The sequence below is a fragment of the Dermacentor albipictus genome, chromosome 9, assembly GCF_038994185.2.
Source record: "Dermacentor albipictus isolate Rhodes 1998 colony chromosome 9, USDA_Dalb.pri_finalv2, whole genome shotgun sequence".
NCBI classification, from domain to species: Eukaryota; Metazoa; Arthropoda; class Arachnida; order Ixodida; family Ixodidae; genus Dermacentor; species Dermacentor albipictus.
In genome coordinates, this window is record NC_091829.1 from 103,591,808 (window position 1) to 104,038,468 (window position 446,661).

General features: G+C 47.5%; 1 protein-coding gene and 1 non-coding gene across 3 annotated transcripts; both read right to left on the minus strand.

Annotated features, from left to right (window-relative positions):
• Positions 1-5,413: 5,413 nt before the first annotated feature.
• Positions 5,414-350,005, minus strand: LOC139049599 (phospholipid-transporting ATPase ABCA3-like). 2 transcript variants are annotated; one of them, XR_011508412.1, is made up of 16 exons: positions 349,940-350,005; positions 329,414-329,788; positions 298,893-299,231; positions 253,004-253,092; positions 241,141-241,293; positions 228,655-228,892; positions 213,650-213,841; positions 212,501-212,688; positions 210,481-210,609; positions 207,116-207,233; positions 197,392-197,546; positions 192,237-192,392; positions 190,509-190,719; positions 177,540-177,791; positions 174,274-174,326; positions 159,215-159,280 (listed from the first exon to the last, which is right to left on the minus strand). XR_011508412.1 is itself a non-coding variant. In XM_070525181.1 (11 exons), the coding sequence occupies exons 1-11, from the start codon at positions 177,557-177,559 to the stop codon at positions 5,529-5,531; spliced, it is 2,478 nt and encodes an 825-aa protein (XP_070381282.1). In that variant the 5' UTR covers positions 177,560-177,615; the 3' UTR covers positions 5,414-5,528. The 2 variants fall into 2 exon arrangements, 1 of the variants encoding a protein (XP_070381282.1); XM_070525181.1 differs by lacking the exons at positions 190,509-190,719; positions 192,237-192,392; positions 197,392-197,546; ... (8 more) ...; positions 329,414-329,788; positions 349,940-350,005 and adding exons at positions 5,414-5,711; positions 18,552-18,765; positions 41,090-41,263; ... (3 more) ...; positions 124,601-124,726; positions 127,800-128,221 and having other exon boundaries at positions 158,827-159,280; positions 177,540-177,615.
• On the minus strand, positions 297,150-297,223 carry TRNAT-CGU (transfer RNA threonine (anticodon CGU)). Its single transcript has one exon. It is a non-coding gene; the product is annotated as a tRNA-Thr (tRNA).
• Positions 350,006-446,661: the final 96,656 nt, after the last annotated feature.

The window sequence follows — 446,661 nt, forward strand, 5'->3', positions numbered from 1 at the left end:
GAGGGAGGATGATGGAAGGGAGGAGGAGAGACTGTGGAGGAGGGCTGGCTACACAAATGGCTCTTTGGCGTCCGTTCCTGGGTTTCGCGTCGTCGTCGGCCTCGTAACCAGCTCGCCGATGAATCTGCTCCGCCGCCGCGCATGCGCGCTGTCGGCTCTCCGGGCGAGGGAGCATGATGGAAGGGAGGAGGAGAGACTGTGGAGGAGGGCTGGCTACACAAATGGCTCTTTGGCGTCCGTTCCTGGGTTTCGCGTCGGCGTTGTCGTCGGCCTCGTAACCAGCTCCGCCCCCCTTTCATCCCCCCAGCACTAGCAGCGACCGACTGACACCGCTTTCGTGAGTCCACTACCGCACTCACGAAAGACGTCGTGCACTTCCTGCAACTCGCATTAACCGTCCATCGATCCACACCGATGTTAGTAGTGGGGGACTTTAATGTTGACATAAAGACAAACAGCAATTTCCTAACACTTATGCGGGAGAACATCCCGTTCCTCTCGCTCGTAACGCGTCCCACGGCTGTGACAACCTCGCGAGGCACTTGTATAGATCTCGTCTTTGAGAATCAAGCATTGGTGTACCAAGTCGAACATATATCAGTCTATTTCTCCGACCACAAAGCTTCCTTCATGACTGTCAAGAACTGTTAGTGCAGTCTTTGTTAAAGGAATACGTGTGAAAAATAATAAAAAAATTCTGTGATAGCGCATACATGTGTTGCTCGATTTCTTTGCCTCAATCTATCGAAAAGGTGAAACAGCTTATTTGCTGCGCTCAAATTTCGCATTAGGAAGTAAAGTAATCGTCGGTAATTTTTTATTCACATATTCCGCACTGGAAAAAGGCTGACCTACTCACAGTGCGAAATCGTCACTCTGCAGAAGCAATTTTCATTCACAACTGAAACTCGTGCATAATCAGCGAATATCGATTCCAGAAAATCCAAACCAATGCGAAAATTAACCAACACGGGCTGGTCACAGGGAACATGACTATCACATATGTTATGACGATGACACGTTTTGTGGCTTGCAGAAAGAAGGTAAAATATGATACACATATTTCATTGACAGTATCACACGTATGGAGCCACATAATTTTAATCTGGCTACATGCATCTGCACAAACAGGAAGTAGCGTATAATTGTTCTCATTATTTGAACTACATGCTGAATGAGGAAGCATATTTCCGTAGCGCTTAGAAACGAATATAATCTCCCTGTCCTTATACTTTGCGTGATATTCATACATACTGAAAAGCGCGGAGAGTATTAGCACATTATTTTGACAGAACCGCAACGCAAGGAACCAACAATTCACAAAAAGAAACCTAATAGAACTCTACGATGCAAAGGGTATTACCACTTCGCACCTATTGAGCATTAAAAACTGCATACTTGTATTACTGATAATATAAATACATTTTTGCCGGCAAAATGTATCACTTCGCGTCTTGTCTGTAATACAGGAGTTCGAAAACTTCCGCACAGCCACGCTGTACCTAAAACAGCAAGGTAACAGCATAAGGTACCGTCTACTCTTCAATATTCATATAAAATGGAGAGCTTTAACCTTCTTCGGTACGATATTGTAAAGCACAGTTGAGTGACGGTGCTTTAATCAATCTACCTTGGGCGAACTTGCGCCCGAGTAACAGCTAAACGAGAGCCTCGCTAGAACGTCCACAGTCTTTTAGCAAGAGACCCGCACCTCTTCTTCTTCATCGAGTGCCGCGCTGGTGGCACGTTGCTCCGATTGCGCGCGCCTTGCGAGCCCATGTTGCCCGTTTCACTGCCGCTACCTTTCGCAGGTAGTAGTAAACAGCTGGACGGACGCAGGAAGCGGCTGGCGCACGTAATTTGGAATCATCTTGCGTCAATATCTTAATAACGGTGCATCAAAACGCCACAAGAAATTTCATGCGTCCATCATTCTGCCGTCATTGCTCTGAAATTTGATCACATATCACAGCTGTGTTTTTTTCTTTCCTTAAGCCTTGGTTGCATGTATCGACAAAGAGTGCACAAAATGTATAGCCCAACAAACACGCCCTCAAGCCCTTCAGTGCAAGTATTTTCCCGACAGCACGCAGATGGGCTGCCGTCATGACGACACTGCTCCTATGTCAGTCGACTGAGGCTTGCACAGAACTAGTCTACTCGTGCAAAATGTATACCTACTAAATAATAGTGAAATACTTGTGCTTACCAGCTGTCAATAATAAATGTGAAAAACTTCTCAGAACTGCGGTTCCCGTTGTTAGAATACCACACAGCCGCGCAACACATGCGATGCCTCGATTTAGCGATCTTTGTCTAATGCTCGGCTGACCTGGTTCCCTGCGTCTTCCATTCGTTTCCCGCCTGATCGAGCCTCTTTGTCTTATGTTTCCCATCTGCATAATTAGGACGACAACCAAAGCAGATGACGGAGTGAGATCCGACTTCTTATATCGCATAGCGATATAAAAAATTCCTATTAAGGTACTCATTCTTTTTAGACCCACTGCCACCCGATTCATGGCCCATCCCCCGTAGTGGGTTGTGCTATAACTACAGGCACCAAACCAAACGAAACCAAGCGAGTGGCAAGGGTGAGCGGGGGTGAACTCGACGGACGCACGAAGGCAATGACTTCCCGCGCTTCGCGTGATTTAAAATTCACAAAAAGAGGAATAAATAATGCTGGAACCTCCGGTGACCGCTTGATGCACGCATGTTCCTTGAAACCGAAACTAGCATTCGCCTTACGGGTGTTGGTGGTAGTTCCAGACCACCACCACGTGCATCAGCTGTTAAAGCGCGAGCAATTTCGTTATACCATTTTTTTCCAACGAGGAAAAAGCAGACATGATCCTTGCCGTAGGAGTTGCAGGCGGACAGAGACGCCACGCTGCAAGAATATTTCGAAGCTGGCACCCGGGCACGCGACCGACACCGATGACAATATACAACAGCTACGAGTGGCTGAAGCAAACCGCAGCTTCACAAGAAAGAGGCAGAGAGCTTCAGTCATGAATAATGAGGTTCGCAATAACGTTTTGTTTTGAATGGCGGCTAATCCGCATGCTAGCAAGCGTAGTGTGAGCGCACAGCTCGATGTGCCCAGCCCAACTGCCTCGAGGATTTTGAAAACAGCTGGACTGCACCCCTATCACCTGCGGTTGCATCAATGCCTAAACCCAGGGGTGTATCGCTGCAGAAGGTGAGCTATATATACGGTTAGGGGAACAATAGACGGTTAGCTAAGCGAGACATGAAAGTTCCGATTGTTCCTCATTTTTATGTCGCTTGAACATACGCGTTATTTGCTCAAAACCAATCCCTGCACTTTTTCGTTGCACGTTATGTCAAATGGACTGGGTTCTTGTGAGTACTTGCCGTGTGAGCCATTTGCTTAATAAGATATTATACATAGTTTAGCAAGGAAAGCAATTTGTGCTCCTGTAGGCTTATTTTTACCAAACTGTACCCTGATGGTCGTGAAAATCTTTCGAAAACAATTTATTGGTCACGAAAATGACGGCCTGCGGCTGCACAATTCCATACATTTAGCGTTCCGCTGCAATGTAGTATGAAAAGCCAGCATATTGCGGTCTTTCTTGGACAAACCTACTGGGTCCAGACTTCGGGACAATGCTTCTCCGACATATCAGAAAAGCAACGGCCGGTGCTCTGAACGCCGGCTCTTCGAATAAAGTCGGCTACAACCTCGGATAGCAGCATCGCTGTAAACACTGCTGCACTAGACGGCACTCCAAAGTTTTGCGATTTCCACACGCACCCACAGCAGCTACGGTCGAGAACCTCAGCTATCTGTCGCAATATGGGTATTCCAGAATAAAGCAAACCGACGTGATATCTATCTGTGTTATCTATAATGATGCTGGCAGCGCCGATGCTGCAGTTGCTGCCTGTAAACACGTTCGTGCCACCGCTACAGATGACTAATCGGCGCTGGAGCTACGACTGCAGAGGTCCGATGGCACTCGCCGTAAACTGTAGCGACTGCAAACTGTCAAAAATGCGAGCGCTACACGTCAACAATAATTTGAGGTCGCTATCACCACAACGTGGCATCCGAGATCGGAGCGGTGTGTTCGTACGATGTTGGTTCATACGATGCCATAAGATGTGAAAAACTGCGCCTGAAAGAGACGTCGGAACACGCTCGGTTCGAACACATCGGAAGTATAAAACACTCGCGTAACCTCACAACCTTTTGCACGAAAAGGCGTGACGTAGCCTTGACCGCACAAAATGAAAGTTGAGGTTGCAGAGGTTGGAGAGAGCAGTAATGTTTATGCACCTGCAACTTTTTAATAGATCACGCCAACATTATTTTCTTGCTCGAAATCATTCTCTGAGTGACACTCCCTGTATCTAGGCTTATTCATTAGGGCAAAAACCGTTTCAGGGTTCCTTTTGACGAAAATTAACCTAACGGCAATGAATCATATGTACCTGGTTACTTTTAGTATATACTTGGAAGAAGTTTTTGTTAATCTAAGAATCAATGACAAGTGGGCGAAACATGACCCGTTCCTATTTTTTTTGCACGATATAAATGTTTTTATTGTACGAAAATGACCCAGATTGCAGCAGGCCTACACTAGCCCAGCAATAAAGCTCTTCGCCTGAGGCACGTTGCAACACTTTAGACGACATATAACTAGCCCTCATATATCCTGTCCCCAATCTGTACCACCAAATTAAGTGCAGCATGCTGATTTCGCACTAGATGTGGTTCATGTAATGGCGACAACCATAAAGGGCCAGTAAAGGCAAACTGTGGACCAGTTTCGATTGATAAAGTATTTTCGAAGAACCCTAGTATCGCTCATTTGGTGGTATTTCGCCGATAATTAAAAGAAAGAATAACGGCTAAATTTTTATTTTTGAATTTCGAGCCAGAATCCTAGGGCCGATACGTCATCGTGAAATCGCGGATTGCGAAAAATCCTTTTTTCCATTTCGGCCGTCACGGTTCCGTGTGCGTTTTTGAAACTTTATGCATTCTTGAATTTACGCACGTTCTTGCAATTGTTCGGCATTTTTAGAAAATGACGCAGTCGATTCTGACCGATACAAGTTTTACTAAACCGCAACGGACATCCGCAACGGACAAATCTGTGACGTCATCGCGTGCTGGTGCCAGAGTTTCAAGGCAAAGTCACCTCCTGACTTTCGTCCTTGCTTCCTTCCTGCTGCATCTACTTGTGGTAAGCATGACCAGTCTGTTATTGCTGAAAGGTAATACACTAAGGCATCGGAAATTAGTTTTTATCTTTGCGTCCTTTAACGCCTAGACTCCTTCCACTTTTTTATTCGTTATTTTATCATTCTATGTTTCGATCAGCGTTTGATGACCAGTGTTCATAAGCAGTGCAAAAAAATTATCGAACTCCAAGCGTTCCATGTCAGAAAGGCCTTTATTGCTTGCCTTGCGAAGCAACTTGCAGCAGCCGGAGTTGCGTCTAAAAGCTGGACGTGGCCCTGCTGCTCAACACTCTCTTACCAACGTCTAGTTAAGCGAAACCGCCAGGAAGTGCGGGAGATCCCTGCAATCTGGCAAAGTTTAAGAAGATGTCTTCGAGGGTGTTCTCCCCGACCAGGACGTGCTCAAGGGGGAAATTTTGCTGGAGTTGCCCCACTTTGGTGAACAGCTTGCTCCAAGGCATTCGCTCCATCAGGTGGTAGCCGAGCAGATTCTGGGCGACAAGTAAACAGGCGTTCACGTACCACGTGCAGGCACCGCGCACGAAAATTAAACAGAAATGTTACCATTGTCATCGTGATAAAAACGATAGGCTCTTAAACCCGATGTGCGATAATTTCGTAAGACACCTACGTCATCTGCCAAGTGATCCTCAGTTGGCAGCAGCGGCTGTGCCGACCGGTTCACTAAATCTGCGCATTGTATACACAAGACACCACCGCCTTTCCCGGTGGCTTTGGGTCTGCATCTTCGGCGGATCACCGTTGCACGTGCCGTATCTCTTCGACTATCGCACGTTTCGCCGCTCATCTAAAAACTGCCGTTGCCTTCAGTGTGACGTCAGCGAGCCGTGGACCAGGATTGGCTGCCTGAAAGAGGCGCCGAATACAAAAGGAACTGTGCCTCACCGCTGATCCTCACTTGGCAGCAGCGGATGTGCCAACCGGTTCCCTAAATCTGCGCATTGTATACACAGGTTTGAGCAATCATTTGTAGTCAATTTTTATTTTGTTCTACTTTTTATTTTTTTTCCCTGCTGCTGCTGTCAAGCTCTTGTACAAGTGTTTGCTGAACTGCTAATTTGAAATGCCTTCTGAAGTGACAAAAGTGTTCAAAGATTTTAAACAAGAAATGCGAGATATGCGCAGTGTACTCTAGAAAGAACTTCGAAAGGAATATAAAGACCTGAAAAAATCTGTACACTTCTTTAATGAACAGTTTGATGCTATGGCTGAGTGCAGTGCAAAATTGAAAGAAGGAAAACTCAGCGCTAAAGAAAGAAAATGCCGCACTATCACAGAAATGCAAAGGGCTAAAACAACAACTATCTGACCTTGAAGACCGGGTGACAAACCAAGAACAGTACTCAAGGAACCGGAACATTGAGATTAAAGGTGTTCTGGCAAGCTACGACGAGAACCTGCCTTCAATGCTGAGCAAACTAGGCGACGTCATAAGTGAACCCATTTCTGATTCCGATGTAGACATATGCCATCGTGTGCCAAGAAAAGACGACGGATGTCCTAACATTGTCGTACAGTTCCGCTCTCGTGCGAAACGGGAAGCGGTGATTGAAAAGGCCAGGAAAAAATCGAATTTTAACCTCTGATTTTGGTTACCAGAGTGCTGATGGTTCCAGTTCTCCCTCGGTATTTAATAATGAACACCTTTGCGTCGCCTTGAAGAAACTTCTTGGACAGGTTGTTGAGCGAAAGAAGAAAAAAGCACGGAAGCACGCGTGGACAAAGGGCGCCAAAATTTTCGCGCGCGAAACGGACACTTCGAATGTACTGCGCATATCTTGCGTTGCGGATATCGATAAGATGAAATGAGGATCCAGGAATCCGAGCACTTTTTTCTACCGCCATTCACATCGATGGCTAGTAGATCGCTGAACCCTGCAGATGTGACTAAAATTTATCGTAAGGAAACGTGCACATCTTTCTTCCTGTTAAACACTCGGTCAGCGCGCAATAAGTCTGATGAGCTGTGTGCCTTGCTTTCATGTTTTGGCTTTCCATTTGATGTTATTATGCTCTGTGAAACATGTACCGACACGAGCACGAAGTAATACAGATTCCGGGTTACATAAGACACTACTTAAATCGCTCAGTCAATAACGGTGGAGGAGTACTTTTCATGGCCAGGGAAAGCTTCCAGTGTGATAAAATTGACGACTTTACGGCGGTCACACCGGACTTCGAAATTTTGACCGTGATTCACAACAAAAGCATATTTTCTATTTTATATCGCCCTCCAGGCGGGAACGTGGCAAAGATTTTTACATATATGGAAAACTTCTTATCCTGGATAAATGAAATCAGTTATGAATTCGTCCTGGGTGGCGATATAAATATTAACATGTTGAACGAAACACAGCTGCGTACTGATTTAACTCGACTATTAGAAGCTAATGCATGTTTTAACACAATTACTACCCCAAGTCGCATTAGCAACGACTGTGAAAGTTTGCTTGATGTTTTTATTGCAAACATTGAATCTCGAACTATTAACTCCGATAATTTGCCAGTATCTCTTCTCTTGGAATCGTATGTCTCGGCTAAACAATCGAAGCAGTGTCCCCCATTGACTACTCAAGATATTAATCCGTCTACACTTGAGGAGTTCCGCACAAAAATATCAAAAATAAATTGGCTCGAAGTGTACAATCAGTCTGACGTAGATGCCGCGTACGAGTCATTTTTGCGTGTTTTCAAAAAGGCTTACTCGGAATCTTTTCATCCTAAAACACTGAAGCCTAGAAAAGCTAGAAAACCTTGGATAACCAGTGCACTTCTGAATCTAATCAGACAAAAAGATGCTCTATTCAAACGTTTTTTGGACACAAGAGACACATGCCATCTATCCGAATTAAGAAATTTCGAAACAAGTTAACTTCTACCCTTAGACAAGCTAAGAAATATTACCTTCACAGATTGTTTAATTCTGAAGCTATAAAGCGAACAGATGTCACGTGGAGAAACCTTAGCACAGTGCTTAACATTGGACGTCAGCATTCAGAGGGCGTACGAGAATTGTTAGTTAACGGGGAACGTTCATCAGGCGCGCATTTAGCAAACGCTTTTAATAATTATCTTGTGTCCCTCGAAAATAGTTTGCACGATCCACGCTCCGCACAGTACCTCAATTCCAGAACTTGTGATAGTGCTTTTCTATTTCCAACTAGCGCAGAAGAAATTTATCTCACGTTCTCCGCTTCGCGAAATAGGAAAAGTTGCGATATTGATGACCTGCAAATACACCCCGTAAACACGTTTTAGATTTGATATGCCCAGTTCTTGAGCATGTGTATAATCTGTGCTTTGCCAACGGTATATTTCCCAAGCGCATGCAGCTCGCGAAGGTTACAGTGCTCTTCAAAGCCGGTGATGAAAAGAACCTGTCCAACTACAGACCAATATCCATTTTGCCCGCATTTTCAAAATGCCTAGAAAAGTTAATAACACTGAGAATGAACGCTTTCTGCGAAAAACACAATATTATTAGTGACTGTCAGTTCGGTTTCCGGAAGGGTCGCTCTACAGAGTTAGCTCTACTAACACAAAGGGAACTAATACTACAAGCATTTCAGCGAAATTTTGTGACACTAGGCATTTTCATCAATTTTCCAAAGGTCTTTGACACAATTAACCACACCACTCTGCTAAGAAAACTTGAAATTTACGGTTTCAGGGGCCCCTTCCTTGGTTTAATCAAAAGCTATCTACAGTTCAGGTGTCAAAGGATTTCAATAAATACCTGTATTTCCGACAACTTACCCATTCATTCTGGTGTACCTCAAGGAAGCGTTCTTGGACCTTTGTTGTTTAACATTTACGCAAAGGACATAATTAATATTGACACCACTGCCCGATTTATCATATACGCTGATGACACTAGTCTGTTCTTTACATCTGGTTGTGCAAGGGACCTGTTGGCTCTTGCGAACGCTGCTTTAAGTGAACTTAATTGATGGAGTTCATTGAATTCATTTTCTATAAATAAAAACAAGACAAAAGCTGTACTTTTTAAACTAAAAACAAAAATGTCCACATTGACGGCCATTTGCTAACGGTTTCCTCGATTATCAACATTGTGTCATCTATTAAATGCCTCGGGGTCGTATTTCAAGAAAACTTACTTTGGAATCTTTATACAGACTCAGTTGCTAACAAAATCGCTTGTGTTGTGGGAATACTAACGAAACTTCGATTTTTTCTTCCCTTGAGCGTCAAAAAATTGCTTTATAACTCTCTGTTCCTGTCCCATCTTAATTATTGTAATTTAGTCTGGGGAAACATCACGATGTCTAACCTAACAAAACTTATTCTATTGCAGAAGAAAGCAGTGCACGCTATCGCTAATTCTTCACATGACGCTCATACGCAGCCCCTTTTCAGCGTCCTTAATTTACAACCCGTCACCTCCATATATCGTAGTATTTTACTCAAGCGTTTCACTACTGCGAAAAAACAGAACACATTTCTCGAGCATTTATCTCTATTGACAATGAATTCTAACATTTACAACACACGACACAGAGAAACATGGTACGTTCCTAAAGCGCGCACTAACTACGGTCAACAAACGTTACGCCACACACTGCCATCTTTGCTGAACTCATTGGAAACTCAATAGACGCCTATCTCTCCTTTTAATAGGCTCATTGTGTATTCCTTTTTTTTTCTTTTTTTCGTTTTGCTCTGGTATACACTGACGCCATGAATGCTTAACCAATTTTCTCTGCTTGTCAATAACCTAATATTTATAGATGTGAATTTCAAGGCTGAATTACTTGTGTCATTTCATACTATTCGCTTTCTGTAATACAATTTCTTGCAGCATTCTATTGTTGATTTTTCTACCCGTATGCATTTCTGTTATACCATGTTCAGTAATGTTCACTATTTTTTCTCGTTTATCCATTATTGTATGTTTGTGTTCTCTTTATTGTGCACAGTGCCATTTTTGTAGGGGGTACAGACCCCGTCAAGCGGAATTCATTTGGCTTTTTGTCTGTACTTCTGTCATCTGTACATGTATAGATGCAAATAAACTTGAATTGAAATTGAATTGAAAATCTCATAGAAGGTGTCGGTGTAATATAGGACAATGTTACGAAAAACGATAAAGATGGATTATTCTGCAGGAATATTACCAAGTGAATGTTCTTCAAAATTTTGATGAAAACCCACCAGTTGACGTTGTTTAGTCGGTCACAGTCAATAAATAATTAAAATTAGCCACCATACTCATTAGTTGTTGCTCTAGTTGTCAAGACGTCAATCGAATAGTTACAGCTAATCGCTAGAAAAGTTAAAATAGTGCGTTTTCATAAAGGTAAACATGCCCACTACACACAAAAAATAGCACGTGACCGCGCGCACAAGATTTTCTATTAGCGGGAAGCTTTCTGTGACACTTTGCAGAAACCTACGGAGCGCGCACAAAAGAGAGCACTTCTAAAACATTGCACCTATTCACATGTGTTAGCACAAGCCGGAGAAGAGAAAACTTAAACACGTTGTTTTCAACACGAAAATAATACATAACGTGCCACTGAGTGCTTATTATGACTTATTTTCTGCTTTTGTCTTCCTCGTGTGTGTAAATGTGAACCTATTACACGTGATTCTACAACCCATTCCAGTATCTGCTCCAAGAAATCAAGGAGACTGCCAAACGCGGTCCGACTGCTTGGCACAGTAACGGATGTGGAGAACATCTACGTTCATATCTTTCGCTTCAAGCCTACAGCAAGTTATGCGCTGTCATTGCGCTCTCAAACAGTTTGAGTTGGAAAGAAAGGATTCACCTCAGGCCATCAAAGAAATAGAAAAACAAGCGATTCATCTCAGGTCATCAAAAAGCCTGGATAGGATATCAAGCGATTTATGTCAGGCCATCAGACAGCTTAAACAGGAAAGCAAACAATTCATCTCAGGCCATCAAGAACCTGAATAAGATAGCAAGCGATTCATATGAGGCCACGAAACCATGTGATTAAGAATGAAAACGATTGATCGCAGGCCATTAAACAGTATGAAAAGGAAAGCAAGCTATCCACATCGGCGATCAAACACACTGAACAGGAAATCTAGCGATTCATTCCCGGTAAACAAACAGCCTGATAAGGAAAGGGAGCGATTGATCTAAGACCATAAAACAGTCTGAACAGGAACACAAGCGAATCCTTTAAAGCTCGCCGCTCAGGAAAGTGAGTATGTTACATTTGTTTGATGTTGATACACGATAATCGCTGGGAGTTGCTGGCGCACCTTGGATACAAGAAGAGTGCTGTTATCATTGCCGTGCTCGACCCCTCTTTTCGCCTTGTTTCGACGGCCATTACACAGCTCTACACTGCCGCATTTGATGTCCTTTTATTATGATAGGAACTGGAAAGACCCGTAATCATATTTAAGCACCTAACTAGATATAACAAATGTAAAATTACTGGGAGTTTTCAGCATTACTGCAAAAAAACGTGGGAATTTTTTTACCTGCGTAGCAGAAATCACCTGTCTGTACACTTATTACATCGTGTATTACAACGGGCGCTTTTGCATCTCGCCCCCATCGAAACGCGGCCGCCGTGGCCGAGATGCGCTCCCTCGACCGCGTGCTAATGTCGCTCTTAACGCAGCACTTTCGTCTTACGCGTGGTTGCGAACTGTAGTGAAGGGCACGAGGGTAACATGCTTGCTCGAAATAAAACATTCACAATAAAATACGTTGGTGGGATAATTGGTTTGAATTCATGATATACTGTGTAAATGCGACTGATCGAGGACGTAGAAAGAAACAGATACGCCGAACATGGGTACAAAACCACCAACGTGTTAACGCGACAGCGTTAATGAGCTCGTGTCGCAGAAACGCCGGTGTCGGCGGCGTTGGCCGTGAGCGATAAATCCCAGAAGGCACTTCATAAATAAAAAACATCTTGCAAGGTGGGCTGGTGGGAATCGAACCAGGGTCTCCAGAGTGGGAAACGCTACCACTCAGCCACGAGTTCGTCCCTTCGAAACCGGACAAAATCGCCTGTAGTGAATGTCGTGTTGCCTTAGTAACGTGCCGTAGAAAGTTTACTGCGGTGTATATCGTTAATTATGAGCATGTAACTTACAGAAATTGCAGTTTCACGAGTAGCGAAGTATGTTTCCGCTAAATGTCTTCTGCGATCTGCGCACACGCAGAGCCATCTTGCGTCAAAACAGAACACATTGCGAGGAGGGCCTCGCAATGTACGGCGCTGCCCCGACACGTGGCGCGCCCCTCGCCCCATGACCGCCTCCGCCTTCATGGCGCGTCGGGGCCCCGCTCTCTCTGCCGATCGCGACGTTTGGCTGGCGTAGCGCGTTTGAGTAGGCGGTGCGAACGGGATGCGATAACGCTAGCGCGTCCCACTCTTGAATGCGAAGCTTAAGAGTCCTCCAAATTTTTAAACTATGTTAGCACTGTCTCTGGGTGTCTGTTTCATTCTACGTCCTCGTTTAGTCACGCTTGCACATTCTATTTGGAATAACCCTTTGTTCGACGGTTCGGCATATGACAAAGGCCCACAATACGAACCACTGTCAAGTCGGTATCAGCCTGCAAAGGGGGAACTTAGATGAAACGTTTTCAAGCGCATACGCTTTTAATTATGATAAGGATGTCTTTAATTGAAATTTCCTTCCTTTCCATGAGGTGAAAGCCGACTAATAAGGATTTAACTGTTATTGATTCTTAAGGCCTCCTGCTATTATAAGGTTGCTGTCTTTTCCAACGTCCTAAAATAAAATTTAAGTTACGAATACTAAATTATTGCGTTAAGTGTGTAAACACGTCACACGCAAAAAAAAGACCTAGTCCTGGTCCCGGTATTGACTCAATTAAAATGTAACACGCCTATACTGTCACGTTGTAGTGATGCGCAAAACAAGGCGGTTCCAAAAGAGTGAGTTACAAATCTAACTCATTATAACGCGAGCTTGCACTGGAAGCAAATAACGCACAGTAAAGTGAACAGGCCCTCCGGCATCAACACTCTGACTCTTGCAAGTCTGGGCATGCCCTAAGCCTACATTGTTAGACCGGATCTATCCCGAAATTCAAACATCACACACTTGTGCATTTTGCTGAGACTTTGCGAACTTACCACACATGCACTGGTGGTGCTCCGGGTTACGATGCGATGAATGTGCTACGTAGTGCAAGTGGGAGACTGCACTACGCAGTCGTAATTTTGAAACCCAACTATGGGCAGTCCAACGGGCCTGCGACGTGGTGGAGAAGCTAGGCCTTTCCGTCCCGATGTGTGTGCGGCCCCCCACGTGCCAGTGCACGGGCCGATGCCCCTGAATAAAGTTTTACCATCCATCCATCGTTTCATCATTCGAGTGTTCGGATAGGTAACCTCTAGATATGGAGTAAGTTGAGAAGTTATGTGCGTAATGAACAAAGCTACGTTACCCGCCGTGGTTGCTCAGTGGCTATGGTGTTAGGCTGCTGAGAACAAGGTCGCGGGATCGAATCCCGGCCACGGCGGCCGCATTTCGATGGGGGCGAAATGCGAAAATACCTGTTTACTTAGATTTGATGCGAAAATACCCGTGTACTACGCGGTGGCGTAGAGGTAGAACACCCGCCTCGCGTGCAAGAGGTCCGTGGTTTGAATCCCGGTGCCGGCAATTTTCCACCGGATTAAAAAAAAACAAAAAAATTCCGCGCGTTGATAAAATTGCATAAACAGGCCTGGAGTGAGGCCTGATCCCGGTGATCAGAACCGGTAACGCACTCCCTCACCAGAGCAGGATTGGCCACCCTGGTGCAGTACTTGGCCACAACCTCCTATATGAACAACACAATCAAACCCCGGCCCTCAGTCCCCAGCAGCTGCGAAGGAACTGACCACGGCGGCGGTCAGACCTGCGACGCTGCAGAGGGTGCTAAGAATCACTGGCTCCGGACAGGCCGCCATTGGAATATGAACCTGGCAACGTTTAACGCTAGAACGTTATCTAGTGAGGCGAGTCTAGCAGTGCTATTGGAGGAATTAGAGGGCAGTAAATGGGATATAATAGGGCTCATTGAAGTGAGGAGGCCAAAAGAAGCACATACAGTGCTAAAAAGTGGGCACGTCCTGTGCTACCGGGGCTTAGCAGAGAGAAGGGAACTAGGCGTCGGATTCCTTATTAATAAGAATATAGCTGGTAACATACATGAATTCTATAGCATTAACGAGAGGGTGGCAGGTCTTGTTGTCAAACTTAATAAGAGGTACAAAATGAAGATTGTACAGGTCTACGCCCCTACATCCAGTCATGATGACCAGGAAGTTGAAAGCTTCTATGAAGACGTAGAATCGGCGATGGGTAGAGTGAAAACCAAATAAACTATACTAATGGGTGACTTTAATGCCAAGGTAGGCAAAAAGCAGGCTGGAGACAAGGCAGTGGGGGAATATGGCATAGGCACTAGGAATATCAGGGGGGAGTTATTAGTAGAGTTTGCGGAACAGAATAATATGAGGATAACGATACCTTCTTCCGCAAGCGGGATAGCCAAAAGTGGACGTGGAGGGGCCCGAACGGCGAGACTAGAAATGAAATAGACTTCATACTCTGCGCTAACCCTGGCATCATACAAGATGTGGACGTGCTCGGCAAGGTGCGCTGCAGTGACCACAGGATGGTAAGAACTCGAATTAGCCTAGACCTTAGAAGGGAACGGAAGAAACTGGCACATAAGAAGCCGATCAATGAGTTAGCGGTAAGAGGGAAAATAGAGGAATTCCAGATCAAGCTTCAGAACAGGTATTCGGATTTAACTCAGGAAGAGGACATCAGTGTTGAAGCAATGAACGACAATCTTGTGGACATCATTAAGGAGTGTGCAATGGAAGTCGGTGGTAACTCCGTTAGGCAGGATACCAGTAAACTATCGCAGGAGACGAAAAATCTCATCAAGAAACGCCAATGTATGAAAGCCTCTAACCCTACAGCTAGAATAGAACTGGCAGAACTTTCGAAGGTAATCAACAAGCGTAAGACAGCTGACATAAGGAAGTATAATATGGATAGAATTGAACATGCTCTCAGGAACGGAGGAAGCCTAAAAACAGTGAAAAAGAAACTAGGAATTGGCAAGAATCAGATGTATGCGTTAAGAGACAAAGCCGGCAATATCATTACTAATATGGATGAGATAGTACAAGTGGCTGAGGAGTTCTATAGAGATTTATACAGCACCAGTGCCACCCGCGACAATAATGAAAGAGAAAATAGTCTAGAGGAATTCGAAATCCCACAGGTAACGCCGGAAGAAGTAAAGAAAGCCTTGGGAGATATGCAAAGGGGGAAGGCAGCTGGGGAGGATCAGGTAACAACAGATTTACTGAAGGATGGTGGGCAGATTGTTCTAGAGAAACTGGCCACCCTGTATACGCAATGCCTCATAACGTCGAGCGTACCAGAATCTTGGAAAAACGCTAACGTATTCCTAATCCATAAGAAAGGGGACGCCAAAGACTTGAAAAATTATAGACCGATCAGCTTACTGTCAGTTGCCTACAAACTATTTACTAAGGTAATCGCAAATAGAATTAGGAACACCTTAGACTTCTGTCAAGCAAAGGACCAGGCAGGATTCCGTAAAGGCTACTCAACAATAGATAATATTCACACTATCAATCAGGTGATAGAGAAATGTGCGGAATACAATCAACCCTTATATATAGCTTTCATTGATTACGAGAAAGCATTTGATTCTGTCGAAACCTCAGCAGTCATGGAGGCATTGCGGAATCAGGGTGTAGACGAGCCATATGTAAAAATACTGAAAAATATCTATAGCGGCTCCACAGCCACCGTAGTTCTCCATAAAGAAAGCAACAAAATCCCAATAAAGAAAGGCGTCAGGCAGGGAGATACGATCTCTCCAATGCTATTCACAGCGTGTTTACAGGAGGTATTCAGAGACCTGGATTGGGAAGAAATGGGGATAAAAGGTAATGGAGAATACCTTAGTAACTTGCGATTCGCTGATGATATTGCCTTGCTTAGTAATTCAGGGGACCAACTGCAATGCATGCTCACTGACCTGGAGAGGCAAAGCAGAAGAGTGGGTCTAAAAATTAATCTGCAGAAAACTAAAGTAATGTTTAACAGTGTCGGAAGAGAACAGCAATTTACAATTGGCAGCGAGGCACTGGAAGTCGTAAGGGAATACATCTACTTAGGGCAGGTAGTGACTGCGGATCCGGATCATGAGACAGAAATAATCAGAAAAATAAGAATGGGCTGGGGTGCGTTTGGCAGGCATTCTCAGATCATGAACAGCAGGTTGCCATTATCCCTCAAAAGAAAAGTGTATAATAGCTGTGTCTTACCAGTACTCACCTACGGGGCAGAAACCTGGAGGCTTACGAAAAGGGTTCTACTCAAATTGAGGACGACGCAACGAGCTATGGAAAGAAGAATGATAGGTGTAACGTTAAGGGATAAGAAAAGAGCAGATTGGGTGAGGGAACAAACGCGAGTTAATGACATCTTAGTTGAAATCAAGAAAAAGAAATGAGCATGGGCAGGACATGTAATGAGGAGGGAAGATAACCGATGGTCATTCAGGGTTACGGACTGGATTCCAAGGAAAGGGAAGCGTAGCAGGGGACGGCAGAAAGTTAGGTGGGCGGATGAGATTAAGAAATTTGCAGGGACGGCATGGCCACAATTAGTACATGACCGGGGTTGTTGGAGAAATATGGGAGAGGCCTTTGCCCTGCAGTGGGCGTAACCAGGCTAATGATGATGATGATGACTTAGATTTAGGTGCACGTTAAAGAACCCCAGGTGGTTGAAATTTCCGGAGTCCTCCACTACGGCGTGCCTCATAATCAGAAAGTGGTTTTGGCACGTAAAACCCCACAATTTAATTTTTTTCACGAAGCTACCTTGATGAACATTTCAGTTATTCATCTTAGGTGGCTAAAGCTAGTGAGTAGTTTGGAGCCCGCCCTCGAGTTTATCTAGCTGAGTAAAATATTTTTTATTGAAAATTTTTCTGTGTTATCCGAACAAATATTTTGCAAATAAATGCTCTCTGAAAGTGTAACTGATGCAGAAAAAGTGCTTCTGTAAACTCACAGAAATAACAGCGCTTCAAGAAGGACCACAATAGAGGAACCACAAATACACTGCGTTAAGAACTTGAAGCGTTGTTCTTTCTGTGATAATTAACCAACAGTCAGTCAATCCTTGCAAACCAGTAGAGGCAACCTGATCGCACATAGGTTTTTTGATGTCATCAAAAGTGTGGCTCTGTGAGAATGTTCTTCGTGGCCTTCCGGCTTGCGATTCTTATTGACGCTGTTTTTCAAGGGAAAGCAGTTGAAAGTTTTTGTCAATATAGCAGCGAACGTGTGCCACCGAAAGCGTGCTTTGTTGCCGAAGCGATGCATGACGCAATAATGGTGCAGATTTAGGGCGTTGCTGGTATCAAGACAATGCGCTTCCGCCGAAGCCCGCCCGCCCGCCCGCCCACCCACCCACCCACCCACCCACCCACCCACCCACCCCCCCACCCACCTACCCACCTACCTACCTACCCACCCACCTACCCACCTACCCACCTACCCACCTACCCACCTACCCACCCACCTACCCACCCACCCACCCACCCACCCACCCACCCACCCACCCACCCACCTACCTACCTACCTACCTACCTACCTACCTACCTACCTACCTACCCACCCACCCACCCACCCACCCACCCACCTACCTACCTACCTACCTACCTACCTACCTACCTACCTACCTACCTACCTACCTGTGCTGCTATTTCCACGCTGTCTATGCCACTGGGTAGACCAGGAGCGACATATACCTACAGGCATATGCCCAGGGCTCCAAGCTGGCAGCAGAGAACTTCATTGAACGTCGGTACATAACCAGGCCCGAATATTGCAGGGAGCCATGTTGGCGTGAAAGATGTTCGTTGAAGAATGACATGTGCATATTAGAACGTACTCAATGACGCAACTTTGTCCGACGGTTGCTGTCCGACATAGCTCCGACATAGCTGCCCGACATAGCTGCCCAAAGCGCTGTCCATTCAACAACGGACTACACAATTTCTCAGTAGCCAGGAAAGTCGGTCGTTCGTTCGGTCGGTCGGATAGATAGACAGATAGATAGATAGATACATAGATAGATAGAATGCAAAAAGTACGTAAGTACGTGAAATACTCTTAAGAATGTTAACGCAATAAAAGTAGCGGAAATACGTACAGACAGCGCAAATTGGATGGAGTTCCAAAACAACCGTAATAGCACTTAAACCAGGATACCTTGTTGTCGTCCTTGAGCTGGGCTGTGGGGAAGACTTCTGCCACAGCTTTCTTGAGCTTGGGCGCGTCTGCCGCCGCCGTGTGCTTGAGCAGGAACTCGAGTCGGTAGCCCTGGCCGAACTTTTCTCGCAGGCGCTGCAGCGTGCCCAGACACGTCGCTTGGCCGTTGACCATGATGGTGATCCGGTCGCATGAAAACTCGCATTCGTCCATGCTGCGGATTAGTGAGAGCCGTGAGAAGCACTGTATTATACTAAACGTATGTGCTAGAATTCAGTGGAAGCTTCAGCTTGGGGCATACTAAAATGTTATCTTTTCATATGCCCATACGAGGTAAAATGATGTTATGGTTTGATGCGATTTGATGAAATCAACGGTGTTGGAGAGAGGAAGCTCATCTCTACTGACTGCTGCTAGTGAAATTTTATTTTAGAGCTTATAACTCTTTTTAGAAAGAATTGCCAAGAATTAGTAAATTAAAACAACACGCATGAAACATAAAGTTTGTAAACAGGGATAAGGTGCCTCAGAAAGACTCGCCAACGTTTCAATAGGAGGGTCTATCTTCATCAAAGGTGGCCTCGTCATCCTCGGCATGTTAGTTTTAAAGGGTTAGTGCAGTGCCGTCACGTGTGGGGGTTGTAGCTGGCGGCTGGTTTTAAAGGGAGAGATTTCAGAGTGTGATAGGAGTTTAGACTGTTTGAATGTCGCGGCCGAATGCGCGTGATTGCTGTGCGGCGGCGACGGACGAAGAGGAAGAAAGAGCCGGTGTCTGGGCGGAGACGGCAGCCATGCGATCTGCCTGGGCTGCCTGGGCTGGCCTTCCGAACGAGCCGAGCAGTCATCTACCCAAGGCCGGTGTTCCTGGGTGTGCTGGCAGAACAGGCCGGGCTGTCCTTGGTCTTCAACTGGCCTGCTCCACTGCTGGGCGAGCATCCGACACCGGCATGTTCCGGTGCAGCTAAGCCTTCCGAACGGTCTACCCTGTGGTGGGCCGACGTCCCGACCCTGCTGTCGCGCGAGTGGCTCGTCGTGTGCCGGGCACCCGCCCCGGCCTCCAGCACCTGCGCCACTCGCCGCTCGAGGTTCATCTCAGTGCCTCTTCGTGCCGTGAGTGTGTGATACCGACGCGCTATCGGACGCCTTCCTACATTGACGCTGAGCGTGACGATACTTACGCGACAGACATTTATGAAAGGAACTGTGTGTGTGTTATCGTGTACGTTATCCTAGTCCCATCCCCGTGTCATTAAAGCCTCTCTGTGTTCATTGTGCCATCCCTGTGTGCTTGAGGCCTGGGCCCACATCCTCCTATCACAAGAGGTAACAAGCGCTGTCGTCCGACGTCTGTGTGCTTCGTTCTTAAGACGAGGGGACAAGAGTGGGAGAGTGGGAACGCGAGGAGAAAAGAAAAGCAAAAAAAGAACAAGAAAGAGAAAGAACGTTTCAAGAAAGACGGGGGCAAGGGGGAGCGTTGGGGAGGCGAGAGGTAAGGAGGCATTCAGGGGTGTCGTTGGCGGCATGTTCTTGTGACATTAGAAGAGACCGTCAGGCGGTCAGTTCGCGAGTAACACTGAAGAAAAAAAAAGAAAAAAACGTGAGTTGAAAGAGTGACTTGAGTAGCATAGGAGCAATACGTCGAGTAATTTTGAAGTAGTTAAGATGGTGACGAGGAGGCTGCGGTGCTATGTATGGGGTGACTGAAAGGCAGCGGCATGGTCTTGCAAAGGCCATTGCCTCTGTCGCTCAACGTAAGTGTCGTTACGGCGGCATCCAGAAATGGCGATACCCTGGGTTGAGGCGCAAAAAAGGTATATTGACTTCGGAATGTGTTGGTGAGGGTGTTTAAAAATATATATATAAAAGGGAAAAGAGAGGAGGGAAACCGAAACCGGTATTACAAAAAGGAGGGTGAAGAGCGCAGAAGCAAGCGGGGGCAAATGCAACATGTACACTTGCCCATGTACACTGGCGCGCAGCCTGATGTAGGGACAAACTGATAACTGCCTGTAAATTCGTATTCCAGCCCGATTAAAAAACATAAAAATCAAGTTAAGCTTAATTTTATTTTAACGGCTATTCGCGTTTCCAGTTGCTTGATTATCCATGCCCTTCAGCCGCCGAAGCGCTGTCGAGACTTTGGGAAGGCGCTGTTTAAGCTGCATCGTCATGAGCCTCAAGAACTGGAAACTCGTAGTGCCCTGATCGTCAGGCACAGACGATCCCAATCTTCTTGCTCACAAAGCCTTCCTGATTTGCTGTCTTTGCGTGCAGTTCCTTTGACTTCATATTTACGAAGTCTAGCGATAATAGATATGTCCCCTAAATAAATATTTTTAAAACATTCATGGCCCCAACATGATTGTTTCTGAAGTGCGATCCTATAGCGGAGAAAATGTCTTCATGTGCATATCATTTCACATACGTTCTGCAACAACCACGATAGCAAAGGTGGAAAAGAATAGGTAAACTTTATGCCTGCCGATAATCTGGCTTGAAATAAATAATGAACGATAGCTAGGAAATGCGCCAAAATGAAAGTCAAAAGTAGCCAGAAAGTAGCAGAGAGCCAACCCCTTCTTTCTGCCACCAAGCAGTCTCCTAAAGCAGTAATATGGAGCAATGTAGCCACCAACGGCAACTTTCTCCAGGATATGCCGCGGTGCGCGTAAGTTGGTGCATACTCAACTCATGGCGATACCAGTCAAGTATAGCCATGGAGGAAGCAAAACTTTACGCAGGAATCACTCTGAGAGTTGTCAAATTATGCAGAAGTATTGCGCCACTTCCTCATCTCCACGTATACAGTTGTTATTATCAATGCCATCAAACTTCATTCGACCACTGTAAACCCTTATAAACCCTTATCGGTGGTTGTCCACCTTACTGGATTGGACTAGACCCGACCCTTATTAGCTTTTATCGCTTATTATCAACCTTAGCTCCTCAATCCGAGTTTTCTCCCTATTATCTGTCTTTATAAACCCCATCAGGCACGATCCTACCCTTACAAGCTCCTATAGGTCCTTATCAACATTATCGGACTTGATCTGATTTTTAAAACCCTTATCGGTGCTACTTATTAACTTTATCCGAATCACTCCTACCATCCTAAACCGTTAGCGAAATTTAGCGCCTTACACACCCATGTCAAAGCATTACTGAGTGTCATAAGACGTATATAAGTCCCCCTTCACTTGCTTATCAGTGCTTATCTGTCTGTCTTGCGCGACGTGAAGTGCGTGAGCCCTCAGAAATTGGTAGAATTACGGTCTGTGAAGGAACGCCCCGACGACAGGCCGTTCCCGCGACCACCAATACGCGTCAGGAATTTGGCGTGTTTGACATTGAATATTGGCAGCATCGCAATTTTCCTGCTGTCTACAATGCTCCAAGTCAGCTGTATATGTAATCCCAGAGTTGGCTTTAATTACACGCTCACCAAAGTTTTCAAGACAGCATTCGCAGAAACTGTGGTCTTTTTTTTACATTCGTTTTAAAGCGATAGTTTCAATGCCCCCCTTACTCCGAAAATCAAGGGTTGTCGGCGTTGTTCTTGCGTTGATCGTGTTTTGATGGTGGGCGAAAATGTTCCAGCAATCACAGCGCGACGCGCACGCCGTGTACGCCATCGGGTTCCTTGCAGCGCCACGAGGTCGCATTGGCTTCCGCACATCCGTGGAGAAGACCGCGCAGGCGCGCAGCATGCGCGTGCGGGAGACCCCTCAAGGTAGACGAGGGGAAGGATGAGAATGGAAAGGAAATCGAGTAGCTCGACAGGCACTGGCGGTGCTATGTAGGTGCTAAGGATAATGGAGGATGTCGAAGGTGAGTTTCTGAAACGGATAAAAGAGCTAGAAAATTAGCTCAACATGGAGCGAGATGCACCAAAGGCAGCAGAAGAAAGACTTCGAACAGTCGAGGAAAAACTGAGCAGGGCCGACATCAGGAACGGAAATGGTAGGGCCGATGGAACGCCGTCTCCCGGCATGACGGAACGGGAGTGCGAACTATGCGCGTGGAATGCGCGGAAAGTACGGTGGCAGCAGCTAGAGAGAGCCTCACCTACCTTGAAGCGGCCACAAAAGAACAAGAGGAACGAACGCCGTGCCCCGTGTCAAACCTGATTCACGCGAAAAAGATGGCAAAGAGATGCAAGAGACCTCCGCAGTAGGAAGGAGTGAAAATGTGATCACACCCGGTGACACAAGTCTGACTAGGTGCTCAGAGGCAATTGTGGAGACGGTGAAATGAGACAGTGAAGTAGCGGTACGGATGTTTCCAGGGCGTACAATGGCTTTGTCATTGAGCGAACAAAACAAAACCTCGCAGAAATGCACACGGACGCAACCTTGTAATTGTAGCGGCTGGGCTAAATGACGTCTGAAACAGAAAATGGAAAGGACTGGCCCAGTGCTTGGTTAAGGAAGTAGACGACTTGCGCTGCTGTCTCCTTAGGTGCAGATTGTGGTGTGTATGGAGCTGCGTGACCGTAACACACAGAGAGCGACTGCAGTCACTAATGAGGCGATATGGAGGGTGAGCCAAAAGAAAGATTTCGAGGTTGTAAAAGCCAACAGGGAAGTGAGAAGGTATGGTGGTTTCCAATGAGACGGAATCCAATTCAATCACATGCCTGAGCAAGTAGTAGGCTGGCGACTTGCTTTTCGCGCAGTTGCCTTTTTGTGGGTCCCATGGGTGTTCAGGAGGTCAGGAAAGAAGTAATTAAGAAGGTTCCCTAGGGTAACCTCAGACTTGCATGACCGTAAATAATAGAAAGGGCAGGAAAAGATGATAGAAGAAACTCGCCGTGCTATAGGACACGTAAACATGCAGGGTGGTGGAAGAAAGAAAATGTGATTAGAGATTCAGGAGCAGTTTTCTAGACAACAAATAGTCGTGCATGCGATAGCCAAAGTGCATCCGAGAGACTAAGAAAGGCCATTATTCATTGAGAATTAGATTTCGGGAAGGTTCGACAGAACTAAATTGAAAAAAAAAGAATGGAGTGTCCGAATGGTCATACATTTGGGAGCCCAAGGGGATAGAGTAAATTCAAACTGCCTAGAGCATATTAGGTTGTAAGCACAAATATTGGCAAGAATGCTTCGCTGGGCGTAACGTACTTATGGACGCGAAAAATCGCAAAGAGAAGAACCAAGGGTTAGCGTGAACGCCTAAATGCCTAACGAGGAAGCAGCACAGGGAATGACCACAAACATATCATTTAGAAATTGGGGCTAAGTATTGAAGAGAGCAACGAGCGAAGTAGAAATTTTAACGCTGAACAAGTAACCAATATAGTGACAAGAGTCGAGAAAGAACGTGGACAATGGCCGACGAAAGAGTCGAAAAATAGTGAAAAACTTACTGTAATGACGACATAAACACGGAAGGAGAAGCAACAGGCTTTATGAAAAGGAAAAATGAAAGTGAGAAGCTTGTAGAACCGTGAGATACGAGAAGCGATTAATGAATGACAGAACGAATCAGGAGAGCACAGGCAGGCAAAAAGCGCTGTTGCCGCTGGATGACGTGGACGAAAATGGGAAATATACTGGGAGAGAAAAGATCCATGGTTCAAATACTGGTTCAAGCAACGGTACAATGCTAAAGTGAATGGTGGTTGTCACAAATGCATGAGGAAAACGCCGCACCTAGAATATGTTGGAGCCCCATAAGCTTACTAGGCACTAATTCTGGAACACAACATTTCCTAGACGAAGGCGCAAACCAACTGGAAGGGTTGCTGAATTAAATTACACCCTAAACACAGGAGCCGATTCATTCCAAAGTAATGACAAGGTGGCTTTAAGAAAGCAGAGAATAAACGACACACCAAGGGAAAAGAAGCTCGTGCTGAAGAATTTAAATTAGACGAAAGCCGAACAGGAAAGGCAAGGCTCCGCGAAATTGAATGACGACATGGTACGAACATGCAAAGAATGCCTGTTAATGCTACTTGATAAAAGCATAAAAAAGATGAGTGAGCAAGTTGCAGCGGCTGCCCCAGGTGATGGCGTTTGCTAAGAAAGACTGTAGGAGCACGCCAGCCGCGTTCCTGCTCTGCTGCAGCATCTGCTGCCTTGCTGACCATGGCGCGCGCCGATGTCCTCAGCGACGTTATACCTGCTGCCTTGAATACCTGCGACGCGGATACGGTGAGCGATCATGACTCTTGGTCCCGCATCGCTCCAGGAAGGTGGCTTCCCCATGCTGACACCGTCTTCGCACCTTTGTCAGCCGCGAGGTACAACACGGGAAACCAGTCTTTCTTGTTGCTGCCGCATTCCCGGTGGCCACCAACAAGGAACCCTCGAGGGCTCCTTTTTGTCAACCATGTCAGTCGTGTGTGTTGTGAACCCTGTTGTGAACCTTGTGAACCCGATGAGAGCGGCGCACGCGTGAACCTGCTGTGGTCCCAATGAGAATGGCGTGTTCTTCTTTAGAAAATCTGCCGAAGGCCGAGCAACGTTGATGAAGTATTTTTGCGAAACACCGAAAGGAAGAACACAGGCCAACGAAGCAGCGCATGTCAGAGGCAGAACGTGGCACAGGTAAACTGCGTATGGCGTGAATTTTTTCCGGACCTGGCCTGACACCGGATGCGTCAACGATGTGTCCCAACACGGTGATCTGGCGACGCCCAAATTGACGCTTCATGGTGTTCAGTTGAAGGCCGGCTATGCGGAAGACTGCGTGAATAGCAGTGAGTCGGGTAAGGTGGCTGCCGAACGTGGGAGAAAAAACAATAACGTCGTGAATGTAACAAAGACAGGTGGTCCATTTGTAGCCTCGCAGCAGAGAGTCCATCATACGTTCAAATGTCGCAAGAGCATTGCAAAGGACAAAGGGCATTATATTGAACTGGTATAAGCCATCCGGCGTGATGAAGGCCGTCTTCTCGCAGTCCATTTCATCAACTGAAATCTGCCAGTAGCCGGATCGAAGATCGATGGACGAGAAGTATTTAGCTCAGTCCAAGCAGTCAAAGGCGTCATCGATGCGTGGTAGTGGGCAGACGTCTTTTCGCGTGATCTTGTTTAAGTAGCAATAATTGACGCCAAAACGCCAGGCACCATCTTTCTTTTTCACAAGGACGACATGCAAAGCCTAAGGGCTGGCTGATGGCTCGATGACGCCTTTGCGGGGCATTTTGTCCACTTTTAATTGCATGACTCGACGTTCAGCATGCGATACACGATAGGGATGCTGATGAACAGGATTCGTATCTCCCGTGTTTATACGGTGGTGAACAACAGATGTTTGGACTAAGGACCTGTCGCTGAAATCAAAGATTCACTGCACGATTCAAGAAGGTGTCCGTGGCCTGTGCAGAGGTGAGGGCAAGTGCAAATATTTTCGCGAAGTCATCCGTTAAGTAACCATAGCTGTCAGCTGCAATTGGCGCCTATAAGCCACTCTCGTCATTCAAACTCGCAATGTGAAATTCGGAACTTCTAGAAACGCTGGCCAAGAACATGCCGGCCAGATGCACTTAAGGGCACAATTTGAAATTAAGAACCGGTAGAACGACGTCGTTATTAGTAACTGTGATCAACGTATGCGGACATTCTACGTTCCGGTTTGAAAGCACGTCGATTATGGGGTGCAGCACATATTCACCGTCAGGAACCTGTGGCTGGCCGGTCAAAGTGACGTAACTGCCTCGGGTGACGGACACTATTCTTGAAGCGAGCACAAGCACGGTAAGGCGGTACTCGGAGCTTCGGCAAGTTGAGGCAGTTCTAACTGAAGAACACCGGTCGAGCAGCCAATGAGAGCAGAATGAGTGGTTAAAAAGTGTAATCCAAGGATAACGTCGTGAGGGCAGTTGTCAATCACAGCAAAGAGAACAGCAGTAGGGCGGCCGGCTATAACTAAACGCGCAGTACACATTCCAAGAACAACCAGCACGCCGCCGTTAGCCCCACGAAACACCCGGGCAGCTGTTGGGGTGAGGACCTTCTTTAAACGTCTACGTAGGCTGGCACTCATCACAGATACGTGGGCTTCAGTGTCGACGTGTGTTTGGACAGGTACGCCGTCTATTTTGACGTGAATTACACTTCTTGTGTGCACAGACAGAGGATTTGCTGCAGTAGTCACCAATGCAGCACCACCTCCGAGGGCCACGTTTCATAGTTTTCCGAAAGGCTGCGGCCTAAACCCACTGGGACGAAAGGCTACGCGGCTTCGATGAACGGGAAGATGGGCGACGTGCTTGCGGTGAACGAGACTAGTGTCCGCGCGACGATGGTGAGCGGCTGTACGACGTGTTCCGAGCACTGCTGGCGGCGCTGTTAGACTCGGCGGTGGGAGAAAGATTGCGGGTATTTCCATCAAAATGGCTCAAGTTGGTCGGCGTGCGAGGTGTTGAGGGCCACGAGTTGCGACAGTGTCGGCCGACAGCACCATGGCGGTGACAGGTGAAACATATCGGCTGGTCGTCCGTAGTTCTCCGCTTAGTCGGGTTGCAACAACGTGGAAAGAAGCGTCGCGGTGAAGCGAAAATAGTAGAAGGGCGTTCGTTAGCTCTGGGATTGGCGATAGCACACACAGACTGCAAACCAATGTTTTCAAGCTCCTGGCAGACGATGGCTTGTACGAGTATGCAAAGGGGGAAGGTAGCTGGGTAGGATCAGGTAACAGCAGATTTGTGGAAGGATGGTGGGAACAATGTCCTAGAAAGACTGGCCATCCTATATACACAATGCCTCATGACCTCGAACGTACTGGAATCTGGGAAGAACGCTAGCATAATCCTAATCCATAAGAAAGGGGACGCCAAAGACGTGAAAAATTATAGACCGATCAGCTTACTGTGCGTTGCCTACAAAGTATTTGCAAAGGTAATTGCAAATAGAATCAGGAATACCTTAGGCTTCTGTCAAAGGAACAGGCAGGATTCCGTAAAGCTACTCAACAATAGACCATATTCACACTATCAAGCAGGTGATAGAGAAATATGCGGAGTATAACCAACCCCTTATATATAGCCTTCCTTGATTACGAAAAAGCGCTTAATTCAGTCGAAACCTCCGCAGTCATGGAGGCATTACGGAATTAGGGTGTAGATGAGCCATATGTAAAAATACTGGAAGATATCTATAGCGGCTCCACAGCCATCGTAGTCCTCCACAAAGACAACAACAAAATCACAATAAAGAAAAACGTCAGACAGGGAGATACGATCTCTCCAATGCTATTCACAGCATATTTACAGGAGGTATTCAGAGACCTGGATTGGGAAGATTTCGGGATAAGAGATAATGGAGAATACCTTACTAACTTACGATTCGCTGATGATATCGCCTTGCTTAGAAACTCAGGGAACCAACTGCAATGCATGCTCACTGACCTGGAGAGGCAAAGCCGAAGGGCGGGTCTGAAAATTAATCTGCTGAAAACTAAAGTAATGTTTAACAGTCTCGGAAGAGAACAGCAGTTTACCATAGGTAGCGAGGCACTGGAAGTGGTAAGGGAATACATCTACTTAGGGAAGGTAGTGACCACGGATCCGGATCATGAGACTGAAATAACCAGAAGAATAAGAATGGGCTGGGGTGCGTTTGGCAGGCATTCTGAAATCATGAACAGCAGATTGCCACTATCCCTCAAGAGAAAAGTGTATAACAGCTGTGTGTTACCAGTACTCACGTATGGGGCAGAAACCTAGAGGCTTACGAAAAGGGTTTTGCTGAAACTGAGGACGACGCAATGAGCTATGGAAAGAAGAATGATGGGTGTAACGTTAAGGGATAAGAAAAGAGCAGATTGGGTGAGGAAACAAACACGGGTAAATGACATCTTAGTTGAAATCAAGAAAAAGAAATTGGCATGGGCCACACATATAATGAGGAGGGAAGATAACCGATGGTCATTAAGGGTTACGGACTGGATTCCAAGGGAAGAGAAGCGTAGCAGGGGGCGGCAGAACGTTAGGTGGGCGGATGACATTAAGACGTTTGCAGGGACAACATGGCCCAAATAAGTACATGACCGGGGTAGTTGGAGAAGTATGGGCGAGGCCTTTATCCTGCAGTGGGCGTAACCAGGCTGATGATAATGATGATGATGGTTTACTGGATCTGTCAACGTGAGCTATCTGAGAATCAGAATAAATAGGAAGGCTTACATCGAGCTGTCTTATGCTTCAGTGTCTGCGGCGCAAACCAAGGATGCCTCTACTCCGGCATGAAGACCTACTGCCTGTCCTCAGCATTGGACAGCAGTCTAGACCGTGCCTTCCATTCTGGCAGCGATGAGTCCACATGCTGCCGGGAACAATTCGCGTGTACATGCGGCGGTTCCAATGCCATCCCTTCAGGGAGAGATTCATAGCTTGAAGCTGCTCCTGCATTATGCGACTGCCCTCCTACCGGAGGACAATGCCTTACGCGTCTCCTAGTTTGCAACAGGTGGCCCAGCCAAAAGAGTGATCACCATGGCTAATCACCGGAGGAACGGCCATCGCCAGCCGAAGGAGTTGCAGCGCACTCGTTCCGGCGGCAGCAAGCTGGCCACTTGAAGCGAGGCGATTGCGATCTACTTTCCCTGCAGGAAGTTAGTGTGCCGGCTGAGGTGGTACGAGGCGGTAGGAGATGTGCTTCTTGGTATCCTGCTTTGTAACCCTCTGCCTGGACGCCGGCCATCCACAAGCTTCCCTACGCTCAGCGGTGTACGTGCGCTGCTCTATTCGTCATGACGAGATCCCTGTTGCTGACCTGATAGCGGACCAATGGTGTGCTGTGCGATGACTGTGTGGCTTGGATCTACGGACACTACTTCGGCGAGCTTTAATATGCACCCTGGAGCCATTGGCACGCTCGCTGCCTGTTTCGACTGTCTGCCCATCTGGGAAAAGAACACGTGCATTACGATGACTGCAATGCACATCATGCAGCCTGTGGTAACCGCAGCTACAACACCCGTGGCAACACTGTGGTAGGTGCTACACTTCAGGCCGGCCTTGTCACCATAAACACCGAAGACGACACTTGCGCAGGGGTACTCGCAGCTTCAGCTTAAGAACTATCGTCCACCTAGGCATTACAGCAGAATGCTGTTGGTACATTTTCACCATGGCTCATGACATCTGGGGGTCTGATCACCTTCCAATCCTGCTGACGCTCTCTTCCGCTCAATCCTACATGTCAAAGTCCTGTACATTGATCCACAGGGATACCTTCCCGCAGGACGTCGCCAACAATTCCAGCGGATAATTTCTGCGGGCTGGTCAAGACAGTACAGCAGCGGCCACTACCTGGGCGACTATACAGCCGTCACATCCTCTACCGGACCTGCCGCTGCTTAATCTGTGGACCGCACGACGCCAAGCTGAGCACCGCGCCCTCCAGACCAACCGCCCTGAGCGCTGGACTGCCTTCTCGCGGATAGACTCCGCCATTCAACCTCAGGCCTACCTGAGGCGTCGGCAGAGTTGGCAGAGTGTCTGCTCAAGCATTCCAGGTGCTCGTCACAGTTCCAAGGAGTGGCAACTTCTACGCTCGCTCCTGCAAGGTCCCATGATACACCAACCAATTCTGTTCGGCGCGATCACTTTGAGGACTGACAAGATGGATCTGGCAGAACGACTATCGGACCACTTCAGAAACCTGTCTTGGAGACCCTTGTTCTACCGGTGGACCGGGGCAGTCTCTAAACCAGAGATTCCTGCTCACTGCTGAGCCACCATCATTCCTGGACAAAGGAGCAGATTGCAGTCCTGCCTGCCAAAGCGCGCACCTCCCAAAGGGCCGTCTCCCTCACCTCAGCAGCCTGCAAGGTATTCGAGTCTGTAACATTGGTGCGCCTCGAGTGGATCTCCCGAGCTCTCGACTTCCCCCGGGAACAGCTGACTGTGTTCCGTCGTCACAGTGCACTGGTGACTCCATCGTGGACATCGCATAATCCTTGCAGGATGTCAGAGGTTCTCGCGAAGTGACACCATGGTGCTACTTGATGTGGAATGCACTTTTCATGACTTGCCCTACACGGTCATTCGGAGCTCTCTACATGTCTTCGTGTTACGGGAGGTCGCCGACGTTTCGGCATGGCCTTTCTCACAAAGATGGGAAAGGCTGTGAGCTCCCAACGGGCAGTTGTTTCCGGAGTGCCGCGGAAATCTGTCCTGAGCCCCTTCTTTTTAAGCTTGCCCTTGCGATCTCGCCCTTCCGCCGTCCCACTGGACTTGAGGAATCGCGCTTCATCTCCGTGTATGTCGATTATGCAGCTCTATCGACGGGGGGTACCAATAGAAGCCCTCCAGCCATTAGATTCTGTTCTGCCGGCAGCGAATCCTGGAGTAAGTTGTTTCTGTTTTCTACTTCTATACAGTGGGCGCCTCCGTATTGTTAACGAAGACAAAGGCACTCCTCGTCTACCCCAGCGCGGTCATACGTCGCCGAGCAATCGAGCAGTCCGGCTGGGCCTTGGTGGCAGCCACATATGATGGAAACGGGCCGTCAGCTACTTGGGCCTGCAGTTAGACCACCTACTCTAATTGAGTGCAAGTGGCCCAGGCGTTCTTCACCAAATGCTAAAAGTGCAAAAAGCGGTTCGCCACGGCCCGTTCCGCTGCACAGCATGCACGCAACACTAGGGTATCCATCTGTACGCCGCAAGGCTATGTCCAAGCTTGTTTATGCGCTCCGCTCGTGGTCCCACCACGTGCACTCGTTCACCGCCTGCAGCTCCAGCACCGGAAAGCCATCCGGATGATTCTTTGCTCGCCAAGGACCTCGCGCATCGCTGCCATGCTGCCATCTTAGCCGAGGCAAACTCTTGGTAGCTGTCCCTGCTGCTGCTACAGCATAGCCTCCATTACATTCTCCGGCTACATCGTGCCCCCATTGGCATGGTTTTGCTCTCAAGGTTGCGATGGCGACGTCTCTCGCGCATGGGCAGGTGTTGCGAGTTGCACGAGTACGTTGTCGGCCATCCTCCCACGCTAGCTATGCCGCTACCTCCTCGGCACCATCAGCCGTTTTAGGTTTCTGCTATTCTGGAGGGCCTCTCGACAAGGTTGTTCCCATCCTGTGCCTTGTACAAGGCTTCGATATTTCTGATGAAGGATCAGCTAGACGAACATCTACACAGCCGGCCCCGCCCTTGCAGACTCCGGTCCATGCAGTCTCCTGCGTGACACCTTCCCTTCGGAGCTAGGGAGTGTGCCGGGTGCCTTTCGCGGCAAGCTGGACTGCTTCTGAGGCTGCAGTTTTCCGACTGGCTGCAAACCTGCTAGTAGAGACCCCCCAGATTCTCCGGTTTTGATCATCTTCGAGTCGCAAACGGCGCTCCTGGCTCCTTGTCGACCGAATACCGTCGACCTTGGCGTTGCCCTCATGGCGGAAAAGCTTCGTACTCTTATTTACAGTGGCTTGAAGGTGTCGCTAGAGTGGGTGACCTCTCACGTCGGCGTCCAAGACAACGAAGAGGCTGACACGCTGGAAAAGGCGGCACTCATGCCGCTGTTCCAGTTGGCCCCGCTGTAGCTATATTGGATTATGCAAGGTACACGTTGCCGCGGCACCTTACGGTGCTCCACCCTGATTGGCGCGCCGCCAGCAATCGTCCTTCCCGTCCACTTGCTGTTCGCGGCCTCGCAAGGCAGGAGTGGTCTCTCCTGCTGCGCCTATGGATCGGCCCCTCCCGGACGGCATCCTGTAGGTAGAGCAAATGCCTGGCTCCATCCCCGGCCTGCTCCAAGCGCGGCGAGGGCGAAACCATTGACTACCTACTTCGTTTCTGCCCCGCATTCTCTAAACAGAGGGCGTACACTCTACGCGTGATTCCGGGGCCTGGGGCTCCCTATGGAAGCGGGTTCCCCGTATGGCAGCGGGTTTCCCGGCCGGCACCACGGCTCCGCCTTCAGGCACCTTGTCACGTTTCTGGAGGACACAGGGCTGCCGTGCAAATTGGAAATGCGCCGTCTGGAAAACGCTGACAGCCAATGGCTGTGTAATCGCCTCGACCTTCCCTTTTCTTTCTTCTCCATAGCCCCCTCCCCTTCCCCAAGGCGCTGAGTCACGCTGTCTAAAGGCAGTGAGCACGTGCTGGTGGGCTAGTTGGTTATACATGATTACAAAGAAGGCGCCAAATAAAACAACTACCTGGCGCCTACGTGGTTGTCTCGTGTCTCCACCCTTCATCTGTTGTTTTATTTGGCGCCTTCTTTGTAAACTCTTTAAAGGGCTGCCGAAAATAGCACCCCTTCCTCTTCCCAACCCCATTCTGTCTCTAATACGTGTGTCACTGCGAGGAAAAAAGCGCCAGAAGAGGAAGGCGCCTGGTGGTGAAGAAGAAAGTAGCCATGCTCTCTGTGATATACCAGGCATTACACCGTCGAGATAAATGTATTATCCACGACCGCGTTCGCGCCATTTCCGTATGTGCTTCGACGCCGCAGTGCTCGCTGTGCATGTTCGTGGCGTCCACATTAAAACATTCTGGGCGCAATGCACAAAATGGTAATAGCACCTATACGCTTGCGCGTCAGCGGTGTTCACGAAGTCAAATGTCAATGTGAGGTTTTTGTACTCCCGGTACAACAAAATCATATGGTTCAGACATACTCCTCTAGTGCAAGTGTGGTGTTTAGCCCAGTGGTCAAGGTATCCGTCTTCTGGGCGTCGCGTCGTGAACTTGAAACTCACCACGTCCAACGTATGTCCTTTGGAATATACTTTGTTTTACACATTCCTTTCATCATATCGACTCAGGTTACGTGAGAAACGGGCGGGCAGGTTATCTCGTTGGGAAGGCAAAGAAGTGCTTACGAATTCAAAAGTGGAGCAGAGACCCTACCCTCTCCACGAAGTACGAGAAGAGTGCGAAGGAAGTCACGTTGTATTATTTACTGTAGCAACCACGCTTTTAGGGTGCAATGAGAGTTTTATTATTGTGCTGTATGCCCATGCGTGCGCTCCTCGTAGGTCTCATACCGTAGTGAAGGTTGTGTCTCTACAAGATTCCATGTGTCTGCGTGTTTTGTTCGGCTGTGTTTATTTATTTATTTATTTATTTTTACCCTCAGGGCCGAAGCATTACAGAGGGGAGTGGGTAGAGAATAAACACAGTGCATAGTAACATAATAACAAAATAATAATGAATATAATAAACATATCACAAAGCATGCTAAGGTATGGTAAATCCTAATTATACAATGTTAGCTAAGGCATGTTTAAATCGGGTATTATCATTAATGGAAACAATGTCGGAAGAAAGGTGATTCCAGTCTTGTGAAGTTCGAGGTAAAAAAGAGTAAAGAAAGGTTTTAGTATGACATGGCTCGATACCAACCTTAAAGCGATGGTCAACACGGTTAGATATATAATGTGGCTGAAGAATGAATTCGTCACGGAGGGTAGGGTGATAGTAAAGCCGATGGAAAAAGTTCAAGCGAAAATATTTTCGGCGGGATGCTAGGGATGGAAGAGATATATCAGATTTCATAGAAGTTATACTAGCAGTGCGGTTATAACAGGAACAGATGAAGCGAGTAGAGCGATTCTGCACCATTTCTAGTGAGTCAACCAAATTGTTAATGCTTGGATCCCAGACTGGAGTGGCGTATTCTAATTTAGATCGAATGAGTGTTTTATATAATAAGAGCTTTAAAGACGAAGGGGCAGCAGAAAAGTTACGGCGTAAGTAACCTAACATGCGGTTAGCGTTGTTAATTATCTTCTCAATATGCAGAGACCAACTTAGATTAGAAGTGATATGAACGCCTAAATATTTATAGGAGGAAACCGCGGTTAAAGGACAGTTGTTTAGGTAATATGGAACAGGACTACTGGATGCGCGAGAGATACGCATCACATTACATTTGTTAATATTTAATTCCATTAGCCAGGTATTGCACCAGTGAGATATAAAATTTAAATCTGACTGGAGAATGTTAATATCGTTATCAGTAACTATTTCACGGAAAATAACGCAGTCGTCAGCGAAAAGATTAATATTAGAAGAAACTAAAGAAGGAAGGTCGTTAATGAAAATGAGAAAAAGAAGGGGGCCTAGTACGGATCCTTGTGGGACTCCAGATTGGACAGGACATTGGTTAGAAGAAAGTTCGTTGGCTACGACAAATTGGGTACGATTTGAAAGGAAATCTTTGATCCACAAATAAAGACTATTATCGATATTAAGTTGACTAAGTTTATGAAAAAGAAGTATGTGGGAGACCTTGTCGAATGCTTTAGAAAAATCTAAGTAAATACAGTCAGCTAACGAAGAACGATCAAGAATGCGGTGCAGTTTATGAGTAAATGATATGAGCTGCGTTTCACACGAAAATGATTTCCGGAAGCCATGTTGAGCTGGTGAGAAAAAGGAGTTAGATTCGAGAAAGGCGCCAAGGTTCGAGTATATACTATGTTCTAAGAGTTTGCAGCATGTGCTAGTAATGGAAATGGGTCGATAATTACATGGTGAACTTTTGTTGCCCGATTTGAATATTGGAATCACCTTCCCAATTTTCCATTGGGATGGAAGAGTTGATGTGTCAAGTGATTGCTGAAATATTTTTGTTAGTATGATTGAGCTGTAGACACAAGTATTTTTAAGAAATTTGCAATCAATAGAATCATAACCAGGGGAGGAATGGTGCTCTAAGTTATTGATGAGTTTCGTAATTCCAGCCGTGTCAACAATAATGGGAGGCATGAATGGGTAACTGTAACAAAAAGTATCTGGAAGATTAGTATTTGTAGCTACGGAGAAATTTCTTGAGAAGGTGTCATTAAGAATAGTAGCACATTGGTTAGGTGGGACGGGGTTGCCAGCTGTGTCTACCAAGGCAATGGAGTTATCAAGACAGGGGTTAATCATACGCCAAAACTTTCGAACATTAGAATTCAGAAGTTCGGGTAAGGTATTCGACATGAAGTTATCTTTAGCTTCCTTCAATGCTGCAATGTAAGTATCAGATGCAGTTTTACAGGCCGTCCAGCGTGAGTTTGAGGATGATAATTTGGCCAAGCGATACAGACGTTTCTTTCGATTAGAAAGCCGTTTGATATGGGAGTTATACCATGGTGTTCGAGGATTAGACGTAATAATACGAACAGGGATGTATTTTTCAATTAATTTGTTTACTTTGGTTGAAAACATGTCCCAGTTAGTCGCCGGATGGGACAGAAAAATGTAAAAAAACGTGAAAACAGCATGCCTACAACTTCGTACAATACGTACTACGCCACGGATGTTTGACGATTTGGGAATCTATTTGCAGTCTTCGGGAGATTCATCACAGACTGATGCTGGTGTACTTCAGAATACGTACGACAAACGCCTTGCAAATCAGTGACCACTGGATAGTGTTCCTGCTTTCGACAGCTGCCGATGCATTTGTGGCACGTAAGACAGCCCTGTGATTAGGCGGTAAAGAAGTGGCCGCTGTGAGTAATTAAGGGTCGAAGCTTCCTTGGCTGGATACCTGTGTTTTCGTGGAACGCAGGGAAGTGATGGTTGGCGGATGTCGTGCACGAGTGGACAAGGTTGATAGCGGAAAGTTGATGGTCGCACGAAGGCCCGGTCAACGCGCTAGACGCACGCTTATGCGCTTACTGTTCGGTAAGGTGCGGAGCTTACCCCAGAACTCTGTTCCCATTGAAGCTTCACTTACCGTGAAAACAATGCACCTCAGGCTGCTACCACTGCGTGTAAATGCATGCCGAAGTTCTCTACTGCTGGCCTCTTCGGCAGCACGCTGCCGCTCGTCACATCTCCGTGGTGCGGGCCGCCAAAAACACATTCAATAAAGCAAAACATTTCCTATAACGTCACTACTAGCATGCGTGTTTGTTCTCATAAAAGGCAAGAGGGCTAGTCATACCTCCCCATGCCCGTAAAGTCTGCTGCCGCGCATCCCGTGTGCATTCTCGCAGCGAAATGAGAGTGCACATATTTATGTTCAGAGAAGCTGGCCAAAGTAGTGGTGGCGAAGGGGGGAAGGCCTCACAGTCAAACATGCGGAGTTGTCTATGAACTCCATTCAACCCTAGAGCCCGGTACCACGACGGCATGACTTATGCAATCGTGTCATGATTGGATCTGTTGGTCGGATCACTACGGCGCGCGCACATGCGCGCAGCGCGGCGTGATTGTGCGCCGAAAGCGAGAAATGTAAGCAAGAAAGCAGAATCTGCGCCGACAAGAAGGCGGAGTAGCGCCAGCTTCCGTCGTCACTGAGTTTCAGAAACAATGACATCAGGGTCTCTGCGCATTCCTTCCTTGCTCTATGGTAATGCCGGAAGTTCGCGTTACTTCGCCATTTTGTCGAGGCAGTTTCTCTCCTCTTATTTACATTTTTCGCCTTCGCCGTGGATCTGCTTCAGGCTACGCGGACATGCGCGCCACGCGGACATGCGCGCCATTCCATCAACGAATCCAATCACGATGTACCATCGTCATGTCGGTAGAGCATTGTGCTCTAGTGTTGGAAGACGTTGAAAGCGAACTTCGCAAATTAAACCATGAGGCCGGTCGCTGCTACTTTTGGCGCCTTTTGTGAAAATAGATCTACGCACTCTCACTGTGCTACGAGAATCCGCAGACGATGACCGGCAGCACACTTTACACACGTACATCAGAATCCATCGACCTATGACAAGCCCACCAGTAGTTTAGGTTAAGAAGCACGCGTGTGAGTCGTGCCTTGAGGCATTGTTTCGCATTATTGAACAAGTTCCAGGTGGTCGCACAACGCTGCGATATAAAGAGTTACAGCGCTCGCCGACGAGAGAACTCGGTTAGATGCATGACTGCGCCTTGAGGCGCATTCTTCTCACAGTAAGTGAAGCTTCATGAAACAAAAAAGACGCAGTTTGGCCCGAATGGCGAAGCATCGATTGCGATAGCAAATTAGTAGACAGCTCTACGAAATCAGGATACTAGTCTATAAACACGTTCTCCTAAAATCTTATAAAACTATCTCACTAACTGAATTAGCAAGCATGGTGTCAGAGCGCACAAGCAAACATGAACACATTCCATTGGATGAGTGCGGACACTCCTTGTCAAAGCGCTGTTCGGAGCAAGCGCGGCAGAAGCAGGGAGCGAAGTCACTTACGTGTGGTCTATCACTTCAACTCAAGAGCGGCGACACAACAGCTTGCACAAAGGTGTGAGCCGTCTGCAGATCACCTCCAAGACACGACAAACGCAACCGCGCGAGAATAACAACTTTATTGAATCACAAATCTGAGCGGTGCCGTTCAAAGTAAGCACTGGTTCGCAGAGCGAAAGCCGCGCTGTCTCCCCGTTTTCCTTCATACATCGTGCTGGAGGGAGCCGCGATCTTCAGTTCTCCTTGCACCCGGACGCGAAATGCGCAGTTGCTGCCAAACCACCACGCCGCCCCCCCCCCCCACTTCCATCTCCCCACAGCCGTTCACTCGACAGAAGACCGCGTTTCATCATCATCAGCCTGGTTACGCCCATTGCAGGGCAAAGACCTCTGCCATACTTCTCCAACTACACCGGTCATGTACTAATCATGGCCATGTTGTCCCTGCAAACTTAAACTCTTCCGCCCTCCTAATTATCTGCCGCCCCCTGCTACGCTTCCCTACCCTTGGAATCCAGTCCGTAACCCTTAATGACCATCGTTTATCTGCCCTCCTCATTACATGTCCTGCCCAAGCCCATGTCTTTTTCTTGATTTCGACTAAGATGTCATTAACTCGCGTTTGTTCCCCCGCCCAATCTGCTCTTTTCTTATCCCTTAACATTACACCCATCATTCTTCTTTACATAGCTCGTTGCGTCGTCCTCAATTTAAGTAGAACCCTTTTCGTAAGCCTCCTGGTTTCTGCCCTTTACGTGACTACTGGTAAAATACAGCTGTTATACACTATTCTCTGGAGGTATAATGGCAACCATCTGTTCGTGATCTCAGAATGCCTGCCAAACGCACGCCAGCCCATTCTTATTCTTCTGATTATTTCAGTCCCTTGATCCGGATCCGCGGTCACTACCTGCCTTAAGTAGATGTATTCCCTTATCACTTCCAGTGCCTCGCTACCTATTTTAAATTGCTGTTCTCTTCCTAGACTGTTAAACATTACTTTAGTTTCCTGCAGATAAATTTTTAGACCCACTCTTCTGCTTTGCCTCTCCAGGTCAGTGAGCATGCATTGGAATTGGTCCCCTGAGTTACTAAGCAAGTCAATATCATCAGCGAATCGAAAGTTACTAAGGTATTCTCGGTTACCTTTTATCCCCAATTCTTCCCAATCCAGGGCTCTGAATACTTCCTGTAAACACGCTGTGAATAGCATGTTTACAGGAGGTACTCAGAGCAAACAGTGCGTTTGCGCTCCGCTTTCTTCCTTTGCGTGCACCAGATTCAGCCGAGATCATCGGCTTCCCTCGCGTGGTTTGACTCCCACATACAGCATACGGCGCGCGGCGATAGTGTCATCGCCCTTGGATTTAATGTGGAGAATCAGGGCAACGGCGACGGCAAAAAATGCGCCTGGAGCACCCGATAAAATCTGTTGTAGCTCACGCGCAGTGGCCAACAGTATATACACGTAGATGCGTGCTTCTAGCCCGTTGGCAGGGCTCGCTACGTGCGATCGACCATGGGCCGTTTTATCTGCGCGCAGACGTAGTTTTCTGTCGAGTCTTAATCACCCTTACAGCGCATCCGCCTACGTTCTGTTCACTGCCACTCTATGGCGCATTGATGTATGCGGTAAGCAGGGTTAGCGCCTTTTGTGCTTACAGCATCTGCTTCTCGATCATCCTTGCGTGCCACGAGTGCATCGCCAGCTGTCAAAAGCGGGAACGCTGCACAACTGTCACTGACCTGCAAACCATTTATCGTACGTTCTGAAGCACAGCGGTTTCAGTTTGTGATGGCACGTTAGCACTGTATCCACCGAAGACAGCAAGAATACTAGCAGATCGTCCCTCGACAGTAGCGCGGTACGTGGTGTACAGCGTTGTATGAGCGCTCGTTTCACGCTTTTTGCTTCTTCGAATGTCACCTGGCCAGAAGAACAGCCGGCAAAGCACGGTCTAGCTAACACGGCTGCACAAGCCACGGGGACTAACCCGAACTTAGACATACGGTGACTTTACCATGGTACGAGATCTACGGAGAAGCACACACAAGAGTCTAAGCCATCGTAACAAACCATCATTGTGCCCCGCAAGATGGCCGATACAACAAAAAATACCACGTGACCTTCTCCACAGTACTCTTCTAGTGTGGACACTTGGTAGGGCCTCTCGTCAGTTCCGTCCTCCGTGAGTCTCGCGCACCCTTGGTTGTTGAGCTCTGACGACGCGGCGGGAAAGCAACGTGAACGACCCGGGATTTCGGCAGCAGGAACCTTCCGGTTGTTCAATACGCCGAATGCTCCAGTGTGAAGGTGGCAAGAAAGGGAGTGCACTCAGAGTTCCAGGCAGCAAAATAGGCAGGTTAATTATTTTTGTAGTAATAATAAAGAAATAATAAAGTAATAAAGTAATAATAATAAAAGCGCAAGAATGTCCCGACTGATAACTCTTAGTTAAATTTACAAGTTGTTGCACAGCAGAATGGTGAGTGCTAGGTATTGCATACAATCCAAAATTGTGACTATGTTTTGGCCGTACTAGTTACTGTCAATTTAAGCTTATTTTCTTCATTAGTTCATGCACACGGGGTGCGTGCACAAATAAAAGTGAAGTCAGTTTTCAAGTCCCTCTGTCGGTGTCATTCAAACCCACCCTAATCGTTCACGTTCTTAATAGATGTGACTGCCGTCATTAAACGCCTAGTTATGTTCCCCTTAGGACACAAAACCTTCATATGTTTCAAAGCACACTTGCACATAAGGTGAAATAAGCTGCAACATCAAACAAGCTAAATAACTGTTCGCGTAGCAGCCATAGTGTTGAACCCTAGATGAATTTAAACATTTGCCCCAAGCAGCTTATAATCACGATACCGCTGCCACTTCAAGCTTTGAAGTCACACGTCTTTCTGTGTTATTTTGTTGACAAAAGCTAACCAGCATACTGAATTCTCCCAGCAAACTTATGGCAACCGGTGTGACAGGCCGACCTTTTCTGAACATGTAGGCTTCTATGAAAGTCTCCCTACCAGTTTACAGATACCATGATTTATATACACTGAGCAGCACGCTCCAAAAACAAAGTGCAGTTTGCAAACGTCAGGATGATGCGACAATGAACACTTGTGAAGCTTCAGGAAGAGTCATATTAACCGTCCACATTAAAATAAACAAATTATGAAATCAAAATTTTTGACACTTACACTTATAAAAAACAGGCTTGTGTTTTTCCTCTCAATGTCGCATATCTCGAGCTAGGCATTATAATGGTTGCAGAAATCACTCGATCAGAAGAGGTTCGAAAAACAGTTTCCTGTGTGCTGACACCTCAGCTTCATTCTGCACTGACTTCATTTGGCTGTTACTTAACAAATCGAGTACTCGGCTGCTCCTCGCTCGAATAGTCATTTTCCCATTGGCTTCGTTGCGTGATAACTTTGTCTGCACCTTGGCAGCACTCACTTGTGTGACGTAAGTACGAAGGTAGTCTGCGCGCATTTCTTGATCTCCGCAATGGCTCGGAAGATCTTGTTTCTGGACACGACGTCCACCCCCGCATACGGCTCGTCCAAAAACACGAATGGCTGCAGTCCCAGAAGAGCGGCTCCGATGGACAACTTTCGGCGGTTGCCTCCGCTGGGGAATGGAGAAAAACATTTACTTAAATTATGGGGTTTTACGTGCCAGAACCACTTTCTGATTATGAGGCACGCCGTAGTGGAGGATTCCGGAAATTTCGACCACCTGGGGTTCTTTAACGTGCACCTAAAGCTAAGCACACAGGTGTTTTCGCATTTCACCTCTATCGAAATTGCGCCGCTGTGGCAGGGGTTCGATCCCGCGACCACGTGCATTAGCAGCCCAACACCATAGCCACTAATCAACCACAACGGGTTCGGAATGGAGAGCAATCGCATTGTTACATTGGGAATATTGCCGATTGCAAGACTGCCATTAAGTAGAGCGGCACCAACCACTATGCATTACTGAAAAAGTGTAGAGGCGGAGGTGATGTTGGGGGCCCTTGTAAGGGGCACCGGGTTCACTCGCGCATTTACAGAGGGGGTGATGTGCTCACCTACCTCAGAAGCAGTGTGCGTGTGCCTAGCTAAGCTGGGTATCGATAAAATTTTGATTGGTTATTATGAGCTAATGAGAGAATTTCCCTACTTCTGCTTAACAATTTCAAATTAGTCAATAAGGATGCCTCGGCATTGGACAGATTACAGATACTTTTTTGTCAACTTCAGCAACGGAAATAATTATTCAGACTATGTCACTGTGTTTGCATCCATTTGGAACGATTTACAATGCTGTCGTATTGTACTTTGCTTATTAAGCACAGAGTCATGTGCTCTTTCTGCCTCTATGCTACCGCCATTCTTGAGGTGCACCATGTACGCTTACCTTGTGGCTAAGTGCTGGGTCTGCGCCCGAAATAACAGGTGAACCACTGCGCCGTGTTTATGCCTCTTCAACTGCCTCCTTGTAACTTACATGGGTTATGATTGAAGATAGTTGGTTTTTCATTTTAGATTTAGTAAAGCAATGAAGGGGGCCAGTTGGTGAACGTTAATGGTTACTTTGCGCTCAGTTTTACACAGAAGATATTAAGGAAGAACAGGACGTTGATGGAGGAACCAAGCACCAACCAACCTACCAACCAAGTTGTAGGTTGGTAGTTTGCGCTACGTCCGTCATCGTCCTGTTCTTCCTTAATATCGTCTGTGTAAAACTGAGCGCAATATATCCATGTTCATTTTAGATTGTGTGGTACAGCGTGAATTAGGGACAAGGGACGCAAGAAAGCGCATGTCGTCGCTTTTCTTGTGTCCCTTGGCCCTGATTCGCGCTGTACGACGCAATATAAAATGTGTCCTGGTACCGCGATGCCGCCTCTATTTGTCAGTGTTCTGGCAGAACCACCATGAGTTACCAAACCGTTTGTGATGTTTCTAATTTACAGGCTCCCCAATCGGCCCAAATTTCATTTCAACGCGGCACCGCATCCGTCAAATATTTTAAACAAGCTTTTATGGCTAATGACAAACAGGGTACAGAAAGTGAAGACGAACGAAGGCATACACATAAACACAAGCGCTGTGTGCGCCTTCCTTGTCTTCGTTTTCACGCGACAGCGTTAAGGAGCTCGTGTCGCAGAAAAGCCGGTGTCGTCGGCGTTGGTGTCGGTGGCGTTGGCCATGAGCGAAAAATCGCGGAAAGCAATTCATAAAAAAACAACTTGCAAGATGGGCTGGGTGGGAATAGAACCAGGGAGACGGAGACGCTACCACCCAGCCATGAGTTCGTTGGTTCAAAGCGGGACAAAAGCGCCTCTAGTGAACGCGGTGTTGCCTTAAAAACGAGACGTAGAAAGTTGTACTGCGGCGTATATCGGTATGAGCGTGTAAATTACAGAAGTCGCACTTAAACGCGTAGTGAAGTACGTTTCCGTGCCATTTCTTCTGCGCTAGCCTCATACACAGAGCCTTCTTGCGGCAAACACAGAAGACCCCCTCCTCCTAATGTACGGCGCTGCCCCGAAAGGTGGCGCGCCACTCACCCGTTTCTCGCCTTCGTCTCGTTTCAGCGTATTGGGGTCGTGCGGGGACCGGTGCGAGGCGCGTCGCGGCCCGGCTGTCCGTGCCGATGACGACGTTTGGCTCGCGTAGATCATTTCTCCCTCCGATACACCGAGTTCTTTGGTTCGTTCCGTTTGCTCAGGCACACGTTTCGTTGCCGCGCCGAACGCTGCGTTGCTCGGCGCTCACCGCGTGATTTATGGTTGCAAAGTCCGATTCAGGGCGCCTCGTAACTGATCGCTGCGCCGTAGCGCATTGTCTTACACCCTTTTCCGGATCGATGCCAACGCTGTTGCGTTCCACTCTTGAAGGCGAAGCTTAAGCGTCCTATTATTTCAGTGCATTGTTTGTTATTATTCGCGAAACGACCCAAGCTTGCCTGGTGTTCTAATCCGCTCACTTAAGCTTTATTCTTACACGCAAGCTTAACTGGCCAGCTCTTCAAATCAACGGTGTTTTTCTGAAACAAAGGAAACGAACGGCGAAAGCACCAGGAAGTCAAGAAAATCCCGCGCCTGGGTAGTACGAAGGAGCGCGCTAAGCTCGTGGTAAAGTACCGCCACCTAGAGAAACGCGCAGGTAACGTTCAGCGAAGTACAGATCTAGAAACGAGGCCAAGTGGAAGGTAGGGGATGCGCGCTGGGTAGACGAATTCCTCTGGCAGTTATAGTGGTTTTCTTTTCGTTGCATACGTGGTGGGTTTGTCTCGTGCTAACGTCGTCCTCGCGTGCCGTACACTGTGTGTTGGAGTGAAAGCGTGCGATAGTGAGGCGAAGGTGGCGGCAATATCTCGCGGGCGCGCTGGGAGGAATCGGGCTGTATTCCGTCGCGAGCATTGCGCTGTGACACCGGGTTGAAGGAACCGAGGGCGTTGTACTTCGGCCATGCGCGGTCACGGGCGCTTTATGTTGAAAACGATCTCCTTTGGAAGCCCACGTCTACGGCCCATAGCTTTGCGTGTGCTGTGTTCTCACCGATGTGTTTGCGTTGAAGCGATAGAAGCACGAAGGTCACTTCGCTCGCTGCTGCTACGGCGATTCCACAACGCCACCGTTTTGACAGCCGGTGTGCGCGGTGAATGTTTACAACGGGGGCGTTCTACTGCGGCGGCTGCTGCGTCTGTCGCGGCTGCGCCAGCCCTGTATTGAACACAATTTGTGATGCTGACCGTATAGGCGGCAAGGCGCACCAATGACCGATAGCATCGCGTGTGCCACAGCACCCATACGCTTGCGCGTCACCCGCGTTCGCGAAGTGAAACATCACTTCTGGCGATAAGGCAGAACGCAACCGCTGTCTGGCACTTGGCTGATAAATTATAAAATATTTTCTACTCTTTCACGAATTTCGCTATCCGATCGTTCATAATAATAGGACGCAACAAATTGTCGATGTCAGTGCCAATAGTCCAACCTTTTGAAGAAATCAAATGTGCCCTACTTGTCAATAGTGAATAGTCCCTATTCTAAATAGCACTGTATTCGAGTAGTTTTTGATTTCAAAACGCCAACTTCCTACAACAAAAGGGAACATTGGCGCAGAAATGCGATACAATTTGTTCACGCGGGCATGCTATGTGCCTAAAAAGTGCAAAGCTATGTCTTTTGTGATCTGCGGAAATTGTCGTCTACGCGAACAAACTGTCATTTAAACCTAATGTTCCACACGCGTATTAAATAAAGCTTCGTTACAGAAATACACTAGCCTAGCGAATACTAGGACGTGAGTATCGTTCAGTATTCGTTCAGAGTTCGACCAGTATTTGATTCTACTCGTCTCGGCACCATTCGATTCACATTCAATTCTTTTTTGAAGATTAATACTCACACACACCTGATTGTAAGAATGCTGGCTACATAAATTAAATCGGCGCCCGCCAACCTGTACACGCCGCACTCCTTCGAGGCGTGCTCGTCGAGGTCAACGACCGATATGACGCTGTCCACCATGGGCTTCAATTCGCTTTCAGGGATGCCTCGCAGTCGGCCGACCAGGTACAGGTACTCGTACGCGTTCAGCCTGTCCAGTAGGCCTCCGAGCTGGAAGCAGTAGCTGATCTGCGACTGCCACTGCGTGGCATGGGGACAGGGGAAATGAAATTTATTTCCTCCTCAACGCCATGCAAATTAGATGGGTGAGTAGACAAAAAAGAATACAAAGAATTGTAAACAGGCCAAGATACGTCACAAACGAGTTCTAATCTGACACATGATGTGGATGCGTCCCCAAGACAGCGAAGTTGTGCAGACAGCTCGTACGTGACGGCATGATTACAACTTACCACACTGTGCTGTTCCTGCAGCATGGCGGCTGCAATGACGTCAGTGCATCATATTCACTACCAAGAGTAATCGGGGGGGGGGGGGGGAGTGAGTATTCTTTAAGAGTGCACCTAGTGGACTGTCCTTTTAGGCCGCTGCTGATTGGACGCAGCTGTACGAGAGAGGAGGAGACGAGCAGCCCTAGCCAATTAGCAGTGGTCCAAGTGGACAGTCCACCTAGTCGACTCTCACAGAATACCCCCGCCGCCTGCTTCAATGTCGTAAAGACGCTGTCAGAATGCGGGCTTCTGTGCCAGATACACGGCCGAACCGGCAGAACGACCGCAGTAGACGCTAACAGACGCAGCTTCGCACCGTGCTGGTGGGAACAACATGGCGGCTAGGACGACGTCAGCGCAAACCATGGAGGCCTGGTGCTCATAGGATGTAAAGGTTTTGTTTGCTCACTCACGGTCTCGCTAGATCGAATCACGCCATGATCGCGCTTGATCGCAGCAGCATGCGCTCGAACGCAGTCATGGCGTGCTGATCTCCGTGACGGCTCACACGCAGAATACGTTGCAGGAACACAGGTACCAAAGGTGACATGGGGCCGAATACTCGGAGTCATCATAAATCACAACATCAATGCAAACTCTAGCTTTACAGAATATAAAGAAATTACCGAAATTTCACGTACCTGATACGACGCATAATTAACAAAAAAAAACGGACGTAGACAAAGGAAAGAAACACAACACATGAGTGCACTCGTGTTATAGTAAAGCTCTCTACACCGCCGCGTTCCTAATGCTAACATAAACGCAAATTAGAAAACTCAAATCTTCCCTCAACATCCTTGACAAGGCCGTCCTAGGTCTACCAATATGCACCTCAAATCAGCGCCTTCAACACACGGACGGGCCCCTTTCCCACTCTCACCGAACTCACAGAACAATACCGAGGCAGACAAGTAGCGTGCTTGTCTTCTAAGGAACAAGGATGCAGCATCCTGATACCTGTAGGGATAGCCCTGGTCAGTCCAGCTGACACTAGTTAATCAAAGCCCTCAGCCACAACGCAACTTTGCATTTACACACCTACCGGCCAATATGGCGCCACACCTACATGTCTGGTTGACGTCAAGCACAAACAAAACTTCATCACAGAGACCGGAAATGTATCACGATATAGACGGACACCACACGCTCTAAAATGGGGTCGTACGCGTATGCAATATATTGCTACGGCACAATATGTGCGATCACGAAAGGCCAGCAGTGTGAAGACGACGACGACGATTAGATGCTAGCGCGGGCTGTTGCCTCTTGGCCTAGCGCAGCGTATTTTCCTTGTAAATATATCTGTACATAGCTTTTCGTCTGCGTCATCCTACGTAACATATCTGGTGGAGGTGGACGTTCCCTGTACCTCGTCACGGAGCTTCGCAGTGGACGGTACGTCGAGCCTTCCTTCATTGCTCCCGGCGACGACAACCCGACTCCGCCGGCTCCGACACCTGCTGCCCCTTCGACGACCTACATCACTCTCCCCGCTACCCGTGATCCTGGCGTATTCTCGGGCCACGATGTGAAAGACGTCGATGACTGGATCAGCCTCTATGAACACGTCAGCCGCAATAACCGGTGAGACCCTACTATTATGCTCGCCAACGTAGTCTTTTACCTCGGTGGCACACCTCGAGTTTGGTATCGCACGCACGAAGATGAGCTCACCAGTTGGGATTCACTTAAGACACAGCTTCGAGACTTGTTCGGCAACCCCTACGGTCAAAAACTTGCCGCGCAGAAGGCGCTTTCCGGCCGTGTGCAGACGTCAACAGAGCCCTATGTCACGTACATTCAGGACGTCTTGGCTCTGTGCCGCAAAGTTGACACCCACATGACTGAGTCAGACAAGGTTTCCCACATCCTCAAAGGCATTGCCGATGACTCCTTCAACTTGCTCGTTTGCAACAACGTAGCCACGGTGGATGCTGTTATAAAAGAGTGCCGCCGCCTGCAACTCGCCAAAAGCCGACGTATTGACCAGCAGTTTGCCCGTCTGCCCAACACCCCAGCGACATCTTCCTGTGCCGACGCTCCTCGTCCCAACAACACTGCCGATGTTACCAGGATCGTCCGGCATGAGATCGAGGCCGCCTATCCGGCTGCCTTCGACTCCAGTCCCACCAACACATCTGCAGTCACGGTCTCACTGATCCAGGCAGTTGTCCGCCAGGAGTTTGAAAACATGGGTCTTCACACCATCTGCTCGGCCCATCGCCCTGATACCCGCCCGGCCCCTCGCCCTGATACCCGCCCGGCTTCTTCGATTTCGCCCCGTCCCGCATCTTCTTACCCACCCCGTTTCCGCAACCCATCTGAGTGGCGCACTGCTGACGACAAGCCTATTTGTTTCCACTGCCATCGCATCGGGCACATTTATCGGCACTGTCATAGTCGCTGGAGTTCCCCGATCCGGTCTACTTATACTGCCTACTCTCACCCCTCAGGTGGCCCTTCTCGTCCCTATGCCGCACGCTCCGATAATGCCGCCACTGATTTTCCTGCAACGAACCGCCCCTATTCTCGTTCGCCTTCGCCCTAACGACGCCAATCTCGCTCTCCCCAGCCCCGTCGCCCCTATTCGCCGACTCTCTTCGGGCGCCGCTCCCAGCCGGAAAACTAGACGATGCAGCGCCTCGAGGTGACGCTGCATTGCTCCCTACGCCGCCAAATCCTCTACTGACTTTGCCCACTCATCTGAACCTTCTTGACGTGCACGTCGACGTTGTTTCCGTGTCTGCTCTCATAGACACTGGGGCGCATTTGTCCGTAATGAGCGCTGACCTTCGTAACTGGCTCAAGAAAATTATCACGCCCGCCACGACGCCTGTTGTCCGTGTCGCCGATGGCGGAACAGCCCCCGTAATTGGTATGTGTACCGCCCGCGTCTCCTTCGCCGATCGCTCAACAATCGTGCTATTCAGTCATCGCCCACTGTCCCCACGACATCATCCTCGGCTTAGACTTCCTCTCCGCACATTCTGCTCTCATCGATTGTTCCGCCAGTACTCTCCGCCTTGACCTGCCTGTTCTGGATCCTACTGCACCACACCCCAGTCGCCTCAGTTCCGCCGACTTCGTTCGCTTGCCACCTTCGGCACTGACCTACGTTGACCTAGTGTCATCCCAACCAGTCCCCGACGGTCACTACATCGCGGCTCCTATGCAAGACGTCCTCCTTACACACGGGATCACAGTACCCCATACAGTTTTATCTATTACGGCGAATTGCGGCTGCCTGCCAGTGGTCAACTTTGGCTTGACTACACAAGTGCTGCCACGTGGGATGTCTTTGGCCCAGCTTTGTTCGTTCGAGGATCACTCAGTAGCATCCATTGCAGTAGACGACACTTCATCCGATACTTCTCTACCATCGCAGTCGACAAATTGTTCCATCGCTGACTTACGGAACATAATTGCGCCCGACTTGCCCTCCGAGCACGCTCGTGAGCTCTACCGCGTTCTGTTTTCCTACCACGATATTTTTTACTTTAACGATCGTCCTTTAGCCCAAACTACTGCTGTCAAACATCGCATTAATACCGGCGATGCCCCTCCTATTCATCGCCGCCCGTATCGAGTGTCACCAGCTGAGCGTCAAGTTATTCACGCAGAAGTTCGCAAAATCTTGCCAAGAACATTATTGAACCGTCATGTAGTCCTTGGGCGTCACCGGTTGTGCGGGTAAAAAAGAAGGATGGCTCATGGCGCTTTTGCGTGGATTATCGGCACCTTAACAGGGTTACCAAAAAGGACGTGTACCGCCTACCTCGGATTGATGACGCCCTTGACTGCCTCTACGGTGCTCGCTATTTCTCCTCTATTGACCTTCGCTCCGGCTATTGGCAGATTGCCGTGGACGATCTCGACCGCGAGAAGACTGCCTTTGTGACACCCGACGGTCTTTATCAATTCAAGGTGATGCCATTCGGCCTATGTAACGCTCCTGCCACTTTTGAACGCATGATGGACTCCCTTCTTCACGGTTTCAAATGGTCCACGTGCTTGTGCTACTTGGACGACGTTATCGTATTCTCCCCAACGTTCGCTACGCACCTCGAGCGCCTCTCAGCAGTCCTGGACGTTTTTCGGCGAGCCGGTCTGCAACTCAACGCATCGAAGTGCCAATTCGGCCGTCGCCAGATTACCGTCCTTGGACATCTCGTTGACGCGAACGGAGTGCAACCGGACCCAGGCAAGATCCATGCTGTTACGCACTTCCCTGTTCCGACGTGTGTCATGGATGTGCGCAGCTTCATCGGCCTTTGTTCGTACTTCCGCCGTTTCGTGAGGAATTTCGCCGCCATAGCACGACCACTAACCGACCTTTTGAAAAAAGACTCTCCTTTCCAGTGGGGCGATAACGAGGCCTCTGCATTCTCTCATCTAATCGACATTCTCACAACGCCTCCCGTTCTGGCCCATTTCGATCCTTCTGCGCCTACCGAAGTCCGTACTGATGCCAGCGGTCACGGAATTGGAGCAGTACTAGCACAACGCCAGCGTGGCCACGACCGTGTTATCGCTTACGCCAGCAGGCTCCTCTCACCCGCGGAGCGCAACTATTCCATCACTGAGCGTGAGTGTCTGGCCCTAGTTTGGGCGGTTGCGAAATTCCGCCCATACTTATATGGCCGATCCTTTTCCGTTGTCACAGACCATTACGCGCTTTGTTGGTTATGCTCATTGAAAGACCCTTCAGGAAGACTTGGTCGCTGGGCCTTGCGCCTCCAAGAATATTCGTTCTCTGTCACCTACAAATCTGGCCGACTACACAAGGACGCTGACTGCCTGTCTCGCTACCCGGTAGACGAGCCTGACGACGCCGACAGTAGTACCGCCGACGGCATTTTCTCTGTGTCTGCCTTCGCTAACATCGCCGATGAGCAGTACCGAGACCTATCGCTGCGAGTACTCATCGAGCGTCTGCGCTCTACACCTACCGACGCATCCGTTCGCCGATATGTCCTCCAGGGCGGCATTCTGTACCGAAGGAGCTTCCTCCCTGATGGCCCTGATCTTCTTCTTGTCGTGCCAAAACATCTACGACAGGCTGTGCTCTTTGAGATGCATGACGCACCCACTGCAGGACATCTTGGGGTAACCCGCACGTACGACCGCGTCCGCCGCCGCTTCTATTGGCCTGGTCTCGCTCGCTCCGTTCGACGCTATGTTGCTGCCTGTGATCCCTGCCAGCGTCGGAAGACACCTCAGGTGCTACCTGCCGGTCATCTCCAGCCGATCACCGTCCCTGTGGAACCGTTCTTTCGTGTTGGATTAGACCTGCTCGGTCCCTTTCCCACGTCATCCTCTGGGAACAAATGGGTAGCCGTCGCGACTGATTACGCCACCCTACACTGCTTCCGAGTCCGATCTTTAGTCGCTCCGGGACGGCGCTTTTGCAGCCGGGGGTAGTGCTACGGCACAATATGTGCGATCACGAAAGGCCAGCAGTGTGAAGACGACGAGGACGATTAGATGCTAGCGCGGGCTGTTGCCTCTTGGCCTAGCGCAGCGTATTTTCCTTGTAAATATATTTGTACATAGCTTTTCGTCTGCGTCATCCTACGTAACAATATTATTACGATGAAGAAGTTGGTCGGTGCCCTTGACACGTGCGAGTGTCAGCCTGACTAGGACCTGGCTCTACCTTACATTACCTTCGCATACAACTCTTCCCGTCTCAAAACTGCTGGCTTTTCCCCGTTTTAGCTCTTGTACGGCCGCAAACCGACGCTACCACTGGACACTGTGCTTCCGTCCGCCACAGCTTAAACTAGCGATTATGCCAATGATGCAATCGCCCATGCTGACCATGCTCGCCATCTGGCGCGCGCTTGTCTACAAGTGTCTCAAGACAAGCAGAAACAACGCTACGGCCTCCGTCACCGTGATGTCCATTTTGTGCCCGGCACCCTCGCGTTGCTTTGGTCATCATCGCGTAAAGTCGGCCTTTGTGAAACACTGCTTACCTGTTACACATGCCCATATCGCGTGATACGCAAAGTGACCGATGCCACCTATGAAATCGTTCTAGCCACGCCCAGTACGTCCTCCGCTGTGACAACCAGTGACATTGTTCACGTTGCTCGACTCAAGCCCTACAACTCTCCATGTGCCTTGGATATTTAACAGCACCGTGACGGTACTTTTGCCACCGGGGGGTAATACTAGGCTATCATTGAGCGATGCTCAAGATACGAGCCACCGCGAGAACGACGAAGAAGTTGGTCGGTGACCTTGGAACGAGCGAGTGTCAGTATGGCTGCCTGGCTCCATTGTAAATAGCGTGTAAATAGCATTTTTCGTCTGTGTCTTTCAACACGTAACAATATAAATCCCGGGAGACAGCACCGATCGCCCCAACAGCTGGGCCGCGTTCAACACTCCCAACGCAGCCACTCCAGAAATTCAGGCGATATGTCATACAAGAGGCTTCTCTACTCACTAAGCTCCAGCCTAGTCATTTATACCGGCTTCAGCCTAGTCATTTCCAGCATGCAACGCCGACTACTGGAAACCCACCTAATAGAGTCCTGTAACCGCAAGCAGAACATTACAATGACACTGAGTTGGGTACCTGGTCATGCTGGGATCGACAGAAATGAGTTGCTTCATCAACGTGCCTGCGAAGTTAACCACAGTGCGCCCATGGTTCCCTGGCCAATACAACGACAGCGGAAGACTCCACCATGTAGAAAGAGCAAATATCTGAACATCACAAGAACGTCAGCGAAAACTGCGTTATTTTATCCCAGCCACACCCTTCACTGAACACGGAAGAAGCACATCTTCGTGAAGTTCATCCTAATCCTCTCCTCAGCCCCTAAAGCTCAGCAACTTCGCATGGCTAGCCCAGCACACTGCCCCAAAAGTCCGCGAATATCAGATACTGAACACAGTGTGCACTTATATAACTTATATAACACTGCCATTACATTCCCTTATTTCTCTTAGCCCCCCCCCCCTCCTTTCAAGGTTATTGGCTTCAATCGAGCTCAGCGCATAAACACGGGCGTCAGCGGCACATGCGCTCTATTTTAGTGTCCGTTAGTGGTGGCTTTAAATAAAGCTTTTTTCCTTCTTTCCTTCCTTTCTTGCAGTACCACGGCGCCAGCTTTCACCCTAGCCTGTTAAATGCGCCCTGCTCTCGGCAGTACCCTCTACCATCGCTTCGAGATCAGTGCCGCTTGTTGCCACATGGTAGTCCGCCTCAGGAATGCTCCGCAGTAGTCACGCTAACATGGTAGCAAACCAAGTGGATGGCGATGGCCAACAGTGCCTCTATGTTCGTAAGGGCTATTTCTTGACTGTACACGGCTCGGATAATTTTTTCCTCTGAGCAAATGTAACAAAAGGCGAACTGCTCAAGAAGGAGGTCAGGATTGTGACGTAAGAAAAGCCTCGGTGTACTGATAATGATGTGTGGTGTTTTATGGCGCAAGGGCCAGGTTTGGCCAAAGAGCGCCGTGACAAGTGCTAGTGTTAACGATGTATTACGGAAGATGTGACTTGGCTGTAAAGTGGCCTAAATATAGTCGCTGTAAAGTGCGTAAAATCTACGTGCTATAAAATTATGGCGATGACTAAGGACGGATACTATGAACATTAAAATCCATCGTAGAAGAATGATGCATTGTTTAAAATATGCGAGATGTTATATTGCTTACAGCACTACTGCCTCGCCAGAGCTCTTGAACCACAAGGACCTAGAGGAATGTGCTATTCAATATAATTATCACAGCGGAATCCTCTGAAGAGAGGAAGCGCCACGGACGCGTGGGGCTAATAACATGCAATACAACGTCTTTCAAAAAACCTGGGACGGCGTTGGTGTCAAAGAGTGGTTCTGGACCAAGTAACTTAACAGGATGAAGGTGGATGTGCTGCCGGTATGCTAAGAGAAAATGTTTCTTTCTTTCACATTCGGCTTCCCGACACTCCAGTAGGACGTGGAGGACGGTCAGCCTCTCCCCGCATCTACCACAGGTTGGAGGCTCGTTGCCGTGAGTAAAACGTTATGTGTGCCAAAAGTGTGTCCTATTCATAGACGGCAGAATAGGACATCTGTCCGGCAGGATTTTGTCACAGGAGGCCAGAAACCTAATTGTGGCTTTATTACATGCAGTTTATTATTTGTGTCCAGGTCCCACAAGCGTTGCCAGTAGTTATGCAGTTTTCTTCTTAAGAAAGGCTTCAGGTCTTGCACAGAGACCGAAGCAGTAGGATTAACTGCATGCATTGAAATTGATGTGGCCATCTGGTCCGCTAGAATGTTACCCTCGATGCCCCTATGTCCAGGCACCCCGCATATAATCGCATGTCGGTTAGATATATATGCTTTGCACAGGACAGAGTAGAGTTCACTAATTACCGGACTTTTGTGGTTACAGAATGACATCAAGGCCTTCACATCACTAAGGGAGTCCGTATATATAATTGATTTCGCGAGTTTTGATTTCTTTATATTATTTACAACCGACAAAAGTGCGTAGGCCTCAGCCGTAAAGATACTGGTTTCCGGATGTAGTACGTCGGATTCCGAGAAGGATGGACCGACCGCTGCATAAGACACCCCGTCGTGTGACTTCGATGCATCTGTGTAGAAGTCCGTGCAGGAATATTTGTACTGGAGTTCCCGGAAATGCATTTGGATTTCCATCTCTGGAGCATGCTTTGTGACTTGCACGAAAGATATATCGCATAGTATGAGCTGCCACTCCCAAGGAGGTAGCAGCTTGGCTGGATACATTAGGCGGAGCTCGAGGAGTGGGACATGCATTTGATCACTAAGCTCCCTCACACGCAGCGAGAAAGGCTGTCTTACGGAGGGACGATTATGAAAGAGTGTAGCATATGTCATATCGTTAATGGTATTAAAACACGGATGTTGAGGATTGGAGTGGACTTTCAGAAAATATGTTTGGTTGATGTATGTTCTCTGCAGATGAAGTGACCACTCATTTGATTCTGCATATAGACTTTCATTGGGACTTGTTCTGAAAGCTCCAGTGGCCAGTCGGATTCCTAGATGGTGGACCGGATCTGGCATCTTTAGCGCGCTGGGGGCTGCAGAATGATAGATCATCGCACCGTAGTCCAGCGGTGATCGAATGAGGCTCTTGTAATGATTCAATAAACATTTCCTGTCCCTGCCCCATGTTGTGTGGGATAACACTTTAAGTAAGTTCGTTGTTTTTAAGCATTTGACCTTGAGGTACTTTATGTGTGCAATAAAAGTTCATTTAGAATCAAGTATGATGTCTAAGAACTTGTGTTCTTTGTTCACAGGAATTCGCTGACCATACATTTCGATACTGGGTTCTGCAATGAGCCCTCTCTTTCTTGTGAAAAGCACACAAGAACTTTTATTGAGGTTCACTTTAAATCCGTTTTCGTCTGCCCACTTGGAAACCTTGTTCAAGTCGTGCTGTACCTGTCTCTCACAAACTGTGAGGTTGCATGATTTGAAGCCTATTTGTATATCGTCTACGTATACAGAATAAAAAAATGGCCGGTGGCAGTGAAGCACGTAGCGTGTTCATCTTAACGATAAAGAGAGTGCAGCTGAGAACGCCTCCCTGGGGTACACCAGTTTCCTGCGTAAAAGGACGTGACAGTGCATTACCGACTTTTACTCGGAAGGTACGATTTGACAAATAGCTTTCAATTGTGTTCAGCATATTTCCACGGAAGCCAATTTCCGACAGGTCTCGCTAGATCCCGTAACGCCATGCTGTGTCATATGCCCTCTCCATATCGAGGAATATCGATAGGAAAAACTGTTTATGTGTAAATGCATCGCGGATATTTCCTTCAATGCGCACAAGATGATCGGTTGTCGACCGCCCTTCTCGGAATCCACACTCATAAGGATCGAGCATATTGTTGAGCTCAAGGAAATGTATAAGTCTCCGATTTATCATTTTTTCAAAAAGCTTACACAGACAATTAGTTAGAGCTATCGGACGGTAACTTGCCACCAAGGAAGGGTCTTTTCCGTGCTTCAGTACAGGAACCACAATCGCTTCTTTCCATGTGGATGGGAGGTATCCGGGAGCCCAAAGAGTGTTGAATAGTATAAGTAGCGTAACGTGTGTGTCAGTATGTAGGTTCCTGATCATGTCATACATGACTCTGTCAGGTCCCGGTGCAGTGCTTTTGAATGTGTTCAGGGCAGCTCTGAACTCGGCAATACTGAAAGGCCGGTTATACGGTTCATTCTGCCTGGATTTTCGTATGATTGGCTTACGTTCTATTATTTCTTTATGTTTAAGAAAGGACTGGGAATAGTTGATTGAGCTCGGCACACGCTCACAGTGCTCCCCAGGTGAATCTGCCTGGTCTTGCAGGGTTTCGCCTTGTGTGTTTATCAAAGGGAGGGAGGGAGTGAGTGAGTGAGTAAAGACTTTATTTGAAAACAAGGTATTGACGGATGACCTTGTTTTTAGGCAGCCGCGAGCCCCTGGGCCCGGGCGGCTTCTTCAGCTCTCTCGATGATCTTGGACTGCAGGTCAGGGTCGGAGCTGAGCAACACGGCCTCCCACTGCTCAGTATTACTTATTTCGTGATTTGTATGATTTTCGGCTGGGCACGACCACATAATATGGAATAGATCCGCTTTTTGCTGACAATGCTTACATGTATTAGGGTATTGGTCCGGGTAGTAGTAGTGATAGGCTACGGGGTTGGGGTAGGTGTTCGTCTGAAGTCGTCTCCAAGCTACTTCTTGTCGCTTGTTAAGCGATTTGTGTGCTGGCGGGTACACTGCCCTGGCTAACCTGTAGTGCTGAGTTATTTCTTGGTAACTGACCATGCGATCCCTCCCTGATCCTAGCGTGAGCCGTCCGGGTGCTCGGTTGGCGAGTCCTCGAGCGGTGGTGTGGGCGGCATCGTTGCCGGGTAGGGAGGAGTGTGCTGGTGCCGAAATGATGTGGATTGGTCGTGGGTGTTGGTTTGTGTCTATTATGTGTTTTACGGGAGCCGAGACCCAACCTTTCGCAAAATTGCGTACTGCTGCTCTGGAATCGCTAATAATGTAATGACAATGTGTGGAGGCTATTGCCAGAGCGATAGCCACCTCTTCCGCTGTTTCGGAGCTTCTGGTGCGAATTGAACCACCAGCGCGTATTTGACCTGAGGAGTCCACCACTGCAAGGGACATACAGTTGCGTTCTATGTATTCTGCTGCGTCGACATAGACTACGTCTTTGAAGGCGTGGAATTTCTGATGTAGGGCTTTGGACCGCTCAGCCCTCCTTTCCTTGTGGAATTCGGGGTGCATGTTTTTAGGGAGTGGATTAATTTTGAGATGGCGCCTCGGATCGTGAGAAATGTCTACTTTAGTGCTTTGCATCGACTCGTAGTTGATGCCGAGATTCTGGAGGATGTTTCGCCCGGCGGCACTCTGAGCTAGCCTTTCGTATTGAGATATAAGGTGCGCTTCTACTAGTTCATCGAGGGTGTTGTGCACACCTAGGGCTAGCAATTTAACGTTGGCCGTTCTTATAGGTAGCCCAAGAGCCTGTTTATAGGCCCTCCGGATAATCCCCTCTATTTTCTCTCTCTCAGCCGCTTTGAGGCAGAGGTACGGGGTGATGTAGGTGATGCAGCTGAGAACGAAGGCTTGTACCAACCTTATGAGGTTGGCTTCTTTCGTGCCAGAGTGTCGGTTGGTAATTCTTGAAATGAGTCGCATCGTCTGCTGAACGCATGCTTCCAGTTTGTCAATTGTGTTGCCGTTGCGCCCGTGAGCTTGCATGAAGAGGCCTAGTACACGGATGGTGGTCACCAATGGGATCGCGCCTCCTCCGGCTCGCACAGTGATTTCTGGTGGTGGTGCAGTGCCGGATTTGCGGTTTGTAGGGGCTCTGAGTAGGAAGAGTTGTGATTTTTGCGGGGAGCAGGCGAGGCCTTTGTCGGTAACGTACTTTTCAACCGTGTCTACAGCTTGTTGCAGCGTGGTTTCTACATCTCTATCGCTACCTTTAACCACCCACAGGGTAATGTCGTCTGCATACAGACTGTGGTGTAGACCTGGAATCTGATTAAGTTGTTCCGGTAATCTGATCATCGCTAAATTAAAGAGGAATGGGGATAAAACTGATCCCTGCGGCGTGCCACGACTTCCAAGAGGGATCTTGTCCAATTGTAGTTCTCCTGTTCTTAGTTCCACTGTGCGGTGGTTGAGGAAGTCTTTGATGTAGTTGTAGGTCTTCAGGGAGTATGTTTGTCGCCTTCATCTTACTAACCCTGTTCCAGATTTTGGCCTCATCTGTATATGAGTTGATACCGGATAAAAACGTTTGCCAACTCTCTATTCTGGCCTGTCGGCGGGTTTGCCCGCCTTGGGATTTTGCTTTTTTAACGTATATAAGATTCTCCGCAGTGGGGGAGGCGCGCAGCAACCCCCACGCTTTTTGTTTCTTACGAGCGATCCTACAACCGTCGTTCCACCACGGGACACACCGTTTACATGTCAAGCCATTTACTTCTGATATGCATTTAGATGCGGCATCTATTATCAAGGCTGTAAAATACTCCACAGCGGCATAAATTTATAACGAGGAGATGTCATGCCATGAGATACCAGTAAGAGTTCGAAATTTATCCCAGTCAGCTGTCTCAATCTTCCACCGAGATGCCTGTGGTGGATATTCGTTTTCTTTAGGTGTTCGCAGCAGTATGGGGAAGTGATCGCTTCCGTAAGGGTTCTTCGTAACTTCCCATTCGAGTGCAGGAAGAATAGAAGGAGAAACTATGCTGAGATCGATTGAAGAAAAGGTTCTGTTTGCTAGAGAGTAATATGTGGGTTCCTTCTTATTCAGAAGGCACGCAACACAAGAAAAAAGGAACTGTTCAACAAGACGACCTTGCGCATCTATACGAGAGTCGCCCCACAGGGAGCTGTGCGCATTGAAATCGCCAAGGACAACATAAGGTTCTGGCAATTCGTCTATAAATGACTGAAATTCATGTTTGTTCAATTTGTAGTGTGGGGGTACGTAAATCGAGCAAATCGTGACGAGTTTATTTAGAAGAACAACTCGAACCGCCACTGCTTCAAGGGGCGTTCTTAGCTGTAAAGTTTGACAGGCTATACTTTTATGAGTGATAATCGCAACACCGCCCGATGATGCGACGGCATCATCGCGATCTCTGCGAAACGTAACATACGTTCGGAGAAAGTTTGTGTGTTTGGATTTTAAGTGTGTTTCCTGTAAACACCGCACTTTTGCATTATGTTTGTGGATGAGTTCTTGCAAGTCATAAAGGTTTCTAAGGAGACCTCTGATGTTCCATTGAATAATTTGTGCATCCATTTTTAAAGTAAATTGGTGCTGTGCATAGAGAAAAGGAAGTGATACCTTATGTTACAGAGCTCTTTTTCGAGGCCCTGTAATCGGCGTTTTGCCCTTTCTGGAGCGTTCGAGGGAGCCTCGCCGCTCCTTAGGCGCTTGGCGCGCCGTGAGGACAGGTGTAGTGTCCATTGCCTCTTGTGAAGCGCCGCACACATGCTCTTGCAAGCGAGAAGCTTTCTGTGAGGGTCCTGCCTCGGAAGGCAAGATCCCTGCGCCCACCAGCCCGGAGGTCGATGGGGCTCCCTGAGGGATCCGGCTGCGCCGGCTGTTGCCAGCGCTGCATGGGGTCGGGGAGGTTGGGGTAGCCTCGGCTGTTCCCGCCTTCGGGGTCGATGGCCTCGTCTGCTGTGTTGGCGTAGCAGCGTTAGCTGTAGCCGCCGAGGGGGCAGATGGCGTCACTGCCGCCTCACTGGGTGTGGGTTGGACAGCCGCCGGAGGCCGTTGTGGCGCTGCCCGCTGACGCGCCACTTCGGCAAATGTGTTCTTAGGCAGGTATGCCACCCGCCTACGTGCCTCCATGAATGATATGTTTTCTTTCACTTTGATCGTGATAATTTCTTTTTTCCAAGATGGGCACGACCGCGAGTACGCGGCGTGCTCTCCATCACAGCTTACACAATGCAAAGAGTTCGCGCAAGCTTCAGACGTGTGTTCATGGGCACTGCATTTTCCACATGTTTGGCGGCCTCGGCAGCTCTGCGAGCTGTGGCCAAAACGTTGGCATTTGAAACATCTCAGAGGATTTGGCACATAAGGTCTTACACGGAGCTTGATGTACCCGGCCTCGATTGACTTGGGCAGGACACTTAGGTGTTTGGTCGCAATATCTTTACCATCTCCCCTCATCTTGATTCTTTTGACATTTATAACATTCTGTTCACTGAAGCCCTCCAAGAGTTCAGCCTCAGAAAGCTCCAGCAAATCATCGTCCGAGACAACGCCGCGGGTGGTATTCATTGTACGGTGCGGGGTTACTACTATTTGGGTCTCCCCGAATGATACTAGGTTAGGCAGTTTCTCAAATTGTTTCTGATCGCGGAGCTCCAAGAGGAGGTCACCGCTAGCCATCCTCGACGTCTTATAGCCTGGGCCAAAAACTTTGGTAAAAGACTTCGATACAAGGAATGGGGAAATTGTTCGCACTGGTTTAGCTGGTTTTTCAGAATGGATGACGTGGAAATGAGGGAAAGATTCTTTTTGCCGACCAAAGAATTTGAATACTTCATCGGTGTGCCCTCTTTTCTGAGGGCGATCAGGGAGGGGGGGGGGGAAGGAGTTAGCCATAAAAATATGTGAGATTTCGACAGTAACGCCAGCCACCCACCGTGGAGTCCTACAAGGGGACGCTGCAGGACCTGTGGAACACGGCCTGCAAAAGCCAGGTGCATTACCACTATAACCAAATATGAAATAACCAAGGTTGGCTATCCACACAAGGTTAGCCCTTGCTGCCTGGAAAAAATTGAAAAGGAAACCAGAAGAAGACAGGAAAGGTGGAAAGTAAGGGAAAGACGAAGGTAATAGGGAGAGAGAGACAAGAAAAGGCAACTACCGATTTCCCCCGAGTGGGTCAGTCCGGGGGTGCCGTCTACGTGAAGCAGAGGCCGAAGAGGTGTGTTGCCTCCGCCAGGGGGCCTTAAAGGTCCGAACACGCGGCATCGGCTCAACCTCCAGGATCCCCCTTTCCCCGGACACGGCTAAGGCCCGCGCGGCAACACGCGGGAGGGTGCAACCATCGTGTGCTCGGGTACGTGGTGTCGCAACACACGAAATGCCTGCTGACGCAGACGCCCCTGCGGGGGCTCGGTGTACTGTGGTCTACTACACACTATGGAATATCGCACCTATAAGGGTGTTTTCACGTGTCTGTAACAGACCCCTTTACACCCATAAGAAAATGTGTTCGGTCGAACTAGCACACCCATTTGAAGATTTTCTTTAATTGCACCCTTTGCCTCAGTGCTTCTGTGGCCTTATTGCACACTGTTTTATTTTAACAGAGGTGTATCTTATTCTGTCAGTTCCCAAGTCTTTCGGACATCCGCCAAAGTGATCCAGATGTATCTTTCGACATTTATATAAAGTTATTACGCATTTTTAAAAAAAGCACTGCCGCGGAGTCTACATTTGAGCTGTCCACCGACAAATTCTCAGCCCATTGTGTTTCCTTTAGACCACTCCAGTGACACAAACACATAATGCAGTACCTTAAGAGTGCAGTAGCGCCTCTAGAAGCGTCTGACAGGTTGATGTCATGCCCTTCAGAAATGTAGATTATCAAAAAATCAGCAGAAAGGCGAAACGAGTGGGGGTAGCCGAAAAGCAGGGTAGGAAATAAAAGGAATTTTGGAGCCCAATCCATCTATGATGACTGTCGACAGTAATGCGATTAGCATTCAAGCAATCTAGCGACACATTTTATTGTGAACTCACGTTTATTTATTTTCTTTAGTGTTTATTCATAGACATCTGTTACTTGGGCTACAAGCCACCTACACTATATCTGATGTGGGCTTCGAAAAAAGCATGCCAAGGTCGCTGTTGTTAACGACGGCATGACGACAACTGTATGAAAACGGCGCATAGACGACGATCGAATGACGAACAATCATGATTAGTGGTAAGAGCACAGAGTGAAACTGTTGTTTCTCACGCGGCACTTCCTGTTCTCCTCCTGAGACGACTGGAGACGAAATTTACTTAAATTACTGCACACTCAAACACAGAATCGTGCTTCAGCATGTAAGCACGGCTTTGTCAAAATTCATGAAAACCCTTAAGTAAATATCGGAAGTAATGACGTCACCAACGACGTCACACACAAGAAGGAGTCATGATATTTCATCGGGTATTTATTAGAATACAGTTGCCTTGCATAGACTGGAGATGTTCCTAGCAGAGTGTGAGGTCACTATCTGCTCGCTTGTTTTTGATCACCTGGCGCGCACCTGCTCGCTCGCTCGCATGCTCGCAACAGATGCGCGCGCGCGTTTCAGGCTCCGGCGTCAGCATCGGAGAGGGCGCATGAAGTGCGCTTCGTGCGCCGCTCGCCAGAGGGCTCCGTCGCGCCAGGTGGCGCCCTCTGCTCTTCCTCGTTAAAACCCCTTAAACTTCGTAAAGTGGTGCCACGGTTTGAAGAATGGCGCCTCCTCGCGTGCTCTGGCCTCGGCCAACACCGCGTCGCTATTCGACTAATAGCATTACGTGGGCCCTCGCGCCGTGCATCAGCGCCATTTTTGCAGGAGAAGCACCTACGGAGTGGCGAGGAACGCATGTTGGCGCCGTTGCTACGCTCGAGCAGTGTAGGGGGCGCCACGGTCGAGGAAGGAGCGTGAGAGAGAGGAGAAACGAGGAGCAGTGAAGGAGGAGAGTGTCACTACTTTACGAAGTTTAAGGGGCTTTATTCCTCGTGACCCTCCATTGCTTGTCGCCCGCACATCGCGCAAGGGGAAAGACGCTCGCTCGCTCAACCTAAACAACAACAACGCGGAGGTGCGAGTGCCACTAAGAGACACATATATCAAATATTAGCGTTGTCTACAACTTTCATTTACTAATGTTCTTATTTATTTATTTATTTATTATTTATTTATTTATTTACTTATTTATTCATTTACGATACTTCTGTGCTCGATAGAGAGCATGGCTGCAGGGCCATACAGCGTATGTTCAAGTATTCAGTACGCAGAAATCAAGTGTAAAACATGATTAGAAACATAAAGGCAGAACTGTTACTTGAAAAGGGTGATTAAAAAAGTACTATCATCCAAGCATGCTAATACAAAATGGAAGCTGTGTTTCGGAATACAAATGCATGTTTCCACATAATAGCTAAGCAACATGACACCCAGACAAATAACATTAAACAGCACGTGAGTGACCAGCTATACATTATAGGGAACGAACGGAAATGGAACATTTAACGCGTCAATATATTATACAGTTGTGGGTAGAGATGCACTAACTACGTTAAGAATTTGGCAGAGAGAAGAAACGATTTTAGAAGAAATATCTATAGTCGGATACAACTTTAGAAAAAAGGGGGCGTTTACTCCTCCGAGGCGGGTGCACCAATGGGCGCGCATTCTGGACCGACGTCATGCGCCGGACGGCCGGTGACTTCATCTGGGCGGGGCCTCCCCTTTTTTCTAAAGTTGTATCCGACTATAGGCTCTGAATTAACATGAAGAGTCTAAATGTAAAATAGCAATAAAAAATTATGCGTCCACATAACCGCTACTAACGAAAAAAAGAAGGGGACGATGAAACCGCGACAACGCAAACTTTGTGAGGATGACTCATGCGATTATAAATTACTTTATTGACACACTGCTGCTTCCACTGCGAAGTAAATTTTGATTACAATTCAATGTTGGTTGCAGCAGGATCAATTCGACTTCACTCAGGTACTGCAAGAGGGGAGAAAGAGTACGTGCATGTCTCGTTGTTGCATGTGTATTCTATTAAAGTCTATGCATGCTTGTTACATGCTTTCTGAGCCTCAGAAAATGAAATGTACCTGGACGCGGTTATCTTATAGTTATTCTTTAGTAGCTGATAAAACAACTTCAGGCGAGCAGGTATTGCTCTCGAAGAAAGCGTTCATATTCCAGATGGCGTTAGAGATTAGTCGTAGAGTCTTCGCATTTATATTTATTGCAGATGAACCTCATAGCCTTTCTTTGGATTACCATAAATTTTTTATGTTAGTCATATAATGAGCAAAACAGACTGTGTTTGTGTATTCGAGAATTGGCCTTACGAACGTTTTGTAGGCTAGTAGTAGGCTAGTAGGTGGACTGACGTGTTGGAGAGATGGACTGACGTGTTGGAAGGATAATTTGCGTAGTACTCTTGCGGTGACATTTGTAACATGTTTATCCCACCTGAGGACTGAAGGCAATATAAGCCCTAGGTATTTATCTTATTCAATTTTACTTAGCGGTGTGCGATAAATTTCGTAAGTAAAGTTTTGACGGTCTTGTTTCCTTGTTACGCCGCAGTCACAAATGTTTTTACGTTTTCATTTTATTTCATTTAGTTTGTGGAAGTGCCCAAGAACAGCTATACGCTTTACCATTGGTACACTTGTACACAAAGAATACAAAACAGAACAGAAAATCTCCAACTACAGTACTACACAACGCCACAAAAGAACGTATTAGTCAAGGACAGAAATCTTACGATGGGGAAATAGTAGAGCTGAATTTATCAAGATCATGACGCATGGTATTGTCTTGTGTTACAACACGTGAAATAGCGTTAGAAGTGCAAGAGGAATTCACGTAGAAAATGTTAGGATTACGCAAGTTCTCGCGAGTCGTATAGAATGTCACAGCTGACAGTAGCGTTCACCTGCAAATTACGGTAACAAATAGCTAGAGTGTTGAGGGGCGCATTAGGTGCGATGTGGTTGCTATTATGAGTAATTTTGCTATAAATATTGCAGTCACCGGCGAGCAGTACTGCAACCAATTTTCGCTCTTACGTCATTATTATAGTTCAGGAAGAGTAATGGCCCAATAACGGAGCCTTGGGGAACTCAGGAAACAACTGCAACCATGTTACCAATTTTTCGCAGATTACAAATTGCGAAAGATTGCTGAGATGTTATTTTATTCAAGCTGAAAGGGGCCCTTTTGCAACAACACTTTGGACTTGAACAATAAATTTGCCATAGAAAATCAAATGCGTCAGATAGAGCAAAATCATATCAGTCTGGCCAGTGTGACTGATTGCAAACGCAACATCGTGGACTAGTTCTGTCAGATGGGTTAATTTGGTAAACCAGTGTGAAAGCAATGTTGGTTGGCAGGCAAGAAGCCAATGATCAATAGAGGAACCATTATCTGGTTCATGATTACGTGATCTAGAACCTTACAGGACGTACTAGTTTAGGAAATCTGTAAAAATTTGAAATTTTGGTTATGTCCCCTCATTTATTACCCGCATTATTTTTGAAATTTTCAAATTGTTTGGCGTCTCTGCATTCGCGATTTGCGAAAAAATATGCAAATGCGTCTATTGCTTATTCCACACACTTCTTCAGGATGTCTGTCCTCAGGTAGGTTGTCCAGACTGTCGTATTTTTGTCAGTCAAGTGTAAATATAAGAGGGTGCTAGGAATCACTGGCTCCGGACAGGCCGCCTTTGGAATATGAACCTGGCAACGTTCAACGCTAGAACGTTATCTAGTGAGATGAGTCTAGCAGTGCTATTGGAGGAATTAGAGGGCAGTAAATGGGATATAATAGGGCTCAGTTAAGTTTGGAGGCCAAAAGGAGCATATACAGTGCTAAAAAGCGGGCACGTCCTGTGCTACCGGGGCTTAGCGGAGAGAAGAGAACTAGGGGTCGGATTCCTGATTAATAGTAATATAGCTGGTAACATACAGGAATTCTATAGCATTAACGAGAGCGTGGCAGGTCTTGTGAAACTTAATAAGAGGTACAAAATGAAGCTGGTACAGGTCTACGCCCCAACATGCTGTCATGATGACCAGGAAGTCGAAAGCTTCTATGAAGACGTGGAATCGGCGATGGGTAAAGCAAAAACAAAATACACTATACTGATGGGCGACTTCAATGCCAGGGCAGGCAAGAAGCATGCTGGAGACAAGTCAGTGGGGGAATATGGCATAGGCTCTAGGAATAGCAGGGGAGAGTTATTGGTAGAGTTTGCAGAAAAGAATAATATGCGGACAATGAATACCTCCTTCCGCAAGCGGGATAGCCGGAAATGGACGTGGAGCAGCCCCAATGGCGAGACTAGCAATGAAATAGACTTTATACTCTGCGCTAACCCTGGCATCATACAAGATGTGGACGTGCTTGGCAAGGTGTGCTGCAGTAACCACAGGATGGTAAGAACTTGAATTAGCCTCGACCTGAGGAGGGAACGGAAGAAACTGGTACATAAGAAGCCGATCACTGAGTTAGCGGTAAGAGGGAAAATAGAGGAACTCCAGATCAAGCTACAGAACAGGTATTCTGCTTTAACTCAGGAAGAGGACCTTAGTGCTGAAGCAATGAGCGACAATCTTGTGGGCATCATTAAGGAGTGTGCAATGGAAGTCGGTGGTAACTACGTTAGGCAGGATACCAGTAAACTATCGCAGGAGACGAAAGCTCTGATCAAGAAACACCAATGTGTGAAAGCCTCTAACCCTACAGCTAGAATAGAACGGGCAGAACTTTCGAAGTTAATCAACAAGCGTAAGACAGCTGACATAAGGAAGTATAATATGGATAGAATTGAACATTCTCTCAGGAACGGAGGAAGCCTAAAAACAGTGAAGATGAAACTCGGAATTGGCAAGAATCAGATGTATGCCTTAAGAGGCAAAGCCGGCAATATCATTACTAATGTGAATGGCTGAGGAGTTCTATAGAGATTTTTACAGCACCAGTGGCACCTACGACGATAATGGAAGAGAGAATAGTCTAGAGGAATTTAAAATCCCACAGGTAACGCCGGAAGAAGTAAAGAAAGCCTTGGGAGATATGCAAAGGGGGAAGGCAGCTGGGGCGGATCAGGTAACAGCAGATTTCTTGAAGGATGGTGGGCAGATTGTTCTAGAGAAAATGGCCACCATGCGAACGCAATGCCTCATGACCTCGAGCGTACCGGAATCTTGGAAGCACGCTACCATAATCCTAATCCATAAGAAAGGGGACGCCAAAGACTTGAAAAATTATTGACCGATCTGCTTACTGTCCATTGCCTACAAAGTATTTACTAAGGTAATCGCAAATAGAATCAGGAACACCTTCGACTTCTGTCAAGCAAAGGATCAGGCAGGATTCCGTAAAGGCTACTCAACAACAGACCTTATTCACACTATCAATCAGGTGATAGAGAAATGTGCGGAATATAACCAACCTTTATAGATAGCTTTCATTGATTACGAGAAAGCGCTTGATTCAGTCGAAACCTCAGCAATCATGGAGGCATTGGGGAATCAGGGTGTAGACGAGCCGTATGTAAAAATACTGAAAGATATCTATAGCGGCTCTACCACCACCGTAGCCCTCCATTAAGAAAGCAACAAAATCCCAATAAGTAAAGGCATCAGGCAGGGAGACACGATCTCTTCACGGCTATTCACAGCGTGTTTACAGGAGGCATTCAAAGACCTGGATTGGGAAGAACTGGGGATAAGAGTTAATGGAGAATACCTTAGTAACTTGCGATTCGCTGATGATATTGCCTTGCTTAGTAACTCAGGATCAGTAACGCTCACTGACCTGAAGAGGCAAAGCCGAAGGGTGGGTCTAAAAACTAATCTGCAGAAAACTAAAGTAATGTTTAACAGTCTCGGAGGAGAACAGCAGTTTACGATAGGTAGTGAGGCACTGGAAGTGGTAAGGGAATACATCTACTTAGGATAGGTAGTGACTGCGGATTCAGATCATGAGACTGAAATGATCAGAAGAATAAGGATGGGCTGGGGTGCGTTCGGCAGGCATTCTCAGATCATGAACAGCAGATTGCCATTATCCCTCAAGAGAAAGGTTTATAACAGCTGTGTCTTACCAGTACTCACGTACGGGGCAGAAACATGGAGGTTTACGAAAAGGGTTGAACTTAAATTGAGGACGACGCAACGAGCTATGGAACGAAGAATGATAGGTGTAACGTTAAGGGATAAGAAAAGGGCAGATTCGGTGAGGGAACAAACATGAGTTAATGATATTAGTTGAAATCAAGAAAAATAAATGGGCGTGAGCAGGACTAATAATTAAGAGTTCCCGAATGGATTCCAAGGGAAGGGAAGCGTAGCAGAGGGCGGCAGAAAATTAGGTGGGCGGATGAGATTAAGAAGTTTGCAGGGACAACATGGCCACAATTATTACATGACCTGGGTAGTTGGAGAAGTATGGGAGAGGCCTTTGCCCAGCAGTGGGCGCAACCAGGCTGATGATGATGATGATGAAAGGGAACCTACTTCGGCAGGAAAATTAGCAGTAATACCACCAAGTGGTAGCACGCATACTGGTACGTCATGGTCAGGTATGCCATGAAAGACACCAGTTCGTACATGATTATTTAGAAATGATAGCTGGCTAATATAAGGGCAAGAATGCTTTCAGTAGTTGCCTGCGAGCGGCGTGGACGTGGAAGGACCGGATACAGATTGAAAAGTTAACATGAGATCAAATAGCGGATCCGAGGCTGTTGCCGAGTAGTACATACCATTCCAATTATTTTTACGAAAATTCAAATCACCCATAAGGGGGACGCGTGAACTTCGCACGTGGCGTTGCGTGTAGTCGTGAGTGGCTCTTATACAGCAGGCCAATTTGCAAAATACCGCCTCAACGCTTTTATCACAGGAAGAGGGGCAAAAGCAAAACATTTTTTTTACAAATGACGCTACTCCACTACTACGTGTAGGAGGATCCTTCCGAAAGATGGAGTAATTTGTTGCGGCGAACTCGTGATCAAGAATGACGGACGTAAGCTCCGTTTCTGTTATAGATGCTGCATCAAATTCGAAATCAGTTATAAAGGTTTTCAAGTGCTTGGGTTTTATTGTCCAAGCTCCAGCATTTATGCGTGGCAACCATGTTGTAACGACGGCAGTGTGATGAGGATGGCATGAGCGCATCGGTATCACGACCTATGTATGACACCAATGTATTGCATTGTATTGCAATACATTGGTACAATACAATGCAATGACAATACAATGGTACAATGCAATGGTACAATACAATGACCACTGTATTGCATGATGACGACCATACGGCAATGGATGCATGGCAGAAACTGTCCTTACAGGCAATGGCGACGCTGGTATTGACAATGGTGGCATTATCGCGATTCTAGGAAAACAGCATGTGATTGCGATAAAATCACGAAGAAACGACGTCGATAGAATCGTGAAGGCCGCTATCGTGACGACGACATCAAAAACCATGGAAAGGCGTTTTTGAATTGATGACTACGGTGACATTACTGCGTGGTTACGGTGGCGTGAGTCAACATCATGGCGACGACCACGTGACGACGGCACGATGACAGTGGGAGGACGAAATTGCAGCGACCAAGATGGCATGACGGCGAGGCATCCCCACGACAATATGACAACGAATGCATGACGACCACTTTATCAAGGCAGTGACGACGACGACGTTGACGACGACATGAGAATTGTGTGATGACAATTGGGTGGACGAGTGCGTGGCGACGACGGCGCGATAACTGCGCGATGACAGTGAGAGGGATAACGACGCGCGTACAATAATGGTGGCGTAACGACTACGGCACGAGGACAACCGGGTGACAAACCCGGAATTCCAACGACCACAATGACATGACAACGACGGTAGTGTGACAGATGCGTAATAGCGTCTGTTTGAGAAAGACGCATTGACGACGATGGCTTGGCGATGGCGCAGCAGTTACGATTGAATGGCGAGTGTGTGTGTGATAATAAAATGACGAACGAATGATGTCCACAGAGCGATGAAGGCTGTACGACGACGTTGGAGTGACGACTATGGTATTCATTGATACTAAAGTGTTAGTTGGCGCGCCATGACATTGAATAAGCGCACTTCATTCTGGCGCGTTACGCACACACAAAAACGACATATATACAGGAGCTGGACTTCGACTACAGCTTTCTCTAACAATGTACCCCGCCATTATTCCTAGAGCGGGAACCCCCCCAAAAAATGTCATTCTTGTTTTTACGTTGAGTTTTGTTCATGCTTCACTGCCGTCAGGGCATGTTTGCTTATTAAGGGACACTACAAAGGGCGGGTCTTTGAGCAATAGAGCAGTAGTTTCAGTCCAGCGCCTGTGTATGTCCTGTTAAGAATGGCGAGCTACAATGAAAGATTGCCACCCGGTTACGACCGGGGAACAAGACACGCATCCCCCACTCTCCGTTGCTTCAGCTAGGATGCTTTTAATGAAGCGGGCTTTGTGCTGAAAACCGCCGTCTTCCTCCAGCCCCATCGTCGTTGTGATGGAACGGGTTCGGTGGGTGAACTTTTGTGCCCGAGCTCTCCAGCGCGACACCTGATCTGCTACGCGTGAGCGGGCGGCCGCGGGTAAGCCGTTTTCTGTTGCTTCCCACGCCCGACCGCGACGCAAGACAACGAGCTACCCACCATGGCTCCGAGCTTCCCGGAACGGCGCGCCTCTGACGTCGGCTCCGGGCATAGGAATGGGTGTGCCTATGTGTGCGTAAACTGTTCTGCGGAACAGCGCCCGCTGACGTCGGCGCCCGACATCGGAATGTGTGTGCCTATGTGTGCGTAAACTGTTCTGCGGGGTGGCGGCAAGTTGACAATGAGTTAACGAACGTTCGCGTCACCTTGTATCGCGGGAGGACCGAGTGTTTAAAAACTGCTGTGGTGCGAATGCTGGACACACTTCTCTCGTGCAGTCATGTTGGACTGACACTCTTTTTCTCAAGCACTCATGTTAGACTGATTTAAATACTGTAAATAAACCCATATTCCTCGTTCTCGATGAGAAGCAGTCATTCCCTTCATCAACGTCCTCAGCGTGTATAAATTGGACGACAACATGGGCCAGCTACCTTCGCATTCATGCCGGACTCCAATCTTGACAAAGGATCACGAGCGATGGGATTGAGCCCCCAATGCTGACAGTCCTTCTTATGTTCGCGCTACGTGTAAGATTTTAGTGCGCTGCTTCAATATCATAACAATCGGATGGTTATTCTGGTGTAATGACGATGCTAAATCGTCAAAGGACAGCATGAAGGCGACGTTATGAAGACAGTGGAGTTACGACGGCGGCAGTGACGACAAAGGCACGACGACAATCGGATGACGAAGTTAGGAGGACGGCGATGAAACGACCACGAGGCACCCTCGCGACTGTATGGCAACAAATCCATGATGACTGTACGAAGGAGAAGGTGGAATGACAACAATGAAACAAACAAGGTCAAGATACCGCCACGTCGACGAGCGTATACGTAGTGGCCCTTGCAGACAGGTTTAGTTTAGCGTACTCAACTTATACGCGCCGTGCACGCCGACGGACGCACCATTGGTGGCGGCCTTGCGGAGAACACGCGGGAGAGGAGCCTGGCGCACGCCGTAGTTGGTTGTGTCGTTGAAAGTGCTTCTCTGTCTTATTCGCGTTTTCAGAGCAAGATAGGCAACACCATTCGCACGTGTGGGGTGGCCAAAACATCAGGGAATGTCAAAGAATTGTTGCAGGGTCTCAAATACTGGTGAAAACGTGCCGGCGCTACGGTTCTAATCATTCCCGGCAAAGCCTCATGAGCGAGAGCAACGGTAGCAAAAATGGATCGTCGCTTCCAAGGAAAATTTCTTGTTTTCATGTCTTCCTTTCTCTCGTCGGTGTTTTTTCCCACTCGATAATAGTTAGACGCGTGAGCAACGAAGTTCGTCTGCAGTGAAGCATGAGGTTTAAAGGCATTTCGCTAAAGTTCGGAATGCTGTTTGCCGCTTGTATTGTTTTCCGCTTCTTTACCGTGTTGCGCTAGCTAGGCAGCACGACTGCACGCGCGCATTGCGTTGTATGTTAAACCTACTGAGGTTTGCAAGAACTGAAATTGTTGGTTTTATATGACACGGTAAATCCTCGCACCAGCTGTCGTGCACTTCATGTTTTTACATCTATTTTATGCGTGGCTTCGCGCATGTTTAACTGTTGCTAGATGCTCCATGCATAACTCTTGTCGATTTTTTTGAGCTGCGAAGTTTTCACCCTGCCTTGTTTGTAAAGGGTATAAATCATGCTGTGTCTTATCGGAATGATACCAAGCAAGTGCTTCTTTAACAGCTTTATTCTTTTCGCCTGAGGGCATCTAAGATATTGTTTGCGTTTTTGGAAATGTGCTTAGAAAATGGGTAGTTCTGGGCGAGAATTGCTAATAGCTGCTGCATATGGCAGTTTTGTTACATTTCTCAGTTGAAAGTTCACGTCCCGTTTGGGAAGTCATCACACCTCGATGCTGCCTGAGCAAACGTAACACGCCGAGTGCTTTGTTTTTTTCACAACGTAGTCCCTACTTGTACTCAACTGAATTCTTTCTTATACTTACGCTGCAGACGACTTAACCGGGCCTTGCCGCCAGCGCTCATCTGCTTTGACTGGCGCTGGTCTGCCTTTAAATATATCATGTGGCACCTCTCTCTAGTAATATGAAAAAGTACTCAAACGTTAGTCAGCCTTTAGCTTTGTACGTTTCCAAGCAGCTCCCTTGGGGAATATAAAATTGCACAAACTGCAGCGGGAACGGTAGTTCATCGACATATGCAGCATAAGTGCATCGGTGGTAAAGCACTAACACGCGCTTTTATTAACCCGTGTGTTTTGTGACTTCATTGGCTAGTGTACGCGTTTGCATCAATATATTGGCAATTACTCTTCTTGAGGCGATGTCATATGTATTCATCGGCAGAAAAATCACAACGGCACACGCAGAGATACCGTGCGGATTTGTTTGATATAAGTCTGCACTAACGATGGGTGTTTATTATTCACGTACAGAAGCAGCATTGCGGCAAGGGTAGAATAAAAAGAACCATCGAGAGATCACATCACTGAACAAAATTTATTGGCTAGTGAACATGAGCTTCCGGTCATGTAAGTGGGGTTCATGGCATTTGTTTGCGGGACACACCTTGCACGTATGTGGACCATGTTGTCCCAAACACCGGTACCATCGTGTTCATACCCGCTCGCACAGAGGTCAGCATCTTCCCTACAGCTGTAACCGCAGAAGGAGCAGCCTGGCACCCGAACAAAGGAGGAATCGCAGCCGCAAACTTCAGCCATCCTTGCTGCAAAGAGTTGTCGACTGCTACTGCTCCCGCATGCTCTGTTGGAAGCGTCCGCTAGGTGGCTTTCAGTGGCACCTCTATAGGCGGTGCACGAGGCGTATAGCGTACGCTATACGCTATAGTGTAGCGTACGCTAAGGAGCGCACGTTTTCTGCAATTTTAGTTGTCCAGCGATATTTTGTGATCTCAGAGGCTATATGCCGTCGCTGCGGCTATTTCCCGACTGTAGCGAAAGGTGGCGGTAACATGGCATTTGGGGAGAGCTTCAGAATGGCTTCAGAATAGGTAGGTGTTTGGATGATAACTTATTTATTCTTACTCAGTGTATTGAAATATCAGCAGACCGTTGTATATGACCTTTTTAGACGTTACAGGAGCCTACGACAACGTAGACCGCAACATTTTGTGGGATATTCTGGAAAGTGAAGGCTTAGGTAACGATTATCTACAGCTTTTGAAAGAGATTTACCTAGAAAATACCGCTTGCGTTGAATGGGAAGGGATGAGGACCGAGGAGAAAGTTCATATCAGCAAGGGACTGAGGCAGGGGTGCCCTTTATCCCCGCTGCTGTTTATGATGTACAGGGTGAGGATGGAGAGGGCGCGAGAAGGAAGTAAGAAAGGAGTAAGGAAGAGTAAGTAAGTAGTAAGTAGTAGGAGTAAGTAGGAGTAAGTAAGTAAGTAGTAAGTAGTAAGTAGTAGTAGGAAGTAGGAGTAAGTAAGTAGTAAGTAGTAGTAGGAAGTAGGAGTAAGTAAGGAGTAAGGAAGAAGGAAGTGGGTTTAATCTCTCATACAAAGAGGCGGGTACAGTAATAGAGCAGCAACTCCCAGGTTTATTTTATGCGGACGACATTGTGTTGCTAGCTAACAAGCAAAGTGATTCGCAACGTCTAGCTAATATCTGTGGACAGGAAGGCAACAATTTAGGTTTGAAATTTAGCGTTATAAAATCAGGTGTTATTGTATTCAATGAAAACAGTGAACCGACGCTGGAGATACATGGCCAAGAAATACCTCGGGTAACAGAATATAAAAAACTTGGTATTTACACCAAAATATTTGGCACCGCCGGTACCGGAGGTGCCTGTGCGTGACACTCACGTACAAAAAGCCGCAGTGGCTTCTAATGAGGCGATATGGGAAATAAGCCGTGAGAAAGGCTTCGAGGTTGTCAAGGTAAACAGAGAAGTGAAAAGGTGTGGTAGTTTTAAACGAGGCGAGATCCACTTCAATTATGGGCTGGCACGAGAAGTGGGCTGGCGACTTGGTGGTCGGGCTGTTGCTTTTTTAGGGGGCCCGCGGGCGCTCAGGAGGCCAGAGTAGGTAGTAATGAAGAAAGTCCCATAGCGCAACCTCAGAAGGGCATCACAAGTCGATAACAGAAAAAGGAGCAAAGCAAGAAAGAGAGCTCACCATGCAATAGGCTACATAAATATGCAGGGGGGCAGAAGAAAGGAAAAGTGGGCTGAGATTAAGGAGCAGTTAAATAGCGAACTAATAGGGGTGTATGCGGCTACAGAAACGCACCTTAGAGACCCAGAAGAGCCGCCAGTTATTGAGAATTATGTTTGGGAAGGGTGCAACAGAATTAAGTCGGAAAGAAAGGGAGGGAGGGTCGGAATGCTCACCCATCAGGGAGCCTAATGGACAAGAGTAAATTCAAAACGTCAAGAGCATCTCTGGTTATCAGGTACAGTGCGTGGGAAGAAACCTTGGCTGGGCGTACTTATTTGTGGACCGGAAATAATTGCACAAAGAAGAATAAAGAGTTAGTGGAATGCATAAGCGCTAATATTCGGGGTTTCGGGAATGCTGCAGCAATTATCCTATTAGGTGAGATGAATGCCCACATACAGGGTATAGATTGCTATACCTACAACAACGAGAAGTCAGCGCTAAACCTTTGTGAGTAACATAACCTTGTTATCGTGAATACAGGGCCTATGTGTGAAGGGCAGATCACGTGGGAAGTGGGAAACCAGCAATCGACCATTGATTACTGCCTGATGACAGAAGGAATTCATCATAAGTTGAGAGAAATGGTCATCGATGAGCAAGGGTTCAGCTGCATAGGGAGTGACCATAGACGCATCATTTTGAAAATGGGATATGTAGTTGGGAAAGAGAGCAAGGAGCGCAAAATGGCCAGTCCAAATTTCAACGCTGAACAAATAGCAAATATAGTCACTAGAGTCGAGGAAGAACTTGGCAAATGGCCAAGTAAAGAGTGGGAATATGGTGAGCTTCTAAGTTTAATAACGACAGAAATACGGAAAGAGAAACAACATATTCAATGGAAAGGAAAAAAGAAGCCGAAAAGCTGGTGGAACAAGGAGACACGAGAAGCGATCGCCGAACGACAGAAAGCATCTCGAGAGCAAAGGCACGCAAAGAAGGCGCAGTTGCCGCAGAATGAAGTAAGCAGTAAATGGGAAATATACCGGGAGGAAAAGTTATGGTTCAAATTCTGGTGCAAGCAAATTTAAAAGGTGAAAGTGAAGGTTGGTTGTCAGAAATACGTGAGAAAAAAAAAGGCCACAGCTACGACATTTTGGAACCGCATAAAATTATTTGGCAGGAAGTCAGCAACCATACAACAACATATCCTAGACGAAGATGAAAACAGACTGGAAGGAGAAGCGGCAATAAATTACATCCGGAAATAACAGCCGAATATTTCCAAGGCAATGCCGAGTTTTTATTTGAAGAAAAAAAAGAGCATAAAAACTCAAGTAGAAAAGAGCTGGTGGTGACAAATTTCAACTGAAAGAAAGCGGAAGAGATAATTCCTAAGCGCACAGCCACAGGGCTAGACGAGGTCCCCGTTAGGCTGAATAATGAACTGGGACCAAAAAGTAAGGAAGCTCTGGCGAAAGCAGTGGAAAAAAATTTAAAAGGTAGACGAATACCAGACAGTTGGTGACGACAAAGTAGGATGAATTTATTCTATAACGGTAAAGGCGAGAAACAGAATTCACTGGTATAGACCGTGGACCATTACCTCAGTAATATGCAGGCTAGCAATGCAGGCAATCAAATTAAAGCCTCAAGCATGGGCAGAGAATGTAGGAATTTTGCGAGAGCTTCAGAATGGCTTCAGAACAGGTAGGCGTTTGGATAATACCTTGTTTGTTCTTACCCAGTGTATTGAAATATCGAAAGTAGAAAACAGGCTATTGTATGTGGCTTTTTAGACATTACAGGAACCTATGACAATGTAGACCGCAACATTTTGTTTGATATTCTGGAAGGGGAGGGCTTAGGTGGCGATTGTCTACACCTTTTGGAAGGGATTTACCTAAAAAATACCGTTTGCGTTGGATGAGAAGGCATGAGAAGCGAGGAGAAAGTTCATATCAACAAGGGACTGAGGCAGGGGTGCCCTTTATCCCCGTTGCGATGTATGATGTGCATGGTGAGGAGTGAGAGGGTGCTAGATGGAAGCAATATCGGGTTGAATCTCTCGTACAAACATACGGGAACAGTAGCAGAGCAGCAGCTACCAGGTTTAATTTTTGCGGACGACATTGTGTTGCTAGCTAACGCGCAAGTGATTTGCAACGTCTGGCTAATATCTGTGGACAGGAAAGCAATAATTTAGGTTTGAAATTTAGTTTTAGAAAATCAGGTGTTATGGTATTCAATAAATACAGTGAACAGACAGTGGAGATAGAGGGCCACGAAATACCTCGGGCAACAGAATATAAATACCTTGGTATATGGATAAATGAAGGCAATATATATTTGGAAACACAGGAAAAAACAATAACAGTGAAAGGGAGGAGAACTGCAGCCATAATAAAGCACAGAGCGCTATGGGGATACAATAGGTACGAGGGCCTCCGAGGTATGTGGAAAAGTGTAATGGTTCCAGGACTTACTTTTGTAAATGCCTTTGTTTGCTTTAAATCAGGGCTACAATCAGGATTCGGCGGGAGCCAAAGGTTGGTGGGTCGCCTTGCATTGGGCGCTCACGGGAAGACTTAAATGAAGCTGTGCAGGGTGATATAGGCTGGACTGGCTTTGAAGTTAGGGAAGCTCGCAATAAAATTTAGTATGAAGAACGGCTGAGAAATGTGGGAGAAAGTGAATGGACTGGGAGAGTGTTGAAGTATCTCTACAGGAAAAACATTGATTCACAGTGGAGGAAAAGAACTAGGAAGCTTACCAGCAAGAATGCGGCCTGTAAGAAGGTCAGGAGGAAAGTCAGAGAGGCTGAAATAATCTCATGGGTAGCGGCAATGGAAAAGAAACCTGCCATGAGTAACTACTTAGGAGAACAAAAAGAAATCAGGAAAGAAACAATTTATCAGAACTCAAAGAGAAGCTCATTACTTTTCGAAGCGACATCTGGATGCCTTAGAACACGCACCTATTAGGCGAGGTATAAGACGGAAGAAGAAGCATGTGCTTGCTACGATAAAGGTGGGGAAAAGATGGAGCATGCTTTTTAGAATCTGAAGACATCTACCCAGCGTTCGATTTAGGCACCACTGGCCTACTTGAAACCCTTGGGTTCAGCGAGAACAGTGGTAAAGTAAACATGTCCGCAATAGGAATTAGTAAGAGACGATTGGATCTGCGCTTTTCACGGGGCAGTACGCCGCTCTTCCGTGAAATATCTGAAGCGCAGATGATCACGAAATTGGGTGATACGTGTGTTAGCTTCCCGTCTCTGGCTCTCACAGAAAAAGAATTAAGTTTCTTGAACGTGGCATCACACGACTCGTAACTATGTTACATGAATTCGCACTTCACTTTCTTGTAAGCGCATGCGCGGTGTACGCGGCCTGCCATGTAAAAAATCAACGCAGTGGGAGGATAAACTTAGTTGAAAGTTTGCGCTTGGTGTGTCGTATTCTCTCACGTCAGTGTCGCTTTTTTTGTCGCGCAATATCATTTAAGCAACATGAGAATTCTTATGGTACTTCACGGACTTCTTGTGGGCTTTCCATCAATATATATATTTATCTATTTGTCTCTATCTATCTACTCACCCATCTATCCATCTTTCTATCTACGTATGTATGTGTGTTCATATCTAACCGTTTTCCCGCCCACCTGGTTCACTGGGTAGTCCGCGGTCGAATGGTTAGCGCATAGGGCTGCTTTGCTACGGGAACAAGGCTCGAAATCAACGATCGGAACAACTTGGATCGCTGAATATACGCAAATGTCTCCATACTTGCCAATCCTCCACGAACTTCCCTCATGCCGACATGGGTCGCTGTCAATGCTAAAACTGGTTGGCACCACCATTATAAGAAACTCTCTGACGCCCACTTGGATGACTGGGTTTGTGCCACTTGGTCTGTGCTGGTCTCCAATGAGCATATTCGCTGCCAACTTGGACCACTCAGTATGTACCGCTCTCCATGAATGCCTTCCACGGCAAACTAGGCTGGCTAGGTATGGGTCACTGGAAATGTGGCACTCCACAATGACGAGAAATGATCCAATAAGCTTCCCCGATTTTGAGAGGAACCAAACCCACGTCACATGCGTTGTCAAAGACAGTAACCCGACGACGGCTTCCACCGACTGCGATAAAAATGCACAAGGTATGTGCTGCTCTTCAATGAACCTCTCGCCAAGTTGGACAACTTATTTTGTGCCACTGAATTTGCGAGAAGTGAGGAAACAATTCTCAGCATTGAAAGGCAGCTGCGCACCAAGCTTCTCGCTTCGGAGATCATGCGTGCGTGGATTTCTCGGCAGTGCCAGTGGACGGCGCCGAGCATCAAAAAAAAAAAAACGCGAGAGAGGAGTACGATTGTGGCATGAGGCGTTTCTCAGTGTTCGCACGCACCGGTGCTCCATGTGTTTCGCAGTTCACGCGCGGGCATCACGGGTGGCGTTAGATGACCCTGAGTGTTCCTAGGGAAGCACGAAAGATGAATCCCGCTGCAGCAGACGTCTCGTGCAGAACTCGTTTTGACGGTGGCAATGCGCTGTTTCGCTAAATTGTCACGTAGTACCGTAGGCACCGAGGTCCAAGCTACGGATTTCTATATCGGCGTCCTTGTCGAAGTGCGCACGTCCCGGGGGCGACTGCATGCGTCATTTGTGTTCTTGAAATACATCCACCTGCGGAGTTTTCCACTTGAACTCAACATAACACTTAGGCTTCTTAGAATGACGTTTGGCGTACCACCTACCTTCGCCCGCTCTGCTATCACAATGGAGGGGCGGGCCACTCCTACCGCCGAAGCCCATATCGCAAGATGGGCCTAGGAGCGTTCGCCGTCGTCGCGGCACGCCCGCAGCGTGGTGAGCGGCCACGTGACATGGCTGACTACATCACCCGAACGCAGTGGAGACTACAACGACTTTCCCGTTCACTGTCGCCAGGACGCCACCTGTCGCCGCTGCGCCAACCACATGCAGGCCCAACCCGGGGCCGGTCCGTAAGTTCGTATCCTGAAATCTAGAAGCACACAGCGATGGAGGTGCGGTTGCTATGCGTAGAAATGCCGAAGATTCTCCGCCACCGACGACCACGCCTCAAGATCTTTATCTACGGCGCAGCAAGGACACGCTGCCATCCCGACGAATCCTGGAAGAATATGCCGACGAAAGAAGATCTGACGACGCGACGTTCCAGCCACAGGTGAACACAACGAAGCCGTTATCCAACGCCAAGGCCTAACTGGAACCATCGACCGCGGCGCACACCTCCCGCTGAAGCCTCGCTGCCGCGTTTGCGGGGAGGCAAGCGCCATCTGCTGCTGCCGCAAAGAACCCAGTGGCGCATGCAGAGAGTGCCTCCCGAGCTTTTGCTTACAGACGCGGCTGAACCAACTATCGATGAGAAGAAAGTAATTGTAATGTTAAACATTGATCGTCAACGTGAGGAACTTGTAGCTATTTTGGTCGTGAGGTGGCGCGGCCAGTCGCAGTATTGATGTGCTGTCTTGAAGGGAGAAACTTGCTGGCGTATGGGGTGTCTCATTCGGGAATTCGGCGAATGTGAGCTGTGCGCACCGGAGTGTCCTGATGCACCATCTCATCCAACCGTCGTCGCCCCAATGCATGCCTGTGCAGGTCTGCGCGATTTGCCGAATTTCCCCTAAAACGTAGCGGCCATGACATCTTTCCGGTTCCGCAATAAATACTGGCGCATGCAGTCCGAAAAACACAGCCTAGGGCATCTGTTTCTACTTCTCGGAAGAAACCTGCAATGAAGCGCTGAATTGGGCACCGCCAAAGGTGGTTAATAAAGCGCAGGACATAATGGCCCGTTCCTGGGGCGATCATCGGCGGCCGCGGTGTAGCGAAGCAAACGAGCACAGCGAAAGATGAAAGAGCGAACGTGGAGCGGGAGATGAAAGACAGGTGCCGCGAACGGCGCAGACCAATGAGAGCGGCCCGTTCAGTGGCGGGCGTGCGGGAACTGATAAGGCGATTCGATGCGTACTCTTATCTGGTCTCAGCCGGACCGCTTATTTTGTACTCGCGTCAGTTTTATCTAGCGCATGTATGGTTTCCTTGGCTTGGTCTCATTCGCGCTTATTTCGACTGTCACGGCTTGCGGTTGCTTTTTACATTGATGAATCAGTCGCGTGACACTTCGCTCCGTTTTCAACGTGCCGCACGAAACGCATTGTTCATGCCAGCCAATATATCGTGAAAATAAAAACACGTACAGAGCTGCGCTCAGACGTTGTCTGAGCATCGTAATCTTTGACAAATATTTTTTTCAAGCTCTGAATACGACGACTTGTAATGTAGGGGTCGTCGACGTGTTACAGATCAAGATTACAGTGAGCTGTAACCTGCCCTTAAACATCTTACTGTTTGCAAACTAACGTATTACCGAATCTGTGAACCCATTCGCGAAGTTGCCAGCGACACTGGTTGAGTGTTAAATATCTACAATGCAAATGAAAATTTTTTACGGTCGCATGAATATTTTCGTGGAACCCGCCATGGTTGCTTAGTGGCTATGTTGCTGGGCTGCTAAGCACGAGGTCGCGGGATCGAATCCCGGCCACGGCGGTGGTATTTCGATGAGGGCGAAAATACCCGTGTACTTAGATTTTAGGTACACGTTAAAGAACCCCAGGTGGTACAAATTTCCGGAGTCCCCACTACGGCGCGCCTCATAATCAGTAGGTGGTCTTGGCATGTAAAACCCCATAATTTAATATTTTCGCGGAAATGAAATCATTGCAAGTTAACGCTTATCGTCCTACCAACGCTTTAAATCAGCAGATTGAGTAGTAAATATTGACACGTGTACCTATCTTTATCGGGCGACCACGTTTCGCTGCTTAACAACTGTAATCGCACAGCGAGGGACGCGCCTGAATGTATCCGATGTTTCTAGAAAGTTATCGATGCTTCTACCTGGCTGTCTGTTGTCGCCGAACCTTGTGTTATCTGATTTCATCGCGTAACGCGAATGGTGTAGAACTTTGTGGAAGGCACACGGGTCCGAACGCATAGTCTGGAACATTCGACGACTGCTCTATAAAAGCCGACGCACTTGACCCGCTGATCAGATTTTCGACGATCGCCGACTGTGTTCGCCGCTATCGTTGTGCTTTAAGTGTATCCTGTTTTGTGGGCACAGGTTCGCCCAATAAAAGCTAGTTTTGTCTTTCACAGTACTGCAACTGTGTTCTTTCTTCACCGTCACTACCACGTGACAATATAAGTCACTGTAGTATTACCTTTGTGATGCTATCTGATAAAACTCTGCGCCGCCAGATGTCGCTGCGACAGTAGCTGCTGCCGTATACATCTTCAATAAACTAGCCTACCCCAAACGGAAATTTTTTTTCTTGCAAAGGTGCTAAAACTCTCTATTACAAGCATTCGCTCACCTTACGAACGTTTCCGCTGAGCTTGGCCACAGCGGTGCAGGCGTCGCCGTACGAGACGCTGATCAGCGCGGCCAGCATCTGAAACGTGGTGGTCTTGCCGGCGCCGTTCACGCCGAGCAGACCGAAGCACTCGGAGGGCCGCAGCGCCATGTACATGCCCCGGACGGCGTGGAAGTAGCCGTACCGCTTGTGAAGACTCCACGCGAGGAGCGAGTGGCCTGCGAGCCCTTCTTGCTGCCGTGCAGCGTTGACGCGCTTCTTCTCCTCCTCCACGTCTTCCTCGGCGGGAAATTCGCTAGGAGCGAAGGCGTCTCCAGAACCCCGGTAGCCGGATGTCCAGAAGATCACGATCGCCAGGAGTAGCAGGCCTTCGACTAGCACGATCAACAGCTCGTAGCCTACTCCCTCGTAGCTAAATTCCAGCAGACTGCCGTGGCAATTTATTGCAAATCCAGGCACAGTAAAAGAGCAAAGTTCAAAGGCCAACTGCAACGAAGTTGCACATTCTGTAACATTTGTTTTATAACTTGGTCATGTATGCCCATCAGTGACATTGAGCGGATCCGCAGGGCTGGAGTTGTTTTCGACAACCTTTAAACAACACCTACGCGTATGACGCGTGTATTTGGCGGTTGTCGTTAGGCCGCGAATCTCAACATTACGCCTCCAAGGTTTTTCAGCGCGCTCCTTCTGGCTCGCCTCACCACACACCTGAGGCCACGTCACCCAAAGAGACCAATCGAAGCACGCCCATATCCGAACATCTCTAGGTCGAGCGGACTCGTCGTGACACTTCGCGACAGGTACGCTATCTACGCTAGGGATAGAACGCGTGCAGAAACAGCTACGCGCAAGCGCTGGAGTATGTCACGGGTAGCACACTATAAAGTTCAGCATATCGCCACAGAGGGAAAGAATTGCCGACCGCGTGGAATTGCTAACAAAACAAGCATGTAGTACAGCTATTTGAAGTCTGCCTGCATGAGCCCAACATTTCCCGCTATAGGCGCCGTAGTGAGCTCAGTTTTAGCCTACAAATTTTCTCCCACATTTATCGAAGAGGTTTTGTTACATGACAAAGAGTACAAAATTATCATTTCTAACTATACACTGTACTCTTTATTAGCTAGTTTGTTGTTATTGTTGTTTTGCTATTATAAACGCAAAATAGCGTTTAGCACGATCGACAACTCACGTGACCACTGGCCTTGATTTAAAATTTTTACCGGCGTGGATTCATTGGTTCCTGCACTTAACCTGGAGGCTTATTTTCTGCTAAAACTAGTTTATCGCGCTTTGATACGTCGCGCAATTTAACTTAGGGAAACATGACGCGTTGCGAAGGATGTAAGCCCGAAACCTAGGTTTCTATCGTGAGCCATGCGGAACACGTCCGCATCGAAATTAAAGCCGGATTCCGCAGTGACTGACGACGGCAATGACCGGTGAGCGGTTTATCATCACGGCTTGAATCTTTATGTAATAGTCGTTTCGTTAACTTACAGGCGCACACAAGCTAACGAAATAGCTCCTGCTATACATATGGGCAGTCAGGACCCTCCATTGCTGTTTCCAAAACAAACCTTTAGCTGCGGGGCCGTCGCTATAAGCACACACTAACGAAACAAACGCGATATAGGAAAGCGCTTAACATTTTTCATCTTACTGTAGCCGTGGCTATAGGCGCCTGCATGGCGTTATCAATATATCTACTTTTTTCGAGTCCACCGGCACCTCCTTTCGTAAAAAAAAAAACAGAATAACCTTTTGCTAAATCGACGTGAAAACACTGAATTTATTGTATTAAACAGTTTCACACATGATAATTCACAAATATTTTGTGCTCATTGGTTCCAAGTGTTCTTGCTGCTCAGTTTGGTTTAACTTAGGGCACTTATTTTTCCAGTAGTGAAGCGGTGCATCACGTTCCTGCAGAAAAAGACTACAGCAGTTCTAATAGCTTCATGTCCCGCAAGCATTTGCTTGTGGGGCCAGCAGTGTGACCTGTTCTAGTATACAAATTAGCGCAGAAATCGTCTCATGTGCGACCTTATTATTACTTCGCCTGTTGATATGCATTCTATTTAGGCAGTCATTTATATTGTGGACAGTAGCAATATTTATTTAACATGCTGCTTCAGGACCCTAGAATATACAGTGTACATTTGGATGTCATGCAGTCACAAACCATTCAATATACAGGGTGTTCAAAATTAAGCTTTGTGGTCTTCTGAAAATTAGGCACTGGAAGGCACGCGAAGACCACCGGCGCCAATGGCCATCAGTCTATATGGCCGTCAGTAGAGGCTCTTTGGTCTCCTGGTCATCAAAACACGCCAGCTACGCGATGGCCAAGGCACCGTGGCATGCCGCAAAGCCAGCAGGGCGAGCACCGCACGTACCAGCGCACTCGACCCCTAAAAAGCGCCCACATTAGATATTTATTTGCAAAATAAGTTATGTCCGCTTTCTCTTTGTGTCGCGCCACATTTGGTATTCCTTCGTAAATTACATGCGCTTCCGCTGCTTATTATAGTATTACTGTGGAAAGTACTACCCTTCTCGAAGGTTGTTCTTTATTCTTTGGCATGCGCTCGCACTCGGGACCTCGGTTTGTCGCGGAGGTCCCGCCAAGGTGCAGTGCGCCTTGTCATGCGTCACTACCAGGTAGTGATAATGGCAGTGTTTCTTCTTTTCAATTTCGGCAATAAAATAGCTGGTGTTGCAAATGTTGCGGTGCGCCACCGCTCGTATCTGAAACGTCAAACCAGGGTGCTTCAATATACAGTATTGAAGAACATTGATCGAGCTTAGCACGGAGGCCTCGATATTGTCGTGGGTGAAGTACACCTAGTCTGGTCGGAATTAACATCTTTACTAACAGCTGCTCAAAACTGTCCTGCTCTTCTTTTCTCCTATCTCCCGCTTTCCAAGCACACAGGCTCACACATGGAGTGTGGCATTACTCCCTACCCCGAGGTAGCATCGTTGAGACGCTAAAAGAAACGTCGGAAAGTAATGAAGAAAGGTGTGGCTGAACAAATGAAACAAGCCTAATAGGTCACATGTACGCCAGAGTAAGAAGCACATGCAGAATTGCTGTAAAACATAGTTGCAGAGTGACCTGCCGAACGTAAACCAAAGTCTCTCCAGGGGCGGGTCTTAAGGTGGGAAGTAAGGTTTCACTCTGGTGGCGTAAAGGATTTAGGTTAGGGCTGATGACGGGAACCTCTTAATGTGCCTTCTGCAATTGCCTCATAGTTAACCTCGATGAGTCGACGCAAAACCATGTATGGACCATAGTACCAACGTAATAGCTTTTCCGAATGACCATGCTTTTGGAACGATGTCCCTATCCACACCACGTTGCTTGGATTGTACGTAACCTCTATGTGGCGAAGAGTGTAGCGGCTGGTGTCTAACGTTTGACGACACTGAGGACGAGATCGTGCATGCTGACGGGCCTCGTCGTTGCACCATATTGACACGTATATTTGTTTATCTTCCTGGGCTGAGATCAGCCCAGCTCAGCGCTGGGCTGAACAAATGTTATCGCTCAGCGCAGAAAGTGCCTGCATGCATCGGCACTTTAAACGAATCTTATTCATTTTTCTGTATATTGTCACCGACAATTATGTATTCTGATTGTATGCGCGACGCGCGTTGTGTGGTACCGTCTGGAAGAGAGGTGGTCACCAGTAATTTCTCTGGAATATTCGATGACTCATCTAGAAAATCCGACAAGCTTCACCCGCTGATCAAAGTTTCGACGATCGGCGACTGTCTTCGCCGTTATCCTTGCGCTTTGAGTATATCCTGCTTTTCTAGAAACCGGTTCGCCCAATAAAGAGTTAGTTTCGCTAATTGCAATTTTGCTACTGTGTTCTTAACCGCCACTACCCCGTGAAATCTGGTGGAGGTGCGTTGCGTTCATGCACCGGATGAGCCCAATTAGCCGTGATCAAAGCCCGGACCACGAAGAAACACCAACGTCGTTCCGGACTATCGAGCACGCCGCAGGCTGAAACACCTGCCCTAACCTAACCTACCTGAGGCAACCAAGATTATTGTGGCCAACTCTACAACCCCTGTGACAGCCCCAGTATCCTTAATCGTGCTGCAACAGCCCAGGAAGCCACAGACCTTCCGTGGGCCATCGTTTCAAGACCCCGATAACTGGCTGCAAACATACGAGAGTCGTTGTCAACAACTGGAACGCCGATGACAAAGTTTGGCATGTGTACATCGCCTTTGAAGACGCCATGGTTTTATTACCGAGAGCCAACTCCGACTACGTGGAAGCTGCTCTGCAACGGTACTCTGCATACCTTCAGGAGTGTCCTGTGCAAAGAGTGAGCCCAAACTCTACCTAAACCTGCGTGTAGCTGCCAAACAAGAACATCGCGATCCTTCTGCAGGAAATCACTCGCCCTTTCCACCACCCCGACCTCGACAAGTCTGAAGAAAAGAAAGTTAGGTTATTGAGGCGGGGTGTGAAAGAACAACTATACGCCTAATTGATGCGCAACCCACCCAAACTGTCGCTGAGTCTCTTTCGGAGGCCACAATAATCAAGAAGACGCTTGAAGTATGCACCAGGCAATATAACCACCCTGCGCTAACAACAACTTGCGCCGAAGCTCAAGTGCTAGACGCCGATGACCTGCGCGAGACGATCAGAGAGGTCATACAGGAAGAGCTGCAGAACTTGTGCCTAAGGTCGCAGCTCCAGGTGGCTTCCATCGCTGGCATAGTTAAGGAGCTTCAGCGGTACCGGCATCACTGCAATCCCAGACGGAAGCGATGTCCTACGCAGCCATCACCCTTCGTCAAGCTCCCCTTCAGCGCCCGCGCCGTGGTCCCATTATGCCGCAATTCCATCGCCAACCACCGCCGCTGCCAGCACACCTGCCCATCACCAAGTAAAGCTACTTGAGAAAGGTGGACATTTTTCGCACCACCGACCATCGCCCGCTATGCTATCACTGCGGGGAAGCCGGGCAAGTGTAACGCTGATGCCCATACCGCGACTTGGAACTGCGAGCGTTTGCCGTCACTAAAGAGCGCCCACAGCAGGGCGAATGACCACGTGATCTCGCCGACCACTTCACCGCCATCATCTGTCGCAGCTTCGACGATCATACACTGGTCCAGCCCGGGGCCGGTCCGTCAGCCCATATCCGGAAAACCAAGCAGCAACGGATGGAAGGGCGGATGCTTTTTGGCGAAATGACGAAGGTCTTCCGCCGCCGACGGTGACGCCGAAGAGACTATTTCGATGACATAACAGTGACACGCCGCAATCCCGACGAATACTACAAGCAAAGAATGCACCGACGTGACAATGCGACGTACCAGCCACACGTCAACGCGACGCAGCCGTCATCCGACACCAAGGTCTAACTTGAACATCAAACAACGAGCCATTGACCAAGACGTGTTGCTCGACGGCCACACAGTCACCGCGTTTGTAGACACAGGAGCAGAGTAGTCCGTCATGAGTGGACCCTTCACCGCCCAGTTGAAGAATGTCAAGACAGCGTGGAAGCCCCCATATACGGGCCACTGGAGGACACCTAATAACGCCGACTGGAATCTGCAGTGCGAGAATTGCCACTCATGTCCGGACCTACCCTGATACCTTCGTTATCCTCGAAAAGTGTTCATGATACGTCATTCTCGGCATGAACTTCCTGAACCAACACGGCGTGTTCATTGACTTCAAGCCGATGTCGATAATGCTATCAGAAGATCAAGCGATGCCGCCGAATAGTGCTCGTAGTGACCATGCCTTCAATGCGCTCGAAGATCAAGTCAACATTCCGCCTCGCTCCAGCATTGTCATTTCCGTCGGCACCGTAACACTCGCAGACGTAGAAGTCGTCATCGAGTGTGACCGGCGTCTGCTTCTCAACCCCGCAATTTCGTAGCAACAAGAATTGCTCGACCGCACAGGGTAAGGAGAAAGTGGGGCAGACAAGCTTCAGCCAAAATTTCAAGCATGTCAACAGACGTGTATGCGTTTCTCGATGTATGCACGACAACCGAATACATCGAGAAAATTGTGGGAGCCAGTAACGCATTTGTCCTTTAGGATTCTGCCGCATATACCCCGACGGCTATAGGTGCCGAGCCATACTTCGACATAAATCCAAGTAGCTCCACGAGTAAGCAGCAGCAGCTCAGCAGTCTTCTCCGACGATACAAAGACGGTTTTTCGACGTCATCGAGAACTAGACAAATACCAGTTGCAAAGCATCGCATAATAACCGAAGAGAGCGCTGGACCACTCCGCCAGAGCCCTTACCGCCTTTGGAGCCTTTGGACAGGTGACGCGAAGCTAAAAGGCAAGTCGACGAAATACTGCACGACGACATCGCACAGCCGCCGAAAAGCCCGTGGGCACCTCTCGTAATCTCAAAGCAATAGGACGAAACCCTAGGTTTCTGCGTCGATTATCGTCGACTGAACAAGATCACGAAGAAGGACTTACACGCCCTCCCACGGATCGACGATGCATTGGATCGATTCTGCAATGCTAAATAACCCTCGTCGATGGATCCCAAGAGCATGCTATTGAAAAATAGAAGCCCACGAGAGGGATCGCGAAAATACCTTCATCACGCCAGACAACCTGTATGAGTTCAAGGTCATGTCCTTCGAACTGCGTTTAGCGCCTGCAACGTTCTGGTGCGCGATGGACATGATATTAGCAGGATTGAAGTGGCTACCCTGTCTTGTTTACTTGGATGACGTCGTCATCTTCGCCGGAAGACGATCACCTTAGACGGCTTGGGACAGTACTAGAGCCATCAAGCTATCAGGGCTCACTTTGAAGCCGAAAAAGATCCCCTTCACTTAAGACGAGCTTCTATTTTCGGGCCACGTCATCAGCAAATGTGGAGTCTTTCCCGTAGGTCTCTCTTCTCATTTGTCATAGCTGCGGGAACTCTACGAAGAGGTGCACTTTCGCGCAAGCTGCCGCGACAGCCAAAAGGTTGCAGCATCAGAATACGCGGTCATGCTTCATCGTGTACTTATGCGCTCACTCCCCGAAGATATCACCAATCTATGTCGCCAACGCAGGTGGACACTCAAGCCGACTACGGCGCTGCTCCAAGGTCGCGACTACAAGACGTGCGAAAGGTCATCAAGTCCCTGTAGGTGCAAGTCGAATGCAGAGAGCGAAGCTTCCCGTTCAAGGTCCCTACCAGAAAACGCCCTCGCAAGAAACGTGCGATGCAAACCGTGTCTAACACCACAGCTACGATGAGCATTAGCGCTGACTGCAAGATCTGCATCGAATGGCCATACCTGCTATGTACCGTACTATCACCGGGACCACGCCTTAGGGACTGACAAGTCACCTGTCACCCGTCGAAATTACACACTGGCGAACTCGCAAGCATTGCTGTTTTAAACGTGGCTTAGGAGGGTACGTTGCATGACAGGGCTACAATGCAGTCTGGCTCATGTGGAAGCACTGCACGAAATTTCAATAGAATAAGCGCCAAAAGTGATGGCACACAAGAAGAAATACAGACAGGACAAGGCGCTACTTGCAACTCACAAGTTCAAGGCGCTACTAGCAACTAAGTTGCAAGTAGCGCCTTGTCCTGTCTGTATTTGTTCTTGTGTTCCGACACTTTTGGCGCTTATTCTATTGAAAGCTATGCACTAACTAGCCCCACAACGTGTCTTATTACTGCACGAAACATCAGTTTTCCTGCGGAAACAATAGATGTTTTCATATGGAAGAAGAACATTTTTATATGGAAAGAAGACAGCAAGAGCCCATCTGCCGCAAGTACCAGCTGCCAGAGAACGTTCATTTCAGGCGATCTGTCCAAAAGGTTCGGCCTAGATTCCCTCGAGACAGAAGACCTTTTTGTGCAGACGTTTGGGGCTTCTAAGTTTTCCCGCCATTACAGCTGTCGAAGCGTCAGGCCCAAATTACATAGTCGTTTCAACCCCCCCGACATCGCGGTAGGCTCGTTGGAAGTACATGAAGTCTTCACCGTTAACACTCCAGCCATTGGTTATGATTTCTCGGCGCAGTTGGATGAACACAAATGCTTACCGCTGAGGAGCATAACTAGGAAGGAGCATCGACTAGATTGCTGGACAAGACGTGTACAAACAGAGGGAAAGTTGCACATCCGTACTACCGACGCTCTCCTCGAGGCGCATTCTGCGTTGCGTCATTTTTTCCCCTCCGCGACTGATTTCATCATTTGAACTTCACCTGTCCTGCGATGCAAGCTCACTGACAAACGGTGGAGCCATCTACATGCGTTACCAGATCAAAGAAGGAAAGTTTAACGTTCAACCGCTCATAACAAAGTGCATATTGGGTGAGGGAAGAAACGCGAGTTAATGACATCTTAGTTGAAATCAACAAAAAGCAATGGGCATGGGCAGCAGATGTAGTGAGGAGAGAAGATAACCGATGGCCATTAAGGGTTGCGGACTGGATTCCAAGGGAAGTGAAGCGTGGCAGGGGTTGACAGAAAGTTAGGTGGGCAGATGGGATTAAGAAATTTGCAAGGGCAACATGGCCCCATTTAGCACATAACCAAGGTACTTGGAAAAGTATGGGAGATGGCTTTGCCCTGCAGTGGGCGTAACCAGAATGATGGTGATGATAGGGATGGTTGTGATGATGATGATGATGATGAAGCAATTGCAGGGTCGCACTGCTGAAAAGTACCTCGTTGTCATACGTTGAGCTTCTTGTTTACTTGCTAGCTGTCATGCTGTGGAGCTTTATTGAGGAATTCCAGAAGCATCGAAATGTTTGGATTTCGTGGAGGGACTCATCAGTAGCCTGACATTGAATTGCAGCCAACGCTAATCAATGGGAGACTTTAGAGAAACCGTATTCTCGAAATACAACGCCCAACGTCGGGGTATCCTTGAAGGCGCTGCGCAGGCCACGACAATCCAGTAGATACGATGACGCGTGGAGCTACCGCCTGGTCATTTCTTCTCGACACTGTGGTGGATCAGTTCTTCATTGTTGCGGCAGCCTAATTCGCAATGGCCTGGGAAAATACGTTCTGCTCCTTTACCAGATGCCCTTTCTAGCGAAACCAATGAAGCGAGATTAGCTTGCCTCGCGGCAGTAATAGCACCTCCTCCGCTCCTACACGAGCCAGTGCTTGAGGCTGCAAGCTTTGAATGCATCCCCCGTTTACTCCGAATAACGGAATGGATCTTGAAGATTCTTCGGAACGCTTCACCCCAAAAGCCACTGAAGGCACTGGAGTTGCATCAGGTGGATATCTATGTATCGAGGCTTCCCCAGTATTAAGCATTCGCGAGCGAAGCCCTGGCCCTAGAGTAGCGCCCGATCTTGCTTCCGGGGATCACTGACTCATCGAACTCTTGGTTGATGCAGCACACCTACGACTATGACATGGTGGAGTTCAACTCACTCTATGGATCTTCAGAACCACCTTTGGATCTTCAAGGGGCGTAAGAGGAAAGAATCAGGGAAGAAACAATGGTTTCACGTAGTGGAAATTTAGTTCTGTGTGCCACTCTACTGCTGTACTCAAAGACCGTCGACTTCTTAGGTTTACATCGTTGCCTTTTTGTGTGCTGGGACAAGGGCAGTACACCTGCAGTGGGCCACATATATTACAGTGCAAGAATTTTTCCTGACCTCCAGGGGACTTGCAGCGGGACGTATAATTGCTGCCATCGTGCACTCCAGCAGCGCGAAAGCATTCTGTTGCAGCACCAAGCAGCTGTGCATAGTGTTCGAAGAGAAAGTCCAGGAATAGGCCAGCTCTAGCTGAATCCAATGCCGCTCCAGTGAAGAATGTATGCAGCTGTTGGGAGTCCTTGGGGGGCGTGTAATCAAGACAATTAACGACGCACTAAATCACTGCCTGGTGCGGGGCACCACCAGTTATAACGAGCTACTCGCCGTGCTTGCCGAAGTTGAAACGGCAGTTCATTATCGTCTGCTCGTTTAACTGTCGTTCACTCAAATTTAATTCAGAAATCACTGAAGGCGTCCAGAATGAATATATCTCTTCGCCACGCACGGTTATTGTCCTTCTGGATACGGACACAGATATTCTAGGCGTCTAGGCGCACCGAGGGCCACTAGCTTCGTGTGCGCTACAGCACGCAAACGCTTGCGCGCAATCCGCCTTCACGAGATAGGACGTCACTGTAATTTTTAGCCTTCCGACGCACGCCATCATGATTTTAGACCACCCACTACAATCTAAGTAGCGAGAAGCGGGCCAATCACAGACGTCCGCACCGCCCTCCTCATGAAGGGGATCTATCTTCATTGAGCTAACTCGGCACCACCGCAAACCTTTTTACTTCAGCGTGCTGCTTGCCTGCTGTCAGCAAAATGGATTTCTTTAAAATAATGTCAAGCAAGGCAATGCTGTCCGCTTTGAAACCAAACAAAGGTGACCTCCTATAAAGAAGGACAGCGTATCATTGGTTTGCTGAAACAACGCTGCAGGTCCCCGACAGACGCTAGCCTCGGCGGTTACGTAACTTTGCGTCAGTAGATTGCAACGAAATACATGGAATAGTTTTACGTTATGGGGCCCCCATTATTAGCTATTTCAGAGTTCATTACCTGGGTTCTGTAGAAGTGTGGACAATGATGCTTTAGGTTTAACTTCTTACAGCCGTCTCCTCACAATGGTGAGGAGGCGTCCCTAACTATTTCTCTGCCACAGATTGTTTTGCCCACCAAGCTTGTATTTTCTGTGCATTATGTCTTGCACCTCAATTTCTTAAGTGTCTCTGTTTTAATATATCCGTGTGGCAGCACTCGGATCTTAGCGTTGTTCATGTGCTCGTTAATTAAATGATTGATTGAATGATAGATTCATTCGTATTAACTTGGTCGGTAGCTTAAACATCTGCTTTTCTTTTTTTCTACTACATGACTCGGGCGTTACTAGTGACCTGTATGTAATTCCTCTGTCATCTACCACGCAACTGCTTGCTATGTCTGCCAATTTTTTTATGTATCCTTACAGTTCGTCCTTTACTGTCTCCTACTATATGTTAGGTACCTTGGCACCACATTGCCAGCATAACAAAACAGCGGCTGTAATGCGGGCATAATCTGTCGCATCCTTTTGTAGTGGTGTATAGTTCCGGGCATAGCTGGCTCATTATTGGCTGCACTAAAAGGTTTCATTTTTGCTCGCTACAGATACGGTAGAGCAATGCGTGGCAAGGCATCGCCTCTGTGCATACTCGTCGTATACCGAGAATTGCTGTGGAAGTCACCACCGGTAAGCGTAATGGGCACCCTAACCGCGCTCAACTATAGCAACATGGCAGCGCCCTTACAGCGCCGACTACCCGCCTCGATCTGACTTCACGATTGTTACTGGCTCTACGCCCTGGCAGCAAGAAACAAGTGGCAATATTCGTCGCTTTAGCTAAGTCTCATCTTAAGCTGAGGTCAAAGTGCTATGTATGTGTTGCCGTAATAATTGAGATGGGGTTTCTATTTTCACGCTGATGAGACTGACAAGTGTTCTCTGCAAGATAATCGTGCATGTAATCTACTCACATATCATGAACTTTCTAGACGCTAACAACCTCTTTCATCCTTCACAGCACGGGTTCCGCAGGGGCCGTTCTTGCGAGACCCAGCCAGCACTATTTCTTCATGACGTGCATGCTAAACTTGACCGTAACATACAAACAGGTGCCATATTTTTTGGTTACTCCAAAGCATTTGACAAAATAGCTCATCAGCGCCTATTACTAAAACTTTTTAGTTTGAATTTGCATCCTCATGTCCTAAAATGGCTTCAGCAATTTTTAACTAACCGCTCACAGTGTGCCTCATTTTATAACCACGATTCAAACATTGCCGTCGTTACACGAGGTGTACCACAGGGGTCCGTCCTTGGCCCCCTTCTTCTCCTAATTTACATTAACGACCTACCCTTGCATGTGTCTTGCTGTATCCGCATGTTTGCCGATGACTGCGTTATTTACCGCGCACTAAATACCATCACTGTCCAAACAACTCTTCAATCCGACCTTCACCGGGTACAAGAATGCTGTGATGTTTGGCTGATGACACTCAACTCTAATAAATATAAACTTGTCTCATTTACACGTCGTCATCACCGTCTTCGCATTTCTTATCGGATTGGAGACGTCACCGAGGAATCAGTTGAATCCTAGAAATATCTAGGTATCACCTTGACTAATGATCTAACCTGGAATGCGCATGTTACCAATGTTATTTCATCAGCTAACAAAATATTGGGATTTCTATTACGTCACCTTCGCCTCGCTCCATAGCATGTAAAACTGTCAGCCTTTAGATCATTGGTAAGAACAAAACTCGAATACGCATCCGCCATCTCGGATCCGCATCAAGCATGTCTCGCCAATGCTCTGGGGGCAGTTGAAAATCGCGCCACCAGGTATATTCATTGCACATAGGATTACAACGTCAGCATATCACCTTTAAAAAAGAATATTTCTTATCGCTTCTATCCCTTCGTCGCTGCATTGCCACCTTTTCCTTTTTCCACAGGTTCTACTATTTGACGCTTAATAGACCACCATACATTGTTCCCCCAACGCGCCGGTCACGACACATTGGTCATCCCCAGCAGGTAGCACAACCACATTCGCACACAAATACATTTTCAGGCTCATTTTCCTACCGAGCATCTAAAGACTGGAATGGCCTTCCTCATCAAATCGATGCCATCGCCTGCTCTTCAGAATTTGCTCAAGATGTAACAACTTTTTTTATTTACAGAATTGAATCCATTATAACACTTGTGTGTATATGTTGTATCCCCACTCCTTATGTAATGCGCCTACTATGGGGTCCTTAAGGAAATAAGATTAAATGAACTGAGAGACGGCGCCGAGCCGTAAAACTGGTTTGAGTTCTAGTTAGCAGATGGCGCGACACCATTAACAGCACTGATGCGTTGACGATGTAGAACGCTATAAAGGCCTAATTGTTCGCTGCATCATTAATATACTACCCCGCTCTAGCATAGTACGTGATGAGGGTAGCAAGCAAACTCCAAGTAGACGCCAAGCAGATGCTGCGCCGCAGGTGGTGGTGGTGGTGGTCAAAAACGTTTATTGCTCTCAGACGAGAAGCACATGGAGGTACGCATATGGGCCGGCCCTTAAAGGCCCGGCCCTTAAAATACTGGCTGGAATCCCTTGTACGGGACCCCAGTGGCATCGGCCGCTGCCCGGGCGTGCTCGACCAAGGCCCTTTGGGCCTGCAGGTCATAGCAGTCGAGCAGGGTCACCTCCCAGTCCTCCCGAGTGGGATTAGGGTGAGGGGCAATAGCTGGGTTAGATGGGCAGGCCCACACCATGTGGTAGATGTCCGAAGACTTCTCCGCACAGTGCGGACAACTGCCTGTGAAAGAACGATCAAAATATTGAGTGCTACCGGGCACAGCAGAGTGTTTGTATAGAGACGGAGTAGAAGCCGCTCCTCCGTCTTAGATAGCCCTTTACTCGGGCGAGGGTAAAGGCTATGGCCAGATTGATAATGCAAGACAATGTCTTTAAATGAATACGCGGGATTGAATTCAAGATCCTGATCTAGGGGGTCGAGAAAGGAAGGCCGGAGAGAGAGCACGCGGGTGGCGGCATCGGCTGCTTCATTCCCCTCGAGACCCATAGGAGCAGGAGCCCATACTATGTTCCGGTGAGTGGAGACCCCGGTGTAGGTGCAACTTTGAGGTAGTAGGAAGGCTAAGTATGGAGCCCAGCCTTGCTCGACGTTCCGACGGGCCCCTCGCGAGTCGGATATATTTGTTTTGGAACCAGAGTGGGTAGCAGCCAGTGCAATGCCGACCTCCTCCGCATGAGTTATGTCGCGGGCGCGCAATGTAAGCCCGTTAAGTGTTTTAGACTGGTGGACGACTGCGGCCGTGTACCATCCCCCACACGGCATGGGGGATGGGGGATGGACGCCTCCGGCCCCCACGCCCTGTGGGGGCCGGAGGCGTCCATGTAGTATGCGCTCGGTTTCGACCCATAATGGCGGCCCAGGGCTTCCACCCGCGCCAGGCTCCGACCATTGTGGTCATCACGTGTCATGTTAGGAAGAGGGTGTACGTGGAGGGCGCATCTCTACTCGAAAGGGAGTCGTACTCGCTCTTCCATAAGCGTGGTGTGTTGGATGTGTCGTCGGGCAAGGAGGCGGTGACCCGACAGTGTCTTAGAGAGGCGTGTGTATTTGTTAGTTAAGTGAGCCGCTCGGAGCTCCCGGAACGTGTTCACCATGCCTAGACCCAGGAGACGCTGGTTGGAGGCGCTCACGGGGAGTTCGAGGGCTCTCTTAATAATTTTGCGGAGGATGACTTCGAGTGCATCCTCGTCTTGTTTCCGAAGGTGGAGGTAAGGAGTCGAATATAAGATTCGACTGGTCAGGAATGCATGCGCCAGCCGCAAGGCGTTTTTGCACCGCAACCCCTGCGTTTGTTGGAAACCCGACGGACCATGCGGCCCACCTGGTCCCGCACCTTACGGAGCTGGGCCAGGGTAGTGTTTCACCGTCTAGGTTGATCAATGAAAAGCCCCAGTAACCGGACTTCTGTGTTCAGGAATTGGTCCTGTCTCGAGAAAGAGCTCAATTTTGGCTGTACACTGTGGTGAGGGGCGTATGTGTACAAATTCAGACTTTTGCGGGGAGCGTTGCAGGCCACAGTGGCGTGTATAACGGTCCACTATGGCCGCCGCTTGTTGTAGGTTGGCCTCAATGTCTCCGAGTGAGCCCTGCGTGGCCCACAGGGTGTTGTCGTCGGCATACAGCGCATGCTCCACACCAGCGACAGCACCCAATTGGGCTGGCAGGTGCATCATAGCCAGATTGAATAGGAGAGGTACAGCACTGACCCTGCGGTGTTCCTCTGGTTCCATGTCGGAAGGGACCGTGCTCAGTGCCCTGGATTTTAATGTAGGAGTCACGATCTGTCAAAAATTGCCGAATGTATCTGAAGGCATTGCGTCCGCAGCCGGTTTCTGAAAGATGAGAGAGTATTACCTCGTTGTAATGTTGTCGAAGACCCCCTTCAAGTCTAAGGCGAGTATGACCTTATCGTTGTGGGGGCATTCGACCGGGTCAAGGATGTCCCGATTGAGTTGTAGCAGAACATCCTGTGCGGACCTGTGTGGGTGAAATCTGAACATGGAGTCTGCGAAGATGTGTTGATTTTCCATGAACTCGGACAACCTTTCACGCAACATCATCTCCATTAGTTTGCCCACACATGAGGTGAGAGAGATGAGGCGAAGGTTGGCCGTGTTGATGGCCTTGCCAGCTTTGGAAGTGAAAGTGACCAGAGCAGTTTTCCAATCGTTGGGGAGTGGCGCGTCCCCAAGCCAGATTGAATTGATTAATCCAATAAGGACTGGTAGGCCAGGTCGGGCAAGTTAGCGAGTAATATGTAATTTTGTCCCTACCCGGGGCGGTGCCATGTTTCATTTTCGCCAGGGCTACCCGCAAATCGTAGAGCTGGAACGGCTGATCCAGCTCAGCGTTCTCCGAACCTGCATAAGACTACGCCAATCTGCAGGGATCCTGGGTAGTGCACAAGTACTGGTCCCGTAACTTGTGCGCTAGCTGAGTTGTGTTGCCATGAAAACTGTGTATTGCACGTTGTAGATGTCGACCCAACGACCCACCCCTTATCGACCCAACGCGTGTCTGCGTTGGGTCGATAAGGGCGCGGAAGAAGCGCCAGGTATTCCTGCTGGACATCTGCCGCGCCGCCGTGTCGCCACGATCCACCTAGTTGGCGTCTGCGAGCTGGGCCGCATACTCAGCCGCACCGCTGGATGAGCTCGGCAATTCGAGCCTTAAGTTTGCGGTTATGCTTTTGTCGGCGCCACTGGCGGACGAGGCAATGCCACCCTTCCCAGAGGTGGAGGAGGTGGTTATCCACGTCCGATACCGCCTCGGAAAGCTGAATTTCGGTTTCGGTGGAGCGAAGGCTAGAAACCCATTGTTGGGATCATGACTGGTAGCCTTGACCGAGCATAGATGTCACTGTGCTGTAATTTTGCCTAAACTTGGACCAATCTGCGAGTCTGGCCTGTGTTGTGGTTTTGCTAATGGCTTGGTCCGAATTGTAGTGTTTAAGATGTAGTGGTCGCTACCGAGGGTTTCTTCTGTGTTGACCTGGTTTCCTCTGGGTTTCGTCTGGTTTCCCCTGTGAAATAGTTATAGATCTCTAGAGACTAATAATGTCATAAATCGTTCATGTTTTCTGATGTAGAAGCAGGTGACCTAATTTTATTGCGGATTCAATGATGCGTGCTTAATATCTTCAACATATGACGCACCACTTTTTGGCTGCGGATTTGAACAGTGACAGGAGTAGGTCTAGCTTTGATAGCGTCGCCTGTTATGCATGGAATGGAGTATATAGTCTTTCAACAACTCTTGATTATTTGAAGTGTGTACATTTTCGTGTAAAGTTCTGTCTTGCTTGAATTACTGTTAGAGGGATATGTTCGAAGCAATGAAGTCAAGGGTTCCACGAAAACGTCTCGTCGATTAAGAGGAAGACTCATATGGGAAACAACAAAAATAATTTTTTTCGTGCTGAACCAGCTTTCCATTATTTTTGTAAGCGCTGCAGACTTCACTGACGAACGCGTACCTCCTATGCCTTGGTAGGCCTGGCAGACAAATCGCTTTCTTTCATTCAGCGTTACAACGTGATGTATCACAAGACTGGACATACTTGACATTATGGACGCGTGTCACAGCGCCACAGCACGATGAGATACGCACACAGAATTTCGAAGACTGCCACGTCCCTATAAGAACTTTTCTAATAATCAGAAATAAGAAAGTGCGTGCTCATATTTTATAAGTAAATTGTTGCTATGTGGCGCGCCTAATGCGCCAAGCACTAGGAGCGAGGGAAATTCCCAAAGTGTTTTTTGTCTTTTGTGTTTAAAGGGAAACTGAAATGGTTTTTAATTTCCATGAATTGCCGGGATTGGGAAGAACAGACCTAATAATTTACGGTTCTGAAAGTTTTTTCTACATTTAGGTAATAAAAGGGGAGGAAATCGCTTTCTAAATCCCTCCGCGGACACACCCCCGTCGCTTCCCGTAGCACCGGGTGAGGAGGCAGCCGGAAGAGACAACCGGTGACAGTGTCGTCATTCCCGGGGATGACCCCTGGCTTGGAGATTGCTCAAATCCCTCACCGGCAGGAGAGGAAGCCTACAACCTGTCCTCGCTGCGGCCATCACGCTGGCTATCAGCGAAGAGGCCCTTGCGGAGCTCATCGCCCACCAGTTCGCGCTGGCTGTACAAAGAACTGCAGCCATCCTGCCGGTAGGACAACCTTCCGTCAGCCTGCCTAGCTGCCTGCACAACCACCACCCGGGTTGGGCATCGAGCCAGATTACGGCTATCTGCCAGGAGCCGCTGACGCTGCACGACCGCCATGTGGCCCTGAAAAGGGGGAAATGCCGCAGCGCACCAGGAGCCGAGGGAGTGATGACCCAAATGCTCCGACACCTGGCCGCCAGCGAGCAGCAGCGCCTGCTCGACTGCTACAACGACATCTGGCGGTCAGGCCAGGTGCCGGAGACATGGCGCACAGTCATCGTGGCCCCCATCCTGAAAGCCGGAAAGCCGGCTGGAAACGTGAGCTCCTATCAGCCTGTCTCCCTCACCTCCACCACTTGCAAGATGATGGAGGCAATTGCTGTGGTCTGACTGGACTGGGTGGCCCGTGCCTATGGCTTTTTGGCCAATGAGCAGTGGGGTTCCGGCGGCAACGATGCACCGCGAACTCTATTGCGGATGTGGTCTCCACACTGGAAGGGGCCAAGGCCTGCGGTGACACCCTGCTCCTGGTGCTTGTCGACATCATGGGGACCTTCGACGGCCTGCCCCATCCAGTCGTTCAGCAGGCTTTGGACCTACTTGGCATCAACGGGAACTTGCGGCGGTTCATCTCGTCGTGCCTACAGGAACGCACCTTCAGGGTACGAGTGGGCCAATCGAGGAGCTCCCCTCGGCCGGTGGCAGTGGGCGTCCCAGAAGGGTTGGTGGTGAGCCCATTCCTGTTCAACCTGGCCCTGGCCTGGCTTCCTGCTGCCCTGCTGATCGGACTAATAGCGGCGCGGAAAAAGCCACATCCTCCTCGGTGAGTGGTAAGGCGCCATTGACCGTCGGTGACAACGAGCAGAGGGGCACGGAAGACGCCTCGTCCTCGGCCAGTCCTGAGGCGGCGGCATCGACCCACCAGCCGAAACGTCGAATTTCTGACGACGAGAAAGGTGCTCTACAGCTCAAGTACGATAGGCAACATCACTTAAGGCACGGGCAAGCCCCCAGATCCTCGAACAAAATGTCGTCGTCTTTTCGCAGGCCGAATATGCCTTACTGAACGTCTGCAGGGTCGTTCGGACAGCCTACTTTGCTGCTAGAAGTTTGAAACGTGTTTACCACCAGCGGCAGAAAGAAGGGAGTGCGCGGCTGCAGCTGACATTTTTTAATCTACCGGACATAGCGCTACGGAAGGGAAAAAACCTTACAGCACAGCAGCAATTCGTAGAGCGAATGCATGTTACTCGAACCCGGACTAAGATACTCAGCCCCTCATTCAAGACAGCTGCATGTTCCTGACAAGGCTGACAAGGTGGTATGTTCTTACCACCGCAAACTGCGGATGTCGCCGCCTCATTGATCATTACGAAACATTCCAAGCACGGAGAGTCCAGTAGGTAAGAAGTGGTCATTTGATCTGTTTCGCGGCCTAGCTAGCAACAGGCTGACCACGCACCAGGTGGCGTAGCAATGTCTGCATGCTCCCCACGTCAAAGGTGGTCCTCTTGCCAAACATCCACGGGATCGTGATCATCGCTGCCATTCGCAAACAATCCCTGTGAAAACCTCCATCTACGCAGAAGACATCCCCCTGTGGGTGCGAAGTCCCCCACACAGCTACCGCAGCGCGGGCTCGGCTCTGCTAAGAGCACTCGACACCACCGCTGCTTACCTGAGCAGCATTGGCCTTGCCATCTCCGCAAGGAAGACAGAGGCCAAGCTGCTCCACTCCAGAGCAGCTGCCCGCCACACAGCTGTCCGGTTGCACCTGGGAGGCGTTCATTCACCCTGAAGCACGGCAGTGACGTACCTGGGGCTGCACCTTGATCACCAGCTGTCCTGGTTGCCTGCTGTCAAGACCCTGCATGTCCAGGTCCTCCGGGACCACAAGGCAGTCTCCCAGCTTCTTGCCCGACGACAGGGCTGTACCACTGGGTGGGCTCTGCGGCAGTACGATGCAGCAGCCACCTCACGCCTGCGGTACGCCCTTTTACTCGTCGCACTACCACCTGCCCGTCTCATGAATCTGGACCTGCAGCATCGGGCCGCAATTAGGCTCTGCCTGAGTCCTCCCGCCGCTCCCAAGTCACTGCCACCTTGACCGAGGCAGGAGCATTGCCCCTGCTACTCCTCCTCCTGAAACAAGGGCTACGCCATGTTGACCGCCTCTACCATGGCCCAGACGGCAGTGCCCTGCTGTCCCGACTGCGCTCGCGGCCCCATTCACAAATGGGCAGAATCTGTGGGCTGTACAAGGAGCAGATTAGGAGGCCTCCAGCGAACAATACAAAGCTGCCTCCTCCCCAGAGACCACCCATACCTCTCACCAGAGAGCTGCCCGGCGCTTTCAAACGGCGCTCCCCGACTTGTGCCCTTCAGCAGACGGCTGCCTCCCTCCTGCACGAGGACAACGGAGAACACCAGCAGACCTACGTTGACGGCTCGGTGATGCCGGACTCAGGCTCGTCGACTGCGGCCTGCGTGGTGTCCGTCTTGAGGAAGGGCAAGCAGTGTCGCCTCCCCGACCATGCGCCGTCAACAGTGGCAGAGGTAGCTGGCCTCCTCCTGGCTGTGGACTTACTCACGGAGGAGCCGCCAGCGACCCCAGTTACCATCTGCTGCGACTCCAAGGTGGCACTTCTCAGCCTGCAGGGGCCAGAAAGTGCCAGCCTTGGGGTCGCCCTGCTCTCGACAAGGCTGATGGCGCACCAGGAAGCGGGCTGCTCAGTGTCCCTGCACTGTCACCCAGCCCACGTAGGGACATCGGGCAACGAGGAAGCTGGTTCATTGGCAAAGCGTGCCCACCACTGCGTGGTCCCGCCGAGCCTGGCAGTAACAGTCAATGATTTCACAAGCCAGAGGCTTCGACGCCATCTGCTGACCTGCCGTCCGGACAAGCGGATGTCCTTGGGCCGCCCCCCGCGACCACTTCCACAGCGCGGCCTCGCACGCAGGCACACCTCCTTCCTTCTGCGATTGAGGATTGGCTGCTGTTGGACGGGTGCTCGCCGCCATCGCCATGGCCTCATCGCCTCTTCAGCCTGCGCCTCCTGTGGGGAGCGTGAGACCGTGGAACACAACCTGCTGGCCTGTCCTGCTTACCTGCAGCAGCGTGGCGGCCTCCTGCAGGAGATCGGACGCGTGGGGCTTCGTTCTGCATGGCAAGAAGACATCTTGCTTGGTCGCAACGAGCTACCTGCCCTCCTAAGTGTTGTCGAGTACCTCGAATCATCGGGGCTCTCGGTGAGACTCTAGGATTTTCTGCAAAGACGGATACCCTCAGAGCTATCCAAACCACTCCAGGCTACTCGACCTGCCCCAACCAACTGGCTCCTGTTGCATCACCACCCTCTCGCCTTTCACCAGATTACCATTCCTGCCGGACACACTAGGCCCTACCTGCAGGACTGCTCAGCCGCTGCCATGGCGAAACTTCAACCCTCTACTCTCCTATCTTTGCTCACACTATCCCCCCACCTCTGTTGACGCTGAGCCGTGGTCCCGTAAGGGCTGCAGAAAATATCGTCAACCTTTCCTTTTACCTTCAAGAACCACTTCTCTCTTCCCGGGAACCGTGCTGGCGGGCCGGAGTGATGGCATGTTTCTTTCCGTCCTGCGCTTTACTAAACGACGCTACGAGAGATCTGCTGCCGCTCACGTTAGTTTTATTTGGCGATTTTCGTAAACTGTTCTTCCTTTCTGTGCTTGGTGAGTGCCCAGAGCCAAGGGCGCCCAACATTCCCTCGTTCTGTGCAGCATTCGGCTGCGCGAACACAGGCGGGCGAGACGATGTCGTGTTTCACATGTTCCCGAAAGACAAGGAGCTTGCAGCTCAGTGGGTCCGTGCGGTGAGGAGAGATCATTTCGTGCCGACGAAATGAACTGTGCTGTGCTAGGACCATTTGCGCGACAGTGATTATCATCGGAGCTTGACAACGATGCGTGCAATCGGTATTCCAGTTTAATCGGCGCGACTGAAGCCTGGGCGTTCTTCCGTCTATATTCTCCGACAAAAGAAACACCTCGTCACCTCCAAGAGTGGCCTACGCCAAGAGGAGAAAGCGCGAGGTAAGCGTTTTAATGTGCGCACGGGCAATCTTTTACCATGTGATCACCTGAGTGTCGAACAAACGGCATTATAGCGGCTTATGACGAAGCGAGGTGGAGGTACAGCCAGAAATATGCACATGCGTGCAAAGTACTTGCCGTTTTCATAAGGTTTTGGCACTCTACTTTGTCACGAAACACTGTGCTACAGCCGTTTGTTCGGCGCTATTTTGATACGGTGAAATAACTGGCCGGGGGTACGCTTGCGCATGCAGTGACATTTGTTATTCGTCCTACGCGGACGCGGAAACCACGCGGAGCCCACAGGTTTAGCTGTTCAGCATTCGTGTTCAAATCGCACGACATGAGGCTTTACGGTAATATTTTCATGCTCGCGCTAGAGTAGTTGAACTCGTTGTGTAAAAACTTCGTTCCGTTGATTTCGCACGCACAGCTTGCTACCAGAAGCGAAATGCCGCAAAAACGAGCGTCGGCACAGCCGCGCCCGTGGCAAGGCGAACGGGCTCAAAAAATGAAGTAACGATGTGAGGTAGTAAACTTGTCAGCGTTCGACGCGGTCTAGCCCAAAACAGGCACCGCTGCTGGACAAAAAGTTTCTTGCCCTTGTACCTAGAGAACTGGCTATGCATCACGCATGACCAAATTATTATTTGAAAGCAATTAAATTGCATTACTCATTACTGTCGTATTACGTTCATTGATTTGAATTAAATTATGAATTACCGCTTCAAAAAAGTAATGGCATTACTTTGCGATTGCTTCTAGAAAGTTTTCATGCATACAAGAAGCAAAAATAAAGTCTAAAGGGACGCCATCCTTTCTTCAAGGTAACATACACTTGCCAACATTTCATGCCCTCCCCCCTCCATGTATCTCCACGACACCTTACCACACTGCCAACCTTCTGGCGCCGTACACAGCTTACCGGTGCATATTTACCGCAATTAATGAATTACTTTAGCCATGAAATTACAGACAAAATATTTCACAATGCTAAATTACTAGACAACTAATCCATCACATAAATTACTGAAAAAGTATTTCAATTATTGTAAGTAATGTAACTGCTTTAATGTATGCTGATATGCTGAACTTATTGACATCCATGTTTTGCACTCTTTCAGTTACTAGCAGAGCTCCTTGAGAACCAAGCCCCTGAAGAACCTGTTCCACTACCATCACCAGTCAAAGATATTGAAGCAGCCAGTGTGACACAGGCAGATAATGTTGAAGAGTTTGAAGCAGCAATTGTGGCCCAGGCAGCTGATGTTGAACAGAATTGCCCCGAAAGTTCCGACAAGAGCCTTCAAGTTCTGATATAACCAGTAACTTCTTGCACGGCCGTCACAAGCAGACAAAAAAAGTGCAACTTCATTTCACGTGGGACGCAGACAAAGCCTTGGGGTGTTTCAGTCGGTAAGATTATCTGACATGGGTCTTATTCTTTCTGCACATTGAAGCGATTCATGTTTTCATGAAGATAATTTTATGAATAGGAATGTGCAGCACAGTTTTTCAGTAATAGCCTGAGTTGCAAATTTGAAATGATTGGGTTCCTGGAAATTCTGTACACCTTATAAGAATAATGGTGGGGTAATAATGGGCTATGAAATATTACCATAAACCTTTCAAGAATTGTTTTTTTTTCCTTTCAGGTGCCCCGGTTGGCAACCTCACGGTAGATGTTGCTACTCAGGTGATGAGTGTGGCAGAGTCATGTTATGAGAGAGACAGCCTAAGTGACAGTGAACCTGCTTCTGATTACGACGACGATTACAGTCCTGACAAGGACCTTTGCCACGAGTATGTTATGCTATTCTTACTGTTGCATAGCCTTTGAGATGTCTGCACTTTCTGCAGCCTGTGGTTCATGACTAGTTGTGTAAATTACATGCAACGCTCCTACAAGTTTTCAAATCATTTAAATATTTCCATTCAGTGAAAATCTCTTATTTCTCTCAGGCCCGATACCTGTGCTGACTCTTCGGAAGAGGGAGTCATTTTAGTTGAAGAAAGGCACATGACAGAATTGTTTCAAGTGTGCCACGCATGCCTTGCGAATTGCACATACAGTTTTCGCTGTGAAGGGACACGTACAGAGGTTTGTGCTCAGTGCCCACTAGGACACCAGCTATGCTGGAGGAACCAAGACGTTGTAAACCAGCAGCCAGTGCTAATCCTGAAGCTTTCTGCTGTCTTTTTGTTTTCGGGAAATAACCCTGCTGAAACTTTGAGGATGCTGGCTTCTATAGGTGTTGAAGTTGTCACGGACAGGACCTCCTTCAACATCCAGCGTATTCACCTTTGGCTTGCAGTTAACAAAGTAGGGAAGCATTTTTGAAAAATGATGCCTATTTTATTATTTGCAGTGCATTTTCTCACTACTTTGAAATATACTTGCTGATGGTTTGGAGGGAGCAACAAGAGAAGCTATCAAAATTGCCAGTGTCCAAGAAGTGGAGCTTGCAGGCGATGGGCGAGCTGACTCGCCTGGCTTCAGTGCCAAATTTGGCACATACTCTTTGACGGATGTTGCAAACAACAAAGTGCTACACGTAGAGCTTGTTGAGGCTTCTTGTAACTTTTCTCTAGCGTTTTGTAACGACTTCACAAGGCCTAAATAGCACTGAATGTTGTGCCGCTGCAGTGGTTCCTGCTGCTTGAGTTTATTTTGTGTACAAACATGCTCTCTAAGAGTGTTAAAATATTCTCTCTTGTAATTACAATCAAATGAGTTAGGCGGCAGCCGCCACATGGAACTGGAGGGCCTTAAGCATAGCCTTCAGTTCTTAGAAAACTATAGGATCACTGTGAAGACTCTTGTGACTGACAAGCATGCTCAGATCAAGGCCTATATGCGAAGAGAAAAAACCAGAAATCAGGCATGTGTTTGATATCTGGCATTTCGCAAAAGGTATCTTGGAGCAACACATTTATATGCTGGGTTGAAAATATTGGCGCTAGCTATAGGTATTGTTATAAAATATGGACACTGCATGTCGGACTTTGCATTATGCATCCGAGGTGTCTCCAAAGAAGTGACTGCCATTACAAAGCGACATGACTGCAAAGAACTGCAGGCATCGCTGAAGTCAATTCAAAATCATTTGTATTGGGCAGTCGCAACCAGCCATTCTAACAGTGAGCAAACTGTTCCGCAGTGGTTGTCACTACTAAATCATAATAAGTATGTGCACATTCATAGAAGTGCAGAATTCCCAGCGTGTGTACATGAGGATACTGAACGGCGGCAGTGGCTCAGTGAGAGTAAGTACTGTCAGTGAAACTGTAGGGAAAGAATACGTTACTATAAACCATTGCAATGCTTTGCAGGTGCATATTGTGTCTGAGCGTGTAAAGGAGGTTTAGGGTACCTCAGTCATTGTATAATGTAATAGCAGTCTGCAAAAAAATCTTGGGTCTGTCCAATTTTGTTCTTTGCTATTGTTAGCTCATTATGTGCAGGCGTTCTTTGCTCAGCTCACTATTTGTGGTCTACTATTTGTGGCTCAGCTGAAATGACAGCTGATTCATAAGTTGTCGTAGCAGCTAGCACAGCATTCTTTGCACAAATGTGATCTTTTGCATGTAGACGTTATTATACTATCTAGGCTCATGCCACTTGAGTGCGACATAGACATTTCTTGACAGTGAGGTTTCACTAAGACTGCCGAACTTCCATGGTTCAACTTAGGACTAGTTTGTCCTCTGTCTAAATGAGAAAGTGTCTGTGCCATATTTTTCAGATTCTAAGGCATTTGAAAAGCTCCAAGCAATTGCGGCTTCAAAGCTGCTCTTATTGGACATGCCCAAGCTATCAACATCCCATCAGACCAACGGTCGTGAAAGTTTTCATGGACTTTTGATACACTTTGCTCCAAAGTATTGCCAGTACTCATACCTTGGAATGAAGGCAAGGTAAGCCTCATAATTTTCAGCCTGCATTTACTTTCTTATGCAACCTGCCAAGATGGAAGTGAGCATCGTACTTTTGCACATGCTCACTTGCTGAAGTTTGATGGGCATTGTCAAGGCAGGAGCATCGCTTATTAAATACCTATATTTGGTACAAGCTCGTATTCACATAGTTTCTCGATCACCAACATTGTTGTGGAAGCAACCAGCTTTAAACTACAAATTTATACTTGGGAGATATTGAGCACACAAGGGTAGGGACATGACAGGCTTGCTATGGCGTACATTTTTCGACTATCTAGTCAATTAAGCTTCAAGTAAAATGATTACATTACTGATTTCCTGTCAACCAGCACCCCAAATGAAAAAAAAAACATTCAGATCTACTCAGGACGTACACACTCATCGTCTCTACATACTGTGCTAGTGACTGAAGCAAATTTGTTATTACATGGGGGGGGGAGCAGTATAGAGCCTGCCAGGTCCTACAATGTGACCCATGCATTGTTCCCAAAACAGGCATTGTAAATGATTACAGCTGTACACGTAATTCACAGATACCTGCTAATTGTATTTGACCGTGGTCCATCATTTTCGAACCCAGCTAGCCGCCTTGCACTACAATGAAAACAGTGAAAGATGCCAAGCATGCAGAGTAGATGGTGAAGCCAGGTTGAATGCAAAATATCCAAAGGCTACAGGGGGCAAGGGAATTGCTTGCCCTTAAAGCAACGGACAGCTCACAGCAGGTGAAAATAATTTTACTTGTGTGTATCAACACCACTACTTCATAGTAACATCAAATGCTTTCCCAGAATATGTGAAGATGCTTTTGGACCTCGTGATGGTGGAGGCAAGGAACTCGTCATCACGGTTCACGAAAACTCGGCTCCCGAAGATCCCGCTACCATTGTGCAGCCAGTTTCCTCAAGTTTCCAAGGAATATGCTGTTAGGCGGTAGAGTACAAGGTTCAGTAAGTAACGTCGAGAGCTCATTCACTGAGAACAGAAAAATCGGCTTTGCGTGTTGGTGCAATTGCCTGATGCATTCTAATAAAATATATTCACAGCCTGCAAATGTCCCTACTAAACTTACTGCCGTGCTTTCAGTAATTACGCAGAAGTACAGTGACTTTGTAGCCATTTCTTTCTGGTTCGATTTATTTACCTGTGCAAAATTCCTCTAATTTGAGACATCTCTTCAGGTACTATCTGTAGTCAGACAGTAAAGACGAAATATCAAGTAACATTAGTGGCTTTGTGGGCACCTACCAAAACTGAATGATGCTTACTGGTATAATGTTTCAGGCTGCAATTTTACATGACAATTTACACTGAGTTTAGCAAATGCTCGATATTGATGTTTGCATAGTAACAATGCTATTCCTCACTTGTATTTAAAAAAAAAATAACTACATAGTGCGTTACTGCCCGCAAAGGTGATCTTTTTACATGGCAGTCATACTGTGGGTGTCGAAGGGAGAAAATTTTCAGGTACTGCTAGTACACATACTCCTACAAAGCACTTAATAATTTTACGCTTCAAGAAATGATTTCATATCTGGTGGATTTCAGTACAGTGAAACAAAGTGTTGTACTCTGATGAATACATTATGGCAATGCAAACAATTTCATGAAGTGCTCCTTGGAAACACGCAAAACAATTGAAATTGAGAAAAACTAACTTGCTGCATTTTATATAGCATTTCATTAATACATTAGCACATCTATGTGCACTCACCTAAATGGAATCCCAGAAATGTTTGAAGCCTGTATATGAGCCTGTTCTGGACGGGTATTTCTTGTGGACAACTTCAAGCACACAGCTTGGCAGGATTGGACGGTTGTTCTTTCCTAAAGTTTTCCCTACTAGCCAGACAAAGTGGCGGTATGCTGCATACTTCAACTGCCTGCAAAAAATTTGCTTTTACACAAATATTTTTCTATTGGCTATATCATTTTCACACCTGTTTGTAAACTTCTTGCCTTGTCCAGCCGGTTTGACTTCTTTCTGGGCAAGTGGCACTTCCAGTACTGCCCTGCTGAGGCGCACAGTCCTGAATAGTATTGAAATTGTTACGCACTGCGTGCGCTGCTGTTTAGTCGTAATCTCTTGCACCTCCTGGCAGCACCAGCCGTTCTCTTCATCTTCCATCAATACGCAGCGCATACAGGTGCGCCTAGTTTAATGAAACCCCAATTACGCCCACAATGACGCACTCGAAAAATGCGAACATTTGCAGCCATGAACGTCTGGTAACATAGCTTTAGCGTAGCCGGATAGCCTTACGACAAATGCTGAAACACGTTGTTGCTAGCGTTGCTATACTCCGTTTCACGTATCAGGAGCAACGCTGTGGAGGCTCGAGATACATCGTGCAGTGGCTGCGTTCGCACTTAGAAAGAGTTCGGTGTTTCTTGACCCAATTTTTTTGAAAATCTTCGTTATATAAACTCAGTTCTGAATGAAAAAAAAGAATTTACCCATAGAAACGATCCGTGTACTTATACGGCTGCCGACACGTTGTTTTAAATCAATTTGCTTTCCGGTATTTTTCAATTACAGCCCGTGGCGGCAGCTTCACGTGCATGCTGGCGCGAGCAAACGCCGCTGGCACGCTGCGAAGCATCAGCGGAAACACGCGGAGTAATAAATTTTGAGGACCGCACTTATTGCGTAGTTTCCAGAGCGTTGCACCTGAGGTATGAAATGGAGTATAGGCTTGCCTAACGACATCCGAAGTACGGTTGCAGTTACCGTAAAGTCACCGTGTGTGCCACACGGCGCTGCCAAAACTGCGTAATATCTGTATGTGAACACTAGCATAGAGCACGCATACCCATTCTTGGTCGAGCCACAATCGCAAAGTTGTCAAACCATAGTATGAGTATTGCACATTTAATCCCCCTGGCCATCTTTGGATGTGTATGATAAGCAACTTCCATGACTGTACCTCGCAGCACTATATGTGCCCACTTTGAAACGCGGCACTTATGCTCGCGATCGTGTATAAACACGCAAAAAAACACAGGACTTTAGACAAGTAGCGGCAAGGTGCTTGACATCGCGGAATTGCACCCGTGTTTACAATCTATTGAATAGTTAGTGCTTTGTCATTCTTTCAGCAGCAAGTTGCTAGTGAAACTTTAGCGCGCTTTTTTCCCATCATTGGAACATGCAGCTACATGAAAAAAAAACATAAGTACCAGCTAAGATTTCAACCACGCGACAAGGTGCACACATCGCTCTCGCTGTTGGCACGCTCAACATGTCGTTTCCGCAGTTTCCGCCATCGTTTTCTGTATTGGCTGTCGGTTCGAACATGTAAGGCGCAACACAAGCCATCCACGACAGCGAGAACGTTCTATAATGCTTACAACTCAGCTGTGAAGCCAGAACAGAACAGCGTGCTGCGCTCTGAAACGGCGGCGCTGACCGGCGATACCCGTGAATGACGTCACAGCGGTCCCGACCAATTACGGGCAACACCGGCGTTTGCGCGATGCCCTGAGGCGCTGGTGCGTGTTTTCTTGCAAAAAACTACCGCTTGCGTTTGTTTCCGTCCTTTTTGAACGAGATATTCGTGTTCAGTGGATTCAATACTTTAGAACCCCGCCGGGAACTAATTTTTGTTTTCGAAAAGTGTTTCAGCTTCCCTTTAAGGCTGAAACCGTAGAACGCGGTGCGGGACTGACCAGCCGCCACCTTTCATTTACTAATTTCTATATATATATACATATATATACATATATATATATATATATATATATATATATATATATATCGAGCACATACCAGGGGCACTTAGTGTCGCAACTTGGCCGGAAACGGCCAGGAACTGGAAACGCAGTGTGGGAGGAAGAACAAACTTGTGGCTTTAAAACAACATACTTCTAGATTGCGAGGGAAGAGGCCTTTTCGCTTCCGAATTCAATTTCCTCCTTCGTTAATATTAAACATTGTGTTCGGTGACACAATATCGGAGAATTATCGATATTAATTGCAGCATCTCTAGTTAAGCAGGCGTGGAAAGCACCTTTAGGAGAAAAAAAAAGTATGTATAGTCTATGAGACTTGGCTTAGAAAAGTATATGCTTTTGCTCAAAAATCTGCATTGTACAAAAAAGAAATAGTTGTCGCCCACGTTCTCCACTAAAATAATAAACTTTTCCTTATATCCAGCTCAACATGACGACTGAAGCGCTGAAGTGTGCAGGACTTCTTAAAATTCCCGAGGAGGGCCTGCACACTACGCCCTACTGTCAAGCAGCCAGAAAGCGTTCGTCTGCGTAAAGAGGAAAAATATATATACTGCACCTTTCACTTTGTCACGGACACCAAGTTGCCGCAGGAGCTTGCACTGCTCGCTGTGGGATATGTCGTTCCACACCTTGACGAGCATGGACAGCAGCGCATAAGGACCAAAGAGAATCGCTACGTAGTCCACGGTGTCTGATGATGTCACCGCCAAAATTATCATTCTCGCTATTACAGTCGCTGCACCTGGAAAGCAAAGAGGCGCCACATGATTGTAAAGTTTGCTTGAGAATGAAATCCCGGAGGATCCACCAAAATATCTAGCGCCAGGGATACTAAGATTAGCTTGTCAGTATCAGTAGTTTGGCATATGCGGCACGATGAGGCAGGCATGGCCTCGGAGGTTACAGCGGGCAATCTCGGAGGCGACGTAGTAGGCGAATTCAGTACTGTGAAACACCGCAAAGTGGGGCAAGTCTCATGACCTGCAACACGTTCGTGCTTTGAAGATTAGGGAAAAAATGTTGTATTTGTCCCGGGGTCCGACGATGATGCTACTTCTCCTCGAAAACGGCGATTTCTTTCTTTATAAGCCGCATCGGTTTCCGTCCTGGTTTGCTGTTGCCTGTCGCGGGTGCGATAATTTCCTGCCATTCGCTGTACGCGTAACATCGCTCGGATCAGCTGGAAGCAAGGCTGGCCTTCGAAGCCCATTTACGATGCACAGACGTTGTAGTATCATTCACCAGAAAAAGATTTGGCAACGGCACCTTGTCGTTTTGCGCATTTCGATGCTCTTTGTTTACTGTGCATGCATCCCGCTCACACCCAGGTCCATGAAGTGGCATTTAGTGTAGCGCACCTACGACCGACCACGTTTAGACCAATTCTGTAGAGCCGTACCTTATTAACGTATCCCATGATAGCTTTGCGCCACCATTCACATGAATACAATGCTCTCTGAGTGTCCCTGCAATGCTCCCAAAGAGAGGAAAGTTTCACCTCCGTTTTTCTGACACCGCTCGCACCGCTACTCGCCAAGTGCCATCACGTGGCCTATCATGACGTCAGATATTCTTCCACGCTGCAGAAAAGCCAACTTAACGGAGGCGACGCCGAGTTTTCGTGGCCTTCAACTGCATCAACGTCGCAATCCGCAGCTTCCGCAAACGAATGACATGAATGACATTTCGTGACATAAATAGCATGACATCACATAAATAACATGCACGCATGACGTATCGTATGACATAAATGATGTGATGTCATGAATGATGCAAATTGTAACGACATCACATGACACGCGTGGTATGAAAAGAATGGCATCGCATGGATAGCATGATACGCAAACATGACATGTATGGCATGCACGCATGGCATTATGTGCTGGGCGGTATCGACGATACAAGTATCTTAGATACTATCTCAGATCCTCTTTGAGCATGTTGTATCTGTACCATGATACGTCTTGCAAGAAGTGTATCAGTATGTGTATTTCCGATGCATGAAAGAATGTATCGTGTACCTTAAGGCATGGGGAATGGCATCTCAGGCACGAACATGGTTTGCATGTATCACATGCATGCGTGAGTTAACAGGAATGACAGTTCATGACATGCACGACCACGAGTACATACCTGTGTGGGCAAAGCTAGCAATACATTACCTGATGTGAATGACTTGACACAAATAACGTCACAGCAGCGCATGTCATATTATTCATCTCGTAGTTCATGCAAATCATATCCCAATAATGACATGCATCGGCATAATATTACAGGCCGTGAAAACCATGATATATTATCCACGTTGTGAATACGTGTTATGTCATGCATGCTACTCATAATATGCCAAGCATGTTACGAATGCATATCATTCTTGACATCTCATATACATACCCTGATATGAAAAGACCACGATGGCAGCACGACTCAATAAAGGATTTGATCATCACACTTTTGACATTGATGCCACGAATAGCATTTGATGCCATGCATATTGTGATTATATCGATGTAAAAGTGGTGTAGTTAAAGAAACGACAAATGACTGCTACGGCACCAAGACGGCGTAGAGGCCCGTTCACGCTAGACCGACGTGACGCCGATTAAGGTCTGCCGGCTGCAGGCGACAGCGCTTTACGTCTCATCGGCACCCCTGTCCAACGTCCAACTGCACCGACGTAAACAGCCTGCAGACACATCGCTGATCGCCGTGTCGGCAGAGTTTTATTCGCACACTTCAGAGCCACTCGTTAAATATAGTAACTAAATTAAACGGGCTATATGAATACACTTTATTCCCTTTAGATCTGACATTGTAAAAATCGCGGTTATTTACCCAATCTAGCTAACTTGCAACTAAATCCTTCTTCGCGCCTAAACAGACACTCGGAACAATTGTATGTGTCACGGCCACGCACAAAGTATGGCTTTCAAACATTAGGTCATTGCTTGTCGAAGACATTAAATTAATTCAAGATTTCTTAAGTAAACGCTTGCACACTCTCTAACACTTCTGTTTCAATCATGCTGTGTTAAGTATGTTCACAGCTAAATTTCACTTCTCGTAAAATATGCTTTCTGTGGATATCATGTTTTCTCATTTCACACCGACGTTGAAATGTATATTTCTTTTGTTGTCATGCTGCCTTAGTGAATCCGGGACGTCGAGCTGGTCAAGCTTTTTTTAATGCAGTTTTCTTTTTTCCTCGTTCCAACCACTCATCTGACACTCCATGTATGTGGTAAATAAGTGAACTTGAAATGAACTTGAACGTCAGAACCATACATGATTGAACATGGCAAGAAGCCTTGCCCGAAGCGGCACCGCTTTGGATCTATCAAATTGCCGTCCTGCCCTTTGTCCTACCATCGATCCCAACGCTGCATGACATTTTGAGTCAGCCAATGATGCTTCGACAACGAAGTATTGGCGACAGCGCTGCTTCCAAGATGCATTCTCGATTTCTTGGCCCATTAGGCCTAACATAGGCGGCTGTAGACCGTTTCATTGGCGAGGAGGAACGTACCCTCGAACAAGCACGCAGTTACGCCCTCTTTCGCGAACTGGTATGTTCGAATGGCCGTTTCTCCCAGCAGCAGTTTCGAAGGGTAGCGGCGTCAATGTGAATTAGTGCGGTTCTTGCGTGTTTCGTCTGTTATTGCTGCGATTACGAACGACTCAATCGCAATGGGTTACTATGACGCTTATTCGACTGCAAAAATATTTCTCGGAAGCGAATGTGAACTCCCTCTACCGCCGCGGTGACTCTGTGGAGCCCAGCATTGCCAGCGTAAACAGAAAGCAACAGAAGCCCTCAACGACGTCGGGTGTATGTTCAAGTTTTTTTTTAGTCAGAGCCCGGCGACGAACTCGGCACCCATAATCAAACTGGGATGAAAACTAAACGTCGTAATCGAGTCGCTGAACTATAGGGCCAATGGACGAAGTAAGCCGTTTCTTCTAACACGGACTATAAAGTTATTCTGTTCAAATGTGTTCTAAGATTATCATTCTTAGCTACCAACTTTTAGGCGAAAGTTGAGCAGGGACGTATCACGAAATATTAGACGCCAATGAAGAAAAGGAACGTGTGTTCTTTGTCGTTCAGCAACGAAAAGCGTACTTATCAAGTTCCACCCGCCTGTAGTTCGCAAGAGCTTTCCCATTCTTTCGAATCTTGGAACCAAGCTGTGTGGCCGATGCCGCCCAACGCGTGCTGCATTACTTGTTGCTGCGCGCCTGTTGTAGTAGTGAAGTTGTTCTGTTTTCAGCTCTCTCGAGTCGGCGAGGCGGCCTTGCACAGGCACCACTTGACACCCACGAGTAGGCACACTTAACGCGTCGCGTGCGTCTGGTTCATCACGCTATATTCGCGGTTACTGTCGCCAGGTATTTTATCGACTACTCCATGTTAACTGCCTATCCGGTGGACTTTTTTTACAGCTTTTTTCAAGCGTCACGTTTTTTGCCTTTTGGCTCAACTGTCCGGGCGCTGCTGCTGCTGTTGTGGTCTAGGGGCCCTGTAACGTAAAACTATTCCAATCTGTATATTGACACATGTACTTATCTTTATCGGGCGACCACGTTTGGCCGCCTAACAAATGTTATCGTGCAGTGCAGGACGCGCCTGCATGTAAAAGAAGTTTCTGGAATGATATCGATGGTTCCCTCCACTGACTTTCACCGCAACTTGTGTAATCTGATTGCATGTACGCGCGACGCGAATAGTGCAGAACTTTGTGGAAGGCACGCGGGTCCCATCGGTTAATCTGGAACATTCCACGACTGATCTATAAAAGCCGACGCACTTGACCCGCTGATCAGATTTTCGACAATCGCCGACTGTGTTCGCCGCTATCGTTGCGCTTTAAGTGTAGCCTGTTTTGTGGGCACAGGTTCGCTCTATAAACGCTAGTTTTGTCTTTCACAGTACTGCTACTGTGTTCTTTATCGTCACTACCACGTGACATCTGGTGGAGGTGCTCGTGCGTTCATGTACCGAACGCCCCCGCAAAGCCGCGATCCAAGCCCGAAGCCCGAGGACAAAACTAACATCGCCCAAGACCAGCGTGCTAGCCGCAGACTGCAAGGACTGCCCCCACAGCAAGGACTTCTACCTGAGTCGAGAAAGAAGATCGTGTCAAAGCAACCCCAATGGCTGCCCCAGCGTCCCCCGTTATCCTACAACTACCTCGGGACCCACCGACCTTCCATGGAGCAGCGACTGAAGACCCAGAATCTTGGCTGGAGACCTACGAACGAATCGCGACTTTTAACAACTGGGACTCCGACGACAAGCTGCAGCATGTATACTTTGCCTTAGAAGATGCCGCAGAACATGGTTTGAGAACCGGGAGTCGACCTTGACGACATGGGACCTCTTCCGTACCGGCTTCCTGCGCACCTTTACGAGCGTCGCGCGCAAGGAAAGGGCCGAAGCCATGCTGGACGCCCAAGTGCCGCTACCTAATGAGAACGTTGCCATCTTCACGGAAGGAATGAACCGTCTGATCCGCCATGCCGACCCGGATATGCCCGAGGAGAAGAAAGTCCGCCTTCTCATGCGTGGTGTGAAGGAAGAACTTTTCGGCGCAATGATACGAAGCCCACCGAAGACCGTAGAAGAATTCCTTCGCGAGGCCATCAGTATCGAGAAGACACTCGAAATGCGGAACCGGCAACTCCACCGCCGTGCAAGCTCTAACCACTACGCAGGAATTCAATCACTGGCCACGGATGATCTGAGCGAGACCATCAGGTCCATAGTGCACGAAGAACTGCGCAAGGTCTTGCCTTCGTCGCAGTCTCAAGTGGCCTCGATCGCCGACATCGTGAAAGAAGAGGTGCACCGATCGCTTGCAGTTCCTCAGGTGCAACCAGAATCGCCCCAGCCGGAAGCGATGACCTACGCCGCCGTCGCACGCCGCCAAGGCCCCCTCCGCGACCGCGCCAGGGCCCTGTGACGCCGCAATTCCGTCGTCCGACGCCGCCGCCACTAGCACGCCCACCCGTCGCCCACCGCACCTACGTGAGGAAGACGGACATTTGGCGAGCCCCCGACCACCACCCGCTCTGCTATCACTGCGGAGAAGCCGGCCATGTGTACCGCCGATGCCCATACCGCGACTTGGGACTGAGAGGGTTCGCTGTGAATGCACCGCGTCCACAGCTTGGCGAGCGCCCACGTGACATCGCCGATTACCTCGCCACTACTCAGTGGGGCCCTCGACGGCCGTCCCGTTCGCCGTCACCAGGCCGCTACCTGTCGCCGCAGCGCCGACCATACACCGGCACAGCCCGGGGCCGCTCTGCGAGCCCATATCCGGAAAACAAAATGCAGCAACCGATGGAGGTGCGGTTGCTGTTCGTCGAACTGACGAAGATCCTCCACCGCCGACGAACACGACGAAGAGGCCGCCGTCCCGACGAAGTCAGGAAGCCAAGACTACACCGACAAAAGACTTGACGACGCGACGTTCCAGCTTGAGTTGAACACGACGCAGCCGTGATCCGACGCCGAGACCTAACTGTAACGCCAGACAAAGAACCACCGACCTCGACGTGCTTCTCGGCGGCCACGCTGTTACCGCCTTAGTGGACACAGGGGCTGATTACTCCGTCATGAGTGGACACATCGCCGCCCAGTTGAAGAACGTTAAGACTGCGTGGGAAGGACCTCAAATTCGCACCGCTGGAGGACACCTGATTACGCTGACTGGAATCTGCAGGGCAAGAATAACTATTCATGACCGGTCTTACCCTGCCACCTTCGTTATCCTCCAACAGTGTTGACGAGACATCATTCTCGGTATGGACTTCCTGAACCAACACGGTGCAATCATCGACCTGAAGTCGAAGTCAATAACGCTGTCGGAAGATAAAGCAATACCGCCGGAGAGCCCTCGTAGTCACCACGCCTTGAGTGTGCTCGAAGATCAAGTAAGCCTCCCGCCTCGCTCCAGCATTGTTATTTCCGTCGGCACCGAAATACCCGCTGACGTAGAAGGTGTCATCGAAGGCGACCAAAGTTTACTGCTAGACCGTGAAATTCGCGTCGCAAGAGGGATCGCTCGACTGCATGGAGGGAAAACTGAAGTGTTGCTGGCAAACTTCAGACAGGAGTTCAATCACATCAACAAGGGCACGACGATCGCGTACATCGAGGAAATTCTGGAAACCAGTAATGCGTTTGTCCTCTCGGATTCCGCCGCATCTACCCCGAGGACCATGGTTCCCGAACCAGACTACGACATTAATCCAAGTCTCCCAGTGATTAAGCAACAGCAGCTCAGAAGTCTGCTCCGACGATACAAAGGCTGCATTTCGACGTCATCGAGGATTCGACAAACACCCGTCGCCAAGCATCGCATAATCATCGAGGAGTACGCTCGACCACTCCGCCAAAGCCCTTACCGAGTTTCAGCCGCGAGAACGCGAAGCTATAAGAGAACAAGTCGACGAAATGCTGCGCGACGACATCATCCAGCCGTCGAAAAGCCCGTGGGCATCCCCTGTTGTCCTGGTGAAGAAAAAGGACGGAACCCTACGTTTTTGCGTCGATTATCGTCGTCTGAACAAGATCACAAAGAAGGACGTATACCCCCTTCCACGGATAGACGACGCATTGGATCGGCTCCGCAACGCTAAGTATTTCTCCTCGATGGACCTCAAGTCTGGCTATTGGCAAATAGAAGTCGACGAAAGAGATCGCGAAAAGACTGCCTTCATTACCCCAGACGGCCTCTACGAGTTCATGGTTATGCCATTAGGACTGTGCTCGGCGCCTGCAACGTTCCAGTGCGTGATGGACACGGTTTTAGCGGGATTGAAGTGGCAGACCTGTCTGCTTTACTTGGATGACGTCGATGTATTCGCCGGAAATTTCGACGATTACCTTAGGCGGTTTGCCACAGTACTAGAGGCCATCAAGTCATCAGGGCTCACTCTGAAGCCAGAAAAATGCCGCTTCGCTTACGATGAGCTTCTGTTCCTAGGCCACGTCATAAGTAAATCCGGAGTACGCCCCGACCCCCAGAAAACAGCTGCTATCGCAAAGTTCCCGCAGCCCACCGACAAGAAGACAGTGCGTAGATTCCTTGGCATGTGCGCCTACTACAGGCGCTTTGTCAAGGACTTTTCACGCATCGCCGAGCCGTTGACACGTCTAACTAAATGTGATGTTGAGTTCAAGAGGGAAACGCCGCAGGCCGACGCATTTGAAAAACTCAAACGACGCATGCAGTCGCCGCCGGTACTTCCGCACTTCGACGAGTACGCCGATACAGAAATCCATACTGACGCCAGTAGCCTAGGCATCGGTGCCGTTCTAGTCCAGAGGAAAAACGGAGTCGAACAGGTGATAGCTCATGCTAGCCGCTCGCTGTCAAAAGCGGAAGGCAACTATTCTACGACCGAAAAGGAATGCCTCGCCATCGTTTGGGCTACAGCTAAATTTCGCCCTTATCTTTATGGCAGGCCATTCAAAGTCGTCAGTGACCATCACGCGTTGTGTTGGCTAGCGAGTATAAAGGATCCTTCAGGACGACTGGCGCGGTGCAGCCTCAGACTAGAAGAATACGACATCACTGTAACCTACAAGTCCGGACGAAAACACTCCGATGCCGATTGCCTATCACGCGCCCCCATTGACCCACCGCCGCAAGATGACGAAGATGACGACGCCTTCCTTGGAATGATAAGCGCGAAAGACTTCGCTTAACAGCAATGGGTAGACCCGGAGCTAAAAGGCCTCGTGGAATATTTGGAAGGGCACGCCGACGTTTTCCACAGGGCATTTAAGCGCGGATTATCTTCCTTCACGCTTCAAAACAATCTAGTCGTGAAGAAGAACTTCTCACCAGTCCGCGCCAACTACCTTCTTGTTGTCCCGTCAGGACTTCGTCCAGAAGTATTGCACGCCCTACATGACGATCCGACCGCTGGACACCTCGGATATTCCCGGACACTATCGAGGTTACAAGTAAAGTATTATTGGCCGCACCTGACCGCCGACGTCGCCCGTTATGTCAGAACATGCCGAGACTCAGCGACGCAAGACACCGCCGACAAGGCCAGCCAGATTACTACAGCCAATCGAGCCTCCTTGCCGACCATTCCAGCAGATCGTGATGGACTTGCTGGGACCCTTTCCGACGTCAACAACCGGAAATAAGTGGATCGTCGTGGCGACGGACTACCTCACCCGCTTCGCTGAATATAAAGCACTGCCGAAAGGTAGCGCAGACGAAGTGCCCAAATTCTTTGTCGAAAACATCCTGCTGCGACATGGCGCCCCAGAAGTCCTCATCACCAACAGAGGAACGGCCCTTACAGCGGAGTTCACCCAAGCCATACTGAAATACAGTCAAACAAGGCACAGGAGGACAACGGCCTACCATCCGCAGTCGAATGGTCTTACGGAGCGGCTGAATAAGACCCTCGCCGACATGCTAGCGATGTACGTCGACGTCGAACACAAGAACTGGTATGCCGTCCTACCGTACGTAACATTCGCTTACAACACGGCGGTGCAAGAAACAACACAGATCATGCCATTCAAGGTGGTTTACAGCAGGAACCCGACGACGACGCTCGACGCCATGCTGCCGCACGTCACTGACGAGGAGAACGTTGACGTCGCTACCTATCTCCAGCGCGCCGAAGAAGCCCGACAGCTCGCCCGCCTGCGAATCAAGAGCCAGCAGAGGACCGACAGTCGACACAACCTCCGACGATGCTTCGTCGAGTACCAGCCCGGCGACCGTGTTTGGGTATAGACCCTGTTACGCCGACGAGGACTGAGTGAGCAACAACTGCGACGCTATTTCGGACCCTACAAGGTCATCCGACGTATTGGCGCACTGGACTATGAGGTCGTGCCAGACGGCATTTCGCATTCACAGCGGCGCCGCGCACGACCTCAAGTGGTCCACATGGTGCGTCTTAAACCGTTTTAGGGACGCTAACGAACTTCCCTTATTTTGTAGTTTTCTTTGCTGCTAGAGCTCATTTATTACTTTCGTTTGTTCGCAGCATCGGGTCGATGCTTTTTAAGAGGGGGGTAATGACACATGTACTTATCTTTATTGGGCGACCACTTTTGGCAGCGTAACAAATGTTATCGTGCAGCGCAGGACGCGCCTGCGTGTAAACAAAGTTTCTGGAATGTTATCGATGGTTCCCTGCACTCTCTTTCACCGCAACTTGTGTAATCTGATTCCATGTACGCGCGACACGAATAGTGCAGAACTTTGTGGAAGGCACGCGGGTCTCATCAGTTAATCTGGAAAATTCCACGACTGATCTATAAAAGCCGACGCACTTGACCCGCTGATCAGATTTTCGACGATCGCTGACTGTGTTCGCCGTTATCATTGCGCTTTAGGTGTAGCCTGTGTTGTGGGCACAGGTTCGCCCAATAAACGCTAGTTTTGTCTTTCACAGTACTGCTACTGTGTTCTTTATCCTCACTACCACGTGACAATGTACGTCAATCTCCTGAGGCCAAATTTACGCTACCATGGAGGCAAGCATAGGGCGGTAACAGGCAGCGTTGTTTGAAAAGCTCAATTAAAGTCGGTTCTCTTTCAGAGGATGTCACTTTCTTTTGCTTTCAAAGCGAATAGCATTGCCTATATTGGGCAGTTTTTCTTATCTAATTGTCTGAGACGAGGCGAGGAGCTCGCTCAAGTGGAGGGAGTACCGATGAGGCCGGGCTGGGCCGAGCCAGCACAGTTAAAATAGATAAATGGATGTGGAGGTTGGTGCCGGCGTTTTCGACAGGCCCGCTTCCGCTTAGCTTACGGTGTCCTGGTGAAAATCGCGGCGGCGCGTAATGGAAGGTTAGAAATGCCGCAAAAATGGATCCTCAGGAAAGACGAATTGGCAGGGTGATATCGCATACGTGCCGAAAGGTCTCAGTAATGTTATACTCCGAAGCATTGTTTTTTGTACTCAAATCATGCTTCATGGCAGCTTCGAAAAGTGAGCGCGACAGCGATCGGCAGATGGCCATCTTCTATTCCTGTCGTGAAGGGGCAGTCACCGGCTATTCAGGAAAAAATGTAGTTCTTTTCGGCATAATAATGCATCTTTAACGCGTACACGTCACTTTGACGCGCTGAGTTTTCGTGGCTTTGTGACATCGCGTGACACGCAGGTGAAGTGGGTGCAGCTCGAAAACTTTTGACCAACAATCCGAGGATTAATGGCTAAAAGTAGTCGAATCAGACGTAACAACGTTTGTTCGGTGCACTGATGCATAATTAGTGTGTAGGGTCATATCAGATGGGGAGCCATCACGGTTTTCGTGACGTCTCGTGACAGGCGGAGGGGGGGGGGGAGGGTTGAGAACAGTTTCTGACCAATTTGAAGGGCTGATTGAAAAGTTTGAAGAATATAAAAGTTTGGAATAGCTTTACGTTGCAGCGCCACAAGTCACCTTTACGCGGTGATTTTTAGTGGCTTTCTGACGTGGCGAGACATGCAGGCGAAGTAGGCGCAGCGCGACGACGTTTGTCCAACCGCAATTGGTGAAAAGGCACCTGCTTTACTAAAGGCAAAAAAGGCGTAGAATAAAAAAAAAATATTTATTTGAAGTTCATTGAACAGTAATCGCTGTCCAAATATATGAAATGGGCCGTTTCTGTCGCTTTAGTTACGTCACGTGACAGAGAGGTGGCTGGGGCATGGGTAGAAAATGACTGCAGAAATGGAATAGAAATTTTTAGAACAGGTTTAGGTGATAGCACCGTAGCCCGCGCATGCCTCTGGCTTTCATGCAACATCTAAAGATGACGCTCACCGCCAAGCATCCCGACCGGCGTCTGCGCGGTTGTGCATTTCTCAGGTTGTGCGCATTGCACGTGCTGGGCTTGCTTTCCCATGCGAGAAAAATGCAGGTGCTGGGCTGTGGAAGTTGCATGCTGGGCTGTGATAGCGTAAATATTACAGCCCGTAGATATTGTAGATTATTGTAGATAGCTTGAAGAGAGAGCTTAGAGCGGGTGTCTCTGCCGGTAGCGTTGGTGAAGAATCACGCTGTGCTGCCGCGTCCGCATGTCGAATGTCCTAACACTCCTTTCCAGCACTAGAATGCGCAACAGCAGTCCCCTTGCTGACTAGACGTTGATGACAAAATGTTCCTCTGTATATTTCCGCCGTGATACGATGTGCCATGTGAGAAACGATAATGGTCAACCCTATCAACGATTATGAACAACGACGCACTACGCCTCAAGCACGCCTCCCTGTGTGCTCTGTTGAAGTTGAAGTTGAAGTTGAAGTTGAAGCTTCGCAGTTCTGTGGACTACGCAGACAAACAGCAGTGGTGCCCGCAAGGTAACCTTTAACATCTACTCACCCCTGTTATATTGGACTAAACGCTGAAGAAATTGCACATTCGCCGGCAACATTACCGGTAATTATCGTGAATCAAACCAAACAGCATTACAAGTGTTCCTTACATCGATACCCAAAGTGTGTTGGATCAACATAATTTTCGAATGGTGGATGTCCTTGCGCCAGGAAAATTTTAGGGGCATCTCAATTGAGTTATCAGAATCGAGATATACGCTGGAGCGCTACAGAGCCCGACAAACGGAAAAATCTCCATTTCTTGTTCTCGTACATTTGTCTGCATGGATAAATTGTCGGGTTACATACTTCTTGGAAGCGTAATTCTGTAGAATGCCTACAACTAAAGCTATGACCTTTGGTAATTAAGGGCGGCCTTCTTGGCTTCTACTGACTGTGGTGCTAAGGTGCTATTCTGGCAACGCTACATTGTAGTGATGCCTCTTGCTGTCCTAATGCCTTTCGAAATACATATAAATCGAAAAAGGCATCGCTACAAAATATCCCTGGGCATCGGCGATTTCCGCCAAGTTGTCGAATTCACCAGCTTCGCAGTTCTGATTGGCCCAGGGAGCTGCTAATTGCCTCTCGATAGCTGAAAATGCCGCGATTACAGAGTTCGACTGTGTAAGGGAATTTGCCGACGTCTAATATAGCACCCCTGGCTTCGTTAAAACCCCGCAAACGAAGAATCTCACCGATGGTCATCTCCTTCAGTACAGACAAGAAAGACAATAGAAAACTTGCGTGACGTACGTCTCTAGCGAAACAGAATCACAAGCAAGGTGCCAGCTAAATCGCCTGATGATGTTGGTGATTGTGTTTTTACGCCACAAGGACCAGTTCTGGTGAAAGAACGCCGAACACTTGATGCAATGAGATGAGAATTATGTACGTTTCATGAAGTCGAGCATGTAACATGCCAGTAAGATCCACAGTTTTGCTGCATGTTATCTGCAGTGTAAGCTATTTTGCACCATTAAGCGTGCCTAAGGGTGTGAATCCTTTTAAACCTCGCACCCTTAAACTTTTATGGGTATGAGAGCTTGAGCCGTAGACAATTTACACTATCATGCAGTGGTGGTGTAAATGGTCTATGGTAAATGGTGTAAATGGTTACACAAATGGTGTAAATTAGATTAGAGTCTGGAACACCCATCTCTCTAGCAGCTGGAGTGGTTTTACTGTTGCAATAACAAATTCAAGCATTTATCGCGTGTACCATTAAGTAAATTCAAACGCGAACATGTTGAAATTGGTTTCAAATTTGCGCTTGCATTTGTAACGGCAGCTTGATTCAATCTTTAAATCTTGCTCATCTGCAACTGCAGCATATTTAGAACCCGACTACAAAGCGGATGACATTGCAATGCCATATCATGACGCGCAGCCGGCGTTCTGATCAATTATCTTTTATTCCTGTTCGTGTCTCAATTTGTTTTGACGGCACGTAGCAGCTTCCGCAACGCACTTCCTTGCTTTCCCTCTGCGCTTAAGCACCTGTGGATTCACTTGAAAGATTTAACCCACAATTTTTTTTCATCAGGATGTGTAGGGGCTTCAGAGGATATGTCATTAAATGTCACCAGCGACGTGTAGATACTGTTGCTGCTTACCTCCAACGAAGAAGGTAGTAAAAATCCGACCCACTGCAGAGCCTGCGGTCTCTGTGGTATCCGCCGTCACGTAGCCATACGCGATTGCTAGAGGCCCAGCGGACAAGAAAGTGAACAGGAAGAAGCCTATAGAAAGAAAACAATATGCAACATATTTGCACGGACGTAAGACACAAAACTCGTAATCATCACACATCATCACCATCAGTCTTTTGCGGCTTACCAACCTCATCTCGCAGTACCAGTGACTTTTCCGGCACTGTAGAAGTGAAATATTCTAAAGCAACTCGATTTATTTTTCTCCTTAACGTCAGTTTCAACAGAATTTTCCAGGTGTCAAAATCGAGGTAGCAATTAATAATGAGACACGTTGAGCTTTTTACAGTTAAATGTTACAGCTAGACATGGGTTGGTATCGGGGCTCCATGTGGGGCAACCCCAAGGACCGACTTACTCTGTGCAATAATAATAATAATAATAATAATAATAATAATAATAATAATAATAATAATAATAATAATAATAATAATAATAATAATAATAATAATAATAATAATAATAATAATAATAATAATAATAATAATAATAAGATAACAATAATAATAATAATTTATGCACCACAAGAAACAATACATAGTAAGCTGACCTGTCGGAGCCTAAATGGCTTGTGTGACTAGGCCCGGCAGCGCCGGCAACAGCGATGAGGTCAGTGTATGTACTGTACATATATGCGTAACCTTAGTGCCGACAAAGCATTGTGCAAACAAAAGGAAAATTACATACATGTTAATACAATGTAGCGGGAACATATTTTCACGCTCATAGAGATAACAAAAAAATGATACATGGTAGTCCAACATAGTGAAATTTTTTTTCATTCCTATATAGAACAAAAAACAAAAATTAAAAACAAGCTATGGCAACGTAGTCAACACTTTTGTAAGCTCATATAGATATACAGGTTAAGACAACCAAATTACTTCAAATTAACACATAGCCATACATAAAAAACTCAAATGGAAGATGACATTTTCTTTAAAACCTTTTTTGACTGAACCGAGAAAAATTCTTCAGGTAGATCATTAAAGATTTTGGGCACATAGACGCATCGCCATGCCTCGCCATACCTAGTTGATGAACAAGGAACATTGAAACGAATGTTGTCCTTCAAAAGTCGAGGGGCTACATATTTTTATCTGAATTGGTCATTCCAAAAATGACGAAGAACAACAGTTTGCTTAAACAACGACTGAAATGAACGAAAACCTAACGCTGAAAATGAATTGTCACCTGAAATCTGGCCACAGCCACAGGCAACACTTTTCAAATATATTTTTTAGTAAACTGTCAATTCTCGCTTGCCATCGCAATGCGCAGAAAGCGAAAACAGTGATTCCGTATCGCAAGATGCTGCATGCAAGAGCATGCACTATGGTTCCCTTTACCGATAATGGCGTGAAACCTTATATATTAAAAAGCAATCAAGCGACGCTCCTAATTTTGCCACACAGATTGGCCAGATGATGCTGCCACGACATGCTGCTATCAATAAATAAACCGAGATATTTCACAGAGTCTAGATGCTGAACAGGGGTAGATGTACATGAAACGCAGTGCTGGCATGCAAGAGTACTGGAATGAGTACTGGAATGTTTATTGCTGTGGTCTTTAAGGGATTTCTAAAGCATATCAACTGTGTCTTCCCGATATTTACATAAATACAATTTTTCGCAAACCAATGCATTACACTGTGTATTGTATTTTGCAGTGCGCCCACAGCTTTTTCATAATTTATATGCTTTGTTAATACTACCGTATCGTCAGCATACTGATAGATAGTGCCTTTAGAAATTGCTAGAGGAAGATCGGTTACGAATGTGTTAAAAAAAAGAGGTGATAAAATTGAGCCCTGGGGAACACCGACTGTAAGCCATTGCTTGCTACTTACGGTTTCCCTGTCGCCGATAACTATCTGTGACCTAGTACACACGTAGTTTCGCAGTACGTTGTGAAATGGTGCTCTGAATCCCATTAAAGTTAGTTTCTCTAGTAGAATGTTATGATTCACTGTGTCGAAAGCTTTCGCTATGTCTAGAAATAGCGCACAGGTGAAGAAGTTGTTTTCAAATGCAGAATATACTTCATCTGAGAATTCTTCCAAAAAGACTGTGGTACCTCGATTCGCAACAAACCAAACTGCCTGGGCGATAAAATCTAAAACTTCATTAAGAAAGACGTCATGCATTCGTAAAGGATTTTTTCTAGTATTTGGGAAAGTACCGGCAAAATTGAGATTGTTCTATAGTTTTCAGCGTTATCTTTCCTGCTTCCCTTATATAGTGGCTTAACTATAGCCGTTTTCAGTCTCGGGAATTACTGCAGTTTCTAAAAAGCCATTGATTAAAAAAAGCAAGATGTTCGCAAGCACATCGAAGTTTCGTCGCAGAGTGCCTACAGATATGCCATCTATTCCTGGTGGTTTATTTTGCCGAAAACTAAAAAGGATCCTTTTCAGGTCAGGTTTTGGTAAGCTAGGCAAGAAAGCGGACGCCGACACAGATTCCTTCAACGTGCAATTATTTTTCTGTTGTGATAAAGCGTTTTCAGAACCACGCGAGAAAAAACGTTTAATAATAATAATAATAATAATAATAATATAATGTATAGTGCCCTCAAAAATGTTCTGCAGGTTAATTTCACTATAGCTGCTTTAATAATAATAATAACAATAATAATAATAATAATAATAATAATAATAATAATAATAATAATAATAATAATAATAATAATAATAATAATAATAATAATAATAATAATAATAATAATAATAAGTTCATTTCCCATCAAAAAGGATGGAGGATGCTGCAGGTACAGGCTGCACGAACAAATGGCAGCTTGACAGGGGCTCGCAGTCCCCTCTACGAGGCGGCAGTAAAAAAAAAAAGGTTACAGCAAGGAAGTCAACGGCAAAACCTAGATAGGCACAGATATGCGCTCAAGGACTGAACACAAATATCAAACAATGAGAAAGTTTAGATACCTTGTACATAGTGTTGCCGTATTTCAGTTTTAGTTATTTTTAAAATGTCAGCGGTACTTGTAATTATTCGGAAGAGTGGGCAGGGTGAAGGACTGCGCACACCCATAGGCGCGACCTCGACGTCCCAAAAAAAGTTCGTAAAGAGCGCACAGAACGTACCGGCCGAGCTCAACGGGTAGGAGTGGAAAGCGTAGTGGATGGCGCACCACAGCACGCTGAACAGGGCGTGGTGAAGGAAGTCGAAGACAAAGTGGGCGAAGATGAACTCAGCCCCCGAGATTCCTGTCATGAGCTGCACGTCTCGGGCTCCGCTCAGCCGCTCGGCCACCGGAAACGAGGAGTACGCGGCGAAGGCCAACGAGTAGGTGAGGGCGAAGACGAACATCCAATTAAACCAAGCCAAGATGCTTGTGACAACAACGGCCCTAAGCTTTTGCAGATCGCCCGATGGCAGGTAAGCGATGGTGACGTCGATCAGCGCCGTCGGTTGCGCCGTCAGAGCTCGCAGCCGAGCAGTGTCCACCAGGTTGACCACGACGGGAAGTGTGACGGCGCTCGTAGGGTTGGCCATCATTCGTATGCTGCGCGGACGCGAGTTCAGATGTGTGGTCAGGCACGACCCAAGGAAGAGGGGGGGGGGCAGGGGGGCTCGCCCCCTTGAAAGAAAGACACATACCCCCCCCCCCCTTTCCCGCCTACGCCACCACTTCTCACACACATGCATAAAGAACCATCAAATCAATGTTCAGAGATGACAGCCATTCGGCGGTCAACATTTTACTGCCTTTTTCGGCCCTTTTCGATGGCTGTAGTTATCGGCGTCTCCTGAAATGTGAAGCCCAGTTTCCGCATCAATTCGGTGCCCGCGCGATTAATTTGAGAGGCACTCAGTTGTCAGCGTCTATTCAAACGTCACGCACATCGTTGTTGTTTCGTTAGTTCAACCGTCTTCGTTTAGACTGATCCAGGGACCAGGCAGGAGATTCGGTTTGTGGTCAGTTGGTCTGTATGCACGTGGAAAGAGATAACGCCAATTGAGTTTAACTTTTACTTTTGTTTCAATATTTCCTCGAGTAACGGCTACCGCGACGCTGACAGATTCTCGCAACCATATCGCGGTGATATGGGTTAAATAAGGTGGAAAATGAGATTATACGGCACAGTGTCCATCATCGAACCCTGCAATAACCTTTGAACTTATAGGCAATATGACTGTCACCCGTTTACTCGTTTAGTTTTTCCCTAATTGTACAGCTCTTTTCGTGCAAAATTGGCAACAGGAAACAAGAGCCGCAAGGATTTGAGAAATTAAGCGATCTACTAAGGGAGAGAGCCAAGGCAACAGCCAAACAGGAATGAAAAGCGAAAATTAACAAAATTAGCCATCGTTTATAAAAAATATTTATGGATCAACGTCTTATTTAAAATCGAAATAGAGAAAACGCCGCCGCGAGTGGAAGTCAACCCCGTGTGTTCTGAATGACGCTTCTACAGTTATCATTCGAACCGCCTAACGTAGCCACTTCTCTGCTTTGCTTGTGCAGGTGTGTTTCTAACCTTCCGGGGTGAGCGCTGTATGTCGGTAATCACAGCTTCCTGCGCCATACGTGGTTGTCCGCGACTGGCGGCCACGCATCGTTACAAACTTGCCAAATAACAACACGAGTCGGTTGTGGCACTTAACTTGTTAAAGCAGTAAACGAAAGATCCATAAGAACTGTGATTGTGCCGCAAATATATGTTTCTCTATAATTCTTCCAGAGCTAATTCAGCAAACGCTACTATAGTCGGATAAAACTTAGGTCTGCAATGAAGCCCGGTCCACGGCCTCATAACCGCCAAATTAAATTATTAGCGCATACTTTTATACCTTTTTCCTCGCCTATTATAGTGGAATGGCGAATGCCTAATTATTTATTGAATAGAAATAACATGCTTGCTTCGCTACAACTATTTGTTGTGAAGTTTCACTTCACTTGGGCAGTGAAGTTTCATGAGTATGACGGGTGCAGCAGTGAAATAAACTGCACCGCAGACTTTTTAAGATTGAAATGCTCAAACTCCATACATTTTGTTCATGTCTGTTGCACACCTCATTGGTTCCGCCGATGAAGCCTCTTCAGGAACAGCAGACGCTCTGGAGGTATCAAGTACGACGCCTTTTTTAAGGGGCCGCATGACGACGATTTTGTTTGCTTCTGTGATTGGCTTGAGAAATAAAGAAACTCCGCGCGGTCATTGTGCTTTGTTGCCAACTGCTGTTTCTTTTTTAAGTTCTATTCTACTAAAGTAATCTTTATTTTACACTTTCGCTTCTTTGCTTTTCCTTGGCAGTGTTCTTCCTGCGCTTCTTTGCTGCGCGAGTCCATGTGACGTGGTTCTTTGTGTGCCAAGCAAAGGAGAGGTGTATCGCATAGGCGTACCTGTAGAATACAACTTATTTCATTTTTTTTTGTGGGTTTAGGCGTGTCGATAGCGAATGGTGGGTGTTATTAACATTTGTACTAGTAATGGTACCCCTCTCATTTGCATGGAAAAGTTACCTCGGATTGCCCCCCCCCACCCCGCCGTAAAAGTATCCTGGGTACGTGCCTGCATGTGGTATAGAAAAAGTGGCCTCTGCGATGTACACTTTCGATTCCGCACATGTTTTCGGTGCTAGTGCTTAGCGAAAGCATAGCCCTCGAGATGTGTTTCTCTTGATTGCACGAAATAAGGGTTGTTAGAGATGACCAGCGCCATTCTATCGACTTCCAGCAAACTGCCGCCCGCCGTCACATCTAGGTCACGGCAAGACGAAATTGCTCGCTAGAAAACTTATAGGGTTTCTCTATATTTGTTTTTTATGCTACACCAAATTGTATAATAATTGATTGTGGCTGATAGCACATTTCTAATCCTTGAGATAAATTACTTGTTGAGGCGGCCATTACTTGTACTAGAAATCAAACATTCCTAATTCAATAATTAACATACAGACATTATTTCCTTTTCTAATGATTTAAATTCTTCATCATCATCATCATCCTCGTTACGCCCACTGCAGGGCAAACGCCCCTCCCGTACTTCTCACTACACCGGTCATGTAATAATTGTGGCCATGTTGTCCCTCCAATCTTCTTAATCTCATCCGCCCACCCTAACTTTCTGCCACCCCCTGCCACGCTTCCCTTCCTTTGGAATCCAGTCCGTAACCCTTAATGATCACCGGTTATCTTCCCTCCCCTATACATGTCCTGCCCATGCCGATTTCTTTGTATTGATTTCAACTACCATGTCATTAACTCCCGTTAGTTCCCTCACCCAATCTACTCTGTCTGTTCAGTCTGTCTGATCAGTCTGTTCAAGAATTCATTACCGAAATTCGTCGAATTGCGGACAACTGCAATTTCGGTACCATGCTTGACCGAATGCTACGGGATAGAATTGTGTGCGGCATAAGATCGAATGCACTGCAGAAACAACTCCTGACAAAGAAAGATCTGTCCGTAGAGGAAGCTGAAACAATGGCACTGTCGGCTGAAGCTGCTGATAAGGACGCCAATAAAATGGCCGCAGACACGTCGGCGGTGCTTAAAATTAAGGCGCAGTCAGCCTCAACGAAAGAGGTACTGGCCGAATGTGGGCGTTGTGGCAGCATAAAGCACAACAGTAATGCCTGCCGTTGGAGTAATGCTCGTTGTTATCACTGCGGTCGACGTGGTCACCTAGCAGTAAAATGCGGGAACGAAGAAAGCGCAAGATCTCGAACTAGAGAAGGAGCCCGAGGATTCCGTGGCAGGGTACTGGTTGTTAAGGAAGGGGAGGCAGATGAAGACATAGAGGATAGCATGCACATCTGGACGCTAAAATCGACGCAGGAGGTAAATGTGAAACCCCCAATGCGATGTACCTTCACATGGGGAGGTGTGGACGTATCAATGATTGTCGATACGGGTTCCCCGGTCTGCGTCGTGTCCCGACAGCTTTTTGAGCAGCACAAAAACACTTGGCCTTCGCTACGGCCTTCACGTACTAAGTTATCATGCTACCTCGGAAAATTGCCAGTTTTTGGAGAGCTCGTCTTGCCGGTGTCGTACGACAGTACAACTGTGGAATGCACATTGGTGGTGCTAGATTGCCCCGGTCCAAGTTTATGTGGTCGAGACCTAATTTCCCTTCTGAGCGACGCAGGCTCCCCTGTCCTCAGCCTCTCAGCCAAGCCGCTGACCACACAGCCGTCTACCACCACGCAGGTCACTGCTGACGTGTTTGCCGAGTTTCCAGATGTTTTCAGCTCGGAGCTGGGCCTCATCAAAGGACCCGCGGCACACCTACAGCTGAAGGAGGGAGCCACGCCCAAGTTCTGTAAGGCCCGATCTATTCCCTTCGCTCTACGCGACAAGGTATCTGAAGAGCTTGATAGGCTCGTGGCATTAGGCGTCTTGTCACCAGTGCCGCATTCCGAGTGGGCTACGCCCATTGTACCCGTCCTTAAAAAGGACGGCACCGTTAGAATTTGTGGCGACTTCAAAGTCACTTTAAATTCGGCATGCGAGCTGGAGCAGTACCCATTGCCGGTAATCAATGACATGTTCGCGTCCTTAAGCGGTGGAAAACATTTCAGCACACTAGATTTACGTGACGCATATAACCAAGTCCCTCTCGATGAGGCATCGCGCCAGTTATGCGTGCTTAACACGCATAAAGGTCTTTTCTGCTACAACAGATTACCTTTCGGCATTGCCTCTGCGCCAGCCATTTTTCAACGCAGAATGGAAACAGTTCTACAAGGCTTATCAGGCGCGCAAGCTTATCTGGACGATGTCTTGGTGTCCGAAAGAGCAGGAAGTGACGACGTGCTAAAAGCCGTTCTACAGCGTTTCCGCGAGTATGGTGTTAAACTGCGCCTCGACAAATGCAAATTTCGGCAAGCATCCGTTACATATCTGGGCCATCGAATCGATCAGCAAGGGTTGCACCCAATAGAAAAGAATGTTGAAGCTATCACAGAAGCACCTAGCCCGAGAAATGTAGCTGAGCTTCGTTCTTTTCTTGGCATGATCACTTTCTACGCGAAGTTTTTGCCGAACATATCGTCTCTGCTCGCTCCACTGTATCGGCTGCTGGAAAAGAACAGACATTGGCTCTGGGAACAAGAGCAACAAACGGCGTTCGATAAAGCAAAACGGTGTTTGAAGCAAGCGGGCGTGTTGGTTCACTTCGACCCTTCACAACCGCTGAAACTAGAGTGCGACGCATCGCAAAAAGGTATCGGCGCAGTGCTTTTTCACACGAAAGGGAACGTCAACAAGCCTATCGGATTTCGTTCAAGGACATTGTCGAAAGCAGAAAAAAATTATTCGCAACTTGAACGTGAAGCACTGGCCCTCGTATTTGGAGTAATGAAGTTTCGTGATTATCTTCTAGGCCGAGAATTCATCCTGGTCACAGATCATCAGCCGCTCCTGGGCCTGCTGAGACCGGATCGGCCCACTCCACCTCTGGCTGCTGCTCGCATACAGCGCTGGGCGCTGTATTTGGGAGGATTTCGCTACAAGTTACAGTATTCGCCAGGCAAGCAGCTCCTGAACTCGGACGCACTTAGTAGGTTGCCACAAGAAACATTGGAGCCAACCACGGAAGGGGAGCCACCTGACTACGTTCTGGCACTCGCATGTGTCCAGGAGGGGCCGGTCTCGGTAGAAGAACTGCAGGCGCTGACAGCAGGTGACGCAGTACTTTCAAAGGTCGTGCAGTACACAAGAGACGGGTGGCCTCCAAGCTCTAAAGCATTAGAACGAAGCTTACTCCCCTTTTACGACCGCAAACAGGAACTGTCATTGGCCCACCGCTTGCTGTATTGGGGCCATAGAGTTGTCATTCCCGTTAACGCGCAACATAGAATGTTGCACATGTTGCACGAGACACATCAAGGATCATCGGCGATGAAATCAATCGCTCGGTCAGCTTTTTGGTGGCCAGGAATGGACCACGACATAGAACAACTGTCAGCGGGGTGCACAAGCTGCATCCAAAATCGACCAATGCCGGCATCTGCTCCGCCAGTTAACTGGCCGACCTGCCAGGAGAACTGGTCGAGAGTGCATCTTGATTTCGCGGGGCCACTCAAAGGAAACATGATCCTTGTTCTCGTAGATGCTCACAGCAAATGGATTGAGGCCGTACCAATGAAACAGGCGACCACATCTTCGACTATTACTTGCCTGCGCAGCCTCTTTAGCAGGTTCGGCATCCCTCGCACCATTGTTTCAGATAATGGGACGCAGTTCACTAGCCAAGAATTTGCTGATTTCGCGAAAAACAATAACATAACCCACCTGCGCACGGCTGCGTTTCATCCACAGTCGAATGGCCTAGCAGAGAGAGCCGTCCGAACTGTTAAAGATGGGCTGAAGAAGATGAACCAGGGCAGATTAGAAGATTGCCTTTGCAGACTACTTTTCAACTACCGGAGAACACCCCTTGCATCGGGCAAATCTCCTTCGGAACTTCTTCTTGGCTACCAAATCCGGTCCCGCCTCGACACATGTCTTCCTCCTTTGGTTGCAGAAAGATCGGGAACATCGGATGACTGGACTCTTGCCCCAGACACAAATGTTTACGTCCGTAACTTTGGGAAAGGTGATGCGTGGAAAACGGGCACGGTAAAGTCAGCAGACGGAGCTAGGATGGTGACAGTGGAAACGCCTGAGGGCCTCGTTCGGCGACACATTGATCAAGTTCACACAAGGAAAGACCCAATAGCTACCAAAGGCCACAAGGAGAGTGAAAGCTCGTCCATCTCGAGAACCCCGGAAGAAACTTTCGGAGCAAAGCCAAAGGCAACAGCCGTAACTCGTGAAACGTCACCACCACAGCGTCAGTCATCACCCCTACCCCTGGGCCCACAAGAGACAAACGGTGAACCTACAGTGGCCACGGAACTCCGGCGCTCAACACGAGAGCGCAGACCTGTGCAGCGTCTTCAGTATTATTGATGGAGAAATGTTATAACTGGAGTGTTCTTATCATTTCGCTGTTGAAGCCTACAGATACACGTGCCAATCTGGTTGCCTATCTTATGTTTGCTTACTTACTTTCCCTTCCCCTCCTTCCTTAACCTGTCTTTATATTCCGACGTACACTGCAAATAAACGCCCATTCTTCCAGCTTGTCAGCGTGTGTCTGCTTCGCCTGCGTCAAGCGCAGTGTCCGACCTACGATGTAACAGTGGCGACGAGAAACGGAAAGAAAAACCCCTGGCAAAACCTTGAAGCACAGGACGGCAGCTACGCTACGGAGCGACGACTCGACGATGGCACACCAGCAACTGCCCGACTTCGACGACGAAAGAGACAACTGGAAGGCCTATGTTATCAAGGCAGAGGCATACTTTGAGGCAACGGGCGTGAAGGAGTCGGCAAAGAAACGGGCGCTTTTGGTGGCAGCTTTAAGCACGCGCACCGTTCAAATATTAGCAGGACGAGTAGCGCCGAAGAAGCCGAATTCTTTGGAGTACGAAGACGTCGTGAAAGTCTTGGACGAGTTTTTTGATCCCAAGCGGCATGAGATTACCGAAAGCTTCCGCTTCTTCAACCGCTGCCAGCTTGACGGTGAGTCTGTTCAAGAATTCATTACCGAAATTCGTCGAATTGCGGACAACTGCAATTTCGGTACCATGCTTGACCGAATGCTACGGGATAGAATTGTGTGCGGCATAAGATCGAATGCACTGCAGAAACAACTCCTGACAAAGAAAGATCTGTCCGTAGAGGAAGCTGAAACAATGGCACTGTCGGCTGAAGCTGCTGATAAGGACGCCAATAAAATGGCCGCAGACACGTCGGCGGTGCTTAAAATTAAGGCGCAGTCAGCCTCAACGAAAGAGGTACTGGCCGAATGTGGGCGTTGTGGCAGCATAAAGCACAACAGTAATGCCTGCCGTTGGAGTAATGCTCGTTGTTATCACTGCGGTCGACGTGGTCACTTAGCAGTAAAATGCGGGAACGAAGAAAGCGCAAGATCTCGAACTAGAGAAGGAGCCCGAGGATTCCGTGGCAGGGTACTGGTTGTTAAGGAAGGGGAGGCAGATGAAGACATAGAGGATAGCATGCACATCTGGACGCTAAAATCGACGCAGGAGGTAAATGTGAAACCCCCAATGCGATGTACCTTCACATGGGGAGGTGTGGACGTATCAATGATTGTCGATACGGGTTCCCCGGTCTGCGTCGTGTCCCGACAGCTTTTTGAGCAGCACAAAAACACTTGGCCTTCGCTACGGCCTTCACGTACTAAGTTATCATGCTACCTCGGAAAATTGCCAGTTTTTGGAGAGCTCGTCTTGCCGGTGTCGTACGACAGTACAACTGTGGAATGCACATTGGTGGTGCTAGATTGCCCCGGTCCAAGTTTATGTGGTCGAGACCTAATTTCCCTTCTGAGCGACGCAGGCTCCCCTGTCCTCAGCCTCTCAGCCAAGCCGCTGACCACACAGCCGTCTACCACCACGCAGGTCACTGCTGACGTGTTTGCCGAGTTTCCAGATGTTTTCAGCTCGGAGCTGGGCCTCATCAAAGGACCCGCGGCACACCTACAGCTGAAGGAGGGAGCCACGCCCAAGTTCTGTAAGGCCCGATCTATTCCCTTCGCTCTACGCGACAAGGTATCTGAAGAGCTTGATAGGCTCGTGGCATTAGGCGTCTTGTCACCAGTGCCGCATTCCGAGTGGGCTACGCCCATTGTACCCGTCCTTAAAAAGGACGGCACCGTTAGAATTTGTGGCGACTTCAAAGTCACTTTAAATTCGGCATGCGAGCTGGAGCAGTACCCATTGCCGGTAATCAATGACATGTTCGCGTCCTTAAGCGGTGGAAAACATTTCAGCACACTAGATTTACGTGACGCATATAACCAAGTCCCTCTCGATGAGGCATCGCGCCAGTTATGCGTGCTTAACACGCATAAAGGTCTTTTCTGCTACAACAGATTACCTTTCGGCATTGCCTCTGCGCCAGCCATTTTTCAACGCAGAATGGAAACAGTTCTACAAGGCTTATCAGGCGCGCAAGCTTATCTGGACGATGTCTTGGTGTCCGAAAGAGCAGGAAGTGACGACGTGCTAAAAGCCGTTCTACAGCGTTTCCGCGAGTATGGTGTTAAACTGCGCCTCGACAAATGCAAATTTCGGCAAGCATCCGTTACATATCTGGGCCATCGAATCGATCAGCAAGGGTTGCACCCAATAGAAAAGAATGTTGAAGCTATCACAGAAGCACCTAGCCCGAGAAATGTAGCTGAGCTTCGTTCTTTTCTTGGCATGATCACTTTCTACGCGAAGTTTTTGCCGAACATATCGTCTCTGCTCGCTCCACTGTATCGGCTGCTGGAAAAGAACAGACATTGGCTCTGGGAACAAGAGCAACAAACGGCGTTCGATAAAGCAAAACGGTGTTTGAAGCAAGCGGGCGTGTTGGTTCACTTCGACCCTTCACAACCGCTGAAACTAGAGTGCGACGCATCGCAAAAAGGTATCGGCGCAGTGCTTTTTCACACGAAAGGGAACGTCAACAAGCCTATCGGATTTCGTTCAAGGACATTGTCGAAAGCAGAAAAAAATTATTCGCAACTTGAACGTGAAGCACTGGCCCTCGTATTTGGAGTAATGAAGTTTCGTGATTATCTTCTAGGCCGAGAATTCATCCTGGTCACAGATCATCAGCCGCTCCTGGGCCTGCTGAGACCGGATCGGCCCACTCCACCTCTGGCTGCTGCTCGCATACAGCGCTGGGCGCTGTATTTGGGAGGATTTCGCTACAAGTTACAGTATTCGCCAGGCAAGCAGCTCCTGAACTCGGACGCACTTAGTAGGTTGCCACAAGAAACATTGGAGCCAACCACGGAAGGGGAGCCACCTGACTACGTTCTGGCACTCGCATGTGTCCAGGAGGGGCCGGTCTCGGTAGAAGAACTGCAGGCGCTGACAGCAGGTGACGCAGTACTTTCAAAGGTCGTGCAGTACATAAGAGACGGGTGGCCTCCAAGCTCTAAAGCATTAGAACGAAGCTTACTCCCCTTTTACGACCGCAAACAGGAACTGTCATTGGCCCACCGCTTGCTGTATTGGGGCCATAGAGTTGTCATTCCCGTTAACGCGCAACATAGAATGTTGCACATGTTGCACGAGACACATCAAGGATCATCGGCGATGAAATCAATCGCTCGGTCAGCTTTTTGGTGGCCAGGAATGGACCACGACATAGAACAACTGTCAGCGGGGTGCACAAGCTGCATCCAAAATCGACCAATGCCGGCATCTGCTCCGCCAGTTAACTGGCCGACCTGCCAGGAGAACTGGTCGAGAGTGCATCTTGATTTCGCGGGGCCACTCAAAGGAAACATGATCCTTGTTCTCGTAGATGCTCACAGCAAATGGATTGAGGCCGTACCAATGAAACAGGCGACCACATCTTCGACTATTACTTGCCTGCGCAGCCTCTTTAGCAGGTTCGGCATCCCTCGCACCATTGTTTCAGATAATGGGACGCAGTTCACTAGCCAAGAATTTGCTGATTTCGCGAAAAACAATAACATAACCCACCTGCGCACGGCTGCGTTTCATCCACAGTCGAATGGCCTAGCAGAGAGAGCCGTCCGAACTGTTAAAGATGGGCTGAAGAAGATGAACCAGGGCAGATTAGAAGATTGCCTTTGCAGACTACTTTTCAACTACCGGAGAACACCCCTTGCATCGGGCAAATCTCCTTCGGAACTTCTTCTTGGCTACCAAATCCGGTCCCGCCTCGACACATGTCTTCCTCCTTTGGTTGCAGAAAGATCGGGAACATCGGATGACTGGACTCTTGCCCCAGACACAAATGTTTACGTCCGTAACTTTGGGAAAGGTGATGCGTGGAAAACGGGCACGGTAAAGTCAGCAGACGGAGCTAGGATGGTGACAGTGGAAACGCCTGAGGGCCTCGTTCGGCGACACATTGATCAAGTTCACACAAGGAAAGACCCAATAGCTACCAAAGGCCACAAGGAGAGTGAAAGCTCGTCCATCTCGAGAACCCCGGAAGAAACTTTCGGAGCAAAGCCAAAGGCAACAGCCGACACTCGTGAAACGTCACCACCACAGCGTCAGTCATCACCCCTACCCCTGGGCCCACAAGAGACAAACGGTGAACCTACAGTGGCCACGGAACTCCGGCGCTCAACACGAGAGCGCAGACCTGTGCAGCGTCTTCAGTATTATTGATGGAGAAATGTTATAACTGGAGTGTTCTTATCATTTCGCTGTTGAAGCCTACAGATACACGTGCCAATCTGGTTGCCTATCTTATGTTTGCTTACTTACTTTCCCTTCCCCTCCTTCCTTAACCTGTCTTTATATTCCGACGTACACTGCAAATAAACGCCCATTCTTCCAGCTTGTCAGCGTGTGTCTGCTTCGCCTGCGTCAAGCGCAGTGTCCGACCTACGATGTAACAGTGGCGACGAGAAACGGAAAGAAAAACCCCTGGCAAAACCTTGAAGCACAGGACGGCAGCTACGCTACGGAGCGACGACTCGACGATGGCACACCAGCAACTGCCCGACTTCGACGACGAAAGAGACAACTGGAAGGCCTATGTTATCAAGGCAGAGGCATACTTTGAGGCAACGGGCGTGAAGGAGTCGGCAAAGAAACGGGCGCTTTTGGTGGCAGCTTTAAGCACGCGCACCGTTCAAATATTAGCAGGACGAGTAGCGCCGAAGAAGCCGAATTCTTTGGAGTACGAAGACGTCGTGAAAGTCTTGGACGAGTTTTTTGATCCCAAGCGGCATGAGATTACCGAAAGCTTCCGCTTCTTCAACCGCTGCCAGCTTGACGGTGAGTCTGTTCAAGAATTCATTACCGAAATTCGTCGAATTGCGGACAACTGCAATTTCGGTACCATGCTTGACCGAATGCTACGGGATAGAATTGTGTGCGGCATAAGATCGAATGCACTGCAGAAACAACTCCTGACAAAGAAAGATCTGTCCGTAGAGGAAGCTGAAACAATGGCACTGTCGGCTGAAGCTGCTGATAAGGACGCCAATAAAATGGCCGCAGACACGTCGGCGGTGCTTAAAATTAAGGCGCAGTCAGCCTCAACGAAAGAGGTACTGGCCGAATGTGGGCGTTGTGGCAGCATAAAGCACAACAGTAATGCCTGCCGTTGGAGTAATGCTCGTTGTTATCACTGCGGTCGACGTGGTCACCTAGCAGTAAAATGCGGGAACGAAGAAAGCGCAAGATCTCGAACTAGAGAAGGAGCCCGAGGATTCCGTGGCAGGGTACTGGTTGTTAAGGAAGGGGAGGCAGATGAAGACATAGAGGATAGCATGCACATCTGGACGCTAAAATCGACGCAGGAGGTAAATGTGAAACCCCCAATGCGATGTACCTTCACATGGGGAGGTGTGGACGTATCAATGATTGTCGATACGGGTTCCCCGGTCTGCGTCGTGTCCCGACAGCTTTTTGAGCAGCACAAAAACACTTGGCCTTCGCTACGGCCTTCACGTACTAAGTTATCATGCTACCTCGGAAAATTGCCAGTTTTTGGAGAGCTCGTCTTGCCGGTGTCGTACGACAGTACAACTGTGGAATGCACATTGGTGGTGCTAGATTGCCCCGGTCCAAGTTTATGTGGTCGAGACCTAATTTCCCTTCTGAGCGACGCAGGCTCCCCTGTCCTCAGCCTCTCAGCCAAGCCGCTGACCACACAGCCGTCTACCACCACGCAGGTCACTGCTGACGTGTTTGCCGAGTTTCCAGATGTTTTCAGCTCGGAGCTGGGCCTCATCAAAGGACCCGCGGCACACCTACAGCTGAAGGAGGGAGCCACGCCCAAGTTCTGTAAGGCCCGATCTATTCCCTTCGCTCTACGCGACAAGGTATCTGAAGAGCTTGATAGGCTCGTGGCATTAGGCGTCTTGTCACCAGTGCCGCATTCCGAGTGGGCTACGCCCATTGTACCCGTCCTTAAAAAGGACGGCACCGTTAGAATTTGTGGCGACTTCAAAGTCACTTTAAATTCGGCATGCGAGCTGGAGCAGTACCCATTGCCGGTAATCAATGACATGTTCGCGTCCTTAAGCGGTGGAAAACATTTCAGCACACTAGATTTACGTGACGCATATAACCAAGTCCCTCTCGATGAGGCATCGCGCCAGTTATGCGTGCTTAACACGCATAAAGGTCTTTTCTGCTACAACAGATTACCTTTCGGCATTGCCTCTGCGCCAGCCATTTTTCAACGCAGAATGGAAACAGTTCTACAAGGCTTATCAGGCGCGCAAGCTTATCTGGACGATGTCTTGGTGTCCGAAAGAGCAGGAAGTGACGACGTGCTAAAAGCCGTTCTACAGCGTTTCCGCGAGTATGGTGTTAAACTGCGCCTCGACAAATGCAAATTTCGGCAAGCATCCGTTACATATCTGGGCCATCGAATCGATCAGCAAGGGTTGCACCCAATAGAAAAGAATGTTGAAGCTATCACAGAAGCACCTAGCCCGAGAAATGTAGCTGAGCTTCGTTCTTTTCTTGGCATGATCACTTTCTACGTGAAGTTTTTGCCGAACATATCGTCTCTGCTCGCTCCACTGTATCGGCTGCTGGAAAAGAACAGACATTGGCTCTGGGAACAAGAGCAACAAACGGCGTTCGATAAAGCAAAACGGTGTTTGAAGCAAGCGGGCGTGTTGGTTCACTTCGACCCTTCACAACCGCTGAAACTAGAGTGCGACGCATCGCAAAAAGGTATCGGCGCAGTGCTTTTTCACACGAAAGGGAACGTCAACAAGCCTATCGGATTTCGTTCAAGGACATTGTCGAAAGCAGAAAAAAATTATTCGCAACTTGAACGTGAAGCACTGGCCCTCGTATTTGGAGTAATGAAGTTTCGTGATTATCTTCTAGGCCGAGAATTCATCCTGGTCACAGATCATCAGCCGCTCCTGGGCCTGCTGAGACCGGATCGGCCCACTCCACCTCTGGCTGCTGCTCGCATACAGCGCTGGGCGCTGTATTTGGGAGGATTTCGCTACAAGTTACAGTATTCGCCAGGCAAGCAGCTCCTGAACTCGGACGCACTTAGTAGGTTGCCACAAGAAACATTGGAGCCAACCACGGAAGGGGAGCCACCTGACTACGTTCTGGCACTCGCATGTGTCCAGGAGGGGCCGGTCTCGGTAGAAGAACTGCAGGCGCTGACAGCAGGTGACGCAGTACTTTCAAAGGTCGTGCAGTACACAAGAGACGGGTGGCCTCCAAGCTCTAAAGCATTAGAACGAAGCTTACTCCCCTTTTACGACCGCAAACAGGAACTGTCATTGGCCCACCGCTTGCTGTATTGGGGCCATAGAGTTGTCATTCCCGTTAACGCGCAACATAGAATGTTGCACATGTTGCACGAGACACATCAAGGATCATCGGCGATGAAATCAATCGCTCGGTCAGCTTTTTGGTGGCCAGGAATGGACCACGACATAGAACAACTGTCAGCGGGGTGCACAAGCTGCATCCAAAATCGACCAATGCCGGCATCTGCTCCGCCAGTTAACTGGCCGACCTGCCAGGAGAACTGGTCGAGAGTGCATCTTGATTTCGCGGGGCCACTCAAAGGAAACATGATCCTTGTTCTCGTAGATGCTCACAGCAAATGGATTGAGGCCGTACCAATGAAACAGGCGACCACATCTTCGACTATTACTTGCCTGCGCAGCCTCTTTAGCAGGTTCGGCATCCCTCGCACCATTGTTTCAGATAATGGGACGCAGTTCACTAGCCAAGAATTTGCTGATTTCGCGAAAAACAATAACATAACCCACCTGCGCACGGCTGCGTTTCATCCACAGTCGAATGGCCTAGCAGAGAGAGCCGTCCGAACTGTTAAAGATGGGCTGAAGAAGATGAACCAGGGCAGATTAGAAGATTGCCTTTGCAGACTACTTTTCAACTACCGGAGAACACCCCTTGCATCGGGCAAATCTCCTTCGGAACTTCTTCTTGGCTACCAAATCCGGTCCCGCCTCGACACATGTCTTCCTCCTTTGGTTGCAGAAAGATCGGGAACATCGGATGACTGGACTCTTGCCCCAGACACAAATGTTTACGTCCGTAACTTTGGGAAAGGTGATGCGTGGAAAACGGGCACGGTAAAGTCAGCAGACGGAGCTAGGATGGTGACAGTGGAAACGCCTGAGGGCCTCGTTCGGCGACACATTGATCAAGTTCACACAAGGAAAGACCCAATAGCTACCAAAGGCCACAAGGAGAGTGAAAGCTCGTCCATCTCGAGAACCCCGGAAGAAACTTTCGGAGCAAAGCCAAAGGCAACAGCCGTAACTCGTGAAACGTCACCACCACAGCGTCAGTCATCACCCCTACCCCTGGGCCCACAAGAGACAAACGGTGAACCTACAGTGGCCACGGAACTCCGGCGCTCAACACGAGAGCGCAGACCTGTGCAGCGTCTTCAGTATTATTGATGGAGAAATGTTATAACTGGAGTGTTCTTATCATTTCGCTGTTGAAGCCTACAGATACACGTGCCAATCTGGTTGCCTATCTTATGTTTGCTTACTTACTTTCCCTTCCCCTCCTTCCTTAACCTGTCTTTATATTCCGACGTACACTGCAAATAAACGCCCATTCTTCCAGCTTGTCAGCGTGTGTCTGCTTCGCCTGCGTCAAGCGCAGTGTCCGACCTACGATGTAACATTATCCCTTAATGTTACAACCATCCTTCTTCTTTCCATAGCTAGTTGCATCGTCCTCAATTTAATAATAATAATAATATTTGGAGTTTTACGTGCCAAAACCACTTTTTGATTATGAGGCACGCCGTAGTGGAGGACTCCGGAAATTTTGACCACCTGGGGTTCTTTAACGTGCACCTAAATCTAAGCACACGGGTGTTTTCGCATTTCGCCCCCATCGAAATGCGGCCGCCATGGCCGGGATTCGATCCCGCGACCTCGTGCTCAGCAGCCCAACACCATAGCCACTGAGCAACCACGGCGGGTGTCCTCAATTTAAATAGAACCCTTTTCGTAAGCCTCCAGGTTTCTGCCCCGTACGTGAGTACTGGTAAGACACAGCTGTTATACACTTTTCTCTTCATAGATAATGGCAACCTGCTGTTCATGATCTGAGAATTCCTGCCAAACGCACCCCAACCCATTCTCATTTTTCTGATTATTTCAGGCACATGATCCCGATTGGCGGTCACTACCTGTCAGAAGTAGATCTATTCCCTTACCAATTCCTGTGCCTCGCTACCTATCGTAAACTGATGTTGTCTTCCCGAGACTGTTAAACATTACTTTAGTTTTCTGCAGATCCATTTTTATACCCACCCTTTTGCTTTGCCTCACTTACATTGCTCACATTATATACATTGCTCACGTATTATTGCGATATCAATTACGTGGACACTTCAGGCGCATTTCTGCCGTCGCCGTGGTGTTCCCTATCAAGTCCAAACACGATAACAGCGTCGCCGCACGCCGTACGCTGTATGTGCGAGTAAAAAATCTGCGAGGCTTTTTCACAATTTTACAAGACAATCGCGGCTCAGTCTCGCACGCGCGACCGAGGAAGGCAGGGCGGGAGCACACTGCCTTCTATGGCGCACGAGGCACGGGGGGGGGGGGGGGGGGGGTCTGTTTTGCTCCGTCGGCTGCTGCTTACGGCGCGGCTGCGTGGGCAGCGTTTCTTGAAAGCGATCTGTGATATGCGCAAAATGCGAGCCCGCGCCCTCCTCGTCTTCACACCTATCTGTGATGTGGACAAGTATGCCACGCCGAGTGTCGGCAGCTTCTAATGCACTGTGCCTTCGACGTTTAGTTCGCATTGAAGCAAGAGACAGCACAAAAAAGTCAATTCTCTCGCTGCTGCTGCCGCGTTTCCTCATTCCACCGTCTTGACAGCAAGTTTCTGCGGTCATCGAGCGAGATTTTTCCTTGTTTACCTGTGTGCGAGTGACACCGCACTTGTCAACTGAGTTAGTAAGCGAACGTTTGCATCTTTATACGGCCGATAACACTAATATCTTCACTTTGTCGAGCTATTTACTAATTTGCTATCGCTATCGATACTTCATCTTTCGGGCGAGTCTGCCATTTTTCAGTTAACGAAATATAGGAGTACGCAAGGCACAGCTACGTGGAACAAATCCTCATGACTACGCCCGGATCGACATATTCGAGAGTTGTAGAATTGGGGACTCAAGACTCTGAGTCCGAGTTGTGTAGGTTGCTCAGAGCTTTAGACGAGCAGCTGAGTTTGGGAAATGGGTCAAATACAGACAGCGTTTGGTCGAGTGCGCGCGACGCCTTAGTACTGAAAAAGGTTGTTTGAACGCAAAAAAAAAAAATATTTTTTTGTGTGAAAGTTTTTTTTGTGAAATATTTTTTTTGTGAAAACGAACAGAAAGTATTTTTGAGCAAAAACGACAAACATTAAAACATAATAAACGTAATCACTGCGTTAGTACAACAAGTTAGCTATGCTGTTTTAAAATTTAAAAAATTAATTATGGGGTTTTACGTGCCTAAACCAGTTTCTGAATATGAGCACGCCGTAGTGGAGGACTCCGAAAATTTCGACCACTTGGGGTTCTTTAACGTGGAATTGAATCTAAGTACACGGGTGTTTTCGCCCTCACCGAAATGTGGCCGCCTTGGCTGGGATTCGATCCCTCGACCTCGTGCTCAGCAGCCTAACACCATAGCCACTGAGCACATGCTGTTTTAGACCCAACATTGCTTGGGGAGCCTCGCTAGTCTCCGATTTTTGGGTCTTGAGTCAACGCGAAAGGAAGAACTTAACGCTGGCTTGGGCTCTGCGCATGCATACTTCCAGCCCAAAATTTTTCGGGGTTGCCAAGGCACTTGGGTACCCAATTCTAGAACTCTACATTAACTTCCGAAAGGTCTGGCAAGATGCGTTGGCGTTCAAGTTACATTTTTTTAAAGAAAACGCTGTTTAATATGCACTAAAACACAAGTGTAACTGGACAGCCAATGCATGTCGTGGGACACATGGAAAATCAATAGCTCGAAACTGAAGTAGTCCTGGGTTGTGGATTCAAATGTGCCGTAATGTAACTCATTGGAATCTAATTCGCCGTAATTATCCTAATTATTCAAATCAGCAGTTTCATTTCTCCGAAGAGTAATGGCCGCTTAATCAAGTAATTTAAATCAAGGTTTAAAATTGTGTTATCTACCACAGACAATATTTTAAAATTTGGTCCAACTGAAAAAAACATGCTTCATAGTTCCGTGTGTAAAAAAAAAAACAACCGCTGGCACAGTTTCTGCTTTCATGCATAATCTGCGGAGTCTTCACGCTGCTTTTCGATGCTGCATGTGAAGCAATGGCTTCACGGCAGTGTAGGCAACATGCTCATCTTGTTTCTTTTTTTTTTCGAGAGTTAGCTTTTTATACAATTCGTTTTTAAAAGAAAATCCGCATTTCAAACAGAGGCGGACGTGGATGACCTTCTCCATCTCCTCGCCGAGTGTCCATTTGTTTACTGCAACACCTATGAAAAGCACTCGCTCTTTAAAAACTAAAAAAAATATTGTTTGTCTTCTTTGTACCATAGCAGCTTCGTTTTGATAAGCGCGAAAGGGCATGGCTTGCTCACGACGAATAATTATTTGGGACCGCGAATGCGTGTTTAGCCTTGATGAGTGTAACTACTTCTTGGATTTGGCGTGAGGGTATGGCTATTTTATATACGGTGCACTTCGACATTTCTGAGCGTTTTAGGCATTTCCATGGCTAAAAAATAATAGTTTCGCGAATGGAATGAGAAACACCTTCCGGGTGGTTGCGGCGAACATTTTTCTCGTAACGCTTTCCCAGAAAAAGAAATATTAATGCCTTGTGAATCCCTTGAAATATAGTACGTAGTATACCTTGTTTCTGCTTGTCAAAAGTAAGTGACAGGCAATGGGTGATGTGTAGGCAAAATTCAAAGTGGGTAGCTTTATTGAGGTTTTTTCAATGGGTTGCGAATGCCAGCATTCTGAGATGTTTAGAGTGTTTTTGCGAGTGCACCAAATACTGCCTTTTTCTCGGGCAGAATAAAAAGTTGCATTAGGATTAGATGTAGCAAAAATAGGAGAGTGGATATACGGCAAATATGTGTAGCAAGTTTTATTCCTCTGGAATGCACACTCCGCTCAAGAAAAAAATTAAATATTCCAAAGTGTAATGACTGCCGCTATCAGTTATGCTTCCAAGATTAGATAGCTTATTTGACATCAAGTTCTTGTTTGCTGGGAAGCGGTGCGAGTGGGAGGGGGGGTCATTTTTGGTGCAGTGAGTGACAAAGCCATGACGTTCCTGGCTTGAATACAAGTTTAGCAAGGTTTTACCAAACACTCGTTTTCCTTCTCTCTTTTAGCGTTATACGAGATTCGATGTAGGTCGCCCGGGCATCCGCGGTAAACAACAAAAGGCACCTAGTTTCTCCGTGTTGAAATGCATAGGCAATGTATAGGTAACGTGCAAACGTAGTGGCGAGGTTTGCGGGCAAATTATGACCTCAGCAGTAAGTTGTGTATGCAGGTTAGCTAGAGGGTTCGAACTGTTTTAGGAACAACGCCAAACTCAGCCTCCAACCCTAGTCACACTGCAAGCGGCGACCAGATCCCGTTTAGGTTAAAAGAAAAGGGAAAAGTATGGCCTCACAAAGTAAAATGTTTGTCGATGAATTATTTCAACTAAAACATTTCTTTACAACACGCCCGAAAAATTTATAGTCTTTATAAAGTTTCACTCGGACCAGTTGTATAAGGGAAAGTTTAAAATTGTGTTACCTAACTACAGGCAACTGAAATTTTTATTGAAACTGCCTAAAGAAACAGCTTCGATGGAAATATGGTCCTGATTCTGCAAAGTCACGTAAGTCTGCTAGCTTCTTTTTCTATGACATTACCCATGCCTCATGAACAACTAATGAAAGAGATTAGCTGGGCGATGTGCATTACAAGGATGTAAAGCCATGTGAACCAAATGAATGGCCAAAATCTTGCTTTTTTTATCATGAAGCTTGGTATTTTTTATAACAACCTATCAATGGGACACAATGGGTGCATAGAAGAAAGAGCACAACATCCGGTGGCGATTTCAGTTTCGTATTGCCACACCGCAGTCCCCCAATATCAATTCTGGAAAAACTCGTCAGGTGTGTACACAGATGGATAACAGTTTCACCAATAGACCTTTCACTGGCGTACGCGTTTCATATTTTGCAGCATTTTGGTTTGCAAGAAAGTTTGAGAAGCATGAAAATGCAACAAGATTTACGACAACACTGTAGTCCGTCAAGAGGGAAAATTTGAAAGAAAAAAAAAGACGTCGGGAGAGGGAACAAGGAAAGGTTCAAGTGTAAGATGCATAATTTCTCATGGCTACGTGTGATAAGTTGAAAGGGACATCAGTAACTACGTATGACAATAACATAAGAGGGTCGGCTCCGGGTTAAATATGATGCAAGGTGACCTATTGCTTAGACAACGTTCGAACAGCAGAGGACAACAATAACTACAGGTAACTGCGCATGTTGTATCATCAGCGGCCAAAAATTGTATCAATTGTATCATCAGCGGCCAAAAAAAAAAAAACATTCGGGCATTTGCCAGCCGGACCTTAATAGCTTTTGCAATCACGTTGTTAGTAATTTTGCTTTGACTAGTCTAAGAGTCATGCTATACTTTCAATGCTCACTATACTTCCGGACAACTTTCTGAGGCTGTGAAGCCAAGGCTACAGGGGCGGAAGCTTCTGCACATGGTTGCAATGCCAAGTAGTCCGCCAGCGTTTGAAAGTGTTTTTGCTTGCTCGTAACTGACGCTGAATGGATGGAGCTACCACATGACGCTTTCGCGTTCGCGCAGACGTGGCAAGGAAAAGCCGCTGAATAAGTAAACATTTGCATTCAGTGGTGTGTTTCGTCTTCTTAAAGCAAACGCTTTACTAACGTCGTCGAGCACAGTGTCGCCGTCGCCGTGAATTTGGCCTTCGTTTGACCCCAGCTGCGCCGTAGCCTTGAGAACGCATCACTTGACAAGCCGCATGCGCTCTCCACAGCTGGGTCCGCGCCTCGCAACGTCACTCGCCTCGTGCCTGGCTTCGAGCAAAGCTCCTTAAACTTCGTAAAGAGGCGACATGCTTTGAAGAATGCCGCCTCTTCGTCGCGCGCTCTGGACGAGGCCGCGTCGCTATTGGCCCAATAGCATCACGTGGGCCCTCGCGCCGGCTTCGTTTGTTTACAGTCGTGCTTCAACGCAATTTTCGCTTGAGAAGAGTGCCGCCTCCTCTTCGCGCGCTCTGGCCCAGGCCGATGCCTCATCCCTATTGGCCTAATAGCGTCACTTGGGTGCGCCGCGCCGGCTTTGCTTGTTTACAGTCACGGAGGAAGGAAACTCAGGAGAGGCCCTGACGTCACTCTTTGTGAAGTTAAAGTGAAGCCAGAAGTTGGCGTTGCTCATGGCATTGCTCCGCCTATCAGGCCAGCTCTCCTCTCTTGTTTACATTTATCGAGAAAGCACGCGGCGCTGCGCGCAACCGTGGTGCTCGGACGCGCTCGCTCAGCAGCAATACTAAACAATCGTTAGCACGTTAGCATGATTCCGCCAAAGAGAGCAATATTTCCCGCGGATGTTCCTTCGTCCGTTGTCATTGCCGTGGTGCGGTACATTGCGTACAGCGATGCATGCGCGTTCATTTCATGAAACTTAATTCCTCGTGTCCCACCTAGCCACAGCGAAATCCGGGAAAGCATGGTCCAGCTAACGCAGGGCAACAAAACACGGAGACCAACGTGAACCTCCCCACACAGCGCCTTTGCCACGGTACGAAACCTACGGACCAACACGTGTGAGCGCACAGAACGAAAACAAAGCCGCCATTGTGGCCCGAAAGGCGTGGCCGCCATGGCAAAGAAATAAAAAAATATGAAAAAAAAGAGCAGAACCTACTAGCAGGGGGCGGCAGAAAGGTGGGCGGATGAGATTAAGAAGTTTGCAGGGACGGCATGGCCATAATTAGTACATGACCGGGGTTGTTGGAGAAATATGGCAGAGGCCTTTGCCCTGCAGTTGGCGTAACCAGGCTGATGATGATGATGATGATGATGATGATGATACTACGTCATTTCTTCCACGAATTTCACCTAGCGCGCGGAGGGGGTATGGCCTCTCCTCAGTTTCCTTCCTCTATGTTTACAGTCGTGCTGCAGCGCCATTTTCGCTTGAGAAGAGTGCCGCTTCCTGCTCGCGCGCTCTGACCGAGGCCGACCCCGCATGGCTATTGGCCTAATAGCATCACGTGAGACCTCGCGCCGGCTTCATTTGTTTAGATTCGTGCTCCAGCGCCATTTTCGCTTGAGCAGCGTCTACGGAGTGAGGAGGAACGCATGTTGGCGCCGTTGCTGCGCTCGAGCGGTGTAGGCGGCGTAGCCTCGAGGAGGGAGCGTGAAAGAGAGGAAAGCGGGGCCGTCTTCTCCGAGCGTTGGGCGGGAGCTTCAGGCTTTCAGTCGTCGTCACCAAGCTACTTCTGACCACCCCACGGATATCACCCGGCGAACTGCTTCACTGGGGAGGATCCGGCACGGAACATGCGCCGCACCGCCGAGATGAATGTAGCGACCCCGTTCACGCCCTGTCCGTTTGTGCTTCGAGGTTGCGCATGTTCGCGGCGTGTCTTTGCATGTCCAGCACATGCGCTTTTCCTGTGGCACAACAGGCGTGGCACTGTCGAACGATGCGTGTCGACCCCAGCCTAATCACAGTCATGTATAGCAAGCGACCTAGGCACACACGTCAAACCTGGCTTAACGATGACTGTATACCTAAATATAATAATTACAGCTAAATCAGACGTTAACCAAGCGAAACGAAGACTTAACCAGGCAAAACCAAGCTTTCGCTTGGTTTTGCCTGGTTAAGTCTTCGTTTCGCTTGGTTTCGCTTGGTTTTGCCTGGTTAAGTCTTCGTTTCGCTTGGTTAACGTCTGATTTAACTGTAATTATTATCCAGGGTGAGCTGAGGTAAGCAGCAGCCAATCTTTAATTGTTGCTAATAAGGTGTTTAGGTTTTGTCTTTCGCAGCCTAAACTAACGTAATTTAAAATGCGGGACTCTTCTCAGAAGCGCTCTCATTCTTGCGCACTTTTCCTCCGTAGCCTTCCGTTCATAGCCATAGAAGTTGTCCGCGAGTATAATAACTTCTGTCTAGCGTTTGATAGTGCGCAAAGACACTGAACTCTCGTGAAAAGTTGAGGGCAGCGTAAATGTTTTGCATGAATTGATGTGAGTTTCAACACTACAAATTTAATAATGTAAAAATGTGACTGGCGCCACAAGGCCTTCGGGAAATTATACGAAGAAGGAAGAACTAGCGCTGGGTGTAGAAATGTTTGCCTTGATGGAAAGCTGTTCAATGTAGAGCAGACGGTGATGTGATGTTGTTAGGATCGTCACGTTGTAAAGCGTGTGACGCGAGGAAGATGGAGGAGACGGTGCATGATGAGCAAACACACAATTATATTAGACGGCACGTGAACACAAAAAAAATATCTTAACCTAGACCCACACATACAAGGTTGTTCGTAAGTAAGAAATAATGTAGTCTCACGAGGTTGTGGTTAAGTCTGGAGTGTGGTGACACGTAGAGTCCTTGACGTGAAACGCTCGTTCGTCGAGTGATGACCGGCGTGGTGGCAGAGCAGACGCAGCAGCACGGGGCAGGAAAAGGTGGACGGCCCGCAGCTCCGTGGACGCGAACAGGCCACTCTGGAGTCTCGAGCAGGCCCCAGGCGCTCGTTTCGATGACGGACGCCCGGTCACCCGAACCTCGCGCGTAGAAGCGGGTTCGAGGCCGCAGCAGGCCGTTCCGGGGTCTCGTGCAAGGCAGCGACCCGAGGCGTTCCCAGTCCCGAAGACGGACGCCCGGTCAGGTGAACCTCGCCAGGAGATGTCGGTTCCGAAGGCCCGGTGGCCCTAGTCGCGTCGGCGTTCGAACGATCTCCGTTGCGCGAGCCCCCTTCTCATGCGCTGCACGAGCCTCCTTCCTCTTTCTTTTTCTCTTGTTGAGGACCGCCGCAATGTCGTCTGCTCTTGCGCTCGGTCCTTTTTGTGTACTTCTTCACAGTGATAAATTATGAGACAATATATAAAAGAAGAGAAGAAACACGGCGACACGGGACGGAAGAAAAATAGTAAAATCTGTAGTAGCATCGACGTGGAGGAAAATGAAGGCAACGGCTGCTGGCTAGGGACAGGCCATTGCCTACGAAGCCAAGCGGGCGCATTGCTCATATCCCGCACGGCTCCCTCGAGGCCGAGGGGAGATTGATCCATTGAGGAATATCCCTAAGCAAGGGCTTTCTGCTCAGTAAAAATATACTGTTTATTGTGGCTCGTCGCCATCACTTATTTGCAAGCCACAAGATTTGTGCTCACAGACACGGGACATGGCAGACGATAACCGCAACGCTTCGAATGATCAGCGTGAAACCATCGTCACGGATGAGAATGATCAAACAACCCCTGCACCACAGCGTGACGTGGCTGCTCTTGCGCTGAAGTTACCCAAAACTGGCCAGAGGACCCCCAATTTCGGATCGCTCAAGTAAAGAGCCAGTTCGCCATTGCGCCAGTCACGTGCCAGACTAAAAAATTTAACCATCTCCTATACTCGCTGCCACTCGAGATTACCATTGAGTTGCGAGACTTGATCCTTCCACTCCCAGCGACAGACCCTTTAAACATCCTTACGAATGACCTCATCAAACGCAAAAGACTCGGAACAGCGACGGCTGCAGCAGCTCCTTCGAGCTGAAGAGCTTGGGGATTGCAAACCTTCGCAGCTCTTGTGCTGTTTTCAACAGCTCCTAGGACACAAGGCAACCACATTCGATCAATATTTGCTTCGAGAATCGTTGAACCATGCAGAACGTGCATCAGAACCATGGTTCTGGTGACTGCTAGCAGTTTGTCCGTGCCTCAGTTCGCCCACCTTGCCGACTCCGTCATGGACGCATCAGGTCCCGCGGTTTCACTAGCGGAACGTTCAGATGCATCCACTGTGCCACTTTTGCCCTTCCTGCAAAGCGTGCGGGATTAATACCCCGAGGAGATCTTGAAACTGCCCGACTAGATCGCCGCCCTATCTACTCGACGCGCGGCCGTCTTCATCGTGCAACTGCTCGCCTTCCTCATGACGGCAAGGCACATGGTGATATCATCATACCTTCAGTAACGCAGCGCGAAAGTGCACGGCACCCTGTAGTTTTCAGGGAAGCTCCTCGCAGCACCACTAGAAGCGGCGAGTGAGGCTGGGGCTGAAGTCAGCCGCCTATTCTTCGTGACTGACAATACCATAGGCTTGCGTTTTCTCGTCGATGCTGGTGCGGAAGTAAGTGTCATCCGATCCTCAGCTGCGATTCGCAAGCGCCGGCAAGTCCAATCAAGACTACAAGCTGCCAATAAGACCCCCATTGCCACCAATGGGCAACAAGCATGATCCCTCAACATCGGCCTGCGTAGGCCATTCCAATTGATTTTTCCAATTGCTGATGTTGCCTACCCCATGTTCGGTGTGGGTTTTCTCTGCCACTGCACTGCTTTAGTTGACATGCACCGCAAACACCTCGTTGATGCTACGACACACCTTTCTGTGCTCGATAGAGTCTCGCGAGTGCCACTTCTAACGCTCAACAGCTTATTGCCGACGTCATGCTACATAAAATTTGTTGAGCAATTATCACCTCTTCGTCGACCGGCCAACTTCCTTTTGCAGTTGACGCATGACGTCACTCATCATATCATAAAACCATTCCGCGCTTCCATGCTCACGCTCGTCGTTTATCACCTAATCGCTGCAAGAACGTGCGCAGCGAATTAGAACACATACCTGAACTCGGTATCCTGCAGCCTTCCTCAAGCCCATGCCCATCTCCACTGCACATGGTGCCAGCTCCTGGAGACTGGCGGTCGTGCGGAGATTACCGTATGCTCAGCAATGCTACCGTGTACCAGACCATTACCTACTTCCGCACACTGCAGGTTTTTCTGCACCACTGCATGGAGCAGCAATATTCTCGAAGATCGACCTGGTGAAGGCTTACCATCAAGTTGAGCAGAGTAACTGGTTGTGCTTGTTAGACGGAATGAAAGACTACAGCGTGTGAACCGATGGAGACAAAGGAGGCACACGAAGTACGCAGACACAGTGGTGACTTTCAACAAAAATGTTTATTTTGCTGGTGCACAGCTAGCTTTCAAGCGAACACTTGGCCAAAAAAACAAGATCAAACATGCGCAAAGCACTTGATTATACCGATATCGCATCCTGGTATTCCAATCAAGGAAGGTCAGCTCTTTTTCCCAAAGGGTTATCGAGAGAAAACTGACACAGTTATTTCCCGCACATGAAAGTGTGGTGGTCTGGATAATTGCGCAAGTCCTAATTTGCTCATAGATATAATCTTGCGTTGGTTCAAGAAAGGTTTTTACCGACATTCGCTACAATGCACGCCTAGATGACTTTGAATCGTGTTGCCAAAATTGTTGTGGCGTTCCCTTAGCCAATCGTTTCCTAAGCACTGGAAAAATAATTTTTTTTTGAAAGTCAGCGTTGTTTCTGTGCACTTTGTATGCCTCTTTTGTCTCCGTCGGTTGCTACACTGTACTTATCACCAAATTCCTGTAAAACCAGCGGATATTCACAAGAGGGCAACCGGCATGCCATTTGGGCTCTTGGAGTGCGTGCCCATGCCTTTCTGCCTTCGCAATGCTGCACAATGTTTTTAACAATTCATCGACAGAGTGAGAAGACGACTGTCTTTGTTTCGCGTACACTGACTATTTGCTTGCTTTAGTCGCGACGCAGAACAACACATTCAACACCTGCGCGAACTTTTTCAACGGCTAGCCGAATACGGCCTTATCCCCAATAAGGTGAAATGCGAGTTCGACGCGCTCGAGATAGACTTCATAGGTCATCGTGTCGACAAGGATGGCATCCGTTCCTTACCATTAAAATTCCAGGCCATACAAGATTTTCCTCAGCCATCTTCCATTCTCAAACTACGCGGCTTTGTCGACCACGTGAATTCTACAACCGCTCCATCCCTCACTGCGGCGCCTTTCTCTTGACCCTAACGGACATACTCCAGGGCAACAAATAGGAAACTGAACTCACGTGGTTCTCAGACGCACTAAACGGTTATGATACCATTGTTAGATACGGGACCTTTTCCTGAGCCTCCTTCGAGTTCACCAGACCACATCGAATTGCGCCACACCTAAGTAAGGAACGCAGAAGCACATTTACCACGTTCCCGAGACGCAGCCCATCCAAACAAGTTAGCGTCCCCCAACTCGTGCGCCGCATCTGGCGCTATTCACTGCTTGACTCTTCCCGAAAGTGTAGCGAGAGCCTGGCACTGTTCCAGGTACGTGGGTCCCGAGGCAAGACGGCTGTAATACACCATGAAACACTGGCAGGAATCCCTCCATCCGCCTTTGTGACGGCAGTTGCAGACTGGGAAAGCAATACCGGGGAGAAGTAATCCCACGGACAAATGGAGCCCAAGGAGTGACGCTCTGAGCCGAATGGGACGTACACTCGCGCGGGCGCCTACCATTGGCCGAAAATGACGACACCTGAGCGTGCTCGCCGATTGGCCAAAAATGCCGACACCTGAGTAGGCTCGCTGATTGGCCGAACGGGACGTGACTTCGAGACACCGAAGGGGTCAAAAACCAGAGACCGGGAGCAGCAGAGGAGCATTCCTTCATTATTCTCTTTCGAGCTTCTTGCCACGGGCCGCAGCGTCTGAGTTGCTGGCGGCCCGTAATGACTTTTTGACTGTCAAGTTATTTGTACCCTCACGGTAAATAATGTAAATAAACCTCTAGTTTTCACCTCAAAGGCCTCCTCAACCTCGGCCATCTCCCGCACCCAACGGCAAGGTTCAAAATGTAAGGGACAGCAATAGGGATTGTCATCCAGATCCAACACCATCAAGGTTAAGCTGTCTCAGGCAACCCTTCTCGTCCATTCGAGACCAGGAGCCCCACTCTGCCGCATGAGTGATTCGTCCTATGCTGCAGTGGAAGCGGTGCTTCAACAATTCGTGGATAATGTCTGGCAACCCCTTGCCTTCTTTTTGCAGAAGCTCTCACCCAAGGACACCTGCTACGGCACATTCGCGAGAGAGCTCCTCGGAGTATACATGGCTGTACGTCTCTTCAGACACTTCATGGGGGGCCGAGACCTCCACATTAAGACAAACCACAAATCTTTTACCTTCGCCATCCGGTCAAATTCTATTAAGTTTTCACCACGGAAAACACGTCATCTCGCCTACATCGCGGAGTTCACGATGAATATAGGTCAAGTGCACGGAAAGGACAATGCCGCAGCAGACGCGTGCTCGCGCTGTGCCTCTTCATCACTGCAGACAACAACCCGGTTAGATCGACTTCTCCGCACTTGCTGCACAGCAACAAAACAATACAGAGATAACTGCGCTTTGTGGAAAACCTGGCACCTTACATATGCGCAAAGACCGCTTTCCACCTTGTGCCGTCCCTATTCTTTGTGATGTCTCCACGTGCAACCCCCGTCCAGTCTTTACACTCAATTACCGGGTAACGTTTTCGAATCCCTTCATAAAATATCCCACCCTGGAATCCGAGCCACGCAACATCTGGGGACAAAACGTGTTGTCTGGAGGGTAATCACCAAGGATGTGTGTGCCTGGGCGAGTGGTTGTCATTTATACCCACAATCGAAGGTTCATCAACACACAAAGGCAGCTTTCGGCTCGTTTACTCCACCACCTAAACGATTCTACAAGGTACGCGTTGACATTGTGGGGGCGTGGACGCCCTCAGACGGGAACATCTACGTCCTAACCTGCACAGATCACCTTACCCAATAGCAAGCTTTCCTTCTGCCTGACGTCCGTACTGAAACTACGGCAAACGCGTTAGATTTCGCGATACAGCGTACCATCTACTATTACAGCCGATAGAGGACGCCAGTTTGAATCGACACTATTCGATAACCTCCTGACCCTCCTAGGCATACGCACAAGGACATATCGCCCCATCGCCAATGGTCTTTAAAGTTTTTACCGCTACATCAAGACTTCACTCTGAGGGCAGCCTGACCCCACTCACTGGTCCGCATCAGTGTCACTGGTTATGCTGAGTCTTCAGGCTACACTGAAGCAGTATCTGCGCTGTACGCCTGCGGAGATGCTGTTGGAGCAGCACTACACCTTCCGGGGGAGTTCTTCTACCCTACCCTTTCATCGCCATGCTCACCAGGCTGCGAGCTTTAATCTGAACACTTTGTGCTCCTGAACTATGCTGCCAGCGCCGCAGCCCATCGCGCATTCCCAGAGCTGGCGACGACCATCTCGTTTTGGACGCTGCTATCACCCACACTACGGCGTTTAGCACTGCCTTGAAACATGTTTTTCCATGCAAAAGCATCAAATGTTCCATTGAACGAAAAAGTCAGCGTCTGTAGCAGTGAAACGGCGCCTAAATTATCACTGGATACGGCGTGACGCCAAGTGCGCGTCTCGACGAAGCAGAACGAGCGAGGAAAGGGCACACCTGCTTGGCTTTGGCGGGCCAGGTGTTCTGTGAAAGGAGAGGGCATCTCCGGCGGGCAACGCCACGTCAACCTCGCTCACGGAAGCCTTTGTTATCCGCACAAGCTCTCCCTGCGTACTAACTACGCCTCGACAATACCCATGAAGACATAACTATATAAAAAAGGAAATAAATTCGAAAGGAAGAATGGCGGTAGCGTGTTTCAAACCTACGACTTCTGGCCTCTACTCGGCTCCAAAGCCGATCTGACTTACCCACTGGGCGAAACGTGGCCCTACGCACTAGCTTTAAGACATCGTGCTACTTGTGCCAAAGTTTCTATGCGAAACCCGACATCACGAAAGCGGTGACCTCATAACCACCGCGGCTTATTCGGGAGCGTCCCCATTAGATTCTATGGCAGTTGGCCAAGGTGGTGTGATGTCATGGATCGAAGTTCACCGGACTTGTTCTGTCGAGGATGCGTTGGCCAAGTGTCTCAACGCGCTGGCTTTCCCGCGTGGAGGACCAGTTGGCCACAGCTCTAAGGACCACTCAGTGGCTTTTAAGTCGACATTACTGCTTTCGCATTCACAACTCATAAGAGGTGCTTAGGTGGCCTCGGATGTATCGCAAGTCATGTATCTTTTGAAACCATTTGCACATGTATAACCATTTATTTCTGCAACGGCCTAGAGCACTGAAACTATGTGTGATAAATAAAAAAAATTTAATCCTGCACACTCGTCACTATAGTTCCAGAGCTGCTGTTTCGATGTCTCATAGATGCGCACTCGCAGGCTGCGTCACACTATCTATCACCTGTTCGGTTATTAAAAAAAATGCTTGCCTAATCTCGCGTCGTATTTCAGAGAGCAGAATGGCAACAGATACGAAGTCAAGCTTCCCTAGCATGACTAGAACGTATATGAACGCTTCTGCAACACGGGTGACGAACGCGTACGGTATATGATGCTGGGATTGGAAGTGTCTCATGTGTCAAGTGCGCGGTTCTACGTACAAAAGGAAAGATTCCTGGATAAATGAGGAGTTGTTGGTCAGTGTTGGCAAGTGATTTTCTTGCGCGTCGCCCCTGTACCATTATTAGCTCATCCTTCGTAAACCTGTGCGTTCGTTCTGGTTCGCGCTGTGTGAATCCATACCGACTAGCACGAGACTATGTATTCTGCTCAAACCGGAATAAAGATTAGTCCTTCCTGCGGTTCAAACGATGTTCTTTACATGGATTCGCCATTATTTCCCCTTTTCCGCCGTAATAAGAATGATGCAACGAAACCTAGTAGCAAACACAGCACCGCAAGTGGGAAGGCTGCGTCGAGAACGACGCCACCTGTCTCGGTACAAGACGTAGCCCTGTACAGCTCTTTTAGGCTTCGTGCGTCACGCAAAATCGCATTGAGATTTGTAATTTTGTTTTTTCCTAGTCTTTTCTTACTGTGCCTTAGGGACGACTTCTTCGAAAAAAAAAGTACTGTAACCGCATTCGACGGCATAAATCGGGTCAATATACTCACACATTCTCTTTGAATTCCGCGATGATGGCGTACTCCTTGAGGTAACCTGAGAAGTCTTGGTCGATGATTTCCTGGAGCTCCTTCCGCACGTCTTTTGTGGTGGTGAGCACGCGGCCGCCTTGTAATTCCACGAGTACCCGCAGGTTTCGACTTACGTTGGTGGATGGTGACTCACCAAGCAACACGGTGGATCCCGGGAAATGGACGTCCATATTTACTGCGATTTCGACGGTCCCGCCTTGACTCTGGCTCTGCGCCAACTGACGGCTTTCTTGCCCATGTCCCGAACTCCACGTCAACAACACCAGCAATAAGAGTGGCACAAGGCCAAACGCTACGAGGAGATCCCAGCTCCGCAAGAGGCTCAGAAACCGCTTTCTGAAGAGGGCCCCGAACGATCTGGCCATCGCGCGCCGTTTCGTGATTGGTTTGCAGACACCTTCGATGTCTTTTCCTGCGAGTTAGGAGCAGTATTCACTCATTCATTGATTCATTCATTTATTTCAAGTACCGTAAGTATAAATCACACGACAGAGAAGAGTGGTTTGTACGAGACAATGTGCCAGACATTTCACAGTTCCAGCTTTTGCAGTTTAAGGTATGATAGAAAGAAAATTGCAATTTATGCGCAAACGTCCACATGTACAAGCTAAAATGCAAAACAATGTTCATTTCTCTGCTGTGCAGTGTCAGCCAGGACATTCAAAAACGCGTGGTGGTTTCGAGTAGTTGCAGCTGATGCGCTCGCTGATTCGACTCGTTGGATGCGCGTGGCAGGTAAGAATTAGGAAATGAAGGAGCCTGGACAGCGACTTTATCGCCGTGATCTAGTATATGAAAGACGTACTCCGGAGGAAGGATTACCCACCTACGTAAATCAATGGGATAGCACAACACGAGAAAGGCTTAGACGAGATAATGCGCGGTAGTGTACGCTAAACGTATGTCCTATTACGGTGAGACTTTATTAAATAGAGATACATACTGGTACTGCGATCGCTGTTAAAAAGTGTAAAACGAATAGGGTCATTCGAACCATTTCAAGTGAAACCAATACTTTGACTATGGAAGCTCCTATTGTATTTAGTTTTTGTCAGAACTTGGAAACATTTTGTGAAGCAATAAAACTTGAAATTTAGTGGATTAACCTCGCAAACGCTGATCACCATTTCACATCAGAGAAAATGAAAACAGCTTTTTCCCACGCATATTTTGCAATGGAGAGTACATTGGTGCAAAGAAGACTGATTTGATAACCTAGTAAAAATCGAATAGTACAGTAAATACTTAATTCGTAATTTATTTACTGATCTATTTGTGACTAAAGTCTGTTTACTGCATATAAAAACACTAGTATGGGCTCAACATGTGTTTTAGAGCCCCTAATTAGGAGATTTGGAGCATCAACTGTAGTATATCAAAAATGACATGGTGTGCTTCCTGGTGTTAAACTGGCTTGAAATAAATCCCTAACCAAAGGTACAAGTAAGCAATTTGATGAATTTCAGATAAGAGCATTATAGCCTTAAAACATTTCAGCACAAACATACAGCAACACAAGAACATATTTCGAAATTAGTTCCATTGTCTGTATTGGTTACGACGAAAATTCCGGTAAACTACATAAATTTTGTGAATGCAACAAAATTGTCTAATGAGGAGCACCTGTGTCGGTATGCGTGCGTCGCTAACGTGGCTTGCTAATTCGGAATTAGAGCAGTAGAACTCCCCAGAAAGTGCGAAAAGCATCCTCTAAAGCCGAGACCACACGTACGCTTGCAGACGCGCGCCAGCTTGCGTTCACGCGCCCACGCATGCGCAGACGGTGCGACATGGCTCGTACGCGTCAAAACGCAGCGTGATCTCAGGGAACAGCTCCGCTCTGTTATCACGCGCTCGGCCTGCCTCGCATCGGCGCGCCTGGCCAGCCTGGCTACACGGCTATGGCTTGGTACATGCAACTCTCAGTGAGGCCGATTTATGTCATGCAAGAAAGTGCTTCTTTTTCGATTTTTCAATGATATAACAGCTCTCAAAACAAAACAATTACGTTTACAAATATTGAGGCTTCAGCGTGGTACAGAAAGGCTTTCTTCTGCTAGATTTTGTTTGCTAGACCGGAAGTACATTTTCCCGCAGGGACCAATCACAAGGCGCTGCTTCCTAAACATCCAATAGGTTGTAACTTTTGGCGCCAGATTTGATAGCACCGCAATCGATTCGCGTACAAGTTGGTTCTTTATTCGGTGCGCGTACTACACAAGAATGGCAGCAGCGGAAGATATATACATCGATAACGAGAGCCTAATCTCCGCTGTAGAGGCACGGCCGCCTTTGTGGCTCTCTCGCCACAGGGACCACAAAAATCGACAGAAGAAAGCTGCCTTGTGGAGGGAAGTAGCAGCGATAGTTCTGCCCGGGGTGCAAGGCAAGCTTGCTTGAATTCTGCGCTGTTGCTTGAGAAATTTTCGTAAAATGGACCTACTCTTTTGCACAGACGGTGTAACCACCGTACAAAAACGGTGGAAGTCGCTTCGCGACAAATTCCGCCGAAGAGTGGAGCGGGAGCCGAGGAAGAGAGCGAATGTTCGTGGCCCTTCTTAGAGCTCCTGATGTTTCTCCGCAACACAATGGAAACGAGAGCGTAAGTTTAATGGCGTGTTATTTTGTCGCTTAGAGGAGGAGAACTCGTGCATCGCCTCACTATGTTAAACTGTCCTATTGGACTGCCGTTGTTGCGAGATTCACAATTTCATAAAAACTACGTGGATGATGGTCAACGTAGTGTTATTCGGTCCGCAAAACTCAGACGAATTTCTAGCTCGCATGTAGTTTATAAGCATGGCGAACCGCGAATTTCACTGATTGCCAAGAAATTCAAACCACCATCCAAGGCCTTCTAACATGATTTCTTCCATATGGCGCTTCTCACTCAGCCCAGTAGCTCTAGCGAGTGCCCACATTCAGTCGATTGGTGCTAAAGCTGCAACATTGTAATCAGTCGCGCAGACTCTTGGAAATCTCCCGAATTCCACACCTAGTGTGGAGAATCTCATTTGACTCGCTTCCCTAGCCAAATTTTTTTCTACGACAAGCCAATCTTTTAAAGTGTGATGAATTCCATGTATTTTGTAACATCGGCTGCTAATGGATCAATTAACCTCAATGGATGGGACCTGTGGCTATAGCTAGTTTGTAAAGCATATATTTTCATCAAATGGCACTGTAATATTTCTTTAGCATGCATAAAATATTTCAGTGTACAAATTTCAGATACAAATGTTACTGCACACAGCACATTTCTTAACATTCAAAGACTTGGACTACTCTAACATTGCATTTGCCAGCAGTGTAATATGGCTTATTTATGGGATAACAAACATTAGTTCTAAAGCATTCACTTTCTTCAGTAAGGGAAGAGCCTTGTGTTCACTGAAATGTAGAATGTGCTACTATACGGAATGGCAATGTAAACTAGAATAAAAGTAAATGATGACTCTAAAGTGTTATGTGTATCCATCTGTTATTGATATCTTTGGGTGACCACTTCAGATAACGAGCACTTATACAATTTAGTTAATGAACTTTATTTTCACATTGCTTTTTGCATCATTTGAAATATTCACAGCCAAAAGTATCTACAACGAACACTTCTTTCTTCAAATGTATCAGCACATCAGGGAACTTCCAAATGCTGAGCCAGCAGGAACCTGTCGCAGCAAGCCATAACAACCTGGAGGAAGGGCCCACTGCTGCAGAGCTCTTTGACGACATGTGCCCCTTTGGCAATGAGGAGTACGTGCACATGTACGAGTTGGAGGGGCAGGAGGAGGAGGAGGTGATGGTGACAGAGGTGTCGGCGCCGCCAGCGCCAACGCCTGCACCTCGTGCACAGGCGTCTTCAGTGACGTCGTCCGGCACGCCTACGAGCAGGAAAAGAAAGGTAAATGCAGACGATTTGTTGGCGCAGCAGCTTCAGCGTGTCACCAGTGCTCTCGAAACAACAAAGCCGACAGATCACATCGAGCTGTTTGAAATGTCACTTGTTCCACTCATGAAACGAGTAAGAACGGAAAGGCAAACGGACATCTATATAAAGATTTTGAATGTCATTAAGGAATTAACTGATTATTTTTTTTCTTTTTGTCATACTCGGCACCTTCTCACTGCAGCTTCAGAGTGCCGATCGCACATCGGCAAAGAAAAGAAACAAAGGAGCAATGTTTATGCTATCTGTTCATTTTGCTCGTCGATGTGCTGTCTGTACCATGAAGGCACAGGGATACTACAAACCAGCACATCAAGGCAGCATGTTTTCCGAGTATGTTTGTTTTCTTACTTTTGTATACATACTTTTACTTTTAAATTTAATGTGTTGTCGACCCGTGCAATAATCTTCGCAATAGCCAAGTTATAGAAACCAAGAAAATGTCAGCAGGTTGCTCATACTACATTCCACCAGGTACTCATACTATTATTCTTTATTTTCTTTTTCAATGTGTTCAATTCTATATTGCAGTATGTTGATCTCTCACCTCTCATATATTCACTCTTTATGTTCCGTCTTTTATTGTGATGCTGCATAGTTTTCATGTGGTCACTTTGCACTTATTTATGGGCTTTTGATATTTATTGCTTAATTTTATTTTCTTGTTTCTAGTCGTCCCTACATAATGTGATACTTTTTAACTGGTCAATGATTGCATGTGCCTTTCACCTGTGTAGTACACTTTTTGATAGCCCAGTTGTGGAAACCAAGAAAAATGTGTACCTCCAGATACTCCTAAAACCATAGTTATCATATTGAATTGTGTATTACTGTACTTTGATGCCTAATGTCTTTTATGCTTGCGTTTATGTCTTGTTTGTTCCTGCTTTATAGTGATGCTGCATTATGCATTTTGAACGCGCTAGCTGCTTGTCACTGATACTTTCATTTCAAAAAATTAAATTATGGGGTTTTACGCGCCAAAACCACATCCCGATTATAAGGCACGCCGTAGTGGAGGACTCCAGAAATTTTGACCACCTGGGGTTCTTTAACGTGCACCTAACGGTAAGTACACAGGTGTTTTCGCATTTTGCCCCTATAGAAATGTGGACGCCGTAGCCGGGATTCGATCCCGCAGCCTCATGCTCAGCAGCCCAACAACACAGCCACTGAGCAACCGCGGCACGTACTTTTATTTCGGCTTTTTTATGTTCTGGATAAGTTTTCATGTGTTCAGTGTGAACTGGTCAGTGTCCAACTTTTATGTTCCCATTCCTAGTCATCCGTACATGATGTGATACATTATAGCTTTTCAATGCATGCACGTGCCTTTCACCTGTGCAATACTCTTCTTGACAGCCAAGTTGTGGAAACCAAGAATGCGTACCTCCAGATACTCGTATAGCTGTTTTTACCATAGTCATTTGTGTATTACTGTACTTTGATGCCTCACCTCTCATTTGTTTGCTTTTTATGTCCTGTTTTTTTTACTGCTTTACGCTGCATTCTCCATTCTTTAACATGCACGTTGCTTATCAATGATATTTTTATGTCGTTGTTTTGTGTTCAATTTGCACTTATTTAGAGGTGCTTCTCTTTTCCTATTTGAAGCCCTCCTGACATAATGTGATATGTTCTACCTCATCAATGCTTGCACATGCAATACTCTTTGCAACAGCATAGTTGTGGCCTGCCACTTCAGGCGAACTGCAATGGAGCGAATGAGGAGCGACAGTTGCATTCACGGCAGCTTGGCTGGCCAGAACGGCCCTACCTGCTTAAATAAATGTCGTATTTTTTGTGCTTGAAAATAAAATGTTTATGGTTTCGATAGTCATGAATACCACAGTTCAAGTATATTTCTACTCCACATCAAACATCCAGTTACCATCAAGTAAGTGGACTACACGCTTCACAACATGGATGAACAAAGTAATAACACAAACATTTTTTTTCTTGCGCAAGTGGCACAAAATTGATACGTAAACAGCATGATTGGTAAGCCACAGTGAACAACAATTATGAATGACTGGTATGAAGTCAGATTATGTGGCTTTTGCTCTTTCGAGGAAATGCTCACCATCATTGCAGCTGGTAGAACTGCTGCTCACGTAGACGCTTCAAAGCGTCGTCTTTGGAAACGCCTGGTTGGTGCCACTGCCAAGGAACTTCACCTACTTTGCTGAAAAAATAGGCTGCGAAGAGGTTCGTGGCATGTGCAGCTTCACTGTCATAATTCCTTATTCGTGTTGACTGAAGGGAGGAAAACTGCTGCATTCTGTCGTCTCCCAACGCAGCTTGGATGCTTTCATGCCAGCGTCCTGCTACAAAGTTTCCAAGCTTGTCCTCTTGATCTCTGTAATTGTCAGACTGTGGATTAAGTACACTTAGGAAGTTATGCAAGACGCAGGGAGCCTTGACAACAAAGTCCACGTTTGTGGGCAGCAAGGTAATGGTCCGAAGTAGGATCCGCCACCTTGCTGCTGTGATCCCGAACGCGTTTTCAGCACACCGTCTGTCGGAATATAGCAAATGAACATTGAAATTGTTTACATTAAGACATGTTTACAGTAATGATACAAACAGACTGCAGGAAACCCAGTGTCAGAAGTACTATATGTCTATTTTTCTTGCGGTATATTCATTCTTTGCGCAGTACTTGTGCCCTTTAAACGGACACCAGAGAGAAGCTCTGAAGCAGTTCAGATTGTTCAAGTATTGTTTAGGAGCTCTGCTTTCATTGATTTTGCAATAAAAGGTTGATTATTAAAAGAGAGAATGACTGTCAGTGTCTCATTTTTGAATTTCACTATCTCAGTGCACCATACCTTGCTCGGCGCAACCTGTAGTTGAAGACTCTTCTTTCATCCTCAAGGTGCTTTGAAGGAAATGGGCGCATGAAGTCTTTTCTTAACTGAAAAGCTTCATGCCCAACGAAGACGTGGGGTACAGCTGTTGTAGTCCCTGGGAGCAGGCCAATGAGGGTATGTTGAGGTCTCCATTGACAAGGGCCTTGCCAAAGTCAGAGTGTTTAAAAACGCCTCCGTCGCTCACGCGACCTTCAGCCCCCACATCAACAAGCACATACTTGCAACTTCTGTCAACGACAGCCATGAGGATAATTGAATATGTTCCCTGAAATAAAGCATGCATGAGGACAATTGAATATGTTCCCTGAAATAAAGCATCAGAGCAAGTGTCGACATTCACATGCAAACAGCAAATTTACGGCCACTGTCAGGCAATTCGAGTGGCCTGTTTAGCAAGCAAGGCTTGGTAATATTGTCACCTGCGTACTATCGTATAAGTAAGTTTACTGAAATGGCTGAAAATGCATGCAACTGCAAAAACATCAAAGGATGCTGTGGATGTTAGTGAGTTGTCAATCGTTAAACTCAATAGTGTCCTGTCATACTCATACCCCTCATATGCTTGAAGGTTAAGGAACCACAATACCTCATTTTATAACCATATGCCCATTTGCATTTGAGTTTTTTGTGTACAGCACTACAATGCACTGTACATGGCACGTGACTTGCACTGCATGTAAATTGTACCATCTACAAACCATCTTCCTGGCAGAAGTGCAATTACCAAAAGAAACAACATCCTTAGTACATAAAGCAAATAAAATGAAAGCATAGCACTTTACCTTGTAGTTGAAGTAATTACTCCCAGAAATTGGTGGGCATGTGACTGCTACATGTTTTTCATCGACAGCCCCCAAGCAATTAGGGAATTGCCATGGAGCTGACAATCCTTCAGCAATCTTCTCCCACTCCTCTTGGGTTGGTGTCTAGAATAGTACGGCACTTGCCATTACTAATGACTGGAAAAATCAGTGGCACACAATGCCCATATTGCTAGAAAGTGTGCAGTGTCATTTCAAGCGATAAACGTAATTGCTATGTCCACAGGACCAAGCTCGGTGTAACACACATTTATGCAGTAGAAGAAATGCTTTTTCTCTAATGTACCAAGGCAAAGTTGATTACCTAGTGTTTTGGTACTGCTTGAAGGCTGATCATTCTTTAATTATTTGGCAAACATTTTGCCCGCACTACCAGCAATCATCAAAGATGCAGCAGTGATAAGTGAAGTGTAATGGCATACTTACTTGCATGAAGCGGTCCTTGAGGCATGCCCATATTGCTCGACATGTGCCGTTTAGGCATTGCCTGGCAGTTTCAAGACCTACACGATATAACAGCGCTACTTGGCATTTCTCCTGCCCTGATGCCAGGTAACTGTCACATGACAAACAAAACGAAAATTGCCCTCACTCACCAATCGAATTGAATTGAGGGGTTTTACGTGCCAGAACCATGATTTATATATGGGAACGTGCCCCCAATGCACTGGACATCAGCATTTTTACATTTTAACCCTAATGAACCAATACAAATAAAAATCATCACATTTCTGCAAGCAACCACATAGTACATAAAAGATGTAAAATAGCAGGAATTTGCTGTTCCATACACAAACTGTGGGCCAGCATTTCCTAGCCTGAGGGACTGGGCCCTAGACTGATAACTACCATGCTATGATTAACCTCTATAACAGAAAGACTTCATGGCAGCAGCCTAGGCAGTTTCTTTAAATTATACAGCAAAGTATAATGTTAAAGAATGTATTAGCATTACGACTGTAGCAGCACATACATGGTACTCCACTGGTAAATAATTTTACTCACCATGTGGAATGTACTTCTACGAACCTCAATGTCATTGCCAGTCGCTCTCCAGGCTTTAAGGGCTCCCTGGCTCCCTGATTAACGGCTGTCGGGTCAGGTCCGCAGCCACAAAGTTTAACAGCTTATCGAAAAGCTGCGGCGTCATTCTGTAGTACTTGCAGAATAATCCGTGATCTCCTTGTCGATGCGGCACATCTGCAATTGCCATGAAGAATGTAAACAATCATCCAGACATCACAGACGTGGCTGCGAATGGTCGTCTCATGTGTTCATGCATCGTATGTACCTGATCGCCAAGAGGGTGACCAGAGGTCATTTGCATCACCAAAACAACAGTGAACCTGCTAAGCGATATCAAGGCGAGAAGAAAGCTTTACAGATTAACGACAATGGGGGCGAAATGACACAAAAAGAGCGCGTGCATATCGTCTTTTCAGCGCTGCACGTGTTTCTTAGCAATTACCAATTCAACCATGGACTGATACAGAATAGCGACACGACAAAACACTTCTACGTAAAATGAGCAGGGTACTTACAGCTGTGTGGTAACGTCCTTCTTGCTTTCGGGCCAAAAACACAGGTCGCACCCACCAGCGCCGCCGCTGCCGGCACCGTCGTTGGTTTCGTCTCTTCTTCATTATCATGAGCAAGAGTATCTGTTTGAGCAACAGTAAAAGCCTCGTACGAGTAGAGACTGTGGGCATAATGTCGACGGGATGCAGCCAGGGAGACAGCGATGACGTGTGACCGCACACATGAAACGCACGAAATCTGAGCAAGCAGTGCGCGCCGCTTCGCGCCATGAAAAACGCAGACGACGCGGAAAGGCGGGAACGCGGCGCCGTTGATAGCGTGCCAGTGCTGCTGCCACTTCATGCGAAGCTGATTATGTCGTGTAAGACAGCGCATTTTCGTTTCTTTTGCGTTGGGTTATTAACTCTAAAGTAATAAAAATGACGTTTATCACTATTTAAGCATTTTGCAGCACCGTCATTGTTTCTGTACGAAACGATACCTTCTGAACTGATTATGTGTGAGCGTGCAGGAGCGCGCGCTTCCGCGCGTGTTTTTGGGTGCAAACCACCATTCCTCGCGGGAACGGCAGGCGGAAGCGCGTAGACGCGAGCTTGCGCGCGTTCGCAAGCGTACGTGTGGTCTGGGCTTAAGAAGCAACTGCCTTAAGGATGCCGGAAAAGGTTCAATTTCTCTTATATTGCCGAGTGCCCCTCGCGTTTTGAGAACAAGTTGCGTTTCAGAAGCATCAAACCTCTTCGGTTGCTCTTCTGGATGTGGTATGGACTAGCTGATCGATGGCCCTTGCGCATGTTTCAACGAATGGCAAGATCTAGCCAACTTATGGACCTTTTGCTACCACCGTCATGGTATCATACAGTGTTCCATGTTGGTGGCTAAGGGGGCCCACTCCTACTTGACAGAATTTTCAGCGGATATATCTTGGAAAAGATGACACGTTGCAGAATTTACAGCGATTGTAGGTCGCAGCCATCCTCTCACAGGTACAGCGACGGACCGAAAGAGCGGCCGAGATAGCGCTCAGCCTGCTTTCATGGCTCGCTCTCCGTCAGTGCCGTTTCGTAACGATATCATCTTCAGGTGCCCTGTCATGAGACGCGCGTTCCCGTCCGGGCAGCGCCGGCAAATGATGACTGAGCTACGGATTGGGAACGCTTGCCATGAACGTGTGCGCGTCAGTTAGGAAATTCTAAACTGCATTAGAAATCAGGAAAAAGGGCTACCGAGTTTTTTAGAGCCACTATACTTAATTTCCAGTTTTAACGTTTTAGATTTTACTAGGCGGAAAAGAAATTACGTTCCTTTCGGCACGCCATCTAGCAAAACCTTACCGGCAGAAGTTTGCCTTTGTGGATAAAGATGACGAGTGGTTTAGCATTTTCTATTGTCAGGTGCACCAAGCATTAAAAAGACAGAAAGACAGGAAAAAGGCATAAAGGTAACATTCTCATATCGCGATGTTTTGTTTGCAGAAAGTAAAGCAATACCCTAGATGGCACGCTATGCCTGACGGATGGCCAATTAAAAATCACATGTCCGAAATGGATTAGTGACATCTGCCGGACCCATGTCGAGCGGGCAACCTGAGAGGGTTGCCCGTTTGACGTGCTGATGGCGTTGGTTGCATTTCTAATGGCAGCTTTAAAAATTGCAGATATCTTGCAGTAGCACGCCCAATTCATGCTGCACCTGAGACCTTTGCGGCTCGTACATAGAGACAGCCTCCACAACCCTCTTTCCTCCAGGTTTCTCGAGAAACATATATTCACAGTACGTTCTCTGTAGAAGATTCAATGTTATCCAGGTTCCATGACCGTCGTACACCGTAGTTAGTCTGCCTCCACTTTGTCTTGGCTTTGAAACCTTCAATTAGCTGGAGATCACTTTCGCCGGCCAAAGTGTTTTGATAAGTGGAACTAGCTGCTGGCGTTGCCTTCCTTGCGCATGCCTACCCACGGTATCAAGCCTCCCTGCTTGGGCACTGTGCCAACCGCGCACATTGCATGGTATACGCAATGCATCGGTTGCAAGTGCTCGCATGCGGTGGCATTATTAGCCCACCTCCCCTACTTCGATGCTGATGCTTCTTTCTAGCCTCGATCGATTTGCTTCGATTGTACTTCACAGTTGCATATCCTAGCGATAAACCGAGATCCCGCATTCTCATAGCTGAGAATCAAAATCAGTTTTGCGCCTTATATTGAAGCCTATGCAATCGGGCCATTGTTCAATCGCAGTGAGATGCTGAATTCACATTCTGCAGTGCCAGCGCGGCAAAATATGGCAACGGTTGAGAGGCCGTGTTTAGGGAAGTTTTCCTTTTGTTATCCTAGAGTGTGAGCGCTGTGATTCGGGCCGTGTGTGATAAAATTACAAACAGATGAGTTGTGTGAGTTGGAGAACTGAAACCGAAGGTGATTTCAAATGCACACCAAGCAACTCGGATACATGACTTTAGCGGCTATGGTCATTAATTCAAACCGGGAAGTACGCTAATGAGTTGGCTCTCTAATCTAGTTCGACGGGAAAAACAGTAGATACTTCGGTAATTCAACAACGAGCTCAAGGCCTGTGAACTGATCCGACACAGAGTCTGAGTACAGCAATTCAGTATCTTTAGCCGAAAAGAATAACGACTGATATGGAATGGTGATGGACTACAGCCGTTTGAACATGGAAACTGCGTGAGATCGCTTTACACTGCCAGCAATATACAATGTGTTGGATCACCTAGGTCGGATAAACTTGTTCACCGGGCTGGACATGGCGCTTGATAAATTTTAGATTCCTCTTGCTGAGCCGAGCATGCAGAAGCCAGTATTCAACACGCTACATGGATATTTTAACCAAAGCACATGGTATTTGGTTTAAATATTGATCTACCTGCTTGCCGAAAAATGATTGCCAACGTACTTCACCACGTGAGTGCAACGTGGTAACTTCATTTAGACAATTTACTTGTTCTGCCCCAAGATTTGGGGTCCATGCGACAACATCAAAACATGAATTCCATCTCCAAGACAAGATTGGCACTGTCTCTCCTAATGTAAAAACGACAAAAATGAGGTGGAGTATCGTAATTTGTGCTCACGATTAACGCAAACCGGGTATTTGAAAGTTAGCAGCACTCACAGAACTGCCAGTACCAACTAATGTAAATAGGCTGCGAAATTTTCATAGGTTGGTGAGCTTCTTCAGGTCACTTGTGCCGGGCTTTGTCATAATACTAACCCCCTAAACCATCTTCTCAACGATCAAGCGAACTCGAAGTCGTGAGAATATTCCCGCCATGCTTTACACTAGCTGAAAAGCAAGCTTTTGTCAGAGCCCATTTCAGAGTTCTTCGACCCAAAGCATGAGACTGAAGTCAATACTGATGCGAGTAGTAACAGAATAGCTCGTATGCTCGTATAGAGGAACGATACTTATCCGCGCCATCTAGTGTACTACGTAAATCGACGAGCCAGTGAGGCAGAACAGACGTAAATTTTAGTCTGCTTATACGTGGGCCAGTTGAGTGGGCCGTGGGGAGGATGCGATAGTTTCTGTTTTGGTTTGGGTTCACCAGAGTGCAAAGTTGCATTGTTACAGTCCGCTTGGGCACTAGGAAATTTGCGAAACCATTATTGCGGGGAGGTCTGAGCAACTAAACAGCGTGTCGACACTATTAGGCAACAATAAGGTGCCCAAGTGGCTCATGTGGACGCTCCGAATTGTGCGACAGTCGAAGCGCATAAGGAGGCTTCTCCAAAAAAGTTTGAACGGGCAAGACACACTGACATGTGCAGTATCCTAGTCGATGCATCATCATCATCATCATCACCTTGAGTCTATTTTCATAGTCATTGCAGGACGAAGGCATCTCTCAGTGATCCGTAACTGCACCTATCTTGCGCTAGCCGACTCCCACTTGTGCCTGCAAGATTCCTAATTGGGGCACCCCACCTCACTTTCTCCCCTGGTCTGCACTGGGTCAATAGAAAAAAGCGGCCGTTATCCAAATGTTAGACCTTCAACTGCGCCAAAGGATTGCTATACTGCGAAAGCCACTAGCCTAATGATAAGCAACGAAACAACATGACGCGGACTTCAAGCTAAAAATTCACTGCTCTACTGTAAATATCAGAATGGTAATGCAAAAAGAGGAACACCTGCACTGTTAGGGAGCATGGGAATATAGAAAGCTGAGAAATTGGAAAGTAGAGAGCACGAGAAAGTTTGTCGTAGTAAGGTACCATGACGTTGGGAGACTTTTTGCTTAGGGTCAGTTCGTCACACGCATCAGACATAAGTTTTGGCTAACAAAAATGACGGCCTATGTAAAGCAGCATGTAGGGCAGTAATAAGAATGCCTATTCCTCAAGACTCGAGGCGGCAAGGTTCAGGGATATCTCCACCAAACTGTGCCAGAGCAGAGACGATTTAGTATCGTTCATTTGAGCCCATTAGGGCCATTTGGCGAGAATTGCTTCAGGAACGGAGTGTTCTTAGTCATAGTTCACGTTTGCGTGCTTACTCCTGCACACAGGTAATGTTCCTGCAGGCATTTATTTGCGTTTAAGGAGATCCTCGCAGAATAATCTCTGACCACTGTTCATGCTTGATTTCTGAACTTTTCGAAGAGTTTCGTGTTTCGCGGGGAGTAAAGAGCACATTCGTATCAATACCTCGACCTGCAAATAGGCAGGTAGCACGCATTAACAGAGTTTTATTACCTGTGACATCGAGTGCCATGGAATACACGACCCATCGTAATTAGGATGCTCCCTTGCGCAAGGCTCAGTTTAATCCTAATTCTTCACTAGAGCAGACAATAGCAATATCAGGTTTTGAGCCCCGCTTCGTATATGAGCCAAACGACAGTCGACTAGCGGACCTGAGTAGTCGCCTGAAAAATGAGCCAGTAAACTTGCAACGTCTGCGAGATGAAGCCGGGAAAGCTGCCCGACAAGCACAATGTAAGGCTGGAAAACAGTGCGGTAGCGAAAAAGGCCTCGCAATAAGGTACGTTCTGGGTGATTTGGTAGGTGTGAGACGGCCATCCGTGTGTACTTGGTCTTTTTGTTGTTTTCTAGGTACTTCCTTCAAACCCTAATGGACTCAGAAAGTTCATTTTTTTGCTTATAAAGCCGGTTTGCGTTCCATGAGAAGTACGCAGAAGCCAACTGGAATTATTTCGCACCGTAGCTAAGGACAAAGTCAACATTGATGATCCCAGCATCTGTTCGATTGCTCTAAAACCACCTCGGCCAACACAAAGCAGGAGAAGGTGAATGAGACGAACATATCTCAAAGATTATATTGCTGACTCACTGAGGACAGTCAGTAGGCTCGAATGGCTGAGCGTTAGCGTAAGGTGGTGCTGTTGAATGCCATAATCGTTATCAAGTACAAACTTCGAAGCATTGGCGCACAAGGGTGCGTTGTGTGTATAACAGGCATATGATCGCGATATGTTCGTTTTTTATTCTACACATTTACGGGTTCAACGAACGTTCGTTGACCACCCGTGTCAAGCAGTAGCTGAACTAACGCAGAATGATGCTTTCCGAACTACCACTCAGTAACTGTTTGCATGATGACAGTTGCTGATCTAGTAGTGCTAGCAGGGCACTTGTCACTACTGAATTGACAGTTCTCGTAACCTCATGCTTGACACGTGAATCATACTTCCGCTGAGACTGGTGTAGCTGTCTTTACTCCATGTGGTGCAAAGTGCTGAAAGATGATGTTCGGAGCAGTATATGCAATTAAGCCACTGCGTGCTGCGGCAGTTTCATGCGAGGTGCCCCTCTTGCTGCATTTACAGCTCTGCTTCCTAGTCAATTAGCATCGTATTTCGTGGGCGGAGAATACGATGTCGCAGCTGTTTAATTTCTGATCTGGCGGATACCACATCAGTAGTAGCCGTTTGCTGAAGATCTTGGGTCCAAATCTAAAGCTGGTGGTACCTGCCATGGTAGAGCCGGCTGGCCACGTACGTATCCTAAGGGTGTGTTTATCAGTGAGGACTTTAAATGAGAAGTCTGGTTCTCTTTTCTGCTATCTGCTTATCTACTCCTTACCACGTGATTTCTTTACAGGAAATCACGTGGTAATGTTTATCATACAACTTTGTATGTTTCATGATGGAGTGCCTGATTGGTCAACAAGCCTGTTGTGTTGAGACGAATAAATTGAGTGCTGTCGGCAAAATTGACACTTGAGATAAAAAATAATTTCATACCTTCTACTTCGTGTTCTCGTTCTTTCCCACCTGGCGCCCAGTCCAAGTTTATCCTGTAAAAACACAAAAACAGGACAACCATGCGGCGCAAATAACACTGGGGTCGATCTGCATATTCATAAAACGGAATCTTTTGATCCTTTTGAAGGAGTTAGTTGTCTCGTTTTCCAATTCTGTAATTGCCTCGCTTGCGTGCTCTAAAACGAAAGAAAAATGCCACATTTTACACTGCTCAAGTAGGCGCGCCGCGCTTATGATGCCTGCAGAAGGTGACTATGAAATGTGGAAGAACTTTCATATAATCCACACAGAATTATAATACACTGTCTGTTAAAGTGGAAGAGCCAAAATATTCGTTTTCTTGATATTCATGACCATATTACCCATGTGATGACTTGATACTGTTATGAGCCAGTTGTCTTGTGGATGGAGAACAAGAAGCTAAATTGTAGGACTGACAACAGGAGGACAAAGTTATGTCTATCACCCGCTATATGTCTTGTTGTTGTCCCACTTTTAGCCTCCTTTTCCACAGCGTAAAAACACTTCCCCGCATGAGACCACTAGTTTTTCGCCCTCTTCCCTCTGACACGCTCGCAGCCCTACTTTACCCATGGACATGCTAGTTCCTTTTTTGGGTACCCGCTGAGTGAGTGTGCTCGAGAGACTATTGTCCGTGCCGACGATGCACATCAACTTGCTAGGAATAGATTTTCTGAGTCCCATAACTACACCCGCAGTATCAGTGCAACAGCAACCACAGTCCCATCCAGTTTTGCTCCTCGATTGCTTATCCTTCTGTGGCCCCAGCACTACGTGCATGGCTATCTGAAAAACTGCTCTTTCAGCACACCCTTCATTTCGCGCGAGCCGCCATCCCAGTGACCGTTGTTACTTATGAAATCACTCCACTGCCGCCTTCATCACCACCTGCTCATCCCCGTCCGGACATGTACACGCCTTCGTCCCACGCCTTATCATATCGAGGAGACCCTCAATACCTTTTCTGTGAGATTTTTTTCATGCACTCTCCGATCACCTAAACCGAGTCGGTGCTTTCGCTGATTAAGAGTAGCGCTATGAGCCAGTTGTCCTTCGGACATAGGAGATGGTAAAATGTAGAGCTTACAAGAGGTCAAGATGAAGGGAGGCCTATCGACAGCCATATTTGTTGATGCTGCCCTGCTTTTATCCTCCTTGTACATTGTGTAAATAAACCCTCTCGTCTGCAGATCTCGCTGTAGCACTATCATTGTCCATTATAACATGGCTTTCAGTCACCCAGCCCTCATTGTCAAGTCGCTCAAACTTTCAGCTGCTTAAACACCACGAGTGCCTATTGATAATAGGAATCTCGACGCGGAATTATTAGTCGCTAGTTGAAGCTCAACATTGAATCTCTTGAAATTTACAGAAGAAACCGAAGCTCCAAGTTCCCAGTGTGTGTGTGTGTGTGAAAACTTTTATTGTACTGAGGTCCGGAGGCTCGACTGTTCAAGCCAAGGCGTGCCGCTCCCTCGTTGGCACTGTCAGGCCAAGCCTTTCAGCGACATCATGGGCCCTCTGGACTGCCCTTTGTTGGTCTTGAAACAATGGGCTTTGAATCCTTTTCTCCCACTGTGTCCATTCTTCAACAAGGTTGGGGAGAGTCGCGGGACACCCCGCCAGCATATGTCTGATTCCAATGATGCCATTACAATCATTGCAGTCCGTCTTAATCTCCCTCTCTGGATATATTTTATTAATAGTGTACGGTGTGGGATATGTACCCGTGTGCAATAGGCGCAGTGAGCCTGCCTGAGCCCTGTTCAGTTTTGAACGTGGCAATGGGAATTGTCTGCGTCTTAAATAATAATGTTTGGTAACATCATTGTATGTTAATAAATGATCACTAGATTCCCTGGCTTGATGGTGAACGGCTCGGTTGTGACTGTCACGGTTAGCAAGTCCTCGTGCCAAGTCATGAGCAACCTCATTGAGGTTTACCCGAGTCTCGTCCACTTTCCCCATATGCGCAGGAAACCATCGGATTTCAGTTGTCATAATCACAATGTTTTCAAAACGTTTAGCTGCAACTCCAGCTACGTAGCCTTTATCAAAACACTTTACAGCTGATTTCGAATCACTGTAAATTAAGGCCCACTTATTACTCCTGATGGCTAGAGCAATTGCCGCTTGTTCTGCCACCGTGGGGTCCTTGGTAAAAATAGTGAGAGCGTCTTGCACCTTCCCTTGATAATTTGATACAATGGCCGTATAGGCTTCTTTACCTTTCACCCAGGCAACATCAACCACAGCTGCCAGTTGGTTCTGCTGCTCTATTTCCTTCAAGAGTGCTTTAGCTCTTGCCTTTCTCCTTTCGACATTATATTCTGGATGCATGTTTCTGGGGAGAGGGTTGGTTCTGATCTTGCTCCTAACTTCAATCATTAATTCTACTTCAGCCTCTATTGGACTCCTTGGTATATTCAGTTCTGCACCTATTGCCTGTAATATGTTCCTGCCAGCTCGTGACTTTGTCAATCTTTCGTCTTGCGCTAGCTGTTGGGCCTCCGCGATTTCTTCCATTGTATTGTGCACCCCTAGACTCATGAGTTTGTCGGTTGCAGCGTTACTGGGTATCCCTAGGGCTACTTTAACGAGCTTCCTGAGCATCGCATTAAGTTTGTTAAGTTCTGCCTGCTTCCATTTGAATAATCCAGCCACATAAGTGAAGTGACAGAGAGAAAAGGCATGTATTATCCTCTAAGCGCTGTCTTCTCCTAGGCTTCTGTATCTATTGGTAATTCTCCTTAGTAACCTAATGACTTCATCTGTTTTATTCGAGATATGTTGTATGGTTTTATAGTCAGTATCGTTCCCATCTATGTGATACCCAAGTACCCAGTGACCTTCCTCAATTGATATTCTCAACTACTTAACATAATAATGTTATTGTAAAATTTATAACTTAGTGCATGTTTGTCGTTTTGACTGCCATTGTATTTTCTTTCTTTTCTAGATTATTTTTTTTTGCGCCGTACTATTCGCTAGGCTCATCATTCCTAACGACAAGGTGCAGTTCTGTGCTCGTGTACTTCATATGATTCTCTTTGTTTTCTGTAAAGACTCACTACGGCTCAATTCAAAGGAGCCCTGTCAAGCTGCTCTGCAGCAGCTTATCTCACTCCTCTTGCAGAGCCAAACATGAAATAAAGTTGTCGTGTGATATCCTTGCATACCTAAAACATTGCCGCAGTAATTAATTGTAACGCAGTGAAACCTACTTCAGGTAAACGTCCTTCATCGAGGCAACGGTCACACCGATGCCTGCTATGCCAAGTTGCCGGAGGGAACTTTCTAGCGCCCTGAACATTGCAGGGAATCCCGTGTTGTCCAAAGTGCCCAGTGCGATGGACACCGCTGCCTCCTTGTCGTCATCACGATTGCTGCAGGTGCAGCATGGCGGACGATGTTCATGATATCATTGAGCTTGAATGCATTCGCTACCTTGATGAACGTCAGCTTGTATCCGACGCCTGCGTGCAATAAAAAACACGGTCAGGGACGAGTAGTCGTTATATGGCTCGTACACACGAACATGGTTTCAACTGTGAAATTAGCCCGGCATAGTTGCGGAGCCTAATCTAATCAGCACGAGGTTGATGGCGTCACTTCCTAATGTCACTAGGAGATGTTTGACGAAGCTCTTTTACGTAAATAGGTGCATTTGGGAAGGAATAAATTGGCCAGCCGACAAAAAGTAGGTGAGACACGATATAGGTTGCACAATTATTAGCTCCAGCGAAGAAATCAAGATCAGCTCGGCTATCATTTTAAGGACAATAAATACCCCAAAATGCTTATTTATTATCTAACGGGGCGACATGCACCAAGAACAAGCAAAACCAGCGAAAAGAAAAAAATAGTTGGCGGGAATATCTTAGCAATAGAAGGGCACGCCAGGCTAATTCAATTCAAACGAAGCCACCAAGGGCTTCCTTTGGTGCTCGTGCAGGCAACTATTATCCTGTTATCACATGTGATCCATAGACGTACTATTGCGCTCAGTATGAGCTACAACAGAAAAACACGTAGTAAAGTAGTCGCATGTTGTATATCATGCTGAGTGCACTAGAAAATTGCATCTGTATTGCAGTGCATTGCGTGAGTGATGCCACTGAAGCCGCAGATCTTGCGTAGGTATGTCTGCCCTGACCATAGTTTCAAAAGAAGGCAAATTTTTGTTTGTTTGCTTGCTTGCTTGTTTGTTTGGAATTTGTTTGCTCGTTTGCTCGTTTGTTTGTTTGTTCTCTGTCACTATACGACGATAAATACCCCAAAAATGTATATTTCTTACATAAAGGTACAACATGCACTAAGATTAAGCAAAATCAACGCAATCAAAAACTAGTTGGCGTGAATATCTCAGCAATAGAAGGCCACGCCAGGCTAATTCACTGAAGTGGGCTTTACGCTTTGCGACCTAGGCCTTTGTTTGGAACTCGTACAGGTAGCTATTATCCTATTATCATATGTGATCCATACAGGTATTATGGCGCTCAGTATGAGCTGCAATGCTGTATGCTGTATGTATGCTGTATGAGCTGTAATATACTAGCATCTGTATTTGCTTTGCTTTACGTGAGTGATGCCACTGCAGCCGGAGATCTTGCATAGGAATATCTACTCTGACCGTAGTTTCAAAAGAAAGGGAGTGTTTGTTTTGTTTGTTTGTTCTCTGTCACTGGCTCATATCCACTATGGAGGACTTGCCAATATACGGACGAAATTGGAAGGCGATTATCTGAGAAAACTGTGGCGTAGCAAACTTCGTCTTCCTTGTCCCGTGTTTCTGCTTTTAATCAAGAAATGATCCTTGATGCATATGATTCAGTGTTGGCCGAAAACATTTCGCCAAAACTTCGGTCCTAATACCGAAGCTCAGCAAAAAAAAATATTCAGGTATATTACTTGCAGCCAAAGCTCATTCATGAAAGCTTGAGGAAAGTAGTCTAAATTGAAAAAAAAAATAACTTTCTGCCTAATGCTTGGGAGAGTTTGCTGAACAACCGATATTATTCGAAGCCTAGGTCATGAACCGCACGCAATGTATACAGGTGATTCAATTCAGGAACCCGCAAATACATTTGCTCCCTCAGCGACGCAGCGAACCCTCACGCCCTAAGCGCGTGCAGCACGCCGCCCCACTCTCTGTCACCCATGACCACCCTCTCCCCAACTCATCTTCGTCAGTGCTTCTCCCCTCCACCTTTCCTTTCCAACATGTGAGAACCACAAAGTTCCATAGTACAATTACTTAAGGGAACTCTGGCGCTGCTATTTACAAAGAGAGAGAGAGAGCGAGAGATGCGAATGAAAGAAAAGCAGGGAGGTTAACCAGTGTTAAAGCCTCAAGCTTGCTATCCTGGACTAGGGGAAGGGAGAGGGAAGTAATGGCGGAAAGAAGAGCGGGCACAAAGAGCTCCTGGCATCCACAGGAGCTGTAAGAGGAGCGGTTCAGACAACGTGGTAATGATCGACAGAACTGAGCTTCGGCGCCGAGGGCTCCGTTGCGCATGTATAAGCTAAGAAAAAGAGAACGACTTTCCTTTACCGGATGTGATTGCGGTGCATTTTCGTTTGATATAACTACTCGCAAAACAGATAGAACGGCTCACGTCTCATTCACGTCGGATGCATGCAAACAGCCCATGTAGCCTGAATTTTGCGTACTACGGGGTTGTGGCTCGCTTTATGTTGGTTTCAACATATTTAGAAGCTTTAAGTGGCGGACTCGCAGTAGGCCAGGCCTCGGTGGCATTTGCAGCCAACTTGCTGGTGTTACGGTTACATCTTTAGGAACCGCCCTTTTCTGCCTCGAAGCACAGAAGTGACTGGAGCACCAATGCATTTCGACGGACGCTTTGAAAATGAATATCTCTTAATTGTAGTGCCGTCCAGAGAGATTGTTCGAAGTGGATACGCCTTGCGAACTAAGTGGCTACAATTCGTATATTGAAATATTTCGCGTAAAGTAAATAATTTCAATGTTCATTAGCGTAATTCCGTTAATTATTCAACATTTTGAACCATTCAACATTTTCATTTCTAGTACATATAATGGTCGTGTCATCAAGCAATTTAGATCAAGGGTTAGAATTCGGCTATCTGCCATAGCGCAATCTTCAAAAAAATTTGGTGCAGCTAAAAAGGCACCCTGTTCGTGATGTCTCAACAAAAAACACCTTGCGGTGCATAAGGCATCGTGATGTCATGCAGTTTTAATAAGCATAGGCTCACGTTTTCTCTTCTTCTTGGTGTGAGGTCATTCATAATGGCAATAGTCAGGTAAATGAAAAGCTTCGGAAAGGGCCCCTCGGCAACGGGAATCTAATATTCTCTGATTGCGCACAAACCGCATTTGCGAAACTGCCCAGCAATGCACGATAGTAAACGCATATAAATTATTGCAGGACACCAGTATGGCCTCACTGTTAAGCATGTGTTCGGACGGACACCCGGCCTCCTGATCAGCTTTAAAACAAAGTTCGATATAAGGAGCGTCGGCACATTAAGAGAACACTTTAACGTCGCGAACGGAATGGTAAGTCCATGACAATATATTTCATTAGAAATAATTCCTCCCCCCCCCCCTCTTTGGAAACCTGAAGGGTGTACTAACCGATCTTGATGCCTCATTGTCACCGCACAAATAGATCCCTTATAATACTAACCGACTCCAAGGAAGCATGCCGAAACTACATTAATGGCAGAATCGGTTAAAAAGCGCTCCAAATCTTCCTCCGCGCTGGCCAACAGAATAAACGCATCAGACACACCATCTTTTGGGTACCTGGGCACACTGAGATTGAGGGCAACCAAAGGGCTGATAGGATCGCTCGCGAGCATGCAAACCGAGCGGACCTAAATAGAGATCCTGAGGATTTCATGACAGTGATCCCAACGTACTCTGACATACTAAATTACCATAGAGGGACGAGAATCAGATATCCCCCGCCCCACAATACACTCACTCAACAACAGGCAGTTTACTGGCGACAGCTGCAGACAGGAACTTTCCCAAATTTACATATACTATGCAAAATGTTCCCAAGTCAATACAGGGACAAATGCCCGTGGTGTGGTGCAATACCCACACTTTATCACATCACATGGGAGTGCAATACAAATAAGGAATTCCACAAAATAGAAAATCCGAGTACGGAGCAGTGGGAGAGCGTGCTCTCCAGCGGCGACCCTAGCCTCCAACGGAAGCTGGTGGATCATGCCCGACGAGCAGCCACGCTCAGTGGTGCCCTGGAATAGGGGCGCCAACCATGCAGGCCGGAGATCTTCATCAACCAAGAAGATCAAGACATCCGGCACGACCGCTGAATTACTCTTTCTAGAGTAATAAAGTTTACTTCCTCCTCCTCCAGTCATAAATGTGCGTGATCTATGCAACCGAAAAAAAAATTGAAGCTAGAAGCACGTACGCGCATTTATTTTGGAAATAAATCGAGTTCGAAAATAACAGATCGAATAAGGGATCGAAGTTATTGAACCATTTATTAGCTTGTAGTACTTTGTCTCTACATGACCCCGCATAATCCATCATTATGTTATCTTACATATAAGTATTTGAAGGAACAAATATTCGTAACCATCTAATCTCTCTCAAGACATGGCTACACTCAACCACGAAGGCCTTCTGGTTAAAAACAAATTACAAAACAAACGCAATGTGTACCTCCAATGCGAAGGGACCCTGCTGGAATCCGCACAAAGGGTAAGCAAAAGGGCTAAGCTCGGTGAAGAACAACACCCATCTTTGACATTGCAGTTGTCGCGGCTCTTCTCTTCAACACTGACATTCAACGAAGCCCACCAGGATTATCAACCTTGAGCAAAGAGGCACGCAACCTATATATTAAATTTGCCAAACGCACGCTGCCCGAGATGCACGCATGGTACCTGACAGGTACACCACTGGCAACCATTCTAAATGCCCTCACGGACTCTGTAATCGATCATGTCCTTATGTACTTGAAGGAAATGGTAAGTACAGGCTCTACGTTCTCCGCATATGTGCCGCTCCAAAAGAAGTTAGGCCGCCTAGACCAGGTCCTTCGCTAGATGAAACAGCTAGCAAGCACTACTTGACTACTCATCCTAGGTCAATTCAACGCCACGCATGCCGTGTGGGGCTACACCAGAAACACGGCCATAGGCGAAATTCTCCTCTATATGAAACGTTAAAGTATCATCAACTCGCCATCCTCACTAATTCACAACAGTACCAAAATCGGTGACAGCATGAGTCAAGAGACGTACGCTGACTTAACACTTGCCGACCAACTGCGCACACTGGCTGGTGCAATGCAATATGAGACGATGGCCAGTAATCTCCGAGTACTTCATACCACAATACATGCAAGAAACTTCTAATGTAGAAAATGCACCATGGAGGCAAATGAACAACTTCTCGCAAAACGTGACAGACGTATCATTATCATCGCAACCATGGCAGGGGCATGACATAACCACCCAGTGGCTCCTGGGGCACTGCAATACCAGCGGAATGACACAGTAATAATGCCACCAAATCTCCACATACAAGCGGTCGATGTGTTTTGATCCTGCTTTCGTCAGCTGATGCTATGGCTGGGCTGACCTGTGTGTCCCGTTAACGTACATTGATCCCGTGTAACTCGCATGTTTCTACCATAAGTAGCTTACCTTTGCCTCCAGATACACAGCTGCATCTACCTCCTGGATTACCACCGTTTACTGTTCTCGCTTGGTGTTGCATTTACACAGACCTGTGCCTTCCTTATTGAAATGGCTAACAGCCCCACGTGCGACACATGCTGCTGATCAGACGCTCACACACACAAGCAAGTGATGTGCATAGCTCTGCATAAATTGTACGTACCAAACCAAAAGTTCTAGGCCACTGCTCCCAACAAACAAACACCATTTATTAGCGCTGTTTAGGTTCCTGTAGTCTACAGGCCTTTGCCATAAACACTAGGAGCCTCGCTTGTTACCGTACTTTTGATAGTTGCTGTCTTACCCCTTCCCTCCGCGCAGGGTAGCTAACAAGAACAATCTTTGCATAGCTTCCCTGGTTTTCCAGGGAACTTCTTTCTCTCCCAGGCTATTAATTTTGAACCATAAAATGGCTGTGGCTTAGCTAAGGTTAAGCCCGGGATGCGAAGCATACTAGCCTTTATTTTAGTTGTTGAAGCACTGTTTAGCCTGGTGAACTGCTGTTGCTTGGCTATATTTGGTTCGGCTAGACGAAGAAACAACTCATGCGTTACTCTGCTTCGCCTTCAAGAGTGGAACGCGACAGCGTTCCCGTCGACCCGCCTAGGGGTGTAAGACGGCGCAGCGACTACGCGCCCCGCATTGGACGCGGTGAGCGTCGAGCAACGCAGCGTTCGGCTCGGCAACGAAATGTGCGCCTGAGCAAGCGACGCACGCCTGAGCCTTAGAAACAGCTCGTTTCTAAGGCAACACCGCATTCACTAGAGGCGCTTTTGTACCGCTTTGAAGCATTGTACTCGTGGCTCAGTGGTAGCGTCTCCGTCTCGCACTCCGCAGACCCTGGTTCGATTCCCACCCAGCCCATCTAGCAAGAGTTGAGCAAAAGCCACCTAGAAAATCAGTCTCTGTAGCACGCCGCAACCTTCGCTTCTCATTCCAACGAGCAGCTCTGTCTCCAGGAGGCATCTCACCTCGTGAGTGTCTAGCAGAAGCAAGCGCAGCTGCTTATATACCACCGCGACGCCGCGAGCGGCGGCGCGAGTTGGAGCCCCGTTTCTCCTCTGTCATGACGTCACGGTGTCACGTGGTGAGCCTTGAAGGCGACGCCGTGAGCGACGGCGTGAGTTGGAGCCCCGTTTCTCCTCTTTCGTGACGTCACGGTGTCACGTGATATTGAAGGCGACACCACCGCGCCTGAGGAGCTGGGTTGAGCTCTAGTAATACGCTTCGCATAAAACCTGTTACAACCTGTCGTCAGCCTTCAGACATGACCGTCTGGCCACCTAACTTATCACCATCGACAAATTTGAGGATAAGATCAAATGTATCAAAGACACAATTTATGAACACTCGAAAGTTATCGAACACCGATAATTCCGCAGTTCATACACACTTTCTGCATCATTGGAGACCCCGAAACTGTATCGTCATATGATGACGCTGACAGAAATACAGCAGGCGTTCGGAGGTCTGCATCGCAGCCTTTACCGCCACCAATGCGAAATTCGCCGATCATCACCCACGACAAAACTGGGGTCGGGGGCGTAATCCTCCGCAGCGTACTGTTCGCTCAGTCAATGTTGTGCTGCACTTTGTCAATGCCATCTAAACAAGCGGAAGAGCCAGCACACCATGCAGCTAATTTTTCAACCACAACCGACTAGCAGTTTCGCCAAAGGTATTAAGAAGTACACAGGAAGTGCATAGAACCTTCGTATTGTGACTTTTTTCTTTCTTTTCTTCATGCTACATTTTTCCGTTCCGTACAAACTATTACCCCCCTTCCTCAATGCCCTTCAGTGGGTCTGTGAAGTATTATGAATGAATGAATAAGGAAGTCGAGCCACAACTGTGAAAACACACCGGAATATAGGAACTCTGGGAATAAGACACTCGAAATGCCCATCACTTCCCGTGAATTTATGCGAGCTCCCCAGAAACTCTACTCAGAGTATGACGCCCAGCGACGATTAAATCACCAGTAATTTGCCCCTGAACCTTGACGGCGACTCTTTGCTAGCTTCGCCTTCACCTTCCCAACAAAAATTGGCAAACGGGATGCTTACGACTGAGTGGAAACCCGCTAAAATAGTGCTAATACCCTAACCGGCTTAAAACCGGCTAAGAAACCTACGTCCCATATCACTGAGAGCTTACTTGGAACAGCTCTTCGAGCACATTGTTCATGAAAGCCTAGAGCACCAACATCACCTAGAGGACCAACATCTTTTCCAAGACACTATTTTGGTTTCCAGCCAAACCTTTCTAAACAAAGCGTTCTACTCCAACCAAAGTAGGAAGTCCTCGACCATGTTAGAATGAATAGTAGAAAAACAATTCTCGCCTCCTTTTTCTTAAGGAAACTTTTGAGAATGTTGCACTCCATATCATTATAGAGAGCAAATAGCTGGGTTCACACGACAAAACCGATCACGTAATCAGTCCACAGGCAAGAGTGATACTGCTCAGCTGCAACGACTGGCGCCGCAAGCAGATTATCAATGCCCTCTGGTATCAGGCGTGATTCGGTGGCATTCAACATGAGGCTCGTACGCTTACAAAACTGCTGGTCCGTCTCATCTTGTATATCCAACTTAAACAACATCAATTGAGGAGCCACACAATCACTATCACCATCGCCAGATTAGGCGACACCAAATATACAACCATTATCGGCATTGAAAAATTGCAGACACTACCTCCTCTCGCACACAGCACGGACACATCGCTAGACGAAGTGCTGTCATTAGTGCAATTCAGCACTGCCATGGCGGCACTCCCCTCCTTGCTTAGTGTCATACGAGGCATCAAAGACACCCTACATACGGATTAAAGTACATACAACATGCAGCCAACAAGGTACAGAACTAGACGGAACGGAGACGATTTCAAGGCGTTTCACGAGCTCCTATTACTAACGTGCAAAATGTGAGGGAAAGCAAGCCAGATACAGACCGATGTTACATTCCTCGCAAGCACCACATGTATACCTCGGGTGAGCAAGCTCTGTATTCATGGAATGAAAATAGAAACTGATAGTGGAGCTCGCCTTGCTGAGCAACGCTTACCACACTCCACCATAAATGTTCTTCGTGTGGTCGGTCGCATCACCAACAGGAAGCATGGTCGTTAGTACAATGACATCCTACGAATGATACAGCCACTCATTATCAGTTGCCTCCAATGGCCCACTCTTTATCTCCCAGCGAAGAGAGTACAGTTCGAGGCCCTCGATAATTTCCGAAGAACAGCCCACAAGCAACTGCTTGGACGGCCAACCTGAAGGTTATGTTACGACTAGAAGCACTTACAGTTCCCAACACTGCCACAGAACGCAAAGATGATTACCTTGGTAGTCAGCTGTAAATGTTACAACGACTAGCCACCGGGTGACACAGCTTTCAGATATTACGACGTACCCTACACACTCCTCAATTCCGTCTCATGAATGTACCTCGCCTCAGCCTTTTAATTCACATGCCACCCATGCCCAGAAGCATGCACTCCACTTGTCATGCTGATTGAAGACAAGCTAGGACACGAGGTTTGACTCTCGAACACGAAGGCCACCTTAGCGCCCTAAACGTGGATGCTGTTGCCATTCTTCCACTTTCTGCGCAGCCTCTGAGCGGGGTATACGGCGACGAAAAATAAGTTACTGCAGCCATGGTACAACATACTTTTATTGTGGAAGCGGGGGAAACTGGCATTGCGCTACCTAGAGCGCCTCAGCCGCAATAGGACTGCGTCATCATTTTCTCGTACTCCCGAGCAGCATGACGCAACCACGTCAGCGATATTTCTTCCAAAGCTCACCACGTATTTCACTCACTACAGCCAACACCCGCCGCAATCATTCTCCTCTGGATTATGGCCTACCATTCTCTACGTGGCAATCAGCAGGCACACACCTGTACCATAGCGCATACGAATGTGGCACTGTGCAGAGCCCCCCTAGTGCACACTGATCTCGCACAGTACAAATAGACTCTGGCTGAGACTTACCTAGAGCCTTAACCACTTACCAACACTCACCCCGTATATCACTATTCCTTAACTCGCTATACGGTACCAGCCCTGCACAATACACTCACTCGCGAAGATGCTGCTGCCTGGCAAACACTCAAAGCCATGACCTAATTACTCGCATCCTAAGCTATGCCATGCTATCCATTCCACACTATTCCCATATAGATCTCCTCACTGTAAAGAGTACGCCTCCTTATCTCACACAGCTGGGGTATGGGCACATACAACCAGCTTCCCGGTCTTCAACCCCACCAATGGGAAACAGCACCGACCGGCTCAGATCCACTCGATTAGCTGCCCTGGTAGGACGGGAACAGTAGTCAGTTGCTGCTGCACGGCTTGTGGACTAAGGAGCCTGGCAACCGGCGAGCGAACAGGCACGACCAGCTTCAACGCTCGTTCTTTTTTTTTTTCAATAAATGTCCTCTGCTACTACTACGACTACTAGCTTGCCAAGCGAAACATCGCCTGATGCACGACAGAGTTAACGGATATGCAATGGCGTGAGGCCTTTATTAACGAGTTACATCTGCTACCAAATATTATTTCCCCACCAGTTAGACCATGTCCCAGCCAGCCATCTGTGTTCCATGGATGTGTATACAACATGTTGTTTTAAACATTGCACACATGCGTTAGTAGGGTTAGCATTTAGACGGTGAAACGCGCTCAAACGAGAAAGAAACAAGTCCGTGCGTCAATATCTAGATTTACTCAAACAATACAAATACATATAATAATTTATCTAAGTCCCATCCAGAGCTTGTTGCCGCAAAGTTGCAAGGATATACCCGCTGGATTATGTGACCTCTAATAGGTGCTCACTATATGCATGCAGAAATCCGTAGAATATCTAGTGTATATTTTTGAGTTCTGACTAACGCGTTATACTTGGAGTTGCCGTATCAGATTTACAGTCAAGGATGAATTCAATGTAATGCTCGCAGTAGTCGCCGTGGGGCAAACTACCGCGCAAGGTCAGGTACATCGCGCGCACGATAGTGCACATGCCCACGACAAGGAGGCGCAGTGCACTCATTCTAGCGAAGATTTCACCCGGCACACTCAGCGTAATAAATTAGCAAAAGCTGCAAAATTAAATCGCAGCAGGATGTAGGAAGACATCATGTATACATGGGATGCAAACGTGACCGTTTCAGCCTACATTCTGAACCTGTGGAAACATAAAACGCGCTTCGGGAAACTGGAAGAAAAACGCTGGAAGAAAAAAAGAATGGTTGTCATTCCATACCTCCATAAACCTTCACATCACCTAAAGAAGATAGGATCTCGCTCTGACGTCAAGTCGTGTTCCCGGCTCCCCAAAAAGCTTGAAAGATTTTGCAGGAAAAGCTGCCCAATTAATAATGAGAAACCAAAATGTATGATAAAGCATTAAAACGAGCTCGTTGCATGCAAATAAGGTGTAGTACATCGGGTTCCGTTGTCGTGCGGCAAGTGTTATAGCGCTCAAACCAGCCGATGCGTAAACGAGAGGCTAGCAGAACATCGCGGCAATGTAAAGCAAGGCATCGAAGGCCGCATGGCAGAACACTGCAAGTCATGCAATGGTTGTTACGCTATCTTTCACAGATGCACGATATTCTTTTCCCCCACAGATCGCTTAACTAGGGAGATAGTTGAGGCCAGAGAAATTTCTTCGTCATGATCATAGTTGTGTTAGTGCCCTGTCTGTAGCATTAGGTCATAAGGAAGTGAGGTTTCTGGAGGTATGGCAGTGACAACGTTTGGTGTCGGCGGCACATGTAGTTATGCAGTTTTGCACGTGGTTTTGTTTGTTTTCTTCGCATCCTGCTTTTTTCCTGATTGTGGAAGCGTTTATATATGTCGCTATCACAATAAAAGCCAGTTGAAGTTTGCGCATGTTGTGTGCCCCTTCTTCGTTCGACGTCCTGTCTTTGTGCACGCAAAAGTCTAATAATAGCCATGCACAACCAACTTGCCCAAAACGTAACTCTTTTGAAAAAACCTATGTGGCGAGGGGGAGACCATTTATGTGGAGTCTGAGAAAAATTATTTTTGTCATGTTGTTACATGTATTAGGCGCCACGTGATCAGTCGCGCCACGCGAGAGAGCCACGGGCTACTGTGTTTCGGAGTAACAATGATCTCAAACTTTTCGGTGAGCCTTCACTGTCGAATTTGGCCCTATGGCCCTACCGTTTACATCTGCAAAATTTAAGTACCACTTTCAATGAGAATGGAATTTCAAGCGCAATAAATCTCGGGAAATCTTTGACGACTTTGTTGCAAGAAATTTACCTACAAAACTTTGCGTAATCCCTCCATCATCTCAATACAGCACCCTAACTAAATCTTCGAGAAAACATAAAATCAAGGCACCAGGAATGACGTACCGCATGTGTCTATACGATGAAACTATGTAATGTACATAAAGACCCCAATTCTAAAGTTGAGTTAACGTCAGTAATATATTGGCTGCTTGATATTTCCAAAATAAACTTTATACTTGCAATATAAATGTTAGTAGAACGTCGATTAGGTTTCATGTGGAGACATGTGGTCGAATGAATTTTACTCTCCCGTTGATAGGATATTGGTGGCTTACTAGGGTGGTCCAACGTTGTTGTCAGTACACAAAGCTTGATCGCACGGCGCCAATAGCGGCATAGTATATAAGCAAGCACGAATATAAAATTCCTTACCACCTCGACCGCTCGTTGTCTGAATCATACCCAGCTGTGCCTGGCGACTTCTTTTGCATCCAGGACTGATTGTGTAGGCATACTAGGTGTTCCTGCGCTCTTCCATTTACCTGTCACAACATTAGTTCGCCTGATTCACGCATCTAGAAAATCAAAGACGGGCTAGTGTGCGCCTTCCGTTGTATAGAAATATTTCTCCTTAATTTAGTGTGTGTCAAAAAAAATGAGACCATTTAAGCTAACTAAGGTGGATTTCTGAAATGTCCCTTTAATGTTGTTCTAATTTTCACGTTCTGGGTGACACACAGGTCGCCATTATTAGAAATGATACCGTAGCTCTCGGTGCTCCTTCGTGTGGAAAAAGCGATATCTTGAATAGAAGAAACTCCGCCTCAAACCTAGGGAAATGTACTACATAAAGAACTCCCAGACGTGTGGCAGAAGCAGTTAAGAACACGACTGTGCGTTTATGTGCGGTCGTTAGATTACCACAAGACACTGGAAAAATACCAAGCCTATCGTTACGCTGGTCTGGGCACCTACAAAAATTATTTTATACATCTTGATCGTGTCCCATAAAAACAGGGTACAACCATGTTCCCGACAGTGGGTGTTTGTTTGTCTGCCGTTCTGTATGTTACACTTTTCTTTAACTGCAGTCTGTTTCCATGCGCGCACCTTATATACGAATAGATGGGCTGCCATGAAACAGCCGGTACCATTCAATAAATATTAGTACTATTAACTTTGGCTTCATAAGCTTACCACATGCTTTTTTGAGAAAAGCCGTCGATCCACTGCAAACAACCACACCAGAAGCCATGATGATTATGTGGTCTGCGATGGCGTCAGCTTCCTCCATGTCGTGAGAAGAGATTAGAAGGGTTTTCTTCTTGCCTACGTTCTGCAATGTATCCCACACGATCCGCCTCGTCTTCGGATCCAGGCCTGCGGTTGGCTCGTCGAGAATCCGCACCTGGGAATAAATCCGGTTTCACGTCGTCCCACACCTACCAGACCTGGCTGGATAGCTGTACTCAATCGCTCTGCTTAAGTTCTTAAGTGCTCCGAACAGACACTGACGGAAAATAATCAGAAGGGTTATATTGATAGAACATTCGTCTAGAAGTGTGTGATCGTTTTCTGAGAGCGAATACGTGTCTTATTGTGCACAAAATTGCCACCGAAGTTTGCCCTGCTACTCGTCAGCTTCAGTCGCTCACACTAAAATACACAAGCTGAGGAACACCCCACGCCACCGCCCTATCAAAACATGCTCGCATCGCAGAAACGGCGTCATATTCTAAAACATTCCTGCTTTCGCCACTTTCTCGCATCCAAAAAAAGAAGTTCACCGACAATTACGATACTCCCTAATACATATTTGAGAGCAACTCTATACGTGCATTTGTTTCACAGTATAATGGCTGGTGCCGACCATCTTTCTCGTGCGGCACATTGCAAACGGAGCGAAGCGTGGCGCGACGGCCTCGCTATACTGTAAATCTCGAGTGGCAGCGCGTGGGCGAGATTTACAGCGGCTGCCGCAGGAAGACCTCCGCTCATGCAGGGCTTTGTTTCCATAGAATGGTGTCGGTGACGTCATCGGCTAAGAGACCACGCGCGCTACCCTGGCGCCATCTCATGGCCATCGCCGCCGCAAAGCCCTTATTGCACGGCACTACGCTTTTCTTCTCATGCCTTTCCCCATACCCTCCTCCTCCGCTTTTCGCCTCATGGTTCGGTTGCACCCTTCTCCTCCACATTCCTTCTCCTGCTCTCTTATCTAACGCTTTCTTTCATGCCCGCTGCGCTCCACGTTTGCTCTTTCATCCTTTGCTTTGTTCGTTGTCTTGGTTACGCCGAGGCACGTAGAGGATACTCGCCCCAGGAACGAGCGCCTGAGAACTGCGCTCTAAAAGTGTTCTCGCTGCGATGACGATTTGTCACCACAGAAGCCTGATCGTTCAATATAGCTCCACTATATTGCTTGAATATAGTCGAGAAGCTTGATTTGCGCTCTAAATTGACAAAGGGCTCAATCCAGTAAGCCTTCAGGCTTATAATTTGTACATTTAAGATGTAGACAGAACATTAACAAGTCCAATATATCATAAGCGATTACCCGCGATAACCATATTATGGTTGCAGTAAGAATAAATAAATGATTGGTTGGACTTGTTAATTGTTGTACTGCCTATGTTTTCTTTGGCTTAATAATTTGCTGGCTTCATGTGAATGTGATTAGACAAAATTTAGTCCCTCAGCTGTCTTTAATACTCGAAAATTTACCTACTTATACCACGATATGAATATGAGGCTCTCCCTATAGGGGGAATTGCGAGCATTTTTGACCACCTTGAGGTCCTTGAAATTGTGTCGAAATTTAAGTACACGAACGCTTTATCATTTCGGCTCCACATAACCGCGGCCGGGAATACAACCAGCGGCCCCGTGCTTAGCAGCGCAACGACACATTTTTGCCGAACGTACCTCTGGATCAGAAACAAGAGTCATCGCTATGCTCAGCCTTCGCTTCATGCCGCCACTGAGCTCGCTGGGCATGTTGAACACCTTGCCTTGCAGCCCGACCACACGCAGTGTTTCCTGGATTGAACTCATGAGCCTGTCATGGTGTCCTTTCTTGAGCTGCAAAAGAAGTGAAAGAATATACGGTGAGCAGTTTAAATGGTCATTTCCTGAAATGTGTAAATCCGGCAGAACCGGACTGCCGCTCAACGTCGACGTCAATGCGATTAGCGTTCAAGCAATGTGGCGACAGAAGTGATGGCCAACGCCGAAACATCTAAGCAGCCGGACTATTTTCCCGCGTTTCTTACTGCACACACTGCGCCATCCAATGAGGCTGCCATAAAGCTTCCGTATGACGCGCATTTATTTCCGCAGGATGTGAGACAAATTTGGAGGATAATTTTTGCCATTGTAGAGCGGCCCATATATCCAGTGGCACATGTCGAGTTACCCAAGTTATCATCCAAGAGGTTCATGGCGTAGTGTCATACACCCAATAGCACATACGCAGTGACCCAAATTAGTATCAAAGAGCTTCACTGAATAACAGTACAACTGATTTGCGCGTGCTCAGGGCTCTAAGGAGGAGTAAAAAAGGTTTATGGAAGACCGTTACATACTGGGTGCCACGTGCCTGGTGCCGTATCTCCGGTGGCCAACGCCGGCATCAAAGAGGCTCGTTGAAACGCGGCAAATCGATACACAACTTAATGCAATGATTGGTTTCGAACCCTGTTCCTACAGAGCACCAGCCCCATGCGCTACTCATTCGACCAAGGACTGCCCAGTTTTCCAAGTCGGTTCGTGATGTAGATTGAGAGTTGTGCCCCCGACAGTGAGTGGAGTTCCCTAGGAATGCTAATCGTATTATTCGGCACGATAATTAGTAATACTACAAGAATTAATAATAATAACTACACGAAATAATGATAAAATTGTCATAATAAACAACAAACACTCCTAGAACAGCAAAAATCTTGCCACGAATGGAGATTTGGTGAGACGGAAATGACGAAAAAGCGAGAATGCAATAAAAGGATGAACAGAAAGCACACACAGATAGGGGGGGGGGGGGGTTGGAGGCTCCTTTCAAGCCCTGGCTAGTAGAATTTGCCGACAGCTTCTGAATTTTGAAGCACTCTATCGGGTCCAGTCAGCTTTTCACCCCTCTAAAGACGACTGAATTTCACTTTAATGAACCGACAGCTGAACTTGTATAGTCCTGAGACTTGAGGCGTAGACAATTTTTCATATATAAAGAAAGATTGAATTGCGCTCAAATAAACCAAAGGCTCATGCTGGCAAATGTTGTGACTTGAGGTCTAGCCATTTCTTTACCGCAAGGAACGATTCAATTGGTCTCAAGTGAACCAAAAGATCAAGCTGCAAGGTCTTGAGACTTGAAGTGTAGTTAGTTCTTTATCCGCAAGGAAATCACACTCACATGAACCAAAAGCTCAAACTGGCAAGACTTTGAGGTCTAGCCAATGCTTTATTCAAAGAAATATTGAATTGCACTGTAAGTCAACCAGAGGCTCAACCCCGTAATAATTAAGGCTTTGTATTGCGTCAAAAGGGACCTAACATGCGACAGTGCATCCAAACATATGATGTCGCGCTCATTTACGCGCGCTGTCATGGCAAAATGTGCAATTCGATCTTCCCTGCCTCCAATATAATAATGAGCCACGTCCGGATAAATGGATAAAAACAAAGTTACGAAAGAATATTTTTATAGCCTAAAGAGATGCTTCTTGGACATTGAGCCTAAATCAAACCACTCTATTGAGCAGTGCGTGAGGCTGCGAGAACAAGGGGAGGTAGACTTTTTCGGTGAGGCCACCTTGATTAAGCATTTGGTGGAGGATAGTTACGCTACAGCAACCAATCCAACTAGTCTTTGCAGCAGAGGCACCGCGTAGCGAAGCGTAGAACATGGAGATAAGCATATTAAGTGAGTCAGCGCTGTCGGAAATAGAGTATTAACTACGCAAGTAATTGATTTTTTTCGAAGATGTAAATGAGCCTAGTAATTTCGATGAACAAATGGCACGTGAACTATGCCAGCTTCAACTACACAATTAGAACACGCGTTCTAAAGTGAATAATTACGGTTACTTAAATTGATGGTATTTAGCTAGCATTACTGGGCCATTGCTTTCCCCATGTACAGTCATATCATAAGAAGCCAACAAACAGTCTCACCTAGGACAGCATAGGGGAATTTATCGACCGCTTCTAATTGAATTAGGAAAATGATCACAAAATGGAAATGAAAGTGGAATAAAATGCTACTCGTGGGGAGGTGAAGCACAAACCCATGTCTTCGCTTTACGTGCGCGACGCTCTTATCAATTGAGCTAGCGTGGTGCCCTTTTCCCAACCGGTTTCTGGTGTACTTGTGCCTGTCTACGAACACCAAGCCTCAGAGTGCTAGCTAGGGCGACCACTCGTGGTATTTTCGACGGACGTACAGCGTCCTTTCGGCGAAGACGCATGAGGCTGCTTATGTGAGGGTATCCGAGTTACACTCGCTTTGGTAAAATGTCATTTTGTAGATTCAGTTTATGCGCAGACATGGCGCCACCTCCTCCCCATCTATTAACACTAAGCCTGCGACTGCTAGCTAGGGCGACCACTCGTGGTATTTTCGGCGGACGTAAAACGGCCTTTCGACGAAGACGAATGAGGCTGCTTATGTGCGGGAATTAGAATTGCAGTCGCTTTGGTGAAATGTCATTTTAGAGACTCAGTTTGTGCGCTCATGACGTGGCGCCACCTCTTCCCCATGGGCTTCGCTGTCACATGTCCAATGAAGCACGCAATAGGCACGCCTTTTAGTCAGCTAAAACCGCGAAGGCGCGATGGCCTCTCGGAACCGTGCTTGTCTCGCACCTTGAAGGTATTGTATATACTTCCACCCCGAACCAAAGTGTACCACATTTTTTTTCAAAGCCATCAATTTACTTTTTCTACGCGAAATTGCATGAGAAATTACTCGTCAGCTCAGGCATTTTTGACGCGTTTGTATTGTCAGAGCCGTGGGCCATTTTCGACAACATTGCTCGGTGAAGCCGCCGTCCACGAGGAAGCCGAATTTTCGTGTACGGAGGCATTTAATAATTTCCCACTAAAATGGGGCCCCTCGGCTTCCAATCCGGCAGGAGTTATCCCTTCAGGTAGCATGTGTTGGTTTACTGACCTATTGTCTTAACCCGAAAAATTCGTGTAGATGTGACGCCTGCGGCAGAAGGGCTGTTCCACATCCACCGCAAATGTCGGTGAGTGCGCCTATGCTGCTACGGTGTCCTTAGCTTATTGTTGGATGGCTTATTATATATATATATATATATATATATATATATATATATATATATATATATGTGTGTGTGTGTGTGTGTGTGTATGGTTTTAGTTATATATTAAGGGTGGGCGAATATTTCATGTTTTGGATGGAAATCGACTATCACACTCACTACTCACATTCAATAGAGAACAATTCTGCATTTCCGACTAATGCAAACTATCCAAACATTTCGCGCAACTCGATTGGTAATGTTTCCTTTCTGTTTTTCATCTGCTAACCACACATTTGCACATTACTTGATGTGGAACTACGACAACTGTATTCGAAGCAACCCACAAACAAAATCGCTACTGCAATTTTTTTTTTAGTTTCGCTGCTCAAGCCTGTATGACACCCTGTGAGTTTTGTTGGTAGTGTGTCATTTTGTGTTTTGGGCACTCTAGCCATGTAGCAATTTTATCTTTTACACAGCCACTAGTAACTTTTTCCCTGCAACGGGTCCTTTTAGACGCGTTTCTGGCACACTAGTACTTCGACTTCCTTCTTTTTCCACATTTGAGATCATTTTTTAAGAACGATTTATTTAATGTGTTTGGTAAGCTAAACACAAATCACTCACTCATTTACGGAAAGCTTGTTTTAGGCCTGGCTCCAAAGATACTCAGAAGCTATTCGCGCATTTCTTTTTTCATGACAATTTATGATATTGTATTTCACACTGACTCCTTCTTCCTGTGCGCTCCACACTATTTGGTACAGGCGTAATATTCCTGTTGTACATTGTGGGGTTCTCCTCCGTGCTCTTGGGACAAAGGAACGACAACACAGTAGTGCAAACATTCACAAGGGCATTTATTGCACCTTTCATAGATCAATGCCTGCTAGCAGAGTTGCTATCCACAAAACGTGCCGATGGGCGCGCGATAAATCTAAAGTCCGGCTCGCCGCGACCGGAAAACGAGCGAATCTGTTCGCCCCATGCTGGATCCCAACGCCTGGTCGTTCGCGTGTACGGTCACGCCAACGGTGGCGCGTTCCAAGACGGCCACGCGAGACAGTCTCGCAGAAGCATGGGTCGGCGCGCGCGCGCGCGGGACGTCCTCGCTGTTAGCCGACCCGCCGGGAAAGAGCAAGCGCCTTGTCTCCCGGCGCCCAAGTAGCCCCGCCGCGGCGCGACACTCGCGCCATCTCTCGCACCGCGCTTGTACCACTCCGACCGCCGCGGGCGCCAGGCCACGCGAGCCGTGCGGGAAAACAGCATGTCAGGGGATGCGTGAGAGTCCTGCAACCCCACAACATATGTACGTCTGGCGTTTGACTATTTCATATTCATGTCGGTATTCAATTCTTCCTATTCGTACGCGGTTCGTGTTCAAAAAAGGTTTAGACTTCTTTTTCGAGGTAATCACTGAATGAGTACACTATCCCCTGTAGTTTTCCGCAAAACTCAAGTTAACTTGCAGATTTCTTTCCAAGCCCCACAAGTTTTCCGGCAGAGCGGTAGCATGGGAAATTTTTTTTCCTAACCCGTCTAAACCTGACTGAACCGCTTCTGAAAACCCCCCACCTGTTCGACACAAGTGAACGTGATTCCATCAAAAACCTTGAACTCGAACCCGAGTCACCCCAAAAAATGTGTTTTTACCGGCCGCTACCTTGGCGAGCATATTTTGCCTTTCCGAGCCAGTGTACCGTAATATTTTGTTTCGTTGAAACTAAGCTTTCTCTTAATCGACAGTGGAAAGAGGTGGCAAAGGTTTCGGTAGTGTCAGTTATTTCTAACGCATAATCATAGCAAAAGGCACGTACCGATCCAAAGTAGAGAAGGTTTTCCACGCAAGTCATGTCTTCGAAAAAGATGTCTTTCTGCTGACAAAAGCTGACCCGCTGGCGCACCTGCTCACGCTGGCTGGCAACGTTGTAGCCGCATACTCTGACTGCACCACTTGTTGGGGCCAGCATTCCTGTGGAATTCAAAGAAATCGCTGAACAATCACTGCGTTTCAAAGCTAGGACACAACAGCTTCACTGTCTGGCTGTCGGTGAAGACCAATCTCCCTGAATTCCGGGGAAACAGCACCACTTGTAGATTAAAGTAAGCCTTATCTCACTGGGTATGGTTCTTAAAGCTATTCCCGTCATGCTTAATACTGTTTCCATACCAAAGTTTCTGTATTCCTAGATAACGTCTCTATCAATCAAAAAATGTGTACTCAAATCCAATAAGCCCATATAAAAATTGAGTGCCACATAAAACCCGCATGTTTCAATCAGTCAATCAAATCAATCAAATCAAGTTTATTTCAACATACAACTGATGCTGAGGACCGTGTACAAGATGCCAGGAAGCCTTGACGTGGTCAATGGCCCCGTTTTACAGGCAGCAACAAATTCAGCAAAATATTAGCATGGTTAAATACAATAGTAATTGAAAAAATAGTATTTCCACACTAATAACTGTGAAACATTAATCATGATAACTATGAGCAAGTATAACAAAACTTAAAAAAAGTAAACCTTACATGATGTGTTATTCTCATAAATACAGCTAGTCGTGAAATACATCACAAAATACACAAGAGATAATAAAACAAATGCAGCACTATGTACATCGCTATTACGACACAATATAGAACAAATATTTCATACAGTAACACTTACAGAAGGATTCGATACGCACAATAAAAAATGATTATACAAGAATTGAACTGTTCAAAGAACCTTCATACGTCTATGCACATATTCGCATCTAGATATATGTTTATCCTAGCACAGAAATAAGCATTACTTTATGTTTGCCTTGTTCAAATGGCAGGGTAGTCGAAAACGTAGCATTTCATAAGTGTAATTTTCCCATATTTCAGAACTCCTTGTACTGACCGCCTTATGTTTTGCTATTAAGTTGGAAATACGTTTTAGGGTGTCGTTCTTTCTTTTAATTCTGGACATATAATTTTCCTAGTAACATATTTTCATAAATTTTAGGCATTGACAGGAAATTGAGCTTTTCAAATAGAGGACTAGTATGTGTTAAGTAAGGGACATCGAGTATACAACGTACAGCCTTTTTTCTGTATTCTATGCAGTACATTGATATTAGAAATCGTTGTAGTGCCCCAGACAAGATGACAATAGTTTATATGTGGTAATAACAATGATTTGTGCAAAATAAATTCAATACTTTCTGGAAGAAAAAAACGCAACTTGCATAGTATTCCAGTCACTCGAGAGAGCTTACCAATTACCATTTCCACGTGAGTATTCCACGACAAATGTTGCTCAAATATAACTCCTAGACACTTAATGGAAGGAACAATAGGCAAAATGGAGTTGTTAAGCTGTAAAACGGTACTAGTGTCAATATTTCGATTTTTCGGCATAAAAAGTACAACCTTTGCTTCATTAACATTTATTGTTAATGAGTTCGCGATACTCTAACATGATTATTTTGGCAGCACCTCGTTGGCTTTAATTATGAGATCTTCAGCATTTTTTTCGGTGACAAGAATTGTAATGTCGTCTGCATATGCAATAAATTTTACGTCTTTGTCAATAGTCACTAGATCATTAATACAGATACAAAAAAACAAGAGGCCCAAAACACTGCCATGTGGCACCCCTGCGATAAGTGGTTTCGAATCAGACGCGTAACTGTTTATAATTACGTGTTGCATGCGGTGTTGGATGTATGATTTTATTAACTTAAAAAAAGCGCCTCGGAAACCATAATAGTTAACTTTTTTAGTAGGGTAGCATGATTAATGCAGTCGAACGCATATGAGTAGTAAAAAAATACCTAATGTACATAGCTGACGTTCGAAAGAATCCAATATAATTTCCTTTTGTGTTGAAAGGGCAGTTTCAGTAGATTGACCTCTCCTAAATCCAAATTTCATGCTTGTTATTAATTTACAGTTAGTTATAATGGATGTAATGCGGCTGTGAATTAATTTTTCCAGAGAATTTCCAAAAATTGGCAAGACGTATATGGGTCTATAGTTAGTTAAATCGTTTTTATCGCCACCCTTGTGTACCACTATAACATTAGCAACCTAGAGGCGTTTTGGAAAAGTACAATCAGATGAAACAAGGTTATATATGTGTGTCAACGCCGGAGTGATTGCATCCAGTACGAATTTAGCAGGCCCAATTTCAAAACCATCGGCATCGCAACATTTACTATTTCTGATAGATAAGAAAGTGTCGATTATTTCCCTATCTGTCGTAGGAGTCAAAAATGCAGATTGGCTGGTCCTTGTAGTTAGATATTGCGAACAATTTGGATCGTGAGAACTCTTTGCTAAATTGGTGAAATACTTCTTGAAAGATTCGGCTAGTTTCTTTTCTGATATTGCGTTGCCATTAATTGTAATTTCTCTAATAGTCTCACTACAACTGCTTCGTCCAAGAACTGTGGCAATACGCTTCCAAACAATATCTGTCTTTTTCATAACATCAACAGCATCCTCCTCGCGCATGCACTCACACAAGCATACATGAATGCATATTATGCATATATATATGTAATCATAAGAAGCCAACAAACGAAGACACCAAGGATAACACAGGCGAAATTACTTTTAGATATTAATTGAATTAAACAAATCATAAATTATTCGAAATGAAAGTGGATGAAAAATTCGTGTCGCCGGTGGGTAACGATCCCACGTCTTCGCATTACGTGTGCGATGCTCTACCGATTGAACTACCGCAGCGCTGTTTTCCCATCCATTTTCCGGGGTATTTGTGTGTTACTGCTAGAACTATTTTCCCTCTTACCGCTAATTCATTGACCGGCTTCATAAGTACCAGTTTCTTCCGTTCCCTCCTCAAGAGGAATTCCAGATCAAGCTACAGAACAGGTATTCGGCTTGAACTCAGGAAGAGGACCTTAGTGTTGAAGCAATGAACGAGAATCGTTTGGGCATCATTAAGGAGTATGCAATAGAAGTCGGTGGTAACTTCGTTATACAGGATACCGGTAAGCTATCGCAGGAGACGAAAGGTCTGATTAAAAAACGCCAATCTACGAAACCTCTAACCCTACAGCTAGAATAGAACTGGCAGAACTTTCCAAGTTAATCAACAAGCGTAAGATAGCTTACATAAAGAAGTATGACATGGATATAATTGAGCACGCTCTCAAGAACGGAGGACGCCTAAAAGCAGTGAAGGAGAAACTAGGAACAGGCAAGAATCAGATCTGTGTGCTAAGAGACAAAGCTGGCAATATCATTACAAATATGGATGAGGTAGTTCAAGCGGCTCAGGAGTTCTACCGAGATTTATACAGTACCAGTGGTAGCCACGAAGATAACGGAAGAGGGAATAGTCTAGAGAATTATTGATATCGCACAAGTAACGCCGGAAGAAGTAAAGAAAGCCTTGGGAGCTATGCAAAAGTGGGAAGGCAGCTGGGGGGGATGAGGTTACAGCAGATTTATCGAAGGATGGTGGGCAGATTGCTCTAGAAAAATTGGCCACCCTGCATACGCAATGCCTCATGACTTCGAGCGTATCGGAATCTTGGAAAAACGCTAACATATTCTTAATCCATAGGACAGCGGACGCCAAAGACTTGAAAAATTATAAACCCATACACTTATGGTCCATTGTCTACAACATATTTAATAAGGTAATCGCAAATAGAATCAGGAACACCTTAGACTTCTTTCAAACAAAGAACCAGGGAGGATTTCGTAAACGCTAATCCACAATAGACCATATTCGCACTATCGATCAGATGATAGAGAAATTTGCGGATTATAACCAACCCTTATACAAAGCGTTCATTGATTACGAGAAAGTGTTTGATTCAGTCAAAATCTCAGCAGTCATGCAGACATTATGGAATCAGGGTACTCGAAGATATCTATAGCAGTTCCACAGCTACCGTAGTCCTGCCTAAACAAAGCAACAAAATCCCAATAAAGAAAGGCGTCAGGCAGGGAGATACAATTTCTCCAATGCTACTCACAGCGTGCTTGCAGGAGGTATTCAGAGACCTGAATAGAGAAGAATTGGGGATAAGAGGTAATGCAAAATACCTTAGAAACTTGCGATTCACTGATGATATTGCCTTGCTTAGTAACAACTCAAGGGACCAATTGCAATGCATGCTCACTGACCTGGACAGGGAAAGCAGAAGTGTGGGTCTAAAAATTAATCTGCAGAAAACTAAAGGAATGTTTAACAGTCTCGGAAGAGAAGAGCTGTTTACGATAGGTAGCGAGACACAGGAAGTGGTAAAGGAATACATATACTTAGGGCAGGTAGTTAACGCGCATCCGCATCATGTGACTGAAATAATCAGAAGAATAAGAATGGACTGAAGTGCATTCGGCAGCCATTCTCAGATCATGAAAACAGGTTGCCGTTATCCTTCAAGAAAAAAGTGTATAACTGTGTCTTACCAGTACTCAGCTACGGGGAAGAAACCTGGAGGCTTACGAAAACGGTTCTACATAAGTTGAGGACGACGTAACGAGCTATGGACAGAAGAATGATGGGTGTTACGTTAAGAGGTAAGAAGAGAGCAGATTGGTTGTGGGAATAAACGCGAGTTAATGACTTCTTAGTTGAAATCAAGAAAACGAAATGGGCATGGGCAGGGCATGTAATGAGGAGGGAAGGTAACCGGTATTCATTAAGGTTTACAGACTGGATTCCAAAAGAATGGAAGCGTAGCAGGGGGCGGCAGAAAGTTATGTCGACGGATGAGATTAAAAAGTTTGCAGGGCCAACATGACCACAACTACCATATGAGCGGCGTAGTTGGAGAAGTATAGGTGAGGCCTTTGCCCTGCAGTGGGCGTAGTCAGACTGCTGATGATGATGACTAAAACTAACCCTGGGAGTGTTAGCCAGCGCCACCACTCACAAACTCTGGTGGCGGATGTTGAATCCCATCTGCCGCAGGCGTCACGGCCCGTGGTAGTAGCGAGCTCACCAACATCGCTCGAGGCCGAAATTACTGAGGGTCAGCAAACTCACCTTTACCTTTGCCGCATAGATCGCAGTAGCTCTGCTAGGTCTTCTTCTGTACGATACATCAAGGTACATGTTGTAGGCACGGAGATATCCGCGCTTCTAGATACAGGGGCAGCATCTCTCATTGGAGACGACATTTTTTCACTTGTGCCAGACACGTAAAGTGCAACTCGCACAATGTAATACGTGCTTGAGAGTTGCTAACGGAGCGGCAATAACAGCACGAGCTACGGTACGTTTCAAGCTCTCTCTTACGATGAAGTTGGGGTGAATCTCAGCACAACGCATTTAGAACATTGACCAGTGCAATCGCTGAGACCACAGCGCTAAAACTTGCCGACTTAAACAAGGCGTTTGTGCAGCATACAGACGCTACCGACTATGGTCGAAAAGCTGTGTTACTACAAGAATTCGAAGATGACTTGCGCCCAGCTGCGGTCACCAGTCAAACTCTAACACCCATAGAAAAAATACACTGTAACTGAGCGCGGATGCTTTGCCATCGTATTCGCGCTTTAAAAAATTCACAAGTGCTTGGACGGTGGCTCTTTGGCTGTCGAAACAGACGACATGGCGCCTGACATGTCAGAGTTCATTTAATCTAGAACGCCGTCTTGGTCGTTTGGTATTAACGATGCATGAATATCATTTTACCTACGAACATCGCACTTGCACACAAAACAAAGTTGCTGGTGCGCTCTCACGTGCGCCTTTGCCCATGCCTTCTTCCTCGCAGGAGCCACCTTATCTCCTTGCTGCTGTCGACGCGCACCCACGATTGGGTGCCTTGGTCAGCAGAAAGCGCCTACTCGAAGCACAACACAAAGAAGGCCTCTGCCAGCGTGACCTCAAACAGCTATGTGGCTCTAGCGCGCAAGCATCTACCTACTGCTTCGCTGCTTTCCACAAGCTGACCGGAATGACGGTAACTCCCCCTTTCGCATACCGATCATGAAAAGTCGAAGAACAGCGTTGATTACTTCCACGACTTAGTTTTGGATGCAGTCAGAGTTCTGCCAGCAAGACTTACGATGAGTTACGAAAGCCTGCTACTTGGCCATGCATGCAGCAGGATGTTTTACGATATCCACGAACCACTTTGATTTGTCAATGAGTAAAACCGCGTGGTGGTCTGCCTTCGGCCTTGATGCAGTCAGTTCTTAGTCAAATCTCCTGGCAAATTGTCGCATGTGACATAATGAACCCTTTATCCCGTACTCCGCGGGGCAAACGCTATTTATTAGTGGTTACCGACCACTTTACGAAGTGCGTTGACTTATACCCATTGCACTCACTCATATTACGGAACATTTGGCACTTTCTTCTCGATCTCGTCTCGCGTTTTTGTTTTCCACGATAACTGATTACCGACAACGCCACGTACTTCACGAGTCGCCCACTGGCGAAGCGTGTTCTGCATTCGGCAACAAACAAAAAAGCGCCATACAATCCAGAAGCTAACCTACTCGAACGCATACACAGAAATCTGCGGCCACTGCTTATAGCGTATACCGCCTATCATACCGAATGGAATGCTAAGCTCTCGGAATTGGCATTTGCGACGTGCACCACGGTCAGCCGATCCACTGGTTCTAAACCTGCGTATTTGACCTCTGTCAGGGAAATTTCATTTTCATCAACCCATACGTTAGTACAGTCACATTCGGCCTATTTCGATAATTAGTCAATGCACGATGTAAGCGGCTTACAACCGCTATCACTGCTGTTCGGGAGCAATAGCATAATGCTCGGGTGGAACAAACATGCCAGTGGTACTCACAGCGCCGTGTCGTTCGGTACGAACGCGCTCTCAACGCCAGTACCGCCAGTGTCGACGCATACACAACTGGTTCTCCTTCTCGCCGTTCACTGTCAGGTGGCCGTCGCAGGTGGCAACCTGGACGGCCCTTGATCGCACGAACAGCTCCGTTGCCAGGGCCTTCTCACATGTAGGTATCCCTCCGAGACGCTTCGAATCTACATACGAGAGGAAGCCCGCATACTCGGTCCTTTATGCCGCGTTCCAGAAATATCTCGGGGCGCTCATCAAACGGGATCTCTTCACCGGGCCAGGCTCGCCACTGCTGCACTTCGCAATCCTGGCCTTCAGCTGCCGGTTCCAGGAACCGTGGAGGCCGGTGTTGCTCTCCTCCGGTCCCTGCCACCACACCTTCTTCGAGAGGAGGCCTTCTACCAGGAACATCCGCCGGGTGCGGAAGCCCTTGCTACACCTGAGCCCCAAGCGTCCATGGAGGACCTCATCGACCTGTACATGGATCCGTGATCCACAGCGAAGGCAGCAGTATGGGCATGGTGGCTGCATGATCGCGCCGCTGTGCCGCCATCATCACCACATGAACATTGGTGCCTGCATCATGCGGCCGTGCCACGCGCAGAGAGTCTGAAGCCGGAGAGTGATGAGTGCCGACCAGGCAGCAGTCCAGTTGTTCTGGGGTATCAGGCAGTAAATGTTTTCCCTTGAATGGCTCTTGTAACCTTTGTCGCCCCTGAGTGCATCAGCTGGCCACTGCCCCTAAAGTCATGGACCTGAGCCCGGTATATATACATACATATATATTAGTCATATAATGAAAAGCCAACAAACACTGACACCAAGTACAACATAGGGGAAGTTGCATGTGCTTAATAAATGAAATAAAGTAATGATTGATTAATGGAAATTAAAGTGGATGAAAAAACAACTTGCCGCAGGTGGGAACCCAACCCACAACCTTCGCATGTCGCGTGCGATGCTTTACCAATTGAGCTACCGCGGCGGCGTTTCCCCATCCACTTTTTTGGGTATTTATGTGTACTAGTAGAACCCTGGGTGTGTTAGCCAGCGCCCCCACTCACAGACCTTGGCGGCGGATGTGGAACGTCTTTCTTGCCGCAGGCGTCACGAGAACGTGACGTGACGAGAACGTGACGTGAGAAGGTGAATTTCCATTAATTAATCATTACTTTATTTCATTTATTAAGCACATGCAATTTCCCCTATGTTGTACTCGGTGTCAGTGTTTGTTGGCTTCTCATTATATGGCTAATAAATATCGGGTCCCTCGGTTAACCCCCTTTCTTCGCGTCCCATACATACATATATATATATATATATATATATATATATATATATATATATATATATATATATATATATATATATATATATATATATATATATATATATATATATATATAACCTAGGAAGCCAGCAAATGACGACAACAAGCACAACATAGGGAAACTTATTGTGCTATTTCAATTAAAGCAATCGGAAACTAATGGCAATGAAAATGGATGCAAGAGCAACTGGCCGCACGTGGGGAATGATCCCACCACTTCTTCGCATGACGCCTGCGATGCTCCAACCAACTGACCTACCGAGGAGCCGTTTTCTCATCCACTTTCTAGGGTATTTATGTTTTACTACTAGAACTAACCCTCAGGGTGTTAACCAGTGCCACCACTCACAAACCTCGGCGGAGGATTTGGAACACCCAATGTATACATCCAATGCACATATATATATCCAACACAAGTACATTAAGACCAAGTGGTAGCACTCCACTTCATTCCAGATTAGAGCTAGAAATCTGATTCGACATGTCTTTCCCGCCATAGATTTATAGCTCATCACCGTTCACAAAATTTTGAACACACTAGGTGGCCTCGTCCGAAATACTATAACTCAAAAGCAGCGACCACTACCAAAAGACGTCCCTAGCAAACGCGGAGCTAATGCAGGCCCTGCAACCAGAAAATTCCATGAAGGTAAATTGAGCGCCGCAGCCGTCCTGCGTAACTTCATCGACGTACGTTGGTGGCAGCGCAGAAAGGCCGCACGCCGCAGCTTCGCTGTATGCTTTACCAAGTGCCAGTGCGGTGACGTCACGAAGAAGCTACCCTTCAGTTGTTGGACAAGGTGACACCAACGGCCAATTCCAGTGATCGAACTGAATTTATACCTGCTCAAAGCTCTCGCGGCCTAATTTTCGAGTCCTGAAATTGCATTCAAAGCATGAATGTCCAACGAGGCCGAGTGTCCAACGGGACGGAAAACCCAATGAGTCGCATTACTGGCGGGACAATATGATGAACGAGCATGCATGTGGAATCGCAGATTCAGACAAATTCATGGAAGGTGCCATAAAGCCACGCAGGCTAATTAAGATGCATGGAAATCCTTTGACTTGGTGCATCCGGTAGCGGCAGAGACATCCGGTATTTGGGACGCTACATACAAATGAGTTAATAAATCAACCCTAGCGTGAATGTTATAGAGAAGCAATGAGAAAGGAAGCAGAAGTTATCGATTTGATACGACTGAAGGTGGCACTGCAATGACCAGCGAGAGAATTTCTATGCCACGCAGATGCACCAAGCGGGTTGTGGAGCAGGCTTCCTTTACTTTTTCGGGGGGGTTGGGGGGGGGGGGGCGTGCGCATTGAACTACTTCATTTTACGCCTATGGTCAGTGTTGTAGACAGTAATTTATTTCAGCTTTTCTTATTTCTGTGCTGCTAGGGTGAGTTCCACTGCTTACCTGTCAGGATGCTCATCAATGTAGTCTTGCCAGCTCCGTTGTGGCCAAGAAGCACTGTGATTCTCGTCTCGTACACTTTCAAATTAACGCCATTCAGTGCTGGCTTGTAACCATAAACCTGTTGAAAGGGCAGCAACGAAACGAAACCTTCAATTTTTTCATACTAAACTCGCAGACAACTTTCTGTGGCTATGAAAGGAAAGCTACGAAGGCAAAGCGTGCACTGCTGACAGCGATTCTCAAAGTATTCTTGCGTTTTAATCCATGCTAGTTTAGGCTGGGGAAGAGAAATATGAATATCTTGTTAGCAACAGTTAAATAAGACGGAACACACCTTTGAGTGTGAAGGTTTGCTTAATTTCAGGCTTCTTCCTTCCCCGTCTGAGAAAACGGAAGACCATCTCACGTGGAAGCAGAGTCAATTCAGCGTTTATTCCGAGCAAACAAAAGGTCTGCCAAACGCTGCCGGACTACTTGGCGAGGCGGATAAAGAGCACTATTGACTTGATTGTAAGCTTTTCGCGCTGAGACAAAGTTGCCTGTACTCTTTTTCAATGCCAGAGGTCCGTGATGTACCATCTACTGGGAAAACGACGCAAATGTGTTATTGAAAGCAGTGCTGCACTGATTGGAAGGAACAGGGGCATTGCAGAGGGTTAGTTCAATGTGCCTTGCTTTTAGTACCGGTAAAAACGCTTCAAAACTTTTGTGGGTTAGACCGCAGTAACAAAGGCAGTGCTCTATCGAAGAATGTTTTTTTTACCTATGAAATTGCCTTGTTGTAATCGATATCAATGCGGCGGTACTCAGAGTACCGAAGCGCATGTGTTGTGAACACTGCGCATCAAAACAGCCGCTTCTTGTTGCTGTGCAGTCGCTTTAAAGAGTTATTGGAGCGACTGCTTTACTACTCCAGGTATAAACCAAGAAAACGCTGGCTCCGTAAACCTGACCGTCAAGCTCAGCCAAGGTCAAACTGGGAGTTAGCCGGCCACAACCGTGGCAGCTACGTACGCTGCGTAGCGCCCATATCTTGAAAGTGATCTGCGATGTGTGTAAAGTGAGCGCTCACGCGGGATTCATCTTCAATGCTACCTGCGATGTGTACAAAGTGCGCCGAGTGCTGGTAGCTTCGTATGCGCTGTGGTTTCGAAGCTCAGTTCTCGTTGAAGCGATACGCATCATGGAGGTCCATTCGCTCCCTGCTGCTGCCGTGCCGAGTAGCGTCTGTGTGTTGCCCGGTAGTGCAATTGTAAAGCGGTAGTTGATGATGGCGCCGAACAGCGTCTGCGTCCTTTGCCAAATCAAGTAAAATCATGCTATTGCTCCACAAACTTGGTTTAACCGCTTTCGACTGCGGCAGTATTTTGAACCAAGGTGAGGGAAGGTTTGAAGGACTCTCTTTTTTGTTACTTAGCAATCAATTAAATATGGTATCTTGGGCTTGTATACATATTCGAGGTATCAACATCTCGTTCAGCAAAGTTAGCGAAGTGTTCTGGCAAAAAAGAATATAGCTCATTTGTCATGGAATCAAAGTGAGCTTTGAAGTAGTTTAGAATAATTTTGTAAGTTTTCCTAAATAAAACATGCGCCCGCCGAGGTAATTAATGTTATCGCGTGATTGCTTACCCCTGGCAATTATGTTTGTGGCGAGGCAAGATCAGGTGCGGTTTTAACAACAAGGTTGTTCGCAACTGTTGGGCTAAGACGTGTAAGGCATATGAACAAGCTGTGTGAGGTTAAATTCATGACAAAGATGTGAAAATTCAGTAGTCTGCCGTGCTGTGGTCAACAGTTATCGAATGACCGGCCCATAAAACATGAAAGTCGGCATACCCCGAAAACAAATAATGGCATGTTAGGCTACCTCATAATTATCTGGCTAATTACATCGTGAAGCTCCCTACCGAAAGAAGGAGCAGATGTTGGTCGATAACAAGCGCACAAGACCATTTCACCACTAGACGTAATCACCCGGATACAATGAACCTCCAAGCATGAAGCAACTGGAATGGTGTGAGGTACTGGTGCATTCCTAATAGGAATCTAAACTCCGCCACTCGAACGAACATCACGATTATATCTGTGCGTGTTGTAAGCCTTTTCGCAATCGAATATTTACCTGTCTTTCACCGCAGCCGATAGCCAACTTTCTGCGAAAATAACAACGTCGGCTGAGCAAGAATCAATCATGGACCTAGTGCCACACACTTTTTTAACATACTACGGGTATTTGTAAAGAACATAGATGTTTTGTTTCCTTTCGGTTGAACATCAGATAGTTATGAAGAATGCGGACGAGAGTTATATACAGTCATGGGGCTGCTGTCATGCACACATTCATTTCGGTAGGTATGGGTGGTCTCAGGTGTTCGTGCACTGGCAAGTCCAGTTCGCAAAAACGTTCGGCGGCGAGGCAGTACGCATAGGTCACTTGGTAATTATAAGCCTCTTAGCGGTAAGGGAACATGTATGGCCGCTATCTATGGCGTATGCATTCTTTTCTTGGTTGACGTGTAGCCCTACAGACGTCTACACGTAAATAGACACTAGCGTTCCTTAGTTTAAGCTTTCTTGTGACGGGACGCTCTCTTTGACCTTCAAGAACGAAATTTTACCATTTATTAGAAGGGTTTTACTGGCTACGAAGGATCCCAATTTGTTCGCTCGGCAGTCTGCATGGTCCCTTAGATCCATGCCAAAATACCGCGACAACAGATCACAAACGTGGGCTTTGGACTGTCGCCATGCTTCCGTGGGGAATGAGACCCCGTAGAATAGCAGGTTGTCACGCCTCAATCTGTCCTTGATATCGTCAAGGTGTGAATTCAGCGCCACGTTTTCGATTTGCACCGCTTCCGAAACAGCAGCGGAAGCTTCCACAGAGACCCGTTCGGACACTGCGGCCGCAGCAGTCTCCGAGACCGTTGTCGAAACCGCCTTTGCCTCTGCCTCGGAGACTGCGCTTGTAATCACATCCGAAACAGCCTTTGAAACTGCTTACCAGACTAGATTTTGGATATCTGCTGAGGTAGCAACGCCTCGAAACGATTCAACAGGCGATTCCACTGCAGTAATTCTAGCTCTTAGGTCAAATGCAGTATCGGCAAGCATGTCTTGGTTTCGTTAAATCACCAAGAAGATCCATTACCCCGGTATTACGGGCGTCAGGTCTCGTATATTAAGAGTTCATGGGACTTTAAGTAATTCAGTGTGCCATTTTTCGCGGTTTTCGCCTGGCGACCCGGGGTCAGTCTCAACGTCTCCGCTGAGCAGGAGCGTTTTCATGACAAATGCGCGCAGATCACAACCTGCGAGCCTGCTTGGAAAGAAATCTTTCTCCTGCACCACTCATGTCCTACCTTGGTCAGATTGTCGGTGGCGATTACAGCCTTGTTGCCAGGCGGCATTTCCTCAAATCGCTGGGCGTCTTGCTTGACCGTCATTTTTTCGGTTGTGGCTACAGCGCCTTCGCTTTTCCAATAGCTGGGCTGTGAACGTGAAGCACACGACAGACACATAGCTCATACGACTTCGAATAGAAATAAATGTAACCCACATGGAAGATTATATAAAGAAAGACAATCGGCTAAATTTACTTCGGCCACCGTGCGTTCGCAAGTTTTTGAACGGATGATCCAAAAGAGCAAATCACCGCGGTAAAAGTGTTCAATAAGCTGTTATAGTGGCTAAACATGTTGACTTCGATCAGTGGCCCAAAAGCCGCAACCCTCAGGGGCGCTCGTTAAATCGTCAAAAGGGTGACCGGACCAGGCACGGCGCAAGTTGCTTTCCCTGCAAGACAGGGTGCCAGCGTAACTGTCGTCCTATAGGGGACTAGTGCTGCAGTCTGGTGAAATTCTAATATGTCAAAACGTTTCGTAGGTGAAGCGCGAAAAATGGGGCACTGGTAGGAGGCCAAATAATTCAAAGCAACCTGTTTTCGAATAAGAACGAAACGACCTTTCTTCTCATGGTGTCTCACCAAAACTTTTCAGACAATTCTAATTGAGCAATTATTAGAGTTGACCGAGGTCAAATTACCTGCGGTGAATTGTGTGCAATCTAATTCCGAGCTGTGTCCTGCTTCTGTCATTCTAGGAACCAATACGCCCATATTAAACTTGTCGAACAATTTTCCTCATTTTTCTCTGACACTCTCTCCAAGCTATCATAAGAAGCCAACAAGCACTGACACCAAAGACAACTTAGGGGAAATTACATGTGCTTAATAAATGAAATGAAGAAATGATAAATTTATGGAAATGAAAGTGGATGAAAAAGCAACTTGCCGCAGGTGGGGAAGGGTCCCACAACCGTCGCATGGTTGTCGCATGGTTGTGGATGCAAAGGTTGTGGAATCGTTCCCCACGTGCCGCAAGTGGTTTTCTCATTCGCTTTCATTTCTACTTATTTACAGTTTCTTTGTTTAATTAACTAAGCACAAGTAATTTCCCCTATGTTGTGCTTGCTATCAGTGTTTGTTGACTTCTTATGATATGACTAATAAAAATCGGGCCCCTCAGTTAACCCCCTTTCTTGTTGTCTCTCCGTACTATGACCTTCTCCTGCAATCTCCCTGCCACCCGCTCGCATTAAGTAAAAACAAATTAATACATTCATAATTGTTTCACATCAGTACGCGTAATGCTGTTGGAAGCCAATGGAATTGGGTCGTTTCTAAACGAGCACTAAGTAAAGCCTTACCTTAGGAACTTAATAAATAGCGGGCACCTCAATTTACTTTGCAGCAATATTTAATGAACGTTTTTCAATGGTGGGGAGACGGCAGGGTCTGTAGTCATGTCAACGCGGCAGCATTAGTCACACGTTCCTAAATATGCGTCGCTGGCTTCGTGAGTCAAAAATGGAAACGGGGATATTCAGGACGCATTGAAAACACGAGGGATCGGGCTTAGCCTTCCTTTTAAACCTTAGCGCACTTCCACAAGCCTTGCAGATATGTCTTAAATATAAGCACTTAAGGCACGTCTACACGTGCTCCAAGGAACATATCCCCAGCAGTCAATAATCACAATATGTTCCCCATGGAAATTCACTGGAACTTAGTTTACCCATAGTTTTCACTTGAATGGCTCTTCTCGGCTTTGGAAGCGATCTGAAGCGAACGACTGCGTGTCATTTGCTTGTAATTGTCACTGAGGTTAGATTGTAATCTATTGAACGCAGAACGTAATTTGGAAACAGAAAGACGCTGCGGCAGCATCCTCGCCTCAAAGATAATATTTTGTCAGGTTCCGAAACAAACTTTGCGTTCCAGCTTCCTCGCTGTGTCGCCTTAGATACAGTTTCGCATATTTGTTCTAAGAAAATAAAATGAATCTTGATAAAATAAATGTCAAAGTACGCAATGATCTGTACCATAAGGCAGAACATCGGGCTTTGTCGATTATCGGTGCTCCAGGGAAGAACTTTCGAGAGGTACCATGCCAAGAACGCCATGACAACATCGCAGATAACCATGAATGCCCAAAGTTCCCCAATCGTGACGTTATCTTTGCCGAGTACTCCCCTGGTCACGAGGAACCATGATGAGCCTCCTGCAATATCTAAAGTTTTAAAAATAATTAGCTCTTTTTCGAACTGTGCAGACGCGCAGGTAATGTTTCATGCTTTAATGCATCCCTCTGCTGCATGTGGCCTTTTTATTTAAGAGCGCTATTCTCTCTACACTGCTCATGAGCACTGTAACATCTTTTATGACGTATATCCACCTCTGTCACTTTACGACAAATTTGTTGCTTATCTCATTTGAACGGAAGAGCGAATATGCGTACACTTCGAATAATAAATTCTCGAATCGAATATGAATCGAATAGCGGAAGCTATTCCATACGCATTCAAAACTTTCATTATTCGTATACGACTACTAACTTCATGTAGGAAGAACTGAATGAAATTCTGGGGCTTTACATGCCAAAAACTCTATTTAATTATGAGGGACACCGTAGTTTTGAACTCCGGATTGTATTTTAACCTCCAGGGGATCTTTAACGCGCTCTCATAGCAGGGCACACCGGTGCTATTGCATTTCTCCCCCATCGAAAAGCGGCCGCCGCAGCCAGGATTCGATCCCGCGAGCTCTTGCTTAGCAACGCAACCCCACAGCCGCTAAGCCACCGCGGCAGGTCCTTTAGAAAGAAGCTTTTGCTCGGGAGCTTTTATTTAAATAAGCGGAAATGGAATATTTTTTCCTACTTATGGACAGGAAGGTTTGTTGCGAACTTCTTTGTTTTTAACAACGCCGTTAATTCCTCGCTCAGTTTCTCATTTATTTAATTTTTACAAACACCATCAATTCCTGAAGCGTTATAAAGGGAGCGGTGACTCAGATTATAGAATGTAAAGTACACAGATTGTAAATATAAAGTAAAGTTAAAAGTAAATCAGCGTGCTTGTCATCAAAATGCCAGTGCTGAGGCTTTTGCACTAGGAGGAAGATTGAAACCAACGGTTCACCGATAACTTTTTACGAATACTTTCACAGCATATAACTGAGGCTATACAAACCTTCATAGTCTCGGGCGATGGAGACAATCCGTAGTAAAGAGTAAAGGGCACTGGTCGGCATAAGAGATGCGAGAATCTTGTCCATTTTTGAGCATATGAAATACTTGGGCAATGGCACAGCCCCCGCCACGTCTGAGATTATTGATGGAGCCACAAATGTTAACAGAATAGCGATGATTAACGCCACCCAACCTGTAAACAATGCAATTAGTAATTGTCGTACTTCTATTAGCGCGAGGCCAATGGTTACACTACAAAGATGCAAGTCCTTCCTTGAATAAAAATGTGCTGAATGCAAACTTTAAAATTTATATAACAACGTCTGTAAAGGCGCAAGCAAAATTTTCCATACTACGGAATCAAAACTATGAAAAGTTTCTCAAACGCAGCTTCGTAACATGGGATAATTTAGGTAAAATACATTAGTCTAACACACATACGTAGGATGTAGAACTTCGTTTCAGCCCACATGCGCAAGCTGCGAAGTAAGAAAATTTGACAGTGCACTATTAGCATTAAGACTTTTACCAACGACTGCATATTAAAACTGTATCCCAGACGTCAGAAACCATACACGTCAGCGATGAACGCGTCATTCTTATAAGTGCGCCGCGGGTTCAATATAACAATGTGTCGCATTCGCCGCATACCGCACGGACAGCGAATTTCTTGAAAAATCTTTAATCTTGTGCTTACCTCGCACTCAATCAAGCCAAGTCAAATATACTATAATTTTCCAGATGCAACTGAACTGACTCGATCTCACACTGTGCCTGAACGACGTTTTGAAAGCATCCCTTTTTTTAAGTTCTTTAATAGTAGCAATTAGTTATTTATTTAAAAACAAAGAGCAGCTTCTTCTAGTGACCAAGAAATCAGTCATTGAATTCGAAGGAAATGACCGGATAGTCAATGTGCTTTCCGCTGCTCGTCCAATACTGTGTTTCGCCTTGCCGCGCATTCGCAATCAAAGCCTGCCCAGAGGGGCAAGTGCAGCGGCAATGATTCTGCTCAATGTGCATATCGAATGCTACACACTCAAACATCGCTCCTGCCCGTCAGATCCACTGTCGTTGGAAATTTTCAGAGGTGGTGAAGTGTGATGGTGCCTTTAATGTTGGAAACATACTTGGCTCAGGTCATTCAGGGGGAGACTGGAGACAACACTGTTGACAACACTTTGTATTTCTTGCATGTGCTTCTTTCCTCTGAGGTGGTCCTGAAAAAACTAAGGTCCAGTATCCCTGCCCCTGAGTATGGCGCACCGCACATTCACACTCCGGCGAACCTGGCGATTCCGTTGCCGCCGCCACAATATGTTATATTTTGTTACCGATAATGGGCGTTGTGAACACTCATGATGCCATTCCGGCCAAACAGAAACTCCTCTGACCAGATTACTTTTTTGCAAGGACTCCATTTCATCATCAATTACGATCACCCCCATGTTGCAGAAGTCAACCCGCTTTTCAAGATCTACCTCAGTTAAATCCTGGTGAAGGCAAACAGGGTATAGATGGAAGCTATGCTTTCTCATCACATTTGCGACTGTTCCGAATCTGCACCCGCACTCGTCGGCAATCTGTCGGATGCCGAGTTCTGGCACCAGCGTTACGTACGAGATAACGCCTATTTTGAGGAATTCATCGATCTTTTTTCTAGTCTATTTATAATGGCGGTATGATCCTGTTGTGTGGAAGCGCTGAAACATGTTTGTGAAGGTTGGCGTATCTTGAAGGGGACTCTGTCAGTGGCAAGCCGCGTGCAGCTAACAAAGTCTTGCCATTCGTCGCAGTCATTGCAAGTACCGCGTCTATTTTTTTGTTCCGTGGAACAACTCGTCCGGGCCGAAGCAGCCATGTCAGCACAATGGGTCTCAAAGTGGTTGTTCAAGCGAAGCTCGTATTGGCTCACAAGTCTCAGTGGTAGTGTAGTCAGGCAAAAAAAAAAAAGTTGCTCCCATAGAAGAGCACTAGCGAGAAAGCGCGTACAATAGGGCGGTTTGATTGGTTGCGCACTCACGCCACGCGCACCACCAATCAGAGCCATCTTGCTTCCGCCGGGGAAGGAAAGGCCAGGAAATGGTTGCACACGCGCTGCCCTCCTCCCCCACTGGCTTCATTTCCGTTCATTTTATTCTCAGAAAGCGGATGTGATCGCCATACTGCGTGCCCCGGAGAAACAGGCATCCCTCGACGAGTGGCGGCGAGAAATCGCACGTGAAAGGGCTCGCTGTGGGCGCGACGATCGAGCCGTTAGAGCGGCCCGAGCTTAGGAAATCCGACAGAAACGAGAAGAAGATCCCGAGATGAGGGAGCGGGAGGCCGAAGCCATCCGGCACCGTTACCTGTGGATTACTTAACCGCGGCGAAGGTCAGGTGCATGCAGGACAAGCTTCCCTTACCCCATCTTCAAAGAGTTGGTCATTTTTTATTGTATTTCAAGAGATGCCGCTATGGCGTACTCAGTATTGTAGATGACTGCGAATCTAACATGGTGACAAAATTTGGGTACGATGTCATGTCGTACAAAAACATGCCAAGAACTTATCTTCCATTATCGCCCTTATCAGCACAATTCATAGTGTCGAAGCCACATCGAGCAGTAGTTCCTTCACTTCGCCAGCCGAGAACGAAAAAGGAACAGATGTCATCGTTACCTATGCATCCACCCCATTGTCAGACCAAACGCCGCACGCTACAGCCGCGACACGTCAGGGAGAAGCTTTGCGCCGATTATCACTGTCTTGCATGCGTGATCATGCAAACAGAAATGAGAACGTCCAACTGGCTGTCTTGCAACACAAGCATGCCAGAAGAATTCTGGCAAGTGGAGCTGTGTGGCAAGTGGAGGCAAGTGGAGCTGAATTCTGGCAAGTGGAGCTGTGGAACTATTCAATACAAACAGGCCCGCTTACCGCAGCTACCAGAAAGTTCCTTATTCAATCTTACTTTTTCCGCCGGCTGGCAACGATAATTATCTTCGCAGCTGTTGTCCCCCTCGCCACATGGAAAGGTGGACTTCATGCATCTCTCAGCGCCTAGTCCTAAAAGAAAACTGGGAAATCTAATTTTGATCACCTCGTGTGTTGTGATGGCAGTGTCGATACGCCAACCAGGAGGGTAGGCAGGCACTCGCAATAGACAAATGTTTGTCACTCACTTCACGTAAGGACCAAAACAATTACTTTTACCAAGTTCCCGCACCTGTCTGTGAGTAAGACAGGTTGGCGCTGCCATAGGGTAGAGCAAGCACAGCTGGATCACGTGTTTTCTTTTTCTCCTACTGTACAACTTTTCGGTTAATGGTCACCATACGTGTCGGTCCTTGTTATTCTACTTCTCCGTATGCCCTGTATGTTTAGGTGGCGTTCCATGAGACCGGTCATCGTCATCCTTGTCAGCCTGTTTTTATGTCCACTGCAGAACGAGACACCCTCTTTCAGATTTCCAATTAACCCAATCTTGAGCTAGCCGATTCCAAATTGTGCCCGCAGATTTGCTAATTTCATCACCACACATACTTTACTGCCACCCTCGACTTCACTTCCCTTGGCGTTCCCTAACTTTAATGGTCCACGGTTATCTGCCTTACGCATTACGTGGCCTGCCCAGTTCCATTTTCTTTCCTTTAATGCCAATTTCAACATCGGCTATCGTCGTTTACTCTCTGATCTACACCGCTATCTTGTCTCTTAACGTTATGCCTGGCATTTTTCGATCCATTGCTCCTTGTGCTGTCCTTAACGCCGTTTCACACGTCTTATTGCCCCATATATTAGCTCCGCAAGAACGCAATAATTTTATGCGATTATTTTCTACGACAATAGTAATCTCCCAGTCACCATTTGGCAATGCCTGCCGTGTGCACTCCAACTAGTTTTTTATTATTCTCTTAATTTCCTTCTCATGACCAGTGTCCCCAGTGAGTAATTGACTTGCACATGCTCTGAGGACGATTGACAATAATGAACTGCTGTTGACATGCCAGGCTATTTAATACTGCATATTGTCTTCTGAATTTTAATTTCCACTTATACTCGAAATTTAATTTTCAACGATACTCTCAGATTTTCTCGGTTAAGGTCCTGAGTACTTCTTTGAATTCACCTCTGTGTTGCTGAACAGGAATAATATCATCTGCGAACCCAAAGTTGTTAAGTATGCACCACTGATTCTTATTTCTAAGCCTTCCCAGTCTAACAGCTTTAATACATGTAAGGATGCAGTGAATACAATTGGAGATGTTGTTGTGCAATGTTACCTGACCCCTTTCCTTGTATGTAGTGTCCTACTTTTCTTGTGCATATGTGAGCTAACTGCAATATGCTTGAAGAAATTTAATTCCAAATATATTCACGTATGTCTCCTTGCCTCCTTGATTAAGAAATACCTCCATGACTGCTTATATCCCTACTGAATCAGATGCCCTTTCATTATTTGTGAAAGCCCTGTGAAGGTGTGCATTGCGCTCCAAACTTTCTCAATTATCTGATTTATGATATGGGCGTGATTCATTGTAGAATATCCTTTTCGGAAGCCAGTGTGTTCCCTTGGTTTATTGAAATCAATTGTTGACCTCATTCTACTGAACCGGTATTGAACAATGAAATGCAAATTCAGCAGTTTTTAGGTCCAAACCAAAGATCTGATTATGAGGGACGCCGTAGTTACTTCGACCACCTGAGGTTTGTTAGTACGCACAGAAGGCGTCGACCGAACATCGATCAGACAAGCGGTGTACTTGGGTGCCCCACCTTTCGGGTTACAGTGATTCACGTTTATTTCTGTTCCAAGCGAACCAACAGAAACAAAATCGTTATCGACCTTCACCCTGCACAAACACCTATACACTACTATGGTTAAGTGCCGGTGCAAGTTTTGCTCCCAATGCAGTTTGTTGTGAGTGTTCGAAATCTATCTGTGCCGGCACTCTTTTACAGCACTCAGTTGCAGTGCACACATTTGTGTGCCCGATTACTTTTGCCATTTATATCCCCGATGGTGGCAAGAAAAAACGGGCGCACAAGCTTCGGGTGAAATGAACCCTGCAGGTATATACCGTGTGCCTTGACTACACTCGACGTACCGCGTTCCTCAGAACCGCAACGCCGGTGACATTAGACAGTTTTAGGACTGCGCCATCACGATACGTTCGCAACACGCAAGCGCTTTGTGGAACGTAGCAGCGCTTGTCATGTTAGGGCTTTTAATACTGGGAAATGCCTACGTACAGTCGCCCAAATCTTTAACTGGTGTGCGGGAGCAGCGACTTTTCCGGGCGTCAGCGCCGTATGACGCGGCGAGGCTGGAAACAGCCTAGTAGACGATGGGCCCAGCTGAGCACGCTTTGTCCGCATGCGCTTAGCCTCAGACTGTTTCCAGCCTCGCCCCGTCAAACGGCGCTGACGCACGGAAAAGTCGCCGCTCCCGCACACCAGTTAAAGATTTGGGCGACTGTACGTAAGCGGGCGAGCGTCCTTAGACGCCGTGCGCGTCGGAGCAGGCCGGCCGCGTCCGCCACTGCGTCGAACTATCGGTCGAACTATAGACGCCGCTGTTCTCGCGCCCTCCCAAACAAACGAGAATCGCGAGAGTAGCACGAAAGGCTCCCCACGTACGCACGCAAGAATCGTATGCGTGCGTACGCGGCGACCGCGTAAGGATCACGTACCGTCCGTGTTCCGTTCTGCACATGCGCACTTTGCAGAACGTAGCGATCTTACGAACGCAACGTACGCAAGATTAACCTGTCGAATAAGAGCTTCGGTCAACGTCGACGGTGGTGAAACTGTCCTGAAACTGTGTTTCATCATGAAACACAGTTTCATGATGAAAGCCACTGCCTTGACGGTTATATGACGAGGCGTTGCAAAGTTGCGAATGAGGCTTAGACGTAAGCGTATATAACTGGAGATGTAATAGCAAAAAAGAAAAAAAACTTGAAGGATGCTTAAGCTTCGCCTTCAAGGGTGGAACGCGATAAGGTTAACACACCTCGTTCGCACCGCCCACTCATTCGCTCGGCATGCTCTTGATTCACACAAAGACGAAACGTGCGCCCGAGCAAGCGGAAGGAACCAAAGAACTTGGTGTCTCGGAGGGAGAAACAATATACGCGAGCGAAACGTCGTGATCGGCACGGACAGCCGGGCCGCGACGCGCCATAAAGGCGGATGCGATCATGGGGCTGACACCTCGATGGGATCGTCCTCGATCTCGCTTGGGAGCACCACGCCGACTCATGACTCCTCGCCAGCAGCGCGGCACACATCGCAGGGGACGCTTTCGCACCAGACGGGCTACGGCACAGCGATCACGTCAGAGGCGTCCCACATCGTGCGCTGCACCTAGGAATCACGCTGTGAGCGGAAAGAGGAGCCACGTCGCCTAAACACGAGGGTTCGAGTGACGCACGCTGGAAGTTGGAATGAGACAAACGAGAAAACTTATTAAACGCAAGGGTATTGGCCCCAATGCGCTCCAACGAGACGAAGGAGAGAAGCGGGCTAGTGGCGCGCCACCTGTCGGGGCCGCGCCGTACATTGCGAGGAGGAGGTCTTCTGTGTTTGCCGCAAGATGGCCCTGAGTTTGCGCCAAGCACCGAAGAATTGTAGCTGAAACGTACTTCGCTACGCGTTTAACTGCGAATTCTGTAATATATATGCTCATATTTGCCGATATACTCCGCAGTATAACTTTCTACGGCACGTTTCTAAGGCAACACCGCATTCACTAGAGGCGATTTTGTCCCGCTTTGAAAGATCGAACTCATGGCTGAGGGTAGCGTTTCCATCTCACACTCCAGAGACCCTGGCTCGATTCCCACCCAGGGCATCTTGCAAGTTTTTATTTATGAATTGCCTTCCGCCTTTTATCACTCACGGCCAACGCCACCGACGCTGACTACACCGGCTTTTCTGCGACACGAGCTCCTTAACGCTATCGCGTTAAAGATTTGCGGAGACATTGAATGTGTTGTAGTTTTACATGGTCCTTTCCAATAGCCATCCCACCTTCTAGGATAACGTTGACGGAGTACTGAGCAGTCAGGAATTGGATGGACAGCAATCCAAGCGTTCGCCACGGACAGTGGCATTAAGGCGCAACCACACGCAGCACGGGATACGCGTACACTTGAGCGTACGCGTCTGCGTGCGCGTACGCTGGTGATGAAGGCAAGGGCGGCCGGCAACACGATACGCGCACACGTGCGCGCTTCGCTGCGCGTAGCACAGGGCTGACAGACCAGCGATGGCGGAAACGTTCGTCTTCTGCTTTAAGAAAAGTTTATGGTAAATTGGATTATGGTCAGCCACGTTTATTTAATTTATCAACGTTAGAGCTAATACATTGTTTTTAAATTGATAAATGCACGCCATTTTTATCTACACATCATTATGACATGTAAAGCTACACCAACGATCAACATCACGAGCGATAGCATCTGCTTGCCCACGACTGCAGCTGACATCTGCGCGCGACCACATACGACGTTGCTGTCGAGCTTTTGCTGAGGCGCTTGCTTCGCCGGCATCAGCGTTCTCTTCCCGCAATGTACCACATGAGAAAGAAGCTTTTGCTGCGGCTGCTCTTGCAAAGGAGGCGGGAGCGCAGAAAACATCGGCGGCGACGTTGGAGGGTCCGGCCAGTTTTTCAACTGAGAAAAGAAGAAGGACTTTACGGCTGTGAGTAACTACTTTCCTTTCGATGATCTACAGTGGTAGAACTAGTAGCCAGTGTTTGGACATGGGGACTTATGTTCGTCGGGACAGCAATTACTTAGCGTGTTTAAGTGCGCGAATATAGGAGACATAAGTTAAAGGGTTAAAGTAGCAATGCGGGGACCGTACTCGCAGCGCGCGAATGCCCAATTCGCAGAACAGCATCGCGTCGTCGGTACAAGGTTCGTCCAGGTTGACAGCACCGATCGAAACAATAACGTGATGTACGCGAACAGAGGGAACAACAAGAGCAGGGTGTAGTTCGGAAAGCGCGAAAGCATGGGCGAACAACGGGCTGACTAGCCGCCGGAAGCACAGAGATCGTATATTGGATACGTGGTGATGACACCTCACGTTTGAACAGCCGTCTGTCTAACCCGTGCATGCAGTACAACATACCGTCACTAATTCTTCAGCTTCAGATGGGAAGAAGCACTTCCAGATCACATTACAGCACTTACACTCGTAGCACTTACAGATCGTATTTAACGTACGATCTGTAATACTAATTCGGAGCTTCCTTCATTATTAACAGCTATATTGTTTATACAGATCTTGTGTAGCGCCCTCTTGCACAAAATTTGTAAGGATTAAGTTTTGCAATACATTTTCTGTTATTCAATATTTTATTTGATACACAGCTTATTTTTTCTTCATTTCATTCCATATTTGGTTCTAAATCTACTTCTCGGTATTAGCACAACTCTACAAAATCTACGGACTGCTAGTTATATTTGTGCCATTAGTATAGCACATTGATTCAAGAACACCTTTTTTACAGGTGTTGGTTGTCATATATGAAGCTTGTGGATGAGATACAATTTCCTATATTTTCTCTCTGAGAAGTGTGACTGTAATTAAATTGTGACCCGGCAGGTTTTAATGCTGTGCAACTGATTTCAGAAGTTTCTTGGCAGTGGCTACACGATTTTTCTTTATGATACCGTTGACTGGCTCTCCTGTTTTGCCGACACACGGTTTGTATTCAAGCATAAAGAAAGCAGGGGGTAAAGTTAATCATGGCTAGTGGCTAAGCGTGTGTGTCAGTGAAAAGTGTACAGGTCCCGGTACCTGCGCGTGTATGCGGGCCAGGCACGGTCTTTCTGCCAGGTAATAATGCACAATTTTTACAGATGCAACGGATACGTCAGGATGACCACGGATTTTTTTAGAAGTTCTTTCGCAAGACGCCACAGCTCTTTTACAAGCTATTGAGCTTTGTCGAGAAACACCTGGAGAAAAAGCTGGAGCCTGGAGAAACAATTGCTTTAGCATTGAGGTTTGTAAAGGATAGTTGCCTCTAGAGTAATAATGTGCGATTGCAGGAATACAGAAGAACACCGTTTCTTTGTCATTTATTGTGTAATTTATTTTATATTATTTACATAATACTTCCCGCCGCCTTTTGGTAGCCAAATCAGGAAGGGGTCACAAAACATTGAAGCAAAAAAGAAACAATGAAACGACTGACAATGAGTGTGCATAAAAAATACTAATACATAATCTAGTTCATTATACCCAACTAAATATTGTTGAACTCACAAACAAATAAAAATGGGACAAACAATGCTGTAACAAAACGAGAAAAAGTAATGAAGGTACTGACAATGCGCATGAAATGAAATACCAGAAAAAATGATCACATGATCACAGAGACAAAGATTCAACTTAGTGAATCACCAGTGTAGCAGTTATGGCTAATTAAAAAAAACTGCCATCGAATGGCGTCACACAAAAGCTACCTCAGTGCCTTAGACCTTGCGCAACCTGTGAAACATGTACTGAGGAATGCTTGGACATGTAGTATTAAACAAAGGTAGTATAGCTAACCTACACAAATGAATTTTGATCGTATGTCACCCAAAAAGGGCCCCCACTGCCATGGAGATCATTGTCAAGAAACGTCATGACATCATAATTATTAACCAAACAATTGAGACATGGGTACTAAGTCTTTTTCAACTTGCATTCAAGCTACTTGGCATCCGGGCAAGACAGAAAAGACGTTGCCTTGGCTTACTGTGTGGGGATTGAGGCGGCTAGACTCTGCAGTGGTGTGTAAGTCGTATTGTGGCAATCGTGTCTGCAAAGTATTAAACAACTGCAGAATAGCATGACAGCCACAGAAATCCGTTACATTTTGTTCAGCTTAAGAATTTTTTTAAAGCTCACATGCTGTTCACGGCTCCCGTCAGGTAGCCCTGCTTCCTGCCAGAGAAGCAGGGTCATACGTATAAATGTCTCATTCATGCACTGCCTTCAATGTCACTGATTACGTAGAAACACTTTGGCCAAACATCCACTGCAGAACATGCGAAACCGACCCTGGGACCGAGCCACGCAACACAAAAAAAATGCAAGGACTGTGGCTTGTGGATGATAGTTGTGGGAGAGGTAGAGGTTGTCTATGTTGGCATTGAACCTCGTCTCCTGACTATGTGGTGGCAAGCCTTTTTCCTTTTTGCTACCTCTTCTAATAATAATAAAGCAATTTGAAAATGCTATCGCTACTCGAACGCCCCGACAGGCTTTACAACTTGCAGCACATAACCGGAATTTTCAATGGGGTTCACGAGGGTTGCAAAGTGGGCTTGTTGGTAATGCATCTTCAAGGGGAGTATGGTAGCGCGATTCAAAGCGCGATTGTGTGTCCCTTTGTGTCTTCTCTTGTCCCGTCTTTGAATCGCGCTACCATACTCCCCTTTCAATGGGGGACTGGTTGAAGGTCCATTACATTTCTTTTTATTTACAGGCATGTACAGGCATCTCTAGATGCATGCACAAACTCTACATGCACAGGTGGTAAAATCAAAAAGGTTAATTGCTGCAAGACAGGCTGAATGAGTAAAGACAGATGAAAGCTATAGACATCTGTCTTGGAACAAAAAGCTTTGGTTGCAAGTCAGTGCTTGTTTCTCTATCGTAGGTGAGTTGCTAAAACATGTTCACACATCTCTACAGCAGCAATGGCCAACCAACCAGGCCCACAGATATGAACTTTATGAAATTCTTGAATAATACCGCACAAAATTATGGATACAACACAATGTAAAATAAACAGAAAAGAAGAGCTGAGGAGCCTTAATATGACAACAGACAAGGAAACGTAGTAAAGCATAAAGGACAATACCTGCCGTTTTACTTGTAATGTCGACATCACAAGGAGAAGGGAAATGAAAGTGGAAAAAATATAACTTGCCACTGGTGGGAGCTAAACCCAAAACCAATTGAGCGGGAGGCTATTCCACCATCAATTTCCTAGAATGTTTATGTGTACTAGGTTAGACTCTTGGAGTGTTCTTGCACGAGTAACACCGGCTAGCACTACCAGGGTGAGATCTAGTACAAGCACATACAGGCTCAAGAAAGTTTGCAGAGGGATAGCCATTGCTGCAGCTCTACTGGTAAAGCAATGCACGCATAATTCAAAGGTTGTGGGTTCTACCCATCAATGAGAAGTTACCTTCTCCTTTACTTTCATTTCCCCCCCTATTTCTCCATTTCAATATAAGATAAATGAATTCATCAATGATTCCCTTTTGTTTCATTGTCTCTTGGCTTCATTGTAAAAAAAGTACACATGAAAAAACATTAACCTTTGAATTACTTTACTACTTGTATCAATTTAATTTTCATATCGAGAAGCTTATCCTCACTGACCTCTCGCATGTGTTTGAGCAGAGACACGGCAAAAGCTTGAGGTCATCCTGTGGTTTGCATCTTTTGATTGCACTTGAAACTTTGCCTAATTCCTCTAATGTTAACTGACTCTCCTCTTTCTTTTCCCTTTTCCCCCCTCTTGATTTCGCTTCAGAAGCAATGCTTCCCAGCGTATCCAGCCTGCGACTGCGTGCCAGCGATGCGACTGCGTGCCAGCGATGCGACCGCCAGCGATGCTTGTGACTGCGGCCAGCTGCGGTATGCCTGAGAAGCCTCAGGAACCAGAACTTCTTGAAACATCGGGGATTCAAGAGATTCCAAAATGTCCTGAGACTCCACAGACTCATGCGACGCCGAAGACAGAGTCGATTCTGGCGCTTGTGGCTCTTGACCTGACGCTGATGGCACTTCAAGTGTCGCCAGATCGGAAAACTGGCACATTTTTCGCTAAGATGTCTGCCACACTTCCCTCCTCACTCGATGCGGGCACTGGTGGAAGGTTGTCGGACATCCTGCATGGGAGCGTAATAAGGTTTGCATATATTGTCAATGTGTAAATAACGTGCCAGCCCGAATGCAAAAATATATGAAGGCTCAAATCCGTCCACATTTGTTTTAATGTGTGATTTTATTAGAGAACGCCGAAGCTCTGAGTCAGTTTTGTAGGGAAAAATGTGGCTTGCCTACACAACCAGAATGAACAGTTTCTGCGTGCGCTTAAGTGAAGCTTTTGTATCTTTTTCTGATTTTGCTTCTGATGCATTTAAGCAGTTCTCATGAGATCTGCATGTCTAAAACCCAGTGACAACTTCTACTCAAAACAGTGGATGATATTTGGAATGTTTCAGTTTTGAAATAATTAGCAGCGATCATTCCACTACATTTAATCAGTAATACCACTTAATGAATTTCATGTTGAAAGACCTATGCTTGCACTTTCTACACACAGAGTAGTAGTATTGTTAGGTATTGGTTTAGCATAAGGCTCTCTCCCGTTCCAGTTTTTCTACTTGAAACATTCGTGGCTTGTAACTTTATTTTCCTTTCATTTGTTTTAATTCTTAATCTCATTTCAAACTGTTTTTATTACCTGAATGTATGTCTAAACACAGTGTGAAGCTGTGTACATGGTAGTCAGTGCATTGGTTGTTTGTATTTAGGAAGTTACGTATACTCATGCTTGTCATCTTGCCATCTGCCTTGTAAAGAGTTTCATGGCCCAGTAAAGCTGATCTTAGTGAGCAAACCCTTCCAGAATGTTTCTTATAGCTAACCTTGTTTTCCCTCCTTTCTGGACTTTCCCACCACTGCTGGTACTCTCTTGCCAAATAGCTTACTGAATGCCTCATACCGATATTAATGCCGTCGTTGAACCATTGAAATCTAAGCTGACTACTGGCTGCTGTCTTGCACGAGTGACCAGTACCGGACATAGTGCAAATACCAAATATAATAATGTAACTAGATCGCGGTTTTCGCATGTAAAATTTCAATCATTATTTTCTGCACAGTGAAAATCTGTTTAACTGGATCATCTAGTCCTTCCTTCGAAATTTTGCTAAGCAGGAACAGCGTTCTCCACAAACATCCTGAAAGCTTCGCTTAAACCACTAACCACAGCACATAGAATCTGCAGAATAACCACAGGCTGATAATTAGCTAAGGACACTGCTGAGCAGACACAAAAAACAAGCATTATCAATTACGCAGCTGACAATGTCGTCAGTACTATGGTACTACTACAGCATGATGGCATTGAATGAATCTTTGAGCAAGCTAGATAAAATTTGAGGGTCTGTGACAAAGCACAGATTTGCAGGCTGCTGGCAAGCAACAAAATGCAAAATTAAAGCTGTTCATTGCAGTGCCCAAGGCACACGTGAATATAGCAACATCCAATACTCGGTTAAATACTACCTATTGACTTGCATGCTGCCTTCTAGGATTAGTGCACAGAATCAAAGGAAACTACTTTCCTCTTTTGTGTTTTGTTTTAGTGTGTGCATCACGCAAGTCCATTTTATGCATCTTGCTAGATTGTATGTGATATTCTCTGTACTTCTTCCTTATGCTTTTTGTCTAGTTTTTATTTGCTGTTTTACATGTAACTTTGTACCTGTATTTCTGCTTTCTTTGCTCTCCAATGCAATGCCAAACTAGCTCTGTGGGTACCTAAATAAATAAATACACAAAGAAATCCTTGTACTGCCTACATGCCCCCTTACCGCATAACATTTAACGCAATATGCGATTGTCGGAGCAGCGTTGCCGCACAAATCTCTTGTCGTGAATTAGAGCAAGCTGAATATAATGCATACTGCGCGTCGATTTACTTGTGTAAGCACAGTTTTGAGTCGATCCCCATAAATGCGGCGCATTGCCACCTATAATACAAACGTACGGCATCGCCGGTCGACGTTGGTAAAGGGAAAGCACGAGAATCCCTTGTTTCATTTTCAACACGTAGGCTAAGATGGAAACTTCAAAATCACTTACGGTCTGTACTCCATTGTGTAGCGCAGCAACATCATCTGGTTGAAAAACAGCCAGATGACGTCGTCCTGAACGTCGTCTGGCACGGCGCGGCTCTTTTCTTTCTGAAGCGTCTTCCAGGGTGCCGAAATTTATTCCGCAAGGATTTCCATCACTTCTGCAGCGCTGTGATTACGTCATCTGCACAGATGAAACGCGTTTTCGCCATCTGCGAGTCGGCTGATGAGAGAGGAAGCATATACCGGTTCCACGCAGGCTTTCAACCACGATCGAGCGCGATCAAATTTCTTGATCACGATCAGTTCTACGCAGATTGCGCAGTACAGGCAATCGTGATTACAAATTCCGGTCCCTATCGGGCTGGATCGCGATTGAAATTCCTGTTGTATGACGCCCGTACAAAATTCCGAGCACTCACCGGTTGCGTTGGGCATGACGACCCACGAGTACCTCGTCATGTGCTTGTTCTTGTGGCACTTGTGTTTCGCCTGCCACCAAAGCGCAGGTCGAGCCTCAACGCAGGCGATCAGCGCTTCGTTGTTGATCGCCTCCATAGCCTTTGTGCTCTAGCGACACGAAACCAGCAGCTTCTCCCGACGTCTCCGTACGATTCTGAAACTTCAACAACCTTCCCGAACCACCGGAAGTGTACATGCCGCCCACGTGACGTTGGTGCACAAGCATCCACTTCTGTCGCGTACGCTCAAAATGACGCCCAAGATCAAGACCTCCTTGACGCGCGCGATTCCTGCGCTTCTGCCCTCTCTAGACGTGTAGGACAGGCGCGAACGGCCACGCAGACGCGTGACGCGTAGCCAGGCGCGCCCGATTCACCGCGTGTGGTTGGGCCTTTATAGCCCGAACGTGAATTTCCTTTCCTACGCCGTATGCTGCCGCACTATAAGCATAATCTGATAGAAAAATAACGCCGCAATCTTTAGTGCTTTTTGTCACTCCAATGAATGGGACTAAAATTACGATTCCTCTAGCGTGAAACTAGCGTGAACAACTATAGAATCTTTGCAAAGAAAAAGCGCCTAAAAATTGTAATGACTGCCATATTCGGCGATCATAAATACCGCCACGCTTTGATAGTCGCAGCTCACGACGGCACTGAAATTGCGCTCACCTTTCGGGAACACCCACGTGATGAGTATAATAAGCATGCTGTATTGAATCTGAAACATGATGAACGATATGATCACCAGACCCAGGTTCATTCCTTCGGCGTACGTCTGTCCTCGGTATGGTAACCGAAAGATAATTGAGATGGCAAGGAAACTCTCGATAAGGCCAATAATGAAAGCCGTGAGGAAGTGGCCCCAGAAGAATTCGGCGCCAGTTAACCCCATTACACACTGGTGTTCCTGGAAAAGAAAACTGCGACCAATAAAGATCCCAATGAAGCGCTTCATATGGTTGGAATTCTCTATTTGGGGCTCTTTCCTGTACATTTCGTTCCGTCCAATCTATGCACTATCTAAAAATTTCAATACTTTTAAAGGGTGCACGAATAAAAACCAAGACTACAGAAAAGATGCAGCAGAAACAAATAATATTGATACTAGTCGCCCCAAGAAAAGACTTATAAGCGCTTCGGTGCTTCAGGAAAGTTGCCATTTCATAACTTTGAAATTCAGTGAATGTCTCATGAGTAGATGAGTGAAGACTGTATGACTGATATGATAGCAATGCTTAAGCAATATAAATCAAATGGCGAATTGAATTGTTTAATGCTCAGCCTTCAGCGAAGCGTACTACGTAAAAAACGCATGCAAACGTTCTACTCAGGAACCACAATCAACAAGTGTTTTCCTTTGTATATAGATGCAAGCAGAAAAATGTTTACCTGGCGCACGATTCTAGCTGTAACTAATCGGCCGGAACATTTTCAACCATCGGCCCCTGACAAAGAAATACTGCCTAATTTGGTGGAGTGAGAGATGTGAATTCGATGCCGTTACCCGACGAATCTGGGTGACCATCCTTACATTCCCATCATTTTATGATAACAGGCCTTATAGGTATCCGAGGGTTTTTACCAACCTTTATAAACACCGCGTGAGGACAAGCCACAAGGAATCACAGGCCTAGAAATTTATTCCTATAATTTGAACTCTTTCGTCCCAAGAATGCGAAAATGTTTTATTTATTAACAGTGGCTACATGATGGTGTATATTGCCTGTAAGAATTGTGTGCTACAGTAACGTACTTGCTGGGCCAATTGAAATACCTTAAGCTGGTTTTAATCTAGTACGGACAAAACCGAAACGAAAAAGTCAGCGAAACATTTCTACTCTTTCCACAGTTCTGGCTATCCCCATGTTTTTCTCCCTAGAGAATAACATAAGGATAGCGATTGAGCGTCCTCCAAATGTGGCCCATTTGGTAGGTTGTAGAACACTATAATGAAGTTATGTGGTAGCCTTTAGGCGGGTGTTTAATACATGTGAATTTCTTTAGGCATAGAACTATAGTTTTCCGCATGACAGGCGAAATTGCCGGTATCTGATGGAACTGCTTGCAGAAATGGTCGGTTGTTCTGGCAGTTTCTGCTGTGTGGCGCCCTCTGTCACGTGTCTCTTCCAGATGCGTTGGCGAAACGGTTACGTATAACAGTAAAACAAAACAAGCATAACTGGCCTGATTTCTGCCGGAAGTTCCAGGTATAACAACATAACTGGCAGGCAGAGCTGCCAGAACTTTTGGCATAAGGAGTCACGGAATAAGCCACAGGCGTTGGCCATCGTGTAGGACTTGTTATTGGAATGTGCCACACTTTGACTAGAAGGACGTGCAGGCATGTGAGTAGCGTAAGCTAAGGTCTTCGGAAGAGCGCAAGGATTCATGGACCAGCCGGGATATGCTAAGTTTTTTATTTGGCTTTATTAGAGAACATCGTCTTTGTCAAAAACACCAAACGATTTACCTATTGTACCGATGCTGAGCAAACCATGCCTTTCGTATGAAAAAGATATGATTTCCGAATTCATTCACTTGCTCTTGACCAAGAAATATACACGAGTAAGTCCCAACTAACATTACTCACTGAATAAACAAATATTCGCACACATTTACAAAACATCATTTCCACACCCAGTACTACAGTAGTTTTTTTCCCTTAGTGACAAGAGAACAACATCCTCATCTTCAAGCCGTTGCTAATATCTACTCGCCGGAAATGATTTTGACCAGCCATATAGCATAAAGTGGCGCAGACATGTTTTATATTAGGGAATGTTTTGTCTGTGCATGTCCTATCTTTCTATTAAACGCCAGAATACGTGAATACCTGCTTGCACTTGTAATATTTCTTTTCGAGAATAGCAGTATTTAATAATAAATTAATAGGAAATAAGTATATACGTATATGAGCACGATGCTACTTGTGCTACATTTTCGTACAGAATACTGCTTCTTGTTCTGGTTATTAACTATGCATTTCTAAGCATGCATTACACTGCTTTATTTCATGTATTTTCAGCCACTGTAGGCTTCTATGGGTGGCGGGGGCAGGGGAGGGGGAGCGAGCAGCCAGCTAAGCTGCACTGCGACGCTGAATTTAAAGCGAATAGCATTATTTGACTACTTCAGGCGTTTTGACACTATCTATCAAACCTCTTACGCGAACCCAGCTGACAAAGTTGTCTATCTGCTTGAACCACTAGGTATGTGCTGCTGGTCAAGATGCGTTGTGGCCTTTCCGTTGTGGTTAGTAGCTTCGTGATAAGTTGCTCTCATCGCCCCGTCCTTGTCACTCCTTCTCTCCCGACACACCAGTACAAGTTACCTAATAGCGGAGTCATTCGGTATGGGGTCGTAGTAATGATGACTTCGTGGTCGTTGAATCGCCGTCATTCTAGGTTTGTCATCCGACACTCGTCATGCCACCGTCCTCCTACTATCCTCGTCATAGAGACCTCATGCATTCGTTTTCACAGTGCCATAGCGATGCGGTCATGGCCGTTCAATCGTCGCCATTCCAACTTCGTGAACTGACACTCTTCATGGTGCCGCCGTCACCCCTTTTACTACGACCCAATGGTCCAAGTTGTACATTTGGTTGGGACGGCGGCCGCGATAATGCCATCGTCGTCGTTCCAACTTTGCCTTCCGTCTCTTGTCATGCCGTTGCAATCACGCCATCGTCATCACGCAATCTTCGTCATGCCGTCGTGGTCACGTGGTCGCTTTATCATTGTCATCACTTCAGTAGCGTACATTCATTGTCGTCATGCAGCGGTCGTAATTGCGCCTTCCCCGTTCCATTCACGCCTACCTTCATTTTATTTCGTCCCTTCACTCGCAATTATGCCTCGCTTGTCATGCCCTCGTCGGAATGCCGTCGTGGCCACGCCGCCATCACGGTCACTCCAGCTTCGTCATCCGACTCTCGTCGTGCCGTCGTCCTCAGGTCATCGTAGTAATACAGGTTTCATGATAGAATCACCATCAGCACATTGTCATCACACACTCATCGTCATTCCACTGTCCTCATTATGTTCACATGCCATCATCTTGACTGAATCACCGTCATACAGTGGTGGCCATGCATTAGTTGTCATACCGCCTGCGGGATGCCGGCACGGGTTGGAGAGGTGCGCCGTCACGAAGCTTTCCAAGCATATAGCAAGAGCTTATCGCAGCTATTCGGGAGAGTCCTCCAGGAGCATCATTTCCAGGCCCCTTAATGTACCGCACGTTGGTTGTAATGGATACGTGGCTAATTGACGAAGCTCCCAAGCGACGTACTTCGAGGAATTAGTTCGAAGCACGTAGACGATCTTTCCCTCAGAACATGAAACTTTTGACCTTCTAAAGAGTGTCGGAAGTGTTGGGTGGTGGCGCAGATGGCGAGAGTCTCGCGGCCGAAGACTCTGTAGCTTATCTCGGCAGGTTAAAGATTTCGCGAGAAAACTCACACCTGAGGCCACTATAATTCGATGAGTTGCTGAAGCACAGCTCCCATGGGCACGCTTGAAGTATCTACTACGATTCGAGTCGGACCTTGAGATCTGGGATGCGTGAGCAGGACCGCATCTGTGGCGGCTTTCTTTGCGGCCGCGAAGGCGGCTGTGGCTTCTGAAGTCCACAAAATCATCTCAACGGGATGCTTTTTTTTCGCGAAAAAAAATTTATCACTGCACGAGCGTCAGACAACGAGGTATGAAAACACCTCTATAAATAGACGAACCCCAAGCACTCGCGCAACATGCGTAATGTTGTCGGCTGCCGAAAATTTTGCACTCTTTGAACACGAGATAGCATCATACGGATTCCCCACGGAAAGGTGCAATGGCCTAAGATCTGCGGCTCCGAACCCCGAGCGCACATTTCTGGGCATTCAGGCAGACGACATAATGCTGCAGGAAAATGACTAATTCATGCAGGTAGCACTCGTGTTCGGCCCGAGTAGCGCTCACGACAATAATATGATCGATCTAGGCGAGTGCAGTTGGGAGACCGTGCGTCACCTCTTTATAAACCGCTAGAAAGTTCGAGCAGCGTTGCGGAGTCTCAAAGATATTCGCAATTATTCAAACAGAGAAGATGGTGCTGTGATGGCCATCTTAATAATGTCTGCGGGCTCTATGTGTATGTGATGGCACACTTTAACAAGGTTCACTTTTCTGAAGATATTGCAGCCAGCTAGCTTAGATGCAAAATCATGGATTTGAGGTAGTGAGTACCTGTCGTGGACGGTGTGGCAGTTCAGGGCGCGAAGGTCCCCGCAAGGACGCCAGTCTCCTCAGTCCTTCGGTACAAGATGCAGTAGTGAAGCCGAACAGCTGGATGACAAGCGTGTGGTGAAATTATCGCTTGGCCATTTACAATCGTCCGCGTCGCCTATTTGGTGACGCGGACGGATAGCGACTGCGGCGCCACGTGTAACGATCTGATAAGTCACCTTGCTTAGGTGGCTGGGTAAGGCTGCAGGGCTTCGTGAGATGAGGGAACACAGCGAGGAGTTGCTCAAATGAGGAACTCGGGATCAGTGAGCGTATGCCAGTGAGCGCGAAATCGCAGAGCAGGCCTTAGGCGGAGAGATGGGTCACGCTGTGATTAGGGTGATGACGGCGAATGCTAACAACCAAGTCGTATTATTAAAGAAAGACAGACTCAATGATGGCCTCGACGACGTCGGCTGTTATTAACATGCACTGAAACGTGCGATGCAGGCTCAGGCCAACAGTCAATGAACTGCGGCCGTACGTGGCTATCACCGAAGAGTTGCCGGCACGTAGCGTTCGCCCTGTGGACCTAGAGCGCTGATCCGCGTTGTTAGGAGGTGCCCACCTATTCTGGCTCCCGCATCCAAGACAAACTTCGTCACGGAGTTTCGGCTCATAAACATAAACATGCGATCAGGTGACGCCACGAAGTCATATGCACCGTCAGTGATACCGCTGGCCGTTTCCCCACTAGCTACAAGGCGAAGTTGTCTTTTTTTTTTCGTTGTGCTGGAACATCGTGTTGTACCAGCACATTGGAAAAGTACTCGAATGACGCAAGGAGTCGTTGCGCGGATAACGACGCCTTGGGCATGGAGAGTTCTGGCAAGGTTACGGCCTTTGCACGGCGCCCTTCTAGCAGCGAGTTGTTATATGCTTTCCTTTAAGCTCGAAACAGCAGACATGTGTAGGGTCTTCAAAGCAACGGTTACAGATAGGAAGACAACCTCACAGACACTGTCAACCTTCGCAGAAAGACAATTGAGCGACAACTCTTTCGCAGCAGCTACGACGACGCGGACGTACTAAGGCATGCGCTACAGCAGGAACACCTCCTTGAGCAAGGTGCCGCGTGTGCTGATGTCCTTGTCACACAAAAGCCACCGCACACTGCTGAGCAGATATGAAGGCGCCGGTCACCGAGCTGTTCATGGGTGAGGAGCTGCTGGAGCCGTAGACGCTTGCTAGGCATTGTGCGTTCCAAACTCTTCTACTTGAGTCGTTGGTAGGTTGGTCGGTATTTGTTGGTAGCGGCTCGGCATTACCATGGGCCACTTCTTACACCACGTCTGATGACAGGGTTGAGAAGCGGTGGTAGTACCACGTGACCTCCGAGGTAATGCGGTGAATATGCAACTGTGCATCCGCCAGATGTAACCGCACTTCTGTAGTATTTCATCAAGGCGGCTGCACGCGGTTTTGGAAGCTCCACGTCCGCCTGGCTTGCGCAGGAGGCGGTTGGAAGGTCGCTTGCTCGTGCACGGCCGAGTGAGCTCATGTCTCGTTCCTGAGTCACTTCTCAAAGAACGGCATACCAGGACAAAACGCCTAACCCCAAAACCTCACTCTCAGCCACGTCGCGGTCATGCGCACCGGCAAACTGCGCATTTTTATTCTCTTTTTACTGATACGATTGCTAATTCTGCGGGCCTCCACAAGCTGTGAAATGTTGTCACAAGTGTATTTCTGGGAGCTTCAGCTAGTATAATGTTCTTTACATTGGTAGCATCATCACTAAATAAACTTACTTGCAGCTTCAAAATGAGGGTCAAATAATTTGTACAGATTTGCTCTATGACAATTTTTGCTTTGTAAAGTTTTTTGAAGCTTGACGCCACCTAAAAGAACATTTTCTTCTTCCTTTATTTGTTATTTTTTGTTGCTATTCTTGTCGGCTGTTTCAGCCGGTAGACCCCACGCTATCTTAATCGTGAACGCTGTTATAATTTTCATTTTCTGAACTGGAAACAATGAAACAGCACATTCTTTAGAAAAAAGTTATAACATGACGCCAAATTTGACCTTTCCTAAGCAAATAAATTTCCCTCCTCCATAAGTCAGCGCACAAATGCACGGTGCTATTCGTGCTTTCCTACTTGAGCCTCCCGAATGTCTGTCTTCATCGAACACCAAAGCAGGCAAATAAAGAGCAACCAAATATCCTGGTGTCCCACTTGCGCTGATTTAGTGTGCGCAAATATTGAAAAGATTCTACTTAGAGAGGTTCTGCGGAATTTCTTTTTGAAGGAAGAAATTTAATGCCGACATCTGATGTCTTAAATATGATCTTCGAAAAGTTTATTCTATTCATATTAAATACAACGAAAATTCAGTTTCCAATCATGAAATTCGAGAACTTGTATTTATATATGAGTTTTTGGTGTTTCAATTTGTAACAAAGTGTTATGCAATGATCTACGCAATAAATGATTGGATCAAAAAAGCGTTGTGCATCGCTATGCATCATATTGGATGTCTGAATTATTTCCAAATACTACAGTCGTTAATACTGCTCTCAGTAAAAGCGTAAAAATGCGCCATAGCCGCAGGACAACACATGCAAGCACAAGATTTACATAAGTGCACGCTATGGGAGCATAAAATGGTACTTAAAATTTTCTTCACGAACACTTAGCGGCGTTGATTACATCACATTCTTTCGAACTTGCAAATTTTTGGCTTCGCTTCATTATTGAAAGGTCGTTTTTTCTCGAATATTTGTATTCGAAACATGATTACTAATTCAACGCCTTTGATACCTGTGATTATGCAACCAAATTAATTACGCATAGAGCATGATATCTGGTGCAGATTTCAGCTATTTGCAACTAAATCGTTGAATGTTTTTTTCTTTATGACAGTAAAACAACTATGGTTGGTGCAAAATCAAAGACTCAGTGCAAGCTCCACCAACCAAAACGCATTGCATCTGCCTTTCACTTCTGAAAGAGATCCCAGCCAGCACGAGTCCACTCAAAGATTGATGACCTTGCTTTGCTGGTGCGATCGGTGGGCCAATTGGAAAATGAAAGCTCGTTAATTAAAGTTAACATATTACTTTTGACCAAACATTGATGTCAGGATCGTCTACAAAGTTTGTCAAGACGTTCCTGTTAAACGCCAATACAAGTGACACAAAGAGAGAGGTCTGTACGGAGAAAGCAGCCTTTTTAAACCCGGACAACCGCTTGACGTCACAAAACATAGTAAAGCTAGTGGGTTTGCACATCTATGCAAATTGTGCATGGCTTGAATCACGTGCGCACAACTTTTATTTTTGGGTTGTCACTGCCTGCAGGGACGCCAGCCTTGGCATAACATAGTGTTGTGTCGGCTGGCGCTCGTCTTGATAAGAGCACTCTGCGAAGTGCGCATGCGCCACTAAGTGATAAAAGCAGAGTGCCCCTTGCTAGCGGCCCTCTCTTCCTTGCCGAGCCTCAACCCACAAGCATGGGCTAATAAACGTTTCACCTCGGAACTTGTCTGATCCTTTTCGACACGCCTGGCGCAAACGTAACACGTGGCGACGAGGATGGGATTTTGAAGAGGTGCGCAGCGTCAAGGAAGGCAAGTGTTCTCGGCATTCAGCCTCTGTTCAGTATCGACGATTGCAGAGTACTGCTTTTTCTTTTCTTCGCTGACTGATACCATGAACGAAGAAGCCAGTGCAGGTTCGACGCAGTTTGCTGCTCAACTGGGCCACATGGAACCATTCGACGTTTCCACGAATGACTGGGCGTCGTACGAAGAACGGCTGACGTCGTTTCTTATCGTCAACCGCATTCCCGAAGGTGACAGAGTACATGCATTCCTGAGCATCATAGGCCCCAGTACCTACAGTCTTCTGAAATCGCTGGTTGCCCCGGAGCTGCCTTCAGCCAAGAGCTTCGAGGTACTAAAGAAGACGCTGGGGGACCATCTGTCGCCGAAACCGTCGGTCATTGGCGAGCGAGCAAAGTTCCACAGGAGGCAGCAAGTCGAAGGCGAGTCCATTTCTGATTACATTGCCGAGCTACGGAAGCTAGCACGCACCTGTGACTTTGGAAGCGCGTTAGATGAATCCCTCCGGGATCGCTTCGTCTGCGGCTTGTTAAGAGAGGATATACAGCGAGTGCTGTTCACGGAGGATAGCAAGCTTACGTTTCAGAGAGCGGTAGAGCGCGCTGTGGCTATGGAGGCGGCAACGAAAAGCACTGCGGAAGCCCGTGCAGGGGTGTCTACAGCCAACCTCATGCATAAGGTACAGGCGACTTCGAGTGTCCAGTCGCAGGCATGTTTTCGCTGCGGGTCGCCGAAACATTCCGGCAAAGCGTGTCCCCACGTAAATGACAAATGCTATAAGTGCAACAAAAGGGGACACCTACAACGAGTTTGCCGTAGCACCTCCAGCACGTCGCGAGGGAAACGCCCCTTCAAAGACACTGTAAAAACGTTATCGGTAGTATCCCGCTCGGAAGTGGTATCCGTAAAGGGCGTATCTGCTCCCAGTATTGAGCCCATCATGGTACCGATGAAAGTAAATGACGTGACAGTCCATATGGAGCTAGATACAGGTGCCGCCGTCACAGTCATGCCTTTCAAACAATACCGCCAATTTCTTTCATCAGCCAGGCTCAACCCGACAGAAGTGAAGCTCCGCACCTATACAGGAGCCCTGGTGATCCCAAAAGGCGTCCTGCAAGTCAAGGTGCAGCACGGTGGCAACACGGCGAGCCTTCCTTTATACGTCGTCGACCAGGAGGGGCCGCCGTTGCGGGGTCGGGAATGGCTTCAGGCAATTAGGCTGGAGTGGAGCAAAATCTGGAACGTCCACCAGCTGCCAAGGTCAGAGCTGCCTTTTTCTTGTCGTTTAGAGGAAAGGCTACACGCCTTGATCGCAAAGTACGACTCTCTATTTAAAGATGAGTTAGGCATGATTACAGAAGAAAGGGCCGAGCTGTATTTCAAGCCTAATCAGGCACCGAAGTTTCTCAAAGCAAGAAACGTGCCGTTCGCACTGCAAAAGGCGGTTGAGCTTGAACTTTCGAAGATGGAAAAAATGGGCATCATAACGGCCGTTGCCATGTCAGATTACGCAACGCCAGTGGTACCCGTTATCAAGAAAGACGGTGGCATACGTCTCTGTGGCGATTATAAGGTGACAGTGAATCCGTGCCTTGACGTCACACGTTACCCGTTGCCGAAGGTCGATGACTTATTCGCGGCTCTGTCTGGCGGCACTCATTTTTCAAAGATCGACCTAAACCGCGCTTATCAGCAAGTGGTCATGTCTGATGCCTCAAAGCAATACCTAACCTTGAACACGCACAAAGGATTGTTTGTCGTCAACCGATTACCTTTTGGAATCGCTTCCGCGCCGGGGATTTTCCAAAAGATAATGGACACGATGTTGAAGGACCTCAAGGGTGTTTGCTGCTACCTAGATGATATTTTGGAACTTGGAAAACCCTAGAAGACCACTTAGCTAATCTAGAAGCGCTGCTGGGGCGTCTTCAAAGCCGAGGTGTCAGGGTAAAGAAAGAGAAGTGCTCGTTTTTCCAAAGCGAACTTCACTACCTTGGGCACAAAAATCAGCGCTGAAGGAATTTCCCCATTGTCAGATAAAGTTGACGCACCTCTCCAGGCTCCAGAACCGAAATCAAAGAAGCAGCTTCAGTCTTTGTTGGGCGTTGTGAACTATTACAGTAAGTTCGTGCCCCAGTTAGCAACGATAGCTCAACCACTTTTCAGACTTCTGCAAAAAAAGGTAGCGTGGCACTGGGACGAGCATGCTAGAAAAGCGTTCAACCAAGTGAAAGCGCTATTGGCACAACCACCTACGCTCGCACACTATGACCCTGAAAGACAACTTAGGCTGTCATGCGACGCTTCTCAGTATGGTGTAGGAGCGGTCCTATTTCATGTCTACGATGACGGAAGGGCGCGGCCCATTGCTTACGCTTCACGCACGCTATCTGAAGCGGAAAAGAAATACAGTCTACTGGAGAAAGAAGCGTTAGCCATCATTTTCGGTGTAAAGAAGTTCCACTTCTTTCTTTATGGGCGCTCATTCACATTGGTCACAGACCATAAGCCGCTTCAAACAATATTTGGCCCGACAACCGGTATTCCCACCATCGCGGCTGCTCGTTTGCAACGCTGGGCCGTTACGTTGGCAGCCTATTCCTACAATCTTATCTTCAAAAAATCGAGCGAGAACGCTGAAGCCGATTTCTGCTCGCGTCTGCCGCTGCCAGTTCTTGAAGCGGAAACCACAGAAACAGAGGAAACATTTTATTCGTTGCGGTTGGACTCGTTGCCTGTTTCTAGTCGAGATATCGCGGCTGCCACATGTAAAGACCGAATTCTTTGTCAAGTGAAGGAATTCACAAATGTAGGATGGCCCGCGTCGATCAAGGATGAACAGTTGAAGCCTTTTTTTCGCAGATGCAACGAACTGACGGTGCATCAGGGATGCGTCATGCTGGGCGCAAGAGTAGTCTGCCTGCAAAGCTACAAGGGGTTCGTTCTGGACGAACTCCATGACGGCCATCCCGGCATCGTACGCAGCAAAGAACTAGCACGCAGCTACGTGTGGTGGCCAACTCTTGAGGCGGACCTGGAACTTCGCATCAGAAGCTGCGCTAGTTGTCAAGAGCAACGTAACGCTCCAATCAACGCACCTCTTCACCCGTGGTCATGGCCGACTTCACCGTGGCAGCGTGTTCACGTAGACTTTGCGGGACCTTTTCAGAATACCATGCTTTTAGTGGTGGTCGACGCACATTCTAAATGGCCAGAGGTTTTCGAAATGAGATCGACAACTACAGAAAGCACGATTCGTTGTTTGACTGAGCTCTTCGCACGTTTTGGTTACCCTGAAACAATTGTTTCCGATAATGGACCTCAGTTTGCTTCGCAGGAGTTCAAGCACTTCGTGCAGGCAATGGGAGCGCGCCACGTCCTCACGGCTCCCTACCACCCCAGCTCCAATGGGTTGGCAGAGCGTTTCATCCAGACCTTAAAGAATGCGCTGCGCAAAGACGGCACAGGAGGAACATTGCAGGTAAAGCTGCATAAATTTTTGCTGTCGTATCGCAACACGCCACATGCGACGACTCGTGAATCACCGGCGGCATTGCTCCTAGGACGACGCTTCCGCAGTCGGCTAGATGCCGTAAAGCCTTCCGTGGGGGAAAGAGTAGCACACAGACAGTGCACGCAGGCATTAAGTCGTCCGTGTCGCGAACGTCACTTCTTGGTAGGCGACAGCGTGTTAGCACGTAATTATTCTGGAAAACCAAAGTGGACTCCTGCTGTCTCTTTCCAAGTACGTGCAACCACCCCGAGGGGCACATTCACCTGGCGTCGGCACCAGGATCAGCTGTTACAGAGGCCTGCAGAGGACGTTACCCCTAGGCATGGAACAGCTGGCGAAGTTACGACCAGCGAGTTCCTGTTTTATCCTGAGACTGCAGGCGCACCAGTTCCTTCCAGTCCTCAACCGCCCATGGTAACTCCGGTTGCGCAACAGGCAACACCAGCACCCGCCGAGGCAAGACGCTACCCCATGCGAGATCGTCGCCCACCGGATAGATTCCAAGCTGGACTCTGAGTGACTGTGTGCTCCATTAAAAGGGGAGGTGGTGTTGTGTCGGCTGGCGCTCGTCTTGATAAGAGCACTCTGTGAAGTGCGCATGCGCCACTAAGTGATAAAAGCAGAGTGCCCCTTGCTAGCGGCCCTCTCTTCCTTGCCGAGCCTCAACCCACAAGCATGGGCTAATAAACGTTTCACCTCGGAACTTGTCTGATCCTTTTCGACACGCCTGGCGCAAACGTAACACATAGATTGACAGCCCTCTACCACGCATGCCAATAAAACTCGGGAACCACTTGTGCTTACCGCCGTGCCACTTGTAAACTCCTGCTGAATTGCGTTTATCCGTCGAATCATAGGCATAACAAACGCAAAAAAAGTAGCCAAATAGAGGTCGAGTGCGTATCGGTCCGTTTTCAGGCCCTCAAACACCCAACCGGGCATGACATCAATGCTAACCTGGGTAAGACAGAAACAATCAAAAGTTAGTGCTGTGTTCGATAGAGGAATGTCACTGGCCATAAGATATAGGTGGTATGTTCGCTCTTATCTTAATACAACGTAAAATTGGGAAACAAACAAAAATCTGTGCCTGGCCGCAAGAGTACTTGTGGCACCAAATGTATACTTGCGCCGTCAAATGTATACAATTTATTATGCTACTCTCTTTCATAATAAGACTGTTTTATCAAAATCGAATTGACCACATATAACATACAGTAAAGGGGCCCCGAAGCGCCTGTTCTTGAAGAGTCATAAGCGCCTTTTAAAGATAGGGGTGCCGTCCGGAGAGTGCGCTAGCGATGAATTCGTTTACAGAAAGGCCTAGTACGTGTGTAAATACTAGCTGCGCAATGTTTACCTCTGCTGTTGCCCTGACCATCCTCCGTTTCGAAAGAGCGGGTCAATAGCGATAGCTATGCCCCACTTACAGCGTTACATTTCAGTTTGTTTTTTTTTTCTAAAAAAGCCAAATCCAAGAACTGAAACTGGGCTAAATTTACGAGTAATATAACGCATACACAGGCACCCTTCATTTTTAAAATATCCTAAATAAAATAGGTCAATTCTCGATTGGAACGCCGACTGAATAAAGCAGTGACCAATGAAAGATTAGTTAAATACCAGACCTGTTCGAATCCGCGTGAGCCAGATCCGCCTAACCAATGGCTGTGCTCCACAAACACCTCGTAAGAGGCCTTCAACGGAGCCCGCTGCCGAAACAGTCTGAAACAGTGCTCCTAGTTCTATGAAGAAACATGCGTTCTACACATCGAGCCGTCGTTCTCTCTACGTACGCTAGTCACTATATTCATGCAAGAGAGGACGCTGCCGAAGAAATAACATTTAGGGTCTTTAGACTGTTGCGCAAATACTGCCAAATCGTTCGTACAATGCCATTTATACTACTTCTGGGCAGCCAAGGCAGGCTCCAAAAGGAATGTTCGAATCAAGATAAGCCCATTACTGCGTGGCATATCTACCAATGCCAAATCTAAATTTTACTACTGAACGCCGACTGTAGTACGTTTCCTGCATTTTAACTACAATTCAGCTTTGAGATGCTTTGATGGCACGAGCACTCTGCCAAAAAGTTTCCTGCAGTAGGTTTGACCATACTGTCAGTAGCAAACGGTTGCCTGTTTTTCCCTCCCGCTTAAATTGAATATGGTTCATTACAAGAAAACTCCCGATATGGATTCGAAGTTTTCTTTCCGTGCAAACTGAAAGGTGCTGTTTGCTACCCATAATTCCGGTCGCCCTAACTATAGTAACGTCACCCTAATCAATTATGTACGTGCCGCTGGCTTTTCTCGTGCCGCCTCGAATTCTGTGGCAGAGTCTTTTAAGCCCTAATCTCACGGCAATCGCTCAACCTCGCTGGTTCAAGCGAAGCGTAGTAGTGTGCTTTTGCGTGCAATTGCGTCAACAGCGCTCAAATCACCCGGTGGCGGATGTCTCACTCCACGCGTGGCACTGTGTCTCACTGTGCGCCCTATCGGTGGCGTTTCCCTTACCGCTGTCCTAAAACCTCTCAATGTTCAAAAAGCTGCGCTGACCGTTTCCCTCCTCCTTCGTTTCACTTCCCCGTTCGGTACGGCCAGCGCGGCCTCGACAGTGGCAGTCGCGTTCGAGACCCGCGGGGCAGATTTTGAAGCGAGATTTCGGTTCGTTGGTCGGTAACTGGCCTTACTAACACCGTTCTGTATGTGCGCAAAAGAATAGAGGAAAGGGCCATTATTTAAGGCGCAAATCGTCAGCCCGTTGATTGTTCGTGTCACTGAAGCACGCTGCATGTGCACGCGTGGTGCTCAAACACACGCGTGAATACCAGAGTTTCGAGGTTTGACTGCGTGAAAGTATGTGAACGCGGTTTTGGGGGTTCGTTTACGTACGTGCACAATACTTTTGTTCCACCGGCGCACGAAATATTCCGACCGTTTGGGGCCAGCAATGCCTAGCAACTAGGCCGCTCCTACTATGCGCCTTCTACGGATGTGCATAGCTGACACACAGGTTCTGGCGGTCAAGAGCAACGTTTTCACAGGTAACGGTATTGATAATGCGAACAACGTACCGGTAGTTCTCGCAGCACATGAAATCGTTTCCTATTTATTTATTACAGTGCAGGATGTTAGAATTTGATAACAATAATGAACTTGATGGGAAAAGTGAGTAGTGGTTCCGCAAGCAATTATCACCCATCCCCGCGCCCCTTTAGAACCAGCAACACTTTTGTTGAAGAGCTAATTTTAAATCTGTATGCTGCGTGCGTCTGCATTCTTTTGCGTTGTAAGTTTTCGTAGGGAAGCGGTGTCTCTACAACTAGAACACCATATACACAGAAAACGATTCTCGGCTTCTACGTGCCAAAACCACGATCTGACTTTGAGGCTCGCCGTAGTGGAGACGCCGGATTAACTTTGACAACCTGAGAACCGTTGACGTGCCGCATCCCAATGCGCGCGACGCGGGTGTTTTTGCATTTTGCCTCCATCGAAATGCGGCCACCACGGCCGCGATTTGATCCTGCGACCTCGTGCGTCGCAGCGCTACACCAAAGGCGCTAAGCCCCTGCGGCGGGTATAGCGACCAATTGAACAATAGGGTTGTATGACCGAACAGTCCTCGAATGGTTTTCATAAAGGTGCTCATCACAGTGTCCCATACGAGGAAAGTGTACAGCACAAATTAACACAGTCTACTGAGCTGTGAGGCTCGCACAAGGAATGAAACCCGAAAGAAACAGGATTAGTTATTAAAGTGAATTACAACAGATGCATTTTTTCCTTGTCGCGGTGCAGGTATGCAAACTTATATAACTGCTCTACGCGCAGGTTCCACGGAAACTCCGTCTGCACTCCATGATGAAAAGCCACGAAATTATTTGTCGCAAGAGATTAAAGGCAACGTACAGTACACATGATGCATGCGATACCCATTTATTTATTTGAACGCATAAAAAGTTATCGTTAAGCAGTAAAATTGTTAATCCTTTTAAAGTGACCTGTGATCCTTTGCGAGTTTTCTCTGATATGATAATCCTGGACACAAAACGTGGGAGTAGCGCTGCTCATCCCTCCAATACCAAGGACGCGTAGGCAGCAGCCGGGATCGAGGCGAATTGCAAGAGGCCCGTGGGCAGATTTCTCGTTGGCGTTCCGCAGTTCTCCTCGCACAGACGCGGTATGTTTCAGAAGTTGCCGGCGACTTTTCTCGCTGCTAGGTGCTTTGGTGTTGTGGCGATAGATGAGATTTTTTACAAGTACTGCTCCAGAAAAGCACATGTCCCCGCTAACGGAGGCCTTAGGAGAGCACCTCAGCTTATAATAAAGCGGGTGGCGCAGCGAACGTTCGCGTATAAAATTGGCAGTCCGTAACGGCGGAGAGCCGATATTATACCCCCCCCCCCCCCCCCGGCAAGCACAGGCCTCGGCGGAGTCAGAACCCACGGACCAGCCCTGGTCCTAGCTTCTGTGTTCCCGTCGCCGCTTTGGGTGTTGGAGGCGTTGTCAATAATACGAAATAATGACACATTGTAACTACTAGTAAATATAATCTATTAAAGAAACGCAATGACGCCCAGCCACCAACTTCTGACGCAGTGCTGCCGACCTCCTGCAAAGAATTACGGGACGCCAACGAGGAATTCACCGGCCCATGTACTGCACCATGAAAGTGCACGTTAAAGTTTCCCAGGTGAGTAAATAAAGTTATCCGGAGCCATCTACTACGACCTCCGTCATAGCCTTCCACAAACCAAATCAATAGATGCGGGCGTTGATCGAAGCTAAACGACCGCATTCGTAAGCCTTGGTGAGCCGTGCAAAAGCGTCGAGGACGTGCTAGCTTCTGGTGGAGCTGAGAAATAAATGCTTGAATAAAGTCTCTTTTATGTCGCACACCAGCTGCAGATGCGAGCACCTACGCGACAAAACAAAAATCTTACGAAACAAAGCGAGCACATTCGAAAAGTCAACGTAGCCGCGTTGAAAACTGCGCACAGTATGTGCACGTACGCAAGCACATCTTTAAAAAAGCTGACGTAAACTAGGGTCAAGAGAAGATGAAATGAAAAACCGTGGCCACTTCACAACGCTGTCCGTTTTTCGCAACCTCCTTGAAGTCAGCCCGCACGACGCTATGCGTCCGCGCTTTTCTTCGTTGTGCGTTGCGCTCGCCGGATGGTTAACAGAAAAGCATGTTGCACTCTCCATGTCGGTTGCGGCAACCGAAGGCGCAGCAGAACGGCATTACAATGACGTTCTCGTCCCTAACACACTTGATTTGGTCCGCTAACGCGCTCGATCAATTCCTTTGCGCTTATTTTCACTTCGCTTTATTTCCAACACAAAATTGAGGGTCCTCCAGGCAAAAATATTGTCATAGACAACTCGATGAGACGTGCCGCCGTGCATTACTTCTAGGTACCACCGGTACCTCTTCATGGCGGCACAATACCACCGCTAAAATTGGCAACATCGTGCGGTTATTACTGCTGCGTTATTCTGCACCATTACGAGTCGGCATCTTCGTCGCATTGGGTCGGAAAAAAAGGTCGGAGCACGCTGGAAAGAAAAAAATACACAAAAGCGCCCCGCGTACTCTCACGCGGCACGGACTGGCCAAGGGGGGAGCAGAGCAGGCTGGGGCGACTGGAGGCGGCGAGGAGTGAACGCACGGGAGAGCGGGTGGTGGAAAGATCTAAAACCCCTCAAACTTCGTAAAGTAGCGACCATCTCCTCCTCCGCCTTCCCTCCTCCTCGTTTCTCCTCTCTTTAACGCTACCTCCACGACCATGGCGCCACCTGCACAGCTCTAGCGTAGCAACGGCGCCAACATGCGCTCTTCGCCCCTCCGTAGACGCTTCTGGGACAAAAATGGCGCTGAAGCAAGGCGCGAGGGCCCACGTGATCCTATTAGACCAATGGCGACGCAGCGGTGGCCTCTACCAGAGCGCGTGAGGAGGAGGTGGCGTTCTTCAAAGCGTGGCACTACTTTACGAAGCTTAAGGGGCTTTACAAATATCTAAGAATGGCGCTGCTTTTGAACGATTAAAGGGTTTAACAGTACGCGGGAGCCAGCGGGTAGTTCGGGAGCCACTTCACCAAGGACCAGTTCGAAGCCCAGTCCAGCGCCTGCGACCCCGTATCGTCGCAAAGGCTGGGAATCTGAAATGACAGCGTCAGCATCTTCGACCAGAGGGGCAACGCGCGTCAACGACAGCGTCTCCAAACACTACCTACCACGAGGGAAGTATTCAAGAACGCTCCATTTAAAATCGTGCCGCCTTGGATTACCCGTAGGTACCACCGGTACGTCCTCATGGTGGAACGTACCACCGGTATGATTGGCAACACCCGTACGGTTATTACTGCTGCGTTATCCGCACCATCACGAGCACGCATGCACATTGGTTTACCGGGCAATAAAGGAGGTCATTCTGAACGACAGAGTAGTCTTTCTATTGTTTATTGTAAGCGAACACATAATGTGCAACCGTTTATTTTCGGGCGCCCTTCATTTGCGCCATTTTGCTGATAATAAGATATTGCAAAATTTAGGGAAGGAACACAAATTGCCGCAGAAACAGTCTCATAATGACCATAGATGATAATGCGTTAGCACTGAATCATTATAGCGGCACAACGTATTACCACTGTCGAAACTAGCTATGTATCTGGCGCGTATACTGCAGCGGCACTCCTCCCTCGCCGTCCCTTAGAACACACTGCGCCATCTAGCGCCGCCACCGTGAAACCTGCGGATATCCTTCGAAATACATGGTGCGCTGGTGCATCAGAACGCTGAGAAACGCGCCATACGGCAACCGGATCCTTTCTAGCGCTTCTTTCTGGCACTGCTGAGAAGTCCAGACGTGGCGTCCCAAACAAAAAACCTGGCTAACCGGAGCCTGCCAACGCAGAAAACAGCTCTCTCGAATACAGCACACTCAGTGGCACAGACTCGGTGACTGAAATTGGCGAGAAGATTATTGAACAGCGCCGCATACCCAGTGCATTCAAGGCGCAGTATGCTTATGCGTCGGGTTGCTGTCCATGAAGAATCCGTGAGACGTGGGTTTGACTGCTCTAAGCATCCGGGAACTTTCAGGGATATCGTTAGCATTTGCAAAGCGGCGAATTCCTCGTTGCACATACCTAGCTGCCCATTGAAGAGCCGCACACACCTACTCGTGTGTGCGGCTCCTCCGCACACACCAGTAGCTGCTCACACATACTAAAGTACGCAAGTTCGCATCAAAGTGGTTCATTCGAGACAAGCCCAGACCAAGTGCATACTCAGTGCTCCACGTCTACGTCAACGAGTTTCTTCGAACAGCGTTATCTAGTCCCGGACCCTACAGTGACCCATATCGGCGTGAAAAGAGCGCCACTTATGTGAACATTACCGCGTACTCAGTGAGCCAAATCAATCCGATAATTGATTTCGAATCAGGTTACTTCAGCAAAACAGTCCGATTGACCTTTCCCATTCGTCCACGGACTACCTATTGAACCAGGTATGCAGTAAAACGGTTAGAAGCAAGGCAACATGAACAGAAACGTTCTTGAAGTAACCTAAGAATGGCTAAAGCAACAACATTTATAAAAGTTAGTACAATACTGCAAGGTGGGCGGCGTCCATAGTTCAATATGGCATACCACTGGCCGATATCTTGGCCTTGGGCAAAAACAGTGCTGGTATTGAGAAATCCAGCTTATCAGCTGGGCCTCTCAGTCTCGACGCATGGTGTGGTGATGGGTGGTATCGGTGGGTTTCGTCCACACTGCCATATCAAGTGGTAGAGACCATTGAATTCAAACCAGAAGGTGCAGTTGTAGCTGTAGCTCGAGGGATAGATGGCATGCAGCCGGATACCGTGCAGGTATGTGCGGGTCTGTAGTTTCCAGTACATCGACGCCTCCTCTCTGGTCCTCTTGCAGAAGGACATGTTGTTGGGCTATGGTGCTTATTTAATTTGGTGATGTAGAGGAAGGGCACAACAAAGATGAGAAGCACAGAAAGCCTGTGATGTGTTCTGTGTGTCATTTTGTGGTTGTGCAATTGCGCTGCATCATACCATTGGGGTGGTCAGCTTGAGTGGCGGGGATAGGTAGACCTTCTTATCCCGCCTGTAGTGGTTCAGGTTGTGTGTATTTTTTCGCGACATCTTCGAGCGTGTCCAGCGGAGCTCTTGAAACAAACGGGCTATCCCAGTGGTGACAGCCGCTACATTACTCGTCAAGGACATTTCGTGACGCTAAAATAATGAATATTTCTTGGAAGATTTTCTTGTTTCTTCAAGAATTTCAAGGCTTGCTTTGAGTAGGCAGCATGCTGGGAAGTTTCCGCACGCTGTTTCCGAGTCCGTGATGGCAGTGGTGTGCTCTTCCTTTCCGGTGTCCTCCACGGCGGCTAGGGCTATCACTGTTGCTTCCGAGAAGTAGATGTCTGAAGTCTTCACCGAAGCCGGTGCTACGTTTTTTCCCTGGCCAGTCATCCCTCGCACAGTGTGTGTCACACGTTCTCTTATTTTGCAACGTTGGTGCATCTGGCTTTTCCTCCTCTTCTCGGTCCTTCATAGGCCTTGGTTAGGGCTTGTACTCTTGCTTCTTTTACTTGCATTCCGGGTTCATGCTTGAGGGGACGCTTGCTGCCGTGATCCTTTCTTTTACGGGTCTTCAGTCATTCACGGTCAGTCATCTTCAAGTGCATTGCCCAGTAGTCTTAGCGTGTATCTGCCCGCGCTGGCAAGCCCGTGCTTGTAAGCACTCGTCTTGTGGGTGTCTGCTAGTTCGTCCCACGTATAGTGGATTCACAGCCTGAGTGTCTTCTCCGTCGATGTCGCCGAGAGGAGCCTCAGTGCCAGCTTGTAGGTATTTCCTATGAGATTGTTAATGTTGTCACTCTCACTTTTCTTGGGACCCAGTTAAGGGAGGCCATACGTGACCCTGGTGATTATAAAGGCTTGTTTTAGTCAGAGTGTGCCCCAGTCTTTCAGGCCGTCCTTTTTGTTGGTTCCACTTCCCACAATGTGCGCTACTGGGGTAACTGTCTTTTAGAAAAAGCACCGTATTTATGAAAAATGAGGCCTAGTGTACAGAGTACGTCTACATTGGTTATGGTAACTCCGTTCATGGTCAACGTTTGGTTTGGGATCTCCTGAAGAGGCCACACTGTCGCCTTTTTTTTCAGAATGAGGTGTTTATAACGCGTTTTGAAATAAAGCTATTGTAAGCAAATATTAAAGACCGAGCCGTTTGTACAGATGCACAGCAAACACAAAAATTATATTTATATGAGACCTGAGTACGAGCTGTAGAAACCAAAATACTCTTTAACACTAATGTTCAAAGATCACTGTAACGGTAATGGAGAAATGTCACCGGATCATGGTACAGACGCTGGAAACAATATAAGCCTTGCGGAGATGCTGGCCGCGAGGTTCGACGCTGGTGCAAAGCTGATGAAGCGGCTGCAGTTGACAGCGCTGTAGCGCGTCGGGCTTGGCAATGGCCGGCGTCCTTTCGGCGTTCGCCAGCCAGAGCTTGGGCCCGGAGCTTCGGCATGGCTATAGATACGATAGATGTGCCCGCGTTGGATGCCCTTACGACGTTCACCAATTGCGGGCTGTGAGAAAACCCTTAACGATGATCGTGGGCCCACGTGCGAGCGTGCAGCTGCCTTAGGCCAGCAACTTGGCAGGCCGCTACTCCCACGCCCTGGACACCATCTTCTTGGTCCTGCCACGTCTACCACGGTCACCGTCTCCCTCCGAACCCTCTCGCGCGCCCTTCCGCTAGCTTCTATTCTTTTTCTCACTAAGTTGGGCACGTGGGCCCGGTGCCGATACGCTGTCGCCGCTATTCTTGACGTGTAGTCGCCTTCGTCTTCCCTTTATTCACTCCGCGCTCCTCATGACACCGGGGCGCACGAGGGACCGCGGCGGTGTAACACTTGGACTTGTCGGTGGCTTCTTAGAAGGCATCTTGTTGTTCACCCGCGGATTCCGGTCACTCATATACACGGTCACTTCGTCTGTGTATATATATGTTCGGTAGCCTTCTCAACCCCATAGTTAACATCAATGGTGAGATCACAGACCACCGAGGGATTCCTATCTGCGATATTTGGATCGTTTCAGTACCGAGCCTATGGTCTCCGAGTCGACACGCGAGGCCTGCCAGGAAGTCGGGTACGTAGTTGTAGATCCTTCGGCCGCAGTTATACGTCCTTCGTCCCACGAAGCATCGCTTCGTGGGAGACGTACATTATCGAATGCCACCTTGGCACTTTTGTGAGAAGCGGTGAGGCCGTCAATGACTTCTCTCAGCTCAAATAAAATGTCCTGGGTCGAAAGCTGAGGCAAAAACCTTACATAGTATTCGGTAGTTTTTCCTATCTTCCTCGTATTCCACTTACACCACTTTTTAGAGGTCAGCTGAGGAATCTTGAAGATATGGAAGAAGCAGAATATAAATCGCAAACTCCAGATCCGCGTTGCCGCAGCCTCGCGGATGGTGTCTGCTGTCCGCGAAACTGCAGCAACGCGGATCTCGAGTTTGCGATTTATATTCTGCTTCCTTCATATATTCAAGATTCCTCATCTGGCCTCTAAAAGGTGTAGTAAGTATGCGTCGACATCAGGACTGTCCGTAGTGAGCTGAATGGTCCTTGCGCGCTTGGTAACTACCAGTGAATCCGTCACGTTCTTAGTCCACTCTCCGATGTCCTCGATATTTCTGTTGTGTTCGTCTTTCAAGAAAGTGGGCCAGTCCATAATTCTGGCCAGACCTGCTCTCACGGGGCTCATTGGGTGCGCTAAAATTGGTCTGGATATTATGATGGTCCTTCCGCAGAGCCTCGTTCAGCCTCGATTACTTGACTTGCCTTAGGTTAGCGGAGAATGTCAGGTCTGGTACCGTGTCTCTGGAGACGTTTCTGCCGATTCTAATTAATATTTTAGGATCGTTCCACGCTATCAGCCGGCGGTCCTGTGTCGCGTTGTGCACGTGTGAGCCATTCGTGTTCGTCGCTCCGCATCGACAAACCACGTGTGGCTGTTAATACTGCTAACCAGCATTTTTTCACTTCTTCTGAATGGCGGTAGTTATCGGCGTCTTCTGGGGTTTAAAGGCCAGTTTTCTCGTCGATTCGGTGCCCGCACGCTAACTCGAGATGAGTTCAGTTTTCACCCTGTATTCAACGACCACGCTCTAAGCTGTTGCTTGGTTAGTTCAATATTCTTTGTTTAAACTGATCCAGAGACCAGGGATTCGGTTCGTAGTCAGCTGGTCTGTATGCTGGTGGAACGAGTTGCCGCCGGAGAAAACGACAGTTGCGTTTAGCTGTTCCTTTTGCTTCATTATTTCCTCGAGTGACGGCTCGCCGCGACGCAGGAAGGTCTAGATTTAGGTTTAGATAACGTGGAAAATAAAATAATGCGATACAGCGTCCATCATCAGACCCTGAAATAACCGTTAAACTTATAAGAAATATGACTCCCCCCCCCCCCCGAGAAAAGATCGGGGGTACGTGCCCCCCCCCCCCCCAGCGAGAAAAGATCGTGGGTACGTGCCTGACTATATACCATGATAGTGTTTCGCGTGTCCGGTATTCGGGCAAACGCGAGCGTAAGCGTACTGGGCTTGTGTGTTTCATGGGAAGAACAGACGCGCAAACGTGAACCAAACACAGAAGTAATATTGAAGTAACGAAGTGCATTGCACTTTGCTGCTCGCGTAAATTTTTGGCAGGAACGCAATCGAGAACACGTTGTCTTTCTAAATGCTATGTCATGCTGATAACGCGCAGGCCGTTATCAGCATGAGGAAGTATATCACGAAGTGTGCGGACAAGACAGATGACGTTCATTGTTGTGGGGCAAGATTCGACTCAAAGGGTGTAAACTTTTCTCAGAGTGTGGCGCGAAACTCTAGGGTTGGAGAGGCTTCGCGCGCGGATTCCGAGACAACCGGAAGTAGACGGCACTACATCCCGTCATGACGCAGAGCCAGCGAAGCAGAGCTTAGCCCCGGTCACTTGGCGAATGAGTTGAGGAGAAAATGCATCGTTATGGAGAAGGGTAGCTTGCAATAGTCCGTAGCTCACTTACCATTAGACGCTTAACGCAAATGGTGGTGCGAATGATTTACGGTAGCTCCACTCTGTGCGTCGACAAAATTCGTCTCAGCAGTTTCAGAGGCCCCTTAAAGAAGCCCTTATGCAGGTTAAAGAACCCCGGGCCCTACTACAGCGTGCCTCATAATCAATTAGTGGTTTAGGCACGTAAAATTCCGGAATTAATAAAAAAAAATAAAACGCAGAGGACTTTTTCCGGCTCAAGTGGGCCGCACGACGCAAGCACAATATCGCGAAGTTTGGTAGCCGCGGACATGCCCATAGTCCCCTATTTGGGACCGATTGAAGCCGCGAAATTGCAAGGTTTTACAGTTAGTCAGCTCTAGGGAATATCTGAGGCACACAAACCTGCTTATAAAACAACGAATATCCAACAGCTTCACGAATGTTGCAATGGACTGAGCAGTCGAGCACTTGCACTGCAATTTATATTACATACGGTCCTCGCCAGAGCACGCGAACAATAGCCCAATACGTTATTTCGATCTTAAAATATGAATTACTGCGCACTTTCGTCACTCACCGTTTCATTCATTGGCCTTTGTGGATAGCGTTTACTCTGTTGGCTTAAGTGTGCCTGCTCTATTACATACTGGTACTTCATGGCTGTATCTGAAAGTAGAAGACAGTTCCCAATTATGAACAGACTTGAATATAGAATCATCTTTCGCTTTCCGCCCCAGCACCCCAAACTAAACAGCCCGCAGGCGCTAACGCTATGCTTATTACAGACGGATACCTATGCAAACCCGGCCACCTTACACATAATCTACCCGGACGTCTACCCAGACGATGCGTGCCCCTCGTGCGGGGTCACAGCGACACTCGCACACGTGCTCTGGTAGTGCAGAAACGCTCCGCCCGACTCTACCTCCGACAGGTGGGAGAAGACCCTAAGAAGCCCGCTCCTATAGGACGAGCAATGGGCCGTCCAGCAGGCTCGCGCAGCGGCCGCCAGGTATTCCTTGTCGGTCCCTGCGTGGGAGACGTCCATTGCGCGCTGACGTGCGTCCTGCAGGACTTTTATTAAAGTTTTTCCAATCCAATCTGCCTACAGCCGACTTCTTTGTCGTCCAAGAAATTACTGACGTGTTGCCAGTGTTCCTGCTTTTGCCGGAGTAAAGAAGCAGAAGTCGCAGTTTCAAACCAAAAGGCGGAGCATCGATTGCGATAGCAAATTATTATTTATTTATTTATTTATTTATTTATTTATTTATTTATTTATTCATTTCTTTGTAAAATACCTTACAAAGCCCCTACTTAGGGATTGAGTAAGGGGGGCATACAATCAAGTACATACAATTAACCACAATAACAAATGAGAACAGCAGCCAAGTGCACAGCCGAATAGTCATGAAACATATTAGCTACATAAAGCTGCATATGATTACAATAAAAAGGAACAATACAAGTTAGTAACAAACGTATAACACTGCAAGAAAAAGGCAAAAATAATACAGAGCAGTGAGTGTGATAATAATGGTTCACATGGGTTAAGCGAGTTCGGTGAGCGCATGAATTTATCACGGTCAGTTTCCGAAACTATGTTGTCGGGGAGGTTGTTCCAGAGCCGAATGGCACGTGGGATTGCAGACGAGTTAAATGCTTCTGTTTTACCATAGATGCGCGTGAAGCTATGATGATTGTATAATCTGTGCGACGTGTGCGATGACGTTTCTAGGAGTAAGGAACGTTTGTTAGTGTGGTGGGCGTATTTATGAAATAATGACGAAGGGGCTATGTCGCGACGATTACTCGGCAGCTGAAGTGAAAGGTGAATCTTTATTTGAGTTACGCTAGAACGGCAGTCATAATTTCGAAAAATGAAACGTGCGGCTCTATTTTGGATTGATTCCAGCATGGTAATTAGGTAATTTTGGTGGGGAGACCAGATTCGACCGGTGAACTCAAGTCGAGGGCGAACAAATGTTTGAAATGCCAGTTTGCGGATAAGTGGAGGTGAGTTCCGAAGGTTACGTCGCAGGGAACCCAGTGATCGAGCAGCACTGGCACAGATGGTAGTAATGTGAGAAGTCCAGGAGAGGTTTGTTGAAAGATTAATGCCTAGATATTTAAATGATGAGGTCCGAGATAATGGGACATTTTTATTACAGTAAGAATAGTTCAACTTATTGCGTTTGCGGGTGAAGGACATCACTTTACATTTTGATGAGCTTAGAGTCAGTAGCCAGGTGTCACACCAATTAATAATTCGGTTAAGATCATTTTGGAGGATCAGGTGGTCATCGGAGGTGTTAATAGAATCATAGATAATGCAGTCGTCAGGGAAAATGCGCATGCATGATGATAAGTTATTGGGTATGTCATTAATGTATATCACAAAGAGTAAGGGACAAAGAACGCTTCCTTGTGGTACACCGGATGAAACATCTGAAAGGGGCGAGGAGAAGCTGCTAGCGAAAGTAAACTGCTGCCTGTTAGAAAGAAAATTTCGAAGGCAGCATAGAGTTAGTGAATTAGGTTTTAATGATGATAACTTCAAAAACAGGCTACAATGAGCTACGCGGTCAAAAGCTTTAGAAAAATCCAGAAAGATGCTGTCAGTTTTAAGGTTTGAGTCCATGTTAAAATGTAAATCTGTCGTAAATTCAAGCAGTTGCGTTTCGCACGAAAAACCTCTCCTGAAACCATGGTTGATTATGAAAAAAGAAGTTGTTCTATTCTAGATGTTGGTAAACATGAGATGCAATAATATGTTCTATCATTTTGCAACATATGCACGTTAGTGATATTGGTCGGTAGTTCTCAGTTAAGTTTTTGTCAGCGTCTTTGGAAGTGGGTATGACGTTGGCTGTTTTCCAATTTTGGGGTATCTGACCTGTCAATAATGATTGATGAAAGATGCGAACTAAAAACTTGCTAGATACTGATAGTGTATTTTTTAGTAATTTAGAATTATTATTGTCAATACCTGCTGAAGATGAAACCTTCGAGTTATAATAAGTTGAACAACGCCATCAGGGTGTATCAACGGAATCAGGGTGTAGACGAGCCGTATGTAAAAATACTGAAAGATATCTATAGCGGCTCCACAGCCACCGTAGTCCTCCATAAAGCAAGCAACAAAATCCCAATAAAGAAAGGCGTCAGGCAGGGAGATGCGATCTCTCCAACGTTATTCACAGCATGTTTACAGGAGGTATTCAGAGACCTGGATTGGGAAGAATTGGGGATTAAAGTTAATGGAGAGTACCTTAGTAACTTGCGATTCGCTGATGATATTGCCTTGCTTAGTAACTCAGGGGACCAATTGCAATGCATGCTCACTGACCTGGAGAGGCAAAGCAGAAGAGTGGGTCTAAAAATGAATCTGCAGAAAACTAAAGTAATGTTTAACAGTCTCGGAAGAGAACAGCAATTTACAATAGGCAGCGAGGCACTGGAAGTCGTAAGGGAATACACTTACTTGGGGCAAGTAGTGACGGCGGATCCGGATCATGAGACGGAAATAATCAGGAGAATAAGAGTGGGCTGGCTAGGGTGCGTTTGGCAGGCATTCTCAGATCATGAACAGCAGGTTGCCATTATCCCTCAAGAGAAAAGTATATAATAGCTGTGTCTTACCAGTACTCACCTTTGGGGCAGACACCTGGAGGCTTACGAAAAGAGTTCTACTCAAATTGAGGACGACGCAACGAGCTATGGAAAGAAGAATGATAGGTGTAACGTTAAGGGATAAGAAAAGAGCAGATTGGGTCAGGGAAGAAACGCGAGTTAATTACATCTTAGTTGAAATAAAGAAAACGAAATGGGCATGGGCAGGACATGTAATGAGGAGGGAAGAGAACCGATGGTCATTAAGGGTTACGGACTGGATCCCAAGGGAAGGGAAGCGTAGCAGGGGGCGGCAGAAAGTTAGGTGGGCGGATGAGATTACGAAGTGTGCAGGGACGGCGTGGGCACAATTAGTACATGACCGGGGTTGTTGGAGAAATATGGGAGAGGCCTTTGCGCTGCAGTGGGCGTAACCAGGCTGATGATGATGATGAACAATGCTATCAATAGTAATGTCAATTGGTTCCATGTACTGGTAATCTAGGTCTGCAGCAATGGGCAAATTAGTAATACTTTCTTTTGTGAATACGGATGAGAAAAATTAATTTAATACTTGAGTGCACTCACTGTTAGGAATAGGAATGTTGTTTTCTTTATTGTGTAACGAGATGTCATTAGTATTGCGTTCAGGAGATAAAATTTGCCAGAACTTTCTGGGATTAGATTTGAGTAGTGAAGGAAGGTCGTGGGAAAAATATTTATTTTTGGCTACATTGAGAGAGGAGCAGTAAGAACTTAAACAGTTAGGGTACCTTTCCCAAGCTGACGGGGTGCCGGTTCGTTTCGCAGTTCTGTATGAACGTTTCTTTTGGTTTCTGAGTAGATGAAGGGACTTAGTGAACCACGGTTTGTTTTTGTCTTCAGTTATTCTGATTAAAGGAATGTTCTGCTCAACCAATGCGCATAACTTCCCTCTGAACATGACCCAGTTATCATGAACAGACCTGGTGTGGAACGAAGGTAGGAAATCATGTTCAAGAAATGATTCTAGCTCAATGATGATTACTTCATAATTTCCCTTGTTATAGTCACGAATTGTCTTACTTAAGATACCTGTAAATGGTAATGGGATACTGATGGATACATTCAGTAATCTGTGGTCACTGAAACCATCCGTGCATGTTACTTGTTCTATAGTTTCTGGGGCGTTAGTATAAGATTTAAGAGGTTAGAGCCACCGGTAGGTTCTTTAATGATCTGGAACAGATTATAATCTAATGTTAGGCTAATGAATTGTGATGAAAAACTGCAGGATGACGACAAGTTTGGCCAATCAATGAGAGGAAGATTAAAGTCACCTATAAGGTTTGTGAACTCAGTTGGACAGAGCTGGGTGGCTTTAGCAATGCTGCTGCGCAGTTCATCAACGAAGCAATGACTATAATTTGGAGGGCGGCAACAAACGCCTATCAAAACTTTAGCAGAACGGCAGCGGCATGCGGCCCAGACAATCTCCAGACCTAAAGATGTGTCCAATAAGGTGAGATGCGATAGTCTTTAATAGCGAGGAGGATGCCACCACCTCTTCTATCTGAGCGATCGCAGCGATAAATATTATAGGTTAGTTTCACGGGAAAAATTTCAGGATCGGCTAACTCGGGGGAAAGCCAGGTTTCGGCGAGAGCAAGAGTAGTGCAGTCGCAGTCTTCAAGATAAGATGAGACGAGTTCACGTTTCGACATCAGGCTTCTAATATTAGTGAATGATATTGTTAACGATGTAGCAATGCGATGAGTTAGCGGCGCTTCACATGTGTCTTGGTCTAGCTACCTGCTGATTTCCACAACTGAACGCTTTGTGGCATCATACGCATAAGATTTGTTATGAATGCGCAATCGGTCAACTGAAAGTTTGAATGGTTTATTTAGTGTTTTCGCGTGATCGATCAATTGTTTTCTGGCTTGTCGTGTAGAAAATGAAAAGTCCTCTCGAACGTAGAAACCAGAACCTTTTAGTTTGTGCGCAGAAGACAAGATGCGTCCTTTATCTTTAAAATATATAAGCTTAGCAATCATAGGTCTGCGTTTTTCATCAGCAAACTTACCCATTCTATGCACTCTGTCAAACTGGGTGCCCGTTACAGCGATACCAAGTTTCTCTGAGCAGAAAGAAATTATCTTCTGCTCCGATGCAGCCCAGTCTTCTCGAGCATAATCTTCTATGCCAAAGAACAGCAAGTTTGAGCATCTCATTCTATTTTCGTTTTCATCACACCTCGAAGAAATTTTTTCGATGTGCTCAGAAAATTTACGCAATGAATGAGAGCCAAGTTCCGGGCCACCTGGGCATTCAAGTGAAGTCCTCGACTCCACTGCAGAAAGCTTCGTACTCAGCAGCTTGACCTCGCCATCTGTGGCAGAGTGCCTGTCATGGCCTGCCTTTAGATCGGCCCGCAAAGTTGCATTTGCTTCTTGAAGTCGACGCACCGTTTCTGAAGCAGCTGCACGGTCATTTTTGACGCAGTTTAGTTCAGCAACTAAAGCAGCCTGCCCTTCCTCAAGTTTAAGTATTTTTTTCCGTAGTAGCGACATCAGCTGCCTCTAGTCTGCGTATTGTTTCCAATATAATAGCAAAGGAATCCGCCTCCGCCTTGGACATTGGGCCCGGGTTTAGCTCAACATCCCCAGAAAGTACAAGCAAAAGTACAGGTAGAGCAGAAAACACATCACCCGAAAACGCTAGCGTTCGTTTAAGTACATCAACGAGATCCGTCGGGCACACCTCAAATAAGCAGTAGTTGCTGGCCTTGAAAGACGCAGCGCCCTTCAAATAACAAACCTGCAAAAACAGGGGGCGTGAGCTGGCCATCCTAGCAGCGGTGTCGTGCCCGAGTGGAATCGTCGACGGTCGGTGTTTATATCCGGCCACGCCGGTGGCGGGCTCAGTGGTAGTGGAAGTGACTGACGGTCCGTGTTGCCAGGCGCATGTGCTGATAGTGTCCAGAGTTTGCATCGGGTTTGGGAATATCAGCCAAACGGGTGGCCGATCCTCGGCGTTCAGCAGGCAGCGATCCCACACCTCGGAGCAGATGAACCATGTAAGCGTAATCTGCAAAAACAGTGGGCGTGAGGTGGCGATTCTAGCAGCGGTGTCGTGCCGGACTGGAATCGTCGACGGTCGGTGTTTATATCCGGCCCCGCCGGTGGCGGGCTCAGTGGTAGTTGAAGTGACTGACGGTCCGTATTGCCAGCCGCATGTGCTGATAGTGTCCAGAGTTTGCATCGGGTTTGGGAATATCAGCCAAACGGGTGGCCGATCCTCGGCGTTCAGCAGGCAGCGATCGCACATCTCGGAGCAGATGAACCATGTAAGCGTAATCTGCAAAAACAGTGGGCGTGAGCTGGCGATCCTAGCAGCGGTGTCGTGCCCGACTGGAATCGTCGACGGTCGGTGTTTATATCCGGCCCCGCCGGTGGCGGGCTCAGTGGTAGTTGAAGTGACTGACGGTCCGTGTTGCCAGGCGCATATGCTGATAGTGTCCAGAGTTTGCATCGGGTTTGGGAATATCAGCCAAACGGGTGGACTATCCTCGGCGTTCAGCAGGCAGCAATCCCACACCTCGGAGCAGATGAACCATGTAAGCGTAATCTGCAAAAACAGTGGGCGTGAGCTGGCCATCCTAGCAGCGGTGTCGTGCCCCAAGTAATTAGTAGACAGGTATGCGGAAATAAGGATATTAGTTTCATCGGCCATGAAGACTTGTAAACATTCGCATACTAATTAACAAGCATGCTGTCCCTCGCACATAAAAAAAACATGAAGATACCTCACTCGATTACTGCAGAAACTCGCTCTGAAAACGCTGCAGTGAGAAAGCAAGGCCGCAGCAGCGAGCGTATTGGCCTTCGTGCTACCTTTCGCTTCAACACAAACTAAACGGTGTAAACACATCTCACGGTGGATTTTGTGCCCGGCGCAGCTTGCTCTCACGATAGGACCTGCGCGGCCGCGCCATATAAAACCCTTTAAACTTCGTAAAGTAGGGACACCCTCCTCCTCCGCCTTCACTCATTCTCGTCTCTCCTCTCTCTCACGCTCCCTCCTCGACCTTGGCGCCGCCTACACTGCTCGAGCGTAGCAACGGCGCCAACATGTGCTCTTCGCAACTCCGTAGATGCTTCTCGAGCAAAAGTGGTGGTGATGCACGGCGCGAGGGCCCACGTGATGCTGTCAGGCCAATAGCGACATGGCGTCCACCTCGACCAAAGCGCGCGAGGAGGAGGCGGCATTCTTCAAAGCGTGCCCGTAGAATACAGAACCTAGTTTAAAGGAGACGGTACCTTCAGCAGTGGTTCGAAAATAAGCAGCGATGGAGCATGGAACTTACTTAGGTGGACGGTGGATGGCGCTGCTCAACTGGAAGCGGAGATACGAGAAGCGATCGGCGAACGACAGAAAGCATCTCGAGAGCAAAGGCAGGCAGAGAAGGCGCAGTTGCCACATGATGAAGTAGCCAGTAAATAGGAAATATACCGGGGATGAAAGTCTATGGTTCAAATAATGGTGCAAGCAAAATTAAAAGTTGAAAGTGAACGTTGGTTGTCAGAAATACGTGAGAAAAAGAAGGCCACACCTAGAATATTTAGGAATACATGAAATTATTAGGCAGGAAGTCAACAACAATACAAAATATCCTAGACGAAGATGAAAACAGACTGGAAGGAGAAGCGGCAATCAATTACATCCGAAAAGTAACAGCCGAATCGTTCCAAGGCGATGACGAGGTTGTATTTGAAGAAAAAAAGAGCATGAAAGAGACCCAAATGGATAAGGAGCTGGTGTTGACAAATTGAAACTCGAAGAAAGCGGAAGAGAAAATTTCTAAGTGCACAGCCACAGGGCTAGACGAGGTTCCCGTTAGGCTGATAAATGAACTAGGACCAAAAAGTAAGGAAGCTCTGGTCAAGGCAGTGGAAAAAACTTTAAAATATAGACGAATACCAGACAGTTGGCGACAAAGTAGAATGAACTTAAGGTATAAAAGTAAGGGGGAGAAAGACAGAATTCCCTCGTATAAACCGTTCACCATTACAGCGGTAATATACAGGCTTCCAATGCAGGCAATCAAATTAAAACGTCAAACATGGGCAGAGAATAATGGCATTTTGCGAGAGCTTCAGACTGGCTTCAGAATAGGTAGGCGCTTGGATAACTTGTTTGTTCTTACTCAGTATATTGAAATATCAAAAGCAGAAAGCAGACCGTTGTATGTGGGCTTTTTAGACATTACAGAAGCCTGCGACAACGTAGACCGCAACATTTTGTGGGATAATCTGGAAGGGGAAGGTTTAGGTAATGATTGTCTACAGCTTTTGAGAGAGATTTATCTAGAAAATACCGTTTGCATTGAATGGGAAGGGATGAGGAGCGAGGAGAAAGTTCATATCAACAAGAGACTGAGGCAGGAGCGCCCTTCAACCCAGCTGCTGTTTATGATGTACATGGTGGGGATGGAGACGGTGCTAGAAGGAAGTAATATTGGGTTTAATCTCTCATAAAAACAGGCGGGTACAGTAATAGAGTAGGAATAGGTTGAGTAGCCGTAAAGGCTACTCAACAATAGACCATATTCAGACTATCAATCAGGTTATAGAGAAATGTGTGGAATATAACCAACCCTTATATATAGCTTTCATTGATTACGAGAAAGCATTTGATTCTGTCGAAACCTCAGCAGTCATGCAGGCATTACGGAATCAGCGTGTAGACGAGCCGAATGTAAAAATACTGAAAGATATCTATAGCGGCTCCACAGCCACCGTAGTCCTCCATAAAGAAAGCAACAAAATCCCAATAAAGAAAGGCGTCAGGCAGGGAGATGCGATCTCTCCAATGCTATTCACAGCGTGTTTACAGGAGGTATTCAGAGACCTGGATTGGGAAGAAATGGGGATAAAAGTTAATGGAGAATACCTTAGTAACTTGCGATTCGCTGATGATATTGCCTTGCTTAGTAACTCAGGGGACCAACTGCAATGCATGCTCACTGACCTCGAGAGGCAAATCAGAAGAGTGGGTCTGAAAATTAATCTGCAGAAAACTAAAGTAATGTTTAACAGTCTCGGAAGAGAAGAGCAATTTACAATAGGCAGCGAGGCACTGGAAGTCGTAAGGGAATACATCTACTTAGGGCAGGTAGTGACTGCGGATCCGGATCATGAGACGGAAATAATCAGAAGAATGAGAATGGGCTGGGGTGCGTTTGGCAGGCATTCTCAGATCATGAACAGAAGGTTGCCATTATCCCTCAAGAGAAAAGTGTATATTAGCTGTGTCTTACCAGTACTCACCTACGGGGCAGAAACCTGGAGGCTTACGAAAAGGGTTCTACTCAAATTGAGGACGACGCAACGAGCTACGGAAAGAAGAATGATAGGTGTAACGTTAAGGGATAAGAAAAGAGCAGATTGGGTGAGGGAACAAACGCGAGTTAATGACATCTTAGTTGAAATCAAGAAAAAGAAATGGGCATGGGCAGGACATGTAATGAGGAGGGAAGATAACCGATGGTCATTAAGGGTTACGGACTGGATTCCAAGGGAAGCGTAGCAGGGGGCGGCAGAAAGTTAGGTGGGCGGATGAGATTAAGAAGTTTGCAGGGACGGCATGGCCACAATTAGTACATGACCGGGGTTGTTGGAGAAATATGGGAGAGGCCTTTGCCCTGCAGTGGGCGTGACCATGCTGATGATGATGATGACAGTAATAGAGCAGTAAGTCCCAAGTTTATTTTATGCGGTCGACATTGTGTTGCTAGCTAACAGGAAAAAGTGATTTGCAATGTCTGGCTAATATCTGTGGACAGGAAGGCAAAAATTTGGGTTTGAAATTTAGTGTTAGGAAATCATGTGTTATGGTATTCAATGAAAACAGACAGTGGATATACAGGGCCATTAAATACATCGGGCAACATAATATAAATACCTTGGTATAAGGATAAACCAAGGCAATGGATATATGGAAACACAAGAAAAAACCATAACAGTAAAGGGGAAGAGGAATACAGCCATAATGAAGCACAGAGCGCTATGGGGATACAATAGGTACGAGGTCCTCCTAGGCATGTGGAAAGGTGTAATGGTTCCAGGACTTACTTTTGGAAATGCGGTTCTTTGCTATAAATCAGGGGTACAATCAGGACTCGGCGAGAACCAAAGGTCAGCGGGTCGCCTCGCATTGGGCGCGCACGGGAAGACTACAAATCATGCTATGCAGGGTGATATGGGCTGGTCTAGTTTTGAAGTGAGGGAAGCTCGCAGTGAAATTTAGTATGAAGAACGGCTGAGGGATATGGAAGAAAGTAAATGGGCTGGGATAGTGTTCAGGTATTTGTACAGGAATAACATTGATTCACAGTGGAGGAAAAGAACTAGGAAGCTTACCAGCAAGTATGCGGCCTGTAGGGTGGGCAACACAGCAACAAAGAAGGTCAAGCGGAAAGTCAGAAAGGCTGAATTGATCTCATGGGTGGCAGCAATGGAAAAGAAACCTGCCATGACTAACTACTTAACAGGGAAAACGAAATCAGGAAAGAAACCATTTATGATAACTCAAAGGGAAGCTCATTACTTTTCGAAGCGAGATCGGTATGCCTTAGAACACGCAGCTCTAAAGCGAGATATAAGAAGGAAGAAGAAGCATGTGCTTGCTACGGTAAAGCTAGGGAAACTACGGAGGATGTTTTATTAGAATGTGAAGCCGTCTAACCAGCGTTTGATTTAGGCATCTCTGGCCACCTTGAAGCCCTTGGGTTCAGAGGGAGCAGTGTTAAAGCAAACATGTACGCAATAGACATTAGTAAGAGGTGATCGGAGGATTGGTGGAAGTAGGGAAACGACAAAAGACGTAGACGTACAAAAGCACACTTCGCAATAGGAGATCAGAAAATTTGGGCGTGGTAGTTCATAGTGTCTTTTTTTTTCTTTTTCTATTGTTTAACCTACGTAGGATATTAGATGGTATAGTAGCAAGAGTTTGGTGGCGCAACCCACCGCCCCGTTCCAAATGGGACGCTCATACCGTCCGTCCGTCCGTCCGTCCGTTCGTCCGTCCGTCCGTCCGTCCATCAGTCCGTCCATCCGTCCATCCGTCCATCCATCCATCCATCCATCCATCCATCCATCCATCCATCCATCCGTGCATGCATGCATCCGGAGTTTGTTTGGATTTTGTGGCGAATGGACGTGCTATACGGGGCTCTGCGGCGACAAAATCGTAAGTTTTTGTGCAAGCTTTGAGCTTGCTTCTGTTTTTTATTTGCTGATTTTTTTTACTTTAAATAGTAATTGGGTGGTTTTCTTTTTCTTTGCTTTTTTTCTCTCTGGTATTTTGGTTGCACGGGTGTGCTTCGTGTACATTTGGTTTTGCAGGATGGTTAGAGTGTGCTTTCGTGTCACGTGCATCCGGCTGGGACGTTGAGTGTTTGTAGTTTTTAAATGGTAGATTGGAAGTGGCAAGACGAATAGCTATTAGTGGTTTTACTGTGCGTGCTTTGGTTGGAAAGTGGAAGCGTGGTCACGTGGTTGAGCGCATGCGAGAGCGTGTCATAGCTTCGGTCTGCACTCCATTGATTGTTTTTGAAACAGTAGTGAAAGTCGCTTTGCGACATTTTGATGATTTGGATCCTGTGCGTATCGGTTTTTGCTAAAAGGCACGCGCTCTGCATTGATATAGTATTATAGTATTCGCACCAGTAGTAGCATTATTATATTATTGTAGTATTTGCAAAAAGCCGTGCAATACATGGCGAGAAAGACGGGAAAGTAAGCACTGAGCGGGGGGGTGAGGGGGGTCCCTCACAGCAGATGAGGAGACAGACGAGAATGGAGAGGGCATCGAATCAACCGGCACGCAATGTGATGTCGATACTAGGCTGCAGAAAACGGAGGTTTTCCAGGAAGAGCTTCTCAAACAGGTCCAAGAGCTCACAAATGAGCTTAACAGGGTGCGTGAGACTCGGAAGGTAGTTGAAGAGAGACTAGAAGCAGCCGAGAGAAAGCTCAACAGGGCCGCCATTGTGAACGAGAATGTGCGCGACAATGGAACGCATACCCCCGGTGCGACAGGCGAGGGAGCGTCAGCGAAGTACGTGGAATGAATGCAGCGTGATGAAGGGTTAGCTGGAAAGAGCGGCACCTACCTTGAGGCCGCCACGCGGAAAAAGCAGGAGCCCAGCGGACAATGCCCCATGTTGAGTTCGAATCACGCGCAAAAGGACAAAGGGAAGCAGGGCGAGGTAGGAGAGAGTGAAAGGGTGATTATCGCTGGCGACCCAAACCTGGCTGGGTGCTCAAAAGCAATTGTGGAGAGGGTGAAATGTGACGAAAGAGTGGCGGTAGAGACATTTCCAGGGCGGACACTGAGTTCTGTCATCGAGCTACCAAAAGGAAAGCTCCCAGAAAATGCCCAAGTGCGCAACCTAGTCATAATGGCAGGTGGGCGAAATGACGTCCTAAACAGGAAAGGAATTGGAAAGAACTAGCCCAGCTCTTGGCGAAGGGGGCGGACCACTTGTGCGAGCTATCCTCTCAGGTGCAGATCGTGGTGTGCATGGTGCCGGAGGTGCCTGTACGTGACAGCCACGTACAAACAGCCGTAGTGGCTGCGAATGAGGCAAAAACGTGGAAAATAAGCCGAGAGAATGGCTTCGAGGTTGTCGAAGTAAACAGGGAAGTAAAAAGTTGTGGTAGTTTTAAACGGGACGGGATCCACTTCAATTACAGGCTGGCACGAGAAGTGGGCTGGCGGTTTGGTGGTCGCGCTGTTGCTTTTTTAGGGGGCCACGGGTGCTCAGGAGGCCAGAGCAGATAGTAATGAAGAAGGTCCCCTAGGGGAACCTCAGAAGAGCATTGCCGTTGATAACAGAAAAAGGAGGAAAGCAAGAAAAAGAGCTCGCCATGCAATAGGCTACATAAACATGCAGGGCGGCAAAGGAAAGGAAAAGTGGGCAGAGATTAGGGACAGTTACATGGAGAACAAATAGGGGTTTATGTGGTTATAGAAACGCACCTTAGAGACTCAGAAGAGCCGCCAGTTATTGAGAATTATGTTTGGGAAGGGTGCAACAGAACTAAGTCAGAAAGAAATGGAGGGGGAGTCGGAATGCTCATCCATCAGGGAGCCAAATGGAAAAGGTTAAATTCCAAATGTAAAGAGCATCTTTGGTTATCAGGTACAATGAGTGGGGAAAAAAACTTGGCTGGGCGTTACGTATTTGTGGACCGGAAACAATTGCACAGAGAGGAATAAAGAGTTGGTGCAATGCATAAGCGCTCAAATTAAGGGTTTCCGGATTGGTGCTCAAATTGTCTTATTAGGCGACATGAATAACCCAAATACAAGATTTAGATGGCCATACCGACAACAATGGGAAATCAATGCTAGATCTTTGTAAGCAACAAACCTTCGTTATCGTTACCACAGGGCCTAAGTGTGAAGGGCTGATCACGTGGGAAGTGGGGAACCGGCAATCGACCATTGATTACTGTCTGATGACAGAAGGAATTCATGATAAGTTGAGAGAAATGGTGATTGATGAGGAAGGGCATAGAGCATATGGAGTGGCCATAAGCGCATCATATTGAAAATAGGATAAGTAGTTGGGAAAGAGGGCAAGGAGCGCAAAATGACCAGTCCAAATTAGAATGCTGAACAAATAGCAAATATCCTTACTAGAGGCGAGGAAGAACTTGGCAAATGTCCAAGTAAAGAGTGGCAATATGGCGAGCTTTTAAGTTTAATAACGACAGAAATACGGAAAGAGGAACAACATGTTCATTGGAAAGAAAGCAAGAAACCGAAAAGCTGCTGGAACAGGGAGAGACGACGAGCGATCGCCGAACGACAGAAAGCATCTTGAGAGCACAGGCAGGTAAAGAATCGGCAGTTCTCGCAGGGCGAAGTAAGCAGTAAATGGGAAATATACCGGGAGAAAATGTCCATGGTTTAAATACTGGTGCAAGCAAAATAAAAAGTAGAAAGTGAACGTTGGTTGTCAGAAATACTTGAGAAAAAGAAGGCCGCACCTAGAATATTTTGGAACCACGTAAAACTGTCAGACAGAAAGTCAACAACAATACAACTTATCCTAGACGAAGGTGAAAACAGACTGGAAGGAGAAGCGGCAATAAAATAATCGAAAAAGTAACAGCCGAATCTTTCCAAGGCAATGACGAGGTCATATTTGAAGAAAATAAAGAGGATGAAAGAGAACCGATTGGAAAAGGAGCTGGTGCTTACAAATTTCAACTGGAAGCGCACAGCTACGGGGCTAGCCGAGGTTCCCGTTAGGTTGATCAAAGAAATAGGACCAAAAAGTAAGGAAGTTCTGGCGAAAGCAGTGAAAAACAACGTTAAAAGGTAGACAAATACCAGACAGTTGGCTACAAAGTAGAATGAATTTATTTTATAAACATGAGGAGGAGAAAGACAAATTCACTGTATGACCGTTGACCATTGCATCGGTAATATACAGGGTAGCAATGCAGGCAATCAAATTAAAGCTTCAAGCATGGGCAGAGAATACTGGCATTTTGGGAGAACTTCAGAATGGCTTCCCAATAGGTAGGCGTTTCGATGATAACTTATTTGTCCTTACTCAGTCTATTGAAATATCAAAAGTAGATAGCAGACCGTTATATGTGGCCCTTTTAGACATTACGGGAACCTATGACAACGGAGACCGCAACATGTTGTGGGATATTCTGGAAGGGGAAGGCTTAGGTGACGATTGTCTACATCTTTTGAGAGAGATTTACCTAGAAAATACCATTTCCGTTGAATAGGAAGGGATGAGGAGCGAGGAGAAAGTTCACATCAATAAGCGACTGAGGCAGGGGTGCCCTTTATCCCCGCTGCTCTTTATGATGTACATGGTGAGGATTACAGAGCCAGGAAAAACCTCGCGTAAAGGAATAATAATATCTTAGTATATAAATAAACGAAGACAATAGATAAATGAAAACACAGGGAAAAAATGGCTGTGGCTTAGCTAAGGTCAAGCCCAGGATGCGAAGCATACTAGCCTTTATTTTAACGCGAAAGTGTTAAGGAGCTCGTGTCGCAGAAAAGCCGGTGTCATCGGCGTCGGCTCAGGCGTGCGGCGCTTGCTCAGGCGCACATTTCGTTGTCGCGCCGAACGCTGCGTTGCTCGACGCTCACCGCGTCCGATGTGGGGCGCGTAGTCGCTGCGCCATAGCAAAGCCACCCAGAAACAGTCTCTGTAGCACGCCGCAACCTTCGCTTCTTATTCCAACGAGCAGCTCTGTCTCCAGGAGGCATCTCACCTCGTGAGTGTCTAGCAGAGGCAAGCGGAGCTCCTTATATACCGCCGCGACGCCGCGAGCGACGGCGCGAGTTGGAGCCCCATTTCTCCTCTGTCATGACGCCACGGTGTCACGTGGTATTGAAGGCGACACCGCCGCGCCTGAAAAGCTGGGTTGAGCTCTAGTAATATGCTTCGCACAAAAACAATAACAGTGAAGGGGAAGAGAAATACAGCCATAATGAAGCACAGAGCGCTATGCGGATGCAATAGGTACGAGGTCCTCCGAGCTATGTGGAAAGGTGTAATGGCTCCATGGCTTACTTTTCGAAATGCGGTTGTTTGCTAGAAATCAGGGGTACAATCAGGACTCGACGGGAACAAAAGTTCAGTGGGTCGCCTCGCATTGGGCGCTCACGGGAAGACTACAAATGAAGCTCTGCAGGGTGATACGGGCTCGACTATATTTGAAGTGAGGGAAGCTCGCAGAAAAATTGAGTATGAAGAATGGTTGACGAATATGGAAGAAAGTAAATGGGCTGGGAGAGTGTTCAAGTATCTGTAAAGTAAAGACAGTGATTCACAATGGAGAAAGATAATTAGGAAGCTTACCAGCAAGTATGCGGCATGTAGGACGGGCAACACAACAACAAAGAAGGTCAAGCGAAAAATCAGAGAGGCTGAAATAATCTCATGGGTGGCGGCAATGGAAAAAAAAGCTGCCATGAGTAAATACGTAAGAGCAAGAAACGAAATCAGGAAAGAAACAATTTATAACTCAAAGGGAAGCTCATTGCATTTCGAAGCGAGATCGGGATGCCTTAGAACACGGACCTATAAAGCGAGATATAAGACGGAAGTAGAAGCATGTGCTTGCTGCGGTAAAGCTAGGGAGACTATGGAGCATGTTTTATTAGAATGTGAAGACGTTTACCCAGCAGTCGATTTAGGCGACACTGGCTTCCTTGAAGCACTTGGATTCAGCGAGAGCAGTGGAAAAGTAAACATGTCCGCAATAGGGATTAGTAAGAGGTGATTAGAGGATTGATGGAAGAAAACTAGGGAAATGACAAAAAACGGAAACGTACAAAAGCACAGTTCGACATAGGGGATCAGAAAATTTGGGTGGGGTAGTTCATAGTGTTTTTTTATTGTTTAACCCAGGTAGGAAATTACGTAGTGTCATAGTAAGAGCTTGGTGGCGCAACCCAACGCCCCGTACTGAAAGGGACGCTCATAACATTCATCCATCCATCCATCCATCCGGAAGTGTTTTTTAGAGGTAAATCCGATATGGCCGTTTTTAGCCGGTAGGGTACGCTGGACCGAGCCGTGCATGCCCTGTAAGCTATGCAGCATGCCTCAATGCCTTGGCTGCCGCTTAACTGGTGTGTTCTAATTGCCAGGAGACAAACGAGCTTCTACTGACGCCCATACAAACAAGCTACAAGTGAGAGAACAGAACGTGCGACTTTATTGGCAGAAGACGAGCAGTGTACATTCTCGTGCCACGGCAGAAACAAACTTTGCATGTCGAGATACGCTGGAATCATTGACGTGACCTCGTAAACGGCTCGCCGTCGTCGTCGCACATGGCGGTCTAGTAACGAGCGACAACCAACGTCGCAATCGAATTAGACAGTGTCCCACTTTTTTGCAGCGGCAGTCGCCGTTAAAGATGAGCAGCTTGCATTGCGATGCTATCGGGTGATGCGGGCATTTGCTGCCGCAGCCAACACAGTGACATGGACCACCCGGCATTTTAGCGTTAACTCTTTTACAACCTGCACGTTCCTGTTCTTTCAGTGGCCGGTAATGTTTGGCTCACACTTGTTGTCCCACATTCTCTCAATATTGACAAGTCGCTTTTGTGGACATCATTTTTGTTTGCCACTTTTGCAGGCCTTTCCACCCATGTGGCTATCAATTTCGCGGATGTCGAAACATATAAGCAGTAAATAGCGGTGAACCATATCTAACACTGAACCATATCCATCTTGCTGCACATGCTACTGTAGCCTGAAAAAGACGTCGAAACCTTATAGTGTCTGCATTGTGCTAGATGCCTTCGGAATTGTAAAGCCTGCGGCATGTCAGTGTTCAGCTATTTTAAGCGGTACAGGGAGTCACAGTGTACCATCATTAAAGCTGCTTGCTATGCTGAAGGAAAACAACTACAAGGAGCCTGCCACTCAAGTTGCCTGCCCTGAACTGCCGAAGTACTGCCGGCGTGCCACGAGGTCCCTATTTGCAAGGCTTCCGCTTGAGTTCCTTCACTGGACGAGGTTCCGTCAGGGTGAACTTTCCGAACCAATAAACACTCGTACGTGTGATGCCAGGAAAAAATGCACCCCCATTTGAAGATGCATGACGTCTGGAAAACGAGAGCTCCCGGTGCTGAACTTTCACAGCTGATTCCGTCTTTTTCGAGGAGGCTGCAGAGTCTTTATGAGATTCTGTATGTGTAGCGTTCGACCGACTTCTGTGGGCAATCTCCTCCACTTCTTGAAGCGTCTGGTTCCGCACGGTTCTCGAGTCATGGATGGATGGATGGATGGATGGACGGATGAACGGATGGATGGATGGATGGATGGATGGATGGATGGATGGATGGATGGATGGATGGATGGATGGATGGATGGATGGATGGATGGATGGATGGATGGATGGATGGATGGATGGATGGAAGGACGGACGGACGGACGGACGGACGGATGGATGGACTGTTATGAGCGTTCCCTTTGGAATGGGGTGGTACGGTGCGCCACCAAGCTCTTGCTATTATACTGTATAAAGTCCTACCTAGGTTAAACAAGAAAAAAGAAGAAAACACTATGAACTCCCTCAACCAAATTTTCTGATCCCACATTGCAAAATTAGCTTTTTTACGTCTCCATTTCTTTGTCGTTTCCCTACTTTTCTTCCAGCAATCCTCCAACCGCCTCTTACTAATCCCTATTGCGGACATGTTTACTTTTCCACTGCTCTCGCTGAACACAAGGGCTTTAAGGAGGCCAGTTGGGCCTAAATCGACCGCTGGGCAGACGTCTTCACATTCTAGTCAAACATGCTCCACGGTTTCCCTAGCTTTACCGCAGTATGCACATGCTTCTTCTTCCTTCTTATATCTCGCTTTATAGGTGCGTGTTCTAAGGCATCCCGATCTCGCTTCGAAATGCAGTGAGTTTCCCTTTGGGATATCATAAAGTGTTTCTTTCCTGATTTCGTTTTTTCCTAATTAGTAGTTACTCATGGGAGATTTTTTTCCATTGCCGCCACTCATGAGATTATTTCAGCCTCTCTGACTTTGCGCTTGACGTTCTTTGTTGCTTTGTAGCCCACCCTAGAGGCCGCATACCTGGTGGTAAGCTTCCCAGTTCTGTTCCTCCACTGTGAATCAACGTTTTTTCCTGTGCAGATACCTCAGCACTATCCCAGCCCGTTTACTTTCTTCCATATTCCTCAGTCGCTATTCATGCTCAATGTTGCTGCGAGCTACGGTTCGCAAAAGAGCGAGCGCCATCTGGCGCACAACAAGCGAAGCTGCAGCGCTCTGCGTGCGAGATTACGTAGTTAGAAAGCAAGTTTGGTTTCTCGGCTTCTGCCCGACCTATGCCGCGGTAACCGCCTGTGTTAATTGCGGCAAAAATAGCTGAATACGTCGTCTATCCGTTCCTGTTTTCGTACATTACCTGGCCCTACGATTTCTCAAAGCGTCCCATTCAATCTGATCGCGTGTGGAAGTATATGCTTTCTAAAACTACCATTATTCGTCAGAACTATCGAAGCTAAGCACTGAAAGAAGGTTAGGTTAAAGATGTATATTCGGAGGCTGACGATGCCTGCTCGGGACTAATGCGAGTGGCGTGCACTCTCATCAACAAAAAACGGAGTGCACGTGACAACAAAACACCCTGCCGATGTATCGTCGAGTGTCCACACTTGCCTTCGCAGACTGGCCGCGCGCAGCGAGCACCGTGCAAGGCGGCTCGCTTTATTCGCTCTTTGCGGCCGACGGAGTATAAAGAGAATCAACTCTATGTTCTGTAAGGAAGAGGAATGCCCGGCGCTGCAGCCACATCGCCAGTCGTCCGGGAGACGCGAGCTCGAGATTGCCTGAGCTGCTCTGGTTGAGACACGCTGCCTGCTGCTCTCTTGTACTGTATTCATATCGGATTCTGGTGGAGGCCCTGCGGTTTTCCCCCTCTCTGGAATTACGCACCCCAACTCTGCCATCTGTCATGCCTGACGACCCCGGCCCAACATCCCCACGGTTTACACCAGCCGTCATATGTGCCAAAGCCCAGTGTCAGCGGGACCGTGATATCTTCAGCGGCACCGATGAGAAAGACGTTGAAGATTGGCTGGAATCGTATGAACGCGCGAGCAACACGAACAAATCAGACGATTCCCTCAAGCTCGGCAACGTGACCTTCCATTTATCGGGCGTCGCCAACCACGAAGCCGATCTCCGCACGTGGGCTAGCATCAGAACGAGCATCGCAGAAATTTTGGGCCGCCCTGGCGTGCGCAAACTTCGCGCTGAACAACGCCTACGAAGCCGATCCCAGCAAACTGGTGAAAGGTTCACCAGCTACATAGAGAACATCGTCGACCTCTGCCGGCGTGTCAACCCGACGATGACAGAGGCGGGTTGACACGCCTCCGCCATCGATGAAGACGGTAGGCCTTGCTCGCTGGCCGCGTCGGCGCTCTCACTGGTTACGAAGAAGCTTCTGCTAGCAATTCAACGCAGAGTTTTTTTTGCGAACTCTTTAACGCCTCCTTGAATGCATTTGAAAATCTTGCACCGTCGCAGAAAAGAGCAAACCTCGCCCGGGGGTCGCTGAGCGCTTCCCGAAGGCGAAACCAACTGCCCTCGGCTGGTGTGCTTCGATCAGGTCAGTGACATAGTGCTGGGCACAGATTGCCATATGAGGCGCACTTTCGACATCACCTTATAACATTTCTTATTATTACATGTCAGCGACAACTGAGTGACACCACTGCGCTTTCGCAAGCTCTGCCCGTCATCGTCTATTTCGAGTTTAGGACATTTCAGGCAAAATGCGCCTGCGTTTAAGGGCCTCTTGAAGCTTGCAGGCCTAATAACCTCGCGGCGCTGCCATATGACCGCTCAGCAGCTGCAAGTAGCGCGATGAGAACCAGCTCTGCGAGGAGCGAGCAAGTTGTGTGCTATAATGGCATCTACGGCCGTCGCTTATTCATGCGGCTTTCCTCGTTCGATAGCTCTTCTCGCACGCATGCGAAGTAGAATAAAATTGTGCTCTTTTTGCCAGTGAAACAATTTGTGCACAATATGCAACACAGCTAGTCGGTCTTTTCACGAAAGTACCGCGATCAGGACCACCACAAAGCGGCGTCTCAAGGTGCGTTGGGGCTGCGTTGCTTGTTCCCCTGCTTCTCACATCTAACCATGTAGAGGGCGCTCGTGACAGCCGTGTTCGCGCATGCGCAACAGTATTTTCTCAAACCGTGAATTCTACCACCAGAAACTATAGAGGCTAGAAAAGTTCTCCTAGTGTCGGGAACGGGCGCCCTTGCCCAGTTTCCGAGAAATTGGTTTCCAGAAACCAGTTTGGATGCTTGGCGTTCGAAGAGGGCGCTGCGCTCCTGTGGTGCGTTACTGGCGCCAGCCGAAGAAATGCAGACACAAGTCGTCGTCAGTTTTGGGTAGCACGTGCACCGACGAAGTTCATTTTGTTCCAGCCTTTATTTACGTTGGCACCGTAATGTCACCGCCTAGTGCGATGCGACATGCTGAAATTATGTGCCTTGGACATTGATTAACTAACTCTTAAAGTAATGCCACCCGTTACGCACTCGCACATTCATCCAAATACGTTTGAAAAAATGCGCGTGAACTTAATCCTCCAGCTATTAGCGAGGAGGTACTAAAGGGGATTTTTTCTATTAGGTTGGTTTGTACAGGCTCTTTAGTACAACTGAGCTGGCAAAGACCTTGTGAAGCTTATAGAAAGGTTAATATTTATAATGACTTCAAGAACACCATCTAAAGGCCTCTGACCCAACTCTCCAAGTGCAAAGCTTCTTGAGTTCATTGCATTCCTTGCAGAATGGGAAGATTATGCTGCCAAGCATGGTGGTGGATTTCTTAAATCAGGAACTTCCCTCAGTGTGCGTGTGACCATAAAAAGCACTCTGTCCCTTTCAGACTACTTAAGTAGCTCACAAGGCTACAAGTACTTGTCAACAGCTAATCTTAGCCAGGACAAAATGGAAAATATGCTTGCTGTCGTAAGGCAATCCTTTGTTTGTAACGATCATCCTTCACCTGAACAATTTTTAATTAATAAACAGCTTGTTATTATACAGTCTGACAAGGCCTCCTTAAAATGGCAACTCACGAGGAGACTTTGTAACCGCACACTCAAAGCAATCTGATGTTGGAAAACGAAAGGCTGGCCATCTAACAGAAATTATTTATGAGATATTGGATGATGGCAATTTGTAGTGTGCAGAATCTGTGGTAAAAACGCAAGGCAAGCAGTTGGATCATGACAATTGTGTCAAAAAGCACAGCGACAGTAGATTAGTATATTATTTTGCTGGCTGTATTGTCAGAAAGTCTTTGAAAAAGTTTTCACGCCCAGAGTGTGCCTCTCGCCTTTGTATTTTGCCCCTACAAGCATATTATGATGGAAATTCTATACTAACAAGGCAGTTTGATCATGTGGGCTTGATCTGCCCTTTCAAAGCTGTTGAGGAACTTGTTTTTAAAGTTGAGGACACATTTACTGCATATTTCAGCAGGAATAGGCTTCATGCTGAAAGCATGGTCTGCTTTTTGCATTTCCTTCGGGAAGCGAAGCTTAAAGAAGTGGGTCGCATGCAGTGAGCATGGGTGGAGGTTGACAAGAAGCCTTAATAAAGTTCTGTGCACTGACGAGGCTGAACGGTTTTGCAAAAGCAAAGAACATGGAACGTAACACACAAAGAGAAAAGCAGAAGCTCCTGAAAATGAGGCGAATCCAGTAGAACGACAGCCGCTAAAATGCTGCCCGCTTTTGTACATACCTACCTTCATTGTGCAATAAAACAAAAACAAAAAACTTCTAACATAGGTTTTGAAAGCGCTCCCCATAGAGCGTTTTTGCGGACCGTAGTGTGAAATTTTGTAAAGCTGCAATAAACTATATGCACAGAATGCATTCACTTTCCTCTCCACATTTGGGGGATGATTAGTGTCGCATCTCCCCTAGAAAAAAAGTACCAAGCCCACTATATTACGGCTGATTGCGTAGATTCCGTCACTCTGGTTAAAATGGCAGCACAACAGAGATGAAGACAAGGCACATACAAACACACGACAAGCGCACCTTCACGTTTCTGTGTCTCTTCATCTCAATTAGGCTGCCGTCATAACCACCTATTGGCGAACTAGCCCAAAAGAAAGTTTTATTTCGCCGCTCGTAGCGATAGGCGTGGTCGCTGATTTTGTAAGGTTGACTGGCCCTGATAGATTATTGCATGCCTGTTTTCTGAACTTGCAACTCGGCGGAAAGCGCCGGTCACTTTAATGGTACGTTCACACTGAGGAATCCGGCGTCTACAGCGAATGGAATTCCCCTGCCGCCGAAAATCGCGTAGTTCACACTGCTTGCGGACCGCGCCGCCGGAAAGACATACAGCGCCATCTGCCCCATAAAATGCTAACCTCCAATCAAGCGCGGGATATCCCGGATGTTCGCGCTGCTCGAAATTGCGCAGCAGTTGTCTCCGCTCGCGTCGAGTTCGTGTGTTTATGTTGCGCGTCTCCACCATTGCTTGGAAAGACAATGATGAAGCCCGAGCAAGAAGAGGCAGTACTGCTCGGCCTGCTGGCAAGCACCTTTCTGGCGATGCATGACGCGCAGAAGCATTCGCCGAAGAGACGGCGGCAGCGGCGTTGGTGGGTTCGCCCACCAATCTCGCGACCGATTTTGTGCCACAAGCCGTCCTTCTGCACGTTGTCTTTGTGCTTCAACTGGCGCTTATCGTAGAGGACTGAGTGGTTGCGCACCAGTTCGATCAGCATTTCGGATGTGGATGTCGCGGCGGACTTTGATGACTGCGACGATTGCGACATGACGTGAGACTCAGCCGCCATCTTTGGAAGTTCTGTTTCGCGCTCCCCGATTGGTCAGCGCCGCGCGGCGGCGAGGCAATCCGGCGGCAGCTGCCGCAAAAATCGGTCCGGGAGCGATCGGCGCGGAAGGGGCTATTCCGGCGGATCTCGCCGCCGCCGAACTGGTTTCCGCCGAACTGGGCGCCGCTCCAGACGCCGAATGTCTCAGTGTGAACGGGGCATAAGAGCGGCAGCTGAAAAGTGCGCCGGAGCCCGCAAGAGCAACCCGTCAGGGAGCGCTGGCTCCATCTGCCGGAGCATAGCACAGTATTTCACGTCAGCTAGTGTGTTCACGACACTAGGATAACCTTCTAGCCTCTATACCAGAAACACTATGTTTGTCGGCGACGTCACCAAAACCACCTCGGCATGAAGTGTTTAAGGAGCGGCAACCTCGGCACCGTGAGGCCCAGAGCTTTGCTGCCCGCCAATTGGCAATCCTCACGGCACGAATGCTTGTTTGCGACGTCCTGATGAAAACCACGTCATTGCTTATAAAATTATGAGGAAAATAACAAGCACATCTTTGAGGTGGAGCAGTGCTAAATATGGGAAAAGTGATAGCACGCACATAATTCTGATTTCAAATTGTCTTGATTGGCACCAGCTGACTCATATTTAAGCCCTCGCAGCTCAATGTTGAAGCCAATGTGCATGCGAACAGTGTATTGCAATGCTTCGTTTTTTTTTCTCTCCACTTGAGCTGAGATGTCAGTTATAAAGGATAATTACTGCCAAAATCACTTCTACTTTGACACTTTTATTCATTACAAGGAGGTCCTTGAAAAAAATTGCACTTGTCAAAAGAGCAGCAGCACATACTGTGAGCTTCCTGCAGGAAAATCGCGATTTCTCTCTATTTTAGCATGAGAAACTTCCAATCGGCGTTTTCCTTCATTCTGATCCTGTAGAACAGAACAGATGCAAAGAAAATGTGAAGAGGCGGCTGGCGGTAGGTTGCCGATGGTGCTTGCATGAATTGCGAAACACAATGGGATAATTCGTTGTCAGCGGCGGGTGCCTTTCGCGGTGACGGCGTCGAGATGAGATGGGTGCGCGTGAGATGAGACACTGCCCGCTTATACCCGACACACGGAGCGGTGATTATAGGCAGGCATTCGGGACGCGTTAGGGACCCTGGTCGCCCTGGTAACCAGATGTACGTGCGAGCCTGCTGGCACTGAATAAACGCGGAGGGCGCATGACGACGCGACACGGCTTTGCACACAAAACTGACCCCTGAAAGAGTTGCAGGCGATGCTTCACCACGTCCATCTCTTGCGGTCATTTTGACCACGAGACCTAAGCGGTCCGTGACCGCCACTGGCTACTGACGTGCGTGGGCCATGCGTCTCATCGACACAGAACGCCTGAATGCCTAGCCATTATTCACTGCGCGCACCACGTCCATTGCGACCGTTGTCGGAACCCCTTTCTGTGACCCTGGCCAAGTGACCGTCATGGGAAGCTCTCGTGTTGATTAAACACTCGTGGCAGTGTTTAATCACCGGGTACGCGAGCCTGACATGTGGGAGTTACAGCTTTGGTTGACGTGTGTCACACAATTACTACGCTATCGGCTTTTCCAAAGGTCGTACGCAGTTAAGCGTCTGGTATGGGGCGACACAGCATATTTCAATCCATCCTGCAAACTGATTTCGCAGGTGTTTCCTGCTTACTGCTATTTTATAGTGTCAATTGTATTGGGCTCTGTTGCTTTGCAAGGTCTACGACTGCTATACGCCTGTGGCCCTTCCCCTTGTTGCGGTTCTTGAATGTTGGTTATAGGGACAGGAGCAAATAAATTAGCCTGTGATAAAAGAAAGCGTGCAAAGTCAAGGCTTGTCATATTGTCGTGGTGCAACCAAGATAGGAGGTGAGGTCGCGTAGATGAAAAACAGCTTGTTTTACTAGTGGAGTCAAGATAGAACTTCTTTGTCTTCTAATCTCCACTAGGCCATGCACGAGAGGAAGCCTACTAAAGCAGCCATCGTTGTCTTTGTCATCGACACAGAAGAGAGGCGGCATTCGCCTGCTTCTAAAGAGAATCATTTCCCCGATGCTAGACGTGACTGGTGTGAAGTTCGTCGCACAGCCACTCGCTGATGTGTGGTTTCATATGTACTAAGTGCACAAATTCAGGCTGGTGCTGACGTTGCCTCATGGAATAGGGGCTATCTGGGACTATCTCGTAGGTGACGACACTAAGGTGTCGTAGCGCTAGATACGATACAAAGTATAGCCTTTATAGATTCTTGTAACGTCCCTGTCTTCGGATGCGTGTCCAAAGCCAGACTCTGTCGCCTGTTTCGTAGGTTGCTGGTCTATGGCGAGAATTGTAGCGGCCTGTGTCAAATTCCTACTGTCGGCAGATCCGAACGCGTGGAGCTGTCTAGGTTATTCGGCGCATGATTTTGGCTTCTAGCGCGAAGTGAAACACGGACACAGAAAGGAGCAGACAGGACGAGCGTATTCGGCGCATTGTGTAAACGCATCTGCATCCATGTACGTGCCATCACATTCGTGTGGGATCATTGCATGCAACATCGTCTCTACTTCTCGTCCGTGAACAGGGCTGAACGGAGTCATCCATGTTGTTTCTTTCTTGGCACCGTTACCGGCAAAAGTTATATAAGGCAAGATGTCGTTACAATTCTTTTGTTCGACATCCAAATACACGGAAAGCATGACTTCAAGCATTTTGTTTAGGCACTCTGTGAGTCCGTTAGTTTGTGGATGGTAGGCTGTCGTCTTGCGTTGAGTCGTTCCACTGAGCATCAGGACATTACCTAAACGCGTTGTCGTGAATACGGTTACTTTGTCTCTGATTACGATGGTTGGGGCAACATGTCTCAACAAAACCTTTTCTATGAAAAATCACGCCACCTCTGCTGCTGTGCCTCGCGAGAGAGCCTTTCTTTCGGGGCAGCAAGACAGATAATCAATCGCAACAATAACCCACTGGTTTCCTACATGAGACGCCGGAAGTGGGTCTAAAAGTTTCATTCCGATCTCGTCAAATGGTGTGCATCGGACCTGAACCGGTTTTAGCAGGCCGGCTGGTTTTCTTGGAGGCGACTTGCGCCTCTGGCACTTGAGCCAAGTCCGTACGCGATGTTTCACGGCCATGGCGAGTCTTGCCAGTAGTACCTTTGTCATACTCTGTTCAGTGTCCGCGTGTAGCCTAAGTGGCCAGAAGTTACCTTATTGTGACATGCTTGGAATACTTCAGTCCGAAGGGTTATAGATACAGCCAGTAAATAACTGCCACCAATGGGTGAAAAGTTCTATTTGTAGAGAACATTGTTGCGCAAACAGAACGATTACAATCATCTTTAAAAAATTCTAGCAGCCTTGGGAGTTCAGCCGTTTAAAAAATCAATGAGGGGAAGGTACTCAAGGCCATAACGTTGTTGGTATGCAACGGCGGCCGTATCGAGACAACCGAGGAATGGCGTTCCGTCTTCCTGGAATGAAGCAGTTGACTGCATCGGTGACCGCGACAAACAATCAGCGTTGGTGTGCCTTTTCGCCGACTTGAAGATCGACCGTCATGTCGAACTTTCGCAGCCTGAGGCTCCAGCACGTTAGTCGCCCGGGAGGACCTTTCAGGTTTGTTTTCAGCCAGCTGAGTGAATGGTGATCACTGATAACTTTGAAAGGGCGACCGTACAAACATGAGCGAAATTTCATAACCGGCCATTGCAAGGCATTCCTTCTCAGTTGTCGAGTAATTGGCTTCTTTGCGGGAGAGCGTTCTACGTGCCTAGGCTATCACCCTTTCAGCCACTTCCTGCAACTGCACGAGCAGTGCTTTCAGGCCAACGTTTTGCTGGTATCTGTGTGAAGCGTCGTAGGGCTTGCTTCGTCAAAATGGGCAAGTACTGGAGGTGTTTGTAGCCGTTGCCTCAGCTCAATAAATGCAGTTTTCTGTGCGTCGCGCAGCACAACTGTCCCGTCGTTTCTCGTGAGGTAAGCAAATGGCGAAACAATCCTTGCAATGTCTGCGATAAAGCGACAGTACTCTCAGAGGCCGAGAAAGTTTCTGGCAGCTTTCTTATTGCACGATATCAGGAACTGTGCGACGGCCCCACTTTTCTCAGGATCATGACGGCCGTGTAACGTTTTCAAGCACTTTCGGCACTTTCGCAACATCGCTCTGCCAACTATGCTGGGGATCCGTTTTAGCGGCATTCTTAACATTTCATATACGCCGCCATCTTCGAGCATCCATCTCAAGCCAGTTAAGGGAAAGCGGACCAATTGCAAACTCTGGCACCACCCTCTTCATCCGGTTGTCGATTTTCAGTGCACTGGCTCGGCCCCATCTAATCCCTCTCGACTTGAGTGTGCTCCTTGCCTCTTGTCAGGCAATTAGATAAGGCAAGCCAATCACGGTAGGGAATGTTATTCATTCTTAAAACAAAGTGACCTCCTATCCACGAGGAGAACGTTTGATTGGTCTGTTCAGGCAACCCTACGGGTCACCGCCCGATGCTTGCGCACGCAAATTTGACGTCAGGAGTTTGGAATAAAAATATATTGCAATAGTTTTACGTTATAAAGCACCAACCATGGTACTTGGTGTATTGTGCACCAGTCCGGCGTACAACTGCTCTTTCACGCTGCGCATGATGTAGCGTAACAACTTATCACCTGTCATGTTTGGCTCGGCTCTACGATACAGACGGGCCATGTCCTCGGCGAACATTGCAACGGTTTGTTGGCTTTCTGAACCCATAACTCAATCAGCTGCTGTGCCCGGTCTCGTCGGTGGACACTCGCAAAGGTGTCAAGGAGCTGCTGGTGGAAGTCACTCCAGCTCGATAGACAGCCATATCGAGTTTCCTACGACGTACGAGCGCTATCGCCCAGATTAAAATAAAAATTTGTGAGCTTTTGTTTGGAACTCCACTCACTGATCTCGGCGACACACTCCGACTGGTCAAGCCAGTCTTCAAAGCCGCCACCGTGAAAGCGATCCGGAATCTTTGGTTGAATAAGCGTTACCTGTCGCAGGTTGAACGAACGGACGCTTTCGGGATCCTGTGGCGGACTGACGTCGGCCATGAGCGGCGATGGGTAGCATCCGGATGAAGGTTCCTGCAGGGGGGTGAGCTCCGGAGCAAGGCCTTGCAACCGCCCACTGAAACAATGCACAGGCGTTGCAACGGGCGATAGATTGTCCGGGCTGGATAAACAACTCCCAGGAGGGGTCTGGAGCATCGGGTTGTCGTTTCCGGCCCTTCCAGCAGTGTCGCGGTGCAACGAAGATAGGAGATGAGGACATGTATAACAAAAACAGTTCATTTTAGTAGCCAAGCCTACAGAGGACTTCGGCTTCTTATCTCCGCTACGAAGATGCACGAAACGAAGCCTACCAAAGCTGCCATCGTTGTCTTTGTCGTTGACATAGAATAGACGTGGCAATATGTTAGAGCCGTGAAAAGATCAGAGCGGATACCGAAGCTCCGCGAAGAAGGAAGAAGTGGACAGGTGCAAGAATGCGGTGGCACGAGGCTCGATCTCGCAGTGTTCGGACTAGGCGGACAGCAGTTCCGAAGTCGTGGGGTGAACGAGGTCCTGCTGGTTGAGACGTGTATGGAAAGGTGCGGAGGACAGCGGAGCCGAGCGCGGAGAAGGGTGTCCGAGCTGCCAGGGCTACAGCTGCCAGTGCTCGAGACGCTGGCTGATCCGAAGGCTGCCGGTCCGTGAGCTGCCACACCTGAGCTGTGCCAAGGAACATTCCAGTCTGGCGCAAAGGTGGCTATCCTAGATGCGGTCCTCACGTGCGACCGTAGCACGTGTGTTGTAAGCAGCATACGAGCCCGGCACCGAGGTCGTGCTGGACAAGACGTTTCGTGCCTGCTGCCGCAGCTGCTCCTAAGCGTGCCATGCGTCCCGAGAACCATGCTGCACGAGGCCTGAACGTGTCATCACAGCCTACTGGAGCATGGCTCAATGTACAGTGGCATGACGACGGAACCATGACATTCGCCACACGGGCCTGTTTCAGCCCGTTTATCCTCACGGGCTGTGTGCGGACGGACTTACTGCAGTTACTCAGCAGATTAACTTTCGTTATATGATTTCGAAGTTTCTTTTCGTTTTTATAGATGTTACTAAACGACTCTCTGTCTTTCTTCCGCGTCACTGCACACTAGAAAAAGTGGCGAGCAATCCTAAACACTACAAGGCTCAATGTTTGAATAGCCGCCGGACCACTGACATGACGACACTTGTACAGGTTGAGTGATTGGCGCATCAGCGGATATTCCTTGAAACACTTGGTGGTGATTGGGCTGTAAATGTTTGGCACAGGGCACCGAGGGATAGAAAACGTGGCACCGCTGCCCCCACTAAGCATTCTGGGCTAAACTTTAAGTAATATGCGCCATCGGCTCTACCGATATAAGGTGGCCCTATGTGTTCCAGTTCCAGCTTGCACTTATATGCGCATTTATCGTAAAAGTTGTAAATATAGAGTGTCTTCAAGCTTCAGCTGTGTCTTCTTCCATCCATCCTAAGCCTCCAGGGAACCTATTGCCGCTATGCCTAGCGGCAGTATTCTTGACTTGCGGAGACCTTCTCTGGCGGTGCGTCGGTGATGACAAATTAGAGCAGTAGCAGCTCTACCCTCGACTGGAAGAAAGAAGAACCTGGATCTTACTAGCACTCTATAAAATGAATTGCTCCATATATATGGCCAAAAGGTACAACAATGACAAATGTGCTATACGCTATGCCAGTGAGAAAATCAAAGAGGCGCTGCGACACTTCCTCTGAGGATAAAATGTAGAGAGAAGTACAACAAAAAATGCAACGAACAACACTAACGATAACTACACAAGCTGCTGTGCAATTGCAATATCAATACCAAAAGTCCGCGCTGGACCAATTAAGGTTGAGGATAATCGAAAGCGTTTTGCAGATCCTACGAGTGCATTGATCTCGGCAACTCTTGAGTAAAGCGTCTCACCAAGAAACAGCGTACATCGACACATGGCACTAGTAAAACGTAGTTGCGGTTGTTTTTAGGCCACAATCTTGGCGTTTTTTACGGCTACATTACCGGCTGATCTGGATGTATTTTGAATTGTTCAATTTCTCTCAGCGTCGATATCACTTTTCCCTCTTGCCGACATCCACATTCAGTGTGCAGTGCAGACTTTGTAGCTCGAAAAAATATGTTTCCGGAATTTTCACACATTTGCGGTTATAGATGTCGGGTAGAGTAGGCTTTCCATTGAGCCAAGAAAAGGGGAATACTTGAATGCCGGTTTTCAGCGCCTTTAAGCACGATTTTCAGTACCGTAGTAATAAGTCGTAAGAGGCAAGTTAGAGAAAGCGGAGAAGGTCAGATAAAGTGCTGTTTTCATCTTATTTTAGTCACCAGGTGTTGCTCTGCCCATGGCAGCGCTGTTGCAGCCCCAAATAAACCCTCCCATGTTCCAAATAATAGGGCGTTTCCTTCAAACTGCTTCACTCGAAACCACGTGAAGAATTCGCGTAAAAATACTGATTGACTGACGCTACGTTTGCATATACTCTAGTGGAGAGCGTTCGAGTAAAATGCCCGACTCGACCAGCCCGGCTGGACAGCTACACGAACATGTACCCCACGGAATGACGCTGCTGCGACAGCTTGCGTAGAGGTCAGGGGGGATACAATGCGCCCTGTTAATCGCAGCTGTCTGCGAGCCACCAACTTGATTCATCGGTGTTTAAAGGTGCGCTCCCATTGGTCGAGCTCAAGCAATCATCTCATGCAGTCAGGCCGGCTCTGCTAGGCTAAATAGCGTTTAGCTAACCTCGACGAACAGAACTCACCGTGACAAATAGACTCAGCGAGTTTTCGTCAGGTTCATACAAACGCCCTGTAATAAAAACTTGCGGTACAAATTTAAAATAAACAAGCTCGTTTGATGTGAAAAAACTTACAGATAGAAAACAGCTTGATAGACACACGTCTTCTTTTTTTCTTTTTGGCGTCCACCATTGCCGATCCGACGCCGACGGCGACAGAAGCTCGAGAGAAACCAGCCTTGAGGTTAGACAAAACGTTACGCAAGGATCTCCTCGGCCAACTGATGGAAACGATGTAGAATACTCGAGTACAACTTTATGTGCCTGTGAAGGCAAGCATATTGGGGGGAGGGGGGTATATTTCATGGGTATTAGCACGCATGTAGTCCGAATAGAAGCTCGGTATCAAATTGAGGACGACGCAACGAGCTATGGAAAGAAGAATGATAGGTGTAACGTTAAGAGATAAGAAAAGAGCAGACTGGGTGAGGGAACAAACGCGAGTTAATGACATCTTACTTGAAATCAAGAAAAATAAATGGGCATCCCAGTTGAAAATGACAACAGAGGTTGTGTTCAGTACTACAGAAATTTCTGTTGTACAACAGGATTTTTCTGTAGTAACTACAGATTCCTGATGGAGCGACAGACTTTTCTGATGTACAACAGACATTTCTTGTTGTGACTACAGAAGTACACTCTGTCGTATGTCTGTTGTTACAACAGAAAGCTGAAGCTCTACAGCAGATTTTTGTAGTACTACAGAAAAATTTCTCATCACTACAGGCACCCTGTTGTCCCAACAGAAATGCTCCTGAAGTAACCCGAAAAACTTCGGCAGTGCTACAGAGAGCTGTTGAAATACTGCAGAAACCTATTGTGGCAACAGGCCCCCAATAGTCACAACAGAAGTGTTCCTGAAGTAATGCGACCAACTTCTGTTGTACTACAGAAAAATGTTGTACGAAAGAAACCTATCATTCCAACAGGCGCCCAGTTGTCATAACAGAAGTGTTCCTGAAGTAATGGACAAACTGCTGTTATACTACAGACAACTGTTCCACAACAGAAACCTATCGTCGCAACATGTACCCAATGCTGACAACAGAAGTGCACTGAAATTGTGCGATGCGACAAGCTTCTGTAGTGCCCAGTTGAAAAAGACGAGAGGAATTCCTGTCGCAACTACAGAAATTCTGTTGTACGACAGAAGTTCTTGACATTTCTTAATTGAGAGACATTTCTGACGTTACGACAGAAATTCTGATGTCGCAACAGAAGCATTCTGTCGCGAAGGCCAATAGTTATGAAGTTGCAACAGAAACGTTCTGTCGCGACAACAAGAGTTCTAAAGTCGGAACAACAGCTTTATATCCTGGCAGCGACTCCGACGTTACGACACCAATTCTGACGTCGAAGCAGAAACATTCGGTCGCGACGGCCAAGAGTTCCGAAGTCGCAACAGAAGCGCTTTCCGTCGCGGCCCTTTAAAATTGTACGTTAGTTTCGCATCGGTGGTGTACACTGTACTTTTCTCTTGGGTAGTTCTGAACCTAGTGTCACAAATTACTTCCCCCCTCTTCTTTGGCTTCTGGATTGGATTGACGCGGCTCGCTACGTGCTTGCGCGCGCTTTTCCGAGCGCAGATTGGTGTGCGCCTGGTTTCTGCACTAGGCTGTTATGCGATCACTTTTTCGAGCGCAGATTGATGTGAGCCTGGTTTCTGCACTAGGCTTTTGCACGATCGCCTGCTTTTTGCACTGGGCTTTCAAAAGGCGAAGTGAGCGTCGCTTACTGCGGAAGTGCAGCGCCGCGGGCCTACCGTGTATGGAAGCGCGCAGCAATGCCGGGAAACATTCGTACAAAAGCAAAGGGTCAGAAAAGTGCGCTTTATTTTCCATTACTATGTCACAGTGGGTAGCGCCGTGCGATCGCTTCTAATAAACGCAGAAACGAGTCCTTGCAGCGCATGTGCCCATTAATCGATGCCCACCATAGCCATATCAGGTGCGACTCGGGAAGCTGTGGAGTCACCCTGTAGCCGGCGGAGTCGAGGTAGCGCTTCACCTTCTGCCAGTAGCTTTCGATTTTCTGGGTGTGAGCGCCCGTGATTGGGTCTACAAAGTTCATGTTGTGGTTAACAGCCTCCCATTGCAAATTCAGTCTTGCTCCGTTAGCCCCCACCAAGTTCGGGATGCAGTTGTATGGGGCCCATTCATCACTGTGGATGGTGGTTCCCGGTTCAACGTTGGCTGCAATAATAGAGCCTAGCGTCGCCGGGTCTCGTCGGTCGACCTTGAATAGTCGGAGCTCCCCGGTGGTCACGCAGATCATGCCGAATACCCATGGTCCACGATCTGCAATGCCGCCGTAATTTTGGCGGCTCGGCGGAACGTTGTCGCCCGTCATCAGGCGGCCTCGATTGTATTTTCGCTTGCCGCGAAGGAGGCGTTCATCAATTTGCACAATGCTCCCGGGGCCACCGAGTGGGGGTCGCGCCAGCAGCTCGTCCCGCACGACCTCACGAGCGTAGTTCCTCCAGTCGGCGATGACATGGTCCGACAGATTAAGCAAGTCGCCGGTGATCTCCTTCATGAGCCACGTGCCTATGTTTTTGCTCACGCAGTACGTGAGCCAAATCACTTGCCGCCTGCAGTAAGCGACGCTCACTTCGCCTTTTGAAAGCCCAGTGCAAAAAGCAGACGATTGTGCAAAAGCCTAGTGCAGAAACCAGGCTCACATCAATCTGCGCTCGAAAAAGCGATCGCATAACAGCCTAGTGCAGAAACCAGGCGCACACCAATCTGCGCTCGGAAAAGCGCGCGTAAGCACGTAGCGAGCCGCGCCAATCCAATCCAGAAGCCAAAGAAGAGGGGGGAAGTAATGTGTGACACTAAGTTCAGAACTACCTTCTCTTGCACGGTACTCAATCGCGCTTCTCTGAAGCCGGCAATGCTGATGGCACCGACACCGGTATTAAAGTCGACGTGGCGAATAGTTATAATTGTACCGTGACGACGCGGCAGCAGCAACGCGCTACCGGCCTCCTCAAAATCGGCCGCTGATCGAAATCATACCATCTGCGGGAGTGGCTGCGTATCCGTTTTGTTTTTTTGTTTTTGGTAAGATGTGGCATAGAGGCCTGTGGACTTACATGTGCTGTTTCACTGACACATAAGTTAATTTCCCAGGAATATTTCACAAGCTTATGCGAAGCGGAAAAGAAGATTTGGGTTGTTCCACAAAGTAGCGTGAAAAGCTGTCTCGCTCGGGTTTCATTAATCTGGTAAAGTGCTGCCGTGAGAAGCCAGTATGCTGTCAGAAAGAACTCTCATCCACGAATGTTTATGTAGCTATTTTGCATTGAACACACGAAATATATGCGCGCTCAAAAGTGTAAAGAACGAGCGACAACTGTCGAAAGTAGCAGTAATAACCCTAAAAGTCAACGTTGTCTATTTCTGAATTTCTTATTTAATATGGATAGCGTACATCAAAATCAATGTTCTAGCACTCCACGATGTACCTGGCGATGGTACGAACACTCTTGCTCTTCTAGAGATGCGGCACTTAACGCGGTGGACTGAGAGCGGATCTTGGCTCTTAAAATGCAAATGTAAACATCAGCGCATCAGCACGTCGTACTTTTGACATGGCCAAAATGTATGCTGCAAAAGCGCGTCGGGGTTGGTGCAGTCATTCTGCCTCTGGACACGGACGCGTTCGGACGCAAGATGTCGAGCTCCGCAAGAGCGGTTTCAGCGGCCGCGTCTGGCCGTGGTAACAGGTCTTCTGTCGCCCCACCGGGCTATCGGTATCTACTACCGACTTTGCCATCAGGCGAAACTATGAAGGAGTGTCTGTTCTTACATTGTGACGTTGCCGGGTGACCATACCGCCTCGAAGACTTCCGTGACCCGCTGCAAGAACTCGGTGTATTGAAAGACGTGACCGGTATTGGGCCCTTCCAAATGACGCATGTGTGGCTCATCAAGCTACGAACTCCAGAGGTGAAGGAAGTGCTGGTTAGAGCGGGAGGCCTGGAGGTGAAAGGGCGCTTTTGCGCCGTCATTGACCCAGTGCAACAAGACATCACACTCAAAGTACACTGGGTTCCATTCCACATTACCGGGGAAGCATTGAAGAAGGCTTTCGACCACTATGGCGAAGTGAAAGAAGTTAGACAAGAAGATTGGAAGGTGAGGGGCTTCGAGCAAGCTGAGTCTACCACGCGTATTGTGCGGATGACGCTTCGAGAGAACTTAACACCGGACGCTCTGCCCCATTTGTTCAAGATCTTTGGTGGCTCTGTGCTGGTTGTCGTTCCCGGGAGAGCTCCGATTTGCCTGCGGTGTCGACGCAAAGGACACATTAGAAGAGACTGCAGAGTGCCAAGGTGTTCTGAGTGCCGGGAATTCGGCAATGAAGCACATGATTGCGTACGTACGTATACAAGAGTTACTGCCAGCACGCAACCCGACGACGAAGGTCTGGAATTGATGGAAGAAGAGGTAACGGAGAAACTGACAGCATCCTCGGAAACGCCGGTTAAACAGGTGGCAAGTGTCGCAAAAAAGGTGGCAACGCCATCCGCGTCGACACAGGACGCCACAGCAGGAAGAAAGCAGAAAGAAAGAAGAAGGAATGAAGAAGAGAAGACACCGCCTGCGCCCGCACAAACGGAGCCCGGGTGTGACGCGTTTAACGTGGAGATGGACGCGGAGCCAGAGACGCCATATGAGACGCCGGATGAGTTGGCCACTGAGGAGCCAGCCGTGCCTTCCAAGAGGCACCGAAGCGATGCTCCAGAAGAGGAGACGCCGGCTGACAGTGTTCAGCGCCTGGAGCCGCAGTGGATGGTGGTCCGGTCGACCCGGGCCAAGAAAGGGAAGTCCGCCCCACCGCAACGGTCAGCGTCGCTCACCCGACAAGGGCAGGCGACGCAGTGACCAACGCGACTGGTGTCGCGGGTGCCCGTGGAAGCTGTCGTGCCGACAGGGACGCTCAGTTTGTGACCGTTGCTATTTGCTGGGCGCCTTACTGTTGTTTTACTCTTGCTCTCTGAAATGGCTATGTCGTTAGCTCCATTGCGCGTGGGAACCCTCAACGTTAGAGGTTTTAGGGCGAGACGGCGGCAGCGTCAGCTCCGACGCGTAATGTTGGAAGAAGACTTAGATATATTGGCGATTCAAGAGACTAAAATAGAGAGTGAGAGTCAGACTGATAGTATGGTTGCACAGTTTAGTGACCGCTATACTGTAAGCGTTAGTCATGCTGTTGGCACAACGGCCGGATGCTGCATGTTTATTAAGAAAGGTTTGGGTATAGTTGAGGAAACAGTTCTAAGTTGTCAGAGTGGTCGATTCGTGCTGTGCAATTTTGTATACTGCAACATAAAATACCGAATATTATGTGTGTATGCACCAACTAAAGTGAATGACCGGCTAAGTTTCTTTCAAGAGATATCGCATTATCTGAATACAGACAGATGTTTGATAGTGTTAGGAGATTTCAATTGCGTTTTGAGCTCGGACGATCGTTCGAGTGATGGATACTGGGCTGATAAGAGCGTTGTCTTTCTGAGGGCGGCCATTGGAAGAGCTCTGTTGGAAGACATTGCACATTACGCGAAAGGAGGCAATAATCGGCATTATACTCATTTTCAAGGCAATAGCCATGCAAGGTTAGACAAAGCTTATCTTTCGCAAGAAATCGCCACAATGTGCGATGACTACAAGGTGCTGAACATAACATTTAGCGACCATTGTTTAGTAGCCTTCACGATAGGGAAAAAGATTACCGCAAAACCTGGAATGAAATGGGAAACATGGAAATTAAACGCGAAACTCTTAAAGGACGACCAATTTATAGAAAGTGTACGCACAGAAATTGCCAAAGCAAATAATGACTGTGAAAAAGGATGGGGTGAGCGATGGGAGCGATTTAAAGAAGTCGTAAAAATGAATGCCATAGAGCGAGCAGTAGAAATGCGTTTTAAAGAGCGCCAAGAGGAAAATAACCTTTAAAAATGCTTCAGGAATTTGTGGATGCCGAAACTGCAGCGCCAGGCACCTTTATGGAAGAAATAAGGGAAACAAAGAATAAAATTGAGGCTATCGACACGGAAAAATACCGTGGCGCACGTATTCGCGCACGAATGGGAAAGATCTTGGCTGATCAAATGCCAAAAAAGCGTGCATTGAGAACTGAGAAAAAGTATGCGAGGAGAAACGAAATAGTTGAGATTGAATACAAAGCGAAAATATATAGAGATGCCGAAGAAATTAATTATGCGTTTACGTAATATTACAGGGAGCTCTTCAAGTGTAGAATACCGAGCAAGGCTGGGTATGAAAGCCATTTTCTAACCACTCTACCTAGGTTAGACGCCGAAGAAACAGATAGATTATCCGAAGATATCACAGCAAAGGAGATCGAAACGGCCATTGAAGACCTTAACCCTGGAAAATCGCCAGGACCTGATGGCCTAACAGCAGTTTTTTACAAAGCCTTTTGCTCGAAGATAGCCATCTTATTAGAGCGCGTTTTTATGGAGGCGTATCAAAAAGGTCGTTTGCCACCGTCCTTTAAAAGGGCGTATACAGTCTTGATACCAAAAAGCGATGACGCAAATAAACTTAACAAGGTAACAGGCTACAGGCCAATTACGCTGACAAACGTAGATTATAAAGTTTTAATGAAGATTTTTGCGTGGAGACTGCAAGGGGTTATTGGTGCTTTAGTAGGACCGCATCAGACCGGCGGGATAAGAGGGAGGTCTATATTTACTAATATCCATGTGGCTCGCAGCATTCTTGAAAATTGTGATGCAGATTTTAGGAAAGTCGCTATGTTACAAATTGATCTAGAAAAGGCGTTTGACAGAGTATGTCACAATCTCCTGTTTACAATTCCTGGCTATGTCGGTGTTGGATCACGGATAACAGAGGGAGTTAAAATGGCATACAGTAATTGTACAACTAACCTCATTGTCCACCATAAGCTAACTGAAAGGATTGAAGTGCGTTCCTCTGTTCGTCAGGGGTGTCCCCTGTCACCTCTTTTGTTCGCAATATATCTAGAGGCTCTCTGTAAAAGAATTATTGATAGTCCGGATGTGCGAGGATTCAGCCTGGAAGGATGTGAGGTACGTTTATTAGCTTACGCTGATGATGTTGTTTTCTGTGACGATAAGGAGAGTGTTCGAGCTACCATGACAATTATGCGCGAGTTTTGTGACATGACGGACAGCAATATAAACCTGAATAAGTGTGTCGGCTTGTGGCACGGCCGGTGGCAAACAACGCCGCGTGTTTTTGAAGGTATGCAGTGGAAGCTCACGCCTGGGATTTGTCTTGGTGTACCATTAGGCACACATCGAGACACTAAAGACTTATGGAATGGCAAAGTGCAGGAATTAAAAGCTCAAACTGATAAGTGGGCTGGACGTGACCTCTCTATATTTGCACGTGCGGCTATCTGCAGAATCTTCTTGGTGAGCAAGCTGTGGTATCTCATGCAAGTCCTGAGTTGTTCCCGATTCAACCTCAAGAAATTCCATAGAGTATTTGCTGTTTTTGTGTGGCAGTCTGAATATGAAAGAACAAGCAGGAACAACTTGTTTCGCAAGTTGGGTCAGGGGGGCTTGTCATTACCAAATTTATACTTAAAGCAACTGATTTCTAGATTTTTGTTCTTATGAGACACGACAAATCCTTTCTTACGAACAGTTATCCAAGTCCGATTGAGCAATGCCTTACCTAACTTTGTTGTCTCGATGAGGGAGGGTGGGTGTTACGCAACGAGTAAACTTTTACGTGAGGTGGTCGTAGCATTTAGATTTTTACACCACCACTTTTCCATAGAATATTTGGCTGCAGTCAGTCGTAAGCGGATAAGCTCGGATTTAATAGATATTATGTTCCCAGAACCATTATATCGATTAATGTACCGCGAAGGCCAAGGGAAAGATGTCCTAAAACGTGTGAAGCGAGTGAATGTACCAGGGGGAGTGAAAACATTTTTTTAAACTACATGCTAATACCTTGCCTGTTAAAACATGGCTAGAAGAAAGAGGGGACTATTTACCATGGGGGACTAACTGTTTGATTTGCAAGAAACCAGAAACTATAGAACACGTTTTTCTGGACTGTTGGAGTGCGGTCTTCTTTTGGGATAATATGCAAAGAACTATTAAAAAACAATTGCCGTTAACAGCTCATGGTATCCGTTACCTATCCACAGAGCAAGACAGTATACCTTATGACATGTTCTTTCTTCTCGGCCTTCACAGTATCTGGAGAAACCGCATGGCTGTAAGGAATAGCGATATAAATGTGAGAACAGTAAACTCATATTTTGCTGAGAATATCAGTAAACTGCGGGAAGTTTTTCAGAAGTTAGCGTATGACGATGATCTGTTGTCATTGATGGATGCCCTTGCCAAAATGAAAGTTTTGTAATCTAAACCGCAAGCTTCAAGCGCAGCGGTGGGAAAGTGAATATTGTCAAATGGTGGGAGCAGTATGTATTGATGTATTTGTTGATTGTCTGGAAATAAAGAAAAAAAAGTCAGGGTTGGTGCAGTGGTAAGATGCCGGTGTCGGAATCGTGAGGTCGCAAATTCAAATCCTAGGCGAGAAGGTTTTTTAATTTTTTTTATTTTTAAAATTTTCTTTTTTGTACTAAAAAAATTACATAGCCTTAAGGAGGTCTCTGTCAATTTTAATTAAATATATTGATCAAGAACTACAGAACTTTCTACTACAGGACGTCGCACTACAGACAACAGAACTACAGACAACAGAACTACAGGCAACAGAACTACAGAAACAACGTCCCAAAATACGACAGACTGTGAAAATTTCCTGTTGTGTTTTTCAACTGGGATGGGCAGGACATGTAATGAGGAGGGAAGATAACCGATTGTCATTAAGGGTTACGGACTGGATCCCAAGGGAAGGGAAGCGTAGCAGGGGGCGGCAGAAAGTTAGGTGGGTGGATGAGATGAAGAAGTTTGCAGCGACGGCATGGCCACAATTAGTACATGACCGGGGTTGTTGGAGAAGTATGGGAGAGGCTTTTGCCCTGCAGTGGGCGTAACCAGGCTGATGATGATGATCATGTGGTATCTTCATTCTAGGATCGCCGCCATCTGCACTCTGGTAGAGCGCACCAGGAGACGGCGAGGTGTTAGGCTAGCAGCTATGTCGCAAGAAGTGTGTTCTTCAACAAGTCGTAGGAAATATAAGAACATATGATTTGCCTGAATGCCCTAAATGAAAGCAGCCCTTCATTTCAAATTATGCCTTACAAACCATTGAATGAAACGAAGGACTATATCCAGCGGCGCTACCGCACGAGCGCGATGGCTTTGAAGCTGTGACTGCTTGGCCACGGAAAATTCTCCGCTAGTAAAGTACGCGCCAGGCGGTACAGGTCCGTACAAGCTACCTTTCCGCCTACAGAAGAAAATAAAAGTCACACTTTCACCCGAAACCCGGAGCATTAATTGCGACAGCAAATTAGTAGACGGCTATACGAAGTAAAGATAGTAGTTTTATCGGCCTTATAAAGTTGCAAACAGGCCTACTATCTAAATTAGCAAGCACGGTGTCACGCGCGCACAAGCAAACATAAACAAATCTCACTCGATGACCACTGAAACTCGCTGTCAAAACGTTGGAGTGAGTAAGCGGAGCATCATCGCGAACTAAGCCGCGAAAACACAGCCTGTGGCGCACTCTACTCGTCGCGGATGGCTTTCAGGCGACAGTGGCGCAGGCGGACAGAACGGAAGACGGCGCGCTTCCTCCCCGCTTTCCTCCCATTCGTCCGCGAGGTTGAGCCCGGACCACCGGCGCACCCTCGCGCGCTTTCACTACGGCGTACGGCGCGCGGCGCCGATTTTATAGCCCTTGAACTTTACACGGAACCTCACACCGACGCCGACGGCATCAATCCACTTGGAGTGTCCACATAAATGCTATCGCGATAAGATAGCACCCAGATCCAACGGAATGTAGGAATCGTACATGAGGCGAAACTTTTATGAGCCAGCAAGGTACTAGTAGCAGCACTGGGTAACACAGGCGCAGCCTCCTCACCCGTGGCTGTTAGCTGTCTGCGTCACCAGAACGAAAGCGATTCAGGATGCTTGTCGCGAGAAGAATTCTATCGGGAGTTGCACACACAGACAAGTCCGACGGCTATATATTCGGCGTTCACAACCCTTTTGCCGCTTTGGTACCCGCCTTTAAGGGGGATTGGCCAAGAACGTGCACGGAGCTAGTGACCCAGGTTGTATACTCGGTAGTACAGCACAGAAGCTCAGTAGGCCAAGTTCACTACATTAAATCATCAAACGCAGTATATCCAGCGAGAAAGAAAATCTGGCGATTAGCGGTAAATTCGAGAGAAATGTGTTAGCATTACGTCATACTTCTTTGAGGTCACGCATCGATAACTTAGAACGCGTTCGCCACATTGCGAAGTGTTCCTCAGGAGCTCACTCGAGGCACGTCATGATTCTTCGAGGAACGAAGCGCAAATGACGGTAGTCTAGAGCAGACCACTGTCAGTTGCGATGTGTGTGTGTGTGCGTGCGTGCGTGTGTGTGTGTGTGTGTTTGTGTGTGTGCGTGCGTGCGTGCGTGCGTGAACGAGAAGAAATCAAATCGGGGACCCCATTTTTATTAACCATATCAGAAGTACCGAAAAACAATGACGCCAACAACAGCATACGATAAGTTATCTTCAGTTCTTAAGAACAATTCTCCAGTTCTTAAGAACTGAAGAGAACTGTTGGGGGCGCTATATTCATTTAAAGCCTCAATTTTGGTAAAAAAATTTTGGAAAATTTGGTGGTTTGAAAAATATAGAAGCACGCAGTTTACAAATTAATAGCTGTGCATCAAGAGCAGATATCGCGGTTTTGTAAACGGCATCCATTAGATCATTCAATGCGAACAAATTCAATAGGTCAATTTATACCTCACATGAAATCGTTACCTTGTGTAGAAGGGTTTTGCAAAGGCGTATTTACGTATTACTAAATTTTTCAACATTCATATGTAACATATCATTTTTGTCCGTTTTAGTTATACTATTAGGCGTAATCCCCAAAATTGTGTTATCATTATCTATTGCCGAGTTAGAGTTGTAGATTTGAAAGTTTTGGTTCTAAGGAAATTTGCGATATTTATCAATTTTTAATAAAAAATGGACAACCTCAGCCAAAAATTCCAAAGGTTTTACGTTTTGCTTTTAAATTCAACAATCCTCGTCAAATTCGGTGCAGTGGTTGACGAGAAAAACAAGTTCTCCTGTCACGTGTATTTGGGAGCACCCAAGCTAAAGCTTCCTCTTAACTGAAATCAAGAAAGGATAGTAACTGAAAATTAAAATGGATGAAAAATGAACTGGCCACACGTGGAATAGTAACCCATATCTTCGCATTACGTGTGCAATGCACTTACTAATGAGCTACCGCGGTGCCATTGTACCATCCCGTTTGTGTGGTGCTTATCTCCTAGAACTAATCCGAGGACTTTTGACCAGCGCCTCCACTCACCGCCTTGTCGGCGGATGTGGAACATGCTTGCTACCGCCGGCGTCATCTCTCTCTCTCTGCGTATATATATATATATATATATATATATATATATATATATATATATATATATATATATATATATATATATATATATATATATATATATATATGTGTGTGTGTGTGTGTGTGTGTACATACATCCTGAGAAGCTTCTTATGCTGTGACTTATACTTATGTGACTTATACTGTGACTTATACTATGCCATCGTGAGAGCACGGTCTAGAGCTGTGCACGAGCTCGGGCCCGCCCGAAAGCCCACACCTTGCCCGGTCCGCGAGCCGGGCTCGGGCCATGTGGAGATTCTCTTACTCGGGCTTGGGCCGGGCCCGGGCCAGGCTTTCTGTCTCGGACGGACCGGTCGGGCTCCCCGATCTCGACTGCGTACCTTATGCGAAAGTATGCTTGTCGGCTTGCATGTAATTACAGCAGGAAGTGCAATGTAATTATTCATAAAAAATGGAATCTACAGGGACGGGAGAAATGTACAAACGCTAACAAAAGGCAAACGAAAGCCAGCATAGGCTTGGAATGCGTTTTCGGTTCTGCCAAGTACTGACGCCTTGGAAAAGCCGCCGCTTCGAGGCGCCTCCCAGTGAAAAGGTTGAGAAGGGAACCGTTTGGGAAGCGAAGTCTGTGTACGGCGCACGCACGGTCGCCTTTGCCAGGCAGTGTGCCTGGGCAGTGTGGCAATGGGCAGTGGGCAATGGGCAGTGCGCGCGCGCGGCATCTGCATATATTCACGATTTTGTCATTTGAAATGCAAGAGTTCAACATTATAGGTCATTTAAATAAACTGATTTTCCTTATATTGTTTCTTTTTGTGTCCGCGCCGCCTTATTCCAGGTCGGGCCGTGCGCGGGCCTTAACACGGCCTGAGGCCGAACCAGCCGGGCCGGACCGAGCCGCCTGTTGTAGCGTAGCGCCCGGGCCGGGTGCAGGCTCAGAATTGCGGCCTGTGCACAGCTCTTGTACGGTCACTGTAGTTGGACGTCAGTCCCTTTCAAGGTATATATATATATATATATATATATATATATATATATATATATATATATATATATATATATATATATATATATATATATATATATATATATTGAACGAGAACAAAGGAGACTAACCGAGGGGCCCGATATTTATTAATCACATCATGAAGCCAACAAATAGGCACCAAGGACAACACAGGGGAACCTACCTGTACATACCGATTGAATTACAGGAATGCTAAATTGATGTGGATGAACGTGGATGAAAAAACAACTTGCCGCAGGTGGGGAATGATCCCACAACCTTCGCATTACGCGTGCGATGCTCTAACCAATTGAGATACCGCGGCGCTGTTTCCCGTACCGCTATCTTGGGTATTTATGTTTTCACTACTAGAATTAACCTTTGGAGCCTTAGCTAACGCCACTTCTCACAAACCTTGGCGGCTGATATGGAACATCCTTTCTGCTACAGGCGTCACGAGTACGTGATCTTTCTGGGTGAAGGCAACTGGTCAATAAACAGACAGATGCTATCTGAAGGCATCAATGTTGCCGGATTCGCGGTCCTCGTTATGTAATAAAAACGAGAAACGGAGTTAATCGAGGGGTCCAATTTTTATTTTTCATATTATGAGAAGTCAACAAGCAAGGACATCAAGGACAACAAAGGGGAAATTATTTCTACTTACTGATTGAATAGAATAAATGATAAATTCTTTTAATTGAAAGTGGACGAAGAAACATCCCGATTTAAAAAAAGTCGGAATAAATTACAGCGTAAAACCAATTAAAAACATTAAAAACAAACAGACGGGGAAACGGGGCCATGGCAGCTCAATTGGCTAGAGCATCGCATGCGTAATGCGAAGACAAGGGATGGTTATCCACCTGCGGCGAGTTGTTTTTTTCATTCACTTTTATTCCCTTTAATTTATCCTTTCTTTAATTCAATCAGTAAGTGCAAGTAATTTCCCCTGTGTTCTCTTTGGTGTGCTTATTTTATTGGCTTTTTATGATGTGATTAAAAAAAATTGGGCCCCTCATTAACCCCCTTTCTTCTCGTTTATTACATAACGAGGGTCTCGAATCCCGCAACATTGATGCCTTCAGGTAGCATGTGTGGGTTTATTGACCAGTTGGCTTCACCCAAATAGATCACGTACTCGTGACGGCTGCGGCAGAAAGAATGTTCCACATCCGCTGCCAAGGTTTGTGAGTGGTGGCGCTGGCTAACACTTCTAAGGTTAGTTCTAGTAGTATAAACATAAGTACCCAAGATAGTGGACGGGGGAAAGACGCCGTGGTGGCTCAATTAGCTAGAGCATCGCGCGGGTCATGCGAAGACGTGGGACAGTTCCTCACCAGCGGCAAGTTGTTCGTTTTTCATCCCCTTTCGTTCCTATTAATTTACCATGTCTTTAATTCAATTATTAAGTACAAGTAATTGTCCATGTGTAATTCCCCTGGTGTGTTTCTTTGTTGACTTATTATAATATATATATATATATATATATATATATATATATATATATATATATATATATATATATATATATATATATATATATGTATATATACACACACACTACACACACTATGTGGCCGGCTTCACACGCATGACGGACGAGGGGTACACACAACGCGAACATCGCTTTAAAATATTCCCGTTGCTCTTGCATCCCTCTTCCGTATGTAATCCCCGCAGATAAACCGAGAGCTGGCCGTTGCGTCGTCAGCCTTCCAGTGGCCGTACGCTCTTCGCAGGTAAGCTCGCGGCAGAGAACAGGGCACGCATGCACAAGAACCTCTAAGGGCAGGATGGTTCGCAAGAACAACGTTCGAGTGACTCCGAATGCTCCACATGTGATTACAGAGAAGTAAAGACGACCGACGGCCAAAACAAATGAAAATCCCGTGCGCACAAAAGTGTGACTAAGGACTCTGGTCTGCACAGCGGTGTGACAACCCATGCAACAGCGCCAAGGAGGCCGCTTGCGACCGCAGCCACCGACTCACCGAAGGACGATTCGGTCTTGGAGAAGGAGCCGAGGGGAAAGAGGTTCGCCCTGTTTGGTGGGATGGATGTTGAGGGAACGTAGAGCGTCATCGCGAGGCTAGCCGACTCTCCTTCCGAGCCAGACAGATTCACGCACAACGCGGCCTTGGAGGAGATGTCCGTCAGCTTCTTGCATTTTTCAATCACGGCGTCTGCATTGGCCTCAGGGTGCAGCTCCACGGAGCCAAATCCTTGGCTAGTGTCATCGCTGGCACCGGCGCCGATCGGAGAGCCGACAACGCGGGCGCCTCGTTCCAAGCTGACAGGCGAGGGCTCCTGATGTTTGCCGCTAAAGAAATCTGGAAAGAGAGAGAGAGAATAGCGAACGTTGATTTAAAATAAATCGGAGGTAACCCCTGTGGCTAACTCTTGTGAGGTGCCTACATCGTCTTACTCCGGAAGAGGTATAGCAGCATCTAAAAGAACTGCACTAAAAACGTATGTACACCTTTTACAGCTGTGTAAAAGGCGTTTGGCTCAGGGGCGAAGATCTTCACGTTTGATGGGCGAGGTTGGATCCTTGTCGAGGAATGAAGTTTGCGGACATTCCGCTGCAAATAAAGAACATGAGAGCGGCGACAGATGACATCAAGAGCAAATAAGTAAACTTTCAGAGGTGTTGTCAATACTATTCTCAGGTACGCTGGTCTACAACCCAGCTTGTCTACACATCTTCAACTACGCTTTTTCTCATCGCAGATGTAGTTGGAGCTTGCTGTCATGCACAATAAAAATTGCTATAGCATCTCAAGGCAGGGCTGTGACTCAAAGGACAAAGGGCGCACCTTTTCAGGGTGTAAAAAATTTCAGAATGTGCATGGTTCTTGATGTGAAAATTACGCAGGAGATGTACAGGCTCGTCAAGACAATATCGAATTTTCGAAATTCAGCTTCTCTTTTTTTTTCTGTGCGGTGATGGGGCAGTGAAAGTCAGCTGTACAGACGTTGCCAGCATCCACAGTCGGGAATGTCCCATGACGGTGCGCAAAACACATTCGCTTTAGAAACTGTCTACCCCCTTGACAATATGTCCGCTCGGCCCGCTTAGGGTTTGTAGGTATACGACCGACAGCTCATTACAAAGCCCGACGAGTGAACACTGGTATGCGATAAGGGCAGGCCAAGCGCTATCATAACCGTTCGAACCGGAAGCTTCCGCAGCCCCTGCAACAAATAGCTGCCACCTCCTTCTTCACTGCCTCATCAACCGGGATTCAGTCGCGTTCTGTGACATGCGCAGTATCGGTGACTTTCTGAGCGTTGTGGCTACCAGAACCAGCTTGAATCAGATTATGTTGTTCTTGCCGATCTTATCTCTCGTCACGGCAAGACGCTGCGTATCGTGTAGGATATCTACAAGCGCTTTCTTACCAGCTGGGATACACTTTATGTGGCGACCTCCTTCCTTAGGAGCTAGCTGAGAAATGGTAACTGGCTACCCGCCTGCAGACTTCAAGTAGCAGGTGGTATCTTCGGCTAGCCAGATGTGTAGCCGCTCTCCGTCTGTAGCAGAGGCACAGCGCCTAAGCCAAACACTTTTGACAACCGTGTCCATAAGCAACTAGAACAATTATGGTACTGCGGCGAGACTCGAGCACAGGCCGGAGCAAAACTGCGACTTTCCCTTTCGCCGGTCAACAGAAGGCAGTTCAGAGCCGATCGAAAAGTGTCCCTTGGCAGCTATCAGCTTGTCTTGTCTTGGTTTTGCGATACGCCGGTAGAGTCAGTAAGTTCCCCCAACTTGACGCATTCGACACAATCGTTCAGTTCAAGCAGAAGGAATGCCACTAATACTACGACTGCGAACTCTGCGAACCTCGCAGAAGGTTTTCTCGGTGCACTGAAATACTTCAACGTGCAACGAAAACAAAATTTCATAACCACATTTGGGCCTCTTTTGAACGATGCGTGGGTAGCGTGTCGAGAGTGTAAAGCAACTGCGAAATTTGCCAAAACGAAATTCCTAAGCTAGTGTCCTACAGCATTACGATGCCGTTAATCGCAACATCTCGTCTTCGGCACTTTAGGTGGCACGGAGCTTGAAAGCATTTAACGTGGGCAGTACGTTAGGGTGGACGTGTGAACAAATCTTTAACGCTTGTGTCACAGTGTAGGAATTTTGCACGAAACCCCTGAATACCCACTTCCTGTCTACTTTAATGAATCTCCTGAGCCACGCAGTAGATATCCAGGGTGTCCTCTGTGAACTGAACGAGGGACGTTTCATATATTTGATGAAAATCATGTGCCAGCAAAGCGTAAAGTCCGCCAAATAAGCAAGCACAACACTGTACACTACCAGAAACACAACAAGGGGGCTGCGAAAGCTGACGAGCGGTGCATGGAGCATATACGAAATCGTTCTGCTTGCTGTGCTATATTGTTCTATAAAGTAAAAAAAAACAGACACACATGTACGCAAACTTTCAGCGGTTTATTGTTAGCTATCGCACGTCAAATATATACACGAAAGGTGAATGTAAAGTAAGTATATAACCCAAACTCAAGACGACAAAGAAGCTAAACTACGCACATCTGGTGTAACACGACAAGCATGGCTAGATCAAACATTCGTCTATGAAATTAAACACTGATTCCCCTAGCGCCACAGAAGGTGTAATTATCAGCTGTTGAATATCCCTTATTTTCTCCTTGTTGATTAGTTCTGACAGTGCCGCGAATGTCTGATCTCTTGAGTCGGACGCTTTCATTCTTTGTCATTTCTTTATTTGGTTCTTCGTTATTTGGGAGAGCTTACTTTTATATTGGTTGCCTTGGTGCATTAACTCCCACTTCAATTGCTGCTTCTGAAGGCAGCCTGGTTACGGTTTCATTCATTACGACTGTCATCTTCATCCCTCTGTTTTAAGGAGGCTGCATATTTGTTTTCAAGTATCAGCCTGAATTGGTCTGCTTTTACCCTTACTGCGTCTACGTCGGCCTGTTTCTTCTTGACCAGTTTTGTTCTTTCTCTATTGAAATTGAGAAATTGAGGTGAATCCTAGACCTCACTAACCTTTGATCACTGCACGTTACCCTGCCTAGTACTTCTACATCCTACACTACGGTCAGATCGGCAGAATGTATGAAATCAATTTCATTTCTTGTTTCACTATTAAGTCTTCCCAGCTCCACTTTCTGTTGCTTCGCTTCCTGAAGAAAGTATTCATTATTCCCAATTTATTCCTTTCCCCGTATTTTACCAACATCTCTCCTCTAGTGTTCCGACAATCGAAGCCGTAGTTGCCAAGTAGTTGTTCACCAGCTTGATTTTTCCCCACTTTTGCATCGAAGTCGCCCATCACAACAATATAGTGAGTTGGCACTTTTCTCATCGCTAATTCGACATCTTCGCATAAAACTGATCTACTTCATCTTCATCATGACTGGGGGTTGGAGAGTAAACTAGTACTACCTTTCATCTATACCTCCTATTAGGTTTTACTACGACTGACGAAGGCGAAGGGATCTGAGCAAGCGTCGCTTCTAGCCTTGCTGCGATAGTTTTGTGATAGTGGAGGCTTAATTTTGCTTTTTGGAGGCGAAGTCATCCGAGGCGATGACAGACGGCACACCATCACCAGCGTCGAGCACACCTCTTCTCACTGCGTCTCGCAGGGATAAAGTGTAAAGCTTGCAACCTAGGTATAGAGATGTCCGTTTCTTGTTTCTCCAACAGCGAGCCAATGGACTCCGACTATGGCTACACCATGGTGGAGGGTTGGCGAATGAAGAGGAAATACCCCAAGACAATCAACGACGTGAGTGAGCAGGGCCCCAACAGACCGCCTACTCCGACGTACAGGATCGCTTTTGTGCCGCTCGATGTGTCTCAGTATTTAAATTCTGCACACAGACAGATTCTTAACACTTACCTTGGTAACGTAGCTCCGAAAGGAATTAACAAAGTGCATTTTAACACCAAGAAAAATGTAGTTACAGTAGAAGTTACGACGCAGGCCGCACTCTAAAAATTAAAAACCGTGCGCATACTAGTACACATGGAAGTCCGGTCGTTCATCGTGCACTGTGATCGCGCTAGGGCAGGTGTCATTTCCGATGTCGTGATTGGCATCAGCAACGAAGAGCTACGAAGGCTTCTGTCTTCAGCAGTGAAGATCATCGATTTTCACCGCTTCGGTCGATTGGCGAGCGTCAAGCTTTTTTTGAGGGAGGCACGCTGCCTGGTCCTGTCAAGGTGGGCTATGTGAGACACCCGGTGCGTCCTTATGTGTCCCGGCCACTGGAATGCCACAAGTGCCTTAAGCTAGGCCATGTCAGCACTGTATACACAGGCCATACGGCATGCCTCCGCTATGCCGGCAGCCATGACGTTTCTTCGTCATGGCTGCCGAAAGAAAGAAAGTGCTCGAATTGCGATGGACCCCCCGAGGCCAATTCCAAGGAGTGTCCTAAACAAAGAAAGGAAATGAAAATACTGAACAAAATGAGCAAGACAAGTATGTTACACAAGGATGCGGCAGTGTCAGTGCAACAGCGGAGGAGACGAACGCGTCATGCTCGAATTGCGATGGACCCCCCGAGGCCAATTCCAAGGAGTGTCCTAAACAAAGAAAGGAAATGAAAATACTGAACAAAATGAGCAAGACAAGTATGTTACACAAGGATGCGGCAGTGTCAGTGCAACAGCGGAGGAGACGAACGCGTCATGCTCGAATTGCGATGGACCCCCCGAGGCCAATTCCAAGGAGTGTCCTAAACAAAGAAAGGAGATGAAAGTACTGAACAAAATGAGCAAGACAAGTATGTTACACAAGGATGCGGCAGTGTCAGTGCAACAGCGGAGGAGACGAACGCGTCATGCTCGAATTGCGATGGACCCCCCGAGGCCAATTCCAAGGAGTGTCCTAAACAAAGAAAGGAGATGAAAGTACTGAACAAAATGAGCAAGACAAGTATGTTACACAAGGATGCGGCAGTGTCAGTGCAACAGCGGAGGCGACGAACGCGTCATGCTCGAATTGCGATGGACCCCCCGAGGCCAATTCCAAGGAGTGTCCTAAACAAAGAAAGGAAATGAAAATACTGAACAAAATGAGCAAGACAAGTATGTTACACAAGGATGCGGCAGTGTCAGTGCAACAGCGGAGGAGACGAACGCGTCATGCTCGAATTGCGATGGACCCCCCGAGGCCAATTCCAAGGAGTGTCCTAAACAAAGAAAGGAGATGAAAGTACTGAACAAAATGAGCAAGACAAGTATGTTACACAAGGATGCGGCAGTGTCAGTGCAACAGCGGAGGAGACGAACGCGTCATCGGCGTGGGCAAGCTGTAGGTGCAAACGAGAGCTCCCTGGCTCCAATTCCGCAGGTCAAGGAGAAGGTAGTTGAATTGGCCTCTATAAATCTCTCTAAGCCATTATTTCAAGCCAGCTGCACAAGCCCGGAATCGAATGTATGGCCACACTTGCCGCCAAGCACACGGGCCTTAGACTGTCAGCGCGAGCGAGGACAGTGCTCTCAGATGGCACCATCGGACTCTGTTATCAACCCATGCTGCGACTAATAATCACCGCCCTGAAGCTGCTATTGTCCGGTTAAAATGCGCCAGTGGCGCTAACAGCGGTAAAAATTATGAACGCTATAGACAGCCTCTTGGCTACATTGCAGTAACTTCTAACTCTGCTCGTTAAGATGACTGTGCTGTGATGTGAAGTGTACACGTACACAATGCACAGATACAGTGTGATGTGCAGCCCTCATCGTATTTGCCGTACCACCACCCTCCTTCCTCTTCTCATCCCACCTCTGTTATTCCTCAAACCCCTTCCCCAGCATAGAGTAGCAGGCTAGAGGTACTTCGCTTAGGCCGACCTCTCCACCTTTCTGCCAATCAACGTTATCTCTCTCTCTCTTGTTATTATATTGCGACTGTGCTACCCTTTCATTACTGCTGTAGAATTTGTCAATGTTGCCCGCTATTTCCCTATAGATTAGGAATCCTAATGAGCACGATTCTTATCTGGAAGTCCTCCATAGCAAAGGACGTCGCCATTAGTCAGCACTGTATAAGCCCCGCCAGTTCTTCTAACCTCTCTAAGGCCAATGATATCCCAAACAATGCCTGATAGTTACTCCACATTCTTGCGGAGCTAGCTTCAGTCGAGAGAGTTCGGGTTTTAAATGTTGCCAGGGTCAGTTTCTACTGGCGGTATGCCCAAGCCCAGAGATTCTTAGCACCCTCTGCTACGTTATAGGATTGAGAACCGCCTTGGTCAAGTGCTCCACAGGGGCTTGGGACTGAGGGCCATTGGTTGAATGAATGAGTTTTTTGGAAGGGAGTGGCCGAATACTGCACCAGGGAGGCGAGTCCGCGTTCTTGTGAGGGAGTGTCTTTTGTTGAAGCTTAGTGGGTCTTCCTAACGTAGTTGTACCTGTATTAGCATAGCCCCACTGGCTCTCGGTGTTATTGCTGTGTCAGGTGCCACTCCAAGCCTGGAGATGTAGTGTACTCCAAGAAGTGAATTAGAGCTTACCATCTTCATATATGAAGAAAAAATGCGAGGATTAGAACTTCTGATCATACCAACCGAGCATCCCAGCTAGCTTAGTCAGATAACCCTGCAGGCTGTGAGGCCACCTTATAGAGCGAAATTCGAGCCCAGAGGATTCCACAAGTCTAAAAACACCTTTGAGTTATGCACGAGGGACGGATCCCCACCAGGTAGCACAACATAGTATTTCTCAATGGTCCTAACATCGTGGTTTCGGAATCTCTCGTAACCATGCGGGTACGAACGAGGCTAGGTACACAGGACATTGTTCTACAACTTTGAAGCATTCATTCATTCATTCATTCACTCATTCATTATAAATAAGGCTTAAGTTCTGGGTTATGCCATGGCGAAGTTTAAGTAATGCGAGTTAATTGGTGCCTTTGGTTTCCACTGTGCGTGAAAGCGATTCTTACCCTAATCAGCTGATCTGACTGACTATGGCTGATGCGGACGAGAAGTTAAAAGTGCCTGGTTGTAGTTGTGCCTTTGCTAGAAATTTCTTATGACAATTCTAGAAAGCCTCGTATGCGAGCATATCATAAGAAGGCAACAAACAAAGACACTTCTAAAAACATTGGGGAAATCTACCTACTAATTGAATTTAAAAAAATTATAAATAGTAACAATGAAAGTGGACGAAAAAAGAACTTGCCGCAGGTGGCAAGTTGAGTGGCAATTTGTTTTTTCATCCCCATTCATTTCCATTAATTTATCGTTTCTTTATATGTCATTTATTAAGCACAAGTAATTTGCCCCAATGTTTTCCTATGTGTATTTGTTTGTTGAGTTCTCATGATATGATCAATAAAAAATCAGGCCCCTCGGTTAACCCCCTTTCTTCGCGTCCGAATGCGAGCAGAATTTTAAAACGTGATGGAGTTAATTTCAGGCAATAATTGGGACGTGTACTTTGGCTAGTTGGTTGATGTTAGCATTAGACATGTCTCGAAGAGCAGCAGCACGCTCCCTACAAGAGAGCGGAAAGAGCACGCGAAAAAGACCTTCAACGGAAATTATTAACCCAACCGCTGGAGAGATATAGCTCCGCTGGAAGTTTAGCTGCGAACCTGCGAAGACGCCAAGTATGCGGCTGGTCGCAGAAAAGCGTAATTACGTTCGCTGGGTAGCAAATGGCTTTAGACGTGCGATGCTTTCAATACAGTAAATGCGCTGTGCTTTGCTACAGAGAAGTTTGGAACTTAATGCCACGTCGCAAAACATGACACAGAGCCGTGCCTTTCTTTTCACACGTGACGCAATATTGCTTGGTTACGAATGCGAACTGTGATATGAATCTCTCTAGTGTTTGCAGCTTTTCCTACCGAGTATGAAAGAAGGCATAAGCTGGGATAGTTGACGTACGCTCGACATGGTAAACAGCGTAGACGCCGTTAGGAGTGAACAAATTTGGGAGATGCGTTGAGTGTCAACGAAGTTTTACTCTGCATCCTACAGCACAACAGTCAGGAGACCCAAGGGCACAACGCTATCTATACGTTGCCCGACTAACCCCAAAGAAAACTGAGTGACAACAAAATAGTCAGAGGACAAGGTGACATACATGGCAAAGAAGACGATGGTATAAACTGGCATTAAGAGCGTGTTAACGATTAGGAAGCAGCGAAATGGCGACTAGACCAAAGCGGATGGAAATTCTTTTTCGCCCAATACCCCACAAGTTAGTTGCTAACCTTTGTATTGCCACAGCCGCCGCTCCGTTTGCCGCCTCTTCTTAATACGGGCCCAATTGTGGGTGTGGTGCGTTCATCACCACACCACATCAAGCAACCCGTTCATTCACTGGCCTATCAGTCAAGACGTGCAACTTGGCCTCTCGTCTGCGCCGTAGCGCCGTTCTTTAGCACTCATCAGGGAGGAGGAACAAGAAAGTGTTAACAGTGTGACGAAGAAGATCGGCAGGCTGAAAAGCCCCATTGCCATCGCGTGGCTCGTACCCTGTTCGCTCGCTGGCTGCGCCCTACCTGCTGTTGCCGCGTTGGTCGCTGCTCCTCTACGACCCGAATAAAACCCCCTTTACAATTGGTGGAGCTGCTGGGTACAACCGGAATTCTGGAACTTCGCAACAGGACACTGCAGCCTGTCTTCATTATGCCGGAAGAAGGACCACCGCAACCACAACCCGCTGCCCCGCTGACTACCGTGGTCTGCCCCGGCCCGCTGCGTCAACGCGACCCACCCATCTTCAGCGGTACCGAAGACCATGACGTAGAAGACTGGCTCGCTGACTACGACCGGGTGAGCATCCACAACCACTGGGACGACACCAAAAAACTGAATTACGTATCGTTTTATTTGAGCGGTGTCGCCAGCGTGTGGCACCGCAACCATGAACGTGATCTCACGACGTGGCCAGCCTTCAAAACTAACGTGACGGAGGTATTCGGGCGCCCCGCCGTTCGCAAGCTTCGCGCCGAGCAACGTTTGCGCAGTCGTGCGCAACAGTGCGGGGAGACATTTACAAGTTATATAGAAGATGTTGTCGGCCTCTGCAACCGCGTTGACGTCACAATGGCTGATGCCGAGAAGATTCGCCATATCTTAAAAGGAATTGAAGACGACGCCTTCCAGATGCTGTTGGCGAAAAATCCGGCGACAGTCTCTGAACTCGTCAGTCTCTGCCAAAGCTTCGACGAACTCCGCAAACAACGCCTAGCCACCCGCCAATCTTCTCCTCGGGCGACTTCAATGTCGAGCTTGGCTGTTTCCCCGGATAATACGTCACTACTGCTACAGATCAAGGAGTTCGTCCGTGAAGAGGTGGATCGTCAGCTTTCTCTGATTCCCCTCACACACGGCCAGTCGAATTCTCCGTTGGCGCCCGCTCTACAATCTGTCATCAAGGAGCAGGTAGCCGACCACATTCCACCTTCTCTCCAGCAGGCTCCGGTTGCCGCTCCCCTGACGTACGCCGAAGTCGCTTCGAGGCCTGCACCACAGACCTACGGTCCCCTTAGCCCGCCTTTACGCCCGCCCGTATCCGCTCCGGTCCGGCCACTGGTGCAGTATGCACGACCTCAAGATCATTGGCGCACGGAAGATAATCGGCCGATTTGTTTTTATTGTGGCCGTGCTGGACACGTAGCACGTCACTGTCGCCTCCTTACCCCCAACGTCCCCAACAATGTGCGTCCATATGCGCCAGGTTTCCACCAACGCCGCAACTATTCGGACACCTTTGACTCTCCTCCTGTTGTGGACACCGCATTCTCCGCTGCTCGCCGTTCACCTTCTCCTCGCCGCCGCTCGCTTTCACCTATGCACCGGCGTCGGAGCCCATTGCGCCAGGAAAACTAAATATCGCAGTTCAGGAGGCGAGAACTGCGGTGCCAGCGAAATGTACAAGGCCTCACACTCCCCCGAAGAACGTTATTGAAGTCGCCATAGAAGGAACATTGACGCTAGCACTTGTCGACACCGGCGCTGCACTTTCAGCGATAGATGCCCGTATTTGCCGCAAGATCGGAAAAGTGACGACACCGCTTTCTGGACTGTCTCTTCGAACTGCCGACGCGCAGCACGTCGAGCCATCCGGCGCCTGCACTGCTCGTGTCGTCATTCAGGCCGTCCTCTATATCATAGAATTCGTCGTGTTGCCATCATGTTCACACGACGTCATATTAGGTTGGGACTTTCTCTCCACACATCATGCGATCATTGACTGCGCCCGCGCCGAAATCGAGCTGTTTCAGTTTTCGACTGATATTATCACTGACCATAAGGACCATTGCCGCAAAATCTCTGTTTCAGAAGGCACCATTATACCGGCCTGGTCTTCCACCCTTGTCAGTATCTCTTGTGACTCTGTAGATGACGGCACAGTACTCTTCGCTCCGTCTGAACTCTTAGTTCACCGCCGTTCACTACCAATGCCGTTCGCCGTCCTCGAGTTCAAAGCTGGCGCCTCTCTCATGTGCGTCTCCAACCCTTCGGCTGAACCAATTACTTTACGCCGCCGTGAAAGCCTTGGCAGAGCGGAGCCACTGACTTCATCTTCAATATTTGACACGATGGACGACTCCACTTATATTGCTTCTCTCGAGGAATTGCGTCCACAGGCCCTATCGGGTTCTTTTACGCCAGCTATTGCCAGTGACCTTACGACGACGCAGCGCGACGAACTTCTTCGCTTGCTCCAAGGCTTCTCTTCCTCCTTTGATTGCCAAGCAACATCACTCGGCCGCACAACGACTGTTTCGCACACTATCGACACTGGGAGCCACGCACCGATTCGACAGCGTCCCTACCGCGTATCGGCGACTGAAAGACAAGTTATCAATGACCAGGTGAACGATATGCTCAATCGCGGTGTCATCCAGCCTTCTAGTAGTCCTTGGGCTTCACCAGTCGTCCTAGTTAAAAAGAAAGATGGCACCATACGATTTTGCGTCGACTATCGAAGGCTTAAGAAGATTACCCGAAAGGATGTATACCCGTTGCCACGTATTGACGACGCACTTGACTGTTTGCAAGGAGCGGAGTTCTTTTCCTCCTTAGATCTCCGCTCTGGCTACTGGCAGGTGCCCATGGCGGACGCTGACTGTTCTAAAACCGCATTTGTAACACCAGATGGCTTGTATGAATTCACTGTGATGCCGTTCGGTCTGTGCAATGCACCCGCCACCTTCGAACGCATGATGGACGGCATCCTACGTGGCCTAAAGTGGCATACTTGCCTCTGCTACCTCGACGACGTTGTCGTCTTTTCCCCTGATTTTCCGACCCATCTTCGGCGTTTACATCAAGTTTTGACCTCTCTCCGGAATGCTGGTCTCCAGCTTAACTTAAGAAAGTGCCGATTTGCAGCTCGAAAACTGACTATATTAGGCCACGTTGTCTCCAAAGAAGGCATTCTTCCTGATCCTGATAAACTTCGCGCCGTATCCGAATTTCCGAAGCCCACTAATTTGAAAGCACTGCGCAGCTTCATTGGCCTATGCTCCTATTTTTGACGTTTCGTTCGCAATTTCGCTACAGTGATCGCACCACTTAACCAACTTCTTCAAGGCGACAATGAACTTTCTGGTTGGTCGGAAGCCTCTGATGATGCCTTTACGACTCTTCGTCACCTCCTCACGTCTCCACCAGTCTTGCGCCATTTTGATCCAAGCGCACCTACAGAACTTCACACTGACGCCAGTGGTGTCGGCCTTGGTGTCGTGCTCGCACAACGCAAGAACACTAATGCCGAATACGTCGTCGCTTATGCTAGTCGTGCCCTCACGAAACCTGAGGCCAATTACTCAGTCACGGAAAAAGAGTGCCTAGCTATCGTATGGGCTCTTCAAAAATTTCGTCCATATCTCTACGGTCGACGCTTCGACGTGGTGACGGATCATCACGCTCTTTGCTGGTTGTCCAACCTAAAAGACCCGTCGGGCTGCCTCGCTCGGTGGGCCCTCCGAATCCAGGAATACGATATCCGAGTCGTCTATCGTTCTGGACGCAAACACTCTGACGCCGATGCCCTCTCGCGCTCCCCAGTTACTTCAGACAGCAGCCCTTCTACTTATAGACATGACATCTCACCACTTGACATCCTGGACATGGCATCGGAGCAACGAAAAGACCCATGGATCGTCATGATATTCGACTTTTTATCAAATCCTCCGGCAACTTCGGCACCTCGAGCGTTACGCCGACATGCGCAGCATTTCACAATCTGCGACGGACTTTTATACTACCGCAACAACCAAAATGACGGCCGCAAATGGCTCTTAGTAGTGCCTCGCCACCTACGACAAGATTTATGCTCCGCTTTTCATTCTGACCCGCAGTGTGGTCACGGCGGAGTGTCAAAAACTTACGCACGGCTTCGCCTACGATATTATTGGCGAGGGATGTACACCTTCGTCCACAAATACGTGCGCTCCTGCATTGCCTGCCAGCGACGCAAATGTGTCCCGCATCTCTCCACCGCACCTCTTCAACCACTTCCCTGCCCAGCTGAACCATTCGACCGCGTCGGCATTGATATATATGGACCTCTTCCATCTACTGGCGCTGGCAACCGATGGATTGTTGTGGCCGTCGATCACCTGACACGGTATGCCGAAACCGCCGCCTTGCCTGCTGCATCAGCAAAAGACATCGCCTCGTTCATACTAAACAACTTCGTTCTCCGCCATGGCGCCTCTCGCGAACTGTTGAGCGATCGGGGCCGCGTATTCCTCTCAGACGTCCTGCAGTCACTCCTATCTGAATGCCAAATTATTCACCGCACTACTACTGCTTATCATCCACAGACCAATGGCTTAACCGAACGATTCAACAGAACTCTTGGTGACATGCTATCAATGTATGTTGCATCTGACCACTCCAACTGGGATCTTGTACTTCCGTTCGTCACTTACGCATATAACACTGCCTCTCAAGCCACTACTAGATTCTCGCCATTCTTCCTGCTTTACGGCCGCCATCCCACTAGCACCATTGATACTGTTCTCCCGTACCGGCCGGACTCTGCTGAATGCTCACCTGTTTTTGCGATTGCTCAGCACGCCGAGAAATGCCGACAACTGGCCCGTTCTTTGACGTCTGTTCAACAGTGCCGCCAAAAAGAGCGCCATGACCTCAATCCTCCCCCTCACCCCTTCCCCGTCGACTCACTCGTGTGGCTTTGGGTCCCACCTGTTGCTGCTCCTGGCCTTTCGTCCAAGCTCCTCCCGAAGTACCACGGGCCCTACCGCGTGGTTGCACAACATCACCAGTGAACTACGTGGTCGAACCCGTATCGCCATCTCCCGATCTCCGTCGACGAGGGCGAGAGACTGTACACATTGACCGGCTGAAGCAGTACTACGATCCGCCCACCTCTTCCTAGGTCGCCAGGATGGCTACTCTTCAATTCCGGGGGTGATTGTGACGAAGAAGATCGGCAGGCTGAAAAGCCCCATTGCCATCGCGTGGCTCGTACCCTGTTCGCTCACTGGCTGCGCCCTACCTGCTGTTGCCGCGTTGGTCGCTGCTCCTCTACGACCCGAATAAAACCCCCTTTACAACAGTTATTTTCTAGAGATGCACTAGGTGCAGCTAAACAACTGGACGCCCAGGAAGCGGCGGTAGTGAATTCGGCCAGTTCTGCCGAATCGGAAAAGTTGGAGTACGGTAAAGCTTCGCTGTCGCACCTTCTGCTGATTCCCAGGCCCTTAAAACGTGTGCTCGTAGAGGCAGCGAATTCTAAGGTAAAGCAAAGGGTAATTCTTTACTGCTTCAAAGACCATTCCCACTGACACTCTGACCACAATATTCAATTTATCACTCGAAGTTTTCGTGCAATTGCAGGCTCCGCTGAAGCGGAATAACTTTCGGCTTTCTCTGGGGCGAAAGAAGGCCAAGTGTGAACGTACCGTAATTGCCAGTCGGGCTGCATTATTTTGCTTTCACTTCGTATTCCTGCCAGTCCGTCGTGCACTTTTAGACAGCGTTGTGCTTTTGCATTATGTGCCTTAATTTCGCAAGCATAGGAATTTGGTTTTTAGACAGCGAATCTGTCCGCTCCTTTAACTATAACTGTTACCTGCACTGTTTACCGTCTGAGTGTTTGGTGCCCAGGATGATGATTAGGCAGACGTGTAGGTATGACATGTTATTAAAGTATAGCCAGGTAACCTCGTCGCCAACAGTTGCTTAGAGGACGAGCAGACTTCAGGATACATTATCACAACGAACCAACACTAGCAGGTGTTGTGAGCAAATACACTCATCTCGTAAATGGTACGGAACAATGCTGTTTAGGTGACCTTGCAGAGCACCCTGAATTCTCACAAAACTTGATTTATCAAAAATAAGTATACATGTCACATTGATTTGTCATAGAGACATGCATACCGGCTTGCTCATATGAGTGTCCGCGCCTACTACAGTGTAAGCATAATTTTTTTTCGCTGTCACAACTGCGAAATGCGCGGCCTACGGCTTGAAATTTTATGACAACCGAATTGAAATAGTAGTAAAGTAAAACTTGGTGAACTTTACAAATCTCTCTGAGCGAAAGACGTGTTCTTGTTTCTTCCCCATCACCAAATAGACGAAATCAAAATGCTGCAGTTTGAAGTCTCCCTTTAAACAAGTTAACTTCGTAACAAAATGACAAACGTAATATTAAGCGCGCAGCCCAAAAAAAAACGCTGCGTAAGTTCACTTTACAAGATGTCGTTGATGCGATTGGTAGTTGTGAACCTTGTTAGGAACGTCGCTGTCATCCCTTGGTCTGGGTTGCGGTCAGCAATTAGACAACCGGAAACTTCGCGTTTCGAGAATTGTACCCTTTGAAATACTCTCAATACATAGCGGAGACGCTAATAGCATGCTGGTCGCCAACGCTTTCAGAATCTCGCTGGAGCTGCTTGTTGAAAATAAGACGTTCTTTTCACATGAGAGGCCGTCAAAGCACTTCTTCAGAGTTTGTTTGATGGGCGAAGACGACAGGCAGAATCGTGACATAACCCAGCTACCCTCGGCAAGGCAACATCCTCTGACCCCTCCTCGCCTACCATTCGGGGACGAATCTGCCCTTTCATTACTCGAAAATGGGCCCTGCGTTGATATCGGGCATTTTAAGGCTTTGTTTACATTGTGAGGCAGTTACAGGGATGCCATCACACTGGTCGGCTCGCACCATCGCTCTACTGTTCTTTTCTTTTTTTCATACTGTCAGCATGCTCGGCTGCAAAGGGCTTCCCGCTCGCCCATCTCGTGGTTGCCAGGGCTTACTTCCCACGAACCTTGCCTGTTTGTTTCTTTAGCTAGGCTCCAAAACAATCCAAAATTATACATTAGGGGGTTTTACGTTGCAGAACCACGGTCTGATTATGAGGCACGCTTCAAGCCAGCGACCTGAAATTTCTAGCAGTGCTCCTAGCGGTCTCCCTTTGCTCGTGTCGGGGGTGCTCCCAAGTATTCACCAAGGTTGTCCGTATATATTTATATACAGGGTATTTCAGCTAACTTGGGCCAAGTATTTTTCTTTTAAAGAACATACGCGCTACGTGTGTCGAATTACCACGTCATGATATTTTTTCAATCAATCCGTCAGGCTGGGAAATTAACAAAGTTTGCTTAATTAACTTGTGAAATATTCACTCTAGCGAAAACTCTTCAGTAAAAAAGTTGTAGCGCTCGTTCGGAAACATCGGATTATTTCAACTATGCCAATAGCCCTGCTAAGTTTTGTTACAGCCTTTCTTTAAAGTGCGCCAAATTAAAAAAAAAAATACCGCTTCACTGCCGCTTAACGCGCCGCGCTTTTAGTGCCCTCAAACAATGTAAGTTAAACGAATTATACTTGCGGACAACTTTCTGTCGCTCTGAACGGAAGCTCTACGGAGGCAAAGCGTATTCAACTGAGAGCGCTTATGGAAAAAGTATCGCGTTGTAATCCATGTTAGTCTAGGCTTGAGAAGAGAAAAACAAATTATTCGCAAAAGTAAGACTGAACACATCACTGAGTGTAAAGCGTTGAAGCTAAACATTTCGACAGAATTAATAATAATAATATTTGGGGTTTTACGTGCCAAAACCACTTTCTGATTATGAGGCACGCCGTAGTGGAGGACTCCGGAAATTTTGACCACCTGGGGTTCTTTAACGTGCACCTAAATCTAAGCACACGGGTGTTTTCGCGTTTCGCACACATCGAAATGCGGCCGCCGTGGCCGGGATTCGATCCCGCGACCTCGTGCTCAGCAGCCCAGCACCATAGCCACTGAGCAACCACGGCGGGTTTTCGACAGAATTGCCTGTCTGGTGGGGAAATTGATTAGGACTTGAGACTGACTCCAACCAAATAACTGAATTTTATTAGCGTGACGTTTCGGAGTCCATTCGGCTCCTTCTTCAGGGGGTTGTTCTTCGGGGGGTGGCGGTGTGCCGCTTTTAAAGCGTCTTTTCTAAAGAGAGGAGGGGGAGCACGGGAGGTGGGGAGACACTTCACAGACGGAAAGGTGGGGGGAAACAAAAGGAAAGGGGGGGGGCGTTGTTGACGGCTTCCGTGGTGCTGGGATGACCGGTGCTGGGGAGAGTGCTCGCGAGGGTGCTCTTGATGACAGGTGGGGGGGGGGGGGGCAGGGGGGGGGAGGTTACAGGGTCGCGCCGACGTTTTTGTGTTGGTGAAACAAGCGGGAGTCTACCTGGCTGTGCGTCCTTTTCTTCTTTTCGTCATGTCACCAATGCCATGGACACACACCGAGGGTAGGTTGCCCTTCACGCGGTTCATGTTATTCCGCGTATTCTGAATGTGCCATGACTCCAGTAGTAGTCTCTTTCGCCAGTTCGTGTCTGTTTGAAGGATTTCAGTTTCCTGGAAAGCTATATTGTGGTCGGCGTTTTCAGAGTGTTCAGCGACAGCGCTGCGAATACGGTTGAATGTTCTGACGTCGTTCTCGTGTTGTCTGATCCTTTCTTTTAGATTTTTGGTTTCCCCGAAGTACGACGCCGGACAGTCGGCACGACTGATTTTGTAGACGACGCCTTGAGCTTTTTCTTTAGGTGGACGATCTTTTGGTTTAGGGAGGAGGATATCGAAAGTGTTTATTGGTTTGTGCACCATTTTCAGGCCTTCTTTTTTTAATATTCGGCTGAGCTGGTACCTCTGACGTACGGGATGGACACTTGCTTCTGGGGTTGGGGGAAGTCAACGGCCGAAGGTCCCGCATTTCGCTTCTTTTTCGTTGTCTAGTTTTTTTTTCGAATGAAGTCCTCTGTGTAGCCATTCCTCTTAAGTTCGTTGAGAACCGTTCTCTGTTCTTTCTTTTGATCCGATTCCGATGAGGAATGAGTTTCAGCTCGTTTGAATAAAGAATTTACAACAGACGCCTTGTGCTTTGCCGGATGGTCGGATTGGAAATGAAGATAGCGGCCTGTGGGGTGGTTTTCGGTAGACTGAAAATTTTAGAATGCCGTCTTTTCGTGTAACTTGTACATCTAAGAATGGGAGTGACCCGTTCTGTTCGCGCTCATATGTGAACTGTATATCCGGGTCTATGGAGTTTAAATGTTTCTGCAAGTTTTCGATTTGGCTCGTCTTCACGATGCAAAATCAATCATTCACGTACCTGAGGAAGACTCTTGGCTTCAGGGAAAAAGCATTTAAAGCTCTCTCCTCGATGCTCTCCACACTCAAGTTAGCCATGACAACGGAAATCGAGGCCCCCATAGCAGTTACTTTAACCCTTTTTTTAGTAGCTGCCCTGGAAGGTGAAATAGGTGTTGGACAGGCACAGTTCGAGAAGGCGGCAGATCTCGTCTACGCTCACAGGGCTTCTCTCGCTGAGCATATAGTCGAGTTCCAGGGCATCCCTAGTTGCGGACACAGCCAACTTAATGGGTACTCTTGTGAACAGAGAGATTACATCAAAAGAGACAAGACATTCATTATCTTCGATACGTACTTTTGATGTGAGTTTGATGGAATTCTCAGAGTCGCGCACGTACGATGCTGTCCTTCCGGTGAGTGGTGTATGATCTGATACAAGTAAGTGGATAGTTATCGTAGTGGGGAACACGAGAAGTCTACGATTGGTCGTAAGGAGATTCCGGGTTTATGGAATTTTGGCAAGCCGTAGAAAGCTGGGGCGGATGCGATACGACACATTAAATTTTGGCAGAGATTTCGAGAGTTTGGATGGTTGCGGAATATTTCGATCAGCGTCTTCTTCAGCACAGACTGGGTTCTCGTAGTGGGGTCCTCCTTTAGACTGTCGTAATCTTGGCTGTCAAGTAGGGCGGACCCCTTTTCATCGTAGTCCTTTATATTCAAAGCAACGGTTGAGTTCCCCTTGTCCACCGGTAGGATTACAATGCTTGTATCTTCTTTCAGTGTTCTCGCTGCTCTTATTTCGTCGGAAGATAAGTTGAGTTCTCTTCTGCGGTTGTTATTGGACCTTATTATGCCGATTGCTCTCAGTCTGACCTGTTTCCGCACTTTGGGGTCTAGTTGCTGGATGCCGCTCTTAACGGCGCCGATAAAAAGAAAAGGACGCACAGCCAGGAAGACTCCCGCTTGTTTCACCAACAAAAAAAAAACGTCGGCGCGACCCTGTAACCTCCCCCACAGCCCTCTCCCCCCGCCTCCCATCAAGGGCACCCTCGCGAGCACTCTCCCCAGCACTGGTAATCCCAGCACCACGGGAGCCGTCAACAACGCCCCCCCCCTTTCCTTTTGTTTCCCCCCACCATTCCGTCTGTGAAGTGTCTCCACACCTCCAGTGCTCCCCGTCCTTTCTTTACAAAAGAGGCTTTAATAGCGGCACACCGCCACCCCCCGAAGAACAACCCCCTGAAGGAGCCGAATGGGCTCCGAAACGTCGGGCTAATAAATTTCAGTTATTTGGATGGAGTCAGTCTAAAGTCCTGAGTGTAAAGAGTTACTTATTTTGCGGCTTTTCCCTTCTGCGTCGGGATAAACGCCGTACCGTCGCGCACGTGAAGCCGCGTCGATCCGGCGCCTGTCCCGAGCTGCCAAAAGCGCTCTCAAACGCTGCCGGACAGCTTGGCGTGGTAACCAGTGCGCAGCAGACGCGCAACCGCAGTCTTCTCTTGATAGCCACAGAATGTGGTCCGCGACTATAGCAAGGACCGCTCACTGCACAGAAACCAATTGAAGAGGCTGTCGGCGACTGCGATAGGTATTAAGCGACAAAATGAGGCATACTGTTTTGAGAAAGAAAGTCTTCAATGAAAAAGCGGCTGCGATGCGAGGGCGGAGGCATTTGACGTAGCGCAGGTATTTCTTTTTTAAAGCGAAAGCTTTACTGGCCAAGAACTTGCGATTTCGCCTTGGCGGTGCACCGAGGAGGCGCATGGCGTCACAACGTGCACCTCGCCGCGAATATTTCTGTCTCTCTCTCTCGCTCCTTAGTCACTACTGTGCATGCGCCACTAGTAGGATCGAGCCACAGGTGTCCGAGCCACAGGTGGCCAAAACGCGCGCTGTTGCGCAGCGCGTTTTGGCCACCGCCGTTTAGTAAGACGTCACACACCTTCCTCGTGGTTGCGCTCGCCTCCGCTCGCTTCGCCAGCTGCGTCGCATGCCTGATAACATGTCGGAGGATTGAAAAGGCGAGCTTGCGTGCGCCGCAAGCACAGTTGAGGCGGTATTATGGACGGCGGCAATTGCGATCAGCAGGAAGAGACCAGGAATCGCCATCGGAACGAGATGAAGAGGAAACGAATCGCCCAGGAAACAGACGAACAGCGCGCCGAACGACTGACTAAACGCCGCAACATAGCTAGACAACCAGACTAACCTGGACTTGCATTCAAAATGAACCAAGGCTAGCCATGCTATGCCCTAGCTTTCGCTACGTATATCCTGGCATAGCCTAGCGAAGCCACTGCGATTTTTTTTCTTTTCTTTTCGGGGCAATGAAGAAAGCCGATGGAGGGGCCGAGGCTGAAACCGAGGCTGAAAGCCTTGCAGCCTACGGTCCTCCGCCATCACCAACAGCCTGTTCAATCGACCTCTGTGCGCGGAGCCAGCTTTTACTAATTGGTTCAACTTACATTTGAGGGAAGTAAAAGCGCGGCGCATTAGCCGGCAGTCACGTGGTAATCTTTCAGTTTGGCGCAATTTAAGGAAAGGCTGAAAAAATTAAGCAGGGTCGTCGTTAGCATAGATGAAATAATAATATCTTGCTCAACAAGTGCTACAACTTTTGTACTGACGTTCTTTTGCTAGAGTTGATATTTAAAAATTTCATTAAGCAAGCTTTGTTAATTACCCGGCTTGCAGGATTGACAAATATATGACGTGCTCCATATGGCTGAGAACAATACTGCGGTTTGTTTGCATCTTTGTTAATTGGCCAAAGTTAGCTGAGAAACCATGTATGTGTGACAGTTGTATTCATATAGGAGGTTGTGGCCAAGTACTTCTCCAGGGTGGCCAATCCTGCTCTGGTGAGGGAATGCACTACCGCTTCTGGTCACCAGGATGAGGCCGCACTCCAGGCCTGTTCATGCAATTTTATTAACACGCGATTTCTTTTAATCCGGTGGAAAATTGCGCGGCACTGGGATTCGAACCACGGTCCTCTTTGCACACGAGTCGGATGCCCTACCTCTACGCCACCACCGCATGCTGCACCCTGGTCACCCTGTATATGCAATGCCCCATGGTAGTGTTTTCGCGGGGGGGAACTGCAGCCGAAGGAAGAAGGCGTAAGCAAAATCAAACGTGCTTCATTCCATGACGGCTCGTAGTGGAATGCAGCCAGGTGGCCACATGAGTCGGCTAATATAACAAGCTGTCGCGATAGTCGGCACACGCACCGCCGCTATCGCTCTAGCGGCGACGATAACAGAACAATCCTCCCTCTTTATTTTAGAGGGTGCATTGTAGCTTTATACAATAGTTAAAGAACGGGCTTAGTATCGCTCGGGTGGACAGCGTTGTTTTGACGGGTAGCACCTTTGCGGAGCTGATGTCTCTGATGGATTGGCTCGATTTAGGTCAGTTTTAGAAAATTCTTTGCCACCTGCGAGCGCTGTGAACAACTCGTCGATTGTCGGGAGTGGATAGCGATCAGTTTCAAGACAGGGGTTTAGGGTGGTAATATATAACCGCTGCATAGTCTTATGCCACCGTCCTTCTTTACTACCGGCACAACTGGTGTGGCGTAGTCACTTGTCCCGACTGGCGAAATGGGTCCCATGTCCTCCAAATTTTAAGCTCGGCCTCGACTGCTGGTTGCAATGTCAAGGGCACACTTCTTGCCTTCATAAGTTTTGGCACGCTACCTTCTTTCAGGGACAATGTCGCTCTTCCTTCTGTAATTGTCCCCAGTTCGTCCTGAAACAAACTCTGGTACCTGTCTAGAAGAGCGCGGAGTCTGGAACATGCAGAATCGTCCCACCTGGGAATAGCGTTGAGCTTGAACATACGTCTCTAGTCGAGTTGGATGGCTTGCAAGCATTGTCGACCAAGCAGAGGGGGTACCTTTTATCTCGTGATGTAAAAAGGCAGCTGGGCCCTCTGCTCTCCGTATTGCAGGGCAACGTGAGCACCTACGAAAGGCTGGATGATGGCTCCATCGAACGTCCGCAGCTTCAGCGTCGTTAGCACAACCTTAATTGAGGGAAACATTTGATGAAACTGATCCAAAGACATTACGGACACAGTAGCCCCCGTATCCAACTCCATTTTCAAGGGTGCGTCTTGCACTGAAATTTTTATCGGCTCTATACCAGACGAAACAATTCCCTTCACGCTAGCAGAAGCTTGAACGGGACTCAACCCCTTCGTCGCGTATCGACGCGCTTCCTTCGTCGTTCTCTTCTTGTTAGCTTGGCACATTCTTTGAATGTGCCCTTTCTTATCACATTTGAAACAAATGGGCGCAACGTGCGGGCACACTCTGCTAGAATGTTTCGCAGATTCGCATTGATAGCAATTTCCTTGCGTCATATCAGTTTCTCCAACCGCTCAGACTTTATGAATATCTGATAAGCTCGTTGCCGACGCGTGCACTTCTTCAACGCACTTTTTCGCCGCTTCCATGGCTAGCGCACGTTCTACGGGTTTCTGGAAGGTTAGCTTGTTATTCCCCGTAAATAAAACGCGCTTTATATCTTTTTGGCACCGACCGCAGACAAAACGGTCCCGCAACGGCTGATCAAAAGCGGATTCAAATTCGCATGTCTCTGCCAATTTCCGCAACTGCGCAACATATTCCGAAATTGATTCAGTCTCAAGTTGTGTTCTTTTGTGAAATTTTGCGCGTTCGCTGATTCCCGACGGCTTCGGTGACAAATGGTCACCAAGAAGCCTCTTTAAGGACTCGAAACCTTTAGCTGACGGCAATAGCGGCGCGGTCAACGACTTGAGAAGACTGTACGTCTTTGGACCTATGAGACTCAAAAAAGCGTCTACCTTGTCATCCTCGGGGATACGGTTGACCTGAAGAAACGACGACAAGCGTTCCTCGTACGACGGCCAGTCCCTTGAGGACTCGTCAAAGGGCTCGACGTGTCCCAGTAGACCCACGATTTCCGCCGCTGCACCCGCCGCTGCCGGACCTTCCCTTGCCATGTCAGCTTGCCGCAGAATTGGTCAGAATCCCATCCGCATCGACAATGTAGTGTTTTCTCGCGGGGAAACCGCAGCCGAAGGAAGGAGGCGTAAGCAAAACCAAACGTGCTTCATTCCAAGATGGCTCGTAGTGGAGTGCAGCCCGGTGGCCACATGACTGGGCTCACATACCAAGCTGTCGCGATAGTCGCGCCGCTGCTATCACTCTAGAGGCGATGATAACACAACACTCATGACCTCGAGCGTACCGGAATCCTGGAAGAACACCAACATAATCCTAATCCATAAGAAAGGGGACGCCAAAGACTTGAAAAATTATAGACCGATCAGCTTACTGCCCTTTGATTGATTGAGTAACTTTTATTTTTTATTGAGTAACTTTTATTACTGCCCTTTGCCTAAAAAGTATTTACTAAGGTTATCGCAAATAGAATCAGGCACACCTTAGACTTCTGTCAACCAAAGGACCAGGCAGCATTTCGTAAAAGCTACTCAACGATAGACCATATTCACACTATCAGGTGATAGAGAAATGTGCGAAATATAACCTACCCATATATATAGCTATCACTGATAACGAGAAATCGTTTGATTCAGTCGAAACCTCAGCAGTCATGGAGGCATTACGGAATGAGGTTGTAGACGAGCAATATGTGAAAATGCTGAAAGATATGTACACCGGCTCCACAGTCACCCTAGTCCTCCATAAAGAAAGCAACAAATTCCCAATGAAGAAAAGCGTCAGGCAGGGAGATACAATCTCTCCAATGCTATTCACAGCGTGTTTACAGGAGGTATTCAGAAACCTGGATTGGGAAGAATTGAGGATAAGCGTTAATGGAGAATACTTCGTAACTTGCGATTCGCTGATGATATTGCCTTGCTTAGTAACTCAGAGGACCAATTGCAATGCATGCTCACTGACCTGGAGAGGCAAAGCAGAAGCATGGGCCTTAAAAGTTAACCTGCAGAAAACTAAAGTATTGTTTAACAGTCTCGGAAGAGAACACCAGTTTACAATAGGTAGCGAGGCTCTGGAAGTGGTAAGGGAATACATCTACTTAGGGTAGGTAGTGACCGCGGATCCGGATCATGAGACTGAAATAATCAGAAGAATGAGAACGGGCTGGGTGCGTTTGGCAGGCATTCTCAGATTATGAACAACAGGTTGCCACTATCCCTCAAGAGAAAAGTGTATAACTGCTTTGTGTTACCGGTACTCACGTACGGGGCAGAAACCTGGAGGCTTACGAAACGAGTTCGACTTAAATTGAGGACGACGCAACGAGCTATGGAAAGAAGAATGATGGGGGGAACGTGAGGGAACAAATGCGAGTTAATGACATCTTAGTTGAAATTAAAAGGAAATCGTTATATTCGGAGAATGCTAGCAAACTGGAAAGTAGGAAAAATCGAGAAGCAGACATAGACAAAGATACAGTAAGGTGGCTGGACTAACAACGAACTTCATTCATGAAAACGATGTCCCCCAAGTTCGTACTGAACATGCGCAAGGCACAACAAAACAAAAACGCGGTCAGCACCTTATCTCTACATGTCTACACTTATCAAGAAATAAGAGCTCTTACTTGGTAAGAAACACAGATGGCGTGCTTTCACACTTCTTGGGGCCAAGTTTATAGATGCGATAGGCTTCAATCAGCTCCCATTCCTGCTTCCCGTTTTCATGAATGAAGTTCAGTTGTTAGTCCAGCCACCTTATGCCTCTGCCTATGTCTGCTTCTCGACTTTCTACTTTCAAGTTTGCTGGCAATCTAGTATAATCATGTACATACTAGCCCAACAAGCCACTCTCATGGAAAAGAAATGGGCATGGGCAGGACATGTAATGAGGAGGGAAGATAACCGATGATCATTAAGGTTTACGGAATGAATTCCAAGGCAAGGGACGTGTAGCAAGGGGCGGCAGAAAGTTAGGTGGGCGGATGAGATTAAGGAGTTTGCAGTGACAACATGGCCACAATTAGCACATAACCAGTGTAGTTGGAGGAGTATGGGAGAAGTCTTTACCCTGCAGTCGGCGAAACCAGGCTGCTTCAGCTGCTGAAGATGACGGCGACATGACGACGGCTATGATAATGATGATGACGACGACGTATGTAAGTATGTATGTATGTACTGACACGCGTACTTCTTTAACTTTCTTCAGCGACCGCTTTTTATTACTTAACAAATGTTAACCGCTATCGTGCAGCGGAAGACTCGCCTGCATGATTTGGAGATTACTCGAACGTTAGCTTTGATTCTATCTGTTTTGTGTGTTTTCGCCAAACCTTGGATAATCCGATGGCGTCCGCGACACGAATTTTGTAGAAATTTCTGGAAAGAACGCGGGCACCAGCGATTACCCTGAAACGTTCGACGAGTCTTGAATAAAAGTAGATGCGCTTGACCGGCAGATCAGATTTCGACGATCGCCTAATGTCTTCACCGCAGTTGTTGTGCTTCGAGTGTCACTTCCTTTTGTAGGCACAAGTTCCCCCAAATCAAAAGGTAGATGCGTCATTCACGGTTTTCCTACTGTGTTCTTTGCCGTGACGTCTGGTGGAGGTGCTTGTGCGTTGATCTACTGAGCGCTCCCGCAAAGCTGCGATCCAAGCCAGAACGACCAAGACAACACCAATGTCGCCAAGAGCCAGCGAGCTAGCCGCAAGCTGCAAGGATGCTACCGGAATACGGACCCCTTCCCGAAAAGGCGACAGGAATCGAGGCCAAGTCACCAACCACAACGCCGGCCTAAGCGTCCGCTATAGTGCTGCAATAGCCTATGGAGACAACGACCTTCTCCAAATCATCATTGGAAGACCCGGAAGGCTTGCTGGAAAGCTACGAAAGTGTCGCTGCGTTCAACTGGAACTACAACGACAGGCTATGCCATATCAAAATTGGAGAGTCAACCCTAACCTTCTTGAACACGTTCACGAGCATCGTGAGAAAAGAAAGGGCCGAAGCTCAGCTAGAAGCCCGAATGCAACTACTCGACGAGACCATCACTTTTCACGGAGGAGATAACTCGCCTGTTCAGACACACTGACCCCAACATGCCCGAAGAGGAAAAAGTTTGGCAATTGATGAGCGGTATCAAGCCAGAGCTTTTCTCGGATTGATACGCAACCTGCCCAAGAGCATTGGTGAATTTGCTTCTGAAGCGAGAACCACTGAGAAGACACTCGATATGCGGGCAAGGCAATACAAGCGCTCAGCGCTGACCGCAAAGTGCACCGATGTGCGCGCATTCGATCGCGATGACTTATGCGAGACCCTTAGAGCGCTCTTTCAGGAGAAACTATAGAAGCTTTTCCAAGGTCGCAGCCTCAAGTGTCCTTATTTGCTGACATCGTCAAAGAATAAGTTTAGCGATGACTTGGAGTTCCTTAAGGTGCAGGCGCAATCACCGTAGCCCCAGCCGGAACCGATGACATACGTCGCCGTCGCCCGTCGCCAGGCTCCCCCTGGGTGCCCCCTCCAGCACCGCGACTCTGCAACTCCACCGCCCACCGGCACCACCAGCACGCTCTCCCGTCACCCATGGCAGCTTCCCTAGGAAGACAGGCGTATAGCCCGCTCCTCACCACCGCCAGCTCTGCTGCCTTTCTGTAAAAGCCGGCATATATACTGCCGATACCCATACCGTCAGATTACGAGGATTCAGCATGAACGCGCCATGCTCGCGACGAGGGCAACGACCACGGGACATCGCAGACTACCTGGCAGCTACTGAGTGGAGACCGCGACGATCTGCCCGTTCACCGTAACCTTGCCGCTAGCTTTCACCGCAGCACCAACCACCGTACACTCGTCCAAGTCACGGCCGGTCAGTTAGCCCATAGCGGAAACCTAAACGCACCAACCCATGGAGGTGCATTTGCTGTTCGTCTAAATGCCGAAAATCCTCCGCCGCTAACGACGACGCTTAAAGACCTAACTCGACGATGGAACAACGAGACGCCGCTGACCAGGCGAAGCCTCGACGCCAAGACTGTGCCGCCTGCAGTAGACCTGAATACGAGCCGTGACAGCAGGACAATGCGACAAAGCCGTCAACCGACGCTTCGACCTAACTGCAATTCAAGACGGAGAAGCACTGATCTCGACGTGCTCTCGACGGCCACGAAGTCACTGTTTTGTTGACACAGGAGGCGACTACTTCGTCATTAGTGGATCACTCATCCCCAAGTTGAAGAAAGTGAAGACTCCTCTGGGACGCCCTCAAATCCGGACATCTGGAAGACACCTAATAACGCCAACCAGAATCTGCATGGCAAGAATTGCCGTTCATAACAGGACCTATCCTGCAGCCTTCATTGTTCTCCAACAATTCTAGTGAACATAATTCTCGGCATGGACTTTCTGTACCAACACGGTGTAGGTGTAATTATCGTCAACCTGAGCACCAAGTCGACATTGCTATCCGAAGACCAAGCGCCACCGCTGGAGGTCTCTGGTTCACCATGCCTTTAGTGTGCCGGGCGATCAAGTCAGCATTCCACCTCACTCCATTATGATAATTTCCCCCGGAGCCGAAGCACGCGCATTCATAGCGTTGTAGAGAGCGACGAACATCTACTGCTAGACCGTGAAATTTGCGTAGCAATAGGAATTGCTCGACTGAAGCAAGGACAGCGATTCTCGCAAACTTCAGCCAGCAGTACAAACAAACCAATGAGGGCACGAGTACCACATACCTCGAGGAAGCTGTGGAAACCAGCAATGCCTTTGTCATCACGGATTCTGCTGCTTCTACTTCGACGACCATAGTTCCTGGAAAAGTCTTCGACCTAAATCCAATCCTCCGATGAGTAAGCAACAATAGCTCGAAAGTCTTTTCCGACGACACAAAGCCTGCTTTTCTACGTCGTCTAGGATCCGGCAAACACCAGTTGCGCAGCATTCCGTAGTAACCGAAAAATTTGCTCGACCACTGTGCCAGAGGCCTTACCAAGTGTTCACCCGAGAACGAGAGGCCATAAGGCGGCAAGTAGACGAAATGCTGCTCCACGACATCAGCGAGCCATCGCAAAGCCCGTGGGCGCCTCATGTGGCGTTAGTGAATAAAGATTGAACTCTGTGCTTCTGTGTCGATTATCGCCCACCGCTCGAACAAAATAGGGAAGGACGTATACCCCCCTTCAACGAATAGATGACGCATTATATCTGGCTCTGCAATGCTAAATACTTTTCCTCGATGCATCTGGCCATTGGCGAACTGAAGTCGACGAAAGAAATCGAGAGAAGACCGCGTTTATCAGGCCACACTGCCTTTTCGAGTTCAAGGTATTGCCATTCGGACATTGCGGCGGCGACGTTTCAGCGTGTGATGAACACAGTCATGGCAGGACTGAAGTGGCAAGCTTCTCTCGTCTACTGGGATGACACTGTCTATCCTTTGCCACAAATTTCGAAGATAACCTGAGGCGCCTTCAAACAGCACTAGAGGGGATCAAATCATATGACTCGCACTTAAACCAGAAGAGTGTCGTTTCGCTTACGAAGAGCTGTTCCTTCGCCATGTCTTCAGCACGTCTGGAGTCTGTCCCGACTGGCAGGAGACAGCTGCTATCACGAAGTTCCCACGGCCCGTCGACAAAAAGGCAGAGTGTAGGTTCCTTGGTTTGCGTGCGATTGCAGGCACTTTGTAAGAGACATTTCAAGGATCGCGGAACCATCAACTCATCCAACGAAGGCCGACGTATACTTTAAAGCGGAAACACACCAAGATGATGCATGCGAGGAGCCGAAACAATGCCTACAGTCACCGCCGGTACTTTTACACTTAGAAGAAGAACCCGAGACGGAAATCCACACCGACACAAGTAGCTTGGGCCTCGATGCCGTGCTAGCTCAAAAGAAGGACGGAGTTGAAAGAGTCATAACTTGCGCTAGTCGGCCGCTGTCAATAGCTGAAGCGAATTATTCTACGACATAGAGTGCCTTGGAATCAACGGGGCTACAGCGAAATTTCAGCCTTGAATATACGGCAGGAACTTTAAAGTAGTAAGCGACCGGCCACGACTCGCGTTGGCTGGCGAACTTAAAGAATCCTTCAGGTGGCCTAGCCTGATGGAGTCTCTGACTCCAGGAATTCGACATCAACATGTCTGTAAGTCTGGACGGAATAATTCTTATGCCGACTGCCTGTCTCACGCCGCTATTGACCCGCCCCTCAAGAGGAACTGGACGATGACGCCTTCTTAGGAACAATAACTACAAACGACTTCATCGAACCGCAACAAATAGACCCGGAGTTACGAAGCCTTGTAGAGTACTCAGAAGGAAAAACCAACCTTGTCCTTATGGTATTTCGGCATGGACTGTCTTCGTTTACACAACGACATCCTCGTAAAAGATAACTTTTACGCGGTCCGCGCGAACTATCTTCTCGTTGTGCCCGCAGCACTCTGATCAGAAGTCATGCACGCTCTGCACGACGATCAGACAGCCGAGGACCTCGGATTTTCCCGCATGCTAGCTTACAATAGCACTATGAGCCGCACGTGACTGGTGACGTCACCCCTTACCTAAAGACATGCCCGGACTGCCAGCGACGCAAGACACTCCCGACATGGCCATCGGAATTACTATAGCCTGTCGAACTTCGTTGCCACCACTTTCGTAAATTGGAATGGATTTGTTGGGACCATTTTCAACGGCAACAACTGGAAATAAATGGATTGTCCTAGAAACCGACTACCTCGCCGGCTTCGCTGAAACGAAAGCTCTGCCGAAAGGTAGTGCAGCCGAAGTGGCTGCTTTTGTAGGCACGCGGCCGCCAGAGCATTCAATGAGCCATGAATAAAATTCGACGCGCTTGACCCGCAGATCAGATTTCGACAATTGCCGACTGTGTTCAGCGCTATCGTTGTACTTGAAATTTTACTTGCTTTTCTAGGCATAGGTTCACCAAACAAAATTTAGTTTCTGCATTCACAGCTTTGCTACTGTGTTCTTCACCATGACTGCTACCGGACAGCATGTATGTATGTATGTATGTATGTATGTATGTATGTATGTATGTATGTATGTATGTATGTATGTATGTATGTATGTATGTATGCATGCATGTGTGTATGTATGTATGTATGTATGTATGTATGTATGTATGTATGTATGTATGTATGTATGTATGTATGTATGTATGCATGTATGTATGTATGTATGTATGTATGTATGTATGTATGTATGTATGCATGCATGCATGCATGTATGTATGCATGCATGTATGTATGCATGTATGTATGCATGCATGTATGTATGCATGTATGCATGCATATATGTATGTATGTATGTGTATGTATGTATGTAAGTATGTATGTATGTATGTATGTATGTATGTATGTATGTATGTATGTATGTATGCATGCATGTATGCATGCATGTATGTATGTATGTATGTATGCATACGTGCCTACGCGTGAATGTTTGTCCATGTATTTCTGATGGTAACGATACGGCAGCCGTGCTACCCCGTAAGTTTTGGTGGTGCGCCCCCGCCTCGCTGAGCCGCTCCGTGAGTTTAAGCCGTGCATGTCAACTCAGGCGAGTCAGCATAATTGCATGTCTGCGTATGGCAGGAAGAAATCAGGCTCAACACAAAGGAAGGACGATCACGTTAAAGCTTTGACTCACAGCTGAAAATTTATTGCTAACAGTTTCTTACAGCGATTTTGATTGTGGCAATAACCATTCAGTCGGCAGCCGGCGACCGTGCCGTGTCGTCCTTACTTTCTGTTTACCTTTATAGTAGACGACATGCTCACTTCTAATCAATTTCGTTCCTACGTGGCCTTCAAACAAGCAAAGCTTCCGCTTATGCGATGATGTCTATAAATTGCCTCCGTGCGCCTAGACACGGCCGCATGCGCTTAGAACAGAAAACAAGCCAACACAACTTACCCTGCGTATGACGGCTGGATAGCTCGTCGCCCACGGCACGCATCAGCTCATCGTTGTAGTCACTCTTCGGTGAGTACACAATGTCCGTCAATACAAGCGGCACCAAAACAGAACTGGCGTCCACCTCCCCGGAATCATTGCTGAGCGGAATCCTTGCTGGTGCGTGGCGCACTAGGTGCAAAGCCATGAAACCCACTAATAGAATCTCGATCCCCGTGTTAAAGAAGTGGCGGCTTATCGTTTGCAGGTACAGCGTGCGCCATAAGAAAGTCTTCACGTTGCCCAACATCGAAGAAGGTTGGCTCCGCCGACGACTAAGGTACTGACACTTCTGCTGACGACAAATGTGTTGGCCAGGCCTCAGGCTGGGATGTCCTGAAAAGCAGCAGTGAATGACTGTTCCGTTCATAAGCATACGCGCATGTTCACATTTCGCATGTCTATTTACCCCTGATCGTGCTCTTATACGAAGCAGCAAAATTCAAATCATACATGATAAGCATCCGCTGCGCTATTGGATCTCGGTGTTTGTAGCACGCTGCTTTTTCTAGACCACAGTTTGCGTAGCTCTGCTGCAGAGGCACATGAAAATTACACGGACGTTTTATTTTGTGAATGCGGGTTACGCGCAAGCGTATGGTTGCTGTTCCTTGCGAGAGCAATTACATGGACACTCCAGGAGAGTTTCTGCACTCGTCGTCACCTCGGTGTTCTGTATGAAGGCCAATGGGCGAAACATTGCCCCGCGCGCCTCGTGCTGCATGTGCGAGTGAAAGCGTGCGACGGGAAGCTTACGATCGCGGCTCGATCTCACGTGCGCAAAAGAAGAAAGCGGGGAGGCAACGCGCTGACTTCCGTTGCGCGCGTGGTCCCGGGGTGAGTAAAGCCAGTTAAACTTCGTAAACTGGTGGCACTCTCCTCCTCCGCCTTCACTCCGCCTCGACTCTCCTCTATCACGCTCCCTCCGCAACCGTGGCGCCGACTACACTGCTCGAGCGTAGCAACGGCGCCAATATGCGCTCCCCGCCACTCCGTAGATGCGTCTCGAGCAAAAATGGCGTTGACGCCCGGCGCGAGGGTCTACGTGATGCTATAGGCCAATAGCGACGAGGCGTCGGCATCAGCCAGAGCGCGCGAGGAGGAGGCGGCATTCTTCAAAGCGTGGCACTATTTTACGCAGTTTAAGGGGATTTAGGGGTGAGGGGAGGTACGGGTGGTGTGGCGCTGTATTCGGGCAGCAACTGCGTCTTACACGGCCTCGCGCGCATTATCTTGATGGCACCCTGCAGAATGCAGGTGTGCCAACGGCGCCGACGGCTCGTAGCTGCATGGATGCTGTGTTGTCGCCGCTAAGTTTGCGCTGAAGCGACAGACAGCTCGAAGGTAACTTAGCGCGCCTATTCTCTTCACCTCCAGGTACCTTCCTTGTTCACGTGCTTCGCAGCTTCAAACAGACGTTCGCCGATTTCACTGGCTGGCCAGTTACGTTTGCGCGTAATAAGAGATGGTCATGGACAGGCGTTTGCGTCTCTTGAAGCATTACTCATCAAGAACGTCCCTGTCAAGCCCGATCGTTTAAATAAAGCGAGTCCGAAATAGCGGGCCTGACAGTGTCCAGGCACTGCGGGGTGAGAAAAAAAAACTGAACATTTTCTCACAGAGCTGGTCATAATTACCTTGGCATGTTTACTTTCATGCAACTCGCTTCACGAGCATTAACAAAATAATGAATGCTACGTAAATTATTATAATTGTCTTCCAATGTCTAAGCATCCTTTGGCTCGGCTGCTGCATTCGGTTTGCTAAGATATTTAGCTAGCTTATGCCTGTCTACACATCGCTACCAATAATGTATTGTGCTATTATATTGATTGCGTGTGTTAATTTGACCAATTATGCATTTATTTTGCAGATATCGTAACGTAAGTCAAAGATAGAGGCTGGCTAAAATCACGCTGTCTCTTTAATGGCGGACCAGAAGAAGAGTGTGCTCTTCGTCCCCTTTCATGGCATCGACCTTTGGGCGCGCCTGTCTGCGGTGTGGAAGCCAACTGAGCTGAGGCGCCTTCACAACCAGCCTGTTTTGCCACACCACAGCTTTTACAGCGAAAGCTTTACTGTCCGCGAACTTCCGATTTCACCGTGGCGGTGCTCCGAGGAGGCGCCTCACGTCACAACGCGCGCCTCGCCGCGGATATTTCTCTCTTTCTCTCTCCCTCTCTCGCTCCCTAGTCACTACTGCGCATGCGCCACCAATGGCACCGAGCCACAGGTGTTCCAGCGCTGCGCAGCGCCGCGCCTTGGCTTCCACCGTTTGGTATGACGTCACACCGTGTTTCTCGTCCTTGCGCTCGCCTCCACTCGCTTCGCCAGCAGCGTCGCATGCCTGATAACATGTCGGAAGACTGAAAACGAGAGCTCGCGTGCGCCGCAATCACAGTTGAGGCGGCAGCATGGACGGCGACAATTCTGATTAGCAGGAGGAGGCCTCGAATCGACACCAGAACGTGATGAAGAGGAAACGAATCGCCCAGGAAACAAGCGAACAGCGCGCCGAACGACTGCCTAAACGCCGCAACATAGCTAAACAACCAGACTAACCTGGACTTGCAATCAAGATCAACCAAGGCTAACCATGCTATGCCTTAGCTTTCGCTACGGATATCCTGGCATAGCCGAACTAAGCCACTGGCAATTTTTTTCTTTTTCTTTTATTTTTGTTAGATCTTGATGCGGCGAAGGCGATGTCGCCAGTCTTTCTTTTTTCTAACACTACCGGTCATCTACTGTTACACTATTATAACAGTTACATATATTCTTCATTTTTAATCTTCGTTAATACCTTGACGCGACGACAAGGGCTTAACCAATTTATTAGAGCGCAGCTCTTTGGCGTCCGTTCCTGGGTTTCGCGTCGTCGTCGTCGTCGGCGTCGTCGTTGTCGGCGTTGTCGTCGGCCTCGTAACCAGCTCGCCGACGAATCTGCTCCGCCGCCGCCGCGCATGCGCGCTGTCGGCTCTCCGGGCGAGGGAGGATGATGGAAGGGAGGAGGAGAGACTGTGGAGGAGGGCTGGCTACACAAATGGCTCTTTGGCGTCCGTTCCTGGGTTTCGCGTCCTCGTCGGCCTCGTAACCAGCTCGCCGACGAATCTGCTCCGCCGCCGCGCATGCGCGCTGTCGGCTCCCCGGGCGAGGGAGGATGATGGAAGGGAGGAGGAGAGACTGTGGAGGAGGGCTGGCTACACAAATGGCTCTTTGGCATCCGTTCCTGGGTTTCGCGTCGTCGTCGGCCTCGTAACCACCTCGCCGACGAATCTGCTCCGCCGCCGCGCATGCGCGCTGTCGGCTCTCCGGGCGGGGGAGGATGATGGAAGGGAGGAGGAGAGACTGTGGAGGAGGGCTGGCTACACAAATGGCTCTTTGGTGTCCGTTCCTGGGTTTCGCGTCGTCGTCGGCGTTGTCGTCGGCCTCGTAACCAGCTCCGCCCCCCTTTCATCCCCCCAGCGCTAGCAGCGACCGACTGATACCGCTTTCGTGAGTCCGCTACCGCACTCACGAAAGACGTCGTGCACTTCCTGCAACTCGCATTAACCGTCCATCGATCCACACCGATGTTAGTAGTGGGGGACTTTAATGTTGACATAAAGACAAACAGCAATTTCCTAACACTTATGCAGGAGAACATCCCGTTCCTCTCGCTCGTAACGCGTCCCACGGCTGTGACAACCTCGCGAGCCACTTGTATAGATCTCGTCTTTGAGAATCAAGCATTGGTGTACCAAGTCGAACATATATGAGTCTATTTCTCCGACCACAAAGCTTCCTTCATGACTGTCAAGAACTGTTAGTGCAGTCTTTGTTAAAGGAATACGTGTGAAAAATAACAAAAAGAATTCTGTGATAGCGCATACATGTGTTGCTCGATTTCTTTGCCTCAATCTATCGAAAAGGTGAAACAGCTTATTTGCTGCGCTCAAATTTCGCATTAGGAAGTAACGTATTCGTCGGTAATTTTTTTTCTAACGCTATCCCTTCTCTACTATTACATAACTGCAATGATTAAATGTAGTAACGTTATTTTCCTTTTTTTACGACCCTGACGCAGCGACGGAGACCTAACCAGCTTTCTTTTATTTACCCTTCGTTTTGGTTTTCTAACCCAACAAATCACCTACTATTACACTATTTTTATGATTACATTTGTTAATTTGACGAGTCATGCATTTATTTGTAGATATAACGCATCGCGGGACGGACACATTTTGCTGGGGTATTAGCCAAAGAACGCTTACTCATTACTGTAGGACTGTAGCAAATTAATAACGAGAAGCCTCTTCATGTCCTTCTGAATTGAACCGGGTGTGATGCAAACTAATGCCAAAGCAACGTTCACGCCCGCGAATTTAATGCGGCTCACACAGAAATCTGCTTGCCACGCTGCTGTATGTGGTTCTAATTGTGGTGAGAAGTAATCTTTATTCGTGCGCCTTCTTCCTTTAACAATTTAATTATGGGATTTCACGTGTCAAAACCACTTTCTGATTATCAGGCACGCCGTAGTGGAGGACTCCAGAAATTGTGATCACCTGGGGTTCTTTAACGTGCACCTAAATATAAGTACACGGGTGTTTTCGCATTTCGCCTCCATCGAAATGCGGCCGCCGTGGCCGGGATTCAATCCTGCAACCTCGTGCTCAGCAGCCCAACGCCATAGCCAGTGAGCAACCACGGCGAGTGCCCTTTTTCTAACGATTCCAATTGTCTCTCATTACACTATTATAGCGATTAGGTATGCTAACTTCGCCAATTCTGCATTTATTTTGCAGATATACGACATCATGGGACGGATAGATTTTGTGAGGTACTCGACTAAAATACTTATGTGCGCTGCGGTCCATGGTGCGAATCCTAATTAAGAGTTTTTTTTTTGTGCTACCTACCATCTACTATTGCACTATTGCAACGATTACGCGTGTTAACCTCATATGCATTTATTTTGCAGACATACCGCAACACTGTACGGACACATTTCTCATGGTACTCGTCAAAGAATGCTTACGCCCCCCCCCCCCCCATTAATACAAGTTATAAAATATAGTTCAATGCTAAGTCTATTGCTTCTGGCTTCAAACAAGTGGTAAACATGGGCTGCTCTTGGGCTCCCATTTTTGTCGGCTTTTTATAACGCCCGTCGGATACTCGTGCCGAGTAGTTGAGGCACAACTCAAACGATTGACTCAAAGGCCCTACTCAAATAATTATTCAGCAAACACCTGCATGCCATGTAACTAAGGAAGCTGTTATAGTTGATGCGTTCTTTAAACGCCATGGAGGTTCTTAGTGGTGTTTTTCTAGAAAAATGCTCCTACGAACTTATGTGCACAGCAAAAAAGTAACACCCAATCACGACAATAGCGGCAAGCAAAATTGGTGATCATCAGAAATCTGATCAGCGGGTCAAGAGCATCGGTCAAGGCGCCGAGCACAGTCAGAATAGCATGACCATAAACTTATAGACGCCGTCCAGCGCAATGAAGGCAGTCTTCTAGCGATCCCTATCAACTTCTTCTATTTGCCAGCAGGCACTCCTGAGCTCCATCGACGACAAGTATATAGCATTGCAAAGCCGATTCAATGCGCCGTCTATCCGTGGGAGGGAGTATACATCCCTCGTTGTGATCGTGTTCAGTCTACGATAATCAACGCAGAAGCGTAGGGCCCAGTCCTTTTTCTTCACTAAAGCTGCAGAATATGCCCACGGGCTTCTTGATAGCTGAATGATGTCTACGCGAAGCATTTCGTCGACTTGTTCTCTCATACCTTAACCTTCTCGCGTTGAAACTCGATAAGGGTTCTGGCGGAGTGGTCGAGCGCACTCTTTGATTATAATATTGTTACGGTGGAAAAAGAGGACAGGTGGTCGATGGTGAAGACGACGAAGCGCCAACACCCTCTCGGGATTTTGTGCTTTATATATATGCATCGTGTAAATAGATCGTGTAAATAGTTTATACCCATGAAGTTTTGGTGGACATGCGGGGTAAGCGTCTTCGCTTGTTCGCTTGTTCGCTGTTCGCTTGTTCGCTTGTGAAACTTGTTCAAAGAGAAGCTGTCGGACGTTTTTAGCAATCCGACCGGTCGACAACTAGCCGCCAAGCAACCACTCACCACGCGTGCCCAAGCTGCTACCGAGTCGTATGTTTCTTACTATAAGGACGTCCTAGCCTTTTGTCATAAAATTGACACGTCCATGCCAGAGGAGGACAAGGTTGGACACATAATCAAAGGCATCGCGGACGACACATTCAGCCTTCTGGTCTTTAGAAACTTATCGACTGCCGACGCTATCGTGAAGGAATACCGCCATTTCGAGCAGGCGAAGTGTCGCCGTATATACAATAAGGTTACGCAGCTTCGAAATGCTGCAGTGTCCTCTTCTGGTACCCATCCCACCGATCAATCTAGCTCACCACCACCAAGCGAAAACGTGACCTGAATGGTACGCCGCGAACTCGAAATAGCGTTTCCTGCCTCGCCTCAACAGACGTCTTGGAACAACACTGCTGATACTATATCGCTGATCCAGTCCGTGGTTCGCCAGGAAATCACTAATATGGGTCTTCCCAGCAGCTGCTGCTTGAGATGCCCTGACACCCGCCCTGCTCCTATGACTCGGTCCTATCGCAGTCCACCTCAGTGCCCGTTATCCCTACACTACCAGAAATCGATCGGACTGGCATACACCTGACGACAAACCGATCTGTTTCTGCTGCGGCCGAATCGGTCACGTTTCCCATCACTGCCGGAGCCGTTGGCCATCCCCTCCTCAAAACACCTTCGGGAATGCAAGTTCGCCCCGAAGTTCTTCACCTTGTCGTTTCTGTGGCGCTTGCGACGCCACTACGTCGACTCGCCGTTATGCCGCTCGCCCTCGCCTCAGCGTCGTCAGCCACGTCCGCCCCAGCTTCACCGCTCGCCGTCGCCTATCTACCCAGAATCGTCCCCGCAGGAAAACTACAAAATGCGGCACTTCGAGGTAGGGCTGCAATGTCGCATTCGCTGCAAAATCCCCCTTTGATGCTGTTTACGAGAAATAACCTTCTTGACATCCAAGTTGATGGCACACCCGTCACAGCACTCATAGATACCGGAGCACACATATAGTTTACGACCAGCCGTATGCGCCACCATTTAAAGAAAATTGTTACGCCTGCCGTTACACGGTTCCTACGAATCGCCGATGGTAGCACGGTGACCATGGTCGGAATGTGTATTGTACGTGTGAGCATTTCCGTCCGCCATGGTGTTGTCCTTTTCACTGTGCTTGACAAATGCCCCCATGGCCTCATACTAGGCCTAGACTTCCTCTCCGCCCATTCAGTGCTCATCGATTTTTCCTCAAGTACTGTGCGTCTTGACCTGCCTCTGCTGGACGTTCCTCCGACATCACACGAAATTTACCTAAGACCTACTGATTTTGTTCACATTCCGCTACAGGTCTTGATATACATCGAAATGCCGCCTTCTACGCCAGTTCCCGATGGTGATTACATCTCCGTTCTCATAACTGCCATCGTTCTCACTCACAAAGTTACCGTTCCGCATGCAATACCGAGGGTCACGGACAGTCGTGCGTATCTCCATGTGGCGAATTTCTGGCTCGCTAAGCAAATTCTGCGGAAAGATATTACCCTGGCTACAATCACTTCTTTCGAAGTTACTTGCATTGAGACTTTTGATGTCGACGCTTCCTGTGAGCCTTTCCGGTCAGCTAAATGTACTGACAACGACATTAGGAAAATGATTGCCCTGAATATCAGTCCTGAAGAGACTGAACATCTCTGGAGTCTATTGCTTTCCTACAAGGATATATTCGACCTGAACAAGTGCCCCTTAGGCCAGACGTCACTTGTCAAACATCGCATACATACAGGCACCCATCCATCGGCGACCCTACCGAGCGTCAGCTTCGGAGTGTCACGTCATCAAAACGGAAGTAGACAAGATGCTAGCGAGAGACATCATTGAGCCAGTGTCAAGTCCCTGGCCATCGCCTGTCGTGCTGGTCAAAAAGAAGGACGGTTAACGGAGATTCTGCGTCGACTACCTCCGCCTCAACCGCTTAACGAAGGACGTCCAACCACTACCTCGTATCGATGACACCTTCGATTGCCTATACAGGGCACAGTATTTTTCGTCCATCTAACTGCGGTCCGGATATTGGCAAATCGCTGTCGGTCATCTAGATCGTGAAAAGACAGCCTTTATAACGCCTGATGGTCTTTACCAATTCAAAGTTATGCCTATTGGGCCATGCAAAGCTCCGGCTACCTTTGAGCGTATGATGGGCTCATTACTCCAAGGATTCATGTGGTCGCCTTGTCTCTGCTACCGAGATGATGTTATTGTGTTCTCGCCCTCATTCAGCGCACACATTGAGCGCCTTTCAGTTGTCCTTGCCGTTTTTCGCAAGGCTGGTCTACAGCTCAACTCCAAGAAATGTAACTTCGACTATCGTGAGATTACTGTTCTCGGAAATGTCAATGCGACTGGCATCCGACCAGACCCAGAGAAAATTCGCGCCGTGATAGAGTTCCCTGTTCCACGGTCCGCCAAAGATGTCCGAAATTTCGTGGGCCTTTGCTCTTACTTCCGCCGCTTTGTTCAAGATTTTGTCAAGATAGCACGCCCTCTCACAGATCTCATGAAGAAAAGTGTGCCGTTTTCATGGAGATCGTCTCAGGACCCCGCCTTTTCTCGCCTTACTACGATTCTCACCACTCCACCGATTCTAGGACACTTCGCCACTTCAGCCCCTACAGATGTGCGCACCGATGCCAGTGGCCACGGAATCGGTGCCGTCTCGGTGCATGTTCAAAACGACCATGAACGTGCGATCGCGTACGCTAGTCATTTTTGTCACCAGCGGAGCGGAACTATTCTATAAAATAGCGCGAATGTTTTGTCGTTGTGTGGGCAGAGGCAAAATTCCGCCCCTATTTATATGGCAGGCCCTCTCATATGGATGGATGGATGGATGGATATTATGAGCGTCCCCTTTGGATCGGGGTGGCAGGTTGCGCCACTAAGCTCTTGCTATTATACTGCCTGATGTCCTACCTAGGTTAAACAATCAAAAGAGAAAGAAATGCTATGAATTACCCCACCCAAATTTTCTGATCCCCTATTTCGAACTGTGCTTTTGTCCGTCTTCGTTTTTTGTCGTTTCCCTACTTTTCTTCCACCAATCCTCTAACCACCTCTTAGTAATGCCTATTGCGGACATGTTTACTTTTCCACTGCTCTCGCTGAAGCCAAGTGCTTCAAGGAGGCCAGTGGCGCCTAAATCGACCACTGGGTCGACGTCTTCACATTCTAATAAAATATGCTCTATAGTCACCCTAGCTTTACCGAAGCAGGCACTTATTTCTTCTTCTGTCTTATATCTCGCTTTATAAGTGCGTCTTCTAAGCCATCCTGATCTCGCTTCGAAAAGTAATGAGCTTCCATTTGAGTTATAAATATTGTTTCTTTTCAGATTTTGTTTTTTCCTGTTAAGTAGTTACTCATGGCAGGTTTCTTTTCCATTGCCGCCACCCATCAGATTATCAGCTACCCTATTGTAACGGACCACCATGCTCTCTTTTCGCTTTCGTCCTTAATGTATCCCACAGGGAGGCTTGGGTGATGGGCTTTGCGGCTGCAAGAGTATTCCTATTCCGTGGTGTATAGGTCTGGTCGCCTACACAAGGACGCCGACTGCTTGTCCCTTTACCCTGTACACACACCCGCCAGCGCTGACATGGACGCTTCCGCAAGTGTTCTTTCCGTTCCCAGCTTTTGGACATGGCCAACGAGCAGCGCCATGGCGCTACTTTGGGGACCGTCATTGAATGAATGGAATGTGCTCCTACTGATATATCGTTACGGTGGTTCGTCCTGAACGAGGGGATATTGCACCGACGCAGTTTTCATCCTTACGGTGCTCCCCTTCTCCTTGTCGTTCCTCAACACCTCCGCTCAACCATGCTTCAGGACTTCACGACGCCCCAACTGCCGGACACCTTCGGTTTCCTCGCAGTTACAGCCGCGTGCGCCGCCGCTTCTACTGGCCCGGCCTCGCACGCTCCATGCGGTGCTTTGTAGCTGCTTGCAAGCCCTGTCAACATCGCAAAAAGCCAGCAATGCTTCCTGCCGGGTGCTTACAGCCGATCGACATTCCACCTGAGCCATTCTATCGCGTATGTGTGGATGTCCTAGGCCTTTCCCAGAGTCCAGCTCCAGCAACAGGTGGATCGTTGTCACTACTGATTAAGCCACGCGCTATGCCTTTACTCGGGCACTTCCCACGAACTGCGCAACCGACGTCGTCGATTTCCTACTCCGGGACATCACTTTAGTACATGGCACCCCGCGAAAGCTCCTTATTGACCACGGCTGCACTTTCCTCTCCCAAGTCATCGCCGATATCCTACGCTCATGTTCTACCAAGCACAAGCTGGCTACCTCCTATCATCCCCAGACGAGTGGCCTTACAGAGCGACTTTACGTTTACGTTTACGTTTCACCCGACCACGAGGACTGGGCTGTGGCTCTCCCTTATATCACGTTCCCCTATGATTCATCACGCCACGATACTGCTGGGTATTCCCCCTTTTACTTAATCTTCGGACGTGACCCTGTATTACCAGTGGACACTTTACTCCCCTTGGTACAGGAGTCGACGACCGAGTATGCTCGTTAAAGCAGACGTTTGGGCGAGTTCGTAAGCCATATTTGAAACAGAAGAGCGCGGTTTTCACAGGGACAAACAGAGAGAAGTGACATGGACGAGCGCTGCCATAGGCAGAGCTCGTCCATGTCATTTATTCCTGCATGTCCCCGTGAAAACCACGCTGTTCTGTTTCGAGTATGCTCGCGACGCGATCACCCACGCTTACCATGCGCGCGAGCTTGCCCGTACTCGTGTGTCGGCATCGCAGCAATCTCAACCGCACGCTTACAATCGCCACCATCGTGACCTATATTTTTCATCAGGCTCTCTCGTGCTACTTTGGTCCCCTTGCCGCCGAGTGTTGCTCTCCGAGAAACTCCTTCCCTGCTACAAAGTCCGTTACCGTGTTGTACGTCAAGTGACCAATGTCACTTACGAGATAATCCCCGTGACCTCCGTCATGCCACCCGCTTCCACATCACCTGACGTCATACACGTCTGTCGGCTTGAGCCTTACTATGCCCTTACCGATGGTCCCACCTGAAGCACCGGGGCGGTGCATTTTCTGTCGGGGTTCGTGTTACGGTGGAAAAAGAGGACAAGGTGGTTGACGGTGAAGACGACAAAGGGCCAACAGCCTCTCGGGATTCTGTGCAGCTGTATATATACGCATCGTGTAAATACATCGTGTAAATAGTTTATACCTGTGACAATATGATGCATTGCAACTGGTGTTTGTGGAATCCTCGATGACGGCGAAAAGCCGTCTTTGTATCGTCGAAGGAGAGTTTTGAGCTATTACTGCTTGTTCATGGGCAGGCCTGGATTTGTGCCGAAGTTTGGTTCGGGAACAATGCTCGTCAAGGTAGGTCTGGCGGAATCGGAGAGGGCAAATGCATTGCTGGTGACGGTAATTTGCTCGATGTATGCGATCGTCGTGCCATTGTTGATGTGCTTGAACTCCTCGCTGAAGTTTGTCACCATCACTTTCGCTTTTCTTCAGTGTAGTCAAGCGACCCCTCTTGTGATGTAAATTTCACGGTCGAGCAGTAGTCGCTGGTTGCCCTCGCTGGCGCCTTCTACGTCTGCGGGTGTTTCAATGCCGACGGGCATGAAAATGCTGGAGAGAGGCGGGATGTTGACTTGATTTTCGAGCACGCTCAAGGCATGGTGAATGCGAGAACTTTCCGGCGGTATTTCTTGACTTTCGGGAAGCGTTATCGATTTCGGCTTCATGTCGATGATTGTGCACTGTTGGTTCAGAAAGTCTGTGCCGAGAATGGCGTCTCGTGTACACTGTTGGTCGAAAACAAAGGGGGCAGGGTAGGTCCGGTCATGAGCGGTAATTCTTGCTGTGCAGATACCAGTCGGTATTACCAGGTTTCCTCATGTGGTAAATATTTGAGCGATTTCTCATGCAGTCTTAATTTTTTTTCTGCTAGGCGGCGATGGGTCCACTCATGACGAAGTAGTCGGCTCCTGTGTCCACTAAAGCGATGGCTGCGTGCCCGTCGAGAAGCACGTCGAGCTTGGTCATTCTCTGTCTTGCGTTGCAGTTTCGTCTATGCAATGGGTCACGGCTGGATCCTGTTGGCCTGTGACTGGAACGTCGCGTTGTCAGGTCTTCTTTTGTCGGCACATTCTTTGCTTCCAGGCTACGTTGCGATAGTGACGTCTCGTTGACATGTCGTCGAGATAGTTTTTCCGGCGTCTATGTCGGCGGCGGAGATTTGTCAGTTCGACGAACAGTGACCGCACCTCCATCGGTTGCTGATTTTAGTTTTCCGGTTATAGGCTGACGGACCGACCACGGGCTTGCTGCGGCGTCAGGTGGTGGCCTGATGATGGCGAGCAGGATGGTCGTCGAAGGCTCCACTGAGTGGCGGCGAGGTAGTCTGCGATATCGCGTGGTCATTCACCTTGCTGTGGGTGGGGTGCATTGACGGTGAACCCTCACAGTCCCACGTCGCAGTATGGGCATCGGCGGTAGACGTGGCTGGCTTCACCGCAGTGACAGCAGAGTGGGTGTTGGCCCGTGGCGCGCAAAATGTCCGTCCTTCTCGGGTAGCTGCGCTGAACGACGTGCGGGCGCGATAGCAGCGGCGGCAGTGAACGACGGAATTGCGACGTTACGGGGCCCTGGCGACAGCCGACGAAGGGGGTGTAGGTCATCGCTTCCGGCTGATGTTGCAGGGATGCCGGTACTTCTGGTACTTTCAGTGACCGCTGAAGCTGATCGTTAATCGTGTCAGCGATCGAGAGCATCTCTGGCTGCGACGTCGCGCGCAGCTTCTGCAGCTCTTCACATACGACCGCTCTGATCCTCTCACCGAGGTCGTCGGCGCCTGGCGCGTGAGCGTGGTCGCAGTTCGTTGTCAGGGCATTGCGGTTGTAGTGCGTGGTGCGCATTTAAAGCATCTTCTCAATCTTTGTGGCCTCCGGAACACATTTTGTGACAGTCTTGGGTGGGTGGAGCAACAATCTGACGAATAGTTGCTATTTCACAACCCCCATCAAGAACCGAACTTTCTTTTCTTCAGCCGTGTTGGGGTCGGCGTGGAGGAAGATGCGAATCATCTTTTCCGTGAAGATCACGAAGTTCTCACCCGGCACTTGCACTCGGGTTTCTAAGGGAACTTCGGCCCTTTCCTTTCGTACGACACTCATGAAGGTATTCAAGAAGTTCTCACGAAATAGGTCCCACGTCCAAGCGGCCTCACCAAACGAAAAATATACATTGCGGAGCTTGTCGTCGCTGCTCCAATTGAACGCCGTGGTCATCTCGTATATGTGTCCAGCCAGGTTTCAACGTCTTCAGCTCGGTGACTCCCGATGTTGTTGCAGCAGGATGGCGATGCAGGGGCTGCTATTAGGGTCGTTGGTTTGGCCTTGATCCATGTCGTCTTCTCGGGAAGAGGCCCGTGTTCTACAGCAGTCTTTGCTGCCTATGGCTTGATCGCTGGTGCTTGATGACGTTGGCGTTGTCCTCTCTTTCAGGGCTTGGTTCACGGCTTTGCTGGTGCATGCGGTACATTAATGCTCAAGTGCCTCCATCAGATGTCACGTAGTAGTAGTGACGGCGAATGATGATGCCGAGTTAAGAGTGGAAGTTTCAAATTTAACTATCTATTGGGCGAACTTATGCCCAGCAAAACAAGTATAACACGGAATCGCAACAATAGCGGCGGGAAAAGTCGGCCATCTTCCGAAATCTGATCAGCGGATCACGTGCGTCCGCTTTTATGCATCACACGTCGAAGGTAATACTGTAACCGCTGGTGCCCGCGTGGTCTCCAGAAACTACTACACAGTCCGTGTCGCGGATGCAATGGATAATAAAAAGTCAGGCGAGGACATACACAACAGATGGCGTGGACGATAACATTCTTGCAAGTTCCAAATGACGCGCGCACGTCTTGCAGTTAGCAACAACGTTTAAAATTTGTTAGCCGGCGAACAGCGGCCACCGGAGAAAGAAAAAGAAGCACACCTGTCAATGCGACGATGACGCAATAACGACGATGGCATGGCGTTGTAGTACAATGGCATGATGACGAGTTTATGGCGACCCCATTACGAAGACTGTACGACGATCATGGCGTAACGACGACTGCGTGACGACAGTCGGATGACAACGGTAGAATGATGACGATGCAATGACAATGATGGCATCACGACCTAGCGGTCGAAGCTACTACACAACTGGTTTACTGTTTTGGCGTGCAGGACGTGACGACGACATCATGACAAGGGTCAGATGACGAATTTGGAATGACGAAAATGGAAAGACCACGACTGCACCACGACCACATGACCAGTAGCCCAAGGTTGTAGACAACTTAAGCCGCTGGGTCAATGTAAGAGGATGGATGGATGGATAGATAGATTTAAAGCGCCTGAAAAAGGCCAATAATGCCAATCGCATTAAGAAAGCAAAACCTGTAAATATTCTAGTAATTTCATAGTTTTATAGTTGATTCTACAGGTTTTCCCGCTCAGTTTAATCCAAACGCCATTGAAAATAATCCAGGTGCGAGCCAATTTAATCTGAGCGCCAGCATTTTTAATCCCAGTGCCAATAATTTAATCCAGGCGCCACCACATTTATTCCCAGCGCCATCCGAATTAATCTGCGTGCCAACTCATTTAATCCTTGCGCCAGCCATTTTAATCCAAGTGCCACAGATTTTAATCCCAATGCCAGTCAATTTAATCGTGTTGGAAATTGATTGAGAAACGAATAATTCTTGCAGAAGAGCTCGTAACAGGCGTCATGAATGCCCTATATTCATTGTTGTGATCACTATATTGGCGTCAGCACTTAGGAGCACAGTCTCCACGCTACCGGTGTTATCAGGGTTTGTTCAGAAACACTTCCGTGTGTTGTACTGCTCGCTCATTTCCTCCTTTTCAAGTCGCATTTCAGAGTGACAAGAGACTCACATAAGTGAGGCAGAATCGTGACGGATATTACGCGACTTGGGTTGCGATAATGACATGCAATTTGCTTCACTATCGTCTTGCATATCGATCGACATTGTTCACAAGGGTAAAAACTTGCTCATCATTACTCATGCACTTGGCATAATCACTAAGTGATTCAATATAGCTCGCTGATCTTGTATTTTGCATGCACTCTTATCCTTCCGTCATGCATACCAAATGAAATGGTTCCGAGAATGTAACAGCTTATCCTTGAGTGACATGATTAGTTCACTTGTGACTCGCTCGACGCCACCGCTGTCGCACCTCTCCTAACCTGCCTACTAACATATCAAAGGAAATCGCTTTCAAAGCTCAAAAACATGCTCCCTATCAATGACTCAAGTGACATGATCACTAGTGACTCACGTGACGTCACCATGGCTCTCACCCAACCATGCACTCTCCTAACCTGCCGACATGCATATCAAACGAAATGGCTTTTAGAGAGAAACAACCTGCTCATTATCACAAAATAGAATATGGGGATCACTAGTGACTCACGTGACGTCACTACATTCGCACGTGAGCGTCAACTCCCTTTACCTGCCGGCAGGTATATCAAAAGAAATGGTTTTCAAAGGGCAGGTAACTGCTTACCATCGCTAATTAACATGACGTGATCACTAGTGACTTACAATTCGCTGTTCCGAGGAACTCGCTCAAGATATCGTGTTAGAGAAGAGACGCATTGACTCGCGCAAACCGTGTTATGATGGTGACTCACATGATGTCACCATGAATACTATTTAGCACGCGCTCTTCATTAAGTACTGCAATAATATAAAAATATTTTTAAAAGGCGAAATATGCGAATTGAGTCACACCTTTTTCTTACAAATGAATTGTTCATTATGGAACGGTGGTTCTTATAATGCCAGCAACCTTGTCATGCTATCGACCTCGAAAGAAAATATTTTTGTATAGGTTTACATTTTGATGGTTGCCTCGCGTTAATGAAATATAAGTGGGAAATTGACGAATAGCTGAATCTCGGATGCGTGGGATTGAGTGCGCATTCTTTTCTCCTAAAGCTCGAGGATCGACTGCGAGAAGTACAACCGAAGAAACAGCGTCGTGATGTATTTTATGAGACATCTCACTCGACACGAGATGTACAAAGATACGGTGAGATCTTTTGAACGAAAATATGTGATTTATTCGATGCGGTATTTAATTTCACAAGATACCCGGGCACTTCCTGAATGGGATTATAGAAACAAACCAATAACAACTTCATGTCCTCCTCTCTAAGCACAGCCTGAACAAAAGAAAAGTTGCGCCTATCAAATGCAGCGCAATCCACGCGTTGAACAAGTGCCATGGCGTGTTGTACAGAATATACAAGCAACGAGCGCCTGTGCTCCTTTTGTGTGACTCCTTGTGGAGTCACCAGCACTGCGTCGCGCCGCTTACTGAGGTACTGTTTAACTTGACATTTAAACTTGGAGAAAACTTCCTCAACGGGATTTAAAAAATTGCTGTATGGCGGCAGGCGCTTGATGGAATGGTTCGAGCTGACCAGATTTGCCTGTTCTGCGCGATTGTGAGCGGGATCGTTGTCGAAAATGAAGACGGCCTCTGTATCTGGCTCCTCAAAGTCAACCTGGGCAGAAACGTCGGCGAGAGAGTCATTGAATACGATCCAATGTACTCTTTCGACAATTCGCCAGTGCAGCACACCGTTTGCCGACATGCAGGCGATGATGTTGATGTTCGCGCTTTTCATCGAAGTCGTCGTCTGGAGTGCTGCCATGCCCTTTTTCGCGCGGCCGAATTTTCTTGGGCACCATATATTGTAATTCGTTTCGTCGACGTCAAAGCGGCAAACCCGGGGTCCATTGGTTTGTAACCATTGCGCATACTCTTTTCGCTTGTTCTTCACGTCGCAGCGGTTGCGGTCCACCGGCCTCTGGGTCGCTAATTTGATGGAGTAGGTGTGTGCGTCGAGGAGGCGGTCAACAGAACTGGTGCTGATTGTGAGGCCAGGTATTTCTTGTTCAGCGGTTCGCTTTATCTGTTTCAGCATCAACGCTGAGTTCTCATCGACAGCTCTTGTTACGACGGCGACAACGACGGCACCAAACTTTCTGATGGAGCCCCCCATTTTCAGAGACACTTCACGGTCTGTCGCTGCAATCGACCTTACAGTTTTTAGATTTATGATCTGCGTCTCGGCGAGTTGTCTCAAATCTCCGCCGCGCCTTGAGGCATCGACGATTCTTGATCGGTCGACGTCAGACACCTTGTTGTTTTTCCTTCGTGGCTTATTTTGATCCTTGAACGGAGGACCCCGCTTTCGCACGACGCTCGCCTGTTCGTCTTCAGGAGTCCCGCCTTCCATGGCGGTCAGCTCAGGTAAAGATCAAGCAGAGCTGTAGCACTGGGAGCACATAACAAAAGGTCAGACCGCCACTATTACAAAAGTGCCGTGAACGCCGTCTGCTGAGTCCGCTAGGTTACGACACGATATCGTCTGCTTTGACATAGACATGTAGAATGTCTATGACATAGAGCAGTAGAACAAGAAAAGCTAAAGCAGACAAGTTATCGTCTGCGTCACCACAGGCGAAATTGCACACGCCGTTCTCCTGCGATGCTGGTGAAACAAAAACAGAAGACTCAGCAGACGGCGTTTTCATTTCATTTGGTATGCATGACGGAAGCATAAGAGTGCATGCAAAATACAAGATTAGTGAGCTATATTGAATCACTTAGTGATTACGCCAAGTGCATGAGTAATGATGAGCAAGTTTTTACCCTTGTGAACAATGTCGATCGATATGCAAGACGATAGTGAAGGAAATTGCATGTCATTATCGCAACCCAAGTCGCGTAATATCCGTCACGATTCTGCCTCACTTATGTGAGTCTCTTGTCTCTCGGAAATGCGACTTGAAAAGGAGGAAATGAGTGAGCGGTACAACACACGGAAGTGTTTCTGAACAAACCCTGATAACACCGGTAGCGTGGAAACTGTGCTCCTAAGTGCTAACGCCAATATAGTGATCACAACAATGAATATAGGGCATTCATGACGCCTGTTACGAGCTCTTCTGCAAGAATTATTCGTTTCTCAATCAATTTCCAACACGATTAAATTGACTGGCATTGGGATTAAAATCTGTGGCACTTGAATTAAAATGGCTGGCGCAAGGATTAAATGAGTTGGCACGCAGATTAATTCGGATGGCGCTGGGATTAAATGTGGTGGCGCCTGGAATAAATTATTGGCACTGGGATTAAAAATGCTGGCGCTCAGATTAAATTGGCTGGCACCTGGATTATTTTCAATGGCGTTTGGATTAAACTGAACGGGAAAACCTGTAGTAATTTGAATTTCACAAGCGATAGAACATAAGCGACTGTGTTCGCAAGTACAGGGCTGGCTGATTCAGCAGATTTGAATGCTAGGCACTTCTGTGAGTGGGCAAAGGTAACAGCCAAGGTAAGTATGCCGCTTCAGTGCATAAACTAGTGCGGAAAGCACAGCACATTCTTACTCAGAAAAAGCCTGCGGCCAACAGAAGGAAACCAAACCGCGAATGATTTAGTACACAGGAGAACAGATATTTGGGCAACTTAGGTAACCTTAGCCTTAAGAACAGCGCCAAAACACATGGACAGGGAAAAAGACAACCAGACAGGCGCTGATTTGAAACTAGGAAGTTTATTGAAGAGAACACATATTTAGCACGAAATGCTCTTAACTTCCGCTGCGGCGACCTTTAAGTGAACTTCAGCAGAAAGCCAAAGCCGTTATCTGCGCGCTCAAACAAGATCAGGGCAAGTTGCGAGAACAAAATGAGATCTTCCCGGCAACCAGTGAAAAGTTAAGACAATGTGGTCTGCGGCCGCCAACCTTTTGTACAGGACCGGATTAGATACGCTCGTTAGTGCCCAAAAAGTTACAACAGTATTTCTTACGCGTTCTACCTAGTTTTGGTTCACACTATCATTCAAGCTGTAATTCCTAGTACGCTGAAGGTTTATTTGTTATTTCCAAAAGGCGAAGTTCAGAAGGCAGACACAGGGCCCCATACACTTAATTGTCATCTTTTGACGCTGAGACATGGTTGCCTGTTCAACGCCAGCGGTTCGTGAGTTCTACGGCGCGGATGTTGCGCCAGTTCGAGAGATAGCATCGCATTACGTAATCAAGCCGGCAGCGTCTGGCGCCGCGGATGGTTGTTTGGCCGAGACGATACTTGCAATGACGTTCAGTTTAAAACAGGTTCTTCTGCTGTAGTGCGCTGTGGTGGTGTGCGCCTTTACGCATATGGACTTCATTCATTTTAAGACTGTGGCAAGTACTGTCTACAACCAACCTGCTTTGCCGGTAGCTATTTGATGCTTACGCCTGCTCTCGATTATGGAAGAGTCCTAATTTTGTTATACATTATCACGCCACGTGCACTATAAAAACATTATACAGAACGGTTATATCTAATCATGAGCATGCTCATACAGCCCGCACATCAACATAATGCGCGCATGCATATGCCTCATCTCTATCAGTCCTCGGAAGAAAATTCAATACACTCTCTTTTATTTACACTGAAGGGTGACTGAAGCACATATCTTTTACTTAGCAAATATGGTACGCTTCTACTATTTTCCTTATGAGTTGAGTAGTACGACGGTGAATGATAGCCGCGGCGCGCGAAACTGGGTTTGCAGCTACGTGTCCTACAGTGCGGTAAGATAGGATGTCGCACTGCTCCGATGTGCAAAATTCTATCATTCTTGCTGGCCCTTTCTCGCTCTTTCATGCGTTCTTACGCTGTTCTTAAGACGATTGAGTAAATATAAGAAACAAAGTATTTTCCAAGGAACAACAAATAAAGGTATAATAATATTTCGAGCTGTTTTCGCTATATCAACAAAATAAAGCCGTAAAATAAGATTATCGCGACAGTACGCAATGCGCACACATGTTCACCATTAGGAGAAGCTATATCACTATTGCCTTGCACGTAATCCGACATGAAAAAAGGCGTGCTGCTGGTAGGCTTAGCTTCGAAGTGCACGAGAGACAGTGGGAAAATTTTGAAATACCAAACTACAAAATCGAGTCAGTACATATAGGCGCTAAATATCATCAGAAGCTAGGAATGTTACGCATAATCTAATAGTTATGCGCTACAGCAACTGAAGATGGCCAACTAGGGAAGCTACACAGAAATGCGCCAATACGCCTTGCTCTACGGTTCTCTTTGGGCTATTGTTTCATCATGTCAATGGGAACGTTAAAGAAATCTGTGGAGGCCTCTCTTGTCAACTGAGAAAGAACCCCTCAGGCTAAATAAATTCGGAATGCGCCAACTTACCACTCTTTTTCGACTACAGGATGACGAAGGAGCTTGCTCGCTTGCTTGCCTCTTCCTCACTTGTGGTACTCACCCACTACGGGAGACTGGCCAAGAAGACGACGGTGAAAGGTTAAAGGAAACCGGGAGCGAGAAAAACTTAAATGAAAAAGTAAACTGGTGTGACTTATAAAGTTTATGATAATTAAGAAATAGATTTACCTGACAGATACAGAAATAAGAATAACTAATTACATGTACACAGCAATCTTTTTGGTGGAATTAGAATAACTTGCAATACACAATGAGTGAATGATAGAGCTGTCCAATTATAGATTTCGCGAATTAACATGGTGGCCTGTTTTGTAACAGAGATAGTTGCAAATGGTGGCGGAGATGTTCCTTTGGCTATAGCCCAATAAAGAAGCCTTGGAGTAGGGGATGTTTTGAGTTTGGTTTGGTTCGGTGCCTGCGGATAAAGGTCAACCCACTGCGGGGGTCGGCATACGCAGAACCCCCAGAGATCTTCGTCCTCTTTATACTTTCTCATATCACCTCACGCGACCATGTTTCAACATGCTCATAACAAATTCCTCGTCCAGAGTGAAGGAGATCGAAATACTTGCTAATAAAATGACACTGCTATGAGTGTCCTTTTTTTGCCCTTTTACACTTCGGTTACTCCTCTCCACGTGCTGAAACAAAAACAGCTCCACAAGCTGTATTCCATAAGAAGACAGCCATTGGCCCTGGGTGCTAAACTACTTCCTTCACCGCTTACGAGCTCTGAAGAACGTGGCCGTGCCAAATCAATTTTATTACCCATTCACACGTCACTTTCACATGCGCGCAGAAAGTACTCGTACTATAACCACCTCGCAAAAAAGAAATAAGTTTTGCGGGATATTATTCAAAAACCTTTTAAATTTATTTCCATTTTTCCCTTCAGAGAGCCACTAGGGGGCCGAGTGGGGCAAGTGCGCTTCGCAAGAGCTGCTGCTTTTATCGCGAGTTATTGCGGTTAACCCTAACCAAACTTCACGATTTTGTGTCATTGAACTCAACAAGGCAATCGGCATCGAAAGTCCCCAGAATTACTGCGGGGAGTGGAATTGTTTACCTTGACACGCCAAGCAACGAGAACCTCGACATATTCAAACACCGTTCTCTGAACGCCGCACGCGCGCCAGGAGTGGGCCCGCGTGGCCTCGCGAGCACCGAGAATGGCAGCGGACACGAACGGCAGTGCTCACGACATGGAAGTAGAGAACAATAGCGAAGACTCCACAGTAGTCCAGAGCAACATGGAATTTGATGAGAACAGCGGTAAGACGCTGAGTCAAGCTGGCCCATGGTTTCAAGCAGTCAAGGCAAGAAAAACAAGAAGGCGCCGAACGAGGAGCGCATACAAGAGGGAGTAAAGCAAGGAAATCCCCAGAACCAGCAAGGAGGACTGAACGCGAGGAGCAACCCGAGAGTAGAAGCAAGCATGCAAGCCAACGGCAACCACCAACGGCAGCAAGATCAGGGAAGCCGAACTAACGACAAGCCACCGCCGCGACGCGTGACGCCGCCGCTGACAGAGAATAATTACAAGGTGGTATACCGACCAAGAACCAGCATGAAGCTGTCCAGCTGGCCAGACGAGAAGATCACCGAAGACTTGCGAGGGCAAGTGGTTCCCCTTTCAAAGAATTTTGCACGAATGTAACCATCCAAACGCAGTGGAAGCAGAACCTGATAATTGCCAGCACCGCAGACGAGGACTACGCACTGAAGCTCGGTTCCATCAACGGCATCGAACTTGGGGCGGCCACATGCGAGATGACGCCGTGCATCAAACCGCTCCCAGTAACAGAACGTGGAGTCATGCACGGTATCACTGCGTGTACGACGGAGAAACGACTTGCGGAACTACTGGCAGCCAACAACTGTGGCATCCTGCATGCGAGGATGCTCGGCAAGTCCACCTCAGCAGTTATCACCTTAGAAGGTCCGCACATCCCCTTCTATGTGAAGGTGGCCGGCTCGTACACACGTTGCCGCCCACACCGCAGATCGGTACAGTATTGCAGGGCCTGCGGAGAAATCGGCCACCGGCAGGACGCATGCCCCAACCCAGACAAATATATGTGCAACCGGTGCGCGGTGCAGAACTCACAAGCAGACCATGATTGCCAGTTGGAGTGCAAACTGTGCGGACTACCTAACGAGACGGCAAGCAAGGAGTGCGAGAAAAGGCTCAAACCAAGACCCCCGTTCCTGTACGTGAGGGAGAGAAGTAAATCAAGAGGCCGACAACCATCTATAACAAGAGAGACAAGTTCAAGCTCCTCGGAATATGGAACAAGCAAGCCACAGCAAGAAGAGAAGATCAGCTGGCGGAAGTGATAGCCAGTTGCAAGTCGACAACCGACCCATTTCCCTCACTGCCGACACAAGAGCGAAATTCGAGATACGAGGAAACCATCTCGTCCCTCAGATGGCAAAACGCCGACCTGATTAAGCGGAATGAAGTGCTCATGAAGCGTCTAGAAGAGCAAGAAGGACGCCAGGAGGAACAGCACAGAAGAGCTCAGGCCAGGGAACAAGCACTGGAGAGGAAGCTCCAGCATCTCATTGACCGATTGCAAAAATAGCAGAAACCGACCACAACAGCAACGCCGCCGAGGGAACATATTCACCCCCCCCCCCCCGATAGAGGACCTAGAATCGGAAATAGAGTACAAAATGAACAAGGCCCGAACCGAAGACAAGGCCAAACTGACAAATGAGTTCCGAGTCGAACTGGCTCAGGCCGTCGACACCATAAGCAAATCTCTGACAGCCACCGTCCAAGCAGCCGTACAAGCGCTCCATCAGGAGATCACCCAGATGGGCAACGAGCTCAGCCAACGCATCTCCATCCTAGAAAAGGGCACAGAGCAGGCAAGGAAAAATCCAAAATACCCCATCAGAGAAGCCCAGATGAGCGAGACTCTGGGAAGGCAAGTTGGTGAATAAGATAGCAAAGAAGAATGAAGCGACCGAAACACTCAAAATTTGGCAGGGGAATTTCGGAGGAATAAATCGGAAGCGGCAAAATTTACTTCACCTATGCACCCTACACCAACCTGACGTCGTCGTATTACAGGAAACAGAAACAAATAATATTACGATGCGTGGCAACAAAACTCACATTGCCCAAGGAAGGACCCGGACCGCCGTCCTCATCAGGAAGCATTACACGACGCAGCAGCACCAAATCAACCACAGAATCAAACACACTCTGATTGAGCTGGTTCCTCCCTAGAAAACCCTGCAGAGCCTCTACATCCTGAATGTATACAGTCTTCCGCGCGACACACTAAAGGACTTGTACAAGTGCCTGAGAGAAGTGAAGAAAGTCACGAACGGTCAAAAAGTTCTCGTGGTGGGTGACTTTAACGCTCCACACGTGGCTTTGGGCTACCGATCAACCAACAAGAAATGTATGGACGTGCACCACGCGGCACAACACCACCAGCTGACGTTGTGGACGGATCCTCCAATACCAACTCGAATCGGCAACAGTCTCTCCGGAGACATCAGCCCAGACCTGACATTCTCCACTGACTTAAGGCAAGTCGAGTGGTTGAGACTGGACGAGACTCTGGGCAGAGACCATCATATCATCCAGACCGAAATCATGCACCACCAAAACCCCGTGAGATTAGGTCAGCCCAAAATTAAGGACTGGCCTGCTTTCCGGAAAGATGAACACCCCAGAAGCCTAGAGGACATCGAGGAGTGCACCAAGAACGTGATGGACTTGGTTGCCAAATACACAATGGTCATCCAACTTACTGCGGACAATACCGAACTCGACCCACACCTGCTTCACCTCTGGAAGGCCAGGCGAGGACTTTTGAAGAGATGGAAAAAGCAGAAGAGAAACCGCAAACTCAAGATCCGCATTGCTGCAGTCTCGCGGCAGGCGGAGGAGTATGCTGAAAAACTCGGACGTGAGAACTGGAATCAAGTGTGCGACCAGTTACAGGGAACCCTCAGCAACTAAAAGACCTGGGCCATTCTAAAGACCCTTCTGGCGAAGACGGAATCAAAAACTGTCACGGCGCAATACATACAAAGACTTATACACAACTTCCAGGTAACCGAAGAAGTAGTGCTCGAAGCCATCACCGGGAAATACATCGGATACGAGCAACAACGGAAGACGCAGCCAGTCATTTACCCGCAGTACGAAAGGGAACCCAATCCGGATTTATACCAACCTTTCACCAAGTCGGAGATCGTGGCAGCCTTAAGAAATCACACAAGAAACACGAAGCCCAGCAGGGATAAAATGAACAAGACCCTCCGTAAACTGGACGATGGGGCGACGGAGAGTTTACTAAAGTATGTCAATGAAAGCTGGGAGAACGGCAGTATACCGGCTTGCTGGAAGCACGCGGACGTAACGATGATCCCGAAACCCGGGCAGCCCATCAACCTACAGAACCTGCGTCTGATCTCTCTGACGTCATGCGCGGGAAAACACTTCGACCACATGGTCCACAATCGTCTCGCCCTACCTGGAAGGAGGTGGGCACCTGCCGAACACTATGTTCGGTTTCCAGCCTAACCACTCCACCCAGGACATTCTACTTAAGCTTAAAGAAGAAGTCATCGACGGCCTCAGCACATGCCACAAGAGTGCCATCCTGGCTCACGACGTGAAGGGGGCCTTCGACAACGTCTCACACGAAGCAGTACAATACAGCCTACAACATACCAACTGCGGACGGTGGACATACGACTACGTGCGGGGCTTCCTGACGGGTAGAACGGCGACCATAGGCCTGGGGAACCTCAGGACCGAGAAGTTCCAAATACCGCAGAAAGGAACCCTCCAGGGGTCGTTGATCTCCCTGTTGCTGTTCAGTATAGCGATGAGGGGATTGCCCCAAACTCTTGGAGAACATCAGGCGTATCCGTCACGCAATGTACGCAGACGACCTGACCATGTGGAAGTGCACGGGATCGGTGGGCGAACAACAAGACGCCCTGCAGGAAGCCATTGACAGGAACGAACATTATCTACACTGCTGCGGTCTTTCATGCGCGCCGGAAAAGTTGGAGCTCCCGATCCTGAAAAAGGGGACAAGAGGGCGGCCTCCGAAGGAGACACCTGACCCAACGTTGACACTACATGGAGTCAACATACCCAAGGTGGACACACTCTGTATTCTGGGCCTCACTTTCCAGATGGACGGTGCCGGTCTCGCCGCGATTAAAAATCTGAAAGCAACAGTTACCCAAATCGCGGACAAGGTGCGAAGAGTGACAAACAAAAAGCACTGCCCGAAAGAGCAGGACACAATCAGATTAATAGAAGCCCTGATAATTAGTAGAGTCACTTACGGCACCCCGTACCTGGGTCTCAAGAACGGCGAGAGAGACAAATTAAACACCCTGATACGAAAAACCTACAAGCTGGCACTGGGGCTTCCACCGACGACGTCAATGGAGAAGCTACTCAGCCTGGGCATCCACAATACTTGGTAGGAACTAGTAGATGCCCACAAGACGAGCAAACTTGGGAGCTTCACAAACTTCCGCAAAGCTATCAATTCCGTGAGTTTGTCTTCAACCATTGCCATACCATGTCAGGCCTGAAACCTGTGCGAAGATCTGTTTTACATACGTGTATTGTGGAGCGTCTGCCTGCAGGTAACGTATGGCAGGCAAAGTCAGTCACTACGCCTCAAATGGCATACCATGTGGGAGATGTGCTTTTAATGGCCACGGGAGACGAAATTGACTTGTGGGGCTTTCATGCCAAAACCACTTTTCGGTTATGAGGCACGTTGTAGTGGAGGACTCCGGAAATTTCGACCACCCGGGGTTCTTTATTGTGCACCTAAATCTAAGTACACGGGGTTTCCGATTTCGGCGCCATCGAAATGCGGTCGCCGTGGCCGGGATTCGATCCCGCGACCTCGTTCTCGGCAGCCCAACGCTATAGCCACTGAGCAACCACGGCGGGAAGGGAGACGACCCACAATTTGCACAGATTGCAGGTATTTTTGCAGCTCAGGATGAGGTTCTGCTCTTGTTATACAAGAGGGGCCTTGTTGAATTCAGGAGACATCGATAGGCATTTAAGGTATCTAACCGCAATGTAGTCTGTGCGGCGCGGTCCGGAGTTGAGGTACCTGGCATCTTTACCTGGCAGGAGAGGTGGTATCCAGATGTGAATTATTGTTTTTTTTCATTAAAAATAGTAATATTTGCTTAGCCTTATCTTATGAACTCTACGTGGTGCACTTCACAGTACGTGTTCTGCTAACGTTGTGTGTATATTCGTGTCATATTTTTTTGTTTTTTCGATTCCGTGCATGCTCAATCAATATTCATGCACCCCGCCCTTAAGGTATCTTTGTACATTTCTATACAAAATATATATTATGGTACAGTGTGTTGTTATATATATATATATATATATATATATATATATATCAGGGGCGTAGCCAGGGGGGGGGGGCTTATGGGGCTTCAGCCCCCCCCGAAATCTTTTCGTGCTGTCATGTGCCGCCGACCAAAACAACTCCCGGCGCCAGAAATCATGCTCGATTCTGTCTAGAATGTCCGTAATTCGCGCTCGAAAAGACATTTTAGCTCGAACATTGCTAAATCGGGCTGGATTTCGGGGCAACGCCCATGCATCGGGAGTCGCATACCGTAACGCAAGGAGCCCCACCGGGCACAAAATTTCAAGGCGTTTTGAAGGCGAGCGGGCTCGTCTGGGCATCTCGCGGAGGCCGCGGAATCTACGGAGCGCTTGGATTTCAATTCTGAAACGTTGTGGGTATAAAGTTCTCATAACATTTTGATGCGAAAAGTCCATTGACATTTTCAAAGTGGTGCTTTAGATTTTCAATTCCGGAACATTGTGGGTTTAATGCTGTTGTAAACATTTGACGCCAAAGGTGCATCGACTTTTCTAAAGTCGTACATCGGGCCATACAACGAGACAAGCCAAATCAACACACTATCAGACAAGTTGACAAAGCACGCAGCGAGGTCCGATGAGACAAAGCGTTGCGGTGGTTCATTTGTGCCCTCAGGTGACAGAAAAGAATATAGACATTTTTTTTCACCTGTGCCAAAGCATCCATGTCAAGACATTAAAGCCACCATTGTAAATAAGTTCTTATTTATTTTTCTACCTAGACTTTTATTCGCGAGGATATATTGAGCCTCTTTCTCAGTTCTTTTTCTTTTTTTTCTCGCAACCCGCGGTCTGCCGATCCAGCCAGAGCGCGTGCGTTTTTCTCGTGCTGCATCGATAACCGTGCGGCCCACTTGGATGCGCGTTTGTTCTTCTCTGGCCGACTGCATTTTCGCCTGGCAGAGTTTTGGACGCTTTCTGGCTAGCAGACGAGAAAAAGAAAAAATGCATAGTCGCTCGCCGCCAGCACTGCGGGGAATCGATGAATTGCAACGCGTTCGCTTGAGCGCAACCTCTCCGGAAAATTTTGTCTCGCCGGTGTAGGATACTGAGCAGTACGCGTATGGTTTTCTGTGGACCAAGCGTCACACGTTTTCTTCCATATTCCTTCGGTCGCCACACTAGGTGCCCAAAGTAGGCATTCGATTGTAGGCAACATGCTTTCCTTTGCGTTATTCTATTTCGCCACCCCCCGCCCACACACACAAAAAAAAAGAATACATTGTTGCGGCGCAGCAAATTTTCGCATGGTGAAAGTTCGATTTTGTTACTTCTTTCGCGGAAAGTAATGGGCGACGGGACGCTTCAGTTGCCGGATACTATTTTATTATTGCGATAGCAGCTCTATGAAGAATCCAGGCACATTCCTGTCGTTGCCCTCATGTTCTGTATAAATAACGGCCAAGGGCGATAACATCGTGACCGCGCGCCGCATGCTCTATGTGCGAGTGAAAGCGTGCGGGGGGGGAAGGGGAGGGGGTGAGCCGACGATGGTGGCTGAGTCTTGTGTGCGCAAGGGAGAAAAGCGGGGAGGAAGCGCGCCGCCTTTCGTCGAACGCGATACACTTTGGGAGTGGAGGGAGAGGGGGGGGGCTGCTGTGATCTGTGAATCTGTGATTGCGCAACCTGTTTATTTGCCTTGTTCGACGCATTATATATAGTGACTTTTTCTTAGGTACGTAGATTTATTGGTGACCTATACGTATATTTAAATATCTTGTTGCGAGGTTTTGTGCATATGCGCAGTGAACATTGTTTCCCGTGACAATTTTCTGCCCTGTATCAAGCTGTATCTTAACATTTGTACATTCCATTGTATCTTCGCATTTCTTATGTACGAAGGCGAGTCAAATGAAAGTGAGACAACCCGCCACGCGCAATAATAGTTCGGTTCATTATTTTCGAGGCATGCGCGTAGCCCATACGCATCTCATTTACAAGTGACATGCAGAGGTGATGTTAAATGTTCTTTAATGCTCTCATACACGGGGTTGAATATGGTTGCGTGACATAATGGACACTTCAAAAGCTGAACAGCTTGGTTTCGTGAGGCTTTTCGCAAATGAAGATGTTTCCCAAAAAGAATTTATTCGCCGTATAGCTAACTGCCGTATGCGTTGAACATTGCGTGTCATTGGCCACTGTGAAGCATTGTAGCAAACTGTTCAAAGAAGTACGTGAAAGTTACAAAGACGATCCATGGCCGGGCCAAAGCCACCGTGCAATCCCCCCCAACGCAATTGACAAAGCCGTGGTTGCTCAGTGGCTATGGTGTTCGGCTGCTGAGCACGAGGTCGGGGGAATAGAATCCCGGTCACGGCGGCGGCATTTCGATTGAGGCGAAATGTGAAAACACCAGTGTACTTAGATTTAAGTGCACGTCAAAGAACCCCAGATGAGGGTGACGACTTTTTGTCTGCAATTGTGACCGGAGATGACTCGTGGTGCCGCTGCTACTAGCCTGAAACACTACGGCAAAGCTTACAGTGGAAACATTTGAATTCACCACTCCCAAGGTAAACAAAGGCCGTCATTAAATAAACTTTATTAGTAGAAATGAGCCGACGGTAAAATCATCCGAGGTGGGCGGCGTCCCTAGTCCAGGATGCCATGGGCCTGAGCCGATAGCTTGGCCCGGCTCACCAGGCGATGCTGGTCTTCAGGGCTCAAGCTTGTCAGCTGGGCCTCCCACTACTCGACGGTTTGTCCGGTGATGGGCGGTGTCGATGAGTTTTGTTGACATTGCCATACCATGTCGTAGAGGGTATCGGGCGTAGAGCAGAAGGCACATTTGTGAGCATAGCTCGTAGGATACATGGCGTGAAGCAGGGTGCCGTGCGGGGATTTGCCTGTCTGTAGTTTTCGGAATTAACGGAATGGAATGGAAAAACTTTATTTCTCTATATCTCAGAGAGATTGGCGGTGGGCCGCTGTCTTCATGTTTTGAGTCCTGGCCGCTTCACGAGGTCGGCGCCCCTATTCCAGGGCACCGCTGTGTCTTGCTGCCTCGCAGGCGTGCTACACAATTGCCCGTTAGGCTGCGAGCTCGCTGCTGGTGAGCAGACCCTCCCATTGTTCCGCACTTGGGTCATTTACTTTATAGAATGCGAAATTACGCTTGCATTCCTACGTGATGTGGTATAACGTGGGGGTTGTTCCGCACCACGGACATGTATCCCTGTACTGGGTAGGGAACATCTTGTGTAAAGTGTGCATGTTGAAGAACGTACCTGCTTGCAGTCTTCGCCAGCTTACTGCCTCATGTTGTGTGAGCGATGTGTGGGGTGGGGGGCATTTAGGTCTCCTTCCTCTGTAGTGGTTAAGTATTTCTGCATACGTCGGCTCCACCGTTAAGGGGGCCTCTAGGATTTCCGACTGCCCTGCTCGGTGCGTGAGTTCGCGAACTAGGCGGTCCACCCTTGAGTTTCCCTCTATCCCGGTGTGTGCCGGTATCCACAAGATCCTATGTTTTATCTTTTTGTTAGGAGGCTCTGTTTCGAGGAGGATTCTCAGTGCTTCCTTACTAACTCTGCCTTGTGTGTAGTTCCTGAATGTTGCTTTGGAGTCCGTTAGAATTATCAGAGATTTGTTCCTGCGGTAACTTTCAGCCGCCGCCGGAGCTACGGCGGCTTCCTCCCCCTCCGTTACCGTGCCGTTTCTCAGGGTCGCGCAGCTAATTGGTTCTCTCGTGTGGTTTACCACTGCTGCCGCGACTCTAAAGATTCTAGTGTTGCGGTCCCATGGGTATGCGGCCGCGTCTGTGTATACTGTGAATTTCTAGTACGGCTAGGTTTCGTTCCACGAAATCTGCTCGTGCCTGCCTTGTGGCGACGTGGAGATTCGGGTCCATGTTTCTCGGTAGGGAGCTAACTTCTAGTGTGTGGCGAACGCTGTCTGGTATGCTAGCAGCCCGATCCTCTATTCCGTCTGTGTTATGACCTATTCTTTTGAGGAGCTTGCGGCCGGTGGCTGTCTGCTGGAGCCTGGCGATTTGTGCAACGAGCTGCGCTTTCATGAGTTCTTCGAAGGTGTTTCCGAGATCACCGCCTCTTCTCTTGTCAGCTTGGGATGCGGGCGTGGATAGATCCTCCTACACAGTCTGTTGTGGCTGAAGATATCGGCGTATCTTTTCGGGACGCTATCTTGTTGGTCTACCGGTGCTCGTGAACCCGGTGGGATATCCCTGAGAATATGATCTCGGGCAGCGGCATTAGCCGCTACACTACCCACCAGGGACTCGGGTCCCGGTGCCCAGACAATGTACAGTTCTCGAAAATTGCCTCGTTTTTCGAGGATGCTCAGGGCTTGTTTGGAACGTGGCCCTTTTGGTAATTTCTACATGCTGTTTGTGAGTCGATTATGATTGTGATTTTATCTTACTCTCGCTGGCTCGTAGTGGCCGCCCGGGCTATTTCCGCTTCTTCCGCCCAGTCGATGTCTAGAGTGCTTACCGAGGCCGCTGCTACCTCTTGTCCTTGGCCGTTGATCACGCTGATAGCGTGGGCCGCTCTGTTCTTGTACTTTGCCGCGTCGGTGTATTGGACTTCTCCTAGTTTTGGTACTTCATAGGCCATACGTAGAGCTTTCACTCTCGCTCGCCTCCTTTCTCTGTGGTATTCAGGGTGCATGTTTCTCGGGATGCTGGCCACCATGATCTTCCTCAGGGGTAGAGGAACCCGCTGTTTTGTCGACTCATATGCGACTGGGTAGCCCAGTTTTATTAGCGTGTCCCTACCCGTGCTGGTAAGCTTGAGTCGCTCTATCTGGCTCGTCTTGTGGGCATCTGCTAGTTCCTCCCAAGTATTGTGGATGCCCAGGCTGAGTAGCTTCTCCGTTGACGTGGTCGGTGGAAGCCCCAGTGCCAGCTTGTAGGTTTTTCGTATTAGGGTGTTTAATTTGTCTCTCTCGCCGTTCTTGACACCCAGATACGGGGTGCCGTAAGTGACTCTGCTAATTATCAGGGCTTGTATTAATCTGATTGTGTCCTGCTCTTTTGGGCTGTGCTTTTTGTTTGTCACTCTTCGCCCCTTATGCGTGGTTTGGGTAACTGTCGCTTGCAGTTTTATGCGAAGCATATTACGAGAGCTCGACCCAGCTTCTCAGGCGCGGCGGTGTCGCCTTTAATACCACGTGACACCGTGGCGTATCGACAGAGGAGAAACGGGGCTCCAACTCGCGCCGTCGCTCGCGGCGTCGCGGTGGTATATAAGCGGCTGCGCTTGCCTGTGCTAGACACTCACGAGGTGAGATGCCTCCTGGCGACAGAGCTGCTCGTTGGAATGAGAAGCGAAGGTTGCGGCGTGCTACAGAGACTGATTTTCTAGGTGGCTTTGGCTCAAGTCTTGCAAGATCGGCTGGGTGGGAATTAAACCAGGGTCTCCGGAGTGTGAGACGGAGACGCTACCACTGAGCCACGGGTACGATGCTTCAAAGCGGTACAAAAGCGCCTCTAGTGAATGCGGTGTTGCCTTAGAAACGAGCTGTTTCTAAGGCTCAGGCATGCGTTGCTTGCTCAGGCGCACATTTCGTTGCCGCGCCGAACGCTGCGTTGCTCCACGCTCACCGCATCCAATGCGGGGCGCGTAGTCGCTGTGCCGTAGCCCATTGTCTTACACCCCTTGGCGGGTCGACGGGAACGCTGTCGCGTTTCACTCTTGAAGGCGAAGTAGAGTAACGTATGAGTTGTTTCTTCGTCTAGCCGAAGCAAATATAGCCAAGCAACAGCAGTTCACCAGGCTAAACAGTGCTTCAACAACTAAAATAAAGGCTAGTATGCTTCGCATCCTGGGCTTAACCTTAGCTAAGCCACAGCCTTTTTTTTAATCGTGGAGAGACCGGCACCGTCCTTCTGGAAAGTGAGGCCCAGAATACAGAGTGTGTCCACCTTGGGTATGTTGACTCCATGTAGTGTCAACGTTGGGTGAGGTGTATCCTTCGGAGGCCGCCCTCTTGTCCTCTTTTTGAGGATCGGGAGTTCCCACTTTTCCGGCGCGCATGAAAGACCGCAGCAGTATAGATAATGTTCGGTCCTGTCAATGGCTTCCTGCAGGGCGTCTTGTTGTTCGCCCACCAATCCCGTGCACGTCCACATGGTCAGGTCGTCTGCGTACATTGCGTGACGGATACGCCTGATGTTCTCCAAGAGCTTCGGCAATCCCCTCATCGCTATATTGAACACCAACGGGGAGATCACCGACCCCTGGGGGGTTCCTTTCTGCGGTATTTGGAACTTCTCGGTCCTGAGGTTCCCCAGGCCCATGGTCGCCGTTCTACCCGTCAGGAAGTCCCGCACCTAGTCATATGTCCACCGTCCACAGTTGGTATGTTGTAGGCTGTTTAGCACTGCTTCGTGTGAGACGTTGTCGAAGGCTCCTTTCACGTCGAGAGCCAGGATGGCACTCTTGTGGCATGTGCTGAGGCCGTCGATGACTTCTTCTTTAAGCCTAAGTAGTTTCTGCACTGTATGACTGAATAATAATGCAAACTTGTTTGAGTATTGCATGAAAACATATGTGCGCACACGGCCACCTTCACCTATAAATATGATCCTGCTTGCTTTCAATAAAGTAGTAGCAAGTGACACTCATTCCTGTTCTAAAGTTTTTTTTCCGCCCTTGGTTGTCTCTTAACTTTGGGGAATAAGCTCATGGGAATTTAGTAAACAAATAAATGCGTGCCATAGGGGCAATTCCACAATGTAAAAATAAAGAGTTCTTTATTATTTTGATGTATCTATATAGTCCTAGTTCCACTTCTATAGCAAACCACTGTCGTTGGTAAATATTGGAATGCTCTGCTACAAATAGACATGACAAATGAGGTGTATTTATGAAAACATAAAAACAAACAGCTGCAATACATTTTTTTTAAATGTTGTGCAGTCTAGACAGCCCAAATATAACTCATGATAAATTAAGAGCTTAAGAAGCACAATCATGTTCGTGACTCCTCAAACCTTCCATATCACCTTTCAAAGCCTACCACGTTATCCGAACTTGACATTTGTATCTATCTCAGTGACTAGGATTTATGCAATGCTGAGTGAAGAGTTAACTTCCTATTTGAAATAATGGCCATTTTTCACAAAAAAGCTTATAAACAAAGGCACCAAGAAATTATAAAAAAATACATTCATTGAAATATTCATTCGTTAGCCATCAGAAATGTGATAGGGAGATAATAATGTTTGGATGAACACAAGCAGTCTAGTTTACGTATTTGAGAACTAGAATGTTCTAGTATATTTTTGTTCTATCAAATCATCCTTGGCCTTTATCTGACCTGCTTTTGTTCTCTGTTTCTGGTCCCAAGACAATGCGAATCTGGAGTTGGCACTTTATGGCCCAGTATTTGTCCTTCTCAAAGCAATACCTCGGTAGACGATGTAGTTAGCAACGAGTTTTCCTGAGCCGGAATGTCTGCAGGTGTGTCACTATGGTTGCTTTTTTCAGCTTGGTGGCGGAGCTTTTTGCTCGTGGTACCAATGTCTGTGAAGGAACCAGTAATGCGCCTTCCTTGTGTATGGTACCAATGCAAAATGGGGGAGAGGGGTCATGGTGCGTTGGTAAGGAGGTATCTGTATAGGGGTCATAAAATGCCTCTTTAAATTTGCTTTTAACAGCTCATTCATGCTGTAACGAGTCGGTTGTCTCAGTCAGTAATTTTTCCTGTTCGTACATCATTATCCTTAAACATCAATGGGCTCCGTTTGCCATGGCAAATGTGCCCATATTTATAAAGAGCCCTTCCTGTATTCTTAGCTCGTCATTAACTATAGTAGGCAAATTTGAGCATGTGGAGTGATAGTGTTAGATACCATATCTTTTGTTTTTCTAGCACTGGATTTCGTTGTTGATTTCAATGAATACTTCTCTTTTTAGGGCCATCTGGTTGGGCAGTTGAACATGTGGAGAATGCAGTCAGAGGGCAGTACAAGGGACTGTCATCGTACACACTGCCTCTGATGCCCATTCACATTGCTGCACACCTCTGAAATATCACAGCAGGAGACGTGCCTGACAATCTTCAAAAGAAAACTGAATTGATTGCCAACAATTCGCCATCTCAGACAGACTAAGTCGCAGCAATTACCTGGATGCATAGGTCAGCAAAATAATGAGAACTCACTCACACTCACCAAAATTTTATTCAGCCGGGTTCATTCGGGCTAAGACCTACAGAAATTCGACTGAGTCGGACTCACTGAGACTCGCTTTCGAGATCAGTCCGAGTGAGTAGACTCATGCATCAGTTTGCCGACCTCTAACAGATGTAAATAAAGTTGGGATAGAATGTACTTAGTGAGAATTCATTCCACAGTAAATGTCTCAATTATGTTCGGTCGCCTATTTTCGCCAGCCTCGCATTGCAATATGAATGCACAATGTTAATTAGAAAGGGTATTGCCCTCCCTCATGCGGGTATGTCACTAAGGAAAGTTGGAGGTGTCTATGCTCAAAACATGTTTTTGTTGTCTAATTCATGATTATAACTTAGTTGCTAGTAGTTCCCCTTGAAAACTCTCGATAACCAAGGGGAAAAAATTGTTTTCCTAAAGCTTTGCATTGGGGCAGTGAACAATGTCCAAATGGTCTAGTGCCTTTTAAGTGTTTACCAGTGTATATGGCATTCTTGGTTCGATTTGTTTTTATCAGTTATACATCGTTGACTAGTTCTAAATTACAGTTCACTCATGACATCGAAATTTACATATTCAATGGCAGTGTCGAAATTGCAGCCCTGAGCCCATTTTCTTTATTCTGGCTTACAACACGAACCCTAACATTCCCAGCGCTACATTTTATGCGGGTTTGCAAATAATAAGTGAACTGGATGGAAAGACAGTTGTGGCTAGATGAATTCGCACAGTGCTGCGTGCTTCATGTGAAATATGGAGGTTTGGCTACCAGGACGGAAAACAGTCATGGCTAGATGAATTGGTGCAGCGCTAATTGCGTCATGTCAAATTTGTGGGTTCGGTTTCCACCAGCAGCATTTCTTCTACTTCCACTCCTCTTTCTTAAAAAAACAGTCATGAAAGTTACAAAAAAGTTAACACCCAGTCAAAATTTATGTCATGCTTCAATGGAGCAATATCCTCTTTGGTTTCCTTGCCATGAGTCGTGGGTTATGAGTGGGCGAAGGCGCTAGAATGACGCGTTGAATAGAGCTTCTTTAGCTGCTGGTTACAGTTCTTATAGGTAGCGTACACCAAAAATGTAAACGAGTACATAGATAGAAGTGCCGACTGTCAACTGAGATGCTATTATTCAATGTGCCGAATTTGCACAAGCAAGTGAAAGAGCTATGTGAAAAACATTAACTTCTGAAGATAGAAACAAGAAAAGCAGATGGGAGGGCAAAAAATGAACTACGCTAGAAATCGAGATACAAAAAATTGTAAGATTGCATCACAAATACAGGCCGTTTACGTGACTTCCAGAAAAACTTTAGCTCTTCTTCTGATGGGGCAGTCAGAAAGGCATCTGGAAGGTCAAGCGCAAGATTTGGCAGGTTGACTCCACATAAAAGGTTGTGTACGAAATTTCTCTTTCACGCGGCACTTGTCATATGGGGCAGACTGCTAGATGCCGTCTTGAGAGGTAGTGCGGGCATGATTATAATGTACACAATGGCAGAGAAAGTTTTTTTGGCTCATCATACGAGCATACGTGGCTGCACTCCTTGGTTTGAAAGAATACTAGTTATTCACAAGCACAGGGATGGTCATACCCATATCATACTTGAAGAAGCACAACTGGCATGGGAACAGGGTGCCTGCATCAGCAAGCTATCCATTGCATTATAAGAAAGAGAGCTCAAGTTTCTGGGAAGTCAAACCTACGGCTAGCATTTCTTACGCAACTATATATTTCTTCGTGTGCCTCTTGATGGTCTGCTTTGTTCTCCTTTTAAGTAGTCATTCTTCAGATAGCTATATCACTATTGTGTGAATTCAGCAATAAAACCTCCATTGGTAGTCAGTGCTTGTGTCTACGTCCTCATTTAACCTTTGCGCTCTACACTCACGATAATGGATCAGCAACTAGCTTAATAAGCTGCCCTGCTAAATCCTTATAGGAGGTGCTCCTTCAGGTTTGTATTCATGGCTAATTTTGCCTTGTGTGCATGCTTTAGTAATAAGCTGATTTGAAATAATAATTAAAACCTTTTATAACATCTTGTTTGTTGAAAGTATTTTAAGAGTTTGGGAACTCTGGTCAAGATTATCAGTTTATCTTGGCTATTGCAGGACAAAAGGATTAAATGTTACCCCTGTCCTGTGTCAAATCCATCTGATCAATTCTCTAAGCTCGGTTTCGTCATGCACCTAGTGCTTTCATGGTGCAGTTTGCTTAAGTTCTTCCATATGATGAATCACAGTTCAACTGTTTGATATTATTTCATGGAAATCGTTGCGCTACAGTGCTGTCGCATATTGTTTTTTGTGTATTGTTTAATGCGGAAGGTTGATGCATGCTTTTCTAAACATCAGGTACCCAAATAAATTGTACATTGTTGCTGCAAGGAGCCTCGTAAACCAGTACCCAGAATTGAGGGACACCTTGGACCTTGGCCATGTAAGAGCATTTTCTCATAACTTTCTTTTATTTTGACTTCTTCTGCACATTTAGATGTTAAGCATATCCTGGCCAAGGCAACTGCATTTCGATGGGGGCATAATGCAAAAACACCCGTGTACTTAGATTTAGGTGTACGTTAAAGAACCCCAGGTGATCTTAATTTCCGGAGTGCACCACTGTGTCATGCCTCTTAATCAGATCGTGGTTTTGGTGCATAAAACCCCATGATTTTTTTTACGTCAAGCATGCTGCCAAAGCCTTTCTTAGTACTTTGTAAAGTTTATGACCATTCTTGCTTGCAGCTGTTCAGGTCTGTGTGCTTGTGATTGAGCAGAGATGTGGTGGTTTGAAAGCTTTGCAGCTTAATTAAATATGGAGATATCAACAGCTCATCTGCATCTGGTATGCATACGGCCAGCTCTTGTAAAATTAATTGCATGTTCAGCTAAATATATGTTTGGTTAAATAATATATTTTTGTACTTGTAGCCGTTTTCATGCAATAAAGTTTTGACCAACACCAATACTGAAAGTAATTCTCAGATATTGTGTTGAAAGGTGCGCTAAACTAGCTCAATTGGTACATTTTGAACATGAAGGAAATTGTGCAAAAGGCAAGCTAAGGTTAAGGCAACTCCATGCGCAACTGTGTACTGTACTGGCAGTTTCTTTCAAAACCTGAAAACTGGATGTCATTGAACTATTGATTAGATATGTAAAGTCAATTGATTTCATTTCATTCCAGTTCGCGTGGTATATGTGCCTAAGAACCAAGTACAAAAACATGCGAAAGTGAATGCCACCAGGCTGCCCTGAAGTCGATGCAGGAGTGAAAGCAAGAAAGGCAAGCGAAAGTTTGGACACATGCTCAAAATCTGGATTTCGAAGACAAATGATAAGCTGCAAGTTTGCATCCATATTTCATTAGATAAACTGACTCTCCTTTCTTTGTTATGTGGCTTAGTTCAAAAATTTATTTGCTTCTCTTGATGTACTTGTTCATTTCATTTACATTTTTTTCTTTAACAAATGGAAATATGCAATCCGGCTATAGCAACTACATCTACAATGCTGTCATCAGAGATTTTGTAGGTGATGAAAGAAGCAAAATATCATATCGCATCGCCACCTTGAACCTAGAGTGAAACATTTGTTCAAGATGTAGTGTTAGATGCTTTTATAGACGAGTAATACAGCATTCATACTGTAATGTACATTGATATACATGCTAAGATGTAGTGAAAGGTGTCTTGCTTTGCAACTCCGACACATGAGTTGTTTTATCCCTTCATTGATGAGTTCTGCATACAGCATACAAAAAATTTAAATTTTTCTTGCTGATTTTTGGCATTGAGTAAGAAGTTTCTTGCCAAATGTATTGAGCCAACTCTGAATGACTGGCAGCAAGTGTCATTTGTCGGTTTAGAGCAGGAACACAGGATGGAAACAAAAGACATGGGACTCGTTTTCATTGGAAAGCACGGTCAGAGGATACAGACCGGTGCAAGATCTCCTGCTGTAGTGACCTCAGACACACAATACGAAGAGGATACAGACCGGTGCAAGATCTCCTGCTGTAGTGACCTCAGACACACAATATGAAGAAATGTACACCTATAGTACACATATGCAAAGAACTCTCTTTACAAATTCCAAACGCAGCCATATGTCGCTTGGGGAGGAGGAGCCCATTTCTTCCCCCATATTACTAAAGAAGTTTGTACAAAATATCCCTTATTTTCGTTGATTATGCTTATTCTCGATGTCCTTTGCATATTTAGGTATAAAAGAATTTGTTTTTGTACTTATATTCGTGGTAAATAAAGGGGTAAACAAATAAAGTGGTTCCAATGAACGCAAATATATAAATTGAGCGACTCTAGACGCAATGTGTTGATCATTCTACAATCTTTGTGAGACCGCGAAACAGGAACTAGGCAGCCATGAAAATCACTCCGCAATACCAAGAAGCAAGCTTCAGCACTTATATAGTACTGCAGAATACACTTCATCTACGCTGTACAGGTGGTGTCCTTTTTATTATGTGGTCGTGATCCCATTATGGAGAAATATCTTTGCTTTGCAAGTGCATTGGAGTACTTTAATACTTTAACTGCTTGCTGCAAAAGGAAAGTGCCATTATAGTATTACATAAGGATCATGTGTTATGAGGCAGTCGCTAGGCGTGGTATGTCACAGCACTGAGTTGCCGGCGGCCATTATAATTAGCTGTTTTGTGTGGCATTGTTAACATGACAGAACATCGTGAGCATTATTTGATGAATAAACAATACTACTTAATTCTGGTCCTTATTTGGAACTTTGTCTCATCTCTGTGATGTTCGCAACCCGCACTCGATGTTACTGAGACGGAGTGACTCCTTGCAAAGCAGCAGGGTAGTTCTGTTAATGATGCTGTCATTCACACTTACGAAGATTGTTTGGTAGGCATTATCTCAGTGCCAATCCCCCATAGTATCACAGCTTGCATTTCATTCATGCATAATGGAAACATTCTGTAGATTTCATGTGAAAATGTGACATTGGAGGGCATTATGCTACAAGCTCACTGCAGTGAGCCCCATTTTTGGAAGACGGCTGTTGTCTCAAATTACTTACAGCAAAGTGAAGCCATGTACATTCTCACCTTAACTATTGCAGTTTAGCATGGGCCACAATGACCAAAACAAACATATATAAGGTTCTCGTATTGCAAAAGAAAATTGTTCGAATAATCACTAATGTTGAGAATACAACTACCTCCAATATGCTTTTTAAGCACATAACATGGTCCGCGTCAACCACTTGTATAACTTGAGGTTGTTACAAAAAAATTATTTTCCAACAGCGTCCACTGCCGATTTTTATTCTACTCTGGCATCTTTGGGCATGTGTCGTGCCAACATACACACAAGACCTATTAATACATGGAATATACCATGTTTTCGTGCTAATTATAAATTACAAATGTTGTCTTACAACCTGCCCCATGTTCTAAACACGTATAAACATACAAAAGAATGTACCAAAGCTGAGCTGCGGAAATATCTTGTTGAAATGTGATTTGATGTCTTTGCTAGTAGATGCCACATGTTTGCTTGGTTATTACTTTTATTATTTCTGCATTTATGTATGACCATTTAGGCATTTCGATTTTATTGTTCAAATTTTGTGCAAAGATTATTAGACTGTATGCATAAATAGTGAATGTTTCTCTTTATTGAATGTGACTATTCTATGTGTGTCTGTTGAAGATTTCCTGTACCACTTGTGTGCTGCTGCTTGTAGGGGTTTTCTGGACACAGTCAAGCTGTGCAGGCAGCTTTTTGCCAAAAACCTACCCTCCATTTGAATCTAGAAAATAAACTTATACTTATATCCTTATACTTATTTAAATATGTTCTGCCTATTGTGTATCCACATGTGTGGGGTTGTGATATACCCTGACGGCAAGGCCATTTGTGGTTTGTTCAAAGAGAACATCAACGGATGCATTATAGCTGTTCTCAGGCTCTTCTCTTCCTGCTGTAAACTGGATTCTCTACTTATAAGAAATAAGTGTTCGTTGTGATCACTACATGTGCTCTTATTCTATATTCTATATTATTCTATGCTATATATTCTATATATATTCTGTATTCTATATATAAATATCCTATATTCTATATATATTCTATTCTATTTTTCTATATATTCTATTATTCTATATATATTCTTATTGAATAAAATGTTTACAAAGTTTTAACAGTTGTGCTGTTCTTTCAGATCTTAACCGGAGCAGGCAGCATTTGACACAAACGTGGAGGCAGTGCTAACGGAAATATTTAGGAGGTGAATCAACTGTCTTTTTTGACAAATTGGATGAAATGATGGCCAAGAAGTTGCACTTTTGAAACATTAGAGGATGTACTTACTATGCAGGCACCATGGGGATATTGAACTGGCGCTATTTATTATGTCCGGTTTCGCATTTATCTGGTCTTTAGGCATATTTCTTTTCTTCCATTAGCATCGATGCAGTATGATTGCTTTGATTTGGTGACATTGTAAATTTGTCGTTTAATATCAATATTGAAATTTAATTCCTCTGTCCATGTATGCCTCCATGGCATATTGAAATAAATCAGCCCTTTGTCGTGGGAAAGGATTAAATTCTTGTTCAAATGCCTGAAATGCTACATTACCTCATAAACTTCAACATATTGCAGCTGTTCAGTAAGCCTTGTAAACTGAAGCATAGTGTTTCTCAAGGTTGGCCATGGATTCCAATTTAGCAAATCAGACTGCTGTCTTCTGTTTTTGCCAGGTATAGCGCATTGATGCATTTGAGGTTAATACAGTGATAGTGGTGAAATATTTGCTCTTGGTGTTTCACTCACTGTAGTGCTATGTGCGCAGTGTTTCTTTAGTTGTTTATAGTATTGCAGTTTATCATAACATATAACAGTGGCTGAATAACTAGGCATTTGTTGCACATGGGAACTAAAATCTATTATGTTGTGAGCTTCCATCTTACCGTGGAGATAGTCTATTGACTACCCTGGCCGAGGTCAAAGTAGTTGCTGCAAAGGTTGCGGTTAAGTACCAGGAGGTAGTTTTACCAACTTTCTGATAGTAATCAAGTATACCGCCATTGTCAGTCTTCAAATGACTACCCGAGGAAGGGTCATTGTTGCCATTCCAAAGAGGTTCCGCTGACTACCAAGGGGTACTTTTTGGACCACTGAGGTAGTCGCATCAACTCCTGCTTTGGAAGTAATACATACACCTCAGCAGGTCTTGTGGGAGAGAGTCACAGGTACTGTGAAGGAGTCGCCGGTACTGTATTTCCAACAGAGTACGTGTTACCACCCAAAAGGTAATCATGTGTGCGACGAGCAGATACACCCCGAAATGAGTCAGTTGAAACTACATTTTTTTGTAAGAGTGTAACAGCGCTACAACGCATTTCCAGATTTAATCGCGGTTTCTCGTTGAGGGAACTGTCTCTTTGGAATGTGAAACGCGCCTTCGAAACACCGGACGTAAAATTTTGCACGTATCGACGCTTCATGGCGCACATGCCACACCACGTGACAAGTGGCACCACCTGATGCTAACGATGACCATGCTGATCAGCTGATATCCCCTACGAAAAGGGGCTGTGACAAACAGCAACCTAGCCTGCTTCGTTTAATCAGGTACATAATGTTTTTCGTTCTAGCATTTTTGCATTCACCTCTTTGATTTTCTTTTTCTTCCTCAAACCTGCCCCATCTACCTTGTACCCCTACCTATGCAACTGCTGCATTGTCTGCCACCTGGTGTAATAATAGCAACTGCAATGCAAAATGTGCTCGTATCGGCGCTAGGCGGCGTGCATCTCACATCGCGTGTATCCTCTCGCGCTAGGACGCGTGTATACGGCATGTCTCCGCTGCAAGCTAGGAAGCGCTCTATACAGACAAATATTCATATCGCGCGCTGAGTTCTTGAGCGTATGGAGTGTAGTTTGGATCAATTAGCTCTTTAAATTGGCCTCGCCAAAGCCTTAGATAAAGTTCAGCACGATTTTTTGTTCCGACTACTGCTACATCTTTAGCTGAACATTGGAGATGTGTTATTAGTTCTACTAATGACTACAAAGGACTACAAAGCACTACAAATCAACCGTAACCTTTCAGATATAGTGCAGTTACAGTCATCCGTCTGTCAGGATAGACCGCTCTCGCCTTTACTCTTCGCTATATACTTGGAACCACTTTGCTTAAGCATGCTTTGGAGCTCAAGCACTATGGGGTACAGGTACGCATATGAGAAAATTAAAGTTCCACCTAGCGCGGATTACAGTGCCTTCTATTGCGTCAATATACCCAGTATTACCGAGGCAATAAACAATACCTTGAGTTTCTATGAAACTGCACGAGCTAGTGTAAATGATCATAAAAGGAGAGGTTTTTGGCTAGGTGTGTGGGTGCTAACTCCCTCTGTACTCTGGAATATTCATAGGAATCAGTCTCCACTTCTATGGCTTCGTGTGCCTCTGATAACAACCGTAAAAGTGGAGCTGATTAGACGTCCATGTAGTATCTGTCGAAAGGTGACAACCTGGCAGGGACATGACCTCTCCATTTATGCGACAGCTAATGCATGCAAAATATTTCTTGCCTCTAAGCTTCTCTATGTTCTGCAGGTATTGCACTGCCATCGTATCCTTTTTCAGTCGTTTATTAGAATATCTGAATGTTTTTGGCGTTTATCACTGGAAGCTATATGAGAAGCTTTTTCTTCCACAAGAGAAGGGGGCCTTCAGTCTTGTGGGTTTGCGTGTGCGACAATTGGTCATGCGATAATTTTACATCAAAGTAGTCCGTCATCCTTTCCTTCTCGTAGTTAGTCGAACACGCCTTGTATCACTCCTCCCATTTCTCTTCGTCACGAAAAGCTTTGCTCAAGAACAGCCGTTATGGGGCTTCCTAAAAGAACTTGGCGACACTATTTCATTTTTGACAGCCAGACTCACTCTAGAATGTTTGTTTAGCGTTGATCAAACGTCTCTAACTATAGTACTTATACATAACCTTCTACTTGAACCAATGTATCGAAAGCCGTATGGGTCTGTCTTTCGTCAAGATCTTCTTTGCAGTGTCCGTAGAATGTGTATTGTTCCAGCAGCGAAAACCTTTATAAGCTGCCCACTTCCACCTAACCAAACTAAAACATGGCTTCGGGAAAAAGAATTATATGTAGTGAATATATGTGCATATGTACTATATAGACAATAGAATATCGCTTTATTCTTCGTTTACAAAGAACTATCAAAAAAATACTTTACTCTCATATCTTATGGCATACACTTACTTCGTTTAAAAAAAACAGTCAGTAACAAACCAACTGATTTGTTTATCTGATTAGGACTCTATTCATGCCAAGCTACACCGCTCGACAAGGTCTGTCTTTCGAGGAAGAAGTAGTAAGCAAGTAAGTAAGTAGTCAGTAAGTAGTAGTAAGTAAGACGGAGTAGAAGAAGTGTAGAAGTACCTCACATGTGCTCCAGCTTTTTCCCCCCCCAGTGAACGTCAACCTATAGATTTCCTGGAAGTAACGATCGCCATGACTGCGGGAAGTCATCCGGACCACGAAGAGCTGAAGGTCTCGGAAAGTGCTTCCATATCCATCCATAAAACGCCACATTTCGTGCCCGGTTCGCCAGCCGCCGCGTTAAAACGCCGGTTCAGCAGCCCGGCATCTCTACCAAATCATCAGGCAGCTATGGAAATAGGAATGGAGGGGGCTGAAATCGCCCCAGAAGAACTAGACGAGACAGGGTGGCTCGCCGCCCATAAGAACCTACAGCGAAGCAAACCAAGCCTTACCAAATCCAACGCCATACCGCGTACAAGAACTAGTTCAGTAGCGCAGACGCCGGCGTTCCGTCCGCGTCGGCAAGTGCCGAAGCCTCCACAGCTGCCGCAAAATTTCTTCAAAGTGGTTCTCCGACCACGTGACGGATTCAATACAGCCAGCCAGAGCTCCGCGCTCATCACCGACACCATGAGAGCGGCCGCCTTGGCAGCGGTGACGCAACTAGAAGAAACGGTACGAATTAACACCAGCCAAAATATAAATATTTTCAGCACACCAAGAGAAGACAACGCCGTCAAGTACAGCCAAATCAAAGAGCTCAAACTACAAGAGAAGAGATTCAGCATGACTACCTACATTACGGCACCCGAAAACTCCCCCAAAGGAATCATCCATGGAATTCCGTATTACGACACACAAGAAGATATTATTAGAAGTTTGGCGCGTAATACCTCCCGGGTCCTGCATGCCAGGCGCATGGGCAAGACGCCCTCAGTTATCATCGTTTTTCAAGGTGAAGAATTACCGCACTACAACAACTACCGAAATACTACGTACTGATGTCTTCTGTACAAGAATAAGATCGAAGTGTCCGGAATCTGCCGAAATGTCGGCCACCGGGACGATATGTGCCCCACCCCGAACTAAAAATGTTGTATGCGGTGCGGCAAGCGAAACCCGCCAACGGACCATGACTGTGAACCAGTGTGCGCTATCTTCAACAGCAACCATGGCTGTGGCTCAAAGCAATCCAAGAAGTCTTTCCGAGTCGCCTACATCATCCGACAACGACAGTGGCGAAAACTCTCGGTGGAAGTACAGAACCACCCCAACGAGGGCAGACAAAGTAGATCGCGAGAACGCCGATCGACGCAGAACAGCCAAGAAACCAGTGCAAGCTTTTTTCCCGTAGGATCGAGTAGCAGGAGCCGATCTCCATCTTACCCGAGACTAAGCTCAACTCCGAGCGCCAACGACTCCGGCTGGACGTCGCGGAACCAGTCGAGTTCCCGGAGACGAATGACACCGACTAACAGCGCTCCACAGGTGAGCTGGGCTAACATGGTCTCTTCTCCCAATGCTCAGTATCCTAAAATGCAGGCTCTCGAGGCAAAATTGCAACAAATGAGGCAGTTAATAGAACAACAGAGAACCGAAATCACAAAGCAGCGGGCAGATATCACCCGACTACAAAAAAGACAACAGGAGCGCAGTGAGACGCCGCGCCCAACCCCACCGTCTAATCCCTCACACAACACCACACCACCACCACAGAAACATAAGGCAGAAGATCATACAGACAACTCTTAAAACATATCCTCAAGATTCAAGAAAATAGAACATGTGATTACTGAACTTGCCAACCAGATGATTCAGCAACACCAGGAGAATGGTGCCCAATTGCAACAAATAGGCGCACATCAAGACACTGGAAACCAGAACCACCAACCTAGAGTCTCTGTTAGCTTAGACTGAAGCTAAAGTCCTTCGTTGGGAGTCGAGATTCACATCCACGGCCTCCGGCTCCCTTAAGGGCGTGGCATCCGAACCCTATGACCGCCCATCCATATCCGAAATCTCCGAATCGATCGCTGAACCACCGCCACCTGAATATGGCTCACACTCCTAACTGCAAGATCTGGCAGTGGAACTGCCGTGGGTTTCGCCGCAAACGGGGAAATCAGCAGTTCGTACGGGGCAAGGATGCCCGGATATCATTGCCCTTCAGGAGACGGGAGACCATGCAATATCGGCAAGGTACAAATCCTATATCTTCTGGGTTGGATGCCACCACCGCTATTATAGTTCACAGAAATCTAACAGCCATTAAACATGACATTGAAGAAGTCGACATAGACCGCGTCATTATTGAAGTCATCCCTAAACGTAATGAGAATGGAAGCATATTCATCCTGAATGTCTATAGTCGCCCAAAGTGCCGACGCCACAAGTTTGGAACCCTATTCGGAAAAGCTCTCAAAAGCTCCCAACAAAGGCCTTATCATTATTATTAGGTGATTTCAACGCTCCCCACACTGCTTGGGGATATCGCACGAAGGTAGTCAAAGGTCGTAATCTTTGGCTAGAAGCCCAACAACACGGACTGACTCTCATCACAGACCCCCAGGCACCCACCCGTAACGGGAATAGTGTCAGCGTTGACACCACTCCCGACCTAACTTTCATCAAAAACATAGGAAACTATGATTGGACTAATACCGGGGAAAGCCTCGGTAGCGATCATTATATCATAGAGATCCATGTTCAGGCGGTTCCATTCTGCAAGAAGGGCAAACGAGTCCCGCTCACGGAATGGGACCGCTTCTGCCAGATTCGAAAAACAACCGCCAGCCAGCATATACATGATCTTGGGGCCTGTATCGGGCATCTCAGAGTTTGCGTGAAACGCGCCACGAGGGAAATCCCTGAAGACGATGGTCTGGTCGAAGTGGATAGCCACCTCCTACACTTGTGGGAAGTGGAAAAGAGCATGCAAACCCGCTGGAAAAAGGAAAAAAAACGTACACTCCGCTTGCGCATCGCGCAAATCAACATCGAAATTGAGGAATACGCTAACCAGTTAACCAAACACCAATGGGAGAAGGTATGCGACAGCATGCAGGGACAACTCTGTCTAGCCAGAACGCGGAATCTCCTCCGATATCTTATGCACCCGGAAAAGAGTAAATCTGGGCAGAGAAAATACCTCAGTAAGATCACTCACCAATACCAGGGCACGAACGATGAGCTCCAGACAAAGCTCAGAACCCGGTACACGGGCACAAATGCACAAATCCCCCAGAAGCCATACGCTGGTCCGGATAATCTTAAACTAGACGCACCCATTCTAGAGGCTGAAGGGCGAGCCATCTTGCTGAAACTACAAACTAAATCTGCACCAGGCCCCGATGGCATAACAAATAAGACCCTCCGAAATCTAGACAACGCATCTATCGCTGCATTAAGAGAGTACTTAATCCGCTCTTGGGAAACAGGTTCTATCTTCTCGCAATGGAAGCATGCACAAATAATATTCATGCCTAAACATGGCAAGCGACTACAGCTTGAGAACTTACTCCCCATCACTCTGACCTCGTGCGTAGGAAACCTCATGGAGCATGTCATACTTAACCGCCTCCACAATTTTGCGGAGGACAACAACCTATTCCCGAACTCCGTGATTGGCTTTCGTCCAAAACGTTCCACGCAAGACGTCATGCTTCGGCTTCAGCATCATGTTCTGCCCCACATAACCAAAAATGGTACCCGAGCTGTCCTGGGCCTTGATCTTACAGGCCTTTGCCAACGTAGCGCATCATGCTATACTGGAGAATCTGCAGTACCTAGGTGTAGGCCAGAGGACCTACAACTACGCCAAAGATTTCCTCAACCACCACACAGTGGAACTAAGAATAGGAGAGCTACAATCGGACAAGACCCCTCTTGGAAGTCGTGGCACACCACGGGGATCAGTCTTGTCCCCCTTTCTCTTTAATTTAGAAATAATATGATTACCGGAACAAGTTAATCAGATTCTAGATCTACACCACAATCTGTAGGCCGAAGACATCACCCTGTGGGTGAATAAAGGCAGCGATGGAGATATAGAAACCACGCTATAACAAGTTGTAGATACGGTTAAAAAGTATGTGACCTACGAAGGCCTCGCCTGCTCCCCACAAAAATCAAAACTCTTCCTACTCAGAGCCTCTACAAACCGCCAATCCGGCACTGCGCCACCACCAGAAATCACCGTGCGAGATGGAGGAGGCGCGATCCCGGTGGTGACTACCATCCCTGTACTCGGCCTCTTCATGCAAGCTCATGGGCGCAACAGCAACACAATTCATAAACTAGAGGCATGCGTTCAACACACCACGCGACTCACCTCAAGAATTGCCAATCGACAATCTGGCACGAAAGAAGCCAACCCCTTAAGGTTGGTACAAGCCTTCGTGCTCAGCCGCATCACCTACATAACCCCGTACCTCTGCCTCAAAGTTGCTGAGAAAGAAAAACTAGAGCGAATTATCCTGAGGGCCTATAAACAGACTCTTGGATAAATAGGCTAAATTGCTAGCCCTAGGTGTGCACAACACCTTCGAGTAACTTGTGGAAGCGCATCTTATATCTTAATACGAAAGGCTTGCTCAGAGTGCCGCCGGGCAAAACATCCTCCAGAATCTCGGCATCAACTACGAGTCGATGCAAACCACTAGAGCAGACACACCCCACGATCAGAGGCGCCATCACAAAATTATTCCACTCCCTAAAACCATGAACCCCGAATTCCGCAAGGAAAGGAAGGCCGAGCGGTCCAAAGCACTACATCAGAAATGCCACGTCTTCAAAGAGGTAGTCTATGTCCACGCAGCAGAATACGTAGAACGACACTAAATGTCCCTTGCAGTGGTGGACTGCTCAGGTCAAATACGCGCTGGTGGTTCAATCTGCACCAGAAGCTCTGAAACAGCAGAAGAGGCGGCTATCGCTCTCAATAGCCTCCACACATTGCCATTACATTAATAACGATTCCAGAGAAGTAGTACGCAATGTTGCAAAAAGTCGGATCTCGGCTCCGGGAAAACACATACTAGACACCAACCAACACCCACGACCAATCTAGATCATTTGGGCACCAGCACACTCCTCCCTACCCGGCAACGATGCCGCCCATACCGCGGCTCGAGGACTCGCCAACCGAGCAATCGGACGGCTCACGCTAGGATCAGAGAGGGATCGCATGGTCAGTTACAAGGAAATAACTCAGCACTACAGGTTAGCCAGGGCTGTGTACCCGCCAGCACACAAATCGCTTAACAAGCGACAAGAAGTAGCTTCGAGACGACTTCAAACACCAACTCCAACCCCGTAGCCTATCACCACTACTACCCGGACCAATACTTTCAACATGTAACCATTGTAAGTAAAAAAGCGGATCTGTTCTATATTATGTGGTCGTGCCCAGTAGAAAATCACAAAAATCACGAAATAAGTAATACTGAGCAGTGGGAGTCCGCGTTGCCCAGCTCCGACCCTGACCTGCAGGCCAAGATCATCAAGAGAGCTAAAGAAGCCGCCCGGGCCCAGGGGCACATGGCTGCCTAACAAGGTCATCCGTCAGTACCTTGTTTTCAGATAAAGTCTCCACTCAATTATCACTCACTCACTCGAGGAGAGGCTGCTGAAGCGTGTGGTGTGGTTGCAACCTTGATCCCTTTCCTCAATGGGTTTCGCGTCTGGACGCTTGTGCTTGTTTGTCCGAATTTTGAACTTTTACTGGACTGCATAGTAGGTGGGCATTTGTTTTATGCGAAGCATATTAACGTAGGTTTCGGGCCTTCGCGCGACACCCGGCGGTGGCCACCATTGACCCTGAAGTGGGGTCACGTGACATGACGTCACGTCATGACGTCACACATGCTGCAGATGGGGCCTCAAATCGCGCCGTCGGTCGCCTCCCGGCGGTGGCCACCATTGACCCTGAAGTGAGATCACACGATGTGACGTCACGTGATGACGTCACACCGGCTGCAGATGGGGCCTCATATCGCGCCATCGAACGTCGCCCGGCGGAGGCCTCCACGCTTCGGTTCGCGCCGTCGCGCGCGACGCGGCGGCGGCGCCACCATCGCTGCATCACGTGATATGTGGCGTCACGCCAGGGATGAAGCGGCGCGCGCCCGTCGTCACGTCAGTCTCTGTGCCCGCAACCGCGCCAACGTCTTTGCGCCGAGCGTGTATGCGGTCAAGATGCCTCCAAAGGCTAAAGATACGCGAAGGTTAAGCCCAGTGGATGCTTCGCATCCACTGGGCTTAACCTTGATAAGCCTTCAATTTTTTTCATGTGCGTCCAAATGCAATGTAACAATTTTTCAATGACACTACTCAAGATTCCATGCAATAAAGAAAAAAAAGCGCTGGCGTTGCTCAGTGGCAGAAAAATTGCCCATAATTTCTATTATTTCATTTCATTACGTTAACTTATTTAATCGAAATTCTTAACAATATTTTCATTACACTTCTAAATTACAGTTCTATCGTCCCACGCTCCTCTATACAAATCTAGTTTCTCTCTACTTGTAACCATACGGAAAACCGCCTGATTCTTGGCCATTACCCAATAATCGGTAAGCGCCACTGTTGAGGACACAAGACAAGATAAGTAGCTCACTCCCGCGCAACGGGCCCGAGTTCGGTCCCGGCGGGAAGTGTTTTTTTCTCTCGTTATTCCCGAGAGTTGCGACGGACACCGGTGGTGGCGGACAATATAGGCAACCAAACCGGCTATTGGAATGAGCCGTTTCGACTTCACACCTTACGCTGTGAAACGAGGTGTGAAGCGAGGACACCTTACCCGAAAGCGAGGACTGGGTGAGAAACTCAAGTGACGCTACTTCCGACCATACACTGCTTCGCAACGGCTGGATGCTTTAGTTTATCAAGTTGTCCCCGACGAACTCCTTCCGTTCTAGTGACGCCGCGTATGCTCTGAGGTGGCTCACGCTGTCCGCTTGAAGCCTTAACACACACTAATACTAATAAAGACCTTTAGAGCACAGCTCAGGCGCACGTTCCTGCGCTGAGCTCCGGCGTACCTCGGCGTCGTACCTCGCAACCCAGCGAACGCGCACAGCGAAAGATAAAAGCGAACGCGGAACGCTGCGGGAGATGGAAGAAAAGAGCGCGAGGAGGAAAGTGAAGGAGGAGGCTGCAGTGAAAGTGTGAGGCGGAAAGCGACGGAGGAGCTGAGGGGAAACGGCATGTGCATGCGCTGAGTTGGCAGCGGCTATGGCATCCACAGCCACGTCGGCGATCTCATCTGCGCTTCCGAGCAGGGGCGAGCGTGGCGTGAGGTGAGGAGGGCTATGCTCGTCTGTAGCGTCAGATCCTGAGGTCAGTCCATGGTACCGACGTGTGTGACGTGGATCACTGCTCCTGCAAGGGGAGATGGCGAGCAGCTACGAGTAAGGCTCGATGTGACGCTTCCGTGGGTGTTGTCGCCGTTGAAACTGGTGGTACGATTTTTCTGCGACGAAGAGTCGTTGTTGTCGCTGGTGGAACGAAAGCGCGAAAAGAAAAGCGTAGTGCCGCGAAAGAGGGGCTGTGCGGCGATGATGGCTACGATATGGCGTCAGAGTAGTGCACGCCGTCTGTAGGGAAACAAAGACCTGTATCAGCGGAAGTCTGACTGCAGCAACTGCTGAGAATCGTGCCCTCGCATCACCGCGTGCTCCCTCTCGCGATCTACTGATTAGCGAGGCAGTCGAGCCACACTTCACTCCGCTTGCAATATGCCGGTTGCGCTACTCACAACATTCTCTTCCTAACATAAACCTTGCCCCTATATAATCATCGTACAAAATATTGACAGGCGAAATGAAAACACTATAGAGCTGTGCTTGAAGTTCGCATTAGGGGAGTTTCGTAATCGTCGGTGAATTTTCGTTTCTTTCCTTCCTTGCTTCCTTTCTTTAAGTTGCTTGATCGGTCGGTCGGTCGGTATTCTTCTCCCTTTCTTTGTTCTCGTTAATTCTTGCAATATTTTTGTATACGTATGCTTACAATTTGGTCTAAACATCGGGACGATCACTTCTAAAAGGGGGCAATGCCACGCAGCGTCTTTCGTTCGCTGCTGTTTTGTGGGAAACCGCAGACGCGCTGTCTTATCGTTTGTGGCATCGGTCGCTTTGTCGCATGCGTACAACTATGCGACAAGTGTGATGTCAAGCGAATGCAGCTATCTCTTTATGGGTTTTATCTGACTCGGTGCTCTGATAACGAACATCGCGAATGTTCCTTGCCATGTATTAAACGGTGCGCGGCTGTGAGCCAGGGCAGTCTGATACACGGACCAACGGGAGCGTCTGTGACTGTCGCAACTGCTGAATTTTGGCACAAGTTCGTCGATTAAACTCATTGTCCCCTACTCTGATCAAGCTTAATTCTCTTCTCCTAGTCACTGCACTACGTGACAATATGCTGCAGGTCATAGCTGATTTGCCTACATCCCATAATGCTTATCGCCAGTGCTGATTTGCGTCAGCCACTACTGGCATCACATCTGCACTCAAGGCAAGACCGATCAACCACCAAGAGAGAAGAAATGCGTATAAGGCCCGGACATCACGCCCGATCACTTGACAGCGACTTGACAGTTTTGTCGATGTGTCCTGCGCATAGCTGTTATGCTTCCGTGTGACTATATATAGAGTGGTGCTTTTTGAAAAGAAAAATTGTTGGAAGTTAGCGGCTATGTTGCCTCTTCTGTCCCCTCTGGTGTCCTTGCGCTGTTAATCAAACATTGAAGCACGTTTTACCGAGGCACGACAGGAAGCTGTGGACATCAATGTTCCTCAAACTGCGGATCATGACTTCCAGATAGCTCGTCTATATATATATATATATATATATATATATATATATATATATATATATATATATATATATATATATATATATATATATATATATATATATATATATATTTCTTTATTTATTTATTTATGTGTGTGTGTGTGTGTGTGTGTGTGTGTGTGTGTGTTTGTGTGTGTGTGAACGAGAACGAAAGAAACCGAGGGGCCCGATTTTTATTAGTCACAATTATAAGAAGCCAACAGGCAATGCACCAAGGGTACTACTTGCCGATATATATCCCTGGAATAATTTTTATTATTATGACTGTAATATTTCGCCCACAAAATTTACGGCGCATTGGCAAGACACAACGGCAACGTAAACTGGTCATTACAATGAAAACTTCACTGCACACACTTGACTTCCCAAAGGCAGTAACATTCGCCTCGCAGAAGCTACATATTTGGTGTTTAGTTGATATGGTTGTATGAAGAAACCGAATAGATTCGTCTTAATAAAATACACGATTATATAAAACAAAGGATGGATATTTCCGTGCCAAAATTACGATATCATTACCGGGAACGCCGTACTGGGGGACTTCAGAATAATTCTGACCACATTGGGTTCTTTATCATTCATCCAATGCACGGCAGACAGGTGTTTTGCATTTCGCCAACATGAAAATGTGATCACCTCGTTTGGATTTTATCCCGCGTCCAAATCCATGAATATATGAATTCTTCTTACAGATTAACACGTATTTCTGCAAGCTTACTTTGTTGTGGTTCATTTCTTTGTGGTTCATGTCTTTGAAACGAATTATAAATGTATCTGCGTTATTGAACAAAGTACATTTTGAGAAGGCTTAAGGCGGGGGGGGAGCAGAAGGGGGTCGTGGTATGTTTGTTACTAAGGGTCACGTACTGCGAAACTTTGAGAAACACTAGTCTAATTGGTACGAAACTCGCTCGGTAAAATTTGCTTTCTTCAACCTGCATACTGGGTTTCTGCAGTCTTACGACGTCCACACCGAGTTTCTAGCTACGAAAGACGATTTTGCAGTGATAGCAATTATATCGACACTCCAGGTGCATTTCTGCCATCGTCGTCACCGTCGCCGTGAGGATGCGTATAAATTCCCAGGGCGACTAAATCGTCGGCGCGCGCTGTATGCAGCATCTGCTTGTGAAAGCCTGCGAGGGTGAGCCCGCGATCGCGGCTCATTCTCGCACACGCAAGCGAGGAAAGCGGGGAGGAAGCGCGCCGTTTTCCTTCGTGAGTAAGGCGGCGGGGGGAGGTGAGGATGAGGGGATGCGTTCTACTACGGGAGGCCGCATGCGCCCACCCGGGCTGCTGTATCTCGAAAGCTATTTGAGACAAGAACAAAGTGTCGTGTGCTGTGTTTTCGCAGCTTAGTTCTCGTTGATTGGAGAGGCCAGCACGAAGGTGAATTCGCTCGCTGCTGCTGCCGCACTTCCTCACCCCAGTGTTTTGCCAGCGAATTTCCGCAGTCATTAAGCGAGATGTGTTCATGTTTGCTATTGCGCGCGCGACACTATGCTTGGTAATTTAGTTAGTGTGCTTATGTTTACACGTTTACACGGTCGATAAAACTACTATCTTCACTTGGTATAGCTTTCCACTAATGTTCAATCGCAATCGATGCTTCGCCTTTCGGGCGAAGCTGCTACTTTTTTAACAGGCTCACTGCGACAGCATTTTTATGTCTCGATTCCTGTGCCTCATTACCCCAGTGGGTCACTGGCGATATCGCTCTGCTGCCTCGTGACCAATTGCTGAGTCAACAGGGAGTTACGCTCCTTTGAAACTTCCTCTACGTGCACATAGATTACACTGGGACAGGTCAAACAAGAAGCAACAAGAATTTATCTATGGGTTTATTTCTAGCAAATATGTATATTGCGCACTGCAGGAAAGTCCTGCACATCCGCAGAGTAAAAACAACTGCCGTGACCAACACATAACCTTCGCTGTAGTGAAAGTGTTAAAGAGGGTAGCTTTGCACGAGTTGCCAGGGGATCCGCACCTGTGTCCACCTTGACAGCAACTACAGCGGCGGATGCAGCATATCAACAAAACGCAACAAAGAATACTCCTTATAAGAATTAGTTTACACTGTCTATAGAATGTACCTAAACTTCTAGACGGCTGTGGCTTTTCTATAGATTCGTTATTTTGTCTATGCAAAATCTACACTCTTGCTGTAGCAAAAGGTGATAAGGTACCTAATACTATTTATCTACTCCTATTGTACACTCGATCTATAGACTACTTACAGACAAACGTCAATGCATTATCTACATCTTTTTGTTCATTATTAGTCGAATGACTATCTAAAGACGGAAGCCAATGATGTGTTGACTAGTTTTCTCTGCTCCTGGTTATAGATAGTCTATAAACAACAGTTGATAAGGTGTGTATATATATATACACATATATATACATATATATATATATATATATATATATATATATATATATATATATATATATATATATATATATATATATATATATTTCCAGTTTATAAGGGCCTCTAGACTAAAGTCACCAAACTGTCTCTTTCGTTTAATCAACATTGCGGACTACAGGCTGTCTATATAGAGAAGTTCTCCAGTTGTCTATTTCTTTAGCCAATTCATAGTTTAGTGCATGCCTACAGACAAAAGCTGTAAGAGTACCGTTTCACCTGTCGTTGAATCACACCGTTCATAATTGTTATTTTATGAATTAGGTGTATAACATAATTACATCACATAACAAATAAACATAATTAGGTGTTTAAAGATCTGTTCGTAGTATACTGGTTTTAAACATATAACCTCTGGTGCAACATCAGCGGGGATGCTTTCCCGACGGTGAATTTTACTTGTCAACCACCCGAGTACTGAATATATGCATCCATACAACTGCAAGTATTCTCTACAGTTTTTCATATAAACTCTCATTGAGAGTAGGGTGGAACGTCACCAACGGTCCTGTTAAGTTGAGCGAATGCCATGTATACCTCCTGTGGTAAGGTATGATCAGAAGTAAAAAAGAAAACTGACCCTGTAAAATACCTTTTCCATCAGGTTTACTGACCTTATATACATTGCCTATAGACAAAATTTGGTTATCTCGGACAAACCCGGCAACCCTGTAATCAAGTGGACGTGCTAGTGGAGCAAACTGCTGAGATTGCTCTAAAACTTTTTTGAACATTGTTGTCACTTTATTACATACATAGTGTATACCTCCATAGTGGCTCTCAGTATCCAAAAGACAGTCTTCACAGTTGCCGAAGCATGACTTTGTGGCACTAGAATAAATAAAATAAAACTCTGACCTTATTATGATAATTGATGCAATGAGTACCAACTTCAGCGATAAGCGGACGCGAAATACGCATCAAGCTAACAGCACAGAGCATCATAATGTTTTTAGCTGTCAAAGCAGAGTTTGCGAGCCTGGGATGGACTGATGTCTCGCATGTGGTGGGAACGTGTCGTGCCATTCTCAAATACTTTTCACATTGTCCTCACATCTTGGCTCCATCACTAACACTGCGTGGTTTTTCGTAGATTGATATTCTGCACTAAAATCATCAAATGTTCTTGTTCATGTAAAACATATGTGCATGCCCAATCCTTTGCGCCCACCCGGCTCTTTGCTGGCGGTATGCATGTCCGACTGAGCGTATGGGTACGTCATTACCGTATTGGTTGGTATGATGTATCACCGAAGCAGATAAATGCGCACTAACATGTGTGCAAGTAACTCATTTAGCGGTACGCTAGAAAATGCTTACACTAGCGATAAACTGTATCACTCATCGTCGTTAGTGACAATGGATGCGCCTGACGTGCCTTCTAGCGGCTTTTAAAAACAATGCCTTCATTCAAGTGGACGCTCCAGACGAAAGCCCACGGCATTGATAAAACAGCACAAAACGCATTTCCTCTCTCCATGGAAGGGGGAAAGGGGGAATGGAATAGAAGGGGGAAAATAAACCAATGCACGCACATATTACGCAGACAGCAAGACAAAAAAGTCACTTTGCTCCGAAAGGCGAAGCATTGATTGCGATAGCAAATTATTAGTTCGTTAAATTGGGTTTATTGACACAAACGTGACTTGGGCTTGACACAGGGTGTTGCGTGACACAGGGTGTTAACGTGACACAGGGTGTTAGAAAATAACTGGTAGAAACATTGAAACTGGCATTATTTAAAGTCTGTTCAGAACACCTACTTCATCTAAAAAAATTGCTACATCTGTAAAAGGCACAAGTGGATCATCTCCCAAAATGACAGTGGGCTGTAGTGGTACGTGCAATACGTATATATGGTGAGAGTGTTTTTGTCTTTTTCTTTCGATATGTGGGCATGTAATTAGAATGTGTACTACTGTATGTGCTCCTTGACATTTATCACATATCGGCTGTGTTTCCTTTGTGAGTAGATAATTTTGTGTGAAGTGTGTGTGCCCTATTCGTAATCTGGCTAATATTATCTCAGTGAAGCATTCTTCGTGATAGCATGTTTGCCATTCACCTATAGTACCCGTTTACTGAGGTGCAATTAGTTATTGTCGTTCATGCATTCCACTGACACTGATTGCCACTTGTTACTCAGATCTCTGCAAATTGCCTGAAGCCAATTCATCAAGGGCACATTTATTTTAGCTATAGTTTTGTGTTTCGCATTAGCAGCATATATATCCGCCTTTTAATTTCCCGGGATCCTAACGTTACTTAGAATCCGGCAGAAACGAAGTGAGTGGTTTTGATTTATGCATGACAGTGGACGTAGGATGTCGCGGATGAGAGCTTCTTGCTCCGATTTTAACTTGGTGGCTTTAATAGCACTTACAGAGCCTGTGAAAATTAGATCTGTTTTTGTTTTTCATTACAACTTGTTGCACTGCCGTCCACGGAGCATAACATTTGGCTGTGAAAACAAACGAATAGCAGGAGTCTAACAGTCCGTTCCTATGTTCCTCATATATGTTTCCTTTAAAGGGCCGAACTGTCGTACTATGTGATCCTGTGGGGTACCCCATTCCTTTAGGTGTGTCAGTGAAAAATGTATAACTCGTGTAAAGTCGCACCAGGCAACTAATCTGGATGGCTCATCTGCAATTTGAAGTGCTTGTTTTAGAATATAACAGTCGCGACGCTTGTTTTTCATACCGAAGTAGGGGAGGTTAGGTGGCATGGGGTTTATTCGCCTAGTGTATTCCTGTGTTACAGTGTGTGACAGTGTCATATCGTATGTGTTCTGGTGTTGAGTGAACTTTGAGAAAGCAAGTCAGCATGAGTTGTGTTCTTAGTCCCAGGGATAGCTCCTTGGTTTCTGCGTTGAGACTAGGAACAAGGGAAGTTCTGTAAGCGCCAGTTGCTAAGCGTAACACTAGATTGTCTTCTGGATCTAGCCGCCTGAGGTAAGACTGTCTGGCCTGACTTATAGACTGCACAACCGCAGTCTATTTTGCTGCGTACCAAATACTGGTGTATATGCAGAAGGCACATCGGTGGAGAGCCCCAGTGTTTCCGTGACAATGCTAAGTATGTTCATTGTACTGTTCGCTTTAATCTTCAGTCCGCCTATGTGTCCTAGAAATATAGCTTCTGGTTTAACATAATGCCTGGGAACTGGTGTTATTTTTTTAACTGGTAGGACATATTGGTACACCTTCAGGACCGGGACTAGATATAAGCCGCTTCTTTGGGAAAAGATCACAGCGACATCTTTTAAAAACAGTTTACACTCGCAGTGCCGCGCCAGCGTCGACTGGCCAGCCGGTCAGTGCCTTGTAGTCACCTGCGGGAAGCCGCTCAACACGTCAGACTACAAGCATACATCCCCCTGATTAGAACTAAACTGGAATAAGCATCGTCCATCTGGAGCCCTCATCAAGCATATTTAACAAATGTCATCGAAGCTGTACAAAACTGGGCTACCAGATTTATTCACTCTTTCATACTTATACGACGTTAGCATGTCATCTCTAAAATTGCAATTTTGAGATGCAATTTTAGAATGCAAGCAAGTTTGTGTGACCTTTCTGCTCGCCGTCACATTGCGAGTCTTGTTTAATATCACAAGTTCTTTTATTCGCCCATAAAAAAAGAACCGCACATCTGCGCACCCCCACCACGCAGACCCCATTGCATCGGTCAATAGACCCCTACTAGACCCCTCTTCCCTCAAGACCCCTACTAGACCCCTACTAGACCCTCAAACTAGACCCCTCTTCTAGTTTTGCGTCCACGAGGCCGTACTGCTACCTTCATGAATTCATTTTTTTTTTCACGAACGGCAACTGACTGGAACGGCCTTCCCCACCATATCGCTGCCATAACCTGTCCGTCCACATTTTCGACTTCTGCAAACGCCTGCATCTTGTAACCCCCCTCCCCTCCCCTTATCTAAGACTCCAAAGGGGCCTTTAAGGAAAATAAACTGTTGTGACGCGATGTGATGTGGTAACGCCGCGAAGCAAGGAGCTCAGCATGAGTTGCGCATGCGCACAAAGTTTCCTGGAAGCGCAAGTTGGGTCTGCTACGCATGACACTGCCCCTGTCTCGATTAACTGAGCTTCCCTGCTTATGGGAGACAGCAAGGGCGCGTGCACACGGGTTCATCTTAGGACCTAGAAAAACATTCAAAACCCCTTTCCTAAAGAAAAATGGTTGAACGCCGTGCTGCCAAAACGAACTGTATATATCTGCATTACCAGCGTCACGCAATGCATTCCCCGCCATCACTATACGTAAGCCACGGGTGCTCCTCATGGCAGAAGAAGAGGCTGCCGTACGCGAACATAAGCGCGAGCGCGATCGTGGCCGTAAGGCCGATCGCGTGTATCGGCAGCGGCATGCAGAAGCCCTGTGGGAGATGCTTGTGCAGTCCAGATGCCTAGTCGACTTGTGATCATCAGTGTGTACGTAAACCGAACGCGTCTCATTGTGACGAGGAACGTTCTCGGCAGAAATGATGACGACCTTAAAACCACATAGTACGCCGATCCTCGTGTGCGGTGACATTAACACCAACATCACTAAAGAGCACGCTAAATGGATCGAGAGTTTCTAGATCGATACTCGTTGAAACTGAAGATATTACAGAAACCCACGACGCAACGCCATTCCTGCATTGATCTCACGTTTGTAAGCAGGCCGTGTCACGTCGCGATGGCAGAGCTTCTGACCGTCTACCACAGCGATCACAAGGCAATACTGTGATAGTGTAAAGTCGTCCGTGAAAGTGAGTCTGTGCGTTTAATCAACGACTTCGTGGTATAAAATAAAGGCTATGCAACTTAACGAAATGGGTCTTCATACAACTTCAACGTACAAAACGTACAATACTAAACAAGCAATCAAATATCACATATGCATAGCATCGGGTCGCTCAGCATTTCTTTGGTTCGTTGCGTGGTCGTTGGCTTTGGACTTTGATTCACTTTCCATTGGGAGAAAGCATCGCATTGAACCATGTTTATAGAAGGGGTCTTGAATTTTTTTTTCAATGGAGAAACAAAAGCCGTTTTCAGTTGCCCAATGTGTGAGCTTATTTAATGTGATTTCAACTTGTCGTTCGCAGGTTACTATGTTCGATCCTCAGCACGCAATTTGAAGATCATCAACGTATAATGAATGCATGAGAGAAGGTGGGATTATTCTATTTACGGAGTTCAAGCTGTGCTTAGTATACGTCCTTGTGGCCCACCATTTTCCTGGACGAATATGCGTGAAAACGCTGTTCCTAGACAGATTTGACATGTCCGATGAAACGTAAAGTGGGCTAGACGTTAGAGCATTTTCCCACAGATCTCTAGATCCGCAAGATCTCTTAATATGCTATATGTCCAAGCAGTGTCGTATGACTTTTCCAGGTCAAACAAAGCCTAAAGCAGTGTAGTTCATGTAGAAAAGCATTCCGTATTTCAAACGGAAAGACGACGCCTTACACCGAATGTGCGATGCAAAGTGCTTTTCATCGATGGATTTCAAGAGTGGTCACTGAAGAATTGAAGTCGACCAAATATATCCCGATAATACTGCGTTTTCACGCCAGACGGCGTCTTCAATTTCAAGGTGATGCAATTCGGAACTCACTCGGTGTCTGCAACGTTCCAGCACTCGATTCGCACAATCTTGGAACGACTGAAGTGTCAGACTTGTGTCTACTTGGAGAACGTTGTAGTCATAGCGTTTAATTTCAAAGATCATGTGAGCTTGCGACAGTACAAGAGGCCATCAAGTCATCAAGTAACACTGCGAAGCCGGAAAGTGCCGCTTCGCTTACGATGAACTTCAGTTCCTGGGCCACGTCATCGGCAAATCTAGAGACCGCCCCGACTCGCAGAAGACAGCTGCCATCACATAGCTCCAGCAGCCGATCGATAACAAGGTGGTGCGTAGATTCCTAGGCATGTGTACCTTGTACAGGCGCTTTCTCAAGGACTTTTCCCACATCGCTGAGCCACTGGCCGATCTAACTAAACGTTATGTCGAGTTCAAGTGGGAAACGCCAGGGTCAACTTATTTCAAGAACTCAAACGACGCAAGCAGCCACCACCGGTACTGGCCCACTTGGACGAGGAGGCCGATAGAGAAATCCGCACTGACGCCAGTAGCCTAGGCCTCGGTACCGTCCTAGTTCAGAGAAAAGATGGACTTCGACGGGATACATTTTATAGTGGCAGGTCGATGTCAAAAGCGGAACCCAATTATTCGACGACGGAGAAGGAATGCCTCACTATCAATCGTGCTACAGCGAAATACCGTCCTCCGCTATATGGCAGGCCTTTTAAATTCATCAAAGAACATCACGCGTTGTGTTGGCTAGCTAGCTTAAAAGACCCTTCAGGAAGCCTGGTGCAGTGAAACCTCAGACTGCAACAATATGAAATAACTCTAATCTACAAGTCTGCAGTATAACACGTTGTGAGGCTAGTTGGTTCATAGTTTTCAAAAAATGAAGCGCCAACAGAGAATATACACTAATGAAGCAAGAACAAGGCACTTTGTCCTGTCATTGTTTTTTCTTCATCAGTGTGCTGTTTCTGCTGGCGCTTCCTTTTTTTGAAAGCTACAAGTCCCGACGAAGATACTCTGATGCCGACTGCCTGCCTCGTGCTCCCATGGACCCGACGTCCTATGGTGACCAAGTTGAGGACGCGTTTCTCGCTACAATAAGGCAGACGACTTTTCCAAGCAGCAGCAACCGGACTCGTGCTCAGAAACCTTGCTGAGTACTTGCAAGAGAAGGTCGCCTTTGTCCCGAGACTATTTACGCGAGGATTGTCTTCGTTGTTCTTAACAACCGAGGTACTGGTGAAGTACTTTTTGTCAGCAGGCACAAACTACATTTTCATTGTGCCTGAAGCACTTCGGTTAGAAGTCCTGCACGCCCTGCGCGATGATAAAACAGCCTAGAGCTTCGGGTTTTCCCGTACTCTCGCAAGACTTCAAGAGAAGTAGTACTGGGCACGCCTGACCACCGCCGTCACCCGTCACTTCATGTCGAGACTTCCAGAGGCGCAAGACACCACAGACCAGGGTGGCAGAATTACTACAGCCGATCGAGCCTCCTTGATGACCACTTCAGCAGATCGACATAGATTTGTTGGGACCCTTTCCAACGTCATCTGGAAGCAAGTGGATTGTCGTGTGTACCGACTACGTTACCGACTACGTGGTAACGAAACCGCTGAGATTAAAGTCGTCCAGAACCTCCTCCTACGACATGCTGCCCTAGAAGTCCTCATTACCGACATAGGAACGGCCTCCACTGCAGAGCTCACCCAAACCATTTGCCTATACAGGCAGACAAACCACCTGCAGAGGACAGTTATCACAAAGCAGCTGATATACAGACTAAAGAAAGTTTACATCTTTTGGGGTGTATATCTGCCACACAACCATAATCGTCATCTGCCTTACTTGCATTTCCTTTCTTGAAAACGCCGCGTCCACTACTTTCCTGTTGATATTGCTATGACATGCTGATAACGCGCATGGTGGTCCTTGCTGGGAAGTACCGTGCTGGCAGCGTTAAAGAAAAGAAATGCGGACAATATAGATGACGTGTATTTAGTGGCAAGATATGACTCAAAGGGTGAAAACTTTTCTTAGTGATATAAGCTTGCTATGTACGTCGACGTCGAACACAGCACGTGAGATGCCGTCAAGCCATAGGCCACCTTCCGTTAAAAAACGTGGTGCAAGAAACAATGCACATATCGCCGTTAAAGCTGCTTTACGGAAAAGCCCAATGACTCCTGACTCCAATCTGCCACACGTCACGCACGAAAAGAATGTCAACGTCAGCGCATATCTACAGCGTGCCGAAGAAGCATGACAGCTCGCCCGCATGCGCATCAAGAACTGGCAGGGGACCGACAGCCGGCACTACAATCTTCGGCGACGCTACGCGAAATGCCAGCGCGGTGACCATATTGGGGTCTGGACTACGATATGCCGACAAGGACTTAGCGAGAAACTGTTACATCGCGTTACCGGACCCTTCAAGGCCATCTGACGCATTGATGGACTGGACTACGACGTTGTCCAAGACGGCATATCACCATCACAGCGGCGCCGCGCACAACCTGAAGTCACCCAAGTGGTTCGCCTTCAGCCTTTCTACGCCCGCTGAGGAACTTAGTGTCACCGCCCGCCATGGTTGCTCAGTGGCTATGGTGTTGGGCTGCTGAGCACGAGCTCGCGTTGTTGAATCCCCGCCACGGCGGCCGCATTTCTATGGGGACGAAATGCGAAAACACCCGTGTACTTCGATTTAGGTGCACGTTAAAGAACCGCAGGTGGTCAAAATTTCCGGAGTCCTCCACTACGGTGTGCCTCATAATCAGAAAGTGGTTTTGGCACGTTAAACCCCATAATTTAATTTTTTAAGCTTAGGGACATGGCTTCTTTGTTATTTTGTTATTTTTTTCTTTATTATGCATGACTTTGCTTTTGCTTTCATGTTTCTTCTATCAACGGGACGATGCTTCTCAAGAAGGAGGTGTTAACATGCGTGCTTGTTTATAGGGTGATCACGTTTCCCCGCCTAACAAATGTTATCGCTCAGTCCCGAACGCAGCCGCATGTATAAGAAGTTTCTCGAATATTATCGATGGTTTTATCCGCAGTCTGTTGTCACCCAACTATTTGGGATCTGATTGTATGCATGCGCGACGCGAAATTTGTACTAGTTTCTGGAAGACACGCGGGCAGCAGCGATTATTCTAGAACATTGGATGACACTGCATAAAAGCCGACGTGCTCGACCCGCTGGTCAGATTTTCAACGATCGCCATCTGTGTTCCCCGCTATCATTGTACTTTTAGTGTAGCCTGCTTTTGAGCGCACAGGTTCACCCAATCAACTGCTAGTTTCGTCATTCACTGTTTTTCTGGTTTCTTCGCCCCCACTACTACGTGACCGTAATTGGTGTAAACGACGAGATTTATACACCGTTCCATACATAGCAGCCAACGCTGTGGAGGCTGAAAACTTCTTGCAGTGTTTTCGTTCGCACTTGGACATAGTTCGACGTCTGTTTTATCTCAGTTGCGCGCAACTATTATTTATACGGGCTCAGTGTTGAATGAAAGAAGTGTTACCACTTACAAACAAACACACTTTGTTATACGGCTGCTAGTGCGTTGTTATGAATCATTTTTATTTTTGTTGTTCTTTTCTGTTCTTTTATTTGCAGCCCGTGCCGAGGAGCCTGGCGTGCATGCTCGCTCGAGCGAACGCTGTTGGCGCGCAGCGAAGCATGGACGGAACGCGCGCAGTGATAACTTTTCTTGACCGAACTTCTTGCGCAGTTTCAACAGCGTTGACTAATATGCATGGCACCAAGTAAAGGTAGAGTACAGAAGGAAGAAAATTCGGTTTTCGAAAATGTCTACTGATATATGTTGGTGTAGCAAATTTATATCAGTACCGTTAGGCTGTCCGACAGCAACTGCGCATTTCGCGATCGCGCGCAAGGAGAACTTACGATCGCGGCGCAGCCTCCCGCGCGATATATTGAGGAACGCGGGGAGACAGCGCGGCTTTCATTCGGCCAACAAGTGTGTACTCTGAACGGCACCACTAAGATTTATGAGTCAATAAAGTCGTTCTTCTCGGGCGGTCGCGCGCGTCGTATCTTAGAGGTGATCTGCACACGGCTCACACCTTTGTGCACGCTGTGTTCTCGCCGCTCTTGCGTTGAAGCGATAAACTGCACGAAGGTCACTTCACTCGCTGCTGCAGCTGCGCTTGCTCGGAACAGCGTTTTGACAAGGAGTGTCCAGAGGAAGTATGCGCAGCAATAAGAAATACCACTAGGAATACGGCTGCAGGCGCAGACAAGATAAAAAAACGCGCTGATTCGCAACCTCAGTGATGAGCTGGTAGTCGAACTTACTGAATATCTCAAGAAGCACTGGGCGGAGGAGAAAGTACCCGAGGAGTGGAAGCATTCGGAGGTAGTGATGATTCCAAAACCTGGCAAATAACTGCAAGTAGAAAATGTTAGACCAATCTCTCTCACATCATGCTTAGGCAAGCTGTACGAGCGGGTGGTTACAATGAGGCTACAAAATTATATGGAGGACAACGAGCTGTACCCCCCCCCCAGCATGTTTCGATTCCGCGCTAAATTATCGACGCAAGACGTGCTCCTCTAGCTCAAGGAGGAGGTGCTCAGCAACGTCCCACGAAACAGCGAACACGTCATCATGGCACTGGACATTAAAGGAGCCTTCGACAATGTCAGCCACGAAGCCATACTCACAGGAATGGATAGCCTGAACTGTGGCAGAAGGATTCATGGCTACGTCAAGGCCTCCCTCTCTAACCGGACAGCAACAATCGGCCTGGGAGCAGTCAGATCAGAGAAGTTTCGCACCCCAAACAAGGGAACTCCTCAAGGGTCGGTAATCTCCCCCATCCTCTTCAACGTCGCAATGATCGAGCTAGCAAGACAACTCAAAAATCTTGAAGGCATACAGCACGCCATTTACGCTGACGACATCACGGTATGGGTGAACCGGGGATCGCTTAGCGAAAAAGAAGAGTGCCTGCAAAAAGCGGCCACCTGCGTAGAAACCCACGTTAGGGCCAGGGGCCTCACCTGCTCGACGGAGAAGTCCGAGCTCCTAAGGGTGAGGCGAGGCAAACAAAATCGAGCGGTCCCTACAAGCGATGAGCTCAGCCTCAGCGTATATCTCGTGGGACAACGCATTCCGGAGAAGACCACCATTCGTATCCTGGGGATGTGGCTTCAGTCCAATCAACGGTGCAATCATACTCTGACACTGCTGAAGATTACCACCATGCAAGTAGTCCGCATGATCAACAGAGTATCTAGCAAGAGACACGGTATGAAGGAGAGCGACACACTTAGGCTAGTCACGAGCCTCGTGGTTAGCAGAGTGGTGTATAGCCTTCCCTACCACAAATGCATCAAGCAAGAAGAAGAACAAGCGGACGCCATACCGCGAAAGGCGTACAAAACTGCGCTTCGCCTACCGCAGCACACATCGACCGAGAAACTGCTGGCCCTGGGACCGCACAATACCTTCAGTGAACTAAGAGAAGCACTGCTATGCTCTCAGGCACGTAGGTTGATGCAGACCCCCACGGGAAGGGTGCTCCTGCGAAGATATGGCGGCGGCAACAGGGTCCAAGAGATCGAGCGTACCGAGGCCATTGCGGACAATTATCGGAGTACACTGCGAGTCGCACCGATACCCAAGAATATGGACCGGAACCTGCACAAGGCGCGTAGAGAAGCAAGAGCGGAATACGTGCAGAGAACCTTGGCGAACAAGGACAACACAAGGTATACGGACATGGCAACGTTCGTCAAAGACGGAAGACACAACAGCAGAGCAGTGGCGTCGGTGGTTAATTCGGACCTCAAGGAGATCACCAGCGCATCACTACAGGACTGAACGGTAGTCGAGGCCGAAGAGGCAGCTGTGGCTCTGGCAGCACTGGATGGCTATCGATCTGGAAGGTCCCTAACAATAATAACAGACTCTCAAGCAGCATGCCGTAATTATACAAACGGCAGAATTGGGCGCAGAGCACGCCACATACTCTGCTCATGCGACCCGGGAAACAAAGTTCAGCATATCATAACCTGGGTACCAGGGCACACCGGCATAACAGGGAACCAAGAGGCGGATAGGATAGCTCGCGGGCATACCAACGGGGCGTCCGACACATCCAGCCTTGAGGAACCCGAGTCAGTACCCATGGGCTACTCAGATATCCTAAATTATTATAAAGGGGTCAGACTGAAGTATCCCCCTCCGGATAAGGATCTAAGCAGAGAGGATGCTGTTGCATGGCGACAACTGCAGACGGGTACTTTCCCGAATCTAAACCTTCTGAATAAAATTTTCCTTACACAATATGAGGCTAAGTGCCCATGGTGCGGAGAGAAACCAGATCTGTACCACATATCATGGGCCTATCAAAATATTGAGTCCCCAACTATCTATAAAATTAAAAACCCGAGTGCGGAACAGTGGGAGAGTATGCTTTCCAGCGTAAGCTTGAACGGCCAAAAGCGCCTAGTAGAGTGAGCTCACGGGTTGGCCATACTCAGTGGAGCCTTGGACTAGGGCACCAACCCTGTGATTGCAGACAGAAGAATCCATCAGAAGATGGAAGAGGCCGTCTGAAGCCGCGAAGATATGTTTTCTAGAGCCCAATAAATGTTTTCCGATACGATCCGCGCTCATCCAATGGACTGTGTTCATGTTTGCTTATGCGCGCTGACACCATGCTTGTTAATTCAGTTAGTGAGATAACGTTTCCAAGATTTTAGGAGAACGAGTATCCTGATTTCGTACAGCTGTCTACTAATTTGCTATCGCAATCGATGCTTCGCCTTTTGGATGAAACTGCGTCATTTTTGTTTTGTGAAGGTTCACTTACCGTGAGAAGAATGCGCCTCAAGACGCAGTTATGCATCTAAACGTGTTCTCTCGTCGGCGTGCGCTGTAGCTCGTTATGTCGCTGCGTTGTACGGTCACCTGGAACTTGTTCAATAGTCCGAAACACTGCCTCAAGGCACGAAACACACGCGTGCTTGTTAACCTGAACTACTGATGGGCTAGCCATAGGTCGATGGATTATGATGTACGTGCGTAAAGTGTGCTGTCCGTCATCGTCTGCGTATTCTCCTAGCGCAGGGAGAGTGCGCAGATTTATTTTCACAAAATTCGTCAGTAGTAGCAGGGACCGGCCACGTGGTCTTATTTTCGAAGTTCGCTGTCAACTTCTTCCAACGCTAGGTCACCATGCTCTGCCGATGGTACATCGTGATTGGACTCGTTGATGGAATCACCAGGTGGTGTGCATGTCCGGGTAGCCTGAAGCAGATCTACGGCGAAGGCGAAAAATGCAAATATGAGGGGAGAAACTCCCCGACAAAATGGCGGAGTAAAGCGAACTTCCGGCATTACCATAGAGGAAGGAAAAAATGCGGAGAGACCCTGATATCATTGTTTGTGAAACTCAGTGACGCCTGAAGCTGGCGCTACTCCGCCTTCTTGTCGGCGCAGTTCTGCTCACTGGTTTACATTTCTCGCTTCCGGCGTACAACCACGCCGGGCTACGTGGATGTGTGCGCCGTAGTGACCCGACCAACAGAGCCTATCACCATGCCATTGCCTAAGTCATGCCGTCGTAGTACCGTGCTCTAGCATTGAAAGGAGTTTCATTTCATTTCATTCATTTATTATACCCTCAAGGCCGGTGAATGCTTTAGAGAGGGGAGTGGGTTACAAGGGAATTAAAACAGTAAATTTGCAAAAGAAAAATATACAACATAAAAATACAATTTTACAAATAATTCAGTAGGACTACAATGAGCAATTACAAAAGGTGTTACAAAAAAGGGCAAGATATACAAGCAGATTAAACAGAATTTTAGCAAGTAACGTTGGTTAAGGCATCACGAAACAAAGGATTATCATTGATGGACACAATGTTTGCGGGAAGGTGGTTCCACTCTAGTGATGTCCGAGGTACGAATGACTGGGAAAATGTCTTTGTGCTGCAAGAAGGGACGTGAACCTTGTAAGAATGATCGATGCGACAAGATACATAGTGTGAAGTATGGATGAATACATCACGTAGTTTTGTGTGGTGAAACATTTTGTGAAATAATGATAAACGGAAGACTTTACGTCGAGCTGCAAGAGATGGAAGGGAAAGGCTAGTTTTCATGGCTGTTACGCTGGCAGCAGTTCTATTATAATTCGAAAGAATGAAATGACCAGCATTATTCTGAAATAATTCTAATAAGTTAATTAAGTTTAGATTACTAGAGTCCCAGACAGATGCAGCGTATTCTAATTTCGGGCGTATTAGTGTTTTATACAGCAATAATTTCAAGAAGTGAGGAGCCCTAAAAAAGTTACGCCTTAAGTAACCAAGAGCGCGGTTAGCATTGTTCACTATATTAGTAATGTGAGTTGCCCAGGTAAGGTCGTATGTAATATGTATTCCTAAGTACTTATACGAAGTTACCTGTTCTAAAGGAAGACAATTTAAATAGTTCACTCCAGATACGGTAGGTGTTCTAGATACTTGCATAGCTTTACACTTGTTAACATTTAAATCCATTAGCCATAAACTGCACCAGTTAGATATTATATCAGGGTACGATTGAAGACGGTTAGTATCCCAATCCGTAGTTATTTCTCTAAAGATAACACAATCATCCGCGAAGAGATGAATGTTAGAAGTTACTTGTGAAGGATGGTCGTTAATATATATTAAGAACAACGAAGGACCGAGAACTGATCCTTGGGGCACTCCGGAAGCAACAGAGCACACCGGTGAATTGCAGCCATTAGCAGTAACGTATTGTGAGCGATGAACCAGAAAACATTCGATCCATTTTAAGAGATTAGCATCAATATTCAAACGGGTCAGTTTGTGGACTAGAAGTTTGTGACAGACTTTATCGAATGCTTTTGAGAAGTCTAGAAATATGCAGTCGGCGCGTGATGAACGATCAAGAATTCGATGCAACTGATGAGTGAAGGATACGAGTTGAGTCTCGCATGAGTATGATTTCCTAAATCGATGCTGTGCAGGTGAAAAAAATGTGTTATCCTCAAGAAATTCCACGAGGTTTGTGAATACAATGTGTTCTAGAAGTTTGCAGCACGTGCTGGTAAGTGAGATGGGGCGATAGTTTGTTGCTATGTTTTTGTTACCAGATTTATGGAGTGGAACCACCTTCCCGACCTTCCACTGATAAGATAAAGTGGTGGTGTTGAGTGACTGTTGAATAATTTTTGTTAGCATTACAGAACTGTATGCGGAAGTGCTTTTTAGGAACTTAGTGTTAATTGAGTCAAAGCCAGGCGAAGAAATGTAGTCGAGCTTGTCAATAAGTTTAGCAACACCAGATGTGTGAACTATTACTGGAAACATGACTGGATAATTATAGTTACGTATCTCGGGAAGTTGTTTATTTAGAGCTCCCGAAAAAGTTTTGAGAAAGGCTTCGTTAAGGTGAGTTGCAGCACCGTTTTTAGGAACAGGCTGCCCAGTAGAGTCGTTTAATAAGATTAAGTTATCAGAAACAGGTTTAATTATTTTCCAATTTTTTTAATGCTAGTTTTAAGAATAGATGGAAGAGTAACAGCAAGAAAAGTACGTTTAGCGAGTTTTAAAGCTTGAATGTTTTCGTTAGAAGCCGCCTAGTATGCCGTCCAACGAGAAGCATTTGAGGACAACTTAGCTGAGAGGTAGATACGCTTCTTATGGTTAGAAAGTCGTTTAGTGCGAGTGTTATACCAGGGGGCTTGTAGGTTAGAAGTTAAGATACGGCTTGGAACCTATATGTTCATTAGTTCATTTACTCTATGAGCAAACAGGTCCCAATTAGTTTGTACAGAACGGTCATCACAGTTAATTAGGAATGTGTCAAGAAACGTATGTAACTCGTTATTGATGGCCCCGAAGTTTGTTCTACTATAATCTAGTATCGTTTTCCTTTTCTTGATATTTTTCGGATGTTTGGCACTAATAGTAAAGTGCATTGCAGAATGGTCGCTTAAATGCGGAAGGAAGGTAATGTTGGAAGTTAGTTTGGGTTCAGTAGTAAGTACGAGGTCGAGAGTGTTTCATATAGTAGCAGTATTCCGAGTTGGTTCAGTGACCACTTGCGAAAAGGAAAAAGTGGAACACAAATCTAAAAATTCCTTCGCCTGAGACAAAAATGGGAGTAATGAAGGAGGCTCAGAGTTCCATTTAATGTTAGGGAAGTTAAAGTCGCCTAACAAGTAAAGGGGCGATGATGGAAAGCGTGATGATACGTTATTAATTACATCATGCAATTCACTAAGGAATGTGGACGATGAAGAAGGAGATCGGTAGCATACGCCTATTATTGCCTTCTGGTGATGAATGGTAAATGAAGCCCAGACGATTTCGAGGTCAGTAGCGACAGAAATTCGTGAAGAAGGAATGTCGTTAGAAATGGCAAGTAGGACGCCGCCTCCACGACTCACAGTAAGATCCTCCCTATAGATAGCGAAGCAATGGGCATCCTCGAAGATTTCAGAATCATTAATGTTGTTCGAAAGCCACGTTTCTGTTAAGGCAACAATGTGTGGAGAACAAGTGTCAATTGCTGAGGACAATGAAAAATATTTGTTCAGTACACTTCTAATGTTACTAAAAAAGATGGACACATGGTGTTGTGAAGACTGTCCACTTGCCCTCTCGCTCCGCTAGGTTAAATTGCCTGCAGGAAGTATGTTCTTTGCGTGTTGGCCCTGCGACGGTTTTTCTGTCACGCATTTCGTTTCGGCGTAAAAAACGTAGCACCTGTCATTCATAAGTAGTTTGTCGTATCTGAGTTTAAACGCAGGTGCGCCGGGCTGACTTTTTCCCAACTCGATAAGATTTCCCCGAGCGAGACGGGTTGCTGGGGAGTAATCTTCACTACGAGTGATATTGCTTGTTTTAAGCTGATTACGTAGTGAAAGAATATTTTCTTTTATTTTGAAACTCGAGAAGTTCACAATTACAGGTCGGCATTTTCCCGGTAAAAAAACGCCTAAGCGATGGGCGCGTTCGACTGAGTCGGATGAAAAAGATGGAAGTACGGTTTTCAAAGCAGATATAACCTTGTTCTCGGTTTGTTCCTAAGTTTCTTTAGCGTCTGGAATGTTGCGAATGATAAGGTTATTTCGCCGAGATCTGTCTTCAAGGTCATTGGCGCGAGCCCGTAGAATTGCGTTTTCTTCTTTTAGGGCTCCGACAGTGTTCTTCATAGTAGACAGTACTACACCCTGTGCCTCGAAATTATTGCATTTTTCTTCCATACCGTCCTTCCGTTTGCTCAATACAGTGAATTTCGCTTCCATGTTTTTTTGGCCATTCTTTATAGTTTTAATATCGGCGGCTTGTTCGGCTAAAGCTTTTGAGGACTGGAGTGCGCGAGTGTGTATATCTTTGATAAAGCGAAACATTATCTTCATTTGTTCTGCAGGGTCGTCAGGCAGTGTTTCAACATCAAAAAGTGCGTCCGTCCTAGTATTAGGCCCAGGGTTTGTCTCAACATCCCCTGAACAGATCAACTATAAGGTAAACGACGAAGTCAAGCATTCACAAATGGTCTCACACAACACCCGTGGGCACGGGAACAGCGCTAAGAAGCGGTCGTCAATTTTCTCGCGTATAAGGAAAGTTTAGTACACACCTGCACAGGATAGAGGCAGAAGTTACGGGCCATGCCGAAAGTGCTGCGCGAGTGCCCACTGAAGGTGACGATTCCAGGGAAGCCGTTTAAATGTGCCGTGATGGATGATGCTGTGGTCGATGTGGTTGGCGCACGGAAGACGAGTCTTGTTGATTACACCACGGCAGGAAAATGCGCGTCGACGTCGATGTAAGCACAGGTTGCGTCAGGAAGATGCGCGGAAACGCATTCGAAGCCGGTGGGTGTGTCCGTTGATAGCGCCAACAGGAGTCCGATAGCAGCCTGCACAGGATAGAGGCAGAAGTTACGGGCCATTCCGAAAGTGCTGCTTGAGTGCCCACTCATAGGCAATGCCACATGTTTGACTGTGAGGTGGTGCTACTCCCCCCCCCCCCCCCCCCCCCCCGCCCTCGCCCCCGCTACTTTTGCCAGCTTCTCCGCAGATAAATATGTGTATTCTCATTTCGCTGCAAGAAGGCATATGTGATGTGTGGCAGCAGACTTTACGCTCATCGCAAGGTATGATTAGCCCTCCTGCGCTTTATGAGAACAAACACGCATGCTAGTTGTGGTGTTATAGGAAATGTTTTCCTTTATTAAACGTGATTTTGGCAGCCCGCACCACGGAGATGGGACCAGTGGCAGCGCGCTGCCGAAGAGGCCAGCAGAGGAGAACGTCGTTAGGCGTTTACACCCTGTGACGGCAGCCTGAGGTGTATTGTTTTCATGGTAAGTGAAGCTTCAATGGAAACAATGTTCTGGGGTAAGCTCTGCACGTTGCCGAACAGCAGTCGCGTATACGCGCGCATAGCGCGTTGACCGAGCCTTCGTGCAACCATCAACTTTCGGCTATCAACCTTGTTCACTCTTGCACCGCATCCGCCAACCATCACTGCCCTGCGTCCCACGAACACATATCTCAGGTAAGGAAGGTTCGTCCCTTAATTACACACAGCCGCTTTTTTACCGCCTATTCACAGAGCTGTCTTACGTGCCACAAATGCATCGACAGCTGCCGAAAGCAGGAACACTATCCAGTTGTCAAGGATTTGCAAGGCGTTTATCGTACGTATTCTGAAGTACACCAGCATCAGTCTTTGCCGGCACTTTAGCACCACTCAACCGAAGACTGCAAATAGATTCCCAAATCGTCCTTCGTCCGTGGCGTAGTGCGTGGTGTACGGCGTTGTATGCACGCTGGTTTCACGCTTCCCACTTTTTCCAGTCCCACCCGCCATAACACAGCCGAACAAAACACGGAGACTAAAGCAATCCTGCACACACGCCGCATTTACTATGGTACGAGACCTACGGGGCAGCGCACATATGACCATACAGCACAATAATGAAACCGCCAATGTGCCCTGAAAGCATGGCTGCTACATAGAAAAATACTAGGTGACTCATTCACACTTTTCTCCTACTTCACGGAGAGGGTAGGGTCTCTGCTCCGATTTTAAATTCATACGCATTTCTTTGTCTACCCAAAAAGAAAACCTGTTCGTGCGTTTCTCACGTAACACGAATCGATATGATGAAAGGAATGTGCTAAGCAAATTCCAAACCACAGACGTCGGAAGTGGTGAGTTTCGAAGTTACGATGCCACATTCAGAAGCCGGATGCCTTGACCACTGGGCTAAACCTCCGCGTTTGCACTAGGGGAATATGTCTGAACCATATGATTTTGTTGTACCGGGATTACAGGAACGTTACATTGACGTTTGACTTCGTGTACACCAGTTACACGCAAGCATATGAGTGCTATTCCCTTTTTGTACATTGCGCGAAGAATGTTCTAGTATGGACGCCACGAACATGCACAGAGAGCACCGGGGCGTCGAAACACATGGGAAAGGGCGCGAACGCGGTTGTGGACGATGTATTGATGTCGACGGTGCGATGCCTGGTATGTCACAGAGAACATGGCTATTTCCTGCTACACCACCAGGCACCTTCCTCTTTCGGCGCTTTTTCCCTCGTGGCGACACACATGACAGAGACAGAATGTGGTTGTGAAGAGGAAGAGGCACTATTTTCTGCGGCCCTTTAGAGAGCATGACGACGAACGTGACAAGGAACGTGACAAGGTGCCTGAAAGCGGAGCCGTGGTGACGGCCGGAAAGCAACCGCAACGATGCGGAGACCGCAGGGAGGCACAGACGTCGGAATGAGGCGTAGAGAGAAGCCCTTTGTTTGGAGAATGCGAGAAAAAACGAAGTAGGTCTTCAATGGTTCCGTCCTCGCCCCACAGTTAGCAGGCCGGGGATGGAATCAGGCCTTTGATGTACCTCCAGGATGCCGTCCAGGAGCGACCAGTCCGTAAGCGCAGCAGGATAGACCGCTCCTGCCTTTTGAGGCCGCCATTAGGAAGTGGATGGGAAGGGCGACCGTTAGTGATTCGCCTATCTGTGTGAAGCGCCGTAAGATGCCGCTGCACCAAGTACCTTGTATAATAGAATGTAGTTACATCAGTGCTGACTGGAACAGTGGCACCGTGTGCTGCCTTTGCCAGTGTGTGAGCCTCCTCATTGTCCTGGACACCAATGTGAGAGGGGTGCCACTCTAGCGATACCTTCAAGCCACTCGAAAGAAGGGCGCGAAGCTCTTCCGCCAGCAGGGCAGCGTCAAAGCCGGCGGTGCCCGGTGGATGAAGAGTCAGGAGCACCGTTTTCGAGTTGAAGATGATGAAAACTGGAAAAGGTGGATGCTGCTGTGCTAGCAGGTTTGCAGCGAGATGGAGGCCAGCCACCTCAGCAGCAGTGGAGCTTGCTGCGAAAGGCAGCCGGCAGACTCCCGAGCGCGGAAGGGCAGATACCATGCAGGGGGTGTTAGATATGGAGCTGGTTCCTGAGGCTACTTCGAGTTCCCCAAACCGCTTCGAGTGGCAGCACAGCTAATTGAGGAATGCGGAAGCAGGAAAGCGCATTCCAGAGAAGCGGCCGAGCAAACAAGTTTAAGGCAACAAGTTCGTGCGTCGCCGGGATTAGAAGGGGGCCTGGGACAATGGAGCGCAATCGACCCCCTTCGTCTTTGAAGAAGGCATTTGCCACCACTGCGGAGCCGAGTCACCGGGAGCAGGTGGGCATCCGACAATGAAGCAGGTGCACGGGCGCCCCCCCGCTCCTTCTCCAGCCTACAAGTGGATTGCCAGTCTGCGAGGCAAGACAGCAGAGAGCCCCGCCAGGTGTGACCCCGCTCCTTCTCCAGCCTACAAGTGGATTGCCAGTCTGCGAGGCAAGACAGCAGAGAGCCCCGCCAGGTGTGACACCACGACACGGGCGCCTACCATTGGCTGCAAGTGGCGTCATCGGAGTGGACTCTCCCATTGGTCAAACATGACGTGACTTGCAGTGCTCGAAGGGTTTATAAGAAGCCTTCCAGAGAGACCTGAGCATGCTGGGACATGCCCTGGGCCGCTATTTTGTAGCGATGCCTTATGCCTTATCCCAGGTGGCACGTCAGGTTGGGCCAACGTTGGAAACATATTGGCACATCTTGGCCCAATGACGGCCCAAGATTAACAGCGTGGTTCCAATATTGGCAGTGCCATTCTGGTTCCTGGCCCAATGTTGGCCTAAGGTTAACAGCGTGGCGCCAATATTGGCTGTGCCATTCTGATAGAGATCCAACGTTGGCCCACATTACACAGTCAGTAAACAATATTGGCTGTGCCATTCTGATAGAGATCCAATGTTGGCCCACTTTACACAGTCAGTAAACAATATTGGCTGTGCCATTCTGATAGAGATCCAATGTTGGCCCACTTTACACAGTAAGTAAACAATATTGGCTGTGCCATTCTGATAGAGATCCAATGTTGGCCCACTTTACACAGTCAGTAAACAATATTGGCACTGCCGTTCAACAAGGCGGGAATTATTGGACCGACTTTCGTATGGATTTGCCAATATGGGTTACTAGTTGGCTTTCTTTGGAGGAGATTGGCCCGTAATAAGCTAATTTTCACCTTGTCGGCTTTTAGTGCTCTACGACTTGCTGAGATTGAACAACGTGTTTTGAAAACTAACGCACTGATCACAGGCACACTGCGCAGGAACCAAAAATATGTTCTCCCATGTCAACTCCATGAATGGTACACCGCCATTATTGCACTTCTCCTTTATTGAAATGTGTCCCCTAAAGAGAAAAGCCAGTGTACCACGTAGCAAGCAGGGGAAGTCGCATAAATTTAGCCGCTGCTTTATTCATTGTGAATAAGAACTTGAGCTTTCCATAAGAAGCAACGGTATTGCGAATTAGCCTGCGCATTGTATTTTTTGCATGTACGCTCCGCGGCTTTAGTGGGTCAGGATTCTGAGGAGAATCGAGAATTACAGTGCCTCAGAGCTGATGGAACCGTTTTATATTGCATCGAGATGGAGCGCATATGCATTAGTGAAACTATTGTTTGTTTGTTTAGCATGCATGGCATGTTGCGGCGACATCATGCTCCTATTCTAATATATTTGTTTGTTCGTGCATGTGTAGTAAGCTCCTTGTATGAATGCCCCTGACAGAAAAAAAAATTAATTGCACGTTTTGTCATTTGCGTGTCAACAACCTCTTGTCTTTGCCTTTAGTAGGCATGGCGCATTCCGGATTTTTTTTTCGGCCTAGCTTTCCGTCCTTCAGCCCCCCCTTGCCTCTCCCCCACGCACCCAGGTGAGCCTGGTCAATGCTATCAGTCAAGCGTTCAGACAGCCATAAGCTGCTGTGTCGAATTGGGTGCTCTTGGAAGCATGGGGGAAAGCGGCGGGGTCTCTATTGTCCTCCTTGTCGCCCTCCATCGCTGCCACCCCAAAACCCGTTCGGGCTAGGTCCAGCGGGGGGAAAGTGGCGTTTACGCCGTATTCTTCGTTCACCCTTTCCTTTCACTCTTTCCTTCTATGCGTCGCTAGCACGCCGACTGGGTGCAACACCGCCTGAGTGCTTGCCGTCCGTTCTTGCCAGCGCACTCCTCTCGTGAAAAATGCTCGCTTGCGGTCGTGAGAAGCCTACATCTTGAAATACGCAGCAATGTGGCCACGAATTTTTGTGAGTGTTAGAATTAATATAGGCGAAACAACAATTAGAAAAAAATTCGGCACTCGTGGCCACCGTCTTCGATGTGGGATGAACTCGGATACAAAGAAGCATGGATCATACAATGGTGAGTGCATTTGTTTTGCGCATGTTATAAGTTTTATCAGAAGCAATATCACGCCGTATATATATTACTGAAACAGGCCTGGCTAATGTAGAGTGCCTATAATTAAATAGCTCTTTTTATTTGCAGCCTTTGAATAGTGCCTGGAGTAGAACCACGTGTAAATCTCTGTGAATTTCACCCAAATTCCAGGACTATGATTTTATCAAGCCACGCGTGCGGCCTGATCCTGCTAGTGATACCGAGGAACCACGCTTCTTCTCACTGGTATAGGTCAAGCATCATTTCCAGCTGGCAGTATTTCTTTTCGTATAATAAATGCTTCTTTTACTAGTGTTTCTTGACGGAACTTCTCGGTTTCCACATTAAAAATTTCGCACGAAGGCCGCATTGTGTCTACACAGTCTGAAACTAGGCTTTTTGTGCTGCAGCATGTTTTGCTGCAATTTTTAATTTTAAAGTGCTACGCTGACTAGGTGTGAGCTGTAAACAAAGCGGAGGGATCCTGCGCATTTTATGTCTGTTCTAAATATTACGTTACACCTTCTACAAGGTATGCCATATATGTCGAAATATTAAGAAGTGTTACTTGACAAATCTCTTGCAAGAAAGTTTCTTGATTCACCCCTTCGAACTCTCTGCTCAGACTTATAATATTGTTGCAGTATGGCGATTTTTCAAATGAAAACTCTCCCACATACATTTGTCATACCAACATCTCTGACAATGTTTCTTTTCATTTTACAGTGCAAACATTTCCTCCAAGTAATGGTGAAGTCGCTATGGGATATGGTGGCAATATCAACGAAACCACCGCGTTATCGTGGTCCTCGGGGGCCTGATAAGCCCGTTGTCATCCAAGCGCTGACAAACCTGCCTACCGACGTCAGCTCCCTGCCCTGAAACCCCTGGCCAGCCCACCGTCCTCGGCACCTTGCCCAATTGACCACTTGCAGAAGTACGACTGCGCATGCGCAAAAGCCGGCCGCGGGGCGGCGCTTCGTGAGCGCCGTCTCCGTGGTTGGAAAGCAAACTGCGCTGCTCGGGCGTGACATGCCGCCAACTGAGTCGCTTTCGGCTGCACGAGCTATTATTGTGAAAATGGGAATAGTAATTTCTTCAGATTTCCGCCCGCGAAGGTTAATGTGGAGAAGTTTGCGGACGGCAGCGGTGAAGCGGTCGAACCCGGACGGCACACCGTGGCAGCTAACAGTGCATTCTAGGATCTGTGGCTTATGCAGGCAACTTCTATTCCCTTGTCATCTCCTGCCAGTTCTGCAACGCCGAACAGAAGGCCAAGGACGTGCTGGCAGTGCTCGCTGAGGCTGTAAAATTTAAAGAATGCAGTTTTCCTTCGTGCGCGTCACTGAGTGACCCTGAGTATATGCGAGTACGATTAAGCGATTTGTGAAGAACAGCGCAAACAGATGCGGCCAGTCTATGTACGTCATGTCATTTGTGAGTCTGCGCTCGTCTTCTTTTTTTCCGTACATGTCAGTTGTGTTGCGCTCTCTTCCAACATGACTTCGAACCAATTCGTCAAACTATCTGCCTTGATGAGTATTCGCGAGTGAGCGCGAGCGTACTGGCCTGCGGACGCACGCGCTGCCCATATTTAAGCTAATATAACATATAATAAGATAGGTTGGCGTAAGCTTTGAGGCCTTAGCGCTCGCAAAAACAAACTCAATAACCTACCGCGTACATATAGCGCATGCGAAATTTGGGATACGGCTTCGTAAACCACAAGCATGCAACACAGCAGTTTGGCGAAACAGCACGAGATGAATATCAAATTTGCAAGCTAGAACGTGTACATCTGTTGTTCCATGCAACAACTAAGAGTTCGGGGAATGCGACAGGCATAAAACACTCATCCGGCCACACATTCACAGTGCTCTCCGGCAATGTCGCCAATAGCTTTTGTGAACCATGCTGTAACCACGTAGATGCCCGACTTCATGGTTGGTGTGTACGTAGCTCCTATGAGGCCAAGTGGAAGGTCCACGGTGTTTACGTTAAGTTTTACGTGCTTAACTTAACCCTCTTTTTTTAAAGCCCATCGGCGGTGTGCCTGACAAACGGACGAAGTGTTGGCATGAAGATAACCCCACGCATTGTCGCTCATTATCCAGCGCTCTGAGAAGTCAGCTGTCCGTCCCATTTGCAAAAACGGCAAGAGAATGAAGTCCTCTTCAATCATATTTAAGGCAGGTCATATATGGCAACTACCAAAGAACATCGACGCTTTCACAAAACGTGAAAGAAGCTCTGCAAACACTACGTCGCTACTCGATGCCGCCGTACAAAAGCAAGGTTGGAGCCGGGATGTTTTCCAACCAAGCGGCGAGGCGCAAGCTTCCCGTTTTTCGCGCTAGGTGGCGCTCCGACTTCTGCAAGTGGTCAATTCCTATCCTGAGGGCACTGCCTGTAAATAAACTCTTTGAAGTAACCGAGCGTCACCCATCTAGGTCCACGGAAAATGCCTGTTTGTGAAAATTTATTCGCAAATAAACTGTCATAAACGTCAATTTCAGTATTCATTTATTATTATTTGCAATCATATATGACTTCTGCTTCTTGACATCTTTTTGTCGAGCTTTCCTAGCTACTATTGAGGAAGACGGTAAGGGAACAATTGCTACAAAAAATGCCGCTAGCAAAATGTTTGCGGTAAGAATATGTGCGTGCTCTAAAGCCAGCATATCTAGAATATTCGTCATGCAAAGGGCATTGGCTCAAAGCTGGCATTATTAATGGCAACGATATGGCTCAACACTGGTCCTACGCTGGCAGCACGATGGCTGCTGCATTGGCATAACATTGGCCCAATCTTGGCTTTAACGCTGGTCCTACGATGGCTGCTGCATTGGCACAACATTGGTCCAATCTTGGCTTTAACGCTGGTCCTACGCTGGCAGCACGATGGCTGCTGCATTGGCATAACATTGGCCCAATCTTGGCTTTAACGCTGGTCCTACGATGGCTGCTGCATTGGCATAACGTTGGTCCAATCTTGGCTTTAACGCTGGTCCTACGCTGGCAGCACAATGGCTGCTGCATTGGCATAACATTGGTCCAATCTTGGCTTTAACGCTGGGCCAGCATTGGATTGGGTTGCACTTTGCCAATATGCCAACATTGGTCCAACATTGGTACCAATTTTTGCCAGCATTGGGCCATGGTTGGACCAATGCTGGTGTGCTGCCTGGGATACTATGCTATTCTTATCATCAACCACACACGGCCGCCTGATCGCGTTGATAATGTGGGCAGACCGTCGCTCTGACCACTGGCCAAGCGCGAAAAGCCTGAAAAGGCATAGAATCGGAAAAGGCATCGCTACAAAATACCGGCCCTGATTCCCTGATTCACCTCTCTCGAACTTCTTGCCGCGGGCCGCAGCGTCCGAGTTGCTGCCGGCCCGTAATGTCTGTACAACTGGTACTTGACGCTCACGTCTCTTGTAAATAATGTAGAATAAATCCCTCCCAAGTTTGGTATTCCATCCCGAAGTCCGTACTTCAAACCCTACAGGGGCTGCATGTAGCGGTGCCTGCATGGGCGGAGTCGGCTGTTTAGATGTTAGTCGAGCTGGTCCTTCATCAGAAACACCGACGCCTTGTACAAGATACGGGATGGGAACAGCCTTTTCGAGAAGCCCTTCAGCGTTGGAGAAACCCCCAATGGCGGATGGTGCGGAAGAGGTAGCCGGATGGCTAGCGTAGGAGGACGGCCGACAACATCCTCGTAGAACTCACAACAGCTGCCCATGTGCGAGAGAGATGGGCACCGTAACCTTGATAGCAGAACCGTGCCAACCAGGGCACGAGGTACACTGCAAACCTAATGGAGGCTGCGCTGCAGCAGTAGCAGGGACAGTGGTCAAGTGTTTGCCTCTGCTAGGATAGCAGCAATGTGCGAGGTCCCTGGCAAGCGAATAATTATCTGGATGCCGTTTTGGTGCTGTATCTGCAAGCGGTCAACGAGAGCACGTGTGAGGGCCAAGAGCGGAGCACATAAACAAGACTGGGCGTATCCGCTGCGGCGTATAAATGGATAGCCCACTGTTATGTGCATGCACTGCAGCGGAATAAGAGACGGCCAACCGGTTTTCGCTACTTTGGGGATGAGCACCTTAGTCACTGGCACTCAATGATAATAGGTGTTCTAACTGCAGGCTCAAGTAGGTCACGGCCAGTTGCCATTGTATGTGGCTACCACCAAGGACCAGCGGTACTGCTTGATCGCTCGACAACGTATGACAACGCTCAGGTAGACGAGGAGTGCCTCCGTCTTCGTCGACGATACGGGGACACCCACTTAATAGAAGTAGAAAACAGAAATAACTCTGGTCAGGGTTCGCTGCAGGCAGAACCGAATGGCTGGATGGCTTCTAGTAGTACCCTGCGTCCACAGAGCTGCACCATCTAGATTTAGTTGAGATGAAGCGCGATGCCCGAGGTCAGCTGCGAGGGTGCAAGAGAGAGATGAACGCGGCAAGTTGAAAAGGTAGGGGCTCAGGCCGGATCTATGTGGCACTCCGGAACAAACTGCCCGTGGGGAGTTCACAGCATTGCCCACCCTTATGCAAAGGGAGCGCCCTGTGAGAATGGCCGTGACGAAACGCCGGAAACCTCCTGTGACCCGAAAATAATGTAGAGAGCGCTATAATGACCGTGTAGGACAAGCCATGAAAAGCACTTCCCACATCCAGGAGCACCATGATGTCACTTCGCCAGGACCTGTAACATCCTGCAGGGATGATACAACGCTAGCCATGTAGTCATCAGTGCACCTGCGACGACAGAACCCAGTACGCTGTTCCCGGGAGAAGTCGAGAGCTCGTGAGATCCACTCGAGGTGCGCCAATGCTACTGACTGCAACACCTTGCAGGCAGCTGAGGTGAGCGAGACGGGCCTTTGGAGGGGAGCGCCTTGGCAAACAGGGCTCCAATCTGCTCCGTTGTGCAGGAATGGCGATGGCTCAGCAGGGAGCAGGAAGCTCTGGTCTGGAGTGTGCCCCGGTCCACCGGTGAACAAGATTCGCCAAGACTGGTATAAGAAAAAAGTTCTATAGTCGCTTTGCCAGGTCCATCTCGTCGATCCTCAAGGTGACCGTGAAGGACAGAATTGGTGCATCGTGGGACCTTACAGGAGCGAGCGTAGATGTAGCCACTCCTTCGAACTGTGGCGAGCAACCGGGGATGGCTGACAGACACTCTGCCAACTCTGCCGACTCCTCAGGCAGGCCTGGCATTGGTTGGCAGCGTCTATCCGCCGGAAGGCAGCCCAGCGCTCTTGTGCCGGTTGGTCTGGATGGCACGGCGCTCTGCTTGACTTCGTGCGACCCACATATTAAGCAGCGGCAGCGGCAGGTCCGGTAGGGGATGCAATGGCTGCTTAGTCACCCGGACGTTGGCTGCTGTACTGACTTGAACTGCGCGCAGAAAGTCTCCGCTGGATTTGTTGGCGAGGGTCTGCGGGAAGGTATCCCCGTGGATCAGTGTGCAGTACCTTGACCTGGATGATTGAGCGGATGAGGGCGCTAGCAGGAATGGAAGGTGATCGAACCGCCAAGTCTCGAGAGCCATGGCCCAAATGTAAGAACAGCATTCTCTTGTAATGGCTAGGTCGATGATAGTTCTTATGCTGTGGGCGGCCCTGCGCAAGTGTGTTCCCTGGTGTTTATGGTGACAAGGCCGGCCTAAAGTGTAGCATTTACCACAGGTGTTGCCACGGGTGTTACAGCTACGGCTGCTCCAGGCTGTATGATGTGCATTCAATTATTCGCAGAGCACATGCTGTTGTCCCAGATGGACAGACAGCGGTAACAGGCAGCGAGCGTGTGAAGGGCAGCAGGGGCGCATATAAATGCTCACCGCTGTAGTGTCTGTAGATCCAAGCCACAGAGTCATCGCACAGCGCTCCATTTGTCCGCTGGTGAGGTCAGCACCAGGGATCTCGGCGTTACGAATGTGGCGGCGCACGCAGACCTCAGAGCGTGGGGCAGTTTGTGTATTGCCGGCGTCCAGGCAGACGGTCACAGAGCAGGAGATCCTGGAGCACGTCTTGACAGTGGAGTACCCGATATAGCTGGGCAGTCGAAGTGCCGCAGCCGGTACCCTAACTTCCTGCAGGGCAAATACATTGTAATCACCCTGCAGGAGAGGCTGCGAGAGGCCAGCGTGCCGCTGCCACAGCGAGTACACTGCAGCACCTTCGACTGGCGGCGGCAGTTCCCCCTGCGGTTAGCCATGGTGGCCACTCTGTTTGGCTGAGTCACCTGCCATAAAGTAGAATACTTGTAGGTGGTTGACCGGTTGGAAGGCAGTGTCAGAATGCAGAAGCAGCTTCAAGCACTCAATCACCGCCTGAAGAGATGGCATTGGAACTGCCGCATCTGTAGGCGAATTGCTCATGACAGCAGATGGGGTCGTCGCTGTCAGGATGGAAAGGATGGTCTAGACTGCTGTCGGATGCTGAGCACAGGCAGTAGGCTTGCAAGTCGGAGTGGAGGCATCCATGGTTTGCGCCGCAGACACTGAGGCATAAGACAGCTTGATGGAAGCCTTCTGATTCCATCTCCTTCTTTAGTAGCTCGTGGTTCACAATGGGGCGGCACCAGATCCACTGCTGCAACGGTTATTTAGTGCTTGATGAAAGATTCTGATCCCGTAGCCGATGACCCGCAAGAAACAGTGGCTATTCGTCACGCTTGGATAGCGTAGAAACGCGAACAGGGCAACTGATCGCTGTAGTCCCGGAAGCCTCAAGCCGCACTGTGCCTCGTCGACGGAGACGACCAAGGGCAGCAGACACCAGCGTTTCCACTTTGCGATCTTCCTGTCAGCGCATACACCGCGTTGTGTTTGCAGAGTGAGGTACGCCGCAGAGAGAGAGAGCATTGAGGCCATCGCTGCTCGCAGTAGTTCGTGCAATGCCGCCCACCCTACCGTAGACACCGTTCCGGGAAAGCATAGGCAGTAGTAGTGTGACCATTGAGCCTACAGTGCATGCACTGAAAAGGGCGTGGTCGAAACGGCTTCACAAGAAACGGCATCGAGTACAGGTGAATGCATTTAGGAGGATTTCTTTGCCGCGAAACAAAATGTCACTTTGCCCCTGCTACGCCTGACGGAAATGTTCCTGTCGACGCCGTGTGCAAAGCTCGTGCAGTGGGCACGCTCGGTGGGGGGGGGGGGGGAGGGGTGCGAGCGACAACTGTACTTCCTGCCAGCTCCGGTGTGGCAAGCAGGTTTTCCAGGCATCCGGAAGAATTTGCATCCACGACTACGATGTCCAGGCGCTGGTTCACCCGCACTTCCACCACAACAGGAAGTGGAGAGAGCACCTTGGCAAACTTCATAAGGGAGGTGTGGAAAAAGGACACGCTCTCTGTGGCAGGCCGGAAGAGTGCCGCGCCGGCAATAGAGAGGTTTAACTTCTCCGGTATTCCGATAAAACGCAGGCGGACGGGGCGTTGGGGCGTTCGGGCGGAGGCGTAAACCTGAGCGGTCGGCACGGCGCAGCCACCTGGTGGCGTAGTGCTAAAACAGACAGAAACAGCTAATATTGCATTAACAGGGCGTATTCTTCTTCGCGGCTGGTGTAAATTTTCGGCACTGGTGTAATCGTGTTGTTGCCAAACGTTTACACCCGCAACAAAGTAAAATACACTTGGTTACTGCAATATTAGCTGTGTCTGTCTGTTTGAACACTGCGCCACCAGGTGGCTGCACCGTGCAGACCGCTCACTTTTACGCCTCCGCCCGAACGCCCCAACGCCCCGTCCGCCTGCGTTTTACCGGAATACCGAACAAGTTAAACCTCTCTATTGCCGGCGCGGCACTCTTCCGGCCTGCCACAGAGAGCGTGTCCGCCTGCGTTTTACCGGAATACTGGACAAGCTAAAACTCTCTAATATCTCTAGAGGGCTCCTTATTCGTCGCCGCCGGGATTGCGGTAGCAACATGAAAAGCGGTGGTTTCTCGTGTTGGGACCTCGCGGCTTACAAAGCTGCAAACGCGGAGTGAGCGTGGTGAAGCCGCCTTCCGGGGGCGATGCGGGACCGAAAGAATCCTGATCGCTCACCGTAGCCGTGTCGCGGGAATGCGGGACAGCAGGTATCGGATATCAGGTATCTAAGGATATCGGCTGGCGCCATGATCAGCAAGGCAGCAGATGCTGCAGCAGAGCTCGGACGCGGCTAACGTGCTGCTAGAGTCTTTCATAGCAAAACGCCATCACCTGGGGCAGCTGCCATGGCTCGCTCACTCAATGGAGCGACCTATACACATCGTGACCGCAGCTTGGAGGCTGCAGCTGCTTGGTTGGTCGTTCCTTCAGAAGAGCGTGAAGGAAGCTGCTTACAGGGCACCGCATTGTCAATGCCGTCCTTGCACTCCGTTCTACGGCTGCGGCAGGTCGTCGTGACCATTCCTTTGCTGTCACTCGAGGGCGGGAGCGTGACTGACAACAAAGGGAGGGCTGTCGCTGGTTTTACGAAAAGTATATTGGGCTCACTGAAAAACGGAACGCTCTGTCCAGTGGTGGTCTCCAGTTGCCGCAGCAGGCTCCTGTCTCCTGTTGGCAGTCTGAAGTAAGGGTGGCGGATGTCTTGACTAATATAATATTGACGAGGCGTACTGCTAAGTACGGATAATGCAGACGCAAGCGAACATTCCGCCTAACGATGACAGTGTCGACTACAGCACATGAAAGAGCAAGTATTTGCGTCCGTTCTCGTTAACTGCTGAAGAGGAAGTGCCCCACATAATAATATCAGCTATTTCTTCTTCCCTGTTGTACCTAGGTTCATATGTAAGCGTTCTAAGGAATCTTGATACTGCTTGGAAAAGTAAAAAGCTTCCATTTGAGCTATCATAAATTGTTTCTTTCATGATTTCAGCATTTACTCTCAAGCAGTTATTCATGGCAGCTTTCTTTTTCATCGCCACAACCCACAAGAGTGCCCCACCCTCTCTGACTTGCGCTTGACGTTCTTTGTTGCCATGTTACTATACCGGTCGCATACTTGCAGGTAACCTTTCTATTTCTTTTACTCTACTGTGAGTGTTTTTCTTGCGCAAATATCTAAATGTTCCTGTAACCCAGTTACTGGCTTCCATAGTCCTCAGTTGTTCTTCTAAATCAATTTCACTCTACATTCTTTGAGATCAAAACTTGTACAGTCCCTATCACCGTGCACAGCTTCATCTGTAGTCTTCTCATTGACCTATGGTTACCACCGTGTCCTGATTGCACCCCTGACTTCTAACAAACCGCATTTCCAATTCTATGTCCTGGGAACATTAAACCTTTACACGTGCCCTGGAGCTCCTTGGAGCTATCATAGCATCGTAACAGCTTGTGTTTCATTGTGGCTTCATTTCTCTTGCCATTTGCACTTATTGTTTTTCCTGTGTTTGTTTCCATATAAGTATTGCCTTTCTTTATCGATAAACCACGGTATTCTCTACACGAGGTATTTCCTCTCTTTCTACGGATCCTGTCTGTTCACTGCTTTCATTGAATACAATAACACCTCATTTTGAAACGCTGAATTTCAAGCCTAAATTGTCGCCTTCCTCTCCACAGATATTAGTCAGACGCTGCATGTAACTCTACCTGTTAGCAACCTGCACAATGTCGTCCGTATAAAACAAACCTGGAAGTTGCTGCTCTACTATCGGGCCAGCTTCTTTAATGATAGACTAAACCCAATAATGATTTTTCTAGCGTCCGTTCCGTCGTGACTATGTGCATCATAAGCAACAGCGGGGACAAAGAGGAGCCCTGGCTCAGTTCTTTACAGATATCAACTCGCTCCATACTCCTGATTCCTTCCCTTTCAACGCAAACCGTATTTTCTGGGTAAATAACCCTCAAAATTTATAGGCGGCCGGAGCATAAGCCTCCTCTTTTCAGAATATCTCTCTAATTGTCATAGGTTCCAGTAATGTCTAAAAGAGCCACATATAACAGTCTTTCTTCTTGGGATATTTCAATACACCGAGCAAGGCTAAGTTGGTTATACTCCATATGCCCACCATGTCTGCAGCCATCTTGAAGTTCTCTCAATATCCCATTATTCTCTGCCCATGCTTGGAATTTTAATTCAATCACCTGCATTGGATTGCTAAATACTCATGTAATGGTCAACAGTTTCTTTGAGTGTATTCTATCTTTCCCCTCTAACTTTATAAATCGAATTCATTCTACTTTGTCGCCAACTTTCTGGTATTCGTCTAGCTTTTAATGCTTTTTCTCAAGCTCAGTTTGTGGCCGCTTCAAAGTAAGTGAGGCTTTCTCCAGCTGCTGCCACCGTGCATTCCACGCATTCCGCATGCATTCTTCGCTGTCCCAATACCGTCACGTCGGGAAACGGCGTTCCGTCATCCCTACCATTTCCGCTTCTGATGTCAGCCCTGTGCAGTTTTTCGTCGGTTGCCTGAAGTCTTTCTTCTAGTGCCTCCGGTGCGTCCCGCTCCATGTTGACCTCATTTTTGAGCTTTTTGATGCGTTTCAGAAGCTCAGCCTGGCCATCCTCGATTCTCTTTAGCACCTACATTATAGTGCCTGTCGATCGACTCGATTTCCTCTCCATTCCCATCGTTCCCCTTGTCTACCTAGAGGGGCCTACCGCACGCGCGGTGGAACTGGGCGGCGTGCGCCTCCCGCTGTGATTGGTGGTAAAGTTTTGCTCACCATCAACGCATCGTCAAGGCACGGTCAACGCACGAACAACGCCGACGACGCCTGATTTTCTATGTAACGAGGCCAGTAGAGCTTTCGCTTTAGAACAAGTGTAAAGACTTTCTTGAAAAACTTGATAAGGGGGGAATAAAAGCCAACTCTAGGATTACATCTAGACCTGACTTGGAGCATTGCAGACTGCAAGAAAACTGTGATACTGCGAAAATTGAATGTCAAACACGCGAAATTGCCGATGCATTTCGGTGGTCGCGGGGTGCGCCTTTCGTTGGGGCGTTCCTTCGCGGACCAAAATGCTACCGATTTCTTAGAGCTCACGCGCTTCACGTCGGGCAACACAGGCACATAAGAAGTTAAGTAGTTGAGAAGGAACACGAAAAGTGAAACGGGGCTATATATGTCTTATGCTGCTCAATAATGATCTGATGCGGATGTACAAGGCGCTATAGATCGGTAAGGGCTTAGGATGGCCGGAGCGATTCGGATAAGGTTGATAAGCATTAAAGGCTCGCAGGACTGGGACTAGTCCCATGAGGTTTGCAATAACCGATAAGGGTTGTTAAACCGATAGTTTATACTGATGGGATCAAGTTTGATAACATTGATAATAGCACCTGGCAGCGTGAGAGGAGCAAGTGCTGCAATGCTTCTGCATAATTAGGCAACTTCCAGAGGAGTTACTGCGTGAATTTTTGCTTCCACTATGGCAATACTTGACTACTATCTCCCTCCGTCTGTTGAGTATGCACGTACTTACAAGCGGAGTATCCCGGAAAAATTTCCTGCTGGTGGATACATTGCTCCAGATGAGCTACGTGAGGACACTGCCTGGCAGCATAAAGAACGGGTTGGCTCTCTGCATCTTTCTGGCTACTTTTGACTTGCTTTTTGGCGCATTTTCTAGCCATCGTTTATTATTGATTTCGCACCAGATAATCAGCAGACATAACGTTTACCAATGGTTTTCCACCTTTTCTATTGGGGTAGTTGCAGAACGAATCTGAAATAATATGCACATGAAATCACTTTCTCTGGTATGTGATCGCACTTGAGAAGCCATCGTGTAGGGGCCTAAAATGTTTTTAGATATTTATCTAGGGCATTTATCTATTATCTATAGACTTCGTAAATATGAAGTCAATCGAACTGCGCCCAGAGACAGCGGATCTGGAAGAGTGAGCCAGAAGACCGAGGATGTATATGCCTGAGGATCCGGGCACTGCGAGTTTCCAGTTCTTGAGGCTCATGGCGATGCAGCTTCAACAGCACCTTCCCAACGTCTAGAGAGCGCTTCGGAGGCTGAAGGGCATGGACACTCAAGCAAAAAGAAGCGCGAATAGCCGTGAAATTAAAATGAAGCTTAACTTCATTTTTTTTATGTTCGGTAATCGGGCTGGAACAAGAATGTGCAGGCAGTTGTCAGTTGAGCGCTACATGATGCCTTAGTTTTTGGCACGCAGCGGCCACCTTGAAAAGCAATTGCGGTAACTGTCAGTGTCTGTACCTGGTGCCAGGCGCGCTCAAAATTTTTGACACTTCCTCTTTCAAACACTGACCTAGGTCAATTCCCATTGTGCGAAGGCGAAGCTAAAATGCGTTTACAAGCCAATAAGCAGTGACATTGATTATGGTCGTGGGATCGAAGTGCGGCTACATCTCGCTAGGCAAAACACTAGTTGATGATAATTATGCATCCAATACGTCACCGATGCGAACATTCAAAAAAAGCAGTTTCACCGGAAAGGCGAAGCATAGATTGCGATAGGAAATTAGTAGACAGCTAGCTATAGCAAGTAGGGACAACAGTTTTATCGGCCGTACAAACATGTAAACATTGGCATACTAACTAAAGTAACAAGCACCGTGCCACGCGCGCACAGGCAAACGTGAACACATCTCACTCGATGAGCCCCGAAGCTCGCTGTGAAACCGTTCGAGTGAGGAAGCGCGGCAGCAGCAGCGAGCGAAATGACCTTCGTGCTGTGTCTCGAATCAACGCTTAGTTCGCGGTAAGGCAAGATAAGCGCTGAAAGGGGCGTTTCGGCGCATCTGGCAGTATCCGGACTGGATTTCGCGTCGCTATAGATGCCGGATGCCCCAGTGTGAACGTGTCGTTGTTATGGTGACATGCAGCACGCCGGACGCAGAAGTGTGAACATGGCGCAATAAGGAAGAGTCTGCAGTGCCTCCCTACATTCTTTGCGAAAACGTTGTGCGTTAGCTAAGGTGAAAGTTGGACTGAATGACGCACGACGTCTTGAACCGTTATATATATACATATAACCCGCCGTGGTTGCTCAGTGGCTATGGTGTTGGACTGCTGAGCACGAGGGCGCGGGATTGAATCCCGTCCACGGCGGCCGCATTTCGATGGGGGCGAAATGCGAAAACACCTGTGTACTTAGATTTAGGTGCACGGTAAAGAACTCCAGGTGGTCCAAATTTCCGGAGTCCTCCACTACGGCGTGCCTCATAATCAGAAAGTGGATTTGGCACGTAAAACCCCATAATTTATATATATATATATAGCCATATAATGAGAAGCCAACAAACACTGACACCAAGTACAACATAGGGGAAATTGCATGTGCTTAATAAATGAAATCAAGTAATGATAAATTAATGGAAATTAAAGTGGATGAAAAAACAACTTGCCGCAGGTGGGAACCGAACCCACAACCTTCGCATGTCGCGTGCGATGCTCTACCAATTGAGCTACCGCGGCGGCGTTTCACCATCCACTTTCTTGGGTATTTATGTGTACTAGTAGAACCCTGGGAGTGTTAGCCAGCGCCCCCACTCACAGACCTTGGCGGCGGACGTGGAACGTCTTTTTTGCCGCAGGCGTCACGAGAACGTGATCTTTTTCGGGTGAAGGCAACTGGTCAATAAACCCACATATGCTACCTGAAGGCATCAATGTTGCCGGATTCGAGACCCTCGTTATGTAATAAACGAGAAGAAAGAGGATTAACCGAGGGACCCGATAATTATTAGCCATATAATGAGAAGCCAACAAACACTGACACCAAGTACAACATAGGGGAAATTGCATATATATATATATATATATATATATATATATATATATATATATATATATATATATATAAAAACTGCGAACTGGGACTCAACAGCCGCGCTAAACGTAGCAGCGTCCTTACTCAATGCATAAAAACTGTACAGACGTGAACTGGCTGGCTACTACATCTGCCTCAAGCGCTGGTTGTAGTGGTTACAAAGAACCAATTAATACACTGTAAGGAGAAATAGCGTAGCTCTGATGCTTTAGGACAAGCTCATCTGAAACGGAACTCCTACATTAATTGGCAGTAGACTGATATAATGTTTTACATAGCTGCCGCGTAGGTCGATAAACAATGGTCTTCGCTGGATGGGTGCCAATGGAAGGGAAGCGCAGTCACTGACAGCCGATAACTGGAGATGGTTAACATCGGCGTCATTCTGGCCCATATTTTGGGGTACTAGCACGTGGAGAAACTGCGCAAAGAAGAAACGTGGCAGCACAACAGTGCGACAAGGGCGTCTTGCGGCGATCGACAAGACTATGACAATGACTCGCTTTTCTGACAATGACTTCTTTTCTTTTCTCCCCGCGTGCCCACTCTCACGCTCTTGTAGCCTCGTCTTGAGAATGAGGCTCACAGACGTCGGACGACAGCGCCTGTTCCCTCTTGTAATCTCTTTCTTTAAAACCAGCCGCCAGCGACAACACCCGACGTCACTGCACTAACCCTTTAAAACTAACACGCCGAGGATGACGAGGCCGCCCTTGACGAAGATAGGTCCTCCTATCGAAACGTTGGCCAGCCTGTCTGAGGCACTTCATCCCTGTTTACAAACTTTATATCACAGTGTGCCATTCCATCTGTCAGCCCCTTTCTTGTTTTTGGACGCTAATAAAAGGTCACCGTCAAAAAGGAAGGCAATGTACCGGTGGTGACGTAGTTACGTCATCGTGGTCACCATATTTGGCTACTGGCATTGGGAAAAATGGCGTCTCTAACGTCACGTGAACGCTATCTATAGGTTGTATTATGATATAACACTCTAAGCACAGTTAACACCCTTTGGCTGTGGCTGCCTTTTAGGAAGCGTCTGAAAAGCCCGGCATCATTCACCGCTGAGTTTGCCTCATCGCGAGTACACGTTCGTAGCATGATAAGTCATTTTCAGCCAACGAGCGGCTATGCATTATCAAGAACACTGATAACGCCGGCGGGACAAGCTTTGTGAAAAAGTTCAGTGCGCAGGGATAGCATTTAATTCTGTGATTTTTGCTCCGTTGACGCCATCGTAAGTCACCGCGGGAAGTTTGAAAAGTTTAAGCTCACTGCGCCACGTTGTGGCAATAACGCGAACTAAATAAAAATTCACGCTTGGAAAAGCTGGATACGAGGACACTCAGGACGATAAGATCACTCGTTTGCCAGGTTTACAGAAGAGTAACGAGGCGATATGCAGCATTATGGTAGTAACTAGGCTCTTGGGGGTAGTTACGTTGCATTTGTAATGGTGGCCTGAAGCGTTAGTGTTCCACACCTGTTCCAGCAATGGGCAGAGGAGCACGTGTGAGACGGTCAGACTGCTGAGTGTCCCAGAAACGTATGTTGTTAGTCATTTGTACGCGTCGATTCTGCTCCCCCCGCATGGCCTGCATGATAGTCGACGCGAAATCGAGTGATAGGCAGTGCCCGACGCTGACAAATGTTGTATCGTTTGGAAGCGGGCGAAATTCTGATCTGATACTTCGCGACATGAAGGGCTCGAATGTGCGTCAGTGGCGTATTACGTCGGCGACTGGGTTGAGGGTCTCCTTGCTGATGAGTAATTTGCAAACATCTTTGGCGATTACTTTCAGCAGGTGGCCAACTTTGTCCTTCTCTGATATGGGAGGACTGCGTGTTTTGTAGGGACTCAGTGTGACTTCTGTATACATGGTGCACCTGTTACCTGCAACTTGCGCTCTTTGATGGAGCGTCTGCTCTGTTTTCTTCTTCGTGACGTAATCCCCCAAACACTCCTTATTTTAGACACGAAGCAGTCCAACGTTTTAAGCGCGTATTCGTGGTAATGGAACCTCAGGAGCGCCATGGCTCCTAAGAAAAACAACGTTTGAGAGTGGATTTACTCCGTGCGAATGGTAGTAGTTGCTCACCCGTTGGTAGTGGTTGAAACACTCGTCCACATCCTGTCCAGACTTTACTCCGAAAGTGAAGGCCTCCGCCAGAGCTCTTACCATTCGGTTTCTGTCTTCACCGCGTCCCATATCAACCACCAGCGGTAGTGCAGGTATCCAGCAAGGCGGTGGCTTGGCGAAGATCTGGTGGATGAAGAGCCGTGCAGTGTGGTCAGGTTATCCAGCCGCCACCAAAACGGTGGTGGATTGCGCGTCGTAGTTTATAGGTGAAGGTTAGCAAGGTTGATATATCGGGTAGATAGCCGTTGAAATCCAGTCACTTGCCTCAGATACAATCGTCGTTTCTTGTTCAACCTTTTTTTCTCGCAATATTATAATACTACCGTACATTGAAAAACATAAATTTGAAGCAATTTATTAGTGTTTAGCTGCATTTATTAAGCTCCAGAACGCAAAGAACTGTCTTCCTTTCCACTTTAATAAAATTTGCGACAAAGCGAAATTTTGTCTTTTCTCTGCTATACTATGAAATTTAGTGACCACTAGCATTTGTGACCGGAGAAGATATTCGTTAGGAATCGTGTTGTCTTGAGTCAATACCCTACTGGGGCTAATTTAGCACAGCAGGCAAAAATAGAAGACCTGATTCGCCTAATGCAACTCATACGAGCTATATAGCGGCTGCGTGGAAAAACATTTTCGTCTGCAATAATAACCATGCATGAAGGTGCCTTAAAGCTCTCTCGTGGAGGATGAGCCGTTTCTGTTGTTTGGTAGTAGTGGTGGTTTCCCCAATAACTTGCAGTAAGATAAATAATGTACTTAAGGGCATAATACATCTGCAACATCACTCCCACTGGTGCCAGATTGGCTACCTTGCAGAAACGGCCAAAACTTTTATCAGATACAATTTTTTTTATGTGTGTGTGTTCCAGTAAAGGCTTTCGCGGTACCAAATACGAAAAATATCAGTCAAAGCAGCCATGGACTTTTAGAGCTCTGGAGGTGATTACCAAAGGCACACAAATGAATAGTATTGTTGGACCTAGAAATAACGTACTTAATTTGTTTTCGATAAAGTAAAGAAAAATGTATTTTATTGGAACGTGAATGGCAAATTAGCGAAGTACTTTTTTACCACATCCTCTCCTTTTATTAGGACATTAGAACCATTGCTGTCAAAAATATGTTCGCTTGATCAGCATACGTACCTTGGTATGTTTGATGTTCGATGTATCTGGTTAACGGTCCGTTACCAGGAGGTTTCTTCATCATTTTCACTCACACACTATACGGTTTTTTGAGACGTATGTGTCCGCATGGCAACGTACGTTGCACCACATAGTAGCACGGTATCCCCGCTTTCTTCTTTAATAAATAATTCGTTACTGGTATGCTAAGCTGGCATTATGTGCTTGAGCCGTTATGTTCTATATCCCTGGTAACAGGTCAAGCACCCTGGTTTTATTAAAAGGATATATCTCTCAGAACCGCCATGATTATCTGGCGCGTATCTGTTCGGTCTGTAATGTTCAGAATACCTGATTAGAGCCACGTACCGCGACGGCAAGGATGATAGTCTTTGTGTACCTCTTCCTACAGCAATTTATACAATGACAGAAATCTTCTCTTAAGGCAACTGTGCCACCTACACGTCGCGTCCCCTCGACTTTATCGCACACAGCGCTGTTCTGAACTCACTTTAGGCTAAGCCGCCATACATCGCGTCAGTCGCACATCGGGAATGGTGAATCTGAAAAGTGGCACGTGTCTGACATGATTGTGCATTACCGAACGAAATACGCGTTTGTTAATCAAGGAAATTTTCTGTAAATGATTCCGCTAGGGCGTAATGTCGCTCCAGCGTCTTTCAATACGCAGAGTCCTTAATATGTAGGTAGCCAGTTTTTCATTTCACTTTGGGCATTTTTCATGATCCAATTTGCCTTTTTCTCTCGAAGCCCTTACCAATTGTAAGGCTAAATTCTTGCAAGTGTTCCTGCAAAGATCCAAGTCATGCGTCCACAAAAGAATATTCTTACGCATTAATTCTATTCGTAGGCGCAGATAGCACGACATGGGTATGTTGGACACAAAATAAGCCGAAGGCATTCGGCTGATGGTATTAGCACTACGAACAAAAAAAGCTTTGTGAATTTGATCCCGGCTGCGAAAAGCCTGCGTGGCGGAATGTATGCATGTTTGACACGTCACAAATGAGGTTTAACCTATTTCCTCATATATGTTGTAGAATTCCGTTTAATAGCTTTTAACTGCCCCTTTATTCCTCATTATAACCATTGGATGGTATGTGCAGAAGTTCAGATATATCTCTTTTACAAAAATGAGTATCTATGTCTGAGGATATGTCTATCTCGAGGCATAATGCTATCGTATTACATGTCAGGGTAAACATATGAAGGTTCAGTGCCAGATAGACGATTATCAGAAAAAATACATGTGGACACTGATATCCGGAGGCTTCCAGAGCAAATGCTACCTTATGTTATGTCTTATGGCTTTTTATACATGATGTACAAAGTGTACAGACAGGTGATTTCCGCTACGAAGGTAAAAAAAGCGCACGTTTTTTGGAGTACTGCTGAAAAATGCCAGTAATTTTCCATTTCTGACAACTCGTTAAGCGCTTAAGTATGATTGCCGAGCTTTCCAGTTCCGGTCATAATTAAAGAACAGGAACTGCGGGAGTGTAGAGCTGCGTAATGGCCGTCGAAACAAGGCGAAATGAGGGGTCGAGCATGGCAATGATAACAACACTCTTGTTTTATCCAAGGTGCGCCAGCAACTCCCAGCGATTATCGTGTATCAACATAAAACAAATGCACCAAACTCACTTTTCTGAGCGGGGAGCTTTAAAGGATTGGCTTGTTTTTTTGTTCAGACTGTTTTATGGTCTAAGATCAATCGCTCCCTTTCCTTATCAGGCTGTTTGTTTACCGGCAATGAATCGCTAGATTTCCTGTTCAGAGTGTTTCATCGTCGCATGTGGATAGCTTGCTTTCCTTTTCAGACTGTTTGATGGCCTGCGATGAATCGTTTTCTCTCTTAATCACGCGGTTTCATGGTCTGATATGAATCGCTTGCTTTCCTATTCAGGTTGTTTGATGGCCTGAGATGAATTGTTTTCTATCCTGTTTAGGCTGTCTGATTACCTGAGATGAATCACTTGATATCCTATCCAGACTGTTTGATGACCTGAGATGAATCGCTTGCTTTTCTATTCAGAATCTTTGATGGCCTGAGGTGAATCGCTTGCTTTCGAATGCAAACTGTTTGATGGCGCAATGACCGCGGACAACCTGCTTTTGGCTTGAAGCGAAAGATATGAGCGTAGATGTTCTCCACATCCGTTATTGTGCCAAGGAGTCACACCGCGTTTCACAGTCTCCTTGGTTTCTTGGAGCAGACACTGGAATGGGTTGTAGAATCACGTGTAATGGGTTCACATTTACAAAGACGAGGAAGACAAAAGCAGAAAATAAGTCTTAATTAGCGCTCAGCGGTAGGTTATGTATGATTTTCGTGTTGAAAACAACGTGTTTAGGTTTCCTGTTCTCCGGCTTGTGCTAACACATGTGAATAGGTGGAATGTTTTAGAAGCGCTCTCTTTTGCACGCGCTCCATTGCCTTCTGCAAATTGTCACAGAAAGCTGCCCGCGAATATAAAATCCCGTGCGTGGTCACCTGCTATTTTTTGTGTGTAGTGGGCATGTGTACCTTGCTGAAAACGCAGAATTTTAACGTTTCTAGTGATTAGCTGAAACTCTTCGATTGACGTCTTGACAACTTGAACAGCAGGTAATTAGTATGTTACCTAACTTTAATTACTTTATTGACTGTGACAGACTAAACAACGTCAACTGGTGGGTTTTCATCAAAATTTTGAAGCAAATTCACTTGGTATTATTCGTGTAGAATAATACGTCTTTATCTTTTTTTTTTAACATTCTGCTGCATAACACCGACACCTTGTATGGGATCACGTAGGTGCCTTACGAAATTATCACACATCGTCGTTCGTTTTTCTTATGACGGCAATGGTAACATTTTTGTTTCATTTTTATGCGCGGTGCCTGCACGTAGTACGTGAACGCCTGCTTTTCGCCGCACAGAATCTTCTTGGCTACCACCAGATGGAGCGAATACCTTGGAGCGAGCTGTTTACCAATGTGGGGCAACTCCAGGAAAATTTTCCCCTTGAACACGTCCTGGTCGGGGAGAACACCGTCGAAGACATATTCTTGAACTTTGCCAGATTCCAGGGATCTCCCTCTCTTCCTGACAGTTTCGCTTAACTTGACGTTGGTAAGCAGCAGGGTCACGTACATCGTTTAGACACAACTCCGGTTGCTAAAAGTTGCTTTGCGAGGCAAGCAATAAAGGCGTTTCTGACATGGAACGCTTGGAGTTCGATAATTTTTTGCACTGCTTATGAACACTGGTCATCAAAGACTGATCGAAACATAGAAGGATAAAATAACGAATAAAAGAGTGAGCGGAGTCTAGTCGGTAAAGGACCCAAAGAAAAAAAATAATTTGGGGTGCGTTAGTGTATTACCTTTCCGCAACACCAGGCTGCTCATGCTTACCCCGAGAAGATGCAACAGGAAGGAACCAAGGACGAAAGTCAGGTGGTGACGCCGCCTTGAAACTCTCGCACCAGCACGCCGTGATGTCACACATTTTGACAATGTCCGTTGCGGCCGAGTAAAACTTGCATCGGTCACAATGGACTGCGTCATATTTTAAAAATGCGAAACAGTTGCAAGAACGTGTACAAGTTTCAAGAACGTGTAAAACGTTTCAAGAACGTACACGGAACCACGACGGCCGAAATTGAAAAAAAAAAAGAATTCTTCGCAATCCACGATTTCACGCTGACGTGTCACCCCTAAGTTTCTGCTCGAAATTCAAAAATAAAAGTTTAGTCATTATTTTTTCTTTTAATTATGGGCAAAGTAACGCGATATGAGCGATACTAAAGTTCTTCGAAAATACTTTATCAATCGAAACTGGTCCACAGTTTGCCTTTACTGGCCCTTTAAGGTTGTCGCCATTACATGAGCCACATATAGTGCGAAATCAACATGCTGTACTAAATTTGGTGGTACAGATTGGTGACAGGATATATGAGGACTAGTTATATGTTGTCTAAGGTGTTGCAACGTGCCTCAGGCGAAGAACTTTATTGCTTGCTACTGGAGGCCTGCTGCAATCTGGGTCATTTTTGTACAATAAAAACATTTTGATTCCACAGAAAACAATAGGAACGGGTCAAGTTTCGTCCACTTGTCGTTGACTCTCAGATAAAAAAAAAAAACACTTCTTGCAAGTATATTCGAAATGTAGCAAGTTACATGTGGTTCATTGCAGTTAGGTTAATGTTTGTCAAAAGGAACCTTGAAACGGTTTTAGCCCTCCTGAATACAGCCTAGATATAGGGGGCGTTACTCGGAGAATGATTCCAACAAGCGTGATCTATTAAAAGAGTTACAACTGGATAAACATTACCTCCCTCTCAAACCTCTGAAACCTGAACTTTCATTGTGTGCTGCCATGGCTACGTCACGCCTTCTTCGTGCAAAACGTCGTGCGCTGACGCGAGTGCTTTTTTACTTCCGATGTATTCGAATCAAGTTTGTTCCGACGTCTCTTTCAGACACAGTTTTTCTCATCGTATGACAACGTATGAACCAACATCGTATGAACGCACCGCTCCGACCTCGGATGCTACGTTGTGGGGATAGGGCCCTCAAATTAATGTTTACGCGGAGTGCTCTCATTTTTGACAGCTTGCAATCGCTGCAGTTTCCGCCGAGCACCATCGGACCCCTCCAGTCGTAGCTCCAGTGCCGAATACTCATCTCTAGTGGTTGCGCGACCATGCTTACAGGCAGCAGCTGCAGCAGCAGCAATGCCAGCACCATAATAGGTAACGCGGAGAGATAGCACGTCGGTTTGCTTTATTCTGGAACTCATATTGCGACAGAGAGCTGAGGTTCTCGACCTTAGCCGCTGTGGGTGCGTGTGCAAATCGTAAAACTTGGGAGTGTCATCCGGTGCAGCAGTGTTTACAGCAATGCTGCTATCAGAGATTGCAGCCGACTTTCTTCGAAGAACCGGCGTGGTCCAGTGTTTCGGCCGATGCTTTTCTGATATGTCGGAGAAGCAATGTCCCGAACTCTGGACCCAGTAGGTTCGTGCAAGAAAGTCTGCAGTATGCTGGCTTTTCATGCAATATTACAGCGGAACGATTATTGTATGGAAAATGTGCAGCCGCAGCTAGTCATTTTCGTGACCAATAAATTGTTTTCGAAAGATTTTCACGACCATCAGGGTACGGTTTGGTAAAAATAAGCCTACAGGAGCACAAAGTGCTTTCTTTGCCATGCTGTGTGTAATATCTTATTAAACGCATGCCTACACGTTGAAGTACTCACAAGAACCAATTCTGTTTGATATAACGTGGAATGAAAAAGTGCAGAGATTGGTGTAGAGCAAATAAAAATGAGGGACAGTCGAATCTTTGATGTCTGGCTTAGCTAATCGTATTTTGTTCACCTAACCTTATATATAGGTCACCTTCTGCAGTGATACCACGCTGAAATCTTCTGAAAAGGCTTGCTGTCGCTGCCTTGAGCAACGTCGGTTAAATGCTGCGGCAGACTTCAGCTATCTTCTCCTGAAAGACTTCTGGAGTTGTCGTTTCTGACGTGCACAGGTGATCTGTAATAAAGCCCCACTATAAAAAGCCAAGAGGGTTGACGTCGGGTGAGCTTGCCGGCCACATGACAGGTCAGTTTTTCCCTATCCTTTGCCCTGGAAAGGTTGCGACATTACGTCAGGCTGGGCTAGTGGCACGTTGCAGCAGAAGTCTTCAACCGACCCTTTGAGGAACTCAGATAGCTCTTGCCGGTCAGAGTGTTGTTAAAAAATACTGGGCCAATAATTGTGCTGTGATATTTTCCGCACCAATCTTTTAAAGACCATTGATTTTGGTGGTGGAATCTTCCTAGCCAGTAGGGATTTTACGCACTCCAATATTGTGCGTTGTGGACATTGACACTTTGGGTAAAAGTTCGCCTCATCAGACTAGAGTACCTTGGTGAGAAAGTCAGAATCCTGCTCCTCCCGAATTAAAATCCAATTCGCAAAGTCAAATCTTCTTTGGAAGTCCCTCGACTCCAGGCAATGATGCAACCGCAGAAGATAGGGGTGCAGTCCAGCTGTTTTCAAAATACTCCAGGCAGTTGAGTAGGACACATCGAGCTGTGCGCTCCCACTGCGTGTGCTAGCGTGCGGATTAGCCGCCATTCAAGACAAAACGTTACAGCGAACCTCATTATTTATGACTGAAGCTCTCTGCATCTTCCTTGTGAAGCAATGGTTTGCTTCAGCCACTCGTAGGTATTGGATATTGTCATCGGCCTCGGTAGCGTACCCGGGCGCCAGCTTCGAAATATTCTTGCAGCGTGCCGTCTCTGTCGGCCTGCAACTCCTACGGCAAGGACCATGTCAGTTTTTTCTTCGTTCGAAAAAAAGGCATCACGAAATTGCTCGCGCTTTAACAGCCGATGCACGATAGTCTGTTTATCGTGGTCTGGAACTAGCACCAACCCCCGTAAGGCGAATGCTAGTTTCGGTTTCAAGAAACATGCGCACTTCAAGCGGTCGCCGGACATCCTAACATTTTTTATTCCTCTTTTTGTGAATTTTAAATCGCGCGAAGGGCGGGAAGTCATTGTCTTCGTGCGTCCGTCTAGCTCACCCCCGCTCACCCTTGCGACTCGCTCAGCGACATAAAAAGTCGGATTGCACTTCGTCATCTGCTTGGGTTGTCGTCCGAAGTATGCAGATGGAAAGATAAGAGAGACTCGATCAGGCGGGCAACCAAAAGAGGACGAAGGGAACCAGGGCAGCCAAGCATTAGAGGAAGATGGCTAAATCGAGGCATCGCACGTGTTTCGCGGCTTTGTGGTATTCTAACACCGGGAATCTCAGTTCTGCGAACTTTTTCAGATTTATTTTTTGAGCAGGTATCCATTTTGCACGAGTAGACCAGTTCTGTGCAAGCGTCAGTGGAATGACATAGGAGCAGTGTCGGTCGATCCATTCGTCATGATCTCAGCCCATCTGCATGCTGTTGGTAAAATACTTGTACTGAAGGGCTTGAGGGCGTGTTTGTTGGGCTATACATATTGTGCACTCTTTGTCGACACATACAACCAAGGCTTAATTAGAGAAAAAAAAGACATCTGTGATATTTTATCAAACTTCAGGAGCAATGACGGCAAAATGATGGACGCATGTAATTTCTTGTTGCGTTTTGATGCACCGTTATTGTGATATTGTCACGTGGTAGTGACGGCGAAGAAATAAGCAGTACGGTGGAATACAAAACTAGCTTTTATTGGGCGAACCTGTGCCCACAGAACAGGCTACACTTATAGCACAACGAAAACGGCGAACACAGTCGGCGATCGTCGAAAATCTGATCAGCGGGTCAAGCGCGTCGGCTTTTATAGATCAGTCGTCGAATGTTCCTGATTAACTGATGGGACCCGCGTGTCTTCCACAAAGTTCTACACCATTCGTGTCACGCGATGAAATCTGGTAACACAAGGTTCCGCGACAATAGACACGCGGATAGAAGCGTCGATAACTTTCCCGAAACGTCGGATACATGTAGGCACGTCCCTCACTCTGCGATTACAGTTGTTAAGCGGCGAAACGTGGTTGCCCGATAAAGATAAGTACACGTGTCATTACCCCCCTCTTAAAAAGCATCGACCCGATGCTGCAAACAAACGAAAGTAACAAAGAAAAGCACTCGTAGCAAAGAAAACAACTAAGGAAGTTCATCAGCGTCCGTAAAATGGTTTAAGGCGCACCACGTGGACCACATAAGATCGTGCGCGGCGCCGCTGTGAGTGCGAAATGCCGTCTGGCACGACCTCATAGTCTAGTGCGCCAATACGTCGGATGACCTTGTAGGGTCCGAAATAGCGTCGCAATAGTTTCTCACTCAGTCCCCGTCGGCGTATCGGGGTCCATACCCAAACACGGTCGCCGGGCTGGTACTCGACGAAGCGTCGTCGGAGATTGTAGTGTCGGCTGTCGGTCCTCTGGTGGTTCTTGATTCGCAGGCGGGCGAGTTGTCGGGCTTCTTCGGCGCGCTGGAGATAGGTAGCGACGTCAAGATTCTCTTCGTCCGTTACGTGCGGCAGCATGGCGTCGCGCGTCGTCGTCGGGTTCCTGCCGTAAACCAACTTCAACGGCGTGATCTGTGTTCTTTCTTGCACCGCCGTGCTATAAGCGAATGTTACGTACGGCAGGACGGCATCCCAGATCTTGTGTTCGACGTCGACGTACATCGCTAGCATGTCGGCGAGGGTCTTATTCAGCCGCTCCGTAAGACCATTCGTCTGCGGGTGGTAAGCCGTTGTCTTCCTGTGCCTTGTCTGACTGTATTTCAGAATGGCTTGGGTGAGCTCCGCTGTAAAGGCCGTTCCTCGGTCGGTGATGAGGACTTCTGGGGCGCCATGTCGCAGCAGGATGTTTTCGACAAAGAATTTCGCCACTTCGGCTGCGCTACCTTTCGGCAGTGCTTTTATTTCAGCAAAGCGGGTGAGGTAGTCCGTCGCCACGACGATCCACTTATTTCCGGTTATTGACGTCGGAAAGGGTCCCAGCAAGTCCATCCCGATCTGCTGGAATGGTCGGCAAGGAGGCTCGATTGGCTGTAGTAATCCGGCTGGCCTTGTCGGCGCTGTCTTGCGTCGCTGACAGTCTCGGCATGTCCTGATATAACGGGTGACGTCGGCGGTCAGGCGCGGCCAATAATACTTTTCTTGTATCCTTGATAGTGTCCGGGAAAATCCGAGGTGTCCAGCGGTCGGATCGTCATGTAGGGCATGCAATACTTCTGGACGAAGTCCTGACGGGACAACAAGAAGGTAATTGGAGCGGACTGGCGAGAAGTTCTTCACGAGTAGACTGTCTTGAAGCGTTAAGGAAGATAATCCGCGCCTAAATGCCCTGGGGACAACGTCGGTGTGCCCTTCCAAATAATCGACGAGGCCTTTAAGTTCCGGGTCCGCTCGTTGTTCGGCGAAGTCTTCCGCGCTTATTATTCCAAGGAAGGCGTCGTCATCCTCGTCATCTTGCGGTGGCGGGTCAATGGGGCGCGGGATAGGCAATCGGCGTCTGAGTGTTTTCGTCCGGACTTGTATGTTACGGTGATGTCGTATTCTTGTAGTCTGAGGCTCCACCGTGCCAGCCGTCCTGAGGGATCCTTTAAATTCGCTAGCCAACACAAGGCGTGATGGTCGCTGACGACTTTGAATGGCCTGCCATATAGGTAAGGGCGAAATTTCGCTGTAGCCCAAACGATGACGAGGCATTCCTTTTCGGTTGTAGAATAATTGCCTTCCGCTTTTGACAACGACCGGCTAGCGTAAGCTATCACGTGTTCATGTCCATCTTTTCTCTGGACCAGGACGGTGCCGACGCCTAGGCTACTGGCGTCTGTGTGGATTTCGGTATCGGCGTGATCGTCGAAGTGCGCAAGTACGGGCGGCGACTGCATGCGTCGTTTGAGTTCTTGAAATGCCTCGGCCTGCGGCGTTTCCCACTTGAACTTTAGTTAGCTGCGTCAGCGGCTCAGCGATGCGTGAAAAGTTCTTGACAAATCGCGTGTAGTAGGCACACATGCCAAGAAATCTACGCCATCTCTGTCGATGGGCTGTGGGAACTTTGCTATGGCAGCTGTCTTCTGCGGGTCGGGGCGGACTCCAGATTTGCTGATGACGTGGCCTAGGAACAAAAGCTCATCGTAAGCGAAGCGGCACTTTTCCGGCTTCAAAGTGAGCCCTGATGACTTGATGGCTTCTAACATTGTCGCAAGCCGCCTAAGGTGATCGTCGAAATTTCCGGCGAAGACAACGACGTCATCCAGGTAAACAAGGCACGTCTGCCACTTCAGTCCGGCTAACACCGTGTCCATGACGCGCTGAAACGTTGCAGGTGCCGAGCACAGTCCGAATGGCATGACCTTGAACTCGTACAGGCCGTCTGGCGTGATGAAGGCAGTCTTTTCGCGATCTCTCTCGTCGACTTCTATTTGCCAGTAGCCAGACTTGAGGTCCTTCGATGAGAAGTATTTAGCGTTGCAGAGCCGATCCAATGCGTCGTCTATCCGTGGGAGGGAGTATACGTCCTTCTTCGTGATCTTGTTCAGATGACGATAATCGACGCAGAAACGTAGGGTTCCGTCCTTTTTCTTTACCAGAACAACAGGGGATGCCCACGGGCTTTTCGACGGCTGGGTGATGTCGTCGCGCAGCATTTCGTCGACTTGTTCTCTTATAGCTTCACGTTCGCGCGCCGAAACTCAGTAAGGGCTCTGACGGAGTGGGCGCGCGCATTCATCGGTGATTATGCGATGCTTGGCGACTGGTGTTTGTCGAATCCTCGATGACGTCGAAAAGCAGCCTTTGTATCGTCGGAGCAGACTTCTGAGCTGCTGTTGCTTAATCATAGGGAGATTTGGATTAATGTCGTAGTCTGGTTCGGGAACCATGGTCGTCGGGGTAGATGTGGCGGAATCCGAGAGGACAAACGCATTACTTGTTTCCAGAATTTCCTCGATGTACGCGATCGTCGTGCCCTTGTTGATGTGCTTGAACTCCTGGCTGAAGTTTGTCAACAACACTTCCTGCCATTGGGGTTGCCTTGGCCACAATCTTCTTGGTCTTCTCAGGTAGAAGTCCGTGCTCCGGGGGCAGCTGTTGAAGACGGCGGCTTGCTAGATGTTCCGGGATGGCGCTGGTGTTGTCTTTGCGGTCCGGGCTTGTATTACGGCTTGCCGGGGGCGTCCGGAACATGGACGTAAAGCACCTCCACCAGATGTCACGTGGTAGTGACGGCGAAGAAAGAAGCAGTACGGTGGAATACAAAACTAGCTTTTATTGGGTGAACCTGTGCCCACAAAACAGGCTACACTTGTAGCACAACGAAAACGGCGAACACAGTCGGCGATCGTCGAAAATCTGATCAGCGGGTCAAGCGCGTGGGCTTTTATAGATCAGTCGTCGAATGTTCCAGATTAACTGATGGGACCCGCGTGTCTTCCACAAAGTTCTACACCATTCGTGTCACGGGATGTAATCTGATAACACAAGGTTCCGCGACAACAGACACGCGGATAGAAGCGTCGATAACTTTCCAGAAACGTCGGATACATGCAGGCTCGTCCCTCGCTCTGCCATTACAGTTGTTAAGCGGCGAAACGTGGTTGCCCGATAAAGATAAGTGCACGTGTCGATATCGTGCCGAAGAAGGATGAAGCTCGCTATTTTATCTGAAGTTTGGAGCTTAGATGGTACCTTATGCTCTGTTACCTTGTTGCTTTAGGTACAGCTTGGCGGTGTGCAAGTTTTCGAGCTCCTGTATTACAGACGAGAGCCAATGTTATACGTTTTACCGGCAAAAATGTATTTAGTAATATCAGTAACACAAGTACAGAGCATTTCAAGCTCATTAGGTGCGAAGTGGCAATACCCTTTGCAACGTAGAGTTCTATTAAGTTTCTTCTTCTGAATTGTTGGTTTCCTTGCGTTGCGGTTCTTTAAAAATGTGCTAATACTCACCGCGATTTTCTTTATATATGAATATGAGGCAAAGTATAACGACAGGGAGATTATATTCCCTTCTAAGCGCTATATAAATATGCTTCCTCATTCAGCATGTAGTTCAAATAATGAGAGCAGTTGTACGCTACTTCCTGTTCGTGCAGATGCATGTAGCCAGCTTAAAATTCTGTGGGTTCTTACGTGTGGTACTGTCAATGAAATACATGTATCGTACTCTACCTTCTTTCTGTAAGCCACAAAATGTGTCGCCGTCATAACATACGTGATAGTCAAGTTCCGTGTGGCCAGCCCGTGTTGCTTAATTTTCCCATTATTTTGGATCTTCTGAAATCGATGTTCGCTTAATATGTACAAGTTTCAGGTATGAATAAAAATTGCTTCTACAGATCGACGATTTCGCTCTGTGCGTAGGTCAGCCTTTTTCCAGTACGGAATATGTAAATAAATGCAATAACGTTAAACTTTTACTTGTGTAGAGTGTTGCGTGACTGAGAAATCGGCCAGCTTTACTCGATCCACTTCCCAGCACGCTAACAAAATATACCATTGATGGCGCCAGGAATTTATTTTCTTCATATTACCCCTCCCCCTCCCCCTATATCTTTGGACTAGTTGACCTGTAGCCCTGAATTTAACCCCGCGTTAAGAATTTCAAAGGGACTAGTTTCACGAAATGACGAAATGTGATATATTACATGCGAATATTGGCACTTAACGACAGCTTGCTAAATAAATATTTTCCATTTTACTGGCTTGGCACTGTGTGTACGAGTGCTGCCCCAGGGTATTGAAAGATGAACAGAAGCTTCCAAGATAAGCGCGAAAGAAAAAAAAAGCGTTTCGTAAACACGGCACAGTTCAGTGGGTTCTGGTGCGTGTTTTGGCCAATGTCACTTATATCAGCCTATTGCTCGGTGAGCTCTCTTCTTTCTTCTTCTTTTCCCGTTTCTGTTATTGACAGTTACGCCATTCTGACGTTCCCCTGGGTACTTTCTTCATTACTGTTTATCCTGGCCTCGTGAGCGCCTCTGGCACCTCAGAAAAGCAATTAAACGACGAGCAAGTCGCCAGCCCAGCTCACTCCAAGCCTGCGATTGAACTTCATTCTGTCTCGTTGAAAACACCCCACCATCTCCCTTCCCTATTTACTTCCTCAACTTCGATATCGTTCTCTCTGCTGTTACGCCATATAGGGTAATTAGTGGACGCACCCGCTATTTGTACGTTAGCGTCAGGTAAAGGTACCTCTGTAACTCTGCTGTGTGCCAATCAGCACCCTAGGGACATCTCGCGAAAATCTACACTCTTCGTCAAACGCTGCACAATTCCCGACCATCTTTATATTTAGCACGTCCTAATTTAGCCCACCTGCTACTGCTGCAATGTTGCGTCGCTGTACACTATGCGTGAACTTTTTTCTAACTTGCTCCATGAAACAGCCCAATGTCTACTCAGGAAATGTCCCTACCGCAACTTTTTGTCGTCTCTCACCCGCTGCACAATCACCTCTGAGCACCTAGCCATATTTCACTGTGCAGTGATTAACACCTTTTCACTGCCTCCTACTGTTCAGGCCTCTTCCCGCCTCTGATGACATATTGTAGCTTGATATTGCAAAATGTTTCAGGCAGAGGCACCCCTCGACAGGAGTGATCACGTTTCATTATAGGCGCTCCACGGCAATGCTTGAGAACCTTAGCGTCTTTGGCAGTCAAGGGGCAGCGCTGAACTCAGCTGCGTTGACTGGATGGGGAGGACTTCTTTGAGAGTACGGGAGTTAGTGTGCTTCTGTAATGGATGTACGTTTTGCGAGAACGCTGCAATGTCTTAATTGAATGTTAGTTTAGTGCGAGATTTTGAAGGCGCATCTGACATTCCAACGAGAGACTTCCCTCAACGAGAAACTGCGATTACCTCTGGAAGTGCGTAGTTACGCTGTGCCGTCATGAGTGATGCACATTGTGAAAATCCCCTATTTTTTTCTACCCGTAGATATAATCTTTTGAAATTTATGGCTCCAGAGAGTACGTGCGTTGCAATGTTGTATTGCTGTTGTATCAATGCATGGCTCGTGCCCTGCCTCGTATTTCCCAAGACGCCTTGTTGTCTCGTAGCGAGCTATCTGCTCTTTTTTTGTCATTCCTTTATCACTTTAATATTTCTGAGTACAAAAGTATTAAGCCAACCAATTTCAGATATTTAGTAGCACGATTTATTAGAAGGAAGAAGGGATAAAATGGCAATAAATTAATGAAGTATTAGATTATTAGTTGTCCTAACATTTTTTATGCGAGATAGTTCCAGTCGCAGTACTTTTTGAGCGCATACAGAAGTGACAGGAATACAGCGAATGTGCATTAAAAGGGATTTGGCATTGTTACGTTCTTCGGAGTTTGTAAGCGATGAGGGAAGCATTTTAGCACCCAGTGCCAATGGCTGTCATTTTATGGAGCATCGCTTCTGGAAATGTTTGGTTCAGCACTCCGCGAAGAGTAATCGAAGTGCAAAAGACAAAAAAAAAAGAATGCGCATGGCAGCGTCATTTTATTAGAACTATTTCCATCTCCTTTAATGCGGACGAGGGCTTTGTTATGAGCACTTGGAATCATGGCCGCGTGAGGTCACCTGAGTAACTGTAAAGAAAACGAAGAAGGAACAAATAGGCTGATGCATACTCGCAAAATAATTACCCCTGCTTAAAAAGCAAGGAGCGGGAACGAATATAGATTGTATAAGGCCGATCGAACTAACTTCGAATGTTGTGAAATAATACAAAGGGCATTGCTCATTCGCATCATGAAATTTTTAACGGGTGATACATTCTTGGCACCATGTCAGATTCGCTTTAGATGCGAATGCTCGATATGGTGGGCACATGTCGATCTAAGCTTGCTCGACACTGGCGGCGGTACGCAACTTCAACTAGCATCAGTTTTTCTCGGTATAATAGAAATTGGATATACGAATTTTTAATGGATAGGAAATTTTATTGTTCGCAACACGGCTCGTTCACGCAAAAATATAACCAATGAAGAGTTTTCCTGGATCTGTCTTTGTTCTTATTTTGTTTCATGATTTATTAAGCTTGTTTCTATTGTACCGTATCGTACAAGTATATGTACAAGTATATGTCTATACAGACGTCATAGCATTCTTTGCGTTTACGAGTGACATTCGCTCATTACAAAGAATACAGCAGTCATACTCATGAATGCTCGGAGCTCGGTTTTCAGATATTGGAATGCCACCTAATCATAAAAAAATTCCTTGACTTTGTTTTCACTGAATGTACCGCTCGACATCTCTCTACAATGGCGTCAGGAAATAATTCGGAAAGTTCACTTAATCAAATATCTAGGTGTAATATACGACGCGAAATTGAGCTCGCGAAATCACTTTGATGATGGTAAATCTAGGGCGGCTCGCGCTGTCGGTATGATAAGCAAACTTGGCCGACGTCACATGGGATACGTAGGAAAATTCTATTAGTGATTTATTGCATGTACGTTTGACCAATACTGGAATTTGGGTGCGTTATATTGTGTGGTGGGCCAGCGTAACATCCTGGCTCATTTAGACAGGGAGGCTCTTCGCAATTGTCTTAGTTTACTAAGCTTGTTGTCAGCAATGTTTTACATCAAGAAGCTCGACAGCCTACTCTTCCTTGCCGATTCGGCATTCTAACCGACAAAGTGTACTTAAACATTTATGAGTCTTCATTGGGATGATCTCAATCTGTATTTGTTAGTAAAATGAAGGCATATTTCGATGAGCACTGGTCCAGCGTAGATAGACTTCTAGTTGTGTTTATGCAAGCTGAGGTAGACCCACTAAACGTTCATGTACGATAGATCATTTGCCTAAACAAGCCCACGCGCAATATACACACTGAGTTTCACGATATATTTCTCCCAAATGCCAAAGTCCTCCCAACTACGTATTTAAATGGCATGATACTAGACTATTTAATGCAAATGGGAATAGATCACGTGAATGCGACTGACGCGTCAATGAATGGGAAGAAAGTTGGTGCGGGTAGGTTCGCTTAGTAACTTTCCTGGTTATATATATATATATATATATATATATATATTGTAAGGAAGATAACGAACGTGCGCACTGGGTCAGCAGCATCGGCAGCATCAAGCGCGCAGCAGAAGCTCGAGCTCGGGAACTGCTCGCTGCATCGTCGAACCGGCGGTCGCTAAGAACCCTAATAAATGTTCTTTACAAGTGGTGGAGGTGCTGGGTAAAGTTCCACTCTACCATCCTGGAACTCTGTTCTCGGACGCTACCCTCTGCCATGCCGGACGCCGACCAGCAGACTCTTCCACCGCCACCCGTCCCTTGCCCTGGTACCATTCGCAAACGGGAGCCTCCCATCTTCAGCGGAACCGACGATAACGACGTTGAAGAGTGGCTGTCGTCCTACGAACGGTTGAGCGTTCATTACAAATGGAATGACTCAGATAAACTGGCTTACGTATCATTCTATCTAGCGGGCGTGGCCAGTCTCTGGTTCAGAAATCATGAGAGGGATGTCCGAACATGGTCGGTGTTAAAGACTTCGATTACCAAAGTATTTGACCAACCCGCCATCAGGAAACCCCGAGCCGAGCAGCGTTTGCGTACACGCGCACAGGACACGGGTGAGACATTCACCAGCTATATAGAAGACGTTCTAGATTCGTGCTGGCGCGTGAACGCTGCCATGGCGGAAGAGGAAAAGATCAATTAAGCACGTCATGAAGGGAATCGATGATGACGCGTTCCAGATGCTTCTGGCCAAGGACCCACGCACTGCTGGCGACGTCATCAGCTTGTGCCAGAGGTATGATAAGTTGCGTAAGCAGCAAGCTCTGACAAGGCGACATCCCACACAAATGCGACGTCACTCTGCAGCCTGACCACCGGCCCAGGACAAGCCTCGCTGATAACCCAATTCAAGGATTTCGTCCAAGAAGAAGTCGCACGACAGCTATCTCTGGTGTCCATTACTCAGGAGTCTTCCAGCACTTTGCCGTCTCATCTCCGTAACGTGATCCATGAAGAGGTCGCGCAAACGCTGCCGGCTGTTCACCAGCAAGATGTTGTGACTACAACACTCACTTATGCTAAGGTTGCTGCAATGGCCCCTAGCACTGTGCCCGTGCGTCGCTTCCAGCAGCCTGTGCACCGCCCTCCCCCTCCCATCCCCTGGACCACCACTGCCGTCACTAACCCGTGGCGTACGCCGGACAATCGCCCTATATGCTTCGCCTGTAGGTATCCCTGTCATGTCGCAAGGTTCTGCCGCCGCCGATCGCAGGCGTTCGATGGCGATCGCCGCGCGCCCTATGTGCCGCCTGATCCACCTGCGCCTTATGGATCCTTCGACCCATCACCAGCTCGCTCCCAGACTGATCGCCGTCCTCGCTTCGAACGCCTCTGGTCACCCTCCCCACGACGCCGATCACTTTCCCCTATGCGTCGACGGCCCGTCTTTAACGAAGAGGGAAACTAGACGACGCAGTTGCTGAGGCAAGAACTGCGCAAATGTCGACATGCCGAAGTCCTCCTCCTTTGCCTGCTAATGTCATTGATGTGTTTATCGAAGATGTCGCTACAGTCGCCCTCATCGATACCGGTGTCGCTATTTCAGTTATGGATTGTCTGGATTGTCGCTCCGAATGGCGAGTGCTCAACCCATTTGCCCTACCGCTGCTTGTACTGCTCGTGTGACAATACAGGACGTTTTGTACACGATTGAATTCATAGTTCTTTCATCGTGCTCCCACGCCGTTATTCTAGGATGGGATTTTCTCTCACGCCACAACGCCATCATCAATTGCGCTCAGGCTGAGATTGAACTTTTCCACCTTGGTGACCTGGCCTCCATCGGTGCTTATCCTGCCGCTAAAATTGTTGTGATAGAAGACACCTGCATTCCTCCACGCTCTTCAGCATTCGTACCAGTTTTCTGTAGTATCATATTCGACGGGACAGTCTTTTTCATGCCCTCTCATCACTTTGTTACCCGAAAAGCGCTTCCTTTGCCCTTTGCAGCTCTTGACCTTGCCGCCGGTGTCAGCACGATGCCCATTTACAATCATCTTTCATCGCCGCTATCACTGCTCTGCCGCTAATGCCTTGGTTACGTCGAGTCGGTCGATTCAACACGAATTGTCTCCGTCCTCGACGAAGCGCATGCTACTGCCGTCCATGAACTGAGTGCCCTCTCCGTACCCGACTCAACATGCACTGGTGTGTTCAGCCCATTCATTGCCGAACATCTGCCGCATTCGCAGCGATCTCAACTTCTCGCACTCCTTCAGCACTTCCGCCGTTCTTTCGACGTTGCGCAACCATCTCTTGGCCGTGCATCGACGGTCGAGCATTACATCGACACTGGCTCTCACTCACCGCTGCGACAAAGACCATATCGCGTGTCCGCTACGGAACGTCGCGTCATTGCAGACCAGGTCGATGACATGCCCCGCCGAGGGGGCATTCAGCCTCCCCAGCCCATGGGCCTTTCCCGTGGTCCTCGTCCCCAAAAAAAGACAGTTCCATCCGCTTCTCTCTTGATTTTCGACGCTTGAACAAGACCACGCTGAAGGACGTCTACCCATTACCACGCATCGATGATGCTCTGGACTGCTTACAGGGAGCCGAGTTCTTTTCTTCACTGGATTTGCGGTCAGGCTACTGGCAGGTTCCGATGGCAGAGGCCGATCGCCCGAAAACCGCCTTTGTTACACCAGACGGCTTGTAAGAATTCACCGTCATGCCTTTCGGACTTTGCAACGCTCCTGCTACGTTCGAAAGGATGATGGATAATGTTCTACGTAGCCTCAAATGGAAAATTTGTCTTTGCTATGTTGACGATATTGTGATGTTCGCCCGTGATTTCGCAACGCATCTGCTCCGTCTCCAGCACGTACTCACTTGCTTGACCAACGCCGGGTTGTAACTTAACTTGAAGAAGTGTAGACTTACTGTTCGTCAGCTCACAATTTTAGGCCATGTCGTGTCAAAGGAGGGCATTCGCCCGGATCCCGAGAAGCTACGTGCTGTTACTGCGTTTCCAAAGCCTACCACTATGAAAGAGCTACGCAGTTTTATCGGCCTCTGCTCTTACTTGCGACGATTCGTTCGAAACTTTGCGTCAATTATATCGCCTCTCACGCAGATCCTTGGTGGCGCTAGAGATCTCTCATCATGGTCTCCAGAGTGTGACGACGCCTTCGCAACCTTGCGCCATCTTCTCACGACGCCACCCCTTCTTCGCCATTTTGACCCTCAAGCGCCAACCGAAATCCATACCGATGCAAGCGGAGGAGGCCTTGGCGCTGTGTTGGCACAGCGTCAACCTGGCCACACAGAATACGTCGTCGCATACGCGAGTCGCACGTTAACCAAGGCGGAAACCAATTACAGCGTTACAGAAAAGGAGTGTTTGGCCATTGTGTGGGCGCTTTGCAAGTTTCACCCATATTTACACGGCCGATCGTTTGACGTAGTGACCGACCACCACGCACTATGTTGGCTGTCGACGCTCAAAGATCCATCCGGCCGCCTTGCCCGCTGGGCATTGCGAATCCAAGAATATGACATCCGCGTGGTTTACCGTTCCGGGCGAAAGCACTCCGATGCTGACGCGCTATCCCGATCGCCGCTTCCCCCGAAGACCCGTGACGACTCCGCCTGCGAGTGTACATTATCCTCTCTGGACGTTGACACTATCGCTGCTGCACAGCGTAATGATCCCTGGACGGCATCTCTGCTCGACCTTCTCTCGGATACGTCGAAAGTTCCAGTGTCACGTACCGCCAAGTTCCTCATTTTGCGATTCGAGATCAGCTACTATATCGACGCAACTATGCCCCAGAGGGACGCACCTGGTTACTCGTCATTCCGAGAACCTTGCGATCAGAGCTCTGCTCCTCGTTCCACGGCGACCCTCAGTGTGGCCACGCGGGAGTCTTCAAAACCTACGAAAGACTTCGACACCGCTATTACTGGCGGGGAATGTACAATTTCGTTGGAACGTTCGTCCGCTATTGTCGTGAGTGCCAACGCCGTAAAGCGCCACCACACAACTCCGCCGGTGAACTCCAGCCTCTTCAAAGCCCATCCCGATCCTTTGATCGCGTGGGCATAGATCTCTACAGGCCACTTCCGTTGACTCCTACCGGCAACAGCTGGATAATCATTGCGGTAGACCACTTAACCCGTTATGCGGAGACCGCTGTTCTACGAAATGTTACAGCGAAAGAGGTCGCCAGTTTCATACTTCACCGTTCTCCCCTTCGCCATGGAGGCCCACGTGAGCTTTTAATCGACAGAGGCCGCGCCTTCTTACCTGAAGTCATCGAACAACTGCTTGCTGAATGCGCCATTGTTCATCGTAAATGCACTGCTTATCACCCACAGACTAACGGTACCATGGAACGCTTTATTCGAACTCTTGGTGACATGCTCGTCATGTATGTTTCACCTGATCACTCTTATTGGGACCTCGTTCTTCCGTTTGTCACCTATGCCTACAACACCCCTACTCAGGCCACTACCGGATTCTCACCCTTTTACTTTCTTTACGGCCGTCATCCTTCGCACACAATCGACACCATTCTGCCCTACCGGCCAGACCTATCCGAATGCCTGCCGCTCTCGGTAGCCGCCAGACACGCCGAGGAATGTCGCCAGCTTGCCTGCCGATTCACCTCGGACGTCCAGAACCGCCAAAAAGCCGTTCACGATGCCCAGAACTCGACTCCCACTTTTCTCCTGGGCGTTCCCGTCTGGTTGTTAGTGCCCCACCGCATGCCTGGGCTCGCTTCAAAACTCCTTCCGAAGTACGACGGGCCATACCGCGTTCTCGAGAGAACATCACCCGTGAATTACTTGATTGAGCCGCTAACGCCGCTGTCCGGCATGCGACGTCGTAACCGCGAAGTCGTTCACGTCCAGCGTCTCAAGCCGTATCACGATTCTACCGTCCTTCCAGAAACTTAAGTCGCCAGGATGGCTCCTTTATTTCCGCGGGGCCATTGTAAGGAAGATGTTAACGAACGTGCGCACTGGGTCAGCAGCATCGGCAGCATCAAGCGCGCAGCAGAAGCTCCAGCTCGGGAACTGCTCGGTGCATCGTAGAACCGGCGGTCGCTACGAACCCTAATAAATCTCCCTTACAACATATATATACGTATATATATATAGCAAAAGCAGTTATGGGTCCGGGTAGATATTCATAGCGAAGTAGACGCGCGTATGAAGTGGTTTATTTGGTCTATGAAGGGGCCGGGGTCCGGCCTTCTTAAGAATGCTGATGAAGGCCGGACCCCGGCCGAAACGTCAATAAACCGCTGCATACGCGCGTCTACTTCACTGTGAATATCCACCCGGACCCAGAACTGCTTTTTTCTGGTGTATATATATATATATATATATATATATATATATATATATATATATATATATATATATATATATATATATGTGTGTGTGTGTATATATATATATATATTCACGGAAGCACAATAGCCATGCGCAGGTCACGTCGAAAAAAAAAACTGACAAGTCACTGTGAAGTGATCGCGCGTGATCTCCAGGCCTTATACGCATTTCTTGTCTCCTGGTGGTTGTTACGTCATTCGTTCAGTGCAGATGCGACGTCACTAGTAACTGACGCAAGCCAGCAGTGGCGATAACCGTGATGGCGCGTAGGCAAATCAGCTATAACGTGTAACACATCGTCACATAGTGCAGTGACCAGGAGAAGAGAATTAAAGATTAACCACAGCAGGAGAAAATCACTTTAATCGACGAACTTGTGCCATAATTCGGCAGTTGTGACTGTGACAGGTGCAGCTGCCGGTCGGCGGATGAGACTGTTGTGGCTCGCAGCCGCAGACTGTTTTATACATGGGAGTGTACGTTCTCGATGTTTGTTATCAGGGTGTCGATTTAAAAAAAAAATGGAGGACGCATAAACTGCGCCTTCAAGAGTGGAACGTAATAGCGTAATCGCACCCCGCCCGCACCGCGCACTCAAACTATCTACACGAGCCAAACGTCGCGATCGGCACGGGCCGCGACGCCCCATGATGGTGGACGCGATCATGGGGCGAGTGGCGCGCCACGTGTCGGGGCAGCGCCGTACACTGCGAGGAGGGGGTCTGCTGTGTTTGCCGCAAGATGGCTCTGCGTGTGCGCAGAACGCAGAAGAAATGTAGCGGAAACGTACTTCGTTACACGTGTAACTGCGACGTCTGTAATTTGCGTGCTCATAATAAACGATATACACCGCATTGTAACTTTCTACGGCACGTTTCTGAGGCAACACCGCATTCACTAGAGGCGCTTTTGTCCGCTTTGAACCATCGAACTCGTGTCTGAGTAGTTCAGCCAGCTCAGCCACGAGTTCGATGGTTCAAAGCGGGGCAAAAAGCGTCTCTAGTGAATGCGGTGTTGCCTTAGAAACGTGCCGTAGAAAGTTATAGAGCGGTGTATAACGGTATTATTGAGCACGTAACTCGTTACGTGTAGTC

Excerpts from the sequence above, each read along its gene's own strand:
- LOC139049599 (XM_070525181.1), bottom strand. The coding sequence starts at position 177,559 with ATGAAGGACGTTTACCTGAA. Across the intron at positions 124,727-127,799 it reads CTACCCGTTGAGCTCGGCCG|GCTTCTTCCTGTTCACTTTC; the intron begins GTACGTTCTGTG and ends TTCTTTCTATAG. Across the intron at positions 18,766-41,089 it reads TTCGTACTTACGTCACACAA|CATGGACGAATGCGAGTTTT; the intron begins GTGAGTGCTGCC and ends ACTAATCCGCAG.